This window comes from Narcine bancroftii, chromosome 12 (assembly GCF_036971445.1).
Source record: "Narcine bancroftii isolate sNarBan1 chromosome 12, sNarBan1.hap1, whole genome shotgun sequence".
Lineage (NCBI taxonomy): Eukaryota > Metazoa > Chordata > Chondrichthyes > Torpediniformes > Narcinidae > Narcine > Narcine bancroftii.
Window position 1 is genome coordinate 92,647,688 of NC_091480.1, and position 576,716 is coordinate 93,224,403.

The window sequence follows — 576,716 nt, forward strand, 5'->3', positions numbered from 1 at the left end:
GTACACTCAAAAAGAGTTATGTGTGTCCATTCAATCCTCAATCTTCAGAGTGATTTGAGGCTCCAATAACTCAATGGTTAGAATACTGGTCTTGAAAAGCAGGGGTCTCGAGTTCATTCCTCATTTGGGCCTCATTTCTCTGAGGGGCGCTTGACAAAGTGGCGACTCTGCCTTCCCTATGTTAGGCAAAGTTAAAGGATTTCATGTATGTTACATTCTAAATGTGGTATTACGTGACAATAATGGAAACTTTCACTCTTCTCCCCTCCTCCAAATGTCCATCCTGTCTACTGGGGATAGGACATGGTGAACTCAGAACAAAGGTCCAGGATGTCACATGTCACCAAAGTTCAGGTCTCCTTTCCCATCCACCCACCCAGACATCAGTTTGCCGAATCCTTGCACAGTCCAGATTTTACTACTTATCTAAAGTCCATAGATTGACAATAACCTCTTGTTGTCTTCCCATTACATTGAACATCAACTTTTATTGACAACTGGAGATGATCAAGTAGAGTTGGAGATGGTTATCACAGCAACTTAGTTACCTGTAGTCCATGAACCATCAATGAAAGAGTTATCACCATTGCCTGAAAAATGGTTTCTATTGGTGGAATAATTTGGGAAACATTTCTTGATTTTATTCTGACATTGAATATATACAACGAAAAGGATTGGATAGAAGGTTACCATTGCTCCATGAGAGTACAACCTGAGTCTCAATGTAGACAAGACAAAGGAGATGATTGTAAACTTCAGGAGGACTTTGTAGTGAAGAGAGTAGAGAGCACCAAATTCCTTAGAGTCCACTTAACTAGTGACCTATTTCTTCTCATTTGTCAGGAAGCCATAACAGCGACTGCACTTCCTGAGAAGACTGAAGCAGGCAAGGCTACTGGCCACCATCGTGTCAACCTTCTGCAGGAGCTCTATCAAGAGCGTCCTGGCCAGCTGCATCACTGTGTGGAATGGTTGCTGTAGAGAAATAGATTGGACGTCAATCCACAGGAGCATATGAGTGGCATGGAAGGATCACTGGGGTCCCCCTCCCCATCATCAACATGACCTACCAGAATTGTTGTCTGAAGAGGGCGCGCAAAAATCAATGAGGACCAGCTGCACCAGGCTGAGAAACAACATTTCCCCACAGGCAGGGAGGATGCTGAACGACCAAAGGAACTGCTCACACTGGCCATCTGAGAAATCTCAAATTTGTGAAACAATATTTCTTTCTTTCTTTATTTGTATAGACGAATACATGCCCTGCATATGTATTGTTTGTCTATATGTGTGTTATGTCTGGTTATACATCTGTGTGCTTTGCACCAAGGACCAGAAAACACTGCTTCATTTGGGTTATACGTATGCAATCGGATAATAAACTTGAAGGAACAGCAGATGCTATTTGTGGAGTCTCCACAATAGTCTAATTCAAATTTTCAGTGGCTGCTCAATGGTTGATCAAGCTACGATCTTCAACTTGATTCTCAAAATTATCGTGGAGGGATTGCTTCCAAAATCATGGAATAAAAATAACACTGAATTTTCATATTGTTTCCACTGCTGAAGTGACTTTATAAACAATTTGGCGGAACTACAATTTACCCTCTGAATACTCCTGGACACAGAGACCCAGTTCATGGGGTGGCTTTACTGATGGCATCAGTGCACAGGAGGACTGACTTCCTGTGGCAAGGAGATCAGTGGGAGGCACTGATGAAATTTTTGCAGAAGACAAATCAGTGAGGCCTTGTCAAGCAGCACAACCTGCGATCACTCATATCAAAAATGAACTGGTGAGGTGTTCCATCTCTGCAATTCAGCAAGGACAGAACTTCCAGCAGGGTCGTTCAGTTCTGCTCAGCCATATCAATTTAACCAATTGATCATCTGCTGACATATGGTCTCTATCCCTCCATTCCCCAGCTGTCTGTCTCAATGCATCTTAAATGTTGCAATCACACCACGTTCCAAGCACTCACCACTGTGTCAAAAATCTGCCTCGTATATCTCCTCCTCTCACCTTAAACCTGTGCACTCATGTACTTGGCATTTCCATCCTGGCAAAAAAGACTCACCTACCTACTCTAAATACATACCTCTTATTATTTTGTAATTTTCTGTGAATCTTCATTTTGAAGGGACAAATGGCAATATCCAGATCCCTCCAGGGTGGAGGATTCACCTGGCTCTTTATGAAGACATGCCTCCTCATCTCAGTCCTAAACAGCCATCCCTATTCAGAGATTGTGCATCCTGCTCCTAGACTCCTCAGGCAAGAGAAACATCAGAGATATGTCCAACTTGATGAGCCCTGTAACAATACTCCATGCATGGGCTTTACAAAACCCAATTCAAGTGCAGTATGGTTTCTTTATTCCTGAATGTAAACCTTTGATAATAAAGGTCAGGAACACTTTGATTTCCTCATAACTTCCAGTGACCCATGTGTAAAGGCAGCCCTGATTATTTTTCATGCCATTTCCTCATCACTTACCATTTTTTAAATACTCTAAACACTTCCTATTGTCTACATCCACTTGTATTCTCTTTACGTCTCCTTCCTACTTGCATTATCACCAAGTTTTATATTATTAACAAACTTTAAAATGAGCTTCTGAGCCAAATTGATCATCAATAGCTGAGAAACAAGCGAGGATCCCCTGGTACCCCCTGACCATAGGTTGTTAATGCATCTTTACTTTCCAGTTGTTCACCAATTTTCCATCCATGCCAGTGCTCAATTTGAGCTGTTCGTTCCCGATCTCTCGTATGGACTTTGACAAAAGTTTAATTAGACCACATTCACTGGCTGCCTTTTTGTGTTCCACCAGTGGAATCCTCGCTGAACTTTGGGCATTACAGTTAGTGTAATGGTTAGTCAAATGCCGTTACAGTGCCAGTGTCCTGAGTTCAAATCTGACACTGTCTGTAAGGAGTCTGTACGTTCTCTCTGTGTCTGCGTGGGTTTTCCCTGGGTGCTCCGGTTTCCTCCCACTCTTGAAAAATGTACTGGGGTTGGAGGTGTAATTGGTTGGCACAGGCTCATGGGCCAAAAGGGGCCTGTTATCGTGCTATGTCTGAATTTTAATTTAAGCACATTTTCCCTTTTACGATCCCCACTGACTCTTCACATTTCTTTTTCTCTTAATTAGGACCCTCCATTGCAAAGTCCCCACATCCTATCTAGTAGTTTGGAAACTAGAAAGCATGGTTTTGCTCAAAGCACCAACCTATGCACTGCCCTTTGAGAGTTGATGAGGTCATTTTTACTTTGGGATTTCACATCTACAAAATTAAGACAATGCTGCCTGTTTTTTAATTTGAAAAATGACTGAATAGATTGAATTTACTTTTTGAAGCAGGGCTCATGGCCTTACAGGAACAACTTCAAGTCAAGTCACCTTTCTTTATCATTCATACCATACTCACATGGTTTCTCCAGGACCATGGAGCATATTTACACATAAGTTAGAATAAAAATTAAACACATTAAAATATTAAAACATATCCAGTAAAAGTCCACGGCACACTATCCACAAATGTTCTTAGTATTCAGGATCCTGATGGTTTGGGGGAAAAAAAATCTGTTGCCCAATCTGGACGTAACGACCTGAGTGCTGTGGTACCTCCTAGGATGGAAGAAGGGAGAACAGTTTACGTGAGGGGTGTGTGGTGTCCTTCACAATGTTGATTGCCTTTCGCCTACATCGAGAGTTGTTGACATCCTTTATGGTAGGAAAAGAGCCCCAAATGATCTTTTCCGCTGACTTCGCTATCCTCTACAGGGTCACGCAGTCCGAGGTGGTACAGCTTCCAAACCAGGCAGTGATGCAGTTGCACAGGATGCTCTTGTAGAATGTAGGGGGTGGGGGTGTGAGAGATGGACTTTCCTCAGCCTTCTCAGGAAGTAAAGGTGCTGCTGGGCTTTCTTGGTTATAGAGCTGGTGCTAAGGGATGAGGTGTGTCAAGGAACTTAATACTCTTGATGACCGTTGTCACTGGTCAGTGGGATTGGCCCTCCTGAAGCCAACAACCATCTCTTTTTTTAAAAAAAATTAGGCACAGGTTGCTGTCCGCGCATCAGCCAGTTAGCAGCTGCACCTAATCTCTGTACATTAACACATCATTCTTTCTGATCAGGCCCACCATGGTCATGTCATCAGTGGACTTGATGACATGGTTTGAACTGCATTTAGCTTCAGTCATGGGTCAGCAGTGAACAGCAGTGGACTAAGCCCGCAGCCCTGGGGTTGGGGATGGGGGGGGTGGGGGTTGCCTATGCTCAGTGAGATGGTATTGGAGGTGCTGATACCGATCCGGACTGCCCGAGGTCTCCTCAGGCAACTTAAAACAATTCAAGTTGTCACCAAAGTTTTGGAGAATCACATTCTTCTATACACTTTGCACTAAAATGATAGATTTGGACAGTTTCTTCCTCTGCTTTTCCACATTCCTTTCTTTGAATTCCCACTGGCAGAGAATGGACCAACACTTCATCCCACACCTGACAATATGACCTCAGGCTTCTATTCATAACGTGGCCTAAAGGTGGCCATAGGTCCACCAGCAGTATCAAAAGATTTACAGGGAATCCCATCCTAGCAGGGAAACAGCTGAAGTCTTCTGAGCGACTTCTGAATGGTATAGTGTTAGTCATGAGAAGAATTATAGCCACTGACCCATTACATTCTAATAATCTCCTGAAAAGCGCGAGTGCCATAGAGTTGACATCTGATTAATGTTCATAATAGATGAAAGTAATAATTCCCACGTGTGAAAAATCTGAGCTCACTTTTCATTGTTTTGTATTTGACTGATTAAGGATTAAATTACTCTTATTGTAAAGACAGAACTCAGCTGTCTTCTGTCACTAATTTGGTTTTTAACTATTTCTAACCCTAAACAGCTGAGAATCTTCATTTAGTTGCGAAACCAGAGTGAGTCACCATCTCAATAAAACTAGTCTTCTTGTTTCTATAATAAAGCAGTAGTTTTCAAACTACCCCCCTAAACTCACATTGCACCTTAAGTAATCTCTATGCCATCTGTGAGGGATTGTTTAAGGTGATAGGTGAGTGGGAAGAAAAAGGTTTGAAAACCACCGTTTAAATCGTACCTAATTGACTCGTTATGTGCATGGTTTCATAACTCCAAAGGAGATGGGCCAATAATACAGGAAAATGCCCTCTTTGACATGAAAACTAAAACTCAATGAGATCTGGAAATATCTGGGTCTCCTGGTTCATGAGTGGCAAAAGGATCATATGCAAGTACAAGTAATGAGGAAATGAAAGAGAATGTTTTTGTTTATTGCAAGGGAACAGAATACAAAAGGAGAGAAGTTCTGCATCAATTATTGGAGTAACTGTGCGACCATAAGTGGAGTATTGTCTCATGTGGAGTACTAATTTAAATACAAGAGGCAGTTGTACAGGGCTACTCTAGAATAAATTGAGCTTCTATTATAATATGCTGCAAAAAGAATGCTGTGCATCCAGTTCTGGGCATTAGTGTCAGCTCAGGGAGTAGTCATCTTGCCTCAAGAATCAGAAGTTTCAGGATTCAAGTCCTGACAAAGACTTGAGCAGAATATTCACTCGTGTAATGCCAAAAAACAACCACTGTATCAAGGGAGCCGTCTCTCAGACATCGTAAACTGTCCATGCCAGGTTGATGAGCTGCACTCATTGTTTGGAGGAGCACAGGGGTGGCACGGTTGGCACACCACCTCTTCAGCACCAGCGATTGGGGTTTGAATCCCACGCTGTCTACAAGGAGTTGTTCTTCCCAAGTCTGCTTGGGTTCCCCCCCCACACCATTCAAAACGTACCAGGGTGTAAGTTAATTGGTTGTAAAGTGGGAGGCATGGACTTTTGGGCCGAAATGGCCTGTTACCATGCTGTATGACTAAATTTGAAATTTAACTAAGTGACCATGATGAGCTGCATTTTTAACCAAAACAGGATAACCTGGTGATTTTGATATGCTCTTTGTGGGATCATGCTGTTCACAACAGTGGTTACTGCATTCCTTGCATTGAAGACATTTTATTGGATTTAAACCATTGAATGGGCTTGTGATTGAATGATATTAAAAACGATTAGCTCAACGCTGTTACAGCACCAGCGACTTAGGTTAGAATCCAGCGCTGTCTGTAAGGAATTTGTACATTTTTCCAGTGTCTGCGTGGGTTTCCTCCCACCTTCCAAAAACAAAAGTACAGTGATTGTAGGTGAATTGGATGTGATCGGACAGCATAGGCTCGTATGTCTAAATAGCAGTTATGTCTAAAAATTTATTTTCATTAAGCATTTTTTTTTTATATATAAATGTCAAACTTTATTTTCCTTTTTACCATTAGCCACATCCAAAATTTGGAAATGACAGACAAAAATGACCTCACCCAGTTACTAATTTAATTTTTCTCAGTCTTTTTGAATCTCTGCATGGCCCAGCTAAGACAACACCCATCAATAAATTTGATTCCAGATTGATGTTCTATTCAACACATTTCATGGACTTACTGAAAACTGTCCACTGTCTTACAGGTCTTTGGCATTTATATGGTGTCTCATCTTTGTTTGATTCCCATTCCTGTGCAGACCCGAAGATGATTGCAGCTTCAATGAATTGTAACTCTCTATAATATTGAGGATGTTCTGAAAGAAGGGTTAATGCTGATTTTTAAAATTTGTTTTCTTATAACTTCTTATATATTGTCTGTATTCTTACATCAATATCTCCATACAATCTGTTAACAGCAATAACAGATTTAGGAGTTTCATTATAAAGTCACCACAGTATTGTAACGCACGTCAAAAGAACCAAAGACTTGTTGATCCAAACCAAGGTTTTATTAACTAAAAGACTGGAGCAGATTACAAGTAGGTCGACCAGTCCAGAATGACCAAGTCTGGCTAGGAGAATTCCTTTAAGACCTGCCAGTAGGTGTGGCTACACTCTCAGCCAATCACAGTCATCCTACATGACCATTTGTACATATACACATTAGTGATAGAGTCTGTACTATCACAAGTATTTTCCAATTTTGTTGCTTTTTTTTTTATATATTTAAAAAAAATCCAAATAGTCCCTTCCAGACTTCATTTGTCTGGTAAAAGGATTGGCCACTAGCTTCCATCAAAGTATCTGGCCGTGCTAGACAATATTCTGTTATTCCAAACTCCAAGGCAGTCAGAAATGAGTTTCCAATCCGATGCTTCTAGCTCAAAAGACCCTTGCCCAGTTTCTGTCACCCTTATCCAGAAAAAAAAACTAAGTGAACACTCTACAACACAATGCCGGAAAGGAGGATTGAACCCAATTGTAGTGCTTTAAACTGAACCAGCCATTGTTGTCTCACTGAACTGAGGGACTAGAGTACAATCCTGACCTCTGTGATGTCTGTGTGAAGTACATTCTCCCTGCAAAATGAATGAGTTCTGTCCATACCCTGAAGAGGTTTCGATCGGCTAATTAGATGATGCAAGTTACCCTTTGTGTGGATAAATGGCAAAAGAATGAAAGGGGAATTCATAGCCTTGCTATGCTTGGAGCAAACATGAATTTGATGGGCTGAATGGCTTTCTTCTGTGCTGTAAGGGAGTACAAGACATCTCATTTATTGTCTGTCTGGATTTGTCTTTAGTATTCAGAGGCAGGATTGCCAAAGCCATACTATTGTATTTCATGTGTTGAACCCATGGGAATGAAAATTTATTTGGACCAGTTTCAGAAAGGCTCCTGGTGCACAAGGATTGAATCAATGACCAATGAAGCAAAATTTAGCCTGTGTTATAAATCATTCCAGCATAAGTGAGTTTGTCAGAATTAAAACTCATATCTTTACATATTACTTGCAACTCCAGCCTTGAAAAAATCTAATACAAAGCAAAAAGAGCATGCAACTTTGATAAGCTTTCTTTACATGCAAGTACTTAGATCAATCCCAGCTGGAAAAGGATAGGTAGTCTTGAAAATCAAAGGAAAAAACAGTTCCGTTTACACATTTTGGAAACTATGTCTTGTGTAATCTGTTTGTAAAGTAGCACTGTTAAAAAAGATAGCTGCGGAAAGGGTGGGAGAGACAGAAATCACCATCACATTTAGACAATATTTGGATGTATGCTTTATTTATAGTAAGAATCCAAAACTCCAGATGCCAGAAATCCAAGCCACCAGAGAATCCGGACTTCTTGAAAGCTGATTTTTAAAACATTTTGGCAGCCTTGTGTGTGCACACGTGTGTGCGTAAGTGCCAGGAGATGCACAGAAGTCATGGAAAGGAATACATTTTTTTTTATACTTTGAATTTTATGTGGAAAAACTATTCTTTAATAAACTATCAAAATTTACCTGTTCATCTCTTCTTTATTCTCCTTAAATCTGTATTTTGAAAGTTCTGCCCAAGAATCCAAATCGACCCAATCCCCCAGCAGTCTGAATTTTAGGACTTTTACTGTAACCTGTAGGCTATGGTCTGAATTGGGAAGTTTAGCTTTTGACCAGCACGGACATCATCGACAATCTGTGCTGTAAATTTACTGTAATTCTCGGATTTACTTCTCAGAAAACCTATTTGGTTTTTAAATTAGTGACTGGGAAACAAAGTAAAGCAACAAATAGGTCATTCAAATTTTAATCAAATGCTCAAATAACTTGTCACAGAGATAAAATGGGTAAACAGGAAACATCTAGAATGGTAATGTATCAATTGTATTTTTATGACTGGTTAGACTTGAAGATTATTACACAGCTCTGTGTGCGGATATTATAAATGCCTTTTTTATAAACTTAGTAAGTGCCAGTATATTGTAGTAACACAAGTCTTCAGATGTTCTCCGAATCAATTCATACAGTGAATGAAACTTTAAAAAATTGCACAAGTTGGAAATCTGCAGTTCATACACAATGACAGTTTAAATAGTCAGTTAACTGAATATGCCCATCTTAATCATTTACAGTGCAAAGCTGTATCTCCCTTCTGAGGACTGCAAAGCTTATTGGCTTTGGAACATTGTGTTTATCACAGCTTGTAAAGCAATCTGTGTGCTTAAAAAGATCTGTTTCACAGCTTAGATTTGGGTCATGCAAAATAAATCTAGGGCAATGCATCTGACAGCCTGAATCATATATTAAAACTCCACGTGAAATAAAACTGTGGTGATGGGGCAGCTAATATTACATGTCCGAGTTCCTGCAGAGTAGAAACAAGGGAAAGCAGAGGAGACTTAAAGGACTTGATGCACTTTATGGGGGGGGGGGGGAGACCATTTCCTCTCAATGAGGAGGAATTATCAATTTAAGTGTGGTGGCGAGAGATGAGAATTCATTTTATTCAAGGGGCAGTTGAAAGCTGAAAGGCTAAAGTGGAATCTTTGTAATTAAAACAGATGGTTCGTTTTTGGTGTTTGACAGAATAGGGAAAAGAAACTGAAATCAAAATCAAAAGTCAGGACATAAAGGTACTTCAACATCGAAATAGAAACCAATCTTGTTGAAGTAGGACTTATGAACGATGAAAAGGTGCCAGAAGAGTCCCACCACCAGGTTCAGGAACAGCTGCTCCCCCTCCACCATCAGTCTCCTCAACCAGGGACTCGTTTAAGGACTCGGGACATGCATTTTATTGATTTTCTTTTTGTTCTCTCTGTATTGCAGCCAGTTTGTTTACTTTTGTTACAAGTTTGCACTTCTTTGATTCCTTACACATTTTGCTGTGTACAGTTTATTTTTTGCACCACCAATTAGTAGCAATTCTGACTCACCCACAAGAGAGAGGAATCTCAGGGTGATATCATGTATGTACTCCAACAATAAATCCGAACAAAATCCAAACTTCCTAATTGCAGCATTCCCTTCTCAATCTGTGTGGTATCAATCTTATATTAGTCAAGAGGAAACGTTATACAAAAACAAGCATTTTATGTGAACATTAGTCAAATTTATTGTGATGACATTTCATAATATAGATGAACGATCATGACTAAGCCGGTCATCCCACCCCAAAAGTCTTTTGCCTTAAAAACTTAAGAGGACCACTTTCAGTAAAAGGACCGCTCATTTTACCATTGAATAGTGGTTCAACAATGTATAGGTGCACAGCTCGTTTCCTAAAGGTGACAGAAACATCTTTCTAATTCTAGGCAAAAATTGCACATTCTGCCATTTATTAAATAACTTCACTGATGCTACAGATTGTTAGCATTGGATGTACTGTATATTAGAATACCAAAATAAATGTTTTGATAAAATTGATTCTTCGTGCACAGTGTACCGAAGACTGAAATTGCTTCAGAGTATACTTTCACAATGTTTTGTGTTGCTGCCTGCCTTGATGCTGAGCAAGAGAGGCAAGTGCAGGGGTGCAGTGCCGATTGTTTGGGTGCCAGACCTCAACAAAAACAGCCACAAGGAAGCCTCACGAGACCTGCCCTTGGTGCCCACCATGTTGTATTTGGCATTGTACAACTGACAGCGAACTGTAGGACTAAGAAGTAGGACGACCAGTTGTGGAAGGAAGAGGCATGTCCAGAATAGAGAATAGCAGAAGGGAGGGACCGCCACCACCCAGAGCAAGGCCAAGAGATGCCGGAGAGGTTCAGCCCCAAAGGGATCCAATGAGATGCCAGAGCAGCCCAGTGAGGTGCTGGAATGACGCTCCGGTAGCACTGCTGCTCCTCCCCCGGGGAAGTGAACCAAATCTTCTAAACAAATCTTATTGTTGTCTGATTGCACAAGCACAACCCGACAAAATAGCATTCTGTGGACCTCAGTTCAAAACACAGGCACACAACTGGACATAACACATACAAAAAATACATATGCAGGACAAAAATTCATCTATACAAAGAGATAAATAAATATTGATGACTTAATATGATGATTAGTGTGAGCAGCTCCTTCGATCATTCAGCATTTTCACAGCCCATTGGGATAGGATGGAAGAAGGTTTATGGAGAAAGCTCCAAATTAACTGTGGGTGCTCAACAAAGGCTTCAGCAAGCTGAACAGACCTCCTGAATTGTCAAAGCTCCTATCCTTTAGTTCCGTGTCGTCTTTGAGAAGATGGTAGTGAGCTTCCTCCTTGAACTACAGCACTTTTCTGGTGAAGGTTCTCCCACAGAATTCCCAGCATCAAGACCTTGGTGTGAGGAAAGAGGAATGCATTTGAAAATCGCAGTTCAAGACTTGAAGGCGCAGCTGGGGGTGGGTGGGATTGCAGTATTCTCAAGCAACTGCTGCTCTTGCACTTCGTGATGGAAGTCCAGGTTTGGGACGTTTTGTCAGAGGCGACACAGTTAGCGCAACACTGTTGCAGCATCGATGATTGGGGCCTGGGTTCGAACCTTGCACTGTCTGTAAGGAGTTTGTATCTTCCACCCACCTTGCAAAATCATACCAGGATTATAGGTCAATGGGCGCACAAGCTCATGGGCTAAGAGGGCCTATTATCATGTTGTATGTTTAAATTTGAAGTTCCCAAGCAAGTATCTGCTAAGTATTTTGAGTGGAACACTTTGCCATCACAGCATCCAGATTAGTGTGTGGGTTTGGGGCTTCACTCATCCAATGCAAGAGGAAAGTATTCCATCAAATTCTTCACTTTACATGTGAAAAGGCTGCCAGCATTGGGATGTTGTAACAGGATTCCCAGCCTCTGCCCTGCTTTTGTAGCTGCAGTAATTATGCGGCTGGAGCAGATTTCCAGTCGATGGGGGTCACGAGGATGATGGTGGTACAGTTAACCATTTTAACTGTGTAGTGCGCGGCGAAAGAACCGAAGACTTGTTGATCCAAACCAAGGCTTTTATTAACTGAAAGACTGGAGTGCATCACAAGTAGGCCGACCAGTCCAGAACGACCTGGTCTGGCGAGGAGCAATCCTTGAAGACCTGCCAATAGGTGTGGCTACGCTCTCAGCCAATCACAGTCATCCTACACGACCATCTGTACACAGACACATTGGTGATGGAATCTGTACTATCACAAATAGAATGAACATGGTTAGACCTATGCTTTTAGGATCTGTTCATTACCTGGCATTTCAATGTCATTTTTAAACATTTCAGTCTATCCCTGAATGCTGTCTAGGCCTTGCTGCTTCATTTCCAGAGGAGTTGCGAAAGGAATCAAACATTTGACATTGAAATTTAGACATACACCATGGTAACAGGCCCTTCCAGCCCTCAAGCCCATGCCGCCCAATTAACCTACGACCCCCGTACATTTTGAAGGGTGGGAGGAATCTGGAGCAACCAGAAGAAACCCCATGCAGACACAGGGAGAGCATACAAATTCCTAAAAGGCAGCACCGGATTCGAACCCCAGTGGTTGGTGCTGGAACAGTGTTGCACTTAACTACTATGCTAAACCACATTGTGCTTTCCATTCCTCATTGGCACAGCCTGGTCTATCGGCACAACCCACAGGCTTGCATTTATGCTCTTTTGTTTTTATTCTTAAGCCACCCCATTAACCGTTCGATGGGATTTATCCAATAGTGTTCCTAACTTCACCCTATCACAGATATTCCTTGTCCTATCCATCCCTCCCGATTTTCTCTGAAACCATCTTATTTTTCACATTTTCTACATATTCTCGCTTCCAACTTTCGGGTAGAAGGTGATTGGTGAAGCTGCAAGAGACAAACCTCCTGCAGTGAAGATGATTGACCTTCAACAGCCACAATGCTCTTCTGACAGCTGAATAATAATTTTTTTTAAAACTCGCATTCACATTGAGCAAGACAAAGGGAATGCTGCACCAATATTCAGAAGACAGTGAGCAAAGCCTCCACAGAAAAGCACAAGGCGACTTGCATGAAGGAGAGAATCCCATTTCCGCAGTCTGAACATGGTCGAGAAACACTGACATGTTTAAATTCTGACCTGCTTTGCGCAAAGGCAAGATGAAAGCATTAATGTAGGCATGAATGGGAGTTGGGTCGCCATGGCTACTCCAGAATATAATTACAAAGAAGATTAATCAGACCAACAATTCTCACTTTTAGATTTAGCTTTTTGAAATCAATGCAATCATTTTTTTCTGTCCACAGTATACTATTACAAGCACCACCCTTTGGCTCATTGAGCCGTGACTGTGTCCAATTGATCCTTGACGCTCCTAATCAACCTACCAATTCTTGGAACACATAATTGAAAATTAGTAACTGACACGTAAACATCCCTGGGATTTTAATGTGTTTCCGAGCTGCCATGGGTTGGATATTTGAGATGCACTTAGCTGCACTATTAGTGGTGTAAAGATTACTTAATTATAGGGTCCCACTCTAATGCCACAGTCCATACATGCACACTAATATATGGGAAAGCATACTGAGGTTATGTTGATACTGTTTTTTTTCTTTTACAAATGTTTTATTTAAAACGCAGTAGAAGCCCCCAAATTAACCTACAACCCCATATGTTTTTGGAAGCCTTTGCCACCCATTTATTTTCTAATCGTTTTCTTTTAATTCAGAGGATAGAAACATAGGATTGTTTTTCCTACAGAGGTGGCACTTGTTAGAGAATGAGAGCAGCTGTCTCCCATTCAACATTCTAGAATTTTGTATCCATTGAGATGGTCGAGTCCAGAGTTAATTATAAACCAGATTGTCCAAGGATGACAAAAATCAACTTCCCTAAAAGTAAAACGGGAAGTAGGGTCAAGCCAGAAATGTTGTTAATGTATTTTTACTTTTACACTATAAAAGACCAGCTGAGTTTCTCCAGCATTGTGTTTTAACATTCCCCAAAGAATGTTACTGAACCTACCTCCACTACAGCAGCCTGAAAAAGATACCAGGTCTTTGTCATACTAGGCAAGTTCAACTTAGTACAGTATGTGAAATACAATCCTTGCAGGTACTTTTTAAAATACGTGTGTATTTTAAATATCTGTTCACCTGTTTATCCCCCAGTTCTCCCTTCTCAGAGATAAGCTGATGCAATTTCTACATGTTGGGTGATCTGATGGGAAATACATGATTGTTGCCATTTTCTCACATGCAAACTAATGCACAATCACATGATTCAATCACTTCTGATGTATGGTGCAACTATAAAGCAGACTTTGGCAAGGAGTTTGGTGTTTATAGGCAATTTAGATCATCACCCTGTACAAAAACAAAGGCGAGAAATCAGACTGCTCAAACTACAGGGGAATCACGCTGCTCTCCATTGCAGGCAAAATCTTCGCTAGGATTCTACTAAATAGAATAATACCTAGTGTCGCCGAGAAAGTTCTCTCAGAATCACAGTGCGGCTTTCGCGCAAACAGAGGAACTACTGACATGGTCTTTGACCTCAGACAGCTCCAAGAAAAGTGCAGAGAACAAAACAAAGGACTCTACATCACCTTTGTTGACCTCACCAAAGCCTTCGACACCGTGAGCAGGAAAGGGCTTTGGCAAATACTAGAGCGCATCGGATGCCCCCCAAAGTTCCTCAACATGATTATCCAACTGCACGAAAACCAACAAGGTCGGGTCAGATACAGCAATGAGCTCTCTGAACCCTTCTCCATTAACAATGGCGTGAAGCAAGGCTGTGTTCTCGCACCAACCCTCTTTTCAATCTTCTTCAGCATGATGCTGAACCAAGCCATGAAAGACCCCAACAATGAAGACGCTGTTTACATCCGGTACCGCACGGATGGCAGTCTCTTCAATCTGAGGCGCCTGCAAGCTCACACCAAGACACAAGAGCAACTTGTTCGTGAACTACTCTTTGCAGACGATGCCGCTTTAGTTGCCCATTCAGAGCCAGCTCTTCAGCGCTTGACGTCCTGCTTTGCGGAAACTGCCAAAATGTTTGGCCTGGAAGACAGCCTGAAGAAAACTGAGGTCCTCCATCAGCCAGCTCCCCACCATGACTACCAGCCCCCCCACATGTCCATCGGGCACACAAAACTCAAAACAGTCAACCAGTTTACCCATATCGGCTGCACCATTTCATCAGATGCAAGGATCGACAATGAGATAGACAACAGACTCGCCAAGGCAAATAGCGCCTTTGGAAGACTACACAAAAGAGTCTGGAAAAACAACCAACTGAAAAACCTCACAAAGATAAGCGTATACAGAGCCGTTGTCATACCCACACCTGTTCGGCTCCGAATCATGGGTCCTCTACCGGCACCACCTACGGCTCCTAGAACGCTTCCACCAGCGTTGTCTCCGCTCCATCCTCAACATCCATTGGAGCGCTTTCATCCCTAACGTCGAAGTACTCGAGATGGCAGAGGTCGACAGCATCGAGTCCACACTGCTGAAGATCCAACTGCGCTGGATGGGTCATGTCTCCAGAATGGAGGACCATCGCCTTCCCAAGATCGTGTTATATGGTGAGCTCTCCACTGGCCACCATGACAGAGGTGCACCAAAGAAAAGGTACAAGGACTGCCTAAAGAAATCTCTTGGTGCCTGCCACATTGACCACCGCCAGTGGGCTTATAACGCCTCAAACCGTGCATCTTGGCGCCTCACAGTTTGGCGGGCAGCAACCTCCTTTGAAGAAGACCGCAGAGCCCACCTCACTGACAAAAGACAAAGGAGGAAAAACCCAACACCCAACCCCAACCAACCAATTTTCCCCTGCAACCGTGTCTGCCTGTCCCGCATCGGACTTGTCAGCCACAAACGAGCCTGCAGCTGACGTGGACTTTTTACCCCCTCCATAAATCTTCGTCCGCGAAGCCAAGCCAAAGAAGAAAAAGATGTACAATTAGCCAATTATACCAATGGCACCTTGGCTGAGTGGAGAACTTTTATTTGTTGTTGCCATACTCCAATAACTTGCATGATTTATTGGTGTATTTGGGCAACACGAGCTCGTGAGATGGAAGGGCCCGTTAATATGCTGCATCACCAAAATTAAGTTTAAAAATCAAAATTAAGGATATTCCATCCCTCACGCCTCTTCCTGCATTAAATGCAATCATGTTTGATTCTTAACCTCAGTACTGCTTTCCTGCATTAATCTCTCATCCCTTGATACCATCAAGGTCAAATAAAGTGTCGGTGTTTATATTGAATGCACTCAGCATCTGAACATCCGTAACTTTTGTTTATTTGCTCTTCTGAAATGCCACGTTGTTTTTCTTGCACTAAGTGCAACTGTGAATACCGGTTTATCTAGCCTTCCGTACCTACTATCCTTTTTCTGTCTTGGCAGACTGGAATGATTTTTTTGTATCCTCTTGTAGTTGATGCATGTATAGATCTGTTTGACTGCAGCAGTATGAATTTTGGTGCCTCTGTACTTGGGTATATGACAATAAACTCTGATCTCCCTCTGCCGCTCAATGAGAGAATTCCAAAGATTCGCCACCCTGTGAATGAAGAAATTTCTCTTCCCACTTCCAACTGAGAACTCCTCAAGTGTACCCCTCTTCTCATTCCTCCTTCTCCTATTCCAACACATGATGGTACCCTAATGGCACGATCGTACACATATAGCATCTCATGTCAAAGGTAAACAGGTAGTTGTACAACACAGAACAGGCTCTCCAACCCAACTCGTCCATGCTAACCAAGATGATTTTCTGGGCTAGTGCACTTGCCCCATACCCTTGTTAAAATCCTTCATATCCATACATTTCTCCAAATGTGTCTTTGCCAGGCACTAATATCCTCTGTGATGTATTCTCTGACATACAAAATATTGGACAATATAAATATGTGGCCTGTGGCAGGATAGATCGCATAATATCAAAGATTCAACATCCTACATTTGTATATTCTCTGTAACTACTTGTCCAAATATATTCATCTTGAATGACCACATTTGGACATAACTAAATTCTTGGAGCGTTGGTTGATCCCCATTACACCCAAATTACATTGTCTTCTGACCTTTGGACGCATTGATCTACTAGTTTCCTACCTGGACCCACGAACATCATCCCCTTAACGAGTCTGCAAAAAGAAAAATGACTGTCGTGACCAGTTTCATGGGTTAGATTTTTGTCTCCTCTTCAAAAGCACATGCCAAACAAAACTGCTCAACAGTTCTCAGCACCACCTTTATATTTGTTCAATAATCCACACTCCAGGATATCAAACGGTTTTGCCCGAATTCTCTCCTTTGCCAGCCCTCACACTAAATGAGCTGGCAATGCCAATTCAAGTGGAGCTGGGAGGTTCCATCTTTCGGTGTGCTTAACCTGACCACATATTTGCAGGCAGTTTCATTTGATCTTAGCTGCATATGCCAAATTCTTGTAAACCTCTGAAAATGTTGAGATAAATGATCTTATCAAGGCTTTTTACAAAATCCTGACACGAGACCTCTTCCATGATTCATGGACCCTGCCAAATCAATTAATTTTTAAAATATTTACAGATATATTTTTGTTCAATGGAAGGAGGATCAGTGGAAAATATTTAATATTAGCTGAGAACTATAATTGTTCACTTAGTCTGCCATCTTTCTGCATTGAGTGCAATGCAGCAATGTTTCAGAACCAGTGTGCAGAGGAATCCTTACTTGCGCTCCGGATAGCTCGGCAGTGCAAGTCACTACATTCTACAGTGGGGCCTTGGTCTCAGGTTCAGTGTCCAACAAACACTCAGAAGTTACAGATGGAGAGAAGGTCAATAGTAAATGAAGGAAAATTTCTTTCATCAAACATTTGCTGAAATACTCTCCTTCCCTCATTTCATACCGGGGTTTTCACACCACACCGAGCAAGAAATTGAGGATCCCTTCAAATGTTCCTCGCCGAGAAAAAATTCAGGATTAAGTGGCAATATTCCAGTTGAGAAGCACATTAAATTTGCAATAATCCTGTTATAATGCAAACATCCATCATCTGCAAGGGACACTGAGCAAACTGCTGTTATAATTTAATTATGAACTAATTACAGAATGAATCATTGATAGACCATTCGTAAATTGACAAATATTTCCCTGTTATACTCTAGGACTTGGTAGCTGAATTTAATTATTGCAGCACACTTGATAATCCTTCATTAGTGCCATAATTAGCATCAATTAAACAAGTAGCAACTCCTGGGACCAGTTTTAGAGAGGAACAAAAAAATCAAGGTGGAGAATAAGGTGCACCCAAACAATTGATTCACCTAACTGCATTGATTTTTCTATGCAGTAATTTAATCTTGAAGTTAAGAGCCCTGTGTGTCCTCTTGCACACTTGTGATCTGAAAATAACTTGTCCTTATAAAATCACCGTCACTGCAGATTGGAGGGTGATATTTAGAAGATATTTAGAATCTCTTGGTGCCTGCCACATTGACCACCGCCAGTGGGCTGATATCGCCTCAAACCATGCATCTTGGCGCCTCACAGTTTGGCGGGCAGCAACCTCCTTTGAAGAAGACCGCAGAGCCCACCTCACTGACAAAAGGCAAAGGAGGAAAAACCCAACACCCAACCCCAACCAACCAATTTTCCCCTGCAACCGTGTCTCCCTGTCCCGCATCGGACTTGTCAGCCACAAACGAGCCTGCAGCTGACGTGGACATTTACCCCCTCCATAAATCTTCGTCCGCGAAGCCAAGCCAAAGAAAGATTTAGAATGCAATTGTTCACCACTCTTTTAGAGTGGCATTGGCTGCAAACAAAACAAATTTAATGGGTTTGAATGCTCCTTTATAATTCCTCCTCTTCCTCTCCCATTAGAACTGTTTACAGGTTCAAAGAAATCTGCCCATTGATAATGCATAGTGAGAAAGATTGTTACACTGCAGTATTAATGGTTTTTCTCTCTCCATAGATGTCGTGTGGCCTACTGAGTATTTCCAGTATTCATTCCCTTTATCTCGGATTTTCAGCATCTATTGTGTTTTGCATTTTGAGGTTGAGAAAGAATATTGTCATTCCCTAATCAACATTTAAATTTAATTTACATTACGTTAAAATACTTAAATTACATACAAAGTGTGTGATTTGAACTCCGGTCCTGATCGTTGACTCTAAAGGTGTGGCGCTAACCAATACACAAACTGTGCCGCCCCAATATTGTAACATTTGCCTCCATTGCAGCAAGTATGGACTCAATCTTCCGTTGCTCTGGAAACAGAAGGATGGAATTCCCACTTTGAATCTTTGGGATTTAAATTATAAGCTGAATCCATGAGCCCAATGTAATGATATGGTTTATTGTATGTACTAGCTGGTACAGGCACGGGCTGGCCTGCCCTCCTGATGACATCCTCTCCTAGATTCCTCCTTGGACTCCTCTTCTGTGACCTCAGGCCATAAAGGTAGAGTCACCTCTTCCTTCCCTAGCTTGGACCCAGGCCAACAATCTTGTGTGTAATAAAGCCCATCGTTCCCTTCAGTCTTTGTCTTGGAGATTATTGGGGCAACTGGTAGTGCCCAACGCCCACATCACCAGAAAAGGAGTAAAATGTCGTCATGCACCCAGGTCCTTCATTTCAGATGAAATTCATAGATGTCCAAAAACAATCTTTAGAACTTGTAATGCAGAGAGACTATTCACCAGGCTGAACTAGAGATTCAAAGAGGAAAATTTGATCAAGAGTTTTCCCCAAAATTGTACCAATGATGTTGATAACATTGAAGCATTTCCATGCTCATGCTTGGATCTCACTGCTCCTATCAGGAAAGGGGTGACAAGATGTGTACCACCAGGTTCAGGAACAGGTGCTGCCCCTCCAACATCAGACTCCTCAATGACAAATTCAGTCAGAGACTCATTTAAGGACTCTTTCTTGTGCATTTCATTGATTTTTTTTTCTCTGTGTTGTACTGTCAGTTTGTTTTCATGTGAACATTTGAGTCCAGTTTTTTTTTGCTCTGCCAATAAGTGGTAATTCTGCCTCACCTCCAGGAAAATAATCTCAGGGTTGTATGTATAGCGTATACAGAGCCGTTGTCATACCCACACTCCTGTTCGGCTCCGAATCATGGGTCCTCTACCTGCATCACCTACGGCTCCTAGAACGCTTCCACCAGCATTGTCTCTGCTCCATCCTCAACATTCATTGGAGCGCTTTCATCCCTAACATCGAAGTACTCGAGATGGCAGAGATCGACAGCATCGAATCCACACTACTGAAGATCCAACTGCACTGGTCACGTCTCCAGAATGGAGGACCATCGCCTTCCCAAGATTGTGTTATATGGCGAGCTCTCCACTGGCCACCGTGATAGAGGTGCACCAAAGAAAAGGTACAAGGACTGCCTAAAGAAATCTCTTGGTGCCTGCCACATTGACCACCGCCAGTGGGCTGATAACGCCTCAAACCGTGCATCTTGGCGCCTCACAGTTTGGCGGGCAGCAACCTCCTTTGAAGAAGACCGCAGAGCCCACCTCACTGACAAAAGACAAAGGAGGAAAAACCCAACACCCAACCCCAACCAACCAATTTTCCCTTGCAACCGTGTCTGCATCGGACTTGTCAGCCACAAACGAGCCCGCAGCTGACGTGAACATTACCCCTCCATAAATCTTCGTCCACGAAGCCAAGCCAAAGAAGAAAGAGATATGATCCAAATAAGCACCCATGGCTTTTTGAACCCATTTCTGAAAATTGGTTCCATTGAAACAAAATTTGAGAAGCAGAATTTAACCTGCAAGTTTTGTTACATTGTACAATCTTACACATTGATCACAGACTCCTGCAATGTACCATTCTAACAACAACCCCCAGAAGATGCCGGTCGCCACTTCTGAAATTTTGTTGCCCTTTAATCCAGTTGCAATTTGAACACCACTGAGCACCAGCATTTTATGTTCAGTGGTCGCGATTGATTCAAATATAGCTTTAAGAATTTATGATTGTTCATAGTAATTGTTGGTGATAATTTTATTGGCTGGAAGGGCTCTTCATTCTGAAAGGGGAAACTGTCTTCCAAATGGAATTTGTGTGGCTCCATGGGGACATTAGATGTCTTGTCAGCCACACGGATCATTAAAGATTATATCAATCTTCCCCAGAGAATGGAGCTTTAAGTTTTCTCTAAACATTTATGCATGTAATTTCATGGCTCTGATGGTAATTATGCATTAGCATAATATAGAGCAGAGGGGGAAGAAAAAGCTCATGTGCTGCATTATGGCTAAGAAGATACACAAGTGCAAACAATAGAATAGGACTGAGTTATGTCTGTGTGTTGCATCGAGCACCGAAGAACACTGTTTTGTTGGGTTGCACTTGTACAATCGGATAATAAATAAACTTGAATTTGAACTTAAATTTTTTTTTTAATTTAAGAGGTACAGCACAATTTCAGGCCATTTGGCCCAAAAGCCTGTCCCATCCTATTACATTTCAAATGGTGGGAGGAAACCAGAGCTCCCAAGGAAAACCCATGCAAACACTGGGAGAAGGTACAAATTCATGAGTGTGTATGCAAGTTGGAAAATCAGGAGATAGTTGATGAGAATGGGGGAGAATTTTTTTTATTTTTTTTTAATGCAATCAATATAAATCACATTACATTTTATGTGGTTCATGTGGTAGACGGTGATTGATGGACACCATATATGCCATGGGTCAAAGGATCTGTTTCTATGCTCTATTTCTCAGACATGAGATTCTCCCTTAATGGCCAAACCTCTGATTCCCATATTGCCAATCAGGGAAAGCATCCTCTTGTCATCCCCCTGTTGAACAGTCTTACATTTTTATTAATGTCCCAATGATATTGTTTCTCATCATTCTAACCTATTTAATCTCTCTTCACATGACCCACCCAATGCCCACAAAGCCAGTCTGAAGAAGCTTCACTGCACTCTGCCAATGGAGCTATAAACTATAAGTTTTGTAAGTAAAAGTCGAAAGCTGTGCTTGATGTGATCTTATCTTATCAAGTCTTTACTGAATGTAATTGTAGTTAAGCATCATTACTTTTTCCATGTGAATCATCTGATAGTAAAATCTTCTATGATTTGCTTTCCCGATTGCCTATGGCACAATCACACGAGCTTGTACTGCAGTACATAAAAGTGCTGGAGAAACTCAGCAGGTCACGGAGCATCGATAAGAAGTTAAATGCCACCAGTGTTTCAGGCCTGAGACCTATGCCAAGGTACGAGCAAAAAGCCAGCAGATGCCTGTATAAAAAAATGTAGGGGGAAGGAGAAGAGGAGGAGGGAGGAAGGGGTGAGGATGAAGGTGAGAGGTTAGAAGAGAAAAATTGCAGACAAGGGCAGGGGATAGCTCTCTGAATGGAGGGAAGGGAAAGGGTGGAGAGCTGAAGGAAAGAAGTGAGCTTGTATGCTAAGTCACAGAAATGCTGGAGGAACTCAACAGGTCTTGCAGTGTCTGTTGAAGACCACTCTTTATGAAGGCATGCTTAACCTGGAGAAGTTCTTCGCCATTTGAAGGGATTTCTCCTTGGGGTGCAATGCTAGATTTTTCTTTGTGCTGGAGCTCACCAAAAACGACAAGAAAGAGGTGCCTGGAGCAGTCCCTTGAGGTGCCTGGAGCAGTCCCTTGAGGTGCCTGGAGCAGTCCCTTGAGGTGCCTGGAGCAGTCCCTTGAGGTGCCTGGAGCAGTCCCTTGAGGTGCCTGGAGCAGTCCCTTGAGGTGCCTGGAGCAGTCCCTTGAGGTGCCTGGAGCAGTCCCTTGAGGTGCCTGGAGCAGTCCCTTGAGGTGCCTGGAGCAGTCCCTTGAGGTGCCTGGAGCAGTCCCTTGAGGTGCCTGGAGCAGTCCCTTGAGGTGCCTGGAGCAGTCCCTTGAGGTGCCTGGAGCAGTCCCTTGAGGTGCCTGGAGCAGTCCCTTGAGGTGCCTGGAGCAGTCCCTTGAGGTGCCTGGAGCAGTCCCTTGAGGTGCCTGGAGCAGTCCCTTGAGGTGCCTGGAGCAGTCCCTTGAGGTGCCTGGAGCAGTCCCTTGAGGTGCCTGGAGCAGTCCCTTGAGGTGCCTGGAGCAGTCCCTTGAGGTGCCTGGAGCAGTCCCTTGAGGTGCCTGGAGCAGTCCCTTGAGGTGCCTGGAGCAGTCCCTTGAGGTGCCTGGAGCAGTCCCTTGAGGTGCCTGGAGCAGTCCCTTGAGGTGCCTGGAGCAGTCCCTTGAGGTGCCTGGAGCAGTCCCTTGAGGTGCCTGGAGCAGTCCCTTGAGGTGCCTGGAGCAGTCCCTTGAGGTGCCTGGAGCAGTCCCTTGAGGTGCCTGGAGCAGTCCCTTGAGGTGCCTGGAGCAGTCCCTTGAGGTGCCTGGAGCAGTCCCTTGAGGTGCCTGGAGCAGTCCCTTGAGGTGCCTGGAGCAGTCCCTTGAGGTGCCTGGAGCAGTCCCTTGAGGTGCCTGGAGCAGTCCCTTGAGGTGCCTGGAGCAGTCCCTTGAGGTGCCTGGAGCAGTCCCTTGAGGTGCCTGGAGCAGTCCCTTGAGGTGCCTGGAGCAGTCCCTTGAGGTGCCTGGAGCAGTCCCTTGAGGTGCCTGGAGCAGTCCCTTGAGGTGCCTGGAGCAGTCCCTTGAGGTGCCTGGAGCAGTCCCTTGAGGTGCCTGGAGCAGTCCCTTGAGGTGCCTGGAGCAGTCCCTTGAGGTGCCTGGAGCAGTCCCTTGAGGTGCCTGGAGCAGTCCCTTGAGGTGCCTGGAGCAGTCCCTTGAGGTGCCTGGAGCAGTCCCTTGAGGTGCCTGGAGCAGTCCCTTGAGGTGCCTGGAGCAGTCCCTTGAGGTGCCTGGAGCAGTCCCTTGAGGTGCCTGGAGCAGTCCCTTGAGGTGCCTGGAGCAGTCCCTTGAGGTGCCTGGAGCAGTCCCTTGAGGTGCCTGGAGCAGTCCCTTGAGGTGCCTGGAGCAGTCCCTTGAGGTGCCTGGAGCAGTCCCTTGAGGTGCCTGGAGCAGTCCCTTGAGGTGCCTGGAGCAGTCCCTTGAGGTGCCTGGAGCAGTCCCTTGAGGTGCCTGGAGCAGTCCCTTGAGGTGCCTGGAGCAGTCCCTTGAGGTGCCTGGAGCAGTCCCTTGAGGTGCCTGGAGCAGTCCCTTGAGGTGCCTGGAGCAGTCCCTTGAGGTGCCTGGAGCAGTCCCTTGAGGTGCCTGGAGCAGTCCCTTGAGGTGCCTGGAGCAGTCCCTTGAGGTGCCTGGAGCAGTCCCTTGAGGTGCCTGGAGCAGTCCCTTGAGGTGCCTGGAGCAGTCCCTTGAGGTGCCTGGAGCAGTCCCTTGAGGTGCCTGGAGCAGTCCCTTGAGGTGCCTGGAGCAGTCCCTTGAGGTGCCTGGAGCAGTCCCTTGAGGTGCCTGGAGCAGTCCCTTGAGGTGCCTGGAGCAGTCCCTTGAGGTGCCTGGAGCAGTCCCTTGAGGTGCCTGGAGCAGTCCCTTGAGGTGCCTGGAGCAGTCCCTTGAGGTGCCTGGAGCAGTCCCTTGAGGTGCCTGGAGCAGTCCCTTGAGGTGCCTGGAGCAGTCCCTTGAGGTGCCTGGAGCAGTCCCTTGAGGTGCCTGGAGCAGTCCCTTGAGGTGCCTGGAGCAGTCCCTTGAGGTGCCTGGAGCAGTCCCTTGAGGTGCCTGGAGCAGTCCCTTGAGGTGCCTGGAGCAGTCCCTTGAGGTGCCTGGAGCAGTCCCTTGAGGTGCCTGGAGCAGTCCCTTGAGGTGCCTGGAGCAGTCCCTTGAGGTGCCTGGAGCAGTCCCTTGAGGTGCCTGGAGCAGTCCCTTGAGGTGCCTGGAGCAGTCCCTTGAGGTGCCTGGAGCAGTCCCTTGAGGTGCCTGGAGCAGTCCCTTGAGGTGCCTGGAGCAGTCCCTTGAGGTGCCTGGAGCAGTCCCTTGAGGTGCCTGGAGCAGTCCCTTGAGGTGCCTGGAGCAGTCCCTTGAGGTGCCTGGAGCAGTCCCTTGAGGTGCCTGGAGCAGTCCCTTGAGGTGCCTGGAGCAGTCCCTTGAGGTGCCTGGAGCAGTCCCTTGAGGTGCCTGGAGCAGTCCCTTGAGGTGCCTGGAGCAGTCCCTTGAGGTGCCTGGAGCAGTCCCTTGAGGTGCCTGGAGCAGTCCCTTGAGGTGCCTGGAGCAGTCCCTTGAGGTGCCTGGAGCAGTCCCTTGAGGTGCCTGGAGCAGTCCCTTGAGGTGCCTGGAGCAGTCCCTTGAGGTGCCTGGAGCAGTCCCTTGAGGTGCCTGGAGCAGTCCCTTGAGGTGCCTGGAGCAGTCCCTTGAGGTGCCTGGAGCAGTCCCTTGAGGTGCCTGGAGCAGTCCCTTGAGGTGCCTGGAGCAGTCCCTTGAGGTGCCTGGAGCAGTCCCTTGAGGTGCCTGGAGCAGTCCCTTGAGGTGCCTGGAGCAGTCCCTTGAGGTGCCTGGAGCAGTCCCTTGAGGTGCCTGGAGCAGTCCCTTGAGGTGCCTGGAGCAGTCCCTTGAGGTGCCTGGAGCAGTCCCTTGAGGTGCCTGGAGCAGTCCCTTGAGGTGCCTGGAGCAGTCCCTTGAGGTGCCTGGAGCAGTCCCTTGAGGTGCCTGGAGCAGTCCCTTGAGGTGCCTGGAGCAGTCCCTTGAGGTGCCTGGAGCAGTCCCTTGAGGTGCCTGGAGCAGTCCCTTGAGGTGCCTGGAGCAGTCCCTTGAGGTGCCTGGAGCAGTCCCTTGAGGTGCCTGGAGCAGTCCCTTGAGGTGCCTGGAGCAGTCCCTTGAGGTGCCTGGAGCAGTCCCTTGAGGTGCCTGGAGCAGTCCCTTGAGGTGCCTGGAGCAGTCCCTTGAGGTGCCTGGAGCAGTCCCTTGAGGTGCCTGGAGCAGTCCCTTGAGGTGCCTGGAGCAGTCCCTTGAGGTGCCTGGAGCAGTCCCTTGAGGTGCCTGGAGCAGTCCCTTGAGGTGCCTGGAGCAGTCCCTTGAGGTGCCTGGAGCAGTCCCTTGAGGTGCCTGGAGCAGTCCCTTGAGGTGCCTGGAGCAGTCCCTTGAGGTGCCTGGAGCAGTCCCTTGAGGTGCCTGGAGCAGTCCCTTGAGGTGCCTGGAGCAGTCCCTTGAGGTGCCTGGAGCAGTCCCTTGAGGTGCCTGGAGCAGTCCCTTGAGGTGCCTGGAGCAGTCCCTTGAGGTGCCTGGAGCAGTCCCTTGAGGTGCCTGGAGCAGTCCCTTGAGGTGCCTGGAGCAGTCCCTTGAGGTGCCTGGAGCAGTCCCTTGAGGTGCCTGGAGCAGTCCCTTGAGGTGCCTGGAGCAGTCCCTTGAGGTGCCTGGAGCAGTCCCTTGAGGTGCCTGGAGCAGTCCCTTGAGGTGCCTGGAGCAGTCCCTTGAGGTGCCTGGAGCAGTCCCTTGAGGTGCCTGGAGCAGTCCCTTGAGGTGCCTGGAGCAGTCCCTTGAGGTGCCTGGAGCAGTCCCTTGAGGTGCCTGGAGCAGTCCCTTGAGGTGCCTGGAGCAGTCCCTTGAGGTGCCTGGAGCAGTCCCTTGAGGTGCCTGGAGCAGTCCCTTGAGGTGCCTGGAGCAGTCCCTTGAGGTGCCTGGAGCAGTCCCTTGAGGTGCCTGGAGCAGTCCCTTGAGGTGCCTGGAGCAGTCCCTTGAGGTGCCTGGAGCAGTCCCTTGAGGTGCCTGGAGCAGTCCCTTGAGGTGCCTGGAGCAGTCCCTTGAGGTGCCTGGAGCAGTCCCTTGAGGTGCCTGGAGCAGTCCCTTGAGGTGCCTGGAGCAGTCCCTTGAGGTGCCTGGAGCAGTCCCTTGAGGTGCCTGGAGCAGTCCCTTGAGGTGCCTGGAGCAGTCCCTTGAGGTGCCTGGAGCAGTCCCTTGAGGTGCCTGGAGCAGTCCCTTGAGGTGCCTGGAGCAGTCCCTTGAGGTGCCTGGAGCAGTCCCTTGAGGTGCCTGGAGCAGTCCCTTGAGGTGCCTGGAGCGGCGCTCCAATGAGCTCCAGAACGACTGCACTCTTGTGTGCACTCCCAGAATTGGAGAGCATCAGATTACAGACACAAAACTCAGTTAAAACAGTGCAAAAGTAGCATTGTTTTACTGATGGGAGGACCATTCAATACTCTGATAACAGACTCCCAACTCCCAGAGTCCCATGGCACTCCATTAGTCACAACCTGGCTGACCTGCTATTTTTATAACAGTTTCGGTTTTCATTAATTAGGTTTATAGTTTGAATTTAGTCAGGCCTTTGACAAAGTCTCACAAGGGAAGGTTCAGACACTAGATTTTCATGGTGAAGTAGTGAACTGGATTCAGCAATGGCTGGACAGGAGAAGCCAGAGAGTAGTGGTAGATGATGGCTTCGGAGATTGGAGGCCTGATGCCTCAGGGAATGGTGTTGGGACCTTTGTGCTTGTTATCTATAATCAATGACCTAGATGGTAATGTGGTAAATTGGATCAGCAAGTTTGCAGATGACAAAGGTTGGAGGCCTTGTGGACAGAGAAGAGTGATCTAAACCAAATGAAAAAATGAACTGAAAAATGGCAGATGGAATTTAATGCAGACAAGTGTGAGGTGTTGCATTTTGAAAGGACAAATCAAGAAAGGATATATCCAGTAAATTGTAAGGCACTGAGGCGTGTGGTAGATCTGGGAATACAGATACACAATTACCTGAAAATGGCATCACAATGGATAGGGTTGTAAAAAGAGATTTTGGCATATTGGCCTTCATAAATCAAGGTATGGTGTACAGGAGTTGGAATGTTATAGTAAAGTTGTACAAGACATTGGTGAGGCCAAATTTGGAGAATTGTGTGCAGTTTTGGACACCTAACTAATAAGATAGAAAGAGTGCAGAGCAGATTTAATAGGATGTTGCCTGGACTCCAGGAAATGAGTTACAGGGAAAGGTTAAACAGGTTGGGACTTTATTCCCTGGAGCGTCGAAGAATGAGGGGAGATTGGATAGAGGTACTTAAAAATTATGAGTGGGATAGACAGCAAATATAAATAGGCTTTTTCCACTAAGGGTAGCTACGATACCAAACAGAGGACATGGGTTAAGAGTGAAAGGGGAAAAGTGTAGGGGAACAGGGGTGTGAACTTCTTCACACAGAGTGGTGGGAGTGTGGAACGAGCTGCCAGCTGAAGTGGTGAATGCAGGCTCAATTTTAACATTTAACAAGAACATGGACAGGTACATGGATGGGACAGGTACGAAAGGCTATGGGACAGTGGGACTAGGCAAAAAGAAAATGGTTCAGCACAGACTAGAAGAGCCAAAGGAGCCCATTTCTGTGCTGTAATGGTTTATATAGTTGATTTTTATTCTTGAATCATGTAGGCAAACCACTTGGTTAAAGCGGGTCACCTGAAACCGCTGGTTTAAGTTGCCCTCGTTAAATTCTATATTATATTCTGCTTATTGCCATGTGTTCTTTTTATACAGTAGGCATTAACAAAACACTAAGGGAAAAAAAAGTCCACATTTGTCATATCCGTTAAATTTCCTTTATCGATCTCTGCAAAGAAATTCAATCAAACTGGCCTTTTATAATTCAACTGCAACAATCATCTGTTCTTTGCATTATCAAGTCTGCTACACATTTAGCAGCAGATGCTCTCATTGTTCCATCTGTGTGTGAGATGTCAGCCAATGCTCATTTGGTTGCAATCTCATTGCGGAGACAAAAGATGAAGGACTCCAGATCCAGTTCCGACATCCAAGCTGGCAGACTGAAGGAAGGCTGCATTTCAGAGGTGAAAGCTATCAGCTGAAATGTTAAACTGCAGTCCTATCACTTAGGCGTAAATGGCCAAAGGGTATTATTTCACAAAATCAGGGGAGATTTCCAGTATTTTGGCTCACTTGTCCTAACCAACACCAGAATGCAGATAATCTTGTCATTTACAAGATTGTTAATTTTGCACTGTTGTTGCTCACAGGTTTGAGGCTACATTTTCCTTCCTCGTGGAGCGTGCTAGAGAGTACAATATCAAAAATAGTTCACAGAATTTTGTAACTTTTGAACATCCCGAGATCATGCAAGCTGCTTCTACAAGACACGCTTCTCCTTTCCATCCTCCGAACGCACCAATAAAAATACCTGGAGGGAATTAGGAGTTTTTTTTATATAATGGTATTACATAGGAATTCAACTATTTCTCCTTTTGAACCCCTCGGCTATCAGAGAGAAGTTGTTATACGTGTTTAAAAAAAAAATGAAAATATCTGCTGTGAAACGACCCACGCAAATGTAGTATTTGTACTTTCTCGCTGATTGGTTCCTGTTAACCTCAGTGTTATTATCCACACAATTAATCACGAAAAGTCTGATTTAGTATCTCATTCTACAATAATCACAGATGGAAATCATTAGTGCTCAACATTAAAAAGCAAAATGTTTTGAAGTCTTTTTGGGTAAAGAAAAAGCATCCAAGCACTGCAAACGGGATAATGTAACAGTAGATAAACAAGGATCCCTGCCAACGACTGACATTTAATACCCAAAAAGTACTGGAGAAACTCAGCAGGTCACATAGCATTCTCTATGACAAAGATACATAATCAATGTTTTTGGGTCTGAGCCCATTGTTACGAGCAAAAAAAGCAGGTGGGCAGAATATTCCCACCCCAACATGTCTGTCTCATGAGCAAGGCCACCCACAAATTGGAGGAATAACACCTAACATTTCTGTATGGTCACTCTCCAACCAGTTTGCATTAACATACTCTTCTCTGGTTTCTGTTAAGCCCCATCACGGTCTCTCTCTTTCCCTCTCCCACTGTTTCCTTTCCTCCATTTCCCCACCCCCCTACCCTGACCAGACAGAGATCTATCCCCTCCACCTATCACTTCCCAGCTTTTGTTCTGTTCTTACCTCCCACCCATACCCACCTCCTGCCTATAGGCCTGGGCTCCTCCCTCTACCCCTCCCCTCTTTATTCAGGTGCCTGTCTGGTTTTTTGCTCATACCCTCTCAAAGGGCTCAGACCCAAAACATTGTTTACACACATACATCTTTGTTATAAAGAACACTGTGTGGCCCTAATGAAACTGCAGCCATGTGAACAATCCAGATTCTAATGGAAATTCTGAAGAATCCCAACAACAATTCTGGGCTAGAATTTAAAAGTTGACAGGGTGCAGAATGTCATCTCCTGGCCAATAATTTGTCAGAGTGCAATTTCTTCCAGCACCATCGCAAAGATGGAAATATTTCACATTGATTACATAGAATTGTAAAAGGACAATAACATGCCTGAATATCTCCATTATGTGTTCAATTACCATAAATATCCAGTGTTCAAAACCTATAATACTGGTTATGCCACATGTGTTTATATTAAAAAGATTGAAACATGAACACAGATGTTTTCAACAACATAACTTTTGCCACATTTAGTCACCCACAGGGGATTCAACAAAAGCATTCGGCATTTGGAAGTCAACAGTGAGAGAGTTCTACAACCCAATGAATTGTTCCACTCTCTTTACATTAATGCAGCATAGCTTGTGTAGAAAAAACTTTGATCTATTGTACCCGAGCACGCACTTTGATGTTAATTTATCTGATGATTTGCTCAATAAAGTGCAAGCATCCTGCTTTAATTTAACATCCCACCTGCAACATCTGGAGATGCCACTCTCCCATCATCTTCTTCAGATGGTAGGTCCAGATTAAAAGTAACATTCCCACTGCTGGGGGAGGGAGTGCTGAAGTCAGTATGATGTCCTGCAAGATCTGCCACGCCTGGGGCAGATGATATTTCATTAGGCAGTTGCTTCTAATCTTGCTGAGAACAGGTTGTGCTTTCCCTCTGCTCTTACTGGGAATTACCAAGTGCTCAGTGCCTTTATGGATGTTTCTAATTGGCATAGACACAGAGTGATTGATCATTAGGCCCCATTGAGATTACACTGAATGCAAAGCACCTGTTAACACTAAACCCATTTAATTCTCCCCACATTCTCTTTTCTTTTTGAATATTTTATTTTAAAAATTTCATCCATGTTAATTAATAAACTTATAAATAAACAAATATTGATTAAAGTTAAAATTGTAATGGTTACATGCTGGTTTCATCCCACCCTTACCCTCCCCTCCCTCTCTCCTTATACCCCCCACTCAAAAACTATACAAAAAAAGATATAAATGTGATAGATATATGAAATATAGAAAAGAGAAAAAAAAGTTTCCTGGATTGCACGAAGGGTCTGTTCGCACACTGAGATCCTACAGTTTTGGGGATGAAGAAGAACACAGGTCTCAAGAAACCGGAAGTACATTTTTACATATCTACCCTTAAACTTTGCATATACGGGCTCCAAATTTGTAAAAAGGCAGCGTTGTGGCGGCGATCGAGCCGGAGCTCCGGGTGGTGAGCGCAACTAAAGGCCAGAAGCCCGCGCAGCGGCACTGGCCCCAACAAGCGAACCGGCGGGCGGGCAGGTGGCAAGAGCAGCTCAAAGGCCAGTGGCCCCAAAATGGTGCTGGCCTTGCTGCACAGCCAACGGTCAGGGACTGCACGTGGGGAAGAAGGGATTGTTATGCAAGAAGGTACCCGCGCGCGGGAAACCCGCCTTTGTTATGCAGGTCAAGATGTGAGTAAAAAGGGGAAGGCGGCAGGAATGCTGCAAGTATAAAAGTCGGGTCTGAGCCCCTATTAAAACGCAGAGCTTAAACCGACTACATCACAGGTTTGAGTCTTTCTTCAAGTAGCGCATGGCTCCAGCATGTTTATTCCTTAAATATTCTCCCCATATTCTCATCAACCCCTCTAGATCCTACATCTCCCCTACACAGTAGGGTCTATTAAAATAGCTAATTAACTCTCAACCAGAACCTCTTTGAGACGTGGGAGTAAAACCAGAGCACCTGGCAGAAACAGGGAGAATGCACAAACTCCGCGGGGACGGGACTGGAAGAACCGGGATAGCTGGAGCTTCCAGTGCCTGCTGCACCGTCCTCAAATTAACTTTTGCTTTTAAGGCACAATTCTGTAGCAGGCCCTTCTGGCCCACATGCCCAAATACATCCATGTGACCAATCAATCTTTCCACCCTGTACATCTTTGGAACTGGGACGAAGCCGGAGCTCCCAGAGGAGACCCATGCGGACACAGGGAAAACAGTCTTTGCTGCGCTGGGCAGTATTGGACTTCATCACAAGAGCCACAGCTAATTGTCAGCCTAGATTTTAATCCTTTGGACTCCATGTCCCTGTTTTCAGGGACTACAAACAAGGGCATATGCTCCGTGTTCCCATTTTCCGGGAGTGGTTTATACCCAACCACCAGCTGGTTTGTACTGGATCCAGCCTGTGGTATATAGTATATTATGAAAGGTTAAAAATGCCAGAGTACAAAGGGCTCAGTTTCTGTGTCCGGACAAGAAATTGACAGTCGACCTTCTGAGTCAGAGGCGAGAAAGTGAGATACCACCAAAGTCGTAGGAAATGGTTGCTCTGTAATCGCTGAAACACATCCATTCCGTGCAGCCTGCAGAAAAGTTCATCACCAAGGAATATTGCAGCTAGTCCTGCTGAGGTCAGGTTGAATGGCAGGGATGCCCAGGTCTGTGCGAGCTGTAGCATTTCGACTGTGTGAGCATTTTTAGATTAGATCCCCTTCAGGACGTCAGGTTGACTTCTGTCACATCAGTTCATTTACACCAGAGGTACTCAGAAGGGTTGCTTGAGGGAATAATTACCTTCTTCTAAAACGACTCCTCGCCTCTTTTCAACTGCTGGTTTCCTGAAATCTTCAAAGGCCAAATTATTATGCTGAATGCATTATTCTGACCCACCTCATATTAAATTCTGCTTTCCCTCTCCATTGAACTTGCCCACTTCGAGAATTTTCTGCTTTATTATTTCAACATGACAGTATTCTCCTTTACCACGCGTTTCCTGGCCTGTTCCGCTCTGACGGTTAGAGCCACTGACACAGATTCAGTTGAAACAGCAAATGACGTCCTCTCGATCATTCTGGCTTATAATGGCTCACAGATCTCCAAAGATCCACTTGAATTAAAACACAGAGAATTTGGCTCCTTTGATTACCACAGACCAGCCGGAGGAAAGTATCTTGAAGTGGTGGTACCCCCGATAGAAACAGTCTGGTGGGCCAATTAGTGGATTATTGATGATAGGTTGAGGGACTGAGCTTTTCATATTGTAATACATGCAGCATGTTAAATTCAAAGCAGCTGGTCTCATGTATGTGGCCTCAAGTTAGCAGCTTGATGTTTTAAAGTAAAGGTGAAGTTGCCTTAGGATATCATCAACTAAATAGTTGCGATGTTGTCTTAGAAGTTCCACTGTACCAGCCAGTAATTTGGGATTATTTAGATGATCTCAGGAAAAGGAAATGTGTCAACCACATGGATGACAGCTTGGCCTATGTAATAAAGGATATATGCAGCTCGCGACTTAGAATTTAGACATGCAGCGCAGTAACAGGCCCTTTCGGCCCACGAGACTGTACCACTCAATTGATCTATGTTTTGAAGAGTGGGAGAAACCAGAATCCCCAGGGAAAACCCACGCCGACACAGGGAGAACGTACCACTCCTTACAGACAGTGCAAGATTTGAACCCTGGTCCCATCCGCTGGTGCTGTAACAGCATTGCACTAATCTCTACGCTAACCATGCTGCCCTAATTTTTTCACTGAGCCATCCATTCCCCACATACAGGCAATGATGGCAAACCCATTTTTAATTATAAATTTGTCCCGTCACATCCACCCATTTTGAGGTTCAACAGTCAATACCTCAGTACAGTCTCAGGGTGAAGGTACTGTATGAGATGACAGAATAAGGTTATTATTAAATCCTTCAGAAGAGAGGATGACTTGCTTCATGGGTTCCGAGATGGAGCCAATATGGGAACAATAGATTTTGCATCCGATGGGGCAGGAGGTGCTTGGCAGAGAAGGTGGGTTGTTTTGAAGGTGAATAATACTGTGCTGTTGTGTGGCCCCTGGTGTCTGCATCCACCTTTCTCAGGGTCATCTTGAATGTTTCAGTTCAGCAGTCATGGGCCAGAAATTCCCTGATAACCGCAGACTAGTGCTGCAGTTTTTCGAGAAGGCTTCGTGCTCGTTCTTGTATCTTTTCCACTGTCAGCGCTCTTCCCATGACAGAGATCCAATTAGATTATTTTGGGTATCCAGTGTTCGGGCAGAAAATTATATTCTGCTCAATGCAGGGAGTAAGAACACAATGCTGGAGAAACTCAGCAGGTCAAACAGTGCCCTTTATCTAGCAAAGATAAAGATACATAACCAACACATATATGAAGATGTATCTATATCTTTACACTGTTTAACCTGCTGAGTTTCTCCAACATTTCTTCAATCACTGTGCCTGCATTTCATGTTTTACTCAATGCAGGGATGTTAGCCTTGTAGTGAAACCACCATTGTATATATTTGCATGCCTTATGTAAATGTTATGACCTTTCCTGGTTGACCCTGCTCTCACTGGCCAGCTCGTGACTCCTCCCCTTTCTCCCTTTTCTCCCCCATAAAGGCTGTCGTGTCACTGGCCTGCCCCCCAGTTCGAGTCCATCTCTTGCAAATAAAAGCCTTCAGTCTCGGCAACTTCTGTAATTCACTTGTGTTGCTTTCAGATTTGAAGGATTTTGTTGGGGTAGGATTGGAGATGCCTCTCTTGGTACTTTTTGTTGGTAGTCCAAGTCTCTCAGAAACATACATGAGGACAGTTATCACTGCTGCCTGATGTACTATGACTTTTGAGGTCTTGAGATACGAACCATTCATTTCTATTGACCAAAGATTATTATGGTACATGGAAAATGATATGAATTTCAGCATTGCTTCACAGGCTTCAGTTGGAGGTGGTTCCCAAGAAACAGGAAGAAGGCCGGGCAATGGGGCTGAGTGGGAAAATGGATCAGCTCATGATTAAATGGAAGGGAAGACTTGATGGGCTGAATAGCCTATTTCTGCTTTTATGTATTAAGGGCTTATGGTTATGGTCAAACCTTCATGGACTTCCTCTAAATCTCCCACTGCCTCGGAAAAGCAACCGACGTGCTGAAGGACCCATCATATTCTGAATACACTCTCTCCTCTCATAAGGAGAAGATTCAAGAGTGTGAAATCATGCGCGGTCATCCTTAAAGAATATTCTTTGCTTCAGCCATCAGGCTCCTGAATGAACCCCACAACAGTGCTATCACGCTGCTCTTGCTTGATACAAATTGTTGGTTATTTTTCAATGTAACTCTAAATTCTGTAATTGTGCCCTTGTACTATTTGTATGTTGCTTGCTGCTTGAAAGAAACTTTCTCACTGTGCATGTGACAAATCAACTTAAAGATTATTGTACTGACAATGACTGAAAACTCAGTGTGGCACACAAGTGTCATCGGTGTATTGCAGCTCAATCACTGAGGTTGGGGTGTCCTTAATTCTTTTGAATGAATAATTTCCTATTAGTCCTGTAGATTGTTCCCATTCTAAAAAGGAAAATAGTTGGACATGGGATGCCTCATTACATCAAGAAAAGAATGGACTCAGTATTTTTATTGAATGACAACATTGTCTGACTGGTTTAATGTATCCTAGATTGTATACTTTAAATGGACGGGAGGGGGGAGGTAGGGAGGGTGGGATGGGAGGAGGGGGGGGGAGAAAATGGCACTGTATATGTGTGAAAAGGGAAAAGTGTGTACCATGGTTAATGTGATTTATGGTGTGAAAAATAAAAAAATTTAAAAAAAAGAAAAGAAAAAAAAAGGATGAATGCAGGAAAGAGGGTGATAAGTGGTCATTCTGCCTCACCCACACGATAAAGAATCGCAGAATCTGTAATGCCATGCATGCACTCCGGCAATAAATCTGAACTTTGAACAATGCATTGCAGCAACAGTGTGATTCTGGCCTGCACTGCAATTGGATCTCTTGCGGAGCTCCTGGGTCTGGAGCACAACCAGCTTGCCTTCGTGAAATACCCCTTTACCAAGGACACACAGGAGATGATCTGTCACCACCATGCTAGGTCCTTGTTGATCTGACTCTTGGCATATGACCAGTGGAGCACCCTACTCAAATTTGACTCCTGCAAAAAATGTGGGGAGAAAATATTAAAGGAAAATTAGCTTGCTCTTTGAACTGATGTAGATTCCATGGGCTGAAATGACTTCCAAGTCAAAAGGAAATATGGAATCTGGCCTCATCGTACATTAACTTCAAGATGGTATGCAGGTCGTGAACCTAATTTATTCTTATGCTTGAAAAAATGGTCACTCAACCATGAAGGGACCGGGATACATAAGATATCGATACTACAGTGTTACATGAACACGAGTCTGCTGGGAAATCAAGTGTGATCATCAATCATATTTCAAGATCCTTTTCTAATTTTGGCAGCATTTCAACAATAAACCAACTGCAGACCCAAAGAGAAATATCAAAGGGGATGATCACAGAGAAAGATTTTCAGGAGTTCTCAGAATGATTACTGAGGAATCAAGAGGGAGTGTTTTAGTTTCTAATAATTAAGTAAAGGGGACAGAGCTCTGGCAGCAAGCTACAGTCAGACCAGAGCGGCAAAGAGAATGCTTCACACTTTCATTTCACACAGACAGCTAACCAGCCAAGCATATTTTTGAACCTGGGTATATTTGAGAGCCTTTCAGAATGAATGTGCAAATATAGATTAATTTCACCTGAACAATAAGTCTGCAATAAACAACTAAAATGGAATTTAATTTTAAAATCAGTTTGTTGCTTGTCAGGGGTCATCAGATGGTAAATTCCTGATAATACATAGGAAACTACAGTCACTTTTTTTAAGGAGGGAACCATATAGAGGTTTATAAGATCACACGGGGCATAGATATGGGAAATAGAAGCTTAGTCCCAGAGTAGTTTGGGGGGAGGCATAAATTTAAGTTGAGAGGGGAAGGATTTAAAAGGGACCTAAGGGGAATATTTTTTCACACAGAGGGTGGTGGGTCTACGGAGTGAGCTGCCAGAGTAAAAGGTAGAAACAGGAATATTGTGTCATTCATAACACATTTAGAGAGGTACATGGGGAGGAAAGGTTTAGAGGGAGATGGGTGAAATGCTGGCAAATGGGACTAGTTTGATCAGCATGGATGTTGGGCTGAAAGCCCTGTTTCTAAGCTCGACACACAGCATCCCTAGAAGCTACCGCGGGGATTCCAGCATTTCCTGTTTTTGCTTACATTTGTATTGCGCATTTTGCAAAGTTCCGCAATGTTCAACAGCTTGCCCTGTAACCATGAGATAAGTAACAACAGACAGGGAGGGGTTATCTTTCTCTGAGAGTTGTCTTCGCTTCCTACTCACGTGTCTTCACTTCACTTAACACTTCCATTCACACATAAAATTGTTGGCGTTGGTAATCCCAGTCACCAACTTGCAGCCAAATAAAACTTCTTGTACCTCCAGAGCATCAAACGCTGACAAATATTTATATATATAGACAGATAGATAGATAGATAGATAGATAGATAGATAGATAGATAGATAGATAGATGGATGGATAGATAGATAGATAGATAGATAGATAGATAGATAGATAGATAGATAGACAGACAGACAGACAGAAATCAGTCTTGGGGGGGAAAAACTTATCTGGAATATATTTATGGGAATGTTTGATACAATCTTTGTGCACAGTCCTGGGATCAAGCTTTATCTAAAGTAGGTAATGGCTATAGATTCAAGAATATTTTATTTTATTGTAATGTAATAAAACAGAAAATGTGACATTACACAAAATTTCCTTTAGTCAGACAAAGATTTTCCTTCAGCAAAAATTGCCCAGAGCCCCCTACAGCCAGAGAAAGCAAAGTAAAGGAAAGTTTTCCCTGGGTCACTGAATCTCCATGGCTTTGCCTCCAGTTCTCCCACAGTCTCCGCAGCCATACAGCATTCAGTCCGAACGATCAGCATCCCGAGTTCCAGATGCACACCTCTGACACAACCAGCACCCTCTCACGTCCCGGTTCTGATACCTGGCACCCATCTTCAGCCTGTCTCGAGGCAGTCTGCAGCAGTCCACAGCCTGGTGCGAATCCCAGAAACAGAACGATTAGTCTCACATCAATCAAATCATCCAACAAAATAAACCGAATTTGTGTTCGGCTTTTAATGTAATGGAACACTCCAAAACTTGGTACATTGACTGGAATGTGGTGTCACCCTCTCATGTCAAGAGTGAAGACTGGGGATGAAAAACTCTCATTGCTGACCAATTTGAGGGTTCATGGAGTAAAGTTGGTATTCCTGTTTATCAGATAAAAGAAGTTAACCTACAGAAAGAACAAGTGAGAGAAATGATGCATCAAACTTCTATTGTGAAGACTTGGAGCACCGAAGGAAAGATGTAACTGAGCTTGTATAGAGCTTGAGAGAAACCATGTCGGAACTATCTGCAAAAGAATATAGAGCATATTTAAATTTTTCTATTTTAATTTGAAAGTACAAAGGGTCAGTGAAATCCATTCTGAACCAGTCCGGTTGACAAACAGGCAACTCGTTTGTCATTGCTCAGCTCAATAGACTTAGCAACTTTATTCAACAGTGATCATTCAAAAGGGACAACATTTCAATTGCAAACTCCTGCAGAGCAGTGAATGAGTTAATTTGCACCATTGGGCAATATTTTGATATTAATTGCAATAAACTGTGAATATCCCACCACACCCACAAAACAATGTAATGGGGTTAGACTGTGTCATTTGCCACACAAAATGCCATGGGATTTTCCTGCTTTGAACACTTGCCAATAACCTCCCGCACAAATTAGGTGACAAGTTGTACATCAGTGATTGGGGTTTCTTTTGGACACATGTAATTGAAACCACGAAAACAATCCTTATGATTCGCTATGTAAAGTTTTTGCTGCTGCTTTGTTGGTAATTTAAAAAATTAATCCTGGGAAAATCCATCAGTCAGGCAGTATCTGCGGAGGGAGAAACAGAACAATTATTTCTTATCGATGGCTCGTCATCAGTGGAGAGGACTGAAAAAATACAGTTGAAATGAAGAAGTCACGTCCAAAGGGTTGTTGGAACAAATGCTGATTTGTGGATGAAAATTGTTGGTTTGCCTCATATTTTCTTGGCCTTCTCTGTCAGGTGAATTGTAGTCCACACATTTATTTCATCAAACCCTGTAAAAAAAATTTAACAATGCCACCTCTCACTCTTCTAAACTCTGGTGACTACAAGCAGAGTCCACTCAACTTTACCTCCCATGTTAAACCCTCTATCCTATGACAAGTTGAGTAGCTCTTTGGTGCACACCTTACAGGCAAGACTCACACCTCCAGTTCAGGAATAGCTGCTACCCATTGACCATCAGACTCCTCAACAATAAACTCAATCAGGAACTCACTTAAGATTTTTTAATTGATTTTTTTCCCTCTGTATTGCACAGTCAGTTTGTTTACATATATTTGTTTACATCTGTATGTTGAGGGTTGATATTTTGTTGCACTACCAATAAGTGTAATTCTGCCTCACCTGCAGGTAAAAGGATCTCCGGGTTATATGCGATATCATGTATGTACTCTGACAATAAATCTGAAATCTGAATTACCGTACATCCTTCCTTAGGTTTGGAGCCCATAAAATTACATTCACTCCATTATATAGGGCTCAGTCTCATCAGGGCCCTATATAATGAGACATGTTAACACCTTTTGCAGAAGAGAGATAAACTACTCAGCAGTAATTACAGAGCAGTTCTTGGGGACGTTGGAAAATGAAGACTATTGCATTATATTTCAGTAGGTTGTAACAAAACAAGATTTCTTCTTCGCAGACCTGGACAGAGGCGGGCTTTTTTAAAAAATGATCGCAGCCCACAGAGAAAACCCACGCAGACACGGGGAGAACGTACAAATGGCATGGGATTCGAGCCCCAGTCTGGTCCCGATCGCTGGCGCTGTAAAAGCATTGCGCTAACTGCTACACCAACCTTGCTGCGAAGAATATATTTTCAGAAGTGTAGATAAAAGGCCATTTTTCTTACTTCGTACAATTTCTCAAAATAGTAAACAGAATTTACTATTCATAAACGGTCACTCCATTATTCACCTTTAAATTACTCTCCAACCATCATGTGAGCATAAATTCAATGGATAGGAGGTCAATGTCTGTGAAGAACTTGGCAAGGTGTGCCAATTCCTGCACTCTTCTGCATTCCTGGGCTTTCGAGTTTCCAAACCAGACTGTGATGCAACCAGTACTTTCCACAGTACACCCATAGAAGTTTGGTAGCGTACTCGACAACATGTCAAATCTCCTCAGACTTGTTAGGAAACAGAAGCTCCCGTGTGCTTTCTCCATAGTTACTTTGATCTCCTGGCACCAGGAGAGATCCTCCTGCACGTGGACTTGAAAGATTTACTTGAAAGTAAATGTTGTTCCGAAGAATGGCAGATTGTTTATTTGTATCTGGACAAAGTAGCGGCAAACAAAACTGCATTTATTCCACCAGGTCATTTTATTGGAACTTCCCAGGAACTTGAAAGAACTAACTCTCTCCACTGCTGCCCTGTAATTGAAGGGCAGGGTCTGGTGGATGAAGGTACAAAATAAAAAACAATTTGTAAAGGGATATTTTGTATTGACTCCAATCCATGGATCAGGACTCACCATGTTAGTAACCTGTTGCACTAAGGTTTGTGGCCACTTGTCTCTGAACGGACTGCATGCAATATTATTATTCGCAAGGCTCTCCTGCTGAACTATACCACACACAACATCATGGTTCCTTAATTAAAAATAGAAGTATACCTTGCAACAATACCTTTGCAAATGGCCAGACACCACATTCAACTGAAGAGTGCCATGCAAGGAATGTTTATGTTGAAGAGTCAGAGAAGAAGTGCATACTGATCCTCAGTCACCAACCTGCAGGCTCCTTAGCTGTAAGATGGTGAGGGAGGATGTATGTAGAGAATACTTGACTTAAATGTGGCTTCAGTGACCTCTTTCCTAGGGTATGAAGGTAAAGGTTCTGTTATTGTCACTGTAGAGCTCGTCGAAAGAACCAAAGACTTATTGATCCAAACCAAGGCTTTTATTAGCAAAAGACAGGAGCTCTTCACAGGTGGCCGACCAGTCCAGAATGATCCAACCTGGCTAGGGACACAACCCTTTAAGGCCCAGACAATAGGCGTGGCTTAGCTCTCAGCCAATCGCTGTAAGCACAGTCTAGATACAGTAACTATATACACTATGTACATTGGTGATAGATCTGTACTTCTTCTTTGGCTTGGCTTCGCGGACGAAGATTTATGGAGGGGTAATGTCCACGTCAGCTGCAGGCTCGTTTGTGGCTGACAAGTCCGATGCGGGACAGGCAGACACGGTTGCAGCGGTTGCAAGGGAAAATTGGTTGGTTGGGGTTGGGTGTTGGGTTTTCCTCCTTTGTCTTTTGTCAGTGAGGTGGGCTCTGCGGTTTTCTTCAAAGGAGGTTGCTGCCCGCCGAATTGTGAGGCGCCAAGATGCACGGTTTGAGGCGATATCAGCCCACTGGCGGTGGTCAATGGGGCAGGCACCAAGAGATTTCTTTAGGCAGTCCTTGTACCTCTTCTTTGGTGCACCTCTGATTTGATGGCCAGTGGAGAACTTGCCATATAACACGATCTTGGGAAGGCGATGGTCCTCCATTCTGGAGACGTGACCTACCCAGAGCAGTTGGATCTTCAGCAGCGTGGATTCGATGCTGTCGGCCTCTGCCATCTCGAGTACTTCGATGTTGGAGATGAAGTCGCCCCAATTAACATACAACCCTATATGTTTTGCAGGGTGGGAGGAAACCATAGTACTTTTATTAAGACAGAATGTTGGATATCAGTTCAGGCAGTTATTCAGAAAAGGACATTGGAATGTATTAGGGATGAGATTATTTGTGAAAAAATATACTGATAGATAAGAGCCAAAATTATGAAACACAGTTTGAGAATACATTTTTTCTTTGGCTTGGCTTCGCGGACGAAGATTTATGGAGGGGGTAAAAAGTCCACGTCAGCTGCAGGCTCGTTTGTGGCTGACAAGTCCGATGCGGGACAGGCAGACACGATTGCAGCGGTTGCAAGGGAAAATTGGTTGGTTGGGGTTGGGTGTTGGGTTTTTCCTCCTTTGCCTTTTGTCAGTGAGGTGGGCTCTGCAGTCTTCTTCAAAGGAGGTTGCTGCCCGCCAAACTGTGAGGCGCCAAGATGCACGGTTTGAGGCGTTATCAGCCCACTGGTGGTGGTCAATGTGGCAGGCACCAAGAGATTTCTTTAGGCAGTCCTTGTACCTTTTCTTTGGTGCACCTCTGTCACGGTGGCCAGTGGAGAGCTCGCCATATAACACGATCTTGGTACTGTACTACCACAGTCACATAATACTACATTTAGAATGTAACATACTTTGACTACCGTAAGAAGACAGAGAGTCATCACTTTGTCCAGTGCCCCTCACAGAAAGGAGGCCCCAGCGACCCCTGGTTTACAAGACCAGTGCTCTAAGCACTGAGCTATTGGAGCCTCCAATCAAGGACACAATGAAGCACTTGGTGTGTTGAGCTAGTGTTTCATTTGGCTACTCTAGTTGTAAGCATGGTAGGCTCAACCATGGGCAACGCGATACGGTTACAGAGCCAACAACCGGGTTCACTCACATCTGGCACAGTCTGTCAGGACTTTGTGTGTTCTCTCCGTGTCTGGGTGGGCTTCCACCCACCCTTCAAAACAAAAAACAACTACTGGGTTGTAGGTCAATTGGGCATGAGGGCCAAAGGGCCTGTTACCATACTGTATGCCTAAATTTAAAATTTAATTAGTAAAGCCACTGATATCAAGCATCCTTTTCTGTAGAAATAGGTTGGAGCATGGTGTTGTGGTAAATAAATTGACTTTATTTTGCGAGTTAATTGACAATAAATCTTTGTTCATCAGTGATTCACACTTTTTGTCGAATGTACTTATACTTAAGATTACCCAGAACAAACATAATCATCTTGGAATTAAATCGAAATAGGTTTGACCAATTGTCAGAGTGAATTTCAACCTGATCCCTGAAAATATTTTGATTAAAAGTGTTATTGGCCACCTTCCTTCCCCATCCGGCCACAGAAAGGTAATAAAGGCACTCGCATAATTGGAATTAGTCGTTACATGATGCACACAAGTAAATCAGTGATGTGCAGTGTCCAGTAAAGTCCGTCGCTGCTGCGCCTTCCAGACAAGAGAGGAGAGGTTGCGTGTCCACGATAGGTCACAAGTTAAATGAACTCCAAGTACACTTTCAAAGAATGCCAACTGTGGAAATCCCTTTGATCAGTTGAAATTCATCACCATCCCATCTCATTTATCAGAGTATTTCCAAGCTTTTGCAAATCCTCAATAGGGACAGGTTCAAACTAAACCACTTAATGCTCTTGGATTGGGGAGCAGGTGTCTAATCTCCAGAAAAAGGCCTCCCCGCTTTTAAATTGTCACATATGTTCATACCCATAAAAAAATTTTTTTTAGATTTTTTTTTGAAAAACAAATATAGAGGAACAACTAAATTAATATGTGTAACCCAGGCTCAGAACCCATTTGCTCATTGCCAAACAATTTTTTCATCTCTGTGACATGCAGTGTAAAGGAATTTGTTTTGGTAGATTTCATTTCGAGTCCATCCTTCAACTTTACCTCTGACTCGATACTTTTAATATTTCAAAGTTGGATGTTGTTTGTAGAATTTCCTATGACATATCTTTGGAAATACTACAATGTCATAAGTACTACGTCAATGGAAGCTGAGATTGATACCATAAAATAAGCAACAATTCAATAAAGATTATTTAGGATATCTTAAATATATAAGGAAGCAGGTGTTTGATGATGTATAGTGAACGCGATTAATTTTTGTATGAATAGCAAGAACATAAATGCTGGAACCCAAGGCAGATGGTGTGGAATTCGGCAGCTGAGTTGCATGGGGCTTCCTGAGGAGTTTACTCTCTTTTGAAATAGCAACATATTGAGATGACACAACTATGGCTTCACCTGACAACTTACTGGCTGATATTATCATGCAGTTGTAAATTGTTACATCTGGCATTTAAAGTCGTGATCCAGGCCTTAAGAAAGTAAATGTTGTTCCGAAGAATGGCAGATTGTTTATTTGTATCTGTACAAAGTAGCGGCAAACAGAACTGCATTTATTCCACCAGGTCATTTCATTGGTCCTTTTAATTAATCTTTTATTTATCAACAGGATCTATATTAAAATGAAATAAGCAAGTGGAGTTGAAGCATTAATAACTGCCATATGACACTGTCCCGGACAAATACATAAGCATGCATGATCTGATTTATGAAAAATTCTAAGCATCTGATTTGAATTTCTGATCTCGTAGATGCTTAAATTCCTGCAACCTGATATTATTTCTTTGGTGCGCTTTCTAGTAGATCAAATAATCCCACAACTGCTGGAGATCTGTTGTCTATTAATAAAGAGCTGAGGGCCTAGAAATTGCAACATCCCCAAGCACTGCAGGGTGAGGATCTTCCAAAAAGCTCACACTTCCATTGCAAGGCTCCAGGTCACTCTCAGTTTAACACCACTGTGTGAGCATAATGGGAGGGTTTGTGCTCAGGACTGGAGTGGGGGGGGTGGGTAGGTGGATCAAAACTGTGTGGAGAACGTGGAGGCTGCAGAAAGAGGAAAGAGAAAGAAAGAGATTGCATCGCCTGTAGGTTCTGTTTGTTTAAAACAGAACAAGCTTTTAGCCTTCTAACAAGGCTGCCAGCCACCATCCTGTTGACTTTATTGCGAGCGACTTGGCGGGCTGCATCACAATATGGAACAGTTGCTGTAGAGCATTGGATCAGAGGTCAATCATCTTACATTGTTGGCCTTAAGAGCGACAGAGAGGGTAAATGGAGTCTACTCCCCCTCACTAATCGACGCAATCTATTGGGGTCATTGTCTGAAGAAAGCTCTCAAAATCATTCCGAACTCCTACCCCTCTGCACACGGCATCTTCCACTACTCCTTTTTAAAGGGATACAGAGGCAGAACCACTGGTAGTGAGAATGCTGAACGACTGATGAACAGATCACACAATCCCTCCAAGAATCACCTATTATTTAACAATGTTTATATAAATTGCTTGTAAATATATGTGCTACGTTTATATGTGTCGACACCAAGGACCAGAGAACGCTGCTTCATCCAGTTGTACTTTACAATTGTATGATAATAATAAACTTGAACTTGAATTTTACCAAAGTGAGTCACTTCTTAACTAAAGAGCATTTGGTACAAAATGTGAGAAAAATGATACCCATTGTGTGTTCATTTCATCCGTTTACTCTTGCATATACTCTATTGCACGTATACTCACTGCAGAGCACATTGTAAATGGAACTGACGTAATAATTAGGGTACTGACAAGGTTCATCATCTACTTGCCTCCAAAATATGTATGAACAGAGTTTGGTGTGGGAAGCAGGTGGAAGGAGATTGAGACAAACCTGCTGGAGCAAACACACCGAGTGCTGATCAGAGCCTTGGCAGTGAAGTGTCCGTTGTAAACCTACACAATGATTCATACTTTGCGCACTGCACTAATCAGCATTGACCAACTCATTCCTCGGTCTTGAATTAATCATCTGTCTACAGTTGACATATTACAAAACCTTACTCAGGTTTGCTTACTTGGAATTTCACAGCTAATCTTTTCAATTATTGATGCTCCCTGTAGGCACTTCCAAGCACAATTCTCACCACACACCTGGTATTCGTTTCAGCCATGTATCCATTTAACTATGTTACAGGCTAGGAGCACACCTGTTGTGGCACAATCAATGACCACCCGCAAACAGGAAGCAAGTAGTCAAAGGCTTTATCAACCAGAAAACCTCGGCATGCCTCTACATGCTGCTGGCTCACGTCCAAGGCAGGTATGGAGGGAGGAGACTGGGCCTCTCAGCCTTTCTTAGGGTTCTTACTGGGAGGAGCTGCAGGGATAGAAGATGGGCCAGCCTGCACAGTCCAGCAAGGTCATGCCTGCCAAACCGCATTCCACCTTACCTTTCCTCCAAGGTTAACTCATAAAAAGCCAGGAGCACTTTGGGGAGTTATTTGATCTGTTTGACTGTTCAGGGATTGTGGAGTCAAGAGAGTATCGCGATGCTTTGATGTTCATTACACCGCATGCTTCAGTGTGACTTTGGAATAACCAACATTGTTAGATGATTCCCTGCATCTCCCTTCCCTGATGACTTCTTTTGAGTGACATGGGATCCGCACATGGCAATCGCTGGCCCTTTGATCAGTCTGCTATAGAACAGTAGCTTGGATCACTTGTGGCATCAGGATACATCAGCGAAGACAACGACATAAGGTGTGGGTCCTGAGATACAAAACAGAGTGTCCTGTCCTGCTCTCCCCACCTCAATGGCAGCCTTTAATGTAGCTGACTGTGGTTACCATGGAGAGTGATAACCCTGACAAACCATGTCAATTTCTCACTCATCTCCACTGAAGCTTGTTCAAGTTTATTCCACTCAAAATACTTACCTCCCTTAACTCTTCACCAACTTCCATTCCTGGTCCCCGGATCAGTTGGCATTTTAAATAACTCCATCTCATCAGAAGTTATCCCTTTCCCTTTCAATGTTGTCATTCCCATCCCCTCATCCAAAAAAAAGAGACTGAAGCTATTCATTCTCAGAAATGGTCACTCTCTAAATATTCTTGTACAGTATTCTTCCAATTCCCATCTCTCCTTCCAAGTCCTTGAAGAAGTTTACACTTCCCAAATCTCTATCCAACTCCCAGCCATTCCTGAGTTTGAATCTTTCCAAATCCCTCTCGCAGTATATAACAGCCCGTTACAACTGCATTGTGCATGACGCACGGCCATTCATTCCTCATCTTCAACCCTTGACATCGTCCTTTGCAACCTATCCTCTGACATATCACTGACGTATCAAGGCATGAGTGGATGTACAAAAATCTTCCTGATCATTTCATCATCGAAGATTTTCTGATTTATACTAAGATATCTATCAAAGTGAGTATTTTTTCAAGTACATTATGATGAAAATGAGATCATTTGCAAGATAATTCAAAATGTGCAAACAGTATGTGGAGCTAATGTGTCCTGGCCAGATCTATCTCCAATAGTTTACATTTTTTTGCTATATTTAAACCTTATCCAAATAAGTCTTTCCATATTTAACAGGAGCTGCTGTGCCTTCAGCTGGTAATCTCTAGATTCTGGGTTTCAGATGTAACCCTCTATGTGAGGCTCTACTTAAAATAGTTGGTTCTGACTTGATTGTCAGTGTTAAATATTGTTTGGAACATGTATATTAAAAGTGCTGTCTAAATGTAAAATGATATTAACAATGTCTCCACTTTAACTTTATGTTCCTTAATTTTGTGACAAACATGCTTTTAATTGTATTAACCAAAAGACAACAAAATACTGGAAAAATGCATGAAGGGAAAAATCTTTAAAGCAAAGTTTGCCTAACAGCAACAAGTTTCTGATGGATGACGCCTCACTGGCTCTACACAAAGCCCTGGAGCACCTGGACAGCAGAGATGGATACTTTATCGACTATAGTTCGGCATTTAACAAGTTCTATTATTTCTTAATTTCCATTGCTGCCTCCTGATCTCTATGGAATTCTTTACTTCAAACAAACTACCACAAGGAGTCGTCTAATCTTTGTTGTGCGCTGAAGGCCGCAAAGAGACTATCGGTAGATTTTACAGCCAAAGAATTCTTTCCGTTCTGCACAATTCAGAATCTACGATGTGGTTTGACAGAGGGCTTGTAGCAACAGAGAACAAACTTTCATATTTAGTGTTGGATTTTAACATGTGCTGAAACTGGCTTAATGTTGCTCAAACCTCAGGTTAATGTGTCTGGTACTATATTATTTCCCTCATGTGCTTCAATGCTTATATATTTACCTTCCTTTAAGGTGTGCTGTGCTTTATTAACAGACATTTGCCAAATGTGGACAAATTTCCCACTGCATTTAAAATAAGCGAGATGGCCACAACATCATTAAACTGCTATCAACATTAAGAATCAGAATAAAACTCAAGAAGTCCAAGGGTGTCGACCTAACACAGGTCTGTAGACCTAACACAGGTCTGTAGACCTAACACAGGTCTGTAGACCTAACACAGGTCTGTAGACCTAACACAGGTCTGTAGACCTAACACAGGTCTGTAGACCTAACACAGGTCTGTAGACCTAACACAGGTCTGTAGACCTAACACAGATCTGTAGACCTAACACAGGTCTGTAGACCTAACACAGGTAGGTGACATTACTGAAAATGGGCAAAATGGTGAGCCAAAGAGCCTGTTTCATGCTGGAACTTGTAAAGCTTATGTTCCTTGCTTCTCCTTCAACAGAAGAACATAGAAGATAGGCCCTTCAGCCCATAAAGGTGCTTTCACACTAAGATCCCAGTAAATTGGTGTGTGTTTAAAGCTAGGTCAGGTTGGATCAGAGCATTCACACTGAATCAAGAAAAGCTAGTTTAATGTGACCTTTTACAGATTCCGGTCAAAACCTGCAGTGTTATGCTGTCGGCATCCCAGGAAGGCAAGTAACCCTTTCTCCCAGGAGCCGACACTATCTACCTTGGTGGGACGAAAATGACCTCCCACACCATGTCAGTCATGTTCACACAGTAAGTGAGACAGTAAAAAAGTGATTAAATACCGGCTTTCAGGGTCAGGGTGAAGGCACCTAATCCTTAAGACTAAATTAGAACCATGTCCTTTTTTTCTCTAGAAGAGGATATATCTCTGACCTCAACCCAGAAGAGCATCTTAGCTTTTGTGTCGTTGATAGCCAGACGAGCAATTTTAATGAAGTGGGAATACATTATTTCACCCACTCACATTCAATGGTTACATAGTATCTCGTCTTAAAAAATAGATATAATATTAAAGATAATCCACAGATTATCTTTTTTAATAAAATAATTTTTAATAAAATATTAAAGTCAGAATTTGATGAGGGGCCTGTTCAGGATTAGTTTCATAATCTGAGGATTGAAGTTGTGTGAATGCTCCGGGGATTCCCTGCCTGGTGTCTGCGCCCATTGTTCGATTCACATTTACAATATCTACAGATCACCTTGTTTAGAGGGAGGGTAGACGAGTGGGTTTTTTTTTTCCTTTTCATTTTTCCTTTTCCTTTTCAAAACCAATAAATAAAAGGGGGTTTAACTACAGATTATGGATCATATCACAGAACAACATGATCACGTCAGAGAAGCATAAAATATCTTGTGTAAGGGAATGTTATGTGTATCATTTGTATAATTTTTGTATTCAATATTGATTTTGGACATAATACAAGTTAAGATTTAATTGTTTAATTATAGAATTTTATGTCTTGAATGAAATAAGTTAATGTTAATAATTATGTTTTCTGCCAATAATTTGCAATTGATATGTGATATGATATGATATGATTTGATTGAGTGTAAAGGGATTTTATTAAAACTCAATAAAAATATTTTAAAAAGAAAAAAAGCACCTAATGTTCAGATTTCAGGTTCGGACTTATTGTCAGAGTACATACATGAAATCACATACAACCCTGAGATTCTTTTTTTCCCTGCGGTCAAGGCAGAATTACCACTAATTGGGTAGTGCAAAAAAAACTGTACACAGCGTAAACATGTAAACAAAAAACTATAAACCGATAATGAATGTAAACAAACTGTCTGCAGAACAGAGAGAATTTTTAAAAATCAATAACATGCACAAGTCCTTAAATGAGTTTGTCATTGAGGGTTCTGATGGTGGAGGGGTAGCAGCTGATCCTGAACCTGGTGAGAGTCTTGTGGCACCTCGACCCCTTTCCTGATGGCCCATAGAAAAAAAGAAAACCTTCCCTACCTCTTAACCTATTTTTCTTTCATCCACATGCCCCTAATGCCTCCCCTAAACTTTCCTCCCTTTTCTTTGTATGTATGGATGTACTCTGGAGTTTGCTACCCTCACCCTGGGTAAAAGGTGTTGGCTGTCTACCTTATCTTGTGGACTTCTATAAAGTCATCTCTCCTCCTTCTCCACTCCAAGAGAAAAGCCCGAGCCCTGCTAACCTTGCCTCATAAGACATATTTTCCAATCCAGGCAACATCCTGGTAAATCTCTTCTGTACCCTCTCCATAGCTTCCACATCTTTCTTGTGACCAGAACTGAACACAATATTCCAAGTGTAACAATCTGCTGACAGTTGATCACCCTAAAGATTAATAGACCCACAACATCATAGTTCTGACCTACTGCCCTTCTTTATTATGGCCACCACATAGACATCTTTCAGTTCATGAGAAAACAACCCCCAATCATTCTATCCCAAAGCCACCCCCCCACCCACCCACCTAGCCCTGTAAACTATTAAACAGGTTAACAAGTGGCCTGGATAATATTAATTGTGTTCTGTTCAGCTTAACAGAGTCAGTGGCCTCAGCAGCAGGCCATTTCAACCATTTTATGAGCATTAAAGCCTCACAAGAGCTACATTTTCATCCATATTAGCATATTTTTAATATTAATGCACAAGATGTTGGAGGTGCATTGATGCCAGTGTCTTGCAAGACAATTTGAGCACAGAGGTAGGTCAGATATCTGGAGTCACATACCTACAATAAGTAAAAGGATTAGGAAACCAGATGGATTTTTCTTAAACAATCTTGTAGTTTCATGGTTTATTACTTCATTACCTGAGTTTAAATGCCACAACTGCCATGGTTCAGGGTCTTAATTCCAGGCTGAACTGTTAACTTTATCATTTTGCTACCACACTTCTCCACATTAGCCATACGCTGTAGTACTGATAACCTAGCATAATCTTTATTAATGAAGGCCAATTCATCTGTTTCTGCCATCTCTAATACTCCATTTGTGGAATCCAATACCGTCATGCACATGGTGGAAAAAGACATCTTACTAACATTACAACAGCCTTTGCATAACAGTTTTGGTTAGGCTCAGCTGCACTTAATATTTGTTTTCCTTAAATTTCATTTTAATTTATTGATTTAAACAGTAACAGCCCACTTTGGGCCACAAACCCATGCCGCCCAATTACACCCAATTCGCCTCCACCTCCAGTTCATTTTTGAATGGCGGGAGGAAACCGGAACACTCGGAGGAAACCCATGCAGACACAGGGAAAAGGTACAAACTCCTTACAGACTACACGGGATTCTTGATCGCTGACACAATAACAGCCTTGCACTAACACCTACGTTACCGTGCTGCCCCTTGTATTGAATTTTTGAAATAAATCTATAAAAGTATTTCTGCATTGGTCTAATTCTTTTTAATGTTGGTCAATTTTTCCTATCTTTTAACCTTGGAGACAAACACATTTGTTTTCAGAATAAAATATTTTAAAAGAGTTCCACGTTTTTTTTCAGTGTTGTTATAATTCCTACGAGGTACCTACAAGGTATTTTCATTTGCAGATTTAAGAGACTGTATAAGTGTCCTGGTGCTAATTTAGCAAACTATGGTGCCAAATGTATTTTGAAATGTGAGGAAGTTATTATTAGAGATAGAGGAGAGATGGAGAATAGTTAGGGAGGGGAGAGATGAAAGAGAGAAGGAGAGAAAGGAAAGAGAGATGGAGAGAGACAGAGAGAAAGACGGAGAGAGAGAGAAAGAGAGAGAGAGAGAGAGAGAGGGGAGAGTTGGGAAAATAGCACAGATACTAAACTCCCAGCTACGGACCTTTTCTGATTTCCAATATTCACTGCATTTTATTTCATCTGCATCAGATTTAAATGCGCTGTTGTTTGATATTGTTATGTTATTTCATCAGACTTTTAGGATGGAAATGGAACCATAGTGCTTTCAGATATTTTATTTGCTGGAAAATTGGATTTAGAAATTAGCATCACCAAACATCCCTACAAAACTAAGTTGCAAAATAATGTTACTCATGTATCCAAACTCACCACAACCGTTATCACATCACTGAGTTAGAATTGGCCATGTCAGTTCATGCAAAAAGAATAGTGGATTGCATCCAACATATATATTAGAAAATAATTGTTAACAATGGCACACTCAAAAAGGTGCTTGCTATTTGGATAATGGGTTTGGATTATTGATTGAAACCATTTTGTTTATTCGGCTTGAGGAAAAAAAAACACGTGTCTGTATTTGTGCAATTAAAGAAAATACCAAATGGTTTTTCATTAAAAGAAACTTATTTCAGTGCAGTATGGCTTGGAGTGCAAAGAAGGCCATATGTTTCCAGATATTGCCAACATCTGGTGTTCAGATGCTTAGCTACAAAGACTTTACGGTTCAGGGGAATAAGGCAAAGTTGGCAATATTCCAACATATAGTTCCCAGAGAGTCAACCATTACACTTGGGGAAACCACTTCCAGCATTTGGCGTGTAGAGATGTGGCTTACACACTCTTTGACATCTTTATTTTATCTCTTCCTTTTTAAGGTGGAGACAATATGTAACGTCAGCCCTGTGCGTCTTTGTCACCGCCCGACAATACAGTGGGCAACTCAACACTGAAATACAAGAATTTTGCTGAAATTATTTGACTCTTGTCTGTTTTCCAGCATTGTTTTTTTTATTTGAAAATCTTGTTTTTCAATTTATTTCTTAATTTAAATTTAGACAAACATCACCCTTTTTGTTAACATCTTGAGTTTGTTTATACTTGAAAATCAGCTGATAAAGTGTGTCCCACGAACATTAAACCTGCAGCCCATTCAACCTTGTGGTTGATACTTCTTCAAATATTCCAACACTAATCTTCCTGAAAGCTGCTCCAAGTATTTGTTAACCTAAAAAGAAGCCTTCCTCACATAATTGCTCATCTGGCCAAGAGCACTTTGAAGTTACCTTTTCCATCTTATTTTAGCATCTTAATTTTCCTCCATTCAAAAATGTGTAACGTTCCCTCATTATCAATGTTTCTCAATGAAGGTGCTAGGTTTGTTCCTGGCACTAGTCACAAAATACTCAGCACAGAAGGAGCCCATCACAAGGTCAGATGTGGGGGTGTTCCCGATGACTGCACAATGTTTAATTGTACAGGCATTTTCCCAGAAAATGAAGCCACCCAAGTCTGTGTGCAGCAAGAACATTCATACTTCCTCTGTCAAGTACAATTTGTGCTCTCAAAGTGTTCATCATCTCCAACAAGGGAAAGTTTAATCACACACCCTTGACTTTCAAGACCCTTCAATGTCAGGTTCCACAACATCAACGTCCTGGGGTGATCATTGATCAGAAATGCAGCTGGGTAATACTTGGTTGGCACAAACAAATGAAAAGCTGAGTGTCTTGGTATCTGAAGCTGTTTCGTCATCTGCAGACCACATCCAGATCATAATGGACTACTCTCAACTTGCTGGGATGTGTGCAGCCCCAACAAGTTCAGCAGCACCCAGAACAACTTGGCTTGCTTGACTGCCATCTCATTCATCTGAACATTGGTTCCCACCACTACCAATTCACATCGGCTGCTGTATCAATGTACGTCAATGCCCAAATTGCTTTGATGGCACTTCCTAGATCTGTGACCTCTATTGCTTTGAACGACAAGGGCAGCAGACCCTCTATACGTTCTGCTCCAAATCACTCCCTATCTGTCTGATCTAAATCCTGGGGCTCCCTGTCAACTAACATTGTGTGAGTCCCTTCCACAGAAGGAAAGTACCATTTCTTGCCCCACCTTCTTGCTGACAACCAGAGATAAAGCTGGGCTAGTCATTATCGCACAAAGGAATATAAAACAAAATGTTGTCTGTGATGGCTTTTATCAGAGGACAAATAAATTAGTCCTTTCACTATTCTCTTTCCCAATGTTGCTACACATTTTCCCCTCACTGAATCAATGCTCTTCCCTTTTGCTGTCGTTCTAGTGCCTCAATGATCAAACATGAATGCAATATCCCCACAGATTATTTCAGTGTGCCTTAATGGGTGAATTGCTAAAAGCAGGCCGGAGGGGGAACCAGCTTTCATGAGTGACAAAAATTGACACTGTCAAATGAATTAAAAGTAAAAAAAGAAGATATTGTCTTCAACTCAAAAGCAAATTTTAGCTTATACTGCTTTGATAGCGAGACGGGCAATTTTGATGAAATGGTAAAACAATACAGCACCTACTCATATCCAATGGTTACATGATGTTCTGTCTTTCCTAAGTCTAGAAAAAAAAATCAGATGCAATATTAAAAATGTAGTTTAATTTTCACAAGATGTGGGGCTCATTCATGGATCTCTATCATAACTTAAAGAATTAAGGTGCTTAGATGCTCTGCAAGTCGTTATTTGTTTATTATTTATAATTTAACCTTGTTTAGAGGGAGGGGTTTGATTATAGGGGGGATATTTTTTAGAGGTAAATTAAATAAATGTGAATTGTAAACATTGATCATATTGTAGAAGATGAAGATAATATCTGAGAAGCATAAATTATCTTTTATAAGGGAATTTTATTTATGTTTCTTTAAAGAAAGTATATTTTTGTCTCAGATTTTAATTTTTTTTACTCCCAGTTTTCAATTTTTTTTCTCTTTTCTTTTTCTTTTTAATATTATCTTTAGATATATTATGAAGAATGTTAATTCAATCTAATCCTATATTTAATGTTTTAAGTTAAGAAAAGAATTATGGTTATATTTTCAATTTACAATTTATGTACATTATGAATATGATATGGTTTAAGTCATTTACTAGATTATTTTGCATATAGATTTATTATTAACAATAAAAATATTTTAAAAAGGAAAAAAAAATCAAGAATCGCATCTTCCAAAAATATTCCACTTATACTTACATTTTTTAGCTCTTAGTGATGTTGGCTTTTTGCTGTCTTCGACTAGAAAGTTTGTTTGCATAATTACAAATGCCTTCACTTCAACCGAAAGAGGAGCATACATTTTCACAGCTCTATGGCCTTGAAATGCCTTTGATAACATTCTCTGAACTTTTTCCAATGTATCCTGAAGCTGTTTCACAGAGTCGGGAATAATTTACACAATGTGTCTGTTGTTTGAATACTGACATTTGCTTCAACCAAAATTAAAGTTCAATTAATGCTGGCAGGTCAAGAGGCAATGCTGGAGCAAGATCCTGCATTACTATACAGTTTAGAAATAAATTTAATTTTTTTTTTAGATAGACAGCCAGCCCGGTAACAGGCCATTTCAGCCCACAAGTCTGTGCCGCCCAATTTACACCCATTAACTCATAACTGTGGCATAAATATTTGAGCAGTTAACATACCTGTCTGATTGAGTTTCTGATTTCTGCAATAGCATTGTTTTGTGTCCACGCTATGCATAGTCAGGTCACACACAAGACATTTTGTCATTCGAAGATATAATTTAAAGTTTCCTGTGGAAGAAGTTTTATGGTCATTCAATATTCACTGTTAGGCACTGAACATGGCAAAAGGGATCATGGTTAGGAGTTGGGTGCCAAAATGTGTCTGTTTAGACTTTGATTATAAGATCAGCACAGAATAACGTACATTTCATGTTCACCCATTTGAAGGTCCTGGAAACAGTGAATGAAGATTTGAGAACTGGATAAGAGCAATCGACGGCATCCAAAGTGTTGATTTTGAAAAATTCCATCCTGTTGGCATACTTTTAAATGTAGAAGCTTGTTCATTGAGATGGTTTCCCCAAAAAGACTTTGCAAGCTGGTGCAGAAAATCTTTAGTGTTTTGCAGAGATATCCAGTAAGGTAGCAAATGGTTCTGCTGTAGGTTCATGGAGATCTATGGGGCTTTACAAAGTCCAGCGGACTTCCCAGTCTCTGAAATCTGCTTCCTCAGCCTGTCTTGGGTTAATCTCAGTGGAAACACAACGAGATAAAAAGATAAGTAAGCTTCTGTTTTAATGTGCTTATTAGTTTCAGGGTTTATAATTGATTTTTAACATTTTTTTTTAAACAGGTCCAATGTGATCACCATTGCAAATTTGAAAGGACACAGTCAGAACCTTTAATACCGTCAGCAGCTGCTGAGCCAGAAGGGTGGTCCTCACCAGCTGTCCATTTTATTTCATGCATGCAGAGTTGCCTAAACCTCGCCAGAACCTGGGCAGTGTTAAGACATGCTGAGTGTGCAGGGATTTGGGGCCTGAGTGGAAGATTGCATCAAAGACCACATGAGAAGACTGTGTTCCAGTGGCAGGCGGCCAGTGACAGACCTCATATCGCATGCAACATTTTCCACTTGCCGTCGATTGCTCTTATCCAGTTCTCAAATCTTCATTCACTGTTTCCAGGACCTTCAAATGGGTGAACATGAAATGTACGTTATTCTGTGCTGATCTTACAATCAAAGTCTAAACAGACACATTTTGGCACCCAACTCCTAACCATGATCCCTTTTGCCATGTTCAGTGCCTAACAGTGAATATTGAATGACCATAAAACTTCTTCCACAGGAAACTTTAAATTATATCTTCGAATGACAAAATGTCTTGTGTGTGACCTGACTATGCATAGCGTGGACACAAAACAATGCTATTGCAGAACGGTATAGCTCAGGAGCAAAAGTTAAAGGTAAAGGTTCCATTATGGCCACGTAATACTACATTTAGAATGTAACATACATGAAATTCTTTAACTTTTGTGTACCATAAGGCAGGCAGAGAGTCGCCCCTTTGCCCGGAACCCCTCACAGAAACCTTGGTGTTCCAAGGCAGACTCCCCTCCAACTACTGACCAGACCTGAGCCTGCTTAGCTTCCAAGATCAGACAATCCCAGGCATACTCAGGCTATTAGATGTTGTTCTCCCTACAATGTCTGTGCTGAACACAAGTTAAGCTAAATCTCTTTTTTGCCTACTCATAATAACCGCCATTCTCTGCATATTCCTGTCTATTTAAAACTACTATCTATCTCACACTACTCCCGGCAGCCTGTTCCAACCACTGACCACTTTCTGTGCAAGAGACTCACTTTCAACTGGATAGGTTAGAGGAAATTTTTTCCTCAGATTTAAAAATGTCATATACTGGAGGACATGCATGCCCACTAGTATATGCTACTCAAATTTGTCTCATCTCTACCTGATACTCTCCTCCAGGCAGTGTCCTAATAAATCCCTGATCTAACCATTCCGAAGCCTTGGCATCCTTCCTGAAATGGGTCGACCGTCAGGGTTAGAGGAATTTTATTTTCAAGGGATCACAACATAGAAACGCATCCTTCATACAAACAAAATGATGTCGATGATCAAACACCCATTTCCCATTTTATTCCCCCGACCTTCACCTCAACATCCCCTCTTTTACACTAGGGTCAACTTATCATGACCAATCAATCGACAATCCGCACATCTTTGGGATGCGGGAAAAAAACCAGAGCACTTGGAGGAAATCCAGGAAGAGCAGGCAAACTTCTTGTGAATAGCACCGGAGTTCGGGATTGAACCTGGGCCGCTGAAGCGTTGAGGCACATGTGCAGTAGAAAATGATTGCTCATACTTACTTCGCACTTCCCTCTTGGATTTTAACACCATCAATTTTTGTTTGAGACTTGGTCCTAGACGTAAGGGATCAATTTTCCACCGTTCATTCCTTATAAATTTTTCAGTTGGAATTCTTACGGACAAAAATGTGAAGAAACGATATTTAATTGTTATAAAAAATAAACAACAGATTTCATTCTCCAGTTTTATTGATGCCATGTGGGCAACGTATAGGAGTTCTGTGTACAGATTTGTAAGTTCCACTGCCATAAATGGGCAGAACTGAGAGGAAACTGTACAAACTCACGAAGTAAAGCAACAAAATATTAAATTACCAAGGGGGTATTAATCTTAATGTACTATTACTTTCAGATGCATTGTTTAACCAACAGCTGATTTTGTCAGGGACTTATTTTGCAATCGAACACAATTCACACAGATTATATAGTAAAAACATTAATTCCAGCCCTTTGTCAGAATAGGTGTCGACGAGTTTCCTTTTAATGTTTACCTGAGCACTATAAATAAATGTTGGTCAGGAAACAAACCGGAGGATGTCGCTTACCTCATTGAAATGAGAAGTAGACTGGAGGATCAACCACCTTCCCATGGTATAAAATCGTGCTTTTGGGGTGGGGTGCATTGCTCATGGAAAGGAATGAAAATCAAGCAACGTGGCAGCTAGACTGGCAGCAGTTTATGGTGAGGCCTGTTTTTTTTTAATAAGGGTTGAATATTTTTCCCGCCTTGAACTCTGAAATGTGTGTGGTTACTGGGCTTGCAAGGCAGGAATAAGATATTCAGATCAGAATTAGCTTTCCAATATTTTGGCCAGATGCTTGTTGTATTTTCACAGAACACGCAGGGAACACACAGATCAGACCTTCTTTGTGCCAGAGGTCGCACCTATCAGGGCTGCTGCTCAGCTCTCCAAGGGCCTGGGGGTTGTGGCGTTTGCACTTTCTCCCTGTGACTATTCTCCGGGTGCTCCAACTTCCTCTCATGTCCCAAAGATGCGCTGGTTGATTAGCAACAGTAAATTGCTTCAACTGCTGGCATGAGTGGAAGGATGATGGTGAGGGGTGGGTGGGGGGGTTGAAGTTTATGGGAATGTGCAAAGGAAAAGAAGGGATTAATGCAAGTTTAGTATAGGTGGGTTCTGGATGCTTGGCCCAGAGGATTATTTCCATGCACCTATGACTCAATGTTGATATAAGATTGTATAACCCCAAAACAAGGATGTTATAATATCCCATAAGTTTTAATTGGTGTTTTAAGTGAAACATCCAGAGGGTTGATAACTCGGCTTGTGACATCATGGGCACCAGTTTTCACTCCATCGAGGACATCTACAATAGGTGGTATCTTAAGAAAGCAGCCTCTATTGTCTAGGATCCCCACCACCCAGGTCATGCCCTTTTCACTCTACTACCATTGGGAAAAACGTGCAGAAACCTGAAGCATCCAGCGACACAAGGACAGCTTCTTCCCCTCCGCTATCAGATTCCTGAATGAACCACAGACACTGCCTCACTTTGTCTTTTTTAATTTATCTTTCACTATTTCACTGGTTCATAGAAATGTTTGCAATGCCAAGCTGCCTCATAACAATTAATTTTGTGACACATTCATGACAATAAATTCTGATTCTGTACCTCCTTGATGGAATTTGGATGAAAATTTAAACTTTGATTGCAGCAGTATAGAATGGAATAACAGTTCCCATTATAAACAGAGGAGCTCCTCACTTGAAGACACTTGTGTTCCAATTGATGGCTCTGAGGAAGCCAACACACCACTTTGGTTTATTGTGTCACAAACTAAAGTTCCAAAGTCCCTGCAAATGTCACAAATAAATATGATAACCAAACATGGAATGATCAGACTCAGAGGAAGATCAATAATTCAGAGATTGAACAGCACATATTGCTTTATTCCTTTCCTATTCAGAGACCTGTTCCAATGAACTGTGATCGTATCTGCCTCTACCACCTCCTCTGGTAGATATTCCAGCTACCCACCACACTTCATGTGAAAAACTTTTCCCCACAGTCCTCCTTTAAATATTTCCCCACCATTGAAAAAATCTACAGGGAATGATGCCATCGGAGAGTAGCAGCAATTATCAAAGACCCACATCACCCAGCGCACGCTGTGTTTTCACTACTGCCATTGGGAAAGAGGTACATGTGCCGCAAGACTTGCACCACCAGGTTCAGGAACAGCTGCGCCCCCTCCACCATCAGACTCCTCAATGACAAACTCAATCAGGGACTCATTTAAGGACTCTTACTTGTGCACTTTATTGATTTTCTTTTTGTTTTCTCTGCATTGCACAGTTTGTTATCGGTTATAGATCTTTATGTTTTACACCGTGTACAGTTTCTTTTTTTGCACGACAAATTAGTGGTAATTCTCCCACAACCACAGGAAAAAGGATTCCCAAGGTTATACGTGATGTCATGTATCTAACAATAAATCTGAAATTTCACCTTGCGTCTTCTAATTTAGACTCCCCTATCATTGGGATAAAAACGGTGACCCTCTACCTTGCCAATGCCCATCATAATTTATAAACCTCAACAAGTTCATCCCTCAGCCCCTTATGCTCCAGTGAGAATAATCCCAGCTATCCAATCTCCTCCTGTAACTGAAGTCCCATTCCAGACAACAGTCTGGTGAAACTCTTTTCTGTTGTTTCTAGCTCTACCATGACCAGAACTGGACACAATGGTCCAATCAATGCAGTTACAAAAGTGGTTTAAAAAAACTGACAGGTTGTTCACCAACATCCTTCGATAACGAAATCTGGTGGCTATTTTGCCTGACTATAGTTACTCCAGACCTATTCAGTTTGCTTTAATAACTGCAGTGGTTCACTATTCCAAGTGATTGTTTATGAAAGCAATCATCCTCTATGCCCTTTTCATTACCCTTTCCTCTTGTGACACTGTTTTCAGGGAGCTATGAATTTGAACCTCAAGGTCCCCTTGTATAGAAACACATCTAAGGTCCCTGTTGCCTACTGCATACGTGGGGCCAGTCTGAGGTGACACAAAATGTATGACCTCACATTCATCTGGATTAAACTGCATCAGCTTCCTCTCCACCCACTGCAAAGGCAAATTGTGTAATTATATTCTTATGGAATGGGTTAATAAAATACATCTTAAAAAGGAATAGATTGTGGGAGGTTTAGTTTAGGTCACTTTCCACAAACAATCATCTCAAGTGCCCTACAGGAGGGACATCATGCCTCCAGTTGGCTTTGCTGAGACAATGGGATACTGCTTGTGAGAGTTTTTACAAGTAGGGGTTAATGGATGAGCAGATTTGAACAGGGTCCAGGCTCAAGAACTGAATGTCTTTTGCTAGTAAAACTGGTGCCAGAAGTTTAAAATTGCTGGTTGAAGGTTGCTGCTCCAAGGGGTCATGTGGCTTTGCAGAGAGAAAACATTGATTATTTGGGGAGGGGGGTGGGGGGGGAAAGAGAGCGAGAGAAAAAAAGTTTTACTGGCCACAGTTGGTGTTGAAGACTGCAAGTTTTGTAGATCTGCTACAAGATCCTACTTCAAGATGGGTTTTGAGTTCCAAGTCCAGCTATTCTAAACCTTTGAAATCAATTACAAGAGGCTGTGGCTGGTTAATGTGTTTCTCCTGCAAGTGGGGGAAAAGAAGAACTCTCTGTGGTAACCTGGAAGAAGAGGTTATCTTTTGGAAAACCCACGAGGGGGAAAGATTCCTCAGCAAGATTGAAGGAGATCAGTTTGTGTGCGTCCAGCGAACAACAAATATCTCGCTCCGAAACCAACAAAAACCTTCCTGAGCAGTAACAATTTAACTTAGAGACCAGAGCCTGGTGAAGATCATAAATGTTACATTCTGTGCACAGTGTGAAAATTGCCTGATACCAGTGAACTTGGAGAAGTTAAAAGAGAATGATTGGACAGTGAAACAGAGAGCTTTGCTGAGCAAATACACATTACGTACACGCGCGCGCTTAGAAAGGGGTCAAGTTAGGTTCAAATTAACAAGTTAAATATTTATATCTGTGTATGAAAAAAATTTAAAATATTTTTGGTTAAGTGCCCATTGTCTTGGTGAATTTCTGTTTCTGCTGGGTTTTGGAGTCCTCTGGGCTCGTAACAAGATAGATTTCTGTAACAATCCACAAATTGCTTTTCTGAGTTACTCTCCTGTGAATAATATGTGCATACATTAGAAACATTAACTCTAGAATTATAATAAAACAATTAAATCATAACTCATACTATGTCCATAATCAATATTGAATATAAAAATTATACAAATAAAACAATAAAATTCCCTGACATAAAATTTGTACTTCTCTGATTTGACCATGTTGTTCAGTGATATGATCCGTAATCCGTCCTGAACGAAATAAGTTAATGTAATAAATATGGATCTGCTTCTAATTTTCAATCTATATGATTTATGTTATTAATGTACCTTGTGTAAAGGACTTTCGTTAAACTCAATAAAAATATTTGAAAAAGAATGAAACATTAACTCAGATAATTACTTTTATACTAATTCTTTTGTGGAGGTGGGCATCACTGACAAGTCCAGCATTTCCATTCCATCCCTAATTGCCCCTGTTGGCAGTGAAGCATATTTTTGAATTCCCGTGGCCATTAAATTGTTTATGAGAGTCTGGGGTCACGCAAAGTGAACCAGCAGATTTCATCCATTAGAGGAGAGGAAGATTTTTCACATTGATGTGGCCAATATCCTCTCACCCACTCCTTTCCAATGGCTCAGGGGCTGCTGCGTTGGGGATTCCACTCAGCTCGAGGTCAGGACTACCATTCATGACAGACCCAAGAAACAAGAAGCATGGTTCATTGGCTTTCTGACCCCACTGAGTATTCAGCTACATCAGCCAGGGCTGCGGAACATCTTTCTGAAAAGTGCCCACGCACATCTGCCTCCATTCGCATTTACCCTTGGGGGCTGTCAAGACTTGAAAGTAACCAAGGGTTCAACAGCAGAGCCAACCTTAGTGTAGATTGGCTTCAAAGGCGGCCGTGGAACTCCCCTGACTCTCTCAATCATTCGTAAAAATGTTGTACCACACTTCCAATAAATCCCCCATAGGTGAGAATCTGATCTTCAGGGTTAATGGATAGAGGTTTTACTCTGACTGCTGTTCAAAACCAAGATCACCTGCTGCACGGTGGGATGGTTGGCATAGTGGTTAGTGCAATGCTGTTACTGCACCAGTAACCAGGGTTCGAATCTGGCGGTGTAAGTTCATGTTCTCCCTTCCAGGTGCTCCGATTTCCTCCCAACCTTCAAACATACTGGGGTTCTAGGTCAATTGGGTCTAATTGGGCATCCCATGATCATGGATCAGAAAGGCCTGTTACCCTGCTTTAAGTCTAAAGAAAAAATCTAGATGACACGTGTTAGCGTGCACTTGGAGGCCAAGCCATTGCTATAATTTATTCTAAAGCATACAGGAGGATGGGCCTTGCATTTAATTTCCACAAGACAGTTTCTCCACCACATACTTCCATTACTGCACCAAAAATAAAGAGTCAAAGGGTGACTATGAAAAGTATGGGCCATTTCTTACGCAGACATCAATTATGAAGTCTATCGTCACCTTCAGTTCAGGACAAGGGTGTTTGAAAATCAAGACCTTAGAATTGGCACAAAACTCAGTTTATCATACAGCAGTAGATTTTGAAAGGTGGACTAACTACAGCAGGAACCTCGAGTCAATGGATAGGAACCCACTAAAGACGTTTCAGCAAAACCCTCCAAATAAACTGGCCGACAGCCCTTGTGGTCCTAATTACACTTACTGGGCGATCACGGGCAGGCTTTTTCTCACATGCCAACACCAAACACCTGTGATATCTGTGCCAAATAAAGCAGTGTATTAGCTTATAATGATGAAGGGCTCAAGCCCGAAACATCAGTTCTGTATCTTTGCCTTTGCTATGTAAAGGCCACTGTTTGACCTGCTGAGTCTCTCCAGCATTGTGCATTTTTACTTCAATCACGGTATCCACAGTGTTTTACTTTACAATGATGTGTGTTTCTTTGCTGTTATTGTTTTAGTTTGCAGTGAACGTTCACCAAGATCTATGTAGCACACTTCCTCAGTTCACGGGCCAAGAACTTTGTGGCAGGGGACGTTTGTTTCAAATGGGATTTTATATATAGATATATAGATAGATATCTATATATATATATATATATATATATATAGATATCTATATATATATATCTATATATATATATATATAGATATATATATATACATATATATATATATATATAGATATCTATATATATATATATATAGATATATATATACACACATACATACATACACACACAGACATGAGGGATGAGCTGCACGGACATAAAATGGATGTCCTCCACTCCTTTTCTTATAAATTGCAAACAAATGGGAACAAATAAGAAAGTACCTCAACTGAACAAATAGATACCATGTCCATTTCTTCATATCTTTGATAAAAATTCCAGTAAACTAACCTTATAATACTGTTAACTTTATTAATTAGTAAAAGGCTTGACATTCAACAATCTGAAAGAAAATTATACATTTTGACAAGACCTTGGGTGAAATATTTAACAAATGATGTTCTTGAATTGAGATAGTTTGCAAAAAGAGTACAACCATGTTTAGCAGTAAACGATAATGTGTGTTTTTTTTTTAAATACATCATTTGGTTTTGCCAACAGTTGCACACATTTTTCAACTGTCAAAGAACCTTTAATAGATTGTCAGCACTTAATGGTGTGCCTCTCTATCACAGCTGTGGGCCACAAGTACAGGAGGTTTCCACATAAAGACCGAAGTAAAATGTTTATCCAACAATATAGCTTGATAACCCAACATGCAGGAACAGAGAGAACACCATCAATAAAGGATAAAGTCTGTGTGTTGGCCAGTGATATAGTTCTTCAGTTAAGTTCATTCCCTAGATTTGGATTTCACCTGAGTGCCCAAGATTTATTGGCCATCCCATGTAGCCCTGAGAGGGGTGTGATACAACTAAATGATTAGTTAGAAGATGTCACCAGATATCCTGATTAAAAACAGCAGATATTTAAAGGTTTCCCTTATACTTCCTTTCTTAAAATAAATCTCCGTAAAGACCAGAGTCTTAACTAGGCACTAAAGTTACAATCACAGATGAATGAGTTATTTAGCAACTGCTGCTTTTAACACACTTAACCATTTTTAATCAGTTACCATTTGTAAAAAAATCATAGCTCATGGCATTAGGTGGTTTTATAGATTGGAGGAAACCACTGGGGAAATAATTAATAGTAACTGGTCCAGCGGTTTAAACCTTTGGCTATCGAGGGATAACCAGTGTAGCATTTTTTCACTATTTAAACAACTCAAAAGCCAACCGTGACTCTTAATGAAAAGCAGTGATTGCAAATTAGCCCAATATGGCTTAGAATCAGTCAGTCACTAATTCTATATTAAACGCTAAACCTAGTCATACTTTCAACAATCCCATTACAAATTTATATTGGGAAGTTGTAATTATTTGGAATGATGCATCCAACTTTGGAACAGACGTGGAAAAAAAATGGTCCAATATATTTCATTGCTTGCACCCCTGGGTGAAACTGAAATCATCTTTGAAGAGTGAGTGGAGAGTGCTGTGACAGGACGAAATGTAGTGTCTTCTTGTCAAGGCATCGGGTCTCTCTTCTTCACTCCTCCTGATCACAACTGTGTGGTTTCAGACGAACAGTGAGTGGCAACCGAGGTCCCTTGTGTGGGATGAAACTACAACAAAACTTTCCCTGGCTATTTCAGTCCCTGATATTTATTATTTATCTTCAGATTATTGTTCAAAAACTCCAAAATCATGTAGCCTCGCCTTTACTCTAAATTTTCAGGGAATCTGCAGCGAAGACACACAAACATCCTGGACTAAGAACTAGCCAGAACATCTCTGGTAGCTTTGGACTACGCTAGAATTAGTTACACAAACACTAATTGGACACATGCAGAGGGGGCTGCTAACAATGTACAAGACTGTAACATACTTTTTTTTCTGTTTAGCTGAGTGCTGTACCACAAAGGTACAGTGTCCATGCTTCAACATTTACACATATGTCTCATTTAGCACTTGGGTTTAATTAAACCTGGCCTATTTCAAAATGTGCGCATGATTCCCCTCCCCCCCGCCCCCCCACTAATGATTACAGAAAAGACAAAATCTGATTTAATTACATGAAAGCATTTCTGCTTCTGCAGCACACAGTCACTTTGTACAAGAGAAGGCAGGACAATACTGAAAGTTATGCATCAGTGCACAGAAGGGTGTTCTTAAGCATTGGACTGAACTCCCTTTTCCTTCAGACATTCTTTTCTACCCAGTCATTCCAAGAGGAACATTCAGGAGAATTAAGGCTGACTGGTTTTGCTCTCACACAGCCGACATGGCCGTGGGTTCATTGCTGAGGCTTTCAACGATGTCATCCCTTTTCAGCTTACGGAGAGCAGTGCAAAGTGCGTCTGTGGTGGCACAGTCCTTGGCTGACCAGTCGGAGAGGAGTGCGCGCACCGGGTGCTCGTCCTGCTTGAAAGTGTCTATGTGTTCTTCGGTGTAGCCCAGCAGCCCAGCCAAGTTGCACCATTCTGACACCTCCTCACCCGTGTTCAGCAGCTGCTCCACCTCCTCCTGCTTGTGAGAAGGAAGAGTGTTGTAGAGGCTTGCCTGCACCCGTGCGGCTGGAAACAGGAGAGAGAGAGAGAGACACCAATAAATAACATTGAAGTGATAAGAAGAACATTTTAGTCCATTCTTCTGCATGAATTCAAGCCAGTTGTTTCATAATAGATGTGCCTGATAGGTGGGCAGAGGAAGAATGGGGACAACGGCAAAGACTTGAGTGCTAGTTTGGTGGGGGGGGGGTGGTAACAAACTTGAGTTAGGGTGTGCCAAGTCCGATCTCCAATCTGTCAAATTGGTCAATGACGTATTTCCTCTGTCCTATCCATCGCTCTACCATCCTCCCTGCAATTTTAAATCTTATTTGTTGTTTCCCCTTTTCTGGTTCTGAAAAAGTGCAACTTTAACCCCGTTTCTCTTACCACAGCCGTTTGATCTGACTGCTTGCAGCATTTTCTGTTATTTCTGGAGTCTGCGCAAAGCAATTGAAGGTTATGGAATACTACCTGAAGTTTCAGTACATGTGGGTATCAACACCAGGAAGTATATACCTACAAACACAGAGTTGGAAAGACATTGCTATGCCTGGGATTATCTTCCACATCTGAACAGCCCATCCAGCATTCATCAAAGTACTGGGTACCACTATGGTACTAATTTACTATCTACTGTTAGCACAATGCTGTTTCAGCACCAGTGACCAGAGTTCAAATCCGGTGCTTTCTGTAAGGAGTTTGCACGACCTCGCCATGTCCATTTCCTCCAGGAGCTTCCTCCCACCATTCAAAACGTACCAGGGGTTGTAGGTCAATTGGGTGTAAATTTGGCGTCATGGGCTCGTGGGCCGAAAGGGCCTGCAACCCTACTGTGTCTTCATTTAAAAATGATCAGTAAAGATACACTTAACAAACATTTACTGCCAAAACCAAATATTTAAGACCAATGAAAGATTAGGAAGTCATGTTAATTTAATTAACATGTGACAAAATGTATTCAGATTTCTTTTCAAAATCAGGATGTTCCTCTTGCCCGGGTTTTGTTTCAGTCTCAGACATCATGTATCTATTTTAACTTGCTGATACTTAGAATGTCTCTTTTCATTTCCAACTTACAGGCCTATGTCAGATGTACAGCTTCTTGAGGTGTCTTGGATAAGGAGGAGGGGCTTGGTTGTGACAGGACTAACATTTCACAGGGAAACCAGAGAAGAGTGAGGATTGTTGACCCGTAGCTAGCGTTGCATCTGCTGGAAGGCTGGGAAGGAGGATCTCAAGATTAACTCGTGGGCTTGTTTGATAGAAAGACGCGTGAAAAGAAACCCGAGGCAGTCAGAGTTGCTGCTCACAAAGAGGTTGTGACAGATGTTTCTCAGGAGCTTCGTACATACATCTTGTATCTTTTTCATTCTTCCTTCTTTCTGGGGCTTTTGTGGAGAGGGTTGGGGGGGTGAGGTATAAGCGATTAGACTATCTAAAGATTTGTATTGTGTATTTTATTTGGTGGCTAAATAAAATATCCAAAGAAAGAAAATCCTAACACATGCTTATACCATTGTCGGGAACTTGTTATTTTAATACGAATTGCATTTATGGAAAATCCAAGGCTCTCTTACAACTCAAATTAATATTTCTTTAACCACAGTCGTTAAAAGGAACATTCAAAATTGGTCTAATTAGTTGATATTTTCCATGGAGACAGACGATCACAAATGATGGGTGTCACTTTCGATCATTGTGCACTCAATAAAACAATTGGCGGGGGAGGGAGGAGAGGGGAGATCGCTGATCTAGAATTGGCAACAGTTCCAATAGCCTTTGCAGTTTCCATTATTAACATTTTGGTCACTGTCTAATAGTGCATCTGTGTTTAAACAGTATGTTAATGCCATTTTGTACTTTCTTATCACCAATGAATGTATTTCAACTGATTTAACCACTTGCAACTTTGCAGGTGAAGTTAATGGCTATTCTGTTTTACTGACGCAAATTAAAAACGGCTGAAATTTCCACGGCTTCTATTTCACTGAGACCAGCCCGGTTAGCGCCATGCTGTAACAGTTCAAATCCCACGCTGTCTGTAAGGAGTTTGCATATTCTCCCCATGTCTGCGTGGGTTTCCTCCGAGTGCCTCCCACCGTTCGAAATGTACCAGTGGTTGTAGGCCAATTGGGTGCAATTGTGCAGCACGGGCTCAAGGGCCGAAGGGCCCCTGTTAGCAGACTGTATGTCTACATTTAAAATGTTAATGTTAAAAACGTTAAAACACACCAGTGGGGGTGCAGACCTGAGGCAAAGTCAAGTAGGAGGTGAGTGATGCCTGTGTGTAGTGGGATAGAAGCCCAAGATTCAGAGCAATGACTTGGACATCCCTGCCTCCCTATTCATCTTGTAAAGTCACTTGTCAGCTGAACACTGAACAGCCTGCTTGCACCTGACTGTTCATTTTGCATAAACAAATAACCCATGAATGATTGAAACAAGCCATCTGTTTCCAGTGTTAGCAGTAAGAACCTTAAGCAATTTAAATTCCATTCAATAACAAGACTGAATATTTCCAGCAAATACATTATTCTTAATTGGAGGGGAAGAGAGGGGTCTACAATTGAGGACAGCTAAATGAAATTATTTGGCAGGCAATTTTTCACTATATCTCTTTATTTTACATAATGGTTTTATTGAAACCCTAAAAAAAATTTTAAAAAAGTTATTGCTGAATATGCCCTTGCACTTCCTCAAACTTCTTGCTTAATAAAAGTCCAAAAGTAAATTAAAGAAAATCAAGGTCTAAATCTTCAGTCCCATTTTTGCGCTTGAAAAGCTTTCCTGGTGTCGCTCTGGTAAGACATGGCAAATGAACATCAAAAGACATTGAGCCTAATTTGCCTCAGATGTTAGCAATTCAGGGGCAGATGAACTTTTATCAAAACCTTTGTTTCTACATCTACAATGTCAGGTTCGGGACGCAGATTTACAATATCAAGTAGAACATTATTTCTCGACCCATTCTGCTGCGCGAGTGCATGTTGTTATTTGCTTCCAAGACAAAGGTTAAAATAGAGTGGGCCTGAAATTCTAGTGAATCAGAAGGATCAGGAGCTAGCAGCCGTCAAGGTCATTGTGCCCTTGAGTTTGTGCCTCCCAGTTGTCTGGTCAGAAGCTGGATTTGGTCACATCCTGGCCTGCGTCTTCACTTGGGGTGGGGAGGCTGTTGTTTGGTGGAGGGGATTGGGTGAGAGTGGAGGGAGTGGGACATTGTGGAGTGGGTTGAGGAAAAGGCCAATGGGCAGAAAGAAGCTTCAAGGTGAGGAGCAGGTCTTCATGATCTTAAGGCTTATTATGGTTCAGGGAACAATCAGGGGAAGGGAAAAATCATTTTAAGAGATTAATTTTTGCATCGTAGGGGAATTAAAGGTTATGGAGAAAAGACGCCGAGTCCATGGCCAAAGCTTGTTGAATGGCACAGCAGACTTGACGGACTAGATGGCCGACTCCTGCTCCTATTTCTTATGCTAGCAAGCAGGCTGCCAATGTTTGGGGCCATGACACGGACAATTAAAACTGCTGAATACTGAAGTAGCTGTGTGCATCTGACAGCTTTTTTTCTGGCCTAAACAATTGATCTGTCAAATAGTTGAAATAGGCCATCTGTTTCCAGTGTATGATTATATGTTCTCGTGTTCATTGCTGTAACATTTAATTGTACAGCAACAAGACAGGACAACAAAGTTAATTGCATTTAATAGCAGGATTTGATTTTTCCAGGAAATGTACTATTGCCAATTGTAGAGAGAATAACTACAATTTAAGACACTTTCAAATAAATAAAGTGGCCAGCAATTATATTTAATTAGAATGCATAATATTCAGTTGTATCTCTTGATAATCATTCTAAAAGTCTGGATTGTACAAACAATCGTCAGGTATATTAAGAGGAAGTGCATGTGATTCAGCTTGCTTTGAGCTCTGTCCAAGTCTAATTTAATCTCTCTCGACTTTTCTGAAATAGACGAAGACATTAACAATTCCATGAACTAAAGAGCACAGGTAATGATTACAACCAACAATAGTCCCATTCAAAATCGCAGCACCTGGGTAGCCCTCCTGGGACCCGGGTGCGATTATTGGGGCAAAGGCACCTTTCGAATCACAGGGGAATCTGCCCATTAAATCACCAACCCAGTGATTTAAAGGGGATCCTGCCCCTGCAATGGCACGGCACACATTCACTGGAAGTACTGCCGGATGTTGGCTGCCCGGTGACGCATGCACGCGAGCGCTGACATAACCAGAATAAGCAGGCCGGCCATTTTAGTTTTCACATCGGCCATGGACGATACCAAGGTGAGCTTAACTGGGTTCCTTGACTATCTCCGAGGTAGGCTAGGGACCCGGTTGGACCCTTTCAAGCTGCCACGTAACTGGGGCACTAACAATGCAAGTTACCCAGTTAAACCCATTTTACACAGCAGTTTGAAATGGCCCCAATGACAGTGTCACAGGAAGTGTATTTGTTCAATAAATAATTAACCTTAACTGGACCTTTATAAAACAATCATCTTTGTTTAAACCCGAGAAGCAAGCAACTCAAGCAGAAATATAAATGGATGATAATATTATCTCTGAAATTTAATACTTGACAAGATTATACTTTATACTATGCCTGGTTAAACGGTGCAAGCGCACCACAAGGTTGTATGGACTGATCTGACCAACTTGGGCTCTGCCTGGACACAGCACTTTGAGTGGCATCTCATCAGGTGCTGAGAGCATTGGGTGAATGAATGGTGATGGGATGGTTGTTGACAGTAAACTGAAACAAGACATTTGTACATCACATGCCAACCAACCTCGGACCTCAGGTTCATTCCGTACCACACAACACAGAAGAGCAGTATCCTTCAGCGACCACAACTTCAATTATATTGTAAGCAAATATATGATACTCTCCAAACTAGTTCCTTCCCCCATTGGTCAATAAATAGATAAATTTTAAATATTCAAATTTGATTTGCAAATTTTTGTGCACATTTCAATCCATCACAACTATTCCTATTTGCAATTGTAGGGGGAAAAAAAAACCCAAAAATTTGTATCAATTAATGGGCACAACACGAAGAAAAGTCAAGACAATGTAAATGGAAAACATGGATAGAATCCGATGAGGAAGTTTCTCCGACCAGTGTCACACGATTTAATCATGTTTAGTAATTACCCTCTGAGACAAATGATTTGATCATGTTTCTCTGGATATTTGTTTAAACATTTTTTCATGAATTCTGTCAGCTTTTAAGCAATCACCTAGAAATTTTATTTGAGGGATTCAAACAATTTTAATCAGAAATATGGTGGCCACAATTGATGCAAATAACTTTTCAGGTTAACAAACTGCTCCATGTAGTCGGCTGGATTACTTTCTAGTATCCAACTTATGAGGCTGAACCCTTTTTGACACCATTGTGATCCTTCATAATCTTGTTTCTAATCCTTTATGTTCTTTTATGTTTCATCTCCATACTCTTAATCCTGAAGATTTAGGATCAGCCCATCGAATCTGCTCCGCTATTCAAATAACGGCTGATGCATTTTCCATCTCAACCCCCTACTCCTGCCTGCTTTGCATATCCTCAACAATTAAGAATCCATCAACCTCCGCTTCAAACATACCCAATGACCTGGCCTCCACAGACGTCTCTGGCAATGCATTCCATTTAATGAAAGGATCACAGTGACAGATGAAAGCTTTAAAAATCAACAGGGAGGATACAGCAGATGACCGCAACAAATGGCGAAGTACACTTCATCAACACCTAGAGCAAGGTGAAAGGGTGGCCTTGAGTCAATTTGAGGAACGTAGAGCTAAGCGAAGAACACAGCTGACAAAAATTCAACGATGCCCTGTATTTGCAGCAACTGTGGCAGAGCCCACTGTTCTAGGATCGGCCTCTATAGCCGGAGTTGATGCTGGTAAACAAACCAGTGACCATCAGAGGAGGTAAACAAACCAGTGACCATCAGAGGAGGTAAACAAACCAGTGACCATCAGAGGAGCAATATCCATGGACCGATGGAGGCCAAAAGAAAGAGAGCAAGAACTGTGACATGCAATGTTTAACAATATCTACTGTCAACTTGATGCTTGTTAAAATACTGTTCATTTATATATTTCTTATATTTAGGCCCTTCCAGTCCACTGGCCCGTGCCATTCAAATAAACCAATTACCATACAACCCCAATATGTTTTGAAGGGTAACAGGAACACCCGGAGGAAAACCACACAGACACAGGGAGAACGTACAAACTCCTTATAGTCAGCACCTGATTTGAACCTGATCACTGGCACTCCAGTAGCATTGCACTAACCGCTATATCATGTGTATATTCTGACAAGAGGCTAAATGTTGACTGCATCATTTTATTCTGCAGTTGAATAATTAATTGAACCACTGAAGTGTGGGCATGGGTGGTGTCTGCAAATTCTTCCTGTGACCTGACCACATGAGTGTCCCCGGGCATTCTGCTTTCCTCCCATATCCCAAAGACTTGCAGATTGGTGAGTTACTTGACCACTGTAAATGCGTATGTGGCTATTGAAGCTGGAGGAAGTTGCTGGGCATGTAGAGAATTTGAGTTTAAATACTGTAGTATTTTTCATCAAATCTTTGGAAGTAAGCTTACCGGCTCATTATCTTTTAAAATATCAAAATGCCTCATCGATTGGGGCAGCATGGTTGGCGTAGCAGTTAGCGAAACTCTATACAGCGTCAGCGATTGGGACCAGGGTTGGAATCCCGCGCTGTCTGTAAAGAGTTTGTATGTTCTCCCAGTGTCTGCGTGAGTTTTCCCCAGGGGCCCAGATTTTATCCCACCTTTTGAAATGTACCGGGGGGGGGGGGGGGTGGAGGTTAATTAGGTGTAAGTGGGGCAGCGTGGACTTTTTGGGCCAAATTGACCTGCTGCCCTTCTAAATTTTAAAAATAATCACAGAGCTGACAAGAAACCAAGGCAGCAATGCAACATTTGTAGACTATTTACATCTTGAGTAACAATCATTCATCTGCTGAAGGGTTCATAACTACAAATGTAGAATTCAGAAGAAATATCTTTACTTAGCACAATTTTCTCAGCTAAAACTCATTCAACCATTAATAAATCACATTTTAGCCGTGTGTGTAATTGCCCCAATATCGTCTATCTAGCCTGCACAACCAAAGGTGACTTTAAAGCCAGGTATTTTTAGTGAGTTCCAAATATTCTGTATGCATTGTAGAGAAATAATTTAAGATTGGCATCTCTTCAAAATGCAAGTAGAATTATTGTGTGTGACTGCAGGTTTAAAAATCCAATTGTGACTTCTTAGAAGTTCTCCAGGAAAAATATTCTTGATAAATTTCCAATACATATCTGGTAGGAGAGAAAGTTATTAAAAGAAATAAATGAAATTTAAGATTCCATTATTGTCAGGTAATAAAAACAGTCCAATATTACATGGAATTTGCTTTAGTCTGCCACAAGGCAGACAGATTCACTATCTGCAGAAATTGCCTGTAGTGCCTCTCAGTCAGAGAAAGAGAAGCAAATGAGAGTTACTGGGAGTTCGTGGATCTTTTCCCAGTGCCCCCTCAGCCTTCACATCCACAGACATCAGTTCAAATCATCACCAACCCTAGCTCCTGATCTGAAATTCTGACATGATCAGGAAACCTTCAGTGCCCTCGCCACCTTCTCAATATTATCTTTGGAAATCTTTGAACGTGTCAATATAGGGTCAGTTTGGGAATAATGGAAATCATTCCAGAAATTTCAAGATAGTCTTGGAAAGAGATAATATTAAGTCAAATTAAAGTCCTAAATTGTGGGGGGAAACTGATTTCAATAGTGCAAGTAAGAATCTAGATAATGTAGATGGGGCACAGATGTTTACAAGTAAAATGACATCTGACAAGTGGGAGTCTTTTCAAACAAGGTTGATGAAAGTTGAAGGTCAGCATGAAAGCGTGAAAGGCGATGGTGGCAAGACCAAGGAATATTGGACGAACAAAGATATTGAAGATTTTAAATCAGGAAAACAATGGAAGCATACGCTAGGTACAGGCAAATGGAGGATGTAGAAGGGAACTTTAAGTAAAAAAGGAGCCATGAAATATCTTTGGTAAAATTAAGGAGAATCGCAAGTGTATTAGGAACAAGAGGGTAGCCAGAATAAGAGAATGACCAAAAGTGTAACCTATGCATGGAATAAGGGATGTAAGAGAGATGCTAAATGAAATCATTTAATCTGTATTCACTAAGGAAAGTGACAAGGAAGATTGTGTGATCAGGGAAGGAAACATTGATGGCCTGGAGCACTTTGAGTAAGGTGTTTGTGTTTAATGTCATGGAATGCATGAGCTTGTTAAATTCCTAAAGATGGATTATAACAAACTGGGAAACCATGGGAGGAGGTAGCTGGGGCACTGACAATTATTTTTTTAATTTGTAAAGGTACCAGAAGACTGGAAGAAAACCAATGTCCATTCTTCATTTAAGAAGTACAGCAGGGATAAGACAAGAAACTGCAGGCTAGCCAGCCTTACGTCAGCTGTAGAGAATTTCAAGAGACAGGAATTATGCATATCTGGAAAGGCAGGGACTGGTCAACAAGGGTCAGCTCAGCTTTGAGCAGGGAAAAATCATGTCTCACTAACTCATTTGTGTTTTTGAGGAGGTAATGAAGAAGATTGATAAAGGCAGGTGATAGGTGCTGTCTATGTGGACATCGGTAAAGTATTCACAAGATCCTGTATTGTAGGCTGGTCCAGAAAATTAAGGCGCATGGAATCCAAGGTGATCTGGTTCATCTAATCCAAAATTGGCTTGGCGATAGGAGGTAGAGGATGACTGTAGAAGGATACTTTTCTGATTGGAAGCCTGTATTAGCGATTGGCGCTGGGACAATGGTTGTGATATTGATCAATGTCATTGTAGAGAAAAATTATATACCCCCTCTATGCCTTTTAAAATATTATATGCTTCTATTAGGTCACCTCTCAGCCTTCTTTATTTGCTCTCATCTTCACTTCCAGCCTGTACAATCTTCCCCCACAACTACCGAAGATTTATAAGTAGCAAGGTTTCAGATGACACAAAAATTGTCCAAGGCTAAAGAGGAGTAAGAAAAATTGAATAGAGAATTTACAAGATGAATTTAATCCCAATATGTGCAAGATGATGCAGTCCAGGAAGTAAAATAAGTGTAGGATAAATCCAGTAAATGGTCGGGCATTAAGGAATGTTGAACAGAGGGTCCTTGGGGTTCAAGTCTATTGTTCCCCACAAGTGTCAACACAGCTAGACAGGATGGTGAAGAAGGCATATGCCATGCTTGCATGAGAGGTTGAAGTATGGAATAGAAATGTTGAGACGTTATGCTGCAACCTTTCCAAATACTGGTTAGACAGCATTTGGAGTTCTGGTCTCCGTAGTTATGGCTGCACTGGAGACAGCGCAGAGGAGTTAACATGTCTCCTGGATTTGGGGAGTTTTGTATTACGGAGGTTGGGTAGGCTGGGCTTTCTTTTCCCTGGAGCAACGACAGAAGGCTGAGAGGTGACCTGATCTAAAGTTACAGAGAAGATGGATAATCAGAATAATTTTCCCTGACAAGTTTTTCCAAAAGCAAGAGGGCATAGGTTTGAGGTGAGAGTGAGGACTTTCAAAGGAGATGGGAGTGGAAAGTTTGTTAACACAGAAAGTGGCTGATATCTGGAATTCACTGTCAGAGGAGATGGTGGGATAAAGTATATTCACTGTTTAATAAGCAATTGGATAGACACTCAAATAGGCAGGGCTCAAAAGGATAACAACCTAAAAGAGTCATTGTCAATGGGCAAAGAGGTCAGTATAGATATGATGGGCCAAAGACCCCATTTCCATGCTGTGATTATATTACCAAGACCATTGGCTCCTTCACACTCACCAGTATGACTCGAGCATAATTTTGACTTTATCCAATGTGACATTTAGAGATGCAACAATATAGTGAGGACATTTAACCCTTTGCTATCTCTCTGCAAGAATAACACAGCTAGTTCTCCTCTCACACTTTTATTTTGCTCTCGAAAATGTTCTTTCTTTCAAGTGCTGACCCAATTACTGTTGCAAACCAAGATTCCGTATCCATCACTCTGTCAGAAATGCATTCCAGATGCGAACTAGTCATTGCAATAAAACATTTTTCCTCCTGTCACCTTGGGTTGTTTTGCCAATCAATTGAAATCTCTCATCTGGTTCTTGAACTGTTCTTCCTACCTACTCTGTCTGGACCCCTCACTATTTTGTACACATCTATTCCCTCTTTTCTTACCCTTCTCAATACGAAGGAATACAATCACAGATTCTCTTGCCTTTCCCATAGGTCTCTCTTCACTGGAACCTCTGCACTCACTCAAAGGCCTTTGCATACTTTGAAAATATTCTGTGAACAGAATTAGACACAACACTCTACTTCTAACTGAAATTGCGTTTTATAACAGCTCATCACAATTTTCTCACAGTTGTATCCAATGGCTCCATGAAGACCAAGATACTGAATGTTTTTTTTTATATAAATACAAATCTCTTTCAAATATTTATTCACTTTATTCCCAGTTTTGTTTAATATAATTTTTAATTGAAGTTAGACATACAGCACGGTAACGGGCCCTCCCAGCCTACGAGTCTATGTCACTCAAATACACCATAAACCTCCATACGTTTTGAATGGTGGAAGGAAATCAGAGCCTCTAAGGAAACCCACGCAGACATGGGGAGAACTCCTGACAGACAGGGCTGTTGTTAGAATACCATTGCACGGTGTTGTTTGAATTGTACCCTTTATAGGATACCGCCTTTCTGTTCTCTATTAAAATGTAATACGAATATTAACTTTATCAAACATGGAGATAACAAACAACCTCGTCAGTTCACCAACATGGCGGGAGGGAGCGCGAGGAATGCCCCCCACCCTCGGCCGATGGCGAGGTAAATCCCTGGCCGCGTTTAAAAAAAGAAAAAAAAAATTTAAAAAAAAACGGAGATAATAATGACTGTCACCATATTCCCATGTTTCAGATCAATGCTAATATAGTTTGCATAATGGAGACATTTCTTTCTTATCCACAAAGACTCCAGATAATCTCTCCACGTCATACAAAACATAGACAGCTGATCTGAAAGTTAGTATCATCAAGTTATCCATAACACGATACATGAACAGGATACCTCAAAATTCAATTGCGTAATGTTGTTTTCCTTGCATGGAGTGAAACAAAATGACAACCATTCCAGCTCGAAGCATCAACGGATGACATTTGTGACAGAATATAGATAGGATTTTGGGAGATAAATTGGGGCAGGGTTTGTTAGAGTAGATCAGATACAAAGACAGATCTTATTTAAAATACTGGAGCTCTGCTCATGTTAGACATGTTGGGGCCAAGAGCTTTGGAGAGTGCCTAAGAGACTTCACTAATGGATGTTTTACAAAAAGAGAGAGAGAGAGAGAGAGAGAGTTACAGCCAGCATCAGCAGCTGGGACTGGAATAGGACAAGCTGACAAGCTTGTGGAAAACCCCATTTGGTAGACAGGTTGTGAGTTCTTAGTTCAGCCATTGTCTAATGTTTCACTTGGAATAAGTGAAACAAAAAGGCACTCTCTGGCAACCTGAAAGAAAAAGGTTATCATCTGGAGAACCCTGAGGGGGCAAGTTTTTTCAGCAAGACACTGAAGTGGCTGATCAAAAAAGGAATCAGTTGTGGGTGTCTTAAAAACGACAAGAACCTTCCTGAGCATTTGCCCTTCAAGCACCAAAGCCTGGTGAACTTTATAGATGTTTAATTCTGTGCACAGTATAAGAATTGCCTGCAACCAGTGAACTTGCAGGAATGAGAAGCGAGATTGGACTGCGAATCAAATAACTTTTCTGAACTTACACACATTACATACACATGTGCTTAGAATTAGAAGGGGGTTAAGTTAGGTTAATTAAGTCAATATTGATAAGTTGAAGTGTGATTCTGTTTTCATGTTTAAAGAGAATTAAAAACAACTTTTGTGTAAGTAATCATTTGTCTTGGTGAATATCTATTGCTGCTGGGTTTTGGGGTTCCTCTGGACTCGTAACACATTATTCTCCATGCAACATTCCTTTGAACATTGTGGGGAAACCAAGGACTGTTGCTGTACCCTCTGACCCCATGTATGGCACTCTAATCCATGTCATGCCTCCCCAGTCCCACCCTCTTCACAGAGGGCTGCTGGCTTTCATTCCATCCAAATTATATGCTGTTGCTTCTTCCCTCCCAATTCCCACCAAAATCCAAATGCCAATTTTTCTCCACCAGTTCCTAAAACCCTTTCTAAAGTTTCCCTTTTCTTCAAGTCTAGCCTAACTGAGCCTGTGTCATGTGACCTCAAAAACCTGGCCTTTTGCCCTTTCCTCTGAGGTTTTACGTACAGTAGAATTTTTAGGAAATTACGTGCCAGGATAAATGAGGATTGAACCATTATGTGTAATGTGGGGGATTTGAGAGAGAGCCAACAGGCAGGAGGCAAGGAAGCAGCTGAGTTGTGAGGTGGGCAATGTGCTGCTTAGATTTCCAAAGAGAATCAAAGCCCAGGTTGACGATTAGGTAAGCGATGGGAGACGCAAGGGAGTGATGATATTGTTGGAGTTGATGCAGAAGTTGAAGATTGCAGTTCATGTTAAAGGCCTCAGGGGATTGATGGTTAGAGGCATGGCTGAGCAAATGGATGACACATTCTGTTGGGAATGGTGCTTAACTTAGTGAGGTACCAATCCAGTAAAACATGACTGGCCCAACAGTAACCAAGAATGGTTACTCCCAGGACAAAATTGGACCAAGTCCCCCATAATGTGCCAACAGAAGAGTGAAATGATATTGTGCATGACAGATGAAGTCACATTAGTTACAAAATAATGATCCAAGCCAGGAAATATGTGATCATATTTCCAGTGAGTTGCAAATCAGATCAGGCATAGATGATATTGGGTTGCAATCTGGAAAGAAAATCAATTTTCAATTACATAATGCCAAAAAATATTGCATTAAATTTGATTTAATCTCATTGAAAGATCTTGATGAAGAACAATTAGTTTTGTTAACAAATCCCTTTTACTGAGTACAGTATCACCTGTTATACATTTTGTTGTTCTTCCTATGCTTTACTGACATAGTGGGCACCATTTAGCACTGATTCTCAAAAATATATTGAGAAGGTATATTTAATAGCACATGGTTAAATCACAGGTTTCCAATCCTGTGATATTTAACGTGGTGAGAACACAAAAAAAATTATATATCTATCTTTTTCATTTGAAGTTTAGAGATATAGCACAACAGGCCTATCCAAATACACCATATAACCAACCAATTAACCTACCAACTCCTTGCATCTTCAGAACATAGGAAGAAACCACAGCACCCAGAGGAAACCTACGAAGACACGGGGAGTACATACAAACTCTTTATGGACAGTGCTGAATTAGAACCAGTGTCACTGGCATGTTAACCATGCTGCTCTTAATAGGACTGCTTAATTTTCCTCCTTAATTTTCTTTACATTTAACAGCAACATCTTTCGACATCTAAATTACAAGAGACAGGAGGGATATCAGAAGCTTACAGTAATGAAGGTTTAGAAATATTAAAAGTCTATAATCAGAGCAGAAACCCAATTCTGGTTCCTGCCAACAGGAAAGGCTAACTAGGATTTATCAGTCAAGAAGAATACCTCTTTTCTATACAAAGTCAAAAAATGGAATAAAATACATTAACTGTCCAGACAAGACTGATTTCCAGTCAAAACCCCGATAGCTTTCATTGGGCAATGTTATCCTAGCAATGCATTTTCAATCAAATGTAACATATCCAGCAATTTCCTGGACGGCACTGTCAGATCTTGCAGTTAATATTTCTCATGATTATCTTAAAGAAAGCTTCTGTAGCCTTAGAATCTGTCCATTTAGACAGCTAAATTATGGACCCAATCCAAATGAGCAAATCATGTACATATGGAATGACAATCTGGCAAGTTATTTGAATTCAAGCCCTTTGAACTTGGTTCCTGATCAAGACATTGCACTAAAAGTAATGGAATTCTATATGAAACAGATTCTGGTCCCATGTTCAATCATCTGCACCAGGGATTATTTACTTGTTTTACCAATGAGAGCAGCAGACTATTTCAATATCTATTCATTCTTTAGTATCCCGAGGACGATCCCAAAGATAAATCTCTAGCAGATAACAAATCTTTTTTCCTAGGTGCCACAATCCCATTTTGTCAGGAACAAATTCGCTCAAGTCCAATTATGGGCAAATTCACGATCCAACTCACTCAAGATGGAGCTAACATTTGCATTGAGCATTTTAAATTCTATCATTATTCAAACATTGTGAACAAATTGATAATCCCTTCAACGATTGGCAGCTTTTTCAAGCATAGTTCTGGTCAGAAATAGAAGGCCAGTACACTTATTTTGCCATCTTTTTAACCCTTCACAGAACTTCCATCTTATTCCTGCCCACAGCATCATACAGGAGTATCCGAGCCAGCACCACCAGGCTGAGGAACGGCTTCTTCCCATGGACGGCGAGAACGCTGTATGACCAAAGGAACTGCTCACACTGACCCTCCGAGACTCTCATATTCACGAAACAATATTTATTTATTTTATGCATGAATACTGGTCCTGCATAGGTATTGTTTGACTGTATGTGTGTAATGTCTGATTGTATGTCTGTGTGCTTTGCACCAAGGACCAGAGAATGCTGCTTCATCAGATGCCAATAGACTGGATTTTTATTCTGGTTTCTCTTGTGGATTTAATCCAGTTTTCAACAGAGACTATTTGTTGGTTTTCAGGTAGATGTAGAAGAGAATATTTGTGAAAAGGGGCTGAAGCATTCGACTAGGACATTTTTTGTACTTTTAATCTTTCTACACATGCGCTCCAAGAATATTTTGTCAAACTTAAACTCACTGTAGATTTTTTTTGGTACACACTCACTGAATTGGGATTAATGTGAAATCAAGAGTTTTGGGGGAAATTTATTTCAACTCCACTGCTAGACCTCAACCTATATTTGACCTATATTTATATATATATAGACCTATATTTGGCACTGCACAATGGACATTGTGCTATCTGGTAGTAAAGCTATTTTGCTGAAGTGCTATGTTAAAGATTTTATAGGAGCGTCCTGTCATGGGAAGGTAGTCTTAGGTGGACAAAGGAAAAGATTCAAAGTCTGATTGAAAACAAAAGGCAACGTCCGCACCGTCTTCTGGAAATCCCTGGCCAAAATAGAGAAGGAGTATTCAGTGTGGTACCTCAAGAGCAAACAGAAACCCCAGTGTAAACAACAAAGAACACAATAACCACAGAAACAAGCCCGGAAGCGATTTATCTGCAGTCTTAAGAGAAAATTGCTTGCTGCTCTGTTCATTTGATGGAGTCGAGCCTGCTCAACACATGTGTCGGTTTGCTCATTACATTTTAACTATTTGAAATAAATAAATGTTTTACTTTTCAGCAAATGAGGTGACTTCACATTTACAAAAAAAGATTTTTTTTTTTTAAACCAATGGCCCCCCTTAAGACTCTACTCAAAAGACACTTTCAACCATTTCATACTGGAATGCCTGCTTCTGAAAAATGGCGACCGGAAATTGGGAGGGGGGGGGGTCATTTCTGTTCCGGAATTTTTCCACCAGCGGACCTACTCAAAGCCCCGGGATGCCACGTTGTCCGAAAGCTGCTTACCTTATTCCGGGAACAGCTCGGGTATGGAAGATGACGTTTCAGTGGGAAATGTGAATTACTGAAGTAACAGTCAGGATTCGGAATCTAACTGTTACTGAACAACATGACAGGGAACTGGGGTGACAAAGAGGTCCATGAGCTAATTTGACATGTCACTTCTTTATTCCTATATGGTCTTTATTTCTGTAGATTGATTATAGAGAGTTGCTCAAATTGTCTACTGACAATATAATTGAAAACTAATAAACACAAATAAAAAAAATTTCACTTTATTTCATCTAAATTCAAAATAGTTATGTATGAATCAAAAAAAGTATTTTGAGAATTACAACTAATAGCATTATCACTTCAATTTGTACCACCATTTTTTTAGTAGATGGATATGGAGGATGCATGCTTTAACATCAATGGATGCCAACTGTTGCATCAAAAAAACCTGATTCCTTTGAACCAAACTTCTGTGTGAAATTACACCCCCTCCCAGCATTTTGCAGACTTTGCTCGGTTCTGTGTGAACAACCGGGTCAAGCTGAAGGGTGGGATACTGCCAAGTCCTCTTTATGACAATATCAGGGCATTTCTGTGTGAGAAATATCTACAGTTTATGTGCCCCCTTCCTGTGAAGCAGTCAAGTTCATTTGGGGTCTTCACCATGATGAAACCTTGATGAACGACTCAGGCCTGAAACACTGATTATGCATCTCTATCTTTGATATTATAGAGGTCACTGTTAGACCTGCTGAGTTTCTCCAGCATTGTCTTTTTATTTTTAGTTGGTTTCTTCAAAAAAACATTTTTAAAAAATAATGATTTCAGTCCATGCCCCCAACCTCCCCCCCACCCCCCCCACAAATATTTGCTGCAGGCACCCAGAGGACTGTATGACTCCCATTGAGAATGGTTGTTTAGACATTTTTGAAATGTTTGGAACCAGGTTTTAATTAATCAGAGAATTTTTACAGTTCTTTGTTTACATGCATATCCTTTTCTCAGGTTTTCTTTGGTAATTCTGCCTCGTCCGCAGAAAAAAAAGAATCTCTGGGTTGTATGTGATGTCATGTAGGTACTCTGACAATAAATCTGAAATCTGCTGTACTATGAGTCACCTTATCCAGATGGGATTTCAAAATCAAGCAGGGATGAGGAATCGAGGCAGGATTTCTCCTTCAAGACCACAATACAGGCACCGATATTCCCCCTGTTAACTTCCATCTTTCTATGAAGTACCACATTTGAAAGGCTCTCTCTCTCTCTTCTAGTTTGAGATGATAGAGCCGTCATGAAAATAATAGGTTGCTGGAAGAACCCAACAGGACAGGCAGCATCTGTGGAGGGAAATGGAGAGTTGATGTTGGGGGGGGGGGGGGGGGGGGGGGTGTCAAGACCGAGCAGCAAGACCCGAAACAGCAACTCTCCATTTCAAAGTTCAGATGTACTGTCAGACGACTTCACATCCAACCGGAGAGTCTTCTTTTTCCACGTGGGCCAGGCAGAACTTCTATTTATCAGCCCACAGATGCTGCCTGAACCTCCGATTCCTCCAGCCACTTGGTTCTTGCTCCAGATTCCGGCATCCCCAGTCAATTGTGCCTCCTGTCGTGAAAACCATGCCCCACCCCCCCGCCCACCCCCGGGCGGTTCCCAGATTACCTTGGCTCTGTTGTTGTTGTTGTTGTTTCTGCTGCTGCTCTTGCAGGCTCTGACTGTCGACTGAAATTCCACTGTCACTGTGCAACTTCTCGCCCTCCGGAGACTGCGTCTCGCTTACAGTTCTGTTATTGGCGCCCTGCTTGTTCTGCTTACAGCTGTTCCATCTGTGAGAAATATTCAGAAGCGTCATGCTAATAGTGCAAAGAGAAAGGGGGGGGGGAACACGAGGATGAGGGAAATGCAGAAGGAGAAGTGGATTCACAGAGGGGGAAGTCAATGAAATGAAATTTAGACAGGTTACGGGCCCTTTTGGCCCACAAGCCTGTGCCGCCCATTTAAACCCAATTGGCCTACAACCCCTGGTACGTTTTGAGTAGTAGGACACGAGTCCCTGAAGAACGTACAAACTCCTGACATACAGCATCGGGTTGAACCCCGGTCGCTAGCACTGTAACAGCGTTGCGCTAACCCATGGACTAAAACACATTGTAAGCAGTTCAAAAGCTACAGCGCAACAACACAATTCAAGAGAAACAGTGAAGAACCCAATTAATAACCTACACGGTTTAAAGCGGAACTTCAGACCTTGCTGCTCCAACAAATGTAAATCCAAAGACTGAAACTAATCCAAATGATAATTAAGGATATTCAATCTGTAGATTACTCAAGATGATGGAGCAAAAATCTGCTGGGGGGGGGGGGTGGGGTGGACTCATCTGATCGAGCAGCATCAACTACTTACCCCACTGAGTTCCTTCAACAGATAGTTTACTTTTTGCTCTATATTCCAGCTCCTGTGTCTTAAGATGATGGAGCTGGGTACAGCTCGAAGATGGCTCAATAAATTGTGAAATTTAATGTTGAGATTATCAGGGGACAATTGTTGCAAAGGATTCCGTAAATCAGACAGAGGGCCAAGATTCAGTAGGGTGGGTGGGGCGAGGGATATATTTGTGTGAACGTTGATCTGGAGTAATCAGTTCATTGAAGTGGAAAGAGGGAATACAGTTGTGAGGGTGGAAAGCCAGAACTCAATTGTGTTGGTGATATTAGTGTTGGCAGGACTGAGGAAATGGAAACGAGGAGCCAGTGTTGGAAGTGTACGGAGGAACACAGTTGTAGAAGTTAGCGTGGAAAACACAGTCATGGAATCACCCATTTAGGGCAAAGGTCAGGCGAGAATTTTTCTCTGAGTGCCATGAGTCTTTGGGACTCTCTTCATTAAAGGGTGGTGAAAGCAATGTTGGAACACATTTAAGGGAGACGTAGATGGATCTTTGATCAGCGAGGTGAAAGGTCACTGCTGACAGACAGGAATGTGGTGTTGAGGTCATGACCTCATTGACAAGCTGGAGGGACTGAGTTGCACCCAATTCACAGTCAGGAGGTGTAGTGTGCATCAAATTTAATGTCCTGGAAGTCACGATATGCACAGGTTCATTGCCACAACATGTCCGTTGAAAGTTAATGACTTTGCATCATGTCATGGCAGGCATATATGATTCATGAAATACCAACCGTTTAAAAGCCACGTATGCTACCAGTCCGACCACAACCGCAGCCAAGATAGAACAGTAGACGGGAATTATGTTGTCAGTGTTGCCCTGCCCAATAAACTGGGGTGAGCTTGGAACCGCTGTGGTGGTCATCATCTCCGCGGTTGTAACGATTTTTGGAGAGATTACGGTGCTAACCACGGATGGTCTTGGATGACGATTTGCTAAAGAGAAAAAGGATACCCTCGTTATTTCTCCAGTATTGCAACAACTTTGATAAGTCAGTGGTTCTTAACTTCTTTTCTAAACTCACATAACCAACTTAAGTACTCCCTTATGAACCACAGAGCACACAATCCATTGGAGTCCCAGAAACATTTTCCGACAAACTAAATTTTGTTAACCTTTGGTTGCACAATGATGTCATTCTTCATCAATCTTAAAATATTTAACTACCTCAATCAAAATGTGGGATAATCAAACAATTTTATCATTTAAGAACTCAATACTTCAGAGTTCTTACTTCAACTATATTGTGAAGGGGATAATATTGGATCATTCTTTTTCGACTTGCATGGTAAAAGACTCTGTTGGCCCATGAGCCTATGTTGTCCAATTACACCTGAATGGCCTACAATCCCCTGCAAGTTTTTGAAGGGTTGGAGGAAGCCAGAGCTCCCGGGGAAAACCCATTCAGACAGCACGGGATTTGAACCCTGGTCCCAATTGCTGGCGCTGTAACAGCATTGTGTTAACCACTACACTAACCGTGCTGCCCAAGGAAAGTGATAAAATGTAAAATAAATAAGTTTGACCTTCAATGTCAGAATCCTAATGAGACTTTTTTTTAAAAAAACTTTAGTGTTTTGATGTTGGAGCATTTTTTCATAATTCATACAATTTCAAAACAATCTTTCAAATCTTGGGCAGCATGGCTCGTGTAGCAGTTAGCGCAAAGCGGTTACAGAGCCAGCGACTGGGGTTCAAATCCGGCTCTCTCTGTAAATAGTTTGTATGTCCTCCCGCCATTCAAGAGCGCACCGGGTCCTCCCGCCATTCAAGAGCGCACCGGGTCCTCCCGCCATTCAAGAGCGCACCGGGTCCTCCCGCCATTCAAGAGCGCACCGGGTCCTCCCGCCATTCAAGAGCGCACCGGGTCCTCCCGCCATTCAAGAGCGCACCGGGTCCTCCCGCCATTCAAGAGCGCACCGGGTCCTCCCGCCATTCAAGAGCGCACCGGGTCCTCCCGCCATTCAAGAGCGCACCGGGTCCTCCCGCCATTCAAGAGCGCACCGGGTCCTCCCGCCATTCAAGAGCGCACCGGGTCCTCCCGCCATTCAAGAGCGCACCGGGTCCTCCCGCCATTCAAGAGCGCACCGGGTCCTCCCGCCATTCAAGAGCGCACCGGGTCCTCCCGCCATTCAAGAGCGCACCGGGTCCTCCCGCCATTCAAGAGCGCACCGGGTCCTCCCGCCATTCAAGAGCGCACCGGGTCCTCCCGCCATTCAAGAGCGCACCGGGTCCTCCCGCCATTCAAGAGCGCACCGGGTCCTCCCGCCATTCAAGAGCGCACCGGGTCCTCCCGCCATTCAAGAGCGCACCGGGTCCTCCCGCCATTCAAGAGCGCACCGGGTCCTCCCGCCATTCAAGAGCGCACCGGGTCCTCCCGCCATTCAAGAGCGCACCGGGTCCTCCCGCCATTCAAGAGCGCACCGGGTCCTCCCGCCATTCAAGAGCGCACCGGGTCCTCCCGCCATTCAAGAGCGCATTGGGCATTGAAGGCTAATTGGGCGGCACGGGCTCGTGGGCCGAAAAGGTATCTTATTGTGCTGCATGTCTAAATTTAACACTTAAAGTTTGTTTTAATTTAAAATCGAAACTATGGTTTTGCTTATCTATTTTGTTTGAACAAAACACCACAATAAGATACCCTGAGCTGATCCCAATAATAATCTGCAGCTTGTTTGTAATACACTTCATCCTAGCACCACAGGCCACTGGCTGAAAATAAAAAGAAGCACTTTGAACATATTCCTTGTATGGATTAAAATTTCTGTTGAAAGTATTTTTATGGATTTTTTTTTGGAAAAGTGTCTTGGACTTCAAGGATCATTTTATCTTCATTTCATTTGGTAAATTTATTTTTAGAAAATGGCAGGAGTCAGGTTTAAAACTGGACTTCATTTAAAAATAAACTGGCATTAATATCTGGAGGTGTAGATTGCTGGCAGTTCAAGGACTTAGAAGGCTAAACTCAATGGTCACTGGTCGCAGACAGTGAGATGCACAATCAACTCATACCCACTTATTTACGGGGCCACTGGCACGTCAGGCCTGTATTGCCTGCTAATCAGACATTCATTGACTGAACACATCAGAAGTAGAAGTATATTGTTAATGGCTTGGTTTGGTTAAAGTTAGGCTGTGCCTCTTGGAAGGGAAGAATGCTCTGCTAGAACTGGAGTGAACTTGTACTGTGAAATATCAAACAAGGTTTGATCCGCCAAGACTTCCACTGCTGTTCTTGTAACCCTTGGTTACAAGGGCGGCAATGGAAATCCTGGTGGAGAAAATGAACTTCAAGATTGGCCCTATTTGAGTGGGAAGTTTTCACAGGACAATATGCGATGCCAAGAGGAAGCGGAAACAGAATCCTTGGGTAGATCCTCCAATCTGGGACCAACCAACAGATCGTCACTCACACACCAGATTAAGGTCAATCAATGCACCTTCAAAGGCACCTCCAGCCAAATGAATTGCTCAATTTGCCATCCATATTTATTGGCTTCACTGAACTTTCAACGTAAAAAGTCGCTGGCGCTGTTACAGCATTGCACTAACTGTGCCACCAAAGTCAAAAGAACTGTTCCTTTAACAACGTAGATGGATATAACCTTGCTCTTTTAAGTCTTTTCCATTTCCTGTTTCATCATCCAATTTCTTGTCCAGATCTGTGGGCCTTGATTCATTCTCCTATTCATTCCCTTATCTAAAGATTCTTTGTAAATATGAAGATGCCTGGGAAACACCGATTAGCCCAGGGTATTGAAGTCAGCAAAAATTGCTTCAGTGCCATCACAATTTCCCCTTATCAATAGTTACAAATTAAAATGATAGGAAGAACCAGACATGAGTAGCATCAGGACAATTGCCTGAAGAAATTAATAAGCTTGTCAATTTGGTTGATCCTATGGTAAATGGGTGGTGGAGATTGTGATGGGGCAGGGGTGGATTAATTCTGCTGCTAGACATGCCTGAAACTGTGCAAGGTCAGGGGAGGCTGCTTAGTACAAAGCAGAATTCCAAAATGGCACAGATAATCTTAGCTCATGGTTGCCCATTAAGGCTCTGAAGCATCTATATTGAGCACATCCGAAGGGCAACCACTCTGCACGTGCCAACACCCTCACCAATATGGAAGCTGCAACAATTTCCTCCACAAACATACGCATGCCCTGGAGAGACCATTATAAAGAGCCCGTAAATCATGGTGTGGAATTTGATACTCTCTGCGTCAACTTGGGTTTCCTCTGCTATGCCAGTTTCCTCCCACATGCCAAAAATTAAATTTAAAATGTAGACGTACACCACCGTAACAGGCCTTTCTGGCCTTTCATGCCACCCAAATACCTACAACTCCTCCTCCCACCCGTACGTTTTGGTGAAACGAATCCCAAGCACCTGGAGGAAATCCACGCAGACATTGCGGTGGGGGGCGGGCGACGTACAAACCTGGGCCGCAGGCACTGTGATAGTGTTCCACTAACTGCTGCGCCAACCATGCTGCCAAATGGTTGATTATGTTTTCTAGCAACTGGAAGTTGTCCCAAGTAGGGTCAATGAGAGCAGAGATCAGAGCAGAGATCAGGATGCAAGTCCTAGATGGAAACAGAACCTTCAACCTACCGAGTCCACATTGACCATCAACCACCCACCAACACCAATCGTACATTCACCTCAACACCCCCCCCCCCACAGGCCATTCCCTCTTCACACTGCTGCAATCAGGTAGGAGCTACAGGAGCCTGAAGATCAACACCCAGCGGTACAAAAACAACTTCTTCCCCTCTGCCATCAGATCATTGAAATGTCAACGACCCATAGACACTGCAGCACTTCCTTTTAGCACTAATCATTTTTAAAATGTAATTTATAGCTTAAATATTTGTATCTGCAATGCTGCCACAAAACAACAATCTGATTCTGACATTTTAATTCCCATTCTCCCGACTTTCTCATAAATTCCACTATTAACCTGCAGACCAAGGTTATTTACAGTGGCCAATTAATTAATCAATCTGAAATTATTGGTCGGATAATTGGTATTAAGGGGATTAAAGGTTATGAAAAACAGGGAGAGGGATAAATGAAGCATAGTCCACAGCTATGAATGGAGGATCACATACGATGGCACAGATTACCATTAATAGAAATTGGAGCAGGAGTCTGTCAACTGTAGGATTAGTGAAGCCGAGTGCTTAATGATTAGCACAGACAGGTTAGGCCAAGGGGCTGTTTCTTTGATGAGCTACCTTCCTTCATCACCTATTTTGTTCCATTTACTTCCACTTTTCAATCCCTAACCTTCTTCAGAGGAGTTAGAAGTCTTCGTTCAATTGGAGTGAATCAGAATTTATTGTTGTGAAATTCTATGTTGATCAAGTAGATAGTGCAAGAAAATAGAAGTGAGGTAGTGTCTGCAGTTCATTGTCCATTCAGAAATCTGGCAGGAGGAAAGAAGCTGTCCTTATGCCGCTGGGGGTGGGGGGGGGGGGGGGTCATCCTCAGGCTCCAGTACCTTCTTCCTGGTAGCAGCAGTATGGCCTGGGTGATGGGGGCCCTTGATGATAGAGGGTGGTTCTTTTTTTTTTTTAAAAAAGACACCACCTCTTGTAGATGACCTCGATGGCACTGACAGAGTTAACAACTCTCTGGAGTTTTTTTTCCTGTCCTGTGCGTTGGCAACTCCATGCCAGGCAGTGATACAAGCAGAAAAGTCTAGAGATGCTGCGATTATAGTAAAACCAAAATGCTGGAAGAAATTCAGCAGATCTTACGGCATCAATAAGAGGTAAAGATATACAACGAACATTCTGGGCCAGTCCTTGTTCAAGGTAATCACAGTACAATTAATAGTTCAATAAAAGCACAGTACGAATGTACATTCTGAATCTGCAACCCTTTTTGTATCAGTAGAATGTAATAAATTGTAATTTTATGAGTTCACACAACCTGTATGATCAGCAGAATCAAGCAAAGCCATCAGACCAGATTGAATTCACGCCCTCAACTCTCACGCAGGTGCCAACCGAACTCCAATTCACTAACCCACCGCACATGCACCAACTGAAGACTTGCGCCCAACCTGTGGACCCCGAGGTGTCGGCTAACAAAGGCAAGTACACATATTTCGGCTTTCACATGCTCTCTATCCCTGTTGTAGCTTGTCAAATACAAAAACAAAAAGCACAAAATTTATCTATACATACAAATTATTTTAAAAATTCGGTCACGGGCAGATGGAAGAAGGCAAGTTGCATCGGGCACAGGTCAGGGAGTAGCTGTATGCTGTCACTCCTAACCAGTCATTCCTCTTTTGTGCTCTGGAAAAAGAGGTTCTAGGATTCATTTTGAGCCTCAAGGAACTGAGACTTCATTGTTTTCCACAATGCAACAATTGCCATTTCATGTTGTACATGAAAAGTTTTGAAGATTTACCAGTTGAGATGATGGAAGGGAAGAACCATGTCAAAAATATTTCCTGATAAAGGTGTGGTGTGGAAAACTAATTATGGACTTCAGGGATGGGGTGGGGTGGGGGAGAAAGGAAATATGGGGAACACCAACCAGTTCTCAAAGGGTCAGCAGTGGAAAGAGTTAAGAACATCAAATTTCTGGGGGTCAATATCTCTGCAAATCTATCCTGGGGCCTCCACGACGATGGAGTCACAAAGAAGGTTCACTTGCGACTATATTTCATGAGCCGTTTGAAGAGATTTGGTGTGTCACCATAGACTCTCGCAAACCACTACAGGAGTAACCATATAACCGTTCTGTGGATGACTTTCTGATTGGTTGCATCACTGTCTGGGCGGTGCCAATGCACAGGACAGGAAAAGACTACCGAGAGTTGTGAACTTGGCCAGTGTCATTGTGGGCACCAGCTTCTATTAAGGATATCTGCAAGAGGTGATATCTCAAGAAAGCAGCCTGTATCCTCAAGGATTTTCACCATCCAGGTCAGGTCCTTTTCTCACTACTTCCATCAGGGAGGTTCAGGAGCCTGAAGACAGCACCTACAATAAAAAGGATCTTCCTCTCCACCATCAGATTTCTGAATGGACAGTGAATCACAGACAGTACCTCATTCCACTTCTTTTGCAATAATGTATTATCTATCTATTTATTTATTTATTGAACACGATTTCTACCAATATTGCACTTGTAATGCTGCCACAAAACAATGAATTTTGTGATATGTTGATGTGATGGTACACCGCCGGCCTACTGCAGGGAGCAACCTTTGTACCTGCAGAAGGGTACCATCAGCCTACTGCAGGGGGAAACCTCTGTACCTGCAGGCAGGTACCGCCGGCCTACTGCAGGGGGCAACCTCTGTACCAGCAGGCAGGTACCACCAGCCTACTGCAGGGGGCAACCTCTGTACCCGCAGGGGGGTACCACTGGCCTACTGCAGGGGGAAATCTCTGTACCTGCAGGAGGGTACCGCCGGCCTACTGCAGGGGGCAACCTCTGTACTGCAGGAGGGTACCGCTGGCCTACTGCAGGGGGAACCTCTGTTCCTGCAGGAGAGTATGGGGGACAGGACAAGACCTGGCCAGCTGTCCATCAGCCGACCTGAATGGATCAAGCTCCACCCGGTTGGGTGGAAATCACCTCCAGGATAGAAGCATGAGCCAACCCTCCGAAGACTCACACAGAGTTTATATCAGCTCAGCCAGCCCTGCTATGTGGATGTCTTTGTCGATTAAAGCCTGTTGTACAGTCTCTTAGATTTTGTATGTTTGCTTCTGTCTTAACAGGACACCACAGTTCATGACAATAAATCCGGATCCTGATTCAGAAGAAAGAAAGTCCCTGTCAAATGAAGCTCTTAAAGTTTCTGTGGTAATTTTCCATTTAAAAAAAAAGGAATGCTTGCAATAAAAGGGGTAGTGAAAAGTGTTTGGCTCCTTCTTTTTCAATGTACAAGTTGTTCATCCATGGCCACTCCAGACTTGAAATGGAAGATCTGCATTTGTCTTGTCACAACTTCTTATCTTGCCTGACCTGGTGAGTTCAGTGAACTCCTCTAAGCTTCGACTAGAAGCATGGGATCACTTGAGGGGGCATTCATTAGAAAACCCACCTGCTTCCACCAGCTCTTGCCTCCTCTCCCCACCTTGGATAAATATAGTGGGTCCTCCTCACTCAATCAATTATCCTAACAAAAATAACTGTACATTTTTAGGCTTTGCTTCTCCATCCTCAGACTGTTTAGATTTGCAGAGCGGCTACGATTTCACTTTTTGCTGATAGAGAACATCAGATTCTCTCCACTTAGCTCCAAAGAGGTACTGTATGTTTGGACCAATATAGATAGCATTAGGATGTTGTAATCCATATCCAAATTAAGTCAGCTGATAATTATCACAACTGCAGTAAATGTGCTCAACACAGAAGCAAATCAACACTTAAATGCATTAAAAGAATTATATATCTATCCATCATGAATAGACGCACTATTTGGTTGCTGTAAGGAATCCACACTAACCTTCCCCCTCCTCCACCCCTAACCCCAAGCATCAATCATACTTTGTCCCACTTGCCATTACCTTGATGCAAATTTTGACACAACACCACACAATTATTTCATTTCCCAAAGAGGTGATGGCATATGTGAAATCTCTTACCACCTCAGGTTCAAAGCCAGATGTTTCTGTCAGCTGAAAATGTTTTCTGAATTGGACGACAATGACAATAATTTGAAAGCTGCAAACATACTTTATCCTACAAACCAAGATTGTACATCATGAATAATCCAAATATTTCCATTCCTAGATTTGACCTGTTATGAAATCTCTCTCATTTAGAGGTTTTATTCTGCCAATGCAAAAGGCTTTTAAGGGACTGAATTTTTCAAAAATATTTATTTGCACCAAGCCTGAAATGTTGATTATGTATCTTTATCTTTTCTCACTGTTTGACCTGCTGAATTTCTCCAGTATTGAGTTTTTACTTCAACCACAGTGTCTTGTCTTTCACTTTTTTTTTTTAAAAAAACTTTGCGTCAATTCTTTTTTTCCAAGTCATCTATGACTAGGTGGAGAGAGAGGGGCCAGTACAGTGAATGGGGTACATCCCCAGATATTTCACAGAAGAGTTGTTTTGACAAGAAGCAGGTTTGGGAATAGAAATATAACCCTTGGAGTTCTCTTGTTCAATTTCCTTAGCCTGCCACAGGTTAGTGTGTTTCCTTCAAAGCATAAATCATGAATTGTCCACTAAATTTCTTTGAGTGAATACACTTTCATGAAGTGAAAAAAGTTATCCCTGCAGCACTGTAAAACTAAAACAGTTATGACATAAATACTCCACTTCCGATATGTTATTTTGTGGGTTTCGGAGGCTGGTGATTGTCAAACTATTCAGAAGAGTAGCAGATTTTTTTTTAAACAAGTGGGCAAAAACATCTGGTCTTAAAATAAGACAGCTGTAACAAAAGCAGTAGGTGCTTTTTCATGAGCAGATAAAACAGTCTTGTGGCCCTTAAAACAGCAAGACATCATTGATAATGTACCACAAGAAGCAGTCGACTATGTCTGCATGCAAAATCTAAAAGTTACATTAAAGTTAGATAAAGTTATTTGAGTACATAGTTCTGAGCCAATTAAAGATCTTTAAATCCTACCGCTAACAAGGAATTTATTGTAAATATCTCTATGGGTATTATAAAACCATGGATATTGTCAATTGCGCTTGAATTTAATATTTATTATTTTTTAATTTTTCCCAAATCTTCAGACGAGCACGTTGAAAACTTTGAATTTAATACAGACCACATGGTAAAAGGCCCTTCAGCCCACAAGCCTGTGCCACCCAATTTACACCGGTAAGTTTTGAACGTACTGTACAACAGGAAGGAAACTGCAGACAATATAACAGAATGTGATCCTCCATTCTATTCCCTGGATGGAGGACAGGAGGATTAATGGGGAGAATTGGTATGGCCAATTGGGGGACAACATAAGCTGTTTGCATTCACCCATCTCAATTGGCAGCTTTTATGTTGAGGTTAATTGCTGATTTTTTAAAAATCATATTCTCCAGTGAATATTTTGTTTAAATCTGAAGTATGGAATGGTGGTTAGAGCAACACTATTACAGCACCAGGGAATCGGGTTCGAATCTGACGCTGGCTGCAAGGAGTTTGCACATTCTCCCCATGCTCTAGATTCCTCCCACCTTTTATGGGGGTTGAATGTCAATTGGTGTATTTGGGCAGCATGGTACTAGCACTAAATGAAAATATACTGAGTAAATGTCGGAATAAACTTGAATCTCACTGATCAGGTAAGATTTTGAGACTCATGGCAACTTCAGGTTTAGTGTGACCTCAAAGGTCATTACAATCATTCTCAACCAAATGTTTCCTTTTGTCCTCCAAAAGGGTTTTAGACATCATCCCATCACTTCCTCAATTCTATTCCTTTCCAGTGATGTCCTGTGGTGCAGAATTTATTCTTCATTTTAAGTTCCTCTAAAGTGCACAAGATGCCCTGGTGCCTATGCCATTAAATTGAGATACAAAATTCTTTGCAATGTAAGAGATTATTAATAGCCTGAACCATCGAGATGATATGCTTTGATCTCACATCTAATTTCACAGTCCATTACTCTGCCCCGCAATTCTCACTTCAAACCCTTTAAAGCGTTTGTTGAACCATTTAATTCAGGGATGTCATGTTGTAACTTTTACATCCCATTTCTTTTGCAAATGAGGCAAGTGTGACTGTCATTTTAATGAGAGGTGCTAATTTACTGCAAAATACTCTCTCCTGCGCTTTGCTCTGGGATTCACCAGTCCAAAGTGGAACAGCAAGTGGGCCCAATGTTTGGTCACCAATGACCCATTCTGTTCATTGGGCTGAAAACTGGCTGGCTTTAGGAGACTGAGAACAGAGTTTGTCAGCTACATTGCAGTCCTACGAGTCAGAAAGTGGAAGGTAAGGTTTGGATCTGGAGAGCAACAATTAGGCAAAAAAAGAGAAATTAAGAGACTAATTAGGGGTGGCAAATGGACAGGTTACACTGGACAATAAAGATTCTGCTTCCTGAAGACTTCTGAGTGGATTTTATGGATTTTGGTCTGCTGTTCATCAAAATCACCTTAACATTTTCATATTATGTACAGTCTTTTAGATATTAACCTATTTTTGTGATTTCCTGTCATATTTTAAATCTATTTCAAGCACACAAAACAATAAAAATTAATTTTATGCCTTCACATTTGGACCTCTTCCCTGCTGATCTTGGTGCAGTGAGTGACAAACATGGTGAAAAGTTTCACCTGGACCACACGACCATAAAAAAGCAGGAAGAGCAATTGGAATCCATCAGTGCTGGCCGACTATTGTTGGACAATGGCATGAGAGGCATCAGATGCGGAGTACAAATGAAAATCAGTGGCAAAACATTTTTAGGTCAGTTGAATGAAAGCAATGTGTCAGCGTCATTACTCGACTAAATATGCTAAATTCAATAAAAGTTAATTTAATGTTTCTCTAACTTCTGACATGATACAGCAAATCTGAAATTATCTGTGTGTTCAGCTGGAAGTTGTCTAACAATGCCCAATTTTTTTTCAGGAAGAAAACCTTCTGAAAAAAAATTGTCCAGTGTAATTGGGAGGAGATTGGTGGGAGACAGTCATTCATGATGCTGTATGGCAGTGGTTTTCAAACTGCCCCCCCTAAAATTACATTCCACCTTAAGCAATCCTCATACCATAAGTGCTCTGTGATTAGTAAGGGATTGCTTAAGGTGGTTTGTGAGTGGAAAGAAAACATTTGAAAACCACTGTTTTAAATCGTACCAATTGACTCGTTATGTGCATGGTTTCAAAGGCCAAAGACAATTTTTCTCATGCAAAATATTTCAGTAACAATTGGGTCTGGAGCAGTGGTTCTCAACCTTCCCTTCCCACTCACATATCATCTTAAGCAATCCCTTACTAATCACAGAGCACCTATGGCATAGGGATGACTTAAAGTGGAATGTGAGTTTAGGGGGGCAGTTTGAAAACCACCACTGTATGGGAAAGTGTTGTCAGTAGAGAACTGAAAAGAGAAAATAAATTAAAGCAGATGCTGGAGGTGTGGGGCAAAACATCAATCTACTAGAAGAACTCAACAGCAACATCTGTTCAGGCAGAGTCCTGAGCTAGGGTCTCATCCTAACACTTGCTCAAAGAGGATCCTTTTGAATTGCATGGCTTTAGAACAATGGAAACCCAATGGGCTGAGAGTATACAATAACCAGTGGCTTCAGAATGACATGGATAAATAGATCTGATCATACCCATGGTGAATAGTATCATTGTCCAGATACTCTACACAACATAAGTGCATTTTGACCAAGAAAACATCTTCATCACAAACCACTGCTTTAAAAAAATATAAATATTCAAACACTCAGTGCTGAACAATGAATCACACTGCAAAGAAATTTCCAAGAAGTAATGCTGCATATGTTCACACCCCCAACATCTTGGCACTCCCAGAGATAGAATCTGCCATCATATTCATTATTCCATATACTAAAACCAAAATTCAGTAAACAGGTCACAATAACAGTACCTGAAGACAGGAATTTCATTTTCAACCTGAGACTGGAGTAATTTGTCTCCATCTCAAATGTCCAAAATAATCAGACAACAAAAACTGAGGAAAGGGATGTTATGTCCTCTGTTCTAGGAATTTTGTTCAGTGATCATTGAATGATAAGTATTACAGTAGCTATATTCATTAAGGTTTCAAAGGCCTTAATGTGTGAACTTTAACTGATGCCAATGGAATTACTAGGTTGCTTCTAAAATACTGAATTAACCACAGAATATCCAAGAATTGAAGTAATATTTGGTGCAATCAAAGCTGACAAGCAAAAATATCTTCAATATTCTTGATCTTCAAAGGAAAAGAATACAATGCAGAAGTTCTATCAATATCTTTGGCTCTATTTGGCATTGTTGAAGGTAGCAGAGCTATCTAGAGAGGGAACAAAAATGCTGTCTGTGTTAAGATTGAACATCATTCATTTCTATCCCCTCAAAATTATTGGCTCTCCAATCTAATTTTACCCAAGACATATAAACTGCTCTTTATTGGTTTTCCTTGTTATTCTTGAGTGATCAGGGCAAGGTGTGAATGAAAGTTTGTGGTTTATTTGCATATTTTGTCAGTTGCTTTTGTCTCTCTCATTGCCTATATCCGAACATTTCAATATTACTGTTCTTGCTCTTACTCCCGACTCCAAATATAGTATTTTAAATTGGCTTTTGCCTCCCTTCACTTTCTGCGCTTTGGACACAATTTTTAATCACGAGTTCCAAATCTTTTTCTCCCAAGGTCTCAAATTATGAAACCAAAAGAACTGCCCTGTTCTTTTTTTAAAAGTCATCCGGACTTGAAAGGCATTGGTCATCACTTCCTGAAGGACAGCACATCGTCAGAATACAAAATCTTCTTTAAAACAGAGATGCGGAGGGATTTCTTTACCCCTCAGATGGTGAACAGATGGAATTTATTGCTGCTGACGGCTGTGGAGGCCAAGTCATTGGGCTCAAAGCAAAGGTAAACAAATTTTTGATTAGAAAGATAATCAAGAGTTATGGGGAGAAGGGGGTTGAAATGGATAGTAAATCAGCCATGATAGAATGGCTGAGTGGGCTGAATGGCCTAATTCCGGTCTTCTATCATGACAGAAGATCCCTCAGTACGGCACTGAGCATTCAGCTTAGATTTTACGCTCATAGCCTTAGAGAAGCTGACAAACACCATAACCTTCCGATCAAAATTAGCAAAACTGAACACAATTTAAGCATGAAATCTGATTGATTAGTTTTAATTCAACTATTCTGATTATGACATCATTTTTATCTTTTATCTTCATAGTGTCATGAGAACATTATGACCAGATCAGAAGCTGGCAGTCAGTGAACTAGAAAGGAAAATACATTTCTTCATCCTATTGATTCGTATTAACAAGTTCAACTCATTTGTTCACTACTTTAAAACTAGAAGAACTCAATGCTTCCTAAAATGAGACTTGAATAAGAAGTTGATGATACTAGTTTAGATCTATAAAAGCCTCATTAATCAATGATCTAATGTTTTCAAAGAAACCAAAACTGATCAACTATAGCCAGATTCACCTCACTACAGGGGCTCTATCGAGAGCACCCTGGGCAGCTGTATGACAGTGTGCTGGGGAGCATTGGATTGGAGGTTAATCATCAGGTCCATAAGAATGGCAGAGAGGATCACTGGATCTCTCTCTCCACCCCCCCCCCCCATCCCCATTGATGTGATCCACCAGTATCGTTGCTGAAGAGGGCTCACAAAAATCATTGAGGACTCCTACCACTCTGATCACAGCATCTTCCAGCTACTCCTGTCGGGAAAGAGATGCAGACATGTCAGAGCCAGAACTTCCAGGCTAAAAAAATGGCTTCATCCACGGGCAGCAAAACTGCCGATCAACTGCTCATACAAACCCTCCAAGACTCTACAATTTATTTAACAATGCATTTGTATGCGTTGCATTTGTATGCGTAGCATTTGTATGCGTAGCATTTGTATGCGTAGCATTTGTATGCGTAGCATTTGTATGCGTAGCATTTGTATGCGTAGCATTTGTATGCGTAGCATTTGTATGCGTAGCATTTGTATGCGTAGCATTTGTATGCGTAGCATTTGTATGCGTAGCATTTGTATGCGTAGCATTTGTATGCGTAGCATTTGTATGCGTAGCATTTGTATGCGTAGCATTTGTATGCGTAGCATTTGTATGCGTAGCATTTGTATGCGTAGCATTTGTATGCGTAGCATTTGTATGCGTAGCATTTGTATGCGTAGCATTTGTATGCGTAGCATTTGTATGCGTTATATCTGTTTGTATGTTTCCATGTTTTTGCAGAGGACCAGAGAACACGGTTTCATTGGGTTGTAGAATCAGATGACAATGAAATTGAACTTATAATGCGCTAATTAATGTTCTGTCCCCTCTTCCACTCCAGCTAAATGAAAATTTTTTTTTTTTTTTTTTAAACTTTGCAATGTTATTGATACTTAAGAGTCAAGCAGTGAAGGGATTAAATAGCACCAAAGAATATTTGAAGTTCAAAACAATATTTTTCTTTGAAGAATAAATAGAAAAAAGAAAGGTGCTGGAAATCTCCTTATGTGAATACCCTAGTGAAGGTGTGACTTGAGGATATGCACCGGAGCTTTGTAATTAAGCCACAAACACAAAGTTTCGATGATTGATTCAGTTTGCGACCTCAGCAAGACCTATTCAACACGGACATTATCACACATCATGAAGTTTAACTTTATCATTAACAACTTGCAGGTTGAGCTTATAATTGGCAGATGAATGAAACCTCAGGAAGTGCAAGGTATTGTTCACACTTTTCTCAGATAACTCAAGAAGCTGCATATTACTGAGAATGTAAGAAATGAATGCCTGAAAATGTATTTGCTTAATAAATTATGCAACTGGAAATTGATTTTCTTTCATAAATAAAACACAACCATTTGTGTGTTCGAAAATTCAACTAGCCAACTTCCTGGCATTAGTTATCCTAACGCAAGTTCAAGTTATCGGTGTGTTTGATGACGTCAGTCCTTGGCCAATACTTTCTTTGTACAATGCAGAAGTTTATAGGAACCACATTATACTGGGGTAGCACCTCAATGGACACTTGTGGATCAACATGATCTAATTCCCACAGGGCTGACCTGATAAATAAAGATTTTCTTAGGTGTTTCTATCTTCCTTCACTTCAAAAATGAAAACATGCAACATCCCCTAAACTCAAGCCTACCTCCAATCTTTTCCCCTTGCTAAACTTTTGATGCCCCCCTCCAGTTCCCCATCCTGGTACCCAACATTGACAATCCTCTCCTGTCTCCCGCACAATGCCATGGCCTCCTTTTCCCCGACCCCACTCATCAGCTCATGATCTCCGCAGCCTTGTTTCACCACTCTTCTTTCCTTTGATTTCCTGTTCCTTCACAGCCTCCCTTCTCCTGTTTTCCCACCAATTCTGTTGCTGATAGAAGACAAAAAGATTTATACCAAAAGTTTCAGTCTATAATAGAAGATGGAGTTCTTTCCTCAGAAAATGGAAGCCAATGTGTCTCTAAAATTATGTCAGGTTTTAATGAAGTCGTCAGAACATTTTCCATTGTGAGAGGGGAAAAAACTACAGGTCGTTAAGCCAAGATACTCAGCATTCAATGAAAATAGGGAATTCACAGGAAACTATCCAGTGATTGGTGAGTACATGGATGATGCTATCACATGACATAGTCTAGATTAGTCATTCTCAACAGTGTTTTCCCCCCCCTCCCCCCGGGGCCACAGCACATTTACATAGAGTCTTTTTTTTCACCTGACAAAAAATTTTTTTGCTTTTTTTTTTATAAATATAAATGCAGTCAATGAGAGAGAAGTATGGAAGAAACCGAAACCTGACTGCTTCACGGGGAAGGGACCCATAAACTTTGAGCAGAGTCCTAGGGCTGAAAAAAACATTGAGAATAGCTGGTCTAGATGTATTGAAGGAGACAGATAAGCAAGAGATGGAATGGACATTTACGGTCATTGAATTTGATGAAAAGGATGGTCTTTCTGCTCCCTCTCTGTATTCCCTTTTACTGACCCCGGTATCTGCAGACCTTCTTGTTTAACTCCTTAGCTGCTCCTTTGCATTCGCTTCGAGGGATGCTGTTGAGAGTGAGGAAACAGGTTTGGTAGGTCTCAAGGGTAAGGACTCAAACACAGTTTTGGTAGGGAAGGATTTTATTTACAGAAGGCACGTGAGGGAAATGGTAACTGATGCAACAGACACAGACACCAGCTGTGGGAAAGAAATAGCAGACAATTAATAACAAACTTGGGGAAAATAGTGTGAGAACAAAATGCAGACACACACACTATGAACTGGTACATACAAGGGAAAAAAATTCACTAAGATATCCCACCACCCTTTGACTCAGTGCAGGCACAGCTCTATGCTACAAGGGGCACTAATTAAATGTTCCCACATCTTACCAACAGTTCTCTAGCACCCTTCAACATTTTTAGGCCTGGAGTTAAACAGGGTGGTCCCAAGCTGGCAAAGAGAGAGAACAAAGAACACATGGCACCTTTATAGTGCTGGAGGCTCCAGCCCAGCTCGTTAGCAGGGACCAATGGCTCGGCCCCTGGAGGGTTAGTCCAATTACAACAGCCAATGCTCCAAGGCCAAGTACAGGTGGGCTGGAGAGTCAACACCAAGGTGTGCACTAATAGGTGGGGTGGAACTAAACCTTGATTGGCAGCTGGTGTGTCCCCTGACTAGGTAGGAGACAGGGCTGTCACATGATAGCCAATACAGATGCCTACCCTAAAGAAGTTCTCCTCTCCTCAAAGGGAGTTCTGCAAGAGGCTCTCTCACTGCTCTCCCTTTATAATCCTTGCTGCCCTCTATTCTGCTGTTCCACTGTGCTCTTTGAGGGATGCCTAAAGTTTGCCTCCTCTCTTCTAAAGGAAGCCCATGAGAGTCTCTCTCACTGCTCCATCTGTAATCCCTGCTGGCCCTCCTCTCCTCTCACCCTCCTCCCTTCCTCCCCCCCCCAAACTTTAATTCAGGAGCCTGCCGATCTTTGCTTATACCTAGACCCTTTACTTCCCACGGATGAGTTTCTCGGTACATTTATGAATTTAGAAAGGATGGGGGTAGGTTTGAATTGACTTTAGTAACTGGTGGAAATAAATGGCTTTATATTAATTATTTGCTGTATATTTTAATGTAGTCCTCTATCTAGCCAGAAGCATCTGTTCACAGAAATGACTGGTCCAAAATAAAGTGCTCTCTCAAATCCTGTGGGAAGCACACGTTTCCACAAACAACCCATGGGTAACCTGAAAGAGCAAATCATCGGTTCTAAAACCTGCCCAACATTCATTCTGTTCAATTCAGAAAATAAATTAGTATTACTTATCAATGTTAATACAACCGCTAAATTTTTTTAGCCTAAATTGCCTTCCCTTTTCATTTTCGCCAACTTGCTGACTATCCTTTTATGCTAAAAGGATATTTGCCGCATTTGCCATTCTCTACGATAATCTCCATTCTCACTCTCAAAACAGCCCAATCAGGTTACAGCAATGGAATCTCCTTCAGGAAAGAATTACTGCAATGCTTCCTCCCTTTGCAAGCAGATAGGAAAATCTCTTTGTAGAGTTTTGGTTTAAATAGGACCATGACCTGTCAGTACGATAGCAGAGAATACTTACACCAACTTCCAAATCTGTTATGAGGAGGATAATGTAAAAGTACATGAATTTCCAGTCCACATTTTTGCTTGACTGACCAATGAAGTTTTTTTTTGCTACCACTGTTAAATAACATCTTTTCATCAAAGAGACTGTATTCAGGCTTCCTGATATCGGTCTCATTTACAAATCATTGTTGAGTTTTTATACAGGTCCCAGATCTCTCATTCAGAGTGAAATCTCTCAAATGAGCTAGCATACATTTCAGTCCAATGGATACTAAACATTATTTAACATAATGGTGAATGTATTTATATAGTTTTGTTTTATCTATATTCCACATAAAATTATATATTGTATGATGTATGCATTCCTTATGATAATCTATTTCATTTACAATCCGAGAGTAGAAAAACAAACAGAACCGATAGACCATCCGTTTCTTCTTTCACTTATGAGAAATGTAGCAGATTTATCGACCACAATTGTTCAAGATACATTCTGTGCAATTATTACATGCTTTGAAAGTAATGGATTTGATGAACGACTTGTATTAAAGAGGCATGTTTAAATGACATACAGGAAGATGGCTTCTCCAATACGTTCCAGACATAGTGTCTGAATCCGTGCTGAACAAATTCCAGCCATCAGATTAGTCATGCTCTGGCTGGCACCTGAGGAGTTCCACCATATTCATCCAAAATCAACGCCAACCAAACAGTTTGGGCAAATAGACGAGACAAACCAAACAATAAAGAATTAAATGAGTACTTTCACGATCGACAATGAAGTATGAATGTTGTCTGAGGCCAGCAGAATCACTGAATGAGAATTTATCGTCCTATATGGAAGTACAACGGACAGATGAAATGAAAGTCCTACTTGCTGCAACTTCCCAAGGCACTATCGACAATTGAAGTACAATTAATATAGAAGATGCATAGATCACAAACTTAAAATAGAAAGGGAACTCAATAATAAATATTCACAGTTAGCCAATTGGATAAAAAAAATTGTGTAGTGTCATCAGTGCAGACAAATCATTGGTGATTTGTTAGTAATTATGGTTCAAGAGCCTGATAGTTGCTCTACTGCCAATTTCAATACAGCACCAAAAGAACATTCCAAAAATTAGAAGTATTTTCGGGTCTTTTTTTTTTAATGGTTAAAAATTGATACTATTTTTAGAGAGAATTACATTGCTTTGATGCAGCATGCATATTTATTATTTTGACCATGTCCTTTATGTACTAAAAAAGCTAGTTTAAATCTTTTTGTCATGCCCTTTAAAATTCTAATATTTCTGCCCTGTGAATAACAATACTATAATTCAGCAAGTTCTTTTTAGGAAATTGTTTTTTCTTCCATTAAAGAACAAATACCGGGGAGCAGAAAATGCTTGCTTTGTAAACCCTAACCCTGGCCCAATATTAAATACTTGCATGATCAGTCTGGAGTAAAATCCTTCTCAACTTGCACAAAAGCACTGCAAAGTTTTCCTTGTAAGGCAACTGTCTTGATTAACGTATATTGTGAATTTTTGAATGTTGGTTTCTATGGAATTCCGATTACTGGAAAGGAGTGGGCATTTGCCATATTCACTTTAATTCAGACTGTTAACCACAATAATAATGAATTTAATCCTTGCTCCAGAAACAAGAAGATGGGATTGTTTTACCCTTTGCCTCTGTGGCCTGGCTCACGTGGCAAGAATGAAAGTTAGAGGTAAAACACAATGTTGGAGAAACTCAGCTGGTCAAACAGTGATAAAGATGCAGAACCAATGTTTTGGGCTTGAGCCCTTCATCAAGTTTCTACATCAACTCCGGTGTGTGACGACTGTGTTTTACTTCATGAGAGATGGAGGTATTTGACAGCAGGGGCACATTTCCTGGGCAACCCCTGGTGGCAAGGTGCATTTGCATCTTTGATGTGAAAGAAAATAAATGAAGGGCAAAGAAATCTAGACGTTTTCCTCACTCATCTTCCTCTCTCAGGACTGAAGTACACGCTCGGTTCTCGCTGCTGCCATCAGAAAAGAGGTCTAGGTGCCACAAGACTTGCACCACCAGGTTCAGCGACAGCTGCTCCCCCTCCACCATCAGACTCCTCAACAACAAACTGAATCAGGGACTTATTTTTGATTTTTTTTCCTCTCTGTATTGCACAGTTTGTTTATAATTCTTTACTTGTTTATATGTGTACTTGGTCAGTGTTTTTTCCCCTCATCACCAATAAGTGGTAATTCTGCCATGCCCACAGGAAAAAGAATCTCAGGGTTATATGCAATTTCATACGAATACGAAATCTGAAAGGGCATCGAGGGCCATATGAAATACAGCCCATCCATCTTGACCTGAAATGGTGTCCAGGAAATTGAGGAGGCAAGGAAATAGGTGGCAAATGTCACCTCTTGTAGCTACTCTACCAGTTGGCCTCTTGTTTTGGATTAGGGATAATAGGCAGGTTTACCAGGAGTCAGCAGTGGAAAAGATAAAGAACCAAGTTCCCAGGTGTCAACATCTCTGAAGATCTATCCTGGGGCCATCATGTTGATGCAAACTTGAAGGCAGCTCGTTAGCAGCTATAATTCATGAGGAGATTTTGATATGTCACCAAAGACTCTTGCAAATTTCTACAGGTGTGCCGTGGAGAGCATTCTGGATCGTGCTATTGCTGTCTGGCATGGACAGGAAAAAAAAACTCCACTTAGCTAGCGCCATCAGTCTTCATTCCATTAAGGACATCCAGAAGAGGTGGATGTCCTCCAACTTCAAGGACCCTCAACACCCCAGGCCACGTTCTCTTCTCCCTGCTACCATTGGGAGGAAGGTACAGGAGTGCGAGGATGAACATCCAAAGGTACAAAAACAACCTCTTCCCCTCTGCCATCAGATATCAGAATCGGCAATGAACTACAGATGCGACCTCATTTTCTCTTCTTTTTTGTACTAATTTATAGTGATATTTGCACCCATGATGGTGCTACAAAACAATAAAATTTTATGACATGATCATGGCAATAAATTCTGTTTCTGATCAGTCATTTAACATTTAAATTCTGTGCCGAAATATACAGACCCGGCAATAGGTGCAGAACTGAATTATTGTTCGGCAATCCAATCAGACAATGCTGATGGTGGCCCCTATAAACTGTGAAAGTGAAATCTGAGTGATGAACATCAACAGCAATTGAAGTTTAAATTACTGCCTGGACTAAAGATTTCTATTTCTGCTTATGGGACTTAATGCTGGGATGGTGTGGGATCAGATAGAAATAGCATGGTGTGAGTGAAAGGAGACAAGAAAAACTCTGTGCTAAACAAGAATTTGAGGTACTTCCTCTGGGGTAGGACAGCAATGGCAATGCTGCTTTTTCCACTGTTAGCAATTTTCTGATAGAAGATGGGCATGAGCAGCCAAGACTTTCTGATCAAACATAACCAGTGAAACTGTTGCACTGAACTTACACAGTTCTAGTTTGGAAATAATCCACATTTTGGTCAAGTGCGCCATCCCAAAACCACACTAGCTCTGAAGATATTAGAAAACTCCTTCACCCTCCCTTCCCAATGTCTCACCCTTCATTGAAGTCCAGATCGACAATTATGGGTTTCTCTCAAAAGGTAGAGAGAACTATTTACAGCACAGCCCTTCTAGTCCAAGCCTAATAATTTCTCCCTGAAAGGTATCTTTAAATCATCCACGTTTACTGCCCTCAGTCCAGACTGCCCCAGCAACCCTAGTCCACACAAGCAGGAAATCCCATACAGGGCATGTTCTGTTTGATACATTTCCTATTTCTCTGCCATTTCATTCAGCAGTAAAAAATAATCTACTCATGTTTCCAACACATCCTTCAAAATAAATCATGGATGGGTATAGAGGTTGTGAAAATTCAATCAATCTCTCCGTCATTTCTACTCCGCAAGTATTAGAAGCATGTGCAGAAGCAATGGATCAGATAAAGGAAAGATGTTTCCAAACAAGAAAGGATTGGATGAAATACAATTCTTGAGCACAAGTGAAGAATATTTTTTTTTTAAATAAAAATTTTACTCTTTGAAGTCCAATGGAAATGAAATATCCTCAAAAAACCATTCACTCCTCAAAAACTCCGTTTGTTTATGAAGTGATCTGGAATATAGAGATCGCAAGGAGAGCAACGATCAAGGACGTATTTTAATTTGGGAAAGATAAAAGCTATTTGACTACCTAGAATCCATACCTAATATTGGAGACGACCTTGCATATTGATTGGATGCAAAGATTCCTGGAACTCAACCTGTGATATTCAAAAGAATCTAATGATTTAACTAAAACTGTATGATATATTTCACTTCTCATTTGAGAAACCAAATCCAGAAACCTGTTCTTTTAAGTTTTGTGTTCCCATTTGCCTGGAGTAGAGTCTGGTTTTAGTCAAGGTTGCGCAAAAAGCATCTCCACAGTCTACCAGACGCCAACCCTCTATACTTCTGAAATTATGTTGATGGATAACATTGTGAAAACGCTTAATGTATTTGTCTGAAAGGCCTCTAATATTTTAGTGGCAATAATTGGAAGGATTTTCAGATTGATGCTTTAAGAGCCTTCACATTACACTTTTCCCCATTCCGTTTGATTATTGACAGTATGAATAAGAATATCAAGATTCAAGCTATAATCTTACCCCATCACAATCCCACCCGAGTATCACTAGACTGTTCCCAATACAATTTGGCTGTTTTAAGAAAATGACTGAGACCTGTTTTTATTTTAAATAAACATATATGCGAGAACTGTTAAAATTCAGTGCATATCTTTGCCAGTTTAAGCAACCTGCATTCTGTTATTTAACTAAATCCTGAAATTATACACGATGGGTGAATTTTACTTCTCATTTTTAATTCATCTGAATGATATTAATAGATGGCTTACTTTCATTCTGCAAGGAGCATGAAGAAAGAAATCCAGAGGCTACTGTTTCATTAATGCATCAGCTCGTCTCATCAATTCCAGAATAATGGAAACATTGAACCTGGAAACAAACATTCCTAAATTTCCTGGAAATCTCTCAGAATTCATCAATTTTTTTTTTTGGAACTTTGCTGCTTCAAAGCAAAGACAATTTCATCTTTTTGACACTCAGTTTTCACAACGGCCATATCATTTGGCCCATGTCCCAGCCCTTTCAAAGATTAATTCAGGACACAGTTGCACATTGTAAACCTATCAAGTGTGCTGAGGAATGCTGGGAGGATTTTTCTTGCCATAAATGCTAAGGCCTTGAATCAGGGATGAGCATTCAATGTTTGTAACAATTTCCAAGATGAAAAAAAATTCATGACTGCTTGATGGAACATTTGACATTGGTGCAAAGCTTTCTCTGAGAAAAGGGCGACACAGTAAACACAGCAGTTAGTGCAATGCTGTTACAGCACCAGCAATCAGGATTTAAATCTGGCTCTGCCTGTAAGGCGTTTGCACATTCTCGCTGTGTCCACATAGGTTTCATCTGGATTTCCCACCATAGCAGGTTTGTAGGTCAATTTGGGTGGCAGGCTCATGGGCCAAAAGGGCCTGTTACCATGTTGTATGTCTAAATTTTTATAATTTTAAAAAGGTTCATGAGCTCCATTTTTACAGCCTAGATTTCATTCCCAGGGAAAGCTTCAGATAACCCTGACTAACTTGTATCCACGAGAAAATTACTTATTAGTTAATTGTTCACAGGTAAGTTTCCACCAAGTTTGTAAATGTTTGAATGTCAGAAATTATTTTTGTTTTTCTATTAATGTCACTTGCTAATGTCTATTGGGTAAGAGTATAATGAAGATGACAGTGTACAACTGAATAATAACTTCTGCTGAGTAGCATGTTCCTTTCTATGCACAGAACATGACCAAACTTGTAGCTCAATGAGATCTTGCCTGGAAGCCTTTTCTGTCCTTTATGCTAATTAGGAGGTTAGATCAGCTCTTCAAATGGATCATTGTTTTTTCCAATTATTATCTTCACAATAAACGAGCAGCATTCTTCTTTTACCCATTAGCTTATGCTGATTTAAGCCATAAGATTAAGGCCATTCAGCCCATTGACACTGCTCCATCTTTCAAATAAAAGCTGATGTATTATTCCTCACAACACTATTCTCCTGTCTTCTCCGCGCAATCTTTGACACCCCCTTTTAATCAAGAACATATCAACTTCTGCCTTAAATATACCCAATAAAGTGACCTGCACAGCTGTATGAAGCAAAATAATTCACCAATTCATCACTCTCTGGCTGAAGAAATTTCTCCTCATCTCTTTTATTTTGGGGCTGAACCCACTTGTCCTCAACTCTCCCTCCATTGGAAATATCTTCTCCATGCCTGCTTGATCCAACCCTTTCAATATTTGGTAGTTTTTCCAATGAGATACCATCTCATCTTTCTACACTTGAGTGCGCTTAGGACCAGAGCCATAAAAGGCTCCTCACAACTTAACCCTCTCATTCCCCAGGATCATTCTTGTAAAACTCTGGATCCTCTCCAATGTCAGCACGTTGTTTTTATGAACACTTACCAGTGCCTTGCTTTTATAGTCTAGTGCTCTCAAAATGAATATTAACATCGAGTTCAAATGAGTGGTAACAGGCCATTTTGTCTGTCTGGAGAAGGAAACAAGTTCTACCTGGTACTGTGTATCTACATCTGAGAACTACAATCAGTCTGATGCAGGATCTTGATGCAAAATTCCAACCATCCTCTTGCCTTCACAGATGCTGCTTGACCCATTGAGAACCTCCAGCAGAAATATTTTATGCTCCATCACTGAGATGTTTTCAATGAAACCCCCTCATACAGAAATAGTGGGCCCCTGTGCAAAGGCAAATGGGGCCATTTCGGAAGCAAGTCAACCACAATGGAGATGTTCCAGATTAGTCGTGGCTGTATTAAGTAAATAAAATAAAAAAATTTTAATTAGTCATTTTTTTTTTTAATAAATAAATCGCCCGTCACTTGAAATGCCCAAGGTTTCAACCATAATGGTTCATCAAAAATCTCCCATTATTGAAAATTATGAATGCCTAAAAAAGGTAGTGAAAGTGTTGGAAATTGAGTGTAAATAAACACACGTTATAAAATGTTTGAGATATTGGAATAAATGGGACCATTTCAATGTCACCCATAGTTCAGGGAAAAAAAAGCTGAAACTATGATGTACTTTGCATCCCGAAAAAAAGAGAAACAGGTCATTGATGTGGCATTTGGCCTCTGACACACACGCACATTCCAAGTTTCAAAATAGGGATGAAAGGCTCATCTTCTGAAATCAATGGGGACACATTGCTGCAATAAACCTAGGATCATTTCTAAGAAGGGCAACGACTGCACAAGTGCCTGTCCTTACTCCCAAGCCTGCATCATGTTTGCACGCCGGGTATTTTGGCAACAAGTGTTGACAGCCCACTGCTTGTTCTGATGCATGGTGACTCACAGCAGGCAGGACGGAATTTGAGCACGTTTTGAAGGTCTGCAAATTATACCTTTTGCAGCGCAGCCACTCCTTCAGCACAGTTTTCCAACATTCATCTGCTTCTGGCATTCTCACTCCATCACCACAGAAAGCAACTCAAAATACACCTTCATTGCACACCTTCAAGGAAACACAGAATTTGTTGTTTGTCCTGTTCTTCAAAGTGGTTCTCATCATTTAATGACCCTTTGACCTTTAATTTGCAGTCTGTCTGGTTTCTAGATTAAGCAATCCTGATTGAAGTATTCATGAATTGGACTGTTGCCCAAATCTAGCAGGTTATAAGAAGATTCAATGATTTAAGCGTGTGATTTCGGCAGAATAGAAATGGTGTGACATATAACTTAATATCTTACTTCACGGATACATCAAAGGGAACATTTTAATGGCACAAACGAGCTCATGGCCAAATTTCCTGACTAATGCAAAATGACCAGGGCATAGATCCTAATGCATTTCACACAGTTGGGGGGGGGGGGGTGGGGGGGGGGGGAAGTCATTTTAAGTGGCAAAACTGTTGAATAAAAACCCTGTGATACTAGGCCCTTGGCTCTCCATGAGTGTCTTTTCCTCTCTGGTAGCTCTTTGAAGGCCAAATTTATTTAAATGAAAAAAAAACCCGCAAATGATGAAAATCTGAAACAAAAACCAGAAAGTACTGGAAAATCTCAATTACTTTGCTACTGTGGAAAAGTGACACATTCAATGTTTTGAGTCTGCAACCTTTTGTCAGAACAGCTGTGGTCATGTTGCTCCTAGTGATGTTCTGCAAAGGACAACAGATTATTGCCTGTGTGAAAACCCCTTCCTAAAAAGTGGATTAATGAATGGTGAGGAAGGACAAAGATTTTTTTTTAGGTTAAACAAAAAGTTTGGATTTATATAGGACTCCTCACATCTTAAAATAACCCTGGGGGCTTGATTAGGCCATTAACTATGAACTAGAGTGGTTTCCATTGTTTGGACAGATAAATAAAGCCTAGCTCTGATATCAGGGAGTTTAATAAATGGGAAGGTTCTGATGGCAATACCACTTGTGAAATGCACAATACCATAGAGTGGAAGGCGATTTGAGGCAACTTTTAACATTGACAAAAATTTGAGCTTCCACATGTTGCATTGAGCTGATCCTGGGATCCACAACTTGTGGCATAAGAAATTGGGGTGGCACTTTTCATGCAGCTGTTCCAGTGAGAGGTTTGAATCCCTCGCTGTCCGCAAGGAATCGGTAAGTTCTCCCTGCATCTGTGTTGAGGTTAACAGGGTGGCATGGCCTCATGTCCATAATGGCTTGTTACTGTGCTGTATATTTAAATTAATTTTAAAGAATTTAATTTACAAACCTTAACTGGCAAAGAAAGTTCCACTATAATGTCAGTCATTTGCTACTATTGTAAAAATTGTGCTCACGTGGTTATACTTTGCAATATTGTAGTTCTACCTTTGCAGCCAGGTTACCACTAATAAAGCTTTATTTGAATATTTTTTGGGTTTTGGTAGGTAAATAACAGTGACATTCAGCTCCAAAAACAGTCCAAGAACCCACAATGCACATCACATTCAACAAATTACTTTTACATGGCTTGTGTTCCAAAAAAAAAACAAGCTACATTTTAAAATTACAGCTCAGATAAGAGGCAAAGATGTATGATTTCCTTTAGAGTGTACACAGAATCACTGGTGCATTAATCATCAATATTGGTAGTTGGAGGATTATAGTCCGTTATTTATTGATTTTTAAGTGACTTTTGTTCAAAAATGACTAAAGAATATTAGATCCGAATCTGCACTCCACAAAAACATCGAACACATTTCCACATCCAAATAATAATTATGAAGGGCCTGATTCCAGTTTTTAAAATTGTACTGGATAGATCTAGATTTCCCAACCAACAAAAAATAGTTTCTCTCCATTACTCAGTCATCATGAATTTAAACTTTGTAAATTCTTTCTTTCGATTATATCGATGACTATGGATTGGGTCAAGAATAGCACTTTTCCAGTCAGAGTTTTTTTTCCACCTATCAATAGATCTCTGCCCTTACCCAATATTCTATCTACCCCAATCTAGGCCAATTAGCAGATCTCCATCCAAAACTCTGGTCTCTCCCCAGAAGCTGACTATTTTTCTGGAACAGGTAGGTGTCGTGGAATTAGGTTTATCGAGTTGGAAATCAGTGCAGAGCCTATTGAAAATGTTAGCTTTTCTTCAGGCTTGTGCTATTTTGGAGAGGCACCAATAATCCTTGACGTCATTCGGCAGTATGTGTCCTCATCATGTGAAAGAGCACTACAAGGCAACAGTCTTCACACAATGTCACAACATTACTTGCAGGGATCCAGCAGTCTGATTTTATATTTTTGAACACATTACATTGATGGTAACCTTGAGACACCAGCTTTCCTCAGCTGTTAGTTTTACTATATTGTCTCAAAGGACTCAGCCTGTCGCTTAGAGGTACAGTTGGACCACTGATTCCACATCTAATCTTATCATTGCTTTCCCACTCTAATATAGACCACTTATATCTACTTACCACTGACTGCTTCTCACAGGGGATAAAAATAATTTCTAATGAATGGCTAAAATTCAAAGTTTGAGTGAGCCAAGTCATTAGTTGGTGCTAAACTATACACATCATATCTCGGAATTGTTTTAATGTGCGATTCACAAATCCATCAAGGTCAAATTATTAGGATTACACAATTTGCAATTCCCTACTTGATGACTTGGTCATTCACTCCTTTATGGAACAGCCAAGTTATTTTCTACTTAATTGGCTGCAATCGTGTCTGCCTGTCCCGCATCGGACTTGTCAGCCACAAACGAACCTTCAGCTGACGTGGACATTACCCCTCCTTTAATCTTCGTCCGCGAAGCCAAGCCAAAGAAATAAAGAAGGCTCTCAATGTAATCCTCTGTATTCCCACGTCACTCTTTACATTGGTCTCAATTCTCCCTATAACCATCTCAAATTAGTTATTTTCCACATTTCATCCAAACCCGCTTCTTACCACCTTTCAAAGTTCACATTCATCGACATAGTACATGCATGACATCACATACAATTCTGAGATTCTTTCTCTGTGGGCTTGGCAAAGTAATCTCCATACCAGCGACTGTAGTTAAAGAATGAACTGTCAACAAACTAACTACAAATGTACAGTCATAAATAATGGGCAATAATGAGTCCTTAAATGAGTCCCTGAATTAGTTGATTTTTCAAGGTTTGATAGACCTATTTATTAGTTAGATTAAAATGAATTAGACAAATTGAAATATTTCCAAAGTTTTCTAGACTTGGAGAGCCTTAAGTAATGCAGGAAGCCTCAGTCTCAGGGCTGAATACAAGTCCTTCATCACTGCCTGTCCGCCAGAATGAATACACTCACATGCATAAGAAAATGACAGTTTGAGGTAACTTCCTGACATCGTTAAGTTCTTATTTAGTTCACACTTAATATTCTGAAGAAGTTTCAGAGTTGATGTTAATTATGTTCATTTACTTTGTTACTTGCCAAGGCAGGCAAGTTATTGCAAATCTCTATCTTCTTTCCAAGCAGATAAAGAAAGTTGACAGTTTGATGAGAAGTACTAAATGGGAATTTATTTCGACGTCATTAACTGAACAAGGAATTACTGGACTCCTGCATGTAGATAAGTTGCAAATTAGTTAAAACATTCTGAGAAGAAAATACCTGCCCCTGCAAATACTATGGAATTTCTGGATTGTTTAGCTTTAATCAGAAAATTGATCCCAGCGCTTTCTGTGACCCACAATAAAACTTCCCCAGCAGGGCTACATGTGGACTATATCTTTCTCCATGCAGTGCTACTTTTGAATCTGAATGTGGAATTATTCTGGATTCTTGGGCACTCCTTGAACAGTATGGTTCTGTAATCATAGTGTCACACCAGGGCACTGCACATTAATGAAGGCTGATCCAAATCACCAGCTGGCTCATGGACCACACTTGGTAAGTGCCCAACTCCAACCCCACTGATCCCCAAACTCCCAGTGATGGAGAGACAAATTCAGGAGGACCAGGAATTACCACTCTCCACTACACATCAACAACCCTGTAGTAGAGAGAGGGGAGAGCACCAAGTTCTTTGGAGTCCACTTAACTAATGACCTATGGAGGACACTCAACATCTCCTCACTTGTCAGGAAGTTACAACAGCATTTCCTGAGAAGACTGAAGCAGGCAAGGCTACTGGCCACCATTATGTCTATCCTATAGGACCTCTACTGAGTGCATCCTGGACAGTTGGTCACAGTGTGGTACAGTTGCTGCAGAGAAATGGATTGGAGATCATCCACAGGACCATAAGAATGACAGAGAGAAACACAGGAGTCAGATTGTTGAAGGCAAGGCCAGCAATCATTCCCCATCATTAACTGTCCAAAGATACTAATGGTGGGAGGTTTTCTTAAGCTGGTACAGTAAATGTTAGGTAGCAAGTTCTTTGATTTTATCCAGAGAGCGACTTATGGCCATCAGGATGGTGTACAACTTGGAGGGGAGATTATTCAAAGCTCAAATTTCAGATTTATTGTCAGATACATACAACCCTGGGATTTTTTTTTTCCTGTGAGCCAGGCAGAATTCTTAATTACGAGTGAGATGTGCCCTCATCCCAGATGGTGCAGTTTGTGTGTGGCAGACTGAAGCCTATTCGATAAGTTGCTCCAATGCATTCTGCAGACTCTATACACGCTGATCAAATGAGAATAGATCAATAAAGTTACGACTAAATAAACAGATTGATTTGATATTAAAGTAAAGGCTTGCATCTATCAGTTTAACCACTCCATTGATGAACCAACTTTTCAATGCCACCCCACTCCACAGATTGTACCACACACCAGCATAATGGGCAACTTCATCAGAATTTTTCAAAAATCTGTAACAGTTTGTTTCAACAGCTATGGTTATTCCCTGATTACATTAGGATCAGTACACTCCGACTCCATTTCTAATCATGACTAAATTCCCACCGGCTGACTCATTGTACTAAATAGAAAAATTGGACCTGTATTTCCTCACAACAGACAAGCCACTGACTCAGAGCATTCCCACTCCCTGTTACCTATTCCCATTAAAGTCCCTACTCCCCCTCCCAAGATTCGGCTCCCCATTTATAACTCGGGACAATTTACCATGGCCAATTAACCTGCTAATCCACATCTTTGGGATGTGGGAAGAAACCAGAGGTCCTAGAGGAAAACTACAAAGTGAACCTACAAGCTCCATGGGGACAAGGTTGTAACTGGGCCACTGGAGTGATAAGGCAATAATTCTACTGCACATTGCACCACATATAACATGATCTAGAAGTCAATCTCGTAGTTTTGCCCAAAGTCCCTTTCTGCACCTACTGTTCATTCAATTTCACTAATAAAGCTAAACTAATTGTTCTTATTATGAACATTTGAGGTCCAAATATAATTAACATCTCATTTTTTTTTTTTAAAAAACATTTTATTTATGACATGGTAGAAGCAGACCAATTGGAAGATGGGAGGAAACCAGAGCATCTGGGGAAAACCCACAATCTCCTTACAGAGACCGCCAAGTTCAAACCCGGGTCACTGGCGCTGTAATAGCCTCGCGCTAACTGTGCCACCCATCATGTTCAACCCAAGCCTGGTTATGATTGGAGGGCCTCACATAATTTCCTTTCCCTTTGCATCAGAAATGTGAACCCCTCATCTCCCTCAGACTTTAAAAGCCCCCAGAAGTTGGACATTATCAATCATACCTTCCAGATTTACTTCAAGACCCCACATTATTTTTTCCCTTGATGCCCTTTTCCATTCTCTGGAGTTTCTCAGTTTAAAAATAATTGCTGAAATTAAAGTTATTCTATGCTCTCTGCAATTTACAACACATTTTCTATAGTTACAAAACCCAACTAAATTTCTACAATTAGAGCTTTAAATGCCAAATCAACCACTTTAGAGAACGGTTAAATAAAAACATAAAACTAAGCAAAAAAGGTTTTAATGAGATGTGAAATTTATGAATGGTTGGAAGCATTAATAATATTTAGGATGCCTGCATTTAATAGAGAATAATGGATAGCTGGGAATATTTACAAGGTTGAAATCTAATAGATGGTTTCACATATCCTTGTGAACTATAGGAGCCAAAGATCAAGTGATTTATAATCATTATTTAACTTGGGGATTCTTTCACAACTTTTAAACACTCCGGACATTTTTGCTAGGTGAAGAACTGGAATTATTTTTTCTAAATTTTTTTAATCTTTAGTTAATTTTGTGCCAGTAAGATCCATAACACTTTTTTTTCCCCAATGCTAAACATTATTTAAAGGAATGGGCAAAATATAGAGAGATTAATTAATTGAACAGTTACTATTTTTTGAACCCAGGAGTTTATGTAGAAACAATCAACTGTTTATTATTGAGAAGATTTGTCTCAGTTCAATGAAGATAAAGCAAAGTGGTTCAGGTTTTACTTTGAATCCAGTTCAGTCAAATAGCTGTTAGTCATCACTTTCTCGGTCACCTGCTAGGTAATTGTAAATTTAATGTTAGGTAAAATCAATCCTGTCAAAGGTACATCGTGAGACTATTCTTCATTCCGCACTGAATGCTACGAATAGCCATTTGAGTGATGACAATACATGTCATAAGCTACACCATCCCCAAAAGGTTAGAAAGATTAAAAATGAAGTAAAAATTGCTGGTCTCCTTCAGAGGGATTACAGAAAAAGTGTGGTTAAACTTCCCTTTGGTACCATTGTGGTGGTACATCACCGGCCTACCATAGGGGGCAACCTCTGTACCTGCAGGAGTGCAAGGGGGACAGGACAACACCTGGCTGGCTGTCAATCAGTCAGCCTGAATGGATCAAGCCCCATCCGGTCAGGTGTCAATCACCCTCTGGGATACAAGGCTGTGCCGGCCTCCCGAGGCATCACACAGAGTTGCTGCAGCCACAGCCAGCCTGGCTCTGTGGAAGTCTTTGTGGATTAAAGCCTGTTGTACAGTCTACCTTGTGTGTGTCTGATTTTGTCTAACAGCCCACCACAACCATAGGGAATGCTTTAATGTGGAGTGTGAGCACAGGAGACCAGAGGACCTCAATACATAGCAGAAGAAATAGGCTATTCAGCACACTGGGTTTTCCCCCACATTTAATCACGAGTTGAATAATTTTCTCCACAGCCCCACTGCCTAGCCTTCTCACCTTAACATTTGATGCCCTAGCTAATCAAGAACCTATAAATCTCGGTCTTAAATACACCCAATGACCTGGCCTCCACAACCACCTGTGACAACAAATTCAGCACCCTCTGGCTGAAAAACTCCTTCTTCATCTCTGTTTGAAGCAGACATCCTTCAATCCTGAAGTTGTGCCCTCTTGTTCTGGACCCCTCCCACCATGGGAAACAACTCATCTCCATCTACTCTGTCCATTATTGTGGAATTAATCTGGAGGAACATTTATTCTGTAGCTGTGTTAATGTGTGAATGCCAGCTGAACATCACTGACACTTTAAATTCTGATGCTCATGACTTAAGGTGTCAGTAGTCTGATTTCACAAATTTTATACAAGATGCATAGCATCTGAAATATAAATATGTTAAGAAATCAGTATTACATTTTTGAATGGTATTTTAGCTGAAAAGGCGAAACTGATAAAAATCTTCTAAGAGCAGATATGATGCAATTCTTCTTTTACGATATTGTAACAAGGCTCTGTTTTATGACCAGTGGCAAACAGGCAATGTCCACAGTGGCATAGTCTCAATTACAGTAAAATAAAAATTGCTAGTATGAACTCTTGTCCTACAGCGAGCTTTTTTTGAAATTATAAAGCACAGTTATGTTGCTACAACATACAAAGACAAGTTATGTTATGGATGGGAAGGTTCTCAGTGTTGATCTATTCAATTAAAGAGTAATGAATTTTCATTAATGGTTAACACTTTACCACCCATCTCATGCATTTTACATGACTAAGATAAATCAGATCAACTGTTCATCTTTCCACATCTGGAATAAACTGATCGATTTCTGCCAACATTCTTGCCACATATGGCAACGAACTTGCATATTCGGTTAACCAGTAATTGTTAGAACTCAAGGTGAATAGCCATATGTAAACTAATACAATAGGCAACAGCTGTTAATGGGCTCAAGTTTGCAGTTTCAGAATCGCAGAAGATCTGAATACCACTCGTTTGCACATAGAACCATGGTTTGATGTTTAGCTGGAATGTATGGGAAGAACATAGGAGCTGGGATTATTGTAAACCATTCTGCCTGTTTCACCAATTAGATGGTCATCTAATTTCTACATATTAAATATTCCAGAGAAGAAATCGACTTTCTCAATATGCATGATGTTCCACCCTATCAGATTGCTTGTTCAAGGTTTTCTCTATCCAGATTAGTTAGCCAATCATTTGATGTAAACCTAGAGAAGCTAACATCATTTTTTTTAAATAATCTTCCTATTTGGGGATGTTTGTACCCATTGCTTCTTGCACCTCTGCAAGAACTCATGGGGCTTCCTGCCATTCTACAGCACAGTAACTTGAAAAGGAAACGTAATTTTGCATGAACTGAGCCTGTTCAAATTCTGAAGTAGAACTTTGGCTTTGTGTCAAGGATTTGACACCTTCCTCAAGCTAACCATGGCCTAAGCATTGTGGATGGTTTCCTTTAATCTAGCAAAAGCCAATGCTCCTCTTTAAAAGAGGGATGTTAATGCATGAATTATACTTGTCTATTCTCATTCAAGCAGCTCCCATGAGGTAATCACCATCCTCTGGAGTTAGATCACAAAACGTGGAGACAGTTCCTGTAATTCTAGAGTTTGGCAATAAATCTGATGCAAGTCAGAAAAGGAATTCTGCTGGATTTTAACATCTTTGTAAAGATACTGCCAAATAATCAAGATTAGAGACAAGGAAATGAAGCATGAACCATGTGCTGGAATGATTCCATTTTATTGAAAACTTAATACAGCCAACAGCTGTTGCTGCAATGCCGTACAATAGGCCCACTCTCGCTGGACTAATTTAAAGTTATGACCGAGGAATGGCGCAATATTTGACTTCTCACCTGGTAGTTATTGGTGAGCAAGGAAATGTCTTATGGTGCAGATAGCTATTTGTTTTTTTTTTAAAACTTGAAACTAGTTCTCCACAGAAAAGGAGACAAGTGGCAAAATTCTCAAAGTAGTCAAGAGAAACCTTGAAACTGGTAACTTGCACTGTTTTATCCCAAGAATGGTACCTGAAAACTGCAGGCAAGAGAAAGTAAAAAGACACACAGTGAAAGAAACAATCATGGGCTTTTGTATACCAAAGTGACTGGAATGCTTTCAGACTCAAGTAGTCAGAGAACAAGTACATTGATTCCTCAGAACAGTGCACGACATTTAAAATCTATGCAGCCAACCTCCAGCTAATTTATCTAGTAATCTTGCAGTTCAAATGCCAGTTATAAATAATCTAAAATATTCAAAACTCACTTTGGTCTGATTAAAATAAAACAGAGTATCACACAGTTTTATAATGATTACAATTAATGTATGGCTGGTTCACTCAAACCATTAAACAAGGGAGCATGGGGCAGTCTTCCTGAAAAGATTGAGGATGGAAGAATGGAGAGTTGAGCTGCACATCAATACAGAGCAGCTCTGTTTTATGCCCCGAGTTCCCTTGACAGAGAATGCCTGAGGGACATCACCGACCATAAAATGAAAAAAGCAACTTCCTTCTTCACAATGTCGAGGAAGTGGTGCTAAAATGTAATACTCTCCTCATCTCAAAGGCCAGATAATAATAATGGCAATAGCATGGGTTGGGTACAATAATAGGGATGTTCAAAAATTCTTTTACAGTCAATTTTTGCCGTACGAGTACTGGCATAGAAAAGCAGCCGCCTCCTTGCTCAAGGAAGGGTCCCATAAATAGAAAATGTTTATTTTTAAAAGGTTTCTTTCTCTTGCATTTTATTCAGTTTACATCGAGCCAATGTTTACCCTTCATAAATGATTTAAAGTATTGAAGACTTTGCAAGTGTGGAAATGGGCTCCACTATTGGCAAGTATCATGTCCAAACTGATAATCTTTAGTCAATCAATATCAAATAACAATCTTGTAAAATATCTCGTGGCTTTACAATCTTAAAGATCCTATCCACAAAAATAATATTTTGTTCTTGTTTTTTTTCCCCTTTCATCTTTCCAATCCTTCTCTCTCTGACAAAGGGTAATAGAAATTTCAGCCAAAAAATGCCATAGACCAACTCAGTGAGCAAATGACAGACCCAAAGAAGTACTCCTTGTTTATACAATATTCTGGATGGCATTTTTATACATTGGAATGGTTGGCCACTTTAACTTCCCTTATTTTTTTATTGAAATCTCTATTCAAAATATACAGAAATAACATTGGCCAATCACCTACAGAGGTAGGGTCTTGGGGATATGGTTGGAAGACCAACATAAACATGGAAAGGATCCCTAGAACTGAGAGACCCTGATCAATGGCAGCTGATAGGAATGCACTTTGCACATCTAAAGTGGAATCTTCAGGGTTTTAGGAGGAGCTTCTTGGTGAGCCATACTTTCCTTTCTGCCTAAGGCAAGTGTGCTGGGCTCTTAGAAGCCAAAGATCCAGAAAATGATAGGACAACAAAATCACAAAATTAAACCTGTTAACTCATCATACAAGTGCTAATGAAGTCAATCATAATCTGGTCTTTCCTGAGCCCAACATATTTTATTCTAACTATTCATCCACATTCTTTTAAAAAAATTCTGAATCAATTGATCCTAGCTCTATTTATAGAGCATTACAGCACAGTACAGGCCCTTTGGCCCACAAATGATGTGCCAACCTATATATAATAAAACCCTCCCTACCTTATTTATCCTAGTTACAAGTCAAGATTTGTGGAGTGAAGACTTTCCCAGTTTGAAATATTTTTGCATTTAGTATCTTGATGAGGTTATTTAGTCATTTCAACAGTGTACTTTTCCAGACTATAATACCACAATAAACTCAATACAAATTAGAGACAGTGCAGTTAGTGTTCTTTTCTTTCTTTGGCTTGGCTTCACGGACGAAGATTTATGGAGGGGTAAATGTCCACGTCAGCTGCAGGCTCGTTTGTGGCTGACAAGTCCGATGCAGGACAGGCAGACACGGTTGCAGGGGAAAATTTGTTGGTTGGGGTTGGGTGTTGGGTTTTTCCTCCTTTGTCTTTTGTCAGTGAGGTGGGCTCTGCGGTCTTCTTCAAAGGAGGTTGCTGCCCGCCGAACTGTGAGGCGCTAAGATGCACGGTTTGAGGCGATATCAGCCCACTGGTGGTGGTCAATGTGGCAGGCACCAAGAGATTTCTTTAGGCAGTCCTTGTACCTCTTCTTTGGTGCACCTCTGACATGATGGCCAGTGGAGAGCTCGCTATTCAACACGATCTTGGGAAGGCGATGGTCCTCCATTCTGGAGACGTGACCTACACAGCGCAGTTGGATCTTCAACAGCGTGAATTCAGTGCTGTTGGCCTCTGCCATCTCGAGTACTTCGATGTTAGGGATGAAGTCGCTCCAATGAATGTTGAGGATGGAGCGGAGACAACGCTGGTGGAAGCGTTCTAGGAGCTGTAGGTGATGCCGGTAGAGGACCCATGATTCAGAGCCGAACAGGAATGTGGGTATGACAACGGCTTTGTATACGCTCATCTTTGTGAGGTTTTTCAGTTGGTTGTTTTTCCAGACTCTTTTGTGTAGTCTTCCAAAGGTGTTATTTGCCTTGGCGTGTCCATTGTCTATCTCGTTGTCGATCCTTGCATCTGATGAAATGGTGCAGCCGAGATAGGTAAACTGGTTGGCCGTTTTGAGTTTTGTGTGCCCGATGGAGATGTGGGGGGCTGGTAGTCATGGTGGGGAGCTGGCTGATGGAGGACCTCAGTTTTCTTCAGACTGACTTCCAGGCCAAACATTTTGGCAGCTTCTGCAAAACAGGACGTCAAGCGCTGAAGAGCTGGCTCTGAATGGGCAACTAAAGCGGCATCGTTTGCAAAGAGTAGTTCACGGACAAGTTGCTCCTGTGTTTGGTGTGAGCTTGCAGGCGCCTCAGATTGAAGAGACTGCCATCCGTGCAGTACCGGATGTAAACAGCGTCTTCATTGTTGAGGTCTTTCATGGCTTGGTTCAGCATCATGCTAAAGAAGATTGAAAAGAGGGTTGGTGCGATAATACAGCCTTGCTTCACGCCATTGTTAATGGAGAAGGGTTCAGAGAGCTCATTGCTGTATCTGACCTGAGCTTGTTGGTTTTCGTGCAGTTGGATAATCATGTTGAGGAACTTTGGGGGGCATCCAAGGCGCTCTAGTATTTGCCAAAGCCCTTTCCTGCTCACGGTGTCGAAGGCTTTGGTGAGGTCAACAAAGGTGATGTAGAGTCCTTTGTTTATTTCTCTGCACTTTTCTTGGAGCTGTCTGAGGGCAAAGACCATGTCAGTAGTTCCTCTGTTTGCGCGAAAGCCGCACTGTGATTCTGGGAGAACATTCTCGGTGACACTAGGTATTATTCTATTTAGGAGAATCCTAGCGAAGATTTTGCCTGCAATGGAGAGCAGCGTGATTCCCCTGTAGTTTGAGCAGTCTGATTTCTCGCCTTTGTTTTTGTACAGGGTGATGGTGATGGCATCACGAAGGTCCTGAGGCAGTTATCCTTGGTCTCAGCAAAGCTTGAAAAACTTATGCAGTTTGGCATGCAGAGTTTTGCCGCCAGCCTTCCAGACCTCTGGGGGGGATTCCATCCATACCTGCTGCTTTGCCACTTTTCAGTTGTTCGATTGCCTTATATGTCTCTTCCCAGGTGAGGACCTCATCCAGCTCAGGCCTTGGGGGCTGTTGAGGGAGCTGGAGCAGGGCGGAATCTTGGACTGAGCGATTGGCACTGAAAAGAGATTGGAAGTGTTCTGACCATCGGTTGAGGATGGAGATCTTGTCGCTGAGGAGGACTTTGCCGTCTGAGCTGCGCAGCGGGCTTTGGACTTGGGGTGAGGGGCCGTACACAGCCTTTAGAGCCTCGTAAAAACCCCTGAAGTCGCCAATGTCCGCGCTGAGCTGGGTTCGTTTGGCGAGGCTAGTCCACCACTCATTTTGGATCTCCCGGAGTTTGCGCTGAAGATGGCTGCATGCGCGACGGAAGGCTTGTTTCTTCTCTGGCCAGTACGGCTTTGTAAGGTGAGCCCGGTGGGCAGCTCGCTTCTTTGCCAGCAGTTAGTGTTGCAGCACCAATGATCAGGACCAGGGTTCAAATCTGGTGTTATTTGCACGGTCTCATGTCTCCAGTTTACTCCCTCCCTTCAAAAAAGGTATCGGGGTTGTAGGTCAATTAGGTATAACTGGGCGGCAAGGGTTCACGAGCTGAAATGGGCAGTTTCCGTGTTGTTTGTCTAAATGTATATAATTTTTAATTAAAATTTTAAATGTAATAATTTAATCTCAGTGAGCAGAAACAATGCACAAGATGGAACTGTTAATGCTGATGGGGTTACCTGCCCTCAATTTAACAATAACATACAGATAGTTGAATTGCAATTCAAATTAAGCAAATGAGATATTCTGCAAATATAATAAAGATACTGTTTATCCGCTCTCTGTCGAGATCTTGATTGGCACTTTACAATTTTCAAATGAATTTTACACAAATGTTACGGATCATACAATAACTGGTCAGTTAATTAATGATTTGCAATGTTTCCCAGCAAGAGAGTTTGTGGACCCCTTTGAATGATTTGGATATGTCGATCTCACAAACTCTATTCTGAGATCTGTTTGAAATTCAGTTCAAGTCAGCAATTAAACCTGATCTATAGTGGATCACTGAAGTAACCCAATATTAACCTACAATTTTTTTTTTTTTTTTTTTTTTAAACCCATGTCAGCCTTAACATTGTACATCTGCTCTTTTCATTGTAAGGAATGTCACACAGGTTATGGACCGTCCTGTCTATAAGCAACATGTGCCACAACTCTCCGAACCTTCTCTCTCCCAAAAAGAATCGGTCACAAGCCGTCATGCTGATTAGGGGGAAAATAGAAGCCATATCAAGGACGAGAGATTGATGTGATGAAGTTAAAAAATTTTCTTGCAAACTGAAAGTCAAATTACTTTGCCTTAATTTGTTTCACCAAATGTCATACGTAATTAATGCTTTTTTTTTCCTGCCAAAGTCTTTGCATTGGCCAAAAATCATTTTATCTTTCCCTGATTTTCTTCCAAAGAGAAATTATACATCTCCAATTTGCTGGACACATGCCCTCAACAATTAGTTGCTAATCCCTTTCAGATTTTGATGATGTGCACACAATAATTTTGAGTAAAATTAAGAAAGCAAAAATATAAATGGTCATAACGGACATATTATTTGGAAGGTTTTGGTCTCAATATTGCAATTATGCTCTTTTAGAAAGCGTTGCATTTGGCTTCCTGATTTGTGATGATTAGACAGGAATGCAATAAAGTGAAAGGAGATGATTGAGACAAAATTTGGGCAGTGTCAAAAATAAAGGGATTTCAATTAACATTTTACAGCAGCTGTTTTCTTCGGAGTTATTGAATGCTTTGGAGAGGGGGTGAAAACAAGGCAGAATTTTCAGGAATGAATGCATCTTCACTGGTGTCACTTAGAAAAATCAATTAAGTACTTTGGACGAGGCAGCTGCTGGATTCTTTCTGTCGGCAGATAATTCCCAGTTCTCTGCAGTGTTTCAATTTCTTACAGTTCAATGAAGACAGAGGAATTCATTCTAATACAACATTTCCTTTTCATTATTGTTAAAAATGGCCATTTTCAGCCAGTTCTAAAAGGTGCACTGGGATCTTGTCAGAAAGCAATTTGACCATGGCGTTTGTAACAAAGTTTGTGTTGATGCAAGTAACTGACAGAAAGCAGGAGGAAGATGGGCTCATTTGGAAGATCAACGCATGGAGATAAAATAAGTACTTTACACCAGTCATGATCAAGGAAGAGGATGCTATTAAAATCCAATTGGAGGTGGAGAGAGTAGAGGTAATGGCTTTGGTAATATAGGACAGAAGATGAATTTAATACTGCAAAATGAGATGCTTTAGCTAAAAGAAACCGAGAACCAGTTCAGTACATATTAAATGGCCCAGTTCTAAAAGTGGAAGGACAGTACTCTCACATCTGCTGAAGATTTCAAGTGGTTAAATTACTCATTATCATCGAAAGGCAAAACCATTGAATCCAGATTAATGAATCCCTCCATGACAGCTAGACTGGTTTCCTTTTGAGAGAGAATTTAAAAACAGGAGTCATTATTGTTCATAAACAAAGGGTCACCTATCCAAGTTTGCCCTCGAGTTTATTGTTAACATCCCTCCACAACTTTTAAACCATTTTTACTTCAGTGAATTAGCTAGTCTCAGAACCCAGATAAACAAATAAATCTGGAACATGGGAGTTAATATTATTGATTAGACAATCATATTTTTGTAAAATCGATCTTCAGCCAGACCTTATTAAAATTCCAGAATTATCATCCTGTATACTCTCTTATAAAGAAAATTATTCTTCAGGGAGCAATTAGGGATGGATAATACATTCTGGAAAAGTTAAGTGTCAAGACATACATTTTTTTTTTTATATATAAATACCTTGTCGAAAGGCTCATGCCCAGAATGTTGGCTGTATCTTTATCTTTGCTATATACAGTTGAGGTCCGAAAATCCAGACTGATCAGACCAGATTTTCAGACAGTACTTTTAAAAACTCAAATAGAAGGAGAATTTATTCTGATAGTTTATTCATTAGCAAATACAGCATGTTTCATTTATCAAAATGAGTAATTTTATAGAAAAATTAAAATGCCTTGCATCTGTGGTACTCACGCATGCACAGAAGACTGCTCAATTTTAAAAGTTTAAGAGTTTTCCAAAAGTCCAGATTCTCAGGTAGTCTGGATTGGCATCCAGATTTTTGGACTTCCACTGTAAAGTGCGAGAGTGCGAGGTTTTTTTTTTTAAAATATAAAAGTCATGGTGCAGATAATGGTAGATGACCACACCAATTGTTAATAGCCTTTGTATTAGAGGGATTTGGGGCAAATGCTGTGAGTGTTGGTGTACCTGAATTACATGGAGCTATCTCAGGGTTTTTCGGTCCCTTTTCCTGCTTCCCTTGATCCATTGTGGAGCTGTGAGTGGGTTTTCAAGTACTGCCCTTGCAAAGGCAACTTAAAAAGCCAAGTAATGCCAGATTGACCGGTCAAAATCTGAACGGGACAGGCCAACCTTTGATGTAGACCTAGCCCCGGAAGGCAAGTGAACTTCTCCATGGTGGTCAAGGTTTAATGGGGAACACTCCCAAGTTAAATAGCAAGTCACAGTGCGGTAAAAATTCAGTAATTATATTAATGGGGCAGCATGGCATTGTGACATAGCCTGATAATCAGGCGAGTGGAATGATTTCTTCACTGCAAGGTCATCTTTTTCTGATATAATCAGTGTAGCGGAACAAACAACCCCCTCACGGTTTTTAAAAGAGTCTTATTGAAAACAGACCAGAAGCAAATGAAACAAAAAATATATGTTCACATTTTATTTTTAAACTTAATAGACCACCCAACAAATTGTGGCTTCAGTTGGACTTTAAAACTTAATGAGGAGCTGTAAAATAGATCAGATATGCTTTTGATGCAGGTGACTTGAACCAACTTCGCAATCAGGGGTGAAACTCAAAAGTCACAGACACTAAAACCACAGAAGTGCTGGAGAAACTCAGCAGGTCTCATAGCATCCGTATCCACTTCATTCCAAAATCTCTTCAAGGGATGCCTTCCCTGAAGAAGTTCTCCTTCCCATACTTTGAGGAAGGGCTCGGGCCCGAAACTTTACCTGCTAAGGACTCTGTGACACCAGCTGAGTTCCTCCAGCATTTCTGCGCTTTTGCTACTTCACAATCAACTGATGGCAACAGGAGTCTGCAGTAACATTGAGGCCTTTCCCACATGATGATCACTACACGCCTGGTGAAAGTGCTTGCAAATCCCCAAGCTTGTAGATGGAGCAAAGACTAGCAGGAGGGATGCAATCAGATGTGTCTTGAAATAATGCCATTGGCTGTAAGGTGTCCTATTGATTAAGTTTGTTTTTTGATTTGCTGCATTAGATATCTCATTTACATGTTCTACCAAATAGACTTAGACGTAGCAGCAAGGGAAAATTCACCCTTCTCTCTCTACTCGGATTCCAATATAATTGGCCATATCAGCAAGAAACAAAATTAAGAAGCACATGGTCAAAATTCTCCAAGAGAATCAAAGTAATGGAATCCTACGCAAATTGTTTCTGCACAAAGCCACAAGTTTTGCTTTCCATGATCCAATAATCAAACTCTGGACAGATTCCCAGGGCAAGACGGACAGCTTTTACCAGGACCAGCAATCTGGGGAAACTTTTCAAATAGTGTTCATTTTGTTGGGCAGTGGGATGCAGACAGATTTTTTTTTTTTTTTTAAATATATAAAAGGCTTTTTTTGATTGTGAAATATATTCAATTTACTGAAAGACTGACCGGTATCAATAAAATGACATTCCTAAATGCAGTAAAACCCTGGTATCAGGAATTCAAGCAACTGGCAGCCTCAAGCAACTGACAAAACAAATCGAGGAAAATTAATTTTAAAAAAAACTGACCTGAATAACAAAATAGGTAAAAAGTACGCAAGATTAAAATTGTAAATGTTCTCTGAAGTAACAAATAAACCTTTGGTGAAGATGGGACAAAATATTCAGCCAACGGAGGGCCTTGATCAGGCTTTGCTCATTGCAGTTGTTTGAATAAAGTTGTGTGAAACAGCAATGGCGTCAGTCAGGATGAAGCTGAACACTGTTGGGGTGACTCTATTAAAGTGTCCCATTATCTCTGGTTAGTAAGAGTTGCCCCAATCAGAAGCTTCTGTCTGTAAACTTGGGGAATGGTGGGTTAATTATAGTTCGTCTTTTGGGTGGTTCCATGGAGGGAGAGAAACCTGCAAATTCAGTGATGGTTAAATATTTTCAAAGAATGTGAATGAAAATAAAGTAAAATGCATTAAGGTTTATATATTCATGCAAATGAAGTTTTTTTCAATGCAAGTACAATGTAGTATTTTTGTCTATTCTTAATCCAGATATATTAGTTAGCCATTGTTCGAGTAAGTCTCAAGCAACCGGAAAAATACATTTATCCGGCATCTCTCAATTCCCATAGTTACTGGAGGTTTTACTGCAGTTCAATGTTATATTTATTTTCAATTTTAAATCAAATTACTAAAGAGACAGGATTCTCTAATCAATATTATATTTTAAATAATGTTCCCACACTTGCGTGTGCCGAAGAATCCTTTGAGAATGGAAAGCAGAAATCATTTTTCTTCTCCCCATCTGGATTGCAGCTACCTAGATCAAGCTCATCTCTGTGTCCTGCTGAACACAGCCATCAGCATAATGGCAAAGTAGAATTAGAAATATAATGTGAGCCTTTTGTGTGCTGAGCCTTGCTCAGAGAGGCACAGGTCAGACACGGTTCCATTGCCTTGGAGTTAGAAGGTTATATATTGAAGTCACACACCAGAGACCAGGGCATAAAATATAAACTGGCACAGAGGGGGTAGTAGTGAGGATACACTGCATATTCAGAGGTGCATCTCAGGAACAGATGTTAAAATGAGGATCCATCTCACTTCTACGTTGGATCAACAGTGGAATATTTGACGAGCAGAGGATTTATCCCATTTCTAGGGCCAATATACAATTTTTAAATTTAGACTTCCAGCTCAGTAACAGCCCGTGTCACCCAATGGCACCCAATTGACCTAAAACCCTTGGTGCATTTTTGAACGGTGGGAGGAAGCCAGAGCACCTGGAGGAAACCCTCAAAGACAAACTTCTCACAGACTGTTTAAAAACATGATGCTGGAGAAACTCAGCAGGTCAAACAGTGTCCTCTGTATAGCAAAGATAAAGATGCAGAACTGAAGTTTTGGGCTTGAGCCCTTCAAGGTACGATCATGCCCTGGATGAAGGGCTCAAGCCTGAAGTGTCATTTACATATCTTTATCTTTGCTATATAAAGGACACTGAATTGCTGAGTTTCTCCAGCATCATGTTTTTACTTCAGCCACAGTATCTACAGACTTTCGAGCTTTACTTCCTTAGTGCCGGATTCGAACTCAAGACACTGGTGCTGTAACAGCATTGTGCTAACCATGCCGCCTTCTGCCAACATTCCACATACAAATTAGGCATTTACAAATGTGGGAGCTTTCCGTGCATCAACTGGTCATCCGATTTTGTACATTTCGACAGGGACAATATCCAAAAGGGGCTGCAAATCACTTTAGGATATCTCCAGATATTGTGGAGATACAAGCCATTTGTTTTCTCTTTAAGGGTTGGAATGACGATTTAGTTTTGATGTATTAGTTTCAGGAACTTTGCATTAATTATATCAAAAAAACTAAATGGCACTCTTTCAACCTATAAAACTGAGGTAATTTTTAAACTGGGCTCAAAACTTGCAGCTGAATATTTAAGCCCGCTTATTGTATGCTTAAGTAATGCTAGAGAATTTATCCAAGTCATCAATGCCAAATTTAGATGTTTGCTGGAGAGTAGATGCTGATGGTGGGCACATCCCACTAGTCAGGTCCTTCTACTGATCATAACTGACCATAATGGGAACACAGTTAGCACAACCCTATTACAGTACCAGCGACCCAGTTTGAATTCAGTACCGTCTTGTAGGACCTTGTATATTCTCCTTGTATATTGACCCAAGGGCGTTTTCCCTGGGTGCTCCATTTTCCAAAACATACAGGGTTGGGGGGGGGGGGGGGTTAATTGGGTGGCACAGGTTTCAATAGCCAGAATCAGCTTCCACCATGCCACAATAGATAAATAGAATAAATGTCACACATCAGAGACTGTTGATTTATCATTTCCCTGGTTTGAGACCATGGGGAGCAGATAAATATCGCAACCAACCATCCTGAAATTATTTTACACATCCACATTTAGAAAATTATTAAGGATGCTTGGCGCTTCACTGTCAAGAAAGAACCACTGCTACATTGCAAGGCAGTGCGAGAATGTCCCGTTGGTAGAGTGCTCCACTTAAACCGTCAAAGACTGCTGTAACATTTTAGCATCTGGCTCAAAGTGAAGTTCATATTATTGATTTTTTTTTCAACCGAGTAAGTCAGCCATCTGACTAACAGTCTCGGAGGGATCAATTCAGAGAAGCCCATAACAGCAAGAGGAATGTATTGACAATGTTTTATGGAGATTCAATGGGAGTAAATGACCCGTGAGCAGTAAATGTTTTACTGAGGATCACGTTATTAAAAGAAACAAGTTGTTATCCAGTTTATTCATTATAATATTCAACAGGCCATTCTTGCAACAACAAAAAAAAATCTGCTTTGAGAAAAATGTTTTAAAGAAAATGTTTGAGGGATTTATCTTGGAAGTGAATAGAATGAGGTTTTACTTCCTATACGATTCTGATTTGATTTTTTTTTAAACATTAATTCACAGATAAATCACTAGATTTATTCTTCCCACACAACTGGCCATTTCAGAGATCAGATCGTTGGTGATTCTATAGCCACATAGAGTCCTGATTGAGAAGGAATGCAATTAGCATTCCCTAAAACATGTTTACAATTCTAATATTTTTCCTATGTTTTTTTTTAAAAAACCATCTGCCATAATGAGATTTGAACACGTGTCCAGATTAGTAATCCAAGACTCTGGATATTAGTCAATTTACTTCACTGTGATACCATTGCTAAATAGGACTAAATCAGAATGGCTACAGTCTGCAGGACTTAAAACAAGAAAGTCAGGAGATACTGGGGTCGAGTGCAATATATAAACATGCTGGAGAAACTCAGTAGGTTCTAGAGAATCAACCTTATCCAATATTCCGGGCCTAGATCCTTCGTCAGGTATAAACCTAGTTTGCAGGATTACTTTGTAACTTTCACTTTTAAAAAAAAACAAAGCACCCAACGTCAATCACAAGACATCAAATCCCAAGAAAGTCTTAAGAAAGCAGCCCCCATACTCAAGGATCCCCTCACCACCCAGGCCAAGGCCACATCCTCTTCACACTACTACCATCAGCAAAGAGGTACAGGAACCTGAAGACAAGAACTCACCAGCACAAGGACGGCTTCTTTCCCTCCACTATCAGATTCCTGAATGGATAATGAACCACAGACACCACCTCACTTTCTCCTATTTTCTTTCAAGGTGAATTCTTAGTCAACAGGTGAGACAAATAAGAATAAAGTAGCATCCTGAAAAGCTCAAGTCCTATTGGCTGGATTGCATTCCAGTCAATAAAGCAAGTCCAAAAGTCAGGTGATTTTCATTCTATTTTCAATGAAGTCCACCTAGTGGTAGCTTGGATACTGCCACAGGTAGTAGAGGAAAACTGACAGGGAGGGAAAATAGGGAATGATTTTAGAGCAGTTGACTGAAAAGGAGAAAAAAAGATGACAGTAAAAATGAAAAAGATAAAATTGAGGAAAGAGAGAAGGGGTACCATTCGAGTAACAAACAAAGGATTTTAAAAAGGTTGAAGAACTGTGAACAGTGTTAAAACACAATGCTGTTGAAAATTAGCAGGTCAAACAGTGTAGTTTATAGAGCAAAGGTAGATAAACATAACCAACGTTTTGGGCTTGAGCTTTCTATTCCCCTCCCAACCATGCACCTATCCAAATTTTTCTTCAACGTCAAAATTGAGTCCGCGTTCACCACTTCAGTTGTCAGCTTATTCCACATACTCACCAAACTGCATAAAGAAGTTCCCCAATAAACATCTCGCTTTTCTCTCTTAACCCATGTCCTCTAGTTCGGTTTCATCAAACTTCAGTGGAAAAAGCCTGCATGCATTTACACTCGCTCTGTGTCCCTCATAATTTTATATACATCTATCAAATCTCCTCTTCAAAGCTCCAGGGAATAAAGTCGTAACCTTCTCTGCAACTCAGTTCCCCAAGTCCCAGCAACATCCTTTCCAAGCTTCTCTAAACTCTTGCAATCTTGGCAAATGTGTGAAATTCTGAGATTAATGCACAGCAGTTGGGTTTTTTTTTAACAATTGGAGAAGGTTAGGTGGTCCCTATGGGTCCAATGTTAGTGCTACGTTCAATTTTTAATTTGTGAGACATTCTGCACGGTAACAGACCCTTCCAGCACATCAGCCCGTGCCACCCCAAACTAACCTACAAGCTTGGTATGTTTTGAACAGTGGGAGGAAACCCATGCAGACATGGAGACAGCGCCAGATTCAGATCCAGGTCGCTGCACTTAACCGCTGTTTGACAGTGACCTGGAAATATTTTGCAGGGCAAATTTCAAGAAGTGCAGGAAAGCCGAAGATAGTATTAGATTTCTAGAAAACATAGATAGAATAATAGCAAATAAAGTGCAATATTAAAAAAAGGAGAGTGAAACATTTTGACAAATGAATAAAGAGAGATAATACAAGATCAATGATCTTTTGTAAATAATGTGTGGAAACATTAGGAGCTGGGTATATGTGTGAATGGTCTTTAAAGCTGACAGAACACATTGAGAGAGTAGTTTGTGGAGCATATGGGTTCCCAAGCTTTCCCATGTATTGTTAGATCACAGTTAGAGCACCTCATCCAATTCTGGCCATCACACTTGATCCTAGAGAGTGTGCAGAAAAGATTTACTTGAATGATTCCAGATACAAGGTATTAGGCGCTTTCAAATTGCAACACCTGGGTAGTCCTCCTGGTACCCAGATGAGATTACTGGGTCATGTGTGCCTCCTGCACCTTACAAGTAGCAGCCTAACCTACCTGTTAAATCACCAACCCGGCAATTTAAGGAGACACGCAGCCACAGGGAATCCCCTGTTCCCTGTGTTCTTTCTGTTCCCTTTCTGTTTCAAGTTCCAGAGTAACTAGGTAAGCCATTTCCCCTTTCACCTGGATGAAGGGCTCAAGCCCGAAACATTAGTGATGCTACATAAAGGCACTATTTGACCTGCTGAGTTTCTCCAACATTTGTGTGTTTTTCCCACTTTCAAACAGGTGGAGGAGGACACCCAGGTAAGTTTTATTGGGTTCCATGACCACCTCCGAGGTAGGTCTAGGACCTGGGTAGATTTTGATTGGGTTTGCCTGGTTCGACCCTTTCAATAGCCCTGTACCTGGGTCTTCAACCTAGTAAATTGCCCAGTTAACCCCATTTTACAAGGCAATTTGAAAGGGCCTATTATAGCTGCAATGAGAGAAGCCAGGGTTATTCCCTTTAGCTAAAGAAGATTGATATGAAATCTCATCACGACATATAGTGTATTCATAGAGGCGTATGGTTATTCCCTTCAGCAGATTTAAAGTGTGGGCAAATAATACTTAGGAGCAAGGTGACAGGGAAAAGATTTAGAAGATCCATTGACTGGTGGAAACATAATGAAAGGCTCCATGTTGCAAAATATAGTCCATCAATTTGACATTTGTAAATGAACTGGACAAAAATAAAAGCCAGAAGAACTTACAGATGCAAACAGCGTCTTGTTTCGGTGTGCATTCTGAGATCATTATTTCATCATCTTCGCAGACCGTGCAGGGGAGACATGGATCAATACTGCTTCTCTGGTCAGAATAAGTGTCTTCAGGGCATTCCTCACAGAGTGTATTCATGTCATAAGAACATGGTTGCATAATTCCAAATCCCTCTTCACATATCTTGCATGGAAGGCACTCTCCATTAGAGTCCTCATAATACCCATTCATGCAAGCACAGGAAGTGTCAAAGTTTTCCATACATGGGATAGCAATGGTTTTGGTATCCGTACATACAGTGCATGGTTTGCAGGGCTCAATATGGCTTGAGACATCCGAATAAAAGAAACCTAGGATCAAAACAGAAACATGGATTAGTTCAGTGTCAAGATCTTTTCCAACATTTGCACCTGAGATGAAGGCATAGCAACCCACGTCATTGTTTATCAATCTCTGCATAAGATGCACAACTTGCAACTCTGTTCCAGCGCCAGAGACCGGGGTTCAAATCCGGATCTGTAAGGAATTTGTACCTTCTCCCAGTGTCTGCATTGGTTTCCGCCAGGTACTCCGGTTTCTTCCCACCCATCAAAGCATAAAGGGGTTGTAGGAAAATTGGGTGTAATTGGGTGGCATGGGCTTATGGAGTGGAAGGATCCATTACTGTAAAAATATAAAGATGCCAGGAATACGGACCACCTGAGAATCCGGACTTCTCGAAAACTGTCAAACTTTTTCAATTTAGCACTCTTTTGTGGGCATGTGCAATATGCATGCATACATGCCACAGATACCCACAAGTCGAGGAAATGGACAAATAATTTTTTTTGGTACTTTTTATTTTATATGAAAAAATATTTTGTTAATAAATTAATCAAAATGTACCTGTTCATCTCTTCTTTATTGTCCTTAAATTTGAATTTTAAAAGTACTGCCCAAAAATCTGGAAAATCCATTCCCCAACCAGTCAGATTTTAGGACTTTTACTGTATGTCTTAATTTACAAAGTCACATTAGAAGGCAATTAACCTCACTGACAAAAGGCAAAGGAGGAAAGACCCAACCCCCAACCCACCAATTTTCCCCTGCAGCCGCTGCAACCGTGTCTGCCTGTCCCGCATCGGACTTGTCGGCCACCAACGAGCCTGCAGCTGACGTGGACTTTTACCCCCTCCATAAATCTTCGTCCGCGAAGCCAAGCCAAAGAAAAGGATCAGCCACAATCTTGTGAGTCCGAAGTCACAATTCAGCCCAATGTGGTCAGGATATTAAGTCATTTTCTTTAAAAAATTCTGAACACCAGTTTGAATTTTCTGACAGTAACTCGTTCCTTTTAAATAACTGCAAGTTTTTCAATAGAGCATGAAAGTTTCGCGTGCAGCATAGATTCATTAGAAATAGCATTCTCTCATGTACATACTTTGAACAGGCTCGATGCAACTTCTCCCATTAGTCACTAAGTGCCATTGGTTAGTTAAGAAGCCAAAGGCTGGCATACCCTCATATTACCAACTACCTGGTGCTATTGGTGTATACTTGATTCACTGAAATGGTCAGGGCTCCATGTTGCTCCTTGCAGAGGAGAGGGGTCTTCAAGAAGATTAGAAGGTCATTTTAGAAAAGTGTCTCATTGGGAAATTAATGATTTGTGCCCTATAAAATTGACAGAGAATAAATAGTTGAGAAGCTGGACCACCGTTTCAGTTCCAATTGATTGTTTTCCCATTAAATTGCGTCTAAGTGAAATTGGTGGAGAGAGTAAAAGAATGAATAAAAATAATAGCATATAAAATATATATTCTGCTTGAGAAAGCAGATGCACACTGTGCGCAAATTTCCAGTCAATGAATTTCCAGCTACTGTACCACGCCTACCTTCCCTCTTAATTGCTGGTTTTATACTCCAGGCCCATGAAGCTCAATGTAAAGGTATGGAAATGAATCTTATCTTTTCATGGGGCCTGTTACAGCTCACAGCCTCAACATTCCACTTCCGATGGCCAGGACTGTGTCAGAACTGAACAGATCTGAAGAAAGGTCATCAGCCTGTGAATTAAGTTAATGTTTCCCTTTCCACAGATTCTGCCTGACCTGTTTGGTATTTTCCAGTGTTCTCTTTGATCTCAGTTTTCCAGCAACATTGTTTCACATACCCTGAATTGGTGTTAATATCCTCTTCTATCTGATTTTATTTATCTTTTTTTCCCTCATGACAGATCAGCTGCAATTAAGAAATCTTCACTACCGTCTTCCTGAGATGCTGTAATGATTTACATTGTTCCATCCATTTTGGACTCTACCCTATCATAGATATTTCTTTGATTTTTCTGCCACTCCTCCATATCAACTTAAGACATGCTTGCTTTTTGGCTTTTCCAGATCTGAAATCTTTTTCTTTCTCCTTGGACGTTGACTAACCAACAGAGTATTTTAAAGTATTCTGTGGTTATTTTTGTACCTAGAGAAGTCTTTATAATCCATTTTTATATTTCTTGCCAGTTTACGAGATACATCTCGCCTTTCAGTGAACTACACAAAAGGAAAAAATATTGTCCTGTGCCCGCATTCTTTGATGAGTTCTAAAACAAATTTCAGCCCTATTGCTATTTCCGTCAAATGTTTAAGCATCTTCCATGGATTTAACATTATCTTTAAGTTTTCCAATGAAGCACTTTTCTTGTCGGGTGTTTGAAACTGAAGAGAATATTTCCACTCCCCCACAAGTTGTTCACCTGCACCCTGACCTGAAGAGTGTTTCTGGCTTTTATTGAGCATTTTCCAGCATCATGCTGTTCAATGATTCTATATATTATGCAAGATAACCTAATTACAGAACCTGGGGGCATAGCATTGGAAGTTCACCAAGCCTACTAATCAATTTCCATTAGAAAATGAACTGATCCTGATCACAAAAATACTGTAAAGGAAAGACGGATTAAATACTGATCAGTGGCCAACACCAGAGTTATGAATCTTCTGAACCATAAAAGGAATGTGAAGATATTAAAACTGTTGCACAGAGCATCTTTAATGAAATAAAGTAAAAGACAAATCAGTAAATTTGATGCAATAGCAGAAGAGACCACTTTGGAAGCCTAACAGACTGATGGAAATCAAAAACCAAACCAAAACCTCGACGTGCTGTTGAAAGAACATTCGAAACTTAAAAAGGGGGATTTTTCACTCTTGTGATTCACGAGGACCAACTGGTATAAAATGGTCCTTGCTCATTGCAAGTATAATTTCCCACTTGGTAAAAGTTCCACTATTGTCACTGTGGTGGAACATGGTATTGTGGGCACGTTCCCCTAGCCTGCCAAACTGGTAGCCCCTCCCCCCCCAAAGACCCCTAATAAAGTCCGAGAGCCCTACTCTCCTCCCGCATACCTGCCCTTCAGCCAGCAGAATGCTGGGGCATGCTCGGATCTTTAGATCAATAAAGCCTTTGGCCCCTACCTTGAGTCTGTGAGTGGTCATTGATCGTGCTACAGTCACGTAACACTACATTTAAATGTGACATAGATTAAATTCTTTAGGGAAGACGGTGAGTCGCCACTTTGTCCAGCGCCCCTCACAAAAATGAGGCCCCAGTGAGAAACAAACTTGTGACCTCTGGTTTACAAGGCCAGTGCTCTAACCACTGAAATATTGGAACCTCTATACATAAAAATATAGGAGCAGTAGAAACGAGGGCAGTCGATGCTTGAATTTCAGCATGGACTGAATGCAATAGGATCACTTATAATCCAGGGCCATTTCCCCTGAATTCTGTCGATTTAACTGCTCTTAAATCTCATGTACCATCGAGTCCCGTTTACAGATGTCATTCAGCCTATGATGGAAGCGTAAATTGACAAACACGTTCGTAATGGAAGGTCAAATCAGATCCAAGCATAAAGCAATTGAGATGAATTCCAAAGATTTCAAACTCTACCCCCCACCCCTCTGCATAGGAAATTTTCCTTGCCTCATTCCAAAAAGATGGACCCTGATCCTGAGAAAGAAGCTTCTAATTTTAGAAGGAACGCCCTATTGAATTCACACTGTCAGCTTAGCTTTGTACTTCACAGCCTATCTGATCAGCTATATAAATCCAGGATTTACCAAATATCCACCTGTATTGCAACTTCAGATATTCAAAAGTGATGGAAACCACTTAGCTGGATCAATACCTCAGGAAGAAATAATGGGATGAAAGAGAAGCCACTGACTATATCATGATTAATGTGCAGGAATTCTCCTTGGAACTAACTGCTCTTAAATCTCATGTACCAGCGGGTCCCGTTGACAGATGTCATTCAGCCTATGATGGAAGCGTAAATTGACAAACACGTTTGTGATGGAAGGTCAAATCAGATCCAAGTATAAACAAGTGTCTGGTTAATTGGTCAGAGCTAACTAGTATAAACTCAGCCATTCTCACCGGGAGTCGCTAGGCTTCCCCCTCCCAGGGCCGCCGTAAATTTAAATAAAAGCCTTGTTTGCTTTTCACCTCATGGAACATCAGGGAAGGGTGGGGGGGGGGGGGCATAAAGTTTGACCAGAGCCCTAGGGGTGCTATAGCCAAAAAAATGTTGAGAATGACTGGTGTAAACAACACAGAATAAGATGTTGCACTAACCTGGTGTTATCCAAGTCAACCAGTTCCTGATGCACTCAGAATAAAAATCCACAAATTAAATGACTGCCTTTGAACACAGACCAAAGGATTCCACCTCTGAGGAATGGCATTTTAGCCAGATTGGAAAAAAAAAATCACCTCATGGCACTTCTGTTGAATTAGATGCACAGCTTCCTTGGGGAATGCAAGTATTTAGCCATAATAAATGGCTGTTGGCCTTCTTACCACAATATCTGTATCAAGACTCCTGAGGGACCATGTTCTATTTCTTATCTTCATCAACTACCCGATAGAAACATGAGAAGTGACACTATTTACTTTTGTCGTTGTTCCTTTTTAGAAATAAGAGTGATGAAGCCTGTAGGAAGAAGTCTTATGAGCAGTAAGACCAAAAGACTCAGGAGCAGAAATGGGCTATTCGGCCCATCGAGTCTGTCCCACCATTTAATCATGAGCTGATCCATTTTTCCACTCAACCACATAGCCTGACCTTCTCCTCGTATCCTTGTCTCTGCTTTAAATACACCCAACGATATGGCCTGTGGCAACAAATTCCACAGATTTACCAACCTCTGGCTGAAGAAATTCCTCTGTATCCCTGTCCTAACCAGACACCCTGCAATCCTGAAGTTATGCCCTCTCGTCTTTGACTCTCCCACCATGGGAAATAATCTTTCTCCATCTACTCTGTCCATCCCTTTCTATATTTGAATTATTTAAATGACATCCCCCTCATTCTCCTAAATTCCAAGGAGTATAGGACAAGAGTCGTTGAACAGTCCTCATGTGATAACCCTTTCATCCCCAGAATCATCCTTGTGAACCTCCTCCGAATCCTCTCCAATGTTATAGCATATCCTTTCTTAAATGAGGAGCCCAAAACTGCTCATAATACTCGGTGAGGTCTCACTACTGCCTTACAAAGCCTTAACATCACATTCCTGCTCTTATATTCTATTCCTCTTGAAATGAATGCCAGCATTGCCATTATCTTCTTCACCACCGACCCAACCTGCCAGTTTACCTTCATGAGGACTCCCAGGTACCTTCGCATCTAGATATTTTAATTTTTCTCCCTATATAAAAAAATAGTCTGCTTCTTTATTTTCTACCAAAGTGCATGACTGTGCACCAGTGATTTTCTTTCCACTCACATACCACTTTAAGTAATCACTATGTCAGAGGTGCTCTGAGATTAGTAAGGGATTGCTTAAGGTGGTGTGTGGGTGGAAAGAAAAAATTTTAAAACCACTGTTTTAATCGTCACTCGTTGACTCGTTATGTGCATGGTTTCTTAACTCCAAAGCAAATGGGCCGATGACAATTTTTCTCAAGCAAAATATTTCAGTAACAATTGGGTCTAAAACAATGATTCTCAACCTTCCCTCACTCACACACCACCTTAAGCGATTCCTTACTAATCAGAGCACTGATGGCATAGAGATTACTTAAAGTGATATGCGAGTGGAAAGAAAAATGTTGAGAACCACTGCTGTACACTTTCCAACATGATATTTATTTTGCCAATTCTCTGCCCTTTCTCCCATTCTGTCCAAGTCCTTCTGCACCCATAAACCCATTCATTCCATAATCCAAATCATTATTAGACAACATAAAAAGAATCCCTGTGTAACGCCACTAGCAACTGGCAGCCAACCAGAATATGATCCCTCTATTCCAACTCTCTACTTCCTGCCAATCAGTCAATGCTCTATCCACGCTAATAGGTTTCCTGTTATATCATGGGCTCTTATCTTGCTAAGTAGCCTCATGTGCAGCAAGCACCTTGTCAAAACCCTCTTCACTCTGCTACCATCGAGAAAAAGCTACAGGAGCCTAAAGCCGAGCACCCAGCAGCACAAGGACAACTTCTTTCCCTTTGCCACCAGATTCCTGAATGAACCACAGACACTGCCTCACTTTGACTTTATCTTGCACTATTTTTATTTATTGTGGAAGCTGGTTTATATAAATGTTTGCCCTGTGATGTTGCTGTAAAGCAGTGAATTTCGTGACATGTTCGTGACAATTAATTCTGATTCCGATATATGAGTTCATCATCGTGAACCTCACGGGTCGAAATCATGGATGAGTGTCATTATTTCCCTGTAATTAAACAATAAAGAGGAAAAGATGATGTCATCCACAGGCAAACTCATGGGCTTGAAAGGGGAGAATGGGACGTGGAAGGGTGCTGATAGTCGGTGTGGATGGAGTGAGCCCAAGGTCTTGTTTCTGGGCTCTATGACTGACCTTCCGTGATTAGTCCAACAGGATCATTTATACATTAAAGAAATAATGCAATAATGTAACCTAATGGAGTCAATGTTCAAGTCAATGCAGTTGATTCGGCAGCTATTAGAATATGCAGAACATCTTTATATTACTTTTTTTGAATTTGATCATGTGTAGCGCGATACATATGGGCAAGTCAACAGGTAGAGGAAGAATTAAAACAATCACCCTAAAATAAAAGTGCAGATTATAGTGTCACAAAAAGGCAAATGAGCAGGGTGTAGTGTTAAAGAGAAAAGGGCAAGGCATTATCATACAGATGAGAGGTCTACTCATGAACCTGATAACAGAAAGAAAGAAATTGGCCTTGTCATTTTGGGATGTATGACATCAAACAAGAATACTCCACTTCTTTTAGCCAGTGATTCTCAGTTGCGAAACTAATACAGGTTGAACCTCTCTAATCAGGCACTCTTGTGGTCCAGCAATCCCGTGGACCGGCACCCGTTACTGGTACAGACAGTGTGGGATTCAAACCTCGGTCCCAATCACTGGCGCAATAAAGGCATTGCACTAACCGTGATTTGATCTGTGATATATTTGATCTTTTTAAGCTCAGAAAATGGATCTGACCGAGGCACCTACCACACCTTTGACAGCTATTTTTGTGCATGTTCTATTTTCCGGTATTTTCCATGGTCCTGCAACGGCCGGGTCCCCACGTTGCCGGATTAAAGAAGTTCAATCTGTACTATTTTTTTTTCACTGGGTTAGGAAATAAATTCAAAGGAAATCAAGAAAATATTACATTGAAATTGCAGGAATAAAGAGATATGACAAGCACCCTGGTGGGAAATATTAATGCTGCTCCCTTGTCCAAGAAGACTGCACAGGAAAATATGACTTGAAATCTTAGTGGCTATACCAAGTAGTCTGGTGCTAGGCCTAAGATTCAGCTCTAGTTGAACAAAAGCTGAAGTAGTATTGAGATTCAGGTTGATAACCTTTCATCTAGATAAAGAACATCCACTTGATATGTTAACTCTCCCCCTCCCCATCCCCCATCCCCCCTCTCTCTCCCTCTCTCCCCTCCCTCCTATCTCCTCTCTCTCCTCTCCTTCCCTCATGCCCTTTCTCCCTCCCCCTCCCCTTTCTCACCCTCTATCCCTCTCGCTCCTTTTCTCACCCTCTCCTTCTCTCCTCTCCCACGCTTTCCCTCTCCCCCTCCCCCCTACTCTCTCCTTCCCCCCCCCCTCCCTCTCCCTCGCTCTCCCTCTCCAGAGGCTGCCAAATACAAGGAGCATTTACAGTATTTTTTCTGGGAAGGTGGAGACCAGGTATCCAGCATCCGCCGTTGTTTGATTTGCAATAGGATAATATTGCTTGCAAAATCCTATCTATAAACTTCCTGTAGATTATTTTCTAATCAGCATTTCCATTATCTAGAGCTCCTTGGAGACAATAGTTTATGAGCAATTTAACCTGCTTCCTATGAATAATATATTTAATAATATAGACAACATTTACAATTATTGTTAAAAGGTTTTAATGCAAGGAGAGTCAATATGAAAGAGTGTTTCTGTGTGGTATAGGATTCAACTCACGTGTAATAATTTCTTTAATTTCTTTACAGCTTCTTCGTTTGCACCATGACGACAATGGGAGTTATTGTCATGTACAACGCACAGATACAATCAAACTCTTGCTTGTTGCAATAAAACACAGTAATTACACAATTAGTATTAATTCGATTATCACAAAGCACCATGAGAGACGAAAAAAAAGAGAATAAATATAAAAAGAATGTACAGAAAGATACAGTTCAGTTGGGCAGTTTCCTTAGTGCAGACAAATCTTTGATGGTCCTCGAGTTGTGTTATGGTTCGAGGGACACAGGGAGGATCAAGAGTCTTCCAACTGTTGGGGAAAAAAATCTGTTCCTGAATTTCGAGGTCGCGGACCTTAGGTTTCTGTACCTTCTTCCCAAAGGTAGCAGTGAGACAAATGAAGTGGATTGGTTATTTGCTGGATGTTATCAAGCACCTTCTTCCTGATTTATTGCTCTAAGTATTTTGGAAATGTTCAAATTTGGCGCTGCCTGTAATGAGTTTGTACATTCTCCCTGCGTCTGTGTAGGTTTTCTCTGTGGGCTTCAGTTTCCTCTTACCCTTTCAAACGTACCAGGGATGTATGTTTGGGCGGCATGGGCTCGTGGGCTGAAAAGGCCTGTTACGGCGCTGCATGTCTAAATTTTAAAATTTATACAAAAATGTTCATCTGTTCAAGAGAGGATTTCTGATATTCAGTTGGAGTCGCAGATAAATTAAACACTGTTTATGCTGCTGAGTTTCTCCAGCATTGTATTTTTACTCCTTTCAGCGTAGCTTGTGTAAGCAATATCAGTCCACATTGTTGATGGGACATACTGTGGCCACGGCACCAGTGGTGGAGAGAATGCCTGTTTAGCATCGTGGATGGGGAACCAGACAGTCAGGTTACTTTACCCTGGTCAATGTGGAACTTCTTGCATTTCCAGGGAAATGGAGAGTATCCAATCACACTCCTTCAGCCTTGTAGATAGAGCAAAGGATTTAGAGTGTCAAGGGACAGTTCACTCATTGCAAGCTAACTATGGCACTCGTGGCATGAATGTTACTTGCCACTCATCAGCCATGCCTGAAAGTTGCCCAGATCTTGGTGCATGCATATAAAGGCTGCTTTGGTTTCCATGGAATTGTGAACAAATCATGGAACATCCCCACTTGTGATGTTATAATGGAAGAGCATTAACTATTTCCCTTTTTACAGATGCTGCCTGACCAAAATGATTGTATCCAACTTTATCATACATGATTTCTGAGCAGATGCTCCCAGGCTTTGAAATCCTACGACTAGCTCGTGGGTCTGGTCAACGGAGGTGTCTCTTTATTCAAAAACTTTCAACCACACACAAACACATCAGCACAAACTTACATTAGCTCTTTGAAATGCCTGTAGAGTCCACACTGACCCCCTTAATCCACTTCCTCTTTATAACCATTAAAAAAAAGTTTGAGTAAAAAGTGGAACAGACAATTGTGTACAAGTTGTAAGAAGCAATGTGTAAATCTCAAGCTTCCACACTCCTGAAAGGAAATTATTAAGTGGGAAGCTCATCTATTTAAATTATTGATAAAACATTTCAGGAAGAACTTTACTCAGAAACTAATCAATGCTTTGAATTATGAGCATTACTAAAGAAGCAAAGATATTATGAAGGTTATAAAATAAGGTCAATGTTGCAGTGAGACTGTTAGGGAACCAACGTATGATCATTGACGAGTTCTAAAGCCTTGACTTTTCTTACATTCTTATTCTCTTCAGACAGATTTCCAGTTATATTGCCTATTGGGGAATTCAGCTCAAGATCACCAACAATAACTGGAAAAAAGACTAGCAGAAAGAACAAAGTAACCAAATTTCTGGTTAAATCGATGCAGGAAATGCAACTTTTGGATATATGGAGGAGACAACACCCAAAGGAGAAGGAATACTCATATTATTTGGGTAGACATAAAGCGTACTCAAGGTTAGACCTATTCCTGTTGTCAGCCCACATCCAAGGGAAAGTTAGGAAAACTGAATATAAAGCTAGATTGTTATCGGATCACTCACCCCTGTTATTTGCAATAGAGCTGGATGACATTCCACCGAGAACATATAGATGGAGATTAAACTCCATGTTACTTAAAAGACAGGATTTTAGAGAATTCATTGAGCGGCAAATTAAAATGTACTTTGAAATAAATACGGAATCAGTGAAAGATAAATTTATACTATGGGATGCAATGAAAGCCTTCATCAGGGGGCAGATAATAAGTTATGTAACTAAGATGAAAAAGGACTACAATCGGGAAATAGAACAGCTGGAAAGGGAAATAGCAAGTACAGAAAAAGAATTAGCAATAAGGGAAGATACAACAAAAAGAAGAGAATTGGCGGATAAAAAAATAAAATATGAAACACTACAAACATACAAGGTGGAGAAGAACATAATGAAGACAAAACATAAATATTATGAACTTGGAGAAAAAACGCACAAAATTCTAGTGTGGCAGCTTAAGACAGAACAAACTAAAAGAACGGTATTGGCATCAAGGAAAAAGGATAAACAAATTACATATAACCCAATGGAGATCAATGAAAACTTCAAGGAATTCTACGAGCAACTATATCGAACTGAGAACGAAGGGAAAGAAGAAAAAATAGATGAGCTTCTAGCTAAAATTGTACTTCTGAAATTGCAAGAAGAGGAGCAAAATAAATTAATAAAATCATTCGAAATAGAGGAAATACAGGATATATTTAAAAAAACTACCGAACAATAAAACGCTGGGAGAGGATGGACTCCCAATAAAATTCCATAAAACATTTAAAGACTTATTAATTCCTCCTCTCCTGGAAGTAATGAACCAGAATGAATAAACACAAAACATGCCAGATTCATGCAAAACAACAATAATTACAGTAATACCGAAGACGGGGAAAGATCCACTAACACCAGCATCGTATAGACCAATATCTCTACTTAACACAGATTATAAGATAATAGCTAAACTATTAGCAAACAGATTGGCCGACTGTGTACCAAAAATAGTAAAACTAGATCAAACTGGATTTATTAAGAAAAGATGAACAACGGACAATATCTATAAGTTCATTAACTTAATCCATACAGTACAAGGAATCAAAATGCCAACAGTGGCAGTTGCCTTAGACACAGAGAAAGCCTTTGACAGAGTAGAATGGAATTATTTATTCAAAGTACTACAGAGGTTCAACCTACCAGAGAAATATATTAATTGAATTAAAGCATTATATAAGGGACCATTGGCGAAGGTGACAGTAAATGGATATATATCAAGCCAATTTAAATTAAGCAGATCAACTAGGCAGGGATGTCCACTATCTCCCTCACCGTTTGCGTTAGCTATAGAACCACTGGCAGAACTGATAAGAACAGAAAATAAAATAAGAGGGATAAAAATAAAAGAGAAGGAATATAAAATCAGTCTATTTGCAGATGATGTCATAGTATACTTAACAGAACCAGAAATATCAATAAAAGAATTACATAAGAAATTGAAGGAATATGGAGAAGTATCGGGTACAAGATCAACGCAAATAAAAGTGAAGCAATGCCAATGAATAAGGCGGATTTCACAAAGTTTAAGAAAGAATCACCATTTAGATGGCAAACACAAGCAATTTGATACCTAGGTATACAACTAGATAATAATCTAGGCCATCTATACAAACTAAATTATCAGCCATTAACGAAGAAATTACAAGATGACTTAAAACATTGGAAAGACTTACCACTAACACTGATAGGAAGGGTAAATTGCATTAAAATGAATATCTTCCCAAGGATACAATACCTATTTCAATCATTACCAATTCACCTAACAGATAAATTCTTCAAGGAGCTAAAGAAAATAATAAGGAAATTCTTATGGAAAGGGGGGAAACCGAGGATATCACTAGATAAATTAACAGAATGGTACAAACAAGGGGGCTTACAACTACCAAACTTTAAGAATTATTATAGAGCAGCACAATTAAGATACTTATCAGATTTTTAGCAAACAAGAGAAAAACCAGATTGAATCAGATAAGAGCTAGATAAAATAGGGGAGAAGGTACCTGAATATATACTATATAAGTGGGATGAAAAGCTGGTGCAACATAGGAATTCACCAGTACTGCACCATCTGCTCAACATTTGGAAGAAGATTCACGTAGAAAGGAATAAAACAAATTATCAACTACCAAAATTAATATTGACGCAAAATCAACTAATCCCTTTCACAATAGATAACCTTTCCTTTAGAGAATTGGAGAGAAAAGCGGTCAAAAGAAAAGAAAATTGTTTTTTGGGAAATAAATTATTATCTTTTGAACAAATGAAGGACAAATATGGTATAATTCACGGTACAATGTTTGCATACCACCAACTGAAAACCTACTTGAAGGACAAATTGGGAAGCAGACTGAGGTTACCAGAAGGAAGCAATTTTGAATATGTGATTGCAGACACAATGATAATTAAAAGATTTATAACAAACATGTATATCAAACTGCAAGAGAAAGAGAATGAGGAAACAAGCTGTAAACCCAAACAAAAATGGGAACAAAATCTAAACATAAAGATAAAGAATGAAACATGGGAAAAGCTATGCTCCAGAACTATGAGAAATACAATAAACACAAGATTACTCATGATACAATATAATTGGTTACACAGGCTATATATCACACCCCAAAAGTTAAATAAATGGGACCCAACAGTATCAGACAGATGTTTTCGCTGTAAGAAGGAAACGGGGACAACAGTACATGCAATTTGGGCATGTGAGAAAGTGGAAAAGTTTTGGGAAGATCTAAACCAGGTATTAAATAAAATCACAAAAAGCAACATACCAAAAAATCCAGAGATCTTTCTTCTAAGTAATATAAGAAGTAAAGAACTTCAACTCGATTTGGATGGAGCACAAAAAAGATTTATTATGATAGCCTTAGCTGTAGCAAAAAAATGTATTATGTCAACCTGGAAGTTAGAAGATAGCCTGAGAATACAGCAATGGTACATAGAAATGAATAAATGTATTCCATTGGGAAAAAATAACATATAATTTAAGAAATAACATCACAGTATTTGAACAAATTTGGGAACCGTACATGGAACACAACAGAGAAGTCCTACCACGGACCTCCACCACCTAAAATGATAGAAGGAGAAGAAGATGAAATGAACTGACCCAGTGTGTAAAAGTAGAAGACACAAATTTCTTGTTTATTTTTATTGTGTGATGACATTGTTTAATGGGTTTAATGTATCATATAGGTTGAACGTTGAGTGGGTGGGGAGGGGGGTGAAGGAGGGAGGGAAGGGAGGGGGGGAAAAAGGGGAGAAAATCACACTGCGTATATTCAAGAGGGAAATGTTTGTGTGTATTTTGGTCAGTATGGTTCATAGAGTGAAAAATAAAAAAAAAAATTTTAAATTGCCACAGACACAAAAACATTGACAACCCTAATACTGAAAGAAATGGCAGGTTACAGCAGATAATTTACCGAAATTCTCTGGCCTCCAGGCTGGTCCCTGCAGATTTGAAGTCACCCAATGTTTATAAGAAGGAGATTGACAACAATCAAGTCACTGTAGACCAGTTAGCTTTGTGCTTGCCATCAGAAAAATACATAAAGTTTCCATTCTTAGGAAGAAATGGCAAGAAGAAATTGTCCCATCAAGCAGGCACATCATGGATTCCAATCATACATGGCAAATTTACTGGAGATCTTTGAGAATAGAACGAGTGCAGTGGATAGAAACGAGCAGGTAGATATTTCAAAGTGACTCCAATTGTTGACTTAAAAATAAAAGAAACTGTTGAAAATCAGAAATAAAAACAATAAACGCTGAACTATTAATGTTTTCTCTCTCCAACAGTGCTGATGTCCTGTTGAACATTTGCAACATTTTCTGCCTGACTACAAACTGCACATATTGTAAAAAAAAAGTTGGATTATATTGAAGACAAATTGGTTCAGAGATTCAACATGTAAAGATACACATTGAACAGATACTACTCAATTTACCATAAGGCTCCCTATCAAATAAACTCTGAATATTTGTGAGGGAGTAGCATTGGCCTTCCACCCAGAAGTCTCACCTTTGCAACCTCCCACTATTGTGGAGAGTGAAGATTGCAAGAAGAAATAAGAAGAAAATTGATGTTGAAGAACCAGGCCTGCTTGCTTGAATTCACGGGAGTGAGTAGTGAACAGGAATAGAGGTGGAGAGAAGAAGGGGGGTGGGGGGAGTGGGAGATGAGAAGTTGGGGAGAGATTCCTGGATGGACAATGATTTTGCATGGACCTCAAGAGAGATTCAAGGGTCCAAGATGGTTAGTGTTTGAGGGGAGGGAAGGAAAATAGGAAGATTGCTTTCATTAATGCAGCTTTTTATTGATTCCCATTTATTTGGCCTGATAATAATTTATCTAACCCAGTGGTTCTCAACTTTTTTCTTTCCACTCACATACCATTTTAAGTAATCCCTATGCTATCGTGCTCTAATAATAAGGGATTGCTTACGGTGGAAAGAAAAAGTTTTAAAACCACTATTTTAATCGTCCCTCATTGACTCATTATGTGCACGGTTTCATAACTCCAAAGGAAATGGGCCAATGACAATTTTTCTCAAGCAAAATATTTCAGTCACAATTGGGTCGAGAGAGGTGGTTCTCAAACTTCCCTTCCCACTCACATCCCACTTTAAGCAATCCCTTACTAATCATAGAGGACCGATGGCATAGGGATTACTTAAAGTGGGATGTGAGTGGAAAGAAAAAGGTTGAGAACCACTGATCTCACCCACAGCATGCTATTCCAAGGCCATAACCAGCTCCTGAAACCTGTGGTTCAAACCACGCTGCAGTAACAAGCCAACATATGCTATCAAAGGCCTATGCAAATTTTGTCTAACATATTTCTGGTTATCAGAAATATTTATGTGACAAAAATTAATTAAACGTGTTCAAAATGAAAACAAAATAAACCACTTGCACATATATTTTCAGTCAATATCAGTGACCCCATTTAAACGAACTGGATTCACAATGCAAACCAATCCAGTCAGAAGGCAAATGGGGCCAAATGCAAGTTCTAGCTCAAATTTGCAGAAGTGTGCTTACAATCTGAGGTTGTTCAGCCCATCAAGTCTGTGCTGGCTCTCAGAGGAATCCCTTCAATCCCATTTGTTTCCCTGTTTCACAGATGCCCATTATCTCCTCTTTCATCTTCCAATTACACAGCTACAAAAGGGGCCACTGACAGCAGTCAATTAACTCACCAACCACGACATCCTGGAAATGTGAGAAAAAACTGGAGCATCCAAACCAGATTGTTTAAGTGGTAAGGCAGCAGTACTCCCTGCTGTATCCTTGCGACCCCCAAATTAGTAAATAATTCGACAAGTCATTTTTGTACTTTCTTAATAACATGGAAGGTTATTCAGTCCAGCTGGACATACATCTGACCAGCAGCAGTCCTGAAATGCACATCAAGGTACTGATATGGCCCAAAGTATTTTGTCATTTTGGAATTGGTGGTACTGAAGCAAAAGCAGCTGCTGACAATCCCAGTCTGATAATATGGTTTGTTCATTTCCAGATCTCAAATTCAAGACAGCCATCCTAAATGGAAGCAAAGCTAGTGTGTAACACGAAGACTCAGTGAGGCTGCACTTTTCATCAATGTGACCTTTGCAAAGTTGGATTGCGCAGATAATTCAACAACTTTGCAAAAGGCACGGATACTGATCATTGCTTTAGACATCAATCACTTGTCAAGCAATCACTTGTACCAATGACAGGATAATTGAGGGTAAAGCAAGCTACCCAGACCACTTGAAGCATCTTCCTTGATTCTTTATGGTTATCAGATGTATGGAATTAAATGAAGAAGATACATATTTACATATACATACACATACATATAAAGACAAAAACAAATAAACATACATTCATAAATGCCCTAAATTCTGAAAAATTCTTACTATTTTATTATTTTTAATTTCTCCAAAATAATATTAAGCAGGCAAAACCTGCCTGATGCACAATTCTCATTTCTTTTATTTATCTGATGTCTTTTGCCTGCTGTTGCTTTAAGATTCAGATATTTAGTGGGGGTAAAGTACAAAGGACCCGGTTCCAAATTCTAAATGACGCAGCTCATGATTAGAATGGCAGTGCAGACTCGATGGGCCCATGGGCCTACTTCTACTATATCTTGTGATCTTGTGAATGGACAATGGGCAGAGGGCTCACTAATACCTACTCCATCCACCTATGCCAACCAACTTCCCTCCCACCAGCATCCACTGTCAGTATCACCTGCAGAGCAAAAACCTGGAGAAACGGGGTAACATCCTAATATCTTGCCCCAGTGTCCAACAGTGCCTTTCTGAATGATCACTTCCCAAGAATTACAGTGCAATCATTTTAAGTTCAGCATCACCAATAATCACATCTTCTGACATTGTGACAAACGTGATGCAATTTTTTTTTGTTACATCTGCACAGTCCACTACATGGGTCAGTCAATAAACACGAATGATCATGTTACCACAGTGCAAAGCATACTTACTGTCCAAGCATGTCTCACAGACAGTGTCTTCCTCACCACATGGTTCCACCACACCTTCCCCAGGAGGACATACAGAACAGCATTTCCCGTCAGTGGTATATTGCTGACTTTCACAATATTCCTCAGCTTTGTGCACAGATCCCTTGAAAGCAAAATCAAATGATACACATATTATTCGGCACACATTTTAAAGAATCAGTATGTAACATTTGTAATCGATGGCACAGTAACAATATTCTCCCATTAATGAGTTTCCTTCCAAACACCACAGCTCCCTGTGAACGATCCCATTTGGTGTATTTGACAACCAGTCATGTTAGAACCATGTAGGGACAGTGTCACATGCAGTGATCTCCATAAAGAGGCTGTGGGAATCTTTCAGCTAGTTTCTGCTCTCGTCAGGTCAACCAACCTGACAGAAAATATTGAATGCTGCCAGAGTGCAATATTGTAGAGCAAGGAGGTAAATGCAGTGCTACGTAAATGCACAGTGACCAATAATAAGCTTGATCACATTTGTTAACTTCATCTCATTTTTTTAATATTTATCATAATTACTTCTACAAAAGATACTAAAACCATTGTATTTTAGTTTATATTTGCTAAAGATTCTACTCACTTTTCGCGACTACTCTGACAGCAACCACTTGGTTGAATCTTTGTGACAGCACTTCCCAAATCCACAAACTCCAGCACCAAGAACACAGTCAGCAAGGTGGGAAGACCACCTGAAGGTTCCTGTTCAAGTTGTGCACCTGACTTGGAAGTGGAGCGCCATTCCTTCAGTGTCACTGGATTCAAATTGTGGAACTCCACACCCAACAGTACCTTCATCAGAAGCACTGACCTAGTTCAAGATGGTAACTCACCATCACCTTCTCAAAGACATTTACAAATGGACAATAAATTCAGATTTTCATGACATCCCTGAGATTCTTTTTCCTGTGGGCAAGGCAGAATTACCATTTATTGGGAGTGCAAAAAAATCTGTACACAATGTACACATGTAAACAAATAAAGAAATGTAAACAACCTGACTGTGGATTATAGAGAGAAAAACTACAAACTTGTGGTGATACAACCACTACACTAGTTGCACTCCTACCGGCCTACTGCAGGGGACAACCACTATACCTGCACAGGTAGGCAACCTGGGAGGCTGGCCCCACCTGCTTGCTGTCAATCACTGGCTCATATAAAGAGTCGTGCCAGCCCCTTTGTTAGTCTGTCAAACACATGGAGCCAGGAAGGTCCAGAGACCTGGTGTGTACCAGTTTCTGATTAAAGCCTGTTGAACACTCTGTGGGCTTTGTGTCTGAATTCTTCACACATCAGTGCTCACAAAAATGCAAAAGTACGAGTCCTTAAATGAGCCCCCGATTGAGTTTATGTTTGAGGAGGGGGAGCAGCTGTTCCTGAACCTGATGATGTGAGTCTTGTGGCACCTAGACCTCTTTCCTGAATCCAGCAACCAGAACAAGAGTGTGTGCTGGATTCTGCCCGCTGTCAGCAGTGTTCCCTGTAGATGTTCTCGATGGTGGGGAGGCTTGCATCCACTATCTCTGCTTGGGGGTTTTAGTGTCTCTATACCAGACGGTGATGCAGCCGGTCAGCACAAATTGCTGGTCTTGCCAGCATTGCTGAGATCCTCCAAAAATTCTGACTAAATAGAATTTCTCCAAAACATTTCAGATTCTCATTCACATACTTCTCAATGCAATAAGCAACAATTAAAAAAAAGTATTGTTACCATTATACCACCTGCACATCCAGACATTATTCTTGCCACTTGTACTTTGTCGTTCACTGAAATGTCCGTACCACATTTCAATCAAAAAAGGGGGGAAGGAACTGCATTGTGGAATGAGAGGACAAAACCCTCTCTCCTCTCTGCATGATGACACAAGAGACCACGAGTGCTGGAATTTGGAGCAATAAACAATCTGTTGGAAGAATACAGAGATTCAAGCACCAACAGTGCTGGGGGTGGGGGGGCGCAGAGGAATTGTTGATGTTTCAGGTCAAAATCCGTGCAACAGGAAGATCCTTTCTGCCTCTTCAGATGAATGTTCATGATACAACAGTGTGGAACAGAGGCTTTTGTCCTGGGCAATTATCTTATTTCACCCAATACAAAATGATATCCCAGACATGCAATACACCACAACTATGGTAGCCCTACAGAAAATGCTTCATTGGATGAGAAACACTTTAAGATTTTAGGTCAATTTAGAAGGAATTGATAAATAGATAACTAATAAATCTTTCAAGTTACATTTGCATTAATGTTTCTGTTAAATTATACATTCCCCACTTTCAAAATGTGTCACTGGAATAACAAAAATCTTAGAAAGTCAGACAGCATTTCTAGAAACAGAGTTAGTTTCACTTCAGTGGCGTTTCATCAGAGCTGAAGACCAGCAAAGAGCTTTCCTCTCACTGCTCAACCCACTACTACTTTGATCCATTTTATAATTTCTAGTTATAATTCCTAGTTCTAATTAATAGCCATTGGGTTAAAACATTAACTCCATTTCATCTCGGGCAATGCACAAAAATGCTGGAGAATATGAATTTCTCCAGCACATTTCTCCAGCAACCCAAGCATCTGCAGTCTCTGCCTGTTTAACTTCACCCCACATCCTCCCCCACCGCTGCCTGACTCTGCAAATATTTTTGCATTTTCTGATTTTATTTTTATTTCAGATTTTGAATGAAATATTTTAACTGGTGTTCTTTTTTTGCTACATTTGAAGGACGCATCCAGGGAAAAGAAAATCTGTTTGCGTTCTCCATTGCCCTCAGTGAATTCCCAATAGCCCAAAGTAACTGCTGGTTTCTGGCGATTAGTATTCAATCAGAAGCAGTTTGTCTCAGAAACCTGCACGAAAGAGCCGGTGGAGTTGGCTGCAACAAACCCATAAGATGGGAGACATTAGTTGTAATTGCATTTGAAAGAAAGAGGTAAATGGAGAACAGCCAGAGTAATCTGCACTCTAACATGTTGGTATAAGCAGTTCATAAATCTTTCTTTGCACCTTATCGCCTGTTGAAAAAATTTATAATCATTGAGATTATTATTTACAAAGCCATGCAAGATTATACATTAATAAACAAAATCTGCTGGAGGAACTCAACAGATCAAACAGTAACAGCGGGGAAAAAAGAATGCTCAACCTTTTAAGCCATTTGATTTCACCGATGTAGCGGTCACATAGAATGTACCAAACATGGTTGACTAGGGACATGAGAAAAAACTCTCTTCCTCCCTATTCCTCCCTATGCCTCAAGATGGTATAGACTATGATAATCAAAGCAGAAAATAGCAATGCAGCAAAAATTTAAATTATAAAATATTTCATCCTTAAAAGGATATTGACAGGAAAGTCAATAATTATGAACTATGTCTGAATAACAGCACATTTGTCTCTCTTAGGCCCCCGACTTGTAACAATCACATCCTGGGGCTGTCACATACTGCAGTGATAGTTTTCTGCATCATGTCGCCTCCATTCCTTTGCAAGTGTCGAGTAATGCTATGTCTGGGGATGATTCCGAAAGAGATACAGTTGAGCAGATAAGCAAGAGAGATTGCAACTGGAAATAAACAATTAAAGTATTTTGGAGTCAAATATGTCAAAAACATGTCATAGAGTTAAAGAATTATTTGCATTTTGTAATTAATAATGGTAATTGACTATATGTTTTTGAATAAGGAATTTTTATGTTTATAGACTTAAATTTTTTTAATTTATTTAAATTTATGGCATGAATAGTTTTTCACTGGCTAGTCCTTTTAAAGATAACCATCTTTTTCAACAGTCTTTGTTGGATGCAGATTTCAAGCAATGGCAGAGAATAGGAATTCAAAGTTTTAACGATCTTTTTATTTGAGATTATTTTGCCTTTTTTGAGCAATTATCAGCTAAATTTAATCTTTCCAATAGACACTTTTTTAGATATTTACAAATTAGACATTTTGTTCAGTCTAAGCTTTAGGATTTTCCAATGGTAATATTCTTAAACTGCTTTTTAATTTAAAATTTTATTTTCATGGTGGATTAACATCATGTATTTATAATAATTTATTGGATTTAAATTCAGTTCTCATGGCTGGGATCAAGAGTGATCGGGAATGAGATTTGAACTTACCATTTTCAGATAAAGATTGGTTCTCAACTCTCAGCTGGATTATTGATTCCTGCTTATTACAATTTAAGGTGGTACACAGAACTCATATGTCCAAACATAAACGATCTTATTTTCATGCAGATTTTGATCCATTATGTGAGAAATGTTACATCTTTGAAGCTTCACTGATCTATATGTTTAGGAGTGCCCAAATTTAGAGAGATTCTGAAAGACAATCTTTAAACATTACCAATGACTCTTAAGATTAATTTGGAGCCTTGCCCGTTAATTGCTTTGTTTGGTTTTTCTTGTGATTCAAATAAACTCATATAGGTGTCTCAGGAAAAAGATTTTGCTTTTACCACTTTGATAGCAAGATGATCAATTTTATTGAAATGGAAAGATGATTCATCCCCTACTCATTCACAGTGGTTACATGATGTAATCTCCTATTAAAATTTAGAGAAAATTAGATAAAATATTAAAGATAGAAAGTTTAAATTAATGAAATTGTCTTTGAATTATTTTGTAATTGGAAGAATTATTGCCTGATCTCCTGGAGTCACCAGTGGTTCCACATTATTGATTTTTTTTTTTAAATAATTTATAAGGTGACCTTGATTAGAGGGAGGTGATAGATTACATTTAGTTTTAGTTTTTAATTTTATTTTATACAAGGTTTCCACCAGCATTGTCTCCACTCCATCCTCAACATTCATTGGAGTGACTTCATCCCTAACATCGAAGTACTTGAGATGGCAGAGGCCGACAGCATCGAATCCACGCTGCTGAAGATCCAACTGCGCTGGGTAGGTCACATCTCCAGAATGGAGGACCATCGCCTTCCCAAGATCGTGTTCTATGGCGAGCTCTCCATTGGCCATCGTGACAGAGGTGCACCAAAGAAGAGGTACAAGGACTGCCTAAAGAAATCTCTTGGTGCCTGCCCCATTGACCACCGCCAGTGGGCTGATCTCGCCTCAAACCGTGCATCTTGGCGCCTCACAGTTCGGCGGGCAGCAACCTCCTTTGAAGAAGACCGCAGAGCCCACCTCACTGACAAAAGACAAAGGAGGAAAAACCCAACACCCAACCCCAACCCACCAATTTTCCCCTGCAACCGCTGCAACCGTGTCTGCCTGTCCCGCATCGGACTTGTCAGTCACAAACGAGCCTGCAGCTGACGTGGACATTTACCCCCTCCATAAATATTCGTCGGCGAAGCCAAGCCAAAGAAGATATTTCAATTAAATGCTTTTGAGGTATTTTATGCAATTATTGATGTAGCTTTTATCTACTTCTTTTCACTGGCATTTTTTGTGCGTGTTTACTTGTATACAAATGAATGATTATGTGATTGTCAATTCAGTATTTATGCTTATTAATTAAACTCAATAAAAATACATTAAAAAGAAAAGAACATTTAAAATTTTAAATTAAATTTAGACATAGAGCATGGTAACAAGCCATTTTGGCCCACAAAAAGTCCACGCTGCCCAATTTACACCCAATTAACCTACATTCCCGGTACGTTCGACAGTCCACCCTCACTCCACATGTACCTTATCCCTGGCGTGGGGGGAAACCGGAGCCCCTGGGGAGAACGTGCAAATTCCTCACAGACAACGGGGAATTCGAAACTCACTCCCGATCACTGGTGCTGCAAAGGCATTGCTCTAACCGCTGCACCAACCGTGCCACCCAAAAGATAAATGACGAGACATTGTATTACATGCTATCAAAATGACAGCTTTCAGGGAGCTCCAAGGAAAAGAAAATGAACTTGTTATAAAATAGGTTGTCAATGCAGGTTCCCTCTTGTCTATCGTGGTTCTAAAACAGATACTCCAATAGCTTTCGGGCACCAGAAACAAAAGTGTATATATTATATATGTGTATATATTCTCTTAGTCATATGTGCAATGTATTCTGCATTGTTTACTGTCCAATGTTAGATTAATTTGTTTACCAGAAACTGGATACCCACTTGTGTTGACCACAATCACAATATAAATCAACCAGAGATTAATTAATTTCCAGACCAGACCATATGAAGAGTGTCTACAATGAGAGATTGTTGCAAGTGTGCACATAGAGGATTGTCAGCTTTGTATCTGTCCATCCACCGTCCCTGTGAGTTGGGTCACAACTGTTGGCATTGTCTCAAAATATTGTAATTTGCACCAATGATGTGTCCCTGGATTTTCATTGAGATTCATTTAGTTCCACTGAAAAGTGGACTGACTGCAATTAGGTTGATTAGGTTCCTCCCCACTGACGATCAACACAGGTGTACCTCAGGGATATGTGATTAGCCCACTGCTCTACTCACTCCACACCCATGACTGTGTGGATACGTACAACTCAAATGGTATCTGCAAATTTGCCGATGACACCATGGTTATCGGCAGAATCATAGACGGCAATGAGGAATCGTGTAGGAGGGAGATTGATCAGCTTGTTGAGTGGTGTCACAACAACATCCTTGTACTCAACATTAGCAAAACCAAGGAGATGATTGTGAACAGGAGGAAATTAGAATACAAACCCCTCATTGAGGGGTCAACAGTGGAAAGGGTCAAGAACTTCAAATTCATGGATGTTGACATCTCTAAGGATATGTCCTGGAGCCTCCATTTTTATGTCATCACAAAGAAGGTTTGCCAATGGCGATGTGAGGAGTTTGAGGAGATTCAGTATGACACCACAGACTCTTAAAAACCTACAGGTGTACCGTGTACAGCACGCTGACTGGCTGTATCCCTGTCAGGTGTGGACAGGGAAAAATTCCAGTGGGTTATTAACTCGGCCTGTGACATCACGGGCACCAGTCTTCACTCCATTGAGGACTTCTACAAGAGGTGGTGCCTTAAGAATGTAGAATCTAACCTTAAGGACCCTCAGCACCTAGCCCACACCCTCTTCACTTTGCTACCATCAGGAGGAAGACACAGGAGCCTGAAGACAACTTCTTCCCCTCTGCCATCAGATTCCTGATCTTATTTTGTCTTTTTCTTTTCATTGCACTATTTATTTGAAATGTGGTTTGCACCGTGATGCTGCCGCAAAACAACAAATTTTGTGACATGTTCATGACAATAAATTTTGATTCCATTCTAATCAAGAAGTTAGCCTGAACTTTGGAGGGCCGGCTGGGCTATTGCCACTAAAGCAGAGTAACAAATGTCCCTAACTCTGCTAATGCCAGAGAAATGAAATCCATTGGAGGATACACAAAAGCAAATGTCCTCCTAGATTAAAACATAAGAATGGAGAAAATAAGGAAACAGTACAATTATATAAAGGATTGAATGCCAGACTTGGCAAAAGAGTCACGGAGTTAAACAGGAAAGTCTGCAGTCACTGTGATTGCGGTGAAATAAACAAAATTGCTGAAGGAACTCAACAGGTCACACAGCATCTATGGGAAGTAACCCTTCGTCAAGGTACGAGCATAAAGCAGACAGCCAAACTCCCTTCAAAGAGAGGAGGAGAACTTCTTCAGGCAGGCAGCACTGGTGGCTGTCATCTACGATGAGACCTGGACCACATACAGCAGATACTTCATGTTAAAGGAAAGGCTGAACAGACAATTACAGGACTAAATGAACATGCCTTTCACAGGGGAGTGCTTCTGACAATGCAACACTCCTCAGTACTGCACCAACATTTAGTCTGTGGAGCGATGACTAATCTGCCAATGGGATTTAAACCATCACATTGAACCATAAAGGAGAATGTTTTTGAAAATTCTAGTCCCCTTTGAATCTCATTGAAATAATGGAAACCCATTCTTATACTTTTCCACAAAATGTACAATAGTTCACATTCAAATCAATGTTGGATTTCTGCCTAAATCTGCAGCTCATCCATGTGTTTCCAGGCATCTCCAGCTATAACTTTTGCTTTCATGTTTGACTATGTTTCAGCAATGTTCAGGTATCTGGCAACCTGACATATGAGTTTGCTTCACATGGGCACTCACTTGGAATAGAAGCAACAGAAGATCAAACTGAAGAATGCTACCAAAGGTTTACTTGAGTTCGACAAGAACCTTTGCAAATGCTGAGGTCGAGTACAATACACAAACACGCTGGAGAAACTCAGCAGCTCGTGCAGCATCTATAGGAAGGAAATGATAACCAATGTTTTGGACCTGGGCCCTTCAAAAGATATACTTTAATTCCCAAGTTCCTTTTGGATCTCCTTGAAATCGAAGGGTGATCTGCGAGTGCTTGAGTAGAATATGAGGAGGATGAATTGCTGTTCAGGGATAAGGTACATATGGAGTGGACTGTAGAGCAGGACATCTACAGGCCTCTTCTGCCATGTGTTAACATATATTATATTACATGGATCTCGTCTGAAACTATTCAATGTTGTGTCTCATCCTCTCTCAAATTCTGTTCATGATCACCGTTTGGACCTTCATCACTTCACTGTCCAATTTTTACATTCAAACTGAATGATCTCACATTTATTTCCCTTTGCTGAATTCTTCCTGATAATTTAGTCATTGATTACAATCATTTTGTTACTTTGTGCTTCCATCCGCAGTGTTTGCAATCTCTGCGTCCAAGTTGGCTGTAAATTCAATGATTGACTTGAAGTTTAATATGGATGAAGGAAACCCTGCCACATTCAAGCAAACTACCACCTGCCTGTTTCCCCAAAGTCTGTCTCTGACCACTTGGCCAATTTCTAATTCAAGTTCTCAACTTGCTTCAGATCTCTTTTTTTCCTCATTCCTTCATTATCATTCTTTCTCTTGTCCTCACACTTCCTGCCTGAATCTACTACATTCATTTATGAATTTCACACTTCTCCTGACAAACATCTTATTCATAATAATATCTTAATTAATCTTTTTCTTATTTGTAAAGACAGGTACTGGTTTCCAGTACCAACCCTGATAGGCCCTGTACCCAAAGGAATTGAGTGCTACTGATGCTAAATGTTAGCACTTTGGACTCCAGCCATTTTTAACCTTTCATAATAGATACATCAGACTGAGTCCATTGGTAAACTACAGTATCAACATCAGTACGAATCAGCAGGAGGGCAGGAATAAGAACAGTCCTGGGAAATGGGGACGAGGAGTGTATGAATTGTTGGTAGCCTCTGACGTGGAGTCTAAAAGTTTAAAGAAATATCAATTTTTTAAACAGATTCCTTGTGGCAAATAATGTTTATTCAAAAACTTTCTATTGACAGCTCCAACCACTACTAAGCCAAGGAATAGGCGTTACTGGCTGTAAAAACCATTCAGTAAGTACAACAGGTGAACTTAAGGCAGAGATTGATAGGTTCTTGATTAGCCAGAGCATCAAAGGTTATGGGGAGAAGGGCGGGCAGTGGGGCTGAGTGGGGAAATGGATCAGCTCATAATCAGCTCAGACTCAATCAGATGAGTAGCCTATTTCTGCTCCTATGTTCTCTGGTCTTCTATATGGTCAGCCTCTGTAACACAAGAGTGCAAGAATCCCTGCACCTGAGGGCCACCTTTTGAATAAACTGTGCCTTGCAGGCAGGAAGCCACTGAAAATCTGCCCTTCTACATCTCCAGATGCACCAGACACCTTCAACTAACTGTCTGTGAAAGGGTGCACACCACTTAAAGTGAATTTACAATTCCCTGAAGCCAATTAGTAATGATATTTGAGAGGCTGACATGATGGGATAGCAGTTAACGCCAGCAATCGGGACCAGGGTTCAAATCTTGTGCTATTTGAATTTGGATGTTCTCCCTGTGTCAGGGTGGGTTTCTCCAGTTTCCTCCCACCATTTGAAAAACACCAGGAGTGTAGGTTAATTGGGTGTAAATTGAGCTGCACAGACTCGTGGGCGAAAAGGGGCAGTAACCATGGTGTATGTCTAAATTTTTTTTTAATTAAAAATTTAAATTTAAAGCTTTCTTATGGGAATGAGAAGATGATAGTTTATTATATTTGCAATTATTTCCTTTCTTCATAATCATGTCCTCTCAATTAAATCAAAACATATTTGCACTTAACAATATGTGGGGCACGATACATTCCTTGGCCTTCACTATCAGTCATTTATACATTATCCTGTATTTTTTTTCTGTTTAGTTCCAAGCCAAAAGGGTTAGTGTATGAGGAATGGTTGTTGGCTCTTGAACTGTACTCATTGCAGTACAGAACGATGGTGGGGGGGGGGGGGGGGGGGGCGTGGGAACCTCATAGAGGCATTTTGAAAGCTGAAAGGCTTGGACAGAGTAGATGCGGCAAGGATGTTTCCCATCAAAGGGGATTCTAGAAACAAGAGGGCATCATTTCAGGATAAAAGGGCACCGATTCAAAGCAGAGATGTGGAAAAAAAATTATTTAGTCAGAGGGAGAGAAGTCTATGGAACGTTGCCACAGGTGGTTGTGAAAGTCAGGTAGTTGGAAGGATTTGAGGCAGAGGTTGACAGGTATTCAATTAGTCAGGGCAATAAGGGTAATGGGGAGAAAGCCAGGGAGTGAGGCTGAGTGGGAAGATGGATCAGTCATGATTAGATTAGTGGAGAAGACTCAATGGGCCAATGGGCCTACTTCTGCTCCTAGATCTTGAGAGCATTTACAATTCATACCAACAGGAATAACGTAAAGTGGAAATTATAGCAAATGCAAATGAAGAGCCAGTGTATTTTTCCCATAACAGTGCATTGATTGCATTTATCCTTGAGCATCAAACTGACTATTTCTGTGACATGTAATTGCTGAGTTGGCAGAGGGTCAAATTGGCCTAGCTGAAGAGAGTTTGGCACTGTTCATATTGCCTCTGAAGGCCTTGTTTGAAGTTAGTCACTCCTGTCAAAATCATCTGTTTGAAACTAAAACTAAATTCATCATGGCAGTTTAGCAAAACTAATGATAAATTGCAAAGGAATTCTAAACATAATCCAGCCCACATCACTGGCAAAAATACAATTAAACAAATGCAGTGTTAAGAAGACCAAAGGTACTGAGTATGGGCCATGTGTGGCCAGAGTCAGGGTACAGTATGTGGACCACGTGAACAACCAGGCCAGAAACATCAGGGCTCAGGAACATGGATATGTTTATTTACAGACTGAAACTTACATAGAAGTTGTTAAAATCCATGGTCGGGTTAATCTTTGCATGTCATTGCTGCATTACAGCTCCCTTAGCATATTAGTGATTTTTTTATTATCCATGAGAAGTCCATGCACCCATCTCTCACAAAATAATGAGGACTTAGTGTACAAAAAAACCTCCAGAATCTAGTCACCATACACCAACTTTGCAGAGGTTATTGGAATGATGGTCTTTATCTCTGGTTCCAACCCCTATGTCCAATTCTGGCCTCTGCACATTATGAAGGGCAGATTACCAGACGTTGCCCAGAGGTTACTATGCAAGTTGACAGAGGTACATTACAAAGATGTACTTTGATGCATAGATACGACTTTGAGAGCTGAATCTATTTGAACTGGAATTGATGAAAATCTGTTCCCTCTGATGGTGGAAATGTGTGACATGACCGTAAATTGGCAGTCATGGAGTTGTAGTTTTACAAAAAACAGGCCCTTCAGCCCAACCTATCCATACAGATCAAAGTTGTCAGACCAAGCCTTTTGCCTACATTTAGGATGTACTTTTTTCCACAAGACATACCCTTCTCCAGCAAGTCAGCATAACATTGCACAACAGGAATAACAGCAAGAGTTAAGTCATCAAACCAGTTAGAATGCATCCAAATATACATTAACCTTGGTTTAGCTGACCAGCAAGACCAACTCAAGAAGCTGAGTTCCCTGGTTCCTAAAAAATTCAAAAAGGAAGGTAAGGAGAAGCAGCATATTCTTTTCCTACCAGCACTTCTTCCTTCCAAAGTAATTCATTTCATTTGCTGGCTCGAGGCACCTTGTGTTATGCGAACTGCATTCCACCAGAAGTGTCTGCGCCTTTCCAACTCTCTATCCTATTCTACAACTCCAACATGAGAAAGGGAAAATTCTTTACGGGCAAGTTCTGAAAATATGGATTCTCTTTCCAGAGTTTCAGTCTGGGCTAGTTACTTTGTCAGCATTCAAGACAAGTTTATGAAGATTTTGCACTTATGTGGCACCTTTTAGAACTTTGGGATGGCACTAAGTATCTCTGTCCAATTAAGCACTTCCAAATTTGTCCACAATTACATTTCTGGTATAACATAGTAGCTACTTAGCATGTGTGAAAATTTCACCATCAGTTTATATGGTAATAACTCGACAGCCTCTATTGAGTTACTGAGCAAAGATTTGCTGGAGGAACTCAGCAGCTTAGATGACGTCTACGGCAGGGGTTGTTGTTGTTGTTTGTCCTTCGTAGTCGAAGATGACCATGGCTTCAACGTCAAATGGGAGATTGATGACTATGGGTCCGGAGGTGATTGCTGAGGCCAATCCCGGCCCTGAAGGCTTGTGGGACACAAGTGGGTGGGTGCTGTCATGGCAGTGGATGCTGCTCGGGCCTTGTGAACAGCACGTTTTAGTTGTGCCTCGATGATGCGCCTGACTTCAGCTGCACAGGCTCCTGTGCAGCTGCACCAAGTTGGACGGTCAAGGGCAAGCATCTCCCACGTGTTGATGTCAGCCCCCAGGCCTTTGAAGGACTCTTTGAGGCAATCTTTATAATGTTTCTTCTGCCCCCCCCCCCCGACTGAGCACTTGCCCTGAGACAGTTCTATGTACAGCAGCTGCTTAGGCAACTGGCTGTCTGGCATTCTGTCTTGGGCTTTCAGCAGGAGGGTGTAGACGCTGCAGAGCCCAGCACGTTCCAGGATTTCCTTGTCGGGGAATTGGCCCTGCCACCTGTTGAGGAGGAGTCTGCGGAGACAGCTCAGGTGAAAGTGGTTGAGCTGTTTGGCGTGTCTGCTGTAGAAAGACATGCAGCCAGTCAACATTTTTGGTCTTATGAAGACTGAAGAGAAAAGGGGGCAATATAGCATTCAAAAAGGGGAAAAGTATTCATTGATCTTGATTGAAGAATAAATGTTGACCAAGACACAGAGGGTGTATTACAGATGCCCTGTACACAATTTACAACCAAGTTCTCATCAATTGCTGAATTGGTTGCTTCAAACCAAAAGCAATTAACAGCAGCATCTCTCGGGCCAAATAATCTTTCGCAAAAAAACTTTTTTTTTCCAATTAAAAAAATCAGATGTTGTGACCTCCACCTGAAATTAGGTGTTGAGTTGGCAGTTACATCCACGGATTCTGATGGACAATCAAAAGAACTTTTTAAAAAAATCAAAGATGAAGAAAGGCTTTGATGTGAGGTTTAATTTTAAATGCTTCAAGTGGGTTGTATGGATGGTAAAGAGAAACAGCAGATGCTGGGAAACTGGAGTAACACACAAAATTCTGAAGGAAGATAGTAGCTAATGTTGAATCCGTGGAAGGCAATAGATAGTCATTAACCTTTCATCAAGAATGCCATGATGCTATCAAGCAGAGTTCAAAACTGTTAACAGAGTGAAGCACAAAAGTCTGCAGATGTGGATTGTAGTAAAAACACACAGAAATGCTGAAGGAAATCAGCTGGTCTTGCAGCATCCGGAGGAGGTAAAGATATATTACCAACATTTCAGGCCTGAGCCCTTCTTCAAGGTATAAGCAAAGAGTAGGCAGGCATCTGAATTACAGACTAGGGAGAGAAAGGGAGAAGAATGGGAGGAGGGTCCAAGCCAACAGATGAAGTGTCAATTGAATATGATAAGAGGAAAGGTGAGAATTCATTTTGGGTTTGTGAAAGGAAACAGAGGGGAAGAGAGGGGGGGGGGAGCTAGAGGATAGGAGGCAGAGGGAAAAAGATTGAGGTGGGGTGCTTTAACAAAAATCAATGTTAATGCCCAGACGGAGGTGTTGTTTCTCTAATTTGCAGGTGATCTCAAGCTGGCAGGGCATGAGACCATGGACAGACATGTCAGTAACAGAATGGGATGGGAATTGAAATGGGTGGTCATTGGGAGATCCACGTTTGTTGTTAATATTTGGAGTAGTGAACAGGCCAAGTTAGAAAAACACCAATCAACTTCACGGGTTGCTGTGAAATTGAAAGAATTAGCAAAATATTTAACGTGTTTAAATTAAGAGCTTGCAATTTCTCCTTTCCTCAAAATTATCAACCATGCTCATGGAGGATGAATTCTTTCTGAAGAATATTTTGATTTTAAATTCAAGAATGAAACTTCTCACGTTAAATTACTGGAAATCTGTCCCTTAAAATTGCACGTAAGAAGCAGAAACACAAGTCTTTATAGACTGGATAGATTAAATATTAATGTTGCTTTTGACCAGCAGCCATTATTTTTCAATGTATAAAGTTTATTTGCTTATCATTGGAGATAGAAATGCTTTATTAGGCCATGAATTAATTCAGTACCTTTGTAGTTTTACAGTACAATGCAGTTTCAACAGTGAGAATGTCAAATGTCTGCTCACTCTAACCATCTGAGTCTTCAATATAAGTTATTTATTTATTTATGTGTAGACATGAATACTTGTCCTGCGTGTGTTTCTCTGGTATGCATGCTATGTGCCTGCATATTTTGCACCGAGGTACGGGTTGGCTTGTACTCGTGCAAACAGATGACAATAAACTTGGCTTTGTCTTGAGTTTTAATCAGGGATGACAATTATAATGCATTAGGTGGTTCAATACAAGAACAAAGTATCCTCAGTGGATGCGAACAATGCATCCCAACCCCCAAATCCACCCAGAGAGGTAATGTCTCCGGCTACACTAAGGTATTCAATGAGGAGGCAAATTGTCAGGAGAGAGTTGGTTACCCGTTGGATACTTCTTCCTTCTGTCCATTCAAGCTGTGGAGTTGTGACAATGTAAAGTGAAATAACAAAGTCAACTAACGTGCCCATATGCAAATGCAGAATTATATGTACAGCTCGAACAAGCGCCTGATTGTTTGAAGTTGATACACCAGCAGTGCTCAGAAAGTTAATTACAGGAAATCTTCCTTTTTGTTTTCCTTACAAGGATTTTCTCTCACAAGAGGAACCAGTTTTTTTTCCTTGATGGTCTGTTGAACTTCAAATACTTTTTAGGAGATATTATTAATGATGGCTAAAATCTTAAGCTATATAGAAAGCCAACTTTGCAAATACCTTGAATATACAGTAGTTTCCCAGGAAGCAAAAATTAATACTATGATATTACAAATGAAATTGTTCAAATTTTAATAAGACTTCTTTAATAGTGGAGTAAATTGACAAGATTAATAGGGCATGCTTGTTTTTAATCTTGCTACATATCAATTATTGTTGGATTTATTAGATTGTTACCACGTGCACACTATAGATGCACATTTCAAAATTTAAATGCATACAGGTGTTACTTGACTACTGAGTATTAGCAATGAGCATAGATATGCAAGGCCTTCTGATTTATATTGTTTTTCAAATAATCATTTTTCTTGACAGATACACCAACAGAACACACTGTTGTCGAGTGCTGATAGCAGGAAGCATGTTTTATTAGGGCAGTCTCTATCCATTACACTTCGACTATTGATTCATAGATAAAGGCACAAATGAACTTCCCTTCTGATGACAGAAAGTAACTCAGTCATAACAGTTGAAAATCTGCAATCAGGATTTGGATTCTGAGTCGAAAGAGAAAGCAAGGATTACATTGAATCCAATTTTAAAAATAGGGAATTAATTCATCGAAAATGTTTCCTTTAAAGAGCAGGAAAATGGTATAATGGAGAGTAGTGGTTAAGACTGGATTGAGCTAACCAGTAGTCTATTTGTGTTGTGGTATAAGAGAAAAGGAAATGGCTACAGTCAATACATTTGAAAACTGCTCAACCAAGCTCTGATTGATTCAGAAATGAGTAATTGCAGTTCTGTATCAAAGTACCCCAAAGATGACAACATTCGATGAATTTCAATCCTCCCTTTCTCAGATAGACTTCAATATTTATTGTTTAATCACTCATATTGTTCCTTATAGTCAAATGTACCTTTTCTATCTCTCCTGCTCTATCATGAAAGTCATAAAAAGCAGCACCATAAAGAACCTAAAAAAATCTGGCAATTTTCTTCCCTCTTTCCTATATCTCCAATCTAAACATATTCTCTAGTATTGGTCTTGTACGTAAATAGGTTTCTTCCAGAAAGTAGTCGATTAAAGAAGTACAATTTCCAGATAAAAAAGCCTGTCAGCTGTTATTTTCATTGTTCCCAAGCATTAATGAGCTGAAAAGTCTCTCTTTGTAATGAAAAAGCTGATGTTCTTTCATTTTCTCCATCTGAGCAAGAGAAAGGAGACTTGTTGTGACACTTTACGGTCATGTATGCTTTTCCATACATTTATTGTGAATCCTGGATGGAAATGGACAGTTGGCATTTCGGGTCAAAATCTGGTTTTGTAACTAAGTCACAATGAAGAGCAAAGATCGATCTGGAATAAAAGCAAGGAAGGGTAATTTCAGTGAAACGGGGAGGAATCTGACCCAGGTCAAACCATGATGAGAAGTGGACGGCTATTGAAACAAAACTTCAGGTAAAGTCTGGGAATGTTTGCATTAAGGGTAAAGTTAGACTTCCTCTTCTAAGTGATTAAAGTAAGGTGAACCATGAATAGAGCATGTGGTTGATATGAGTTTGAAAATACATGGAACAATTATGTTAAATGTCAAGTGCATGCAGTCGATGGTGTTAAAAAGAAATGTGGAGCAAAGGGACCGTACAAAATGAATGCTAGCTGACATAATGGGAAATCCAAAAGTCTTCTGCAGTCACATTAACAATAGATTTGGGGTTCACAGATGGAACAAATGGGAACCAAATGGATTTCCTTTAGTAGAGGTACAAAATAAGGTCGAGGTGTTAAATTAGGAATGTATTAATTGTGCAGTTTATTTTTGCACTACCAATTAGTGGTAATTCTACCGCGCCAGAAAAAGGAATCTCAGGGTTGTATGTGATGTTGTGTACTCTGACAATAAATCTGAAATCAGATACCAGATGAGATAATAATAGAGGAGGAGCGAAAAAAACTGATGGACCTGCTAGGATCGAGATGGATCCTGAACTAGTCAACAAAAGGAAGTAATGGCACTGCTCCAGTCCTCCATAACCCTTTGAACACCTGCCATTTTTAACCTTTCATAATATATACTCCAGTCTGGGCCCACAGGTAAACCACACCAGTACGAACCAGCAGATGGTTGGATATAAAACCAGTCCCGCGAAATGGGGTCACTGAGTATATGTGCTTGTTCAGGGAGTATAGTCCCTGAAAGCCAAGACACGGAGTAAATATACTTATTGGTAGTCCCTGAAAACCGGGATATGAGTCCAGAGGGTTAAACGCAGGAAAGTGAGAAAGGACAAGTAAAATCGTATTGTTTGTAAGGGGAGAAGGGTAAATTTGACAATTATAGTTTACAACAGCCATTCTCAAAGGGGGCCCTACAGCCCCCTGGGGCCACAGCACATTTATGCCTTCTTTTCTTCTCTCCACATGTAACATTTTTAATGTTTTTTTTAACATAGTCGGTAGGAAAGAAATACAGAAACAAAAACTTCATTGCTTCACAGGGAAGGGGGCTCATAAATTTTGAGCACAGCCCTTGGTGGAGGGGGGGTGGGGGTAACAATCGAAAATTTTTGAAAATGGTTGGTTTACAGGCAGTAGTGGTAACATTTTAAAAATAAATAATCCAGGAGAAAATTAATAACTTCTTCAGCAAATCAAATTGATAAATCAATGAAAGCCAGCACAGATTTATTGAGGACAAATTGTATTTATCTGTCTCTACTGAAATTCAGAACAGAGTAACAAAGAAAGTGGATGAGTGGGTGCATACAGACTTACAAAAACCTGGATTAGTAAAAACAATGAATTAGAGGCAGCAGGCATCAACATGTCTGGCCTGGAGAAAGAAGAACTCATTGCTTAATCTGAAATAAAACAGAAAATGATGGAAGTGCTCAGCAGACCCTCTGTGGCAGGGCAAGAGAATTAATGCATTGGATCACTGACCTCATCAGGGCTAAGCAGTCATTTGTGTAAACTAACATCGGGCTTGTACACTTTAAATAGTCAAAATTAGGGTGGTTCAATTAGCATAGTGCAACCCAGGTTCAAATCCAGAGCTGTCTGTAAGGAGTCTGCATGTTCTCCCTCTGCCTGCATGTGCTGTATGTCTAAATTTTTTTTTAATGAAATAACACACACCTTAACTAGTGCTCAGGAAAATTGAGATGCTAAAGGAATCAGGAACGGGGCTAAACTACATTTTGTAGAGGAAGATGGTGTTGTTGCTTCAAGAACCCAGAGTGAACACTTCCTTTCCCTATTGCCCTCTGAAAAAGAAATGGTGACCTCTTTGTCACATAGCTTAGTATGGAGTGAAGCTTGATGCAGCCTGTGAGGACTGGTGCTGTCAGGGTTAGACTCTGGCTAGCATGGTGAGTGTGGGTCATTGTAGGGGACAGGCAGCGCCACTCATGTGTGGCCTGACTGCTTGGGTCCTTTGGATGATCTCATCATCCCCTTGTTTTGCTGGACACCTCTCGCCAACCAGGAGTTTGTCTGTGGGCTGCAGTGGAGAGGGTTGGGGTTCACGCCAGAATCCCCAGCTCAACAGTGCTCTGAGTGATCTGACTGGAAGATCAAGAGTGCTACCACGAATTAGCTCCCTGCAGCCTTCACTTAACCAGCTACGCTGTTGTAAATGAAAATCAGAAAATTGCAAATACTGTAAATCTGAAAAATATATAGAAAAACTGAAAATGTTAGAAAAGCCCAGCAGGTCAAATAGTATCTGCAGGAAGAGAAACAGTGCAAAGCACTCACGCTGTCCCCAGTTCGAGGAAAGGTTTTAGATCTGAAACATGAGCTGTTTCTCTCTCCACAGATACTGCCTGACCTGCTGAGTGCTTTAGCATTTTCAGTGTTTATACTCCTGTAGTAATTTCACCAATTCTGATGAAAAGTCAGCTGTCTGAAACATTAGCCTTGTTCCCCTCTCCACATTCACCACCAGAAAATCTCAGCAGGTCTGTTTTAGTTCAGATTCCCAGTATCTGCAATATTTTGCTTTGGGGGTGGGGGGTGCTCCAGTTACTGACAGTTTTGGAGTGTTTTTTGAACATCACTGTTCAGTACTTGGACCATGTCTGTTTTTGATACGTTAATGATTTCCACTTGGAGACACAGAGGACAATTTTGGGTGGGGGGAAAAAAACCAACAAATGAAGCTGCAGATGCTGGAATCTGAAACAGAAATTATGGAAAAACTCAGTCATCTGTGGAAAGAAAAAAAGTTAAAGTTTTGGATCGAAGACCCAATTCTGCACATGACCCTAAACTTGCACGGGGGAAGACTTCAATAATACTTCTCGCGGACAAAAATGGGGGTTTAAAGCTTCGAGGCCGGAACCATGACTGATGGTTTGGACTGAGATCTGTGTAGCACCCGAAGCACTGGAGGCAAAGCCATGGACAGTCAGTGACTCTGGGGAGACTCTCTTTTACTTTTTGTCTCTGTCTATAAGGGGCACCAGGCAATTTCTACTGATAGCAAATCTGTGTCGGCCTTATGGTAGACTAAAGGAAATTTCACATAATATCACATTTACATGACAATAAAATAACTTTGAATCTTGAATGACAATATTAATTATAAAGCCAAGTCTCTCTAAAATTATAAATATTACACTTTTAATCCACTCGATCTAATTGGAACTACTGTTATAATCAATTTCACCCTCACAGCTGTGACTGTTTATGTTCATCATTTCTAATTATTTATTCGATTTATCTTCAAATCATATCCCTAGTCTTTGACTTTCAATCCACCTCCCACACACTTTATCAGTGGGATAACTCTAATCATATCCTCAGCCCCGAGAGAGAGAGAGAGAGAGAGATGGATTTCTGAAATCAATTCATGGTTACCAATGGTCTAATGCTTTAGGAACATGTTTCTGGTTAATGGTCTCCAGATCGAAGCCATCTCAAGGAAGGCTTCCCAGCAGCTATACCTCCCGAGGAGTTTGAGGAGATCTGGCACTTCACCATAGACTCTTGCAAATTTCTACAGGTGTACCATGGAGAGCATTCTGACTGGTCGCATCACAGTCTGATGTGGAGATGCCAATGCCCAGGACAGGAAAAAGACTGCAGAGAGTTAGAAACTCAGCCAGCGCCATCATTGGGCATCAGCCTTCACTCCATTGATGACATCTACAAGAGATCTTAAGAAAGCAGCCTCTGTCCTCAAAGACCCTCACCTGCCCAGGCCAGGCCCTCTTCTCTCTGCTACCATTGGGAAGACCAACACCCAATGGTACAAAAAGCATCTTCTTCTCCTCTGCCATTAGATTTCTGAATGGACAATGGACCATAGACTCACTTTACCTTATTTTGCTCCAACTCATTTATTTTTAAGTGATGGCACTGATGCCAAACAACGAATTTCCTGACAATAAATTCCAATTCTGATTCAGATTGCCCAGCTTCTTGACTCGAGCTCCGTTTAAAACTGCGCCACTTGCCGGTCGGAACGAATTGCAGGAGTTGTCCCACAGACTCGGGACCCTTTCAAGCTCTCTCCGGCTTTGAAGATCGCATTGGCTTCCAGAAGGTAGCCCCTGGACTTGCGGTCGGGGTCGTTTTTAGCCTGCTGGGCATTTTATTTTTCCTTGGTCTCTCGGGTCTCCCTCCAGGAGGGTGTCTACCCTTTCCGTCCCCATGCAAGAACATCCATGCAATGCACCAATGTGATTTGACTCAGCGGTGGCTGTTCCTCGCCAGAGTTCCTGCACCCATTCTTTTGGCCCTGGAACTGACCACGGGTTTCTTTTTTAAAATCTTCTCCACCCTTTTCGCGACATAATATGGACTGCCGGTGAGTTTAAAGTGGGAGACGACCGCCTGCTTTTATTTCCCAGATTCAGACAAGTGACCCCAGCAGATCAGAGGTTCCCCAGCCCGTTCCGACCTGGAAACCCCGTCTGGGATTCTCCACCACCATCCGAGGGCACGTTAGCGCCGATCGCTCTCCCCGCACCCCCTCGGGCATCTGTCCCATCGTGGAGAATCGATGGGCTTCAATCCCGTGATGGAGAGAGGAGAGCTCTGGGTGACAAAGTGATGGGACAATGTCAGGGTGGGGGGGATCCTGATAGGTTAGGGTGGGGGGGACCCTGATAGGTTAGGGTGGGGGGGGAACCCTGATAGGTCAGGGTGGGGGGGGGACCCTGATAGGTTAGGGTGAGGGGGACCCTGATAGGTTAGGGTGGGGGGACCCTGATAGGTTAGGGTGGGGGGGAACCCTGATAGGTTAGGGTGGGGGGGACCCTGATAGGTTAGGGGGGACCCTGATAGGTCAGGGTGAGGGGGTCCCTGATAGGTTAGGGTGGGGGGGAACCCTGATAGGTTAGGGTGGGGGGGACCCTGATAGGTTAGGGTGGGGGGGGACCCTGATAGGTTAGGGTGGGGGGGACCCTGATAGGTTAGGGGGGACCCTGATAGATCAGGGTGGGGGGGGGGACCCTGATAGGTTAGGGTTGGGGGGACCCTGATAGGTTAGGGTGGGGGGGGGACCCTGATAGGTTAGGGTTGGGGGGGGGGGGACCCTGATAGGAACGCTTCAATGTAGCCAGAAGCGATGGTCTCCGCATCATTCTCCCGGGCGGAGGCATTTCTGCATTAACCCAAAAGACGCCGAGATCCTCTTTAATCTGTGCTAATGAATTGGACCCAGGCTGACTGCAAAATTAAATTGCATTAAAATGATCTCCGAAGATAAATCAATCCCCCGGAGTGGATTCACAGAAGCAAAACACGAAATTGGGGGGGCTTTCACTGACGGGACTCCCTTTCCCGTCCAAATCTCCGTTCATTGGGCAGCGACCCCGATCTCCAGAGATCCAGTTCCCTGCTTGCATTCCCTCGACCTCAAACTTTGAAACCCAGATCTCGAGGTTGGCTGAGTACATGAGTGGATTTTAAAAGAAGCGTGAGCCCCTGTGCTTGTTTCCCCTGATGTTGGCGACTCCAGCTAGGATCTTGGCGAGCGCACACACACTCAAACTGCAGTCAAGTCAAATCACTTACCGCTGCAAAAAGCAAAATAAATGGAGCGATCCTCATCGTGACTCTTGTCCGTGTTCCAGCGGCCGAGGATTGCACTGTGTGCGATGTGCTCTGCACCCTTTATTCCATCTCCCCTGCCCCAGCTGGGAGCTGAAGATCAAAGCAGTGACTGAGTGCTGGTTCCTGGACCCCAGACTGCGCCCAGGGGCCGGACACGCCGCATTTCCATTGAAATCATCTCCACCAGCTTGTCACTGGTTGGCTGGCTGCGTCCATCATCTCCTCCCAGTCCACAGGCATCTGACATATTGCAGACCAGATCGTCAGCCACAAGCCCGAGAGAAAGCCTTTAAATCAAGGGGGTTGAGGCCGCAGCACGCCTCTTGCAACTTGCTTCCCTCAATCGTGTGTGGCCGCTCTTGCAAGGCAGTCATGCCCCAAGACCTTCCTCTGTGCTGAAAGAGCCCTTGAACCATAGAACATTACAGCACCGAAACAGGCCCTTCTAGTCCGTGTCGAACTACTTTATGACCTGCACCCAGGCCATAGCCCTCAATACCTCTCCATGGACCTGTCCAAATTCTTCTTAAATGTTAAGGTTGAGCCCCATTCACCGCTTTAGCTGGCAGCTGTTTCCACACTCCCATCCCACCGCTCTCTGTGAAGAAGTTACCCGAAACATTTCCCCATTTCACCCTCAACCCATGTCCTCTGGTTGGTCTCTCACCTGCTCTCAGTGGACACAGCCTATCTACATTTGCTCTGTCTATCCCCCTCGTATTCCTTCTGACATAGAGAGCTTTAGATCTTCACACCGTCTCCGGCATCCACCTCTCTTCGAGTTAGAATAGACATGAAATTCCGTCTACAAGAGTGTAGATTCAGCCCGTGACACCTTTACTGGGGAGAGAGTGTCATTCTTCCTCGGGACCAGATTCCATCCCGTTCACCCGGCGGGCTCCGAAGTTGACATCAATGAAGGGACAACTCAGTGTCGTTATCCCCCTTAAATCACGAGGCTGGATCTTCAGCGATCGTGAGGAGAACGGAATTTCATGTTTACGCGTGCACAGACACACAGACATGCGTGCACAGACACACATCAAACAGTCTCACACACCCAGACATGTAGTCACAGATCGACACTCACACGCAGAGACACCTACACATACGCTCACACACAGACCCGCGTGCACCGACACAGACCCGCGTGCACAGACACACATCAAACAGTCTCACACACAGACACGTCGTCACAGATCGACACTCACACACAGAGACACCTACACATACGCAAACACACAGACCCGCGTGCACAGACCCACGTGCACAGACACAGACCCGCGTGCACAGACACAGACATGTGTGCACAGACACACGTGCACACACGTACACACACACACACACACACACTGTATGCTGGTAACCTACTAATGCTGCAAGTAACTTGGGTCAATCACCTAACATCACGAGAACGTGATAGCGACTGACTGCTGTGTTGTCGGACTTGCCTCTCGCCATTTGGGATGCCCCGAGATTGTGTAAAGGGTTAGGAATTCCAAGTCTGTCTTTGCGGAGAACCAGTGTGCAACCCGATACTGTATCTACCCTGTGCAATTATCGGGCGAGGTTCCAGCTGATCGCATTATTCACTCATATATTAGATGGTGAATGGGAGCCTTTTCTGAACTGGAGCCCAGCGTGAGTCAATGACATCTGGTCGGAGGCAAGAGAACATCTTAATGCAAATTGGTGATTGATCTTGGAATGGGTGGAGCAAGGGCTTGCCCCCCTGAGGTTCATGATCGGGCCGGTCAGGCCACTCGGGTTGGAGGCGAGGTCGGTCGAAGCGGCCACTATCGGGGGTGGGCGATGGATGGATTTTTTGCATACGTCCTCTTACAAGACCTGGGCCTCAATATCCCACTGTGCAGTTGGATCCTGAATTTCCTCACCTCCAGACCAGAGAGGATTGGTAAGACCATCTCCTCCACGATCTCCATCAGTACCAGAGCACCACGGGACTGCTTTGTTAGCCCACTGCTCTACTCACTTTACAGTGGGACAATAACACCATCTACCAATATGCTGCCAATACCACAGTAATGGGTAGTATAAAAAAGGGGACGATGAGTCAGCATATGGGAGAGAGAGTGAAAACTTGGCAGCGTGGTGCACCAACAACAACCTCATATTCAATGTCACCAAAACCAAGGAGATGACTGTGGACTTTGGGAAAACCAGAGCTGTACAATCCAGTGATCATTGGGAGATCAGAGGTGGAGAGGGTGAGCAAATTTGAATTCCTAGGAGTCACTATCTCAGAGGACCTTCCCTGGACCCAACACACAAATGCCATTGTGAAGAAAACACGTCAGCATCTCTACTTTCTCAGGAGTTTGAGGAGGTTTAGTATTACATCAAAAACTTTAGCAAACTTCTACAGATGTGTCGTAGAAAGCATGCTGACCGGCTGCATCATGGTCTGGTTGGAGGGCACCAATACCTTTGAGAAGAAAACACTGCAAAAGGTAATGGACAAAGCCCAGGACATCACAGACAAAATGGAACACTGCAAATACCTTGTGTACTTACAAGTCATCTTCCGCGTGAGTTTTGCAAAACATCACATATTACCTGGATATCAAAGCCCTTTGTTACCTCTCTTCATAACTACTGCATCCCACATACCTAAACCTCTCTTTTCAAATGCAGTGCTGACTTTGGGCCAAGGGTTCCTCATTTGCTTATGCATTAGCGCCAGACTTTGATATCAGTCTATGGGTGAAATACAGAAATTAATTTCACTTTGAGATCTATTTTTAATGGTCCTCAGGTATATCGAGCTACATTCAACACATGTGACACGTCTTCCTCTCCATGTAGACAGCTTGCAACCACCTATTTCGTGGAGACACAGGCACTGGAGAAAGGACTCTGCAACCCATTCACTGAGTGTTCGCAGTGAGTTGTTACCAAATGGTTCAAAGTACAAAGGGATACTAATGTCAAAGATAGAGTCACATCGAAGAGTATTCAGAGTATTTCTTTCATTGAGAATTGATCATCTCTTTGTCCTTGTTGCTTTCCTCTTGACTGCCGTACAGTAAGGATTTTGGGGTTTAGTACATGGATGTCCTTCAGAGAAAAACATCCATAAGACAAAGGCACTCTCTCACCTGGCCACCACGCTATACAAGGACAATGATGTTTGAAGATGAAGACCTCATTTGCAGTGAGCCCTGCCGTTATGCCTACTATTGAAACCTGCAGCAGGTACCTCAAGTCACTGGAAAGAAACCACCAACACAGTCTCTACAAAATCCTCCATTACTGGAAGGACAAATGAACCAACATCAATGTCCTCTCCCAGGTCTACATAACTGACACCACGGTCTTAATTTCACTAAACCAGCTGCATTGGGCAGACCTGAGACCAGACTTCTGAAATAGAGTTTCTATTTTGAGATCTGTCACAGGAAGAGATTATCAAGTTGACAGAGAAAATGATTCATTGATACATTCAAAGCCTTCTTGAAAAAAAATGTATCATCTCCACTGAATCTTGCCCCTTGACCACTCAGCGTGGGGAAGGACCATTCAGCCTAGAGTTGAAAGCTTCAAGTCTGTGCACAAGGGGTGCACAGAAGATTGGCACAAGTAAAAAGAGAACTGCTGGTGAGATTAAGCAGGTCAAAAGGCAAAGAAATAAGGGATGGCACGGTTGGCGTAGCGGTTAGTGCCACGCCTTTACAGCACCAGTAATTGCGAGCAGGGTTCGAATCCCGTGCTTTCTGTAAGGAGTTTGTATGTTCTCCCCGTCTGCGTGGGTTTTCCCCGGGGGCTCTAGTTTCCTCCCACCATTTGAAACATCCAGTGGGTGTTGATAATTGGGTGTAAATTCGGCAGCATGGACTTCTGGGGCCTAAATTTAACATTTTTAAATTTAAAATGGAGGATGTTTCTGGTTGGGACTCTGCATTAGCACCATCCATCAATGGATGAATGGGAACAGGTAGATGGTAAGAGCACTGTAAAAGAAACTAGACAAAAGAATGCAGGAGTTGCAAAATGCAGAGGAGGAGGAGAAGTCAAGCCTAGGTGTTCAACAAATCATGGTTAATTCTTTTCCTGTCTCATCCCATTCCCTTTGATTCTTCTCATAGCCTGAAATGTATTGATTTCCACTTTGAGTGGAATCCAAGACTCCATCTGGAAAATATGAGAGCAATTCTTTACATTGTGGCAGATCACCATATTTCCTCATTTTCATTTGAGCCCATTATACTTCTCAGTGAACCTAATTGCTGCAGGTCAGATGAGAAAGTGATAAGCAGACTTTGTCTGACACTGAACTGCTCTGTCTTCCATGTCCAAAAAAAGCCCTTCTATTTAGATTGTGTTGACCCCCATGCATAATGAAACTTATTGCCAATAGTGGTATACAAAAGCTTTGGAAAATAATCTGATTGTTTGAAGTTTACTTGGCCCTTTATATGACCCTATGTCTTGAGTTTAATAATGGCTCAACAACTTTCCAAAAAAGTACACTTGATGGCCATTAAAATGTTGGCCATTATAGGGCCTTGTTAAAAAAGTCATCGGTGTTACATCATCAATTTTCTTGGTCAGGGATCCATCTTGCAAAAGTTCTTGCACCTTCTCATGAATGAAAATGTGCTATCCAGGACCTGAGTCAGATGGGGGGATTGCAGGGGGTCTGTTAGATAAGAATGTTAGGGAATGGTCAACATCTGAGGTAGGGCCGGCTGGGGAAAATGTGTTCAGGTTGATGATCGGGGAATGGTTGAAATAGTGGAGCAGGAGGTACAGTGTGTGTGAGTATGCCGTTAATCTTGGGATAGAGGATGCAGGAATACAGATCAGGATCTTAGTGGTCCTAGGGTATCAGAGGGGGATCACTGTATGGAAAGTTATGGGATTAAGCTGCATGGGTTGAGATCAATCAAGTGGTGTGGCCAATCAGTAACTCCTATTAGTGCTGGGTGGGGTTGGAGGTGTGCTTTTTTTTTTAATTTATTTTGACATGCATCATGGTAACAGGCCCTTTTGGTCCTCCAGCCCATTCTGCCCAATTACACCCAATTTTCCTACACCCTTAGTACGTTTTGAAGGGTGGGAGCACCCAGAGGAAACCCACACAGACACGGGGAGATCGTACAAATTCCTTATAGACAGGGCTGCATTTGAACCCCAATCCTGACGCTGTAACAGCATTGTGCTCTACGCTAGCCATGTTTCTTCCGAAGAAAGTTAAGTTGGGACTTGATGAATATAACCCTATCTAATTCTGCATTGTCAAAGTATTTGTTTAAATTTAAATGTAGACGTACAGCATGGTAGCAGGTTTTTTGGGCCCACGAGTTCACGCCGCCCAATTCTACACCCCCCATTATGTTTCGAACAGTGGGAGAAAACCAGAGCCCCGGGAAAGACCCAAGCAGGCACAGGGACAATGTACTGACTCCTTACAGATAGCGCGGTATTCAAACCCTGGTCCCAATCACTGGTGCTGTAAAGGCATTACTCTAACTGCAATACCAACCATGCTGGCCCCACTATGCCATTCATGCCACCTCATTGTTCTCCAATGAGTGATCAAGAACGGTTGATCTTTAGTTAATGTAGTCTAATATGTCTAACAACAGGGAAACATGTACATCTGATGCTCAAAACATGTCTGATGTATGATTCACACTGTGAATTGTCTTGTCAATTTTCCCTCGTGACACGATACAATTCCCATCTAATATTTATCTTATATTGCACAGGGCTGAAATAAGCAGTTCCAAACAATCAATTTCCAGGTTCTCAGCATTCATAGTTGGACAATATTGACTAAAACTTCTAACTCATCCTGTCAGCTCACAATTAGTCAGCTTGATGCCTTGATTTCTGTGATTTATACGAACTGAACAAGTCCTCACATTCATTATGCACAGTTTAGGAGGAATAAATTTGTGTTTGACATACTGAAAAAAATACAAGACTATCCAGAATTTGATTAGGCCCTTTTGTTTTAAAATGTTTTTGCAGACTATTAGCAAGTAACTTATTTCCCACCAAATTTATAAATCATACTCAAGGACATTTCCTCAGTTGTCTTTCGATGTATAGAAAACTGGTATTCTTTCTGCAGATGTCTTACAGGCATCTAACTATGTTTGAAGTGATAACATCTGTAAGGTCGGATACTTATCAGCTGTTGTACATCAAGATCAAGATCCAATTTATTACCATAGTAATAAAACAGTGTCATATTACATGAAATTTCTTTTTGCCTGTGCAAGGCAGACAGATTCGCCACCAGCAGAAATTGCCTACGTGCCTCTTACAGTCAGAGAGAGAGAGAGAGAGAGAGAAGCAAAAGGGAATCCCCCTCAGAGTGACCGAGTGTCCATAGATTCGCCTCCTGTACTTACGTAGCCACAGAGTCCAGTCCAAACCATTGGCGATCCGAGCTCCAGATCCGAACCTCCGACATGGCCAGGGACCCCTCACCACCTCCTCGCATCCTGGTTCCGATACCTGGTACCCTTAAGCCCAGTTCGAGCCCAACTCCAACAATCCGCGAGTCTCCTGATGGCAGTCTCCAGCAGCCCAGAGCTTCCACGGAATCCTCGCCTCGAGACCCCCAGCAGCCCCCCTGCTTGCACTGGTCCTTCGGCCACAGAGCTCGCTCACTGGTCCGCCGCCGTGGTCACTGTCCCGGCGGGTCGTCTCCTCCGCTTCTTCTCAGACAGTACATGATCTTCCCATCTTCCAGTGGCCTACTCCAGTCCTTAAATTCCCTAGAGTCTGCTGCCGATTAATAGGCGCCGCCATCCTTGGTGCAGACCCGCGGTCACTGGATTTCAATGTAAACCACCGTCGGCTCCCTCAACGAGTCCTTCAAAGTTCATGCAGAGCTGACGGCAGTCGTCTGGGTGGCTGGGCCCTGCAGGAGCGCCGCATCTCTGCTCCATCACTCGCCGCGGGTCCGTACCAGTGGCAATGCTGTCGCCAGCACAGCTCCGGCAGCGTCTCCACCAGGCCGTTGAGTCCCAGAAATATGACATTAATTGTATTAACTCATTTGAATATTTTGTTTGAGGAATAAATATGGCTCAGAAGATGATGGAGCATCTTTAAAGAAGCCAGAGATTCAGGCATGTAAGATTAATTTAATATTTCATATTAGAAAACACCACGTGTGAGAGTGTACCATTCTCTCTGCTCTGCACTGAATAACTCGATTAATTTTTTTTTGTTTTGATGTGCAGTGGTTATAGACTAATAAACCTTGAGGATATCAGAATTAAATGTGAACCAGTCCTCAAATGAATCCCATGTAAATGATATTCACTGACAAACTGTGTCAATGAGACAATCCTGATTATTTTTTAAAGTTAAGACGTTGGTATCTTGTGCAGATGCAGGTACATAATCTTTTATCCAAAATTCTGAAAACCGAATCCCCCGAAAGCCAAGCATTTCTTCTGTAATTTTTGTCTGCACACCAAAGCTAACGTTTGGTGCCAAACATGATCCAACAAGACCCACCCCCATCCAGCACTAGGACTCAGCACTAGTAATTTTGTGGTCTAACTTTATCTCACTTCAGCTACCTCTCCCCCTTCCCCCCACCATCCAGGGCTGCTGCAAACTGCCGCTCCCCCCACCCCCCGCACGTTGTTTCTAGTCGGGGGCATATCTATGCAAAATAGCGCCTATGGCAGAGGTGGCCAATGTGTGAAAATAAACACCAACAAGGTCTCGCGAGAGCTGACCTTGGTGGCCGCCTTGTTATATTTGATATTGTACGATTGAGAGCGAACACTAGGATGAGGAAGGAGAATGAGTGTACTAAGCATGGTGAGTGCTCCTTCTTCATCCAGGGCAGAGGCGCTCAGCTGGGGTGGGGTTTTGGATAAAAGATTACGTACCTGCATAATCTTCTCCCAGGTTAAGTGGTTTCATCTCATACTTTGTATTTTTGGGATTCTCCCCTTTCTCTACTTTCAGCCAAACATTTTAAAGCAGGGTGAAAAATGCCATTGTCAACAATGGGGTGAAGGTCGAAGGAGACTGACTGACAGAAGAGTGGATGGTGCCAGCTGAGAGAGGATGGCAAAGGCTGTTTCATCATCACATCTGTCTAGAGAAGATATCTAATTTTATTTTTTTATCGAATGTTGACATGCAGCACAGAACCGGCCCTTTCGGCCCATGTCCAATTACACCCAATTGACGAAACTCCCATACGTTTTGAAGGATGGGAGTAAACCGGAGCACCCAGAGGAAACCCACGTAGATACGGGGAGAACATACTAACTCTTATAGACAGTGCGGGATTCAAACCCCAGTCCCAATCACTAGCGCTGTTACATTGTTGCACTGAACTGTGCCACCTTTACATACCTCTCACCCAATGCACACAGGGTAAATGTAACATCAAACCAAACATATCCAACTAAATACACATCGTCTGTTGAATCTTTAACCTACCTGTTCTCAGGAGAGCAGTACCACAGCTAGTAATACAGTTTTATCCGTTGACCTATGTGAATAAAATTTGTTTACTTGCTCAATAATAACACAACAGATCTCCATTGACTATCAACATATTCACAACTCATCATTTTTGCACAAATTGCGACAGGATTTAGAGCTCATCCTCATTCCCCCCCCCCCCCCCCCCCGCCCTGCTCAAGTGAAGGAGAGTGACAGAACCTGCTACAGAAGCTGTCCCAATTTTTATTTCCATTACTGGTTCAATAAGAAGTCAGCCACCAATTTGCTGCCAATTTGGTGATGTAAGTGGCCACAAATATGTGGTATGTATTTGTGCTTGTGTGCTTCACCTGTTGTGGAAATTTGACTTTAAATCTTTATAAAGAATTTAATTTGGGATATACTCAAACCTGATCTTCAACTTTTAGCCACTTTGCATCAGAGAGAATATATTGAAAAAATAAACATTAGTTTATTTCATTTTTATCCACACTTCCCACAAATGTGCCATTACCTTAACGTACAAAGTAGCAGCAAATGAATGATTGACTGAAATGTTGATTGAATATATTATTCTATCCTTGAACTGCACTTCCATTGACGTATCTTTTTTAATTATGTTTTTTTTTTCTGGTGTAACTTTAATTTAAACATGGGATGTCATTTCTAATATGTTTTAGGTGTTTTTATGTTTTCCGGCTAGCTTTTCCTATTAATCTTGGCAATACCAGGTTTTCGACAAGAACACAGTCATCTGCTAAATTTAATTATTTACTTTGCAAAGTTCTTCTTTAGAATATTTATACATTATATTTGTAAGAAGGGTGTAAATGCAGAAAGAACATAAAAGTTAAACCACACTAAATAAAATCCCTAAGTGGACTCCACCCTGTGCCGTCAGATTTAACGTTGTACAATTTTGCATTGTTAGAGGAATTACATTCAGAGGATGTCAAACAGAGATTTCATCTACCTGCTTCTGTGATTAAAGGGGAAGTTAAAAATATTTTTACATGATATGAAGATAGGAAGCCTTGCTAATATTTTTTTCCTTCAGTAAATACTCCTGGAGACAAATTGACATTATTCTTAATGTTTGCAGTTCGAATGTTCAAAGGCGTGGACAGGGTAGATGTAGAAAGTTTGATTCCCTTGGTGGGAGAGTCGAGGTCAAGAGGGCACAAATTCAGGATTGAAGGGATGTGGAGGATTTTCTTCAACCAGAGGGTGTAAATCTGTGGAATTTGTTGCCACAGGCGGTGGTGGAGGCCAGGTCATTGGGTGTATTTAAGACTTAGATTGATAGGTTCTTGATTGGCCACGGCATCAAAGATTATGGGGAGAAGGCCAGGCAGTGGGGCAGTATAGGAAAATGGATCGCTCATGTTTGAATGATGAGGCAGTCTCGATGGGCTGAATAGCCTATTTCTTCTCCTACGTCTTATGGCCTTATCGCCTCTTTTAATCACCAGATTTGGCCAACATGACAATATGGTCTGGATTTCAAAAGTAGATCACCTCTCCCTACTGTGAATGTTAAGCTGGACCCAGGCATCAATTGATGCCCACATTAACATACTTACAAATAATGCTTCTCTTGTTTTAAGGCATGAGTGAATGCTACTCCATCTGAATCAAAGCTGAATTCAGGTTTGTTCCTTATTCCAGGGCAATGGTTAGAAAGTAGGATTGAAAAGTTTCTGGGAAAAATGTGCGGTAGGTATTTTATCCCTCATGATCTAACTAATTCTTCGTTAAATTTACTTCTCACAGAGGTCATGCGGCATAGAAGCCAGCCCTCAGCCCTCCAAGCTGACCATCAAGCACCCATTCACACTAATCCTACATTGATCCTGTTTTTTTCTCTTCCTCACATCCTCACAAGATCGCAAGATGTATGAGCAGAAGTTGGGCAATCAGCCCATCAAGTCTGCTCCGCCATTCTATCATAAGGCGATCTGTCCTCCCACTCAGCCCCACTCCCCGGCCTTCTCCCCGTAATCCTAATCAAATATCTATCAATCTTTGCCTTAAATCCACCCAACCACCTCACTTCCACAGCCGCCTGTGGCAACAAGTACCACAGACTTAGGCCCTCTGACTACAGAAATTCCTCCACATCTCTGATTGATGCCCTTCTATCCTGAAGTTGTGCCCTCTTGTCCTAGAACCCTTTACCATGGGAAACATCCTTGCCACATCCTCATCAACCCTTTCCAGATTATCAGCTGTACACTGGGGGCCATTTTGATTGACTGATTAACCCATAAACTGTGTGCCTTTGTAATGTGGAAGGAAACCAGAGAGGGTAGGGAGTGGGTTTAGGGGAACATATGGGGTCACAGGGTGAATGGGCAAATTCCACGCAGTCAGCACTGGGGATCAGGGTTGCACCTGGAGTTCCTCTAGCTCTGCCAGTTCGCAACTTCCATTGTCAAGAAGGAGAGTATTTGGATTTTGATTTCATTTACCCAGTCATTAATAGTTTATTTTGATGCATCTTAATTACAGTTAAATCACTGGTATCCAGATCCTTTGGGGATTGGTTCAATATGGATAAGTGCATTCTTACAATGCCTAACTAAAACTTAACCTCTGCCTCATGATCTACTGATTTCTGCTCACCAGGCAGTCTAATATATGAATCCACCTGGCGTGCGAGTGGGGAATTGTCGAACTATCAACGAAGTATGCCAATTTTAAACTTTTGTATTTTTTTTAACCTATTACAGTACAACTCCGATTATTTGAAATGGTCGGGACCGGGCTCACTTTAAATAAACATTTTTCTTCGGCGGACCGGTGATTTTTTTTAAAACAGCCCAGTGGCAACAGGAAATCACTTGGAACAGTGTTGAAAGATCAAACAACAAGGGATGGCTTTTTAAACATTAAAATAAAGTTTAATTCTCACCCAAAAAAAATCCTGGCCCCCTCCGGTCATCGACATCTCCCCACCGAGGCCCCTCTCGTGCCGGGAGCTCAAGGGTCCCGCTCCTGCCTGGGACCTTGGGGTCCCTGCTCCTGCCAGGAGGCTAAGGTTCCCGCTGCTGTTGGGGGTCTGAGGTCCCCGGTCAGTTTGGTTCTGAAAATTTTTCAGATAAATGAGGATATCATTATTTTTTTTAAATATTTGGATAACTGAGGATTGCGGAGAATCCGATTTCAGATCATTGGAGCTGTACTCTATTTTATTCTTATTTACTTTCATTTTTGTTTTTTTGCTGGTTGCTCGAGACTGACAATTGCTTAATCTCCAGATAACCGGGGTTTTACTGTATTTAAATGTTAAATTTGGAACATAAAATAATTTTTTTAAAAACCATGAGGATTTGGGTGACCATGATCAGTAAATGCTGAAAATGATCTGCACACTGCTTTAGAAATGATATAATTGAGAAATGTCTGTCACTCCGAATCTTGATTCGGGGTGACAGACAGAAAATGTCCTTCAGGACAGCAGAGAAGAACCAAAGTTTCAGTGACCACTGTAGCCATAGTAAAATAGTTTGTTGATTCTCAAACTCAAAGTCTACATAATAACCACAGAATGAACAATCACTCAGAAGGTCCCAAAGATCTGCATGGTACCAATACTTGGAGAGAAAGGGAGAAGGCCCAACACAGGATATAGAGGTATTTTAGTTAAACAAAAAAAAATCTCCAGATGCAGGGGTCAAGTGCAATACAAAAAAAATAGTTTCTGAACTCAGCAGGTCACACATCATCCATTGGAAGTTTAAAAGGCAATCAAAGTTTTGAGCCTGAGCCCTTGGACTGGTAAATTAAAAAGTTGGGGGGAAGGGGGTAGGAGGAGAGGAGAGGAGGGAGTAAGGGGAGGAGGAGGGGCACAGGCTAACAGGTGAGAAGTAATAGGTGGATACAGGTGGGAGGGTAAAAAGAGAAAGAAGCTGAGAGATGATAGGGAAGAGGGTTAAGAAGAGTAGCTCTTGGGTAGGAGAGGGAAGGGAAGTTGGTGGGGAGCTGGAGGAAAGGATATAGAAGGGTAGGGAAAGAGAGACACCAGGAAAGAGGGTTAATGAAAATTGGAAAAGTGGATATCTGGTTGGAGAAAGGGCCAAGACAGAATATAATTATTGTTCCTCCAAATTTTGGGTGGCCTTGATTTGGTAGCACGAGGCCATGGACAGATATGTACCATAAATATGCATGTATAATGCGTTTCAAGTAAAATCCGAGTATAAAGGGAGAAACAGTTTACCCCCATGTATAATACGACCCCTTCCCGTTGTCCATCCAATTTGCACTGGCATCTCTCTCTCCCCCCTCGCCCGCCCGTTTTGCACTGGCATCTCTCTCTCTCTCTCTCCCTCTCGCCCACCTGATTCACGCTAGCATCTCTCTTCCCCCTCGCCCACCCAATTCGTGCTGGCATCTCTCTTCCCCCTCGCCCGCCTGATTTGCGCTCCCGTAAATATGTGTTTATAATGTGACCCCCCCCCTATTTTGAGCTCAAATTTTGGTACAAAATTTTTCACATTATATACACATATTTATGGTAATTGTGGCATTGGTAGATGGAATTAAAATGGTTGCCCATTAAAAGGTATTTTTGGAAACATCTGATCTCTTGTAAAGAATAAGGAGCATCGAACCAGTAAAAGGCAAAATCTCTGGTAATATCACGTAAGCAAGAGAAATATTGTTAATGTTCTGTACTTTCATATATATCAATGAAATTAAAGTTTCTTTATGCAAAACTCAGCAAGATCCCAACTGCTCAAAACAACCTTCACTGACTGTTAAAAACAATCTGCTGGTGGAACTTGGCTAGTCGCGTATCTTCTGTGGTGAGGGAGGAATTGTCAATGTTTGAGGGTCAAAACTCTTCATCAGAACTGGTTGTTTTAATTGGGTGTACTCTTTGCAGATGATGCCGCTTCAGTTGCCCATTCAGAGCCAGCTATTATGCAAGATCTTTGAAAAAAGTAACAGCCCTCGACCAAAAATAAGGAATTAATTAAGTGCTTTTCAGAGCTTTTAGGCCTGATGTAACTAAATGCTCACAGCATTTGCATTGAACATTTTAAAGATTAGCACTCAAACTGAATCACCAGTGAGTCAACAGAAGCCCAAGTTACTCAGTTAAATGCTACTAAATGCACAGCTTATTTGCTTAGAAAGATTCTGTTTCAATTAGACAAATGGAAACAGACTTGCAAAAGATGGTTGATGTCAGACAATATTTAATAACTTACTGAACTATTCAATGAACACTTGAGTGTCATGCTGTTATCTCCAGGTGAAACTTGGCAGAGTATTAAATGCTTTTAATCAACAGAACACAAAAGTTAATTATCAAACACTATATCCTTTGGTCAGCAGTTCCCAGGCTGGTCCATTTTAGCTAATTACGATACCAGCTCTACGTAACCTTTGAAATCTAACCAACATTGGTGAGTCACTGAGTTAAGCTTTGCGCTGATATTTTAAAAATTCATTTTCAGGATCTGGGCATCACAGGCAAGGCCGAAATTTATTGCCCATTCCCATTAGCCCTTGAGAAGCTGGTAGTGAGCCACCTTCTGAACCATTGCAGGCCTACGTTCAGTGCTGATAGATAAGTTGTTCCAGGATGCAGCTCCAACACTGATGAAGGGCAGTGATATCATTCCAAGTTGGGATGGTATGTGATATGGAAGGGATGAACAGCGGTGGAGTTCTTGTCCTTTGAATTCTTCAGAGGTGCGAGAGAAGCTAGAGGGCAACATGGTTAGCGTAACGGTTAGCCCAATGCTGTTACAGCAGCAGTGACCCAGGTCCGAATCTAGCGCTGTTTGTATGTTCTCCCCATGTCTGCATGGGTTTCCTCCAGATGCTCTGGTTTCATCCCACCCTTCAAAATGTAAGGGATTTGTAAGTTAATTGGAGTATTTTGGCTTGTGGGCCAAATGAGCCTGTTATGGGGCTATAAATGAAATTAAGCCTGTTCCTGTGTGTAGTGACCAGTTCCCTTTATAATCACTTGGAGGATATCAGAATGTTGTTGTTGCTGTCTATGACTCATTCAAACAAATCCATACTAAAGTTGAGTTGAGTATTCCAAAGTTTATTAAACTTTGTTAACATTATTATCCATTGCTATACGTTGTTACAAGCTATTAAACATTGTTAGACAGTGCTAAAACTTTGTTAGACATTCAATAGATATTATCGGAGCTCTTCTAATTTCTCCATTTCGTAGAACAAAGAAACTAAACTAAGAACATGTAATCTCTAACATGGCCAAGACCTTTCCTCAGGACACTGCAAAAAAATATGTAAACAACATTTTGAAAGCCATAAAACAGAATTTGCTTGCATTAAATTTATTTTAATCCTTACACTGTGAGTGTGATGAGTTTTAGAAATGGTACACCCTACAGCCATAGTTTGATGCAGGGAACGAATATTCAAGTGGCCTGCTCCATCTTCATGAGAGTTTGATGCCCGTTCACTTCAGTTTCATTAGAACACTTTGATGCAACAATCATATGCTGGTTTGACATTGAGGCCAGTCAGTGATACCAGGAAGATTCTAACCTGTTTTTTTTTAATTTGCAGCTCTGGGTTTTGCAAGGCTGAGAACCTGCTTGTGTTTTAGAATCAGCAGACATAAGCTAAATTTCTTGTGTACCAAGAACATTTAATCTTCCTGCTTGTTTTGGTCACAGACTGTCAGAGGCCTAGCCTTGATGCAAAATAAACCATTGTATTCAAAGTGATAAGCTGAAAATTATGTTATTCATTAGAAGCCTAGCATGCTAGCTTACTTGCTTATCTTTCTTGCTGTGCTGGGAATAGGTGCTTGGGTAAGCAGTTTTTGGGTAATATAAGTCATGGACCCGCTGCTGAAGTTTGAGACTCTCCGAGAGGTGGCAACATCTCTCAGCAAGAAGAAGAAGAACTTCTGGAGTCCAGCCAACGTCCCGGTCAGGGGAGGTGGAGAAGCTGCTACCGGCGCCCCGACAACCTACTACAAGTGTGCAGTCGTTGCCTCGCTTCGGCAGTCGGGACCAGTCCAAGCATTGATAAGTATAGTTGGGAAGGGCTTGCATATTGTAGTGTGAAATCAGCTTTTGAATTTGTAATAAACATTTGTATAATCTGAACTGCTCTCAGCGTGTGTGTCTATTTTCTTTCGGTAGCTCAAACACTGTGACCAATCTAAAACGAACAAAGTGAGAGGTACAAATTTACCCAAGACAGTCAGTCTCATCTTGGCTCTTCGACTGAATCGACCAAGGGGAGATCTTAAGCTAAGTACACTGTTGAAAGTGGAGGTGCTGTATGTTAGCACTACTGATGGCAGCTTCCATTACTTCGCTGATGATCTGGATCTTCACATGTCAGTATACTGGAGGTGTTTCAGTGGAAATTAAGAATATGAAGCATAAAAATAAAGTTTTTTTTTTAAAAATTAAGCTGAGAGATGTTATATAAAAAGAACAGTTATTGTCCCATACTGGACATGGACTTACACTGTGAGTGTGATGAGTTTTAGAAATGGTACACCCTACAGCCATAGTTTGATGTTGGTCCAGGGAATGAATATTCAAGTGGCCTGCTCCATCTTCGTGAGAGTTTGATGCCCGTTCACTTCAGTTTCATTAGAACACTGATGCAACAATCATATGCTGGTTTGACATTGAGGACAGTCATGTTAGAGATTAAAGTCCTTCTGGACATGGAGAAGGTGAAAAACATTGAAAGAAATTTGCTGATACATCTCAGAGACATTTAACAGACCAAACAAGTTAAACATACGAGATTCCACAAGGATTTCACTAGTTTATGAGAAGTTAAACATACAAGATTCCACAAGGATTTCACTAGTTTATGAGAAGTTAAACATACGAGATTCCACAAGGATTTCACTAGTTTATGAGAAGTTAAACATACGAGATTCCACAAGGATTTCACTAGTTTATGAGAAGTTAAACATACGAGATTCCACAAGGATTTCACTAGTTTATGAGAAGTTAAATATACGAGATTCCACAAGGATTTCTCTAGTTTATGAGAAGTTAAATATACGAGATTCCACAAGGATTTCACTCGTTTATGAGGTTAAATATACGAGATTCCACAAGGATTTCACTCGTTTATGAGGTTAAATATACGAGATTCCACAAGGATTTCTCTAGTTTATGAGAAGTTAAATATACAAGATTCCACAAGGATTTCACTCGTTTATGAGGTTAAATATACGAGATTCCACAAGGATTTCACTAGTTTATGAGGTTAAATATACGAGATTCCACAAGGATTTCACTAGTTTATGAGGTTAAATATACGAGATTCCACAAGGATTTCACTCGTTTATGAGAAGTTAAACATACGAGATTCCACAAGGATTTCACTAGTTTATGAGGTTAAATATACGAGATTCCACAAGGATTTCACTAGTTTATGAGGTTAAATATACGAGATTCCACAAGGATTTCTCTAGTTTATGAGAAGAAAAGTGAAGGTTGAAGTGGGAAAGAAAGGAGAGGTTCCATATGTTGTTTCCAATTCACATTTCAATGCTGTCCATCCTTTTTATTCTTTCTGATACACAGGACAATAAAAATGTTACTTTATGAACACTCTTCGGTGTATTTTATGGATTTTCAGGAAAATCACTAACATCTTCCTATCACGCGCCTTTTTTTAGATATAACACATTTTTGTGATTTCCTGTCATATTTTAAGTCAAGTCAACAAAACCATGAAGTGTGTATGTCACTGAAAATTCTACTTTTGCATTAACACTTGGATTTCTTCCCTGCTGATCTTGCTGCAGTTAGTAACGAACATTACAACTATAGAAAAAAGATATCAGGGCAACTGGAATCCATCAATGCTGGCCGACTACTATTGAACACTAATACGAGAGGCACCAGATGCTGAGTATAAAAAAATCAACGTCAACACATTTTTAGATCAGTTGAGCTAACACATTGAGTCAGCATTATTATGCGATTAAACATGCTAAATTCAATAGAAGTTAATTTAATGTTTTCCAACTTCCTACATGATACAGAAAATCTGAAATTATCTTTGTGTTCAGCTTTACATTGTCTATCATAATGCCCAATTTATAGTCAGGAAGCAAACCTTTGGAAAAAAAAACTGTTGTCCAGAATAATGGATCATCCATTTGAATGGGATGATGTGTATTGACTAACTGGTCCAATTTTACACATGTAAAGCTTTTACACTCTCTCAAACCATCCTCTCATAACCACCCTTCTCAGGAAGAATTATCATGGCTTCTCTGCAACATGAGAATGCTGTTTCATGATAACTGCGTGAATTCATATCACTTTGGAAACGGGGAAATCTATCCCCTACTGATTTTCTCTGACTCCCACCAAGTGAATACAACATGATTAACGTCGATGGCCTTGAATCCCACAGGCACCATAAATATCAACCCCAAAACTCAATCTATTGTTTCTTTTTTCTGCCCCTAACTCAAATACATTGATATGGAGCCACTCACCCCACACATATTCTGCAGCACATCCTGTGTAAACCATCCCCTCTAACTGAAGGAATCACAAAAGATAAATTTAGCTAAGTTGATGATTTGATTACTTGTCAGAGGTTTTAATTGACAGGCTGTCATAATATTTAAATGAAAGGGAATTGTGAACAAGCAGTTGAAAATAGTTCTCATTTTTCAATGGAATATTCATGCTTCTAACTCATTGATCTTGAATCATTCTTTCTACTCTTGCTCCAAGGCCAATGTTTGTGCAGTCATGTTCAACTTCCTTCTACAACGTCAAGTTAGCATCACAAAGCCATGACTACTGCTTCTGAGACCTGATACTGCTATCAAAAGTAAAGTCGAAATGGCGACATTTTTAAGCAGGTTAAGATTTGTTGCAATCACCATTGCATTTCTAGGGGGTTACTTAGTATTTGTAGCAGATCCCAGGGTTGACAATGAGAGAGATTAGGTTGAGATCGCTTTAGCTATGATTTGGCACAGTCACAATGGATCTAATGTCCACTCTGTAAACTTCTAAGATTTTAAAAATGGTAGAAGGATTAAAGTATTTCGTGTGGATTTTGAAAGAAACCAAAGACAGCGAAAGTAGGATGCCGGACCGCTGGTTCTTTAAGTGTGCCTATTTCTGCTTCAGTGTGATATTAGAAATAAATACAATTTTTAAACTGAGCTGATTAGCTTTAAAGTAAAACACAAAAGTCAGCTCACAGTGATTGAAGTAGAAGCACAATGCTGGAGAAACTCAGAGGGTCAAACAATGCATTTTATACAGCAAAGATAAAGATACCTCCCAATGCTTTGGACTTGAAGGACGCAAGCCTGAAGCATTGGTTATGTATCTTTATCTTTGCAATATAAAGAACACTTTGATCTGCTGAGTTTCTCCAGCATTGTGTTTTTACTTGATTGGCTTTAAAAAAAACTATTTTTAACCTGATTTGCTTTAAAAACTGTTTTTAACCCAGCAGTTTGGAGTGATCAATATCATTCAGCCCAGTTATTTAGACTCCTGCAGAATCTTGTATTGATCATTTTCATCTCCTTCCTGCCTTGGCAGTACTTCCACATTTCTTTACATTTCAAACAGGCTTGGTGATAGTTTATTTCATAAATTAGCAATATCTGGGAGGCACCCAACTGCTTTTGTCATGGCCAGGCAGCTTAACATTACAGTGGGGGGTCCAGTTTTGCTTTTCATCCAGGAAGCATACAACTTCAATTGGACGATGTTAAATCCCATGTAAGATTCTGAACCAAAGTAGGAATCCAACCCCCACTGCTTGCATATCCAAGAGCCATTCCAAAAGGGCCAGGGATCCCAATAAACATGTTCTCTCAGATATCACCAAAGTATCTTTGAACAATCCTAACAGCAGCATTGCTGGATATTGCAATGCTCCCAGTGCCACAACAGGAGTGTACTGGAAAGTGATTGCAATGGACAATGAAGATTTTGCTTCCTGAACATTTTTGGATGTATTTTATGGATCTGGGGCTACTGATCACAAAAATCACCTTTAAATTTTCCTATCATATACTGCTATTTAGATATAACCTATTTTGTGATTTTCTGTCTTATTTTAAGTCCACAAGGCAAGCTGTTTTGGTTAGTCCAAGCCTGCCTAGGAATGAACTCAGTGCAGATGCTATGCAAATGTTGTCTTAGACCTGGGCATTCTTAGTCAGGATAGATGCAGATAGGCTCTAAAAGCAGCTCACATATACAGATGCCATCCATTACTTTGATACAGATTAAACACATGTTGATGTAGGCAATACCAAAGTAAATATATTTAACAATAGCATTTATTGTCTTCAGGAAGATTCAATACAGCAGAAATGTCTCATCAATGTCCCAACAGCTGCAATACATTCTGTTACATTTGTGGTGAGTATACGCTTAAGGCTCAATGACGCAGCATGACTGCACTTATTAAGAAAGCCTATGAGCTCTACTTCGGTTGTAAAATTGGTGACCAAGACAAACCCTGGGCTCCTCACATTGTGCTATATGTGTAGTCAACCTGAGAGCTTGGCTCAGGTACATGTTTGTAAATTTTATAAAAGTTAATTTAATGTTTCTCCAACTTCCTTTGTGATACACCAAATCTGAAAATATCGTGTTCAGCTTGAAGTTGTTTATCATAGTTTCCCAATTTTTTTCAGGAAGCAAACCTTTAGAAAAAAAAATTTTGTCAAATGTTATCAGAAACACTTTCAAATAATTCTGAATTAAGAAGCAGCGGTGAGAAGTTACATTCTGGCTTTCTTACTTCAAAATTCCTGGTACCTTGCACCTATAGGTACAGGTATGGGTAGATGCTGGATAAGTTGCTTGAGACTTACTGTTAAATAGCCTAACTAAAACTTATCTGCTGCCCCATGATCTGCTGATTTCTGATCACTGGACAAGTCTAATTTAATAATTTTTTTGCTGGTTGCTTGAGGCTGCCGTTTGGTTAAATTCCAGATACCAGGATCTTTAGTGTAAAAAGAACAAAAAAAATCAAGAAACATTTTAAGCCTGTAGAATGTCAGAATCACCCCCCATAATCAGGAAATTGTCAACTGATTCTTTGTCTCTCGTGATAGAATGATTAATTGGGACAGTGTGGTGCATTATATTCCCAGTGCTGGCAATGCAACAAATCGAGACACAAAAAATTCCTGTATTACTCATTATCATGGTCTATCACGTAAAGGTCAAAAGAATAAATGTACAGAATGACGAATACACTCCTTTTATTTTTCTCTTTATAAAAATAGGTCTCATATTCTGGTGACTTCTGTGCAATGGCAAGGTCGTGTGGTTCAGCAAGTGTGGTCAGACAGGAAGAGGTTGTCTCTGGGGTTCTTGCTGGCACAGTAGATTGATGCCACAGTGTATTCTTTTACAGGACGAGAGCTTTTGCATTCATTTCCATATTCTCTGCTGTGCCTCAATTGAGAGGGGTAGTGTGTGTGACCAATTTTTCAAACCAACCTTGGACAGAGGCCACATACACTCGTATAATCGTTGATAACGTATAATAGTCGACTCCCGCACCACCCTCCCCCCACCCACTACACTTTTCTCTGGTCTAAAAATCAGATGTTTTTGTATGACCTGTGTAAAAAATCAATCCCCTATTTTTTGCTCCGACCACCCACCCCAGACAGCGGACCCTCGCCCCAGCCACCAGCCCACCAGAGCTCCTGATGCCCTAGCCATCTGAGCTTCCAACACCTTGAATGAGGCAGGTATTTACTGAGGTCAAAAGTATGACCCGCATAAAAGTCGTCTCCCCTTTTTTTTTTGGCCCCAAAAATGTGACGATTATATGTATATACGATAACCAATCATTTACTTAAGTTGGTGATGGCTAGAATACATTTCAAGGATATTTATTTCTTGAAGATTTTTTTATTGGCCCCAGATGCAGCAAGGAATAAAATTTTGGGACACAGAAGCCTTCTAAATATGATCTGCATTGATCTTAGGGAGGAGGAGCGATATTTTTTTGTGGGACATCAGGGCTGTCTTGGTTTTAATGGGGAGGCAGAAATAATTAATGAGAGCATCTCCTTCCCTGTGTTTGAAAAGGGACTCCTTCCCACGGCCTTCTGAGTATTCACATCAACCCCCTCCTGCATTCCTGCTCCACTAACCCATTTCTTGCTGAGAAGATGAAATGGGGGCTTTCTAAAGACTTCCAAAAGATTGGCCATGGAGACTTGCATTTAGAAAGTTGGTGTCATGATAATGAATATGCATGAGATGTATGCAGATAGAGGTTGAGCTATTAACCTGACGGGAGGTCAGAGGGCATGCGCGCGAGGAATGCAGGCGCGGAATGGTGGAATAATGGAAGAAGAGAAATAAATACACGCCGATGTTCAACGGGTAAATCATGTGTTGATGATGCTATCAATTTCACATTTCGGGCCACAAATGCGACAGATGGTAGGAGAGAGATCAAGAGGAAAAAAAGAGAGAATTTTAATGTTAAAGTGGGGAGAGAACTGAAGAGATAAACAGTCACACAAAAAAGAATGGAGAAGGATAGATTAACTGAATCACGGAAAAGAATATGATAAACAATCATATACAAAATTCAAAAATATATATAAAGAGACTCTTTACAACAATCTTTCATTACTGAAATTAGCTCTTAGTACCAGATAACATCCCCTAGTGATCACCCTCCATCACAGCAACTGAGGCAACCAAACTCCATAACTGAGGATCAATCTAAACCAGTGGTTTTCAACCTTTTTCTTTCCACTCCCATACCCCCCTTAAGTAATCCCTGTGCTATAAGTGCTCTGTGATTAGTAAGGGATCGCTTAAGGGGGTATATGAGTGGGAAGGGAAGGATGAGAACCACTGCTCTAGACCCAATTATTTTGCTGAGAAAAATTGCCATTGGTTCTTTTGATTTGGAGTTATGAAACTGTGCACATAACGAGTCAATGAGGGACGATGAAAACAGTAGTTTTCAAACTTTTGCTTTCCATTCCTGTACCACCTTAAGTACCGGTAATCCCTTACAAATCACAGAGCACCCATGGCATAGGGATTACTTGAGGTGGTATGGGACTGGAAAGCAAAAGTGCTGAGAAACAATACTGAAATGTCATGGATTGCAACACCTAGTTCTGGATATCGAGGAGAAGGATCAAGGTAAACCAACAGAGAAATCTCACATTAAATAAAAATGTGGTATTCTAAATAAAGATTCAATCGTGGCAAGTTTCATGCACCATTTAAAAAAGAGACACAGGCCAAATGCTTCATTCAATTCAACACTTTGTGTTGAATTCTAATTCACTTTAAATAATTATTAATCATTTTTAGGAGTTTACTTAGAAAGATTATCAATTTACTAACAGTATTGTTTTATGAACATAGAGTCCTTTTCTTTCAATTGCAAATATCAAAATACATTTTGCTTCCTCTATTTTCATTAACCCTTCAAATCAGACATTGATCTTACAACAATTAGTAAAAGATATAAATCTAAAATAAATAGAGCAAAGCTAAGTTGTATGAAATGTTTTTTTGAAACATCTTTGGAACCTTTGTAAGTTATTGATGAAAGTATCTTTTATCTGATATTCTGCACACAAATTTATTTGATTGGCTTTTAATACACCTGGAGAAATCCTTAGGATTTTCCTTCAAATGTATAGTTTTTAGACTGAAATGTCAGGAAAGTCGTGGAAAAATAATTAACATTGTTACTGCCCATGAGGTCGTTCAAACTGGGCACCTTTTTAGACTGCAAGTACCTTGAGTGCAACAGTCCCGGTGGTTGGACGTGCAGATGACCGTCAACAAATGTTTATGGTACGATTTACACTCCAGGCCTCCTCAAAAATGTTGTAGGGGTCCTGCAGGATAAATCGTGGGGCAGGAATTGACTCAAAATTCATTTTGAGACTGCCCATGTAGCAGCAAAATTCCTTGATTGTACCTTTACATGCCTGAAGTCTAAAAACCATAATTGTCTGCCAAAGCAACCTCTTGTCTTCTTTTAGCCCTCCTGATTTTCTACTTAAGTTTTTCTTGCATTTTTTATACTGAACAAGTACCTCATTTGCTCCTTGTTACTTATATTTGCTATGCATGTCATTCTTCTTCTTCACCAGATCCCCAATATCCCTCAAAAATTAAGATTCCCTATGCTTGTTAACTTTGCCTTTAATCCTGACAGGAACATACAAACTGTACTCTCAAAATTTTGCTTTTGAATGCCTTCCACTAACCAAACACATCTTTGCCAGAAAACAACTTGACCCAATCCACGCTTTGTATTAGAAGGCTACCTCAATAGGGTATAAGGAAGGAATAGAAGCTTATGCTGATGAGGTTGGAAAATATAGTGTGGAGAGGTTAATTTGGAACATTAACATAAGCACAGGCATTGGGGATGAATGGTTTGTTTTTGTGTGGTAAATTTGATATTTTATGTACAAAAGCAATTCACTTCCCTTTGCCAGCAATATCCCCAAAATAACAAATATTTCACAAGTTATAATTTGAAGATGCCATCTGAAAACGTTTAAATGCTACCCTTCTTTCTCTCAACACGATTAAACTTAATTTAATATCACCTGATAGGCTCCTTTTAACTGAACGATATAAATTTTGCTTTATATGACTGTAGAATATTGTTTCTCAACACCTCCCCACCATCTCACCTGTGAAACTCAAGAGGAAAAGTGTGTCCAAAAAAAATCAGTAAACTCTACTCTTGAAATCCTCTTGGAGTGGTATAGTTTTTCTACCCACAATTCTTTAATGATTCATTTGTAAACATGTCAAATGTCATCTTATTATAGAGAAAAGGCTTGAATTAAAGTGGCTTTTTTCCCAAAAAAATATAAAATAAAGAAGCCTTTGCAAAGCTGGGCTGAAAATAAAAAGTGCAGGGTTTGGGGAATATACTTGATTGGCCTTGCATTTGCAGATTGTTGGCTCTCTCTAATTAAAATACACGGAGCCTTTTGAATTGGAATCTATTCTAAAGACATTACACGAACATGCTTTGCTTGACTTCAAAATTGATTTGCTGATTACTGGTTTGAAATGGAATTCCAGGAATCTGATTTGTTTTCATTGTCACTTTTGAAACTTTATTAAATTGAAATGCGAGTGAAGCAATTTTGTAAGACATGCTTGGGAATTTTAAGAATAAACTGCTGGTATAACTGAGAAATATGCAGAGTTGAAGGGATTAAATGGGCTTCTTATTAATTATATGTAATACAATATTTAAGTCATCGCCAAAGCTCCGGTTATCTTACAGAACGTATTATTGACTTTTTGTCATTGTCTCCTTGGAAGCTATTTCCAGTGAATCTATTTTGGTAGACCTCCAGGTGATGGCTTTGCCAAGAAATGTTATATTTGTTTTAGAACATTCATGAACTGTACATATTAATATACATCTGATGATTTGCAATGGCCCATTCAATTATTTATGCCGTAATTTACAGGGAGAGATCGACCATAATTTTACCTTTAACATCTGGGCAGATGGCCAACCCAAACAGATCTTTGATCTACATTATCTACAGGTAACATATTCTTTCTAAGGAAGATTTGAAATCCTTGTATTTAGGTGGTTTGAGATGTAAGCATTTTTGTTATTATGAAAACACAGCAGTCAAAATTGAGCACAGCAAGCTCCCACAACAAAATGATAAATCTGTTGTAAATTTTATTGAGTTAATACTATTGGGTTAAATTAGCCTCCTGGGAATCAGTTACATCCATCCGAGAGCAGAGGATGCCCTGGTTTCAGAGCTCATTGAAAAGATGGCAAGACGTGTGGTGCAAAGAAACGCAAGTCATTTCACCCTTGAGGAGGTTTCTCCATTGACCAAAGCTGGATGTGTACTTGTGAATATAACAGATCTTGATCTCCAATTCAAAAGATTGGCAGCACATCAGGAGCCATTTCTTCAGTGTAATTAAAGGTAAATACTGCAAATATAGAACATCAAATGTTGCTTGTCTTCTCCTCGACTGCAAGGAATGTGACTGCCAAATGTCATTAATGTAAAATGACAGCACTGCTCTGAAGTCCTTGTAAATCCAACTACAATAAAACAGAAGCTGGAACTAATTAGCATTGTAATAACTGGGAACAGAACACCCAGGTTTGTGAAGCTACAGTCAATTTTCGCACAGTACAATCTACAAAAAGAAAATTAATGAATGGCTAAATAATTTGTTTTTGATGAAAGCAGGCAGCAGCTGGATATACCTTTGAATAGAAGTGTAGGGACCTTGTGAATAGCAAAAAAAAAATCACCTTGAGGTTTAATTTCATAACATTTCTTCAGAGCTTTGCAGTTAAAATTGATTTTTTTTTTTCTGGATATAGACACATGTTACTGGCTATTCTGAGTCATTTCCTGTCACACAGGAAATTTGACCAGGTACTTACAGCAGGGTAGTTTCGTTCTCTAACGAACTCTCCTTTTCCAGCACATTCTGAGGGATATTAACTGCATTGCTCTTGGACCACTCATCATCAGGTACTGCTGGGACAAAGTCTTCCAAGATCGCACTGCACTGGGATCATGAGTGTAATGATAAGAGTGCTAGTGATAATCCTGACCACTAGAGGGAGTCGAAGATGAGTTGTTGCAGCTCGGTGTAGATTAAAAATGGATGCCTCCACAAGGCCATGATTTGTAAAGCGAATAAATTATAGTTGTTATAAAAGAACGTATTTCTTTAATACAATAAAAGAAACATCACAACAAGAATTCCTTATCTTCCATTTGTTGGCTCCTGTTCCTCCCACTAGTCATGGTCCAAAGACACTGGTCTTCCATTTCACCATCCTCCAGGCCTTGCTGTACCCATCTCTTCAATCTGACAAAGACCTTTATTTCTTGCTAATCATCCCCACCATCCTATCTCCTCACATGGTCCCTCACTCCCACAATTCATGAAAGGTGGCTCCTGGTCCATCTTTCACCCAACTCATCACCATAACACACTAGAACCTACAGGCCATTGAATTTTGCTTAGTATTTCCTGCAAAAACTTCTGTTAATACTTCAGAGTCCCCTGGGAATTAACCTGATATTGGTGTCATCACAATAAGGGTAGTCTTTAGGTGCAGAATGATATTAATAAGTTGGTAAGATGGATACAATGATGGTAGATGGAAGTTAATCCTGAACAATGTGACATGCACATCCACAATGAACAGCAGAGTCCTAGGAGGTTCTGAAGGCTTTGAAGAACACAAACGCCTTGATGTAGTTAAGGCACATGGGATCCTTTCATCCATTAGAAAAGACATTGAATAAAGAGCAGGGAAGTTATGGTCTAATTACATAAAACATTAGTTATGTCGCAGATGGTTGACTGAGTGCTGTTCTGGTTACCACTCAATAGGAAGGATATGATTGCATGAGAGAGGGTGTAGATGAAATTAACCAGGATGTTATCAGTGATGTAACATTTCAGCTTTGACAAGAGACTTGATAGGCTAAACTGGAGCATTCAAGATTAAGAGAGGCATTGTGATAAGATAGGAAGATAGGTAAGAAATAAATCATTCCCTAAGAAAGAAATCGTTCCCCTCAATGGAGATGTTGTTAACTAAAGGGCACAGATTTAAGATAAGTTGGAGGAAATTTAAAGGGGATTTGAGAAAGAATTGTTTCACACAGAGAGTGACCGCCATTGAGAATGCATTTCCTGAAGGTAATGAGCCATTGAAATGCCAGGGCATGGACCAGGTTCCAGAAAATGGGATTAGTCCAGATCAGTTTCTGAGGACCAATGTGGATACAGTGCACCCAAGGGCCTTTCTCTGTACTGCATGACTTCCCACGGGCAGTGAGAATGCTGAACGACTTTAGGAACTGCTCACACTAGCCATCCGAGACAGCCACATTCACAAAACAATAGTTATTTATTTCTCTAGATGAATACTTGACCTGCATATGTATTGTTTGTAGGTGTGTTATGTTTAGTTGTGTGTCTACATATTTTGCATTGAGGACCTGAGAGTGCTGTTTTGTCGAGTTGTACTTGTGCAATCAGATCACAATCAACTTGACTTGCCTCCAAACAAGTAAAGTCAGAGTAGGGACAGGAACATAGGAGCTTCTGGAGTAGGAACAGGAGTAGGCCAAAGATGGCCCATTGAGCCTGCTCCGCCATTCAATAAGATCATGGCTGATCTAATTTTTTTATTTTTTTTTTATTTTTCACACTATAAACCATATTGACCAAGATACATACAGACATTTTTCTTCTTAAATATATACAGTGTCGTTTTCTCCCCCTTTTCCCCCCCTCCCTTCCCTCCCTCCCTCACCCCCTTCCCCATTTATTTGAAGTTCAATCTATAAGATACATTAAACCCGTTAAACAATGTTGTCACTTAATAAAAATAAACAAGAAATTTTACTGAGTCAGTTCTTTTCGTTATCTTCTCCTTCTGTCATTTTAGGGGGTGGAAGTCCATGGTTTAGAAAGAATCGCCATTTAGATGGCAAACACAAGCAATGCGATACCTAGATATACAACTAAATAAAAACCTCGGCCATGGCTGATCTAATTAATGAAAATTAAGTCTGGCCACTCAAGCCAACTCTCCTACTCATAAGTAAAACACAAAACTCTGCAGAGACCATGGTCAAAGTAAAAACACAAGCTGGAGAACTCAGCAAGCCAAACAGTGTACTTTATATACCAAAGATAAAGATTAATTTACCAATGTTTTGGGCTTGGTATTAAGGTATACCTTGATGGAGGGCTCAAGCTTGAAATGTTCATTATGTGTCTCTACCTTTGCAACATAAAGTACACTGTTTGGCCTGCTGAGTTTCTCCAGCATTGTGCTTTTACTCTACTATTCATAGTCGATCATCTACCTCAGTACATTTTCCAGGTCGATCCCACGTACCCATTTAGAATTATGAGGGACATAAGGGAGACAGCACTCGATAGACCAGGTTTAAGGTGAGAGGAGAAATTTAAAGGAGGTGTGATGGGTAACCTGGTGGTTCTCTGCCGTGAGCTATCAGAGGGGGTGATGAAGGCAGAAACAATTACAATGTTGAAAGAAACAGGCATAAGAGCAGAAAGACACAGAGGGACATGGGCCTAATGCAGGCAGATGGGATTACCATAGATAGGTCCATGGTCAGCATGGAAGAGGTTTCCCGAGAACCCCTCTTTATGTGCTGTACATTTCTACGATTCAGTGATTCCTTGTAGAGAATGGCAGTCGTTTCTGGAAGAGTGTGAATGCTACAAATCTAATCCACTACCTCCCTGATCACAAAACCTCATCTGCTCATTGGCGTTTTTTACACGCGTGTTTCAGAATGAGTCAGCAGGTGTTACTTAACTTTCTTCACCACGGGATTTGATTTGGAAGCTGTGGGAAAGCAGAACTTTTTTTTTATATACTTGGATGATAGTCAAGGAAAATTGAACAATGGAAAATGCATTTTGAAACTGGGTCACCAAGTGACAAAGGAGCAGTCCATGCATTTACAGGGATTTTCCTTACTCAGTGGAATTGTATCTAGGAAACTGTCTCCAGCACCATGCAGATAAACTGCACAAATGTTGAACAGTTGCCACAAAACGACCATTCATTTTCAATTTTAGCTCCCTGATTATGATGGAATGCATGTCTCAATCTAAGTTAAACATTTTGAGCTTCAGTCACGCATTTAACTTCAAACAGCTCCTCTTGTATGCCATATTCTTTGAAGCACTTGATAGAAATGAAGAGCATTTCCTGAATAATCCATCTGTTCTTCATCGATATGGAGAAATTCCTTATGAAGGAAGGAGACTGATTTCAAGTCTGCAACGACATAAACGCATCTGGGAATATAATTTGAGGCTTCAAATACCACCTCGTTTGAGATACTAAGCTAATGTGAGGATTTATAGCTTTATGTGCGGAATGATTACTGTTCTTTTGAACAGTGTCAAAATTAGTCTGGAGTTTGTGATAATATAGAACAACATTAAATTAATTAAATGCCCTGAAATAGCAATCCTATCTACTGGGTTAGTGCAGTAATTTGATGTAAAGAGACCACCCAACATAAAAAATGTTGCTTGAGACCAATGCTTCCACTTGAAAGACTCCATCCACCCAAACAATTCATTTGCATCTCTTGATGCCGGACATGAGTGACATTCTGTCGCATGCACATCAATGTAAACGTTGCTGCCTTACGCTTCACAGTGCTACTTGTAGCAAACCAAGAAGAAGCGACTCTAAAGGCTGACAGTCATCACTGAACCTGCTTTAGAATAGTGCTGTCTCCTGCTGGAAATTTGTCACCAATGTACAAAGATCAACTCCCTGGTGATCTACTTTATCTTCCTCCAAGTTAGCTTGCAGCATAGCTGCAGTGTGGCCCAATGCACTGTCGATACACAAAACCGACTGAGCATCAGGCTATCCATGCATTTCCATGTTTCCTGGAGTAAAAGGCTCAGCAGTAGTGGAATTTGACGAGTTTCTGTGATCCTCTTTGTCTTCGCATGTCCTACATCTGTGATCTGCTCATTTGTACCTCCTCCATTTTCTGGGACAAAGGTGACAATGGTGATAATTGAAAATATTGGTGATTAAAATCCTTGAGCACTGTTGGTGACATCTAGCTGCCCTTCCATTGCTCCGATAATGAAAAACAATAGAGTAATGGCTGCAGAAGATAGCTAAAGCAGGACTAAAATTGGAGAGACAGACAGTGAGAGACAGAGAGAGGGGGCAGGGGGGGGTGAAAGAGAGGCCAATACCTTCAACTTCATGTATTCTTGAGATAATGTAAGCTGATAGACCGCATTCTTGTTATTCAAAGACCTGACATTTTAGCTTAAAGAAAGATTATGTTCGAATGTTTTTGTCATTCAAATATGAGAGAAAATAAGGCTTTTACTTGAAAATGACCCCTGGGAAGTTATACACAGGAGTACTGTCAGGGCTTGGCAATGAGTAGCAAGGTAACACATACACCCTGACAATTAGCAGCAAGGTTACATGGATCGTACATACTTGTGCAAAAGTTAAATTATGTAGATGATTTTTTAGCGTTGAATTTATGGGGTTGACTATTGCATGGACCGCGATAAGTATCTGCATTATTGGAGGAATCGGTAGGACAATGGGCGGGCGGCTGGGACCAGGTGGGAAATCTGGGGTCGAGGCATCAGGAGTTCTGATGGGTGGGCAGCCGAGACCAGGTGGGAAGTCCATGGTCCACGGTGGGTGGGTGGGCGGCCGGGGCCGAAGTGAGAGTTTGCAACCAAAGCATCAGGAGCTCTGATGGTGAGGTGGCTGGGACTGGGATGAGAGAACTAGGGTCGACTTCAACCTGCAGAATATGGAAAACACAATAAAATCCTTGTTATCTGTAATTCAAGCAACCAGCAAAAAAATATTGTGTAAAATAAACAGGCAAAAAAAAATGGACTTTTAAAATTGGTGCATCTTGCTGTTAGTTCACCAATCACACAACACAGAATCTCAAGCAACCAGAAAATTCACTTATCTGGCATCTACCAATCCCCATAAGTGCCCGATGCCCATGGGTTTACTGCACCAAATGTATGGGCCAGAAATAGGTGGGGATTGAGTTTTACACAAGTATCTATGGTACTTTTTATGGCTCCATGTTCATGTAAATGGTCATTGCTTTTCTTTCAGCAATTTTATTTCGTACCTGTTCCCAGTCTCTGGGAATAGTGCTAACTGATGAACATGTCATTCTCAGCCAGTGCACTGATCTCCATTGAAAACAGTGCTCTGGTAAGGCAATTGGTATCATCGTCTCTCTCTGTCCACCATGCTGAATCTATTCCAACAACCTTGCAGTTTTTGTAGCCAACAAGGCTAACAGCAAATGTTTCCACATGTCGCTGCTTACTTTAAATAGCTTTCTTCCTTTCATTCTGCCCTCTTGCCCTTTAATGGCAAATGACTCTAACTTGTCACCCTCCAACCCCAATGAGCATTTGGTGACCTTCCTGCTCCAGGGCCAAGTCAGTCCAAGCCGGAGATCTGCTCTGAATTCTGTTGTGGCAGTTAATTGTGTTCAGTTCAGTTCCATTTAACACAATGGATGCAGATTTTCTGAAGTCCAACACAATAATAAAAAGCCTGCAGGAAATGAGTTTGGGCATTTCTACCCCAGTTCCCTCCAGTCATTGGTCAGCAGGCTTCAGTCACAACTCCAGAATCAAGGGGTACACAGCACCTTCCAGTTACTCCGTTCAAGAAATGGATATAGAAGGATGAGAGCCAGATCCACCAGGATGAGAAACAGCTTCGTTCCATGGGCAGTGAGAATGCTGAACAACTGTTGAACAACATGATTCTAGTATTTATTAATAAGATTTATTTTAATGTATATAGGTTCTGTGACTATGTATCAGACTGGGATTCAGATTTATTGTCAGAGTACATACAAGACCTCACATTCAACCGTGAGATTCTTTTTCCTGCGGGTGAGGCAGAATTACCACTTATTGGCAGTAAAAAAAATCTGACTCAATGTACACATGTAAACAAATGAAGAAACAAACTGTTTGTGTAATAGAGAGAAAAAAAATCAATGAAGTACAAACGTAAGAGTCCTTAAATAAATCCCTGATTGAGTTTGTTGTCGAGGAGTCTAATGGTGGAGGGGTAGCAGCTGTTCCTGAACCTGGTGGGGCAAGTCTTGTGGCACCTACACCTCTTTCAGCGAGAACAGAGCGTGTGCAGGGTGGTGTGGGTCCTTGATGATTGCTGCTGCTCTCCGATGGCAGCATTCTCTGTAGCTGTTCTCAATGGTGGGGAGGGTTTTCCTCGTGATGTGTGCACTACCTTTTGCAGGGCTTTTCACTCAAAGATGATTTATCTGTATTTGTGTTATGTGTGTATGCGCATTTGCACTGTTTTGCACCATGGACCGGAAAACATTGTTTTGTCGGGTTGTCCTGTTCCAATCGAATGACAAATATATTTGAACTTGAACTTGGATGGTTTAAAAAGAGAGCACTGGATAGGCATTGATTGAGACTAAGTAAGAAATCTTGCTTGGGTGCATCACAGAGCAACTGATAAATGGGAAATGTCATTTAAAAAGAACATCTGCAAATGCTGGGGTCAAGTGCAATACACAAGCATGTACGAGAAGCTTTGTAGGTAAAAGGTAACCAACATTTCGGGCCTGAGCCCTTCATCAGGAAGGTCAACCTGTTGCACATAAGAACTTGCTTATGTTGATGTGGAACTGAAGGCTCATTTCCTTGATTATAATTGCAGTATAACTGATATGACAGTGATCAGTGTTGATAAGCATTCGGATTAGAAATTACCTAATCTGATCAGTGAATCAAATGGCATTTTTAAAATGTAGACAGAGCACAGTGACAGGCCCGTGCCCCCCAATTATACCGTATTAAACTACAATCCCCAAGCACGCATAATTTACAACTCCTCAAAGTTCTATTTTAAATTATTTCTATTAACATATTGATGACTCAGAAGTAGTAAAGAGAATCGATATTAAGTAAAAATCTAAACAAAGATTCGTCTTCAAATGAACAATTTCCTGATGGTTAGGGGAGAAAACTACGTTGCGTGAAGTGAGATATGTATGGAAGATAACATTAGTTATGGAGTTCGGGCTTGAAGCATCTGGCACATTGACTAATCTTCTCAACTGGAGGTACCCTCACAAACGACCAGATGATCAGAAGCCCATGAAATGTAAACATAAAATGTTTCCCCCTTCTTCAAGGGCAAAGAAACAGCTCCACAGACCTCTCAGAGCATAGCTCCAGCCAAAAGCACAGGAGGTTCAGCAACTTGTCAACGACGGTGATGTATACAGGTTATGGTTTGGATTCCTCCCCTATTGTTTGAATTTTGAGATATCCTGCTTCTGCCTTGTCTGATTTTTCCTTGAAGAAGGGCTCAAGCCTGAAACGTCAGCAATATATTTTTGTCAAACGATCCAACAGATGCTGAGTAAACCAGTCGAGTTCCTCCAACATTTTGGTGTTTTTAACTACAATCGCAGCGTCTGCGGCCTATCATGTTTCTCTTTGTTAAAGCCACCTATAGCCCCAACTCCTAAACCTCCACCACAAAGAAAGCCAAGGAAATGGATAATTTTTACAGAGGAGTGGTGGTTTTACGTACTTGATACTGTCATTTTGAGTATTCTCAGCTCTGGCATGGGAAGGAAATACAAATTAGACAGAGGAAAAGATTGAAAGAAACAATACAACATCCCCACTGTTTTCCGGGAATCTCTGCAAATGGAGAAAAATATAGGATGAGGCTGAAAACCTAGAAGCCACAGAGACCATGGAGCACTTCATTGCCTATCAGCCACCACCTTCCCCAACCATTGATGAGTCTGTGGTTCCCACTTTTTGCTCTAGCTCACTCGGAACGACTGCCTAAGCAATTCAAGCTAGATTGGAAGAATGTCTTTAACACTGGTTTTTCAAAGTCATACCTTGGCATATTGTTGCAAGGTTATGAAATGCGTTGGGTGGGTCACGTCTCCAGAATGGAGGACCATCGCCTTCCCAAGATCGTGTTCTATGGCGAACTCCCCACTGGCCACCGTGACAGAGGTGCACCAAAGAAGAGGTACAAGGACTGCCTAAAGAAATCTCTTGGTGCCTGCCACATTGACCACCGCCAGTGGGCTGATATCGCCTCAAACCGTGCATCTTGGCGCCTCACAGTTCGGCGGGCAGCAACCTCCTTTGAAGAAGACCGCAGAGCCCACCTCACTGACAAAAGACAAAGGAGGAAAAACCAAACACGCAACCCCAACCCACCAATTTTCCCCTGCAACCGCTGCAACCGTGTCTGCCTGTCCCGCGTCGGACTTGTCAGCCACAAACAAGCCTGCAGCTGATGTGGACATTACCCCTCCATAAATCTTCGTCCACGAAGCCAAGCCAAAGAAAGATGTCAATATAAGTCAATATATTCAAAAACAGTGCCACAGGTACAATAGAATACAATGTACACCTTCACATCACACAGATGCAAAGCCAACTAATTCAAGCCTAGACTAGTCAGAATCAGAATCAGAATTTATTGTCATGAACAAGTCACAAAATTCAGTGTTTTGTAGCAGCGTCACAGGGCAAACATTCATGTCAATCACTTTTACAACAATCAATTCAAAAATAAATAGCGCACAAAAAGTAAGGCAGTGTCTTTGGTTCATTGTTCATTCACGAATCTGATGGCAGTGGGGGAGAAGCTGTCCTTGTGTCACTGAGAGCTTGCCTTTAGGCTCCTGTACCTTTTCCCGATGGTAGCAGAGTGAAGAACGCATGACCTGGATGCTGGGATATTTGAGGATAGAGGCTACTTTCTTAAGACACTGCCTCTTGCAGATGTCCTTGATGGAGTGAAGTCTGGTGCCTGTGATGTCGCAGGCCAAGTTAAAAACCCTCTGGAGTTTTTTTTTTGTCCTGAGACTTGGTGCCTCCAGACCAGCTAGCAATGAAACCAGCCAGAATCCCCTCCGCGGTACACCTGTAGAAGCTTTTGAGGGTCTTCGGTAACATACCGATGACTTGCACACTTTGAAACATAAACTAAGAAAGAATTGAATAGTCCAGAACAAAATGGAGCACTTGTGAAAACCAAATTGTTTGGGTTGGGCTGGCTGTGCCCACGGCAAACAAAACAACTCGAAATCAAGCCACAGGCAATGAGGAAGATAAAACACCCATATTGTACGTTTGTTCACCAAGTTGGCATGATCAAAGGCGTCCACAAAATTGGACCTTTCTCATGTGTACATGCAATTGAATGTTAACAAATTTAAGAAACAGTAATAATCTTTAAGTAAAACACGTTGAGAATTGAAATGAAAAATGGAAGAATTGTAAACAGGACACTTGATTTACACAAAATCTTGCTCTCTATTTTGAAACAAATCATTTTATAAATGACAATCAAATAACTCAAACAATGCAAGCAAAGATTTGGTGCCGACAGTTTTCCTGTTTGGCCACTTCCTTTCTTATCATTCACATGGTATAATGAAATGATGAAGTAGCAGGTTTCACCTTAAGTTTCAGGAGATAAATCAGTGATTACCACTCAGATTTATTCAGTTCATCTTAATTCATCACAATCAAACATCAAATTTTGCCTGTTTTCAATTCCTAAAATTGGATTTACATCAGCTTCATTAACCACATGCCAGAATCTATTCTGGTACGAGTACACAAAAAAAGGGACCATTTTGATTTGTCTTCTTCAACTCTCTCAATATTATTCCGTGAGGCCAGCATGGTTTGTGCAATGTTATTACAGCACCAGTTTTGACAATTCATTTATGCTTTCTTTAAGTTTAAACTGCATTGTGGATTACCCAAAAGCTATTGGTTTAAGTAGAATTAAAGGTGGGAATTTCAAATGTTGAAGCCCTTGAAAAAAACTCAGAGCTGGTTTCAAAGCCTGAACATACCACACTAACAGTGCCAATCTAATTGGCACACTGGAGAAAATGGGATCTCTGAATTGGTTCTCCTCATTTGTTCAGTTCTCCCTTCCCTCTAGATGTGAATTAACCACAATCCTAGATAATCACCATGGTTTTTATAGGGAGGGAAGTATAGATTTTTACATAGTCAGGGAATTAAGAGTTTTGTGCTCTGTAGTTGCCAAGAAAATTTTTATCAACGTATTTAAATGCCTCCAACAACATCTTTAAATGCCTCCAGCGACAACATTTGCATAGCAGTGCCTGCCCAGACCTGCTTGGACTCAGCAAAACAGGTGGCCCTGTGGGCAATACACTACTAGACTTAAAATATGGCAGGAAATTACAAAAAAAATAGGTTATATCTGAATAAACAGTACGTGAAAGAAAAATGTTAAGATTATTTTCATGATCAGCTGCCCAAAATCCATAAAATACACCCCAAAGTGTTCAAGAAGAAAATTCTTCATTATCCACTGTTATTAAATCCAGCCACCATTTTCTTTTTACTTTTGAATTGTTAAAGGTTTTTCGTGAAAACAAGATCAACTTTGATATTTAATTTCTTTAAAAAAATGATACATTCCAGAATCAAATCTGCTGTCAGACTCAGCACTGAATTGGTTAGAGTTCTGAGAGAGAGAGAGAGAGAGAGAGGAGAGAGAGAGAGAGAGAGAGAGAGAGAAAGAGAGAGAGAGAGAGAGAGAGAGAGAGGGAGAGAGAGAGAGAGAGGGAGAGAGAGAGAGAGAGAGAGAGAGAGAAAGAGAGAAAGAGAGAGAGAGAGAGAGAGAGAGAGAGAGAGAGAGAGAGAGAGAGAGAGAGAGAGAGAGAGAGCTCATTGGAACATAGCTTTGGAGGACAGTGACACGGTGATTTGAGCATTATGTCTGGCCTTTTATGAGAGCTTGACATTACGAAGGAAAGCCAGAAAATGGTTTTCTGCACTATTGCCCTTCTCACTAATATTTTAACACCACAAACAAATCATTTAGTCAATATTCACTCAGCATTTAATGTGGTAACTAGCTGAATTATACTGAAAGCCAATGACCAGCCTGCTTTTTAATTTATTCTAATTGTTAAAAGGACCAAGAAGCTGTTCCTGTAGGCATAGGATATCCATCTTCTTTGTGATTTTTTTTCTGTGGTAATAATGAATATAAAAGGAATCGAATAACATGGCCCAGAGGTTCTTCAAAGTAAGCTTAAAACATGGAGCCATGTCCTATAAATAATCCTTTATTTGGCTTTACCATTTATTATTTGTTTATTTTTCTATTTTTGAAATCCTGTTTAAAAATACAAAAATTGTAATAATTATTTCCTGCATCAGGTAATGGGAGATTTGCTACAATATCTCAGCTTTTCTGCCACTGGTAGGAGGTCGGGAGATCCCTGTGCCCCCTTTCCTCACACCCGCACCTGCACTCTTCCAAAAATCCTGAGAGCAAGCTCCAAGCCTTCCCTGCCCACCACTCCAATTCTCCATCAAGCCCCATGCAACTCATCCTTGTCCCTTCTCGAGATGAAGAGTCTCAACCCAAAATGTCGTCTCTCCAACACGGTTACGTGTCTCCTGATTCTATAATCGCACAATAAAAAGGATGCTTAAAGAAGACAATGAATGTCATACTGTCAGGTTATTGTTTATATAACATGATTGCTCCCCTTAATGCTGTTTAACCTGGGGAGATCAAATTTCAACTTTGAAATTAGTAGGTGGATATCAAAACCACAATTTATTGCCATGAACATGTGTCACAAAATTCACTGCTTTGCAGCAGTAACAATTATAGATGCAAAGACTGTTATAAATTACAATTCCGTAAATACACTATTTAAAACAAAATAAATTACTGATTTTAAAAAAAGTGAGGTAGTGTTTGTGGATTCATTCAGAAATCTAACAGCAGAGGGGAAAAAGTCGTTTTTATTCCATTGGGTGTTCGTCTTCAGGCTCCTGTAACTCCTTCTTGATGGTAGCAGTGAGAAGAGAGCATTCCCTGGGTGGTGAAGGTCCTGCTTTCCTGAGACACAGCCTCTTGTAGATGTCCTTAATGGAGTGGTCTAATGCCCAAGATAGCCACAGCCGAGTTCACAGCTCTTTGTAGCTTTTCCTACCCTGTGCATTGGCTCCTCCGTGTCCGACAATGATGCAACCAGTCAGAATGCTCTCCACAGTACACCTGTAAAAATTTGCAAGAGTTTCGGTGACCTACCAAATAACCCCAAACTCCTTACAAAATGGCTGCTGGCAAGCCTTCTTCATGACTGCATCAACATGAAGACCCCAGGATAGATCTTCAGAGATGTTGACACCCAGGAATTTGAAGTTCTCGACCCCTTCAGATAATGATCTGATGCACGTTGTTCGATTCCCAAGAACTCACTGGTGGATAGGAACAGTCATTATCTACAAAAAGTTTTTGTGTTCTGCATTATGTTCTTATAGATGTGACTCATCTTGGGTTGGGCTCTACTGGGGTCATTATCCAAGTTCCCTGGCCCCACTAAACATCTCAACACTAAAGAAAGTAAGGGTTCCAATTTCCAATCTAATTAAATTGGGAAATCAATATAATGTGGCATTAGAGATCTCAAATATACTTTGTTGAAGTACAACCCACAGATTGGAAGGCATTTTATTGCCATAACTACTCCAGGATACTGTACCCCTGACCATAACAATGCTCTCCTGTGTCCACTGGACACTCTGGCTCTTCTGTTTTGCACATTTCATCCCTCTATCTGTTGATGGATTCATGACCACTATTGGGAGATGTGGCAAATTCTGCATCAAAACGTCAGAGTGATTTTATATAAGTACACAGAACAGTTTTCACGACAGTCCTTTTAGTTTATTCTTCCTTGAAATATGAGAGTTAACCAACTTTGGTAAAAGTTAAGCTCACTTGACAAGCCCTCCTTCCAAGTGAAGCTACACTGCATCCAGTGCTCCGGTCCCGGTCTTCTCTACATCAGAGAGACTTGACACAGACTAGGAGATTGTTTTGCTGAGCATCTATGCTCTGTCTGCAACAATGGCGGGAGCCTCCCAGCAGCCAACCCCTTCAATCCCGTGCCTCACTCCCATGCTGACATGTCTGTCCAAACCAAGGAGAAGCAACACCTAATATTCCGCCCTCTCCAACTGGATGACATTATCATCGACTTCTCCTGTTTCCATGAGGCCATTCCCCTGTTTCCCTCTATACTCCATCCTTCTGTCTCCTTTCCTCCATCTCTCCACCACTTCCCCCTCCTTTCACAGAGCCATCCCCTCCCACTCTCACCTCTCAGATTTTTTCTCTTGTTTCCCCAACCCCCCCCACCACCACCTATGGCCTCTTGCCTGTGAGAAATCTAGGCATTGTGTTTCGCACATAAATCTCTGCAGAAACCTCTGAAATGTATAGGTCAGAACAACATCATGGGCTGAACAGCTTGTACTGTGCTGTACTGCTTTGTGCTCTGAAGAACTCAGCAATAATGATCATTTCAGAGTGCTGCAAAAAAAAAACAAACACAAAGGTGGGTTTCCCCACTAGGCCCGACTGGAGGTGATATTGGTCGCCACACACAACACATCGGAATATATTGAAGCAAGACATAAACGGGGCCCTTCCAAAGAGATTGCCTCAGTGGAGTAGTGTGCTTCAGGCTGCATCAAGGCATGGGGGTCAAGAGGATGGAAAATAAAGGATTCTGTTGAGCCTGAAGCTTCTTACAATCTCCTGGGATTTTTGATGCCAGTTTGACTCATATTACAGGCTGTTAATAATAGAACACTCTGTGTATGTTCAATTGATAAAAAAAAGGTTGCAGGCCGATGGATCATTCAGTTAAAATGAGTGTCTCAAATCCAAACAGTTTGAAAAGTCATTTTTGCCATATTACAATGTGAATCCAATCATGTAAATGGGATGGCAATTTTAAAATTTCACTGACAGGTTTGTTTCTTTTCACATAGGTTTTCTTTGCAGCTGCTTGTTTTAAGGTGACAAGCTACATCCGACACAATACCAGTGAGTGTGGTTCAGGATTTCAGAATTATACAAGTAAACATGAAAGCCTCCAGGCGCCGTCGTTGAAGTAAAATCACAAAGCTGGAGGAACTCAGCAGGTCATGCAGGGCACCTTGATGAAGGGATCAAGCCTGAAATGGTGGTTATTTATCTTTATCTTTGCTACAGTGTTCGACTTGCTGAGTATCTCCAGCTTTGTGTGTTTTTTTTTTCATTTCAAATCTACATCTTGTTTTACATTTGTCCTTGCTTCTTGGGTATTATGTCTTCAGAGAGGAATTATTTTCATCTCTATCCAAAACATCCATCCTGTGTCCTCTTGGTAGACAGTGATTATATGTGGAAAGAATCCATTGCTCCTTTGTGATTCAGAGCAAGATAGTGAATGAAAGTGAACCAGGTCATCTTTGCGGCGCCCACACATCATGCCTTGTCTAGAGAACTACAAACATACAGAGTGTCCGCCTGTTCTGTTTTAGACCAAGAAGGCAATACCTTTGCTTCCTGACATGCTTAGAGCAGGGTTTCTGTCTATCTAATTAGACTTTCACAAATTGTTGCAGATTTCTGTACATCCAAGATTCTATGGCTTGGCTTCGCGGATGAAGATTTATGGAGGGTTATGTCCACGTCTGCTGCAGGCTCGTTGGTGACTGACAAGTCTGATGCGAGGCAGGCAGACACAGTTGCAGCGGTTGCAAGGGAAAATTGGTGGGTTGGGGTTGGGCGTTGGGTCTTTCCTCCTTTGTCTTTTGTCAGTGAGGTGGGCTCTGCAGTCTTCTTCAAAGGAGGTTGCTGCCCGCCGAACTGTGAGGCGCCAAGATGCACGGTTGGAGGTGAGATCAGCCCACTGGCGGTGGTCAATGTACATCCAAGATAAATATTGAATAAGTCTGCGGACGCTGTGATTGTAGTCAAAACATGCAAATGCTGGAGGAACTCAGCCTGTCTCGCAACGTCCATAGGAGGTAAAGATATATTACCTCAAGGTTCAGGCCCAAAACATCGGTAATATAAATGGCCTTCCATATTATCCTGTGGTGGAAGTCTTGATTTCACTGTTCATATAATTTTGAACAGAGGCACTAAATATGTAAATATATGTGACATGATGAGTGATGCATGATGTATTTGACTGAATATTTATTGATATGTATAGTATGCAATCCAAAAAGAATCCAGATTTTATAGCGTTATTCTGCCACTCATTTGCACCACTACGACCATGTATCGCTTGCCAATCATTCTATTACAAGGGTGGCATGGATAGTGCCGCAGTTACAGCACCAGTGACTAGGTTTCAAAACCCGCACTGTCTGTGAAGAGTTTGTACATTCTCCCCATGTCTGCGTGGGTTTCCTCCGAGGGCTCCGGTTTCAAAAATGTCCTGGGGTTGCAGGTCAATTGTGTGTAATTGAGCAGCATGGACTCAAGGGCTGAAAAGGCCTGTTACCATGATTTATGTCTACATTTTTAGAAATTATTTTTAAAAAGTAAGCATTAAAGTAATGCTGACTGACATAAGGCTGGTACAGAGTCATGGTTGAAGCAGTAGAGGTGTGTTGAACTGATGTTCACTAAGGCTGGAGAATGGGAAGATGGTGAAGAGATGATTCGTGTGCTCAGATTCTAACATCATCCCCTCACAGGTTAATTGGCCCATCCTAACAACGCTTACAGTTTTGAAATAACATTTTCACAATAACCCTCAAAATTAGACCACCGAGTTTAACTGAAATTTAGCTCCACCAATTTTGAAGATGATGGATTCCAGATCTAAACAACTCCTAATTTGAAATTATTCTACTGATTTTCAACCACAAAAATTTTGCCAATTATTTTCAGTCCTTGATCTTTGGTTACTGACTTATTTGTCATCAGAGACATTTTCTGCCAATCATCCCACAAAAGTTCCTGAACATGAACATAAGAAATAGGAGCAGAAATAGGCTATTCAGCCCATCGAGTCTGCCATGCCATTTAATCATGAGTTGATCCATTTTTCCACTCCCTGGCCTTTGATGCCCTGGCTAATCCAGAACCTATCAATCTCTGTCTGAATTACACCAAATGACCTGGCCTCCACAAACACCTGTGGAAACAAATTCCACAGACTTACCACTCTCTGGCTAAAGAAATCCCTCCACCTCTATGTTCAAAGTGGACACCCTTCAATCCTGAAGTTGTGCCCTCTTGTCCTAGAGTCTTCAACCATTCTACATCTATTCTGTCCCTGCCTTTCAGTATTCAAATTGTTTCAATCTCCTAAATTCCAATGAGTACCGGCCAAGAGCTGTCAAACACTCCTCATATGATTACACTTCCATTCCCGAAATCATCCTTGAATGAAGAGCCCAATACTCATGATGAGGTCTCATGACTGCCCCTAACGAAGCCTCAACATCACATCCCTGCTCTTATATCCTATTCCTCTTGAAATGAATGCCAGCATTGCATTGGCCTTCTTCAACCTGCCAAGTTTACCTTCACGCTATCCTGAACAAGGACTTCCAGGTTTCGTTGCATCTAGGAATTTTCAATTTTCTCCCCATTTATAAAATAGTCTACCCAAAGTGCTTGATGGTACACTTTCAAACATTGTACTGCAGTTGCCCGTTCTCCTAATCTGTCTAAGTCCTTCTGCCGTCTTCCTGTTTCATCAGGATTACTTACTCTTCCACCAAACTTCGTATCATCTGCAAACTTGGCCAGAAACCCATTCATTCTATAATCAAAATCATTAATATCCAATTGTCCTCTTTTTATCTTCTCTGCTGAGAGAATTATCTATATTTCTTCGATCTTTTCATCCAACTGATGTTCTCTCACGTTCCACTCCCTCTATCGCTGGTCATGCATCCAAAAATGTGCTTGTTGGAATTGTACATATCACCCAGTTAAGTCAGAACCATTGATCAGGAATATTCAGCTTCTTTTAATTTCACATTAAACATAATTATTTACAAAGCCAAGTATCCCATGTGCTATCCCATTGGTTCTCAACCTTTTTCTTCCCACTCACATCCCACTTTAAGTATTCCCTATGCCATCGGTGCTCTGTGATTAGTAAGGGATTTCCTGAATGAAGTGTACAAAGTAGGATGGTAGTTAAATTTATGCTACCTTGAGATATTCTCCTCCTGCACAACAGGCCTTCCCAATAAAAATGCGTCAAGAATATTTTCTTTAAACAAGGAAGTTGTGCTGGAGAAACTCTGCAGCAATCTTTATGGGAAAAATACTTAACCAATGTTTCGGACCTGAGCACTTTGTCCAGGTATGAGCAAAAAGCAGATGGGCATCTGCATTCAATGGCGGGAGGCGGGCTGATAAGGGCAGGGGAAGGAGCACAGGCCCCACAGTCAAGAGGTCAAAGGTGGATATGGGTGGGAGGGTAGAGAAGAAAAAAGCTGAGGTGATAGGGGGAGTGGATAGCTCTCTGAATGAAGAGGGGTGTAGCTGGAGGAAAGAAGAGAGAGGGACAAGGAAAGAGAGAGAGAGAGGGGGGGGCAATGGAAACTGGAAAAGTCCATGTTAGTACCTGTGGTAAACTACTATTATGACATGATTGGATGCTGCCAGGTGGACACGCATCCCGAGACCGATCCTACCCAGAGCCCCTTGAATGTTCCCCTTTCTCTTTGCTTCGATCAGTTAATGAGGTTGATGGTTGTTTCAGCCTTGAGTTAATAAAGGTCTGACAGTTTCGCACCTTCAGCTTTTTTATGATTATTTTGTTATTATTATCTAGTTGGAGGGTGCCAGATGGAATATTAGGTGTTGTTCATCCAATTGGCAGCTAGTCTTGGTTTATGAGGTTAAACCAGAAAGTCTGAAGATGCTGTGATTTTTATTTTTCCGATCATTTTGATCTTATTTTTTCTTTCCACTTTTCTCCTCTTTGAGAGATTGTGTGTGAAGGAAATGCTGAATGCCCTACAAAGGTTGTTCAAGTTTGGACAAAATGGTCTTCAACCAAATTTATTGCTTATGTAATGTGGTATCCATAAAAATTACCAAAGTAAAAAGTGATTGTTTCACGAGGGTACATCCATATAAAGTTTGATTTTCAATATGATCACATTATAATCTCTATGTTTTCAGTTTATAAATTGTTAATAATTATCCAATTTACTTCTGTTTATTCTCACATAAAGACTGAGGACCGGAATTGTCCATTAAACACTGAAACACAAATTAAACTTGCTTTCCTTACAAATCTACTGAATTAAATTTGCAGTTGATGAGTCTCTTTCTGCTCTCAGCATTTCACTAAAAATAAAGTGCAAATGCCTGTCTATTTCTTTGGAAATGTACATTGATCCAAAGTGACTTTATTTGTTGCAGTGTCCATGGGAACCGAATGCTGTTCCTGACATGACAGAACCAAATCAGATACAGTATTGAAGGTCTGTCACTAAATTCTAATTAAAGTCATAATTTTAAAATAAAGATGGAAAGGCAGGTTTTTTTTAAAACTGGTGAGAGAATGAAAGGTATCATTGCAGATAACTTACTTTATGTCCAGGTAGACTAAGTAAATGAGAAGTCACAGAGTAAATTAGCATTTATTGCAAAAGATTCAGGCACCGTATGAAAGTTGTTCTAGTGGAATTAAGTTCCCTGGGTGAAACTGCAGCTGAAATACTATGTTGGGTGCTAAGGAAGGATATATTTGAAATAGGAAGTTCATCACATTGGTTCCTGGGATGTGGCGTAGTTCACCGGTAAGGAGAGATTAGGCAGATCAGGGTTATACTCTCTCAAGTTTAGAAGTTAACATAGCAGCTAATGCAAAGCTGTAACAGTACCAGCAACCAGAGTTTGAATCCGGCCCTGATTGTCAGGAGTTTATACATTCTGTGTAGGTTTCCACCAGGTGCTCCACTTTTCTCATACTGGAGTTTGGGAACAGTTGGGTGGCACAGGCTCGTGGGCCAAAAGGGCCTGTTACCATGCTGTACATCTAAATATAAAATTTAAATGTAAAATCTCATTGAAACAGATAATATTCTGTCTGGAACCAGGGTTTACCATATCAAAAAGAGGGATAAGTAATTGAGGATTAAAATGAGAACAAATTACTTCATATAGATGAGGTGAATCTTTGGAATTCTCTACCAATGAGCGATGAATATATTCGGTTCAGGGAATGATAGATTTCTGGATGTTAAAGAAATCAAGAGATCTTGCTGAGATAAAGTACCACCTATCGTGTTATTGAATGTCGAAGCAGTCACAAGGGGCAAATGACCTATTCCCACTTCGATTTCTTATGTTCCCAATTCCTACCTGGATGTGTCAGTACAAATTCCATTCAAGTTAATTTCACTTCACATGATCTTTACTCTGGAGAAAATAAATTTTTCAAAGGGCTTGCTTCCTAACAAAAATGGATTAAGATAGACAATTTCAAGCTGAATACAAAGATGATTTCAGATTTGCTGTATCACGTAGAAAGTTGGAGAAACATTAAACTAACTTTTATTGAAATTGGCATGTTTAATTACACATTAATTCCAACTCATTGCATTAGTTCAACTAACCTAAAAATGTTGAGCTCCTGATTTACATTTGTACTCAGCATTTGATGCCTTTCATGTCGGCCAGCATTGATGGATTCCAGTTGCCCTGATACTGTTTTATCATGGTCACAGTGTCCTGGTGAAACCTTTCACCATGTTCATCACTGATTACACCAAGATGTCCATGCAAAATGAATTTTCAATGACATGTTGCATTTCATGGTTTTCTATGCTTAAAGTTGACTTAAAAAGTCACAATTTAGGTTATATCTAAAACCTGATAATATAATAGTACAATTTTAAGGTAATTTTCGTGATCAGCAGCCATTAAATGCACCAAAAAGTGTTCAGGAAGCAAAATCTTCGTTAACAATTTTATTGACCGAAGGACTATTTGGGCCTTTCTTTGGGCCCATCAAAGTTTTCCACTGGGCCCTGTACAATATGGCGACTTCTCAGCAATGAAAAATTGAGACTTTTTCTCACTTGAACTCTGATATTTTAGCTATCAGTTCTGTTGACTGTTCTGCATTCAACTGATAAAAATAGTTCCTTGAATCCAGCAAAGTCCATGATTCAATTCAAGCTCACCCACTCAGTGCCATTTCAGATGTCCAGGGGTTGTTCATTTCTCTGCCAATTGTGCAATGCTCTGCATTAAACCTTTTGCATTAATGTTGTAACCATGTGAACAACTCCTATGGCAAATTCTGACCCACGTTCCCCTCCCTTCCCCCACACAATTCCATCTCTGACTTTGTTGCTTTACCATCCGTAAACTTTCAGAATTGTCCTTTTGAATCCAAGTTACTGATGTAAATTAGAAACAGTAATGATTCAGGCTCTGAGCATATTCATAACTTCCCCCTCCCACCCCAGGAAACAAAAATCATTGCTCATTGAACTAAGTTTCTGAAATTCGAATCGCATGGTTGATTTTTCACTGCCATAGGTCTCCCAAACTAATTTAACCCTTACTGTGCTAATAGCTCCAATATAGCTTCAGATGTTCAGATTCTTCAGATTTATTGTCATCACATACAATCCTGAGATTCTTTTTTTCCTGCAGGTGAGGCAAAGTAACGACTAATTGGTCATGCTGAAAAAAACTGTCCCCAACATACACATCAACAAATAAATAAATGTAAACAAACTGACTGTGCAATACCATATAACCATATTACCATTTACGGAGCGGAAACAGGCCATGTTGGCCTTTCGAGTCCGCACCGGTTCACTGATTTTGTGCGCCCTTTTCCCGATGGGTTTGGCCCTCGAATTCCAACTTCAGTGGCTGAATTCTTCCGTTATTCCACCTTGGCAAACTCCAAGAGTCTCGTTCAACCATATAACAATTACAGTACGGAAACAGGCCATCTCAGCCCCTCTAGTCCGCATTGCAGAGAAGAAAACAATAAAGTGCAAAAGCAAGAGTTCTTAAATGAGTCCCTGATCATTGTGGAGCCTGATGGTCATGAGATATTTTCCCAAGAGCACTTCAGTGACAGTTACAAGCATTCAAACATTAGTGACAGTGTGTTACTGAGATGTTTGAGGAACCATTTTCATGCTATCCAAATATTAATCAACGATGCACTTTGCTGAAAATTTTACAATCTCTCCCCCGCCCACCCACCTCCCTCCACCTTTGCTTTACACCTGAATAGACCAAGTAGTCATGAAATTGCAGTGATGTTTACTTAAGAGACCCATTTAAAGACTTACTTTCTCGATTTCTTTCTCTCTGCATTGCAGTCAATTTGTTTATGTCTTCATTTTTTTACGTCTTCTTGAGCACTGTTTTTTGCACTACCAATAAATGGTAATTCTGCGTCGCCCTCAGGAAAAAGAATCTCGGGGTTGCATGTGATATAATATATGAATTCTGATTATCAATCGGAATTTTGAATTTTCAGATAATGTGACCAGCTCATGAATATGACAATCAGGTTAGCAGAAGACTGTCACCTCAGGGATGTTGGAAGCAAGGCCCATCCATTTATCCTTTGTTGACAATGGCTTGGTATTCTGCCTCCAAATACAGGCATCAAATAAAGCTTTACATGAGACCCTGGAAAATCCATGGTCTACTGCCTACATATGTGATGTGATTCATACCCTGGCCTCTGATATCTGAACGACCTGCAGCAGGAGCCCCAGGGTACAGGAGATTTGTAAAGAGGTGATGGAAACAGGTTTGGTGATTGCTTAAATCAGTAAAATGACATGATATGTGGAAAGGAAACATACAGGCAGCTCCCGGGTTACGAACGAGATCCGTTCCTAAATCTGTCTTTAAGTCGAATTTGTTGGTAATTCAGAACAGGTACATACAGTTCTTATTTAGCATCAGTTAGTCAAATGTTTATCTTAGTATATAGCATATATTTGACCTTTCTATGCATATAAAACTACTGGAGTCAATTTCATGAAGTAGGCACACCTAGAAAGTATGCTTTCCTAAAACTCCAAATGCACTTCCTTAAATTTCCATGAATTTACTTGGAATTTATATGGTTGGTAGGATCTTTAGGACATAGAACAGTATAGAACAGTACAGGCCCTTCGGACCAGAATTTTGTGGAACCCTACTCCACAACAATCTAATCCTTCCCAACGTCACACCCATAATCCTCTATTTTTCTTACATCCATGTGCCTATCTAAACATGTTTTGAATGTTCCTATTGTACCAGCCTCCACCACCATCCCCAGCAATGCATTCCAGGCAAATACCACTCTCTGAGTAAAACACTCACCTCTGACTTCTCCCCTAAACTTTCCTCCACTCACCTTAAACAGATGTCCTCTAGTAATTGCTACGATTACCCCGGGAAAATAGTGCTGGCTGTCTACCTGATCTATGCATCTCATAATCTTATGGAATTATAACACCGTGCATGCACCAGTTATTAAAATGGTTTCCACTCCTTAGCGTTAATATGCAGGCACTGAACTCCCTGTTCACTTGACATTCCAACATTCAGCATCACCCAGTCATCACCCATCTCCCCAACACCCAGTCATCACCCATCCATATTCGTCTCAGCGACTTGCATTGAGAATAAATTGAGGGACTGGACAGATAGATGGCAAATGCACTACAATGTGGATCAATGTGAGGTTATCCACTTTGGTCATACAAACCGGAGGGCAGATTACTATTTGAATGGCAATAGATTAAGAGATGGGGAAGTGCAGAGAGACGTAAGGATACTTGTACACCAGTCTCTGAAGGTGAGCATGCACGTACAGCAGGCAGTTAAAAAGGCAAATGGTATGTTGGCCTTCATATCAAGAGAGTTTGAGTCTAAGAACAAGAATACCTTACTGCAGCTGTACAGGGCCTTGGTGAGACCCCACCTGGAGTATTGTGTGCAGTTTTGGTCACCTTATCTAAGGAAGGATGTTCTTGCAATGGAGGGAGTGCAGAGGCGATTCACCAGGCTGAGACCTGGAATGGCAGGAATGACTTATGAGGAAAGATTGCGCAAATTGGGATTGTACTCGCTGGAGTTTAGAAGATTGAGAGGGGATCTCATAGAGACATATAAAATTCTGGCAGGACTGGACAGGATGGATGGAGATGGGATGTTTCCAAGGATGGGAAAATCCAGAACCCGGGGCCATGGTTCGAGGATAATAGGCAAACCATTTAGGACCGAGATGAGGAGGAATTTCTTTACCCAGAGGGTGGTGAATCTGTGGAATTCATTGCCACAGAGGGCAGTAGAGGCAGGTTCATTAAATATATTTAAGAGGGAATTAGATCTATTTCTTCAGTGTAAGGGTATTAAAGGTTACGGAGAGAAGGCGGGGACGGGGTACTGAACTTTAAGATCAGCCATGATCTCGTTGAATGGCGGAGCAGGCTCGAAGGGTCGAATGACCTACTCCTGCTCCTATCTTCTATGTTTCTATGAGATACTAAAGCAGAATGATAATTTGGGATAGAGTAAACCATTCATCCTCACCATTTAGGGACTTATGCTGAACACCCTTTTTAGGATTCAGGCAGACCAGAACAGTGCCCATTCTTGAGTTCAGCTTCCTGATTCACTCTGAAGAATGGGAACAGTCAAGATCAGAAACTTTCTCTACTTAAATTTCAAACGTGAAGGCATCAGAAATACACGATTCATTGTCAACTGGTTATCTCATTAAATTTGCATGAATTGTAATCATTTCAGATAAAACCGACTTTGAAAAAAATCAATTCATGTTTTAAGTGCTAAATCACATATGCATTTTGCAATAACCATTTAGAGGTCTTAGCTTGAATTAATAAATAAAGGTAGAGTTCGAGGGAAAGTGCAGGAGATTGTGTTATCGTCTGGTTGCTTGGTGCTGTTGATGGGTGAATCATAATGGAGAAGTCACTGCCCTTATCGCCCACTGCCAGAACTCTCAACTGTGCTACCACTGAACAGAATAATTCCAGCCCACCCCTGGCTGAATTCCCGTCTTTCACTCTCCACGTACCAAAGGTCATCCAAGACCACCAAATCCAAGTGTCATTTCAAACCAGTGTTAATAAACGGCAGTGGAGCTGCAACTCCCATTTTCCCCCTTGTCTACTCAAAGGCCATTTGGGATGATGCAGACCGAGATATATAAACCACAGTGTCTGCATAGATTAACTAATGTTGACCGGATCAGTTTGATCCTCAATTAATTGTGTTTCGTTTATTTTATAGGATGTGGGGAATAGGCAGCTATTATCCACTGTTTAGTGATGGTGAACAGATCTCTTGAACTGTGCTATCTATGAGATGAGTAAAAACACAGAAATGCTGGAGGAACTCAGCCCCTCTCGCAGCGCCCAAAGGAGGTAAAGATATATAACAGATGCTTCAGGCCTGGGAATGAGCAAAAAGCAGGCAGGCGGGAGCCTGCATAATATGGCTGGGGAGAAGGGGAGAAAGGGCAGAGGGGAAGGAGCGCAGGCCAACAGGCAAAAGGAGACAGCCGGACAAGAATAGGAGGACGGGAGAGGAAAGGGGAGAATTAATTGAGGGGGGGTGGATCTGTGGATGCCGAGCTGGAGGATAGGAGATAAAGGGGGAGAGAGAGAGGGGGGGGGAAAGGAGAGATAGGGAAGGAAAGAGATGTGGGGCCAATGGCCTTGAAGGGCACATGGCTGTGGAAGCGAGTCTGGGTGAGTACGTTGTCACAGAGCTTGACAATAGCAAGGAGTACAAGAGGAGTGAATATGGGATGCTTTAAGATTTTGACCCAACGACAAAAAAAGAACAGTGTCAAGCCCCACTGCCTTTGTCCCACTGAGAGCCATATGTCCTGATCCTAAATGCTTTCGAAATCACGGCATCTCTCTCTCTCTCTCTCCGCCTTTAAAGGACTGCTTAAGTCCTTCTTTATCTCCTTTGTTAACCCAACATTCATTTGAGCCTGTGGAGCTTATTGGGATATTTTACGATGTGAGAGCCACTTTATCAAATTATCCCTGTTATAATTGCTATCAGACACAGTTTATGTTTTTCATTTCTGCTTTCTACATTAAAAATAAAAATATATTTGAAAAGCAAATTATTATTGAGGTGAATCTCAGTTTATAATTTGTACAAAATCTTGCAAACTATAGCCTAAAGCAATAACCTTTCAGAAATATCACAATGTTGATAAGCAAATGTTGTAACCTGCCAGAAACATTGCAGTACTGACAGCTGAGTTATGATAATTGTTCTCCATCCATTATGTATAATAAGAATGCAACTGCACGGAAGGTTTTCTTCTCACATATCACTCTCTCGCATTATAGGATTCAGGCAGCAGTTGGCCGCTTTAATATATACTGGTGAACTGATGTGGCTCTCACCTTGTGGTGAAATGAGTGCTGTTACCAGCCAAGGGCCAAATGTAACTGCACCCCCAACCCATTCAGGAACTACATTTCCCTTTTCACTGTGCTGGCATTTCTCTGGATTGGAAATTGTGGCGGAATGCAAATAAAAATCACCACCACGTAGTTTTCTCACAATTAGGGTTTTAAAAAATTGCATTTTTACCTCATCAGGAGGTCTAAATGTCATAGATATTTTTGCTGTGCAGTCACAGTGACAGTTAGGTAAATGTGACAGGTAATTTCTGATGTAATTTCCCTAACAGAAACAGCAAGTCAAGGCAGATCTTTCTTAAAGGTATGATTCTACCACATACTTCTGGAAAACTTAAAGAAGTTGATATTCAAATCATTCAGGGAAGAAAATGTGTGAAAGCAAATTGGCTTGCTACTGTTCCTTCACTGTTCTTTGCTTATTACTTGAAGAAGGCCTCGGGCCTGAAAAGTCGGCAATTTATCTTTATTTCCTATGGACGCTGCAAGACCGGCTGAGCTCCTCCAGCACTTCGGTGTGTTTTTAACTACAATTATAGTGTCTGCAGACTTTCATGTTTCACTTTGTTACTATTGTTCCCTGACCCTGAGGTCTGGCAGGTGTATGCTGGATGATATGGATGGTCGCTCTTTTGACCAATGTCATCCTGGTCCAGGGTGGTTTTCTTTTCTTCAGCAAATGTATCGTAAGGAATGGAGGAGTCAGACACTTTGTTTGTCATTACTCCTTTATTTCACACAAGCTTGGCGGGAGGTCCGCCACCATAGTTGAATATCAAGGAGCTCCCTGAACTTAGAATTACATGGGGTTTGTATACCCCACCACAATCTAATGTGACCAGTCAAAAAACACCAGTCCTCCCCCATGTGATAAGCATTACCTTATCAGCATTAAGCTACACACCATTCCAATTATATCATTTTCTGAACCAATCACATACCTGGATTTCTCTTCCCTCAAGCATTATTCTTTCACATCACCTGACCTGGGGAAAAGTCTGGCTGGTGGAAACTTACTTGCTTGGCAAAGATTGCCCAGCAACACATCATTTGAAATATTTACAACCCCCACAGCATTCTTCACGAACATGCAGGCACAGACCACAGACAGACAGACCCTTACTTCTGCAATGGCTGATTTGTCACCTCCCAATGTGTCCCCATGTCCAAGATGAATTTTGCAAGCCCTCTGATTATACAACGGACCACTGTGGTGATAAGCGGCAACTATGGTCAAGATTCTGCCTCTTCACTTTTTATGCTCCAGGTTACTTGGGGTGGGAATGTCCTGCCCTGGGATGGTGTAAGTGGGAATATCCTGCCCTGGGATAGTGTAAGCGGTTTCAATAACATTTGATGGAGAACTGGATCAATGCCCAAAAGGAAAAAATCTCAAGTTGGTGGGTAAAGGGCAGCGAGGTGGGGCTAATTTAATAGTTCTCCCGGATGTGGTTGGGTGGTCTTGTCCTGTGGTAAATGTGGGGACAAAAATATGCTGCTGTCCCTGGGAAGAAGAAACCCCCCAAAATAAAAAGAAAGAGCTCATATCACATTACTTTAGTATAAATAAACAAGTTAGATTCAAAAATGCTTCTAAAGACTTTATATATTGTGTTTGATTTGAATAAAGGGTAGCATTTCTGTCATGATTTGCCTAAAGGTTATCTAAATACATAAATATTCCTTGGATTATCATGGTTATTACCAAGTTTTTCCATCTAGGTTTCCCATGGAGTACTGTGGTGTGGGATGGAATGATAATCAATCGTCTAAAAGAAATGTCAAACAGTGCTGCAATCAAACATTGAAACCAGAGCAGTTCGTTTTTATTAGTTTTTATTTTCTTCACCAGCTGCTTCCTGTTTTTGTTTGTAATTACTATTGAAATGTTAGTCATCCATGAAGTTCCTCCATGTTTTTTCTTCTATTTGAACTGGTTCTTAGCGCTGTTTCAGCAAACCTCAGCACTTCCACAGCACTCAAATCGTTCTAGGGATAACTGTCTTGTATCTATTCCTGGAACGACCTCCCCAGGGTGGAAGTACTTAGCCACAGTGCTGCGTGCTACTGATTGAACAGCGATGATATACTGCTGGAAAACTGAAGACTCAATGATCCAATGAAGTTCATTTTCACATCAGTACTTCTGAGATTTATGCGTACAAGATCTGGTCCACAGGATTATCTCACAAATCAAATACTAGGATGGTTGAAGGCAGTGCTCTTTTAACTGCAGTACATTACAACCACAGGAAAATACTGTTTGTGATATTATTACCAAAGAGGATTTTAACAAGTGGATGTTCATGTTAGAAAGGTGCTGGAATCTAGAGCAGTGGGAGGAACTCAGCAGGTCAGACAGCATCTATGGAGGGAAATGGCCAATTGGTATTTTGTGTTCAGACCCTTGATCTGGATTTAATTTAATTTAGCTACACCACAAGTTATAGCTTAATCTCTTATCAGTAACATAAGAAGCAGAAACAGGTGCAAGGTCCTTGGCTCCACCATGTAATAAGATCATGGTTGATCGTTCATCTCAACAGCACATCCTGCAGAAATTGCATAGCCTTTCAATTGTCTAAGATCTAAAAATCAATCAGTCTCCTTCCTGAATATACCCAGAAATTCAGCCTCCATGGCCCTATTGGATAGACAATTCTAAAAATGCATGGACCTCCGGGTAAAATATCACTTCATCTTGTTTAGGCTCTGAATTCGGGTTCGAGCCCCTCTTAGCAAGAAACACATCAACTCTACCTCAACTCTTTCAAACCTCCTATGATTGTTTTAAAAAGTCACTCCAGGAAATTGTTGTGCCTGTATAGTACTAGGCCCTTTCAAACTGCCATGTAAAATGGGGTCAATTGCCTGGTTAGCGCCCCAGTTACACAACAGTTAGAAAGGGTCTGGCCCGGTCAACCCTGCCGGAATCTAACCGTGTCCCTGACCTACCTCAGAGGTAGTCATGGAACTCAGTTAAACTTACCTAGGTCGTTTTGAAAACAAAAATGCCGACCTGCTTATTCTGGTGATGTCAATGCTTGCATGCGTGCGTCACCAGGCAGCCAGCATCCGAACATCCGGTGGTACTTCGCTGAGTATGTGACATGTCATCGCGGGGGCAAGATCCCCTTTAAATCACCGGGTTGGCGATTTATTGGGTAGATCCCCCTGCAATTTAAAAGGTGTTTCCAGCAACTTTGCCCCAGTAATCACACCTGGGTTCCAGGAGAGCTTCCCAGGTGCTGCAGTTTAAAAGGGGCCACTGTAATAAATGTAATACAAGAAAATATAGAGGATTTGCATTCCTAGAAAACTGCGTACTGTGAATTTCCATAATGCAAATCCTTGACAATTGATAAAAGTTATTAATTTTTAAAGCATTTTGTTTATTTAGTTACTATTTTCCTCACGTAAATTCCATAAGACTGAGTTACTATGCTGTACTTCAAATCATTTTTGTAGTGATTTTTGAATCCCATAAGGACAAATTTCCACTACCTGAACTGCCATAATGTACAGGGTACACGAACATAAAAGGACAAAGTTATCTATCAGAAAATAATGAGGATAATCGGATGTGGTTATTCACATGCAAACGTCACAATAATTTTCAGTGAAAGCAGATATACAATTTAAAGCAGAATCCAAAAGCATTGCACTTACGTCCATTTCATGGAGCGAGAACCTTGCTGTCTGGATCACTGTAAATAAATATCACCTTGCATCTCATTTCCATAACTGTAGATACAAAGCAAATTCCACAACCATCAAAGTTTAAAAGTACCTGTTTCTCTTTCCATGGAAACTGTCTGACCTGCTGAATATTTCCAGCATTTTTTTAAATATAAACCTACAATAGAGTTAACTGGGTGAATATTTGAAGCCAGACTCATTTGAACCAAAAAAAGATGCATTATTTGGTAGTTGGCCCATGAATCCTGTCAGTACCAAATCTTAACTGTTGCAAGTATTAAATTAACATCTTTCAAGTTTTAATTTTAGTTAAGCATTTCAAAAAAAATAAAGATTTTAAAATAAATAAATAGATATTTAAAAATTATTTTTTATTTTCTCTCATTCAAATTTTCTTTCACTTACTATTTAAATTTCTGTATGTCTTCAAAGTTTCACCTCACTATCTTTAATTGCTTCTTCCTTTTTGTCACTCTGCCCTCCACAGTCCCTCTGCCTGATTGCTGTAAGAGTTATTCACTTGCTTGAACTGCTTGTTAAGCGGTTGGTTTCTGCACTTCTATTAAATTGTATTTTAGTAATGCAATGAGATTGAAGAGCAGAAGTTAGATCATGAGTGTGTGTGTGTGTGTGTGTGTGTGTGTGTGTGTGTGTGTGCGTGCGTGTGTGTGTGTGTGTGTTTGTGTGTGTGTGTGCGTGCATGTATGTACGCACGCACACACGTACAAGGAAGCCCAATTATCCTGAAGTCACATCTGCCCATGGCGACTGTCTGGGGATGAAGTGGCTGTGAATTTTGTGTTTCTGGCAGACCCTGCCTACCTCCTTTTCTGAATACAAATGCTCCTGTCAATGTTGTGCATTCCAGCAGCAAGATAGTTTTGCAGCAAATCTTCCCCAGAGGCTCCATTAAGACCGTAAAACCTCCTTTCGTGAACAAATAAGGCACTGTCATACAGTGGCGATTTTCATTTCACAATTTGTAGCTTCACAATTGGTATTATGAAGAAAAGAGTGTGGTTGAATAATGAGGTCCTATGCTTCATGTTTTGTGTTCCCCTTCAGCCCAGGGTCAAAGAAAAAGTAGGGATTCTCTGCAAACTGGCATGAATTAATCGATGAGTATAAAGTTTTCTTTAGTTGTACAGTATATGCAAAATTAATGATACTGAATTTCAGAAATCCTTTCTGAAATTTCCTTCCATTGATGAGAAAAATAGTGCTTTGGACAGAGAACTTCCAGTGTAGAGGACAAAAATTGATTTTATTTATATACTCTACTTGCAGCCATATTTAGATAAAATGCTTCTTAATATTATTCTTGTAATGATTGTGATCATGGTTGCAATGCAACTAGCAATGCCTTACTGTTTGATTAGACTTTGCTGCCAGCAGGGGGCAGACACACAGTATGCTTGATCTGTAATAGAGGCTTGTAGCCTCATGGCCTGCCTCATGGTGCTGTTTACAGCAACTTTAAAGTAAAGAACCTTTTCCTTCATCTTGTCTAAGGACTCACACCGACAAATACAAGATGAAACATTTCTTATCAAGTTGGGCAATTTTACATTTCTTTCCACACATCTCTGCCCACTCACTTTACATATCTCCATGCCTTTGTAGGTCCCTTACATCCTCTTCACAATTTGTTTTCCTATGTTGATGTCATCATCAAATTTACAAACCACATCTTTCCAGATCACTTGTACAAATTGTAAGAAAGTTGAAATCGTAGCATCCATCCCTGTGGCACACTAGTCATCACATCTTGTCAACTAGAAAAAAAAAGGGCCATTGAAGCCTGCTCTCCATTTCCTGTCAGCATGCCAATTTTTGATTGTTACCTTTACTTTCTGCAATAATCTTTGATATAGCTTCTTTTCACATGCCTTCTGCACATCTAAATAGTAGATTCACAAGTTCTCCTTTATCAACAGCACATGTGGCTAGTTCAAAGACCTCGAACAAATTCCTTTTCATAAAAACTTATTGACTTCACCTGGTTACCTTTGATATTTTTTAAGTGGGTTGTTATAACACCCTAAGACAAAATAAAACCTGTTGCGATGCAGGGTCTAAGACCGCAGTGTGCCATGGATTCCTCTCCCCCGCAGATGCAGAAGTTGCAGAAGGATATAGACAGATTAGGAGACTGGGCAAAAGTATGGCAAATGAGATACAACGTTGAGAAATGTACGGCTCTATGTTTTGTCAGTGGAAATAAACAGGCAGAGAATGGACGGGGAGAAAATTCAAACCTTGGAAGTGCAAAGGGACCTGGGCGTCCTCATGCAGGGACACCTAAAAGTTAATGAACACGTTGGATTGGTAGTGAAGAAATAAATGCTATGTTGGCATTCATTTCAAGAGGAATAGTGTATAAGAGTAAAGAGGTGTTAATGAGGCCCTATGGGGCACTGGTGAGACCCCATTTGGAGTACTGTGTGCAGTTTTGGGTCTCCTATCTTAGAAAGGATGTAATGTTGATGGAGAGGGTGCCGAGGAGATTTACTGGGATGTTTCTGGTATGCGAGGGCTAACATATGAGGAACGTTTGGCAGCTCTTGGATTGTATTCATTGGAGTACAGAAGAATGAGAGGGGATCTCATAGAGACATTTTGAATTTTGAAAGTTTCTGACAGAATGGATGTAGATAAGATGTTTCCCTTGGTGGTTGAATCAAGGACAAAGGTCACAGTCTTAAAATTAGAAGTTCTCCATTTAAAACAGAGATGAGGAAGAACTTCTTTAGTCAGAGGGTCATGGATCTATGGAACTCACTGCTGCACACAGGGGTGGAGGCCAGATCATTGGGAGAATTTAAACAGGAAATTAATGTATCTAATTAGTAAGGGTATCAAGGGATATGGGGAAAGGCTAGAAATTGGAACTAGGTGTGAGCACAGTTCAGCTTAGTGTAGAGTCATGGACCTAGTGCCCTGCTTCTGTTCCTTTATCTTGTGATCTTGTATGTCTGAAATTTTAAAAATTAAAAATTTTTAAAAATTCCGATTCCAAATGCCAAACTTTTCATGGGATGATATCTCCAAACTATGTCCCAATACCAGGTTCCCAAGAGGCATTTTCCACCAGTCTGTAGCCTGGTGCGAGTCCTTCAGGCGTTGGGCCCCTCATTTGTTCACTTTCCCTGTGGGGTCATCTCCTTCTCGACGGGGAAGGAGGTGGTGCTCTCCCACTTTGGGCGCCCTGCACCGGTCTGCTGATTTCTCAGAATCCGCAACCCCTCATGGTCCTCTGCCACGTGTGGGTGCTGCCTTAGGGAAAGATCTCCGTGGTTTCAGGAAGTTAAAGTAAACACTGTCAGGCTCTTTAACAAGCCTTAAAGCCTCAAAGGGGCCATCAGCATATGACTGGGTGGTAGGACCCCGTGGAGGAGCACTGTGTCTCCACTCCCCATACTCCCAGGTCAACACCAGCAGCAGGTCCACCATTCAGAATTGTCTTCTTTGGCTTGGCTTTGCGGACGAAGATTTATGGAGGGGTAATGTCCACGTCAGCTGCAGGCTCGTTTGTGGCTGACAAGTCCGATGCAGGACAGGCAGACACGGTTGCAAGGGAAAATTGGTTGGTTGGGGTTGGGTGTTGGGTTTTTCCTCCTTTGTCTTTTGTCAGTGAGATGGGCTCTGCGGTCTTCTTCAAAGGAGGTTGCTGCCCGCCGAACTGTGAGGCGCCAAGATGCACGGCTTGAGGCAATATCAGCCCACTGGCGGTGGTCAATGTGGCAGGCACCAAGAGATTTCTTTAAGCAGTCCTTGTACCTCTTCTTTGGTGCACCTCTGTCACGGTGGCCAGTGGAGAGCTCGCCATATAACACGATCTTGGGAAGGCGATGGTCCTCCATTCTGGAGACGTGACCCACCCAGCGCAGTTGGATCTTCAGCAGCGTGGATTCGATGCTGTCGGCCTCTGCAAAGTGCAGAAAATGTCTCTTCAGCCCACAGAGTCCATGCTAGCACTCTTTTAAATTTTAATTTAGTTCTAGAATGGTGGCAGGCCCTTCTGGCCCTCAAGCCCATGCTGCCCAAATATCCCAATTAACTTACAACGCCCCCAACATTTTGAAAGGTGGGAGGAATCCAGAGCACCTAGAGGAAATTCACGCAGAAACGAGGCAAATGTACAAATTCTTTACAGACACCACCAGATTCAAACCCGAGTCTCTGGCACTGTAGTAGTTTTGCACTAACCATGCCACCCAATTTACACTAATCCCATTTGATTCTCTCCATAGTCCCATCAAACACACCAGCCCCCCCCCCCCCCAACACACATCCAGATTCTAAACAGTAGTATGGCCAATTAACCTATCAGACTACATGTGAGGAAACTACAACAGTTTGCAGAAACCTGGGTGGTCACAGGGGAACATGCAAACTCTTTACAGACTGTACCAGAGGTCAGGTTCAAACCCTTCTTGCTGCCCCATTGATACTTTTTAAGATCATTTTTGTGGATGAACAAGGATTTGAATAAAATAAACACTTTCAGATGAGGGTAAGGGAGAAAAGGATATTCTGCGACCTACTTAAGCAGTTTACCACAGTGAAATGAAGCTGATTGCATGGTGGATACAATAAGTAATCTATATTTGGAAGATGAAACTTCCCCTTTTTCTTTTATTGATCATGTCACTATTAATTTTGCAGCTGTGTGTAGCTATGCCTTGAATGGAGGACTGGGCCTTCAAGCCTTCCTGTTGTCAGTTCAAAAAGCAACATTCTTCTTAGAATCAAAATTTATTGTCCTTAACCTGTCACAAAGTTCATTGTTTTGTGGCAGAATCACAGAACAAACATTTATATTACCCAAATAAAAATAGTGCAAGGAAAAGTCAAAGTGAGGTAGTGTCTGTGGTTCATTGTTCATTTAGGAATCTGATGGCAGAGGGGAAGAAGCTGTCCTTGTGTCATTGGGAGTTCGTCTTCAGCCTCCTGACCTGATGATAGCAAAGAGAAGAGGGCACCGCCTGGGTGGTGGGAGACCTTGAGACACTGATTTCTTAAGACATCGCCTCTTGTAGATGTCCTTGACAGAATGAAGTTTGGTGTCCATGATGTCGCAGGCCGAGTTAACAATCCTCTGGAGATTTTGCTTGTGCTGAGTGTTGGAACCTCTGTACCAGATAGTGATGCAACCAGGCAGAGTGCTCTCCTTTTTCTTTTCTTCATTTTCAATCTTTTTATTGATTTTAATATACAATAAACAATGGATGGAGAGAATAAAGATGCATAATTTAAAAGATCACAGCACACAACAATCAGTACATAACAATAGTCTCTTCATCTCCCCAAAGAAAAAAATCGTATTACCCCTTATACTAATCTAATGAAGAAGAGAATACAAAAAAAGATAAAAATAAGCAAAAACTAGAAATCCTTGGATCAGCATTCATCAAACATAAGAAGCTTGGTCCTCATCCAAAAGAGAAACTTAATGGTATCAGGAAGGGAAATTAAATTAAAGAAAACATTAGGAATTATATCATATGAAAATATTTTATGAATGGGTGCCAAGTTTCTTCAAATTTAATAGAGGGATCAAAATGTAGCATTTCTAATTTTCTCTAAGTTCAAACAGGCCATGGATTGAGAAAACCATTGAACTGTCGTCGGCGTAGTGGAGGCCCTCCCATTTAAGAAGAATTGCTCTCCTAGCCATCAGGGTCGTAAAAGCTACCATCTGATGAGAAGAAGCCAGACAATGACCTACATCTGCTCTTAAAACTCCAAATATAGCAGTTAATGGATTTGCTTGTGAATCAATTGCAAGGATTGCTGAAAGATATCTTTCCAGAACCGGACAGGACCAAAACAAATGGGTCAACAAAGCCACCTGCGAATTACTCCTATCACAGATTGGGTTGAAATTAGGAAAAATATAGGCAAACTTGTCCTTGAACATATGCGCCTGTGTACTACCTTAAATTGAATAAGGGAGTGTCGAGCACTCATTGATGAAGTATTAACAAGTTTGATAATCTTTTCCCATCTCTGCAGGTAAAGACTTTTGGAGTTACTGCTCTCACATCCTTTTAAATTTTTCAGTCAAGATTGGTCGTAATTTTAATAACATTTCATATATGATTGCTAGTAAACCTTTCAAAGAGGGATTTAACCAAAAAAAGAGCATCAATCCTATCCGACTGATTCAGCAAGGAAAAATTGGGTAATACAACACTCAAAAAATGTCTAATTTGAAAATATCTAAACAAATATGAATTAGGCAAAACATTTGAACGTTGTTCAAAGGACATAAGATAACCTTCCATGAACAGATCCCTAAAGCACATGATACCCTTGACCTTCCAAAAAGAGAAAGCTCAACCAATCACAGGTGGCTGAAAAAAAATTAGTTAAAATAAAGCCAGATAAAGTTTTTTTTTTAAATCAAAAGACCTCTGGAACTGAAACCATATCCATAATGTGGGCTTGAGTATAGGATTAGTTATCAGCTTACTAACCTTGGTAAGTGAAAAAGGAAGGGCAGCTCCCAATAGGGAAACTATCGAAAATTTCTCGACTGATTTCAATTCCAGATTTACCCATGATGGATATTCAAGTTTATCAGAATAATAAATTCAGAATATGATATATCGAATATCATTTGCCCAATAGTAGAATCTAAGATTGGGTAATGCCAAGCCCCCATCCTCCTTCAATTTCTATAATTGAGCTTTATTTGGCTTAGCACCTTTATTCTGCCAAATATAGGAAGATGTCTTGAAATCAATAATAACAAAATAAGATTTTGGTATAAAAATTGGAAAGGCTTAAAATAAATACAAAAATTTAGGTAAAATCATCATTTTGATTGCATTAATATGACCTACTAACAATAATGATTGTGGGGACCATCTAAAAATGGATTCTTCAACATGATCAATATAAATCTTTAAAATTTTTGGGAATTTTAATACCTTGATAAGTAAAATGATCTTTCACAGTATTTGATCATAAATGGGTACCCGAATATTCATGGAATGTAATTCACTCTTGTGAAGATTTAATTTATTACCAGAAAAAAAAACTATATTGTGACAGTAAAGATAACATATAAGGAATGGATTTCTCAGGGTCTGAAACATATAACAACAAATCATCTACATATAAAGATACTTTATGAATGCTAACCCCCTAGTAATTTCCCTCATATCATTAGAATCTCGAAACACAATTGCTAAGGGTTCCAGAACTAAATCAAACAGTAAGGAGCTAAGAGGCAGCCCTGTCTGGTTCCATGCAGGAGGCTAAACAGGGAGGACCTTTGATTGTTAGTATTGACAGATGCAGAGGAAGTGTGATATATCATTTTAATCCAATAAATAAAATCAGGGCCAAAATTACATTTCTCTAAAACTTCAAACAGTTAAGACCATTCCACCCTATCAAATGCCTTCTCAGCATCCAATAAAATTACACATCCCAGAATCTCAGCTGAAGGAGAATATATTATATTCATTAATCTGTGACTATTTGAATATGAATAATGATTTTTAATAAATTGGGTTTGATCATTAGAGATAATTCAAGGAAGAACATTTTCCAAACTGCAAGCCAAAACTTTAGAAAATATTTTTGAATCAACATTTAATAGTGGTATTTGTCTACAAAATGCAAAATTGGTACAGTCTATCCTTTTTAAGAATTAAAGAAATTGAGGCTTCTTAAAAAGTCTGAGGCAAGATTCCCAAAGAAATGGAATCCCTAAACACTTTACATAACCAAGGGGCAAGTAGGTTAGAAAATGATTTAAAAACAACTCAACTGTGTATCCATCTAGACCAGGTCCTTCGTAAAATGGTCTCCACAGTAGAATTTTTTGAGAGTCTTCAGTGGCATACCGAATTTCCTCAAACTTCTCCCAAAGTATAGCCATTGGGGAGCCTTCTTCACCCTGAGCCTGAATACCTAAAATAGCCCCCAACATCATAACCGACAACTGTTACTCCTTCTCTGATTCCCTGGCTAAATGTGCTTGCCCAATCTTGTTAGAATTTAAAGTGTTTCAATAACCTTGTAATATTAAATTTGCTCTTGTATTTAGATCATGAAATTGCCAGTGCCAGTGAATTAGGATTATACAGTAAAACCCCCAGTATCTGGCACCTATGGGCATTGGTATATACCAGATCAGTGAATTTGACGATTGCTTAAGATGGAATGTTGCCTGATAGACAAATTGTCCTCTCGAGGTTTGTTTCATATATTTTTATAAACAATTTATTTTCTGTGAATTTTTTGCAGGTTGCTTGAATCCCTTCCGGATAATGGGGATTTTAGTAGTGTTTTGGCAAAACTGCACAAAGGAACAGCAGAGCTCTCAAAAAGACATTTTAAAGACAATGAAATGGAGAGTACTTTCGGTAGAAATTAAAACCCATGAATTTTCCCTTCTCCTTTCAAGGAAGGAACTGCAATACGGTTTTATCATGCTTTACAAGTTAATATAGAATATTATGTCAATTTGATATTTCTAAATATTTAGCAGCTGCTTTGCCATACAATCACAATATAATGGAATAAGTTATATGTCACAGAAATATTTTTACAACATTGATGTAAATAACTTGATAGAAGCAGGAAATTATATTATTCACTTTCCTGTCATGAACCTATTTTTATTCTAAACAATTTCTTCATCAGAGAATTAAGCTAATGCCGACAAGATGGAATCAATAACAGTAAGGGCTTTAGTAACCTACATAAAGCACATAGGTCCTTTGAAACAGCTCTGATTGCTTTTAGAATCAATATATTGCTCTGTAGCTAATTGCCAATGTATGTTTTAGAATACTGCAAGTCCCCCGAACGGTGATTAATTCTTGAAAGCTTTCCACAGGCTGTTCAATAGCTAAATACATCTTCATCCTGTTTCCGTCAAAAATACGCAGATTTGCTTGGTTTGGTCTGAATTATAAGAAGAAATGGCATGATTTTGATTGAAAGAACATTTTATAAAGAGAATAATTTCTGCAGTAATTAGCAGATCTTGCAAAGTGAATTGATGGTAAATTGCCCGCTCTTTAAAAAGTCTTTTTAAAATTATTTCTCGTCCAAATGGAAGTAGATTTATTATGGCGATGGAATGAAGGTTTAAAGCTTTTTGAAAAACATGGCTTTTTATCTTCACCAATGACCTCTCCAAATCTTTGATTCACGATGGGTGCGGTCAATGGCCACAACCAATCTTCAGCTATCTCGCTGAGTCAAATCTCACAAAGTCAAATGCACAAGTTGGACATCTCTGATTTAATCAGTGCAGAATTTAACAAGAGGTAAGATGGTCATAAAGATTCCGTGGGTCAAATTAAACAACAGATTGGTCCTCCAGAAGTGGCTGTGAAATATATTAAAGCAGAGAAATAAAGGAGAGGTGATGTTAATGGCCACTTTTAATTTGATATGGACAGGTATAAGCAGAGATTTTAAAGAGTGATATATTCCTTGAATATACCAGAACAGATTTTTGGAACAATATATCATAGACCCAACCAGTTGATGGGCCATTATATTGTTTAATTATCATAATTGTGCATCAGCATTTATCCAATAGTGGCAGTAATATGATTCAATTCAATACTGTGTTCAAAAGGGAGAAAACAGGTTCAGCAACTACAATCCTGTAGCTGCAAGATGAGATCAGTAAAATAGACATCTACATATAAAGATACTTCATGAACGCTAACCCCCTAATAATTTCCCTCACAGCATTAGAATCTTGAAACACAATTGCTAAGGGTTCCAGAACTAAATCAAACAGTAAGGAGCTAAGAGGCAGCCCTGTCTGGTTTGTCTACAGTAAAATAGACAAACCATTGGCAGATGAATCATTGATGAAACTACAGATCAATGGAAGTGTTCAAAATGGAATGTAGCATGCTTCACAACCATTTATATTCCTCAGGAGAAAGAGCTCCACTTGGTAAGAAGCCACATAAAAGTGTGGTACGGTTGGCCTAGCAGTTAGCACAACGCCTTTACAGTGACAACCATCGGGACTGGACCAGGGTTCGAATCCCATGCTGTCTGTGAGGAGTTTTTGCGTTCTCCCCGTATCCGTGTGGGTTTTCCCCAGGGGGAGTTTCTGCTTTCTTCCCAGCATTCAAAAATGCACTAGGGGTAAAGGTTAACATGGTGTAAATTGGGCGGCATGGACTCGTGGGCTGAAGCGGCCTGTTACCGTGCTATATATATTTTAAAAAAAACTAAAGGGACTGCCGTAAAAAAAAATACTGGTGACTGGGAGAAACAGATACCAGTAGAAAATTCATCAAAATGGGAATATGAAAATAAATTTTCAAGAAAGATGTCTGCGAATTTTGAACTGAGGACCGGAGAACGGCGTTTTGTCAGGTTGTACTTGCGCAATCGGATGATAACGAACTTGAACTTGATGAGGACTGACCATGAGGAAATGAACAGATACGAAAAAAATCACACTGCACGATTACAAAAACACACAGCCATGATTCGAAACAAAATCAGACTCTACCATGATAAAGGTGATATAGCAATGCAGATTTCTGAACCATAATCTTTTAAAGTTTCCCTGAAATGGTAAGCCTTCATTTAAATGGAAAATTACACATGCCATTCAACTATTTAATGAAAGTGAGAGGTCACCAGGGAATTATAGAGTAGTTTGCCCATTTTTCTCAATCTTTCTTCCTACTCACATATCACCTTAAGTCTTTGGCTTGGCTTCGCGGACGAAGATTTATGGAGGCGTAATGTCCACGTCAGCTGCAGGCTCATTTGTAGCTGACAAGTCCGATGCAGGACAGGCAGACACGGCTGCAGCGGTTGCAAGGGAAAATTGGTGAGTTGGGGTTGGGTGTTTCCTCCTTTGTCTTTTGTCAGTAAGATGGGCTCTGCGGTCTTCTTCAAAGGAGGTTGCTGCCCGCTGAACTGTGAGGCGCCAAGATGCACGGTTTGAGGCAAGATCAGCCCACTGGCGGTGGTCAGTGGGGCAGGCACCAAGAGATTTCTTTAGGCAGTCCTTGTACCTCTTCTTTGGTGCACCTCTGTCTCGGTGGCCAGTGGAGAGCTCGCCATATAACACGATCTTGGGAAGGCGATGGTCCTCCATTCTGGAGACGTGACCTACCCAGCGCAGTTTGATCTTCAGCAGCGTGGATTCGATGCTGTCGGCCTCTGCCATCTCGAGTACTTCGATGTTGTAGATGAAGTCGCTCCAATGAATGTTGAGGATGGAGCGGAGACAACGCCTTAAGTAATCCCTTACTAACCACAGAGGACCAATGGCATCCTATGCCATAGATGCTCTGTGGTTACGAAGGGATTATAAGGTGGTATGTGAGTAGATAAACAAGGTTAAGAACCACTGAGATTAGCCTAAAATAATCATTGGGAGATATTGAGCCCATAATTAAGAATGTAATGACAGAACAGTTTGACCTGTGGCAATAGTTTGTAAAGGGTAGGTCAGTCCTGACAACCTGACAATTTTTTTGAAAATTAGCAGTATCAGTGGACCGGTTAAAGTCTATGGGTGTTGTTCATGTGGGCTTCCAGAAGGCAGGGTGGTAAAGCGTAACACTAATGATAGCACCAGTGACCGGGAAAAGGTTTGAAATCCCGCGTTGTCTGTAAGGAGTTTGTATGTTCTCCCCGAGTCTGCGTGGGTTTCCTCTGGGTGCTCTGGTTTCCTCCCACCGTTTAAAGACGTACCGGCAGTTGTAGGTCAATTGGGTCTATTTGGGCGGCACGGGCTCATGGGCTGAATGGTCCTGTTAAGGTGCTTTATGTCTAAATAAAAAACAAATATTTTAAAAGGCATTTGATAGTGTTTTCATAAGCAAATTATTGTCTGAGTCAGTAGAGCATCAGAAGACACAGAGCAGGGGTAGAAACATCTACTCAAACTGACAGGATATAATCAATGCTGAGACTGTATTTATTAGCAACTTGGATGACGATATAAAGAATAACAGAATCAAGTTGGCTAATAATAGATAATATTGCAAGCACAGCTATGTAAGAAGCACAGAATGCAGCAGGAGTCAATGTGATTTTTTTTTAACTGAAATTTCATGGACAACTCTAAAACCAAATACCAGAATGGCTGTACATCTGAAGGAGCTGAAAGGAGATAGGTGGGCTGATGGAGAATTTATGCTAGTTATGAGGAAGTTATAATTACACCACATTTGGAATGCTCCTCTCGGTCCCTGGGACTCAATCTTAGAAAGAAAAGATTAGCCTTGGAGGAAGTGCAGTCAAGCCTGGATTCTACTGATTAAAATACAAGGAGCAATTGCACAAACAAGAGTTGTGTTTGCAAGAGGAAGCATTTGTGGAAAGAGAAAGAGTTACCATTTTTCAGTTATGAAAGGTTCTACGTCAAAACATTTTTTGATTAACTTTTAAAATTGATGTCTTGGTGGCATTAAGAAGCATAAATACAGAATCTGTCCTGAAACTATTGAGATTAAGATTTTTTTTCAATATGCCAGGCAGGATTCTGTCAATGCTACAAAGCATCCATCTTCATCAAGGAATGTACATTCAACAAAATAAATTCCATTTGTATTGATTAAAAATCAGGACAACGCATTAATTTCTAATCATTTTCTCTATAGTGGAAAGGTTTAATGTAAAATAAGGTTACATACAGGCAAGTCAGATTCTGAAATCCTGTTATGCATTAGGTCATTTCACGTGGATCATTGAAATTCACTTATTTTCTAGACCTTTACAACCAAAAGTCCATTAACAACATCCTCCACTGCAATGCTCTTACTTTGTTGTATAAATTATCCACAGCTATTTCACTTATGGGAACAAAGAAGATTTTAAAACATCTGTTGCAAGCTTTTGCTCTGTCTCTGAAAAGGAAGGCATTATGAAGCACTTTTAACTTCTCCTTGAGGTTGCTGGGGGATGTGCACTTGGCCTGCAGTCAACATTTCAGCGTCATGAACATGTTACGCTTGTTAATGGAGGCACTGAGAGCACAGGAAATGGACATCAATTCCTTCCACTCCAATAATGAAACCTTGTGCCACTGATTCAGAAAAAGCACTTTCCATTTCTTCAGTCAAGTGGCATTAAAATGTCCCCTTTTGCTGGGATTTGTTCTTTCTCTGTTCTAATAAAGATCTTCCAGATGTCTGGAGGGTTAGGACACACTGAATTTGTCGGCAGTTCAATCCAAGTTTCTGCAGACTGATGGATAATTCAGTTGTATTTTTTTTCCTTAAATTAAGCTATTTCTGAGTGGCAGACTTCCTGATCTCCAACATCCTAAACCCTGAAATTGGGAGAGACCTCGACACAAGGTGGTATGGTTAGCATAATGGTTAGCGCGACGCTGTGACAGGGCCAGCGACTAGGCCTGGGGTTAGAATCCAGCGTTGTCTGTAAGGAGTTTGTACGTTCTCCCCATGTCTGTGTGGGTTGGCTCCTGATGCTCTGGTTTCCTCCCACGATTCAAAACGTACTGGGGTTTGTTAGGTCTGCTTTGTTCATGAATGAGTGAGACAAACACCAGACTGAGTCGAAATCAGGGTTCTTTGTTCTTTATTACCGGATTGTAACACTTGCAACTAACCATGTTAGTCGGAGAATGCATTCTGCCATTATCAGCAAAATGGTGATTTTTTATACCCTTGGATACGTGCTTAGAACATCATCATATCATTACTTGTCCAATGACTAAAACTGTTGCTATCCTTTCCCTGCTAGCTTCCTGCCTCTCAATCCATCAATGTCTCTCTTATCTTGTAAGTACAAGGATGCATTCACATCTTGTTACAGCCCTGTACAGGGTAACTCCTTACACATTCCCATCTCATGATGTTTTACCTTACAGGTTGTAGGTTAATTTGGGTGTAATTGGACAGGACAGGTTCTTGGGCCAAAAGGGCCTGTTATTGTGCTGTATGTCTAACATTTAAAATACATTGTGAACCACTTTTACAGTGGTTTAAATGGTTTAAAGCCATTTCCTCTTTGTGAACTTAAAATACCTCTGGAGAGTGATGTTACGTAAGTGACGTCACCCCAGGGTATACCTGATAGCAAAGCAGAGGCATCACTCAAAGCTTAAAATAGAGGATCCCAGTACAATGGAGCACCTATTACACTCTCAAAGTACCATTACAGTTAATTATTGTTTGTCCAAATAAGATCCATACTAGTCAGGCAATTGTACCTGCAAAAAAAAATAGATACTCACACATTACCCTCAGATAGAGCAGTCACTGAAGGCTGTTAAATAACTAATCAACAGTGAAGTTTACTTAAACATGTCAAATCTTGAAGATGACACAAATGACCACAAGCATCAAACACAAGCTCAGGAATTAGACTAGAAATCCCTCTGATCTCTAGGATTTAGACCTCTCTAAAATGCTTATCAGACAGCAGACTAGAGCAATTGAAACAGGTTAAGCAAAAATATTAGGATTCCACATCAAAGGATATTTAATAAATCAGTATTTAGAAGAACAACTTTGGAACTGTTAGCTTAGATAGAGGACTCAACATTCAGAAATGTAGATATTAGGGCAGGGGGAAGACCAATCATGATATCAGAGAAACTTTTGCTAAGATTAAAAGTGATTTATCTTAATCGAAAACCAGGGAACTTTAGCTTGGCTATTGTAGAATGAAAACTATTTAAAGCAATGTGAGAATAGATATATAATGTTCAAATAGTTTAAAAATTAATGCATAGTTTATAACAAATAGATATTCCTTTTGGGCAATTTTCTGTAAAATGACATTTGTGTTTTATTACATGAAAATAAATAGTATCTGTATTAAAAACACAGTGTTGGAGAAACTCAGCAGGTCAAACGGAGTACTTTATATAGCAAAGGTAAAGATACAGAACCAACGTTTCATCAAGGTTCCAGCCTTCTGTGTTTGTATGTTTGACAGCAGAATTTGCTTGAAATAATGTTACACTTTTACCAGTCTTGGAAATTCACTAACAAAATGGAATTTTGATCCAACCAGCATATTGTTCCTCGTTTCTTTAAACCTTCCATTATTTCACAAATTAAATGCAACTATTAAACATTTCAAGAGTATAATTGTTAAAAATACAGACCACAATTGTAAATAGAATTTGCAAGTAATACTTCACTCTCCCAAGGTTTCCTAGGCACTCTCCCCCAACTCAGCTGAAGACTTTAGTTACTGTTCAACCTCATCCTGTGCAGTCAACAAAGCACATAGAACATAGCATCACTAGAGCCTCTGGCATAACCAGCAGCGGTTGCCTTGTGACCTACACTGGAACTAGAGCATGTTCCCATTCCCTGCTTATTGACTGCTGTTTCTCCAACAGACAGGCATATTGCTTCAGGTCCATGCTTGGGTCAAGTGACCCCAGGTCAAACCACAAAGTGAGCACTGTAAAGCCTTCACTTGGCTACTGAGCTACTTCCAGGGGCAACAAAACAAGCATTGATTGACTGCTCGATCTGACAAATAAGCATTTTGGGTACAAAATTCGAATGTATTGTCACCGACTGAGTGGATCCATGAGGCATTTGGAGAACAGAGAATCTATCTAGTGCTCGGGGTAGAAACTAAAAATTCCTAGCAGTGTTTGAAGTAAACCACGAAAGTCTGCACATATTGTTGGAGAAACTCAAGAGGTCAGTGTACTTAATTCTTTCTTTCTTCTTTGGCTTGGCTTCGCGGACGAAGATTTATGGAGGGGGTAAAAAAGTCCACGTCAGCTGCAGGCTCGTTTGTAGCTGACCAGTCCGATGCGGGACAGGCAGACATGATTGCAGCGGTTGCAAGGGAAAATTGGTTGGTTGGGGTTGGGTGTTGGGTTTTTCCTCCTTTGCCTTTTGTCAGTGAGGTGGGCTCTGCGGTCTTCTTCAAAGGAGGCTGCTGCCCGCCAAACTGTGAGGCGCCAAGATGCACGGTTTGAGGCGTTATCAGCCCACTGGCGGTGGTCAATGTGGCAGGCACCAAGAGATTTCTTTAGGCAGTCCTTGTACCTTTTCTTTGGTGCACCTCTGTCACGGTGGCCAGTGGAGAGCTCGCCATATAATACGATCTTGGGAAGGCGATGGTCCTCCATTCTGGAGACGTGACCCATCCAGCGCAGCTGGATCTTCAGCAGCGTGGACTCGATGCTGTCGACCTCTGCCATCTCGAGTACCTCGACATTAGGGGTGTGAGCGCTCCAATGGATGTTGAGGATGGAGCAGAGACAACGCTGGTGGAAGCGTTCTAGGAGCCGTAGGTGGTGCCGGTAGAGGACCCATGATAATATAGCAATGAGAAAGATACATAACCAACATACCTTGATGACGGGCTCAAGCCCAAAATGTTGGTTATGTATCTTTATCTTTGCTGTATAAAGTACTCTGTTTGATCTGCTGGGTTTCCCCAGCATTGTGTTTTTACTCTTAGCAGTGTTTAAAGACAAGCAAGTTGAAAGGGAACAAAAGTACATCTGAGTTTGGAGCTGAAGGTATTCTCTCCTCACCATTTAAACAAGTGGTTCTCATCCTTTTATTTTTACTATCTACCACCTTTGGCATAGGTGCTCTGTGGTTAATAAGGGATTACTTAAGGTGAGATGTGAGTGGGGAGGAAAAAAAAAGTTGAGAACCACTGATTTAAACCATGAGAGAAACTCATGCCAGAGAAATTGGAGAAACTAGCACAATTTCAACCAAGCTTGAAGGGAAGCTTGTAAAATAAATGAAGCCAAATGTTGGATTCAAGTTTAAATTCCATGGTTCCATTCAAAGCATTGCATCATGTTGACGTCAAGATAAGATTAAAAAAAACAGTTGTTAGCAGTCCAATTCTTTATGTTTTTTTACATATAACTAACTTTTGTTTTTTCATCGGCATTTGTCACTCTTACCTTCCAGAGTGGCCGTTCACGCAGGAATGACCAAATCTCTTAGATGAATACCCGAGGTGCGTTATTTACGTCGGCTGGACGTGGAATGCCACTGCGTCAACATCAGCCGTGGGGTTTAGCTCACGTGCGACATACTGCGTCACTGCGTCGATGTCATCAGTGACGTGAATCATCTGCATCTGAAATATCCAGCAGACAGACAGCAAAATGGCTTTTGATCTGCAGATGCTTTTAATGTTAGCATTGGGTATGCATAGCACTACACAAATGCGCTTCCGCTGCTGGTAGTTTAATGTCTGCAGGCTGCACAGTTAAAAATCCTGTGCTGCAACGTCGCGCGCTTTATACATCATCAATAATATCATATTCATTAGCTCGTTGCTGCCAATCCCCTGGACTGCAGGTGTTCCATAATAATTTCTATGGTAAAAAAAATCGGAATGAGAGTGAATCCCTCATTCCCGTTCTGATCCTTTTGCGCCAATTGCATTCTGGAATTTCGGGAATGCGGCGGCTGTGTAAAAAAAAATTTTTAAAAACGTTCATGTTCATGTTTAATTGCTGCATATGTCATATATTATTTGTTTCTTGAACGAATAAATAAAGTTTTTTAAAAAACATAATTGTTGACTCTAGTGGAGGTGAGTTACTCTGCATTTTCTTGAAGAACAATCACTGTTGCAGCCAATTTTGCTTTCTTCATGAAGGAATGTGATTAATGACTGATCCGGACTACGAATAATCCCACGGTTCATCCTCCGAATGCTGTTATGGAAGGCAGCACACTCTTCATTCTGTAGTGGAGCGATTGGATCAGTGTGGTGTTAGGTCTGCTTTGTTCATGAATGAGTGAGACAAACACCAGACTGAGTCGAAATCAGGGTTCTTTGTTCTTTATTACCGGATTGTAACACTTGCAACTAACCATGTTAGTCGGAGAATGCATGCCGTTATCAGCAAAATGGTGATTTTTTATACCCTTGGATACGTGCTTAGAACATCATCATATCATTACTTGTCCAATGACTAAAACTGTTGCTATCCTTTCCCTGCTAGCTTCCTGCCTCTCAATCCATCAATGTCTCTCTTATCTTGTAAGTACAAGGATGCATTCACATCTTGTTACAGCCCTGTACAGGGTAACTCCTTACACATTCCCATCTCATGATGTTTTACCTTACAGTGGTCAAACCTCTGGAGCAAAACTTGAACACCTAACCTTGTGGCGCCACAAATACTGACTTCCGAAATGTGAATGTCAGGCACTAGTCATGGAAACAGGATCATTTACTTAGCTTAAGGGAAGGGTCAATTGAAAAAGTAAGACCACCATGGAGCAACTGCAAGTCATTTTCTATCGGCAATAGGCAGATTAGAGATGGAACTTTCTCTCCATTGACAACCCTGGACCAAGCAAATTTACAGCATGCCCCATTTTGTTTCAGATTTTCAGCAACTGCAATACTCAGTAACCACCATATTAACAGCAATTCAGGTAATGGAACTTTGCCCTTAGAGAATTCACTATTCACTCCCAAAGAATCTGAGATAGGGTATAAAAATCCACTCTCACAGAATTAGTGTGACAAGTTTTATTTCTTTTTCAACTTGGATTTTTTTTTAAATATGCAGAAATTCACAATGCAAACATTTTTCTTGGAACATAGCAAGGCATTGGTGAGGCCATATTTGGAGTACTGTGAACAGTTTTGGTCACCAAATTATAGGAAAGATATAAACAAAATAGAAAGAGTGCAGAGAAGGTTCACGAGAATGTTGACAGGATTTCAGGGTCTGAGTTACAGGGAAAGGTTGTGCAGACTGGGGCTTTTTTTCTCTGGAGCGTAGAAGATTGAGGGGGGACTTGATCGAGGTGTTTAAGATTTTAAAAGGGACAGACAGAGTAAATGTGGATAGGCTTTTTCAATTAAGAGTGGGGGAGATTCAAACTAGAGGACAAGATTGAAGAGGGAAAATTATAAGGGGAACATGAAGGGAAATTTCTTTACGCAGAGGGTGGTGGGGATGTGGAATGAGATTCCGGCAGACGTGGTCGAGGCGGGATCATGGGTTACATTTAAGGAACGACTGGATCGTTACATGGATAGGAGGGGACTAGAGGGGTATGGACCGGGTGCTGGTCAGTGGGACTAGGAGGGTGGGGATTTGCTACGGCATGGACTAGGAGGGTGGGGATTTGCTACGGCATGGACTAGTAGGGCCGAATTGGCCTGTTCTGTGCTGTAAGTGGTTATATGGTTATAACCCCTCCCAAACACTCCTGTCAACCCCTTGCCTTGGTTGGATCATATTATATTTGGCTCTGAGGATCAGAGGCAGAACATCATTTTATGGGCAAAATCCCTCCCTTACGAAGAAGTGCATTCTTACAAATTCAACCTAAAATATGCAGACAGAATTAGGCCAGCAAGTGTCTCAACCTGTTCACAAAGGAGTTTGTCTATGACTTCCTTTTTAGAAGTATTTTCTAAAGGTCCTCAAGGAAAGTTTCACAGAATTGGATGACTGGTCCAAAAGTCAAGGACTGTGGATGCTCAGAATCTGCACAAAGACAGAGAATGTTGGAAATACTTGGCAGGTCAGGTCAGGCTGCAACTCGAGAAAGAGAAAAAAATGATAATTAGCAAATAAAAAAAAATGTTCAGCCTGAAATAGCAACTGTTTTGCTCTCTCCACAGAGTATGGGTGGCCTATTGATTTCAGTTTTTAATGCCCAATCTGTGTTTAATGTTTTATGAATTTCTGGCAGTTTTGCCGATTTCAAGTGCATTTAAGGCAGAGATTGATAAGATATCTGAATAATCAGGGTATCAAGGGTTATTGGGAGTTGGACGGGGAGTGGGGATGTGGGAGAATGGATCAGCTCATGATGGAATGATGGGCAGATTCAATGGGCCGAAAGACCTACCTCTGTTCCTATATTTTATGGTCTTAGCTTCTTTTGATGGCAGATTGCTTTTTCTTAAATATCCAAACTGGTTTGTTTTTCTGTTTAAACCTCTTTATGATTTGCTGACACTGAGACTGATGTTAATACCTTCCTTTGACTTCAGATTGCTATAATTGCCCTCATAAATAAATCTACAGTGCTTTTTTGTGTGGCTGATATGATCTGATGTGGTTTAATGTGGCCTGCCCAATGTCAGTAAATAGGTTCATTGGTTCATTCCAACATGTCGTCAAAGGCAGCTTTGTTCACGAGGTCAACATTTAGCTTGTAGACATTCGGTGCTTGCTTGCAGTCCTAAGGCATTGATTTAACATTCCCTTATTGTCATGTAATAGTGTAGAACATGTAATATTACACAAAATTTCACTCTGCATGCCGCGAGGTAGACAAAGAGATGTTACCTAACGCCCCTTATAGAATGAGAGAAAGACAAGCAAAAGAGAGTTCCTCTCAATGTCCATGGATTCGCCTCCTCCGCTTTTGCAGCCTCTGCCGCTGCGTAGAGTCCTGTTTGATCCACCCTGCCTCTCCTTTTCAGAAGGGTTGCCAGGAGGGTTTGGGAGGGGTTATGTTCCGAGAAAACCGTTTGCATTGTGATTTTCCACATATTTTTTTTAAAAAAACACAAGTTGAAAAAGAAAAATAAATGACACACTGATTCTGTGAGAGTGAATTTTTATACCATATCTCAGATTCTTTGGGAGGGGGGGTGTTTTCCCTGCTTCTGGTGCCTTGCAATGTTGCACTGCTCCTCGGAATCTGCCACCCCTCTTGGCCACTACCTAGCACAGGCTCCGCCATCTTGGGTACAGGCCCGTGGTTGCAGGACTTTAGTGTAAAAACATCAATGGCTCCTCTAGCAGGCCTTGTTAATGCCTGTACGAAGCTGTCAGCATTAGGACTGGGCAGATAAACCTTTCGGAGCAGCACTGTGTCTCTGCTCTCTGCTCTTCCAGTGGCAGTGCAGCCGTTACACCAGCTCTGGCAATGCCACCATTTTTTTTCTTTTGGATGACTATTCTCTAATAGCTAAGTATTTCAACTGTGAAATACTGTCTCTAAAGCTCCCCACTCCCTCTATTCCTGCCTTCTTCTTCATAGCTTGACTTGTAACCTTTGACCAAACTTTTGGACATTTGCTCTAATGTCTAATTCTTTTGCTCTGTATCAAATGTCATTTATAGTCTCGAGAAGAATACAGACCTTTCCTTTGTGGATGTATTATATAATTACAAGTTGTTAACAAAAATTGATGATCTGATCAAAAACAGGGACTGGTTAAAAATAATTATTGCATTTTGGAAAGGAGTATCTAAAAAGGTTAATTAATGTAGTATTACACAAATAAATATCAAATGCAAAAAATATAATTATGATACTTATACAAGCGACACAATAGCTGCTGAGAAAACTGTTTCCCTCTAACAATTAGCGTCACAGGCAATAATTGGCTCAGTTATTATTTGGCAGACTCTTACATAGAACATGTCAAAGACTGACATAGTCACAACTTTTTGTATGAACCGGACAGACTAATATGATTATGTTAATCTTCTGTTTTAAACTGAGAGAAAAATTATGCATTTGAACCATTTTAACCAACAAAAATCATGTTCTAAATACTTTCAAACTTCCATGATTATGCACATGTCTCCATGTTAGATGGTGGGACCCAGAATGAAGTAACAGGAAGGGAAAGGGGGAAAAGTATATGTACTATTTTAAAATGGTGGCAACAATAGAAGAAAGAAAACAGGTAAAAGGAGCATGATACAGTGAGAGTGCAACACGTAAATTCACTGACACTGTGTTTGTACTGAAAACACAGAAATCCTGGAGGGACTCAGGAGGTCTCGCAGCTTCCATAGGATCTATAGATATGTATCGAGTGCTTCTGGCTAACTTGAAGAAAGGTTCAGGCCCGAAATGTCAGTTATATACAGTATCTTTACCTCTTATGGATGCTGCGAGACCTGCTGAGTTCCTCCAGCAATCTTGTGTTTTCATGTGATATAATGAGGCACAACATTTAAAATACTTATTCCTATATTGAACAAAGTTGAATTTCCAATAGACCATTGTAACTATTGTTTCAATGAATTTTGTAGCAATAAATTCTGATTCTCAGATTCTCTGTCCAAATTCAGTTGATAGTCACAGATTTGTACAGCGGAGAAATGGGCCCTTTGGCCCACTACATCCTAACTAATGCTTTTGCCCATCTACACTCATCTGCAATAAGTCCATATTCTTCTAAGTCTTGCCTAATGAATTGCCTTTCTCAATTTCTCTTAAATGTAGTGATCAAATTTGATTCCACCACCTCTAGAAGTGAGTTCCAGCTATCAACTCTGCAGAAAATAATTCCCTCAAATCCTCTTGAAAATTCCTTTTTCCACCTTTACCTTTGTCCTTTTTGATTTTGATACCCCTTCCATTGGTAAAAAAAGATTCCGACTTTCTACCCTTTCCAGGTCATTTATAAATTTATATACCTCTCCCTGGTTACCCCTTCAGGCTCTTTTGCTCCATGGAAAAAGCAAACGCGTCCTATCCAATCTCTCCCCACCGTTAAATTTCTTTAATCCAGGCAACATGCTGGTGAATCTCCCTCGCACTCACTCCAGAACAACTACGACCATCAAATAGTGGGGCAACCAGAATGGCACATAATGCTCTGAGTGCAGCCTCACCGAGGAATTGGAAGATTGTGGCATATGATGAACGTTAATTTCTAGTTACAATTGTGGCCAGGATCGAATTAGGTGAAAGGCTTTCAAAATCACTCCATAGTTCCTCAGAACCCCTGTTCCCTTTAAGATGTGCACATGTGCGCACACGCATGCGCTTTGCAACTAGCGCACAAAGGAAATTAATGTGATCACTAAAGGTTAATGACCTAAAATAATATAGTAATTAATAATAATACTTGTTGAAAATAATCTCTTTCCTAACTGTGTCTGTTAACTAGTTTAGTCAGTTAAACAAATAGTTAATCATACTTGTATTGTATTAAAACACGCCAATAGAGTTTTATTAACTATGAGAGAGAGGCTATGCCAAAGTGATCTTGAAGCAATTTTAAGTTTACATTTCCACAAGCATTCAATGGCACAGGAACAAAATTTGCTCACCTAAGATTTTTGAGAGCACGCTGACTACTAAAAATTAGAGGGAACATTACCCAGAACTTGCATCCCTGCTCTTGCAAATGTCCACATGAACATCCTGCATTTATTTTGATTGTATATTATTGAAATGTTCCTGGACTTCTCAAAGATCTGAAAGCCAAAATTCAGTAACCACACTGTTAAGAATATAAAGGCAAGTGTTTGATGTTCCTTTCAAATGTGATGTTTGTTTAAAATCCTGAGGTATGATTGATATTAATTATGTTATGCACAAATGAGAAAACAACTGAATTGTCCTAAGAAAGTGTGAGTTTTAATTAAAATAAATCACAGTATGTAAGCCAGAACTAAATTTCCTGTGATTATAAATCTATCTGGTTTCAATGGTCTGTGACTAAAGATGATGAGAATAATTTATGATTTAGGCTAAAAACTGAAAAACCCAATCTGCTTTTCCAGACACCTGAGTCCTTGTTGTTAATAATGGATGGGAATTTCTGATCATTTCTTCAGAAAAGACTTTGGATTGTATCCATGTCTGGTTCATGAGTTCAATGACACAGTTCTGCGCTGGGTAGGTCACGTCTCCAGAATGGAGGACCATCGCCCTCCCAAGATCGTTTTATATGGCGAACTCCCCACTGGCCACCGAGACAGAGGTGCACCAAAGAAGAGGTACAAGGACTGCCTAAAGAAAGCTCTTGGTGCCTGCCCCATTGACCACCGCCAGTGGGCTGATATTGCCTCAAACCGTGCGTCTTGGCGCCTCACAGTTCGGCGGGCAGCAACCTCCTTTGAAGAAGACCGCAGAGCCCACCTCACTGTCAAAAGACAAAGGAGGAAAAACCCAACACCCAACCCCAACCCACCAATTTTCGTCTGCAACCGCTGCAACCATGTCTGCCTGTCGTCGGACTTGTCAGCCACAAACGAGCCTGCAGCTGACGTGGACATTACCCCTCCATTAATCTTCGTCCGCGAAGCCAAGCCAAAGAAGACAGAGAAGAACAATGTTTTCCTGCATTGATGTAACACCACCAAAACCAGTTCCTCATTGCATGGTTATTTACTGGGTCTTCCTTGCACAGAATGTCTAGTCTGTTTGCTTGAGACAATCATCAGACCATCTTTAAATAAAGAATGTTCTAAATGCTTATCACCTTGAGATGTGCAAATGCAAGCTCCCCTCTCCAACACAAATTCCGTAAACAAGGAGAGAATAAATAAAAACAATGAAAATATTGCAGTCTGATGCTAGGTGCTAACGATGAGCTTGGAATCAGTTTCATCTTTTGAAAAGGTGCCTGCAGCAAAATGGTGCAATTCAATTTGACTCTCAGTGTTATCAATACCACTGCATTGCATTAGCGAGAGCAGCCTCGATGGGACTACACTAGAAGTGCCTTTCACCCCTTCAGACTGCTCTCCACAGTTGTGGAGAGATGGGAGGGCCATGAGGTCTGCTGGGGGAAATGAGATGATTGTGAGATTTAGAATGATGGTGGAAAGCATGTGCAAAATAGGAAAAGGAATGGGCCACCCCTGCCCCCCTCCCCACCACCATTGAATAATTCATCTTGCTGATCCTGAGTGATCGTCAAAATTTAAGGCAATTTGAGTTTCCTTTGCATTGAAATAAATTCAGAAGTGAATCATGCAGGATGTAGAATCAACTGCTGATTCATCATTATGGTTTTGTGATTCCATGAAACACCAATTTCACTTCATTAAGTCATTTCTGTATATTTACATAATGAAAGTCTCTGACGTATTCATGAGGTCAGTCTGGAAGATTCTTCCAGGAATCAAGTGTTTTATGCTAAGCTGTTTATTCTGGTCCATTAACATTGATTTTTTTTTTCTGTTATTAAATCAGCCATATTAATGTATCTCTGCGTAGATGCCGCCATTGTAATAGCCGTTTCAGATGAGGGAATTAAATCAGTTATTTGTTAATAAGCAAATGCTGATGAAGGTATTTTAAAACTTTATTGGAGAACCTTGATCAAAATTCTCTTGATGACATCAAAAAAGACCACAGTAGTGGAAAAAAAAACAATGAACAGAATTAGTTAAATAGACTGAATGGTCTCTTTCTGATTCTTTGTGGTGCAAACTACAGATCTAATGAGAATGGAGCAGGAGGTGATTACTTCAAAAACGAACCTGAGGTAAAACAAGAAAGTCTGTAGATGCGATGATTATAGAAAGTACACAAAAATACTGGAGGAACTCAAGCCCAAAAAGTTGGTTCTGTACCTTTATTACATGATCTGCTGAGTTCCTCCAGCATTTTTTAGTATTTCCTAGACAGGGGTGAGTTCCCACACAATAGGTTCATCAAAGCTATTGAAAACTTAACTTGATCTTCATGTCCGGTATAAAAATAAACTGCACATTGCTCTAAAAAGAGTATAATGAGCTTTTGAAGAGATGAATAATAGAGTCAAGTTTATAAGTTTTAATGTTAATGGTTTGAATGGGTCGGTGAAGAGAAAGAGTGTTAGCACATATTAAAAAATATGGGAGTTGATCTAGCATTCCTACAAGAAACTCATTTAGTTGAAAAAGAGTATCAAAAACTCCTTGTTCAATTCAAAAGCAAGGGGAGTGGTGATCTTAATGCAGTAAAACCTTCCAGTTAGAATACAGGATGCCGTGATAGATCCAGCAATAATAGTGCACTGTCAAATATATTCTGAATCTTGGATCCTTATGAATCTATATGCGCCAAATGTTGATGATGAGAAATTCATCCATGAAACATTTCTTAGTTTGGCAGATGCCTATGAAAATATTTTAGTGGGAGGAGATTTCAATTTTTTTGTCTGGACCCAATTCTAAATAGATCAACAAGGGAAGTGATAAGGGCAAAAGCGACAAAAGCCACTTTGAAAATAATGAGAGAGCTTAACTTAGTGGACACTTGAAGAAGGATTCATTGAAGAGAAAGAGATTATTCTCTTTATTCAAATAGATGATTCCTATTCTAGGATAGATTTATTTTTGATATCAGCCCCATCACAGGGTCGGATCATGGATTCTGAATATAAAGCAAGAATTTTATTAAATCACTCATCTTTTATATTGACTATCATGATGTCAGATAAAGAAAAATAGGTCTATAATCTTAATTCTTTGCTGTTGAGAAGACAAGACTTTTGTTATTTTATTAGGAGACAAAATCAGATATTTTGTGAGAATAACTGCAATTCAACTACTGATAAACATATCATATGGGATGTTCCAGAAGCATATTTAAGAGGACAAATTATAAAATTAACCTCTAAGATCAAGAAGGAATATGCAAGAGAGGTGGAGCAACTGGAAAGAGAAATACTTTATTTGGAAAATGGACCTTCAACTGAGGGGTTCTGAAGAGAAGTGTAGACAACTAATTAATTTTTTTAAAAATCAGTATAATACATTGCAAACACAGAATAGAAAAAGCAATAACAAGAACTAAATAGAGGTATTATGAACTAGGTGAAAGAGCCCATAAAGTACTTTCTTGCCAGGTGAAAGCAGAACAGGTCTTGAGAATGATCAATGCAATAAAAACAGATGCAAATACGACCAGTTACAAACCTCAAGAAATTATTAGGCTTTTAGACAATTTTACTCTAAGTTATACTAATTAGAATCTCAAGGAGACATTAATAAGATAGAAGATTTTCTCTCACAAATTAGGCTTCCAAGGTTAAACCTGGAAGAACAGGTAGAAATTAATGCCCTCTTTACCCATATGGAGGTGAAAGAGTCGCTGGGCTCTTTGAAAATCAATAAATATCTGGGAGAGGATGATTTCCCTCTGAATTTTATAAATAATTTAAAGATTTGTTGATTTCTTTTTCTGGAGGTGTTAGTTCAGGCGTTGGAAATGCATACCCTCCCAGAATCATTCTCAATGGCGATAATTACAGTAATTCCAAAAAAAGATAGAGATCCATTAAAACTGTCATCTTATAGACCTATTTCAGTGTTAAATTCAGATTATAAGATATTTTCCAAAGGCTTGGCAAATAGATTAGCAAAATCTTTCCCAAAATTAATAAATATGGACCAAACAGGTTTTGTGAAAAAGAGACAATCTGCTGATAATGTAAGTAGATTGCTTAGTATAATTCATCTGGCACAAAAGAGGTGAACTGAATGCAGCAGTAGCCTGGGATGCAGAAAAAGCATTTGTTAGACTGGAGTGGGATTTTCTATTTAAAGTACTGGAAAGATTTGGATTAGGGCAAATTTTTATAAACTGGATTAAGGCACTGCCCAATGATCCTAAAGTCAAAGTAGTTATAAATGGACAACTCTCCGCACCATTCCAGTTGACAAGATCTAGTAGACCAAGATGTCTGCTATCTCCAGCTCTTTTCATTCCAGCTATAGAACTGCTTGCAGAAGCAATTCAGTAAGACCCATACATTAGGGGATTCAGGGTCAACCAGGAGGAATATAAGATAAATTTATTTGATGATGATGTATTGATATATTTGACAGAGCCAGTAACTTCGTTACAGAAACTGTACTTGAAACTGGAAGATTATTGGGTTACAAAATAAATTGGGATAAGAGCTAAATTACTGCCACTTACTGAAGGGGATTATACTCAATGACAAAGAGACACCCAATTTAAGTGGCCATTAAATGGGATAAACTATTTAGGAATGTGCACAAATAACAATTTAAAGAATTTATATAAATTAAATTACTCACCTTTGCTTAAAAAGGTTGAAGAAGGCTTGAACAGGTGGACAGCTTTACCAATAACATTAGTTGGAAGAGTTAATTGTGTCAAAATGAATATATTTCCAAGTGTTCAGTGCCTATTTCAAACATTGCCCATTCCATTAACTAATATGTTTTTTCAGGAGTTAAATAAGTATGTCAGAAAATTCTTTTGGAAGGGTAAGATGCCCAGAGTCTCCATAGAAAAAATTACATGGAAATATGATTTGGGAGGTTTACAGCAACACAGAATTAAATCTACAATTTTCCCTTTCACCTACCATTTTGCAGAGCTTCCAGAGGAATATTTTGAAGAACGCCCAGACCCTCCCATCTCCCCTTTTCATCTGGGTAGAATATAAATATTCTCATGGTAACCTTTTTCAAATTGGCATGTTTTCTGAGAAAAGGTCATTAAACTGTTGCTGAACATTGGCCTTTGCAGATGTTTGGCCTGATTGATCTTCCTGCCCTGTCTTAAGACAGATATGGATACTGTCAGTGCACACGAGATGTATCATTCTGATTGCAAGGAAGACATGAATTCTTTTATGATACATTGATTTAAATTATAAAATTATTGCTTCAAAGTTAAAGTACAAAATCATTCCTTACATTTACTAATCATTCTGAGTTTCAAAATTTATAACTGGATCTCCAAATTCTGCATTCAGAGAAAAAAAATATTCATTTAAGTATATTTGTTGGATTGCTTATAACGATTATCTTAGGATATAGGTTACGTTAGATGTCAAATGAAGTCCATAGCTTGATTTAGTATGTTGAAATTCCCTGCTCATATAAATAAATACCTTTCCTTTCAAACTGAGTACAATGTACTTACAAAACAGAATAGTCTTTCATTCAACATATATTTTTTCATTGACGAGCATTGATTATGAGCATGTGTTTAAATATACCAAAAGATAATATCATAAAACCCAAGGTTATACCCCTTCCCTCCATTGAATGTTGAATGAGGGTTATAGCAGTCATTTTTTATATCATTGGGTCAAAACAAGGATTAAAATCAGTGTGATAAACTACTATCTGTATATTTATCAGTCGGGGCACATCCATTGGTTGGCTGCACCTGTGGCTCCACCCACAGACTCCTGAATAAAAGTGACTGTTCCACAGCCCCCTCCCTAGCTCAGAACAGTCGACCAGCATGGACGTGCCTCCATTTTATTATGAATAAAACCCTGTCTTTTGCAGAACTTCCAGACTTTTGGAGTTATTGATGGTGCACCCAACTTCAAAAAACCAAGGCTACCACTCTCCATCACGTCAACCTTCTGCAGGAGCTCTATTGAGAATGTCCAAGCCAGCTGCATCACAGTGTGGTACAGTGGCTGCAGAGAAATGGATCAGAGGTTAATCCACAAGGGCATAAGAGCAGCAGAGAGGATCACTGGAGTCTCCCTCCCCCTATCGAATTGATCTACCGGGATCGTTATCTGAAGAGAGGGTACAAAATCACTCTTTCCACCCTGCACACAGCATCTTTCAGCTGCTCCCATTGGGGAATAGAGGATCAGAGCCAGCACGACCAGGCTGAGGAACAGTTTCTTCCAACAGGCACAGAGAATGCTGAATGAACAAAGGAGCTCTTCACACTAACTATTTGAGACTCTCATAGTCACTAAACAATATTTATTTATTTATATTTATAAATGTCCTGCATATGTATTGTTTGTCTGTATGTGTGTTATGTCTGGTTGTGTATCTGCATGCTTTGTACTGAGATCCAGAGAACACTGTTTTGTCAGGTCATACTTGACTTGAATTTGAACTTGCAATGATTCCTGGGGTACTCTTCCCAAATTTATATCCGTGAGGCATAGTTGTCTTCTAATCCTGCTGTCAGGGTGTTGTTTTTTCAAACCCGGATGTGCAATGAGGTGATGTTAAATAAAGATTACAGGGGAGGGGGGGTTCCAATTTTACACAAGCTTTCTGCAATCAATGGACACCATGTTGCATGTCTTCTCAACTCTAAAGACGAAAGCTATTAAATATTTGGATAAAATTAATAGGTCATCTCTGTGGGTCATGCCATTGGTGCATCAATGACAGCTTTGCTACAAATTTCTGAATTAAAAATGAGATTAATGTAGGATTAGTGTAAATGGATGATTAACGGTCAGTGCAGATCCAGTGGGAATGGAAAGCCTGTTTCCATGCTATTTCCCTCTACAACTCATGCATCAATTTGCATGGAAATGTGTTGTCATGGGTGACAGAAGATCTTAGGCAGGGAGGGGAAGGGAGATCAAGGTGGGGGTGGGGGGGGGGAGAACCAATCTGGCTGGTAAGAACATTTAGAGCAGTGGTTCTTCTCAACCTTTTTCTTTCCACTCACATACCACTTTAAGTAATTCCTATGCCATCGGTGCTCTGTGATTAGTAAGGGATTGTTTAAGGTGGTATGTGAGTGGGAAGGGAAGGTTGAGAATCACTGCCCTAGACTGAAATATTTTGCTTGAGAAAAATTGTCATTGGACCATTTCCTTTGGAGTTATGAAACTGTGCACAAAACGAGTCAATTAGGGACGATTAAAACAGTGATTTTCAAACATTTTCTTACCACCCACATAGGGATTACTTAAAGTGGTACGTGACTGGAAAGAAAAAGGTTGAGAACCACTGCTCTAACCCAAAGATTATGGGCTGAAGTTTTCCTTCTTGACTTTATGGACATCATCTTATCGACATCCCAATATCTGAAATGTCATACCACTAGAGAAGTCAGTTGAACGACTCAAAATGGATGACAATTAAATATCACATATATTAATTTTTTTAAAAGATTGAGATCTCCTTGTGCCCTGAAGATTCATTTATTTTTAACCAATATGTATCCCACCCATCCCCCAGTTCAACCTCATCACTGAAGAGACTGGTTTAATTAATCATTTGTTTCATACGTGTATGTGGGATTTGCTTGTATGCAAAATGACAGTGGCTTCTGTCATTCTCTTACTTCCTTCTGACAAACAGATCCATTTTACTAAGCCCACAGCACTTTTAAAGAACACTACCGTCAACCTAATTGTATAATATTGATTTTTAAAACTATTTTCAATAGACTTACGTAGGGTAGGCTTTATTTGAATTGTTTTTGTTGATGTATTGTTAGGGAAATTCAGTTCAGAAGAAGCTCAGCATTGTGAGGCCACTGAATCACTAAACCCAAGAGCTGGTGAGGTTATTAACCAAATTTTGTCGTTTTATTAGTGCTGTTAAGCTCAATAATGATTGCAAAGAGGAGATTTACACAATGCAATCTGCCATAATGTGGAAAGGGTTGATGAGATTGGCCTGAACCTTCCACTTCAGTACTTCTTCACTTCAGGATGGCATTTACTTATTATCTGGCCATTAATGACCCTTTGTATTGAAACATTCCTCATTTTCCTGTTCCAAACTTCTGCATGGCTGCACTTTCAATTACAGGCGCACAAGGACAGGAAAATTAAATTTAAAATGCGGTCCAAAAATACATGAATATATTTTTTTTCCTCTCTGGAGAAAATTTTACTCTCATATATTGTCTTTATCTGGTGTTCACCCAGTGCCTCGATTGTTCAAACCATTCATCCTGTATTTTAACTCATTCTGTTTTCAATAAAGAAACACATCAAGATGGAATAGGGGCTTGCTCCGTCCACTCCACGCATCGACCCAGTATTGCAGTGCCTCTGGGAACGGTGCACCTAAAAAAAAGTCATTTGAGCTTCTGCTCTTCAGAAGTTCTGCGATCTGATTCCATACACTGCTTTTACCTTTCTAAAAACACAGAAATGCTGGAGGAACTCAGCTGGTCTCGTAGCATCCATCAGAGGTCCTTTGGACGCTGCGAGACCTGCTGAATTCCTCCAGTAGTTTTGTGTTTTTACTGGAATCACTTTTATACCTTCCTTATATCAGGCATCATATTGGCACAGAACTTGCTATATATTAAGAAATTAGCTCTAACATTCTGACACAATCTTTTTAAAAAATGAGAAGCACTCAACATTAAAGCAGATTTTAACCTTAATCTTGCGGATGCAATGGATTTACGATATTGCCTGTGAAATAATGCACCCCGTGACTTGAAATTTGAAGTCAATCATGTGTTTTCTTATGAGGTTTCTGTCAGAACCATTTCCAGCGCTTGCCAATCAATTGGTCTGTGCTCATAAATTCCACTGTCTGACTTGACATTAGAAGGAAGACAAGATGGACAAAAGGAATGAGTTCTCCACAGATGTTATTGACTCTTCAGGCAAGTAACATATTCAGGTCAATGACTGGAAAAGGCTCAGGTTTGGATAAAATTGATTGTAAGAATGATCACTGAAGCCTCCTACTCTTGCTGTTAATTAGACTCCAAGGTCCCCAACCTGCAACATTGATACCACTGCCTGAAATTGCTGATTTCAAATGTGAGGAAAGACCTCTGACCCAGCAGATAAAATGGAAGTCAGGTTTACCTTCAATTACTGTATATATTTTTCTCTTCAGTTTACATTGTCCTCTCAAAGATTATAACCAGCGTGCTGACAACCGTCAGCAAATTTGTTTGAGGCCTATTGTTCGAAGCACTGCAGAATGATAGGAATATAAAAAATGAGAGCAGGAGTATGCCATCCAGCCTATCCAGCCCATGTGATCATGGTTGATCGGATGATAGGCTCAGAAAAACGCAATCTATGTGGCCAGACACAATTCAAATGCTATCTACTAATTTGCTGATGGCACCATGGTTGTCGGCAGCATCACAAATGGCAATGAGGAAGTGAACAGGAGGGAGATAAATCAGCTCATTGAGTGGTGACACACCAACATTAGCAAAACCAAGGAGATGATTGTGAACTTCAGGAGGAAGTCAGGAGAACATGATCCAGCCCTCATCGAGGGCTCAGTAGTGGAGAGGGTCAAGAACTTCATATTTCTGGGTGTCAAAATCTCCGAGGATCTGTCCTGGAGCTTCCATATCAATGCAATCATGAAGGGTCTGAGTTACAGGGAAAGGTTGTGCAGACTGGGGCTTTTTTCTCTGGAGCGTAGAAGATTGAGAGGGGACTTGATCGAGGTGTTTAAGATTTTAAAAGGGACAGACAGAGTAAATGTGGATAGGCTTTTTCAATTAAGAAAGGGGGAGATTCAAACTAGAGGACATGGTTTAAGATTGAAGGGGGAAAATTATAAGGGGAACATGAGGGGAAATTTCTTTACGCAGAGGGTGGTGGGGATGTGGAATGAGATTCCGGCAGACGTGGTCGAGGCGGGATCATGGGTTACATTTAAGGAAAGACTGGATCGTTACATGGAGAGGAGGGGACTGGAGGGGTATGGACCGGGTGCTGGTCAGTGGGACTAGGAGGGTGGGGATTTGCTACGGCATGGACTAGTAGGGCCAAACTGGCCTGTTCTGTGGTGTAAGTGGTTATATGGTTATATGGTTTATAAGAAGGCTCACCGGTGGCTATACTTTGTGAGGTGATTGAGAAGATTCCACATGTCTCTGAAGACTCTTGAAAACTTCCACAGGAGAAAATTCTGGCTGGTTGCATCACCATCTGGTACAGAGGTGCCAATGTTCAGGACAAGAAAAATCTCCACCGGCACCAGATGTCACTCAATAGAGGGCATCTACAAAAGACGGTGTTTTAAAAAAGCAGCCTCTATCCTCAAGGACCCCCATCACCCAGGCCATGCCCTCTTCACTCTGCTACCATCGAGAAAAAGACGGAGGAGCCTGAAGACGAGCACTCAGCGGCACAAGGACAGCCTCTTCCCCTCTGCCATCAGATTCCCGAATGATCAATGAACCAAAGACACTGCCTCACTTTGACTTTTCATTTATTTTTGCAAGGTGGTTTATATAAACGCTTGCACATTTCGTGACGAGTTCATGTCAATGAATTCTGATTTTGATCTCCTCCTACCTGCCTTTTTCCCCATATCCTTTAATTCCCTTACTACTATCTATCCAACCTGGTCTTAAATATATTTACTGAGGTTGCCTCCACTGCTTCAATGGGCAGTGAATTCCACAGATTCACAACCCCCTGATGATACAATTTGAGTCATTCTTCCTTTCCTAAGTCTATAACCCAATCTCCTCTGCTTGCGTAGCATTTGTGCAAACTGGTAACAATGGTTTGCTATGAGAACCATCCAGAGGTGGCGGGATGAAACAACCACCTCTCACTTTCCCATCCTCACGCCCATTCCTATGAAGTGCCCAGGGGGAATTTTGCTGCACAAAGTTGACAAAAAAATACTCAATGTTGCTGTCATTGAGGATTGGTGAACCTGGGAATGGGTAGCTGAAACGTGAGTTCTGTACGATATTTCTCATCCTGCCTAACTAACATGGATAATAAAACACACAGGAATAAAAACCTCCGGGAAATAAGTATCATTCTCCTTCGTATACATCCTCTTTTAACTCTCCTTTGATGGTGTAGCAAGCGATAGATGATCTATCAGTTTCCCTGTCTGTAAAGGCTTTTCAAGCTTTTCATCCATCTGCCACCTGTGACGCTGATGTACAGTTCAGGTGTAATACGATCGGGGTGATTAGTGTGCTGACAGAAGTGAAGACACAAAGCTTTTTTTTACAGATCACATTGAAATCTAGACCCTTTTCAAATCACAAGCTTCGCTCCCTTTGTAATATCCAACACTGCAGAATCAAGATATTAAGAGTCGATGAAGAGATGCACCAAAATGTCTCCCTTGTGTCATGTGATCTCACATTTACCATCTTATACCTGCAGTATAGAATGGTTGGAGTTAGAAGTGGGACTGTTTGTAAGGCCCAAACTCAGCAGCAAATGAACTGTCTTGTTTGCATACTCAGGGTGAGATGAATAGGCCATATGTCCTAAAGTAACACAACTCTCAACCAAAATAAAACATATTTCCCCTGTAGATGCCCTAATGTTAACCCAGCAGTGGTGTGGAGAGGGAAAGGATTGATCAGGCTTCCTGCAGAATTGGAGTTTACACTAAAATACTGGAGAAACTCAGCAAGTCATATATCTATAGCAAAGTTAATGATATATAACCAACGATTCTGGCCTGAGCCTTCACCAAGCCATAAGCATAAAGCAGGCAGGCACCTGAGTAAAATGGTGGGGGTGACAGGACAGGGGGAGAAGCACAGGCCCATAAGCAAGAGGTCATAGGTGGGTGTGGGTGAGGGGGCCCAAGAAAAAAAAACTGAGAAGAGGATAACTCTCAGAATGGAGAGTGAAAGGTTCAAGGTTCAAGCTTCCTTTTATTGTCACATAATAATGCATGATATATTTTGACTTTTGTCAAACAGCTGCCATTGGCAGAGGAGGCCAAGAACGGTGCAGAGGAGGCCAAAAACGAGAGCACCGGATGCAGTAGAAGACCCTGGCAGATTCACAAGTGTTGCTTCACTTGGAAGGACTGTTTGGGGCTGCGAATGGTGATGAGGGAGAGGTTGGATGCAGACTGAGAGATCATTTTGTTCAGCACCTTCACTCCGTCCACAGCAGGGATCTCCCAGTGGTGAACCATTTCAATTTTATGTCCCACTCCCATGCCAACATGTCCATGGCCTCATGCACTGCCCAACCTACAAATTGAAGGAGCAACACCTAATATTCCATCTAGGCGTTCTCCAACCAGACGGCATTGACGTCGGCTTCTCCGGTTTCTGCTAGGCCCCTCCCCTGCCTCCTTTCCTCCAGCTCCCCACCCCCTTTCCCTCTCCATTCAGAGAGCCCTCCCTCCCCCCATCACCTCTCAGCATGTTTCTCTTTTGCCCTCCAACCCATATCTGCCTCTTGCCTGTGGGCCTGTGATCTTCCCCCATCAATTTTTTCAGATACCTGCCTGCACTTTACTCACACCTTGATGAAGGGCTCAGGCCTAAGACGCTGTTTATTTATCTTTATCTTTGCTACATAAAGAACGCTGCATGACTTGCTGAGTTTTTTTTTCATGTAAACTACAATCTCAGCACCAGCAGACTTTCTTGTTTAAGTCTGCGGAATAGGAGTTTTTTTTTAAATCTCCAAATTTACCTTTGCTGTCAAAGGTCACAAAGGATCTGAGTGAAATTGGTCCGGTGTCTGACTGATTTCAACAAGGTGTCCTTCAGCCATATTAGGTTTTTGTCTGTTTCTCACTGCTTACAAAGTGGGTTCCACTAAACCAGGGTCCTTCAAAGTGGTCAATATCAATCCCTGGGGGTCGATGGGACTATCCAAGGGGTTGATAAATGCCAGGTGGTCAATAACACCAGAATGAGGGAGGTAGATCGATTTAACTTTTGAAGTGGAAAGCAGGGGTGGATCAACGGAAAATAGCACCTATGGAGCAGTGGTGGCCAACCTCTTGCGAGAGAGGGACTTGGTGGTCACCATGTTACATTTGGCTTCGACCTTTGAATAAGTTAAGAGCGAACATTAGGACAGACTGAACGTAAATGTATGTGTTCTTTGTATCTTTGGTAGTGCCCCCTGTCCAGCGCCACCCCCCACCCACCTCCAGCACTGCCACACTCACCACCCCCCCGTCCAGTGCTGCCACACTCCCCGTCCCTCATCCAGCACCAGGATTTAATACCTGGGGGAACAATGAGGGATCAAGCATTTCATGAAGGGGCCAATTATCTAAAAAGTTTGGGGACCCCTGCACTAAACTTTTGAGATCAAAGTCTGGGCCTGAAAACTGGGGGCAACAAGGTTAGAGCCCACTGCCTCGAAGACCCAGGTTCAATCCTTACCACAGGCACTGTCTGCATGGAATTTGCAAATTTCCTCGATGAGCTCCAATTTCCTCCAAAGATATTTGGGCCAATTAATATATATAAATAGGAATTGAGACTAATATCTGGAGATAGGGAAACCCCACTGTTGAAGCATTTGATTAATATATGGAATAAGGTAAATAATGAAATGGGAATAAGGAACCCTGTGTTTTCTAAAATGGCTTTGAATCAAAACAGACTTATCCAATTTACAATTAATAATTTACTTCTGAATATTTGGTTCTCTAAGGGAATTAAAAACATAGAAGATTGTTATGAAAGAGGAAATTTAATGTCTTTTGGTCAATTAAAAAATAAATATGGAATACAGAATAATACAACATTTTGTTAATATCAAATAAAAGCATATTTACAAAATAAATTGGGTCCAACAATGTTATTACCTAAAAGGAGTGAAATAGAAATTTTGATTTGTAATGTATCTATTAAGAAATTTATCTCAGCTATGCATATATTATTGCAAAAGGGAACTCAAAAGCAGGGAATTCATAGATCTAGACAGAGATGAGAAACAGATATAAATATCAGTATTGGGGAGAAAAATTGGTTGGAACTACATCAAGATAGTATGACAAATACAATAAATTTTCGATATAGATTGATTCAGTGTAACTTTTTACATCAACTATATCTCCACCACAAAAATTAAATAGATTGAAGTCAGATCTTTCAGATCAATGTTTTAGATTTAGCCAAGAGATTGGAACTTTTTTACATTCTACATGGTCATGTTCAAAATTGAGACCATTTTGGATAGAGTTAGGAACATTTTGGAGGAAGTCGCAGGAGTTAAATTTCTACAGGATCATATGTTATTTTTATTGGGTAATATTTCAGTGATAAGACCAAAATTGAAATTGAATTTTTATCAAAAGAAATTTGTGAAAATTGCATTAGCAGTTGCAAGAAAATGTATAACAGTGACGTGGAAATTGGATTCACATTTAGGTATGGAAAGATGGCATGCGGAAACCCATACTTATATACCTCTTGAGAAGATTGCATATAACAAGGAATAAATATGACACTAATTTTAAAATTTGATATCCATATTCACATATCATAGGTATAAATTTATAAAGGGTCTTCCCAAAACCTCGTGAAACCTTGTTAACTCCTTGGAATAAATAAACAATACTGGAAAGGCTAAAACGAAGTGGTGATGGCACTTTGGTAACCAGGTATCTTTCTCTCTTTTCCTTCTATCTCTTTTTCTTTTTGCTTTTTGTGGGTTGTTATTTGGGGGAGGGATTGGGGATTTGGGGGTATATAATACATTATGTATAATGGATTTGATATGGTTATATGATTATTTCTTGTATCTTGGTATCAAAACATGGATGGAAAATTAAAGAGATATGTGCGTCAGTAGGTTAGAATCAGAAGGCTGTTGTTGACAATGTTGGGAGAAAAGAGGTTCGGATTAGTGAATTACTTCATGGTTGGCGTGGACTAAGTGGGCCAATCGCCTATTTCTATCCATGAATCAATGAGAAACTGGCTGAAAAGCATTCAAATTCCTATTAAATCCACATTCTTATTCTCTATTTCCCCAACAAGCATCACAAAGAGGCAGAGAGATGAAACTCCAGCAGTTGGTCCTTCACCATTTTACAGCTGAGCAGATTACAAACAAGGCTGATATTAGCCAATACTGAGTACGGTCAGACCTCTCTGTAAAGAGAAAGTCATGCAATCAGAAGATAAACTTAACCGGCATCTACCAATCCCCATAGGTGCCGGATACCAGGGGTTTTACTGTATATAACTGCTCAATCATTAATTTTTGTTTTGTTGCAAGCCACTTAATTGTTTCTTAAAAGTACAGGAGAGAGAAGAGGCATTGGCACAAATCACCCACCCTTTTTGATAGTTCAACCCACCTCTTGTCATTATATTTTCCATCCTTTCTCTTAAACTTAGCCTGGGAATCCATTTCCAACACCATCCTTACATCAGGAGGAGAATGCCCCAATTCTCATTCAACAATCAATTCTATTTTCTTGAGGTCTTGAGAAGGATGTTGAGAATATAGATAATTTATTGGATTCAACCAGAGAAAAAGACACACGTATACATATATTATTTATTTAGATAAGCACTTAACATTCAACACAGATGTTGTAGAACTTTCCATCTCTTATTTCATTCATTTGTAAATACAGAGCCTTTTAAAAAATTTGTTCACACTAAATACAAGTCAATGCCATTTTGTATACAAACAACCATGTGAGATTTTTGGAAAAAAAAATCTGAATAATATTAAATTTCTTTAAAATAAATATTGATTTAAGACCTGAAAACCTGAATCGACTTTCCATCGAGATCTGACACACCTAGCTTTACTGGAAGCTGAATATAATGCTCGGAAGAGTTACTCTTATGCCACAGCAGTTTCCCTCCATGGCTGGGATATTCTGGATGTGGAATTCAACACATCGCTCTCAAACCCATGTCCTGCCTTGGAAAATGTGGGCTGCAGTGGACGCAATGGGTTAGGTGCTCATTCTCACATTACTTTGCACCCACTGCAAAAACAAAACAAATCTACTCTTTTTCCTCGTCTTACTTTGATATGTATATGTAAAATAAGAAGTCTCAGATGCTTAAATAATTTAATGGTCAGTCATGTAAATAAGCACATTGACAGAGGGGAAAAAAGTACATTTGTCACCTTTATGAACATAATGAAATATTACACTTTCTGGTGCATTGGAGGTGCAATGCATAAACAACCAGTTGGTCTTTCTAATATCTAATATTTTGGAGGTTGAAGTGTTTTTAATTTAATTTGAGAGGCCATGTTGCATCTCCACAAGTCTCTGGTGAGACCACACTTGGAATATTGTGTTCATTTCTGGTCTCCTGATTATAGAAAGGATGTGGAAGGTATGGAGAGGGTGCAGAGGAGATTTACCTGGATTGGAAAATATCTTATGAAGCAAGGTTAGCAGAGCTAGGACTTTTCACTTTGGGGTGTGGAATGCTGAGAGGAGACGTAATAGAGGTCTACAAGATTCTGTGAGGCATAGACAGGGTGGACAGAGAACACCTTTTTCCCAGGGCAGGAGTAGCAAACACCAGAGAGCATCTGTACAAAGTGAAGGGAGGGAAATTTAGGGAAGGCATCAGAGGTAAGTTTGTTAGACAGAGAGTTGTGGGTGCCTGGAATGTGTTGCCAGTGGTGATGGTGGAGGCTAAAGCTTTGGGGGAATTTAATAGACTCATAGGTACATGGATGTTAGAAAAATAGAGGGTTATGAGGCAGGAAGGGTTTAGTACTTTTTTTTATTTGGAAGGAATATATGGGTTTGCACAACATCTAGGGCCGAAGGGACTGTACTGTGCTGTAATGTTCTATGTTCTTTGTTAATAAAGAGGTGTGATTTTTTAAAGCTTCACAGTGTATCAGCCAAGTAATTCCAGGAACAAAATTAAATTCAAGGACAGGCTGCCATAAAAAGTGTTCACAGATGCACATTCCATCAGTGAGATCATTGCAGACTTGTCAAAATTCAAATCAAATAGCTCCCATCTTGAGAAGAGAGCTACTTGATTCGAATATGTCATTGATTGAATACCTCAGGCATGACTCAGACGATTAGGCTGGCACCAAGCTCCAGCACTGCAGGAGTGCTGTTCTGTCAAAGGTGCTAAACCAAGTCCATTCAAAGTAGTGAAACACGAAAGTCTGCTGTGATTGTTGTCAAACACAGAAGTGCTGAAGGAACTAATCCAGTCTCGCAGCGTCCGTGGGAAATTAAGGTATGAGAAAGGGTTCAGGCCTGAAACATCACTGATATATCTTTATCTCCTATGGATGCTGCAAGTCCGGCTGAGTTCCTCCAGCATTTCTGTGTTTTGACTATTTCAAAGATAACCAATGAAGATGTCCACGAGTATCCCCAACCAACAACGCCTGAAGGAAAAAATAATCTAGTCGTTATCTCCTTGCTATTTGTGAGATCTTGCAGTGTTCCCTCTGTACAGTACTTCCTATGTTGCAACTACTGTTCAAAGATGTTCGTTTGGCTGCAAAATGCATTGAGACATCATGAAAGGAATTATCCTAATGTGATTTTTTTTTATTTCAAACAGGCCAGCAAAGAAAATGGACTTCAGCACTCTTGACTGAAGAGCAGAAAGCACTGATCATTTTAATATTTCTCTCTCGAACCATTCTCCTCACCAACCTTACCAATATACACACACGCATTTATCTATCAATGTCCTATTCAAACATGTCCCTTTACAAGTGAACTGCATAAATGCAATTAGCATAATGCTATTACTGTGCCACGACCTAGATTCAAATCTGGCATTCGTTCTCCCCGTGTTTGCATGGGTTTGCACCGTTTTCCACCCACCCTTCAAAACGTACAGTTAATTGTGTGTATTTGGGTAGCACGGGCTCATGGGCCAGAAAGACAGCATGGTTGGCATAGCAATTAGCACAATGCCTTTACACCGCCAGCAATTGGGACCAGGGTACAAATCCTGCACTGTCTGTAAGGAGCTGGTATGTACTCCCCGTGTCTGCGTGGTTTACTCCGGGTGCTCCAGCTTCCTACCATCATTCAAAACATAGGTTCATTGGGTATAAATTGGGCGGCACGGACTTGTGGGCCGAAATGGCCTGCTACCATGTAGTATGTCTAATTTATTTTTAAAAAGGCCCTGTTTAAATTTAAATTTCTACTTGCAACATCAACTATGAAGAATCAATCAACCATGATCATTTATTTTCGCTTCTCTTCCTTTTTAACAGGTAATAAATAAGTAAACAAAAGGAACAATGGTAATGTTGGATTTGCACATTTTAATTTCAAGGAATTAGTTTGGGTGAAAATTATGAGTGAACAATACTGAAAATTATGCACTAATAAACCATTCACAATACAGTATTTTGCATCATTTTTTAATGAGAGATCTGTCCATTAGTGAGTCAGACATACCCTGCAGGCGCAATATGAAGAGGAAAAAGTTTCAGTATCCATTTGGAAAATAATTGCAAAGTTATGGGCTGTTGTCCTCCAAATGCAGATTAGTATTACTCACAGTGCATCCTGAAATCTATTTATAAATAATTGATTAATGTATTTCCTTTTTTTAACATAATAGCTCTTGCCTATAGATAATCAGGCACTGTGTTGCAATTAAAGATTTCCTTTCCTTCTTACTGGTGTCGTACAAATCATTTCTCTGAGAGCACCAAGGTTAGTTTTGCTTCACTTTATCTAAAGCAACTATTAATTTCAACAGGAAGCATTTTAATAGGAACATTGCATAATTACACTGGACAACAAAGATTATGCTTCTTGAATACTTTTGGGGTGTATTTTATGGATTTTCATCGGCTGATCAAATTACCTTAAAATTTTCCCATCACGCAATGTTTTTTTTAGATTTTAATTTAAGTCTACTCCTGCATGAAAAACCATGAGGTGCAACAGGACATTGAAATTTCATTTTCTGCATTTGTACTTGGACCTCTTCCCTGCTCATCTTGGAGCATCACTGGATGGACCCAGTGAAAGGTTCCACCAGAACATTGCGGCCATAGAAAAGCAATATCGGGGCAACTGGTATCCATCGACGCTGGCCGACTATTGTTGGACACTGACACAAGAGGCATCAGATCCTGAGCACAAACGAAAATCAACAGCAAAATATTTTTAGTTCAGTTGAACTAACACAATGTGTCGGCGTCATTATGCGATTAAACATGCTAAATTCAATGAAAATAATTTAATGTTTCTCCTACTTCCTACATGATATCAGCAAATCTGAAATTATCTTTGTGTTCAGCTTGTTGTCGATTATAATCCCTAATTTTTTTTTCCCAGAAAGCAAACCTTTTGGAAAAAAATTTGTTGTCCAGTGTTATGTGATGAATAAAAATGTGCTAATCGACCAATCAAGGGTAAGATTTTCGAGTGACATATTGCACATTATTAAATTGCAGGATTGCCCACTTAGCAATTCTGCTCTGCACTAAGATATAAATGATCACCACTGCCTCTCCCACAGTATTTAATTTCCCAAGCACACTAATGTCATCATGAGGAAAAGCACATCAGCGCCTCTATTTTCACAAGCGTTTGCAGAGGTGTGGTATGACATTGAAAACCTTGGCAAACTTCTACAGATGTGTGCTGACCAGCTGCATCATGGCCTGGTATGTAGACTCACACCACCAGGTTCAGGAACAGCTGCTCCCCCTCCACCATCAGACTCCTCGACCAGAGATTTATTTAAGGACTCTGACTTTGCTTTATTACTTATCATTGAACATTTATTTTATGCATTGCACAGCCTGTTTTGCACCTCACTCTTGTTTACATTTCTCTCTTTTGTATACATATCTTTTCTTGAGCACAGTTTTTTTTTGCACTTGCGTTAAGTAGAAATTCTGCCTAGCCTGCAGGAAAAAGAATCTCAGGGATGCGTCTGATGTCATGTGTGTATTCTGGCAATAAATCTGAACTTTTCATTTAGTTTAGTTTATTTATATGGCACATTTAAAACAACTCACGTCGACCAAACTGCTGTACAATTCATAAATTACATTTTAACTTAAGCAGCTATTTAAAGTGCAGTATAAAACAGGTACACGAGGTTCAGACAATCAACGATCACCCAAAAAACTTGAGTATAAATACAATTTTGAACTTAAAGGCTGCAATACCTGTGATACAAAATAAATTCAAAATTACCAATCCTCATTCCCCACCAGTACATTACACCTCATTACATGCATTCTACTTTTAGTCATTTCTTGTGTGACACCTTATCAACCGTCTTGAGATCTTAAAACTTTCCAAGCAGCTTTGTCAAATAAGATTCCCTTTCACAATTGCATGTTAACCCTGCCCAATTCTATTACTATTTTCTAAGTGCCTTGTAACCACTTCCTCAATAATAGTTTGTAGTAATTTCCCATCTAACGATGTCAGGTTAACCAGTCTGTGGTTCTGCTTTCTACCTCCTTCTGTTTTAAATAGCATTACATTTGCTGCCTTCCGATCTGTGGGAACTATTCCAGAATGAATGGAATTTTGAAAGATGACAACCCACTAACTCCAAAGTTAACCCCTTTGATATCCTATGAGGCATGGGGATTCGTCAACTCTCAATCACATTGGCAATGGTAAAAACTAATCCCTTGATTTTGCGCTGGAAATCCACAGGTGAAACAGTACCTGAAATGCCCTCACTAACCTTCCCTACATTCCTGAACCCTGGTGTCCCAAACCCCCACCTCACTCTAGACCCCTGCTCTGGCCGCACACTCAGTCTTCACTCTGGACCTCCAATTCACATTCCAGACTAACGAGAGAACCAGATGCCAAATCATCAAGATTTTCAAACAACTGGATGGGTTAATTACTGCAGGACCTTATTACTTAGATGCTTCGTTTCATTATTTGCAACCATTTCACCTTTCTTAATCTAACATTTAATTCAGGAAGATTCTTTCCGAAAAAGAAAATCAAAAAACAGGAACTCCCAGTATGCCGCCAGGTAACCATGAGGTAGAGGTCTCTCACGTCTATTTATGTGCAAGGGGTTTCAAATTTCATTCAAGGCAACTCAAGTTTTGGAAATTCAAAATCATATTTCCACTTCCATTTGTGATCTTCTCAGCCAGTGCCATCATGGACATTTTTCTTCACTCCATCAAGGACATCTACAAGAGGCGGTGTCTTAAGAAAGCAGCTTCTATCCTCAAAGTTCCTCACCACCCAGGCCATGCCCTCATCACACTGCTACCATCAGGAAAGAGGTAAATAGGAGCCTGAAGATCAGCAGCACTGAAACAGATTTTTCCCCTCTGCCATCATATTTATGAATGGACAATGAACTGCAGTACTCATCTTTTCTTCTTTTATACACATTTTTATTGATTTTTAAATATAATTTATAGCACTATTTGCACCTGTAATGCTGCCACAAAATAACAAATTTGTGACATGTTCATGACAATAAATTCTGATTGCAAGTTCCAGTGTAAGAAACTGACCCCTGCTGGTCTCTGAAGAGCATAACCAGATCAGATGATGAACTGAAAAAGCATTCTCTGGAGCAGCGGAGCCTTAGGGGTGACCTTACCGAGGTGTACAAAATCATGAGGCGGACAGATAAGGTGAATGGACACAGTCTTTTTCCCAGGGCAGTACCGTCCAAAACTAAAGGTGTAGGTTTAAGGCAAGAGAAGAAAGATTTGAAAGGGATCCGAAGGGGCACATTTTCCCACACGGCGGGTGGTGGGTATGTGGAACAAGCAGCCAGAGGAAGTTGTAGAGGTGGGTTCAATTACAACAGTTAAGAGACATTTAGGCAGGCACCTGGAATGGAAATGCTTTGAGATGAGCCACATGCAGGTAAACAGGATTAGCTCAGATAGGCAACCAGGTTGCCATGGATGAGTTGGGCTGAAGTTGCTGCACAACTCTACGGCCTGATAATATTTGATGATCTCTTATCTCTGTGTCTACACATTCCTTTGTAGAGCTAAGGGCATTCAGTATGTGAATACAGTGTTATGAATGTCTGACTTACGGACAACTCGTACTTAAAAACTGACTGTTCCCCAATATTCACATGGGCATAAAGTTACCTTATGAATGCCCCTTCTGGTCAGCAAGAGTAAATGTTAACTTTTAATTATGCTCTTTTTTCTTCGTTTTTTTGCATAGAAAGGTAAAACATTTGACTAATTGACGCTAAAAACACTATATACCTGTCCTGAGTTACCTACAAATTTGACTCAAAGACAGACTTAGGAATGAAACTCATTAGTCAGGAAGGTGTAGCATCACCTACACTTTCTAAGGAGGTGAAGGAAGGCTAGGCTACTGTCCACCATCCTAAAAATGCACAATACAGAATGTCATGGCTGGCTGCATTATGGTAGCTGCCAACCATCAGATCAGAGATCAGTACAGAGGATAATTAAAAGTGCTGAGAACATCACTGGGGTTCCCTTGATTGATGATATCGATAGGGAGTAGTGCTTAAAGAGGGCTTAGAGAATCATTGAGGACCCTTACAATCCAGCCCGCAGTATCTTTGAGACAGTGCCTTTTCAAGGAAGAGGTACAGCAGCATAAAAACCTGGACTGCCAGGCTGGGAAACAGCTTCTTCCTACCAGCGGTGAGACTGTTGAACAATCCTAGAAACCCGTAAATTATTTGTAAGTATTTTTTTTTGGATCGCTCTGTGTACATGTCATTTGTGTGTCTGGTGTACTGTGTGCACACTAAGATCCGGAGATGCACTGCTTCATCAGGTGATATCTGTATATGTACAATCAGATGACAATGAACCTGAATGTGATAATGATTTGGGAAAGTCATGATCATTACATGACACCAACAGTGCACTCTCTAGCAAAGAGAACAATATGATGCAGGAAATAACACACAGGCGATAGAAGAATCTGGGTCGGATAATAAAACTGCTTAAATTACCTAAATCCTCATCAAAAAAAAAACACTGGATAAGCAGAAATTGGTCTCAAGGACTAAATTGCGTAAACTAATTGATAAACAGCACTTTCAAAATAAAAAATGGTATCAGGGGGCCACTTTGTTCACTAATCCAGCCCTGAGATTCAAACAATTCCAGAGGAAGACTTCAATTAAATGTTCAACATATCTTCATTTTCATTTACAATATTTTTCTTTTCATTTTTACATTATCGTTACCACAGTATCTTTTCAATAACCATTTTAAAAAATCAATTAATCTTAATATTCCTTACTAATTACTGTGTAATATTTCATTTTGGCAGCTCTTATTAACTCTTCTGTCTTCCCTTAGTATTAAAATTATATATTTTTTAAATTAAGATAAAAGTCCCGCCAAGGGAATGAGGTTCTGCCCATTAAGTTACATTTTCATGAATTTATTATTGCCATTAAAATCTTTTTTGTTGCTGATTCTGTAACATTTCCATCTATCTGTAAAACAGGAACAGTGAGCTCTGCTCAGGTCCCAGAAATCTAAGAATCCAAGTTTGATGATGAAGCAAAGATTGGAGGTATGGAAGTCTTCACAAGTATAAAAATGTCAAATAACATTGATAAACCAAGTGGGCAAAATTATGGGGAAAAAACCTCGATAGTGGAGGTGCACACCCTGTAAATATAGTAGTCGTGTATAGATGTGCACCAAAGAAAAGGTACAAGGACTGCCTAAAGAAATCTCTTGGTGCCTGCCACATTGACCACCGCCAGTGGGCTGATATCGCCTCAAACCGTACATCTTGGCGCCTCACAGTTTGGCGGGCAGCAACCTCCTTTGAAGAAGACCGCAGAGCCCACCTCACTGACAAAAGGCAAAGGAGGAAAAACCCAACACCCAACCCCAACCCACCAATTTTCCCCTGCAGCCGCTGCAATCGTGTCTGCCTGTCCCGCATCGGACTTGTCAGCCACAAACGAGCCTGCAGCTGACGTGGACTTTTACCCCCTCCATAAATCTTCATCCGCGAAGCCAAGCCAAAGAAAGAAAGATTTAATGATGGAAAATGCTAATACTTTGTTAGCTTTCCTACAAAGTGGGGAGCCTTGTGGCATCACATTCACAGCATCAGAGTTTGTCACAGATGCAAGGCTTTGAAAAATGTACAGCATATCTTCATCAGAATATAACCTGAAACGATTCATAAATGATAATACACCAGCTTCTGTTCCTGGAATATAGAAGTTTAAAAGATTATTTGTTTATCTTCTTAACTCTTTTGATAAAGATTGATGGTGTGAATCGACTTTTTTTTCCCCTTTGACTCTGCTCAAAGTTTATGGGCTCCCATCCCTGTGAAGCAGTGGTTTAGTTGGTTTCTTCCATACTTTACTCCTACTGAGTATATAAAATAGTTCATGCCCCCCTTAAATGGCCCCCATGGAGAATGTAAATAGGGACAATATTTTTTTACAATGTCAAGGGAATCCAAACAAGTGGATACAACCTTAAAGGTACTGTATTAGTGAGCCCTCATCTCTAGCACTTGTCTCATATTGGTCCTTTATTAAAAGAAGCAGTTGACAGAAAGTTTATCAGATTAACACCTGGAATTGGTGGATTCAATAAAGCTTGATTTATATCCACTACCATTTAAAAAGGTGAAACAGGACATAATTGAAATATATAAACCCTGAAGAAGCTCAACTGGGTAGTCATGGAGAAGACCTTCCTTCTTGCAAGAGAATTAGGGGTCACTGTTTAAAATTGAAGGGCTAACCCCTTGAGGACAGAGATAAGATTATTATCTTTTTTCTCTCTTAGAGGCTCACGTTTATTTGTCACTTTTGTTCTCAAAGGGAGGTGAAAGCAAAGTCTTTGACCATCTTTACAACTGAGGAAGTTATGTTCTTGATAAGTAATGGGGTGAAAGGTTTGCAATGCAGGGATGAGGTGGCAATCAGACCAACCACGATATCATTAAATGGTGGGGCGTACATGAGACGTAAGTAACCTTTGCTTGCTTCTAATCCGTATGTTTGCACATTAAAATCAGAGCCCAACCAACCAATTTTCCCCTGCAACCGCTGCAACCGTGTCTGCCTGTCCCGCATCGGACTTGTCAGCCACAAACGAGCCTGCAGCTGACGTGGACTTTTTACCCCCTCCATAAATCTTCGTCCGCGAAGCCAAGCCAAAGAAGAGAAAATCAGAGCCAGATCTTATAGGAGATGAAAATGATGATAGATCAATACTCTCACAAATAATCAGCATGTACCAATGTGGTGCGCTGTTAGACACAATCAGACACACACAAGGTAAAGACTGTACAACAGGCTTTAATCTGCAAAGACTTCCACAGAGCCAGGCTGGCTGTGGCTGCAGTAACTCTGTGAGGCCTCGGGAGACCAGCGCAGGCTTATATCCCGGAGGGTAATTGACACCCGACCGGGTGGGGCTTGATCCATTCAGACTGACTGATGGACAGTCAGCCAGGTGTTGTCTTGTCCCCTTACACTCCTGCAGGTACAGAGGTTGCCCCCTGCAGTAGGCCGGTGGTGTACCACCACAACCAAATAAATTAATGATTTTAAATCTGAATGATTAGTTTTTGCTAATGAAAGGTACTAAGGGATTATGGTGATAAAGCAGGTGGAAAGAGTAAGGTGACAGGTCAGCCTTTTCACTTTAAATGGTGGACCAGGTTTGTGGAGCTGGCTGACCTGTTCTTGAACGGTTTCTACTTCAACGTGGAAAGAATGTGTTTCCACGAACCTTTCAAATAGTACAAAGCAGATTATAAATATTCTCTTTATCTTGCCATCGTATTACCTTTGTGTCCACTTGCTACTGGGATCTCCATCAAATTGTTCATGATTCAGATCATACTCACCAAATCCCACAGTCCCATTCTGTGCTCTAACTAAAGCAAACCCAACCTCCATCATTTCTTCACATTTACAGTCCAATTCGCATCAATTTCCTTTACACAGTTAAAATCATTCCTGAAATATCCTGGGTAATCATTTCAAGTCTAAAGGATGCATACTTGCCTCCTTATATAGCTTCAACCTTCTTCAGAAAGTCAAGGGTCTCTTGCACCTCATTTGTCTTTTTAGCAGTTTTTTTAATTGATTCAAACATTTAAAATATCTTACATGTTTAAATATCCCTGTTCCTAAACTTTCTTTAAAATTATACCATGTCGTTCACGCCAGATTCAAATATATCTGCCTCAGGTACAACAGAATGATAATTTTATTTTGAACTCTCACTTCCCTTTAGTGAACAGGAGATCTAAGCAGTACTATGGGATTGTGTTTGCATTAAGTGGATAAAAATGTGGATAAAGAATATCAGAATTCCTTCTCTTGGGAACTTCACAGATTCAAAATGAATCATCTGTGGATTTGAAGGCTATTTATTGTTATGGTGAATGAGTCAAGTTCTGTTTTTCTCACATGGGAAGACAGAATTTCAATGATGTTCTACACGTTACATTCCCCACAAATTTTTGCAGGCCCACATATTTGTAGTGATGTCTAAAGCTGTTCTGTTTTATAAACAATCAGGATATTTTAAGGATCCATACCAGCATTTTGCACTAGTTTTGTGGGCATTTTAAGAATATATTTTGGATGAAAAATCCAATGCAACTATATAGCAAATACTCCATGTTTACACTCCTAAACATACTCTAGGTGTTGAGGTTCTCCAGCTGAGCTAACAAATCAGGTAAGTTGGTTGCTACATCGAGACCTGGCTAACAGAGAACACACCAGACAGCTGTCGACGAGTGTGTCCCCATCAAATTGTTTCGGATTTTCCCCAACCAGAAGCCCTGGATGAACAATGAAATCTGGAACCTCCTGTGACCCAGATCACAGCCATTTAAGTCTGGAGATCCAAATCAATACAGAAGGAGCAGGTATGACCTGCGAAAACCTGAGCAATGTGGAGATTCTGGATGAAAATGGAAACAAGGGACACCCGACAGTTGTAGTAGGGGCTAAATGCCTGTTACAAAACCAAATCCAGTGAGTAGCAGACAGCAAAGTTTCACTCCCAGAGGAACTCAATGCATTCTACGCCCAATTTGATGGCAGTAACAGCAAAGAACCACCCCTCCGCACCCCCATGTCCCCTGATCATCCCATCCTGTCCGTATCTGAGGATGGTTGCGTGCTGTCTTCAGGAGGGAGAATCTGAGGAAAGTATCCAGCCCAGATGGAGTACCTGGCTGAGTATTAAAAATCTGTGCTGACCAACTTACCAATGAATTAATGGATATTTTCAATATCTCAGTCCAGTAGGGTGTGGTACCCACCTGTTTCAAACAGATGTCAATCATACCAGTCCCCAAGAAGAGTGTAGTAGCCTGCCTTAACGACTATCGACTGGTATCACTTACATCAAGAGTGAGGAAGTGTTTTGAAAAGTTGGTTTTGAAGTATATCAGCTCCTGTCTGAGCAGTGATATGGATACATTCCAGTTCATCTATCGTAGCAACAGGATGCCATCTCACTGGTTCTACTCAAAGCCCTGGAACATCTGGACGGTAAAGATGCATATATCAGGATACTCTTTGTCGACTACAATTCAGCATTTAATACCATCATCCCCTCAAAACTGATCAGCAACCCCAAGATCTGGGACTCAACACCCCTCTGTGTAATTGGATCATGATTTCCTCACTTCCAGATTATCAGCGAAGATTGGCAAGAACATCTCCTCCACAATCTCCAGCAGTACTAGAGTACTACAGGACTGTTCTTAGCCCTGTTTTATTCATTTTACACCTACAACTGTGTGGCTCAAAACAACAATAACACCATCTACAAATGTGCTGGCAATACCACGGTAGTGGATTGAATAAAAAGGGTTGATGAATCAGTATGCAGGAGAGAGATTGAAAACTTGGCTGAATGGTGGAACAACAACAACAGCCTTGCACTCAAGGTCACTAAAACTAAGGAGCTGATTGTTTACTTCAGGAAGGAAAAGCCAGAGGTCTACAATCCAGTGATCATTGGGGGATCAGAGGTGGAGAAGGTGGGCAAATTTAATTTCTTGGGAGTCACTATCTCAGAGGATCTTTCCTGGACCCAACACACTAATGGCATCATGAAGAAAGCAGGTCAGCACCTCTACTTCCTCTGGAGTTTGTGAAGGTTTAGTATGTCACCAGAAACCTGGTAAATTTCTACAGAGGTGTGGTGAAAAGTGTGCTGACTGGCTGAATCCCGTGCTGATATGGGAACACCTATACCCTCCAAAAGGTAGTCGACATGGCCCAGGACATCCCAGGCAAAACCCTCCCCACTATTCAGCACATCTACAGGGAATGCTGCCATTGGAGAGCAGCTGCAATCATCAAGAATCCACACCACCCGGCACATGCTCTGTTCTCACTGTTGCCATCAGGAAAGAGGTCCAGATGCCACAAAACCCACACCACCAGGTTCAGGAAGAACTGCTACCCCTCCACCATCAGACTCCTCAACAACATATTTAATCAGCGACTCATGTAATGACTTACTTTTGCACTTTTTTGTTTCTTTTTACTCTCCCTCTATTGCAGTCAGTTTATTTACATTCATTATCTGCTTACAATTCTTTATTTGTTTACATGTATATGCTGTGTACAGTTTTTTTTGCACTACCAATAAATGGTAATTCTGCCTCGCCCACAGGAAAAAAGAATCTCAGGGTTGTATGTGATGTCATGGATGTTTTCTGACAATAAATCTGAAATCTGAGCTTCTTCCAGTTGATCCAAGTCCATTGTCAAAAATATTGGTTTAGAAAATCATCCTGGCAGAGGCAACAAATCCACTTGTTGGCCATTATATGGATTTGCTTGACATTTCAGTTTTATTCATGTCAATCGGACTGAATTCTGGGCAGAATAAAACCAGATGCCACGTGTTTTACTTCTCTATTCATGCCTCAGGTATGAAGGGTAAAATATTTTCTATTTACCTTGGAACTCAAACTGCACAGGTTGGTAAGTGAAATGTGCAAGAGTAATAAAGGAAGATACAACTGATACTGTTTATTCCAATCCACATCGCAAACCCTACACATGGCACCCTCTTCCAAGATACTGTAGCGACTAACCCTAAGAGCCTCATCTAGCCATGAAAATCTGCTTTCCCACAAACCTAAATTAAAGGCAAGTATGAAGGAGAAAAAAATCTAATTATGTAAATGAACTCAGCTTACATCTGTCATGTTCAGCAACTAATCTAGCAAAAAAATCATAAATAAAATCACAGCAGCGTATCAACATTCATGAAGAGAAATTCCAAGTGCCATCTAGAGGTTTCTACCTCCCATGTACACTCGTGTAAAAGTCAATCTCATGTAAGAGTTTACCCCCTAATTTGAATCTGTATTTTTCAACTAACAACAACATATAGACTGAGTTGTAAAAAGTTGCATGCAACCTTCTATATTGCTAATGCACGATATCTATTGTTGCAGCCTGGAATAATGGTGGCCCCAGCTATTAAATATATTCGGTCAAGCAACGTGAAAGGTTCGGTCCTGCAGTAAACTGCAAAGGCAAAGCTGCTCAAGACAGCAGTTTAAAAAGCAAGATACTCCCACTGCTGTGAAGCTGGAACAAAACCCTGGAATCACTCAAAAGGTCAGGCAGAACTTTTGGAGAAAAGAACAGAGTTAAAATTTCTGGTCGATAACCCTTTTTTCAGAACTTGTGGTCAAGTCACCAGAGTGGGAATTGAACAAAAGAGGCATGACTTGTGACAAAATTAAGAATGCAGTGACTGTGCGTGTGTTTCTGTATTTTCTTCAATTGTTATAAAATGAATCATATTAGACACCATCACCGCTGGTTGACTTTAAGCTGCATTTTCAGCCTGCAAAAGAAGCTGCCTTCTGCTGCATTCGCTGGTGTGTGAAGATTACATTTGCAATAAGATGAAAACTGTAGTTTGGGTTTCAAACACAGGGCTAGAGAGACAGAAATCTACCTCACGAATTCCACTCCATATTTACATGAGAGTGTTAACATTCCTTCAAAGCAGAAACTTTTTCCCCATCATGTTCAAGTCGATGTGCAAATAAAATTGATTTAAATTTAAGAAATGATTCTTGGCAGGATCATTCAGCAATACTGATGATACTAAATATGTTTGGACTGTCCACACATTTCACAAGAAACAGATTTAAATTCAATCCAACAAAGGCTAAAATTTCAAATTATGAAAACAAAATAGGAATTTAAATTTTGGACAACACTAAATACATGTTGTTGGTAATTTCAGCAGTATTAATGCTGTATTGAACAAGTAAAAAATTACTCCTACAAAATGATGCCAGTGGCACTTTTCAAATTAATCCGTCACCTTGTTTCTTATGTTCCATGAGATTTTATAGATTGCATGTGAGAGAAGGGCTTCCTTCCATTTCCACACGGTGTACACCACCAGTAGACTGGTTTGCCATGGTTGTTTGTGGGGAGACTTGCACAAAAAAAAATTATGGCACTTTCTTTCAGGAATAACGTTGTTTCAAAGGAATTCAATATTACAAAGTATTCTGGAGATCCTTCTTAAAATACATGATAAACTGCTGTCAAGTATTTTGACTTTCTCATATAATTATTGGCACTGATTTTTTTTTTCAGGTGCGAATTAAAATTTCATGTCAAAGTGATATGGGATTTTAGTTATCAGAAATGTCAATGTTTCATGTAGTTTCTAAGGCTCTCTCATCAGTGTTGAATTGGTCATGTAGAACACGTCTTGGATGATGGGTTCAAACCTTCGTTTATCTGTTGATCAATCAATGCCGCAATCTGTGTATTGTGGTTAGCTAATGGGATGAAATAGGTCTAATTCTCAGAGCATACAACCTCATAAGTTGATTGCCATGAAACCTGCTTTCGAGGATATTACTAAATTAACGATGTTTTGGAACTGACTGATTAGATCATTATCCATGTTTGCCAGCGAGAACCGTTGTTTATTTTATCAAGGAAGAAATTACCTTGTTTATCTTAACATAATGATGTGTTCTGAAGTTAAGCTACTTGTTCAACTAATCTTAAGAAAATCAACATTGTTTGGCATTCAGGGAAATGAGTTTTTCACAGCATTTTGAAATTATATAGTACCTTTAAGTTGATTTAAAAATCATAGATTGCTTGAGTGGAGTATTACTTTGGGGTGCACCTGTGTTGACAATTAGTGAGGAGGAGGTGTTGTTTCCAATTCGTACTGTGGTCTTTCAAGGAGAAAGTCAAGGATCCAGTTGCAGAAGGGGATACAGACATACAGAGTTTGTAGCTTCTTGACCACCACTGAGGGAATAATGGTATTGAAGGCCAAGTTGTAGTCTATGAAGAGCAGCCGTAGTATGAGTTGCTGTTTTTGAGATGATCCAGAGCTAAGTGGAGAGCCAGCGATATTGCATCTGCTGTAGAGCGATTGTGACGATAGGAGAATTGCAGTGGGTCCAGATCTTTGCTTAGGTAGATGTTAATTCTGGCCATGACCAGCCTCTCAAAGCATTTCATCACAGAAGAAGTTAGTGCTACAGAGCAGCAGTTATTGAGGCAGCCCACACTTCTCTTCTTGGGTATCGGGATGATTGATGCCCTTTTGAAGCTGGTGGGAACCTGTGACTGCACCAATGAGAAGTTGAAAATGTCCGTGAACACTGGCTAGTTGGTTGATACAGATTTTCAGTACCCTGCCAGGTACGGAGTCAGGGCCTGACGCCTTCACCTTCTTGAATGATGTTCTAATGTCACCCTCAGAGACAGACATCACAGAGTCCTCAGCCTTTTCAGGGATTCTAGTAGGCACTGTTTGATTCTTATTCTCAAAGGGGAATAGAGGTGTTCACTTCAGCACTTTGAAACATTTGAGAGGAGAGGCATTGCACTCAACAAAAGCTCTCTTTTCTTTGGCTTGGCTTCGCGGACGAAGATTTATGGAGGGGTAAAGTCCACGTCAGCTGCAGGCTCGTTTGTGGCAGACAAGTCGGATGCGGGACAGGCAGACACGGTTGCAGTGGTGGCAAGGGAAAATTGGTTGGTTGGGGTTGGGTGTTGGGTTTTTCCTCCTTTGTCTTTTGACAGTGAGGTGGGCTCTGCCCGCTGAACTGTGAGGCACCAAGATGCACGGTTTGAGGCGATATCAGCCCACTGGCGGTGGTCAATGTGGCAGGCACCAAGAGCTTTCTTTAGGCAGTCCTTGTACCTCTTCTTTGGTGCACCTCTGTCTCGGTGGCCAGTGGAGAGCTCACCATATAACACGATCTTGGGAAGGCGATGGTCCTCCATTCTGGAGACGTGACCTACCCAGCGCAGTTTGATCTTCAGCAGCGTGGATTCGATGCTGTCGGCCTCTGCCATCTCGAGTACTTCGATGTTGGAGATGAAGTCGCTCCAATGAATGTTGAGAATGGAGCGGAGACAACGCTGGTGGAAGCGTTCTAGGAGCCATAGGTGATGCCGGTAAATGACCCATGATTCGGAGCCGAACAGGAGTGTGGGTATGACAACAGCTCTGTATACGCTAATCTTTGTGAGGTCTTTCAGTTGATTGTTTTTCCAGACTCTTTTGTGTAGTCTTCCAAAGGCGCTATTTGCCTTGGCGAGTCTGTTGTCTAGCTCGTTGTCAATCCTTGCATCCGATGAAATGGTGCAGCCGAGATAGGTAAACTGGTTGACCGTTTTGAGTTTTGTGTGCCCGATGGAGATGTGGGGGGGCTGGTAGTCATGGTGGGGAGCTGGCTGATGGAAGACCTCAGTTTTCTTCAGGCTGACTTCCAGGCCAAACATTTTGGCAGTTTCCGCAAAGCAGGACATCAAGCGCTGAAGAGCTGGCTCTGAATGGGGAACTAAAGCGGCATCGTCTGCAAAGAGTAGTTCACGGACAAGTTGCTCTTGTGTCTTGGTGTGAGCTTGCAGGCACCTCAGATTGAAGAGACTGCCATCCGTGCTGTAACGGATGTAAACAGCGTCTTCATTGTTGACATCTTTCATGGTTTGTTTCAGCATCATGCTGAAGAAGATTGAAAAGATCAAAACACGGAGTTGCTGGAGGAACTCAGCTGGTCTCACAGTGTCTGTAGGCCGGCTGAGTTCCTCAAGCATCTGTGTTTTGACTACAATCACCGTGTCTGCAGAATGTCATGTTTCACTCTCTACCAATCAGCAATAATCAAAGACCTTCACCACCCAGCACACACTCTGTCCTCACTGCTCCCATCAGGAAAGAGTTATAGGTGCCACAAAACTCACACGACCAGATTCAGGAACAGCTGCTACCCCTCTACCATCAGACTTCTCAACCACAAATCAATCAGGGACTAGTTTAAGGACTTGGATATTAGTGTAATTCTGCCTCATCCACAGAAAAAAAGAATCTCAGGGTTGTATATGATGTCATGTATGTACTCTGACAATAAATCTGAAATCTCCTGCTGCACCAACCTACTACCCTTAAAAAAAGAACACTTCAAAGTGAGACCCTGGCAAAAACATGGTTAGCTTCCCATAAGTCAAAAGCTGCCTTTCAGACACTGATAGTGAAATTCACTGTCACATCAGCAGTCTCAGGTCGTTTGAGGATCAAGACCTCACAGCCGGCATGAATAATTTAAAAAGTAATGTTTATTGACATATACATTGCATAATGTACATATACACCAACATTCATCCACTTAAAATGTGTTTTGTTTAAAAAAAAACTACTGAAAATCAACTGCATTCTGTGAAACACGAAAGTTTGCAGTCGCTACGATTGTAGTAAAATCGCTGAGGTACTGGAGGAACTCAGCAGGTCTCGCAGCATCCATCAGAGATAAAGTTATACTGTATAAACATTTTAGGCCTGAGTCCTTATACCTAAAGAAGGCCTCAAGCCTGAAACGTCAGTAATATATCTTTACCTCTGATGGATGCTGCAAGTCCGGCTGAGTTCCTCCAACCTCTCTGTGTTTTTAACAACTGCATACTAAATAATTGAATTAAAGACAATAAATCACAGAAATAAATAGAGAATAAAGTTTCAGTTATCCTAATGTTAAGATAGTTACAGACTTTTTTGAGGTCTCAGGGCAGTCCCTGATTAGTGTAACAAGGACCTGGTAGCGTTTGAAAAGAAATTATTCTTGAACTTGGAGGTGCTGGTTTCTCATCTTCTGTCTGTCTCACAGCCTGTGGGAAGAAGCTGTGTCCCAGCCTGGCAGTCCTGTTTTTGATGTTCCTGCACCTCTTTCTTGAAGTTAGCGTCTCAAAGATTGGTGTACCATCAATAATCACAAAAGACTCAAAATGTGAAACTGTCAGGCTTTTATTAACGAAAGACTGGAACAAACATCAATCTCATTGACTAATTGAAGCAAAGAGAAAGGGGGAACATGCAAGGGGCCAAAGGTGGGATCGGTCTCAGGAGGCGTGTCCAGCAAGCAGCAGCCAATCATGGCACAACAGTGATTTACCACCAAGATGCTACAGGCTGGATGGTCAGGGTCCTCAATGAATCACTGAGTCTTCTTTGAGCACTGCTCCCTGTACTTATCGTTGATAGAGGGAAGGGAGAGCCCATGATCTTCTTAACAGTTTTAATCACCCTCCATACTGACCTCTGATCTGATGCTTTGCAGCTACCATACCATGCCATACTGTGATGCAGCCAGCCAGGGCACTCTCTGTTGTGCTCCTGTAGAATGTTGTTAGGATGGTGGCCGGTAGCCTTACCCTCCTCAACCTCTTTAGGATGTGTAGGCACTGCTACACCTTCCTGACTAATGAGAAGATGCCGTGGGTCTGATAGGTCATCCCTTATATGCACGCCAAGGAACTTCATGCACCCCACTCCCTCTACGACAGCCATTGATATGTAGTGGGGAGTGGTTCTTTGTCCTCTTGAACTCCACAGTCATCTCTTTTGTCTTGTCCATGTTGACACTCAACTTGTGCTCTTCCACCACCCTTTATCTTCCTCTCTGTATTTATATATATATATATATATATATATATATATATATATATTCTTTGGCTTGGCTTCGCGGACGAAGATTTATGGAGGGGGTAAAAAGTCCACGTCAGCTGCAGGCTCGTTTGTGGCTGACAAGTCCGATGCGGGACAGGCAGACACGATTGCAGCGGTTGCAAGGGAAAATTGGTTGGTTGGGGTTGGGTGTTGGGTTTTTCCTCCTTTGCCTTTTGTCAGTGAGGTGGGCTCTGCGGTCTTCTTCAAAGGAGGTTGCTGCCCGCCAAACTGTGAGGCGCCAAGATGCACGGTTTGAGGCGTTATCAGCCCACTGGCGGTGGTCAATGTGGCAGGCACCAAGAGATTTCTTTAGGCAGTCCTTGTACCTCTTCAGCGCTTGACGTCCTGCTTTGCAGAAACTGCCAAAATGTTTGTCAGCCTGAAGAAAACTGAGGTCCTCCATCAGCCAGCTCCCCACCATGACTACCAGCCCCCCCACATCTCCATCGGGCACACAAAACTCAAAACGGTCAACCAGTTTACCTATCTCGGCTGCACCATTTCATCAGATGCAAGGATCGACAAATGAGATAGACAACAGACTCGCCAAGGCAATATATATATATACACACAGTAAAATCCCTGTAATCTGGCTCCCACTGAGATGGACAAATGCCGGATAAGTGAATTTCCCGGTTGTTTGAGACTCCATGTTGCGTTAATGGAGAACTAACAGTGAGCTGTGGCAATTTTAAACGTCCATATTTTAACCACTGTATTTTCTGTGATTTTTCTTTCTGCCGGTTGCTTGAGGCTGCCGATTACTGGAATTCCAGATAACAGGGGTTTTACTGCATTTATATATATTAATAAAAAAAACTTTCACTGTCTGTTTTATATTTTGTGCTAGTTCACTTTCATTATCTACCTTTCCTTTCTTTATTGCTTGCCTCTGACCCATTCCAACTAATGGGGTAGCTGTGGCAGTCTGACCAGCTTCATCGACCTCAACAGGCCATGAAAAGCACCATTATGGTCCATATCAAAGAAAGAAATAAGACTTTTGAGACCTTGCAGCTGTACAGTATGACTGATCTCAGACAAAACAAGAAGAGTTGTCTCTCAAGTTTCCCTCTATGGAAATGGAGCTGAACAGTCATAATTTTTTCCCATGTTCATTATCAGTGATTCTGCATCTTCTCATGTATTTCCCATAAATATCTTTATTCAGCATCAGGCTTTGCTCGAGAAACTCAGCAGCTCAAACAGGATCCTTTATATAGCAAAGACAAAAATACATATCCAATGTTTCAGGTCAAGTCCTTCCTCAAGGTATGAACAAAATGTAGGTAGCCACCTGAATGAAATGGTGGGGCGGGGGGAGACAGGAGGTGGAGCACGGTCCCACATGCAAGAGATAAAAGGGGAATAAGGAAAGGAGGACACCACAGCAAACGGGGAGAGGGGATGGCTCTGTGAATGAAGAAAGAAGGGGGTGGAGAGCTGGAGGAAAGAGGACAAGGAGATAAGGGAAGAGAGGGAGAACGGGGAGGAGGGCGAACAGAAACCGAAGAAGTTGGTATGAATGCCATCTGGTTGGAGAGGGCCCAGATGGAATATTAGGTGTTGCTCCTTCAATTTACGGGTGGCCTTTGTTTGGCAGAACTTGAGGCTGTGGACAGACATGTCAGCAGAGGAGTGGGCACAGATTTGAAATGGTTGGCCTCCAGGAGATCCCTGTCATTGGTGCAGACAGAGCAAAGGTGCTCAGTGAAACAATCTCCATGTCTGCATCCGGTCTACTCGATGTTCAAGGAGCCATATTGGGAGCACCAGATGCATTAGATGAATCCCGCCAATTCTCAAGTGAAGTATGCTTCACTTGGAAGGACAGTTTGCGGGTCCAAGTGGTGCTGAGGGAGGAGGTGTGGGTGTAAGTGCGGCACTTTCTGCGGTCACAGGGGAAGGTGCCAAGAGGGCACTTATTGGGAAGGGATGAATTAACGAGGGTCCCTACAGGAAGCGGAGAGGGGAGAAGAGGGGAAGATGTGTCTGGATGTGGAATCATGTTGTTTAAAATGTTGGAAGTGGAGGCTGGTGGGGTGGTCGGTGACGTCAAGGAGGATCCTATTTTTGTTGCCTCTCAGGACAGAGGGGGACCAGGGCAGATGAATGGGAAATGGAGGAGATGCAGCTAAGGGCTAAGTTAATGGTGTGATCTGGACTGGAGGACCTTATTTTGCGACTAGATATGACAGAAAAATTGAGGAAAAAGGAATAAAATCCATCCAGGGAACTGGGTGTGAAGAAGTGTAGTTGAGGTAGTTGTGGGAGTTGGTAGGCTTGTAAAAAAAAATGTCTGTAAAAAGTCTGTCTCCCATGATGGAGTCAGAAAAGGGGAGATGGGACAAGTGAATAAGAGGATTATTAAAGCCTGTTATACTCCAACATTGCCTACTACCATTCATTCTGACCCATCCCTGACTGCAACCTACCACTCTGTTTACCTCTAGTACAGATTGTGGCAGATCGAGTTGAAACGAGTACAAGGATAACACCGTTAGGTAGATGCTGTCTCACAGCTCCACTGACGCAGACTCACTCCTGACCTACAGTGTTGACAGTGGGAAGTATGAACTTTCTCACTGTCACTGCGTGGATGTCCCCATGCATTCGAGTATCCTGTCACAGCTCAAAGATGTGCAGGTTGATAGGTTAATTAGCCACTATAATTTGTCGCTCAAGGGTAGATGAGCAGTACAATGTGAGGAGAGTGGATGGGAATACGAGGAGAGTAAATGTATTTAGAACAAACAGTCACTAAAAGTTTTGTACCAAAATAGTAGTCTGTGCTGTGTGCCTCTATGAACATAATGTAGCCCATTGTTTGGAGAGCCTTGAAGAGAATTTTAATCAGATTTCAATTCAACGACAGAGACTTTTAATGGCCTGTGTACAATTTCAACCAACTGAATACAAAGACTTTATTCTCCAGCAACTCTAAGATTGAGCTTTGTTCAATCAACAGCCACATCCCAGAATTTATTCTTGAAATAGACCAGAAGTTGGATTGAAATATTAGGATACTTAAGTTATTTATGGAAAAGTAGCTTTTGCCACTCTATAAATTGGCCGTTATCTGCAAATCTGTGATGGTGAAAGGAAACAGCGTTTTGTCTGGAAGGAAATAAAACAAAATGCAATGTGTTTCCAGTCCTTGGGAAACCATTAACAAGAAAATAAATGTACAAATAATCACTTGTATAATTTGCAATAAATGACCCTAAAATTCAATTATACCTTAAATTTTTAATTGTGTGGTTTCCCCAGTTATAACTGAATGACTAACCCACATTTATTCTTCCCAACAAAAGAATTACAGTACTTCATCTTGCAATACATTTTCCAGCTGTGAAATTTCAAAGAATAGAATCACTGAGAGTTTCAAACTATAAAATATGCACAGTAACAGGCCCTTCAGCCCATCTAGTCTTTGCCAAACTATTATTCTGCCTATTCCCAAAGACCTGCAACCCATACCATAGTCCATGACATTGCAGGAGATCTTTGTCCATTCTTTTCATGCCAAAAGATCAATTCACCCTAATTCCATCTTCTAGCTCTCATTTTGTAGTCCAGTGAGTTAAATTTGTTCAAAATCTCAGCTGAGTACTTTTCAAAAATGATAATGGTTTTTGCCCCTGGTTGAAAAAATATTTCCCCATCTCCACTGTTTCCTTTTACCAAGTAATTTAAGTCTAGGCCAAATGGTTTTTGACCTCCTGCTGAAAAAGCTCCTTCCTGATGTTGAAGATTGTGAAAATGGTGAAATTATTATCATGCTCGATCAAAATCTTGAAACTGCCTCCCCAACACTAACAGGGTTAGCATTCTCAGTACGAGGTCTGCAGCATTTCTAAGAAGGTGGCTCCAATTGTTACCATCAGAAAAGAGGTAGAGGTGCCACAAGACTCACACCACCAGGTTCAACAACAGCTGCTCCCGACCTCCATCAAACTCCTCAACAATAAACTCAATCAGCGACTCATTTAAGGACTTACACTGTATTTATTTATTTCTCTCTGCTTTGCACAGTCAGTTTGTTTACTTTTCTTTAATTCTTTACATGTGTATGTTGAGTCTGTTTTCTTTTTGCACAATCAATAAATGGTAATTCTGCCTAGCCCGTAGAAAAAGGAATCTTAATATGTGATGTCATGCATGTACTCTGACGATAAATCTGAAATCTGAAAAATCTAAAACCAAAAATACAATTGGGTCATTTCACAAAAAAGATTCCATTTTGAGTAAGTGAAACATAACTTTAACCAGGCTACTGGTTACCAGACCTTATCACTCACAATACTTAACTGTGCGCATGGAGTATTGAAGTCTTAAAGCAAACTTTTTAATCATATCCTTTGTTTCATCATACATTTGACGATTACAAGCTTCCTGAATTTGTCGATCAACCTTGCCAAATCTTTCTATATTCTGGTCCATGCTTACTTTGTTAGTGGGCATCCCGGGGTCCATAGGCCAGGCATGGCCATCTTGATTCTGCATGGGCACAGGAATCAAGATGGCCATGCCTAGCTTATGGACCCCAGGAAGCTGACTAACAAGATAAGTACACACATTTTGGCTCTTACATGCCCTGTATCCTTGTTATATTTATAGTCAAATACAACATAATACCTGTAACTGTTCTTTATTTCTTTATTTTTCTTACATTTTCGGTCATATGTGCAGATGGACTAAATGGGGAGTGCCTGTATTATATAAGCATAAAATTGCTTTAGTAAGTCAACGAGACACCTTTCTAATGTTAATGCTACGAATGTTGATGTTGTGTGTGTTTGTGTATTTTTATTTTGAGTAAGATTAGATGTAGAAAAACATGTTAGGAATTCCAACCTGCTACATGAACATATTTTGAGAGGTATCTGCCAGTAAGTGTGGTATATCCCATTGATCAAATTCATTATCAGAACAGAAATGTCCAAAGGTTTCCCTCTCTTGTTTCCTCCTCGCAAAAAGTACCCAGGAAATGTTAGCCCTCTATACCTCTCCCATCCATGAACCTGTCCAAATTCTTCTTAAATGTTAAATCTTAAAATGTTAAAATTGAGCCTGCGTTCACCACCTCAGCTGGCAGCTCGTTTCACACTCCCACCACTCTCTGTGTGAAGAAGTTCCCCCTCACTTTTTTTCCCCTTTCCCCTTTTACTATGGTTTGTATCTCACCTACCTTCAGTGAAAAAAGTCTATCTACATTTACTAATAATTTAAAATACCTCCACCAAATCTTCCCTCATTTTTCTATGTTCCAGGGTTAAAGTCCTAATCTGTTTAACCTTTCCCTGTAACTCAGTTCCTGAAGTCCAGGCAACATCCTATTAAATCTTCTCTGCGCTCTTTCTATCCTATTGATATTTTCCTGTAGTTAGGTGACCAAAACTGTACAATGCTCCAAATTTGGCCTCCCCATGTTATATACAACTTGACCATAACATCCCTGGTCCTAATCTCAATACTTTGATTTATGAAGGCCAATATGCCCAAAGCTCTCTTTACAGCTCTATCGACCCGTGAATTCAAGGAATTTTGTATCTGTATTCCATGCACGCCCAAGCCTAATACAACAGTTGCATAGCACCTGCAGTGAGTTCATGACCAGGCCTGCTTAGACTGACCAAAACAGCTCGCTTTGTGGGCAATATACTCAAAGACTTAAAATATGACAGGAAATCACAAAAATAGGTTATACTTTCTTTTATGAAGAAAGTTCAGTTCACTTTTACAAGAGGATTTGAATAGATTTTGAATGGGTTTTCACTTTATGCCATTTCAGCTTATGAAAGGGTTCCAGGAAACATTCTAGCTTCGTAAAACGTGGCATACCTATATCTAAAAAACAGTATGTGATTAGAAAATGTTAAGGCAATTTTCATGATCAGCAGTGCAAAATCCATAAAATACAACCAAAAGTGTTAGGAAGCAAAATCTTCATTGTCTATCGTTATATTCCATGAATTTTATTGCCCTTAATAGCATTCATTTCTTGAATGGCAATAAAAAGAATATACACTCAAGAACTCCTTTGGGAAGATGGACTTATGTCAGAAACCATCAAACAGAACAATGGAGTTCAGTGAAAGTCCCCCACAATCTTCGTGAAAAAGTTCAAATGGAGAGACAAGAGACAGTAGAAACTGAAATCTGGAGGAAAAGAAATGAGCACCAGGAGGAACTTAGCAGGCCAGGAAGCAATCTGTGGAGGCAACGGTCAAGATCCTGCATCAAGAAAGAGTTGCAAAATGCTCGGCAAAGAACTTGCGCTGTTGCAGAAATTATTACTATTCTAATTAGCTGCAGGATTGTGCCAATAAGATAATGAAAATAGAAAAAATGGCCACAAAGAAGTTTATTTGCAGACACGGTAAAAGCTATAACGTTTAATGAAAAGAGCGGTTGGTACTTAAATGCTGAGGAAGAAGGTGCATTGTAGAAATAAAATCCCAATCAATCAAAAACAGAGATGTGTTATAAAATTATTACAAGGATTTATCGTTGCCTTACCATGACTAATATCTGTACAAGAAGTCATCTCTTGTTTGAATTTATATACAGGAAACAAAGGGATTATTTGATGAACAATGCTCTTAAATGAACAGTACACATACTGTACAGCGCACAATAGCATCAAGGACAGCATCGTTATTGCATATTTAACATTCATATTCACCAAAACCTCTGACCCATTGTAGTATTAGTCACCAAAATACCAAGTGTGGTCTCAAAAGTCTCTCCGATGACAAATGCATGAACATCACTTCAGCATGTGATCTCATGAATAACTGAACTCTGTGCAGTTCAACCAAGATTGGCACGGAGGTAGCTCCTGAGTTCGAGGGATGCAAATTTGAGCCCACTAAATGACCTGAGGTATTTAGGCAGTCACTGGAGCCTCCCTTTCCTCTATAGATGGCATTTACTGGGAGCACTGTCTAAAGAAGGCTCCAGGAATTATATAAAAAAACCCTTTTGTCCAGATGGTCTCCTTACTCTATTTTAATTGTTTGTCGAATTAACTCTGCCTTGTCTTTATTTAGAAAAGATCAGGTGTTCTGCGTTGCATGCTAACACTAATTTTCATAGAATTTGGACTCATTTTATGGACTATTTTCGTACTCATTCAATCTGTTTGTCTTGATCATTGAATGAAGTTAGTAATGTTTTATAAATTCAGTAGAACTCGCACACAGCATCTTCAACCCACTACCACCAAGAAGGTGGTACAGGAGCATCAAAATCAGAACTTCCAGGCTGGGGAATAGCTTCTTCCCATGGCCTGTGAGATTTATGAAAACCATGAAAATTGTTTATATACATGTACATATTTATTTTTAAAATTATTTATTTGATCTTTAAGTACTGTGTATTGTGGTTTTCGTACCATGGTCTGGTGAGATGCTGTTTTGTCGAGTTGTATATGTAACATAACATAACATAACAATTACAGCACGGAAACAGGCCATTAGGCCCTTCTAGTCCGCACCGAACCAAACACCCCTTTCTAGTCCCACCTCCCTGCACAATGCCCATAACCCTCCATCTTCTTCTCATCCATATACCTGTCCAACCTTTTCTTAAATAATACAATTGACTCCGCCGCCACTATTTCTCCCGGAAGATCATTCCACACGGCTACCACTCTCTGAGTAAAGAAGTTCCCCCTCATGTTACCTCTAAACCTCTGCCCCTTAATTCTTAACTCATGTCCTCTTGTTTTAATCTTTCCTCCTCTTAACGGAAATAGTCTATCCACATCCACTCTGTCTATCCCTTTCATAATCTTAAATACTTCTATCAAATCCCCTCTCAACCTTCTACGCTCCAAAGAATAAAGACCTAATCTGTCCAATCTCTCCCTATACTCTAGGTGCTTAAACCCAGGTAACATTCTGGTAAACCTTCTATGCACTCTCTTCACTCTGTTTATATCCTTCCTATAATTAGGCGACCAGAACTGCACACAGAACTCCAAATTAGGCGACCAGAACTGCACACAGAACTCCAAATTAGGCCGCACATTCTTATACAATCTCAACATCACCTCCCAACTCCTATATTCCATGCAATGATTGATAAAGGCCAGCATACTAAAAGCCTTCTTCACCACCCTATTCACGTGAGTTTCTACCTTCAGGGAACGATGTACCGTCACTCCTAAATCTTTCTGCTCTTCTGTATTCCTCAATGCTCTCCCATTTACCACGTATGTCCTATTCTGATTCTTCTTACCAAAATGAAGCACCTCACACTTATCAGCATTAAATTCCATCTGCCATTTTTCAGCCCACTTTTCTAAGCAGCCCAAATCTCTCTGCAATCCTTGAAAACCTTCTTCATTATCCACTATTCCACCTATCTTAGTATCGTCTGCATATTTACTAATCCAATTCACCACCCCATCATCTAGATCATTAATGTATATAACGAACAACAATGGGCCCAATACAGATCCTTGAGGCACACCACTGGTCACCGGCCTCCAACCTGACAGACAATTATCCACTACCACTCTCTGGCCTCTCCCTTTCAGCAAATGTTCAATCCATTTGACTATCTTAAAATTTATACCTAAAGACTGCACCTTCCTAACTAACCTTCCATGTGGTACCTTATCGAAGGCCTTACTGAAGTCCATATAGACAACATCCACTGCGCTACCCTCATCCACATTCCTAGTCACCTCTTCAAAAAATTCAATCAGATTGGTCAAACATGACCTTCCTCCCACAAATCCATGTTGGGTGCTCCTGATCAGACCCTGTCTATCCAGATGTTTATAAGTACTATCTCTAGGAATTTTCTCCATTAATTTACCTACCACAGACGTCAAACTTACAGGTCGATAGTTGCCAGGCTTCCTCCTTGAACCCTTTTTAAATAACGGAACCACATGCGCAATGCGCCAATCCTCCGGCACTATCCCCATATCTAATGACATCTGGAAAATTACCGCCAGAGCCTCTGCTATTTCCTCCTTCACTTCTCTCAATGTCCTGGGGAAGATCCCGTCTGGTCCCGGAGACTTATCCACCTTTATATTCTTCAAAAGCCTTAAAACTACACCTTTTGTAATCTCTATATTCCCCATATTTACCCAATTTGCTTTTTTTATCTCACATCTCCCAATATCCTTCTCCTTAGTGAATACCGAAGAAAAGAAACTGTTCAATATCTCCCCCATTTCTCTAGGCTCCACACACAGTTTTCCGCTCTGATTTTCTAAGGGACCAATTTTGTCTCTAGCTTTCCTCTTACCATTAACATATTTGTAGAACTCTTTTGGATTAGTTTTCACCCTGCTTGCCATAGTTTTCTCGTACCTTCTTTTAGCTTTCCTAATTCCTCTCTTAAGATTCCTCTTACATTCAACGTATCTTTCAAATATCTCCTTAACTCCATGCTTCTTATATCTAATGTACGCCTCCCTTTTTCTTCGAACCAAGTTTCCAATATTCCTTGAAAACCATGGCTCTCTCAAACCTTTTGCCCCTCCTTTTAACCTAACAGGAACATAAAGCTTTTGCACTCTCAAAATCTGATCTTTAAAAGACTTCCATCTCTCTACTACATCCTGCCCATAAAACAAATTGTCCCAATGCACACCCTGCAAGTCCTTTCGCATCTCCTCAAATCTAGCTTTTCCCCAATCAAAAACCTCAATCCTTGGCCCTGATTTCTCTCTTTCCATAATAACATTGAAGCTGATGGCATTATGATCACTGGACCCGAAGTGCTCGCCAACACTAACCTCCGTCACTTGACCCATAATCAATTGATAATGAACTTGAACTTCAATCCACAGCAAGTAACTGTTCTTTTGAGCTGAGGTGCAACACTGAGCTGGATATAAAGATGCTGCAAGAGGAAAGGGTCCTGAGCTGGATATAAAGATGCTGCAAGAGGAAAGGGTCAGGGAGAGGAAAAGGTGGAGGTGAAGGGATGGAGTGGCAGACAGAGACACAGTGCTGTGAAGCAAACATTGATGTCAGTGACATTTTAAACACTGATGCAGACTTGGTGTAACGTTTAGCATTCTCTAACAATTAGAATCAGGAGGTACAACGTGAACTCACTAAGTGCAAATCCAACTGTGGCATTTGACAGAAAAGACTTTGAACTAATTGAAAGTCATCCACGTGCTGCTCATTCTGACCATCACTGATGTTCTCTCCCTGGGCCCCATGACACTTGTCATGAAATCCTCTTGCAATGAAAGCAAACTTAACCATTTGCCTTCCCAATTGATTGCTATACCCAAACATAGAATTTTCTCTCTTTCAATCTTTTTACTGAGTTTTATAGAACAAGCACACATTATATAGAGCACACAAGGTTACCAAATATGAAGAATATTTCCAAAAATAAAACAATAGCGATAAACCCCTTTCCCATACAATGTTGTCAGTATGACAAAAAAGAAAAAAAACAAAAAAGAACTCTACCCCCTCCCCGCCCACCCGAAAAAAACCTGGGATCTTTTGACATAAAATTAAAGGTCGTACAGTTCTACTGAATCTACAAAACATTACCAACTACATTCAATGATCAAGACAAACAGATTTAATGAGTCCAACTAGTCCATAAAAGGACTCCAAATTCTATGAAAATTAGTGTTAGCATGCCACGCAGAACACCTGATCTTTTCTAAATAAAGACAAGGCAGAGTTAATATGACCAACAAATGAAAGAGAGAAAGGAGATGGACAAAGTCTGCTTCAATTGTTTTAATAAATTAAGAAAGTTTTCCTTAAATAAATGTTGGTGGTTTTTGCTGACTATAATTCCTTGGTATATTCTTAACACAAAAGGGATATTGGCACAGAGAGGCACCATAGTGTTCAGGGGAAAAAGTTCACGCTTGTGTAAGTGACTGAATACTGACAGTGATAACAAAATAAAAGATTGTATTTTTATAACTTGTGTCCAGGAATACAAGTTCCCCCAACACCATTTACAAAATACTCCACATATTGATAGGTGAGCTCACACTTTCCACATCATAGTCGATTTGCTATGTTCCCATTAACCTGTCTCTATCCCTCTCATACTCGCACTGCTACCCAGCTCTGAATCATCGGCAAATTTGAAATTACACGTTCCCTTCATCCAAATCTTTTGAGCGGGGGGGGGGCCCCTTGCACCCCACAGATTATTGTCACCCAACATTTCTCTCTTTGGAATACAGATATTGAATACAGATTACTGTTAAGCAGAAATTCTGCCTCGCCCGCAGGAAAAGGAGTATCAGGGTTAAATGTGATGTCATGTATGCACTCCAACAATAAACTTGAACTTTGTCACATGTACTAAGCTGCAGTGATAAAGTTTGTTTCAAAAGCAATGCAGTTAGACATCCCATACATACTGTAACACAGCAAGTGAAACACAGAACTGAAATGCAGAGTTACAGAGAGAGATCAGTTAGTTCAGACCAAAGGCAACATCATTTTACTAGGGGTGGGGTTCGTTCTGGAGACCAGTAACAGCTGGATTTCCATGAACCTCATGAATCTTCTTCCTGACAGGAGAAGGGAGAAGAGAGTATGGCGTGAATTGGAATGAGTTTTTTTTAATATGTTTGCATTATTATCCAATCCTCAAATCATATCAATAGGTTACTCTGGCCCCCTTCTCAAATACCATCCACTCTCATTTTATCTTTGAATGACCCAACGCAGGTTCCCTTTTTGAGCATTGATGGCATCGAATTAAATTAGGTTAGTAAAGGAATGAGAGGATTAGTTTAGAATTGAAATTAAATAGATTTCAAATTGTTTTTTTTAGATCGGTTTCAGCTGTGGCTAGAAAATGTTTGGCAATTACTTGGAAAAATTAGACTGATTTGAGTATTCAGAGATGGCATATGGGGTTGAGGTCTTGTATTCCATTGGAAAAGATAACATATAATTTGTGTGATAATTATTTCTTTTATCATAAGACTTGGAGCCCGTATTTGGCTTATATTGGGTTGAATTATTAAATCCCCCTTCCGCACGTTAGTGGTGTTGCTCTAAATTATGGTAATTAATTGACGGATTTTGATGTTATGTGATCTCCTCTTTCTCCCTTTCTTTCTTTCCTTTTTTTTCTTTAAAAAAAAGAAAAACAAGGAATATGGAACTGACTTAAAAGATCAGCCACAATCTCAATGAACAGCAGTCCATTTCCAAGGAGCTAAAAGGCTTCTGTTGCTATTATGTTTCTTCTCCAAGCCCATTGATTAACAATCTCTAAACTAATACTGAGTTCAATATATATAACTTTAAACCACTGCTCTCATTTTCTGAATAAAAATGCTGATAATATTCCTGCATTTGACTTCCAGAAGAAGAGCAGAGCTCACCAGGTAGAAACAGGAGATAGTTTTAACTTCTTAGGAGTAAACATCTCCAACCACCTGTCCTGGTCCAACCACATCAGCACAATGGCAAAGAAAGGGCACCAGCACCTCTACTACCTCAGAAGCTTGCACAAATTTATTATGTCCCTCTGCAATTTCTGAAAATGTGTCATCAAAAGTCTCCTGTCAGGATGTATCACCACACAGAACAGAAACTACTCCACCCAAGACCATAAGGAATGACAAAGAGTTGTGAACATGGCTCAGACCATTCACACAAATCCCTCCCCCACCCCCACCGCCACCTCCAGAGGCTCTACCTACACTTCCCACAACCTGAAAAAGCAGCCAACATAATTAAAGACACATCACGCCCCAGCCACACTCTCTTCTCCCTCCTTCCATCAGATTCAAAGTCAGTTTCTTTCTTCATGAGACTCCAAAACAAATGTTATACTAGTAAAAACACATTACCCTCTGTAAGTCTGCACTCTGAACTGAGTTATTACTGCTGTACTGGATTGCTTGCAGAACAAACTTTCACATTATACCTCATAGCAGGTGATACAAATCAAACTTCCTGTTGCCATATACTTTACCTCCAGACATATCTTCAATTTCAGATTTCAGATTTATTGTCAGAGAACATACACGACATCACATAGAGCCTTGAGATTCTTCTTCCTGCAGGCGAGGCAGAATTACTACTGATTGGTAGCGCAAAAAAAATATACACAGTGTATACATGCAAAGAAATAAAGAATTATAAACAGATAACAACAGACAATTCCTCACTTGAGTATTTTCTTTCCAATTTATTGGAAAGATTCCAGATAGAGCATACTACAGGCCCTTCAGCCCTCGATGTTGTGCCAACCCATATATTCCTCTAAAAAAATGTATTAAACCTTTCCTACCCTATAGCCCTCTATTTCTTAATAAAAGTGGAGGTAGATCTGTGACGTGTGATGAAATGGTATCACGACTGCTGGGGCAGAAGTTACAGTGTGGTTTTGCTTTTTGTCTTCATTCAGTTCTTTAACATTCTAATCTGTTAAATTGAGGGATAACAATTCATTCATTTTGTGTCACTACATCATCCATTCAAAAAAATATACAAACATACATTTATGAGCTTGCTCTTCTCTAAAGAGTGCAGGCATAAATGATCTGTACACGCAAATTGGTGACCCACTATGACAACAGCTCATCATTAGTATAACCATGAACATTATTTTCCGAGTTTCAGGCCATCTAAACTGCAGTTAAAGGAATAATGCAGGACTGTGGAAGTCATTTTCAGATGATTACCTCAGCATTTATAGTTTAAGCTTTGCTCATGTTACAAGAAGGTGGGGGTGGGCATAAACATGACATTGGTGGCATTCATGAGAAGTGGACTGTGAAGATCTGAATAGGCAGGGGGACTTTATTATACTGTCTTTCTGAAAGCTGCAGAGGCAATGTAAACTATATTTAAGCTATCGTCGGTCCTACTCCATATGTTTCAAACTTTCATCCTACCGTCTTGTCTAAATCTACTGCAATGAACCTCCCATGGACCACATGTGCAGTTCTACTTGGGGGGGGGGGGGGGGGAGGGAGGCTTGAGTGATCGGTGGGAATTACAATAGGTGCAGGAGTCGGTCATTTGGCCCTTCAAGTCTACACTGCCATTCAATATGATCATGGCTGATCAGTACCCAGTTCCTGCTTTCTCCCCATACACCCTGATCCCCTTAGCCACAAGGACTTACTTTATTGGATCCAAAACCAATGATGGGAAGTAAAACAAGGCTTGCTCCAAGGTAACAGGTCCTAGTCAAGAGCATATTAGACCCAAGTTATCTCATCTACTCCAAAACAATGCAAACTGTTCATCATTTTTGGATGAAAACATGAAAATGTGAGCAAAATAATGTATAGAACCTCCAAGAACTTGATTGTACACAGAAGTTAGAGATATAAAATAACAGACAATACTTTTCTGAGAATCATGCAATTGCAAAGTCAAGTCAAATCACCTTTATTTATCATTCATACCATGCTCGCACAGTAAGGATGAGATAGGGTTTCTCCAGGACCATGGAGCATATTTACATAAATACATTAGAATACAAGCTAAACACATTAAAATATTAATATGTGTACAGTAAAAGTCCACGGTACTCTATCCACATACATTCTGGGAATTCAGGAGCATGATGGGTTTGGGGGAAAAAAGTGTTGCCCAATCTGGATGTAAGGGCCCAACTGCGATGGTACCTTCTACCAGATGACAGAAGGGAGAACAGTTTACGTGAGGGGTGTGTAGAGTCCTTCACAATGTTTATTGCCTTTCGCCTGCATCGAGTGTTGTTGACATCCTTCATGGTAGGAAGAAAGCCCCTAATGATCTTTCCGCTGACCTCACTGTCCTCTGCAGGGTCTTGCGGTCCAAGGTGATACAGCTTCCAAACCAGGCAGTGATGTAGTTGCACAGGATGCTCTCAATACATCATCTGTAGAATGTAGTGAGGATGGAGGGTGGGAGACGAACTGCCCTCAGCCTTTGCAGGGAATAGAGGCTCTGCTGGGTTTCTTGGCTATGGAGCTGGTGTTAAGGGATCAAGTCAGATTCTCTGCCAAGTGCACTGCAAGGAACTTGATACTCTTGATGATCTCAACAGTAGAGCCGCCAAAGGTCTGTGGAGCATAGGCCCCCGGCCCTCCTGAAGTCGACAATCATCTCTTTTGTTTTATTCATGTTCAGGTACAGGTTGTTGGTTTTGCACCAGTCCGTTAGCATCTGCACCTCATCTCCGTACGCTGACTCCTCATTCCTACTGATCAGGCCCAACATGGTCGTGTTGTCAGCAAACTTGATGATGTGGTTCAAGCTAGGTTTAGCTGCACAGTCGTGGGTCAGCAGAGAGAACAGTAGTGGACTCAGTACGCAGGCCTGGGTGCCCACGTGCTCAGAGTGATGGTCTCGGAAGTGCTGTTACTGATTTGGACTGCCTGAGGTGTCCCCCAACTGGAAGTCAAGAATCCAATTGCAGAGGGAGGTGTTTAGACCCAGTAGGCGCAACTTCCTTATCAGGTTCTTTTCTTTGGCTTGGCTTCGCGGACGAAGATTTATGGAGGGGGTAAAAGTCCACGTCAGCTGCAGGCTCGTTTGTGGCTGACAAGTCCGATGCGGGACAGGCAGACACGGTTGCAGCGGTTGCAGGGGAAAATTGGTGGGTTGGGGTTGGGTGTTGGGTTTTTCCTCCTTTGCCTTTTGTCAGTGAGGTGGGCTCTGCGGTCTTCTTCAAAGGAGGTGGCTGCCCGCCGAACTGTGAGGCGCCAAGATGCACGGTTTGAGGTGAGATCAGCCCACTATGATTGCGTTGAATGCTGAGCTGAAGTCAATAAGCAGCATTCGAACATACAAGTCCTTATTTTTCAGGTGGGTGGGGGCTAGATGGAAAGTGATGGTGATGGCATCGTCCACAGAGCAGATGGATCTGTATGCGAACTGCATGGGGGGTCCAGTTATTGAGGCAGAAGGAGCCCCATCAGAGCACTTCATGATGATGGACTTCAGTGCCATGGTGGGGGGGGGGGTAATCATTGAGGCAGGACACAGATGACTTCTTTGGCACAGGGACAATGGTGGCAGCTTTGAAACACGTTGGGACCACGGCGCTTCTCAAGGAGTTGTTAAAGATGTCGGTGAGAACATTTGCTAGCTGAGCTGCCCCCACCCACCCCCGAGCACTCTGCCGGGAAAGTTATCCCGTCATCTATTGTTGGAGGGAGTGACCTTTTCTGAATCGTAACGTATCCCTTTTAGGGATGTGTTAGACTGACCCTGCACAAGGCACAAGTCAGACACGTGATGGGGTCATTCCTTATGGGAAAACTCCTTTTGGGTCATTGCAGGGAAATGAAGAAGCAATTGCACTTCAGCAGTCCAAAGTAAACAACGTGGTCGTGTTCCTCACTGGATCGCGATTCTGGAGATCCTGAATTACCACTGATGGATTCCCCCAACTAATATAGAACTTACCACCCCCACCCTTATAAGAAAAGCAATAGAGAAAGAGCAAGACTGCAATTGACAGATAACACGCAAAGTAATAATAACCCATAAAACAAATTTTGGGGATATAATTTCATCAACAATTACATCAATATCTTGAAGCAAGGAAGAACTGAGATTGTAAACCTCTGTTTGAGGAGACAGTTAATAAAATATCACCACACAGCTTATCACTAGGTCTCTGTAACACTTTAACTTCAACCACCGTGTCTGCAGCTTTTCGGGTTTTACCCGCTTGTTTGATCTGAATATTCCAGATATTTTGACAGCTTCACAACGACTATTGTTGATGTCATTCCGCACATTACAATTATCCATTGCAATTTGACAGTCGACGCTTTTATTACAAAGAGTGTCTTCAGTCTTCATTTACGAAATAATCACTGCAATGTACGTACATAATGTAATTGCCCATGTTCCAGTTCACACTTCACAAACTCAGCATGTGGCGGTTACTTCAGTCTTCTTGATTGCTAATTAAAATGCTTTGTTATCCAGACAATGAGAACAAGAAAATGCTGTGGAAGATGAGTCAGTCTCCAACATATAAAAATAAGGGCACTGCTTGATGAGTCAAACACCCACAATTGCAAGTCCACTGTAGACAGGTCAGCAGGTTGATTTTTATGGTTAAATGGCATTTCAAAGACTTTAAATGCATTTTGCATATTTGGCATTTATTAATGGAAGACTGTCCCCGGGGCTGTCTAATATAAAGCTAATGCTATAAACCCTTTTCCTAAAAAAAAAATGACTTCTTTCTTCAACCAATTCCTTTCAATAGTCTTTTTTCTTTTTCTGAAGGGACACTCAATACCACTGTTACCACATAACTTTGTGGCTTAATTCCACACAAATTTGACTGATGGATGAAATCCTCACATTGTTTTCTTATGCACTGAAGTCGTTTGCCATTTTAATCTGCCCCACTGCCAGCATAGCTTGGCATAAATGAAATAGCTATACAAAAGGATGAATGGTGCTTTGATCAAGGTTAACATCATTAGTCTTTAAAAAAAGTGCTTGGAATTTTGCATTGACCATTTAGATCACAAACTTTAAAATTATCCTAAAATTGCCTCAACACCTCAGAATGTGGACTGAAAGCAAATTAGCAATTTAGCAGGTGGATGTTGATTAAGGACAGGTTGAAGCAACAGAATGAATAGCCCGCTGACAATATCCAAACATAGATAAAACACAAGCATTTGGAGGAGTTTCCAGGATGGACGGAATCCTCACATTATTTTCTTATACATTGAAGTAATTTGTCATAAGAAATTAGAACATGAGAAATAAGAAAAGGAGTAAACTGTCTGGCCCATTGAGCTTTGTATACTATTCAATAAGATCATGTCTGATCTCAAATTCAAGTTCAAATTTATTGAGAGTACATTCATGACGTCACATACATTCCTGAGATTCTTTTTTTTCTGCAGACCACTTATAGGTAGTGTAAACTGTACTCAAGAGAAAGAGATATATATATAAAAGAGAGAAATATAAACAAAGAAAGAAATGTAAACAAACTAACTGTGCAAATACAGAAAAAATATTAAATAATGAATAAAGTGCCACGTAAGAGTCTTAAATGAGTCTTGGAGTCAATGATTTAGGAGTCTGATGGTAGAGGGGTAGCAACTGTTCTGAACCTGAGGATGTGAGTCTTGTGACACTAATATCTCTTTCCTGATGGTAGCAGCGAGAGCAGATGGTGTGGATATCTGATGATTGCTTGCAGCATTCCACCTAGATTTTCTGGGGGGTGGGAAGAGTTTTGCCTGTGATGTACTGGGCAGTGTCCACTACCTTTTGCGGAGCTTTCTGCTCAGAGGTATTGGTACTACCAATATGAGTATGTGAGTGGGAAAAAATGGTGGAGAACCACTGCTCGAGACCCAATTGTTCCTGAAATATTTTGCTTGAGAAAAATTGTCATTGGCCCATTTCCTTTGGAGTTATGAAACCGTGCACATAACGAGTCAATGAGGTGCGATTAAAACAGTGGCGGTTTTCAAACTTTCTTCATACCACCTTAAGCAATCCCTTACTAATCACAGAGCACCTATGGCATAAAGATTACTTAAGGTGATAAGTGAGTGGAAAGAAAAAATTTGAAAACCACTGCTTTAAATTGATTCATCAAGCCCACCTACTCAAATACATGTTCTTTCAACATAGCTACTTCCAATGCAATTAAAGAATCTAGAGCAGTTGATAAATACATCATTTAACTCATTGCTGATAAGACTGGTTGACGCAAAAGTCTGCAGACGCTCACAGAATTCCTGGAGGAACTCAGCTGGAATAGGAGGTAAAGATACATTATATTACCAATATTTTGGGCTGGAGCCCTTCTTCAAGGTATGAGAAAAAAAAGGAAGGAATCTGGATAAAGACTGAATAATGGGAAGGGAGGAGTCTAGACCAAAACTCAATGCAGAGGATGGGTTTAGGTTCAATTAAACTATATTCAAACTGTGAAATCATGTTAAATCTAAAAAAGGCTTCATATGGCACAACATGTCAGCAAAAGTCAGGGTCCAAAACTATTCCAGTAAAATCCCTCACCTGTAACTCAACAAAATCTTTCATTCTGACTTGATCTGATAAGCTAACTGTTCTCACTTTCCACACATGTTGTCTGTCAGACTTGTTGAGTGTGACGAGCATTTTGCTTTTATTTCAGAATTCCCACATTTGTAGTTTTTTTATATATAAATGAATGTGACTTGTCCTGTAAATCCTGTGACAAAGCTTTCATCTTCTTTCCCTTCCTTGAACTGCTCATCTCAAGAATCATTTAAATTTAAAAAAAAGTCAATACAAAGGTGAAGGATGATCACATCTCTGGTATAAAAGTGAAATTGGATTACATACCTTTCCATCAAATTATATTTTAGTCAACTTTAAAGACAATTTAGTCTTCTCAGAGTCTATGGACTGAACCTAATCCTTGAAGGATGAAAAGGGATGGACAGGCCCAATGATACAAGGTGTCAGCGGTGGGATCACCCGAGTATTACTTAACAATGCATTATAAGCAATAAGTTATTCAAAAAGCTAATGCTACAGTAGTCAATCAACATTTGCAGGTCATGTGATAAGAATTCAGAAAAAGCACCGCTCACTGCCCAGCAAAGGAAACCAGTTTTGTAAAGTTCTTGGTAAACCTGACTAAAATGAAATAGTTCAATTGTTCCTCCCATAATTGCATTAACTTGGGTTAACAATGGGTTGCTTGCAATAACACACAGTCCAAGAGCCATCAAACAATCCTGATATACTAATCCCTTCATTCCAAAATTCTGAAGTAACCAGGTGGTGTTACAAAGGTGTTAACACTTCTTTCTAGAGTGGCCAGTCATCCGGTTTTAGGCTGGACAGTCCAGCTTTTGTCCTCCATCCGGCGCCACCTCGAGCCAGACGTTAATCTGTAGGCCCTACACCCCCAAATGGAGAACAAATTAAGGGATAGAAAGGGCACTTACCTGCTGAATGAGGCATCCCGGGGTCTATATGCCGTGCGTGGCCATGTTTCATGGTTATATAGTTATATGGTTTCTTCTAACACGCATGAACAAGTGCCAGCTGGTCCATGTGCCATAAGGGGGAAGTGTTACGGCAGTGCACAAACATTCATGGCAGGTCCTACTTAGTTCCTAGTGTGCTCGCTGTCCAATAGGGGATGGCCACAGTCAGTTGTACCTCTGATCATCCTTCCATATAGTAAACTCCAAACAGAGAAAAGAGTCCATCAAAATTACCACAACATTCTCTTCTCCATTTATGGAATCCCACTAATTAACATCCTGCATGTATTATTTTATTATACACAACAAAATTTCCCCTCATTTTATATTATGCCTTGTGTCCCCTGAAGCTGAGTTTATGGCTTGAGGCAGGGATAATACAATCCTTTCCCAGGCCTGAAATGAATCAATATCCTGTTTCAAAGACTACATGTAGTGAAGACAGGGAATGTTAATATAATTAAATGATGGGATGAAGGGTGGGCAATATTCTGGCTATCAAATGATGGACTTCAAATCAGAATCTGAATTTATTGTCATCAACATGTCATTGTATTGCAGTAGCACTGCAGTGCAAATATTTATATATACCAACTTACAAAATAAATATAAATAATGCAAGACAAAGCAAGGTAGTGTCTATGGTTCATTGTTCATTTGGAGGTGAAGAAGCTGTCCTTGTGCCGCTGAGTGTTCGTTTTCAGGCTCCTGTACCTTTTTCCCTGATGATAGCAGTGTGGTGCTACATAAAACATGAGACTACACAAAAACAGCACAAGACTACACTATTACTATGCAAAGCAAAAAAAAAAAAAATTGGTACTAGACTACAACCTACACAAAGGTACATAAAATGAATAAAATAGTGCCAACAGTATAGAAATCAGGTACAGAGCTGCCAGGGAGCACTGGAGCGCGGCTCCAGCACATCTGTGGGTGTGACATATAGAGAGGATATTGGAAATGGCAGGCATTTTGTCAGCTCTGGCACCTAAAAAATTAGCCCTGTACCCCTGACAGTAATTAATTAAAAAATCTAGACGATAGGCACAGTAGAGACAAGTTACAATAGTCTCTGGATATTAAAAGTCTGATAGCTTGAGTGAAGAAACCACCAAACAGGAGCCCGAAAGCTTCGACCCCTATGCTCATGACAGTAGGAAGAAGACTTTGCATGAAGACGTATGTGGTCCCCCACAATGCTGCCAGCCTCCAAGGACACGGTGCACGAGGGGGGGAAAAAATGCCCTCAATGGCAGAAGAGAGATGACCTCCTGGATCGATACGATGCACTGCAAAGAACTCAAGTCTGCTTCAGGGATCAAAAATGAGACCAGTGGTGAGCAACATGTTATCTCTCAGTCTAACAAGGTGCGAACTCAAAAAGGAGGGACGTAAAACACAGAAGTCTGCAGACCCTGTGGTTGAAGTAAAAGCACAAAGCTGGAGGAACTCAGCAGGTCAAAACAGTGCACTTTATGATGCATAACCAACGCTTTGGGCTGGTCTGAGCAAACTGGAGACAGTTTGGGTGTCTTTTCATAAGAGGGACAGTTGAATAATCTAAATAATGCACAGTTTGTGTTTCTCACGTGTATCTTTATATATGAACTGCATTAAAGGTTAATGATTTGCTCGCGAATATATTTCACAAAGTCCAAAGCAGTGGGATGATGAAACATCCCCGGGGCAAAGACACATTGCAGCCCGGTCCCACGTGCCTCCATCCTCAGCGAACTCGGCGTCGCAGAGTGTTCTGGGTATTGTAGTTCTCGCTGCCTCTTTCAGCTCCCCTCTGCCCTGAGCACAACTCCATTTCCCATCGTCCGAGGCGCACTTCCGCTGAGCGGAAGGTCAGGGGACGTCGAGTCTGCGCAGTGGGAGCGTGGAGGTGACCGTGCCGCTGCTCGTCCTCGGCGCCGTGGAGAAATGGCGGCGAAGCTCCTGGAAACCGTCGGGAAGTTAGGCCTTGGGCTGGCCATCGCTGGAGGGATTGTCAACTCGGCGCTTTACAACGGTGAGCAGACCCCCCCCCTCCCTCCCTCCCCGGGCGTGTTGGCGGGCACGGGCTCATCGGGGCCCACCTTCGGCCGCTGGGAGCCTGGTCCCCTCGGTGTGTGTGGGGTGTGGGGTGTGGGGGGGGGGGGGGGGGGCCTGGGGCCTCCGGCCTCCGGCAGCTCCCAATGTTGGAGGTGCCGTCCCCCCCCCCCCCCCCCCCCCTCCTCCCCCCCCCCCCCTCCTCCCCCCCCCCCTCCCCCCCCCCCCCTCCTCCCCCCCCCCCTCCTCCCCCCCCCCCTCCTCCCCCCCCCCTCCTCCCCCCCCCCCTCCTCCCCCCCCCCCTCCTCCCCCCCCCCCCTCCTCCCCCCCCCCTCCTCCCCCCCCCCCTCCTCCCCCCCCCCCTCTCCCCCCCCCCCCTCCTCCCCCCCCCCCCTCCTCCCCCCCCCCCGGCTTTCTGCGACCTGCCCATCTCCGCCTTAAATTGGGGAAAATCTGCAGACAACGTGGCTGGACTAAAAACCCAAAATGCTGGAGAAACCTTTATGGAGCAAAAGTTTTTTAAAAAGAAACATATAACCAATGTTTGGGCTTGAGCCCTTCAAGTAAATAAACCCAATGGCCTTGCTTCTGCAGCCACCTGTGGCAACAAGTTCCACCACCCTCTTAAGTTTTTAAAAAAAAGCTTCTTCCTCTCTGTTTTAAACTGATGCCCTTTTATCCTAGAATACTCAACCATTGCCACATCTACTCTGTCCAGGCCTTTCAGCAGGTGAAATGCCTCTGAGGTGTTCTTCCCCCCCCCCCCCCCCCCCCCCCCCAATTCTTGTATTACAATGAGTACAGTCCAAGAGTTCAGGAGCCATGAGGTAATGTTGCAGCGCCAAATCTCTGGTCACCTTGTTACAGGGTTAAAGCTATGGAGAGGGAGCAGAGGATATTTATCAGAATGTTGTGCCTGGATTGGAAAAGGCAAGGTTAACAGAGTTGGGGCTTTTCTCTTTGGAGTGAAGAAGGATGAGAGCTGACTTGATAGAGGCCTCCAAGATTATGAGAGGCACAGGTAAGGTAGACAGCTGGTGCCTTTTTCTTGGGGTGGGTGTAGCAAACTCCAGAGGACATCTGTACAAAGTGAAGGGAGAAAGGTTTAGGGGAGACATCAGGAATACAGAGAGTTGTGGGAGTCTGGAATACATTGCCAGGGTGGTAGTGGAGACAGGAACAATAAGGGTATTTAAGAGACCCTTAGACAGGCACATGGGTCGAAGGGCCTGCCTGTACTGTAATGCTCAATGAGGAACATTTGACGGCTCTTGGCCGTCATTCCGATGAGTATGAAGGGAGAGCTCATTTGAAACATTTATGAATGTTTAAAGATGTGGACTGTAGATATGGAAAGATTGTTCCCCATGTTGCGGGAAGGCCAGGACAAGAGGGTGCAACTTCCAGATTGAAGGATGTCCACTTAGAACAGAAATGAGTAGGAATTTCTTTAGCCAGGGGATGGTAAATTTGTGGAATTTGTTGCCACGCATGGTTGTGGAGGCCAAGTCATTGGGTGTATTTATGGTAAAGGTTGAAGATTAGCCAGGGCATCAAAGTTTTTTATGGACAGTATGGTTAGTGTAGCGGTTAGCACAATGCTGTTACAGCAGCAATGATTGCCACAGTCTGTAAGGACTGTACTGTCTCCCTGTCACTGTGTGGGTTTCCTCGAGGTGCTGCGATTTCCTCCCACTATTCAAAATGTGCTGGGGTTGTAGGTCATTTGGGTGTAATTGGACAATAGGGACTGTTACCATGCTGTATGAAAAAATGCTGAGGAATGGGGCTGAGTAGGAGAATGGATCAGCACATAATTGAATGGTGGGATATACTCGATGGACTAAATAGCCTATTTCTCTTTCTGTTCCTATGGTCTTAAGGCAGTGTCATACTTTGGACACTGCTGGTTTAGGGAATTGGTTGTATGGAACTAGGAATTGACAAACCATGAATATCCAGAGGACAATGTCTTCTCAACTGAAGAGTCCTATTTTTTTCTGAATTAACTTAACCACTTCCAAAACACATTGAGTGAAATATAATTGCTCAGTTTGTAGTGTGTAACAATAGAAAGTAGATGGCAAGATTGTATTGTGGGAGTGTTTGTTTTTAACATTTTTAAATTTACACATACAGCTTCTGCCCCACCATCCCATGATGCCCAAATGCCCCAATGAACCTACAGCCCCTGTACATTTTGAAGGGTGGCAGGAAACCCACGCAGACACTGGGAGAACGTACAAACTCCTTCCAGACATTGCAAAATTTGAACCCTGGTCATTGGCCCTGTAACAGCATCATACTAACCATTATGCTAAATGTGCGATTGGAATATGGACTTTGGCCCACAAAAGGGTTAATTATGAAATGTTATAACTGTTTTTAGGACAATTGAATGCTTCACTCTATAACCTTTCAGAGAAAATTACCTTGTACCTCATGTAAAAGTTGATCTCATCAAAGTCGTCTCCTATTTTTGGCCAAAAAAAAAACTGGTATTGTTCATACATCTCTTGTAAAGGTCATTGTTCATCTCTAGCACCTCAGCCCTGGCTACCCCTGGAGCACCAGACACCTGAGTCATGATCTCTCAGCTTAGCCTCTGCCATCCACAGACCGCAGTCCCGACCTCCACCATACCAGAGTCAACGCCATCTCCCTCACCAACCTCATCCTCCACCAGACTGATACCTTGGATACATCTGCTGGATCCTACAGGCTCATTCCCCTCTACCACCACTTAGCATTTCCTATCCCCTCACACCTCTCCCTATTCAACCCCCATCTCCTTTAAGCTCCTCCTTTCTTCCCACACCTCCACCCTTTGTGTTTTTGCTTCAATCATGGTGTCTGCTGATTTTCATGATGTACTCTTATAGTTTTTGGTAGGACATATGTTTGATATTCAGATTCTGTTATTACTTTAATTCATTGTATTTTTTGTTCTTTATTTGCGTAGAGTATCATTTGGACTTTTGCTTCTGATACAGTGTTTTGGATTCTATTGTGAATTTCAACTTCTCAAAAGTAGTATCTATGTAATAGTTGACCCCATAAATTTAACATTAAAAATTGCCTAGAAAATTTGACTTTTATGTATAGGTTGGCACAACATTGTGGGCTGGACCTATGCTATAATGTTCTATCTTGATAAGAAATATTGAAAATTCCAGCATTTATTTCACAACATATTTGCCCTAAAGTTGTTAAAATGTATTTTTCTCAATGCTGAAACTGGGATGTAGGATCCTGGGTCAATAAAGGGTTATCCAGCATTTCTGGTTGAACAAAAATTAAAATAAAGCCAAAGGCAGTGGTTCTCAAATCTTTTCACCATTCATATACCTTAGGTAATCCCTTACTATCCACAGAGCATTAATGGAAAAGGTGCTCTGTGGTTAGTATGGGATTACTTAAGGTGGTATGTGAGTGGGGGAAAAAAGGTTGAGAACCACTGGCCTAAGGTATCTTGAACCTCTGGTCATTCAATAAGGTCGTCTCATCTCAGAGGTTTAACTCTGTACAACTAACTTTTTATACCTCAATTACTTTTATTTCAGATATTGTGGATGAGTCCAAGGGTGGGGTTAAGAGGAAGTCTAATGCCAGCCTGAATTAACTTCAAGGCTTCTTCATATGTTTCTTCTGTACTTGCCGAGTTGCTTCTTTAAAAGCTTTTGAATTTGTCAGGAATTATTTCCTTTTTTCACTAGTAACTTGACCTAACTATAATTTTCTACATGTGCTTTACCATTTCTTTCACACAGAATTCAGCTTTAAAATAGTAAAGATGTGGATGCCCCTGGGGCTATTGGAGTTGTTGGATGTGAGATTGTTCAATCTAACAGTTTATTTGATATTCATTTAGTCTAATATTCCAGTTTAACCATATGTGCACCTTCTTTTCTGGTATGTATGGTCTTGCTTTGAGTTGGAAATTTGGCTGACTGGGGGACAATGCAGGCCATTTCTGTGATACCAGATTCTGCTTTTGTTGCTCCGAGATGTACAACTTTAAAATGTTTACTTTTAATTCTCGGGTGAATTGAAATGAACTGCCTCTTTTATTGTCCCTATCTGAAGACCTTATTTGTTGTCTGCCTGGTAAGACCTCTTGAGGCTGAAATTCATATAGTTCTAAACATCTCCAATTGTCTTCATTCAAGGCAGTTCAGTGTGGGTTGAAGATGACTTCCATTCTACTTCTCCAGACTGCGATATGGCTGAAAGCAACTCCTAACTAACGGGTTTTGCCATGGATGGGCAGGAGGTATTTGAATAGGCTGTGTAGTTAGAGAAGAGGTACACTCCTGGCATTTTAGCTGGGTTACTTAGACTCAAAGTTTTCAGTGATCCAAGATGCTCCTATTTCATTTTGAGCAGATATTGACTAGAGGCTCCAAGTAGGGATATTGTTTTTCCAAGGAGATTTAGAGATCTTCCTTTATGTTTTCTCTCTTCCCAGTAATCCCTTGATTTGATGAGTGCTTGTTTCCAGAGTCTGGTGTTATTCAAATAGTGTGGCCTATCCATCAGTCTTTTGCTCTGATGTTGATGACAATATTATTTACAGCAGATAAGAATTATATCGAGTTACCTTTCATGGTGAGGTGTTATATAAAAATTTTAATTGTACTGTATCATTGATTGTCTGTCCCATGTCAAAAACTAGTCCTGAAAATTAAATTAAAAATTTTTGTCAAAGAATTGAATTATGCAATTATTCAAATGGTGGGTAGAATAACTAGTTAATCTGTTTATTGTGGCAGAAGATTAACAATTATTCATTGTTGATGCAATATCTCTAAACCTGAATGCCAACTCCAAATTATTCACAAAGACTTCAGTGTTGTACTGAAGTATTCACCTCATTTTGTGTTCAGGTCTTGAGATGGGATTCTAACTCAGGTGAGAGTTTAATTTAAGTTTGGAATTCAGTTCTGGATCTTTTCCTCTGTTGTTGAAAGGTTGTGTTGAGTCGACCAGAACCGTTCCAAAGCAATTTCCTACAGATGTTAGAAATCTCAGATAAATCATAAAATGTTGCGCTATCTCAGTGAAGAAATAAGTAATGGACTTGAAGTATTAACTCCAAAACTATTTTGAGTTTATGACCAGCTTTTAGCACTATTTTTTTGGTAATCTCCCACAAGATTCCAAACAGCTTTATTTAAAAGTCACCTCTTGGAAGTATAAAATGAAATTGCTTGATCTTATTGGAATTGAGGTGGAAGAAGGATTGGCGAATACTTTAATACAGAGACACCATTCCTTTCTCAACCTGTAGCAGTCTCCATAAATCAGGTGATTGTATATAAATTGTTACTTCAGATGAGCCTCCAATCCTTTTTTTAAATGTAATACCTGGCTTTTATTTTCCCAGTTGATGCTGGACACAGGGCTGTGATATTTGATCGATTTCGTGGTGTTCAAGAGTTAGTTAGCGGTGAAGGTACACATTTCCTTATTCCGTGGGTGCAAAGACCAATTATATTTGACTGCCGATCACAACCACGAAATATTCCAGTTATCACAGGTAGCAAAGGTAAGCACATATATTTATTTTGGTTTATTATGCAATGGGATTGATACAATGTTAATTGTTGTAAATTATAATGTTTTTGAAGATTAATTAGGGATACACAGCCTCTCCCCTACTTAGAACCTATGAGACTTACGATACAACCGAAAAAAAAACTGTATAAATTTTTAAAATTAAGAAAAAGTAGGTTAAATATAAAAATTACGCTTGGTTGTGCGTCCACCACCACTAACACTTGCGTGCGTACGATAGTGACTGTCAGACGATATTCCAGCATTGTGTACATCACAGCGTCTGTTTTTGCTCTGTTTCCATTCGGTAAGGGCGTGTTATTCAAGTCAATCTAACGATTTTCGTGCTGGATTAACTTCCATTATATATTGAGGAGGATAAAAAAAAATGCTGTACAAGTATACGACTCCTATGTGCCATGCCAACATATGCCCAGCTTGGTCCATTTTGGGGCCAGTCAGAATGGACTTGGTCCATTTTGGGGTCAGTCAGAACATAACTCAGGGGAATAGCTGTACTGAGAATGTGAAGAATTTATCTGCTGCTAAATTGATAGGATGTCAATATAGATATTTGTCAAAATGAGTAGACTTGCATCTCAAATTGAAAATGATTTCTGCTATTCCTTCACACTTATTACAGAAGTTTGCTGCGTTAAGAGTGGAGTGGCTGTTAGTTACACAATGATCTTGACTTGCCCAACTTTGTTTCTCTGTGTTACAGATTTACAGAATGTAAATATCACACTGCGTATTCTCTTCAGACCAGTGACTGATCAGTTACCCAAGATTTATACTACCATTGGCGAAGATTATGATGAGAGAGTCCTGCCGTCTATCACAACAGAAATCCTGAAGTCTGTGGTTGTGAGTGTCTTTTTAATGATTTGGGTGACACTGAATAATTGCAAATCCTTTAGAATTATAAGTGCTTATACATTTATTGCACATTACATTCTGTAGACTAAACTGTCCACGATAGGAATGCTGTATTTTAGCTTTTATTACTCAAAAGCTTTTGCCACCGTAAAATATAGTTTTACCTTAAAGTTGTCATAAGCTTGAAATGCACAATAAAAACAATTAAGTCGATATTGGATGTAGGTTCCATACGAGGTTAGACCCAATGTGTAACACCCAGCAATGAAATAGTAAACTATTTTTTTAAATCGGGCCAGGAGGTCCAACGTGTGTGAAATCCAAAGTATGTCATGACATTAGAAGAATTTACAAAATAACCCAAATGAAGTGAGGTGAGAAATTTAGAGGTGATCTTGAGGGCAAGTTTAAATTTTAAAGGTGGTAGAGATCTGGAATAAGGTGTTAGATGAGATGGTGGAGGCAGGTATTATCACATTATTTAAGAGGTTTATGGACTGGCACGTGGATCAGAAAAATACCGAGTGATGTGAACCTAATGCAGGCAAATGGGATTAATGTAGGTAGAGATAAGTCGGTGTGAATGAGGTGAGCTGAAACCACTTATTTTTGTGCTGTATATTTCAGTGATTTTCTGATGTTCTCTTGGAAAACTTGCATCTACTCTTGACTTTCCTCCAAATTGTTCCTGGCTTAAGAGGATTCCAGCAATGAAATTCTAACTTGCCTGATCAAAGAGGACTGAGTTAAACTCTGCACAAAAGTGTTGTATTGCATTCTTATGCAGACAGATTCTTGAGTGGGAAAAATGATTATTCATCATCGAACCCAAGTCATATAGCATGGAGCAAGTCCTTTGGCCCAACTCATGCACGCTGATCAAGTTTTCAGACGGTACATATAACACAGAAATAAACCATTTGGCACTGCCTGTCTATACTGTCAGTTAGGCTGCTGTCAAACCTCTTACTGTTTTATCTGATTTTTTTCTCAGTTTGAGCACCCATTTAATGTCTAGTTTTTCCACCTGCTAATCAGGAATTGTAGTATTTCAAAATCTGAATCGCTTCCATGCATTTCTACAAGTGTGATTAATAACCATTCAGTTTTTACATATTGTTGTTGGTGAATGTGCTCTAATTTATGGTGACTCCAACTTAAACCAATGCATAATTGTAAACTTTCCAGGCCCGGTTTGATGCTGGCGAGTTAATCACACAAAGAGAGCTGGTATCCAGACAGGTTAGCGAAGATTTGACAGAGAGGGCTGCTACTTTTGGACTCATCCTGGATGATGTCTCACTGGTAATATTTACATTTTCATCTGATTTCTTCCATGCCTTTTTATTGCTGCTTCAATTACTTAATAGTGTTTCATTAGTTCAACTTCTTGCAGAAGGAAAGTTCAGTTTAGTTTTTGTCGAGGTCTTTCATGGGACAGAGTATAATTTCATGAGAAATTTCAATTTTTCAGAGAAGAGTTACTGGAACTCTTGTGGGGTGAAAGTTTAATCAGATAATTGCTGGACAGTTAAGCAACTCAGTAGAAAGGACTAGAATTAGGTTACTCTTAAGATTCTCCATACAGAAATGGTAATAATTATTATAATGAACAGTTAATTTGGTTTTAATATTAATACTGCAAGAACTTGTAAATTCAGTTCCATTTGATTTTTATTCCCAGTTTAATGTGTACAGTGTCTGCTTATTGCTTCATTTGAAAGATGCCTGCAAAAATATTGTGATTTGGTGCTCTTGTTAAAGCTGTCCTGTGTTAATTTTACTAATTCAATTTAGTTGGTATCCAGACCTCAGCACGATTTGGATTTTTGAACGAGATTGAAGTAATAGTGGTGTATATATATATCATTCATCAAAAATTAATGACCTCAAAATGCATATTCTAATGATCATTTGTGAAATGTGTTGCGATAGCATAATAAATAAGTATATTATAAAACCACTGTTCAAGCAACAGGCAACAAAATCGCAGAAAAATAAATAGGTTTTAAATTGACGTGCCTCGCCATTAGTTTGCCAATTGTGCAACGCGCAATGTCAGGCAACCAAAAAATTCATTTATTCGGCATCGGACTCGCGAAACATTGACCACGGCAGCGGACAGTCAGAGATTTTGCATCTGAAGGACCCGCACAGGCTGGGTCTGTGGTCAAGGGGCTGCGGTTTGCTGGAGGCTGGCTCAAAACTGGCTGGAGGGGTGACGGATCCGGGATGCGAAGGGGTGATGAAGGGTTCCTAAGGGTATGAGAGGTTTGATCTGGAGCTCAGGTTGCCGATGATTTGGCCTTGGAAGCTGCGAGAGCACTGGGGGCGAATCCCCAGACACTCAGTGAGTGACTCTGGGGGAACTCTCTTTCTTCTCTTCTGATGGCAAATCTGTCTGCCTTACAGCAGACAAAAAGCAATTTCGTGTAATATGACACTGTTTTATTACATGACAATTCTTGAATCTACCAGGGGATTCCAGGGGTTTTACTTGGATGTGGAAAAGAGCATTTGACCGTAGGGAGGAGGAAGGATAATGGATTGAATTATTTGAAGATCTGTAGTCATGTATGTACTCTGACAATAAATCTGAAATCTGGCATTTGCTAGTTCTACGTAATTAGATTTTGTCAATGGGAAAAAAAATTGTGAGAATTTAATGTGAAATTCTTCAGTTTTGGTTAAATGTTAATTACCTTAACTGAGGCGATAAGGGATGTGTCTATTTGGTGTAGGATAAAAATCAATTCCTATGTGACTGAGGGTTTGAAAGTAATTTTTATTATTTTTGACTTGCTCTCTCCTTCAAAATCCACTCACGACAACCTGCCACTCAGCAATGGAACAGTTATCTCACAAACCCTGGAAGAATTTCTGAATTAAAAATGCAAGATGGAAAATGACTAAAGCAAATCCTGCCTCCCTCATCCTTGATCATGAATTACAACGACTATACATTCTTTGACTGGGGAAGTTGATCTCCCAGATCTTTGTATCATTTATTTCTTAATCTCACGTACCCATTTTATTCTCCTTCAGACTCATTTAACCTTTGGGAAAGAGTTCACTGAAGCTGTGGAGCTTAATCTCACGTACCCATTTTATTCTCCTTCAGACTCATTTAACCTTTGGGAAAGAGTTCACTGAAGCTGTGGAGCTTAATCTCACGTACCCATTTTATTCTCCTTCAGACTCATTTAACCTTTGGGAAAGAGTTCACTGAAGCTGTGGAGCTTAATCTCACGTACCCATTTTATTCTCCTTCAGACTCATTTAACCTTTGGGAAAGAGTTCACTGAAGCTGTGGAGCTTAATCTCACGTACCCATTTTATTCTCCTTCAGACTCATTTAACCTTTGGGAAAGAGTTCACTGAAGCTGTGGAGCTTAAACAGGTGGCACAACAGGAAGCTGAGCGGGCCAGATTTATTGTAGAAAAGGTAAGTGCTGAGAGCTTCTGTTACTACACAGGGTGGTGTACTTGCAATCCAAGCAGGAAAACGAATCATTTATAAGAGTAAAACTTATAAGATGTTTTATGGTTGATGTGCAAGTTGGTCAGCGTGGGCAATCATTCATTCTAATATGGTGAACTCAATCGGTTTACTCTACACCACTTGCAGTTAATTGCTAATTAGGTTACTACCGTGAATTAAAAGTAATTCTAGTAATGGATTGAAATTGGGTGTTTTTTGAATTTAAATGTAGGCATTCAGCACGGTAACGGGCCCTTCCAGCCCACGAGTCCATGCTGCCCAAATACCCCAATTAACCTGCAACCCCTGTACATAGAACACAACAGCACAGTACAGGCCCTTTAACCCTCAATGTTGTGCCAACCCACATATTCCTTACAAAAAAAAGTACTAAACCCTCCCTACCCTGTACCCTCTATTTTTCTTTCATCTATGTTCTTGTCTAAGGATCTCTTAAGTGCCCCTAATGTTTCAGCCTCCGCCACCATCCCTGGCAAGGCATTCCAGGGACCCACAACACAAAAATAACGCCCCTGATGACTCCCCTAAACCTCCTTCTCTTAACTGTACATATGTCCTCTGGTGTTTGCTTCTCCTGTCCTGGGAAACGGGTGCTGGCTGTCCACCCTATCATGCCTCTCATAATCTTATAGTCCTCTATCAAGTCTCCTCTCATTTTGAAAGGTGGGAGGAAACCCTTGCAGACACTGGGAGAGGGTACAAGCTCCTTCCAGACAGAGCACTGGCTTTGAACCAGGTCGCTTGCACTGTAATAGCATTGCGCTAACTGTGCCGCCTATTTAATTGCAAATGTAGCAAATTTTGATGAAAACCAATGACGCTTTTGTTTTTGAGGTCCTCTGCATGTTTTGGGATCCTTCACCTCTTACGAATTATCCATTAAGACTTTTTTTTAAACATTATTAATAAAGAATTTGGGAGATATTTCCAAGGGCCTGTACTGTGCTGTTGTGTTCGATGTACAGGGGTTGCAGGTTAATTGGGGTATTTGGGCAGCATAGACTCGTGGGCTGGAAGGGCCCGTTACCGTGCTGAATGCCTACATTTAAATTCAAAAAACACCCAATTTCAATCCATTACTAGAATTACTTTTAATTCAAGATAGTAACCTAATTAGCAATTAACTGCAAGTGGTGTAGAGTAAATGGTTTGAATATGGAATTACCTATTCCATAGAATAGTTAAAATGAAGAGATTCCTTTAGGGCATGTTAGATAAATCTACAAGGAGTTTATACATTCTCCCCAGGTGTTCAGTTTCCTCCCAAGTTCCAAAGATGTATTCAAGTTTGAAAGTTAATTGATTATGTGATTGGGCGGCAGGGTCTGTTATCATTGCTGTATTTGTTAAAAAAAATATTGAGGGAGAAGGGAATAGAACATGCAGATACAGTTGAGTACCCCTTATCCGAAGATCCAAAAACCGAAAAGATCTAAACCCCCCCCCCACCCCCTCCAAAAAAAAACTTTAGCACCAACAAGTGGAAAAATATTCAACACTTGACTTGCCCATGTGGGGCTCTGGAGCTCTATTGGCGTCAGTTTGATTACAATACAGTAAATATAAAACAATCCCTCCTTTTGGCTGGGAAGATGCCAAGTAGAGCTGGGTCCAAGTCGTCAGCAAAGGCTGTGGGCAGTCGGTGATGGTGACTCCATTCTCAGCATCAGGTCCGATGCTGCCTGCATCAAAGAAGTCGCCTCGGGCTCCCAGGCAGGAGCAGGAACCTCTGGCTCTACAATTTGCAATTGTAAAATGTCTGGGTGGATTATGGTGGGGAGGTGGTTGAGGACCGGTGGGGAGGTGTTGAGGACCGGTGGGGTGGTGTTGAGGACCGGTGGCGACGGTGGTTGAGGACCGGTGGGGAGGTGTTGAGGACCGGCGGCGATGATGGAGAGGTGGTTGAGGACCGGCGGCGACGGTGGGGAGGTGATTGAGGACCGGCGGCGACGGTGGAGAGGTGGTTGAGGACCGGCGGCGACGGTGGGGAGGTGATCGAGGACCGGCGGCGACGGTGGGGAGGTGATCGAGGACCGGCGGGGAGGTGGTCGAGGGCCGGCGGCGACGGTGGTCGAGGGCCGGCGGCGACGGTGGTCGAGGGCCGGCGGCGACGGTGGTCGAGGGCCGGCGGCGACGGTGGTCGAGGGCCGGCGGCGACGGTGGTCGAGGGCCGGCGGCGACGGTGGTCGAGGGCCGGCGGCGACGGTGGTCGAGGGCCGGCGGCGACGGTGGTCGAGGGCCGGCGGCGACGGTGGTCGAGGGCCGGCGGCGACGGTGGTCGAGGGCCGGCGGCGACGGTGGTCGAGGGCCGGCGGCGACGGTGGTCGAGGGCCGGCGGCGACGGTGGTCGAGGGCCGGCGGCGACGGTGGTCGAGGGCCGGCGGCGACGGTGGTCGAGGGCCGGCGGCGACGGTGGTCGAGGGCCGGCGGCGACGGTGGTCGAGGGCCGGCGGCGACGGTGGTCGAGGGCCGGCGGCGACGGTGGTCGAGGGCCGGCGGCGACGGTGGTCGAGGGCCGGCGGCGACGGTGGTCGAGGGCCGGCGGCGACGGTGGTCGAGGGCCGGCGGCGACGGTGGTCGAGGGCCGGCGGCGACGGTGGTCGAGGGCCGGCGGCGACGGTGGTCGAGGGCCGGCGGCGACGGTGGTCGAGGGCCGGCGGCGACGGTGGTCGAGGGCCGGCGGCGACGGTGGTCGAGGGCCGGCGGCGACGGTGGTCGAGGGCCGGCGGCGACGGTGGTCGAGGGCCGGCGGCGACGGTGGTCGAGGGCCGGCGGCGACGGTGGTCGAGGGCCGGCGGCGACGGTGGTCGAGGGCCGGCGGCGACGGTGGTCGAGGGCCGGCGGCGACGGTGGTCGAGGGCCGGCGGCGACGGTGGTCGAGGGCCGGCGGCGACGGTGGGGAGGTGGTTGAGGACCAGTGGGGGGGGGGGGGTGGTCTTCTTTTGTAAGCAGAGATCAAGGTGTTTTTTTTTGGTAGGTGCCAAATATTATTTCATGTGAATTTTCCTCTTGTCCTGTCATGTTGGTGCCATTGTTTGTTGCTGCCTGTTTAACCGCTGATGCAGGAATTCTGCTGATGTTACTGTCCTGCATCAAACCCAAAAATTACAAAAACATCTGGTCCCAAGCCTTTTGGATAAGAGATACTCGACCTGTATCATAAAATCAGTTGGGGGGGAGAGGGAGGCTGGGTAAATATACAGAGAGGTCCAGATTAAATGAAACAATTTTTGAGCTGTAACACCATGTAACGTTTTGTTGGGCAGGCTGAGCAGCAGAAGAAAGCAGCAGTTATCGCTGCAGAAGGGGACGCCAAAGCTGCAGAATTGATAGCAAACTCCCTCTCTCAAGTCGGGGATGGTTTGATTGAACTGAGAAAACTGGAAGCTGCAGAGGATATTGCTTTCCAGCTCTCAAGGTCCCGCAACATAACCTATTTACCATCTGGTCAGTCAACATTACTCCAGTTGCCCCCACATTAACAAAGAACGTCAAGATGGATTGTTTCCAAAATAGTTAAATCTCTTTTTTATAGATGTTTTTTTTTCTCAAATCAGTCTTAGTACCAAAACTTACATTGGTAGAGCAAGTTTGGAAAGAATTAGATTAGGAAAAATACATAATTGGTTCAGTTTTTTTCATTCTTTCCTATGTGCTGTTGTTTGTCTGATCTTAAAAAAATTGTACAAATAACTAAGATCCAAGTTATGGTTTCGATTTTTTTTTTTTAAGAAAGCCGGTGAGAGCTATTTTCCAACAAAATAATGTGTAACAGTGCAGAATTTCTGTAATAAAAGTTACAGTAAAATTGTATGCAGTTGTGATTAAAGTGCGATGTAACATTGAAATCTGGATTAAAATCGCTGAAAGTATGCAATGAATCTTGAACTCCTGTAATGACTGTTCATTCAATACAAAACGACAGAATCTTCCAGAAATTCTGTGCCCACTCTGTATTTTGCATAAGCCTGTGTGGGAAAAATTATATTTAATGATTCTTACAAGATGCACAGGAAATTTGTTTTTTTTTTAAATTCATGTCCTGAAGTAATTGATTTTAGTTGTGATGTCCTGCTATTGTAACACTGGACAACAAATTTTTTCAAAAGGTTTGCTTCCTGAAAAAAAAATTGGGGATTATGATAGACAACTTCATACTGAACACAAAAAGATAATGTCAGATTTGCTGCTGCGTAGGAAGTTGGAGAAGCATTAACTTTTATAAAATTTAGCTTGGGACTGCAAATAGCGTTGATTCCGAGTACCTCTCAGGTGGACTGCACATGTTGCACAAGTGTGAGAAGCTCAAGGTTTGTCGTGGTCACCAATTTTACAAATGAAATGGAGCTTTCTTAATAAGTGCATTCTTGCTGCATCTTTGAGCCTTCAGCTTGTGCTCGCCACGAATATAACAAAATGTATCACAGCTGTTGTGACATGGAAGAGACATTTCTGCTGTATTAAATCTTGGAGACAATGTCATTCATTGAGCACGTGCATCAATAGGCACTCAATAGGTATCAGCTCGTTGTCTGAAATTCTATTTCAGCAGCGAGTTCAAATCCTGTTGCTAATCGTATGCAAATACTAGATTACAAATTCACTTGCAAAACCTAACCATGAAAAAGACAACACTAGCAGAGCAAAGAACAATATTAATTTTTTTCATTATTAACTATTTTTGATTGCTCCTGTTTCAAGCATTTCGTGCAGTTCTTCTGTTGAGCCACATAGTGTCAGCGGAGGTTCTGAAATGAAATGTGCATGAGCACATTGTATTGCAAACAATTGCTGGAGGAGCAACAGTCATGTGGGTACACCTAATAGTGACTGTTTCTGTGAGCTGAATCTATCCTAACTAAGCATACCCAGGCCTAAGACAACATTTGCATAACACCTGCACTGATTGCATGCCCAGGCATGCTTGGACAGCTCGCTTTGTGGGCAATATACCAGTAGACAAAATAAGACAGGAAATCACAAAAATAGGTTATATGGGTTTTTTTTAATGGAGCATGATTGGAAATTTTTAATGTTTTTCGTGATTATCAGTATAAAATTCATAAGATACACCCACAAGTGTTCAGGACTCACAAAGACATTTTATGATTGTAAAAACTTGTTTGTTGTACTTGGATCCTCTTGCCATAAAACCCTACACACTATTTTCCTCGAAGTATCCTGTTGCACCTGTGTTGGCTTTGAGCAAGTTGTGTATGAGGATACTTGAGGTCGAATGGCAGTTGTTGCAATGCAAGACGTATCTATTCTGGAGGAAGTTGGCAGGTTAAGCAGCGCCTGTGAAGGGAAAGAGTCAACATTTCCGCTCAAGGGTCTGCATAAGTACCTCCGTGATCTGGTTGAAAATAGTTAATAGTGAAAAACATTAATATTGTTCATTGCTCTGCTAGTGTTGTCTTTTTCATTGGGCAGCACCTTATATGGTTAGGTTTTGCAAGTGAATTGGTAACAGGATTTGAACTCGCTGCTGAAATAGAATTTCAGACAACGAGATGATACAGGCCTCTGTTTATCCTCTGAAGGATCCCACAAAGATTGATTTGGGGGAGGGGGAATGTGGTGAAAACTCAGCTTGAATATCAAGTGTAAAATAAATTCTTGGAGCCAGAAATCATGGAGTTTTAAGTTGTTGCTGGAGTTGTTAAGAGATTGTGGTTAAATAATGTGCAAATGCAGTTTGTTTCCTGAAAGTTGGGAATTCTGGGAATTTTTGATTGCTCCTGTTTCAAGCATTTCGTGCAGTTCTTTTGTTGAGCCACATAGTGTCAGCAGAGGTTTTGAAATGAAAAGTGCATGAGCTAATTGAATTGCTGGAAGAACACAAGTCATATGGGTGCACCTAATAGCCTGAATATGCCTGGGATTGTCTGATCTCACAAGCTAAGCAGGCACAGGTCTGGTCAGTACTGCCTAGGAACACCAAGTTTCTGTGAGGGGTGCTGGACAAAGTGACAACTGTCTGCCTTACAGTAGACAACATTAAAGAATTTCATGTATGTTACGTTCTAAATGTAGTATTACATAACAATAATGGAACCTTTATCTTTTACAAATGGTCAGTCAACATTTTGGCTGTAAAGCCTTTATCAAGACCCTTGCTTATAAATATATGTACAAATGTTCACTTAAAATTTTGGAAAAGTAATTCCTCCTGTCCTTAAATTTTCTAATCTACTTTGAAGGAAGCCAGTCTAACAAATCACTTGTGTTCCTGCTTAACTTGAGAAATCCACATTCTCATAGCCCTTAAAATGATTGTAATAACTGGTCAAGGTCAAAGATCAGTAAGTGGAATTTTTTAAAAATCAGAATTCCAGGCAATCCACCAGGGGGAACCAACCTTCTAGGTCCTTTTAAGAGATGTGTGCTCTTTCATAGATTTTAAAATTTTAACCTTTTGCTCATAGTCCCTGATTCCCAGTGTCCATTATCTTTGCCATGCTTAAAATGCTGCTTCTACTTTTGTCTTGCTCCCAAAGAGAAATCTTCTGCTTAAAGTTAAGGGGTCATAAGGTGTGCAATATTTGTGTTTAACCTGATTGCTGCTTTCAAATGCACTGAATCCTTTCATTGATAGGATTACCACTCTTCCCCAATTTACTGTAGAAGTCCTAAAATCTGCACTGCTCAGCGATTGAGTCGGTCCGGATTCTCAGGCAGTTCTTTTAAAATTCAAATTTAAGGAGGAATAAAAAAGGGATAGACAAGAAAATTTTGATAGTTTATTCATTCGTAAATACGGCATACTTCATTTTTCAAGAAAAATGAAGGCAACAATTTGACAAAAATGCAATCACAAAGTAGGCTCACCAGCAGCTATATTTTGTGAGGTGTCTGAGAAGGTTTGGTATGTCATTGAAAACTTCTAAAGGTGTTCTAAGGAGAGCATTCTGGCTGGTTGAATCACTGCCTGGTATGAAGGCGCCAACTCTCGGGACAAGAGTAAACTCCAGAGTTTATTCTGCCTGCAACATAACAGTCACCAGACTTCCCTCCATCGAGGACATCTACATGAGGTGGGTTTTTTTTAAAAAAAAAAAAGCCTCTATCCTCAAAGTCCCCACCATCCAGGCCATGGCCTCTTCACTCTGCTACCATTGGAAAAAGGTACAGGAGCCTAATGATAAGCACTCAGCGGCAGAAGGACAGCTTCTTTGCTGCCATCAGATTTCTGAATAAGCAATGAATCAAAGACACTGCCTTTTTAAGCACTTTTTATTTTTCAACTTTAGTTAAGATGGTTATAATATGAACATTTACACTCTGACGCGGCTGCAAACATCGAATTTCATGACTTGTTCATGACAATAAATTCTGATTCAAGTGTGTAATGCTTGAAATTGTTTAAAAATAAAAAACAGCATACAAAAGAGTTTATTTGTGATAAGATTACCTGTCTTCAGTGGTCGCTTGATGCCGTTGTGCACACAAAAGTCCGCTAAATTTAAAATGTTTGAGATTCCCAGTTCTTGGGTGGTCCAGATTGCTGGCATCAATTTTTGGACATTGATACAAAGTGCCCAAGAATGAGGGGTTTTCATTCTGGTGCTGTTTGTAAGGAGTTCGTACGTTCTTCCTGTGTCTGCGTAGGTTTCCTCTGGGTGCTCCAGTTATGTCTGGGAGTTATGGGTCAATTGGGCGGCATTGACATGTGGGCCGCAGGGATCTGTTACCGTATGTCTTACAAAAAAAATTTCTTTTGTATCAAACAGAAGTTTTTTTTTTAACTGGGCATTGATTTGGAGTTTGAATTTAACAAATCATTTATTAGCTTCAGCAGGGCATTTGCAGGTAAATTTCTCCATCAATGTCGCCCTGACAAACGGGTTGCACTGTTTGTTGCAAGATGTCTACGCCAATCTCCAACTGGACGTCATTAATATCAACTCCAATTTCCATTAATCCTAGTCTAGTGTGCAGGTGGTATTTAATCTTAAAGGCGTAAGAGTCCAGATCTAAAGTTAACGCTGACGCAAGCAAATAACCAATTGAATGTGCAAAACTCAAATATGACCAAATTTGGATCAAACAGTGTACTTTGTATAGCAAAGATAGATACATAATTGACATTTTGGACTTGAAACCTACCCCTTCATTACGGTATAGAAAAATGTGAGCAGGGTCTGAACAAAATGGCAGTGGGGAGGAGCATAGTCTCAGTGAAATGCTGTGCTGTGGTCTTGTACATTGAGATGTTTTCTGATGATGTAGAGGTAGACTGAGCTTGAACTGTGATTTGGGACTTGAATGATGCCACCAATCTTAATAGGTTATCTTCAATTGGTTCATGCAAATTTAGAAGATGATGCTAAGTAGTTCATAGATTAACAAAGGGAGATTAGTCTGACAAAGTAGTTCGCTCAGGTTTCTATACATCTCTGGAAATTACACCACCATTTCTATCTCCACATTTCAATTTTTGGCACAGATAAGGCTGTTGGTATCATACATTATATTCATAAGTTCTTTCAAATGGTTGCATAATAGAGATTTTGTGCAATTATAATATGAAACAATTAAATTGATGTAATCTATCATGCTGGCATAAATCTAAGATTGTACTCATTAACGCACTGTACAATTCACAATGTGATTGTTTTCTTTAAGACATTTCCTTGGATAACAAGATAACAATATTTGAGGCTTCTGAAAACTTGGGGGAGGGGTTGGAAAAGGACCAAATTCTAAATTTATGAAATGTTGGAAAACTAAGTGGTAATTTTAAAACCGCTGGATCGATGGTGAACAGCTTGTTTTACTGCACGACGTGAATTCTCTTCACCTACTTTGCTTATTCTCTGGGTAATTAATTTAAACTAATTAGAGAATTTGAAATCGGATGATAAGTGAATTTGTACTGTTGCTGTAATTGTGAATACTCACCTGGTGTCATTTACAATGATGTATTGTTTCTATAATTAGGGTTCTGCGACTGTATGACTAATCCCAGAACAGAAGCAAGTCCTGTTGGAGTCGTCTGCCTTTTAAAGACCCTCAGGACAGTTCATAATTGCATCTTTGTGTTACTATCACCCACAACCCAGCAATAACTTGCAGTCCAGCTGCAAGATGAATGTTATTTAAATCCCACGTCAGTTCAACTGGCGAGACGTTCTCGGCATCAGTAAACTCACCAACACTTGTCTCTTTAATTTATCGAGTTGTACCTCCGGACTTGCTTGTTTGTGCCATCCAAAGAGCTGATCTATTTTTACTGTTTCGCTCATATTCCTCTAAACCTTTCCTATCCTAGCCTGTTTGACTTTTAAATGTGTAATTGTAACCACCTCTACTGTTTCCTCTGGCAACTCGTTCATATACCCACCACCCTATGTATGACAAATTTCCCTTCAGCCTTCTTTAAATCTTTCCCCTCACCTTATCAATGCCCCTCATGATTTTTATTTACCTCTGCAAGGTCACACCTGTCTCCTCCTCTCCATGGAATAAAGACCCAGCCTCTCTACCTCAAGAACTGGCAATATTTTGCAGTTTACAACTTGATGGTCCTTGTTACTAACCTAGGTTATAAACCAAATTTAAATTTAAGTCACCGAGATTAAAAGAATTGCAGGAATTGCTCAGCAGGTATTAAGAGAGAAAAGTCAGTTAACATTTATGTGGTACGTATGGATGGCCATTCGGCCCATGAAGTGTATGCTGACTCAAAATAACCCAATTAGTTCCAGTCCTCCACTCCCTAAAAACCTATTCTTTCAAACACCCACTTCGTTCTCTCACCAGCTGCCTTCAGCAGGGCTAGTTTAAGCAGCCAGCTATCCTAATCTGAGCATCTTCAAGATGTGGGAAGAAACTGGTGCAAGTGGGGAAATCCAACCTGGTATAAACTCTATGCAAGCAGCATCAGATCAGAATTGAACCTGGGTTGTTGGAGTTGTGGACAGCTGCACTGCCTGCAACACTACAGTACCACCCCTGCCACAGATGGGCAGCATTACAACAGAACTAATTGGTTTGGAATCAAGTAGGAAAAGCTGGTCTTTTCCTACTAAAATTAGAAAACTGTTGCATTCACTATCAAAGGACGGCACAGTTAACACTGCATTTAGTTCAATGCTGTTACAACACTACCGACCAGGGTTCGAATTCTTCACTGTCTCTAAGGAGTTTGTATGTACTCCCCGTGCCTGCATGGGTTTCCTCTGGGTGCCTCAGTTGCCTCCCACTAGGGTTTTCGGTCAATTGGGTGCAATTGGGCAGGATGGGTTGATGGCCCAAAAGGGCTGTTACTGTGCTGTATGTCTAAATTTAAAGTCCAGAAGATGAAAAGATCCATCGAGTCCATGCTAATTATCAAGCATCTATTTACACCAGCCATTCTCAACCTTTTGTCAGCTAAGCCCCTGCCCAAGGATTCAAAGTATATGGGCCCTCTCCCCGTGAAACAGTCGTGTTTTGGTTTCTTCCGTACTCCTACTGGCTACATTAAAAATATTCATGTTGCGTGAAGTGAAAATAAAACTCAGCTTTTACTTAAATGTGCTGCAGCATCCAGGGGCCCGTTAATTCCTGAAGATCTTGCCACTCACCTTCATACTAAGGGTCATTTATAGCAGCCAATTAACTGAGAAACCTGACACCTTTGGGCTGTGGGAGGAGACATGAGCACCCAGAGGAAACTTGTGGTCACGGGGTAAAACTGCAAACTTCATAGACAATTGAAATGCGGTAAGCATACCACCCCCGCCCACAATCAACGAGTTCTACTGGGATTGTTGTCTTGAAGCAGCACAAAATCATTGAGGACCCCTGCCATTCTGAACACAGCATCTTTCAGTCAGGGAAGAGATCCAGGAGGATCAGAACCAGCTCCATCAGGCTGAGAAACTACTTCTTCCTACAGGCAGTGAGAATGCTGAAGGACCAAAGGAACGGATCACACTGACCATCCAAGACTCTCATATTCATGAAACAATATTTATTTGTACATATGAATATTTGTCCTGCATGTATATTGCTTGTCTGTATGTGTTACGTTTGATTGTGTGCATGCATGTTTTGCACCGAGAACTGGAGAACGCTATTTCATTGTACTTGTGCAATCAGAGAACAGTAAATTTGACTTTATATAGCAAAGATAAAAGTACTTAACTAATGTTTCAAAAGAATCCTTCAAGGTGTGAGCAAAATGTAGCTAGGTGTCTGGATGAAATGAATGGTGGGGGGGGGAAAAACAAGGGAAGGAGAACAGGCCCACAGACAGGAGGAACTAGGTGAATGAGGGAGAGAGGGCACAACAGCAAATGGGATGGCTCTGTGAACGGAGAGGGAAGAGGGCAGAGAGGTGAAGAAAAGGAGGCAGAGGGATGGGGAGGAGAGGGAGAATGGCAAGTGGTTTAGTAGAAACCAGAGAGGTTTTATGTTAATGTATTGGGTGTTTTCCCCACCTATTTATGGGTGGCCTTGGTGTGGCAGTGCACGAGGCTGTGGACAAACATGTCGACGCAGGAGTAGAGCGCAGAATTGAAACGATCAGCCACTGGGAGATCCCTGTCATTGATATGGACAGTTATTCTCCTTTTGGTTTCAGCTTTCACCTATCTAATTAATGTATCAATGACAACTCCCAAAGGCACAGGCCTCAACTTAACCCACTCTAAATTCTAAATTTCAATTGGATTCGGAGATGAAGAAAATGCCATTCTATGATTGTATATTTATTTTAAATTATAATTTTATTATTCTGTAACTAATTTCATCAGTGATCATGACAACATGGTGGTTAATCTCCCTCATCTTGTGGCAAAATTAAATCACTCCTGGACATGAAGGAAGGGGGTTTGTATATTTTTTTTGTAGGAATATATCGGTCAGCACAAAATTGTTGGCTGAAGGGTCTGTATTGTGCAGTAATGTTCTATGTTCTTCACAATCTGCCCTACAAATGAGTTTATGCACAAGAACAATTTACAGATGTAATGAAAGTCTTATTGTTGTAGCTTCTCATTTATGTTAACCGCACCCTGCAAATGAAGTAGAATTAAGATGCCAAGAAAAGAAAAAAGACAGTACAAGACCGAAAAGGTATTGCGAGGACAGATTATTAGCTGCACAGCTAAAATTAGAAAACAACATATGGTTGAGACGAGTAAATTGGAGAAGGAAATGGAGGAAAAAAAGACAAAAGGTAAATAATAAATAAAATATAAGTAAATAATTAAAAGAGAGCAAGCTTGGTGTTTGAATAATGATACAGCTAATGTCTTTTTTTATATATAACTAGAAGTACGTGGCCCACTTCTGGGTGAGGTGAGGGGAAAGAGTGTATGGAGACATTGTATAAAAGATATTTATTATTGTAGAATATGGTCATGAATGCTGGTAATCAAATGGGATGCCAACTATTGCTGGTGTCTCTTGGGCTGAGCCCAGGTAGCAGGTGGTGAGCACGGAGACTGGAGAGTTGTCTCACTGAAGGCTCCAGGATCTTCATGTCCCACCTGGATATGGCAAGACTAGACAAAGGTTTGGAGGAGCTTGGACTGTCAACTAGCTTCCCTTCTCCCCACGTCGGAGTCCCTGCACTTGGCAATTAATATGCTGGTGGGTTGATGGCTATCTTGGGTGTAAACAACTTCCAGGCAGTCAGACGTGAAGAACCACTGGGGCGCATGGATGACACATTAATGGGATGGATCATTTGGGTGCTGTTGAAATGAACCAGTGCTCTCTGTTTAGACTTTGCATGTTCTTATGATTGCATAGGCTTCCTCCAACATCCCAAAATTATCCAGGTCAGCATCTTAATTGGCCATTGAATTGTCCCCAACTGATCAGCGAGTGTGCAATGGCTAGTGTTGATGGGAAGATGAGGGAGGGAAAAAAATGGGACAGTGTAGGGTTAGGTAAAAGAGTAAAATACGAAAGTCTGCAGGTGCAAACAATGGGTCTACTGGATCATTGGGTTTGTGTACTTTGGGTTAGAGGTAGAGCCAGGCAGTGTGGGAATGGAAAACAATGAGATTGTGGACCGTGGGAGGGAGATGACCAGAAGCGATGAGGTTGTGGAAACGATGGGTTGCCCTGGGTATGACTGCTCAATGCTCAGTGCAGACTTGGCAGGTCTTTTCTCTGTTCTGTTATCTCTCTCTCTGACTAAAATCTACAATTGACTCTGGGCCGAAGTAACTGATTTTTATAGGACTCTGAAATTTCAAGACTAACAGTTTATATTGTTAGACTAAAAAAATGTTGAAACATTTTTTTTCTTCGCCTGCTTTTCTCTGATGACCATTGATGTTGACATTAATTAAATGTCAACTGGAAAATGTGAACGCAAGAACCAGAAGGTTACATCTGAGGTCAACGATTCACAAAGGCAAAGAACAGCTGGCATCATGTTCTTTCTCCTGCAGAGATGACTGTGGCTGGAAAGTGAAGGATTATTTACTTTACCTAGCCAAGGGAAATGACTATAGTTTCTCCATCATCATGGCCAACATGAGTGAGGACCAGGTATGCCTAAACGATAACTTTTTATTGTTATCTGCTTTTGTTTGTTTAATCAAATATTCAAATCACTTGTAGTGGTTATTGAAGAGGGGTAATCATTGACCCTAAGATCTGCTTTGTGCAGATCATTTTTGAGTTATTACACTCTAATAAGATCTGTATTGGAGCACTTCTGATCAAAGATGCTGTTTTCCATATTAAGAACCACTTCTAAGAAGATTTCTAACCTGAATTTCATCTGTGAAGTTCAAGTTTGTCGAAGTCTGGGTCAAATGTTTTTGATTTAAGAACTTCTCTCTGGTTTGTAGTTTCTACTCAGATGCTGTGGTTAACAAACATTGAAACCAATAAAGAATGCTTATCATAACTGGAGCTTAGTACTACGCAAAATTTTCCAACTCTATGTAGCCACTTCCTGCAAAGCAATTGCCAAAAGCTGTTGAAAGGAAGTTTATTTTTTCATGATGGGTAAGTGGGCACCACTTTGCCACAAGACAGGTTAAAGATGTGCTCATTTAACATATTTTCAGGTCTTGCCGCGCAAATTTGTAAATCACTTCAAAAATAAAGATCGTTATTTTAAAACTGTTTATTCACAGATGAAATTCAAGTTATCTTGAATCTTAGAAGTAGTTCTTAATATAGAAAACAGCATCTTTGATTAGAAGTAATTAGAAGCGCTTCACTGAGCACCGTCGCTCTGTCCGGATTAGTGACAGCGATCTCCCAGTCGCCAACCACTTCAATTCTGCACCCCACTTCCAAGTTCACATGTCTGTCCAAGGCCTCGTGTGCCTTCCCACCAAGACCATCCATAAATTGGAGGAACAACACTTGATTTTCCATCTAGGCACTCTCCAATTGGTTGACATTAACATTGACTTCTCCGGTTTCTGCCAGCCTACTCTCCGTTCTCCCTCCCTTGCCTTTCCCTTTGTCTTCTTTCCTCCAGCTCTCCACCCCTTCCCTCTCCAGTCACAGAGCCATCCCACCTCCCCCTGTTTGCTGTGTGCACTCCCTCCTTTATTACCGCCTGCCTTTGGAACTGTGCTCCTCCCCCTGCGCCCCCCCCCCCCACCACCATTTTGTTCAGGCGCCTGTCTATATTTTTCCATAACTTGATGAAGAGTTCAAGCCAAAATGTTGGTTATGCATCTTTATCTTTACTATATGAAGAACACAATTTGACCAGCTGAGTTTCTCCAGCCTTGTGTTTTTACTTGAAGTTATGCAATACAGATCTTTCATACTAGAGTGTAATAGCTCAGAAATGATCTACACAATACATGGCAGAGTCTTGGGGATCAATGTTTACCTCTCTACAAGTAACCAATAAATAATTTCCATATTTGATTGAACAAACAAAATCAGATGACTTAAAAGAAAAGTTATAGTTTAGAATTTCAGCCATTCCTTGTCCTCACTGATGTTGGCCATCATGAATGCGAAACTATAGTCAATCCCAGTTTCCTTGGGCTAGGCAAAGTAAATAATCCTTCACTGTCCACCCAGCGTTATCACCGCAGGTGAAAGAACATGATGTCAGTTTATTTTGGTCAGTGTAATAACTCCTTCACTTGTTTCTCACCTGCTTGATATTTGTGAATCTCAATCTGCCTTTATTCTCTCTTGAACTGCACTGTTTATCATTGAACATCTTTCCCCTCAAAACTTCTAAACATTTTCAGCAGAATTGGCCAAATTTTTTATTCAGATATTCAGCTCGGTAACAGGCCATTTCAGCCCACAAGTCCGTGCCACCCAATTAACTTACACCTGCGGTACACACTCTTGGGCTAAAACAGCCTGTTACCTTGCTGTATGTTTAAATTAAAAATTAAAAGCTTGGCCACCCCCAATACAGGCTTTTTCAACCCAATGTTAGTACCGTCTTTCTCCACTCCATCCCCTCCTCCATTTTTATTCAAAATATATCTCCATTCAGTTATAGAATGTAGGTGTTGTGGCAAGGTCAACAGTGATTGTACATAATCTCAATAAGCAAGCATTCTGAACTATCAACCACAGTGCACCTTGTAATATTTTGCAATCTTCAGATTTTACAATTGGAAGTTTGCAAAAGGAAAAAAATTATACGGCATGCTACACAAAGAAAATAAGGATCAAAGGATAAGACTTTTATAACCCGTACCTGAGTTGTGGCTTCATTGGTGTGAAATATTCTGTCTTCAATGTGGAATATATGTTTCCACAGCTTTTTCTGTGTCACCTCTCAAGCCATTTATTCAATGGCTCTTTCAACAGTTGCAACCAGAAGCCTTGGACAAATCAGAGGATTCGCAACCTGCTGAGGGCAAGATCAAGGGTGTTTAAGGCTGGGGGTCTAGATAACTACAAGAAGTCCGCGCAACATGATTTGCTTATGACTTATCCCATTGAGATGCAACTTCTTTGATCTAAAAGTCAATTTTATATACATGGGGACAGATCAGATAAATTGTTAGTTGGACAACTTGGAGCAGCTACAGTTAGAAGGCGAAGATACGTAAAATGGATGATAAAGAAACTGAATTAAAAGGAAATTAATAAAGCATTTCTGGACTTTTAATCTAACCTGTACAAATATGACTTTCCAGATAATACTACTTCTGATTTTTTTAATATAAACACTGAATATTCCTAAGATTTCTGATTATGATTTGAATCTATTAGAGTTGTGGACAGCTGCACTGCTTGCAACACTATATTGTCTAAAATTATCTCGAAAGATCAAACTGAGTTCATTAAGAATAGATACTCTCATTTTAATATTAGAAGATTCTTGAACATTATTTATTCCACTCCATCCAAATTACCAGAATGTGTTGTTTCACTCGATGCTGAAAGAGCTTTTCAGAGTGGAATGGCCTTATTTATTTGAGGTTTTTGAAAGATTTAACTTGGATCCTGGATTAATCTCTTGGATCAAACTAATTTACCAAGCTCCTATTGAGGTGGTTATTACTAATAACTATAAACCTCCTTATTTTAGGTTACATAGGGCTACACGTCAAGGTTGTCCTCTTAGTCCTTTATTATTTAACCTAGCTTTGGAATTCTTAGCAATTGCTCAAAGAGATTCTACATATATCCATGGTATCCAGAGAGGGAGAGAGTGCATAAGGATTCTTGATATGCAGATGATTTTTTGGTATATATCTTGATCCTAAAAAATATTCTGTTATCTTTGCTTACTGAATATGGTATTTTTTTTTAGGATTTAAATTGAATTTAAATAAAAGTGAACTTTTTACTATTAGTAATCATTTATACGATCAATTACTTTTTAAAGTTATTAAAAATCAATTTACATATCTTGGTATAAAAAATACTTCAGGGATTTATACAAATATAATTATCTCCCTTTGATTATGCTAAACAAACATTATCGAAATGGTCACCACTGACGTCATTAGTAGGTCAAATTAATACAATTAAAATGACAATCTTATTGAAGTTCTTCTATACATTTCAAGCTATCCCAACTTTAGTCCCAAAAGTATTCTTTGACAAATTAGATTCTAAATATCATCTTATACATGGAATAATAAGTCCTAAGTTGGCTAAAACATTGCTGCGGAAAATGAAAGAAGATGGTGGTATGGCATTACCAAATTCCAGGTTTTATTACTGGGAAATTAATATATGATACATTTTGGAGTTGCTCTTCTGAGATGCATGATTGCCATTTATGGGTGGGATTGAAGAATTTGTTTTGAGGATACTCTTTATCTATTAGGTACTTCTCTCCTCTTTGCATTATCTACAAATTCCTGGGTGTCAACATATCTCCGAGGCTCTGTCCTAGAGCCTCCATGTTGATGCAATCATGAAGAAGGTTCACCAGAGACTATACTGCCTTACTTTTTTTTTGTTGTAATGTAGTGTTGTAATGTAAATGCTTGCACTGTGATGTTGCCACAAAACACCGAATTTCGTGACTTGTTCATGACAATAAATTCTGATTCCATTGTCAGAACTAAAACATTACGTACTCATTAAATCTGGCACAGGATGTGACAGCTATTACTGCTTTTGTTTTGAGATTTTCACCATCTATTATTTTGATTTTTGTTCTATTTATTATACAGATTCTATGTTTTCTGTCATTTAAAGGACAAAGAGTTCTATTTACTACACAGAAGATGAGAGCAGTGCATCCACCCAAAGGGCATGTATCAGGCAGCGCTGAGCAAAATTAGCTTTTGTGTTATTATGTTTTTATATTATGTATTGTGTTTTTGTATTATGTGCTATTCATAAAAAAAAACAGATGACATTGGTTTCAACAGACCTGATAAAGGTTCCAAAAAAAGCCCAATTTAACATTGGGCCAAAGCAGGTAAGTAGCAGATCACCAATATTCCCTCTCAATGATGCCAAAAATGTCAGAACATGAAAATCCAAAAGGCAAAAGTGTATTTATTAAAATAATTGATATTTTAAAGTTTTTATTTCCTGCACCTTGCGTTATTTTGAATTCTACGTGGCTGGAGTAACTGCATTTTCATTATGTTACTGTATAAAGATTTTTTAGATTCAGGTTTTGCTAGTTATTTTTCCTTTAATTTAAAACAATTTTCTCATCAAACCAAAATTTAGATGTTTTTCTTTTCATTTTAAAAAAATAAGACTTAGTACCAAGATGGAATTTGACTTCTATTGAGTATATCCTTCCATATGCATCAGAGAAATTTGGTGAATTTCTAGGTTGGAAGGGAGAGAGTATCAAGGGTCAAGTTGCTCTCCAAATAAAGTGGATTCTTTTAGGAACAGCTTGAAAATTATGAAGATTTTTCCATCTTATAAAATGGGCAAAAGAATGTGACATCTGTATTGAAATGGTTTAGCCAGTGGATGGTAGAACAATAAATATCTTTGAGTATTTTAAAGACAGAAAAGGTAGATAGAGTCTTTAAAAGCATAGAGGTGAAAGGTTTAAGGGTAGATGGCAGTACAGAGCTGAGGTTACAATAGATTCGCTCTAGCTTCTAATTTTCATGTGTATTTATGTGTTATCTTGAAATCCTGCAGTCACAACCAGAGATGTTCCAGACCTGGGTACTGGACACACTAAAGAACTCATCAATCAACCACTTTGTTAACGTAGTTATTCTTGTTAAAAAAAAAATTTAGTTTTAGAGATACAGAATGATAAGAGCCCCATCCTGAGCCTGAGTTGTCTAAAAACATTCATGAGACCAATTAGGGTACTCACCCTCTACATTTGGAATGTGGAAGAAAACCCACGCACACATAGGGGATCGTGCAAACTCCTCAGAGACAGCAGTAAATTGGAACCTGGTTACTGGTGCTGCAACAGTGTTGCACCAACCATGCCGCCCTCTTCTGTCCCAGTTTATGATGCCATTTCTTAGCACAAATCCCTCTTTACTTGCTCTCAAATCTCTCTTCAATGGACCTATCCCCTCCAGTCCCACTTCTGCCCGTTGCCAGTTCAAAACATAAACTGGTTTCTGCCTCTCCATCATATCATTCCTCTCTGCACCGCTATCCAACACACAGTATAATGGCTTCAAACTTATCACTCCCCTCTTCTTTATCCTTTATTTGAAGTGTGTGGTAGATGCAAGTGCTTCAACCGGCATAGGAACAGCTCTGAGAAGCCCACTCAGCTGTGATTTTGGGCAGTGAAAGTGCTACTTGGACTAGACTGACTCTAATTTTCATGTCAAGCTGCCAATCTAGAATTTTCAAAGTTCAGATATATTGGCAAAGTTCATACAAGACATCACATACAAAACTGAGATTCTTTTTCCTGTGGGCCAGGCAGAATTTAGACTGATCGGTAGTGCAAAAAAAATTACTCAAGAAAATATATGCATACAAAAGAGAGAAATATAAACCAGAGGGAAGTGCGAAGAAATTGCAATACAGAAAATAAATATTCAATAATAAATAATATTCAAAGTAAGAGCTCTTAAATGAGTCCCTGATTGAGCTTGTTGTTGAGGAGTCTGATGGTGCAGGGGGAGCAGCTGTTCTTGCACCCTGGTGGTATGTGTTTTGTGGCACCTCTACCTCTTTCCTGATGGCAGCAGTGAGAGCAGAGCATGTCCTTGGTGGTGTGGATCCTTGATGATTGCTGCTGCCCTCCAACAACAGTGTTCCGTGCAGATTTTATCATTCTTGTTCCCCATGGCCAAAGCGAGGACAACCTTTTGGGCCAGAAACTTCTTCAAGATGTGAAGGGCTCCAGTCTTAAATGTTGACCCTTTTTTTTCTCTCCCACAAATGCTGCTCCAGCCTCTGGGTTTTTATGTCTATGTTCTCACTCTCTAACTTCTTTCATTCACTCGTGGATGAGATAATCAAATGCAGCTTTACATTTATTGTATCCTTTTCTGCTAGAGGCCAAGAATTCTCTGACCTAAAACCCTGATTCTGTTTTTTCTCCTTCAGCCCGACCCGCTGACTATTTCCAGCATTCTCTGTTGTATTTTGGATTTCCAACATCAGCAGTTTTTTTTTTCTATTTTCAAATGAGGCGCCAAAGCAGGTGGGGTTCTACATTTCAAATGGTGTTCAGCTTCTTGACACCTTGACACTGTGAGTCTGGCTGAGTTCCTCCAGCTTCTTCATTCAGCTTCTTAAATACTATTGATGCTGTGCTCATTCAGGCCAATATATAGTGTTACTTCATACTTCTGCCACTGGCATGCAAAGCTCTATCCAGTTATTTCAGAAAGAGAACCCACCATCGTGGTTTTTTTTTCTCTAGACGCTTGAGTTTCATCCTGCAACTGTGGGTTAATGACAGAAAGAATCAAAGGGGATTAGATGGCCAAGCGGTTTACAGAATGAATTACAAGAATGCAGGAAAATAGGAGAGTGGGACTTGGGCTAATAGGGTTGCACCATTCGGAGCTGGCTTGGATCCAATGGTGCTCATGGCTTCTTCTGCTCTGGTGTAAGATCAAGGTATCTGATCCTTCATAGGATTGAGCCATTGGGAGTTTTAGGATGCAGGGTCCATCAGGTTAGTTGGCGAAGTGGGGTTAGGGCCAGCACATCTGGGAAAATGGGCACGAGGTCAATGAGTTAGGAGGGGATGGAGTCAGTAATGGGAAAGGGCAGGAAAGAACCTGTTCAGCCAGTGAACTCTATTAAAACACAGAAGTTTGCAGATACTGTCATTGAAGTAAAAAGACAATGCTGGAGAAACTCAACAGGTCAAATTGTGCTTTATATTAGCAAAGATAGATATACAACCAACATTTCGGCCTTGAGCATGTCATCAAGGTATGAACAAAATGTGAGCAGGTTCACCTACCAATATTTTGTTCATACCTTGATGAAGGGTTATTTCTTTATCGTTGCTATATACTGTTTGACCTGTTGAGTTTCTCCAGGATTGTGTTTTTACAGTGAACTCTCTTTGTTGTTGGAATCACCACTTTATACAGGAGTTTCCACAGTGATACAAAATGACCTGGAAATGGTTGTTCACACTTTTCCCAGAGAGAAATTTTCAAACACTCGGTTATTGAATTTCTAGGTCAACATGCTTCTACAGTGCACACAGCCAGTTCCTGTAGCATAAATTGTAGACTAGTATGCATATTAATTTGGCCTAAATCTTCACTTTGGAAGACTGATCTGTGCCCTTTGAAATTTAGTTTATGGTTCTGATCGCTCTAAACAAATTTGTGTCATGGAATACCACGTTATAGGAATTTGTGTCACGGGATATACAAAGGAAAAAAAAATTAAACCAGTCTGAGCTCATCCGCACCTGAAATCAGGTGCTTAAAGTTGACACGAGGCTTGCTACTTCACAAGGCGAGGGGGTTGCAGAGGAGTCTGTTGTTCCATCCACCCACTCATCTGAATTTATTGTTCCGGTAGCAGAAAAAGATGGCCCATGATATGAAAGGGCAGACGTTATAAAAGAGGAAAAATGGGGTAAAAACCTAAGCAAATAAGATCATGCCATGAAAACTTAAAATATTACAAAGATAACTACTTCGTTGATGGAGAGTTTTTATATTAAAATAGGAGAAAAAAATCCACAATACAAAATTAATAAAAATGTAAAAATACAATTGCTGAAGAAACTCAGCAGGTCAAACAGCATACTTTATGTACCAAAGATAAAGATGCAGGACATAAAAATATTTTTGGCATGAGTGAACACAAAATTCTCCAGATGCTGTGATTATAGCAAAACACTCCAAAAAGCTGGAGGAACTCGGTCAATCTTTCAGTGTCCATAGGAGACACAGATATATTGCCGCCTGCGTCCTTCTTCGAGGAATAAGCAAATAAAAACAGGAAATCTCAGAGTAGATATAGTGCTGGCTAGGTAGGCCTGAGCCCTTCATCAATGTGTGAGCAAAATATAGGTAGGTGCTGAGTGGTGTTTTTACTTCAATCATGGCATCTGCAGACTTCTGTGTTTTACTAATAACTCACTGTTTAAATAGTGGAAATAGTTCTATTGATAAGCTTTGCCAACAAATACAGAAGTAACAGCTCATTTTGGAATTTCCCAGCTAGTGCAGCAGAAGTAAAATCAATGGTGGAAAATAAACTAAAATGAGATTCCTATTATTTCCCAAATTATAAAAAATCAAATTAATATTCACAAATATTTATTCTAGATTTTAAAGATTTCCATTTTCACATTCTTGACTTTAAACTTAACCGTCGAACTTAAGCAATTCATTTATCCCCCCACCCTCTGCCAAGGCATCAGATCTAAAAAGAGAGGAATATCATAATTTTGATAAGAATCCTCAGATGCAGAATGATTATTTAGAACCACTTATTGGACTAGGGGTCAATCTTGGGATCCCTACCATTAATTTGATTCCCAACTCAGTATCTGAAAATATGTAATGATTAGATTGAAAGATTAGCAAATTGGAGAGACCTTTAAGTCAGAAGGGTGGGACATATTGTGGTCTGGAACTATAAAATTAATTGCATTCAATATTTAAGTAAACAGAAAATAGCACTGATATTTTATGCTGAGAAATTAGCTATTTCAACGATATTCATTTTGTAATTCAGCTTGGAACTCAATAAATGATGCTGATGTAGCTGAGAATGAAGTTAGCAATTTTCATTAGTAGAATTAATACCCAAAATGCTGCTTCAGGACAGCATTCCATAAAACAAACACTATTTAACCATTAAAATTCAACAGATGCATGGTGGAAAGTTTACTGACTGGTTGTATCATAGCCTTGTTTGGAAATTCAAGTGCACATGGATGCAGAAAGCTGAAGCCAACATATCCAGGTCTATCACAGGCTCCAACCTCCCATCCATTATACACATCTATGTGAGGCGCTGCCTCAAGAAGGCAGCCAACTCATAAAGGATCCCCACCACTCTGGTCACAACCTCTTCTCACTGCTACCTTCGAGCAGAGGTACAGAAGCTTGAAAACCAGCACCTAGAGGTTCAAGAACAGTTTCTTTCCAACAACTATCAGGCTCTTGAACTCACTTTGATACATTACTCATGGACCAAGCAAAAGGACTGTCTGAACTATTTTTTGCACTAGGATGGCAGTGAATTTTTTGTATTTTATTTGCCTTTTTTTAGTTCAATTAAGTTTAATATTGTAGTTTTTTTTTAAATACTGGTTCAGCTGCAACAAATAAGAATTTCAATGCATAAGTACATGGTCGAGTGTATATGCCAATAAACTAATTTATTAGCATCAAACACAAGGTCAACCTAACTGAGCATAACAATGAAACACATTGGAAGAATAGTGTTCTGGCCAATAGAAACATTCCCAAAACCCATCTTTTCACCCACGTCTTTGAACGAATTTTGTAAACCCACTACTGCTCAATATTGATGGGGCATACCCATCCAATTTGTTGAGGCTGAGTGTGGTGTCCCATTTTGGACATTTGCTGTACATGGGAGGCATTTCCAGAGATAAGTCATGGGACTATTCATTATCAACAGATAACTGGACTATAGCTGTAACCTGGAAAATAGTGTCAATTCAGCCATGAAAACTAGTCTCTACAAGGAGATCTAGTAGATCTACATTGGATATCATGGAGACCAGAGAGTATTACCCAAAACACTTACAGAGGAAGAGTTACACATTGTGTAGATGGAATAATTAAATTATAATAATATACAGTTTAAGGAAATGCAACACATGTTTCTATGTGGTCTATTTTGGTAAGAAAGAACACAGTATTTTCTAAGTGATGAAAAGCTTGAAACAACAAAATGTCAAAGATTCAGAAGCCCACATATGTAAATCATTCCAAGTGTTTGAACAGATCTAATAATAGGACTCCCACAACGCTGTTGGATAGATTGATCTCGGATTTAATGTAAAGGTCGACAATATACGGTAAAATTCAAGCAACCAACAGTCTCAATAAATAGGTAAAACAATTTGAGTTTACAATTGGTAAACCTGGGAGTTAGTTTGCCAATCAACTGGAAGATTCGCTTCCCTGGCTCCTACCAAACCCCATAGGTGCCAGAGATCTGGGTGATTCAAAATGGTAAGAATTGAGAAATTGTGGCCATCCCTGTTGATCTTGTCATTAGTGGTAGAGACCATTGATGTGGAAAGTGTTGTCAAAGTAGACTATGTCACTCCTTTAAGTCTCATGGACATCAGCAGAGGGAGAGATGAACATTCAGGGTAGAAGAAGGGGGCTGCCAGTCAAAAGAGATGCTTTACCCTGGATCATGTCCAGCTTCTTAACTGAAGATGGAGCAACACTTATTCAAGCATGTGGCAAGTAGCCTGTCGCACTGGACTTGCCAAGTGTGAAACCATTTAGAATATGAATCAAAATACTTCAAGTTCCTTGAAGTTCAACTATCACTTGTCAGGAAGGTGTAACAACGACTATACTTCCTGAAAAGACTGAAACAGGTAAGGTTATCGACCACCATTATGTTAACCTTTTTCAGGAGCTCTAACAAGAGCATCCTGGTTGGGAATATCACAGTGCGGTACAGTTGCTGCAGAGAATTGGATCAGAGGTCAATCTACAGGACCATAAGAGTGGCAGAGAGGATCACTGGAGTGTCCATCCCCTTCCCACCCCCTCCCTCCCCAGTCAAGGAAGAAATACAGGAGTATCACTGGAGTCTCTCTCTACATCCACACCCCCCCCCCCAACCCGACCCCATCGATGTGATCTACCGGGATCTTTGTCTGAAGAGGCCATGCAAAATCATTAAGGGCCCCTTTCACCCTGCACACATCTTTCAGCTGCTCCATTCGGGGAAACGAGGAGGATCAGAGCCAGCACGACCAGGACCAGCTCCTTCCCACGGACAGTGAGAATGCGGAACGAGCAAAGGAACTGCTTACCCTGACTATCCAAGACCCTCATATTAACGAAACAACACACATTTAATTAATTATTTATTGTCCAGCATATGCACGGGTGTTATGTTTGGTTGTGTGTCTGCATGTTTTGCACCAAGAATCTGATAACGCTGTTTTGTCCGGTTCAACCTGTACAATTAGACGACTTGACTTGAGAATATGTACCTGCTGAGATTCTGGCCAATGTTAACCATCCATAATATTGATGGTGATGCCACTGAATGACAGAATAGGCTCGAAAGGCTGATTGGCTATTCCCATTTTCCTTAAATGATGCTGCTTAAGTGGATTCAGAAAAGAGTGATACTGTAGCATGAAGTTACTGTGAAAATGTGATCAAAAACCGGAATGTTCATTTGAGCATTTCAATTTGTTGATTGATTTTGTGATATGTCTATTTAGGCATTCCACTTTTTACTAAGAATATTATAGAAAATTATCTGATGCTTAAAAGCTTTAATTTAGGGAAGAAATTAGTAAAGGAAGATGGTTTCCACTTTTGCACAAGCTTTGAAAAAATGCAAATAAAAAAATCAAGTTGTCAAGCCAACTTGCATGATGTTTAACTTTGTGGCCAGATTCTCGTTAAAACCAAGTTTACTGGAATCCCACTCATAGAAATAAACAGGAAGTCAAGTCAAGCCAGGCCACTCCAAATTAACTGCTAACTATTGGTTAATACATGGCAATGCACAACTGATAGTTACCTTGACAAACAAGTGTTTATCAGCAAAACAGAGGGGATGCAAGTTGCAATATTACATTCATGAGTCTTGGATGCACATAATTTATTTCAATGTAGTGTATTTAATTTAGACATACAGCACAGTAATGGACCCTTCCAGCCCATAAACCCATGCTGCCCAAATACTCCAACTGCTGTACATTTTTAGAGGGTGGGAGGAAACCAGAACACTCAGAGAAAACCTACACATACATGGGGAGAACATCCAAACTCCTTACAGATAGTGCCGGGCTGCTGGTACTGTCATAGCATTGCGCTAAATACTTTCTTTTATACATCTCATTTAACGGTCTTTTATTGTCTTTTCACACTGCTGCATGGATCCTCCCTCATTTTCCCTGGAGTCCCAACTCCTTTCTCCTGCTTCCTTCTTTTTTTCTTGCCATCATCTTGGAAAAAAAGAGGAATATCATACGAGAGAAGGGATGTAAAGTTGAGACTCTGCTCTCTGGTGAGACCTCACTTGGAGTATTATGTCCAGTTTTGGCCACCTTATTTGAGAAAAGAGAGGGTTCTGAGAAAATTTACTAGAATGATACCAAGAATGAAAGGTTAGAATATATGGAAAAATTGACGGCTCTTGGACTGTACTCATTGAGGAACAGAAGGATGAGTGGGGGGGGGGGGGGGGGGGGCAACCTCATAGAGGCATTTCAAATGTTGAAAGGCCTAATCGGAGTAGATATAACAAGGATGTTTCCTATGGCAGGGAAGTCTATTACAAGAGGGCATAACTTCAGGATAAAAAGGCATCAATTTAGAACAGACACAGAAAAGAATTTCTTTAGTCAGAGTCGTGAGTCTGTGGAAGCTGGGTCGTTGGGTGTATTTAAGCAAAAATTGACAGGTTATTTGATTGGTTGGAACATCAAGGGTTATGAAGATAAAGCCGGGGAGTGGGGCTGAGTGAGAGGATGGACCAGCTCATGATTAAAATAAAATGGTGCAGCAGACTTGATGAGCTGATGGGCCTACTTCGGCTTCTATAATTTGTGATCCTGAACAAGCTAATAGTTCTTTACAAATCCTCTCTACTGCTGAGATGGGACTATTATAACTTTAATTCTTCAGATTTATTCGAGTTCAGTGCTGTTTTACATTGTTTTAAATTTTCTGAATATTACATCTTCATTAAAGTTTACTCTTACTGCCTTATATCTACTTGTGTGATAACGCAAGCTAGGAGTATTACCTCAGTTTCTCATTATGATCCAAATGAACTTTTGTGTCTTTCACATATGTATTTCTACAGTCACCAAAAAGTAACACAATCAAACATTTGATTCATAAATAATTGGCATCAGCCAACACTCCGAGTTATTTCACAATAAAGTAAACATGCAAAATGGTAATTGTGAGCACATGCTTTAAATTCAGACTGTAACCTCACACATTTCCCCACAGCGGTGAATTGTCTTAACAGCCACACTTAAAACCTGGATCATGGTTAAGTGTAACATCAATGTTTTGGAACAAAATCCTTTATTTAGAAAGGCAATGCCACTCCAGCCTCTCATGGTTTTTAACAGGAGTCACGCATCTGCAATTTTGGTATTTCTCTGGAATAGGAAAATTGTTTTTCTTTTACATAAAATCTCAAAAAAGGATCATCCATAATGGAGAATTACAGAATTAATTAAATTAAAATTATGTCAATAAAAGCATTAAACCAAACCAATTTAAAATAATTTATTTATTTTCCCCAGTCTTCAGGTGGAGAATTTAAATCCTCTGCTAAAATCAGAGACACACATTTCCAACAGAGTGAATAACTATACACTCTGTCGCCAGACTCATCAGATGTGGCACAGAGAATCCTCACAAGTCAGGGACATAGTTGCATGGGAGTAGCTGAAAGGTGCAGTATCCTTCCAAACCATTAGCCACAGCCAACATGGTCTGGCCCAAATCTAAACAGCAAATAATTAGTCAAACAATTTTTCTATTCAACTTTCCAAAAGCAGGATAAAGATTGCCAAATTTGTCCCCTCAGTATTACACAGGAAAGGTCATGTGTTGCAAGCATAAAGAAGGCCTCCAACCAAATGTCATTAACATTGGTTTCTCCCATTTCCGTTAAACACCCCCTCCCTCCTTCTTCTTTCCCCCTGTCACCTTTCCCCAGCTCTCTCTCTTCTCTTTTCCCTCTGTCTCCTTTCACAGAGCCAAAATTAATTCTCACCTCTCCTATTATCCTATCCAATTAACACATTTTGTTAGTCAGGACTCTTTCCCCCGGCCAGTCATCAGTCTTTATTCTGGCTTTATTATTATTTTGGCTCAGGCCAAAAGCATCAGTGATATATCTTTACCTCTTATGGACCCTGTGAGACCAGTTGAGTTCCTCCAGCATTTCTGTGCTGTATGCTATGTTTTTACTGCAGGTACAATCACAGCATCTGCAGATTTAGATGTTTCACTTTCTTGCATGAAAAAGGCCACCATTTCGATTTGGGTATTTTGATGCTCACCTTGATTGAATGTCTCTGTCCCTGTCCCTGTCATCACACCAACCCCACCCCCTGGAATATACAGCTCTTTGATCCTCATTTGCATTCTGGGGGAATAGTCGTGAGGAATCTTTAACTGTGCATCATGACAAGGTTGTTGGTGAGAAATGAACAGTTACTGTGGTTATAATATGTGCACAAAATGCAGGGTTGATGTTTCATGGGGAAGGTCTCAAATTGGTGAATTAACAGCTTTGCCACACATGCAATTGCTTGGGTTCTGTCAGAGTTATGGCCTGCTCATATAGTCTTCAGAAGATTTTCCTATCTATATATCCAGATAGTTATTCTCTGCATAAACATTTCTAGAAAAGCTTCTCGAATGAATCAAGACCAAAGGATGATCTTGAACAATGCACTTTCTCCAAGCATTTTATGGGAATCTATTGCTGATACAGTAAAAGGAAGACATCGTCCAGTTTTTAAAATCCACACAATATGAGAAACAATTAAATGTAAATCTTCCTGATGCAGATCATTCTGCTTGTATAATTCACTTTACCTCTAAAATTGCTCCAATTTTTTGTTAAAGTGCCTGAAGAATTTGAACACATTGAACTAAAACATGGCTGCTTTCCAAGCACATGCAACACAAACTGAGCAAGAACAATGCCTCTGGCAAAAGAAGACACACTTTGGGAGCCTCTCCAGTCAGCCAATCTGCATGTTTCATTGAAGTACTGATGCAACATTGATTTAAACAGCAGACATTAGTGAACTTTAATGACATGCCAACAACAACAAAGAACTGATATTATTTAGTCACCCTTTCTTTTTGTGCTATCCTAAATAGGTTTGCTGGGACTATTATTTCAATATGTGTTCCCATGTGTCATCAGGAAGACTACAGTCAGTACGAATTGAAAGCCACGTCTCCTCCTCACTGATCACCAACACCCCAAGGATGCTTGCTTAGCCCACTGCTCTACTCATTATACATCCACGACTGTGTGGCCCAGCACAATTCCAATGCTACCAATAAGCTGATGACAGCACAGTTGTCGGCAGAATCACAAACAGCAATGAGGAGGGAGTTAGATCAGCTCTTTGAGTGGTGTCACATCAACAACCTTGTGCTCAATGTTAGGAAAAGCAAGTAGATGATTATGGACTTCAGGAGGAAGTCAGAGGAACATAACTCAGTCCTCAACGTAGTGGAGAGGGTCAAGAACAGGAAGGCATCAGAATAAAGACTGAAGACTGGCTGGGGGAAAGAGTCCTGACGAACAAAATATGTTAATTGGATAGGATAAAGGAGAGGTGAGAATTAATTTTGGATCTGTGAAAGGAGACAGAGGGAAAAGAGAAGAGAGAGAGCTGGGGAAAGGTGACAGGGAGAAAGAAGAAGAAGGGAGGGGGTGTTTAACGGAAATTCCTGGGCATCAACATCCTGGAGCCTCCATGTTGATGCAGTCAAAAAGAAGACCCGCCCGCAGCTATACTTTGTGAGGTGTTTGAGGAGATCCGGTACGTCACCAAAGACTCTCAAACACTTCTACAAGTGGACCGTGGAGAGCATCCTGGCTGGTTGCATCACTGTCTAATATGAAGGCACCAAATCTCAGGACAAAAAAAAAACTCCAGAGGGTTGTTAACTTGGCCTGCGACATCACAGGCACCAGACTTCACTCCATCAAGAACATCTACATGAGGCGGTGTCTTAAAAAAGCAGCCTCAATCTTCAAAGACTCCCCCCACCCAGGCCATGCCAATTTCACTCTGCTACCATTGGGAAGGTACAGGAGCCTAAAGACGAGCACTCAGCGGCAAAAGGACAGCTTCTTCCCCGCGCTGCCTTACTTTTTGTGCACTACTATTTTTAATTTTTTATATATTATTGTTGTAACATGGTTCATAATATTAATGTTTGTACTGGTGATGCAGCCGCAAAACACCACACTTTGTGACTTGTTAATGGCAATAAATTCTGATTCTAATTCTGAGCTCGGCTATTGTAAGGATGCACCCTTTCCATTGGGCCTGAAAGCAGACAGCAGTAATCAGTGGCAACAAGCAGATCCTAGCCTGGAAGGCTGAACAGTTTCAGTAATGATCCAGCTTGGGGGGGTTTTAACCTGATGACATAAAGCAGAGTTCTGATTGGAGCAGCCTGAAACTCCACTCAGATAGGAGGATTTTGAAGGTCTCAATGGACACAGAAACCTCCTCTATCAATCAGTGCCCCGGACGTTTCTACACCAGCTGATACTGAGACGGGCTTCCAGCGCTGGATTTCAGAACCTGAGGAGGTTCCCTACAATGAAGCAAGTCTCACAAGCATTTTGAAAGTTTCAAGTTCAAGTTATTTGTCATCAAACTGTACTAGTACAACCCGAAAGGTAGAGTTCTCCAGTACATGGTACAGAACAGTGCAAACACACATACAGACATAACATACATACAGACAAATAATATACTGTATGTACACAGTACATATATACATACATTAAAATAAATATGATTAATAAAAACAGTAGAGACATCAATAGTGTTTTGCTATTCCGTGAGTGGCTGGTTTCATTTGTAGGCCAGATGTGTGCAATCCAACAGCATGAAAACTGCCGGTGACTGTGGCACCCTGTTGTGCATGCCCAGAGTCTCTATGTTTTTTTCCTTCATTCCTTTGGTTGAAGTTGAATCACATATTACAGAAAAATGAGATGCTAGATCGTTCAATTTCAAGACAATATATTTTCTACAAATTTGCACATATTGACCCTGTAGATGTTCATCCACTTCTTTTTATACTTGCATTTCTCAGAGACATTTAAATAAGTACTTAGTGTAGTTTGGCAGCTGGATATGGAATGAGAAGTTCACGTTCATGTTAATTATCATGTGTACAAAAGTACAGTGAAAAAGTCAGATGTCAAATATTATTCTACGTATAATTACTTAGAGCTAAAGTGAATAAAGATATATATCAGCACTTAATAAATATCTTTCTTACAAATTATGATCTCTGTATGAGCATGTTATTCCTAAATTAATGAATCATATTTTTATACACTGACTAAATCATTTTTATTTTCAATTGTTGGCTGTTCTTTCACAACTGAGAAATACCAGCTAGCAGATAAAAATTGGGAGGTTGTAAAGGGTAATAAGACAGCTCAGTAATCCCATTAATGGTCAAATCTTGCCTGTAACTTGGTGAACAGTCTATTTATTTGTTTCAATTAAAGGCCAGTTTATTTGCGTAAATCAGTCACAAACTAGTCACTGAGATTCTGATATAATTTTACAAAGGGTTGAAAAAGGAAGAAAAAAACACTGCCTGTTCCCACTCCAAAACTTTGGCTGACTAATTTCTGCCTCACCGCATGTGAAGTCAAACCAGCTGAGAATGTCCAGCTTTTTCTGTTTTTGTAACTGCAGCATTTTACCTAAAGGCTTTAACAGTGCAAACTGAGATGGTGTCAAACACATATATATTATGCATTTGCATCCTCCGGAAAATACATACACCTACATGCAAATGCAGCAGAAGTAAATAACCTAAAGTGCAGAAGTGTTTTGTTAATATCACACAAATGGTGGTCAAATCAGTCTTGTTCTTGTAATAAGCAAGGTAAACCACCTATTCACTTCTAAATAATTACTCTGTTGGCCCAACCCAATAAACTGATATGGAAAGGTTACAAAAACTGTTAGTCACACTGGCTGAATTTTTGTTTGTGTTGTTTTAATTCAAACGTTGGAAACCGATGAATTTGGCACTGTAAGATCTAGAGCAGAGACATGGTTCTTTGATGTGGCAATCTGTAGAATACCAGGTAAATGTCAACGTTTAGTTGTTGATGAGTGATAAGATAGTGTCGAAACCTTGGGTTAAAAATATTCAACATGCAAAGCATTTATTATAATAAAATATAAGGAAACAGGAAGGATGTTTACCTATTAAAAAATGTCAGTAAAATTCAGATTCTTCATATAAGAAAATTGATTGTCTCATCACTCAATTTAATTCATCAAAACAAGATTTTAAACCATCAGTTAAAAATACTTATATTGAGTGACCGTGAATATTTTTGCAGAGGACATGTGTGCGCATTAGTCATCAGTGCAACATCACTGTAACATACACTATGTGCCTTGCATTGAAAATCATTAAGGTTAAACACATTTTAAATCATTATGGTGTTAAATAATTTAAAAAAAAAGATTTTTGACAGCTTTCAGGATAAAAGTAATGACTTTGTAAATTAGGATCATGCAGGCCACAGATTTAATTATCATTCCAGGCAAAGTAAAATAACCTCACAAGGATTGCAAAGAATCTAGAATGGCCACAAGGGTTCTTCAATAAGGAAAAAACTTCAGATGAATTTTTGAAGTTTGTCCACTTCTGGAATGTAAAATTCCAATTTTCTGGTCATATCGGAGATTTGGACCTGGTGTTTGGGCTGCCAATGGTTTGAACAATTGTCTCTGCGACTGCAGAGGCTGCAGGGTGTGCAGGAGGTGAATCCGTGGACTCTAAGTGTCTCTGATGGGACTCTCTTTTGCTTCTCTTTCTCCTATTGTTAGGGGTGACAGGCAATACTCATGGAAACTCTTTGTTTGCCTTTCAGTCGTCAAAAGTTGAAGAATATCATGCACATTATGTTTTTATGATGTGTCAATAGAATGATCCTTGAACTTTGAATCTTAAATGTGACTTTAAGTGAGTAGAGAATAGCTCCCTGTGATGCTTACATTACCAGACTTACCTGTGGGAATTCACTGTGGACTTCCACATGATAATTAGTTACTTAAGAAACTATTTGCTTATATCTATATTGCAATTGAACACATGCAAGAAAAGAAGTGGCAAACAAATGACATTGAATTGATGTGGAATGGAAGTAACTAGTAGTTTTTCTCTTACTGTTGGCCTTCACTGTTTACATAGAACCTCTGATAACTGATCCCAGATCTTTTTTCATGGTTGTGACTCCGAGAATTGTCCTTTCCCAACTTGTATCTTCCCGTTGTCTCCACTTTCACGTGCAATTGTGAAAAATATGAACAGCCATTTTCTTTAAATCACTGTCATCCAGGACTTCAAATGTTCTGAAATCCAGGAGTTTTGTTTGACCAACTTCTTCAACTTTCTGTTTGGTAAGAAATACCACAACCAGGAACTGAATATTGAGCCATGAAACAGGCGCAATTTACTGATAAAATAAAGCACTAGTGAGTTGCTTTTATCTAACTTACTCAAGTTAATGATTCATTTGTTAATAAATTGGTACATTCCATTATCTAAATGTCATGTTCAAATAATGATATATATGTCGATAGAAACAAGTTGTAATAGCAATTTGTCATAGAGACTCACTCTGAAATCTTTATTTAAATAATAACTAGTTACATCAGCTGTTTAAAGGCAAGAGTTTAGAACACAATGAAAATAACATGAGAAAATGACTCATAATAAGAAACTATTGTCAATATTTTGACTTCCCTAGAAAATAAGTTATCAAGATCAGTCTGATACATTACTACTTTAGACCTGCCCCTTTCTCACAGCTTCACGGTCATGCTGGAATAGTCTTTCATTTCCTTCATGCTTTCCAATATTTAGAGCAAACATCTTTTTTCTGCCAACAGAACATCAACATGAATCTTGCTCATTTTCTCCTACATGTACGATGTGCTTTAAAACTTGGCACCCACGCATTGTCTGCCTGCCTCCTACAGCTTACACCCACGAAATAGATTATCCTTATCTTCATTTTAGCAACATGTACTGACCCTGGTAGACACCCACTCACAGAAGTGGAAATTGCTGGCAAGCTATCCAACCTCCTACAGCAGCGCCACACATGTATCTGCAACAGGATCCAGTTTAGTTTTTAAATATAAGAATTAGAATTTACTGTCATGAACATGGCACAAAATTGGTTGTTTCGTGGCAGCATTGCAGGTGCAAATATTGCTAAAAGTTTCATTTTTTAAAAAATAAATAAATTAGTGTAAAGAGAAAGTGAGGTAGTGTCTGTGATTCATTGACCATTCAGAAATCTAATGGCAGATGGGTAGAAGCTGTCTTTGTTCTATTGGGTGTTCATCTTCAGGCTCCTGTACCTCTTTCCTGATGATAACAGTGTGAAGAGGACATTACCTGGATGGTGAGGGTCCTTGAGGATAGAGGCTGCTATTTTGGTTTGACCATGTAGAAATTACAACACTTTTTAATGCATTCTCCCCTCATTTCAGGGCTCCATAATGTTTGGGACATTATGATTGTGAGTGCTCAGGTCTGTTTAATTGTTTCATTGGTGCAAGTATAAGAGATTTAGACTTGCTTCCAGGTTTATTAGTGCCTTTGGAGTCTGTAGTTGCCACCTCTCAACATAAGGACCAGAGTTTGTGCCAATGAAAGTCAAAATAAGCCATTATTAGGGCTGAAAAACAAGAATAAAACAGTAAGAGACATCGCCCAAACAATGGCAAAGGTGGTATGTTTTGGATCTTGGGCAGTTCCTTTGCACCTCCACATTTAGCTCTTGCCATCACTCTGATACAGGTTAATTTTGGTCTCATCTATCCACAAGTCCTTTTTTCCAGAATTCAGCAGGCTCTTTTAAATACTTTTTGAGACTAACTAATGGTTTGCATCTTGCAATGAGGTCTCTGCATTTCTTTATGTGAAGTCTTCTGTGGGAAGGAACTGAATAAAATTAGTCTATTCTCACCCAAAAGATCAAGTCAAGTTTATTGTCATCTGATTGTACAAGAACAACCCCATGAAATAGCATTCTCTGGTCCTCTGTCCAAAACATGCAGACACACAACCAGACATAACACAGGCCAACGTTACATATACAGGCCAAGTATTTCATCAATATAAATAAATAAATAAATTTTGCTTCATGAATTTGAGAGACTCAAATGGTTAGTGTGAGCAATTCCTTGGGTTGTTCAGCATTCTCACTGCCCCTGGGAAGAAGCTGTTCCTCAGCCTGGTGTGTTGGCTCTGATACTCCTGCATCTCTTTCCTGATGGGAGCAGCTGAAAGGTGCCGTGTTCATGGTGGAATGGGCCCTCGATGATTTTGTGTCCCCTCTTCACATAACAATCCTGGCAGATCACATCGATGGGGGTGGGGGAAATGAGAAGAGAGATCTCTTTGAGATGCATTATTCTGAGAGAAATTGACAAAATGCAGTTGCTATTTCCTCTCATCAGATAGATCTAACAATAGTATGAATTGGAAACAACATCTCCTCTTTTCTGACTATCAACACAGGCGCTCCTCAAAGATGCGTGCTTAGCCCACTGCTCTACGTACTATACACCCATGACTTTGCGGCCAGGAACAATTCCAATGCTATCTACAAATGTGATGATTTGTAGATAGGCACCAGACTTCACTTCACTAAAGACATCTACAAGAGGCAGTGTCTTAAAAAGGCACCCTCTATCCTCAAGGACCCCCACCACCCAGGCCATGCCCTCTTCACTCTGCTACCATCGGGGAAAAAGATACAGGAGCCTAAAAACGAGCATTCAATGGCACAAGAACAGCTTCTTTCCCGCTGCCATCAGATTCTTGAATGATCAATGAACCAAAGACACCACCTTACTTTGATTTTTTTTGTGCACTATTTTTATTTATTGTTGTAAGGTGGTTTATATGAATGTTTGCACTGCAATGGAGCCACAAAACAAGAAATTTTGTGACTTGTTCATGACAATAAATTCTGATTCTGAGACTAATAGGTCTGCTTCTTGTCACAGAGTTGTAATTCTTTTGAATTCTGTAGCTCATTAGCTACTAATGCTCAGCAACTGAGGATATTCAATTTTACATGACCAACATTTGCTCATTAAGGGAATTTGAGTATATTTTGGATTGGACAGCTGTGTGGTGTTGAGGCATAGGATCACCATCATCTTATTGAAAGGTGGAGCAGCTCCAAGGGCTATGTGGTCAAAGAGTTCCAATCCAAAATGTTGACTGCCCATTTCCTAAATGTTGCCTGACCTGCAGTGAACCTCCAGCTTCTCCTTGCTTGTTCAAGTTCTAGCAAATACAGTCTTTGTGTTTTTATATCAGTCATGACTTTGGGAGAAAGCCCATTCTCTCCATTAACTGAGATCATGGTTTTTTTTTAAAAAAAACATCCACTACCCTGAAGGACCATACTAGATTGTGTTCAGGTCTCTGGAATGGCTTTAAAATCACAACCACAACTTAGAGATACTGATCCCTGATAAGAGTCAGAGGTGAGATTTGCACTAAATTAAATGTGGCCTTTCCTGTTTCCATTCGGAGAAGCTTCATTTAGAATAAATCTTAGTCGTGGCTTCTTAGTTACAGAAAGTACTGAAAATACTCTTCAGGTTAATTATTTATTTCATTAACTGTAGTAATAATAGGCGAACCACCAGCAGAAATGTTCTTTTCATGTGTATTGTACACAACTCAATGACTGTACTTAACATAATTTTACATGGCTGGATTCAACCAGTCACCTTGACTTTTACAAAGGCAAGATAAAATGCAAAAGTGTAAATCTGTTCTCCTTTGCCATATTTCATTTAAAAAAATGAGTGGTTAAGCCAAAGAACTAATTAAGTTTTACTGAGGATGTAATCAAAGATAAAATATTTCCTATTATCTTAAAATTTTCATTCTTGTTTACAAAAATCATCCTGGCCTCCTTCGGCCATATAACCCTATAATATCTTGGAGCTTCTCCTTTTCTGGTTCTTGGGTATATCTGAGTTGCATTGCAAACTCTCTAGCAACAGTTCTTCAGTTGTCAAGTCCCTAAGCTTTAGAATATCCGACCTAATCTTCATGGCTCTCTTTATGCTGCTTCTTAAAACCTATTCAGATTTATTGTCAGAGTACATACATGACATCACATACAACCCTGAGATTCTTTTTCCTGCAGGCAATGCAGAATTGCCATTTATTGGCAGTGCAACCACTCTCAACGTACACTTGTAAACAAATAAAGAAATGTAAACAAATTGACTGTGCGATACAAAGAAGAAAAAGAATCAATAAAATGGTCAAGTCAGAGCCCTTAAATGAGTCTGATTGAGTTTGTTGTTGAGGAGTCTGATGGTAGAGTGGTAGGAGCTGCACCTGAACCTGGTGGTCCGAGTCTTGTGGCACCTATGCCTTTTCTCAACTGTAGCAGCAAGATCAGAGCGTGTGCTGAGTAGTGTGGATCCTTGATGTTTGCTGTTGCTCTCTGATAGCAGTATTCCCTGTTGCTGTCCTTGACGGCGGGGATGGTTTTACCCGTAATTTGCTGGGCTGTGTCCACTACCTTTTGCAGGGCTTTACACTCCAGGGCATTGGTGTCCCAATACCAGACCATGAAGCACACTTTCCACCCCACATCCGTAGAAATTTGCCAGGGTTGCCGATGTCATGCCAAACTTCCTCAAACTTCTGAGAAAAGTCGCTGAGGTGCTTTCTTCACAATGCCATGTGGGTATTGGGTCAATGAAATATCATCCGAGATAGTGACTCCCAAGAACTTACATTTGCTTACCCTCTCTGATTCCCCCAATGGATTGTATTCCTCTGGGTCACCTATTCCTTCTATATTAACATTTCTATCAAAAAAATGTAATTTTGTTTTCTTTTTTATTGAATAATGTCTTGGTACATTTTTCATCAATGAAGATGTTGTATAATAAATGTACATTCTTTTTCATGTTTCATAGCAAATTATTGCCAGAACAATGTGGTCACTTTTTTTTCAAATTACAGTTTATTTTATAATCAACTTATAAAATCTAGGAGGAGTTGTTCCATTTTTAAAATTTAGTTTCAGAATGACTTTTCAATTTCCTTCAACTTATAAGAATCTCCAACTTTTATATTTCCTCTGAATTGATTTTAATATACAAGCACTAAGACATGAAAAGAAATAAATATTTTTATTATTTGACTACTCACAATAAACATGAAGTGGAACTTACCGGGGATAGTGAAGAAAAGAAATAAGAATATGGTTGAAGGGGGTCTTGAAAATCTAAGTGGACTGTCATACTAATAACTTTTCTCAGTCTGATATAATTGAAGTATATTTTAAATAATATTTAGTTTGCTTATCTGCAATTATAATTGCCATTAAACATCTTTACTATCAGCAAAAGATTTTTTAATTTAAAAATTTATTTTCAGCACGGCAGAAGCCAATTCCAGCCTTTTAAACCCATGCAGCCCAATTACACCCTAATTAATCTACAACCCCATACATTTTGAATGGTGGGAGGAAACCAGATCAGCCGGAGAATGTGCATGCAGACCTGGGGAGAACATACAAATTCCTTACAGTGCCAGATTTGAATCTGGGTTGCTAGCCCTGTAATAGCGTCACACTAACCGATAGGCTAACTGTGCCCCCCCCCCCCCACCACTTTTTAACATATGAAAATGAATACTCATCAGAAAACTGGATGTAACCTGCAGTGGCTGCACGTTGCTTAGCGTACATCTATAAAGGAGAGTAGTGTCTATTGCAGTTACTACAGTTGGCAAACGAGTAAGGTTTAATTCTCCAATCTATCTGTTCATCTTAATGGCAAATGGGGAAACACAAGTAAATATGTAACAGTAATGCAGTTTCTTGAATAAACAGGTAATTTACATTTGTTTGTGATCTGTTTACAACTTCAGATTTGCGATTTAGAATGTGGAGAGGATGTTTAATGATTGATCCATATTAATTTGAGTAAGAGACAAAGGAATCTTTACTGCATTTCAATAGCAAACATCGTAACTTGCTCTCCATGTGCAGTATTGTTTCAAAAGAAAACACCGATCTCCTGGAAGCTCTGCATTAAAAAAACCAGTTGCATCAATGGTAGTCACCCAGACTCACTTTCACAGCCACATTGCCTTCCACTCTTGTCTACTTATAGTTGTATCAATATTCATTTGATTTGCAGAAAAGTGGAAATATCTGCCATTTCACCTCCCACCTGAGAGTACTGTGGTGACTGCTGTGGTAATATGTGGTGATTGCTAAATTCCAGAGGTCAAAGCAACAGAAAATATTACTGTCTGGATCATCACACTTACCATTCATTATATGGTTCTGCTGTTCTGCATTTTCCATATAACATTAAATCAAATTCAACAAGGAACAATGGACACCAATCAAGATAATTCTATATTGGAAAGGTGACTGAAGACATTGTTTTGGTGTCATAAGGCGCACTGGGCATCTTTTGCCGATAGTGAATCTTTGCCTTACGGTAGACTAGAGAAAATTATGTTTAATATCACATTTTTTGTTTTATTTACAATAAAATAATCTTGAATCATTTGCCAGGATTTAGAACTTCTGCCAGGACGTTGTCTGAGGCCTTTCTATTCTTTATTTGACAAATGCCTATCCAATTTCTGGTTATGATTTGCAGCAAGGCTCGAATGGATATTTTTCTGTGGCAATGTGGTCGATGGTGCTTGCATTAAAGACAAAGTATCAGTGGAGAACTACTGTTCCCCTTGAAAGTAACAATTTACTGATCAACTCTGTCCTTGATAAGTTCTCCTTTATTTTTGGCTCGTGATGGATGGAGCCTTGGTGCTAGGCCATAAATTAGCCTTGACGATGCTGAGGAATTTGTGCATGCCATGATTATCAGTCACTCTATGGAACTTCTGAACTCTTTCTACCCATCATCTGTTCTCTCTTTAGGTCACAGGCAGGCCTGGATTAACTAATAAACAAAATAAGCATGTGGCGACGGCTCCAAGAGAAGGGGGTGCCAGTTTTTTTTCCAGTGCTGGATTTACCATGATGCAGTTGAACTAGGGCCCCTCAAAATGGATCCTCCACAATAAATGAAAAAAAGTATATATACAAGTTATATTTAATATAGTTGTGGCATCTGGTCTGTAAGAAAACCGGATTTTAATCTATTATTTCACATTCAGCACTTATTGAGTCTTAATGTCTTGTCAGTTAGACAATGGAAGGGTCAAGGGGGAACCACTGTTGGGCTGTGCTTGGGGCATCAGCTGACCTTAATCTGGCACTGGCCATAAGTTTCTGGTGGACCTTCAGGTGTTCCTTTTCCTCTGAGGTGTGGTGGACTGTCTTACATTTGTGATTGATCAGCTCCTGAATCTCCTAGTAAATTTAATCAAAACAGTCTGAGCATTTTCTGTTAGAAAAACCAAGAGAACCCTTCACAGGTATTAGTTGTGCATTTCTGGGAGGTCCAGCGCTATGATGCCTATTGGGGATCATCGTTATCTGAGGCATTGGGTAAGAAGGTTATCCAAATGGGATCCTTGAGACCAACTTTGATTTTCTTCTGTTACTGCTGCCATTTTAGGGCTGGATGGATGTAGGCCACAGAACTGAATCAGTTGGTGAAGAAGTCATTCTTTTCTTCTCGGTATATTTATGCCGCTGCTGAAGATCAAACTGAGCTAGGTAGGTCACGTCTCCAGAATGGAGGACCATCGCCTTCCCAAGATCATGTTATATGGCGAGCTCTCCACTGGCCACCAAGACAGAGGTGCACCAAAGAAGAGGTACAAGGACTGCCTAAAGAAATCTCTTGGTGCCTGCCTCATTGACCACCAACAGTGGGCTGATATCGCCTCAAACCATGCATCTTGGCGCCTCACAGTTCGGCGGGCAGCAACCTCCTTTGAAGAAGACCGCAGAGCCCACCTCACTGACAAAAGACAAAGGAGGAAAAACCCAACACCCAACCCTAACCAACCAATTTTCTCTTGCAACTGCTGCAACCGTGTCTGCCTGTCCCGCATCAGACTTGTCGGCCACAAACGAGACTGCAGCTGACGTGGACATTACCCCTCCATAAATCTTCGTCCGCGAAGCCAAGCCAAAGAAGATACAGTATAATATACTTTTCCCCTTTTGAATATCCAATTTGTATACTGTTTGAATGTCTTCTTAGTTTCACCAACCATTTTGCAGCCTACAAGACCACAATGACTTACAACCCACAGATGCATGGTGGTTTCAGACTGTAGATACTTTGCCTGAAAAATGTGGTTTCTTATTTTAGTTCCTTTTGTGGCTTATCTTAAAAAGACTGTAATTGTAACACTGCTGTGAATTTTGTGTTTTTTTTAAACAAAATAGTTCCACAATTATCTTGTTTGTATTTCCTCTGGTACTTAGATGAAACCAAAATTTAAACCATGGAAAGAGTTGCATTGACATATTTATCTTGTGTTCTCTAAGCTTTAAATGTTGACCTTTAAATATCTCTGACATCAATGTATAGGTAGTACTTTAGAAGGCATGCTTGCTCCAAAAATATTCTCTGCTTGCTTATCCTCCAGGCACTAGGATATGTCTATTAGCCTGTGGGCAATGTGGGGTGGGCAGAGCTATCCAGCTACTATCTCCTTAGCACGTTCTGACAGAGCACAGTTGAAAAGTGTCTCAACTCTCCTAATGCCGAGATGAAGAGGGCTTTGCAGGATGACTGCAAGGAAACCTCAGACCTTGTGGTGTCTGAATTCATTGTTTAGGATTATGCCCCATGATTTCATTCATCCTCTGTTTCAACATACTGTAAGACTGTACAACTTGTAACCACATCAGTAGAAAATACGGACAGGTCAGATAAAAGGCCACCATGATGATATGTGGCAAAGAGTTTTGCAACTACCATGTAGCATGAAGCTGACACTTGGAAGGTACAAGAACTGAAATACGAGTGCACTTTCCTGATTACAATGGTGACTTTGGTAAATTGTGATGCCATACATCTTGAGAGCACTTCTTTTGGCACTACCTCTAATTTATTTTTTTCATTCAAGCATACAGCATGATAACAGGCCCTTTTCGCCCATGAGCCCATGTTGCTGAATTACACTCGATTAACCTACAACCCCTGTTCATTTTGAAGGATAGGACGAAACCCAGAACACTTGGAGGAAACACATCCAGACATGGGGATAACGTGCAGGCAGTGCTGGATTTAAACCCCAGTTGCTGGCGCTGTAACAGTGTTGCAATAACTGCTACGCTAACCACACCACCCCAAAAAATAATCAACAAGTCAGTTCAAATTGCTTGACACAGTTGCTTACCTACTCTTACGAATCACTTTCCTATTTATTTTTGCTAATCTCTAATTGAAATCCCCTTCTGCTATAACCAAGTTGAGATGCCTTTTGGAGCATTTCAAAATCATTGTGGAATTTTGCACAATAGCAGTTAATGGGGCTGCTGCATCACAGCTCAAGTGTCCCAGAATGAATCCTGATCCCTGATGATGTCTGTCTGTAACTTGCATGTTCTCTCTGTGACCACATGGGTTTCCCCAAGGAGCTCTGGCACGGTAGAATTGGCTACTGTAAATTTGTGTAGCTAGAATCTTGGGGACAATAGGATATGAGGGGAATAAAATGGGTTAGGGTAGAAGTTTGATGGTCAGCATTGATGAATCAAGGACCAGTTCCATGCTATATTCTTTCATTATGAAGGACTTTGTAGTGACTATTTCCTTTATTGTCTGCAATTTGACCTGTATAAAATCTTCCGACTTCCTTTCAGTGCACTTGAAAACTGTTAAAATGTGCTCCTGCTCCTGATATTAGATCTGAAAATAAAATTGATTCCTTTATCTTCAGAAAACGTAGAAGGTTTAGAGGATGATTGTTTTATTCTCTGAGGGATTATCCTTCAGTTGACGCTTAGTGCCTTTTCAAGTGGTTGTTGGAAATCCCAAGGTGTTGAAGGGTAAGGAGAGCTCCACATGTACAAAGTAAACATCATCTTTAATTAACTCTGGTTTTAAAAAAAAATTAGCTGATGTTTGCACATGTATCCTTGGAGAATATTGTGAAATAGTGAAAGGATTTTCAGATGTATTTACTTTCTCTCACGACAGTCTGCACCATTTAAGAGTGTAGATGGAACTTGTACCACCGCTAAATGTTGTATAAAAGTAACACTTAATGGTGTGCCAAAGCCAGCTATGAGCAATGTTCTCTGGCAATGAAATCCTCTCAAGCACAGAGCCCAAGATGTTGCACATTCTCAGCATTGCAGCAGAGTTAGTGCAGGAAGTGATTGTACTTTTGTTGGAATGTGGTGTAGAGAGAACTGAACTGTGCAGAAAGAGGGTCAGAGATTAGAGTGAAAGGATTGGCAATTTGAAGGGGATGTAGTGGACACAACAAATTATACTAGGGATGTGGACGTGAAGCTAAGTTTGGTGGGTACAGTCAGGTAATTTACAGTCAGGTCAAAGATTTGTTTGGAGAGACACTTAGGCTGGAAATAGGGGAAGTGAGCACATTAGATGGACTGATGATTGTGGAGGAACACTTGTGGAAGGTTGATGATATTGACAGTTAAGGTAAGGTATAGGGATAATACAAAATAAACCATTAAAATGAAGACCTATCTAGAATACAAGCAATGGATGTCAACCTTCTGCCAGGAATTATTGGGAGGAGGGGGAAAGTAAGAAGGGATGAAATATCAGTCAATGGATGTAGGTATCAGCCACTCATCAGCAGTTGTAGTCACTGGTCAGAATTGAGAGCAGTGGTTTGGTCAGGTAGGAGTAATCTGGCCAAGAGATCAATAAGGTGAGGGATGAATGTTGTTGGCCAATTGTTTCAACTTCCGTGTAACCCACTGTTATTTAATTATATCGTATTTTTCATAAACATTGAATGTGGATGTTGAATTCCTTCAGAAGTTTTATCATTCAAAGGGCATCCATAAAAGTTCAAATTCCTCACTGGCTTATAAATGGAGTGATCTTAATAACACAAATATCACAATACTTACTTCCCTCTAGACCTGGAGTTGTTTCTTCTGAGGAATTTGGCACTTATAAAAGTTAACTTCTCCAGAAGCAAATCTAAATTTATTAAAATTGTGTTGTCAATAGCCAGGAAATGTATAGCAATAACATGGAAATCCAATTCTCTGTTTCACATTGCTCGTTGGAACATGGAAGGGCAAAGTTATATTCCCCTTGAGATTACTTATTGTCTTAGGAATAGATATAGTACATTCATCAAAATTTAGCAACCTTATTTAGATTACTTAAATGCCCTGATTGTATAATTTATTTTGATATTTGTCAATTAGTATACTCCCTGTTAGAAATTTAATAATTTTAAAATGATGTGACTGAGATGTTGAGCCTTGCTCCTGTTACCTTTTCTTTTCTATTTTCTTTCTTTTTATCTCCCTCTATTCCCTATGGTCTGTCCCCTTTTCTTTCAAATATGGGGAGGGGACACTGGGAGAAGGAAGGACTCTCCTTTTTATTTTTTTCTGGGCCTTATGAATGTTTTTCTATGATTTTATATTCAATGTATTATTGTTATTATACTACCTGAAATTGAGTCTTATATTCTGTATTTTCTTAAAACAAATTAAATATATATTTTTTAAAACCACAATACTTCAGAATATTCCCCGCCTTTTGTTTTAAACATCACAAATAGTAGTTGACATAAAGACATTCCACACGAATAGATCTCAGCAATTTTTTTTTAATGAAACCCTAACTAAATTGAATCATTTGTTCTAATGCTTTCTGGTTCATCATGAATCTAATACAGAGTGATAGAGATCCATTAGTCTCAAAATTCAGTCGTGTTACTTTTAAAAAAAAATTATATATGCAACTGTACAAGTATCCTGAAACAACTGGGTTATTTTCATCACAGGAAATTTTTCCAGCTGTTTCCAGACATGACACAGTTTTTACCTCCCTGACATCAATTCCACATGAGGGGCATATAGGATGATGTCATTTGCTGGGCTCCAGGGACAAACTGGTTTTCCCAGGGTGGCAATGGACTAGGATCATAATCAGTTCTGCTTCTCATCCTTTTGGTATGTTTTATTGCATTCCCCAGTATGAGCCATCTAATCTGCAGCAGATCATGCAGACATGATTTTCCCCAAGGATTTGGTTAAGACACAACTAAGTTTGAAGCAGGAATAGAGAAACAAAATCGCACTGTAGTTCATATTTTTAGTACACTAGAATTTCTACACCACTATTTCTTATTTTATCAATTTTGCAAATTTATTCACAGCAACACAGTTCTTTTCACATCATTTTGCTTATAGTATTAAAACTTCATCTGATGAAAGCAAGATTTTGCGTATGTAATAGGCTCATTAGTTTCGTAGCTATTAATACCTTCCTAGGGTGGTACGATTTGTGTGGCGGTTAGTGCAACATTATTATGCCAGTGACCCCAGGTTTGAATCTGGTGCTATCTGTTATTTCTCTGCATGCCTGTATGGGTTTCCTCCAATGGCTCCAGTTTCCTCCTACCATTCAAAAACATACAGGGTTTGCAGGTAATTGGTGTATTTTGGGGGCACAGGATCACAGGTCAGAAGGGCCTGTAACCGTGTCGTTTGTTCAATTTTTAAAAATCTATTTCAGGGACGTCATGTTAATTCGCACATTGGCTGTATTTTTAAGTGCCAATAAATCTTTTCAAGTAAGCACATGTATAATTAAAAAGGAAGAGGGCAGCTGTTCAAAGTTCAAAGAACATACATAACATACAACCCTGCGCTTCTTTTTCATTATCAATAATGGTAAACTGTACTCCAGAAGAAAATGTATACAAAATAAAGAAATGTAAACCAACTGTGTGCAAATACAGAAAATAAATATCCAGAATATATAATGAGCAAAGTAAAAGTCCATAAATGAATCTCTGATTGAGTCCATGGTTCAGGAATCTAATGGTTGAGGGATAGTAGCTGTTCCTGAATCTGGAGGTACAAGTCTGTGGCACCCTTGTATCTCTTTCCAGATGGTACCAGCAAGAACTGATCATGTATGGGCCCCCCCCCACCTCCCCCATACGGGGTGGCATGGATCTTTGATGATTGCTGCTGCTCTTCTATGGGCAGCATTCCATGTAGATATTCTGTGCCTGTGATGTACTGGGATGTTTCTACTATGTTTTGCAGGGCTTTCCACTCAGACATATTGGATTGTGCCCTCATGCCAAACTGCAATGCAGCCAGACATCACACTTTCCACTGCACATCTACACATGTTTGCCAAGGTTTCCAATGCTGTAGAATTGCATTGAAGCCTTGTAGAGTTATACAAACGTAAAGCACAGAAAATGGGCTCTATCAGCTTACCTCCTCTATACCTGACTGCACTAATCCTATTTGCCCACATGAGGCCTGTATCCCTCCATGCATTTCCTATTCAAGTACTCACCCAATGCCTTTTAAACATTGTAATTGTCTGTGTTTCCTCCACCTGTTCTGACAGTTCTTTAAAGATACTTACAATCCTCTGAATGGCAAAACTTTTCTCAAATTTCCTTTGGATTTCTCTCCTCTCATCTTAAACCTGTATCTTCTGCTTCAAGATTCCCATACCATGGAAAAAGGGATTCTACATCTATGGATAAACAATAAATTTATAAGCCTCTATAAGGTCTTTCCATAGCCTCTTGCATTCCTTTGAGAATAAACCCAGTCTATCAAATCTCTCCTCATAACTCCCTTCCAGGCAACATCCTGGTGAATCTCTTCTCCACATCCTCAGCCAAAATTCTGATGATCAAATTAAATATATATTTGAGGTACTTTTTTCTGATGTTACTTTTCCAAATGTTTTATACAAGTAGTATCCCATCATTCGGTACCCCTAGAACAATTAAGTCTTTGTCTGGTCAGGAAGACTTCCTAAATTTTGCCTTCTTCCAGCAAACCAGGACAGCTAATCAGTTGAGCAAGGTCCAAGAGTTAACAGTTCTGTTGCTGTCTGACTAGAATTATAGCAGAAAATTAATTGGAGACAGTAGATTCATTGATGACCTCTGAAGGGCTTGTCCATACAGAAATAGAAATGGTAAAAGTGCATAATAAACGTAGATATTTTTATTCATGTTCTAATTTATTAGAGTTCCTAATCAAATAATTGGGTTTGATATTGTATTCAATGTTCAGGTGAAAACCATTGTTTGCTATGTTTTCAACCCTATGGCCAGCATCTCTCTCCCTAATTCTCTCCAAATCTCAACATTTTGTTCTCCTGTACTTTAAAAACTAAATTTATGGCCATACTTTTGGTCAGCTATTCTGTTGTTTCCTTAACATTGCCAAATTTTGTTTGAAAGCATTTCTGTAAAATACCGTGAGGTATTTTGCTGATAAAAGCACCAGATAAATTAAAATCAGATTCATATTTTATTCAGCTTTGATATGTTAAAGGAACTGTCTAGCTATCTTTCCCTAACATTTCTAAAAATGATTATTAAATATTTTGTAAACTCACTTGGAATCTATATTTTAAGTCAAAAATGTGTAGCTCCAAGTACAATATTCTATGATTTTTTTTAAAAAAAAGGAAATTTTAGTTATTAGTTGACAGATACAAGTGCCATTTCCCAGTGTTCTCATATATCAACAACTTTAGATCCTGGTGGATCACATTTTGAGACGTGGGTCCACAGTACTCTTGGGCACTGTTAATAATTACCCAGGCAGCTTGCTGATTTTATTTGCGCTAGTTGAAAAAGAAAGGCTTCTGTTAGAAATCGCCATTCTGATTTCTCAGTTCATGATTACCCTGCATGTTCTTGGTCCACCAAGTAGTTTTAAAAAGGGAGAAAAATATATCAATGCTCTTATGAATTTTTGCTGGTTAAATTTCAGTAATATTTGTGAAGATTTAAGACTGAAAGTCATGGTTTTGAACAACCTGTATCTTGTTCTGTGGAGTTAGGCAAGTGAAGATGTCCCTCTGAGAACTGAATCCAAACTCTGCATCAAAAATAAAGGAGCCCAGTTAACCAACTGATTTATAAATCTTTCAATTCGCCTGCAGTATTTAAATAACTTTATTTAGACTCTACCATATGCAGAAAGTTTTATTTCAGGTATTGATCTGTAAGCAATATGGACAGCCTGGAGGCCCTCTGCTTATTCTTTGAACAGAGATCAAATCACTCTTATCTGATACCATTCTTTATTGTTAAATAGGAAAGTCTGTAGATGCCGTGATTTTAATACAGTGCACAAAAGTTCTGGAGACATTCAGTAGGTCATGCAGATTCTATAAGCAAAGGGATATAACCAATGTTTCAGCCCTGAGCCCTTCATCAAGTTTATCAATTCAAGATGATAAGGTATGATTGGTAAAAATCCTTAAAGTGATAAAAAAATATCTTTGCACTGAAGTTGTCATTAACTGGATTCTGTTACCTGAAAGCTTGAATGGAGCAGTTCCAATGTAGTAACATTCAAAAAAGAATAGGATAAAAATCCAAATGGAGAAAATTTACAGACTTTTGAAAAGAGAAGAGTATAAGATGGACTAGCATTGCCAAAAGCTATCACAAGCATGTACTGAAAATATTTCCATTATTCTATATCATTCTGTGATTCTTGATTCTAAGGTACATTTTTACCCACAACTCCATCCCTTCCCAACTACATCAAAATAAGCTATTTTTTTCTAGATTTAATGTAATGCTTTTAACCCAGATCCCTGTCATTCATCCTTTCTCTATATTAAGTCCAGACCTTGGATGTTTCCTTTGCATTTTGATGACCAAAATTGGACTTCATCGCAAGATGCAATTTACCAATACTATTCCCAATATCAGAACAGCCTTAAACTTCTGTACAGGTACTGTAGAGTTTAGGGCTGCATGGTTGGCATAGCAATTAGCGCCGCACCTTTACTGCACCAGCAATCGGGACTGGGGTTCAAATGCTGTGCTGTCTGTAAGGAGTTTGTACCTTCTGCCCGTGTCTGCATGGGTTTTCCTCGGGGGCACCTGTTTCCTCCCACCATTCAAAACATGCTAGGGGTGTAGGCTAATTGGGTGTCAATTGGGCAGCATGGACTCATGGGATGAAATAGCCTGTTACCGTGCTGTATGTCTAAATTTTTAAAATTTAATGTTCTTTATTGATTACTTACTCCCAAATACTTCTACCATGATTTCTAGATCTTTTAGAGTTCTTCTCCCACCACACTGGATGAAGTTCATCAAGTATGCTTGGTTAGTGTAGTGGGTAGCACGGCACTGTTACAACGCAAGCGACTGGAATCGGGTTTCAAATCTCACACTGTCTGTAAGGAGTTTGTACATTCTCCCTGGATCTGCTTGAGTTTCCTCCAGGTGCTCCGCTTTCCTCCCACCCTTAAAAAAACACACCGGGGGTTGTAGTAGGTCAATTTGGTATAACTGCGCAAATGGACCACGTGCTGTTATTCTAAATTTTTTTAAAAGTATTAAAAAATTTAAAATTAAAATTTATTCTTTTAACAAAAACATATAGCCTACTTATATGGAATCCTAAAACTCTGCAAAATCTAGAACCTGTTGGTAGATTTCAGCCAGCCAATTCATCAAACAAAATTAATAAAACAATGTAGTTTGAATTAAGTCCCATTGCAGCTATGAAACACAAATATCACTCGAACGTTATTGGTGTAATTGGTGTTTAATCCACTTGGTTTGCACACTGGTTATTGTGCAAAAGCTTTGATAGCAGGTGATGATTCTATGTTTGTTTTTTTAAAAAAAATTATATAAGTTTCCTTGTAGTTTAATTTTCCTCTTCTTTGTTGACATTTCTGGAAGCTTAAAGGCAATCTCGTTAAAGACGCCATGATGACGGTTGTGTGCTTGTTTGTGGTAAGAGTGAGTAAAGAATACTATATTTTCCTTTTGAATCCCAACAAAAAAGTCTCAGAATGTTATTAATAATACATAAAGGCAATATCCTATGAGTCACTGAATCAGAAACCAATGTCACCTGCTGTATTTACTACTTTGTATCATATACTGCTTTGTATAAAGAGGTGGAGTGATGGAGTCATAATTCACACTTGAACCCTATTTGATAACCAATTAAAAGAGAGATTTTCTTGATAACCTATATTTTCTTATTATACCATATTTCCAGTTTGCTTTGCATTTTATTTTAAGATTATCATGAAGTAAAAGCTTTCCTGAGTTTAAGACTACTTTAATAAGTAAAATATCAAAATTTTTCACTGCAAATACATTCTAAGTTTTATAACTGTGGATCATAGAATTTTGTCAGGCTGATCTTACTGGCTAATTCCAGCAGTTTTCTGTTAACGCCCCAGGAATTAGACATTTAAAGGGCAGGATTCCAGCACGTCCACATTTACAGATTCAGTAAACCAACCTGGTGATTTATTCTGCAATCTTGCTGAGATGTTCCAGCAAACTGTGGGGAGTTGCCTTTTGGATCCTTTGTCAGGTTAAAACTGGTGGAAAATGAGACCCTGTTGCTTTCCATGGGGAATTCAGAGCTAAGATAAGGAGGAAAATTTTTTTTAAAAATAATTCTTATATTAATCTAAGGTGAAATAATATGCAAAATTTAAAAATTCTATACAGTGTAATTTTAATACTATTTTAAAAGTCCTGATTGTCAGGAATGTTTAAAAGCATTAAAAAATTACTAATAGCTTTCATAAACAGCACAGAAGGGACAGGAATATTTTGCATTCAGTGCTTTTTTAAAAGGTGTTTGGCCAGAGAGAAAATCTTTGTCTCTGAATTATAGAGGGTCCGCCTCTGTTTGAATCACAATGACAGATTCTGAGATTCTTCAGACACTGGAGCTTCTGTATTTGAACAAGGCAAGTATAGGCAAAGCAGGCAGTGAATTTGAGTAACAGACTGAAACATCAAGGACCTAACCCAATAATTAAAAACACCAATGAACGAGGAACACTCTGAAAAAGGTCAAAATGCACAGCATTTTCCCAGAAGATGCAGCCCACTTGCTTGCACTAACTTATGCACCCATTTATTTCAACACTGTCAGACAGTGACTACAGAGTACCATCGATAAAATAGACTAAGGCAACTCCCTAAGACATTATCACAGCACTTCCTCTATCAGTGGTTCTCGACCTTTTTCCTTTCCACTCACTTCCCTAGGCCATAAGTGCTTTGCGATTAGTAAGGGATGTGGGTGGAAAGAAAAAGTTTGAAAAGCACTTTTTTAATCGTCCCTCATTGACTCGTTATGTGCACGGTTTCATAACTCCAAAGGAAATGGGCCAATGACAATTTTTCTCAAACAAAATATTTCAGTAACAACTGGGTCTAGAGCAGTGATTCTCAACCTTCCCTTCCTACTCACATCCCACCTTCAGCAACCCCTTATTAATCACAGAGCACGTGGCCTAGGGATTACTTAAAGTGGGATGTGAGTGGAAAGAAAAAGGTTAAGAACCACTGGTCTAAACCCACTTTCACTACCATATAAACCAAGGGCAGCAGGTGCTTGAGAACACCACCCCCCCCCCCCCCCCCCCGTAGCAATCAACTTTTCAGGGCAATATGAGCAATAAAGCTGAAAAGAATGCTCAGGCCGTTAAACAGGAAAGACTGCAGACAACTGCGATTGTCGTCCAACGCACAAAACTACAGAAGAGACTCAGCAAGTCACACAGCATCAATAGGAAGTAAAGGTAGAAATATCAACGGCATGATTAGACTGGAAGTGCACAATGAGTCAACAGGAAAGTTATTTTTGTGAAAATTGTGCTTTTATACTGCCATAACCTAGAGCACACATTCTATTCTTGTAAGTTTTTTTTTAACATACATTTGCCACCTGAATGTTTGATTCATATTCATAAGGCAACATCACCTGTCTCCAACAAACTGGTCGCATTATCAACAGTATGCACTTCAGCAAGTCACCAAGACTATTCAACACTGACTTCTTTCCCAGCAACTGCCATCAGTGAACTGAATCATGGGTACAGGACTGGCTCCGCTTCTCTGCTCAGTCTGTATCCAAGTAGTTGCATTATACGAGCATCGTGACCAGAATAATTCAGGACGGCCTACAAATATCCAGGAATTCTGCAATCCTCTACGCACATCCTATAGTTCCTGCAACCGACCAAAGGTTGCTGTGCCTTCATGTCCAAAATCTTAAGGCTTGGAATATGCTAAATTGTTGCAGCTCTCCTTCATTTAAAACACTCCTCAAAGCATACCTCTTTGATCAAAGGTTTAGATTTCTATCCCATTGACTTAGCACCAATTTTTGTCTGATTTGAGTTTCTGAAAAGAACCATACTTCCTGTTCGAATTTGCATTATTGCCAGCAGTCTAATATCCATTGAACAAATAAACATTGAACTGGATATGCAAATGGTAATCATTAAATATATCCCTTTCGAAACATTGGATGAAAAATCCTTGCCTTATTTTGTTTAACTTATTGTTGTTCTATATGAAAAAATATCCAAACCAAAGTTTTGACATGGATCAGAGCAGTAAGAATGTAAAGCCCACTGCAGAATGAAATTTCTACTTTTTACTAAAATCATGTTTAGTTACACAACACCACTAACTGTAATATTTTGCTCTCAATAAATATGCTTCTAAGCCAACCAGCAACAGATTAATTAAGGCGAGACAAACAGTTTGCAGTTAAAAAAAAAGTCTATTCTGGCACATTTTCGTTCATGCAGGTCATGTATGATTTTTTTTTAATCAAATATATCAGCAAATCTTTTGGTTTCTTTCTCCCCCATGTGCTTATCTAGGTTCCCTTTAAATGCATTTAGTTATTAGCCTCAACTTGTGGCAACATGTTCCACAATTATATTTCTGTCTGAATTGCACAAAAACATTTCCTGAATTCTCCACTGGTTTATCAGTGACTATTTTCTATTTACAACCTCCAGGAGGATACTGTCATAAAATTGTAATATTGTCTTTGCATCAACCTCATCATCTTTATTCGAGATACATATTGGGGAGTTTTACTATGTTGAATTAAACAAAAAAAGTTATGACTAATGAGATTACTCTATTATTAACCACCATAGACATAATGGCCTGAATAACCTCTGCTCTAACAATTCTATATGTTACCCCTTTATCTCTTTCTGAGATAAAAGTTAAACAGACTGTTAACGCCGATTTTCTTTCCGTTCCAGTATCCTTGTGAATCATTTTTACAATATCACCATTTATCTCCTTTCTATAAAATGGAAATCAGAAATCTGCAGTGCACTGCAAATGTCAAGATATTTGAATAAAGTTGTATGCATATTACATGATAAATCTAGTATTGGGGTCAGGCAAACACACTTTGACATCTCCCCACACAGTCTCGACTCTCATGCATCTGCCGCTAAACTTCTGAATTTTGTTGCAGGAAAAAATTGCCAAGTAAACAAAAGAGGTAAAAAAATCAAGGATTGGTCAAGGTCTCTTTGAAAGATTAAAACATCCTTACAATATTGTAACAATGCTACAATATTCGCAGCCGATGAGCATTCAAAATAGTGAAATGGGTATTGTTGGAAATCAAGCATCCATGCATTGAGAGTGCAGAGAAGTCTTATATAAATGGAAAATGACCACAACTCCTCCCCGTGGCTGAACACTAATCAGCAATATCAGAACTCACAAAACCATAATCCCAAGGTGTGGCCAATGAAGAGGAAGAACAGGTAAAGATTTTAATTCCACTTGTGTCTCAAGTGAAGTTTTGATCTTATTCAAATAATTGATGGGAGGCTGGATGGGTCAAAATCTGGTGGCAGATGAGGAATAAATACATGAAATCTGACACGATGTTCAAGTTTATTATCATCTGACCTCATTAAAACCAGACTAAACCGTGTTTCTCTGCACCATGGTGCACACATATTACCTTTCTCGCACAACGCCGAATAATCACCAACCGACATAATACATCAAATAAATGTGTATTCTGGAATATGGATCTAAGTCTCTTACTGAAAGCATTAGTCCAGTGCCTACAAGTATCTGGATATATTCCAGGCAGTGGAGCTGCCAGGGAATAATTTACAGCCTGACAATTACATTACACTGAAGTTCCAGTCAATAATTTTCATGTATATTCCTGTTAGATTGATCCAATTTTCTCCAGGAAGAATATTCAATAATTGTGAATTGTCTATATATCTTTTGTATTCATCAACTTGTTAAAAATTTAATGTGTAATATTGTAGTTTTATTAACAAATGGATGGTTCCAAAACTTCACAATAGGCAGTTATTTTAAAATTAAAAAGATGATTAAAACCACATCACTGGTTTTTATTTTATTTTTAATATAATGGCTATGCTTGCCATCAATGAGCTGCGGAAAATAAAAGCAAGTTCAAAGTAACTCTGATGAAGGGCTCAAGCCCAAAAAGTCGGTTTTGTATCTTTGCTATATAAAACACACAGTTTGACCTGCTGAGTTTCCCCAGTGTTGTGATTGTCCTTCCAACCACGGTGTCTGTAGACTTTGGTGTTTTACTTCAAAGTAACTAATTGTTCACAAGTTTGGAAACTTTTGTTTGCTTTAAATGCACCTTTTTAACTATTTTTCTTGCACATTAAAATGCTGCACTTGCTTTGAACCCTCCAATTTTAAAATCAAGTTTGGCTATGAGCAAACGCACCATAAACCTCAGACACAATATTTCGCTGATGTGTTTCTACTTGTAACAAATATGTGGTGGATGGTTCCGAAACTTCACGATGGCCAGGTATTTTAAAATTTAAAAAAGGCAATTAAAACCACATCAATGGCTTTTATTTTAGTTCTTACAAGAAGATTCTCGACAGCATTAAAAAAAAACCATTGATCTGTCAAAAATAACCCAGATGCAGGAGACCAGTGTAGGTTTTCCATTTGAAATCTGTTAACATTGTCACTTGCAAGTTTTAAAAACTCGCTCAAAATGGAGACAAGCAACTTTAGGCACAGCATTTCAAGTGGTAAGGGTGAACTGGCAAATGCTGAGAGCCAGCTGGGTAAATCCAAATTGAGACAATTGCTTGAGGGAAGCAACTGCTTCCTTCGAATCAATAACAGAGTTAAAATCGAGGTTGTTGAGGTCGAGAAAGTCTTGCAGACACCACGATGGAAGCTGGCGAAACTCAGATTATAGTGGTGCAAGTTCATATCGGGGCATGGTAAAATGAAATAACGCTTTGAACACTTGGAGTTGCAGTGCAGGTTTTGGAAGCAATGCTTTTTTTTCCCTGTGGCCAGTGTCAAACGGACTGAAGTGGGACATTAATTCAAAGGTTACAACATGATGCGGGGGGAGCAAGAACAATTTGCAGAGTCTGCATTGGCTGTGATATTGGAAGCATCCGGCCAGTGGAATACCCTTTTAGTTTGCATTAAGAGACGAGAGTCTAGTTGAAGGGCAGGGACCTGGGCCGCTGGCTGCCTCTCTCCCCAATTTGCAGAGTCTGCATTGGCTGTGATATTGGAAGCATCTGGCCAGTGGAATACCCTTTTAGTTTGAATTAAGAGACGAGGCAGTGTAGTTGAAAGGCAGGGACCTGGGGCTCTGGCTGCCTCTCTCCCCAATTTGCAGTCTGCATTGGCTGTGATATTGGAAGCATCTGGCCAGTGGAATACTCTTTTAGTTTGCATTAAGAAACGAGAGTCTAGGAAACATGGGAGAAATTATGTTCTGGAACGATGAGAAATACAATAAATACGAGGCTGCGTATGATACAATATAATTGGTTACACAGACTATACATTACATCGCAAAAGTTAAATAAATGGGACCCAACAGTATCTGATAGATGTTTTCGATGTAAAAAAGAAAGGGGAACAACAATTCATGCAATCTGGACATGTGAGAGAGTAGAAAAATTTTGGGATGATCTCAATCAGATATTAAATAAAATAACAGAAAACAATATACCAAAGAATCCAGAGATCTTTCTCCTAAGTAACATAAAAAATAAAGAATTTGGAATTGACTTGGAAGATGCACAAAAAAGATTTGTCAAGATAGCCCTAGCCGTAGCAAAAAAATGCATTATGTCAACCTGGAAATTGGAAGATAATTTGAAAATACAACAATGGTATATAGAAATGAATAAATGTATTCCATTAGAAAAAATAACATATAGTTTAAGAAATAATATGGAAATATTCGAACAAGTATGGGAGCCTTACATTAAATACAATAGCGAAAACCTACCGGGAACAAACATTACCTAAGTTGATGGAAGGAGAAGAAAAGAATGGACTCAGTAGAATTTCTGGTGTATTTTTGATGAATGACAACATTGTCTGACTGAATTAATGCAACCTAGATTGTATACCTAAAATGGATGAGGGGGGGGAGGTGGGGGGGTGGCTTGGGAGGAGGGAGGGGGGGAGGGAGAAAAAGTCACTGTAAATGTGTGGAAAAGAAAAAGTGTATATCATGACTATTGTGATTTATGGTGTGAAAAATAAAAATTTTTTAAAAAAAACGAGAGTCTAGTTGAAGGGCAGGGACCTGGGGCTCTGACTGCCTCTCTCCCCAATTTGCAGTCTGCATTGGCTGTGATCTTGGAAGTATCCGGCCAGTGGAATACCCTTTTAGTTTGCATTGAGAGACGAGAGTCTAGTTGAAGGGCAGGGACCTAGGGCTCTGGCTGCCTCTCTCCCCAATTTGCAGTCTGCATTGGCTGTGATCTTGGAAGCATCCGGCCAGTGGAATACCCTTTTAGTTTGCATTGAGAGACGAGAGTCCAGTTGAAGGGCAGGGACCTGGGGCTCTGGCTGCCTCTCTCCCCAATTTGCAGTCTGCATTGGCTGTGATATTGGAAGCATCCAGCCAGTGGAATACCCTTTTAGTTTGCATTGAGAGACGAGAGTCCAGTTGAAGGGCAGGGACCTGGGGCTCTGGCTGCCTCTCTCCCCAATTTACAGTCTGCATTGGCTGTGATATTGGAAGCATCCGGCCAGTGGAATACCCTTTTAGTTTGCATTAAGAGACGAGAGTCCAGTTGAAGGGCAGGGACCTGGGGCTCTGGCTGCCTCTCTCCCCAATTTGCAGAGTCTGCATTGGCTGTGATCTTGGAAGCATCCGGCCAGTGGAATACCCTTTTAGTTTGCATTAAGAGACGAGAGTCCAGTTGAAGGGCATGGACCTGGGGCTCTGGCTGCCTCTCTCCCCAATTTGCAGTCTGCATTGGCTGTGATCTTGGAAGCATCCGGCCAGTGGAATACCCTTTTAGTTTGCATTAAGAGACGAGAGTCTAGTTGAAGGGCAGGGACCTGGGGCTCTGGCTGCCTCTCTCCCCAATTTGCAGAGTCTGCATTGGCTGTGATCTTGGAAGCATCCGGCCAGTGGAATACCCTTTTAGTTTGCATTAAGAGACGAGAGTCCAGTTGAAGGGCAGGGACCTGGGGCTCTGGCTGCCTCTCTCCCCAATTTGCAGAGTCTGCATTGGCTGTGATCTTGGAAGCATCCGGCCAGTGGAATACCCTTTTAGTTTGCATTAAGAGACGAGAGTCTAGTTGAAGGGCAGGGACCTGGGGCTCTGGCTGCCTCTCTCCCCAATTTGCAGAGTCTGCATTGGCTGTGATCTTGGAAGCATCCGGCCAGTGGAATACCCTTTTAGTTTGCATTAAGAGACGAGAGTCCAGTTGAAGGGCAGGGACCTGGGGCTCTGGCTGCCTCTCTCCCCAATTTGCAGAGTCTGCATTGGCTGTGATCTTGGAAGCATCCGGCCAGTGGAATACCCTTTTAGTTTGCATTAAGAGACGAGAGTCTAGTTGAAGGGCAGGGACCTGGGGCTCTGGCTGCCTCTCTCCCCAATTTGCAGAGTCTGCATTGGCTGTGATCTTGGAAGCATCCGGCCAGTGGAATACCCTTTTAGTTTGCATTAAGAGACGAGAGTCCAGTTGAAGGGCAGGGACCTGGGGCTCTGGCTGCCTCTCTCCCCAATTTGCAGTCTGCATTGGCTGTGATCTTGGAAGCATCCGGCCAGTGGAATACCCTTTTAGTTTGCATTAAGAGACGAGAGTCTAGTTGAAGGGCAGGGACCTGGGGCTCTGGCTGCCTCTCTCCCCAATTTGCAGTCTGCATTGGCTGTGATATTGGAAGCATCCAGCCAGTGGAATACCCTTTTAGTTTGCATTGAGAGACGAGAGTCCAGTTGAAGGGCAGGGACCTGGGGCTCTGGCTGCCTCTCTCCCCAATTTGCAGAGTCTGCATTGGCTGTGATCTTGGAAGCATCCGGCCAGTGGAATACCCTTTTAGTTTGCATTAAGAGACGAGAGTCTAGTTGAAGGGCAGGGACCTGGGGCTCTGGCTGCCTCTCTCCCCAATTTGCAGTCTGCATTGGCTGTGATCTTGGAAGTATCCGGCCAGTGGAATACCCTTTTAGTTTGCATTAAGAGACGAGAGTCTAGTTGAAGGGCAGGGACCTGGGGCTCTGGCTGCCTCTCTCCCCAATTTGCAGAGTCTGCATTGGCTGTGATCTTGGAAGCATCCGGCCAGTGGAATACCCTTTTAGTTTGCATTAAGAGACGAGAGTCCAGTTGAAGGGCAGGGACCTGGGGCTCTGGCTGCCTCTCTCCCCAATTTGCAGTCTGCATTGGCTGTGATCTTGGAAGCATCCGGCCAGTGGAATACCCTTTTAGTTTGCATTAAGAGACGAGAGTCTAGTTGAAGGGCAGGGACCTGGGGCTCTGGCTGCCTCTCTCCCCAATTTGCAGTCTGCATTGGCTGTGATATTGGAAGCATCCAGCCAGTGGAATACCCTTTTAGTTTGCATTGAGAGACGAGAGTCCAGTTGAAGGGCAGGGACCTGGGGCTCTGGCTGCCTCTCTCCCCAATTTGCAGAGTCTGCATTGGCTGTGATCTTGGAAGCATCCGGCCAGTGGAATACCCTTTTAGTTTGCATTAAGAGACGAGAGTCTAGTTGAAGGGCAGGGACCTGGGGCTCTGGCTGCCTCTCTCCCCAATTTGCAGTCTGCATTGGCTGTGATCTTGGAAGCATCCGGCCAGTGGAATACCCTTTTAGTTTGCATTAAGAGACGAGAGTCTAGTTGAAGGGCAGGGACCTGGGGCTCTGGCTGCCTCTCTCCCCAATTTGCAGTCTGCATTGGCTGTGATATTGGAAGCATCCAGCCAGTGGAATACCCTTTTAGTTTGCATTGAGAGACGAGAGTCCAGTTGAAGGGCAGGGACCTGGGGCTCTGGCTGCCTCTCTCCCCAATTTGCAGAGTCTGCATTGGCTGTGATCTTGGAAGCATCCGGCCAGTGGAATACCCTTTTAGTTTGCATTAAGAGACGAGAGTCTAGTTGAAGGGCAGGGACCTGGGGCTCTAGCTGCCTCTCTCCCCAATTTGCAGTCTGCATTGGCTGTGATCTTGGAAGCATCCGGCCAGTGGAATACCCTTTTAGTTTGCATTAAGAGACGAGAGTCTAGTTGAAGGGCAGGGACCTGGGGCTCTGGCTGCCTCTCTCCCCAATTTGCAGTCTGCATTGGCTGTGATATTGGAAGCATCCAGCCAGTGGAATACCCTTTTAGTTTGCATTGAGAGACGAGAGTCCAGTTGAAGGGCAGGGACCTGGGGCTCTGGCTGCCTCTCTCCCCAATTTGCAGAGTCTGCATTGGCTGTGATCTTGGAAGCATCCGGCCAGTGGAATACCCTTTTAGTTTGCATTAAGAGACGAGAGTCTAGTTGAAGGGCAGGGACCTGGGGCTCTAGCTGCCTCTCTCCCCAATTTGCAGTCTGCATTGGCTGTGATCTTGGAAGCATCCGGCCAGTGGAATACCCTTTTAGTTTGCATTAAGAGACGAGAGTCTAGTTGAAGGGCAGGGACCTAGGGCTCTGGCTGCCTCTCTCCCCAATTTGCAGTCTGCATTGGCTGTGATCTTGGAAGCATCCGGCCAGTGGAATACCCTTTTAGTTTGCATTAAGAGACGAGAGTCCAGTTGAAGGGCAGGGACCTGGGGGTCTGGCTGCCTCTCTCGCCAGTGACAGGTCTGTGACTGACACCCACCCACAGCGCATGTGCCCTTTAAAAAGAGGTGTCATTTCCAGCCCAGAACCGCTTCACTTATCCATAGTTTGTACTTACGAAGTGAAGAGGAAGGTTGGTTGCGATCGGAGAAGCTCCTGCGGAGGGAGGGGGAGGGGGGGACGGGGTTGACACAAGCGCCGGCGGAGTCCCCGGGCGCCGCGCATGCGCGCTCTCGGCCAGGTGCGCGCGGGGCGTCCCGTGCGCATGCGCGCGACGGCCGCCGCCGCCGCCCTGATGGCGTGCTCCGTCTTTGGCAGCGGCCCCAGTATTCAACCGCACGCATCCCCACCCCCCCCCACACACACGCCTCCTCCCTCCCTCCCTCGGCCCCGACACACGACGAGAGTGGAGCGGGCGCACTGGGACTGGCCACGTCGGCCGGGGCCTCAGCCAGTCAGCAGGGCCAAGAAAAAGGGGAGGGGGGGGGAGAAAAAAAACCAAGAGAAAATGATCCTTCTGGAAGGAAAGTGTTAAAAAAAAAAGCCTTCACCTCCCCCCTCATTTTTTTTAAGACCGGGGGGGGGTGGAATGGAAATATTTCCGCCGAAGTCCAGCATTTGTGTTCAATGGGAGGCGAAAGGAAGGTGAGGCGAGGCAGCGGGTGAGTAGCTGGCCCTGGCTTTCCCGGGGGGGGGGGGGCGCGAGCGGCGACCGTTGGGTTGGAACGGCGGCGCGAGGCGGGCGGGAGGGGGAGGGGGGGTGGCGCTCCCTCGGGCGCCCGCTGACGTCAGAATGGGCCGTGGCCGCTGTCACTGACGTCAGACGCCCCTTGCATGGGCATTGGAGGGGGTGGGGCGAGTGGAGGCAGCCCCAGCCCAGCCCAGGGCTGGGCACTCCAGTTTCCCAGCCTGGCAGTGGGCGGCGCTCCCTCGGGTGCCCGCTGACGTCAGAATGGGCCGTGGCCGCTGTCACTGACGTCAGACGCCCCTTGCATGGTCATTGGCGGGGGCGGGGCGAGTGGAGGCAGTTCCAGCCCAGCCCAGGGCTGGGCACTCCAGTCTCCCAGCCTGGCAGTGGGCAGGAGCGGCGGAAATCAAACGTGGAGCTCAAGAGGCGAGAGGTCAGGTTGCGGCGAGACCACGCTTGGACTGTCGGGGAGGAAGGAAGCTCTGGAGAGGGTGCAGAGGAGATTCGCCAGGATGGGGGCGGGGTTAGGGTTAGGGGTGTGCGGGCGAAGGAGGTCGACAGGATTCCCTTTCCCAAGGGCACCCATCTGTACAGAGCAGAGGAGGGAAGTTTAGGGGGAAGCACAGAGGGATCTGGGTGCCTGGAATGCCTTGCCAGGCGCCCCAGGTCCCTGCCTTTCAACTAGACTGCCTCGTCTCTTAATGCAAACTAAAAGGGTGCTGAAACATGGAAGAAGAATGGAGCGTTAGGGCATAGGGAGCATTTAAAGGAATATTAGGGTCGGCACAGCATCGAGGGCTTCTATCTTCTAACCCCTTCCTCCCGACCTTGGGTTCTTTTTGTTCATTCTCTGCGCCACTGTGTTTGCTCCTTGCAGTCTGAAATTTTGCATTTTTTAAAATATGCGCCTATGTGTTATTTTGCTGTTCTGCAATTGTGGTGGGGGGTGGGGTAGGGTAGAATTAATCTGGCTCTGACTTGCTTGAAAACACACACACACACACACACACACACACACACACACACACACACGCGTGCAGACACCCTAGTTGAAGTAAAAACAATGCTGGAGAAACTCAGCAGGCCAAACAGTGTACTTTATATCATAAAGATAAAGTTGCATAGCCATACCATTTTGTTCAGACACCTGACTACCTCTTTCTCATCCCCTGAGAAAAGGCTCAAGCCTGAAACATTGGTTATCTATCTATCTTTGCTATACACTGAAATACACTGTTTCATCTGCTGAGTTTCTCCATTATTGTGTTTTTACAATGCTGGAGAAACTCGATAAGTTAAAAAATAAAGATGCACCACCCACGTTTCAGACTTGAGCCCTTCATCAGGGTTGAGCTGGGTGTTTGGAGCCCAACTGGAAATGTCAGGCCACTGTTTGGTCTGGGGTAATAACACAGAGCTGAAAGATTGCACGCCTCTTTGCAAGATGTGCCCCGTTTTGTTTTGACATGTTGAGCGGGTCCATATTTCAGGGTCGAAGCCGGCCAATTACCCTAGTTATCGATTCCTTCTAATCAGGAGAAGAATGCTGTGCAAATGTACTAATCATATAGCTTAAAATGACTGTTAAAACTGGATGTTTGGACTGCAAGTGGAACATGTTTTTGCTTGCAAGAAAACATTTAAAACCATGTGAGTTTCATAGTGAAACAAGGCAGCAAAATGGATGAAGTTGACGTGCTCATGAGACAGCGCCAATTTTGTTGTAAATGTAATGGAGAAAGAGTTGAGGAGCCTGTTACGCAAGGCAGTTAGATGAGTAGGAGTTTCAGAAAGATGATGTCCAGTTTATCTTGCATATTTGTAATTAAGAAAGTGGCTGCAGTCCACATGAGCCTTGCATCATTTATGGAGCTCAACCTTTGTCCTTGTTGGTTGTGGCTTCGTGATCTTATTTTTGAATGAGATATGATGTACCACAAGTTGTTAAAAGGCCTATTATACCTGGCATTATGCCTATTTAGTTAATCATAGTGTCGTTGTGACAGATTTTTGTTAATAATCTTTTAAAGTTAAAATGTTATTATAGAATTATATATTTCTTAGTTTGTGGGTGGACAGGGCATATTTGTATTTTACCAACACAATTACCCTCAAAGTCCTTTGAAATTGTAGCTGGTAAATCTCAGAACAGGTTGTCTGCAGAAATTGTTCAGTGGGTACTGTGTTAACATACCATGGATGCAAGAAAAATGGGTGTTTGCTTAAAAGCATTTGTATGTACACAACATTGTGCTGGCAGCTGTTCAAACAAATAAGTTCTTCCTTGAGTGATCTGCGCAGACTATCCGGAGTCAGATCCAATCAAACAAGTGGATAGAGATGCTTTCAGCATATAGATGTGAATTAACTTTGGAAGTAACTTCAAAAGGCCATCTGCCATGATTCATGCTTTTGGAGAAACAAAACAAAAATGATGTCACATTATGAAACTTTTGGGGAGAAACATATTACTGGAACCGGAGGCATTTGGAAACCAGAAAACCCATGGCCATCCTGTAGGTAGCACACGATTGAAGGGGCTTGGCCATCCTGTAAGTAAGACCAGATTGAAATACACTGAAATACAGTGAAAAGGTGCTGTTACATGTTACTCCTAGTCAAAGGAGAACACAGAATGAGTGGCTTTTGAATGAGGAAGACTACTTCTGGCTGTCTCTTTAAGATAAAGAGGGTGGTTCAACCATGCCCTTTTCTAGTTGGGCACTTCATTTAACCCTTGACTGGGTTTGTGAAATCATTGTGGAAGTAAATGGCCACTTTGCTGTCTCTTTGAAAAGATGACAGATTCATCGTGTGGAACACAGATTCCAAAATCTCTGTGCAAGAGAGAAAAAATTGTTCGTACGAAGAAACATTGCTCTGAAAACAATTCTGCAAAAGAAATTTGTGAGTTTTAATGAGGTCTGACGACTTGATGTTTTAACATATTTCATTATTGCTTTTGAGCAATAATTGAAAGAAATTTGATGCCTCACACTTACTTCATAATTGCTTTTGAACAGCAGTAAAGACTGAGTTTCAACACAAAAGCTTTCTGAGACTGAACTTTAAAATCCTCTCTCAAGTCGAGCTTAAACTGTAATGGTTTGGGTTTTAGCACACATTTGCACAAAGTGGGTTAAGTTAGAGTTAAGTAAGATGTGTTGTTATTAATAATAATAAAATTGTTGATTTTGAAATACCTTTATCTTGGTTATTACCATTGCTATTGATTTAGTTCGTTTTACTAAATTTACGACTGTTACATAAGCAGGAATAATGTTTCAGTCAACTAAAGTTTACTGGAATATTATAATATTAATTAGCTAATTTAATTTGGTCTGTGTTGGGTCAGAAAGACTGAACTGACTGATTATCAAGTGAAACAAAATCTGCAGATGCTGTGATTTGTAGTTTAATACACACGTGCTGGAGAAATTTGTAGTTTAATACATGCGTGCCGGAGAAATTTAGCAGGTTTTGCAGTAATCTCATCTTTGATAATCACTGATATCAAAGTTGACATCACTAGGTGGATACAGAAGTAGCCATTTATTGATTAATCTATTTTGTATTTGATTTTTTTATTTGCTTTTAGAGGGTGATAATAGAAAAATGTACCTCCCTTTACAACTAACTAAATCCATGACAGAGGAAATATTTGAAAAATAATTCAAAGGCAATAGCGTTCCAATGTTATTGCTGTTTATTTGGGGCTTTAAATAGAAAACCTGCTAAACAATTGTTTGATCGGTTTATTGAGAGTATGATGTCACTGTGAATGGGGCATATTGAACATCAACTATGTATTGCATAACAATAATTGAGCATCAACCAATAGTGAACAAAAATTGCCGAAAAATAGACAACAAAAACTGCTTAAAATACCTATTGATGTTGAGACTGGATTCAACTATCACTTATTTTGTATAAAATAATGGTTGTAGCTATCAAATCCATCTCACAGCTGTTTAAATGCTGTAGATATCTGCAATTTTTGTATTTCCAACAAGAAAGTTAGTTTTCTGTGGCTTTGAATCAATGTTCTGGTCCGTTTTAATTTGTTTCCTTCACCATTTAATGAAGGGCACCTGCTCATATTTACTGTAGGAAACACAGGAAGGGAGAACAGTCTCTCTAGTTACAAATACTTCAAAAATATATATTTTTTTAATCTTAAGGTTTTTGAACATTACAAACAATTTAATTTGGAACTATCACTGAATTGAGCCAGGTAGATGCAACCAAAACTGACAACAGGTGGAGTTTCAAGAAATGCTTTGGTAGTGTTTGAGCATTATTAGACAAATAAGAGCATCCTACAGCATTCTCATTTTGAAATCATTAAAACACCAGTTATTAATTATTTCAAGCTCTTGATCTTGGAAATAAAGAAGTTTTCAGTTTGTTGAGGGCATATATCAGACATCCAAACAGCCAATGAGAGATTTAGTAGACATGTAGGCAAATGAAAGAAGTGCTAGAACAATTGGGTTATAGTAGCAAGGGATTTCAACTTCCCTATTGGTTGGGATTACTTTAGCATAACAAACGGAGTAGATTTGTTGTGTAATATGCAAAATTATAGTTTGTAGCTACAAATTTGCAAAATTTTAATTGTAAATTGAATTTATTCATGAAATGAAAGTTAACTTGGTTGACGGTTAGACTGAATTTGATCCTTAGAAGACTAGCTTGAATGAATTAGATTTTTTTTTAATTAGCCAGACAACACTCTGACAGGCCAATTCTGCCTATGAGTCCATGCCTTCCAATTTCTTCTGTTATAATTTTCTATTATATCTATTTTCTGAGCTAACAGCTCTTGTGTCTCTTTAGTTTTTTTATTAGATTCCTCTAATTTCTTTTTTAAGTCCTCTACCTCCATTTCTACTGCTGCTTCTCGTTCTTCCACCTTTTCCATTCTTTTTCCCATTTCTGATAAGGTCATATTTATTTTATTCATTTTCTCTTCTGTATTGTTTATTCTTCTTCTTAAATCATTAAATTCTTGCGCTTGCCATTCTTTAAATGACTCCATGTATTCTTTAATAAGAGAAAGTATATCCTTTGTCTTGCCTTTCCCTTCTTTTTCTATTTCACTGTACTCTTCCTCTTCCTCCTCTTCTTCCTCTGGGTTGGCCATCTGTTGTTTCTTTGTTGTTCTTTTCTTCTCTTCTTTCTTGTTTTCGTTGTCTTCTATGTTCTCCTCTTGCTGCAGCTGTTCTGCAGCTGTCATTGCCGGCTGTGGAGATCGACTCCCCAGCTGGTCACCCCTCCTGTCGGTGTGTTTTTTTGCATGCGCGGTTGTGCACTTTTACTCGGCTCAGCGAGCCATTTTTGTAGTCCACTTTCTATCGACCTGAGGGAGCTGGTTTCTCTCTCCACTGCGGGCCTCTTCAAACAGGTAAGGCCTTCTCCTTCTTCTTCCGTTGTCTTCTCTTCCTCTCTTCTTACCGTTGGTTTCGATTTTTCTTTTTTCGTCACCATCTTCTTTCCACCTTTATACTCACTTTACTTTAATTTTTATTTTTGTGCCTTTGTGTTTTCCTTTGTTTTTTCCGACTTTTCTGGAGAGGGCTGGAGTTCACCCTCCGGCCACTACTCCATCACGTGACTCCTCTCCCATGCCTTCCAATTTACACCCCATTAACCTGCATGTTTAATGTTTTTGAAGGGTGGAAGGAAACCGGAGCATGTGGAGAACGTACAAACTCCTTGCAAGCAGCGCGGGATTCAAACCCATGTCCGGTCCCGATTGCTGACGCTGTAAAGGTGTTGCACTAACTGCAATACCACCTGTGCAAAGGAAGCTAAGTGGAACCAAATAGACTTTGCCGAAAAGATCCTGAGTTCTTAGCACTTGTTCTTGTTAATTGATGAACCCTGATGGTTCTGATTTAAGATTTTCATTGTTCTATTTAAATCCATATTTAAATAGGCTTTAGCTTTCCAATCCCATGCAGTAATAGAATCCAGTCAAAAGATTCTGTTCTTTGTCATTCTTGCCTCGTGTGGTGCAATCTCCACCACAAACTATTTTTCTTCCCATTCAGCAAGTCATTTTCTGGAATTTCTTCAGCCTTGCTGACTCATCACCTTTTTAAAACCTACCTTATCCTATTATTTTTTTTATGAAGGTTGCATACAAGTGTTTTGATTTGTCGTCATCATCTGATAACATTTAAAGTGAAGTACCTTTTCAAGATTCTAAATAAGTGCAACTGTTATCAATGAAATGTATTGGTTCTGATGATTCTCAGCATTAAACTTTTGTTTGAAGTTAATTCTTCTGGATCATTTCCTTCAACCTCTTGCAGAAATTAAGTTCATTCTCCACTCCTCTTCCTCTCTGCAACTTGCATGCATTTGTTCTCTGTTTTACAGTTCTGATAGGTTTATTGTTCTGAAGCATTAACTTATTTCATTTTCCACAGACACTGACTGCAGAGTCTCCCCAGGATTTTGTTTTATTAATGATTTTACTTTTTTGATAAAGTGGTGGATTCAACCTTGTTATTTTTCCTCTCTATATTTTTTTTAAGAACCAGTTAAATTACTGCTGTTAAACAGGGTTTCATTAATACAGATTCACATTAGCATGATGTAGATGATGGCAAATTTATGCAAGATGTTTTTATGGATTTATCAAATGCCAAGCGGAAAGTTGTATTGGGAGGGGATTTTAATTTTGCTTTGGACCCTAAATTAGATAGATCGGGAGATAGAATGGTGAAAAATAAGGGAGCAAAGATGGTAACCGATTTGATGAACGATATGGATTTAGTGGATATTTGGAGAAAACTCCATCCAAATGAAACAGATTATTCCTTTTATTCTTTTCAATTTAAAACATATTCATGGATAGATATGTTTTTAATTTCTGCACAATTTCAATATAGAGTGTGAAGAGTGGAATATCAAGCGCAGGTTTTATCAGATCATTCATCTTTAATTTTGTCTATTTCTTTGGAAGAACAAAAGGTAGGTTGCAGATGGAGGTTAAATACAACTTTGTTGAGGAAAAGGGAATTTTGTGATTACATGAAATAACAGAATTTTTTTAGATACTAATAAAGATTTAGTTTATATTATGAGAATCTATGAAGGCATATTTGAGAGGTCAAATAAGTAATACTTCAAAAATAAAGAGTGTAAAAAGTAATTCAGTTAGATAGAGATAATGAAATTGGAGAAGGAAAATCAAGTACTTGAAGATGAGGAGAAAAGAATGTTGTTAGAGTTGAAGAAATTAAGACAATACTGTGCAGACAGAGAGTGGAGAGAGACATAATGAGATCATGACAAAAATATTATGAGTTGGGTGAAAGGGCTCGTAACGTTTTAGCATGGCAATTAAAAATGGAACAAATATCTAGAACAACACATGGATAACTAAGCACTGAAGTGACTATTGCATGAAAAGAAAACCAGAGCGATTTCCGTTGTGATTGGAAAATTACCACTGAACCAGAAAAGGTGATTTTTGGTTATTTTTTTACAGATATCTGCTTTGAGGTTGAAATGGCTTCAACATTATTGTTGCTGTTATGTTGTACCAAAAAGCTTCGTAACACGAGTTAAAATGTTCTTTTTGGGTCGTCTTGTACTTTTTTTTAAATTACTTTGTGCAACTGGGAAAAATAAAGTTTGTACTTTATATTAAAAAATTAAGACTTTTTTTTAAAAAGAAGCTCGACTTGTTGGTGATTGAAAAAGAACAGCCACTTAAAAAAATCAGATTTGTAACTGAACATTCCTGTAAATTATCAATATGCTTGTCCGGCATTTGGGTGTCCATGTATAACTTTAACACATAACTCACTCCATTAATTCCTAACAAGTCAGAGAACCATCTATGGTGCAGTAAGATGTTAAAAAGAGCATTCTTGGAACAATAACACGTGCAAGCAAAGTTTCATCTTAACAAAGTTGCAAAGTAACACTACATAACTGTAACATAGACAAAGCAGCTTGCAGTAGGCAGCTAAATGATCCACTGACCAACCAAATCCAAATAAAATTCAAGGTGGTGGTCAAAAAAACAGCTGTGACGTTCAAATGATATTTGGTCAGATAAATTATTAGGAAGGGTTTAGGAGGATACGAACCAATCGTAGGCACCCACAATTGCCACCTCGGTTGTCATGAACAAGTTGGATGAAAAGATCTATTCTGTGCTGCATGATTCTGACTCTCAGTGCAATGTGGTTTACCTGACTAGGGTGATTGTACCATTGTATGATATGAGGTCGACTAAGGTGTCTTCTCTGAATCTTGAGAAGAGGATGTACAATTGGAACGTACAAAATTCTGGTGGGCTTAACAGTCACAATGAAGGGAGGATAGATCCTGTAGTTGGATATGTCGAGTACCAGGGTCACAGACTAGCAATACAGCATTGGTTATAGAGTTGAAGAGAAGTTACTTTATTGGAGGTAGTGCATCTGTGGAATGGTCGAGAAGGTGCTAGATTTTTATACATCAGGATTATTGGGAAGGAGCTGGAAAATATTATCGAGATAGCGGATTAATTATGATTAAATTTTGCGGCAGATCTTGCTTGAAGGGCAAATTGCCCACTTCTATTTTTCCTAGGTAGAAGAAGAAAAGAAATCTATACTCTACACAAATTGGTGAAGGAGCAATAACTATTGCAGTTAGAACTGACTTGTATTCTTTCCAAAATTGAATCTGGACCTTGGTTTATTCAGCTTTGTATGTTTTCCATATTTAAACAAATTATTTCTGACTACAAGAATATAATTATATCCCTCCCCTTAATGATCCCCCCCCCCAACCACCTAAAACAGTAATAATAAAACAAATAGTTGGATATTCTCAAATTATGTTAAGGGAAAAAAGGAAAAAACTAAGAGATGATGGATTGTACTAGGATAGGGCACAGGACACCAAAGATTTTATTAAACTATAATTACTCGTCTTGCAGAGGATTATCGTAGGTAGAATTAAACAATAGTGCCTACCTTGTGCAAATATGGCCCCAAATTTGCAGAAATGCATTTTTTCCTCAAATGTTTGTTTTCTAATGAAATATATTTTTGAAGTTGGTGAATTTTTGCCCGGTTCATAATACCTTTTAGTTCTTGTTATTGCTTTTTCTGTTCTATAAGTCTGCAAAGTATTATATTGAAGCTTCTTGTTGATTTTAAAAACCGACGCCTGTCTTTTGAATTTCTTATTTGCAAGTCTTTTTTCCAAATCTGTATTTCTTTTTCTAATTGTCTATTTCTTTTATGTATAGGAAGTAAAGCTTATTATTTGTCCTCTTAAATAAGCTTTCAGTGCATCCCAAATCACAAACTTATAATTTACTGAATTTAAACTTGCATCACAAAATAATTGAATTTATGCTCTTATAAAATCACAAAAGTCTGACCTTTACGGAACCTCCATTTATAAACCAATTTTTCTTTATCAGGCATTTCTATCTACATTAACAGCACTGAATGATTTGACAAAATTCTTGCTTTATACTCCACGTTAAATATTCTACCCTGAAGCTGTGCTGAAATCTATTCCAGAATACGAATCATGCCTGCTTGAATAAATGGAAGGGCCTCTTTCTGTAGGATGCATCTGCCTCTATATATCTATTAATTCAGGTCCTTCATTAGGTCAAAGTTGTCTTAGCTGCTTTACTTAACACTCCTCTTGCTGACTCATAATGGATCTAAACCAAAGTTAAAATGACCTACGTTCTTGTGTGCATTTGCCAAGTTAAGGAAGGTTCCCCGATCAAGCTTCTTAGCATCTGCATTTGGAGTATATAACTTTTAAGAGTGCATAATTCAGAAACTATTTCACAGTATATAGATGCGAACCTGCCTGCTGGATCTTTTTCAAAACATTGAATATCAATTGGAAGACTTTTATTGATTAATATTGCTACTCGCCTTAACTTTTAATTGAATGAAGAGGATACAACATGACCTATCCAATTTCAAATGTTCTTTTTTCTATAAAATGTGCTTCTTGTCGGAAAGCTCCATCTACTCCTATTTTTTTAATGTGTGCAAGAATTGTTTTTCATTTCCATTAATCCCATTTATATTAAAAGTTTATAGTTTTACTCATGTTTTTGTCACTACTTCCCCCACAAAGCTCCTCCACTTAACTCCACTACTCATCATCCATCATGCCCCAATGTGACCTTCCTGACAATCCAAAGATAGGAAAAAATACAGAAATATAAATAGACATCCAGAATATAGAACTACATAATAAAAATCCTCCCTGACTTGTATTGCCAATATCGGCAACACTTACCCTCCTTTTTGCTGATTGCCCCCTAAGTCATATATACACACATGAATTAGCAGTGGTTAGTACCCTCCTTCACCTCCACAACCCTCCAGAAATTTATCACATATTTTCTTTAAAATCAGACATTTCTGAAACAGATTAACTCCATATTCCAGTTTTTTATTAAATTCATTCTGAAAGTTAAATGCCATAATCAAACTTAAAGGTCTTCATCCAATCTGTAATATTGGCAAGCCTTGAACAAGTATCCAGAGAGCTCTCAAAGATTTTCAAGGTTGCAGGGTGCTTTGAAAATGAATGGTATCCTTTCTCCCATAAGGCCTTTCTCACAGGGCATGACTTCCGGCCCGACTTCCAGTTCCTTCTTCAGTGCCGTCATCCCATTCGTCTGGGTGCAGTGCACTTTGCAGGGCATCTCGGGGACAGCAAAAACACTATACTGGCTCCAGTCGTCACAGACCCTAATGTCCGTTGTTGCTTTTCTTCAACAAGTAAGCCAGCAGCAATTTTATCCTTTTTCCCCATGTTTGAGTAGATAGATTAGTTCAGAGGGCATTTAATGGAGTTTGTTTAACTAGTATATTACTTTTTCAATACTTGTTTAACTGAGTTCGAGGAGACTTGGGTTTTTTTGCATCCTAACCTCACGCCATCATGTGACATCCCCCCCCCCCCCCATCTGACGCACGAACTCTCAAATTAGCCAAGCACACTTGCCTCACTGTGACAATATGTATATTGGTCTCACACTGGCCTGACCAATTGCCACAATACCTAAAAAAAATTAGTGGAAGCGATTATTCTTAATCTTGAGGGACCACCGAGAAGTATATATATTTTGTCTTGCATTTAGAATAATTTTTGAGGTCTGAAAACTAGAAAAAAAGTTTATATTTAAAAAAAAACAGTTTATGTTTTAAAAATTTCAGCAAATAAAACAAATTAAAATTTCAAGGGAGAGTTGCTTCATTTTTTTAAAACCGGCCCTTAGGTTTTCTGATGTTTATTCCCTTCAGTTTTGTATTATTATTTTTTTTAGACATGCAGCATGGTAACAGGCCACTTTGGCCCACAAGTCCGTGCTGCCCAATTTACCCCCAATTAACTGACACCCCTAGTATGTTTTTGAACGGTGGGAAGAAACCGGAGCCACCGGAGAAAACCCACGCAGACTCAGGGAGAACATACAAACTCCTTACAGACTGCAGGATTTGAACTCCAGTCCGGTCCTGATTGCTGGCGCTGTAAAGGCATTGCGCTAACTGCTATGCCAACCGTGCCACCCCTATGAAGGTACAGTAATGATTTGTTGTCTTTTTGCCTATGCTAAACAGACTTTTGTTGAACAGGATTGTTGTATTGATTTTTAAATCTGCACCAAATTTACATCTGCATTTCCTGCCATTTAGCATGTGCAACAGAACAAACTTGCATCCATGTAAATTCCTTTCTCCTTCGCGAGTACAAATGAGAAATATTCATTTAAGACCAACCCATGCTCTTGCTCCACATGCAGATTGCTGCTTTGGTCACGAATGTACCCTACTCTTTCCCTAATTATTCTCTTTTTAATATACTGTATTTTCACACATATAGTGTGTACATGCATAGAGCACGCACATGCATATAACACACAGATAATCATAAATTGTGTAAAACTATATATTTTCATATAACATGCACACATAAACTGCACAGGTGTAGTATTCTAAATTTTGACTGACAAAAGTAATTTATTTAAATAGGACATGAGACAAAACACATACCAGTATCTATCTGCCACAATTAACACCCTATCACTTCCCTCCAGAGGTGCCAATCACCCATTATATAGATGATATCCTGCTGCAACACATTGACAAGCTTTGGAGAGGAATCAATTAAATAGATCAAAGACAGGCTTTAGAGTTGAGCTGGATCTTAATTCTAATGTTTCAAATCAGATAAACTTGATATGTTAATTTCCTCCCTCAGGGACGGGTCTGGGCAATTAACAGTGATAAGGTGTTATGCCCTAGGCCTAGCCAAAATATCCTCTTGATAGGAATACCATTGCATTCAATATGAAGAGATTCCCAAGATCAAAATTTCCCTTGCCCGCTATAAATTGTGCACGTTCTTTCATTGCTGCTATTGCATTCTCATGCTCGCTGTAATATTCCCACGCTTGCTATAAATTGCAAGTGCGTTGTTCCCATGCCGCTATAAATTGCTGGCACATTCTTTCAGTGCCACTTTTGTATTCCCATGCCCATTATAAACTGCTGGTTTGACTTTCCCACGCCATTATTGTGCGTATTCTTTCAACTTGTAAAAATATTCTCGTGTAGCACGCACATGCATTTAACATGCGGGGGGGGTGCCTGGTTTGTAAAATATTCATATAATGCATGTGTTACATGCATAAAGATACAATACATAAAAACCTTGGGATTTATCTTGATCATGTCTGCCAATTATATTTGTAACCAGTTTTTGTCCTCAAGTTCAAAGTACCTCCCTATATATTCTCCTTTCCTGAAGATCCTTCCTTTAATCAAACCCTTGACATTCAGCATTCCTTGGGCTTGCCTTTATCACCTTTCACTCTTACAGGAACACGGCCTTGAACTCACTATACCGCTTTCAAATCTACATCTTACAAGCAGGAGCTTTGCCTGCAAGTAGCTGCTCCGAGTCTACTTTTGCCAGATAATGTTTTGTGATTTTGAAGCGTAAAGATACATAACCGATGTTTCGGGATTGAGCCTTTCATCTAGGTATTAAAAAAATTGTGGTAGACGCCAGAACAAAACCGTGGGGGGGGTTAGGGTTAGGAAGAGGAGCACAGTCCCAAATGCAGGAGATAATAGGTGGGTAAGAGGGGGCACACCAGCAAGGAGGAGGAGTATGGGGGCTCCTCTTTGCTATATATCAAGGTGTCAAGCCATTCTTTATCTTTTCTATATAAAGTACACTGTTTGACCAACTGAGTTTCTCCAGCATTGTGTTTTTAACTTCAAATAGTGACTGCAGACTTCTGTGTTTTACTTATGATATTAAATTGGCCTTTCCTCCCCTCTTCCCCAATTCTGGACCTTAATTTCCAGACCACCCTCATCCCATTCTATAATTGTCTTAAAATGTATTGTCACCACCCCCAAAATGCCTACCAGCACTCCAACTACTTTCCTGACTTCATTAAGATTAGGTCCAGTACTGGCTCTTCTCTGTTAGGACTATACACATACCAGCTCAAAAGCACCACAGGTAAACTTCAAAGATTTCCCCCCCCCCTCTCTTAGTTAATTATACTAAAGTAATCCCAACTAATGGGGAAGTTGAAATCCCTTGCTACGATAACACAATTGTTCTTGCACTTCTTTCATTTGCCTACATGTCTACTAAATCTCTCACTGACTGTTTGGAGGTCTGTTGTGTACCACCCCAGCAAATTTCTAAGCTCTACCCAGATAGCCTCACTTGAAGAGCCTTCAAGGAGATCTTCTCACATTACAGTACTCTATTAATATCCTTAATATTGGAATGTGCTTTTTATCTTACACACATTCTCTAATGACACCTGAAGCTTTGTGTATTAAATGTTGAGTTCCTAATCATTGCCCTTCCAGCAACTTTTTCTGTGATTATTATAATATTGTTTTCATGTGTTAATCCTCACTGTTTAACAAAATGGATCCAATTTAACCAATTGTATTCACACGCCCATGTCTGATTTACCTACTGGTCTTGGATTCTCCTCTGCATTTGACTTTAACTCTCCCTCCTCTCTCCACTGCAATGGTCTCTTCCTGTTTCCTTGCCATATTACTTTAAACCCTCCCCAACAACACGAGCAAACCTCCTTTCTAGGATGTTGGACCAGTTTGGATTCAGGTGCAACCTATCCTGTTTGTACAGTTTTGTGTGGGAGGATGTAATTCTTTTTAATTATGTAATTAACCAAGGTGCACTACAACTGGCTATTGACCCTCTCCCTGAACCTGGCCTGAGGGAGATTCTTGCTATTCAAGAATCTCATTCCAGCCACAGAAACACCTACCTACTCTACTTGCAGCCAGAGGAACAGCCCCTTCAGCCTCCAATGTCTGTACTGAACATGATACCTGAATTAAATTAAATCCCATCAGCTTTTACATGATGCTTTATTCCTCACATATTCATGAATAGATCTACAAGTCCTTCTAAAGGCTTTTTTCCACCACCACCCCAGACAGCCCATTCCAGGCATCTCCCTTCAATATGGTTCTTCCTGCCCCCCCCCACCAGTCTCCCCTGCCTCACCTTAAATGCATATCCCCAGTATGTGACATTTTTACTGGGAGGATGATTCTGACTGAAACCCCAATCTATTCTCAGATTTTTCTAAACTGTCAGCTGCTCCAAAGAAAAAATTGCAAGTTCGTCTAACCTCTCCTTGCAACTCCTACCCTCTAATCCAGGCAACATCTTGGTAAATTGGTTTCCTTTCTCAAGCCTCCACATTATTCTCAGAGGTGACCAGAGTTGCACAAAATAATCCTAAAGGTTTGTATAGCTGCAACATAGCTTCCTTTGTGCTCATTGCCTTGATCAATGAAGGCATGCCATCCACCTTTAACACTCTATTTTCATGGTCACTTACAGATCCTTTTTGCAAATTAATGCCTTGATGAGTCCTGCCAAGTCTATCTGCACCTCAAACGTGCATCAGAGCTAGTTATGGTTGTTCCTCTTTTTCCTGGAAGGCCATTTAGCACCTTCTCCCATGGTTCCTACCCAACAGGGGACTTGTGCACCACCTGCATAAGTCTACTACGCCACCTGGTGGCTGACACATCCGTTTTCTGGAGTTCCAACAAGAAACTGTAAATCGGGGTCAAGTGCAATACATACCTTGACAAAGGATTTGGCCCAAAATGTTGGTTATCTTATTTTCCTGTGCAATATCTTTTTTTAAAAATTGCATTAAATGTATGTTAGGATATCATGTCCAATCATCTAGTAAATCTCCCAGGACAGCATCACAGAAATCCAAGTGTGCTGAATTAACCAACATATTTTGGGGATGTGGGAGGAAACCAGAGTATTTGGTCAAAACCCACATTGTCACAAGAAGAATGCACACACGCTCACCAAACTTGCGTCTCCAGAGGTTGGGATTGAACCTCGGACACTGCAGCATTCTGCCACCCAGTATGATATTGGACCTAGTTTTGCATTTCAAAACGACTAAAAATTGATACGTAGGCAATTTTAAATTTGGGATGGAACTGAAAGTGGTTCTCTTGAAGTTGTTGTTGAGTGGTTCCTGCAGGTAATTGTGTAAAAGCAAGTTGTATAATTATGAATGAAATATTAAATCTAGAAGATATGTTAAAACAATTGTAAGATGAAAAGCTTCATAAAAAAATTAATTGGACTTCAAAAATCAAAAATGCAGCATAGTTTTAGTTGTTAAATCGAATTTCAGTTATTCATCAATCCTTGTCTGTTTCATTTTGCTTCTGTTAAATGTAATTTCTTGTAATGGACCAGGTATCAAAACAGTTGAGTTTGATTTCAATCAGTGGCCTTTTTGTATGCTAAATTGCCTTGAGAGGAAACCAGAAAAATGTACATGCATATCTTAGTTTTTCCATTTTGGGCTCATGTTTGAAGAATGGCATTTCACCCTTTACTGAACAGGAAAATCAAGCAGCAGCTCGCTCAGAATAAAAGTTTTGTGTAATAGTCTTTGGATATTGTTGTTTACTTTAAGGAGTAGACAACAGATGACCACTGGCGCACCTCAGGGCCGTGTGCTCAGTCTGTTTCTGTTCATGCTGCTGACCCACAGCTACATCGCCAGATCCAACTCCACAGTATCATCGAGTTCGCTGATGACACAACAGCATTTGGGCCTCATCAGCAACCAACAAGGAGTCGCACGACAGAGAAGAGGTGGAAAATCTCGTGAAATGGTGCAAGAATAATGACCAGAGTCTCAATGCGCACATGACGAAGGAGGTGATCGTGGACTTCAGGAGGACGAGGAATGACCACCTCCTCCACTAAACATCAACAACTTTGTAGTAGAAAGAGTGGAGAGCACCAAGTTCCTTGGAGTTCATTTAACTAGTGATCTATTGAGGACACACAACATATCTTCATTTGTCTGGAACGCGCAACAGTGACTGCACTTCCTGAGAAGACTGCAGTGGGCAAGGCTATTGGCCACCATTATGTGCATCTTTTTTCAGAGCTCTATCGAGAGCGTCCTGGCCAGCTGAATCACAGTGTGATTCAGTTGTTGCAGTAAGAGTGACAGGATCACTGGAGTCTCCCTCCACCAACCCCTTCCCCCCCCCCCAAAAAAAATCTGTGATCTACTGGGATCATTGTGTGAAGAGGATGCGCAAAATCATCGAGGACCCCTTTCCACTATGCACACAACATCTTTCAGCTGCTCCTATCGGGGAAGAAATACAGGAGGATCAGAGCCAGCACCATCAAGATGAGGAACAGCAGCTTCCCACGGGCAGTGAGAATGCTGAATGACCAAAGGAACTGCTCACGCTAACCCTCCGAGACTATCATTTGTATTCAAAACTATTTATTTTGTATAAATTAAATACTTTTCCTGCATATGTTTTTTGTCTGTATGTGTGTTGTCTTGTGTGACTGCATATTTTGCACCGAGGACTGGAGATTGTACGTATAGTCAGATGACAATAAATTTGACTTTGATACTGGATATGAAGTAATATATCAAAAGGAATGAAGCCCACATAGAAATTGCCATTGACACTGAACCTGAGCAAGAACGAAAGTGATAATTTAGCTTCCCATGTGTACCGGAATATAATGAAAAGCTTGTGTGCCGTCCAGGGATTGTAAAATAACTGTGACTCTCTGGTGCCATTTTGGATTTACAATGTACAGAAAACATGGTAAAAGCAAAGATAATATTCTTTCATGAGCTACAGACAAATAGAAAAAGTTCATCCAAAAATAAAATAATTGGGGAATGGTGCTTAAAGTGAGAAATCGTTTGGAGATTTTTGAGCTGAAGTTCATCTGCAAATCTGTTGAGAGATTATTTCTGGGAAGAATGTATGCAAACATTCATTCAGTTTTTACGATTTCTTGAGTAACTTTGTAATTTGGTCTTTAGATAACTGTCAAAGAGCAAATTGCAAGTTGACAAGAATCTGCAGGATACACTGGTAAATAAGGCATTTTCTGGATATCATTGAGTTCTATAATGGATTTCCTTACTTGCTGTTTTGCCATCTGTAACTAGTCCATATTTGAAAATTGAATCATGAGTTCTAATATATGGGAAGGAAATCAGTGGCAATAATCAGGACCCACAATCTGCTTCCTAGAGTAGTGCTGCTTGAAATATCCTGAATTCACAGCTAGCCAGTAAAATAAGTTGAATTCTTTTGGTTTAGGAAGTGAACGGTGCTCTGATTTATTATAGATGACTTGTGTTGAATTTTTTTTTCCCTGAAAACTGTAGCACATAGAACCCATCTTCCTAAGATTTGGACTCCACTCTTAAGTTTAAACTTGGCTGATTTGGAAAATAATTCCTTTACCACACCAAATATTGGCAACTTTCCACAAGAACTGACAGCTCTATTTTTATCATCGAATACATCAGAAATAGCAACAAATGGCTTATGGCTTTATTTACATGCTTAACCTCGTCTTCTGACTTTTGAAATGCCATGCAATTGTCACCGGATACTCTATACTAAAATAATATTTCTGAATTGGAATTTCTGATTCAAAACCATAGATGTGTGGGTCTAACATTGAAAATTCAATACTGTATATAGAAATAAGAACTACTGTGGAATATCATTGGGTGTCACAAGCTGGAGGCTAAAATAGGCCTTTGGGAAAACGGGCAGATTTATTTTTGCTTATTGAGGGTAGGCGTGGCTTTCATTGCCTTATATTGAATTTATGACGAGATTATATTCACAGAACTGAGATTCAATAGCTTCCAAGTGAATGAATCACACTTAAATAAGTACATTGTCAGAAGTCAAACTTTCATGTGAGGAAAGACTCAAATGATTCTGGTAATGGAGTATGGTGGCCAACAGATGAAACCAGAGGAGGATCAGACCTTAATTAGTTTTCAACTTGGTCTTCTGATGGCAACCTGGTAGAGATCATGTCCAGTATATTGTACAACTAAATTGGTATGGTTTCAAAAGTGACACATCGTTCTATCTTCCAAGGAAAAGTCGAGATGAAATTGCCCCATCTGGGGTCTCTTATGATGTACTTTCCAGTTGATGGTTTGGAAGGTGAGGATTGGCTCATTTTTGTTCAACCAAAATATACAATTGCAGAATATTTGAATCTTTTTTAGCATCAAAATGAATTAGTACAACATATTATTCTTGAAAAGTCTTTAACGAAGTAATAAGAATTTCATAAAGTATTGTTAATACAATTCTGAAATGAATGTGTGCATTGAGTGATTAGGATAAATAAGAATAATTTCAGACATTTTAGGATGATAAAGGCATGGATTCATGTTGGAATCGCAAAAGGTAAACCTGCCAGTTGTGGGCATTGGAAATTAGAAATTCCAACCACCCCTCCCCACCCCCTGCATTTGGATCCATTGCTTCCTACCCCTGAGGCTGCAATCAGTAAAGATTCGTTACAGCACCTCCTCCATGATCATCCTCAACAGCAGGAGCCACAAGACTGTACACTCAGACCCCAGCTGCACTTGCTGCACACCCATGACTGCAATGGTCAACACTACTCCAACGCCATCGATAAATTTAAAGACGACACCATCTTCATAGGTAGGATCTCTTAACAATGACCATTTGGAGTACAGAAGGAACTAGCAGCTTGGTGGCAGGACAACTTCTCCCTCGATATCAAGACCAAGGAGCTAGTTACAAACTTTGGAAATGGACATATCACCCTCCCTGCTCTGCATCAACTATGATGAAGTAGAGAGAGCAAACAGCTTTAAGTTCCTGGGGTTAACATCTCTAGTGACTTGTCCTGGTCCTTCCGCAATGGCCAAGAAAGCATTATCAGTATTTTTGTTTGGATGCCTGCCTACATTTTGGTCATACCTTGATGAAGGACGCATTGGTTATGTATCTTTATCTTTGCTATATAAAGTGAGTTTCTCCAGCATTGTTTTTACCAGCATATCATTGCCTCTACTTCCTCAGGTTTGATATGTTACCTGAATCCATTAACTTCACAGATGCCCCATTGAAGGCATCTTGTCAGCCTGCTCCACTGTGTAGTTTCTGAACTGCTCGACATAAGACTGGGGGAAAACAAATCAGAGGTTTGTGAATGTGGCTCAGGCCATCGCACATAACCCCTCTCCTTCATTAACTCCATCTATAACCCCCACTGCTGCGAAAAGCAGTCAGAGTCCCGAACAAACCTCAAAATAGTCAAATGCCCTTGCTCTGTACCATGTGATCTCTGCACTTTTGGACTATGTCGTACTAGTTATACAAGGCTTAGATGTCTAGATACACTGCTTGCAAAACTAACTCTATCACTGCATTTTGGTACAGGTGACAGTGCTCATGAACTTGAAGCATTAACTCTAAACACATTTCTCCATGGATTTTGCCAGACCCAAATATTTCCACTCTTGTCCATTTTTGTCACATTTCTCACGCTTTTGCCCCAACAAAGCCTTGCACTCTAGTAACAAGACCATTTCTTTAGTTCTCCTACCTACTTGCATGATTGTAGCATGAGGATGTTACAGGGGTGGGTTTGCTACAAAGCCTTGGAGCGGCTTTGGAAAAGATGGATTGGTAGTCAAAATAAAACAGTGAACAGAATACCTTTATTCAGCAGTATACATTAATTAAAAGCTTAGTTCTAATCATGAAATTGCTTCACTCTCTAAGCTAACCAATTTTGACGCAGTTATGTGTAGACTAGACTTTATGATTCCAAAAGCACAGGATATTTGCTTTGGAGTATTTGAATTGTTTGTTCTACTATTACTACTAAGATTTATCCTGTACCACACCAAATCGGGTTTAGCCAACCATTGAGTTCCTTATATTCCTCAGCAAATGCTTTCTAGATAATTAATTCACCAAAGACATCTATAAAATGGCCTCATATTCCTTGTATTCAGGAATTCCCCTAAAATTAACATTCTGTGGTCATCTTTGGCCAGAATCTTGATGAGCACCACATAAATGTGTTACAAGAACTGGTCAGTAGCTGAGTGTTGTGTGACGAGCAAAGCCTTTCCACCAAATACTAAGTATTGGTCAAGAGTGTGGAGGAATACTCTTCATCTACCCAGCAGAACATGAGGCTTATCACAATCCAAGATGAAGTATCTTATTTGCTTGTAGAGTGCAGTGCATAGAGTTCTGTCTTTACTTACCTTGGCTGCACTGGTGGCATTCTCAAGCCTACGGTCATCTATCACAGAGGACAAGAAAACATCATTATCTGGGGACTCCCTTAAAGTTGCACATCCTTTTAACTTGGAAATGTATTGTCCCTTCATCTAAATTCTAGAACTTCCTTCCAAAACGCATAATGAGAGTGCTTTCACCAGAAGGATTGCAACAGTTCAATAAAAAGTTAAACCAGAAAGTCTACAAATTCTGGTGTCAAGTCCAACACCCAAATCTCCTGGAGGAATTCAGTTGGTAATGTAGCATCCATTTTGGGCTTGGGCCTTTTGCAGGTTCAAGAAAGTGGTTCTTCACCACCCTCCTTTTTGACCTTACAATCTCCTTTTCTTAGACTCAAAAAGGGTCCCAACTTCATTTTTTTTTTCACCATGAATGCTGCTTCATCCGCTGAGACCCTCCAGCTTTACATCACGACTTAAAAAAAAGTGCCCAATTCCAAATTCTTAAACATGTCTACCTTCTTCTCTTCAAGTGCTAAAATCCTAATCTCTTCATGCTAACATTGTTATCATTACTTGATGTTCTGCTGAAGTTTCCACTGCTGCTCTTTCATCCTTTTGTGGAATAGGGAGTGGCTCTGGTACCTGCTGTCGTACAGTGTAGCCAATGGCCCCATCAATAAGAGTTTTTAAAAAATAATGCCTTGCCAGAGCAGTTGATAATTCTGCAATTGCAGTTCACAGTTCAATTCCTTATACTTTTATTCTACTATTTTAGTAATCCGAATACCAGAATGAAAATTAGAAACCAAATAAATTAGACCACTTCTGTCGACTCTTTCTTGTCCACAGGTGATCAAAATGTTTTCCAGAAATTGAGAGATTCTAGATGTGTAGTCGATGTTTTTAAAAAAAAATGCAACCACCATTTTGTGTATTTAAAAAGTCCCCATAGAAAGCAATGTGATAATGATCAGTTATTGAGCTTTGGTCTGAAATTGGGTGAATTCTCACCTTCAAAGTATCTTTTTGTATCTGAGCAACAATAATGCCCTTGATTTAATGTTTTGGATCCTTCCATTCTTCTCTCCTGCCAACTACAATAAAAATAAATGAAAATATGATACATGAGGTGAAAGAAAACCAGGCTTTGACTTAAATGTGCTGTGGCCCCTGGAGGGCCATAGTGCCCATGTTGAGAATGCTGATATTTTACCTGAAAGTCATCATCTCCAGCCCAGCACATGATCCAGTAGTGGAGTACCAATCTTGATTGTGTCAAATTTCTAGAATTGGTCCTCAGCATGCAATATAGTGATAAAGATTTTTGAATGCAACTGGGCCACAGCTGATAAGTGGTAATAACTGGAAACCAATGTAAGATTTCAGTCAGCAATGTGTCTAATTCCACAGTCACAGCCTATAAGCAATTTACTCCTTCTAAATGGTTAGTTTTCAGTCACAATTCTTTTGTCAACTGGGCATGGTTTTGATCCTATAATCTTTGACCCTTTCAAAAATGCTATGTCACAAACAAAATAAAACTTCATTGCTAACTACAAATTATAAGTAATTGTTGTTGATTGCAATTGGATTAAATGTTCCCACTATTTTCTTATAAGTTTAGCAGCAGTGTCTTTACCCTAATTTTAATATTTTCCTTTAAAGTATTCATAACTGGAATAGGAAGACAGCTGTAACATCAATGGCAGATTTAAACTGAAAATGGTTCTGTACTTTTTTGCCCTAGGAGCGCTAATGTAAATACAATTTGCATCCCACCATTAAAGTTATGTAGCCTGGAATATATTCTTTTTTTTTAATCTTGATATGTACCAATTTGCACTGAGCGATGTGATCCAACCATAGGAGGATCTGTAGGTTTGTCTTTATTCATTGTATTTATTATCTTCCTTTGATGCAATTTATGATGCAAGGACCTGATTTTCAACTAAATGGTCGATGCAAAGACATCTTTCCAGCATGTATACACTTGCACTGAGATTGTGGTGTTCAGAAATGTTTATTTATGTAGTTACACATAATATGTTGTACTGTGCTACAAGTAAGACTTAAAAGTAGCATGGGGAATTAACATTAACTCGATGATTTTGATTGGTTATTAATATAAATGAGCCTGCGCTAAAATTATTTCTCTTCTTGCCCACCCAACCACCTCCCACCTCCTTCTTCACTGCCCACTCTGTATGCACCTACAATCCCTCTGAAAGCTTTTGCTGAAGTTGATAACGGTTTATGGTTTATCTGATATTTATACCAGTGAGGCCTGTATGTACAATATAGTCAATCAGCCACACGTTCAAGAGATGAACACATTGCTCTTTCTTTAAAAAAAATGTAATTTTAATTTATTAAAGAAATTTGTATTTTATTCTGGTAGAATAAAATTAACTTAGAACTGGTAGAAAAATTAACTTAAACTGAAAAAAAGTATGATGGCATTATGCCTTTTGTAGATGGTGTTTCTAAATTGCATTTAACAGCATTGAATTGTAGAAAAAATATCAAAAGCTGGTCTATTGCAAAATGCATAACTCTTGTGTGATAAGTATAAGACTGAGCAAAAGATATTTGAACAGGAATGCTGTGCCTTCAATTAGTTATTTAAATGTAAACTGCTATTTTTATTATGAAAATTCCAAATGTAATAAACTTGCTGATTTTTTTTTCAGGTAACAAGAATTTTGTTTCTTCTAATTGCAGCTAAAGATTGAAAATATTTCTATCTTCCCTTTGGTTGGGTACCCTCTACAGGAGAATTTCTATTTCCATTCTACATTTTTGATGGACAAACAGAACAGAACATGTTTGAGCCTCACCTCTGATGACTATATTGTAGTGATAAAATGGAAGCAGTCATTTATTTCTAACAAAATAGTGCTGACTGTTTTCAGTTGGTTCTTTCTATTACTCTTCACACAGTCCAAATGGTGGCAGGAATTTGAACTTATTACTGTGACCTTAACATTGGAAACTTTTAGTCAGATCCTATTCTTTATTTATACACCTAACCTAAATGTGAATGCATGTGATATACAAAAGGTGATAAACATAGTTAAGGACCTTCAAATGAATAACGTTGTCAACTCTTGCAAGAATCTGATTGACAACTGTTCTTCATATGTTGCTGGAATGGCCCAAGAAGGAAAAAAGTGCTCTCAGATCCCTCCTCAATTTTATGGTAATGCCGACAGAGAACTTGATTTATCAGCCAAGATTTGTCCCAGAGAAGGGAATAAATCCTATCTGGTGAAAGTTGAGAATGTAATGGCAAAACAACACTTGAAAGCAAGAGATCGAGCATATTATGAAGAGAATAAAGGAGTTGAAAAGGTTCATGAAGTGGAAGGAGATGCAGAAGATTCTGACTCAGATGATCAAGGATCTTATAACCGCGATCAAATTATCGTTGAAGTGAACCTTAATAATCAGACTTTACATGTGTCTAAAGGGACAGAAGGTGTAACTTCACAGTCTGAAAAATCAAATGTGGTTGACTCAAGTGATGGAGAGAATGTTGAAGGGGATGAAGATGAGGATTATGATATTGACATCGAAGATGGGCAAGATGATGAAGAAATAGAAGAAACCAAACACAGAAAACCTAAGGAAATGACTAGGTTGAAAACAACAGAAGCAACTCTTTCAAGGGAAAGTGCAAAGATTCAGCTGCCTGAGCAGAGAAAGAAAAAAGGTAAAAATTTGAAATCTTCAAGCCAGAAAGAAAAGCAGGTAGAAGAGAAACAGAATCTCACTTGTGAAAAATGTCCCAGAGTCTTCAACAATCGTTGGTATCTGGAAAAACACATGACTGTCACTCACAGTCGAATGCAGATATGTGATAAGTGTGGAAAAAAATTTGCGTTGGAAAATGAACTTGCTCTTCATCAACAAACTGAGTGTGAAAAGAATATTCAGGTAGGCTACAACTTTTTGTTGTATTCATAAATGATAATGTTTACACATTCAAAGTTAGCAGATCATTTGGCATAAATTATAAACTGTTTCATTTCTTTTAGGATCTGCTTCCTTGTTTTTGAGCTTTGCTAGTTTTTCCCCTTAGCAGCATTCACACAAGTAGAAAAGATAAAGCCTGCTGATAATCCAACAATGTTGTTGTTTTGGTTGATTTGGGTGTTCAGGAGTAATGGATTATTTACATTTTTTACATTATCTACTGGCAGGTGGGATCAGAACCAGTTTCTACCAACCATTATCTTTCCATTGAGATGAAATGAATGTCTCCATGGAGCGGAAAATGTAACTGATTTATTTTTCAGTTGCATTGTACTGTAGTAGATTTGGCATGCTCTGCTTCTTTAACCATACAGCGTCTTAAAACATATTTCCTGGTCCTGTTTTGTTTTGTACTCTGTTCAAATTCAATAAAAAAAATATGGTGATCTACAAAAGGATATTGCCCAAGGTCAGGTTTGTGCAATTATATACGCTACCTATTGTATTTGTGTGTGTGGGTTGATTTGCCTAGTTGGCACTCAAAACAAAGCGTTTCACTGTATCTCTGTACATGTCATGATATGCACTTCAAAAATGTGATTAGCACAGATGGGCATCTTGATTTACATGAGCAAATCGGGCCAAAGAGCCTTTTTCTGTGCTCCAACTCTCAACTGTAATCAGGAATAGAAAAGGTAGTGTTATGGGCCCAGAGGACCCCAAAACCCAGCAGCAATAGAAATTCGCCAAGACAAATGGTTACTTAAACAAAACTCATTTTTAATTTTCTTTAAACATAAAAACGGGATCAAACTTTAAACTTAATACTATTAACTTAACAACCTAACTTAATCCCCTTCTAATTCTAAGCGCACGTGTATCTAATGTGTATAAGTTCAGAAAAGTTATTTGATTCACAGTCCATTCTCACTCCTCCAAGTTCACCGATATTGGGCAATTCTTATACTGTGCACAGAATTTAATATTTATGAATTTTCACCAAGCTTTGGCGCTTAAACGTGATTGGTTACTGCTCAGGAAGGTTCTTAATGGATTTTCAGAGAGATTTGTTGCTTGTTTGTCACATACAAACTGATTTACTTCCATCAGTCACTTCAGCGTCTTGCGGAAGAAACTTGCCCCATCAGGTTTTTCCAAAGGATAACTTCTTCTGCAGGTCGTCACAGAGTTCCTTTAGTTTCCCTTATTTCAGGTGAAGCACTCAGCCAGTCATTTTCTCTTGTATGGACCAAATGAGTTTTCAACAGTCTGAACTTAGAACTCACAACCCGTCTTCAAAATTGGGTTTCGACAAGTTGCCAGCTTGCCATATCCCTCCCCCTTGCAAAAACCACATGACCAGACAGATTGAGGCATCAGACCCAAACTTCTGAGTCTTTTCATCTGTTGCTTTCAAAACAATAATCCATTATTCCACAGCATGTCTAATTAAAATTGTGAAGACCTTTAAAGTTTTTGCAAAGGCATGGAGCCTGGACTGACTGGCTTGAGCAGAACTCTGGCATTTTAAATGAGATCTGTTTTGTCAAGTGTTTGTTTGTTTGTGACCTCCTTCAAAAACTTATCTATATACAATATTAAATATGATATAATCCATCACAGTAGTCATTTATTTGGACATGAATATTAATTAGCGAATGCCAGGATGGATTTATTAAAGCCAAATTGAGAGAGCTTTTGATGAAGGAATGGAAAGTTTCAGTGATGGAAATGTGATGGGGCTGATGGATAGGTCTATTCAGACCCCATTCTCTTCTCCTTAATACATGCTTCCTCTCAGCCATATCAACCAAAAACACGGCATCACCTTCCACTGCTATGCTGATGACACCCATCTCCATCTGATGCCCAATGATCAAGCCTCATCAATTGTCAGGAGAACAAAGTGATGGATGGCTCAAAACTTTCTGCAGCTAAATGAAGGCAAATCTGAGATTATTCTATTTGCTAAAATTATCACCTATACCCTTGGCAACTTAGTCACCCTTTTCGAACCACACATCAAATCCCTTGGTGTGATATTCAATTCCACCTTCAAGTTTGGCAAACAAGTCGATGCAGTAGTAAAAGCTAGCTTTTTCCATCTCCACACTATTGCCAAAATCATATCATTCCTGACACTGAAAGACCTTGAGAAAGTTATCCACACCCTCATTTTCTCCCATTTGGACTACTCTTAACTCTCTTTACATGGGAATCAGTCAGTCATCATTATCCTGTCTGCAACTGGTTCAGAATGTGCCAGCAAGGCTCTTGACAGGAGCCGAGAAAAGGGACCATATCACCCTTATTTTTGCCTTCTTTCATTGGTTGCCAGTACAGATTTTGAAGTTCTCCAGTTTGTTTACAAAGCTATCAATGAACTACCCCCCCTCCTACATCACCGATCTCCTAATTCCCTACTCCACTTCAAGACCCCTCAGATCGGCCAATTTAGGGCGCTTGGTTGTTCCGTGCTCAAATCGCAAACTCGGGAGATCGCACCTTTGTGATAGCAGCCCCTAAACTAGAACAATATACCTCCCGCCATCAAATCTGCCCCTTCCTTTAACTCTTTTAAATCCAGCCTGAACTGGCATTTTTACTTGCAAGTGCTTTGAAGTGATTGTTGATTGTTACCATGTTGTAAGTACAGTTCTGAACCTCAGCATTTTGGTCAATGTGAGTTGCCTTAAATGTGCTATATAAAAAAAAACAAAAAAAACTAAGCTAGGTAGCAGATAAAATATAATAGTAAAAAAATTGAAGTGTTACATTTCAGTCAGAACAATGAGGTGATTTGCACATTAGAGATTTGGAAGTATAAGGAAGATTTTGGAGGTAGAAATACATAGTTTCTTGAAAGTAGCAGGGTAGGTTGAGAATAGTTTTTTTTTAAAATGGAGGTTCAAAAAAGCAAAGAAATCCATATCTTTATAAAATGCTGGTTCCATACTAGGACATATGTAAAGGCTTTAGTGAGAGTGGAAGAGATTTCCAAAAATGATTCTAGTATTGAGGGTGTTTAGATAAGAGAATTTACAGCAATGTTTAACATCATGAAGGATATAAAGTGGATTGAAAGAAAATGCAATAATCATCGACATCCTCCTTTCTGCATTCCATCAGTAGCATTCAAATACATGTATCCCTTTCCTTGCACCTTCGCAAACTACCCATCCCTTACTACTATCCAGCAACCTAAACACTCAAGATGAAACAATTCATTAGCTGTATTTGTTTAATTTGCAGTATTCATTGCTCACAATTTTGTCTCCTTAATATTAGAGACATTAAATTCAGACTGGATGATAGAATAGAGCACCTTTATAGAGCATCTGCTTCTCATCTTCCCGACCCACTCTGACTTCTCCATGTTTGGTCTGCCTTTTTTCCACAATGAAGTCAAACGTAAAACTAAAGATCATCATCTCATCTTCCAACTCGGTACATCAGCCCTCTGAATTCAACAATTCCAGAAAACTGGATTTTCTAGTTTGTAAGACCTAACCCTTTCTGAAGATAGGTCATTAACTTGTAATGTTAACTCTTTTTATCTCTCTTTCGAGGGGTGGTCTCTGACCATTAAACATTTTCAACATTATAATGAACTTCAGATTTCAAAGCCTGTATTTTATGTCGAGATCCAGCATCATTTTCATTTCTCTTCCCTATCTTCAATTAATTAACTATATTGAACAAACCTTCACCCTCTCAGCCAGTACTAACACCTTTTATGTCATTTAATCTCTCATTGTTTCCTATCTCATGGAGTCCCATCTCCTAATTCTCTGCAACTTTTCTGACTTTAGGTAAAACATGACTGACATTAAAAAGTGTCTGTTTCTATGTTCAAGCATGCTATCTGATCTTCTGAATATTTCCAGCATTTCAGTTTTATTTCAGATGTCCAGCATCTGTAGTTTGCTTTTTGATCTGGTTAGTTAATGTAAAGTTTAAAAAGACCTCTAGGTTAGAAAATACTTTGAACCAGATAGGTCATTAGACCTGAAACATTGTTTCTCCAGGACTTTTGTGTACTGCAGAGTTATTATGTGTGACAACCTGCTGTTCTATTTCCTGTACGTTCTCAACTCCGGGACCTTGATTTATTTTTTTTTATCAATGAATTAAAACAACTGTGCTGAGTCTTCAAGCTTGGAGGGTAAGGAGCTCGTGGACCTCTTTATCTTCCCATTTTGTAGGTTTTGCAAAAGAGACTCTTGGAGTTTGCCAAGAATTCAGCCACTGAAGTTGGAATTCGAGGGCCAAACCCATCGGGACCATTGCCTGAAGAGGGCGCACAATGTCAGTGAACCGGTGCGGACTCGAAAGGCCAACATGGCCTGTTTCCGCTCCGTAAATGGTTATATGGTTAAAAGATTGCAATCCTTGAGCCAGGTTTTTTAAATTCCAGATTATTTATTTAATGGATCAGATTTGTACTTGGACTGACAAATGTAGAAAGACCAGTCTCTGGTTTAATAATCTGTCAATTTAACCTATTTTATCCCTTTTTCATATTTTATGTTGAATTGTACCCTGCAAAAACAGAAAATGCAGATACATGAATCTTGAGTGAACAAGAGGCTAGATGGGCTTAGTGAATCTGGCAGCACTCTTGGTCCGCCTTGGGTTGGGACCCTTTGTTGAGCGAAAGTAGGAAGGGGAGTTAAATGCGGAAGGGTGGGAAGGGGCCAAGAGATGAAGGGATTCTGCACAAATGAGAATAGAGGTGGAGATAAATGTAGAAAAAGAGACCATTTAGAAAGGTAGGTTGGGGGTTGCCTAAATTGAGAGAGCCCATTGTACGTTCATTTGAGTTCTGGACCACCCAGGAGGAATGTAATATGTTGTTCCTTGAGTTTATGTTTGACCTCACCCTGACAATGATTGAGGTCAACAACAGACTTATCTGCATATTGAAGGTAATTAGAGTAACTTGCAATTGGGAGTTCCAGCTGGACAAAAAGTTGTTGCCTAATTTGTAATTAATCAGACGTGTATTGTTTAATTTATTGAAACTGCATGAAGACAAAGAATCGTATACAGGGGTAGAGGTGTGAAATCAGTCTGATGTCTAATAGAGTAAAATCAGTTAATTTTATGGTTTCTTATAACAAAATTTCAGATTGGAGGGGTAAATTCCACGTACGATTTCGAGTGTCTATCAGCAAATTGCAGTCTTAAATGTAGAGGTTTGAAATCGAGCTGATGTCTAATGGGGTAAAATCAGTAATTTTATGGCTTCTTATAACAATACTTCAGATTGGAGAGGTAGATTCCGCATATGATTTCTAGTGGCAATCAGCAAATTGCAGTTTTAAATGTATGGTACCTGAAATCTTGAAGTTCTTTATACATGGGATTGATTGGAGGCATTACTTATTTTTGTGTAATGAATTGATGTTTAATGTTTTAAATAGTATTGATCTTTGAAATAATGTCAGACCACAGGGAATACTCTTTTTTATCCTATTTTCGGATACCTGTTTGACCTCAAGAATGAGGCAGACATGAAATAATTTAAAAATTCACTTGTATTATAAAGAATTTCTCAGGGTCTTGGGACCTCTTAATGACCTTTGTTATCAATTTTGTTTTTTTTATTGAACTATAGAAAAGTAACAATTTGTGCAAACTAAGTTCAAACAGACCACACTGAAATAAATGGCCTTATCAGCTGTGAGTTGTATTTGAGGGATGAGTACATTGACCATGTTGCAGTTCCTTCAATAGTTTCATCACACATTTATTACGTAGGGTGGTCATAGGTTACTATACACACAGTGTGTTTACATTTTGCAATACTGTTTAATTTAAAAAGTATTGCTAAAACAACAAATGTAAACACACTGTGTGTGTGTGTGTGTGTGTGTGTGTGTGTGTGTGTGTGTGTGTGTGTGTGTGTGTGTGTGTGTGTGGTAACTTGTGACCACGTCCTCCTTTGGAATGGCCATCCTAATTACAACTCATCAAAACAGAACTTGAAATCTCAGCTGCAATAATTTTTTCAGTTATTGCTGACACTTGCTCAGTTCCTGCTTTTTTTTAATCACCAATCTTCAACATGAAGAACACCGATGACTGTTTTGTAAAAATAAAAAATCTGCTTGTTATTTTCCCTTCTCACCGCACATGAACAATCTATACCAAGAAGTAGTTAAAATGAATTGTAAAGGTACATTCAAGAGGAAACTAGGTAACCAGTTAAAGGAAGAAGAAAATGTTAATAGGATATGGCAGAGAGGTGGTGGAAGTCTTGCAATGCATAATCATTAGTAAGGAGTGAATAGCTTGTTGCGGTGCTGCAAGTAGCTTTATAAATGTAAAATAAAAATTGAGATCTTGGAAAGTTGAATAGCTTCTTGGCAGATTAGATAAATGTCTTTTTTGTGACTGCTGTGCCAAGTATCGCTGCCACTCGCTAATGACGTTTTAAGATGGTTAATAACATCTCTAGGTGGGGTAAAGTTCACAAACATTTTTTGCAGTATTATAGTTGCTGTATAAAATTTTACTTTAAGGGGCTTTATTTTGTTTCATTGGATAAACAGGTGGATGATACTCTTCAGGACATGTAAAATATTTTCACATTAATATTAATGAATTATTCGTATTTCCCCCTACTTTGGATACATTTTAAAATATTCTTGGGAGGGTGATTTCACTAGTATCCAACCCTAGAGAGAAGGGTTGCATTCTCATAGTTCAGAATGCTATGAATCCCTGTTTTTGCAAGAACTGCCTACCATCTGTATCATGTATTGAAACCACCAAATATTCTGTATCTATAGACATGCAAGATGATTCTTGTTTTACTAGTAGCAATCGTGTTACTTTTCACATGCACACCATTCATCCCAATTGGTCTCCTCTCCATTAATGAGATCAAACGTAGATTGACCAACTGTTTGGCCATGCTTAGTGGATATCCTTAAGCCCAACACATGAAAATTGATTTTTTTCCCCCCCTAGTTTTGGTAACCCTTTCCCCCCAACCTCCTATTTGGTTCTACTGTTTCCATCTCTTTACCTACTCGCATTCTCACTTTCTAACTCTCCCAACAGCCTCCCAATGGTCTCTCCACCTCTCCCACCTTTCGTCCAATACCTTAGCCTCTCCTCAGCCACACATTCCCCCCCTCCCCCTTGATGTGTCAGCTTTCTGATTTTAGTTTTGATAAGTGGTCCCTACTGATGATTGCTCCATGATGTTGCCTTCAAACAATGGAAGCAAGGGAGCTCACAGTGTGTGGAAGGAAGGATGCTGAATTTTAATGAAGGTGATTTCTGAATGCTTTGTAGGATGAACAAGAGCAGCTCTTGGGCTAGAAGGTCGCAATAATCTGGGCTGGCTGACTGACAACAGGAAGATCACTGGTGAGTGGCAGTGTAGGAGCAAATATATTATCCATTGTCAGCACAACCCCCACCCCACCCAATGCTGGAGCTGCCGTGTATAAAAGAACTCTGGCTTTAAGGGGATATACAGGGGATGTTAGTTTATATTTGTTTGCCAAAAGGAGTAAAATGATTTAATTTATGAATGTGTTGACACAAAACAAAATATTGTGTTCTTAGGAGAATATAATAAAGACCAAATGGAAGGTAAAGGACCATTTGCAAAAGAGAAATGGGGTTACAAATAGTGGTATCTCATCTGAAATAGTTGTTTGTGGGCTTGTGTGATCAGGATTGTGTCAATCATAGTCTTTCAAGTAATTTTTGGAGGAGTTTGACCTTCAGTACATTCTTCTGAGCAAAAGCCTCATGACTTTGAGATTACTGTACCATTCAATAAGATCAGGGATGATCCCATGCCTCCAGTGCACTGTTCTGCTAAGTCCTTGTATCCTTCGGCTACTTTGGTGTTAAACCTGTAGCTTTCAATTGAGTCAATAACATGAGCATCTTTGCAACTCAACCTTAAATTTGTTCAAGTTCATTTATCATTGTTTTGTCAGGTTGTACTGGTACTGCATTCACAGTGCACAACAGTAGAAATACAGACATCACAAACATACAGGCAAATGATACAGATACACAGAACATATGTACATATATTAAAATAACTATTTTTAATAAATAGCAGTCATGAGGAGTTTCAGTTCACTGCAAATTGATGAGACTGTAGAGGTCACAAGGGAGATTCACCAGGTATTAGTTGGAATTAAACATTTCTGTTAAGATAGACTTGATAGTTTTTTTTCATGGAGAACAGAAGACTGAAGATGTACCTGATAGGGGTGTACAAAATTATGGAAGTCATAGGGAGAAACTTCCTTCCCATAAAAGAGATACCAAAAACTAGAGAGCAAATGTATAAAGTGAGAAGGGATTTGAGTTTTTTTCACCCAGGCGGTGGTTGCAATGTGCAATATGCTGCTTGAGAAGATGAATTTTTGCAGTGTTTAATATCGGAACTGTATAAACACTCGAGCCTCCAAGACGAAGAAGGCTGTGGAGCAAATGCTTGTCAATAAGATCACTATAGATGACTACTTAATGGCACTTGGGAACATGGAAAGGACTGTTTCTGTACCATGACTAGAATTAGTGCAATGGAAAAGAATTTGACAGTGATTTCAGTCTGAGCCTTTACTGCTGCCCTCACATTTCCAGTGGAAGTTGAGACACTGGCCATCAGCTATTAATTGCCCCTTGTCGTTAGGCCAAAGGTGTTAGGCACAGAGCACCTTTACCCACCACCACCACCATCCACCAATATTAAAAGTGGGTGCTCTCCAAAAGCAGATCACTTTAAAGTTTTGTGCTTAGCCCTGCCCACGAATAAGCTTAATTGAGTTGACTTTAATGTCTATGCTGCAAAAGATGAGCAATGAGCTCTACGCACAGTCCTTAGCATTGAGTACAAGATTCCAAATGCATTAAACATTCTGCATTGTGTACACATGAGGGAGGAGTAATGGAACTGGTGGATGTTCTTTGCACTAGAACTCGTGTACCTGTTAAGTAGCACCTTTCTTTTCTCTTTCCAATTAGCTTCTGGTTTTCATTGCCTTGTGCTGCAAGAATGCCAAAAAATGTGTCGGTGAAAAGGTCTGGATACTTTGGAAAGTTTGCTTGAATGGCTCAGCATGTCAAAGTTGTGATCGGCACATGAAACTTGCAATAAGGTTGTGGGTTTGAGGTGTGGAGGATTGTGAGCAAGTTGGGTTCAAGTTTGAGAAGGAGAATTTCTTAGTTGAGCATTTGAAGCTAGTTGTGAGATTGGTAGGATCTGGAATTTTAATGCATGTTTACTGGATTTTTTAAGTGCGAGATAGATTACTTTCTTACTCCACTGCAGCCAGGTCCTTTTGGCTTGATTCCTGGTATTATTTTCCATTTGCCTTCTGAGTGAGAGTCAAAACAATTAGCTCCCAATTATTCACCCTCCAAAAGCATGACACCTAGTGCAGACACTCCTCATCCCTTCCTGCAGAAAAGTAACAAAGCTCGTCATGTTTGACTTTGGCTCCACAGAACCAATGTCAATTGGCGGGGAGCAATTCAGTTAACCATAATTGGCGTGAAGCAAGGCTGTGTTCTCGCACCAACCCTCTTTTCAATCTTCTTCAGCATGATGCTGAACCAAGCCATGAAAGATCTCAACAATGAAGACACTGTTTACATCCGGTACCGCACGGATGGCAGTCTCTTCAATCTGAGGCGCCTGCAAGCTCACACCAAGACACAAGAGAAACTTGTCCGTGAACTACTCTTTGCAGACGATGCCGCTTTAGTTGCCCATTCAGAGCCAGCTCTCCAGCGCTTGACGTCCTGTTTTGCGGAAACTGCCAAAATGTTTGGCCTGGAAGTCAGCCTGAAGGAAACTGAGGTCCTCCATCAGCCAGCTCCCCACCATGACTACCAGCCCCCCCACATCTCCATCGGGCACACAAAACTCAAAATGGTCAACCAGTTATTGACCACCGCCAGTGGGCTGATATCGTCTCAAACCGTGCATCTTGGCGCCTCACAGTTTGGCGGGCAGCAACCTCCTTTGAAGAAGACTGCAGAGCTCACCTCACTGACAAAAGGCAAAGGAGGAAAAACCCAACACCCAACCAACCAATTTTCCCCTGCAACCGTGTCTGCCTGTCCCGCATCGGACTTGTCAGCCACCAACGAGCCTGCAGCTGACGTGGACATTTACCCCCTCCATAAATCTTCGTCCGCGAAGCCAAGCCAAAGAAAGAAAGAAGAGTTTAGTTCATTTAGATTGTCATTTATTGCCATCAAGCAAGTAAGATTCAGGTGCAGAAGTAGGTCACATGGTCCTGTACAACATTCAAAGCTGCATATTGTTTGTTTCTCAATCTTTAAATTGTCTTTTTTTTTACTTTTTGAATTGCAGACAGATTCCTATGCTTGCTGTTGTTCATTCAGAATGAATGTAATTCAAATTACATTGCTTTTTAGAAGTTCTTTTGTAATTTAGGTTTTATCACTATGTTTAATTTCTGCAAACCAGACATGGAAGATTAGGAGCTGCATCTTATAACCCCTTCTATGGTCAATCGTGGTAATTCTATATTTATTCAGTAAAATGGTAAATATTTTGGAGAATTGCGTGCTGCAGTGATTAATCTCTTTTCCTCCTACTCCCCACCAAGTAAAAATAAGAAATGGGAAGAGATTGAATCACTGGAGGGTTAAAATGTATTGTTAATTAACCTGTGAGATGAATATGTTCTTATCTGCCTGGTCTCTATGAAGTCATCAATATTATAATAGTTTGTTTGGATTTCAGAAGATGTATTAAATGGTATGTGAGTGGAAAGAAAAAGATTGAAAATCACTGGTTTAAATGTTTTGATTAATCTTTTAAGCCTGGTATCAAATTTAATTTTAAGGAAATCCTGCTAAGATTCAGATGATTTCAATCAATTTCCGGATCAACTGAGACAATTCTAGCTTGCATTGGGATTAATTTTATTCAGTCATGGTTTTCTTTTTCAATCTTTTTATTGATTTTAATGATAAAATAAATTAATAACTAGTTATAAGTATCAAATAACAGTGAACAAAGTACATAATTTAGTCTTGGTCAGTTTTGTTAATAATTTATAACTATAGTTTTTCTTTATAGCACTAGTCCTGTGGCTGAAATAAACTTTTGCATCTGAGTATAAACTTACTAAGTTACTGACACTATTTCCATAATAATTTTGAGGTGCAGCAGGACATATGGTAAAGAATCAAAAGTAATGCTCTGTTCATGAATTGCCCTGGTAGGTGTAAAATGATTGCTTGCTATTAATCAATTAAAAGCAGAACTATGCATTGAAATCAAAAGATTTTTGTTAAAATTAAGTTGCATTTTAATTGAAAATCTATGGCCCTTATGCCCCATACTAGATGTGTCAGACATACCGGCATAAAGAAGCAAAACCAGGTAAGAAATGTACCTGTCCCTCATCTCAACCATCTACAGAATGGCCCCAACCTTTAAGATCAAGTCAGAGCAAGATGAAAGGTCTCAATGGGCTCAGGTCTTAGTCCCAGCACCTTCCCAATATATGTAAAGAAGCACATATCTGCGATCAGATATTGCACATCATTTGCATTTTCTAGGCCCTTGCCAGGGCTGTTCTTGAAGTTTTCATTTTTTCCTTTAATTCTTCTAAACTTCAATGAGTACAATCCCTGGCTATCCAAAATTTCCTTCTTAGACAACATTTCTTATATTAATTTAAACATCCTTCCTTAAATCAGGAGACCAATACTGTGCACAGCGTTCCAGATGTCTAAATTGTAGCCTCTTTTGTATTCCATCCCCCCCCACCCAGCAATAAACAATAACACTCTGTTAACTTTCCTAATCATTTGCAGAAGCTGTACAATAGCCTTTCACAAATTGTGCATTAGGATAAGTGAGATCCCTTTGCAGCTCAGACCTCTGCAATCTCTTAACTGGTAAAGCAGCAGGTTTCTTGCATTTTCCGCATTCCATTCCATTTGCCAGACCTTGGTCCACTCATTTCACTTGGATAAGTATCCCTTTCTTCTACTTTGTACTTTTTACATCTGCTTCCTGACCTACCTCTTGCCACCAATACATTTTAACAGCCATACCATGCAGGGTATTTGTTGCCCTTATTTCTACAAGCCATAAAAAATGAGCCTGTGTTCTCCCATTCAATAAAAGGCACATTTCTACTTATTCTGGTCCCTGTTAGTTTCCCAATCTTGCAGTTCCACTAATAAGTTTCATCCTATACCGTGAACTTTTATTTTCCACAATAACCATGAATACAGCAAATATATTGTCAGAAGGCAATTGAAGTATGTTTCATCCACTGACTCCCAATTATTCAATGCAGATATTTCTTACTGAAAGAATTCCAATACAAGATCAATAACCAAAGAATCTATTTTTGGCAAGCAATATTGAACAGAACATGAGCAAAAGGTGCTGTTGTTACAACATATTTCCTGCAGATGGCATAGGAATCCAACTAATTAAATTAGAGATGTAATGTTCAAGGTTAAATGTGAGCCTCACCCAAGGTAATCCGGTTTCTGTAAATTTTTGTCAGGCTCTAGTTCCTGTTGTTCCTGGTAAAGTGATCTGTTAGTTAACTGATGATCACTTCTTAACAAATCAAATTATTCCAAAAATAGCTTGAAAATAGAAATTTTGAACCAAATTAGTCTGACGTGGTAAATTTGCCCATACTATAGAAGACCACGAAGCTGTTATTGCTTAGCTGATAAATGAACCTGTTGTTGAAGCCAGGAGTCCACTCTATATCAAAGGATTCTTTCCCAATGTTTAGATAGCCAAACGTTGCATATAAAGCAGTAAACAACAATGATCCGTTCTGATCCAATGGGGCAGCACGGTTAGTGTAACAGTTAGCACAATGCCTTTACAGAGACAGCAATCGGGACCAAAGTTCATATCCCATGCCATCTGTAAAGAGGTTTGTACTTCTTCCTGTGTTTGCGTAGGTTTTCTCCGGGGGCTCCAGTTTCCTCCCGCTGTTTGAAATGTACCAGGGGTTGTAGGTTAATTGGGTGTAAATTGGGCGGCATGGACTCGTGAGCCAAAATGGCCTGATACCGTGCTGTATGTCAAAATTTAAAATTTATCATTTTAATGAAATTATATTTTTGACTATTGGGGATCTTCTGTTTAGAAGCAAATAAAATACATGTGGAAAAAGTTGAAATGTAGAGTTTGGAAACAGTGGAAATGGGGGAAAAAAGGTGTTGCCCTTTTTAAATTTGATTATGTGCCCTCATGCAGCTGGGATTTTGTTACAAAGGCAGCGCTGGTGTGGACCCACGGAGAAGAGAGACAGTGATCCTCTGCAGGGTCCAACTATTTTCACCTCTGTACAGGCTTTAAACAGCCTGTTAAAGGATCTGGATGGAAATGGTTTATTTTAAAATCTTGGGTCTGGGCCCCAAGATGGTGGCAGCTGTGTTCAGCAGCAGCCTTGAGTGGTTACAGACTCTGGAGAAGCAGAGGACTGGTGCAGGACACCAGAAAACAGGGAGACCACCCCCACATTTGAGAAGGAGAGGCAGACAACCCACAGACAGCAGCCATACTGGTGGACCACTGAAAGCCTCTGTGGCTGAAGAGTGTACATGTGGCCTGAGGTGAGGGACTCATGCAGGCTGCGGGCTGCTGGTAACTGGTAAAAGGACTCACCAGGATGCGGACTGCTGGGACCTGGCTATTGGAACCAGGACACAAGAGGGTGCCAAGGGTGCTGAAGGCTCCCTGTTCATGTCAGGGGTTCAGATCTGGGGCTCAGGCTGCTGATGTTTGGACTGGTCTGTCTGGATACGGGAGCACTCGAGGCAAAGCCACGGATGCTCAGTAACTCTGGGAGGGAGTCTCCTTTGCTTCTCTGACTGGAAGAGGGGCCCAACAACTGCTGATGGAAAATCTGCCCACCTTATGGCAAACTAAAGCAAATTGGATTTATTTCATTTCATAATGAATCCATGAAAATATATTATTTTTTCTCACTATCCACGTGAAGATTCACAGTCATACAACACTGAAAGAATCCCTTCAGCCCACCACTATTGCCAAACGTCAACTACTTCTCTATTCTCATCCTATTTACTATCACTTGACCTGTCACCTTCTATGACAGATCCTCTCTTACTCCTCATCTTAAACTTGTGTTTTCTGGTTCTAGGCATCTATGTTGTGGAGTAAAAGGTATCCACATCTATTCTATCTGCCCGAGTAAAAATTATGACTGATTTTTTTTTTAAATAAATCAAGTTGCCTGGGACTATCCTCGATGGAGTTTAGAAGAATGATAAGGGATCTTGTAAAATCATATATAATTGTAAAAGAATCTTTGCAGGACAATTCTTTCTACTAGTAGGTGAGGCTAGAAGAAAGGGGACAGGATTCAGGAAAGATTTGAGGCAGATGAGGAGGAACTACTTTTCCCAGAGAGTAATTGATCTGTAGAATTCTCTGTCCAAAGTAGCGGTAGAGATTGCCTCATTAAATTCATTAAAGATACAGATTGATTTTTGCATAGAAGGGGAGTCGAAGGTTATGGGAAAAGGTAGGTAAGTGGAGGTGTCCACTTCCAGATCAGCTATGATCATGTCAATGGGCCAAATGGCCTACTCCTCCTATTTGTTGTTAAGACCTAGGGCAAAATATTATAACAGCAATAGATAATTAATCACCTTAAGACTGCTTTCTATTCAGCTAGTTTATGGCTGAGCCCAAACCTCGTAGTCTAAAAGTGAAAGGGGAAATGGAGAGAATGGCTGGTGATTAGTTTACTGAGAGATTTTAAAAATGTTTCTTTTTCTGAGTTCTTAAAAGTGCACATGACAGTTGTCATCGCCAACCATGATCTTGCTCTGGCTAGAAGTATATTTGAATACCCAAAGAGCCTCATTATTCATGTGGTTGAAATGTCAAAGGACTTCGCTGTTTATGGAATTTTGCTACAGGATGGATTATAGAGAGAAAAATGGCAGTGAAATGAATTCCACAGAATGTATTACCTGGTTGAACACACTATTATGTAAAATTTATAAAATATTCCTGTTTTCCTTTAGTGTGTTTCCTGTGGAAAATGTTTCAAGAAACTGTGGTCTCTGCATGAACATATTAAAGTTGTCCATAGCTTTGCTGAAAAGAAATTTGCCTGTGAGATTTGTGAGAAGAAGTTCTACACAATGGCTCATGTTCGAAAACACATGGTTGGTAAGTTTTAAAATATGAATACTTTGCCTATGATGGAAGAAAAAAAATTGCTTTCTGATTATTCAGAATCAAGAAAGAGAATGAAAGTTTCTTGTTTGTTTCATAAAGGTATTACTTTGAAATATACAATTACACTTGAAAAAGAAATAAGTTACCAAAACATAGAATTTGGCAAACCAATAAGTGTAAATTTCAAGGTAATGATCCTTCTGAAATTTAATACATTAGCTGAAGCGACTAAGTGAACTTAATTTGGATGGTAAATTATGGGACAACATAGCTCACAGTCAATAGTCTGAACAAATACCAATGATTTTTTTAAATCTTTCACACATGAATTTTGATGAAGCATTGAATATTTATAACTTGTTATAACATACTATTATATCACCAGCTTTTTAAGGACTCTTCCTTAATATTCAGGGTAAATGATAATGACTTTATTGCGTATGCTGCAAGCCCAACAAGTTCTTTATCAAACAAAATCCCAGCTGCATGAGGGCACATAATCAAATTTAAAAAGGGCAATAAATACAAAAGATAGCTAATAAATACAATAAAATCCACATTATCCAGGATTCAAGCAACCAGCAAAAAAAGGAAAATAAATAGGAAAAAAAAATGCTTAAAATTGGTACTTGGTTTTTTTGTGGGGGGAGGGGGGTCACATGATATTGAGGAGGGAGTAGGAGCAGAAAAGTGGAGGTCCAAGGAAAACCAAGCGAATTTGTTATTTTAAAAAAGGCCAAAAAAGACTCTAAAATTAAAAAGTGCAGAAAGAAACAAATAATCACAAAAATGATGAGGAGGAAGGACAAGAAGATGAAGGGCAAAGAAATTATAGCCCGATACCCCACAACGATCCTAAACAATGGCCTCATGGGTACTGTCCTAGCAGCTGATGGCAGAGGAAACCACAAGGACAATCAATGCAATCCAAACAGGACCACACAAAATTTCTTATAAATCAAAAGAAATAAATGAAGTATTTAGGCAGTTCAATATTGAATTATATTAATCAGAGTCGGGGGGGGGGGGGGGGGTGGGGGACTTGGACAAAATGGAGGAATTCTTGTCCAACTTGGAATTGTCAAATTTAGAATCTGAGGAGCTGGAAAGATTAGATACTCCCTTCTCAGAGGAAGAAATAGTAAAAGTATTGAACTCACAGGTCTCTGGGGGAGGATGGGTTCTCCGCTGAGTTTTATTTAGAATTCAAGGGCCTGTCGATGCCATTCTTTATGGACGTGGTGGAACAGGCGGCTGAGACGCACACCCTCTTGGAGTCTTTTTCGATGGCAATAATTAGACTAATTCCTAAAAAAAGGATAGGGACCCACTAAAGCCGTCCTCTTATAAACCAATCTCACCTTTGAATACGGATTATAAAATAATAGCCAAAGCTTTGGCAAATAGACTGACTCAGCATCTACCAAAATTAATAAATCCAGATCAGGTGGAGTTTGTGCAGAAAAGACTATTGGCAGACAATATAAGTAGGTTAATTAATATAATTCACCTGGCACAGTCAAGAACGGATCCAAGTATAGCTGTATCACTAGATGCAGAGAAAGCCTTTGATAGACTGGAATGGGAATTTTTGGTGAGTGCTGGAAAAATTTGAGTTGGGACATCCATTCATAAATTGGGTTAAATCATTGTACCACAAACCCAGGCCCAAAATTGTCACTAATGGACAAACATTTCCAGCCTTTCCACTGACCAGATCTAGTGCACAGGGTTGTCCACTATCCCCTGCTCTATTTATTATTGGTTATTAAGCTGTTAACAGAAGCCATTTGCCAGAGTCTAGGCATCAAAGGGTTTAGAGTGGGCTAAGAAAAATGCAAAATTAATTTGTTTGTGGATGCTGATATATTTGACAGAACTAAGTTGCAGACTGTACTAGACTATGCAACATTTCAGGATATAAAATTAATTATGATAAGAATGAAATAATGCCACTAACAAAAGGGATTATAAGAAATATCAACGAGAGAGTAAATTTAAGTGGCTACTACAAAAGGGGATGGAGTATTTGGGAATAAGGATAGATAAGAATTTATAAAATTTATACAAATTGGATTATCTTCCCTACTTGGAAAGATTGAGGAGTATCTACACAGGTGGACATATCTGCCTATAACATTGATAGGCAGTGTTAACTACATTAAAATGAATTTGATGCCAAGGCGACATACCCCATTCAATCTTTTCCCATACCGCTGCCCCAGAATTATTTCAAGACACTTATCAGATGTGTCAGACAATTCCAGAGGAAGAATAATGTAGCTAGAGTCTCCATGGTGAAGTAGCCTGGGAGGAATGAGGCTCCAAGACTTTAAAAAATATTATTGGGCAGTCCAGCTGAGGTTTATTGCCTCATTCTGTGAGGGGGATGCTTTACCCTCCTGGGTACAAATTGGTCTACACGTGGTAAGGGAGAAGATGACAGGAGAAATTATTTATAAATGGGATACTAAATTAATAATGCAAAAAACAGACAACCTGATACTAAAGCATATAATCCAAACGTGGCAAAAAAAATAAACCAGATTATTGGGTTAATAGTAGGGTAGTCTCCAAAAACGCCTCTAACCCAGAACAAACTAATCCCCATGACTTTGAGAAACAGGATCCTGGACACCTGGTGCCAGAAAGGCATCAGGTATATCAAGGACTGTTATGAGAAGGGGCAGCTCATGTCATTCGAGCAATTAAAAAAAACAACTTTGACTTATCAAGCAAGATCTTCTTCTGCTACCTTCAATTAGGATCCTTTTTGAGGGACAAATTAGGTCCATCTCTGGCCTTGATGCTTCATAGTGACATGGAGGCTCTAATTCAAAGGGAAATCTCACGTAAATTCATCTCGGCTATGTATCTCCTGTTCCAAAGTGATAGCCTGAAATCGGGTCTCCGTAAAGCGAGGCAAAGATGGGAGTCAGTTCGAGGAACAATTCCTGATCGATCTGGATTGACTTCTGTTGGGACAGCATGATGGTAGTTATTAATGCCAGATATAGGCTGGTGCAATACAATTTTTTGTTCTAGTTATGCCTTGTACCGCAAAAATTGCATCAGGTTAAACCAGAAATCCCTGAATTGTGTTTTAGATGCGGCGTAGAGTCAGGAACTTCTGTGCATTCAACGTGGCTATTTGCCAAGGTGAGACCCTTTTGGGTAGAATTAGAGGACATTTTGGAAAATAATTACAGGGGTGGAGTATCTGCAAGATCCAGTGCTATTCCCAATATTCTCTACATGAGTCTGAGATTGTCCAAACACTAAATTCAATTTGTGAAGGTCGCCTTGGTGGTGGCCAGGAAATGCTTAACAGTTACCTGGAAATCTGACTCTCAGCTAAGCACAACAAGATGGAAAACGGAGATGCAGATCTGAGTTACTCTGGAGAAAATTAGTTATATTTCAAGAGGGAGACGTGACACATTCGTTAAGATGTAGCAGCCATACTTCTGACATGTTGAAATGCAGGTGTGCCTTCCCAGGGCATTTCTCAATAAGAATATAGTGAATAACAGGATCTCACAAGTCTTGAAATACTGAGAACAAGGAGACAATTTGGAAGTCCTGCCAGCTCTCCTTCTTTTCGGCCACCCGCCCCCCCCCCTCCTTTTTTTTCCTCTCAATGTATTTGTATTTGTTACTCTTAGTAATCGATTTTTAAACCTTTACTGAGGTTGAAGTGGGAGGAAGTTGAAAGATTGGGGGGGGGGAGGAGGAGGAGGAAGGAGAGGAGGAGGGGAAAGGAAAAAGAGAGGACTCGGCAAACAATGACCTGTAAAAGGGGAGGATTGTTCCCCTACAATACCTGGCTAATATGAGTCTGTAAAATTATAAATAATATTTTCAAAAATAATTGGCACCAATCCATGCAATGCACAATCTCAAGCAACCAGAAAATTCACTTATTCAGCATGTACTATTAGGTGCCAGATACTGGGAGTTTTAGTGTATTCAGTTATTGTAGTACAAAAAAAGTGACTTTGTGGTGACGGAGCAGTCCTTGATTAGTGTAATAAGCAGAGATTCAAGGCCCTGATAACTTCGGGCTTCTGTACCTTGTGCCTGAAGATAACAGTGAGAAAAGGTTGTAACCAGGTGGATAATGACCTTTATAATGTTGGCTGCTGCTTTAATGTAGCACCTTCCAACTGGTCATCCTCCTCACCAGAATTCACACGAGTTGATACCTGGGCCAGCCTCTAGCCTGCAGGTGAATAAAAATGAACGTTCTTTTTTTGAATATACCCTGAGCCTGCTCCTGGCTGTGATCAGCAGGCAGCATTTGACAACAGATTGCAAGGTGTTAGCCATAATTTAAATGTTTAATCTGATGTGCATAATCAGATTATCAGATCAAAGAGGAAGAGCATTGAATTATTTATTTAATACCACAGTGTTATTTTAATTAGCCTTTGTTCCTAGTATTCACAACCATCTGGTTTATATTTCTAAAAAAAGTTGGATTGCTGTATAGTTAGGAAAGAGGGAATTATTGCCATACATCTGTGCTGAGAATGACAAATCTAAGCCCTTGAAGTGCACTTAATTATCACCATGAAAACACTTTAACAACCACCTGCTGCAAAAAGAGCTCTTTAAGCACCCTTGAACATTCAGTAGTACCTTGCCATGCCATTTTTCTCCACGATCACTCCAGTTCACCATACATTTCATTGCTTTTTACATTTTTTTGGTCTATTCTTACAATAATGTTCCTAGAGTAAGTCAGAAGAGTTTAAAATGTGTGTAATCAAGAGGTTGTAGCATAAGAGGTTGGCTGTGGACACTAGAGGACCAGAGCAGGAGAACACCTCCCGCCAAGGCGGAGATGCCGGTAAAGTTTACCGTGGCAGCAGACCAGAGAGGGGTTCAACAGCTGCAGGTCTCACACAAGCTGCTGGAGACTGGCTTGTAGGAATCTAATATTGGGATCCGAATTTGTGAGGGCACTAATGGAAAGAACGGATCCTGAAGAGACTCGGGTGTTGAATTACATGTCAGTTACATCACCTGTGACCCAGGTTTGAATCCTGTGCTTTCTATAAGCAGTTTGTGCATTCTCCCTCTGAACTGCATGGATTTTCCCCAGATGCTCCAGTTTCCTTCCACCACTCCCGGCCCACCCCCACCCTGGTAAGTTGATTGGGTAGCGCAGTTTTCAATGGCCGATATCAGTCTTGCCATGTTGAATATAAATTAAAGTGCCACCGTGGGTAGCGACCACCAAAAGGAATAAATTTATTTTGTATCAAAATCATTATCATTTTAAATATGCACTAATTATGCACTGATGATTTCACAGACGATGCATCAAGTCAAAACTAACTCCAGACAGAGTAATTCCATAATCTTATTCCCTGGTAGATCTGCAATTTATTCCCTTTTATTTTCTGTTTTTGTAATTCTTTTTGCCACTTGCCTACATGAGCAATATAGAGTAGAAAATTAACCTACCAAATTGTCTTTTATCAAATATGAGTGAACTGTAGAACAGTGCAGCAGGATTGATTCAGTAGTTGGATCACAGAAAAACAATTTTCAAAGTTTTTGACAGATCAATAGAGCAAAATAGTTCCTAAATGATCTTGAAGTTTCTACTTATTCTTCATTATTCAACCAAGCCTAAAAGATTTAAAAGTTTGAAAATAATGCAGAAGTTGCCCATATGGCCAATAACAAAATCCATAAACTGAAAAAAGGTAAAGGAATTCAATCTTGATGCATGGAAATGTGAGAAATAGAATTTATTCTGGTGGAGAATGGGGAGATTTACAAGGTAGGCTTGCAAAAAGTGCACAAAAAGAGAGCTGAGCATGCATGTGCAACTTTAACCTGAACGGCAGAAAGATAGATAAGGTAAATAAGAAGGCATGTTGGATGTGTTCCTTTTGTTGCCTCAAGTATTGAATGCAAGAATGGAGGTCAAATTCGAAATAAAAACAGAAAATGCTGAGAACACAGCAGAGGAGGTAGCAGCTGATGAAAGAGGAGCAGCTAATGTTTCAGATTTTGGAACCTTTGTTAAAACTGGAAAACAACAAAAAAAAAGTTAGTTTTTATTAGTGAGAAAGTAGAGGAGAGATGGGTAGAACAAAGAGAATATCTCTGTTGTTAAAGTAAATTCTGTGTAGAGGACTCAATAAAATAGCAGTCTCCATATCAACAGTTCAACACTTTTATCACTTTATAAAGTAATTGGACACTTTCTCACAAGCAAAGCTGTTGTAACTAACAACAGAGTTTTACCCCACTGGCCTCCTGGTTACACCATCTTACAGCCACCCTTCCTCCATAAAACTGGCATTTAAACATTTCATCAAAAAGTGGGATAAAAGCAATATGTGAAGTCAGCTATCCTGTCCCACAGTCCTTATCAAAGGTTGTTTATCAGATTGACCCCCTCTAACCCAGGTCCGGTCCCAATCACTAGTGCAATTTGTTCGTTCTCCCCATGTCTGCGTGGGTTTTCTCCGGGGCTCCAGTTTCCTCCCACCCTTCAAAATTGGTAAATTTGGTGTGAAAAGACAACGTGGACTTGTAGGGCCAAATTGGCCTGTTATAGTGCTGTATATCTAATTTTTAAAAAGTATGTCCATTTCAAATGTCTTGATCTCCCTATGGTTCCTGACCTGATAATGCCTCTAAAGCTCTTTGTCACGTGCCCAAGTCATCCATCCAGTCCAACATTTATCAACCATTGCTTTAATTGTGAGATTCAAAGTTTTCATTCATAAGGTGTGATCAGTTCCTGTAGCCTCACTATAGATAATTACTCAACTGTACCATTTGTTAAGATAAATATTCAAATGTATTTTCTCTCTGTAAGCAAATAATCTACAAGAATCAGGGAAATCTCAGCTATATGAATATAGGTGGAGGGAAGACCAGCACCTTTTTTTCACTTTCTCACTGATATGAAGACAGTAACAGGAAGCACATTATGCAACCAAAGTTTTTAATTTGCACCAGAGGACTGTTACAAAAATGTAAACTGTCATTGTTAAAAATCTATATTGATAGTGCATGCCAGTTTGGGAAATTGATAGTTTCTTTGGATCCACGTTTTAAAAAGGAGTTGCTATTTGTGCATTGACTCTTGAGAATCTGAAAATCCTTTTATTCTTACAGTCTGGGCTACTAAATATTTTTTTTTTACCTGTGATCCAGTTGTCTACTGCATTGGGTCTCTTCTACTTCATTATCAGATTTGGAACAGCATTGCCAGATGCTTTCCACACTCGGCTATAATGTAGTGAATCGAGGGAAAATGTGAATGCAGATTGCTTTCTGTCATTGCAGAATTTACAAACATATTCCTTGTGATCCCTCTGTGGCTGTATTTGAAGTGAATAATTTTGGTGTAATTTACTTCAGACACATTGAAGATAAACATTTGTAGTTCATTAAAAAATGAGTGGATTTTACATTGGAATAGAAGTGCTCAATTTTGATATAAGAAAGCACTGAGATGTAGCACTACACTGACAATTGTAAAGGTGTTAATTACAGTAACATTGAGTTATCATGCAGTCTACAGCATATTATATGATTTAATGATGATTTAAATATCACAGCACCCATTTAATGTACAAATTGGTTTGGATCTGTTTGATTATTGAGGAACTTGAGTAGTACATAATCCAATAACATTTTCCAATTTCAGGCAACCCTTCCTATCTATGTTAACCCTCCCTCTCCTTCTGACCCACCCCTGGTCTTCTCATTTTTTAAAAATCTCTTTTCCACAGCCTCTCTCCAGCCTTCCCATCGCCCTTTTTGTTCTTCACTGGTTCTATCTGCCCATTGTCCACAGATTCCCTTCCCCATCTGGTTCCACCTTCACATTTCTCCCATACACCTCAAATTCAGACTCCACCTCTTGTCAGCTTTTTGTGTCCCCACTGATTACCCTCCAGTGTCTATGCCCACCATGATCCCTCTCCCCCGACTTAATTCAATCTGGCCATCACCTATCACCCCTCTGTCCACCTATCACCCACCAGCCCCTGTCTCCCACCTCCCCCTTTCTGTTCCAGCTGCCTTCCATCACCACACTCAACCCAAAATGTCATCAATTAAGCAGATAATTTGCTGCTCCTCCCTGCTTTTTCCTGTTCTTGGGTTTTATTCATGTATTTTTGTAAATATTTTGCTCACTATCATTATGAAAATTATTGACATTTTAAAGTGCATAATGTACTAATTAAAAGATGACAGAGAAGTGTCAGTGGACTCTTTCTGAAAATGTGTTATTTTTAGCACATACAAAGGACATGCCATTCACCTGTGAAACGTGTGGAAAGTCTTTTAAGCGCAGTATGTCTTTGAAGGTCCATTCTCTTCAACATTCTGGAGAAAAACCTTTCAAATGTGAGGTATGGTTATATGTTTTATATAAATATATTATGATTTAACAAAACAAATTGGTCAAAGCTTCTTTTTATAAATTTAGACATAGCACCATAACAGGTCTTCTGGTCCAATTACACCCAATTGACCTACAACCCCTGTAGGTTTTGAAGGGTGGAAAGGAACCAGAGTACCCAGAGGAAACCCAGGCAGACATAGGTACAAACTCCTTACGGACAGCGCCAAATTCTAACCTGAATCACTGGCGCTGTAATAGTGTTGCGCTGCCTACTACGCTAACCGTACTGCCGTTTTGTGTTTTATGACCTGGTTTTCCCAAATGTTTGGAAAACAAACTTAAATTTTAAAGATGCACTGTTAATTAGTATCTCTTCAGAAATTTCTAGGTGTGGTATATAAATTTCTTGCATGAATATTTTAAAATTTATGGGCCAAGAAATGATATGCACATCATAATAGAATTTCTTCATAAAATTTATTGCAATGCACATCAGGATGCTAATTGTACAGCAGCAGAGTCTGTGATTTATTTTTAAATCTTCTGAATCTTCCATAAATCTGATATGCCAATCCACGGATGTTCCAGACTTGTGAAATGATATGCACCTCGCATCAAGTGTAAACAGGAAGTCCAGCTTCAGTTAAGTTAATTTCAAGTAGAACCTCTTATTTCTCTGGTGGATTCAAAAACACCCCTTCCCTGTCACAACTATCATGCCATTGACTGACTACTTGACTCTTGCTGACTTGAATTTTGCTGATCTTTCTCACTTTCTCTGCCTTACATCACCAACATTAATCACCTGAGCATTCCTAACATCTTTGGATTCATTCACAATTTTGTATTAGCATGTTCTTATTGCCTCTATATTGAGCTCTCTTTCAGAAATTGTATAGCCCTCTGGATTTACAAATAATCGATATTTTCATGATTTTTGGTTAATTTATTATTTCTGCTTCTATTGTACTCTAATATTTTAAAATTAACCCAATTAAAACCAAACTGATAATAATGATGCAATTGAAATGCCACCTGATAGCTGTAAGCCATTTGGAAGAAACCAGGTTCTTGCCATAGAAATTACGGGATACGTAGAGGGCTTTCTTTAAGGTCAGCAGCAAATACTATTGTTTTGTCAATTACCACAATCTCTTAGTTAAAATAAATCACTACTTTGCCTAGACATCTTAATTAAATGCATAGGAGCAGGAGTAGGGCCATCTGGCCCATTGAGGCTGGTCCACCATTCAATCTGATCATGGCTGATCTGACCATCCCTAAATAGTAATTATTAATCTGTGAATCTTTTTGCTAAGGGATTTGATATATCAAACGACATCGTAAAGTTGACATGATTAAACTGGATTATATTCATCCCAGAATGTGTATCTGGACCTTGTGCATTGCAATCAGTTTTACTAGTTACAGTAGACCTGTAGAGTATGGCAGGTGAAGCCTGATTTCATTAAAAATTGTGATGTTAAATGTCTTCTCTATCACACGATTTCATTATTGATTGTTGCTAATCTGATTTTGGATGCAGTTCAAATGCAAAACATTCATGAGCTAATTGTGAGACCACATTTTATTCTCAGTGAGACAGATTGTTGGAATATCAGGCAGGATTGATATTCCAACTAAAAACAAAGTGGTCATAAAGATGCGTTAATAGACAACTGAAGTATTCCTAACTAAAATTATTATCCCTAATAATTTATACGAAACTTAATAATTCTTTACAAATTTGACTAAGTTTCTAAATTTTAATTTGTTTGCTCCCAAATACTGTGGCCTTTGAAAGAAGACATTGAAGCTAAAATTCTAATTTATCATTATACGATGAAAATATTCAACTATTTTATTTCAGAACTGTGATGAACGATTTCAATACAAATATCAGCTTCGCTCTCACATGAGTATTCACATTGGTCATAAGCAGTTCATGTGTCAGTGGTGTGGCAAGGATTTCAACATGAAACAATATTTTGACGAGCATATGAAGACTCACACAGGTAAACATGGGTTTCTGTGACCAAAACTTCATATGTGCTTCAAATCTGATTTTTTTTTTGTTAAATTTAGACATGCAGCATGGTAACAGGCCCTCCTGGCCCAAATACCACAAATAACCCACAACCGCTGTACGTTTTGAAGGGTAGGAGGAAACGGGAACACCCATGCAGATACAGAGAGTATATACTCTCTTATAGACAGCACTGAATTTGAACCTGGTTTACTGGCATCAAAATCACATTGTGCTAACTACTGAGCTAACCATGATGGTTTTCAATGAATGGAAAAGTTGATGTCCTTATGGTCAGCCCTGCCTAACAAGCAGAGAATGCTTCTCTATTCATTTCAATAGCTAAAGTACCAGAGGTGGTTCATATAAATGAATTGAATTATGTGACTTTTTAACTGCTTGAGTTAGTTTTAATGTTTTGATAGATTTTATTAGTTTTAGATAAATTTAATTTGCAAACTACAGCACAGAAAGCAGGCCATTCAGTCTTTCTAGTAAGTGACGAAACATCTTTCCTCTCGTCCCACTGATCTGTACCCATTCCATAACCCTTCAGACCTCTCACATCCATGTATCTATCGAATTTATTCTTAAAACCTAAGAATAAGGCCACATTTACCACGTCAGATGGCAGCCCATTCCAAACTCCCACCACTCTGCGTGAAGAAGTTCCCCCTAAACCTTTCTCCCGAAAGCCAAATCCTCTTATATTTATCTCTCCCAATCTAAGTGGAAAGCTTTCTCTGTTTATTCCCCTCATAATTTTGTCAAATCTCTCCTCATTCTTCTATGCTCTAAGGAATAAAGTCCCAACGTTAACTCTTTCCCCGTAACTCAACTCCTGAAGAGCCAGCAACAGCCTAGTAAATCTTCTCTGCACTCTTTTGATCTTACTATTATCCTTCCTGTAGTTTGATGGCCGGAACTGCACACAATACTCCAAATTTGGCCTCACCAATGTCTGTACAACCTCACCATAACATCCCAACTCCTGTACTCAATATTTTGATTTATGAAGACCAAGATGCCAAACACAACCTGTACAACCCTGTCTAACTGTGATGCCACTTTCAGGGAATTGTGTATCTGTATTCTCAGATCCCTTTGTTCCTCCGCACTCCTCATTGACCTACCATTTACTATCTATGTCCTACCTTGGTTTCTCCCTCCAAAGTGCAACACCTCACATTTTTCTGCATTAAATTCCATCTGCCATTTTCTGGTCCATTTTTCCAATTGGTCCAGATCCCTCTCCAAGCTTTAAAAAGCCTTCCTTGCTGTCCACAACACCTCCACGCTTAGTGTCGTCAGAAAACTTGCTAATCCATTCTTATTCCCCTAAATCATTGATATGGACATCAAACACCAATGGTCCCATCACGGATCCTTGAGGCACACCACTAATCACAGGCCTATAGTCTGAGAAGCAATCATCCACTACCGCTCTCTGTCTTCTCCCATTCAGCCAATTTTGAATCCATTTTATAACCTCTCCACAGATACCTTGTGTCTGAACTTTCTGAGCTAACTTCCCATGTGGCACCTTGTTAAAAGCTTACAAAAGTCCATGTAGACAACATCCACAGCTTTTCCTTCATCTACTTTCTTGGTAACCTCCTCAAAAAATTCTGTAAGATTCATTAAACATGACCTACCACGCACAAAGCCATGCTGGTTATCCTTAATCACCCCTTGGCTGTCAAAATACTTGTATATCTTGTATTTCATAACACATTCCCAATAATTTACCCAATAGTGACACCAGGCCCACCAGCCTGTAATTTCCTGGTTTACTTTTGGAGCCTTTTTTTTTAATTTTTTATTTTTCACACCATAAATCACATTAACCATGGTACACACTTTTTCCTTTTCACACATATACAGTGCCATTTTCTCCCCTCCCCCCTCCCGTCCATTTAAGGTATACAATCTAGGATACATTAAACCAGTCAGACAATGTTGTCATTCCATAAAAATACACCAGAAATTCTACTGAGTCCATTCTTTTCATTTCCTTTTCCTTCCATTAACTTAGGTAATGATTGTCCCCGGTAGGTTTTCGCTATTGTATTTAATGTAAGGCTCCCATATTTGTTCGAATATTTCAATATTATTTCTTAAACTATATGTTATTTTTTCTAATGGAATACATTTATTCATTTCTATATACCATTGTTGTATTTTCAAATTATCTTCCAATTTCCAGGTTGACATAATACATTTTTTTGCTACGGCTAGAGCTATCTTAACAAATCTTTTTTGTGCATCCTCCAAATCAATTCCAAATTCTTTGTTTTTTATGTTACTTAGGAGGAAGATCTCTGGATTCTTTGGTATATTGTTTTCTGTTATTTTATTTAATATCTGATTTAGATCTTCCCAAAATTTTTTTTACTTTCTCACATGTCCAGATTGCATGAATTGTTGTTCCCATTTCTTTTTTACATCGAAAACATCGATCAGATACTGTTGGGTCCCATTTATTTAACTTTTGAGGTGTAATGTATAGCCTGTGTATCCAGTTATATTGTATCATACGTAACCTCGTATTTATTGTATTTCTCATCGTTCTGGAGCATAACTTCTCCCATGTTTCCTTTTTTATCTTTATATTTAAATCTTGTTCCCATTTTTGTTTAGTTTTACCATTTGTTTCCTCATTCTCCTTTTCTTGCAGTTTAATATACATATTTGTTATAAATCTTTTGATTATCATTGTATCTGTAATCACATATTCAAGGTTACTTCCCTCTGGCAAACTCAAGCTGCTTCCTAATTTATCCTTCAAGTAGGATCTCAATTGGTAATATGCCAGCGCTGTATCTTGAGTTATATTGTACTTATCTTTCATTTGTTCAAAGGATAAGAATCTATTTCCTGAAAAACAATTTTCTATTCTTTTAATCCCTTTTTTTTCCCATTCTCTAAAGGAAAAGTTATCTATTGTAAAAGGGAGTAACTTGTTTTGCATCAATATTAGTTTTGGTAATTGATAATTTGTTTTATTTCTTTCTACATGAATCTTCTTCCAAATATTGAGGAGATGATGTAATACTGGAGAACTTTTATGTTGTACCAATTTTTCATCCCATTTATATAATATGTGTTCAGGTATCTTTTCCCCTATTTTATCTAATTCTAATCTCGTCCAATCTGGCTTTTCCCTTGTTTGATAAAAATCTGATAGGTATCTTAATTGTGCGGCTCTATAATAATTTTTAAAGTTTGGCAGTTGTAAGCCTCCTTGTTTATACCATTCTGTTAATTTATCTAGTGCTATCCTCGGTTTCCCCCCTCTCCATAAAAATTTCCTTATTATTTTCTTTAACTCCTCGAAAAATTTCTCTGTCAGTTGTATTGGCAATGCCTGAAATAAGTATAATATCCTTGGAAAAATGTTCATTTTAATACAGTTTATCCTTCTTATTAGTGTTAGTGGTAAATCTTTCCAATGCTCTAAATCGTCCTGTAATTTTTTTCATTAGTGGATAATAATTGAGTTTATATAGTTGGCCGAGATTTTTGTTTATTTGTACACCTAGGTATCTTATTGCTTGCATTTGCCATCTAAATGGTGATTCCTTCTTAAATTTTGAGAAATCCGCATTATTCATAGGCATTGCTTCACTTTTATTTACGTTTATCTTGTAACCCGACACTTCTCCATATTCCTTCAATTTCTTATATAATTCTTTTATTGATAGTTCTGGTTCTGTTGTACACTATAACATCATCCGCAAATAAATTGATTTTATATTCCTTGTCTTTTATTTTTATTCCTTTTATATTATTATCTATTCTTATCAATTCTGCTAGTGGTTCTATAACTAACGCAAACAATAAAGGTCATAGTGGGCATCCCTGCCGTGTTGACCTGCTTAAGTTAAATTGCTTTGATACATGTCCATTTACTGTCACTTTCGCTAACGGTCCCTTATATAATGCTTTAATCCAATTAATATATTTCTCCGGTAAACTGAATTTTTGCAATATTTTGAACAAATAATTCCATTCTACTCTGTCAAAGGCCTTCTCTGCATCTAAAGCAACTGCTACTGTAGGTGCTTTATTCCCTTCTACTGCATGAATTAAGTTAATAAATTTACAAATATTGTCTGTTGTGCGTCTTTTTTTGATAAATCCAGTTTGGTCTAAATTTACCATTTTCGGTACATACTCTGCTAATCTGTTTGCTAATAGTTTAGCTATTATCTTATAATCTGTATTAAGTAAAGATATTGGTCTATATGACGCTGGTGAGAGTGGATCTTTCCCTTGCTTTAGTATTACTGTAATTATTGCTGTTTTACATGAATCTGGTAAGCTTTGTGTTTTATCAATCTGGTTGATTACTTCCAGGAGGGGCGGAATTAATAAGTCTTTAAATGTTTTGTAGAATTCTATTGGGAATCCATCCTCTTTTGGAGCCTTTTTTAAACAATGGAACAACATGAGCTACCCTCCAATAATCTGATACCTCACCTGTGGCTAAAGACATTTAAAATTTTTCTGCTAGGGCCCCTGCAGTTTTTACTGCAGAACTGAATTCCCTCAAGGTCCAATGGAATATCATGTCAGGCCTGGAGGATTTATCTACCTTTTTCGCTGTAAGGCAGCAAGTACCTTCTCCTCTTTAATCTCTATGTTCTATGCCACTACTGCTTGTTTCCCTTCCTTCCTTCCTTGTACACATGCCAGTTTCCTGAGTAAATATTGATGCAAAAAAAAAGTTTAAGATCTCCATCTCATTAGGCTCCACACATAGATGACCACTCTGATCTTCTAGGGGACCAACATACTGGTAGAAACCCTTTGGGTTTACCTTCACATTATCTACCAAAGCAACCTCGTCTTTTTTCCTTCCTGATTTCCTCCTTAATTATTTTCTTCTAGTACTTCATTTGCTCCTTATTACCTACACCTGCTGTATACTACTCTCTTCCTCTTCACTAGATTGCAAATATCCCTTGAAAACCAAGGATCCCTATTGTTACGAGCCCAGAGGACCCCAAAACCCAGCAGCAAGAGATATTCACCAAGATAAATGGGTGCTTAAACAAAAGTTGCTTTTAATTATCTTTAAACATGAAAACAGGATCAAACTTTAACTTATTACTATTAACTTAACTAAACTAACTTAATCCCCTTCTAATTCTAAGCGTACGTGTGTGTAATCTGTATGTAAATTCAAAAAAGTTCTTTAGTTCACATTCCAATCTCACTTCTCATTCCTCCAAGTTTACTGGTTGCAGGCAATTCTTCTACTGTGCACAGAATTGAACATTGATGAATTTCACCAGGCTTTGGTGCTTGAAAGGTAAATTGAAAGGTGCTTGAGAGGTCACTGCTCAGGAATCTCAGAGAGATTTGTTGTTCGCTGGACACCCATAACTGATTTCTTGTGTGACTTGCCGAAGAAACCTGCCCCATCAGGGTTTTCCAGATGATAACCTCTTTCTTTCAGGTCACCACAGAGTTCCTTTTTGTTTCTCTTATTCAAAGTGAAATATTAGGCAGCCAGTCCTCTCCTCTTGTATGAACCACAAGGGCTTTGACTGGGCTGAACTAAGCACTCACAACCCATCTTCCAAATGGGGGTTTTCCACAAGCTTGCCAGCTTGTCCTGTTCCAGTCCCAGCTGCTGCTGCTGACTGAGGCACTGCAGAACTGAATTCTCTCTCTCTCTCTCTCTCGGAAAAATCCCATTTTTCCCTCTCTGCTTGAAAATCCACATGACCCTCTTAGAACAGCAAGTTCCACTCCAGACAGCCTATGGCTCCGAGTTCTTTCACCTGTTGCCTTTTTTGTAAACAAAAATCTATTATTGAAGTCTCTTGGGCACTCTCCAAAGCTTTTTTAAAGACTCTTGGAGCCGGCCTGTCTAGCATGAGCAGAGCTCCAGTATTTTAAAGTATTTATATGTGACCTACACTAAAAAAAAACCTGCCCAAATTTTTCTCCAAGCTCATATCTATAATCTGTCACACTAGGCCTGTTAACTTTGCCTTTAATCCTGACAGGAACGTGCAAACTCTGCACTCTCAGAATGTTGCCTTTGAAGGCCTTCCACTTACTGGACACGTCCTTGCCAGAAAATAACTTGCCTCAATTCACTATTCCTAGTAGGTCAGTGGTTCTCAACCTTTTTCTTTCCACTCACATGCCATAAGTGCTCTGTTGTAAGTAAGAGATTGCTTAAGGTGGGATGTGAGTGGGAAGGGAAGGTTGAGAATCACTGCTCTTGACCCAATTGTGACTGAAATATTTTGCTTGAGAAAAATTGTCATTGGCCCAATTTCATTTGGAGTTCTGAAACCATGAGTCAGTTAGATACAATTAAAACAGTGGTTTTCAAACTTTTTCTTTCCATCCACATCCACCTTAAGCAATCCCTTACTAATCACAGAGCACCTGTGGCATAGGGAATACTTAAAGTGGTATGTAAGTGGAAAGAAAAAGATTGAGAACCACTATCCAAGATGTCTCATTTTCACAAAATTGGCCTTTCTCCAATTTAGAATCTCGAGGACCAGACCTATCCTTATCCATATCTATTGAGTAAATCATATTTCATTGGAACAACAAAGATTAGTGATGTGAACAGAAACAAATTCATATTCTGGCATAATATGAATTACTTTATGATGATATCTAATTTAATGGTATTATTAAAAAGTGAATCCAATGTCTGGAATGTATTCTGGCATAGACAGGAGTGTAGGACATCAACATCCATCAAAGTGTTGTGATTTAAAGCGCCACAGCTGAATAGGTCTATAAACGTTCAGTCCCAAGATTGTGAAAGAGCCAACATGAGGAAGCATTAATATACTGTTATAGCTATATTTATCTAGGTAACAATCTTGCTTTCAATTTCAATAAGATTCCACCTGCATTGAATTCGCCCATCGTTATTAAATGAAGATCTACCGGGACCAATGCCTGAAGAGGGCGCACAAAATCAGTAAACCGGTATGGACTCGAAAGGCCAACATGGCCTGTTTCCGCTCCGTACATGGTTATATGGTTATATGGTAACGAACACAGCATCCTTCTTGAAATGAGGTCCTATCTTCATAGCGTTGATGTCCTCTATTTTGTTTAATGGTATTAATAGCATGCTAAATAAGATCCAACAGCTCAAAACTGACGATGAATAAACATTAAGAACAATTAATTAAAGCAGCAGATTTGTATTTCACCATAGTTAATAACCCCATTGCCTTAATTATCTATCATTCCATTATTATTCTTAGTTCAGTGAGGAGAAGAAGAGTATTCACAGGAGATGCCTTAAAAAAAAATTAGGCACCAACAGACTGAAACTGCAATGTATGCCTTTAGAATACTAAAGAGGAGAACTGGCAAGATGTGGATGAATGCTAAGCACTCATTCAGCTGATGAATCAGATAAAACGAATACCAATAGATTATTCATCACTAAAAAGAAAGGCTGCTTCATGCATAAGATTATTGGAAGCAAAGAAATGAATGCAAAAGATGAGACAGAGTGTTTGTGTTTAATCTTCATCCAGAATTGCTGAATAGTTGGGCCATATCATATTTCTGGCATTAACGCTAACAGAAGCCATTCAATTTTGTTGCAGAAAATTACCAGTAAAGGATTTTAAACCTTGATGGCCATAGGACCTTGGCCATAGGACCAAGGCGGGTTCCCCAGATCTAGCCTCTCACCAGATTGTTCTAATTTAGTTAGAGTTCAACAACTACTCAACATGGAAAAGTGCCTCACAATATTCTGTCCATATAAAGTAGGATCAATCCGTTCTATCTTCTTGTGATTACTTCATCTGACCCAGTCTACTTAACAATCAGTAGAAACATTTAAATATGTAAATATTTATTCAGGTAATCAAACTCTTTCATTTACCTTTCAGGAGAAAAGCCATTTATTTGTGAAATCTGTGGAAAAAGTTTCACAAGCAGACCAAATATGAAACGCCACCGGAGAACCCATACTGGGGAGAAACCGTATCCTTGTGATGTTTGTGGTCAACGATTCCGATTCTCCAATATGTTGAAAGCTCACAAAGAGAAGTGTTTCCGAGTCACCAGCCCTGTCAACTTCCCACCCATTGCCACCACTGCCTCTGTTCCCATCACAGCCACTTCCTCGCCTTCACCAGTCACCATGAGTTCACTCAGTTCATTCCCTCCGCGACCAATAGCTCACCCAATTTCTCATCTCCATCTTCATTCCCACCACCACACCCTTCCAATTCCAACTGTTACACACCTTCCACCACCACCGGCTCTCTTCAGTGCCGAAGCATTGAACCACAGATGTCAAAGCGAGAGCACTTTTCTGCACCACATTTCTGAAAAGAACACTGCAGCAAGTGGAAGCCACCATCACTGAGAACTCGGTATTTTTACTTTCCACTGTACTGAAGGTTTGGTGATTTCCCCTGTGAACTGTGCACTAAGTAGCAACACAAAGACTGAGTTGAACCACAAAGATTATTTTTATTAAATTTTAATGTACTTCAAGATACACAACTAGCCCATTGAACAGCAAAATAATTTTTAGTGAATTCCATTGTGTACGATAACTAAACCCTGCTTACAGTGAACTAAGGTTTTTACGTTGTTAATTCAGATGTAACCAGTTTTGACACTTTGTATCTGTTTTTAAGATATGTTTTATATCTTGGATTATATTATTTACATTAAGAAAATATGCTTAGTCTTTTGATTTAATATTGTGGAAAAATTTAATCCTTTAAATTAAATAATCTCATTCTCCTTGTGTTCAGGAGAATTATATATTGTCACTGTGCTGCAATGATTTATGAAGCTAACAATGAAGACTAGACCATGTCTAGACTACCTGTCTGTATGAAGCATTATGGAAAATTTCTGTTTATACATGTTTTACATTTTACTAAAAAAAGTTTTTATATGTCCATGTAGAAAAGATAGAAGCAATTTTAAGATCCAAATGTATGTCATTAAGCATTGTAATAATTATATTTTTGTTCTTGTAGCTGTTATATACATAAAATTCCAATTTTCAAATACTTGAATATTTATTCTAAGGAGGTATATTTTGTTATTTATTTCAGTTTATTGGTAAATTTTACAGGTCGTCCACATTTTAAAACTAAACCGATGATGTGCAGCATAAGCCAATACATGCGTTTCTTTTCATCCTCGAGAATGTATATGTGCAGGGGACAACAAAAAAATTGGGGGCGATTCTTTGGAGATAAGTACACTCTTTGTTCCAGACACAAATTTCATTGAGCAATGGCAAGAACTCCTCATGTTTATTGGCTTTATCAGTTTTCTCACTTCAATTTCTATTAAGACATTCAAATTACTGATCTTAAACATTGTATGAAATCTGGTGACATCGCATTCTTGAGTTCCATGTGAAAAGATGTAATTGTGTGAGTAGCTTCCAATTGAACTAGGGCATCAACTCTGAACAACAAAGTTCTAGTTTTCATGTCCACCTATGCCATAGGAGTTGCTTTTTTTTTTTAAATTCCACATTTATAAGCTATTTCTTATTTCTAGCAAGATTGGCATGGCAGAGTGGCACAACCGGTAGAGGAACTCAGTGGGCCAAGTAACATCAGTGGAAGATAAAGTTTTGGGCTAAAACCCTCCATCAAGACCCTTGAACTTGTTGAAAGTTCTGGCCTGAAACTAATGATTTTTCTCCCTCTGCTCAGCCCCCTGAGTTCCTCCAGCAAATTATTTTTCCACTGTCAAAGTGGCATGGTCAAATAACTGCACTATAGTTTGTAGATGGTACAGGTTGACAGACATAGTGCAATAATGGAGGGAATAATGGTTTAGAGTGGCTGAAGAGGTGACAATCAAGTGGAGCTGCAATGTGCTGGAGAAACTCGGCAGGTCATTCAGCATCTATAGGAAGTAAAGGGTAATCACCATTTCAGTCCCAACGTTTCACCAGGTCTCTCAACTGGAAGGGAAGTGATCCATGCCCCCCAGCGTCTCATTGTGAATTTTTGTCTGAAGGCTGCATTTTGCCACAGGTGCGTGTTGATAGAGGACCTGAGCATGATGAGCATGCACAAACGCAAATAGTACCTGAAACCTGCTACTCAATTTCGGTGACTTGAAAGTTTCTGCGTAGCCTCCGCATCAGTGAGACCAAAAGCAGATTGGGTGACTGTTTTGCTGAACACATGCTCTCTGTCTGTGGGTCTATTCTTGAACTCCTAAGTAAACAATGATTTCAAGTCTTTCTTGTCAATAGGGAATCAGAAAATTACTGAGTTTGCCATAGGTAAGGCTACATTGACAAGACTGGAGAGAAACATAAACAAGCAGCAAGTGGCATCTGACAATTAGTTTATTGTCCTATGCATTGTACAATGTGGGTATACAATGAAGTTCTTATTGCTGCAACTGAACAGGTACTTGGTTTAAAAAAATTACTTGAATGGATTATAAAGAGACAATAAATACAAAAAGAAAAGATTGATCAGAAATATTCAGTTCTTCTTGTCCAAAAGTTCAAGTTTTTTTAATTATTATTCAATTGTACAAGTACAACTGGACAAATTCTTCAGTCCTGGGTGTAAAAACATGCAAACACATATATGGACAGCACACATATTTACAAGCTATTTATATAAGTGACTTAGCAATAATGCAGTCAGCCCTTTTGTGGTGTTGGAACAATCCCTGATTAGTGTAACAAGGGGAGGTTCAAGATCCTGATTGCTGTTGTTGGAAAGAAACCTCGACATAGTCTTCCAGTTTCTGCACCTTCTGCCTGAAGATTGCAGTGAGAAAAGGTTTGTGATCAGGATGATGGGGTCTTTTACGAAGTTGATTGCTTGCCTTCTTGAGGTAGCACCTCACATAGATGTTGTCAGTGGGCAGTCAAATTCACAACCAGCCTGTCAGCAGACTTCCTAAAGTGCAGCTGTCCAACTTTGATAAGAGTATTTAACAACGTGCCAAATTTCCCCACGTCATTTACATTTGGGAAGATTCAACCTAGATTCTTGATTAAGGCAAGCATTTGCTGAATTCAGACATGAGCTTCAATGCATTGAAGGGATTTGATAAGTATATTGTTTGAAAATCTGAACAAAGATCTTGACTCAAAAATATTTTGAGAATTAGTTCCCTTAATTTTTACAATATCTGCACTATTTTTATGTGATGCAAAATATTTCTGTCCTATAATATTCTTTCTTGTGTTATATGGAATCATGGCTGACGACATTCCAAATTCCATAACAATCCAGTTTAGTGAACAGCTCATCTAAAGTTTTCTGACACCCCCTTACAGAATTGTCATTTAAACCAGTCAAGCCTGTTTGTCTTTTTCTGAAACATTGCAATTGTACTTAGCGTGTTGTATTAAAAGGGCCTACAATAAAATTAACATTGATTTTATTGACAGGCATCATCTAACTCTTGAGAGCTCAACAAGAAATTCAGCTAGCTTTGAAACCTTTAAGAGCATGTTCAACAGGCATTCTGCGTGCACGTGTTACTTGCCATGTTATAATTCCAACAGTATTGTGTGAATTTACTGTTGTATCTAGATGCTTTGTTCGCCAATGAAATAATAGAATGTAGAACAGCACAATTCGGGAACAGGCCATTTGGTCTGTGATGTGATTGCTGAACATGATGCCAATTCAAACATACATCTGCCTGTGTGTACTCCATATTGCTTTATACCCTGCCTGTTTGTGTGCCTATCTAAATGCCTCTTAAATATTCCTATTTTATCCACTTCCACTACCTCTCCTGGCTGAGTATTCCAGACACCTACTACTCTCTGTGCAAAATTCTTGCCTTACAAATCTCCTTTAGACTTTCTCCACTTCATCTTAAATGTATGCTCTCATGTATTTGATATTTCCATCCTAGAAAAAAATATTCTGATTACCTACTCTAATTATGTCTCTCACAATTTTATATACTACATTCGTATCACCTCTCAGCCTTCTATACTCCAGAGAAAACAATTCCAGTTTGCCCGACCTCCTCGTAGCTATTAACTTTCTAATGAACTTCTTCACCCTCTCAAAAGCTTTCTCATCCTGTAATGTAGAAACCTGAACTGTACACAATGCTCCAAGTGTGGCCTAAACAAAGGTGAATTTCTTTTGTTCTAATACTGTTGATCAAAGTGGTTCTGATGGCGTTGGAGATGGAACGTGTCAATACATTTGAAAATCATCTTTACTAGCAGGGTGCTAATAATAGAGGTTCAAAGTTCCTCTTTGATCAGATGTTATACAACTTAATAAAATTTGCACTTTAAAGTCTTGTATTTATTGTCTAGTAAAGAAATATTGCATTTTATTTCTTTGTATTTTTTAGTTATTAATTTTCTTGGTGAAAATTGACAACTAGATTTAAAACCCAAATCTTTTTTTCTAATTAGGTCTTGTTTCACTTCTCAACTTACAAAATAATCTTGCAGGAAATAATTTTTAAAATGATTCATACTGATAAACAGTAGGTGGAAATAGCACCCATTTCACTTCAGTTGTTGAAATTCTCCAGGAAAACAGCAGCATTAGACCCAAATAGAAAATTGAGATGGTATCACTGGCTCAGAACACCAAGAATTCTAAAGAATTCTCAATGGGTCTTTTAGGAAAAACCGTTTTGATTTTTAGTATTTGGAATTGATATGTTAACTGCTCCATTTCCTTTTAGTCCATTAATGAAGCTTTGTGCGCATAGAATCACAATCCTAGCATATGCCATTCAAATAAGCCAACATGTTTACTGCTGGTTGTTCTCCAGTCAAGCATCGTCTAAAACTATTAATATATTCATCTGTTCCTTTCTCCTCCACATGCTTGTCCCTTTATATGCATGTAAACCATCTGCCTCAAACCCCTCACTATGTTACATCCCCACCTTTCTGGCCGCTTTTTGGGTAAATGAATTTCTTCTGCATTCTCAATTGAATTACTTAATGTCCATTTTGTATTGACTCTATCTATGCACTTGCCCACAAGTGGAAATGTTTTTTCTATCCACTCCTACACAGTCTTTTATAACTTCAAATACCATCCCTGAAACTTATTTTTAAAGCAAGGGGAGGAGGACACATCTGTTCATTCCCTTCTAAAGCCTATTCCTTCACATATTCATATAATCTTTTCAGTATATGCATTCTCTAAACACCTTCCATTGCCTGTATTTCTTTTTTTAAATGGTGATCAGGTGTATGCATGACCCTGTGTGTTCCTACCTAGGTTCAGTATAGACTGACTAGAAGTTCCCTACATTTCAGTTCCTTTTAGAATTGCTAGGTTTATTTTTTTATTGTGAATATGCTCATTTGTGGGGCAGCATTAACTGGCCAATGTACACGTACTGGGAGATCTTCTTCCTCTATTTTCCATGCAAAAAGTAATTTTGTTGTTCTTCCTATTAAAATGTACTGCCTTGCATTTATTTATCTGTTTAGAACTTTTGCTAATTATTTGTCCACTGAAAATTTATCAAAAGTCTGCTATAATTTGTCACATCATTGACTTTTCATCTTTTTCCTCTGGGATTTGATTTAATCTGCAAATTTAGAGATGATATTCTTTTCTTCAGTTACTATTAATTAAATTGGAGGCAGCTGTAGTCCATGTGTTAGTCCTTGTGAAATGTCACTACTCAGCTTCTTTCACTTTGAATAGCTTCCTTTCACTCCCACTCTATGCTTGTTTATCTTTAACCTAGATAGTGATCAATCCCCTTGTTGTCTCCTGACCTTTCATTCTCTGACCTCATTCATTAGTTTCCTATGAAATGACTATGGTGGAGGGATACAGTTGCTCACCTCCTTGCATAATGCAGATTTGCTAATAGTGTGGGTTGATTGATGCAAGGGTTCTTGTCATGGTTCATCCCCAGCAGCAGTATATCCAGAACTGCCGAAAGATCAACCGGGTTATCCCTCATGGCCCCCCCCCCCCATTTGGGTGGGGAGGGGAAGGGAAGATGCTGGAGTCCATTGTCAAGGATGAAATTATGGAGTACTTCGAGACACTTGACAAGATAGACCAAAGCCAGCATGGTTTCCTTTAGGGAAAATCTTGCTTGATAAGCCTATTGGAATTCTTTGAAGAAATGACAAACAGCCTAGATAAAAGAGAGGCAGTGGATTTTCAGAAGGTCTTTGACAAGATGTAGCACATAAGGCTACTTAAGATGATATAATGGGAAGCATACAGGCATAGGTAGAGCATTGGCTGATTGACAGGAAGCAGAGAGTTGGATTACAGGGATGGATTATATTCTGGTTGGTCGCCTGTTGCTACTGGTGTGCTACAAGAGTCTGACTTGGGACCGCTTCTTTTTTTATGTTGAACATCAGTGACTTGGATTATGGAATGAATGGCTTCGTAGCAAAATTTGCAGATGATATGGATAGGTGGAGGAGCAAGAAGTGTTGAAACAGGGTCCCAAAGAATTTAAATTAGGAGAATGGGCAGAGAAGTGGTAAATGAAATACAATGTTGGAAAGTGTTTGGTCATGCAGTTTGGCAGACTATTTTATAAATGGTGAAAAAATTGAAAATTCCCGGATGCAAAGGGACTTGAGAGTCCTCGTGCAGGATATCCTGAAGGTAAACTTAGGTGAGTTGGTGGTGAAGAAGGCAAATGCAATGCTGGAATTTATTTCAAGAAGAATAGCATACAAGTGCAGGGATGTGATGTTCAGAAAATTTATAAGGCACTGGTAAGAACTCAGAGTATTGTGAGCAGTTTTTGGTCTCCTTTAAGAAAAGGTGTGTTGACATTGGAGAGGATTCAGAGGAGGTTCACAAGGATGATTCTGGGAATGAAAGAGTTATGTGAGGAATGTTTGACAGCTCTTGGTCTGCATTCATTGGAAATTAGGAAAATGAGGGGCATCATACTGAAACATGTTGAATATGGAGAGAGTAGATGTAGAAATGTTTGTTCCCATGCAGGCAGAGTCTAGGTCAAGAGGGCGCAATTTCAGGATTGAAGGGCATCCACTTATAACAGAGATCCTGTGAAATTTATTTAGCCAGAAGGTGGTGAATCTCTGGAATTTGTTGCCCCAGGTAATTGAGGAGGCCAAGTCATTGGGTGTATTTAAGGCACAGATTCATTGGTCCTTGATTTGCCAGGGCATCAAAGGTTATGGGGAGAAGGCTGGGGAGTGGTACTGAGTGGGAGAATGGATCAGCTCATAATTGAATGGCTGGACAGACTTGATTGGCTGAATAGCCTATTTCTGCATGTGTCTTATGGTCTTGCATTGAGTATTATACCATGGGCATAATTCCATTCCCCCTTCTTCAGCAATCCTTCTGCACTGTACCTTTTTTCTAACCAATTATGAAATGTGTAGTTTCACTCTGCTATCTTTTCCATACTGCATATTTCGGTGTATAAGTTGACTCTTGAAACCCTCAAAAGTCAGGGGTCGACTTGGTCGCCTGATACAAAAATGGGATCTTTTCAACTAAAAAAAAATGCTTGAAGTATATTCGGCTTATAAGGTGACCCTAAAACACTAAAGAGAACCCTTCCTATGACAAATTTTCAATCTACCAGTTTAATAGAAAAAATTGCTGGATTTCTTGGCCATTTCTATAACTTTTAACTTAAAACTTGCTTCATATTTTTGTCATTTTGCTGGAGGCAAACTCTCCTCTCCCAACTCCCAACAGCTCAGTCAACATGATTTTTGGAGGGTCAACTTGTCTGCCCGATATATGATAAAACAATGAAAATGAGGCTGAAAATGGGACTTGACTTACCTGAAGGTCAACTTATATGCCGACATATACGGTAGATTCTTTCAAGATGTATTGACGTACTTCATTTGGATCAGGGGTTTTTCTTTCCTGTGTATAATTGGTAATATATTCCTTTCTTTTTTAAATGTGCAGCTTATTATTTGTCTCATTACCATTCTACTTCTAAAAAGTAAATTTAAATAGTTATGTAATATTTCTGGTATATCATTATCATCTATCTATTCTTTAATACCCTTGTTCTCATGCCAATCTTTCTTTTTTTATCCACATGTCTGTAAAATATTTTGCTGTTTATTTTATGATTTAATTTCATATTGTCTACTTGCCTTCCCAATTCTTTAATATAATTATTATCTTGGAACCTTCTTGCCCTCTTCTCAATTGTCTTTGACTCTCTTCAACCATTGAATGGTTTTCAGTCTTTTTCTTTCCACTCACATACCACTTTAAACAATCCCTATGCCATAGGTGTGGTGCTCTATGATTAGTAAGGGATGGCTTAAGGTGGGTGGAAAGAAAAAGTTTGAAAACCACTGTTATGTGCACGGTTTCCGAACTCCAAAGGAAATGGGCTAGTGTCAATTTTTCTCAAGCAAAATATTTCAGTAACAATTGGGCCTAGAGCAGTGATTCTCAACCTTCCCTTCCTACTTACACCCCACATTAAGCAACCGCTTATTAATCAGAGAGCACTTGTGGCATAGGGATTACTTAAAGTGGTACGTGAGTGGAAAGAAAAAGGTTAAGAACCACTGGCTTGTTCTTTGAGAAGAGTATATTTTTCTCAGTGACATTTAAGAGAACCACAAGACCATGGATGCTGGAACCTGGAGTGAAAATGAGAGGATGCTGGAGGAACTCAGCAGGACGGGCAATATCTGTGGTAGTGAAGGGATCACAAACACTTTAGGTTGAGGTCCTTCATCAGGATTGAAACACTGATCACTACTTCCTTTTACACAGATGTACCTGAGTGGCTGAATTCCTTTGGCAACTCATTCTTTGCTATTGTTATTCTACTCCCATTACATCCGCGCTCTCAGTCTGGATGCCGGGTTTCGACCTGGAATGAAAATTCCTTTCTCCTTACTGATGCTGCCAATTGCTGATTTCCTGGCATCTGCAGTTTCTCCATGCTAAAGGAACACTGTATTTAAAACCAGGGAGACTTTGTTACCTACTTTAGCCAAAGCTACAAAATGAGATTAATATGCCATTAATCTGCTCCGTACAGTCTTTCTGTGTGAAAATTAATTTGTTTTATTTGCTTAAAAACATTAGTACATTTGAAAATTAACTTATTGGCTGTAAAATGCTTCAGGGCATCCTAATTTATGTTCCATGGTATCATTTTTGTGGTATGCTTGTAGAGTGTGCTACCCTTGCCCCACATCATTTAAGATTGAAAGATAAAGCTTCAAATTTCTCTCTCCATAACTAAGACATCAAGTTTATTTTCATATGTACAGTAAAACCCCTGGTATCTGGCTCCTATGGGGATTGGAAGCTGCCAGATAAGTGAATTTTCCGTTTGCTTGAGATTGCAAGGCACGCCAATTTTCAGCTTTCATATTTTTCACCTATTTGTTTTCCTCACTTTTTTTTGCCGTCGCTTGAATTTTTACTGAAATCGAGTAGCAGTGAAAAAGTTTGTTTAGCAATCAGCTCGTAGTAACGGAGAGAGGTCAGTTAGTTCAGAGCAAAGGCAACATTATTTTGTAGTATGAGGCTTGCTTAGAAATCTGGCACTGGAGGAAAAGAAACTGTCCTTGAATCTAGTGGTACAAGATCTCACACTTGTGAACCTTTCTGAAGTGAGAAGGGTAAAGAGGGTGGGATGAGTCTTTTAACATGTTGACTGTTTTTCCAAGATAGCAAGGAAGTACAGGTGTAGTCCACAGAGGGAAGGAGTGGAATTGTATGATCTGAACTGTGTTCACGTCTCTAACTCCAAGAGATTACCGCTCTCCCTCCCCCTGCTTGCTGCTGTGACCTCCCTCTCTTATCCACCTCCTATTACCTCCTGCCTGTCCTCCCCCAACCATTTTCTCCAGGCACCCGCCTACATTTTGCTCCTGAAGGGCTCAATCCTGAAACATTGGCTATGTATCTTTATCTTTGTTATATAAACGCATGCTGAGTTTCTCCAGCGTTGTGTTTTTACTAGAGATTAGTTTTACTTGCTCGACTACCTCACTGTGATTTGCACAGCTGGATGTGTATAGTTTGACCAGACAGATGGTCTGATCATAATTCCTCTGATTACTATTCTTCCACTTGTCAGTATGATTAGTCTTTCTTTTATTTTGGTGATTGCCGTTCTAAAATTATTAAATGTATCCCTGCAGTGCACTGATGAGTAAGCTTCTAAAGTCTGTTGTTGGTCCTGAAGCTTTTGGAAATATTCTGATATAAAGGAAGGTGGCACATAAATGCAGCTTTTGTTCCTCCTTTTATTTTAATTTTGATTTAGACACACAGCACGGTAATAACCCCTTGAGGCCTGCCAGCTTGTGCCGTCCAATTAACCTAAGACCCCCCCCCCCCCGTAAAATTTTGAAGAGTGGGAGAAAACCAGAAAAACCACACAGACATGGGGAGAACATGCAAACTCTTTTCAGACAGGGCCTGATTCGAACCCTGGTCCCTGCTGTAGCAATAGCATTGCACTAATTGTGCCGCCCCCGCAGGGGTGCAGTGCTAACTTTTTAGGTGCCGGCGCTCACCAAAAGCGGCGACGAGGTGCCGGAGTTGCCGCGTGAGGTGCCTGGAACTGCCCTCTGAAGTGCTAGAGTGGCACTCTGGCAGCACTGCGCCCCTGGCTAACTCTTTCATGTTGAGCAAATGTTTCACCATGATTCCCATTTCTTTCTAAACTTGATCCTTGGCCATTTCAACATTATTCATAGATAACGCTGCTGCCTTTTCCTTCCAGTTTGGTGTGTGGTATTCTATCGATGATTGTAGTTTCATAAAACTCATTTCCTTCCACGTCCCCTCCTATATATGTATCTGGAAATGTAAATAATCTGTTTTGTCTTCTGACTTCATCCATTCGAAGCAGTAAAATTGCCAATACTGACTCCTGATGGACCAAACTTCTTTCCTCCCTGCTGACACCAAGTACCTGTCCGAAGAAATTCAGCAGATCATGCAGCATGTAGAGAAGCATTGTTTTGGGTTGAGACAGTGCAGTAGGTCTGGGTGGGTACAAAGGGAAGGTAGCTAGTGTAATGAGATGAGAGGGAGGGGTGAGACCGCTGCTCCCAGGTGAAATGGGAGATGATGGTCAGGTGGAGCAGTTGGGAGAGGGGAGTTTAGAGTTGGTGCGTAATAAAGACATAATGATTGGGTGGATGGAGCCAGGTGGGTGGTAGGGGAGAGGGAAGGGAGAGCGGGAGGCTGGAAGGTGATAGGGAACCAAATACGGTAGGGATAGGCCAAGGGAGAGGAGGCCAAGATGAATGTGTGCACAGGTGATGGACATATGGAATCTGATGGGGGAGGGGAGAGAATTAAAGTAATAAAGAATGGAAAAGATGAACAAAGAGAACCTAGGTGGAACAGCAGGAAGAAGTGAACACTGGGATGGGTATTTTACAGCCACTAACAGGGGCAGAACTATTTTCACTCAATACCTTCTCTTTCAATCCCACCTACTTGCCACAAATCAAGGTATCGCCTTGGGCACTGGTCTTAACTATACTTGTATTTTTTTGTTGCCTATGTGAAACTGTCTTTGTTTCAATTCTCTCCTGCCATTTCAACTCTTTCTCTGCCACTCGTGAGGAACTCATCAATGTCATCTTCTTGGCCTCTGTCGGTCGTGATTGACTATGGGTACTGCACCTCTTGTAGTCACTGGTTTGTTGAGCAGCATGGACTATGGCTAGAGACGCCAATCCTGGAACTGAAGCCTCTGCCACAGTTGCTGCAAGTGTAGGGCTGTCCACTGTGTTCTTCACTCCTCAAACTGACCCAAGAACACTCTTTCGCCTTGCTCTGTGTGTTGATGAAGAATACCTTGCCATTTGCTGTGGTCATCTGCTGCATCCTCTCAGCACTCTGTTGATTTTTAAAGCTTTCATATTGTACTTGCAGAGGTCCTTGAAGCAAAGCTGGGGTCAACAAATGTTATCACCTTGGCAATTAACTTCCACCTTGCCCTCAAATTCACTTGGACCATTTCTGACACCTCTCCATTCTCTGGATCTCTGCCTTTTCAATGGACAAACTATCAACCAATATCAACTATAAATCCACAGACTCACAGCGACCTCAGCTCCACCTCTCTTTTAACGATGCCATCCTTTTGTCTCTTTTCTCTGTCTGCCACATCTGTTCTCAAGATGAGGCTTTCCATTGACTTCCCAACTCTTGTACTGAATGAAGAAGGCAAGTATACTCAGGGCACTATGTACTTGCCAAAATGTCTCTGTCCTATAACACTCCCCAAGGCCTTGTTGATTTATGTGGGATCTAAATTGCTATAAAATTTCAGGAAGAATAAATGTTTAGAATTGTTTCTTCTGCAAGCTTGCTCACTGTTCTTTAATAGTCCTTTTTAGTCCTTGATGTATTTCTTGCCTGTATTTACCGTGGAGAAAGCTATGGATGCTCAGGAACTTGGAAAATTCGTCGTAATAAAAACACATTGAAATGCTGGAGGACCTCAGCCAGTCTTGCAGCGTCCATAGGTAAGAAGGCTCAGGCTCGAAACATCGGTAATTGAATAAGTTTCCAATGAACCAATCAACCGAAATTCCGAATATCTGGAAGTTTCCTCGGGCAAGACATGATGTCACAATTTGGAAAAAAAAGTTGATTTTTTAACAACCCTGCTCAAGTGGGAGATCAGGCGTGTGGTGAGCACCATTTTAAATCAACAGAGCTCTCGTGTACTGGTCCAAAATATAGCTGCAAAGGGCAAGATTTCACCCAACTGCTCAAGTGGTCTCTGACTCCATTGGAATCAACAGAGTTCTCGTGTACTGTTGGAAGATACAGCTCAGGTGGCCGGGGTGGGTGGGGGGGGGGGGGTCAGTCATGCTTTTAGCACCTTATTGAATCAACTGAGTTCTCATCTACAGTCTATTGTTGGGAAATACAGCTCTGGTGTGGGTCTGTCGCACTGTTAGCGCCATTTTGAATCAACAGGGTACTGTTGGAAGATATGCAGTAGTTGCAATGGCAAAAAGATCTGCAGCGAGTACTGGCGATGTCATTATTTTATGCTTGCAAAACCTGTTTACTGTTACTTATGCACGGATACAAGTGTTCTGGTGATGCTGCTGGTTTGTTTGGAGAAAATTCCCAGATATCTGAAAAATCTGCTTAACCGAGATAGGTTGGTCCCAAGCATTTTGGATAATTAGAAATGTACTGTATATCTTTACTTCCTATAGGGGCTGCGAAACCAGCTGAGTTCCTCCTGCATTTCTGTGCCTTTTTACTACAATCACAGCATCTGCAGAGTTCCGTGTTTCACTCAAGTTCATCATTATCCACCTTTCGGAAGGAAAGGTGCTGAAGGTCTTCAAAAGCAGTAAGGTAAATAAATGCCCAGGAGGTACATAATCTTGAGGTGCTTAGATAAGATAGTCACACAGTTTTCCCCAAAGTAGAAGAATCTAAAACTAGATGACGTAGGTTTAAGATGAGGGGGGGGGACCATTTCAAAGGCACTTGAGGGACAACATTTTCACACTGGGTGTTATGTATCTAGAGCGAGCTGCCACAGGACTGGAAGAAGTCAGTACAGTTAGTGTTTAAAAGACATTTGGACTGGTATATGGAAAGGGAAAAGTTTAGAAATAAATGCAAGTAATTCAGATAGGCCACTTGATCATACATAAGTTGGGCCAAAGGGCCTGATAACATGCATAGTTCTCTGCAAAATATTCTCTATAGAACCTGCAAATGACATCAAGCAAAATATTAGGCAATGTCTTTTTTGTGTAAAGATTGAAAATGTCATGTGCTGATTTTTTTATTGCATTGTGACATGCTGCATCGGTTTTTTTTTTAGTCTTGTGATATTTCATTGTTCCCTCTTTTGATATAATGGATTATTTGCAGTATGAGGAAAACTTGAGTCCACAAAGGACTCTTTGCCATTTAATTTGCCATACAACTCTCATCTTCTGCACAGTGATAATCGGATTAAGTATATACTCGTAAACAATAGTGGCTTGATACCCTGAAGCTGACAAATGTTATATTCAACAGCACTTTATGAGCAATGTTTTAACACTGATCATGTACACCTTTTTACTTCCACTGAACTTTTAACTGCATAAAATATTTTTCAAAACCCGTCCAATAATCTGCTTTATACTGGTAGGAGTTTGGCAATTTTCTTTTTTTTAATGTGCACATTTTTTTTTAAAGTCTTATCTGTTTCATATGTGAGTCTTAATTTTGTTCCCAAAAATATGCAAGGTCACTCAGGACTATTTGGACTACATCCTTACCAGAGAAAAAAAAATTTACTGATACATTTAACATGGAAAATGGGCAGTATGAATTGGTTTGGAAAGATGTGTTTTCTTTATTACAATGACAAGGAAATAATGGGTTGGGAAGATCATGTTCTAACCTCCTAAAGTGTGCCAGCACTTACAGTAGCCTGCTGCTGCTGTTCTCTGAACACAGTACGCTGGTAACGGTGAAGTTCAAGGTAGGTTGCACGTAATGGATTTCACTGGCTGATACAAACCAGTGCCGCAGTAGAGAATCTGACAACACAGTCAGTTCCATTTCTTACTGAATAATGAACAGATAACCAAGCACAAGATTTAGGGTTCTGATATTGATTCTGCTATCGATGATTAAATTCTCCATCACCTACATTGCTCTAGTGCAGTCCTTGGATCTATTTGTGGAGTTAAATGGCCTGTCACTATTTCAGGTCAGGATCCTACTTTGAGAAAAAGAGCCAGGAACCGACCTCAGATGTTAACTGTCCATTTCTCTCTCAGCTGCCTGACAATATTGAGTCTGCTGTTATATCGCAGACTAGCAGCAATAGGAATTCACCAAGAGACTGTTACTGTTTTTTTTCTTTTAAATCAATGAATTTTATTAACAACTACTAATAATATAACAACGTATCTAAACTTAACCCCAACTATGCAGGAATATGTGTGTGGAATACCCAAGCCATATCTTAGGCACGATTCTGGAAAGTCAATTTCACAGTTCAGTCTTAGAAATCCTGTGTTGAAATTCAGGCATTTAAACTAATGCCCAGAAGTAATTGTGAAGGAGGTGGGAAAGACTGAGTGATTGGACTGCGGAAAACTCACAAAGCCTGGTTGAGTTTCTTCTAGGGAAATGTCCTTTCGTACAAATGGTTGTCACAACTCCCCTTTCCCTTATGTAGGGGAAACGAAATGTGTGACTTCCACAATTCTTCCAAAACCAGGTCAGTTGAAATGATCATCACAACACCTAATGCAGGAATTCTACTACTTCCTTAACCCAGGTATGGGCCAATCAAAGTGACCTTTGGTCATAGTGTGGTTCAATAATTTCTGTGTCAAGGATTATCAGCCAAATTGTCCACTTCACACAGAGTCCTTATCACATCACACTTTAGCAATGATTCCGCTACTTCCATAATTTTATTAAACATGTTCAAAGTCCTTCATCGGGATAACTCATTTCCTCTGCTGGTGTACCCTCACAGTGTTTGAAAAGGGAATGTTTTCACTTTAACTGAATATAAACTCAGCAGGAAAAATTGCGTACTTTATAAAGCAAAGATAAAGATACATGTGGTGGTACACCACCAGCCTACTGCAGGGGGAAACCTCTCTACCTGCAGGAATGAAAGGGGACAGGACAACACCTGGACGGCTGCCCATCAGTCGGCCTGAATGGATCAAGCCCCACCCAGTCGGATGTCAATCACCCTCCGGGATATAAGCCTGCGCCGGCCTCCCGAGGCCTCACACTGAGTTTCTGCAGCCACAGCCAGCCTGGCTCTGTGGAAGTCTTTGTGGATTAAAGCCTGTTGTTCAGTCTTTACCTTGTGTGTGTGTGTGTGTGTCTGATTTTTTCTAACAGCACACCACAATACATAACCAACATTTAGGGCTTGAACCCTTCATCGTGGTATGAAAGTATTGTGCAAAGTTAAGCTGTGGTTAATTAACATTTAATAAAGCAAGTGCCTGATTAGCACAAATATTAAAATCCTCAAAATGTTATTTTAAGATCAAACTTTTTAGCAAGTAAGAAGAATTATTGATCAAAAAAGCAAGATACTACAGAAACTAGAAAACTAAAATGAAAACAGAAAATACTGGAAATACTCAACTGGTCAAGGGATGAGAGAGATATTAGTTTTCAGATAATTAATTCTCCATCAGATTTGCATATCATATTTACCTTGTTAAGCTATTGGAAGAATTCGCAATGGAATATGTTTAACACAGTTTTTTAAATGTTTTTCTCTGACACATAATTTAGAGAATAACTGTGTGTACTATTTACTCCAAATAATGAAATAATGTTTTAGAGATGAGCTGATTTGTCCAAAGTTTTAATACTCATAACTTTGTGAGGATAGTATCATAATGCCTCACAGCAAAAGTACTGGCTTATCTAACACTCAAATCTTCCTCCTTCACATGCCTGGACAATTTCTGTGACAGGTGAAAGATAAGATCAACTGACGTGCTGAGGGGCCATAGATGAAGGAAAGAGATTAAATAAATAAATAAATTCAGTGAGATTACATAGGCTAGTTCATGAAAACAAACAAAACTGAACACAGGGTGAGGGTCTGCACATATAGGAAAAAAAAACATGTAATTTTTCTTTGAAATTAGATTCCCCAACAAAATTTTTCCTTGAACTTTTCACCAATAGCAAGAGTTTATTTATGAAAGCTGCATCACTAAGGTTCTTTACCAGAATGGTATGAGGTTCATTGTCCTGCATTGGAAAATACGTATGTCTTGTGAGGCAAGGTTAGCGGAGCCAGAACCTTTCTCATAAGAGCGAAGCAGGATGAGAGGTCTACAAGAGGCATAGATAAGGTAGACAGCCAGCACCTCCTTCGCAGGGTGGAAGTAGCAAACACTAGAAGATATCTCTACAAAGTGAAGGGAGGAAAAGTTAGAGGAGACATCAGGGGTATATTTTTACGCAGAGTTGTGGGTGCCTGGCACGCATTGATGGCAGTGGAGGCTGAAACAATAGGAACATTTAAGAGACACTTAAACAGGCACGTAGATGAAATAAAAATAGAGGATTACGAGGCAGGAAAGGTTTAGTTTTTTTTTCTGTATATATAGGTTGGCTCAACATTGTGGGGTGAAGGGCCTGCAATGTTCCAAGTGTTCTTAAAGGCCTAGTCATTTTTTCTATAATATATTTCCCAGATCTGGTCAGAGTACTCCAGCTGGGATCTATCCAAAGATTTAGCAGAACTTCTTGGCTTTGTAACTAAGCCTCTAATTATAAACCCAATGGTTATAAATACCCCACTTTAATAACCTTCACTATTTGCCCTACCATCTCAAAACTTTGAGTGTGCATTCTCCTGGCTAGTTTCTGCTCCTATACCCTACTTTAAATTGTTCTATTTAGCTTGTAATCATTTTTATTTTTTTTCCCACCAAATAAATCGCCTCACATTTTGCTACTTTAAATTCAATTAATAATGTCTGTCGATTTCTGTATCTTGTCTATTTTTAGCTTTATACTGCCAACAGTTTGTTCGTGTAACTCTAGATACCAAAATAAAATCAAAAGTAGAGGATCTTGACCGAAGGGACAGCACTCTTGATGCCCCCGAAAGCCTCCCAGAGGAAAATCACTCCGCACAGCTTCCTAAGAATGAGCTGTTATAAAAGCTGGAATGACTGCTAACTTGACGTAGACTTTTTTTTAACAGATTGAGCATCTGATGCTGTTAACCAGTAAACTGTTAAGGAAATGCTTCCATGTGAAGAAAGGTAAATGTTCTATTATTATCAGGTAATACTACATTTAGAATGTGACATACCTGAAATTTTTTAACTGTCTGCTGTAAGGAAGACTGAGAGATGCCACTTTGTCAAATGCCCCTCACAGAAATGAGACCCTAGTGGGAACAAACTCGGACCCCTGGTTAATAAAATCAGTGTTCGCGAGGATTCCGTTCATTGTCCACCCCAATCACCAAAGAAAAGGTGATGATGATTTACCTTCTTGAATAAGAGAGTGGTCCTTGTATCCCTGTGACCATTGGCCTCAAACTCAGCAGAAAGCTCATGGTTTTCTGGGCAGCCATGATCCCTGGCCTTCTATATGTTTCTGAGACATGAACCAAAAATTGTGTCCACAAATACTTAAAAACCAAGATAAGTTGTTCCTCTCTCTCTCTTTCCCTCTCTACTCCAATTACATTGGCCAGTTGCGATAGGTGGACTTCATCACTCACGTGTCCATCAACAGAAGTCCTGAAGCACATTTCTTTGCTTCACTTTGAATTCATCCAGCATATTGTGGACAGGGGATTCTTGAGAAATACCAGATTGTTTCTTGTCTGGTCTGTCAAACACCCTTCCCAATTTTAGCCTGACTGAAAATGTTCATGAAGGGGGTTGTGGGGTTGGCTGTCTTTATTGAGTTAATTGCTGTGTATCCAATGAATTTTATTTTGATTATTTCAAATCCATTTTGATGCAACTCATTGGCTTACTAACCCAGTTCAGAAGGTGGTTAAGAGTTTACCAAGTTCGTCCCAAATTAATCTCACAGTTTATATCCAGCCATTAGCCTGATTTCTACCTAGGGTGACCCAGTTAGCGTGGCGGTTAGAGCATTGTTGTTACAGTGCCAGGAGTTGAAGGGTTTAAGCCTGAAATGTCATTTAGTATTTTTACCTTTGCTATACATAGGACACTGTTGAGTTTCTCCAGCATTGTGTTTTAATTTGTACATTCTCCCTGTGTCTGCATGGGTTTCCTCTGGGTGATCTGGTTTCCTCCCACTGTTCAAAAAAGGGCAACACCATCTACCCCTCTTTGCATCCCTTCCTCCTGCTGACATAATATAATCAAGTTGGTTGTATTGCCCTGTGTGTTCTGTTGTTATAATGCGGGCTGTCCATCACACATTAACCATTTTCTCTCTCCACAGATCTTGTCTGATCCAATGAGTTTTTCCAAACTTTCTGCTTTTATTGTGGATTTATTGTACTGGGGTTGCAGATCAATTGGGTGGCATGGGGTAGTGAGCCAATAGCACTGTATGTCTAAATTTAAAAATACATATATATATTTTAAAATGACAATTATTAAGAATTTAACAGGTGCTTTCAAAATATTGAAGGTGGTAAATTCAGAACCTCCATTTTAAAATAAACAACTACATTTGCTAGGACTTGAAGGGCCGACATGGGCTGTTTCCGTGCTGTAAACGGTTATATGGTTATATGGTTAAAAGCAGAAAGTATGGAAAAACTCATTGGATCAGACAAGATCTGTGGAGAGAGAAAATGGTTAATGTGTGATGGACGGCCCGCATTGTAACAAAAGAACACACAGGGCAATACAACCAACTTTATTATATTATGTCAGCAGGAGGAAGGGATGCAAAGAGGGGCAGATGGTGTTGCCCTTTTTTTGCACTGAACCTCACTCAAAGTACACATTTTTGTACACCTTATATGGTTCTCTTTGGCAGTACATTTTTCACAATTATTAAACAGGTTTTTTTTTGAAGTTGAGTGTTCCTGTTTCTTATTAGCATCGGTCTTTGTGATCTTAGGAATCTAATTACTGATGTCAAGCAGTTAATCCCGTTTAAGTTTTGGACCTTACATATTTAAGGTAAGGTCTCAAGGGATTGTTTCTAGTATATATCAAACATCTTTGTTTCTGTATCTTTGGTTTTGATCTCTTTATCCAATGCTAATTGTTTATCTGCAGGGAAAGTCAGATCTTTAGCACACACAAAGTAAAGGAAGTTTCTCTTAGCATTCTGACATTCCTGTGTGATATTTCTGCATTTGTTTATATGAATGGTAATTGTTTATCTGTAAGGGCTAACAGATCTCTTATCAGTCTGCATAAGGCAGTGGCTCCTTTCCGTTTATATGAAATGGTAATTGTCTATCTAACATATCTTTTATCAGTCGACATAAAGCAGTGATTTCTTTCCTTAACATTTGTTGTTTCTTGTGTGACTTTTTATTAATTCTTTTACAAATGTTTCAGAACAATGACTCCTGGTAGAAGTGGAAAAGGGAGAAAGGCCATTTTTAAACTGCAGAAAGGGTGAACCCACAATTTCCTGCCTAAGATTTCTGAAGAGAGAGGTTAACAAATTTTGACTGTCACAAGGACCAGATATGGCTTTTTAAAAATATCCTTTTAACATTCAGAGCACAAATTGTTTTGCCAAAGAGAACAACTGAAACTAATGCAATTGCTGATTTAAATCAATATTGTATTAAGATCTAATATATATTTATGCATGTATGTATATCTGTTTCCTCTACAAATCAATATGGAGGTTTAGTAGGCATAACATTTGATGCGGAGTTTCATGACCACATTGAATTTAACCTTTTAAGGTCATATGAAGTTCAAAAGTGTTTTTAGGCCAGCTTGCACTGAATTACATTACTGTTTATTATACAAGTATATACTAGCAGTGACTTGCAATACTGTTTATTTATAACTGTGGTAACAGTTGTTGCTGAATGTCATGAACCACATTGAATTTAAGCCTTAATTGTGGTAACAGTTGATGTTGAATGTCATGACCACATTGAATTTAACCCTAAGATTATATGAAGTTCAAAAGTTCAACAAAAAAAATTGAACACAGCAGGGGCACTTCAATTAGTTACAGTGCTATGCATTTATGTAGCTTCAGAATAAAAACAAGCGGCCAAACCCAGTTCAATACGGGCCCAAAAAAGTGAAGCAAAATTGGTTGAAGTTCTTCACAAGCCCATGTTCCTCTGATGTCCCTCTTGCAAAGGAGAAAGCAAGAGCCAGTGGAGGAACATCAGTCTCACCTCAGTGCTGATGCTTCCAGACGTGCAAGGAGCAGGCAGCAGGAAACAGAACAGGAATGATACACCCGTCTCAGTGCTCCGGCCTCCAAAGAAACACGGAGCAGTCAGCAGGAAACTCACCTCAGTGCTGATGCTTCCAGACGTGCAAGGAGCAGGCAGCAGGAAACAGAACAGGAATGATACGCCCGTCTCAGTGCTCCGGCCTCCAGACAAACACGGAGCAGTCAGCAGGAAACTCACCTCAGTGCTGATGCTTCCAGACGTGCAAGGAGCAGGCAGCAGGAAACAGAACAGGAATGATACTCCCGTCTCAGTGCTCCGGCCTCCAGACAAACACGGAGCAGGCAGCAGGAAACTCTCCTCAGTGCTGATGCTTCCACACGTGCAAGGAGCAGGCAGCAGGAAACAGAAGAGGAATGATACGCCCCTCTCAGTGCTCCGGCCTCCAGACAAACACGGAGCAGGCAGCAGGAAACTCACCTCCCTGCTGATGCTTCCAGACATGCAAGGAGCAGGCAGCAGGAATGATACGCCCATCTCAGTGCTCCGGCCTCCAGACAAACAAGGAGCAGGCAGCAGGAAACTGAGCCCACCTCCGTGCTGATGCCGCCATACATTCTATGAGCAGACCACAAAAGTGGAACAAGCAAGAGTCCAAGCAAAACAACTTTTATTTCCTGGGCAACGCTGAGTATCCTGCTCGTTTATAAAAAATATTCGATGCAAATTGTGATATTGAGTGATAGGATTTGACGTAAACATCAATGGTTCTCATGCAGGTTTCTAAACCAAACCCCCCCTTTTGCCTTCACAGATGCTGCTGGAATGGCTGAGTTCTTCCAACTGTTTGGGGTTGGGGTTTATTTATTTGCTCAGTGTTACATCAGACTTTGGAGGGAGATCGGCCAAGCCAACCCGTGCTGTCCGAGGCTGGTATCAAAATAGGAAATTCCCCAGCGCTTGACACTGAGCAAGAGAAGGGGAGGTCCCATCCCATCTTCACCTGCCCCTGTGTCCATTGGCTCGTTTCCTGATGGCGTCACAAACGAACCCCTCCCCATGCAATTGTCAGTTTCCAGGAAACCTGCGCTTGGAAGCGTTAAGTGCAACATGAAATAGATACTCATTTGGCGCGAGTGTCCTCTCAGGTTCACAGCGGGTCGGCGGCCGGTTCATGCTTGCTGCGTCTTGCTCTTGCTGCTTTCACCCCAGCCCTGAACACGGGTAAGTCGGTGCCAGATGCTCGGAACCAAGCGGCAATTACAGCTGCATTAAACCGGTCCTTTTTTTTTCATTGAAGCTCCGTTTAAGGCGATACAATCGTCACCTCGTTCCTTTTTTCCCCCCAAGTTCTCAGGGACTGCCTAAAAGATGTCTGGTTTGGCTTTTATCTCGCCTTGAAGACGCAGCCGATCCGCTCTTTGTACCGGCCTCTTGCCGATTCATTCTGCGAATCCGCTTGTCTCTCCCTAATTTCCCCCTTTGACTGGGGAGGCAGCGTCAACGATGTGACAAAGCGCCGGTACTTTGGGTGCCGGGGTCTCTCCTCTTGGCTGTATTATGAACGAGGGAGGGCCCGTGTTTCGATTCTGGCAGTGAGCATCAGTGCACCGATATCGTCCGCAGCCAAGGCTCCAACCCCCACGTTCTGCGCATCTAGTTTTGATTAATCTTCAACCAGTGGCGGTCTAACCTTTCAATGTCGGTGCAGAAAGCCCAGGAGAGCCGGCCAAATGTGGGTAGATGTTCCAAATCCCAGTCCCCCCCCCCCTCCCCCTCCCTGCTTTAACAGCTGACTCGAGGGTGGTGAAAGGTCTGCACTGTTCCTGGCCTCAGCAGTAATGAGGAGATTTTTAAGATCCCGAGTCGTTCCGCCACCCCGCGCCAGCGCTGCTTCCTCAGTCGTTCGTGGGATGTGGGGCGATTTGCTGGCACAGCGGACGCTGTTCTGCCCTTGAGAAGGTGAACCAGCGCCATGAGTCACGCTGGTGCCGTTCGGGGCAACGTTCCCACTGGTGATGAATGAGGGGCAACGCCTGTCCAGGTGAGGGATTTCATGGGAAGGCTCTCCCAAAGAATACCTGACATTCGTGCCTTGTTCGGAAGACGACCAACTGTGCTGGGAAGCCGAGTGAGGGTTTCAGATCAGAGTTGGATTGATGCACCAGGCAGTCGTGACCTCTCTCGATGTTATTGGAGCTCCATTCGGACAGGCAAATGGAAAATAATCTTGCTTTCTGTGGATGATCCAAAGGCAGTGAGCTCACTTCAGAGGGAGTTCTCCAGAGATCCTTTTGTCTTGCCACCTGAGAATTTGTCTGGGATTAGTTGTGATATCGGCGTAAAGGAAGTGGTGAGGGGAAAGAAGAGGAAAATAAAATTGAGGTGGCATGAATGGCAATTAATACTGAAGGGATTGCCATCAGAACACCTTTTACATGGATCCAAATTCTGAAAGACAAGGGTGAACCAATGAGACACTAAAATGACTGAAGGGCAGTCATGATATGGGAAGGAGGACTACACCTTGAGGAAGGGCCCAGGCCCGAAATGTCAGTGATATGACTTTGCGTCCAATGGACGCTGCGAGCTGGCTGAGTTCCCCCTGCATCTCTGTGTTTTGATGACACTCATGTCGGGAAGTCATGTTGCAGTTGTATAAGACATTGGTGAGGTCTCATCTGGAGTATTGTTTTCCCATTTCGGTCACCGCGCTGCTGGCAAGATCATGTCAAGCTGGACAGGGTGCAGAGAAGATTCAGGAGGATGTTGCCAGGGCTCAGGCAAGAACCATAGGGAAAGGTTGAGAGGGCTAGGGGTTTATTCCTTATTATTACAAAATCACGAGGGGAATAGATCAGTTGAGTGCAGAGATCCTTTTGCCCAGGGGATTTGGTAACCAGAGGACATCAGTTAAAGATGAAGGGAGACAGATTTCACAGGAACCTGAGGGGTAATGTTTTTTAGACAGAGGGTGGTGAGTGTATGGAACAGGCTCCTAGAGGAAGTGGTTGAGGCAGGGACTATTGCAATTTTTCATTTGGTTTAATTTTGAGATACAGTACAGTAGCATGCCCTTCCATTCACGAGCCCACAGTGACCAATTAACCTACTAACCCTGTACATTATGAAAGGTGGGAGGAAACTGGAGGAAACCCATCCAGACACGGGGAGAAGATGCAAACTCGTTATGGAAGCACCAGATTTGAGCCCGTGTAATGATGTTGTGCCAATTACTTATAGTAACTGCTACCCCAATGTTTAAAAAAGACTAGACCAGTGCATAGATAGGATGGGTTTAGACTTAGAGGAACATGGGCCAAATGCAGGCAGATGGGACAAGTGTGGGTGGGACATTTTAATTGACGTGGGAAAGTTGAGCTAACAGTCTGTTTCTGTGCTATATGTCTATGACAGAAAATAGTGACTCACAGTCATGGGTCATTAATCACTCTGGTGGAGAGCAGATGACAATGTTCCAAAGGGACACTGGTAAAGAATATGTAAATGGCAGATATTGAAAGGCTGAGAAAAAAAAATGCAAAATTTGTCAATGAAGCACCCTTTTAAAGTAAAAGCCTCACATAACATAAATAATTTATGTTTTTTTTTTCATTTATTCAGTAGGAGAGAAGTACAGAAGAAACCAAATCTTGACTGCTTCACAGGGAAGGGGACTCATAAACTTTGAGTAGAGATCTTGGGGGGGAGGGTTGGCATAGCCAAAAAGAAAAGTTGCAAATGGATGATATTGGAGTGTGGCAACAGTGCCAATGTGAAAGGCACATAATCAAACACCAAAATGGGTTGATCATAGTCTGCCAGAGGAACTCAGTGAGTCGAGCGGCATCATTGGGAGAAAAAGAATGTTCTACGTTGTGGGCTGGAACCTTTCGTCAGGACTGAGAGTGTGGCGGAGAGAGAGCTGGCAATACGGGGTCAGGGTGGAAGGGGTAGGACCAGGGTCACTGGAGGGTTGGTGGATGACTGGCAGGTGTCAGAAAGAGTGAGGGAGAAGCCAAGGGGTGACGTTGAGTAGGCAATAGGTAAGAGGAAAAGGATGCCAGAATCTGATGATAAGGTGACGATAGTGGTATAATGAGAGAGCAGACAGAACTGGGAGTGGGGAGAGAAGAATCCAAAGGGGGAAGTAGAGATGGAGGTGAAAAATGGGTGGGGGTGGGTAGGAAAAGGGACAAAATGGGGGGGAGAGAGAGGGGAGAGTCAGGAAATTTTTTAATGTGAAAGTGAATGAGGAGCTGTGAAAGGTATGCAGAAAGACCAAGAACCAGTATTCCATTCTTAGCTTTGAGGTATGAAACCCTTAGATCTGCAATGGAACAGAAAATTATTTTGCTGTTGAAACGTGTACATTCATTTTGTAATTTTAATTTTCAAATCAGCTAATTGCTCTATAGAAGGTCACGTCAAGCAATGTATTTCCAAGTCCAGGTTGGTCCATGACTTGGAGGGGAATCTGGAGATGGTGGCATTCCCATGGGTCCATTGCTCACATCCCTGTTGGTGGTTGAGGAAGGTCAATGTAGCCTGGGTGAGTATCTGTAGTAGAGTTTGCAGATGGTACATGCTACAGCCACTGGTATTGGTGCTGGTGGGAATGAATGTTCAAGATGGTTGATGCCATTGCCAGTCAAGTGAGATTTTACTGCCTAGGATGGTGTTGCTTGTCTTGGATACTGCATCTATCTAGAAAGTGGAGACTACTCCATCAAGCCCCTGTGCCCAGCGGATTGCAGAAAAGCCTCAGGAGGCAAGTCAGAGACATGGAAGCCCAGGCTCTGGCCTGCTCTTGTGGCTTCACCATAAATGTAGCTGGTCCAGTTTCTAGTCATTGGTGAACCCCCCCCCCACCAGGAAGGAGATAGTGGGATACTCAGCAATGACAATGGCATTGAATTCCAGGGGTAAGTAGGTGGTTAGATTCTCTTTTGTAGAGATGATTTTTTTTTGTGTTCGACAAAAATGTTACTTATCACTTATCATTCCATACCTGAGTGTTGTCCATGTCCAGTATGAGCAGAAGAGTCGTGAATAGAACTGAACATTGTACAATTAGTGAATGTTCCTGCTTCTGACTTTGTGATTCAAGGAAGGTCATTGCAGCAAAATTCGTATAATTTAAAAATTGACTTTTCTATTTTTTTAATTTTCTACCTCATAATATCTTTTCTTCCATTCATTTTGATGGTGACAAGGTAATAATTGCAACCATTGTTTGAGTCCGTTGCTTTCTCTGATGAATAAAATGACAGAGAACAGTGACACAACAGTATTTATTGCAAGGTTTTCTCCTGTAACTCAATGATTCATTCTAGAAGTAGTGTGATTATTGCCGCACAACTTTGCAGTCAACCATTCCAATGTAGGCTGAGAAGAATGATTGTAACTTTTAAGGTTATTTGTGGTGGTATCCTGCTTCTCTACAGAATGTCCTGTGGGGACTTCAGAGACTCCATGTTTTACCCTGGCTCTCCTTGAACAATGCATTGGCTGACCTCCTCAACTGGACATAGACTGGGAGATCATTTCATTGAGCACTTTTTACGCTGTCTGCAGCAATTATGTGTGGGAAGTTTTAGTGGCCACAGACATTTCAATTCCACACACCATACCCACATCCATGTGTCTATCAATGGCCTCGTGCACTGCCAAACCGAGGCCACCCACAAATTGGAGGAACAACACCTAATATTCTGTCTGGCCACTCTCCAACCAGACGGCATTGACTTTGATCTCCAGTTAGGCTTTCCTCCAGCTTCCTGCCCCCTTCCCTCGATCTGAGAGTTATCTCCTCCCCCAATCCCTTCCCAGATTGTTTTCTCTTCTGACCTCTCACCAATATCCTACCTGTGACCTCTTGCCTGTTCCTGTTGGCGTGAACTCCTAGTCTCACTGCGCCTTATTCGCTCCTCTCCTCCACCCACCCCCACCTTTTAATTCAGGCACTTCCCTTGACGAAGGAATCAGGCCTGAAGCTCTAGTTGTATCCCTGTGCTTCCCACTGATACTGTGTGTCCTGCGAAGTTTCTCCGGCACTTTTGTGAGTTGCAATGCATGAACTGACTCAAGTTTTCCAAGGCCGTTATCAAAGAGAGTGTTTTTTGAAGGACCTTCGGCCGTGCTCAACCCACTCCCATAGGCATCCAGGTTAACTCTCACTCTCCTAGTCCCAAGTTGACTGCAGCAGATTTTAAATTAAATTTATACATACTGCGTGGTAACAAGCCCTATCGGCCCATGAGCCCGTGCCGCCCAATTACACCAAATTGACCAATAATCCCAATACAATTTTTGTTTTGAATGGTGGAAGGAAACTGGAGCACCCGAAGCCAACCCAAGCAGATGCAGGGACAACCGTACCTTACAGACAGGGCAGGATTTGAACCCTGGTCCCAATCGCTGGCGCTGTAACAGCGTTGTGCTAACTGATATGCCAATAGTGGCCACTAATGTCTCTCAACTTGCTGCAGGCTTCCACATCAGGAAGGGCACCTAGGCACAATATTCACAAAAATGTCAAGCGCCATCACAGCCACTGGGATTTCCTTCTGTCGTTAGCTTCGCATTGAGCTCAGGAGCTGTCAAAGGGACTCCATGTCTACAAGGGCTCTACTTAATGACCTCCAAGAACTGCAGCCATTGAAACTTGAGTGAGCTAAGACAATAAGGAGGAAACAGCCTTATGGGTTGGGCACAGTTTATTTGTTCACTCCACTCCCCAATGTTCAGTTAACTGGGGACCATCCAAAGATTTTCCAGACGGTCAGTGCCAAGCCACAATGACACATGTGGAGCTCGAACTGCTGGGAGTTTTTTCCATGGGGGATTGGAAATCTCTAATCCAGTGGTTTCCAGCCATTGGGCCGTGGTGTGTTTCAGTGTGGGCCGCGGACACTTCCCGACCCACTGAGGTCAGGGTGGGTCTGAGGTATCAGTCCTCCCAGCTGACCTTGGGTGGGGTGGCATAAGGTCAGTGAGATCATCTGGCTGAATCTCAGTGCAAGCGGCTTGGTGCTCAGCATTCAGTCACAGTTCGTTTGAGACCTCCAGACGAGACAGATTCCGATGTGGGTGGGTTTTTATGTTCAGTGCATGTGTGGTGCACTGAGGTAGCAGCGAGCAAGCACAAAGCTCAAAAGACTGTACAACAGGCTTTATTCAGATAAAAGACTGAACACCAGTTTATGCTTCGGTGGCTCCTGTGTGACTGGCTCAGGAGGGGCCAGCTCAGGACTATATTCAGGTCGGCTGATTGACAGCCAGCCAGGTGGAGTTAGCCCTTAGGTGGTCTTCCTGCAGGTACAGAGATCACTCCCTGCAGTAGGCAGGTGATCGTATCACCACAGTATGCTTTCAGTGTTTTTTTTTTCTTTATCTAATTTAAAGTATTTTATTTAATATTTACCAAGATGCGACTCTTACAGAGCTGCCTTTGATGTGAAAATATTGCTCAGTCATTGCCACTAGTGGGCCATGGCATGTTAAGGAAGAACCCAGGTGAGCCTTGGACAGAAAGAGGTTGAGAACCATTGCTTTCACGTGAGCCTTGTAAATCCCCAAGGCAAGTGCCTTTAAGATTTTGATAATGAGATTCTGGTGCCTGCATCTGCCCAGGGGTGACCTACTTGGCAAGGGCAGAGATTTGGCATCATATTGCTACACAGCCTTGCAATCTGATGACAGCTGCCAGTGGCAGAGGAAAAGCCTCAATGAGCTGGAGATGGAAGAATTCGTATGAGCGAAAAGAAAATTGCCAAGGGATATCCCAGCAGACCAGAGAAAGGAGGCATAAAATGCAAAGGCAATAGAGGACTTCCCAATACAAACGTGAACATACAGCACGGTCACGGGCCCTTCTGGCCCACGAGTATTCCAATTAGCCTACAACTTCAGTACATTTTTGAAGGATGGGAAGGCACCCACACAGACATGGGAAGAACTTACAGACAGTGCCACATTCGATCCCGGGACGCTGGTAACAGTGTTGTTCTAACTGGTATTCTAAAGCTGTTTTCAGGTGGCCAGAATACCCGACTGTAAAGCCACCTATTCTACCCCAATGCGGCTGTCGGGTGGCCACCTGAAAGTGGAGAACCCAGCCAGGAGGAACACTTACCTAACCCTCCTCCTGTAGGTATATTCTCCGGCTCAGAGAATCGCCCGTTGCACCTGAAAGCAGCAGTGGGACTCTGGCCACCGTCCACAGGAGCCGGCATTTGCTCGGACGCGGCTCTCCTTCAGGTGACAGAAAGGTGTCTTCTCCGCGGCCACCCAGCTGCATCTGCCGGCGCATTATCTGCGTTTGAGCACCTGAAAGCGGCTTAAATGTGCTGCCCTTTTTAATTTAAAAAAAAAGTCTGCTATAGCAGAGGTCCCACTTTAGACATAAAGACCCTTTTTACACCCTTATCCTTAACCCAACATAGTTTAGTTGTGAAAGTCCAGAGGACATAATAATCCTTCACCTATTGGCTTGACCATGTGCCTAATATGTAAGTATCATGAGGTTATAGAACATAATGATGTTGTTAATCAAGAAAATATGCAGACGATGTGATTGTAGTTTACTATGCAAAAGTGCTCGAGAAACTCAGCCGTCACGCAACCTTCTTTGTGTAGCAAAGATACATATCCAACGTTTCAAGCCTGAGCCCATGATGAAGGGTATTTATATTTCTGTGCTACATAAAAAATGTTGCATGAGCTTCTGAGTTTCTCCTGCACCTTTGAGTATAAATAATGATGTCATTACGTGTTTATACTATAAGCACCTTGAGTAGAAATAAATGTGCTTTGAATCTTATGTTCTGATGATACATTATCTCCTACCCACCTCACTGACAAAAGGCAAAGGAGGAAAAACCCAACACCCAACCCCAACCAACCAATTTTCCCCTGCAACCGCTGCAACCGTGTCTGCCTGTCCCGCATCGGACTTGTCAGCCACAAACGAGCCTGCAGCTGACGTGGACATTACCCCTCATAAATCTTCATCCGCGAAGCCAAGCCAAAGAAAGAAGAAAGTGCATTACAAATCTACACTGATTATAACGTGTGATATCAGTGAATTCCAGATCCATTTACTAAAATGGGTCATTACAGCTGTTTTTTGGTGGGGGTGCAGATTGCCTGAGATACATGTTCTCTATCATTATTTGAGCCCTATTTAGGCAATACTCCCACTAGAGGAAAGGAAGACCCCAGTGATCTTATCATTTTGACGATCCTCTGTCTTGACTTCTGGTCTGACGCTTTGCATCTACCGACCCACACAATGATGTAGCCAGACAGGACACTCTCCAGTAAAAAGAATTAACATGATGGGAGGCAGTAGCCTAGCCCTCCTCAACCAACTTTTAGATTTGGTATGATTTCTGACATAGCATTTAGTTTTAAAACGGGATGATGGGTGGGGGTGGCATTTGAACGAATTACCCAACTCAATACTGCAATCCCCAATTGTCTTTTAGAATTGAAATGGAACTTTTGTTCATGTGTGCCAGACTTGGTGTCCTGTCTTGAATCCTCTGACATCGGCATGGTTTGTGCAGCGGTTAGCGCAACGCTGTTATAGCACCAGAGATTGGGAATGGGGTTTGACTCCTGCACTGTCTGTAAGGAGTTTGCATGTTTTCCCAGTGTCGGCATTGGGATTCCTCTGGGTATTCCGGTTTCCTCCCACCGTTCAAAAACGTACCGGGGGTTGTAGGTCAACTGAGTGTAATTGGGTGGAATGGGATTGTGGCCCAAAATGGCCGGTTACCGTGCTGTTTGTCTAAATTTAAAATTTAAATCTCTATTTACAATGTTATCCCTCTTGCAGCTTTTTCCGCTTGTGAAGTTACCAATCCTTTAACCTTCTAGATTAGGGTACTATTGGTATCCAAGGAGGTGGGAAACATTTCACAATAAACAGCTAATTTATCTAAGAGTTAATGATGCCAATTATTCCAATGTTGTTGACCTTTAGTAAATTACTAAAGATTACTGGGTTTTTTGGATCTTCCATATTCTGTCCACAGAATATATTTATTCTAACTCCATCTTTAATTCGAGGGACAATGAAAGTGATTGCACTCCTCAACACTGGAGAGTTGAAGAATTGTAAACGACACATTTTGGATGTTGTGTGTGCCTTTGCAACAGAATTAGACACACAATTTGACCCCAGCATACTTTGCAGAACACTATTTGATTTTTATTTTTGTGATTCTGCAAGAATTGTAGAGAAAAAAAAAGATGCCTCTGTGGGGGCATGCCACTAGGCAGGCGAACTGGCCCCGGTTATAATCCCCGCGGTAGGGCAACCGGCCAAAATGGTGCCGTCGGGGGGTTTCCCCTTCTTCTCAGCATCGGGCTCAGAGGCCTGCTCTGGGGGTCCACATGACACCCGAGTGACGTCGGTGCCCCCAAGCCCGGTTCTCAGCCAGGTCCGGGCTGGGAGTACAAGTCCAGCCCGGCAGCCAGCAATAAACCAGTTTTCTGCTCACTGAGCTCAACCCATCTGGTTGTGTGTTCTTTCAGTAGCAGTGTGGCTGCCACTACACCTCCATCATTCATTCTGAATTTGTGTCAAGGTAAAGCCTTTCGCTAAAACTCTTTGGCAGCGATCCATCCATCAAATATTTTCAAACTTTTGAAAACATTTATGATCCTTCTAGGTTTACCCAGAGACTATAATGAAGGATGATCTCTTCATAATAGTCCTGTTTCAAGCTATCTTTGATCCACTTTTCTACTGGGAGAAGGTGCCATTTTCAGTATATGGGAAATTTTAAAGGTTTCATCTTGTCAAAATCTGAAAAGGGAAAGACAGGTTTCATTTGTGATATAAAATGTTGAACTTTCTCATGCTTTCTGCATTTTCTGCTTGAATTTTGCATTGCCATAAAACATTAGCTGGCTGCATATTAAAGTTCTAGATGACTCTAGAGAACATAAACTGAAGGTACTTTAAGAATTCTACTACAAATTTTAATTTGATTCAACTGCAGATTGATTTCTTTAGAATGTAACAGAAGCCAATCTAACCAGATTGATAAGTAATTGGCAACTTGAAGAAGGAAATTTTTAGTTGGCAGATTTTGACGAATAAATCGATGTTAAAATATTTGAACGTTTCCAGGTTCACTCACTTGCTCTCAAGATAATTTGCAATTCATTACAGGTCTTTTATACTATCAGAAACCCAGAGATATCTTTTCTATTGCTTTTTGAGAATCAGTATTGCATCTTCTGTGCCCAAAGTTGCAACAGAATAAAGTGTCCTGTGGCTAATCACCGATACGAGAGTGGGTAGTCTAAAAGCACTGTGAACCATACCTGCAAGAAACTTTCACAGTAGAATTGCTTTTACAAAAGTAACAGTAAAGTTGATAGGGTAGGCTAGTTTGTCTGCCGATAAATAAAATTAAAGTCACTCTTTGTTCACAAGTTGTGACAATAGCCATTGATGTTGAAATAGAAGTACTTTTATCTGACAATCACAAAATGTTCATTTATAGAGATAAAATAGTGTTACTGTGATGCAAAGAAAGGAAAAATAAATGGTTGTAGATCAAAGCTTTGCTGAAGCCCCTGTGACAGATATTTTCCTTCACAATAAGGGTTCAGATACATTTTCACTTTTCATTTTTAGCTGAAACACATAGAGTACAGTAAACCCATTTGTCTTTTGAGTTCACCAGAACAGGAGACTGCAGATGCAAGAATTTGAAACGAAACAAAATCTGCAGGAGATACTCGAACAGTGTCAGTGGGGGAGAAAGATTTTTGGGTGCTCTGTGAGTGACCCTGTTTATTGTTTCACCAGTTTTCTGGATTCACTAAAACAAGTTGCATGACTATAATCCAACTCTAGCTGATCCTTTAACCTCGATGGCAGTTCAATTTAATGAACTCCACCAAACTATAAATTGTTAAATTAGTCTTCATGTTCTCAAGACTCTTGCTTAAGATGCATCAGAGACTTGTGGAAAAGTTTAACGTGCCCAAAGGTTTTGACAAAATACAATTTCTGACAGATAACTTCTTAAATTTAGAATTATATCAATGTAATTTTCTTAAAACATTCATTTGCATCTTTGCAGTGTTCTGCCATGCCAGATCATTACTAAAGAGAGCTGTCTTTCAAGCAAACCTATTTTCGTTTCTCACAGCAATATACAGACTAACCAAGCTTGTTCCTTTTGAGAATTACAGTAGCAAGAAAATAATTCCTTGCAACATTTTCTATTTTTAGGTAATGTATATATAGTTAGTCATTGACTTCCGACCGACATGAGTTACGCCCACCAGCACATACAACCAAAATTTCAAAGTATTTTTATTTAAATTATATATTTTTTATTAAAAGTACTGTATACAGCAGTCCCCACTCCCGGCCGCAGCCCGAGGTCCCCGCTCCCGGCCGCAGCCCGAGGTCCCCGCTCCCGGCCGCAGCCCGAGGTCCCCGCTCCCGGCCGCAGCCCGAGGTCCCCGCTCCCGGCCGCAGCCCGAGGTCCCCGCTCCCGGCCGCAGCCCGAGGTCCCCGCTCCCGGCCGCAGCCCGAGGTCCCCGCTCCCGGCCGCAGCCCGAGGTCCCCGCTCCCGGCCGCAGCCCGAGGTCCCCGCTCCCGGCCGCAGCCCGAGGTCCCCGCTCCCGGCCGCAGCCCGAGGTCCCCGCTCCCGGCCGCAGCCCGAGGTCCCCGCTCCCGGCCGCAGCCCGAGGTCCCCGCTCCCGGCCGCAGCCCGAGGTCCCCGCTCCCGGCCGCAGCCCGAGGTCCCCGCTCCCGGCCGCAGCCCGAGGTCCCCGCTCCCGGCCGCAGCCCGAGGTCCCCGCTCCCGGCCGCAGCCCGAGGTCCCCGCTCCCGGCCGCAGCCCGAGGTCCCCGCTCCCGGCCGCAGCCTGACACCAGAGTCTAACGACTGTATTACTTGTATTTATCACAAGTTCATATGTTGAGCATCTTTATTAAAGGTACATATTGACATCATTAAAGCTTCATGTGTTGAAAATCTTTTTGTTAAAAACTGCTTTAAGATTTCGTTAAGCCATGTGCGTTTGGGCAAATCCGATCTGAGTTACGACCAATCACTTCAATCCCAATCAAGGTCATAAGTCGGGGAATTACCTGTATTCATTAAGCCAACGTTGTTTAGATGGGAGCAGTTTATGCTCCCGTCAAGGTTACATTCAGAATGTAACATGCAATGATATACTTAATTTTTGTCTGCAACAAGATAGACAAAGAGTCGCCATTAGTACAGTGTGAAAGAGAGTCCCTTCAGAGTCACTAAGTGTTTGTCCACCAGTGCTGTTGTGCCAGCATTGATCATGACTCTCCTTCCCTGAAACCATTATGGGTGCCATTCTCTTGGTCCCACTGTCATCAGGCTTCAGCAGAGCTCTTCATGAGTCTGCAAGCTATTTGACTATGGGGGCATTGTGGCTGGGAGTAGAGGATGATTACAAATGACTTCCTCAGTCTAGAAACATTGAACTCCAATTGTTGCTCAGTGCTAATCAATTGGCGCAGAGGGAACATGTCAAACCAAGCACCATTTTAGTCTTTGACATAAACCCCATGATGGATTGGTATTTTTTTGGGTGGTAGGGTTGGTGTAGTAGTTAGTGCGCCTTTACAGCGCCAGCAATAGGGACCGGGGTTTGAATCCCTCACTGCCAGTATGGAGCTTGTACGCTCTCCCTGTGTCTGTGTGGGTTTTCCCCAGGGCTCTGGTTTACTCCCACTGTTCGAAAAGTAACGGGGTGTAAGTTGGGTGGCACGGACTCGTGGGCCAAAATGGCCTGTTACTGTGCTGTATGTCTAAATTCTGCAATAGGATTTGCATTAAAGGGGCCATAAATATACCTTTGGAGTCACTAAAGGCTACTTCACTCACATTTGGATGAATAAATTTGAGTGCATTTTAATTTATAAAAAAAAAAGCGCTGGGTTGCAATAACATTGAGGGTTGAAATGCTTTTATTTATATAAAAAAAAGGAAACTAAAACCAAGCCACCCATGTATCATTTTAATGAATGCAGGTAAACGAGAAGATGGTACTTTTGTTCATCAATGTCTTTCTACCACTGCTTGGACATAGAAGAGGACTTGAGTGTTTACTACAAGGCCTCCAAGCCAGGAGGGAACAGTGTCCTCCATTGTGTCCCTGTGGATCAACCTGATTTCCTGACCAACCCAAGATTGTCACTAACCCACACTCTGACCCATCAACTGCCAGATCAGTACCTCTTTCTCTCATCCTCCACCACCCCCTTCCACCCACCCCCCCCCCCCCCCCCCCCCCGCCCAACACTCTCAGTCACATCTCTCATGTGCTTTGTGAAACAGACCTCTGGGTAAGTTACAGAGTAATCGTGACCTACAGATAAATACTGCAAAAACATTCAGGATGTTTTCCAGATTTCCTATGCCCTATAATAATACTGCTTCCACCTCGTTCACATCTTCCCCACATCCTCAATCCAATGTGGATGGAATAGAACTCACCTCCAGGTTAAAATATGGACCCCTGGATAGGCAATGTGCACTTTGCCGTGCTCTGTAGCCACAAATCCTACTGCGGCTGATTCAGCTAATGTGGAGATACATGAAAGGCAGGATTGGACTTTGTATCCAGAGTGCAAACATAATAATAATGCATTCATCTACAATAAAAATAAACCTTACTGAAAACAAGTGGTAAAAACAAAGATACTGTTGGCTTTCTGATTTCATTAGCTATTTTATTGAAGTTGCATCCAATTTTTAAAATTGATTTTAAGATGATAAAGATAGCTACACAAACTTAATAAAGTCAAAACATACATGAATTGTAAATCATATCCATTATTCATATTCTAAGTGATTTATTTTGGTTTAAAAACTCTAAGAAAGAGAGGGAAGGACACAGTAAAGGAGGAAAACTCAATGCCTTGCCTAACCACGTGGCCAGACGCTATATATGATTAGTTTTTTTAAAAAGTAGAAAAAAAGAACATGAAAAAGATTCGAGTCACACTCATTGGAGTAAATTATAAAGTAAGACAGTAAGTCATAAATGACCCCCATAACTTCTGGAATCTTTTATCTGAATTATTAATTGAATAACCATTCTTTTCAATATTAAAACAAGACACGATGTCACACAACTATTGATGAGTAGGTGGGGCAGCATTTCTTCCATTTCAGTAAAATCATATGCCTCACCAAAGAGAGGCAAAAGATATAACCGTTTAAGGGGGATTTTTTTAGGACTGAGATAATAGTGCGAATCATTCCCACCCACTGTACCGAGGAGGGCCATCAAAGGGTTCGGTACTAAACCTATAAAAATTACGTGCAATTTAATTGGTTCAAATTAATTTTTTGTTGATTGCCCTTCAAGGCAAAGCCTCAGAACCAAGACTTTCTGGATACATTACGTTTATGTTCAAAGTTGTGCTCTCCCAGTTTAAACGTACCGTAGAAACTATAGCACTGCATTATGACAGTGCCAGGGACCTGCGTTCGAATCTGGCACTGTAAGGAGTTTGTACGTTCTCCCTGTGTTTGTGTGAGTTTCCTCCAGGTGCTCAGGTTCCCTCTCACCCACCAAAACCCACAGGGTTTGTAGGATAATTGTTGTATTTGGGCGGCATGGACTTGTGAGTCAGAAAGGCCTGTTACCGTGCTGTATGTTTAAATTTGAAAACAAAATCCTCCAGAAATAGGCATTTGCCATTTGAGTTCTGAAAAATATTTTTCCAATGACATCCTACTGCTTTTTACTCCACCAGTACTTGTCAGTTGTTCTGATGTCTCAGTGCATTGACCTTCTCAGACTGGAGATCTGTAAGTAGTGGAGCACAAAAGGGATCAGTGCTGGGAACATTATTGTTTGTCATCTGTGTCAATGTTCTGGATGATAATGTGGTAAATTGGATCAGAAAGTTTGTAGATGACACTAAGATTGAAGGTGTTGTGGACATTGAAGCAGGCTTTCAAAGCTTGCAGAGGGTTCTGCAACACCTAGAAAAATGGCAGACAGGGTGAGGTGTTACACTTGGCAAGAACAAACCAAGAAACAACGTAAATGGTCAGGCACTGAGGAGTGTGGTAGAACTGAGGGATCTGGGAATAGAGGTACATAATTCTCTGAAAGTGGCATCACAGATGGATAGGGTTGTAAAGAGAGCTTTTTGGCATATTGGCCTTCATAAATCAAAGTATTGAGTACAGGTGTTGGGATGTTATGGTAAAGTATAAGACATGGGGAGGCCAATTTTGGAGTATAGTGTGCAGTTTTGCTCATCTAACTACAGGAAATGTATCAATAAGATAGAAAGAGTGGAGAGATTTACTAGGCCATCTAAAGCCAACGGCAGTCAGACTGGGCAATTGGGCCCTGCAGGGGTGCATTGTGTATCCATTTCCCACTCTCCGTGGGTCTGCACCAGTGGCAGCGCTGCTGTTACACCATTTTGTTTTCAGGTTCAACCTAACTTATTCTTTTTCAAACTGCAAACTTTTAGTCTAAGTGATATTTTCTTTTTGTTTCTGTTCAACTCTTGAAGCCAAATTTGGTTGAACAAATTTTGTTTCACCAAGATTTCTGCAGGTCCATATCTTGTGGCTATGTGTGGAGTTGTTCTGTAAGGGAAGAAGTGGCCAAATGATCTTTTAGGGTTAGCTTCGAATATTTTGCAGCACTTACTTTCTTTCCAAGAGCTTTTTTTCCACCATTTTCACCACTCTGACTGGCCGTTCAACTTCTCCATTTGAAATGAACTGATCTGAAGAGACGATGGTATCATTCTATTTCATAAAGTCAGCAAACAGAACAGAATGAAATTGGGTCCGCGATCAGAAATGGCTCTTCAGATAATCATGACATGCATATAGACCTCTTCTCACTTTTGCTGGTAGGAAAAGAACCCACCTAACTTATTAGAGTTCACTAAAACTCTTTTTGCAGTGCCGTGGAAATTGCAGGGCTTTAGCTGGTTGAGCAACAATTCTAAGCTCATTTGCTGACTGCTTGCAGGTTGTTGACGCTGCACAAACAATATCATTTGTCACACAAGCAGTAATTCTAGGCTCTTGAACCTCCCCTTTCCAGCCAAACCATAAACTATTCAGCAACCACAAAAGATTAGTCTGTGCAATTTCATTGACTGAACTTTTTTCTTACATTAACTGTAATTGTTAGTACTTATTAACTCTCTTTTTATACATTTTCTCTTTCCATACTTGAGTAATTTAAAGTATACAACTGAAGCTTTTTTTTTTAACTTTGAGTACCTGATTGCTGCAGCAATTAGGAATTGTCTGACCACTTCTGGGTATAATGATATTTATATTTAATTTTAAAAAAGTATTTTAAAATGTTTTAATTTAAATTTAGACATACAGCTCTGTCACAAACCAATTTGGCCCAGTGAGCCTGCGCCGCCCAATTTGCACCCCATTAACCTACACCTCAGTATGTTTTCAAAGGGTGGGAGGAAACAGGAGCCCCTTGCAGACAACACTAGTCCCTATCGCTGGTGCTGTAACACCATTGCACTAACCGCTATGCCAACCGTGCCACCCGTAATTAACGTGAGTGTTTTTAATTGTTGGTGTTGACCATGAGCCTTATCATTTTGAAACTCAAGGTCTAGTTGTACCACACAACTATTTAAAAATCGTTGGCATGTTAATGCATTGATTTGCATTCTTGGAGACACTCCAGATCACAAATGACTTGCCCCTTGGAAACTGGACGTTGGCACAATAGTGGGCTTGGTGTTACTTTCCCTTTAAGAATCAGGCTTTGCTTCGCAGATCAATAAAGTGCGTACAGCTTGTATCATTATATTGATTAGCATTTCTCTTTCAAAAATCAATTAAAACAATGAAAAAGGAAGATATAAATCCTTAAACCATCAAAAGTTTAATGATCCAAGTTATGTCTAATTTGGTTTGTACTTACATTTCCAATAATATTCACTCAATGAATTGGCTCTTTTGGAATAAAGGCATAAAATCAAATTCTTTAATCGTAACTATACCATCTTGTGATTTTCAGAAAGGTTTATACAGTAGCCCCTTGCAGAAGTGCAGGCAAGCTGCAGTGCATGTGTCACCGTGTCCTGGGCTTCTACACCTGTGCACTGCAGTGCAGAAGTAGGCATTGAGTCAGTTGCAAGCGGAACTGATTTCTTGCTCCACCTCTGGATTAACAACTGAATCTAGGGGCAGTGCATGATTAACCTGAGCTGAGGAATGGATGCATTTCACATCTGGCCCCTCAGCTTTTCACTAGCCATGGCTGGTGCATGCATTTGAATGAGGTTGCTGGCCATCACTAAATAAGCAAGGGAAGGTAAGTGGTTTATATTTTGCTTTATTTTAATTTATAATAGTATTAATAAACATACATTGGATGTGATTTTAAATGTATTTATTATCTTACAATGATTTATTTTTATTTATTCAAATATTGCTCATCAGAAACTTAAAGAGGGAAGAAGTCGATCTAAGAGCATAAACTGTTAGGTCATCAGGACAGATTGTGGGCAGGGCCTTATTACCCATTACCTGTGGCCTTGTCTCCACTTGTTGACAACTGCCTTCTGGCAGAACCACCGCGACAGGGTTAGCAGGACATCAGGAATCTTAAAGGAATGAGTGACTGTGAGAAGTGAACACGTAGCACAGCGTGGTTCCAGCAGAATCTGGCCCAATCCTCTCTAAAATAGGCAAAGATGAAAACTGCCTCTGGACAGAAACTCCATTATTTACTTGCTCTGGCCAAATTAGTGCAAATCGCAGAATCTAATAATTTCTCAGTTGGTCAGTAAAGTCTCTCTCAGGTCAATACAAAAAAAAAACCTTGGAAAATGATAACTCAGTAACTAGACAGTGGAAATTCATCCTTTGTTGCTGCAATAATGTGAGAATCCGTTTGGTGTGCCTTCAAGTATTCTCACTGAATATCCTTGGCTAAACGCTATTTCTGGAACAACTCAGTGGGTCGAGTTACATCAGTGGGAGAAAAACAATGGTTACCATTCGGGGCCAGAACCCTTCATTGAGACATTCGGGCTTGAGGCCTACCTTGATGTTGGTTCTCTATCTTTACCTTGACTATATAAAGTGCACTGTTTGACCTGCTGAGTTTCTCCAGCGTTGTGTTTTCACTTCAATCCCAGTGTCTGCAGATTTTAGTGTTTTACTCTGGTATGCACAACCTGTTCAGCTGAGGACTGGTCTAGCGTTCCCCCTGTTTTTATGAACCTCCTGCTTTACCTGATCACTCTCTATAATTTGCTCGAGTTTGTCACAGAGTAAAGTTTTTCTTCTTCCAAAGAGTTATTGACCATATTTCCTTTAGTTCTGGAAATACATTTTTCATTCCTTGAGGTGCTACGGTGCAAGTTCTCAACGCCTTTTTCCACCTCATTGTAGCCTTCACTGTTTACTGCAACCAGCATATTTCTGGAAGCTGGCAGCTCTTAGTCACATCCCAAACCTCACTTAACTGGTCAGTTGGCCTCAGAGTTTGGGTGATCTTTGAATATCCTTCATGCCCAAAGTCAAGACCCTTTTGAAAATACAATCCCTCAGTCCTGAGTGCCTTGATTTATTTCTCTCCTATTATCATGGATGGATGTATGTACACACCAAGAGTTATGCAACTGGAGCCGACTGAACATATAACCAGCACCCATCTTTGCTTTGATTCAAAAGGTGCCCATTAAGTAGATGCACACTGTCCTGAACATGCCCTCAAACATCTAATCCAAACTTTTATCCTGCTCTGCTTGAATTCTCTTGGGTGTCAATACATTGAAATATCATTATGTCTGCAAGGTATGCACTGTTTTATAAGTCAACATCACTGCCTTCCATCTCCTTGATGTGTTAATGTGCTTCTCTATTCCATGAGATCTCTGTGAGAAACCCCTGCACACAAGATGCATATGGGATGAACAGCTGAGTCCACTCCCCAACCCATTCTCTCCGGATTTTTTCCTGCCACTCTCACTACACATTATCCTACTTGCAGCCCTTGGTTGTTTTGTTCCACTGTGCTGGATTTCTGTCTCTCTCACAAACAAAAACATTCCAAATATGATGCCATTGTGGGGTTTTATATGGAATCTTTGGGGTTGCTGCAAGCAGAACTCTGCAGAGCTAAGAGCAGAACACCCTTAATTGAAGACAGCGATGTACAACTGAATAACAGCATCTAAAGGACCAAGTATTCAAGGCTGTGCTATTGGTACACTTAGTTCTTACAGGTACACTTGTACAAAGGGAGTCCCCGGGTTACGAACAAGATCCGTTCATACGTTGTCTTTAAGTCGAATTTGTAGATCAGTTGGAACAGGTACATTCGGTTCTTATTTAGCATCAGTCTTTGTACTGTTAATAAAAAACCATTCTTAAAACAATTTAGATTGAAAAGAAAAACAAATCATAATTAAAAGTTAACACTCTCATTCCATCAATGTCTTACATTTTGCACATGCGCGAATTGGGAAACAATTTGGTTGTAAATACGAGTTGTCCATAAGTCAGACGTTCGTAACCTGGGGACTCCCTGTATACTAAAGTTGAGTGTATTAAACATACACGAATGCTCGTAATCTTCGAAATTATAATCTATTTGAAATTAATCTTCTTACAATCAAAGAAAAGTTTCTACTGTTGCATGTCTTCCAATCAGATGAACTGAGTCGGGAAATTGGAAAAGTAAATGACTGGGAGCATTTTGTATTGTTTAGCGATTAAAAATAGGATTGAGGGGAAAACATTAAAATAAAGACAAAACTAAGTTATCTTTAAAATGCAGGATGTTAAACTGATATAAAATAAGTCTCTGGATTTCTATCCTAGAGGTTGGTCAAAGGAATGATGTTTAATTTGCATTGAGCTGGTTCCCCCAATACATTGGCAGACTGATAAAACATAGATAAACAATAGTCATTTTCAACAAGTTGCAGGTAAAAATCCATTGAAAATTCATTGTTGTTGTTTCCCAGAGATGAAGTTTAGAATTTGATGAGATATAAATCCACACGATATTTTCTCTTGTTTTCTAATACCATCTCCTGCTCATCTCTTTGCTATGGACAGTTAGAAACTCGACTGGTTGTGGGCATGTCTGGAGAGAAATCTTTCATGGCTGTTTCAGTTGAAAATTGTCAAAGGCCACCTGATAAGTGTTTGAAATCCCTGGAATCACCGGCCTTTTGGATGAGGCATTGGAGCACGGTCTTGTCGCCCTGATCAGGTGGACACAAAAGAGGCCTGGGCACAATTTGAAGACCATGGATGTCTCCTGGTGTTCAGGACAATATTTATCCATCAGCTAACGACATTAAATCAGATTGCTGGACACTGCACAAACTGGCTTGAAAGTTTGTTTATGTATAAAAAATAATAGACTGCTCCAAAAGTAAATGATTCTCTGCAAAGTAGCGTTGGGACATCTTGCATAGATGAGCAGTGCCAAGTTCTTGGTTTCTTTCCTTACAAAGATTCAAAGTTGTAATTTACGGACTGTAAAGTGGAAACTATGACCCAGCACATCTGGGGCAGCTTGTGGGAATTACAGTTCAATATTCCGTTAACATGTACATATGTTTTGTTTTGTTTTGTTTTCCAGAAGCATTTTACTTGTGCCCTGGTAGCTCAGCTTGCTAATAATGAATAAGTTTCTGATTGTATTTGATTTTGATGAGACCATCATTCAACACAATAGTGACAATGTCATCCTCAAATGTAACCCAGAGCAAAGTCTTCCGGAAGAATTGGCCCATCCCCAGGAGGAAGGATGCTGGAATGAATACATGAGCAAGGTATACCAGTACCTAGGAGAGAAGGGTGTCAAAGAAGAAACCATGAGAAAGGTTCTAGCAGAAACCCCACTTACAAAAGAAATGTTAACCCTATTTCAGTTTCTTAGAGAGTCCGCAGATTTATTTGAATGCATTATCATCTCTGATGCCAACACCTTTTTTATCAATAGCGTTCTTCAAGCAAATGGCTTATCCAGTATTTTCCAGAAAATATATACCAATCCGTCATGCTTTGATAATAAAAATACCTTTACAATAAGTCCCTACCATTCTCACATGTGTGAGCAGTGCCCTGTTAATATGTGTAAAAGGCAGATCCTGAACAATCACCTCTTGCAACGTGCTGTAGAAGAGGAATTGGAGAAGATCTTCTACATTGGAGATGGCACCAATGACTTCTGCCCATCCATAGCCTTGTCGTCAACTGATGTCATCTTCCCAAGGAAGAATTATCCACTGGATAGGTTGATCTCCGAGATCAAGATGACAGAACCATCAGCCGCTCAAGCTCAAGTGGTTCCCTGGGAGTCTGGAGAAGATATATTGTTCTTCCTTGAGGATTGCACAGGGAGATAATGTTGCACCCAGATCCCTAAAAGAGCTTCAGAAAGAATTACCATTCTCCAGTCGCAAATGAAAAGCTGTTTGGAGAAACAGTAAAGTAAAAATTATAGCTAAATTGCATGATCTTAAAGCTTACTGAAATACTAAATATAATAATTATACTAATTCACAGTTTAGCACATATTTTCCTATCTCAACGATGCTAGTTATTTGGTCAACAATGTAAGGCTGTGATTAAACATTAATTGTGAATTTCTAATGCACCTTCCCCTATAACACAGTTATAAATTTAGTTGGGTAGAAGAGTTTTATCAGCAAACAGTGGTAGAAATATTTATATTGTGGATATGTCAGTGATTTTGGTTTTCAAGACAACTTAATCAGAAGTTAAAATGTTCTTTAGGAGTGTATTAATGTTCCTGTGATGTAATAACCAAGCGATTATCTTTATGTAGCCATTCGTCACCTATCAGAAGACGACAAAAATTCTGCCAGCCCTTATCAGTGTTTTGTAAATTCTAACCTTTCTGCAAGTTTCCATGGAATGTTTCAGAAGATAATCTTTAAAATTCTACAGAACAAATCAGAAAACACAAAATTATTTCCTTATTTAATTGCTGTTTTGCATTGACTTTCATCACAACTCCAGGAAAGGAAGAAAGTGAAAACCATGAAATATACGATTAAATAATAGTGTCAGTGAGATGTATCAAACAAAGAATATTCCTGTGGACTACTGTTCGATTACTTTATTTTATTGTTCCTTATTTAAACAGACTGCCAGACTGATTAAGATTTGTTAAAAAATTTATTAACTGTTAATCTAAACCAGAGCTGCTCAACCTTTTTTCCCCCCACTCACATACCACCTTAACCCCTTACTAACCACAGGGGAAAAAGGTTGAGAACCACTAATATAATCAGACACTAGTTTGGGCATCTGATACAATTATGCAACTGAAAAGAATACCAGAAAATACCTAATGTGCTCAGCATTTGTAATGAAACCAAATTACTGCTGTACTGATGTTAATATTTATGAAACGTATACAGATTTAGAAATTTATATACATTTTTAAAAAGGCATTAAATTGCTTCGGGGACCCTTAAGTTAGTTTTATGCAAGGTCACTGGGGAATGGATTATCTAATGTTTATTGTATATAATGCAGTGTGCACATTAGAATTGTGATTTCTCATCTTTGTTGTAACTGCCCGAAGGGAAATGTTGGTTCCGGAAATCGGGCCACTTTGAAGAACTTGTCGCAAGGTTGTGGATGAATGCAGGAAGCAGGTACCCACCTCAGGACTATTGAACTTTGGGGTTGGGTACTTGAGATAGGTATTATGGAGGTTTTCACCCCCCCTCCCCCACAAAGAAAGAATGACTTGTCTTTAAGATGGCATCATTGGGACCACTTGAGGCCAATGTAACTGCTGCACAGGTAGGGATGAACCCTCTGGGGAACCCATGCTTTTGGGCTTCTGACCCAAATATTTCTTACAATATGATCGGAGCAACATCAATGATCCATTCAAGTTTGGTTCATTTATTGTCATGTAATAAAAACAGTGCAATATTACAAGAAATTGGCATATCTTTCTGCCTTACGACAGACTAAAGACAAGCAAAAATTGCCAGGAGCCTCTTGGAGTCATAAAAAGAGAAGCATACGAGAGTCCCCCAGGGCATCTGTGGATTCACCTCCAGCATTTTTGCAGCCACATAGACTCCAGTCCAAACCTTCAGTAACCCTAGCTCCAGATCCAAACCTCAAACAGCCCCCCTAGCATCTGGGTTCCATGCTACACCAATACGAGTCCACCAGCCTCTATTGCAGGCGTATGTGGGAGCCTCAGTAAAATCTACCAAGGCACATTAGAAGCAAGCAGAATTGTGATTTTTCTGGAATAAAATGACTACCTGATTAAAAATTTTAACTAATGGTATTATGTCCACTGAGCATTCAATTAGACAATTCTGATGATGTAGAAGAAATTAACCAATGGATAATGCAAGACCTTTAAGAAAACTGATACATTTAGAAAAATTATGTGAAAAAAAGTAAAACCGCACTGAAAAAGAGATACTACCACTAAATCAATCTCAGGACTCAAGTTGCACTGTGCCTGCCACTCAGCTGTTAGGATGTAATATATTTCACTGATGTGACTTAAAAGTATGAAGATAACTCTAACTTTACTAAGAGATCTTGTAATAATTTAAAAAATGAAACTGTTGGACAAAGTTCAGAAATTAAAATGACTTGTTACAAAATATAATACTCAATATTTAATCTTTGATGGTAAAGAATTTACTATAACTAAAAACGGGTAGTTTCATTGTTGATTATTAGACCATCAGTCTGAAGATGTGCACTAATGAGTTAAAAGGCTTTGGTGCAGCCAGAATAAAATGAGATGAAAATAATTGCCAACTTCCTCAGCAGTTTAATTCAACATCTGGCCAAGGTCATGAGAAATGCATTTTACTGTTACTGCATTGTTCATCTGGATTTCTGCTTCACTCATTTGCGATAAATGTTTAAATTTGTCTTAGACAATAATATGGTTCAGGAAATAATTAATTTATACCCCACTTTATGCCTGGGTTAGTTTTCTTTTCCACATTCTCAAGCATAGAGTATGAGAAAATTCAGGTGATTAAAAAAAAAAATGAAATTACACCACAAAATTACCTCCTGATTAAACGAACAGTTAAGGCTTAATTCTTGTGTGAAATTGTAGAATCTGACTCTCAAGGCAACAAACTGCCTAAGAAAGAGTTTAAACACCTAACGTAGGCGAGAAACTCAGCTGGTCAAACAGGGTGCTTTATGGAGCAAAGATAAAAGATACATAACCAATGTTTCAGGCTTGAGCCCTTCATCAAGGTATGAACACGATATGTGGGCAGGCACCCAAAGAAAATGGTATGGGGAAGGAGCAACCCCTCCCTTTTTGATGGAACATAGTGTTGGGTTTTTGTTCAAACAGCTTTCTTTACTTTCTGATCTCATCATCTCAAACTTTTTGAACATTTTCCAAGGCTGTCCCAAGGAAGCAAGTGTTGAAGCACGATACAAGTAGTTCAAGTTCATTATCATGTCGAAAATTTTTTATATACAATAATCACTCAACCCCGATACTCAATTTGATCAGCTTTATTGGTAGGAGAGAGAGAGAGAGGGCCAGTCTCCACTGACCCTCTTGTCTGTGTTACAGAGCTTAGCGGATGTACAGTACTTATACAATTAATGCATGACATTAATTCCAGCAACATGTTGAGAACAGGCAAAGTTAAAAGAAATCATTCTGCTTCCTCAGTTTAGGCCCACACATAGCCATTGTTTTTATTTTGCATACTACAAGTCATTAAGTGTCTGGGGCCAGTACATCTTAATTGTTACAACACCAGATGTTAAAACGAGAAAAAGCCGTTACTCAAGATGACAGATGTGCCTAATGCAATGTGTCAGTCCTTGCAGTGGGTCACCACAATCAATTCTTCTACATGATCTGATTGCACAAATACAGCCTGACAAAACAGCATCTCTCTGGACCTTGGTGCACACACAGACAGCACTGAATACACAATAATTATCGCAAATAATCTAAATGAAAGAATGCATATTTGGAGTGATTTGCACGGTTACAGAATATTGTTCATCAGTCTCACAACCTGAGGGAAGAAGCTATTCCACTGCCTTGCAGACCTGATTTTGATGCTCCTCTACCTTCCTTATGGTAGTGGGTTAAAGATACTGTGTACTGGATGGAAAGGGTGCTTCTATAATTCCTTGAGCCCTATTTAGAGAGAGCTTCCATTAAATTTCATCTCAGCAGTTTTAATGATCCTCTGTATAGACCTGATCTGATGCTTTACAGCTACCAAACCACACAATGATGCAGCCAGACAGGACACACTCATCTGTGCTCCTATAACAGATCAAGATGAGATCAGTGGCCTTGCCCTCCTCAGCTTCCTCAGGTGTAGACTCACCTGTGCCTTCCCCACTAATAAGGTGTTGGGAGTGCAGGATAGTTTGTTCCCTTTGTGCTCTTCATTCTCTCTACAATGGAATATAGTTGATGTATAGTGGAGAATGGTTGACCTTTGTTCTCCTGAAGTCCACAATGATTGGTCCACGATGAAACGTAAGTCGTCCCCACACCATTTTATAAGCCTCCATTAAGCCAACTCGTGATTGTTGCCAATACTGTTGCATTGACACTGTTGGAGCTGAATCTGGCATGAACAGTAATGGGCTGAGCACACGGCCCAGAAAGGGCACTGGTGCTCAGCATTATGGGGGATTGAGGAATTGCTGCCAACGCAGACAGAACTGTGGCGCCTTTGTCAAGCTCCAGAATACCAGTGAGGACAGTTTATCCACCAGCCCATGAGGAATATTGAACATCGAGCTGGAGTCAATGAACAACAGGCTGCCATGTGAGGCATCGTCCTTTTGGTGGGCCAGGATGGAGTGGAGTGTCAAGGCTATTGCACCAGTTTTGACAGTAGGCAAACTGGAACGGGTTAAATGTTGCTGGAAGGTGGGCTTTGACGTGTTCCGTCAACAGCCACTCAAAGCACGTCGTGATTGTTGACATCAGGGCCACTGGGTGGTAGTCATTTAGTCCAGATACTTTATTGGGCACCAGATGATCTCCTGAAAACTGGTTTTGCTCATTTTACAGTGGTCTCAAAGATGGATATATGGCCTGAGAATCCAAGATGTGAGCATGGACAGCCTTGTACACTTCAAAGACATTTATGTAGACCAGATCTAAGGTATTCTCTTCCCTGGTTGTACATTTAACATTTCCATGCTTTCTTTCAAAAAAAGAGGAATGGGTGTTGTGCTAAATTTTAGCATATATTCTAAAAGCACTGTGCTGGCTAATATTGAATTTGTTTGTTCCAAAAAAACAAGCAGAGATTTTCCACAAGTTACAGACTTGGTGCAACCAGTGTATTGTTTGTACTGTATGGTATAAGCTGGCCCGACCCCTAAACCTGTGACTCCTCCCCCCAGAAATCCCTATAAAGGCCGTTATGCCCAAACTCCTCCCTCAGTACCTGCCTTGGAACCAGGCCAGGAACATGTGAGATGTGTTGACATCTTAAGGTGATTAATTAATCACAAGCTCTCTGTCTAATGTGGCTGATCGATAGAGATACAATTGATTTACCTTAAATCTTTGGGCCATGGACAAGGCAATATGGGCAGATAAACTGGACACTGACCCTAAAGATCGGGAGTCCTCAGTCAAATTCGATGAATGGTTGCACTGCCTCAACGCTTTCAAGAGACATAACGACGTGCAGATTTACTCTTCGCTCAGATCGGCCATCGAGTCTTCCAGATGAAAAGAGACTGCACCACTTACTTTGCCACCATGGAGTTCCTGCAGAAACAGTATTGGAACCCGATGAACACCATCTATGCCAGATTCCTCCTAGGCAATCATAGACAAGCACCTGGTGAGCCAATCGACACATACACGCGGGTCCTGTGGGAGCTGGGGCGAGCCAGCGATTGCCGAGAAGTCTCTGCTGCTGCCCATCTAGAAGGCCTGATATGCGATGCACGTGTGGCTGGGTTCAAGGCTGATCACATCAGCCAGGGACTCCTGAAAAAGGGTGAACCCATGTATAACTATCTTAATATACAGAAAAGGCATTTGATCAGTTAGAATGGCTATTTCTATTCAAAGTATTAGAAAAGTTTGGAATGGGCCTAATATTTATTAATTGGATAAAAACTCTTTATCATGAGCCATGGGCCAACATTATAACTAATGATCAGATGTTGATGATGTTTCCTTTGAGTGGATCCAGCAGGCAGGGCTGCCCACAGTCACTAGGTCTCTGTTTTGGCAATTGAACCATTAGCAGAGGTTATAAGGAAGGATCCGAACATAAAGGGATTCAAAGTTGACCAGGAAGAACATAAAATTAATTTGTTGGTAGATAATGTGCTGTTGTATTTATCAGACACAGATGAATCTTTGGCTGAACTACAGACCATACTGGAGAAACATGGAAGAGTTTCTGGTTACAAAATTAATTTGGAAAAAAGTGAAATTATGCCATGAACAAATTTTGATCATGAAAAATATCAAAAAGAAGGTCAGTTTGAATGGAAATTGGAAGGAATTAAATATTTAGGAATAATGGTAGATAATAAATTACAAAATTTATTCAGACTTAATTATCTCCCTATCCTTGGAAAGATAGAAGCTGATCTACAAAGATGGAAAAACTTGCCTATTACTTTAGTTGGGAAGGTTAATTGTGTGAAAGTGAAAGTGATGCCGAGGCTGCAAAACCTCTTCCAGTCATTGCCCAGTCCCTTGCCTCAGAATTTTTTTAAGACACTCAGTGGTATTGATGAAGAATGCTGGTCAGATTTATGTAGGTAGAACATGACATTGGTGATCAACCCCACACTTAGAATGCTACAATACAATTTTTTTTACACCAATTACCGTAAAATTCATATATGATGCCACCCCCCATTTTTGAGGGGAAAAAGAGGGAAAAATGTTACCCCCGTGTATAATACGTCCCCCCTCACCTGCCTGAGTCATGCTGGCATCTCTCTACTTGCCCGCCCGCCCAGCCTCCTGAGTAATACTCGCGTCTCTCTGCTCACCTGCCCACCCAGCCTCCTGAGTCATGCTGGCGTCTCTCTGCTCGCCCAGCCAGCTGCCCAAGTCACGCCTGCCCGCTCGCCTGCAGAAATTTTTTTTTAAATTTTACTCTCGTGTATAATGCGACCCCCCCCCCCTATTTTTGAGGGGAAAAATTAGGAATTTTTTTTGCATTATGCATGGATATTTACGGTATACCTCACACCACAATAACTACATAAAGGAAAACCAAGGATATCGGAAATGTGTTTCAGGTGTGGGTTAGAAATTGGTACTTTTATACACTCCACATGGACCTGTGTGAAGCTGAGACCTTTTTGGCTTGAATTATCTAATATATTAACAAGCATTAGACTTCCCGCTGGACCTGGAGTTGTATTTATTGGGAAACTTGGTGGACATGGGCAGGAAATCAACAAAATTTCAAATTAAATTTGTAGATATTGACCTGTCAGTCGAAAATAAAATGTATTGTGCGATCACCTGGAAGTCTGACTCCCCTCTGCTCATCACTTGATGGTCCACGGAGATGCACAACTGTGTGCCCATGGAGAAGATAACATAATTTAAGAAATTAATGTGACACTTTTGCCAGAATATGGCAACCTTATCTTGAGTACTTTGGTGGCTAGTTATAAGACCAGCTCACAGATCTAAAAATCTGATAAAACATGTAAAGACAACAGCAGTAAAGCACCTCAAAGAGTGGAAATAGATTAGAAAGACTAGAGGGATGCTGAACTTCTCTTTAATAGGTTCTGACTCTTTAGTTGTTTTCTTTTGATGTTTGAGAGAGGGGGAAGGGAAGGGAATTACAAGTAAATTGATATTGTATTTAAATCTCAGAAGCGAATTGTACTAAAAGAATGTGTAAATGTGTTAAAAATGACTGATTTCAAATGTGACATGTTGGTTTTAAGAAATGGAAAAATAAAATTTAATAAAACACACACAATGGTCATATAAGGTCATTTCTTTGGAATAATATAGTGCCTCGAATCTCCATAGAATATAAATTGGAGGGATTAAGATTACTGAATTTTAAAAAATTATCTAGCAGCACAGGCGAGGCTCCTTTCATCCTTTTTTGAAGGGAACTCTCCCTCATGGATCCAAATAGGATTACATAGTGTGAGGGATGGGGCAGCAAAGGATTTTAATTACAAATGAAATGTTAAATTAATTTTTAAAAATTTAACCATATATGATTAAAATTTGGCATGAGATTAATGCATTTATTGGAAAAAAAAGGTGTGGATATCACCAAAAGCACCACTGAGCCAGAATGAATTATTGCCCATGAATTAGGGTAATAAAATTCTAAAAACTTGGTATGAGAAAAGAATTAAGCAAATTGAAGATAGTTAGAAGGAAGGGCTACATAACATAAATATGACTTATCGAATGCAACCTTTAGCTGCTTTGTTCAATTAAGATCTTTCTTGCGAGTAAGATTAAGGTCCCGCAATGGCCCTTCCTTCAAGCAATGAAGTGGAAGGGGTGCTTAGGCTGGGAAATACACCTAAATTTATAATAGGATGTATTTTGTTCTCCAAGGCGAAAGTGCTAAGCCGGGCTTACAAAGGTTGAGAGAGAGGTGGGAGTCGGACTTGGGTGTAGAGGGGTGTTGGTGTCTGGATAATATGACATCAATGTTCAATATGAGATACAGACTGATTCAATACAATTTTTTACATCAACGATGCCTCAAGCCACAAACACTGCAGAAATCAAAAGCTGAAATATCTGAAATGCGCTTCAGATGTGGCATTGAAATTGGGACCTTGTTACATTCTACCTGGACGTATATGATATCGCTGAAATACTAACAAGAGTGTCTTTCCCATGTGACCCAGATGTGTACCTTCTGGATGTGAGCTACATGCTGACTAAATTTCAAATGTGCTTTGTCAAAATAGCTCTGGCTGTGGCCAAGAAGTGTCCAGCAATCACCTGGACTCTCCCCTTCTTATAGATCAATGAGCCTCAGAGTTATGTAGTTGTATACCCATGGAGAAAATTACTTACAATTTAAAGAATAAATATGACACATTTATTAAGATATGCCAACCGTACTTGGATTATGTTGGGGTCCCATTATAAATTTGACCCTTTGATGTATGTAAAGATGTGATATCCCTGAAAAATTATGAAAAATGAGAGCTCTGACGGTACTTGAAGTTATATTTTTGTATTGGTGGGGGGGGGGGAACTTTGCAGATATTTAATATAGTCGATGTGTATAAAAGTTTAAAGATTATATGAATGTATTTATGGAAAATTAAAAATAAAATACTCTGCAAGATATAACTATTATAGGTAACCTGCGGTGTTTTGTTATGACTGAATGGCCTTAGGAAGAAAGTTGCTGCCAATAGATTAGGAACTACAATGGGAATTGCACAGAACCAAGTTGGAAGCTTTGCCTTTTATTGTCTTCTTTGGTGCCTTTGTTTTTGGCTATGGTTCCCCCCTCCTTAGGACTCTGCTCAAAGTTTACGGTCCTCCTTCCCTGTGAAGCGGTCACCTTTTAGTTTCTTCTGCACTTCTCTCCCACTGACTACATAAAATAAAATATTAATGTTACGTGAGGTGAGAAGAAAACTAGGCTTTCACTTTAAAATATGCTGTGCTCTCGGTGGTGTTGGGGCTGTAGGAGCTCTGTTGAGAATGGCCGCGATATATACAATTTGGAAATGTTCCAGATTTGCCAGTGGCACCAAGCTCGATGTGAGTGATCAGATAATGGAACATGATTAATTGTGAGAAGCAGATTTTAATGCATTAATCAGGCATTCATTCTCAAGAGAATGCAAACGTAGATTATGAAATGAACTCATAATTTCACCCTTTTAACTCTCGTATTAGATGAATCTGCACAGTAATATCTCTAAAGTCAATGTGACATTTCCTGTATGTAGAATTTATAATGAATTTTTTAAAATTACATTTAATTTGTAATAGGATGGAGAAAGTAAGCTAAGAGCCACTTCTGGAATATGCTGGGCCAGTATAGTACAAATGGGTTAGAGATGGGAAAATATTTCCTTATATATATTATGATAAAAGTTAAGTTATGAGGATTTTTAAGACGAGGGAATTTTGGTGGAAAACACAAACTGATTTTGTTGGAAAATATTGTATTATTCATATTTTGAAAGAATGACTTGAAATGGATTATCTGTCTTAATCCAGTAAGAATTAGTGTACTCTTAAATCCTAGATAACAGAGGGAGCTTCAGTAAAGACTCACCTGGGATAGTGGATCTATTAAATGAGGAGAGTTTGAGCAGATTAGGCCCCGCCATTGAGTTTAGAAGCAAAAATTCTTAGATGGGGTCGACAACATAGATGTGTGGAAAACATATCTAGGAGTTATGGAGTCGAGAACTGGGGTCATCATCTCAAAATAATGGACAGGCTATTTCTGGGAACCATGAGAAGAAATTTCTTGCTGGATCTTTGCAATTCTTTGCCAGGGAGGGAATATGGAGGCTCTGTGTTGTCCTGCATTTTAAGAGAATCAATGGATAGGGACATAAATCCAAGGAAAAGGAGCTGAAAATAAGAAAGTGGTCAGGTACCTGGATTGAAGGGTTATGAAGTGCTTTGGACTGGATGCAGGTCAGAAGGACTAGGCAGAACAGGCACCTCTGCTTTGTCCACCACCCATTTCATATCCCGGTCCCATTCCCTTGCTGACATGTCTGTCCATGGTCTCATGCACTGCCAGACTGAGACCACCCGCAAATTAGAGGAGCAACACCTCATCGTCCCCCCCCCTGGAAACCCTCCATCCAGATGCCATTAACAGCGACTTCACTGGCTTTCATTAACCCCCCCACTTCCCCCCCCCCCCCCATTGCCTTCGTCCAGCTCTGTCTCTCAATCTTTTCCCTGTCACACAGATTAAATCAATTCTCACCTCTCCTATTATCATATCCAATGAACACCTTTTGTTGGTCTGGATTCCTCCCCCAGCCTGCATGACCCGAATTCTGAGATTTACTGGTTTTTATTTGCTAGTTCCTTGAAGAAGGGCTCAGGCCCAAAACGTCGGCGATATATCTTTGTCTCCTATGGACTCTGAAAGACCGGCTGAATCCCTCCAGCATTTCGGTGTGATTTACTAGGCAGAATAATAGTTTGGCACAGACTAGAAAGTCCTGTTTCTGTGATGGTTTTATTGCAGGGCAGTCAATGGGCTGAATGGCCTCCTCCAGTTCCCACTTCCCATGAGGTCCTAGACAGGGATAGGTTGTCTATCACCCTCCTGCTTATTTGAAACCGAACCGCCCCCCACATTCACCACCTTTTCGTTGTGGATCTTAAAATAAAAACGTTTTTATGACCTTGAACGGCTTAGATAATACGGGATCCGATCGAGATGTTTCTTTTAATTTTGCCTTCACAGCAGGCAGATGCCGTGGTTCCCGGGCGGGTCCTTGCTCACTCTCCGTCGCGGTTGCCATGCGCGGAGGTGGCGCTTTCTTCCGCTGATCCGGCCTGTTAACTGTGAGTGAAATATGCAGGGGATTTTTTTTTTGGGGGGGGGGGGGGGTTTGACTGTGTTTCTGTTCGGCGGCCGCGGCTTCGGAGGGTCATTACAAATACGGCTGCTGCCTCCTCCCGGGGTCTCCCCCCTCCAGGGTCTTCCCTCTCCCTCCATCCCCCTCTCCCTCCATCCCCCTCTCCCTCCATCCCCCTCTCCCTCCATCCCCCTCTCCCTCCATCCCCCTCTCCCTCCATCCCCCTCTCCCTCCATCCCCCTCTCCCTCCATCCCCCTCTCCCTCCATCCCCCTCTCCCTCCATCCCCCTCTCCCTCCATCCCCCTCTCCCTCCATCCCCCTCTCCCTCCATCCCCCTCTCCCTCCATCCCCCTCTCCCTCCATCCCCCTCTCCCTCCATCCCCCTCTCCCTCCATCCCCCTCTCCCTCCATCCCCCTCTCCCTCCATCCCCCTCTCCCTCCATCCCCCTCTCCCTCCATCCCCCTCTCCCTCCATCCCCCTCTCCCTCCATCCCCCTCTCCCTCCATCCCCCTCTCCCTCCATCCCCCTCTCCCTCCATCCCCCTCTCCCTCCATCCCCCTCTCCCTCCATCCCCCTCTCCCTCCATCCCCCTCTCCCTCCATCCCCCTCTCCCTCCATCCCCCTCTCCCTCCATCCCCCTCTCCCTCCATCCCCCTCTCCCTCCATCCCCCTCTCCCTCCATCCCCCTCTCTCTCCATCCCCCTCTCCCTCCATCCCCCTCTCCCTCCATCCCCCTCTCCATCCCCCTCTCCCTCCATCCCCCTCTCCCTCCATCCCCCTCTCCCTCCATCCCCCTCTCCCTCCATCCCCCTCTCCCTCCATCCCCCTCTCCCTCCATCCCCCTCTCCCTCCATCCCCCTCTCCCTCCATCCCCCTCTCCCTCCATCCCCCTCTCCCTCCATCCCCCTCTCCCTCCATCCCCCTCTCCCTCCATCCCCCTCTCCCTCCATCCCCCTCTCCCTCCATCCCCCTCTCCCTCCATCCCCCTCTCCCTCCATCCCCCTCTCCCTCCATCCCCCTCTCCCTCCATCCCCCTCTCCCTCCATCCCCCTCTCCCTCCATCCCCCTCTCCCTCCATCCCCCTCTCCCTCCATCCCCCTCTCCCTCCATCCCCCTCTCCCTCCATCCCCCTCTCCCTCCATCCCCCTCTCCCTCCATCCCCCTCTCCCTCCATCCCCCTCTCCCTCCATCCCCCTCTCCCTCCATCCCCCTCTCCCTCCATCCCCCTCTCCCTCCATCCCCCTCTCCCTCCATCCCCCTCTCCCTCCATCCCCCTCTCCCTCCATCCCCCTCTCCCCCCCACGTCTCCCTTCTACTCTCTCCCTCCCACCAGGTCTCCCCTCTACCCTCTCCAGGGTCTCCCTCTCCCTCTATCCCCAGCCCCCCTCTATCCCAGCCCCCCTCTCCCCCCTTTACTCTCTCCCTCCCACCGGGTCTCCCCTCTACCCTCTCCCTCCCCCTCCTGGATCTCCCCTCTCCCTCTTTCCCCTGCCCCCTCCGGGGTCTCCCTCCCTCCCCCAAGGTCTCCTTTTCCCGAGATCTCTACTCTCCCAGTGCTGCCAGCATCTTCCCTTTCCCATTACCCTGCTTCCACTGCTGCTGAGGTCTCCTCTCTCCTGCTGAATCCCTCCCATCTACTGGGGGTTGGCTGGTACTTGTGTTTCTCCTCTCACTGCTCGTGGTTTTGCTTCCCCTATCACTGAATACACCTGTATGTATTTTGCTGTAAATTTTGACTGTGCCCTTTTAACTCAGAGCCAACCTGGAAAAGATGCTTAATGTTGGGTTGTAGATTGTACACTCTGATTTCTGGTAGCTTTTGTTACAGTTTTGGAAAGACTGCTATTCCGAGAAATTACCGGCTATTGTGTCCGTTTTCTTCCCTAATGTTTGCCCCCTCCTTTCCCATGCTGACCAGTTTGGCTGTTCTCCCAGCACTAGTTTATCACATTTATTGGGAAACTGAAAAATTTGTGTGGTGTGTTGTTCGAGCATATAACCTTTACTTCGTACACAGGGTAGTGCAATAAAATCATAGAACAAAATTGCAAGGTATATTGTGTCATATGGGATGAAAGTGCAGGGTATAGTATTAAAAAGAAAAGTATCGACATTATAAGATCAGGAGCAGGTCATCTGGCTATTTGAACCTGTTCTGCCATTGATCAAGGTTAGGGTTTAATGATGTTGAGTTTATTGTCATTAACATGCACATAGACACTGAAATTCTTATATGCTACAACCAATCAGATACTTTGTTTTTTTTAAAAAAGCTAAAAACAACTACAGTAGTAACAATTGATTTAAAAAGAGACAATAAATATTTTTAAAATTACATTCGATGATCCTAGTGCAAAGTAAAGTGACTTAGCAATTGTGCAGACAATCTTTTTTGTGGTTTTGGAGCAGTCCCTGATTTCCATAACAAGAACCTAATATTCTTGAACCTAGAGATGTAAATATTCAGACTTCCATTTGATTCTACTTCAGTGTCATTTGATCTTGATTTTAAATGAACAGAATGATTGAGTACCAAAGGTTTACTACCGTGAGTCAAGACATTTCTCCTCTTCTCATTCCTAAGGCAATATTCTCTGAATCTAGATTCAGTCAGTTGAAAAAAATTCTTCCTCCATCTGACCTGTGAAGTCCTTAAATAATTTTTACGTTTCAGTAATAGATCCCAATCTTCTTTATCTTTAAATAGTGCAGTCTCAGTCTCCTTGATCTCGTCCCATCGAGCAAACCCTCCATACCTGGTATTAGTCTCAGTACAATGACATCCTTTCTCAAGTAGGAAGGTTAAAATTATATATGAATCACCAAGTGAGTTATCACCTAGGCCCTCCACAATTGTAATGGGAGTTCCTTACCCTATTTATTTTTTGTGATAAAGGTCAACACATTATTTGTCCTCCTTATTCACTTTGCTACACTTCCTTGCTGGAGCCTACAGTGACTTTGTATGGAAACAGATCCAGTTCATTTTGAACATTAGCACTTGTCAAACTCACTCAACAAATGGTTTTCTGTTATAGTTCAAGTTTATTATCATCTGATTGTCCGTACACAACCTGGCCAAGCAGCATCTCTCAGGACCATGGTGCACACACAAAAACACACATACACAGGCCATGACGATCACATAAATAATCAAAATAAATACATGTATTTGGGATGGTTTTCTGTTACAGGATACTCTTCATCAATTTCGCAGTCTATGGGAAGAAGCTATTGTCCAACCTGGCAGTCCTGATTTTGATGTTCCTGTACCTTCTTCTTGAGGGTAGTGAGTTCTAGATGAAAAGGGTCTTCTATAATTTCATGAGCCATATTTAGGCAATGCTTCCAGTAAATGTCATCACTAGAGGAAAGGCAGTCCCCAGTGATCCTCTTGGCTATTTTAATGATCCTCTGTATAGTTTTCCAGTCTGATGCTTTGCAGTGACCATGCCACAGAATGATGCAGGACATTCAGTTGTGCTCCAGTAAAAGGTTGTCAAGACGCAGTCTGGTAGCCTTGCCCTCCTCAACCTCCTTAGGAAGTGGGCGTATTGCTATGCCTTTCAAAGAGGGAAAGTCTCCCCATTTCTGGTGCACTGTGCTGGTCTGCTGCTCCTGGAGTCTGCAACCCCTCATGGTTTGCTGCCCAGTGCAGGTACTGCCTTTTTGGGCACTGAAACAAAATCACCATCAGCTCCTTTAGCATGCCATTGAAAGTCTGTATGGAGCTGTCAGCAATAGGACTGATCAGTAGGACCCAGCAAAGAAGTGCTGAGTCTCTGCTCCCTGATCTCCTGGTTCTTCACCTTCAGCAGCATTGCTGATACACCAGCTCTGCAAGCTGCTTATCTTTATTTTTCACTACTCATAACAACATTATGTTCATGGGTTTCTGTTATTACACCATGCATTGTAAATTTGGGAAATTTCACTACCTAATAGCCAGTTCTTTGTTATTTTCCTTTCCTCTTAAATACTGGTGTCACATTTCTCAGGAACAACTCCAAGGTATAGAATCTTGGAGATGATAATTAATGTTTCTGCTATTTATAAAGGTGATTCTTTCAAAACTTTGGTGTGTCAGTTGGTTATCTTTATCTTGAGCCATTTTTTAATGAAGTTCCTTTAATTCCTCATTCTCACAAGATGCTTGCTTGCTTCTTTAATATATCCATTGGGTTTTGAGTATCTTCTGTGAAGTCAGGGATGTCTTTTAATTAATGTAATATAGATATATATATCTATATATAGATATATATATAGATATATATAGATATATTTATATATAGATATATATATCTATATATATGTTTGGGAGAAAAATTGGTAAAATTAGAGTAGGTCACATACATACACGTATTTTAAAACAGATCTTATTTGAAATACTGAAGAGTTCATATTCAGTTGATTTTCCAGAAACTATGGAGAATGCTGTGCACATTTCACAAGTAGGTGCTAATTGAAATGACGTCATTAAAGCAACAAGGAGGAGATGCTCTGGCTGTTAAAAAGCTCTTTGCAAGGGTTTTGACAGAGTGCGCAGGAAGTTCACTCCTGGGTTTTGTTTACCTAAAGGCAATAGCTTGATCAAGAAGACTAACTTCTATTGTTTGCTGGAGGTCAGGGGTTTTGCAAGTGAGAGAGACCCATGGGCTTTCTAGCAGTCTCAGTTGGAGAGAGAGAGAGAGAGAGAGAGAGAAAGAGAGAGAGAGAGGGGTGAAACAAGCTCTCTCAGCCTGTGTGTGTGACACTGAAAGCAGCTGAGCAGTGCAAGCCAGGAAGCTGGTTGAAACTGAAGAAAAGATCCAGAGCGGTGGATGGCTGGAAGTGCTATCTGTCTGATGTTTCTCTTGGAATGAGTGGAACAGAAAAGAACTCTGTGCTGCCTGAAAGAAAGAGGTAATTATCTGGAGAAGCCTGATGGCGCAAGTTTCATCAGCGAGACCTTGAGGTGACTAATGGTGATACCTCAGGTGTGGAAATCCTGGAACAACAAATCTCTCTCTGCAAACCATACAAGAACCTACCTGAACGATCAACATTTACCTTTTGAGCACCAAAGTCTGGTGAACTTTATACATGTTAAATTTGTGCACAGTATAAGAATTGCCTGCAACCAGAGAACTTGGAAGAAGGAGAAGTGAGATTGAACTGTGAACCAAATAACTTTTCTTAAATTTACACACACATCATACACGTGCGCTTAGAATTAGACGGGGTTAAGTTGGATTTAGTTAAGTTAATAGAGATGTTAAATTTGATTCTGTTTTCATGTTTAAGGATAATTAAAAGCAACTTTTGTTTAAGTAACCATTTGTTTTGGTGAATATCTATTGCTGCTGGGTTTGGGGGTCCTCTGGACTCGTAACAGTAGTAAATGCGCAGGATTATGGCAGGTGAAATTTAAATCAGAAACATGAAGTGATACATTTTGATTGGAAGATTCAGAGGCAATATTATGTTAATAGTTTCATTTTGATATGGATTAGAACAAAGATTCATGTCAATATTCTTAAATCATTGAGGATAGTTTAAAAAGCACCTCCAGTATTATTTGTACTAGAATAGTTTTAAAATCATTTAAAAAATAATGTCTTTTATGAAGATTATGGGAGCACGGTGTACACAAAAATTAAATCTTATCATTGCAACTTCGGAACTTCAATTTAAATAAATGAATACATCAGTAATGCAAAACTGCTTTTTCTAATTAAAAAGTTGTGAGACCACAAAGTTGCCAATTTGGTTTTCTGATTTACTTCATATGGAGCTCCTTGAGGTTGAGTTTGTCCTAGGAGAAGTCACATGGATAGACGAGAAAGGACATAAGCTTCCTGTGAATGACTACATAAGTCAGTTAAGTTCGAACCGGAGAAGGATGTAAATATTTTAGAATGGATGTCAAGAATGGCAAAATAAAAGATGAAAGCACTTCCCAGATATTTGATTTAATCCCAGACATGTTGCAGTGCATAACCCGACACTACGAGGATTTGGGGAAATGGTCTCTTTAAGTGCTGTATCTTTCTGTGATTCTGTTTGTTCATTCAGGAAAACAAGAAGGTTAAAGTTTTGATCCCCCCAAATAGAAATGAGTACATCGTATACCTTGTCCATTTCAGAATTCCCATCATGGATACAGATTTGTATGATGAGTTTGGTAACTACATTGGACCAGAGTTGGATTCTGATGAAGAGGATGGCATAAGCAGGGATGACGATCTGGATGAGGTAAGAAAAAAATACATTCACTACACAGACCTGTCTCTATAATGCTTAACACTTTCTTTTAGGGTATGACTTGATGATGCCAAAATATATCCTGATGGATCTTAATTTGCTTTTGGATTAGCATGCCAAATGAATCTTGTATGTTGGTTGGGGGGGGTGGGGGGTGGGCACATATTAGAAGCCGTGGTCTCAATCTCCATTCAGCCTGAAGATGGTTACACAAATTAGCATACGTAGAAGGTTCTTGTAGGATATATCATGTTTACTCTGCAAGGATCGTTTCATTAGTCAGATCATTTATGCGCTTCTGTGTTTGAATATGTAGGAAGATGAAGATGAAGAGGAAGCTGGAGATCAGGATGATGAGCACGTTGGAATGGAGGTGGTGCTGCATGAGGATAAGAAGTATTACCCCACTGCAGAGGAGGTATACGGACCTGAGGTGGAGACAATTGTGCAGGAGGAGGATACACAGCCGCTTACTGGTAAGTAAGGTGGTACATTTTAAATAAAGACCCTGTATATTGGATAATTTTCATTGTACTTATTTTTATTTGAATATTGCTTCTTCTCTCCCATCTTTGTCATGCATTCAGTTCTCCTATCCCCTAAAATATTTTATCCCAATAAAATAATAAGCTGGTGTCAAGTAGTGGAGCATAATATGTGGGGCATTGCTCATTGTTGTACAATGTGACTCCTCTAGTTTTACTGGAAAGGTAATGATTATCATCAAATAAACAGTTTCCCCCCCCCCCCCCCCCCAAAGAAAATTGAATTAATTTAAACTAAAACTGATACAAAATCTTTTTAAATGTGCCATTATCAGTTCTTCCTGACATATCCACATTTTTACGTCTTACCATTAATGGATCTTTTCAGGCTGAAGCAATAGCTGAGGCGCTATTTGCAGAAGTTTGATTTTTTTATATTTCATTAAGTGGAATCATCTGATGCTGTTTTTGTAATTGAGAGTTTTCTGTGTTTCAGAACCTATTATTAAACCTGTTAAGAAAAAGAAATTTACATTGATGGAGCAAGAGTTACCAGAAACAGTGTATGATATGGAGTAAGTAAATAATCTTGCGGAACCTTTAAAACTATTTCCTTTTTCAATATTTTTTAAAGTTTTCAATAATAATAAACAAGTAAAATCCATTAAACAGAGTAAACACGAAAAAAGGAATATACAGATGTAGTAATTATATGTAGAAAAACCCTATTATATATAAATCAAGTAATTTAACAAACAGACTAAAAGAAAGACAAAAACGCATGTTACACACTTAAATATAAAATGGCTTAATTGAAAAAGACAAAAAAGATTTTACTATTCTATAAAATTTACCACCTTCCTTTCTGTTGGTAGTTACATATAATTTAACCACCATAGAGAGAAGACTATAATCACAAAACTGTAGCGGTAGCTACGAGGGAGAAACGAGAACAGAACTACATGCTGAAGTCAGTTTTGTTTCCAACAGTTTATTCGAAAAAGCCTGCGCTGCGCCTTATAAGGCAGCCATCAAGTCCCGCCCCTTCGTTGGCAGTGATGCAACGACGCAGCCAAATGCGCTTGCGCAGCCCCTCTGCCCACAAGAGAAGCAAAACCCGGTGGCACCATCTTGACTCCACTGCCACAACCGTGACAAACACAGAGCCGGTTCGCCTGCGTCGCGATGTGCGCCGCCACACAACCCTCCCCAAGAACTGGTTCTAATGTCCTGCTGCCCTTGGGTGCTGTGGGATCATGCCCTTAGGTGCTTGGGCTGTGCTGGTACGATCAGCTGGCTGAGGTTGAGATGTGCCAGTTTCAGCCTGTCTGCTGTGAACAGTTCCTCCCTACCCACAATGTCCAGTGTGAAAGTTTTGCCAGAGTTGCACAGGATGTTGTACAGGCCTACATAAGGTCATTGGGGGGGGGGGGGGGGGCAGAATGTGGGCCGCGGCAGACGAATACAAAGTCTGCGGTTGATAAGTCTTTGGGGATGGACACCGGCCGCATCTACGGGGTGAGGTTGGGGTGCAAACGAGGCTAACCTGTCCCATAGGTCCAGTAACGACGCCCTCCCCTCAGTGCCCGAATCTCGGGACGGTGGGAAGAATTTGCCTGGCAGGGTTAGCAGGGCGCTATAAACCAATTCAGCTGAGGATGCCTGTAAATCTGCTTTAGGTGCCTAGTAAGACCCAGGGGAGCTCGAATACCCAATTGGGGATATTTAAACAAGCCATGAGGGCTGACTTCATGTGGCATGGAAACGCTCTACGAGTCCGTTGGCCTGGGAGTGATAAATGGTGGTGTGGTGCAGCTTGATGCCCAGAAGCGTTGTGAGCTGTGTCCACATTACTGACGTAAACTGCGCCCCTCTGTCGGTGGTTATGTGGGCTGGTACCCCAAACCTTGTGATCCAATGTGTGAGTAGTGCCCTGGCGCAGGAATCAGTTAAGGTGTCCTTTAGAGGGATGGTGTCTGGCCATATCGTGGAGCGATCTATTACTGTGAGGAGGTACTGGGCATCCCAGGAGGTGGGCAGTGGGACCACGATGTCCATGTCTTTTTGGAGGGTCGAACTGGTGGACTGGAGTCTTGACATGACAGTGGACTTTGGATGCCTGACACTGGGTGCAATTGCATGCCATCTGCACAACTTGTTTTCTCAGGCCGTGCCACATGAGCATCTCTGCTACCATACGGGTTGTGGTTTTTATGGATGGGTGTGTGAGGTCGTGAATGGCCTTGAAAACTTGGTGCCTCCATTGCCAAGGCACTATCTGGTGCGGTGTGCCAGTGGAGACATCGCACAGGAGTGTGTCAGGACCGTCTGGTAGACTGAGACCTTTGAAGTGGAGGCCAGTGATGGCTGTGCAGAAAGCCTGCGCCGACTTGTCCTCTTTGCCAGCTAGGAGTAGTCCAGCCCGGGGGGAATAAGGACTGGATGGCGGGCTGGGAGAGTGTGTTGTCCTTGCTGGCGAGGTGCCGGACGGTGGTGGTGAACTCAGATATATAGGATAGGTGGTATTGTTGGCGCAGTGACGAAGGTCTGGGTGAGGGGCTTGAGGTCTGTAAACGCCATGAACGGCCTGCCCTCCAGGAAATACCGTAAGTGCCTAATTGCCTAATAGCCAGGACCTCCTTGTCGAACGTGCTGTACCTAAGTTCCGGGGGGGGGGGGGGGCGCAGGCGGCGGCTGAAAAAGGCTAGGTCTCCGCTAAACGATTGCTCAAGGATGCCTCTGATGGCTGTTGCCAATTCGTCTACGGTGAGTGCCATGGGTACGTCGATTCTGGGATGAACCAGCAAGGTGGTGTTGGCCAGGGCATTCTTTGTCGCGGTGAAAGCTGCATCGGCCTCCTCCGACCACACTAGGTTCTGATATCATGGCGAATACTGGTCTCATGATGTGAGGTGCCCCCGGGATGAATCAGTTGTAGAAGTTAACCATCCCGGTGAATTCCTGGAGGTCTTTGAGGGTACTGGGGCGGGCAAACTGGCGTATAGCTGTGACTTTCTCTACCTATGGTGTTGCCCCATTCGCAGTGATAGTGGGGCCCAAGAACTGCATGGAGTCTTTCCTGAATTGGCACTTCGCCACGTTGACTGCGAGTCCAAACTCTGGCAGGCGAGCGAAAAGTCTGCGGAGATGATCCTTTTGTCCTTCGTAGTCCTTGCTTGCAATGAGTATGTCATCCAGGTAGATGAACACAAAATCCAAGTCTCTGCCCACCGAGTCCATCAAGCGCTGAAAGGTTTGCGTCGTGTTTTTGAGACCAAAAGGTATGCGGAAGAATTTAAAAAGTCTAAAGGGGGTGATAATAGCCGTCTTGCCAATGTCATCCGGGTGGACTGTCATTTGGTGATAGCCACATACCAAATCGACTTTGGAGACCACCTTCGCACCATGAAGGTTGATCTTGAAGTCCTGTATGTGTGGGACTAGGTAGTGATTGGATGTGGTGGAGTCGTTAAGGCGCCAGTAATCCCTACAGCCGCCAACTACCCAAGAACTTGGGGACCATGTGTAGTGGGGACGCCCACGGACTGTCGGACCTGTGGACTATGTCCAACTCTTGCATCTGGGAAAATTCCTCTTTGGCCAAATGTTGTTTGTCTGGGCGAAGTCTCCTGGCTTTGGTGTGGAGGGGCGACCCCTGGGCCAGTATTTGGTGTAGCACCCCTTGCAGTAGCATGGTGGAAGTGAATTGCAGCCTGAGGATAGCCATAAATTCATCCAGGATGCAGCTATACTCATCCTTAGGGGTGCTCACCATGGCCACGCCTGGGTTGCGGGCAACAGTAGCTTCGAGTTGGACGGTTTGGAAAGTCCAGACATGCACTAGGCACTTGGCTTTCACAGCAGGCTGTATGCCCAAAGGAAATCCGCAACGAGGAGTGATGTGTCCACAGCAACTAGTGTGAAATTCCACCGGAACTTCTCGTTGCCGAACTGTATTTGCACATTTCACGTGCCGAAGGTTTTGACGGTGGTGTTGTTTGCTGCCCGGCCTCGTGATTGCGTTTGTGTCTCCATTGCAGTTGGTGGGATGACACTGAGTTCGGCACCTGTGTCGACCAGGGACTGTCGGCTTCTAACTTTATCTGTGACATCCAGAAGGCTATTGATGTGGCCAGCCATCTGGCCTGTCCGTTTTCTGGAAATGAGCAGGATTGCCTGCATTTATGTGCTACCCCCCAGTGTTGGTGATAAAAGCACCAGGTAGTGTTTGGTGCCTCTGCTGACTTGGGGGGGCTCGGTTGGAGTTGGGGAGCGACACCTGGTTCACGGCAGACTCGTTTTCACGTTTCGTGCACCACAGGACATCTGCTCTGGCCCCGACCTTGTGTGGGTCCAAGAAATTCTCATCTGCTAACAGCAGCTATATGTCGTCCGGCATCTGCTCCAGGAAAGCCTGCTCAAACGTGAGGCACGGCTTGTGGCCGTCTGCCAGCGCGAGCATTTCATCCATGAGGGCGGATGGTGCTGTCTCCCATGGCATCTAGGTGCATGAGCTTGGTGGCGTGCTGGCGCCTGGACGGGCCAAAGGTACTTGAGAGGAGCTTCTCGAGACCTGGGTATTTACTTTTCTCCGGGGGCTTGTGTATCAGGTCATCCTCTCTGTCTCCGCTCTCTTGGTCAAGAGCACTGACAATGTGGTAGAACATTGTTGAGTCGGAGGTGATCTGCCACAGGTGGAATTGTGTTTCTGCTTGCCTGAACCAAGTGCATGGGCAAAGCGTTTAGAAGGGCGGTAGTTTCATAGCCACTGCGTTAATTACTGCAGTGTCCATCGTATCGAGCCCAGAATCGTCTGGGTCACCAATTGTAGCGGTAGCTACGGGGGAAACGAGAACAGAACTACACGCTGGAGTCAGTTTTGTTTCCATAAGGCAGCCGTCAAGTCCCGCCCCGGTGATGCGACGACGCAGCCAAGTGTGCGTGTGTGGCCCCTCTGCCCACAAGGGAAGCAAATCCTGGCGGCGCTGGCGGAGGCTGATCCGCTTCCGCGGCTGTGACAAACACGGAGCCAGTTCGCCTGCGTCATGATGTGCGCTGCCACAAAACAATTAAAAATTATGAAAAGAACAGTAGATGATAAAAAGGTCCCCATAAATTAAAAAAATTCAAACCCATTACATTGGTAGAGCATCTGAATATTTCCAAAGTTCAACATACCATCATATCGTCTAGCCATTGAGTATAAGTAGGAAGGGCAACATCTATCCATTTCATCAATATCGAACATCTAGCAATAAGAGAAGAGAAGGAGATTACATGGGATTGAGACCCTGCAGAAAATAGTAAAAACTGTTTCTAAATGAAATCAAGATTGCATTTGAGTTGCATGTACTGCTGCTTTGTATAGAATACCTAAACCTTAAAATTATATCTTAAATCCAAGCTTGACTTTTTATGTCGGTCTCTTCAACAAAGGTTTCGATTGTCTTTTCTGATTTGTGGATCTTTCAGAACGTTCCTATTATATATTTACACTGAAAATTTCCAACTCAAATGTGATGTGGAATTGTTTGATTGTCCCGCATCTGAAATTGTAAATTCCTAATGTAAACATATATATATAAAATCATTAAATCTCTTACTTTATCTCAGGTTCCTTGCAGATTTGATGGATAATTCTGAGCTAATTCGGAATATTACTCTTTGTGGACATTTACATCATGGGAAGGTACATATTTGATGTTGCTATTTTAATTGAATGGGATAGTTTGAAATAAAAATTTCACCGGGGGAAAAATAAAATACATTTTATGATTTCCTTCAGACAAATTTTGTTGATTGCTTGATTGAACAAACTCACCCAGAGATTCGAAAAAAGGATGACCGTGATGTAAGTACTTCGGCAATTTGATCTATTTTCTTGAAGATAGCTTTACCGTTCTGGGTAATACAGCAATATTGGGCTTCTTTTTTTAAAATCCTTAAGCTAACAATTAAATATTAAGAGAATAAATCCAAATTCATAATATCTAGTTAAAATATTATATTTGTTTCACTGTCCATTGTTGGTTGTTTTAATCTTCTGACACCATTTGAAGCCAAGTTACGTCAGTTTTTGCTGAAATTAATAAAACTTAGAAAGAAAATAGATTAAAAGTTAATTCAAAGCCAGTTTTTGCTGGAGGCCTAATGATTCTAACTTTGATCTTTTGAAAATCATAAATATAGAAGTTCTTGGTACATTCCAGTTACATCTTATCTCCGAGGTCAATCAATTTTTAAGCTTGATGTATGTTTACTCCGAGGGTTGTTAATTTCAAATATTTCATCCCAATGCAGTTTGTATTTATGCTAATTCTCATAACTACAGTACTCTCCTTGTAGCAACTGTACCATTGGATTGTGTAGAGTACTGGAGGGAAAACTGAACCACACAATTATCTAAAATACAGATACACTCTCTGTTATTCTGGAAGAAATACTTCAAACACTGAGTGGATATGCCAATAACAGTTTTAAGTGGGCAGAAAGATTCTGAAAGGTTAGAATAGAACTTATGGATGAGGAGAAAACATTTACATCATTTGAAAATTGTTGGGAATATTTTCCATTGGCTGCACCGGACTTTGATAAATTAAAGCTGCATTGGTACAGCCTAAGTATTTCAACTCCAGATTAAAAAAACAAAAATAAATATGATGAAGTAATATTTTGTCTTTATCTACAGCTTCGATATACTGATATACTCTTTACAGAACAGGAGGTAAGTGTATTTATTCAATATTTGATCATTTGTGAGAGCTTTTGAAGTTCTTGGATGAGGTTATGAACTAACTGACCCCCATAACTACTAACACATGAACAGCAATGGAAGATTTGCCAGACAGTGGTAAATTCAAAATAATAGTTTTTATTAAAGTATCTATCATATAACAGTTCTCACTTAACTCTAAACTTACAATGTAATTGTATAAATGTGTGTGTGTGTATTAAAGTCCAAACTATTTCAGTTTAAACTTGAGTCTGAAAAGTTGATTTTAACTTTGTATTTTAAAGATGTGTTGAACTTGGTCTATTAAATTGTAGTTCATAAGTGATTACTAGACATCGTTCTTTTAAATTGTTGCTTAAAGTAGTAATAAAGTGTTTATTAACACTGATTCAGTCCTTAGACTGTTCAAACTCACAAATCTCATTGAGTTATTTCCCCACAAAGAGATTTCTTCTTAAACTCTCACACTGGCGATCTTCAACTCCTTAGCTTTTAAAAAAATTTGGAGCTCTTGTGCACGACGGGCTGTCTTCTAATAACAAAAAGAGACGGACAGAAGTGGTCTGGCTTACTTTAAAGCCACTTTGAACTGCACCTCCTCCTCCAGAGAATACTGTCAATGTTTTCCTTCTGGTTTCTTCTTGTGGGCTTAAGATGCCTCTGCCTGTGGGGACACACACACACACACACACACACACACACACACACACACACACACACACACACACACACACACACACACACACACTTAAATCACCAATGATGTCAGTCTTAATTTCTTTGATATATGGAATTTTTAATAGCTGTTAACAACAGTTTCTTGGAAATCATATGATCTTCATACCTCTGGCTTGTTGATGTCACGACTCTGTAAGATGACATCACTTCTGAATGTATTGTGTGTGTGTGTGTGTGTGTAACTCTGTTCCAAATCCACTACATTACTTAAGGCATATTTATAAGTAATATAGCTTAACCTTAACCTAGTATTAATATTAATACAGATCCATTGTACTAACTAATGCATTTTTTTTTCCAAGAGAGGAGTAGGTATAAAAAGTACACCAGTCACAATGGTACTTCCAGATTCCAAGGGCAAATCCTATCTTTTCAATATCATTGATACTCCAGGTGAGTTCCATGAATTGATTTTAAATGTCTTAAATTTGGCCCGTGACTGATATTTTTTTTTAAAAATGGTATTGTTCAGATTTGTTATTTGGTTGACTTTGAATTTGAATTCTAGGATTGCTTGTTTTACCTTTATTTTTATATTAGATTGTTTTAAAGGGAATCAAATCTTTCATATTTTAAAGAAAGCCATTGGTAAAATGTATGCATTTTTTCAATTCTTTCCAGAAGCGATGGAATTCCTCAGTATTTTGAGTTTGCTACAATAGCTGTACTCAAAACTTGCAAAAAGGAAACCAGTTGGAATGATTAATAACCTTTACCCAGAGGGTGGTGAATCTGTGGAATTCATTGCCACAGAGGGCAGTAGAGGCAGGTTCATTAAATCTATTTAAGAGGGAATTAGATCTATTTCTTCAATATAAGGGTATTAAAGGTTACGGAGAGAAGGCGGGGATGGGGTACTGAACTTTAAGATTAAGATCAGCCATGATCCCGTTGAATGGCGGAGCAGGCTCGAAGGGTCGAATGACCTACTCCTGCTCCTATCTTCTATGTTTCTATGAGATGAATTTTATGATTGCCACTTCACCACACAGTTCTTTTTCCACTCTAATCTGCAAAAAACAAAATTATTTTATTTTATTTTCAGGACATGTAAATTTCTCTGACGAGGTTACAGCTGGTTTCAGAATCTCTGATGGCATGGTACTGTTCATCGATGCAGCAGAGGGGGTGAGTCAATTCATACAAGCAATAGATCAAAAGTACAGAATTTCCATGCATATACAGTATGTGAAAAGGACATTTTCATAGTTCTGGGGTTGAAAATGAATGAGAATCAAATTTTCTCTGCAAACATGAAAGGGCTGTTACATTCAACCCTAAAACTAACAAGAACAGCTACATCTGACATTGACTGAAATTCTGCCTTCAATGTCATGGTGCCACATAAATTCATCCCCAAACTCCAAGGCCCAGTACCCACGTAATCATGGGGAAAACGTAAAAACTCCTTATGTACACCAGCAGATTTGAACCCACCTCACTGGATCTGTAATAGCATTGTGCTGTCCACTACACTAACATACTGTCCTATGTAGATTGTAGAATGTAAATATTGAATAACTGAAAATGAAAGGCATAACTGCACCATTTCAGTAGAGAAGTACTGTCTCATATTTATCCCGCAACCAGCATAAAAAGCATCTCATTGTTTACACATCACTGTTCATGTGAGCCTTCTGTCCCAAATTGATCCTTGCATTTCCGTTATTGCAAAAACAGTGACTACACACAGAAGGTAATTCTTTGGCAGTAAAACATAAGATGGGTATTTTTGCGACAATGTAAATGGAAGTCATTCATCCTCATTGCTTAAGGATTTATTCAAGATCAGAATTTGCAGATTTTATTCAGTGAAACATAAAAGTCTGCAGGCGCTGGAAGAGCTCAGCAGCGTCCACAGGAAGTAAAGATTCTGAGCCCTTCTTCAAGGAATAAACAAGAACAGGAAGGCGTCAGAATAAAGACCGAAGACAGGCAGGGGGAATAATCCAGGACAACAAAAGGTGTTCATTGGATATGATAAGAGGACAGGTGAGATTTGATTTTGGGTCTGTGAAAGGAGACAGAGCGAAAAGGGAAGGGAGAGAGACAGAGCTGGGGGAAAGGTGACGGCGGAAAAAGAAGGGAGGAGAGGGGTTTAACAGAAACCAATATTAATGCCATCCAGGTGGATGGTGCTCAGATGGAAGATTGGATTCCTCCAATTTGTGGACGGTCTCAGTCTGGTAGAGCATGAGACCATGGACAAACGGGTCAGCAAGGGAATTGGATAAGGAATTGAAATGGATGGCCACTGGGAGATTGCACTATTGTGGTGGACAGAACAAAGGTGCTCAATAAAATGATCTCCCAGTCTACACAGCATATCTCCGATGTGGAGAAGATCACAGCTGGACACCAGATGCAGTAGGCACATATTCCCCTCTCCACCTTCCACAGGGATTGCTCCCTCCTTGGCTCCCTTATTCATTCCTCCCTCCCCACCAATTGCCCCCTTGGCACCTACTTCTGTGACCGCGGAAGATGCTTCTCTTGCACCCACACATCCTCCTTTTATTTAAACATTATTTTAATAATTTTAAAATCACATCCATGAATGCATATTCAGTAAAGGTATATAAAAAAAAGTATATATGTGGTGTGTGTGTGTATATATAATATATATATATATATATGGCCTAATTCCCTACACTGAGTATAATCCCCTTTAACCAAAGGCATAGTTTTACTTTTGTCCCAATTAATCTTATAACCCGATATTTCACCATATTCTTCTAATCTTGTATATAATTGATGCAAAGAATTTATAGGATCTGTAATATGAACCAAAACATCATCAGCCAATAAATTAATCTTGTATTTCTCTTGAGTTACCTTTATACCCTTAATATTAGAATCTTGACTTATTAACTCTGCTAAACTCACACATCCTCCTTCACCACTATTTGGGGCCCTAAACAGTCCTTCCTAGTGAAGCAATGTTTTATTTGTGAATTTGCAAGGGTCATCTACTGCATCTGGTGCTCATTTTGCAGTCGCTACATCAGAGAGACTGGACGTACATTGGGAGATTGCTTTGTTAAGTACTTCAGCTCTGTCCTCTGCAATAGCGTGGATCTCCCAGTGGCCACCAATTTCCTGTTCCCTATTCTCATGCTGCCAGACGAAGACCACTGGCAAATTTGAGGAACAATGCCTCATCTTCCATCTGGGCATTCCCCCCCCACCCCCCAAACCGCATGGCATTACTATTGACTTCTCTGGTTTCCGTTAAACATCCCCCACTCCCCCTTCTTTCCCCGTTTCCTTTCTCATCTCTCTCTCTTTCACAGAATCAGAATTCATTCTCATCCCTCCTCTTATTAATGCCTTTTGTTGGTCTGGACTCCTCCCCTGGCCAGTCTTCAATCTTTATTCTGATGCCTTCCTATTCTTGGCTTCTTCCTTGAAGAAGGGCTCAGGCTTGAAACGTTGGTAATACATCTTTACCTCCTTTGGACGCTGTGAGACCAGCTGAGATCCCCCCAGCATTGCTGTGTGGATTTTACTCCGATTTTTATTTGGCTTGATTGAGAAAAGTCTTTAAAATTTCTCAATGAATTAGCATTCCGCCCATTAAAAAAAGAGGGCTGCTTAAATAAATACACTTTCTTTTGTTAGATAGTTACCTGAAATAGAAATTTACTGCATTCTGACAATGGGAATCTCTTTTGATTTTTAATTAAAGATCTCGTACAAAGGGAATGAATATTTGTGATTTGCATATATGCGATTGGAAAAGCGTTCCACTCTTTATTCTTGCCATGTTACTTTGATTCGTGTGAAATATATTTACAGAAGATGAACTATTTATGAAGTGTTTTAACAAGGTTCAGTAATTACGTATCTTGGTTTTGACTTCCATTTTTATGTGCAATGGGTAAAACATGATTCATTTGTGTGATTTGCAGGTAATGCTCAACACTGAGAGATTGATCAAACATGCTGTGCAGGAGAAGCTGGCTGTCACTGTTTGCATCAATAAAATTGACAGACTTATCCTGGAGCTAAAGCTTCCTCCAACTGATGCATATTATAAACTACGTCACATTGTGGATGAAGTCAATGGTTTGCTTAGGTATTTTGTCATTTCTCTTTTTTAAAAAAAAATTTACTTGTGATAGTGAGAAGACTATTTTTGGTCCATTCACAACAACAGCAACCTCCTAGTTAGCCCACTATTTCAATTACAAGACACACTCTCATGTCTACCCATGGCCTTGTGCACTATCCCACCCAGACCACCTGCAAATTGGGGGTACAATACCTTATTTTCCATCTGGGCATTCTCCAGCCAGATGGCATTAACATTGACTTTTCTGCTTTCTACTAAACCTGCTTGCCTTTCCTTTTCCTCCCCCCCCCCACCCCTTCCCCGTCTTTCCAGTTCTTCCTCCCTTACCTACCCAGCCATCCCTCCACCCCCCTTATTTCTGCTGTCCTCTCCCCCCTTTCTCCACCTATTATCTCCTGCCTTTGCCACTCTCAATGCCCCCTACTCTTTTATTTGGATGCCTGCTTGCATTCTCTCATACCTTGATGAAGGGCTCAAGCCCGAAACGTCACTTCTTTATCTTTACCTTTGCTACATAAAGGGCACTGTTTGACCTGCTGAGTTTCTCCGGCATTTTGTGATTGCGGTTCTCTGCAGTTCCTGGTTTTCCATCCTTTACAATGTACTCCAAAATATTTGTTCATATTCATTAAATATTTAATCATATAACTTTAAATGTATTTTCTTTCTTTTTTTCCAGTGTCTATTCAACAGATGAAAACCTAATTGTTTCACCTCTTCTGGGTAATGTTTGTTTTGCCAGTTCGCAGTACAGTATTTGTTTCACTTTGGGATCCTTTGCCAAGATCTATGCTGATACATATGGTGAGCAATAATTGACAAATAAATATATAGCACAATAACCTAATACAGTAAAAGTCTGAAAATCTAGATGCCAGAAATCCAGACCAGTCGAGTGTCTGGACTTCTCGAAAACTCGGCTTTTGCGTGCCTGTGTGCAAGTGCGTGCATGAAGTGCCACAGATGCACAGTGCCAATATTCAACCATGCAGAAATATTTATTTGCTATTTTTGTACTTGGTATTTCTATGAAAAATAGTTTCATTAATAAACTATCAAAATTTACCTTTTTATTGTCCTCAAATTTGAATTTTAAAAGTACAACCTGAGAATCCAGGAAAATCAGAAAACCCATCCTCGAGCTGTCTGGATTTTAGAGCTTTTACTGTAATTACATTTTAATGGTGTATAGTTCAATGGAGATATGTTTTGATAATATGATAAAAGTTTTTTTAAAATTGTCTGTCATTAAGTGTGTGAAATATGAACAACTCAGATTACATGAGTATCTGATTGCAGTCAATTGGATCAGGGATGCTTCAGAAATAATCTAAGATGTGAAGGCAAAAAAGAATCCCTGCAGTTAAACATTGATTTGTATTTCAGGGATCCATTTTGGGAATATGGGTATGCTCCACTTTACGAAACTAGAGTATTCCTATGAAACTTTTCGTAAGCTGAAATAGCATAAAGTGAAGACCCATTCAGTACTATTGGAGGCTATTTTCGTAAAAGTGAGACCCATTCAAATCCTTTTGTAATAGTGAACACGGCTTTCTTTGTAAAAGCGAATCTTTGTAATTCGAGTATTCAAAAAGTGGGGTATACCTGTACAGTAATTCGTAATGAAACGATATACTAATCTGCGAAGAAATTCAGCAGTAATTCGACAAAGCTAATCTTATACATCAGAGGGGCAACACCTATTATTCTCCAACCAGATGGCATTAACATCGACTTCTTCTGTTTCTCCCTCTTTATCCCCATCCCTCTGTCTCCTTTCCTCCAGCTCTCCACCCCTTCCTTCCCAATTAACAGGCCCATCTCCTCTCCACCTATTGGCTGACCTATTATTTCTCGCCTCTGGGCCTGAGCTCCTTCCCCTGCCCTTTACCTGCTACCATTTTATTCAGTGTCTGGCTACATTTTTCTCCTGCCTTGGATGAAGGTCTCAGCCCCGAAACTTTGGTTCTGCATCTTTAGCTTTGCTATATAAAATACACTGTTTGACCTCCTGAGTTTCTCCAGCATGTGTTTTTATTTTATATCAGTTAAAATCACATTTAGAAAAACACCATTTCATACAATATTTATGAATGAAATGTAATAATGGCTATGGGAATTATGTTCTCCACATCTTAAAGTGGTTGCAGAGGTTTTGAGAAATATTACAATGAGATCCCAGAGCTAAGAGATTACACCCATCAGGAGAAATTGAACAAGCTTCAACTCTAATAATAAAGCTGAGGAATGATCAGGTAACCATGATTCAGATTATGAAAGGGCATGATAAATCGATGTATAGAAAGTTCTTAGATTAGCAAGGGCTGAAGGGGAATAGGTAAGGATGGGTTTAGGCAGGTGAATCAGGGATACAGGAGTCAATGAAAAATAAGAAAGGAAATGTTTACCAAGTGTAATTGAGATAAGGAATTAACCACTTCAGGGGTCACCCAAGGCCAATGGCATTGAGTCTTTGGAAAGGAAAGCTTAGAAAGATGCAGTATAAAAGACCATGATAATAGTATTAACTGGAAGTTTGGAAAGCATGTGTCTGGACCACATTAGATGAGTACTGCTTCTGTAGTATTTTTTTTCATAATTCTGTGTATTTTCTGCATTTATTGGCTGATTTGGTTACTTTCCTGTTTCCAGTCATTTTCTTTTAAAAAAGAATACGAGTACTGTATTAATCATTTAAAGTTCTCAGTTCCACAAATTTGGTGTTTATTGTTATAATCGACTTGTACAGATAGTTGTTCGTGAATCAACGACCCTTTTCTGGATATCTAGAAAATGTAAATACAAATCTGACTGCGTGAAAATAAAATGTTTTAATTGCTTATTTTCATGGTAATTATGCTGATTCTGTCTGCTTCACTGATCTGAACTTCCTGTTGAGTATATTTGCCAATTTGTTTCTCTTGTGTCTCAGCTAATTCTGGCAAATGCTTGAATGCAGATCAGTTCCTCACAGATCCAGAGATTGAGACTGCAATGATGGTAGTTATAAAATGTTTGAGATCATTATGAGAAATTTCGACTTAAAAGTGATTCTACTTCAATTACTGAAAAATATCAAGATTTTGTAGAAAACCTTTTTATTTGTTTTTTTGATGAGCAAAGCTATTGACAAAAGTGAAATAATTTCCATTAAATATGTGGGCATCACATCGTGAATTAGTAGGATCACAGAAGACCATGTCTGTCATCCTTCCAATTAATCTCGTCCCAGAACAGCAAGTAAGACAAATCAACCAGACCATGAGAATCGTAGTCTGTGGCTCATCACTGGAGCATTCCTATGTTTGCATTGCTAACCAGTTTAAGCACCTATTACGAGAGTGGAAAATAATATTTGCAAATGACCAATTTTTTTTTTTAGCCAAAATTTATGCTTCTACAAATAAAACATGCACAGTTTTATTCAGGAAAATCTGTCTACTCCAAAGCAGTTATCCAATTTCTCTGAAAGGTATTTTCTGCATCCTTGTAATTAAGCAATGTTTCATGACCCATCCTCTTGCATCCTGCCTAATGTCCAACTTAAGCAGTACATACAAGAGATTGAGACTGCAATGATGGTAGTTATAAAATGTTTGAGATCATTGTGAGAAATTTCGACTTAAAAGTGATTCTACTTCAATTACTGAAAAAATCAAGTTTTTGTAGAAAACCTTTTTATTTGTTTTTTTTTGAAGGAGACATTAACTATACAGAGTTTGCAAAGCGTCTCTGGGGCGATATTTACTTTAATCCAAAAACGTAAGTTTAAGATCACTCGAATTATTCTTATAATCCCACAGCTGAATCTGTACAATGTGTTGATATATTTTCTATTGATTTTTTTTTTGTAAAAAGCACAAAATAATAAGGGAGAGGCCTACGGATTATCCACGAATCCAGGCCAGTTATGGTGGAGAATACAATGATGTACCACAGAACAGAAAATTCATCTTTTTGAGATAATGGGTATTGCCTGAAACATTGTTGAGTCAAAGAAGAGAGAAATTTACTATTTTGCAGTGCAGTAAATGACGTGGATCCCTGGAAAGTCCAAAGTTCCATCCACTAGCATTATCAGAGTTTGTTTTATTGTTTGAAAATACTTGATCATGCGTGCCAAAATTCATACTTGTTATAGCTATAAACTAACAGGTAGTTCATTTGGAAAAAAAAAAGGACAACTGCAGTAGAATACATTAAATTAAACAGAGATAATTAAGATAGATGGTAAGTACTCACAGCATAGGGCAAAAAAAAGAATGGCATTACAAACAGTCCATTTTGTGGTTGGAGTATTTTTTCCAAGATGGTACCAGGAAGGGGCAATGTGTTGCCAGCGGAGAACAGTGAATACAACACCTACTAATTGCTTTAATAATTTTATTTGTTACACTTATACTTTTTAAAAATTGCTTTTTTATGTTTATTAGTTCTAATGCTTCTAAGCAACCTAATTTATGGAACAAAGTTTTTGTATGGCTTCACAAGTGCCGATGTTAGGGGCATGTCAGTTTTTAAAAATTTCATCCACTTTGAGGGCAGAGCTTATCGCTTCCACTAGCCTCTCCTTCTTGGTACATTTAAATCATGCAACATCTTGCAATTTCGTGTCAGGATGCTTTGTGTAGCAAGTCGACATTAAATCTGGAAAATGCAAGTTTGAAGTTGGACATATGCCAGAGATGAACACAGACAACTGTATTTGTAGATTCCTCATCAGGAGTTTGTAATTCTCCTAGTGAGGCCCTGTGCATCAATCCAGGTGAGAAGGTGGAACAAACAGGCTGAAATAGCTGATCTTTGCACATTTTGCTCATACCTTGATGAAGGGCTCAAGCCTGAAACATTGGAAATGTACTTTTATCTTTGCCCTATAAAGTACGCTGTGTGACCTGCTGAGTTTCTGCTGCATTGCATTTTTACTTTAATCACTGCATCTGTAGACTTTCATATATTATCCCTGAAAACAACTGATATCTGGCTGTCACTTAGAAATATGCAAAAGATGTTATATAACTTCAATGTTTAAGTTGTATTCTGAGACGTATATCTTTAAATTAAATTAATCAAACCTAATTAACTCGTGTTTTCCATATCTTCAGCAATAGAAAATTGATTCATGCATCTCAGTTCAACTTTTCTGGCAAGGAATTCAGTACAGGGGCACATTGATACAATAGCAGCAAAACACTTAACACAAATACATAACTTACAAAAGTTATAACCATAACCATATAACCACTTACAGCACAGAACAGGCCAGTTCGGCCCTACTAGTCCATGCCGTAGCAAATCCCCACCCTCCTAGTCCCACTGACCAGCGCCCGGTCCATACCCCTCTAGTCCACTCCTATTCATGTAACGATCCAGTCTTTCCTTAAATGTAACCAATGATCCCCCCTCAACCACATCTGCCTGAAGCTCATTCCACATCCCTACCACCCTCTGCGTAAAGAAATTTCCCCTCATGTTCCCTTTATAATTTTCCCCCTTCAATCTTAAACCATGCCCTCTAGTTTGAATCTCCCCCACTCTTAATTGAAAAAGCCTATCCACATTTACTCTGTCTGTCCCTTTTCAAATCTTAAACACCTCTATCAAGTCCCCCCTCAATCTTCTACGCTCCAGAGAAAAAAGCCCTAGTCTGCACAACCTTTCCCTGAAATCCTGTCAACATTCTCGTGAACCTTCTCTGCACTCTCTCTATTTTGTTTATATCTTTCCTATAATTTGGTGACCAAAACTGTACACAGTACTCCAAATTTGGCCTCACCAATGCCTTGTACAATTTCATCATAACCTCCCTACTCTTGAACTCAATACTCCGATTTATGAAGGCCAACATTCCAAATGCCTCCTTCACCACACCATCTACCTGAGTATCAGCCTTGAGGGTACTATTTACCATAGTACAGAAATGCTGAAATTGCTATTAGTTACATGGAAAAACCGACAGCAACTTCATGGGGAGACTGGTGTTATCTACCTTGCTTCATCAAGGTTAAAACAATTGTGCATTATCCAGCCTTATAAGCAATACCATTGGAAGCTGACGACCTGAATGTCAGTGAACATTCAGTAAAGTCAGTCAAGAAATGCATTATTATTATGTTCATTTTTATTGAAGCAGTCCATTTAATTTCTATGCTACAGGTATAATGTAATGAGACGCTCTTAAAAAAAAATGGAACACAGTGACAGTTCAGCTCTGACTCTAGAAGTCAAGCTTATCAAATGATTGTTTATCACAATCACATGCACATGAGCACTGTAGATTTTACTCTGATTTCATTTGTCCTTTTTCTACCCATTAATGAAAGAGTAGCATTGATCTATTAGCGTGTCCAATTAGCTCACTTAGTACAGAAAATTAAAAACCTGAATGGATAAATAGGTTTTAATGTACATTTTAGTAAATTTGAGCTTTGTCTTGTTAAAATGTAACATTGTTTAACTGATTTGAACCTAATTTTTCCTTTCAGACGCAAGTTTACAAAGAAGGCACCAACCAGTAATTCTCAGAGAAGTTTTGTAGAGTTTGTTTTGGAACCCGTTTATAAAATTCTTTCTCAGGTATGCACAGCAATATTGTATTAATAATATGACAGAAACAATAGGCTACTCACCATGTTATTAGGCAGTTTGATCTTTGGCAAAATACTGTCATGTTAGATTTCTTAAAATAAAATATGAGGTTTTTGTATATCTGTGGGGGAAAATCAGAGAGTGGTCGGTATTCAGATGAAATTTAAAGCTATACAAGTGGAGGCTGGACAGCAGTGAAATTTGTGGCTTCTGTTTTAAGTGGACATGTTGATGTGGTTGTCACAGCTGATGTGAGTGGGTTCATTCTGATCTCTGGTATTGCTGTACCTTCCCTGTGGCCACATTGGTTGCTTCCAGGTGCTCTAATTTCTTCCCACATCTCAAGTATCTGATGGTTAGTGGGTGAATTAGTTCCTGTAAATTATCCCAACTCATGGGTGAATCAGTGGATGTTAATGGGAAAGTATAATAGGTTATAGAGAAATAAGTGGGGGATGGGATTGCACTAAAAGCAGGCATTGTCTCTTTCTGTCATAAGGATTTTGTGACATAAGGATCAGAGTCTGATATCATTTTGGGGGTGGGGGAGGGATACTCCCTTGATCCTCTCTGCCACGCTTATGGTCCTGTGGATTGACCTCCAATCCATTTCTCTGAAGCAACCATACCCCACTGTGATGCAGCCGGCCAAGACTTGAAAGAGTTCCTATAGAAGCTTGACATAATAGTGATCAGTAGCCTTCCCTGCTTCAGTCTTCTCAGGAAGAAGACTGAAGGAATGAAAGGAAATAAAAGGCCAATGTTTCAGTTTTTCATTTTGTACATAATTTTGAAAGTTAACTTTAACTGTTACAAAAGACCTCATACAGTGGGATGGTTCTTCTGAGAACAGAGTAACAGGTTTTCTCTAACCTTCATACAAGATGGAGGATTACAGTGAAAAGGAGGGCAGTGTGATAGGACTGTTATGGGGTTTGTTCAGGAGCCTGCTGGCTTTAAAAGCATGCCTTTCTTTGAAATAGAGGCCGTTTTTTTTTTGTTTGCAAGATCTCTTTAAACTTTGTACTGTGTAAGCAGTTGTAGTTAGAGATTTTTTAATGGATGCTTTTCACTGATGATGCTTGACTCAAAATAGGAATTAAACGTTTTGCTTCTGACCTTCAGATGTTTAAAAATGTAGATTGAATCCAAAATATTAATGGGGAAATACACTGAGATTACCTAGTCATTACGTGTGGATGTTGTCTACCTTGTTCATGTTTTGATGTGTCTTCACCTTGAAGAAATGAATAACGATGTATAGTGAGTGTCAAGAAAAGATGGAGAAATATTTAGAGCAAGGTAGAGGGATAAAAGATCAGAAATATCCTCTCTGTAGGGAAGGAAGAGGTTATCAGCAAGAAATCCACATTGGAGAGTGAGTGAAGGACATCATTCTAAATATTCTTGAAAGTTGCAGACAAGGCATAGCATTATTCTGACAAGAAGTGTGCTGAAGCTGCTTGTATGTCCCGCGCAGGTTGTTGGTGATGTGGATACCACTCTGCCACGTACATTGGATGAGCTTGGTATTCACTTAACAAAGGAGGAGTTAAAGTTGAACATCAGGCCCTTGCTTCGACTTGTCTGCAAAAAGTTCTTTGGTGACTTTACAGGTAATTTACCGATTAAATGTGTAATACTCAACAGGCAAAATTTGTTTTAAATTTATTTATAGATCAGTTGAAGCCAATTCTGGTCTTTAAATCCTCCCAATTACACCCAAATTAACTACAATCCCATACATTTTGGAGGATGGGAGGAAACTGTTGTATTGATTCAAATAATGAAATAATAGGATCATTTAACAAAATTGATAATAAAGGGATTAAAGTCAATTAGATTTGAGATGGGTGGAGCTCAAAACTCTCAGCCCATAAAGTATTGGCATCTAAAACTTAAATGAATGATGTTTTATTGGATCTTAATCTACAAGGCACAAGGTGAGCGACAGGTGGATTAGTCTGGACGGCTGCTTTTTATTTGGCATGGAAGTGATGGGTTGAATGGTCTCTCTCTGTCTTTTCCATGCAAATTTGATTGACATACAATTAAAATTGCAAGAGTTATAATATTAGGAATGATTAGAACATACAGGAAGGGTAATCTTCGTCATGTAGCCAAAAGTAGTATTTTTAATTTGAGCAACTTTGCATCTGCCAGTTTACATTTTATGAAAGCTAAGTGTTGTAGAAACCCATAAGGTGCAAAACATACGTTATGGAAGTGCATGCAGATGTCTTAACCAGAATTACTATGGGAAATTGGATTTTTAGTTAAATAGAAAACCTTAAACTTCCTTTGAATTACAGATTGGGAGATAAGATGGAGAGATTTGAGTGACTTAAGATTTTGATTTGTTAAATTCTTACCTAATCAAATTCAGATATGTTTTGTATTATTGATTAGTGACAAAAATCAATTGCACGTTAAGGTAGCAGTAGTATAGAAGTCATAGAAAGTGATTTTTCAATAAAAACGTAATGTGCATTCTGTAAGAAATTTACAGATTAGCTATTACCTGGATGCAAAGATAATTTGAATAAATTTTTACCTTGAAAATGACAATACAGTATAGGATTTTATTTTCTAAATTTATATCAAACTATAAATGACAATATAAATTTTATTCTTTAAATTTATGGTAAGCTCTCACAGTGTGCAAATAATATTGCAGTTTTGGAATGGATTGTCAACCAGGATCCATGATACCAAATGTAATTTTTCCACAGGTTTGGTAGATATGTGCGTACAACATATTCCTTCACCTCAGTCAGGTGCCAGGAATAAAATCGAACATACATACACGGGCAGCTTGGACTTGGATCTTGGCGAAACAATGCTAGAATGTGACCCTGATGTAAGTAAAATGGATTGGAGAATGTTTGGTTCATGTAGCTTGATGATCTACGCTTACAAAGTTGGGCAGATTCCTTAGTGTTCTCCAATGGCTTATTTGTCAAACAGCAAGATACCAGCAACAATGGGTTAAACTATTGTTGACCAGTAAAAAATTATTTTGCAATGTTCAAAAGATTTAGGCACAGCTCTACTTCTATTCATACAGACTAAACTTCTATAACACTGGAATTATTATGTATAATCCTTGTACTTTTTTTTTATTCTTCAATTAGGGGCCTCTGATGTGCCACACGACTAAAATGTATAGCACAGAGGATGGTGTCCAGTTCCATGCATTTGGTAGAGTGTTAAGTGGAACTATTCATGCAGGACAACCAGTAAAAGTACTTGGAGAGAACTACACATTGGAAGATGAAGAAGATTCACAAATTTGCACTGTGGGCAGACTCTGGATTTCAGTTGCAAGGTACTTATTAACAATTTTTCAATCAACCCTTTGGATGGGTATCTGAACTCAATGTAAAATTATAACATTATAATATTCCATTAACAACAGATAAATTATTAACCTTTCTCACGATTCTTGTCAGGTCAGTTCTTCAAGTGGCAACTATGATAAGCTGAAAAAGGAATAAAATATAAAATAATATATTAATTCACGAAGAAAACAACCCAATAATCTGCTACCCGCCTGTGATTAGTGAACATGTAGTGAGAATTAAGTGGGATCTATTAGGAATAAAGTAGGTGATACATACTTTGAGATGCAGGATAGGTACTTAACCAATACCCTGTACAAGGAAGAGGATACTAACAAAATATCATTTGAATCATAGGATGATAACTGATTAGGCAGAAGGTTTGGCTGTTAGAACAAGAAAGAGAAGCCAGAGTAAGCCATTCTGCCCATCTTGGCTGGTCTGCTGCCCAATGGGATCATAACTGATCATCTACCTCAATGCTACTTTTCTCCACCAAGCACGTATGCCTTTATTCCCCCTAACATCCAAAAGTCCATCTGACATGGACCAGGTATCTCCAGGAGTCATTGCATCTTTTCATGGAGTTTGAGAAAAATCATTTCATCTCTCTACCTGGTAGTCTCTTCCACTGACAAAGCTTGGAATATCTGCTTACAGAGTCTGATATCAGGCATGCAGATGATGTGACCTGTTAAAACAAAGCCAACTGAGTATAATTGGACCTGGAATAGGATTTTACAACGACAGCATTGTTGATATTATTGTAGTGCTATGAGCTGTACACTGCAGGTAGCCCAAGTTTTGGAAGTAAACAAGAGGGTAGGGATCAATGCTTCTCAGTAGGCCATGAGTTTTGTCCCATTTTTAGGTTGTGGTCTTCCTTCTCCTCAAGTGATCAGAGACCATGCTAATGCACTGAAGGCAATAATGAATTTCATCAGGTGGTTCTTGATATATAAGAAGTTCTTCGTGTTTTTCAGGGTCTTCCCATGAATTGTTCTTGCTCAGAATCTCATCCTCTCATGTTTCAGTCACCCAGTTGATGGAGAGTTAAATTCAGCTTCCAAAAGTGCACAAATCTCTTCAAGCTCCTTCACAAAGTAGAGCCGCTAGCGAGCCTTCTTCATGATTGTATCGTCAAAGAGGTGGACGCCCAGACTCTTGAAGATTTAAATCCTTTCCACTGCTGACTCCTCATTGCGGACTGGTTCATGTTCTCCTGATTACGCCTTCCTGAAGGCCACAATCAGCTCCTTGGTTTTGCTAACATTAAATGCAAGTTTGTTGCTGTGGTACCAGCCTACTAGCTGATCTATCTCCCTCCTGTACACTTCATCTTTGCTGTCTGTGATTCTGCTGGCGACCTTAGTTTCGTCGGCAAATTTATAGGCGGCATTTGAATTGTGCCTCGCCGCACAGTAGGGGGTAGATAGCAAATAGAGCGAAGGGCTGAGCACGCACTCTTGAGGTGCGCCTGTGTTGATCATCATTGAGGAGGAGACATTGTTTCCAATTTGTACTGATTATGGTTTTCCGATGAGGAAGTGAAGGATCCAGTTCCCGAGGCCCAGGTATGATGTTGCTGGCATTTCGCTTGAAGATGTTGTGCAGTAAGATCATGTTCACTCTCCCTCTTCATGGGTGGAATGTACACTGTGATTTGAGGAGCAACTGGAAGAAGCATTTTGAAGAGCAATGACTATCCTAGCAGAAATTACCACAGATGAGTTATTTTCTTTCTTGAAGATGGTTACGATAACAGGATCTCTTCTTCAAGGCTTTGATTAATGATTCAAATTTTGGAACTTTGGAAGGCATTCTGTCAGCTCTTGAGGCCTTGTTTTTCTTTACGCTGACATCAAGTAGTAAATGTCTGGATTGGATAGGCCACTCTGGGTTGGGGGGACACGGTTAACGTGGGGGAGGAGCATGGTTAGCAGAGTGGTTGGTGCATCACTGTTACATTGTCCACAACTGAGACTCAAATCCAGTGCTGTCAATAAGGAGTTTGTACATTCTCAGTGGGTTTGCGTGAGTTTTCTTTAGGAGGCTCCATTTTCCTCCCACCATTCAAAACGTACAGGGGTTGTAGGTTAATTGGGTGTAATTGGGCAGCATGGGCTCGTGGGCCGAATGGGCCTGTTACTGTGCTGTATGTTTAAATTTAAAATAGAATGGATTCGCATCCTGCATAGAATCATGGTTTAAGAGGTCTTCGAAGTGACCCTTCTAGCAGGTATTGACCACTTCTCTGCTCTTAATCATTTTGCTTCCATTGTTGACTCTCAGTGGTGCCTGCCTTAGACAATCTTGACCATGTCATGGCTTTCGGTGAGTTGCAGAAACTCGTACACTCTTTTATCCTTTGGTTGCTTTGGTCATGTGATTTTGTTTTTTTTAGCTGCTTTGGAGCTTTTCTTTCCTCTTGAGGACACAGTGGAACTTCTAATCCGAAAACACCTTGAATTTGTGATGAGTTTGTTCCTGGAACTCGTGTTGACTCTCATCAAGCCAGAAATAAAACACGAATGATTTCAGACACTGTGATCGAAGTATAAACAAATCCCGGAGAAACTCAGCACGTCAACAGTGTAACTTTATAGAGCAAAGATAAAGATACATAACCAATGTTTCAGGCTTGAGCCCTTCATCAAGTTGTGGACAAAATGTGGAAAGACGCCCAAACCAAATTTTGATTTTATCCATACCTTGAAGAAGCCTGAAGCGATGGGTGTTTTTCTTTGCTTTATAAAGTGCACTTTCTCCAGCTTTCATCTCCTCAAACCAGTCCTTGTACATCTTAGTGGAACAGATATGAATTTCTTCACCGGTGACAGGTCTATTGAGCGCCCTTCAGTTTCTGTTGGCACTGGGTGAGAGGTGCTGTTTAAGAAGAATAAATATTTGCAGTGTCCAAAGGGCTGCCGCATTGATTTTCTTGCATCATTCATTCTTTTTGTTGATTTTGGAGCCACATTAATGGTGGTAATAGGGTGGTAATTGCTTCAGCACTCATTGGTATCTTTCATGGTGCAGCTAATGTAGTCATCCTCCAGTCCCTAGGCCCTTTTATAGTGGGGGGGAAAAACCAATTGTAAAGACAGATATTCTCTGTCTTTAAATTGCTTCTCTTACCTCTATAAAAGGTCCGAAGGAGGATTGACTGGTTAAACTTGCTCCATCTTCAATCGCCTAGGGGCTGGAATCAGTGACGGAATGAAGTCACTCCACCTCCTCTGTAAAAGGATTGCCGCTGATTATGACTCCCAGGGGAGCGCTGATGACATTGCGACGGTGCTGACAGCCTGCGACCCAAGAGCATGAATTTTTAAAAACCCATATGATCAAAAAAAGCGATTACATTGCACAAAAGATCTGCCTGAGTCCTAATACTGCTTGCACAGATCTCCACTTGCGCTCGAACCTGCTCTTCAGTCAGTATAGTCCGCTTTCCCGTTCCCAGCGTATATGTTTGAAGTCACGGGGGAGGGCAGTACTAGTACACTTCTCACCCCATCTCCTTCAGCTTCAGAAGTCGGCCTGTGATTCATCTCTGCATAAAAGCACTGCACAATCCGCATTTTTGGTCGTCAGCATAAAGGTAAATTTTCCTCTTTTTAAAACTTGAGCAGGCCATTACATGCCTTTTGGCATTAAAAGCCCCTCCTCACTCAGACAATATAAAACAGGTATCAGTACTGAGAACAACAAAGGCTGAGGATACTGGAATCCTGAATATGAATTGCCTGAGCCACTCAGAAGGTCTGACTGGAAATGGGTAGAAATGGTCAGTCATCATTTTGGATCTGAACCCTCATCAAGACTAAGTTAGAAGTTACATGTATAACGGGGGAAATAAGCTGGGGGAGGAGTCCAGAGGTGATAGGCTATAGGTCAGAATGTGTGAAAGATGGAGGTAGAGGGAGAAACCATTAAAAAGAGGGGTTTGGGGAAGAAAAGTTGAAAAGGGAAGAAAAAATGTAAGTGCAGGAGAAGGTAAAGAGATGAGAACAGTGGAGTTGGATGGCGGAGGGGGGAGGGGGGGGAGGGGGGTGGAGGAGGTGGTGTAGGGGTTCCTAAATTAGAAAAATCAATGTTAAACCACTGGCTGGGGAGTTGAAATTATTGGCCAAAGGAAGCTCAACTTTAGTGGTCACCCCATTTGAGTTTAGCCTGGACTGCTTTGTTGAAGAAAATGTTCCTTTTTCTGGTTTCCATTCGTAGAAGGTGTATTGCCTTATTCCTTGAGTTAGCTAACCTGCCTGTTGTGTCTCACTCATCGTGCAATATCAACATCAAAAGATCTTGAGTTTTAAGTTGCACCATTGAGACTCTCAATGACCCGCCCTGACATTCTAAATTACAAGCTGGAGACACAAGAACCTGCAGATGCTGAATTCTGGGGCAAGAACAATCTGTTGACATTGGCGCCCCTCAGCTTCTCTCTCTTACTCGCACACTCATTCACCTACAGCACAGGTGTTGTATTCAGTGCTTGAGCAGCCACCACAGTTGTCTTGGGCAATGATTTGCCATCCTTCAGAAGGAAAAAAAACTTCTCGTCTAAGTCCTGAATAACTAGCATATTTTGAAACTCTCATTCTAGGCATCCCAGCCAGAAGAAACGGTATTCTTTTATTGCATTTAGCTTATCATTTTTTAGAAGTTTTAGTGAGATGATATATTGGAGAAGTTTTGGATGACGTGCATCTTTAGTTTGTTAACACAGTGATATTTGGAAAGGCTTGCCATAACCTTCAAGAGTTTTAAACATAATTTGAAGGTGTCAGTCACCAATTGGTGAATGTCACCAAAAAAAAGTGTGTGTAAGGATATTTGTAGTAGCTATTAGCCAGTTATTTTAACATACTGGTTGTACCTAAAGCAGTGGTTCTCATTTTTTTTTCCGCACTCACATCCACCTTAAGTAATCCTTTTCTAATCACAGAGCATCTATAGGTGTTTTCATGCTGAGCCTCCGCTTTGAGGTCGGCTGCAGAGGCGGATAAAAATTTTAAACTTGCGTGTTCATGGAGTATCCCTAAATGGCTGTTCCATTGCTGCTTTTATGCAGAGTAGCACCTTGGTGTGTTTTCCGGAGCCACTGTAAACTGTTGCCGTGGCGCCGCCTGTCATAAACACACGGCAGTGCAATGGCCGCCTTTCCATACCTATGATTCCCCCACACAGCTGGAATTGCTCTTTGTTTCCCAGCTGCATGGGGGACTATGGGAAGGGAAGACAGCCATTGCTCTGCCGTGTATTGAGCCGCTGGCGCTGATGAGCAGCCCGGTGAGGTTCTGCAGCGGCCGGTGAGGTTGTCACAGCCCCCCCACTGGCCTCCCCTACCCTGAGGGTTCATGGAGGGAGAGGGGTGAGTGAGATGGGTCACAGGCTGATGGTGTCATCGCGACGTTATAAGCCTGCACCTAGCCAGCCACTTGCAGCGGTAGTACATTCGCAGCGGTAGTACATTCATGCTGGATGGTGGAGCACTCTTCCCCCGAGAGGGATTGCAGTCGGCGCCTTGGAGCCATGGAGGTAAATCTCCTGACACCAAGGTGGAGAATCTCCGCCTTTATACTCAGGCTTTTTGACTGTATGAAAGGGCCTTCAGGCATAGGATGTTATAGATGTTCTTGGTTAGTAAGGTATTACCAAGTGAGTGGGGGGAAAAAAGATTGAGAACCACTTACCAAAAGGGTATAAATAGTAATTAGCTAAACAAATTAATTTTCAATTGAAAAAATCAGAGTTAATTCAAAAAGGCCATTAGAGATTTGTAAAAAACAGCTCATGTTTCACTGACCTAATTAAAATTTTTAGATGAAGTAACAGAGAAAATAACGTTTGGAATTCAGTTGATGTTATCCACGTGAATTTTATGTAACTGTTTTACAAAGAACCACAGAAAACTAATTAACAATCGAGGCTCATGGAGTGTGAATTGTCAATGACAGCTTGAAGAAGAAAATTAGCTTAAGGGCGATAACAGCAAGTTGTCATTAAAGTTGTAGCAAGATGCTGGAACCTGGAGTAAAGGACAGTCTGCTGGAGAAACTCAACGGGTTGAAAAGCATGAGTGGAAGAAAAAGAAAGGTCAATGTTTTGGACTGGGACCTTTCAATAAGACTGAAAGGGCAGGGGGGGATAGCCAGTATAATGAGGATAGAGTGGGAGAGGTTGGACAGTGGTCTGTCAGGGATTGTTAATGCAGTGAGGGGTGAATGTTGATGAACGGAAGCAATTGATTGGCATGTGCTAGAGAGAGAGAGAGAGTTGTAATTGAAGGTTGTTTTCCAGACTGGCAGGTGGAAGCCAACAGTAGATGTTTTTATGCCAGGCCTCCACTTCGAGGCCAGCTCCATCTGTGGAGAAAGATTTGAGCTTACCTTTTATAAAGAAGCTCATATTGTCCTCTGGAGCATATGGAGGCGGGGCAAGTGGTGCAGTAGCATCGCCCATTGCCACGAGGTCTAACATACACGCCGAGCAATGGCCGTCTTTGTTACCCATAATCCCCCGTGCAGCTGGAACTGCTCTGGGAAACAGTGATGCCAGCTGCGTGGGGGATTATGGATAACAAAGATGGCCATTCCAGCTCTTCTGCCCGGTGCTGCCCCTCCAGCACAGCTCTTCTCTCTTGCATCCATTGGACTCCCCGGCTCTACTTCTCCGTCTCCATTCCTCAGCATGTGTCCTCCTTCCTCCTGGGCCCTTCACCCTCTTGTCTTGGTGCTTGAATCTTTCACCCCTTTCACACTGAAAAGACGCTTTATTGCCATATACAGAACCAGTCTCTGGAAGCCAGCTTGCTTGTTCACACAGAACAGAAAAAAGCAGGGTCCATGAATCCTTTTACACACCAAGCCGGCTTCCTGAAGCAAAAGAGGGCAGGACATATTGTGTTAAGAAAATAATCGAATTTTGTGGGTCTGGACACAAGGATTTGCAATCACATGTTTTTATTAACACACAATTATAGAAGAGCATGGGAAAATGTTACAGGAATTAAAAAGTGCACAGTTTATAAAGGAGTATGGGAAAATGTTATGGGAATAAAACACACACGTGCACAGTTTATGAATGGTTGACTATTTCTGTTGATTTTAGCAACTTTCACAGATAGACAATCAAACCTAAAAGATACAATTGTTATGGCTGCCGAGATTAAGGTTACAGAATGGTTTTGCATTATAGCAACTGTAGCTATCTGCCAACAAATGTGTGTCAGCATATTAAGTGTGTAAAAATGTTCCATTGTTGATATGATAGGTAATCAAATTGTAATCTGAACTAATGCATGAGATATGCTTTTCCTGCCAAATTCAATTGGCAGTTACAAGGGCAGGCTAAAGCTAATTATGTTCAGCACCCCTTTAGCACACTTTTATAAGACCATAAGACATAGGAGCAGTAATTGTGTACTGTTTAACATTTTCCCATGCTCTTATAAATTTTGCACTTGTGTTTTATTCCCATAACATTTTCCCACGCATCTTTATAAATTGTGTTTGTGTTTTATTCCTGTTTACATTTTCCCACGCTCTTCTACAAATTGTGTGCTAATAAAAGCTACGTGTGAATGCAAACCCTTGTGTCCAGACCCACAGAATCTGATTCACACAGGCGGTGCTGACATTCACACACTATGTGCCCAATAGTGTCCACTGCTCTTTTATGAACCTTTTCTGGACCCAACATCGCGATGTCATCTTCCCTTGTCGTTTCAACCCGGCAATATGGGTTGACCATTTTAAATGGGTCCAGCATCAATGTGCTCCACCGCTGAGAGTACCTACCTTGGCGGATCGAAGACAGGTAAGTGTAGACCCCTGCCCCCCTACCCCACCCCAATCTGCCTTCGATTTTTTTTTTCCAGACTGAATTCGAAAAGTGGGTAAAAGGCGTTTTTTCAAGAGCTGTGCAAGTGCCAGAGCGGATTTGCAAAGCATATGGAATCTTTGGTTTCATATGTCGAGGAATTGATTATGTGGTGGGAAAGTTATGCTGAACCCAGGTAGTTAGATCACAACTAAATTAACATATCAGTCCTGGCCCCTAATTTAAGAATAATATAAAGGTCATTGGTAGCGTGCAGCAATGATTTACCAGAACAATTGAAATAATGAGGGATTTTAATTACAATATTAGGTTGGATAAACTGGGACTGTTCTTGAACCACATGAGATTCAGGAAAGATTTGTTTAAGTTTAAGCTTATTTGTCAAAAAAAAACTTCGTACCTTGAGAAGGGTTCTTTTGCAAACAGACTGACAGGTTATCTCTAACATGCATGCAGAGCGCAAAGAGTACAATTTACAGAAGATAAGATCACAATAAAAAGGTCACAATTGGCAGAGGGTCTGTGATAATGAGATCAGCTTAGATGAACGGGACAAAAAAAAGCTAATGGTACAAGATGAGGGGACACACTTGCAATTTGTGGGAAAAATTGTAGGAGATACATGAAAAACCTAGTTACAAAGTGAATGGTAATGGCTTGGTACTGGCTGCCAACAGAATGAATGGAAGAGAGGCAAGCAAATATTATGAACAACAATTGGGAAGACATTTTTGGGAGAATAAACTTGTTATTTATAGAGAAGAAACAGGAATGGATTGCTCTCAAGGATGACATGGATTTGGTTATTTGAAACACCTCCTTTACTGTTGTAACCCTGAGTTTGAAATACAGACAGCCCCCAGGTTATGAACAACTTGTACTTACGAATGGGTTATTCCCTAATTTGCGCGTGTGCATAATTGTGCCTCAATTGACACGTGTTGTGCGCATTGTGCCCCCATTTGGCGAATACGCATAATGTTACCTCTTGAACGCTAAATAAGTACCTGTTCTGCCTTGAGTACAAATTGGGCTTCTGGACAGACCCAGTTAATGGAACTCAATCGTAACCTGGAGTTAAAAATTTCAACATGCTGTTGTGCAGAGAGGCCTGGGTGTGCCTGTAAGTGAATCATAAAAGATGAAGCAGTTAATGAAGGAGGCAAATGGGATGCCAACCTTCATTGCTAGAGGGGTTGAATTTAAGATGAGGGAAGTTCTTCTGCATTTAAACAGGGCACTGGTGAGGCTACACCTGTAGTACTGTGTGCAATTGTGGTTTCCTTACCTCAGAAAGGATATACTGGCTTTGATGCCAGTGGAGAGGAAGTTCACCATGCTAATTCGGAAATGAGGGGGTTAGCCTTTGAGGAGAGATTGAGTGGTCTGGGATTATTCTCATTGGATTTTAGAATGATGAGGGAATATCTTATAGAAGCATATAAAATCACGAAAGGTATCGATAAGATAGAGGCAGAAAGGTTTTCACTGGCAAGTGAGACTTATTACCAGGGGACATAGTCTCAAGATTAGGGGGAGTAAATTTCAGACAGATGAGGAGGATCTGCTTCTCTGAGAAGATAGTGAATCTGTTGTTAAGGAGGCAGTGGAGACCACCTTCTTAAATGTATTTAAGACTTGGATATATTTTTGAATAATAGATTAATTGAGTTATGGGAACAGATGGGTTAGTGAAGCTGTCCACGGGCAGATCAGCCATTATCTTATTGAATGGCCGAACAGGCTCAATGGGCCAGATGATCTGCTCCTTCTCCTATTTCTTATGTTCTTTTTGTTTGGCTTACGTTTTGGAGATCTATAAAATTCATCAAAATTTAATAAATGTAATCTTGTTAAAAGGAAGCTTGTAAATATTTTGTTAGTTGATTTATTTATTGTTTCTACCTTGATACCATGCATATTGGCTTCCATTTAAAGCTAAGTTGATATTTGGAAAGTCACATGTATTTCTCTGGCTAGAAAATATGTCTAATCAATTGGTCTGGGAATGGTCAATATGATAGATGAACTCAATTTTACTTTTATCCTCTTTCTCCTTAAATATTTTGCAAGTTAACCCCTATCTAGTTGTTTTTGTTTATTCCCAATCCAATGCAATTGTTACTTGAATGTGAGGTTGGCTTTTGTGGCCAAATGTTTTCTAAGACTGTCGGAATTGCCTAAATAACATAAATTCACTGATTGCAAATACAAGGGTCAACTTCATTTTGTGGTTTGGACAGGATTGGAAATGGATCCAGAGTTCTTACTGTACAGTGTTGCAAATTATTTTTAGCTTTCCCATAAGAGACCTGGAATACAATATTTTTCTCTGTGCATTAATATATAGCATCTGTTTCCGCTCCGTAAATGGTTATATGGTTATGTAAGATTTCAGTTTTCCAGTGTACCAAGTTGCCTGTGATCATAATTTGCAATATATGACACCAATATGTAGGCAAAAGTTTGAAATGATAGTACATTTGTAAAGGAAGTACATATTTTTAATAAAAAGAAAAATGATTTTTCAGGCTGCAAAATTATTTTTGCACCGAGGACCAGAGAACACTGGTTGTACTTGTGCAGTCAGATGATAATAAACTTGAAGTAGTTTATTGAATAATTTGCTTATCTCTGATCTAGAAATGTTATGAATTATCCTTTAAGGTATCACATAGAGGTTAACAGAGTTCCAGCCGGTAACTGGGTGCTCATAGAAGGAGTAGATCAGCCTATCGTAAAGACAGCTACCATTACAGAACCAAGAGGAAATGATGAGGTATAATTTAATTTAAAATGATTTGAAAATAAAGTATTTAATGAGTTGTATGTAATTCTTTTTTATGGCAATATACTTATGGTTCATTGTAATTAATTAGTTTATAACATTAATTATGATAAATGCCTTGACAGATGGTATATGGGGCTAAATTCTTCCAGAGTTTGTTGGTGGAAGAATTTTGGAAGTGGGAGTTACGACATTTTGTGAGCTGGAATTTTATCTTACGATTTATGCCTAGTTCTTCTGTTTTAAACATTAATATGATAAATTCTGTTTAACTCTTTTGGTTCATATTTTCAGGCTCAGATCTTCAGGCCCCTCAAGTTTAATACGGCATCAGTTATTAAAATTGCTGTGGAGCCTGTCAATCCATCTGAGCTTCCAAAAATGTTGGATGGCTTAAGGAAGGTCAACAAAAGCTACCCGTCACTAACTACTAAGGTATGAATGCAATATAATTGCCAGAAAATATTTGTATATTCTCCAAAAAAAGAAGCGAATAAATATTTGAGGACTAGAAGGTTTTGGAGATGTGGCACAGAAGAGGAGTTAAGGCCAACATAAGATCAGGCATGATCATAATTAAATTGTGGGGCAGACTTAAAGAGCATGGTGTCCTAATTCTTGTCATCTTAGTTCTATTTTTCTGTTTTTTTTAAATTCTCTCTGGGCTTTTGTAATATTTGTCCGTGATACTATAGTGGAAATATCTTTATGGCATTTCGAATGGAATATCTTTCACAAAAAGGGAGAGGTAACCATCTTCAACCCTTTATGAATATCTTCTACCTGAGTTATTTTCCGTTTTAGGTGGAAGAGTCTGGGGAGCATGTGATATTGGGAACGGGAGAACTCTACCTAGACTGCGTGATGCATGACCTCAGGAAGATGTATTCTGAAATCGATATAAAGGTAGTGAAAATTCTCTGAAATTGTGATTTCATAGATAATATATATTTATTAGTGTTTGATGTCTATTGCATGTGGTTCATGAAAAGTCAATTATTTCTGCCTTTTACCTTCCAGGTAGCTGATCCTGTTGTTACATTCTGTGAAACTGTTGTGGAAACTTCATCTCTAAAATGCTTTGCAGAAACACCGAACAAAAAGTGAGTTTCTTGTATTCCTTTCTTGTAATTTTTCCACAAAATTTGTTTTCCTTTGTTCGCTCTGTAAAGGCATACAATGAGGCACCACAAGTCCAGCGCCATATTAAACAAGAAAGAGAAGTCAGGGAAGTCCTCTCAGAGATATCGAGTGTGTAGCTCCCATCACTTCCTTCAATGCCGATTTTATTTTGTCATTTGTTGGCGACGGAGCCTCATTTGGGGACTTTGACACACTTCAACTCAATATATAAATTGCCATTTTTGAGTCTATATTTCTGGAGAAAATAAGAGATTTTTCCATTTACATCACTTTAAAGGAGCCCCTTTAGAATTACAGAAGACAGAACAAGTGACACAAGTGAGTGTGATTTCCCCACAACTCAAGCACAAAACAGCCATCACGAGTTAAGGCACTGGAGCGTCACTATTTTTAATAATTTTTTGCCTTTGTCATATCATTCAATGATCAAACAACAATCTAAAAGACTATGCTCCGAAACTGAGTAAATGGAAAAAATTGTAGTCCGACCTGCAGTTTTCTCTGATTCTTCTGTTGCCTGTAAATAAGCAACTGAAAGGCAATCCATACTACCTGATTACACATAACAACATCAACCAACTGTATTTCAAATCAGAACAATGATTTTGCAATAATATCCTCAGCTTTTGATGTATTGAATAGAAAATTACCATATATACTCGTGTAATCGTGGATGTTGTGTAATAGTCAATCCCCCCCTTTTGACCCAAAAATATAGTGTTTATGTATGATCCATGTAGAAGTCAACCTCCCCTATTTTTGGCCCCAACTGCCCACCCATCCAAGCTCCGGACACCCCAACAGCAGAACCTCGTCCCAGCCACCTGCCAACCAGAGCTCCAGCTGCCTGTCCATCTGAGCTTCCGACAGTGGATCCTTGCCCTGGTTGCCTGTCCATTTGTGCTCCCAACACCCTGGCTGCCCATCCACCCATGCCTTGGCTGCCTAGCGATCCGAACTCCCGCCGGCCCACCCATCCAAGCTCCTGACACCACGACCGCGGACCTACCACCTGGTCCCGACCATCCGAGTTCCCCGCATCTTCAACGACGCAGTTACTTCCTGAGGTCAAAAGTCGATCCATCTAAAAGTCGACCCCTCCCCTTTTTTGGCCTGAAAAAGTGGTCCAAAAAAATTAGATGATTACACAAGTATTTACAATAGGTATTGGTTTCCATAAATCTTTTCTATTTTCTTCCTTTACTGAAACCTCAAGAAAACAGTGTTCCAAAGAGATCCTGATAATTTCCAATGTTACCATTGATGCTTAAAATAGAAACAGAAGGAGACAAGATCATTTTTAAACTTATTAGAATAATCTACTTTAAGAAAATCCTTTGAGAACTTGTTCTCTCTGAGTGATTAGTATAAATGTTTATCCTCTTGAACTTTTCTTGCTGTGCTCCTGTATTCTCACCATTGTGATGTGATACTGCAAAAAAAGATGAATGAGAAAGAAGTTTTGGTGCTAAACAATTCCTGTACATAATTCAGAACACACCTGGAAAGTATTAATGATCTGGTTGAAGTTTGCAAAGCATGAAAATAGTCCAAGAGATGATCATTAAAAGTAGATGTCTAATAGTACTTGTGCAGTATTAACAAATTCTTGTTTAATTCATTATTTTTTCTCTGAAAGGAATAAGATTACCATGATTGCAGAACCTTTGGAGAAAGGTTTGGCAGAAGACATTGAGAATGAAGTGGTCCAGATCACGTGGAACAGGTATGAAATGTCAGCTGTTACACTTGTGAGTTGGAGGGTGCTTTCACTGTTTATGAACCAATTATACTGGTGCATGAAGATTTATAACAGTGAATTAAGTCGAAGCCAAGAAAGTTAATTGGACTTATTTTTATTGTAGTCTGATTACGGCTTTGCAATATCTAACTATGTGTTGACTCCCTGTATTGCTATACGCAGGTTATTTAACTACATTAGCTATCTCTAAAGTAAATAAATTCTTATATTTAGATTTTCAGTCTATAATTGAACTATACCAATTTAACAAGCCTTCATCTAGTTCGGTTATGGCCCCGATGTTAACTACCATGGCTCGTCAATTTAAAGCTCTTGATTTTTTTTTTATTTAGTACCTTACACTTCTGAAAAGTGTTGGTCCAATTAGCTTTGGTTCTGTAATGTTATCTTTTACTGGACTGATTTATGCATCTCTGCAGATCTACAGGTAAAAACCTCATTTCCAACTCACTGAAAAATAATAAAACTGGTTGGACCACCCAACACCAATCAGAAACTGAACGCTATAAAGTTATGTTTAGCTTATTAAACCATGCAACATCATTAGCCACATTTGGGGTGTTTTGCCATATTTTTTAAGCGATCAGTCAATCAGATTGGTCTTCAAAATCATGTCTATCTTGCCGATGCTCAGAATTTGTTTGTCCTCATCCAGAGGTATGTCCCATGCCATGGGAGAACAGAATCACTATAAGTGGCAGGAAAAGATTATTACAACACAAGAGGCAATTTAGTCCATCGAGCACTTCAGGATGCAGTGGTCCTGGAAGATCTCAAAATCAATTTTGCTTCATGGCTTTGGGTCAAACATTCTGCTGATAAGCACCTTTTGTGCTTCCTCAGCTGATGAGTTAGTGCTCTTTCTGGTGGAATATTTGGAGAAAGCCCTGAGAGACCAGAAATTGTTGAATGAGGAATTTCAAAGCCATAAACCAAATCTTAATTGACCTAGCTGCTAGATCAGGCTCGCAGCAGAAACAATGAGGAAACAATTCTAGCGTACCTGTTACAAGTATGCCTGAGCAGACTTAGTTGGATTGGCCAATGGATCCTGTCTTCACACTGAGGACTTTACACTTCCACTGTGTTTTTTTAAAAAAAAAGGCTCAGAACAGAACCAATAGATCAGAACTGATCTTCATGAAATATTCTTTAATCTTGTATGTTACTGAAATAAGTGGCCTCCTGGCCCCATGTGGTATTTGCTCTACAATTGACATCAAGTCGAGGGACGAAGTCTGCATAATGAAAACCAGCATACTAGAAGCAACAATATTATGCAACTAAATGCAAGCAGAAGCTTTTAAAGAATACAAAATGGGGAATGGTGAGAGGGTGCAGATTGCATGAGAATTGCTTTAAAAAAAAATTCCAGCACATCACATGCTAATGTTCTACAAATAAACCCCTAAATTACAAATTGTATGTCATACCCTTTTAAAAATAAAATACACTGCAACTCTATTTTAAAACTAAATAGCATTAACGTAAAACACAGCAAAAGTAAATCGGTTGAACAACTACACGCCATCACATAAAGTGCTAATTCGACAACTGAACAACTTTTATGTATGAACGTGAGTGAACTAAAGTTGTCCTTTCATGCATATTTTGCATAACTTTTGAAATAACCTTGCTTGATTAAAAAATTGTATGTTTTTGTTAGTTCCATAAGGGTTCCAGATGTAAACATACTGAATAAATAAGAGTTTACCGTATATTTGATTTTTCTTCTCTCTAGAAACATTACCGAACAAAAGGAATCATTTTATTGCACTAAAAGGCCTATAAAACTATGTCATACCTAAATGGTCGATGCAAAGACATCTTTCCAGCATGTATACACTTGCACTGAGATTGTGGTGTTCAGAAATGTTTATTTATGTAGTTACACATAATATGTTGTACTGTGCTACAAGTAAGACTTAAAAGTAGCATGGGGAATTAACATTAACTCGATGATTTTGATTGGTTATTAATATAAATGAGCCTGCGCTAAAATTATTTCTCTTCTTGCCCACCCAACCACCTCCCACCTCCTTCTTCACTGCCCACTCTGTATGCACCTACAATCCCTCTGAAAGCTTTTGCTGAAGTTGATAACGGTTTATGGTTTATCTGATATTTATACCAGTGAGGCCTGTATGTACAATATAGTCAATCAGCCACACGTTCAAGAGATGAACCCATTGCTCTTTCTTTAAAAAAAAATGTAATTTCACTCACGTGAATAGGGTGGTGAAGAAGGCTTTTAGTATGCTGGCCTTTATCAATCATTGCATGGAATATAGGAGTTGGGAGGTGATGTTGAGATTGTATAAGACGTTGGTGCGGCCTAATTTGGAGTTCTGTGTGCAGTTCTGGTCGCCTAATTAGAGGAAGGATATAAACAGAGTGGAGAGAGTGCAGAGAAGGTTGACCAGAATGTGACCTGGGTTTAAGCATCTGGGGAGAGATTGGACAGATTAGGTCTTTATTCTTTGGAGCGTAGAAGGTTGAGAGGGGATTTGATAGAAGTATTTAAGATTATGAAAGGGATAGAGTGGATGTGGATAGACTATTTCTGTTAAGAGTAGGAGAGATTGAAACAAGAGGACATGAGTTAAGAATTAAGGGGCAGAGGTTTAGAGGTAACATGAGGGGGAACTTCTTGACTCAGAGAGTGGTAGCCGTGTGGAATGATCTTCCGGGAGAAATAGTGGCGGCGGAGTCAATTGTATTATTTAAGAAAAGGTTGGACAGGTCTATGGATGAGAAGAAGATGGAGGGTTATGGGCATTGGGCAGGGAGGTGGGACTAGAAAGGGGTGTTTGGTTCGGTGCGGACTAGAAGGGCCTAATGGCCTGTTTCCGTGCTGTAATTGTTATGTTATCATACATTTCTTTCCATGTTAAACTGTAGGAAAAAACTGGGTGAATTTTTCCAGACCAAGTATGATTGGGATTTGTTGGCTGCCCGTTCCATTTGGGCTTTTGGTCCTGATACGACAGGCCCCAATATCTTGGTGGATGATACTCTACCATCTGAGGTAAGTCCATCCAGAAATGAAAGGGAATTCTTCCTGAATGATCTATTTGTTGTATTTTCATCATTAAAAAAAGCCAGGTGCAGTTCACTCAGGCTGTTCAAGAAGAACATAGTGGATTGTGAACCTCAATACTTTATTCTGCTCTTTTTGTTCTTCCCTGTATCTGTTGTTATCTCTAATGTTGGGGAATTTATTAGGTTCTGCCTCGAATGCAACCATTAATAGCTTCATAGCTGTTTGGGATAGAGAACGTCAAAGATTTACCTATGTCCAAATGGAGAAATTGTTCCTTATTTCAGTCCTGAATGACCCATACCTTATTTTGAGATTGTGAACTCCAGTTCTTAATTTGATAGCTGAGGAAATCTTTCTAAATCTACATTGTTGAGCCCTCTGCAGTGTAACCAATGTTTTCTATCACTGCACGTAACATTGCACCTCTAGTACTCAATTCCTCAGTCTGTGAAAGCAGGCATACTGAATGTCCACGTGCCCGCACTTTCGGGTAGCTATGAACCACTCCAAGATCTCCTGCACATTGATACTCCTACTTCATGCCATTTACTTTGTCACCTGCAAGAATTTGACCCTCAAAAGAGCATTAGCATGTACTTGTGTGGATTAACTCCATCTTCAGATATCTACCTAACATTAACGTCTACCACTACCCTCATTCTCTCATTACCAACCAAATTTTAGATCCACTTCACCAAAACACCTCTGATCTCTTGGGCCCAAACCTTCCCAACCAACCTACGTTTCAAGAGTTTTTTTTTTAAAAGCCTGACTTGTTAAATTTACACTCTTGTTTTCCCTGCATCAGTTAAATCCCTTGCTGAATTCTGCAATGCTCACAATCCTTGGACTGATTCTGGCAACTTTCTTAGCCTTTTCCTTAGATTTCCTTAGACCCTATTTCACACATTCCATAACTGGACCACTTCTTCCTGCTGCAATTTTGTATCACAAAAGAATAAAATTTGTACTAAATCATAAAATATTTATTTAAATCTAGCCATTGTGTTCCTATTGTAATATCCTTTAATATATAGACATCAATCTATCTCAGCTAATTTTCCCCTCATAACTTAATATTTTCATTAGATCATTCTTAAACTTAATGTAAAATTTCATCAATCAATTCTTGACAAATTCAATTCAGTATGCAGATGTAGTTAGGCGAAACCCTTTTTTAAATGGATGTATAAAAAACACTCCTTGTTGTGTTTGACATTAGTAAATTCCATTGTAAATTGTATAACATGACTTTAACATCTGTTCAGTAATTATATTTCGAAATGAAATCACCAGCTCTAGCTATATCAACAAACCTTTGAGTTTTACATTTCTGGGATTTTTCCCAATTGCCATTTGGTTTTAAGGTTTTTTTTCCTGAACATTAACTGAAACTTTTAGCCATCCATTTCCACTCCTTTCAGTTTCTAGATTTTTGTTGAATTTATATAATGTGCATAGCTTGGATTTTGGATGAGGTCAGAATGGATGATCGCAAAGTACAGAGTTCTTCTCACAGTATCTTGTGATTAGAGAAGCAGGTGATTTGGCCCATCAGGTCCATGCTGGTTCTCTTAGCAATTGCAAAAATGCCATTTCCCCACCAGACATTGAAAGAATTTTTACAGCATTTGGGCACTGATTTTGCTGGAAACTATTGTAAGTTTACTCGATAGCAGTGCTTCACTGGTAATATGGAACTTTGTGAGCCTTCCTGTGAAGAATCCACCAGTAAAATCATGAAGACCCATGATGGATCCTATTGATGGCTACCATGCCAATTGATGTTAGAGAAAATCAGTAAAATCCCTGTTATCCGGAATTCAGGCAATCGGCAAAAAATCGTGGAAAATAAAAAGGTGAAAAATACAAAAGTTTAAAATTGGTGCCCCCTAGTGGTTATTTTGCCAATCACACAATCTCAAGCAACTGGAAAATTCGCCTGTCCAGGAACAACCAATCCCCACAGGTGCCCAGATACCAGGGGTTTTACTGCAGTCGTTTTCTTGAGCTGGAATTCTTTTTTTTTGGGGGGGGGGGGTAACATTTTAACTTCATAGTAACAGCACTTTTGTGGAGTTATACCAGAATTGCTACCATATTAATATTTCTAACTGATCTAACTGTAGGTGGATAAAGCACTTTTGAGTTATGTGAAGGACAGTATTGTCCAGGGATTCCAGTGGGGAACACGTGAAGGACCACTTTGTGATGAACGTATGTATTAACCATTAAACATTGAAAGAAAGTGTCTTGATTTCATAATTAAGAAATTGGTTGAATCATTTTTAAAATCATATGAAATTGGAAGCATCTTGATTTACTTTCATATAATTAGTTTATTCATTGATTCATCAAATTTTTGACACTTCGCTCCCATAACGTTATTGCTAGACTTTGGCATGCTGTAGATCTGGATTATAATGAAGAAAATGAACTAAATTTTCTACTGGTTGCCCCCCCAATGCATTAAAACAAGACCCAGTAAGTGTGGAGAAAATTTAACTCCAACAAATCCAGGACAGCATACTTCATATTGAAACTGAGAAACTCTGACTTGTCTATATTATACGAAGTGAAAGAGAAATTCACTTGCTTTATTGAGGGGAGGAAATATTAGAAAGGGAGCCCTTTGGGTTTTTTTGCATCTCCTGAAGTGATCTTTATAGTATCAGTGACAGACCCTGTGAATCAGTTACAGATGCTGGCAAGCACATGGATATTTGCCTGCACTTTATAGAGGATTGAATCAATAAGCAACTTTAACTTATCACGGGATCAGAAAACTTAACTGCTGTGAATTAACTGAAATAATACCTGAACCTATTTTCTAAAAATCAATTGAGTGGAACACGAAAATCTGCAGATGCTGTGATTGTAGTGAAAACACACTGAAAAGGGTCTCCTGAAAAAACCAGCTGAGTTCCTCCAGCATTTCGGTATCTTCTTTCTAAAATCATTTCCCAGGGTTCCCCAGTCTGATGTGCAAGAAAAAAAGAATCTTTTTTTTAAATTTATAAAAATTTTAATTTATACATCACATTTCACGTTCTCTGACCATCCCAAAACACCCTCCAGCCAATAAAGTATATTTTGAGTCACTGTTGTGGTGAACATGATGACTTGTTGGTGTACTGCAGCTCTGACAATGTAATTGATCAGATGATTTACCTCACCCTCACAGCACATCCTAAATGCTGCACTGAAGTGTCAGGTTAGATTTCTTCTGCTCCGGTCTCTGAAGTAATTCATGTATGTTGCATTGCAAGTCTGAATATGTCAACTTTCCATGATACTGGAGTTCTAGTACGACTGAAATGGTCATCTTCACAGTTTGAAGGCTTACACAGCCAAGGAGCTCCTGGTAGAAATAAAATCCTGAGAATGCAGTTGTGTGTTGCAGTGGGAGGACTTTTGGATTATTCTGCTGGACGAATGGCTTTTCAAGTTCATAGCTTGTCAACATTTAATGCATTCAGCAAGTGGAAATAAATAATAAAAATAATTTTTGCATTTAGTGAATCTTTCAACTATATTGCACAGTAGCAGTTATGCATGTGAACACTGCAAATATTTTGTCCATAATTAAGAACATACAATTAGGAGCAGGAGTCGGCTTTCCAGCCCGTTGAGCCCACTCCACCATTCAGTAAGATCATGGCTGATCTGATCACTGACTCAACTCCACCTACCTGCCTTTTCCCCATATCCCTTAATTCCTTTTTTATGTAAATATTTGTCTAACTGAACCTTAAATATATTTAATGAAGTAGCCTCAACTGCTTCCCTTGGCAGAGAATTCCACAGATTCACTACTCTCTGGGAAAAGCAGTTTTTCCTCATCCCCGTCTTAAATCTATTCCCCTGAAGCTTGAGGCTGTGTTCTTTAGTTCTGGTCTCCAGTGAAAACAATTTTCCTGTCTCTATTTTATCTATCCCTTTCTTAATTTTATATGTTTCTGAATTCAAGTGAGTATAATCCCAGGTGATTTAGTCTTTCCACGTAGGTCAACCCCCTCATCTCTGGGATCAACCTGGTGAACCTCCTCTGGACTGCCTCTAAACCCAGTATATCCTTCCTCAAGTATTGTTAGGTCTGCTTTGTTCATGAATGAGTGAGACAAACACCAGACTGAGTCGAAGTCAGGGTTCTTTGTTCTTTATTACCGGATTGTAACACTTGCGACTAACAATGTTAGTCGGAGAATGCATTCTGCCGTTATCAGCAAATGGTGATTTTTTATACCCTTGGATACGTGCTTAGAACATCATCATATCATTACTTGTCCAATGACTAAAACTGTTGCTATCCTTTCCCTGCTAGCTTCCTGCCTCTCAATCCATCAATGTCTCTCTTATCTTGTAAGTACAAGGATGCATTCACATCTTGTTACAGCCCTGCTCAGGGTAACTCCTTACACATTCCCATCTCATGATGTTTTACCTTACAGTATGGAGACCAGAACTGCACACAATACTCCCAAGTGTGGCCTCACCAGTATCTTGTATAGTTGCAGCATGACCTCCCTGCTCTTGACTTCAATTCCTCTAGCGATGAAGGCCAACATTCCATTTGCCTTCTGCAACCCAACTTTTTGCGATTCATACACAAGCCCTCCCAAGTCCCTCTGCACAACAGCATGCGGTAGTTTTTCACCTTTTAAATGAGCATCTATTTTTCCTACCAAAGTGGATGACTAATGTTGTACTCCATCTGCCAAACCTTTGCCAACTCACCTAACTGAAACATAACCTTCTGCAGCCTCTCCACATTCTCTACAATTTGCTTTTCCACTCAATTTAGTATCATCTGCAAACTTGGCTCCACTACACTCTGTCCCCTCTTCCACATCATCAGTGTAAATGGTGAACAGCTGCGGGTCCAGCACTGACCCCTGCGGCCCCCCCCCCCCACTTCCCACTGTCTGTCAATCAGAAAACACCCATTCATCCTGACTTTCTGCCTTCTGACAGTTAGCCATTCAGTTGGCAATCCATGCCAATATACTACCCCTGACTCCATTAATGACAGCTATTCAGCAATATGCTTTTAATTTTTACTTAAAAAGATAGTGTGGTAGCGTTGAAATTCTAATGCCTTCTTCCATAGAATAAGCGATTGCAATGTACAAAATTTGTTGAAACTTAGGATTTGTGTTACTTCTACACAGCAATTCGTAATGTGAAGTTTAAGATTCTTGATGCAGTAATAGCTCAGGAGCCTTTGCACAGGGGTGGAGGACAAATCATTCCCACTGCCAGACGAGTGGTGTATTCAGCTTTCTTGATGGTAAGCAGTTCCTTTCAGCATTTTGCCACTCTGTGTGTTCAATTATTTTACAGGAACTCTGAAAATTAGCAAGATAACACATAAGCATACAACTTGAAGTTTGTAATTTGTTTTGTCACAAAAAAATATTTTACTTTTACAGTTAAATTGTATGTGCATTTTTTTAATGTAAGCATAATTTCTGCATTTTTCCTCATTGTCTGTCCACTACCTCAGCCAAACAAGTGTTAATGGAACGAATGGCTTTCAGTGTATCCGAGGATAATCTAAAATTGACATGAGTGTAATTCTAGTAGTGGTTATAGGATAGCAAGCAGAAGTGAGATCTTTCTGTGGTTGTTAGTGCGTTGAATTGTAAAATATCCGCTGAAATATTGCATGTGTCCTATCATCTTGGTAGAATTCCTGTAAATAATTTTTATTTTCTAGGCTACTCCTCGTCTAATGGAACCTTATTACTTTGTGGAGGTACAAGCACCAGCAGACTGTGTTTCAGCCGTGTATACAGTCTTAGCTCGGAGGAGGTAAGTGGATTAGTGAGTTCCTGTCATGGTTGCAATTTGAGGCAGTAAGTTCTATCATTTCATTGTAGCCCAAGATATTTATTACTTATGTTTACACTCCTGCTGTTTTTTTATGCAAGACCGAGGACACCAAAGAGATTTTATTTTCTGTCTTTAAAAAGAGGATGATAGAATCTTGCAGTCACAAATTTGTTGGACAAACAGATCACGCAGCGTCTACTGCAATGGTTCTCGACCTTTTTTTTTCCACTCACGTACCACCTTAAGTAACCCCTTACTAACCTGTGGCATAGATGCTCTGGGGTTAGTAAGGGATTACTTAAGGAGGTATGTGAGTGGGGGGGGGAATACTAGTCTATAGAAACCAAAGGGCTCAGGCCTGAACTGTTAGTTATATCCCTTTGTTTCGTATTGACAATGTGTGACCTGCTAAGTTTCCCCAGCACTTTTCTCTATTGCATCTCAATCCCAGAGTCTCAGACTTTCCTGTTTAACTAAAATGATAGAATTTTTTGTGCTTCCCTAACCCTAACCCTAATTTTGCTCAACATTTTAGTAGGTAATTAATTTGCCCTGAGCCATTGCTAATTTTTCTCATCATTCATGCAGTATTTTAAATTAGATGTATGATGTAAAGTCTTCAGAATTTGCTCAATAATATAACTATTAGAGCCTTTCTATTCAGGGCATTTTATCTGCTGCTATGTAGAAAGTACCAGTTTGAATATTGCATGTTTATCATGGGTTATAGGGGCTTTATTATAAGAATTTGACATAAAATTCTCCCACAAAACCTGGACAATGTCAATCTGAATGAACCTTCTTCAGTGGTTTTATGTTGCATCCACAGAGGCCATGTGACACAGGATGCACCAATCCCAGGTTCTCCACTTTATACAATTAAAGCGTTTGTACCAGCCATTGACTCGTTTGGTTTTGAGACAGACTTGCGGACACACACTCAAGGGCAGGCTTTCTCCCTCTCAGTCTTTCACCATTGGCAGGTAAGGATTTGTTATTCAGAACTAAACAGTTGGGAAATATTTATTTATCCGCATGGTGTGAATCCTTAAAGCAGTTGACTTCAAAGATCAACGTAGCTTGCGGATGAACTCTACCATGTAGAAAACCCAAGGATGCTACTTTATCTTAAAATGTGTGCGATGTGGTTTGGCTGAAACTCCAGAATACATAATCTACGGAGCATAGATTTACTCCTGAACACCTTTTGACTTTGGACACTGATACATCAATGTATTACTTGTAGTGCATTACACTGATACTAATTGGAACAGGATGTTGTGCTTACCTGCATGGCAGTGACTGATTACATTTTCCAGGCACAGACTGGCAGGGGAATACTTTAATATCTGAAAATGTGGAAACCACACACACTCTATATGGAGCTGCTTTTTAATCTATAAATAACACACCAATGTCTTGGTAAATGTGCTGCTTCCCCTTCAATTCTCCTGACTAATTAAAAGTTTCAGCATTTTTAATGCAATAATTAAGAGGTGTACAGGTAAACCCTGCGTTACGAATGCTCACTTTACGAAAATTTGCTTGTATGAAGAAACCCGTGTTCCTATTTATGAAGAAATTATAATGTGTTTTTTTACGAAAATTACCTCCAATAGTAGTTAATGGGTCTTCGCTTTATGAATTTTCAGTTTACATATAGTTTCTCAAGAACGCTCTACCTCGTAAAGTGAGATAGATATACCCTGTATTCAGAATCTGGAAACATAAATGTTGTCTGTGAAGCCATCAGTTTGTTGTAAGACCCCAATTAGTTTCCTAATCTTTACAAAAGAAAACCTACCGTCCTTGGTCTGCGTGACTGGGCCTATGCCCGTTTCTTTTATTTGCTCCCAGGCAGCTTTAATAAGCCACTAGGTTTTCATCATCTTGCCATATCAATGATGAATGGATGCCTTGAAAGTGATGCCAATACCGTGGCTATGTTCTCTTTGGAATATTGAAATAATTGCTTCTTTTTACACCAATCACATGCAGGAAATACACAGATATGTTTTGAGAGAACATAAGAATATTAGAAATAGGATCGGGAGAAGACCATCCGGCCCGTTGAGCCTGCTCCACCATTCAATAAGATCATGTCTGATCTAATGATCAGCTCATCTCCACCTTTACCCATATCCCTTAATTCCCCTACTATGTAAAAATCTCTCCAACCCTCTCTTAAATATATTTACTGAAGTAGCCTCCCCTGTTTTAATGGGCAGCCAGTTCCACAGATTCACCACCCTCTGAGAAAGGCATCTCTGTCCTAAATCTACTACCCTAAATCTTGAGGCTGTGTTCCCTCGTTCTAGTCTCCCCTACTAGTAGAAACAAGATGTCTACTTCGATCTTTCAACATTTTTGTTTTTTAAGATTCCATCTCATCCTTCTAAATTCCAGCAAGTCCCAGATGACTCAAAAAAAAACATTACTGTGTTGATTAAAGAAATTATATTTATGGTCATTTGAATAGATAGTGCCAGGTGATCCCTTGGACAAGAGCATCATCATCAGACCCTTGGAGCCACAGCCTGCACCTCACTTGGCCAGAGAGTTCATGATCAAAACAAGAAGGAGAAAGGTAACTATATTGCGGTGCAATGTAAACTGATGTAATCAATTGGTGGATGAATCAACTGCAAAAACATTTTTTTTGACAATCTAGGCAGGATGAACCACTGTTGGTATTGTCCCATTGTTCATTGTAGTCTTTTAAAAATGTCACAGTATCATCTATTAGCCAAGGCTAAATAACAAGAGTTGAATTTTAATTAAAAAAAATGTAGACATGGTACATGGTAACAGGCCATTTCGGCCCTCGAGTCCATGCCGCCCAATTTGCACCCCATTAACCTACAACCCCTGTACGTTTTGAAGGGTGGGAGGTAACCAGAGCTTCCGGGAAACCCTTGCAGCCATGGGGAGAACGTACAAACTCCTTACAGACATCACGGGATTCAAACCCTTATTGACTTATTCATGTTGGACACTTTCAGTTAATTCATGGGTTGCAAACATTCATGGATGTATTTGCATTTAGAAATTTTTATTTATATATTGGCATGACCTTTGGGATGGGTCACTTGAAATTAAAACTTTACAGGACAATGGATCCCTTGAAAAATAAAGTCCTTCCGTGTCAAAGTAATCAAATTCTTAAATGTCTGCATATAATCCCTTTAGATCTAGTCCATTACCACTTTCCTCTACGAATTCCATTTTTATTCTTCCAATGTTCCCAACAACCATTCACATATGCACATAAGGCAAATTACAGTGGCCAATAAACCTGTCATCTGCGTGTTTTTGGGATGTGAGGGGAAGTCACAGCACCCTGAGGAAACTTGCATACCTGTGAACTCCATACAGACAGTGCCGGGTGTAAAGATTGAACTTGGGTGACTGGAGGCAGCAGCCCGACCACAGTGCCACGTTTTTCAACAGAGTATCAATGCAAAATCCTAAAGGTCATGCCAATATATAAATAAAAATTTCTAAATGCAAATACATCCATGAATGTTTGCACCCCATGAATTAACTGAAAGTGTCAATAGGAGGCACCACAGTCAAATAAGATATGAGAAGATAAGAATGAGTCAAGGGAATTTAAAAAAAGACAGGTATAAAAACAGACAAAGACTGAAAAAAATTTTTTTTAATTCAGGTAATACGATAGATTCATTTTAATAGAGTTGATTCAACCAATCAGTGATAAAGAAAGGGGTGACCAATTTTATAGTGCCCCGTTCATATGTTTGATTAAGGTGAGAAAATTTTCTCCCTTCCTTTGAACAACTTTCAGTTAAATATGGTCTACCAAATACTCATTTTTTTCAATATCTACGTTTTTTACGATCTCTATTGCATACATTTGCTAAGAGGGCTGATAAGAATTTAACTGATGTAATTTTTAATTTACAATCTTTCATAATGGTTCAATATCTAACATTTATGATATGTTGTTGGGAATAAGAGAGGCTCCTCAGATAAAATTTTTAAAAGCCTGGGAACAGGACCTTCAGCTTTTAATTCCTGAAGAAACTTGGTTAATACCTCTTCTTTATGTGCTTGCCACTCTCTCCTACAATTTGAAGTAGTCCATAGGGCTCACATGTCCAAAGTCAAACGATCTCATTTTTATATGGATATATCTCCTCGTTGTGATAAATGGGACAATTGAGATGTTTCATTGATTGCATGTGTTTTGGACGTGCCAGAGTCTTGAGAAATACTGGATCGAAGTATTTCAAACTTTCTTTGCACTTTTTTAAAGTTACTTTTAAGCCAAATCCTTTAACTGCTTTATTTGGTATTGTTGGAGAGAGTGACAACATTAACGACATCTGAGCTGCATGTATTTAGCTTTTATTTCTCTTATGGCGAGGCGAGCATTGTTACTCAGGTGGAGGGACGTTACCCCGCCTACTCGTGCTCAGTGGCAACGTGACATCATGTCACGTTTAAAATTATAGAAGATTAGATGCTCCATTTCTGATTTGAATGTAAATTTTCAAACATTGTGGGGATAATTTTTGAATTACTTTTATAATCTTTGTTTTGATATGAAGGTAGAACTGTTGACTAATGAGGTAATTTATCATTCTGATAAGAATTCTGTCTTTTTTAGCCAAACAGCTTCTTTCTTGGCAGAGGGTTTAGATTTTCCTTTTTTTTTAATAATAAAATTAATATAATATCAATACAATATAATCTGTTTAATTAAAATGTGGAGAATCTTGGATGAAATGGTATGGTTTAAGTGTAATGTATCCTTTTGAATTTTAACATATATCTGTATGTACTTTGTATATTTGGATGTGAAATTTCAATGTTAATTAAAATATTGAAAAAGAAAATATTGTTTAAAAAAAGTATAAAGTACCATCTCAGAACTTGCACGTAATTTGCTTTTCTCAGGAGTGTGCATTTAATGCTTTGATATTTATTGATGTAAAAGTACTGAATTAGGTCAGTAGTTAAAGGTTACTTTCAATGTTGAATTTATCAGATCTTAAATATAACAAATAAGAATAAATCTGATATACCAATGTCATTGCTTTATCAATTTACAGGGTCTCAGTGAAGATGTTAGTATCAGCAAGTTTTTCGACGATCCTATGTTGCTGGAACTTGCAAAACAAGATGTGGTTCTAAATTATCCATTGTGATTGAAGCAACAGTCTTGGATCAAGGACCAACGTCTCGCATCTTCTGGCAGGATTTTGTACGTGTTAGTGTTCAGACAAAGTTACACTGGTTACGGAAACAATAGAAACATGGCTTGAATAAGCCAGAGGTGAGCGGATCTGAATCTTGTATTTCAGTGTTGCAGGTGGAATGTTTCTGACAGAAGATGTTTTTAAAATAAAAGTAGTCAATTTTCCTTTCATTTGTTGACAGAACTTTATTCCGTAAGGTGTAAATGATATGCCTAATAAGCCCTTTATACAGATAAAAATTCTACAAATATTCAGCAGATCAGGCATCATCTGTGGAAAGGGAAACAGTTAATGTTTTGGGTTAAAGGCCCTTCTCCTGGTCTACTTAGACCTGAAATGTTAATTCTGTTACTCGTTCTAGCAAGGGAGGAAGGTTGAGGGGAGACAGGAGGGGGAAGTTTTTTTTACATAGAGTTGTGAGTGTCTGGGTGTTGCCAGGCTGGTGGTGGAGGGTGGAACATTACAGACATTTTAAGAGACTCTTAAATAGGCACATGGATGAAAGAAAAATAGAGAGTTATGAGGTAGGGATGGTTTTGCTTTTTTTTTTGGTAGTTACGTATTGGTTGGCACAACTTCATGGGCCGAAGAGCCTGTACTGTAATGTTCTATAATTTGTCAGATGTTCTTCAACAGTGATTTCAATAGCATCATATTTGACCTGATTTGAGTGGGTTCTCATGCCTATTCTGTAATAAACCCAGAGGTGACTGGCCCAGAATAAGGAGTTTAAAAGAAAAGCTTTGCTTTACAGCAAAATGAAAGATTTGCTTGCTTGTGCTCTTATTTCACGGTGAGACGAGGATACTCTTATTGGTGAGGGCTTAGTATTATGCAAAGAAATTCAGAGACAATACCCAGAATGAAGATGAGATGAGTAGCCTCGATAATTAGATGAGCAGGGTTGGTCAACAATAAATATGAGTATATAAGACAGTTCAAGACTTGGATGAAAGCCATGAGAATTAACCTTGTCAATAAAAATTGGTACAAAAACATGCTGGAAATCTGAAATAAAATCAGAAAATGTTTTAAAATGCCCACCCAGGGATGTTGCTTTGGGGCAGGGCAGCATTTAGCACAGTGTTGTTACAGTGCCAGTGACCCATATTCAAATTCAGCTCTGTCTGTAAGGATTTGCATGTTCGCACTGTGTTTGCATGGGTATCCTCCAGGTTCTCTGGTTTCCTTCCAGCCTTCAAAATTACGGGGGTTATAGGTTAATTGGGTGTAATTGGGCGGCATGGATTCGTGGGCTGGAAGGGCTGTATGTCTAAAAAATTTTTTAAAAGTTAAGCATTTAAAACTCAGCAGGTCAGACAGCATCTGTGGAAAGAGAAACCAGCAACTCTCGAGAGTGAAACATTTGCGCATGCATTAAATGTGCTTGGGGCTTGAATGAAAATGGTTGTACAGGATGCAGCATTGCCACCACTCAATCCTGCTCTGAGTCCAAGCAAAGTATAACCTTAAATTTCAGTCATTATTCTTTAAAATATGTGATGTGTTGGCACAACAGGTTAAGACATTAGACGGAGATACAGAAAACTGCAGGAATCTGGAACCAGAAACAGCTGGAATAACTCAGCAGATCAGAAAATGTCTGTGAAGGGAAATTGACAGTCAATGTTTCAGGTTGAAACCCTGCATCTGCACTGATTTAAGAAGGTAGCTTACTGGGGAAAGTGCTGGTGAGCTAAAGTGCTGTTCATCTTGATGGCCTATTCCATTTGCCGATTGAAGAAACAGGTTATGAATTAGAGAACCATCAGGGAATTGTGACAGTGTCATGTTCTGCAGATAAAGGATGTGCTTATGGGCAGAGTTGAAATTTCAGATTTATTGTCAGAGTACATACATGACATCACATACAACCCTGAGATTCTTTTTCCTGCTGGCCGGGCAGAATTACCACTTATTGGTAGTGGGGGGCTAAAACTGCACACAATGTACACATGTAAACAAATAAAGAAATGTAAACAAACTGACTGCTATACAGAGAGAGAGTAAAAACAATTCAGTTCAAAAGTAACAGTCCTTAAATGAGTCCGTGATTGAGTTTATAGTTGAGGGGTCCAATAGTGGAGGGGAAGCAGTTGTTCCTGAACCAGGTGGTGTGGATCTTGTGGCACATGTACCTCTTTTCTGATAGTAGCTGTAAAACAGAATGCGTGCTGCGTGGCTTTGTTCCTTGATGATTGCTGCTGTTCTCCAATGGCAGCGTTCCCTGTAGATGTTCTTGATGGTGGGAAGAGTTTTGCCTGTGATATCATGGGCTTTACGCCCAGGGGTATTGGTGTCTCCATACCAGACCATGATGCAGCCAGTCAGCACACTTTCCACCACATGTGTAGAAATTTGCCAGGGTTTCCTGTCATACCAAATTTCTGCAAACTCCTGAGGAAGTAGAGGTACCTTTCTTTATGATACCATTAGTGGATCCACGAAAGATCCTCTGAGATAGTGTCTCCTAAGAACTAAATTTACTTTCCCTCTCTGTGTTGTGAAGGGTCGTGGCTGTCATATGTTGTGCACCATTCAGCCAAGTTTTCAATCTCCATCCTGTAGGCTGACTCATCATTTCTTTTTATACAACCCACTACCGTGGTATCATCGGCAAATTTACAGATGGTGGTGTTGTCGTACAGAGCTACACAGTCGTAAGTATTAAGTGAGTGGAGCAGGGGGCTAAGAACACAGCCCTATGGTGCTCTGGTACTGATGGAGATTGTGGAGGAGAAGTTCTTACCATTCTTTACTGATTGTAGTCTGGAGGTGAGGAAATCCAGGATCCAATTACACAGAGGGGTGTTGAGTCCCAGGTTTGGAGCTTGCTGATGAATGTTTGAGGGGATGATGGTGTTAAATGCTGAACTGTAGTCAATAAAGAGCATCCTGATGTATATATCTTTGCTCCGCACGTGTTCCAGTGCTTTGCTTAGAGCCAGTGAGATGGCATCTACCATAGACCTGTTGCTACAATAGGCAAATTGGAACAGATCCATGTTGCCACTCAGACAGGAGCTGATGTACGTCAACACCAGACTTTCAGAACACTTCATCATTGTTGATGTGAGGGCCACTAGTCGATAGTCATTTAGGCACATCTAGTGGCCTTTCTGATCCATTTATGTCCTATGAAAGAAGCATTGCTTCTTTCTGCGCATCTAACATGATCGATTTTCAGGCTTTAGGTCCTCCTTTGTGCTAATAGGCAAATGAACAATTTCAAAGTTTTAGCAGAATTGACTTTATAAATTAGCACTTCTGAAGAAACTACATTTCAGGAGTATTTCATGGCAGTGTCAGAAAGTGGCCATCACACTGATACAAACAAGGAAGGACAGACTGTTTTGATGAATCCATACACACTTCTCAAAGGGTTATTTTTTTCAAAACCCCACGAATGAAGAGACTTCGCATTCTTTGATTCATTTGGTGCTGTAATCAGGTGATGGAGATTACATGCAAGCAGGAGGATAGTCAATGCCCAAGTGACTAGTCAAGGACGATTGCCATTAGAGTCAGGATTTTCACTTCTTACTCTAGTTAGTTATCTTGCTTATCAACTTCGTTTATGAAGAGTTATGTATCCCATGCATACTCGAAAAAACATTGACAAATCTTGTTCGTGCAAGGCTATTTAACCTTGTACATTGTAAAATGCCTTCATATTTAAGTTTTAGTCCAGTTGCTTTTGAACTGTAGAATGATTTCATGTGTGAATCCTATCAAATCCACTTCACATTTGAAACAGCTTGACCACATCGCTGAGCTAAACATAGTGGACACAAGCCAAGCTGCATAGCCTTCCCTTGTAATTTAACCTCCAAAGTTCCAGTACTGGTTATTGTTGTGGTTAGCAGAACACTATTACTGCGCCAGCAACCTGGGTTCCAATCGGGTGCTGTCTGTAAGGAGTTTGTACATTCTTCCCATACCTGCATGTGTTTCCGCTGGGAGTTCCTGTTCCCCCCACACATACACATTCCAAACATGTACAGAGTTAGCAGATTAATTGGTCACAGGGAGAAATTGGGTGGTGCTGGCCCTGTTACCTTGCTGCGTTTCTAAAATTAATCTGCTGCCAGATCTTGGGAGCCTCAGCAACATTATGCAAGTCAAGAATAAGAGGGTAATTGTTTTTTTTAAATACCCTATTGCACTTACCTACCAAAGGCTGACTCACCTGAGATTTTGGACTGAAAGGGCAGTGGAATTCACCAGCTTGTTAGCTAAATTCTCTTCCCCTTCAGGGGGAGCAAGACCTTTTTAAAAAATGTTATAATTTAATCAAAGTATATCAAAATATTTCTGAAAATCATTTACTGCACTTGGGTGTAAAGTGACCATGTATTTACAATCTGCACCTGGACAATGCCAGGTCTTCAGTGTGCCCAGAATTTTGCTAATTACATGAATTTATTGTCATGTACATTGAACAATGTACCTCTGAGTGTATCTGAGTTTACTGATGACACTAAATTGAGTGGAAAAGCAAATTGTTCAGAGAGTTTGCCGAGAGATATTGATAGGTTAAGTAAGTAGGCAAGGCATCTGGCAGATGGGGTACAACGTTGGTAAATGTGAGGTTGTCCACTTTGGAAGGAAAAGTGGAAGATCAGAGTATTATTTAAATGGTAAGCAAATACAACATGCTGCCATGCAGAAGGACTTGGGAGTGCTTGTGCATGAATCGCAAAAGGTTGGTTTGCAGGTGCAGCCGGCTATCCAGAAGACAAATGGAATGTCGGCTTTCATTGCTAGAAGGATTGAATTTAGGAGCAGGGGGGTTATGATGCAACTTTATAAGATACTGGTGAGGCCGCATCTGAAGTACTGTGTGCAGTTTTGGTCTCTGTACTTGAGGAAGGGTGTACTGGCTTTGGAGGCAATGCAGAGGAGGTTCACCTGGTTGATTGCAGAGATGAGGGGTTAGCCTATGAGGGGAGATTGATTCATCTGGGACTGTAATCTTTGGAATTTAGAAAAATGAGAGGGGATCTTATAGAAATATTTAAAAATTATGAAAGGCATAGATAAGATAGACAAGTTGTTTCCATTGGTGGGGGAGACCAGAACTAGGGGACATAGCCTCAAGATCCAGGGGATTAGATTTAGGATGGAGATGAGGAGGAACTGCTTTTCCCAGAGGGTGGTGAATCTGTTGAATTTACTGCAGTGGAGGTGACTTCAGTAAATATATTTAAGACAAGGTTAGATACATTTTTACATAATAGGAGAATTAAGAGTTGGGGACAAAAGGCAGGTAGGTGGAGAGGAGCCCATCATCAGATCAGCCATGATCTTATTGAATAGCGGAGCAGGCTCAACATGCAGGATGGCCAACCCCTGTTCCTATTTCTTCTGTTCTTAAATACATGTGAACCAAACCGGGGTGACAGGTGGAGCTGAACAGGTATTTCATAAAAAAGCAACATTAAATTGAAAAAGATAATAAACACAAAAGAAAGATAGTAAATATTCAAGTTACCTCAGTGAAAGAAAAAAAGTGATATTGCAAAAGTGCAGACAGTCCTTTATGTGATGTCAAAGCAGTCCATGATTGTTGAACTAAAGGCAAGTTCAGGAGCCTGATAGCTGATGTAAAGAAACTATTATTGAGACTGATTATTGAGACTGAAGGTGCTTCTGTACCTTCTGCTTGAAGGTGGTGATGGTGGGGGGGGGGGGTTATTGATGATGTTAGCTTTGTTCAGTGGGCATTCATTTTTTTTGCACAAATTGGTCCATGATTATTTTGTGTAAGAGTGTTGAAAATTGAACTATGCACTTCCATGTGAAGTTTAATGTGTGGGGTACTTTTTGCCATCAAACATTATTCACATCACACTGATTTCCCCTCTTATTAACATAAATTGGAGCTTTTGTGTGTAACTTACAATCGTCACTGAACGGACACAAAATGAGGTGGAGTACAATGCACTCATCTGTTAATTTCTAGTTACTAAAATGGATACTGCTGACAATGGGAGCTTCAGAACTTACTACACACTTCCCACACATGTTCACAGAATTCAGAGAATGTGGTGCAAAGAACTGGCTGAGCTTTCTTCAGTGTACTCTTTCCATAAATGTCTCAGTGGTCCTTCACCAGAGACTTTAGAGTGGGTGGAGTTCCTGGGGGAAGGAGGCAGAGAAATGGCCAGTTGTGATGAAACAACTCCTGTCTTGTCTTCAGAGATGCCACAGTAATTTACTGCTCTGTCTGTTGCCCCAAGAGATCTCACAGAGATCTCTCTGACAAGCAGAGAATTTCATAGGAACAAAACAACTACTAAAAACTGCAGTAGGTCAAGTAGTATCTGTGCACGTTATCCTTAAGTAATTGTTCCATAGTGCCAAACTGGAATGAGGGTCCAGCAGAAGCTGTAGAAACAAATACAATTACAGTATTTAAAAAGCTTTTGGATAGGCACATGGACAGAGAAGGTTTAAGGGATATGGACCATGGCAAGCAAAGGGGACTAGCTCTGACATGCAACATAGTCGACATGGATGGGTTGGGCCAAAGAGAATGTTTCTGCGCTGCATAGTCTAAGACTCTATCTGAGATTAGAGGACAGTAAGACAAATAATCACTCTAACTGCTGCCATTAATCCAATGACCATGGCTCATCCACATTTTCAGTCTATCATAGATATTCTCTTTAGTTCGCTAATCACACAACCTGCAATCTCAAGAAACTAGCAAATTCACTTGCATGGCATCTACCAATCCCCAGAGGTGCCAGATACCAGAGGTTTTATTCAATGACAATAAACAATTGCATTCAATTTCCATTTTTTTAAATGGACTCAGCTGTTCAATAGACCTAATAACCAGGAATATTGGGTGTTCACTCCCTGCCACTCATGCCCGTGGTGCCTCCCAAGTAAGGACTTTCTGATTATGGATCCGGGTTACTGTCTGAAGTCATCCCAATCCAAGGTGAACACCCACATGATGGTTGGCCCTTCAGCAATGTAATCCAGGTGTGCCAGAATATGCCCTCCCATAGACCTTCTGCAGAATGGTTATACCATAAAGTGTTGCTGGCTGTTAAGCCTGTTGAGAGTTTGAATGCTTCTAAAAGATACCGAAAAATTCAAAATCTATTAAAACTTTAAAAACTATATTGATAATGTAAAAAAGTTTAAAAAAAACAAACTAAATACTTTAAGGAATTAAAACATTAAGTATCACTAAAATACTTTAAAACAAGTAAAATTTAAAAATAAACCTTGTTTTTACATTCTGTACATTAATTACCCTTCTCCACTGCAGCCATTACTCTCCATTCAAGTAAAGGGTTTACTCCCTGGTCTGGATCTAGTGCATCGCAGGGAATTCACCTGTCCTGTTGTAGCAAGTCTATGCCCAGATGCTGGACCATGAGGAGCCCCACATTGGAGCTGCTGTAGAAACACTATGTGGATCTCATCCCCATGTTAATTTAATTTAAATTTAAACATGCAACGCGATAAAAAGCCCTTCCAGTCTGTGAGCCCACCCTGTCCAAATACACCAATTAACCTTCCAATCCCATATGATTTTTGGAGCGTGGAAGGCAACCAGAGCACCAGGTCATGAGGGAGAACATACAAACTGATCTTTACCTCAGCACAATTTTCCAGGTACCACAATGTTCCTCAAACTCCAGGACTTACCAATTTCTGGTTTTTTTTATGAAGATAATGACTTAGCCTCCACAATCCTTCAGGGAAGAGAAACCCAAAGGTTCAACACCCTAGGAGTGAAGGGAGTTCTCCGCAGCCCAGCCCTTTTTTGTCTATGCTCCTGATGCATGACTCCATCAACCCCCTTAGCCTGCCAAGCTCTTTCAGAGTGTTGTAAGTTTTGGCGATATTTCTGCTGGTTTTGCAAACTTGGAAGAATAAAGTCCTAGTTTACTCAGCTCCTCCAAACCTCATCATCCAAGCAGCTCATCTAATGATTCTTCCCTGCAACTTTCAAGAAAGGCCTAACAGTCTTTGTGACTTATATGCAAGCCCATCAAGGTCCTGTATAATACTGATCCTGTATAATACAGATCCCAAATACTGATCCTCGCCAGTCAAACCTCCTGCCCAACCAGAAAAGGATCCACTTATTCCCACTCCTTGATTTGCTCCAATAGCAAGTTTCTATGTCAGTAGATTGCTCCAATTACACAGGCTCTAACCTTATCTGGAAAAACTTTTGAAAATTAAATAAAAAGGCAAATTTAAATTTTAAACCCAAAATCCACCACATCTACCGATTCCTCCTTTTCTACCAAAAGATAAAACTCTGGTTAAGTCACAAGACGTGTTGATGTCCTGGCATCCTCCTTTCTTACAGCATGTAGAGCATATCTTATGGCTGTATATTTTTGGAGAAAAAAGTATTAGTTCTTTTGATGGATGTGAAAGTTAGGTAAGGAGATAACAAGATAATGATAATCTAGCTGCATAGAAAAATCATCGAGCAACTTGTCTTCTACTTATTTGGAATCCATTTTATTGCGATAGTGATCGAACATGCTAAAAAAAGTTATGAAAAGCTCCATTATAAAAGACACAGCACAAACAGCCACATGACCTGCATTATTTTCAAAGCTTAGAACTGTGTCAAAGTTGAGCAATTTTTGAAAAAGTTAGGACTGTTGATCAGATAATGATCAGAATTGTCCCTGAATTTCCATTCGTCGAAAATGTCCCAAGTTTTGTTGGGCCTGTGAATGAGTAGGAGGCTTGTTTGTCCGTGTAGGATTCTATTGAGTAAATAGGCGCCATAGTAAATGGTGCTTGATGGTGCCTGAGTGGGTCAGCTTGTGGAAATGCAATGTCTATCTATTAGTGATCACTAACTATTTAACTAAATATCGTCCCCCTTGCAACATAAGAATTCTAGCATTTGCTTTGAGTGGGATAGAATATTTAATTCCGAGTTATATAGAATTTTGCATAGTATAGGGGAATTGTGGGTTATGGAGAAAAGGCAGGTAGGTTGAGCTCAATCCACAGTCAGACCAGCCATGATTTTTGAACGCCAGAGCAGGTTCAATAGACCAGATACCCACTCCTACTCTCATTTCTTATGCTCTTAGGAATAAATGCAAGTGATGTTATGAAAAGGTGATAAAATAACTGTATTACCTGGCACCAGCTTCCAGTTAATTCTCCATTCCAATCCTAATTGAACATAGAAATTTGAATATGGGGTACCATAAATCTACCATGCCAATCAATCCCACTCTGAGCTTTTCATCTTTGACATCACACTGGGGGTTCAACAGGGGCGGCACGATCAGCGCAACACTCTAACAGCGCCAGCGATCGGACCAGAGTTCGAATCCCATGGTCTTTGTAAGCAGTTTGTACATTCTCCCTGTGTCTACATGGGTTTCCTCGAAGAGTTCCGGATTCCTCACACCATTTAGAAACAAACCAGGCGTGTAGGTTAATTGGTGTAATGGGGCGGCATGGTCTCATGGTGTATAAGTCTAAATTTAAAAATTAAATTTGAACAAGGTTCAATGACTGTTCAAGGAATCATCTGACTAGGAGTCAACACTGAATTCAAATGAGCTATCTAGGTTTTTCTAGTTTGTTTCAAAACTGATCAGTTCTGATGAAAGTAGTTCTACAAGAGAGGGTCTGCAGATGCTGGGGCAGGTGGCAATTCACACACATGCTGGAGAAACTCAGCAGGAAACCCAGGAACTACAGGAAGAAAAGGGTAACCAATGTTTCAGTTCTGAGCCCTTCATCAGATACCAAAACATTGCCGACCTTTTACTTCCCGTGGATGGCTGTGAGTCCCGCTGAGTTTCTCCAGCAAGTATTGTGCAATTCTGAAGGAAAGCCCATATAATTCACAAAGGGTAATTAAACCTGTGTCTCAGCACAGTTTAACATTGCCTGCAAACTAACAGTGTTCTGCTGAAGAAGAGGTACATTTCTGCATCATTTTCTCCAAGGCACATCTGTGGTTTTACATTTGACCTTTCGGATCGCAACAGGAACTCAGGTCTGTGTCAGCCACTTCTACAATCTCAGTCAGTCATCACTTAGCCCTTGCTCATAGTTTTTCCAAAACAGTTTGCTCAGTCACCATCTTGGCAGTGAGAACAAGAGTTCAAAATTCAAGATTCCATTATTGTCATGGTACCATTAGACGAAATTGCCTTCTGCCTGCCGTAAGGGAGACAAAGAGTCGCCATCAGTACATGAGAAAGAGGACCAAAAGAGAGTCACTTCAGAATCACTGAGGGAGGCGTCATGATGTCTAAGTTGGTGGTGAGCCTGCACTTGGGGTATTGTGTGCAGTTCTGGTCGCTTCTTTGTAGAAAGGATGTGATTAGGCTCGAGAGGGTTTCAGAAAAAAATAATCACAAGGATGTTGCTTGGACTGAAAGGTTATCAGGAGACACTAGATAGGCTGGGACTCTTTTCCTTGGAGTGAAGTTGACCTTGTGGAGGTGTATAAAATCGAGGGGATTGTCATATCTATATAGATAGATTGTCATCGTCTTTCTTCCAAGTAGGGGAGTCTAAAATTAGAGGGAATAGAGTGAAGGTGAGAGTGAAAAATTTAAAGAGGGTCGAAAGAGAGTTTTTCACTCAGAGGGCAGTGGAAACATGGAACGAGATGCCAGAGGAAGTGGTGGAAATGGATCCAATTACAATGTTTAAATTTATTTTGATGTACATGGATCGGAAAGAGCTGGAGAGATGTAGGTCACATGTAGATAGATGGAGCTAGCATAAATAGACATCTTGTTGGGACTAAGAGTCTGTTTTTGCCATGACGCTATGACCAAGCCTGCAGAAGGTGGACCAATTCTGCCCCCTGCTGTCTATAACCATTTTTTTTTATATATCACAAAAGTAGCTGAAAGTCTAACCTGCAGAAATCCATCCACCAAACAACTACGAATGCTGCAAATCAGAAGTAGAAACAAACATTTCTGATGATGTTCAGCAAATGAGATGGCATGTGTGGAGACAAAATTAATGTTTCAGATCGATGACCTTTCATCAGAACGGAGGAAGGTTACAAAGGAACCAAGTGAAACACGAAAGCCTGCCGTCACTGCGATTGGAGTAAAAACACACAGAAATGCTGCAAGAACTCAGCCGGTCATACAGTGCCAACAGGGGGTAAAGATATATTACTGACGTTTCGGGCCTGCGCCCTTCTTCAAGGTATAAGCAAAACACAGGAAGGCTTCTGGATAAAGACGGGGGGAGAGAAAAGGGGAAGAATGGGAGGGGAAGAAGTCCAGACCAAAGCTGGGGGAAAATGCACCCATTCTCTCTCTCTCCCCCCTTCTCCCCCCCCCCTTTCTGTCTCCTATCACAGAGCCAAAATCAATTCTCACCTTTCCTCTCATCATATCAAATTAACACCTTTTGTCTGTTGGTCTGGACTCCTCCCCCTCCCATTCTTCTTCCTATCTCTCCCCAGTCTTGATTCAGGCAACCTGCCTGCCCTTTTACTTAAACCTTGACAAACGCCTCAGGCCCGAAATGTTGGTTATGTATATTTGCTTACTACGGGCACTAGGGGACCTGCTGCATTTCTGTGTATTAATTATAGTTACACTTTCATAGCTTTTTTGTTCTTTAAGTTTGAGCAAAGTATTAGATGTTCTTAAAATGGAACATAGATTTTCTCTCTAAATATTTTACAATAAAGGCAATGTTGATTTTTTTTTTCTCAGTCAGCAAATCTGGTTACAGTTGAAGTTTATGGTAGTTTACAAGTTATATAAACTCTTCCATTTGAATGCTAACCTGAAACTAACGTACTATGAAACAGACGTTGAAAGTTACCTGGCTACCATCGCAGACTTGAATGTCGCAATCATCTTACAAAAACATTCTGCTTCTATTTTTTTCCATTTCAATTGCTTTAAGAGCCCCCCTTCTTAGTACAGAGGGTTCTTTGGAATCTGCTGGTAACCTGTTGTGGCAAAATCAAATTCTAACATCATATAAATCTACCTCATCAATTGTTCTAGCAATGAAGCAACACCAATTAAATCATCGAGAAGTGGTTGCCACGGTAGACCCACTGCCTCATTCTGCCAGAGGCCTCTGTTCAATCTTGTGCAGTCTGAGCTTTCTCCCTGTGGCCGCGAGAGATTTCTCCCCAAATACCTGTGAGTTGTAACGCTAATTGGCTGCTGTGAACTGAACCCCGTATGTAGGTAGAATCTGGTGGGATAAAAATGTGTGGAGGGGAAAAAGTGGAATCATTATAGGGGTCACTACATGTGGGTGGTTGGTGGTCAACATGGACTCAATGGGATGAAGGGTCTTTTTCTGAGCTATAGCTCTCTATGGCTTTATGATTCGATGATATCCCGATCAGTTTACTAGTTATAGTAAATTTAGTCATCTGGTTGAGCTTTAATTATTCACAGTTGCCTGTTTACCTTTATTCAAACAGAAATAAGTCATCAAGACTGTACTTCCAGGTGCAATATTGATGGTAATAGATAAAGCGAGTTATTTTTTGATAGACATACAGAACGGTAACAGGCCCTTTCAGTCCACGAGTCCAATTACACGCAATTGACCTACGACCCCGGTACATTTTTAAAGGTGGGAGGAAACCAGAGCACCTGGAGGAAACCAACACAGACATGGGGAGAACGTGCAAACTCCTTACAGACAGAGCCCGATTCGAACCCAGATTGCTGGCGCTGTTTCAGCGATGCACTAGCTGCTAATGCCTGTACCATAAATGATTGAAGTTGAAACAAACGAATACGTGTTGCAGTGGAGCTCGACAGAAAAGCGCCTGGCTGATTTTTGCTTGTAAACTTGATGAAGGGCTCAGGCCCAAAATGTGCTAATGTACCATCGATAACTCCAAAAGTTATATAAAACTGATAGACTTTTGTTCGCAAGAGAATAGAGTCACGTCATTCTAGTTGACTGTCCTGAACTGAGGAGGGGGCACCTTTATTCAGGAGTCTGCGGGAGGAGCCACAAGTACAGTCGGCCAACGGGCGGGCCCAGACAGTTAAGCATACAAACGGTGGTTTACCACATGTACATCAACGTCCACAGCCAAAAGCACAAAAGACAAACTGTCCATCAGACAGTCGGCCATCGGCAAGGCTACCGGCCACCATTACGTCAACCTTCTACAGGAGCTCTATTGAGAACGTCCTGGTCGGCTGGATCACAGTGGGGTACGGTTGCTGCAGAGAAATGGATCGGAGGTCAATCCACAGGATCATAAGACTGGCGGAGGGGATCACTGGAGCCTCCCTCCCCACGTGATCTACTGGGATCGTTGTCTGAAGAGGGCGCGCAAGATCATTGAGGACCCCCTTTCACCCTACGCACAGCATCTTTCAGCTGCTCCTGTCGGGGAAGAGATACAGGAGTTTCAGAACCAACCAAGCTGAGGAACAGCTTCTTCCCACAGGCAGTGAGAATGCTGAGTGGCAAAGGAACTGCTCGCACTAACCGTCCGAGACTCTCACATTCATGAATCGATATTTATTTATTTTTATATCTGTATATTTGTCATGCATTTGTATCACTTGTCTGTATGCTGGTTGTGTGTTTGCCTGATTTGTACCGAGAATCGGAGAACGCTGTTTCGTCAGGTTGTACTTGTGCAATCAGATAATAATAAACTTGAAGATTCAACCTCTATTTCCATTTATAACCCATCTTCAGTACAGGAAAACCTCTCAAGGCACTTCACAGAGGATGACCATAAGGGGAAGATGATCAAAAACATGATCACCAGGATGTCTTATTGGTGGGGAATTAAGACCTGAAGGGAGTAAAGCACAGAAGTCTGCAGACACTGTGATTGTAGTAAAAGCTGCAGGAACTCAGCCGGTCTCGCAGCATCCATTGAAGGTAAAAATATATTACCAACGTTCTTCAGGCCTGAGCCCTTCAAGGTATAAGCAAAAAGTAGGTAGTAAATACTGGGGAGAGAAAAGGGGGAAGAATGGGAGGGGAAAGAGTCCAGACCAACAGACAAAGGTGTTAATTGGGTATGATGAGAGAAAAGATGAGAATTAATTTTGGTTCTGTGAAAAGAGACAGAGGGAAAAGGGAAAAGCGAGACACACGCACCCCCTACACATACAAACAAGCCTTTGGGAATGCAGGAGGGTGGGTTGGGAGAAATTAATGACTGTTATCAAGCTTTAGAGTGGAGGGAACAGGAGGGGATTTCTCGCCCTCCTCTCCCCATCCCCACCCTCTGAGCTGGGTCAGACTGAGCAGAGCAGCGAGTGCTGAGTAGACTCGCTCTCTCATGGAGTCTGTGAGCCCCCTGATCTCCCTTCCCACACCTGCTCGCTGCCCATCACAGCGGTTCCTGCGATCCTCTCCCAAACACAGCTTCTGTTCATTTCCAACAGTTCTCTGGGCAGAACTCTGTCATAACCTGGACATTTCCTGTAGGGATTGAGAGGCAGAGAGATTTAGGGAAGGATCCTAGTTCTTATTCTATGGCAGCTGAATGGAGGGGTGAAACACATATATCCCAGATGATTATAGGGTTGGAGAATATTACAGAGATAAGGAGGGGTGAGATCATGAACGTATTCTCAACAATAAACATTTTAAAATCAATGTAATCGAAACAGCACAGGAACAAGCGTGACTTGGACATTTTTGAAAAGCAAAGTTTTGGATAACTTCAGGAAGTTATCCAAGGAAAGCTGGATGTGGGATCAGGTAAGAGATAGAGTGCCCCTTTAAATGTTACACCAGTTGTAAGCTTCGTACATTTAGTACGTAGGCGCAGGAGTCGGCCATATGGCCCATTGTTCTTGCTTCACCATTCAATAAAAACATGGCTGAACTAGCTGTGGATTTAACTCCATTAATCCACCTTTTCAAAGTTTTCAAAGTTCAGATTTATTGTGGGAGTACATACATGACCCAACATACAGCCCTGAGAGTTCTTTCTCCTGCAGACAAGGCAGAATTTTATTGGGAGTGGTAAATCTGTACTCAAGAAGACATGTACAAATGTAAACAAATAAAGAATCACAAACAAGCAAACTGCTCAATACAGAGAGAAAAGTAAATCAATAAAGTGCAAGAGTCCTTAAATGAGTCTCTGAATAAATTTCTTGTTGAGGAATCTGATGGTGGAGGGGGAGCAGCTATTCCTGAACCTGCTGGTGCGAGTCTTGTGGCACCTACACCTCTTTCCTGATGGCAGCAGTGAGAACAGAGCGTGTGGTGGATCCTTGATGATTGCTGCTGCGGCACTGTTCCCTGTAAATGATGGTGGGAAGGGTCTTGCCCATGATGCCCTGGGCAGTGTCCTTTTCTCCAGAACCCTCAGTATATTCAAAAATTTATCTCGCTGTGCCTTAGATATGATTAATAAGGCAGCCTCTTCTGTTTTCTTGGGCAGAGACTTCCACAGATTCACTCCTCTCTTAAATCAAGCCGCCAGGGGATATTGCAAGGAGGAGACTGACAATGTTGCAGGGTTGCATCTAGCTTATGGGCATCTTTTGACCAGGCTTGACAAAAACCTGCAGAGTGTGACAGGGAATACATTATCCAAATGAAAAATAGCCACTGGTAATATCACACATAGTCAGAAAATATTTACTTATATCAAGTGTGGTTTCTTGGAACCAAGACCTGGTTTTGAAAAACATTACACAGAGTGCTCTTGGCGACTGAAATTTAGAAGAGAGGAGGCTTGACAGAGACGAATAATCTTAGATCATTGTGAAGAATGGGCTCCTGACAGTTGTAGCTGGAGAGCTATAAATTTATTGCAGGCCCAAGGAAAGATGAGGCTGAGTGATTAGAAATGCCAGGGATGGTGTTCTTCCATTGAAGACTTACCAGCGGCTATACCGCGTGAGGAGTTTGAGGAGATTTGGTATGTCTCCGAAGACTTGCAAATTTCTACAGCTCTATCCTGGAGAGCATTCTGACTGGTATGGAGGTGCCAATGCACAGGACAGGAGAAGACTACAGAGCCATCATGGGCACCAGCCTTCACTTCATCGAGGATATCTACAAGAGGAGAAAGCACCCTCTCTCTTCTCAAGCACCTCCCCACCCAGGCCACGCCCTCTTCTCACTGCTACATCAGGAAGGAGGTACAGGAGCCTGAAGACGAACACCCAATGGTACAAAAACAGCTTCCTCCCGTCCACCATCAGATTTCTGAATGGACGATGAACCAGAGACTCTACCTCACTTTCTTTTCATTTGCATTTGCATTGCAGGTTTTTGCTCCCTTAACTAGTGCGCTGTGGTCTGGCATGTTTGAATCTGCGGCTATTAGTACAAACGCCTAACAGACGGTGTGGGACTTGAACCCTGATCACTGGCACTGTAAAGGCATTGCGCTAACTGCTACGCTAACCATGCGGCCCCACCGTATTATTTCCTGTTTTAAGCTTTGTCGTATCTTCGATATGTTGACATAGGGGTTCCCTTAGGGGGTCATTTTCTGTTTTCTGACATTTTCTGTGATCCGGCAAAGGACAGGTCTCCAAGTCACCGGATTAAAGAGGTGGGACCTGTAATTTTATGTTTAGCAACGTTCACACCTTCAACGCTGCATCAAAACAATGAACTTTGTGGCACGTTCATGACAATAGATTCTGATTCACTGTATGTGTTGATAAAGCAAACTCCACTGCTGGAGGTTGAGACAAGGAAATGGTTAAATGGAGTGAAACACAATACAAGCTGTCAAGGGAGGAATTCTTAACCCTCTCCAATGAGTTGGCAAGGCTTACACTGAGAAAAAAAATAACATAGACATGTCACCAAAACAGAGATCTACAAATTATACGTTTGACAAGGTTCGAAAACCTTTCAGAATTTCTGCAAGCTCCATGCAACAAGATGGTGGACAACTTCTCTCATGAGATGCCAGACAAATTTAACATAAAACTTGACTGAGCTGAGGTGACAATTGTAATTTTAGGGGTAAGAACTTGTTAATTAATAAATTGAATGTGCAAGTTGAAATGTAGTTTTGAAGGATTGACGGTTTATGGGAATAATCTTAGAGCTAAATCAGATTTGAGCTGCCCAAAGCCAGAGTTGATGACTTCTGCAGCAGGTTAACATAACCACAGCCAAAAGGAAGGACAGAAGGAAATGGTGGCGATAGATTAAATTAAGCAGCTAACGTGCATGAGAGCTTAAATGGCACAAAATCAATTTGAGGAATTACTTTCCATACCAGTGCAGAGAGGAAGTTGTGAAGGGATGGGCTGGCAGCAGTTCCTGTGAGATGCCTGAGGAAGAGAATTGCAAGCCAGGACATGGAACCCAGGCGGAGAGTGTGAACAGAATCCCTCACACAGATCATCGCTATCACAGGAGCAGCTGGATGAAAGATGGTGTTCAATGTGGCCGGGAGTACAACATGATGCAAACCTCCAAAGAAGTTTAGACGCAGCTTTTGGATACAAAATGATGTAACTATACTACTGGGGAACCCACAGGCAGCGAGAATGCTGAACGACCTAAGAAATTGCTCCACTAACCATCCGAGACTCTCATATTTACAAAGCAATATTTATTTCATTTATTTGTACGGATGAAATACTTGTCCTGCAAATGTATTATTTGTCTGTATGCGTGCTATGTCAGGTTGTGTGTCTGCATGCTTTACACTGAGAACACTGTTTCGTCGGGTTGTACTTGTGCCACCAGATGACAATAAACTTGACTTAAGCGAATGCTGAAAATAAATACAAAAACCGAAGGATTTACACAGCAGAGTTTGTTGTGTTTGGAAAGAACCTCTGCTATTCTGTGGAGAGTGCAGCTCAGCAAAACATGATAACAATACACATGGAGATTACTGGCCACTCACAGTGCAAGCCCGATTCTCAAAACGAAGCAAGTGCAGAATGAATTTGTAGATGCGTTTGAAAGAAAGGGAAAATATTATCTGGAGCCAGCTCAGAGTAAATTGATGGTATGTCACCCAAGATGAATTCCAGTTCATGTTAAAGAGAATTAGAAAACTAAACTTGAGAGGCTGATAGAGGCAGTCAAGGCTCAAGGCAAGACTTTATTTGGATACAACTGACCTGAATAAAGACATGAGGGGTAAAACGCACACAGAAATGCGGGAGGAACTCATCCGGTCATGCAGCGACTGCGGGAACTAAAGATATATTACCAACATTTTGGGCCTGAGCCCTTCAAAGTGTAAGGAAAAAGCAGGCAGGCATCTGAATAAAAACTGGAAGAGTTTAAAGGGTTAGTTTGATATAAGGAAAGGTGAGAATTGATTTTGGCTCTGTGACAGGAGACAGAGGGAAAATGGAAGAGAGAAAAAGACAAAATTCGACCAAATAAGAAGGGACACAAAGAAGTGGGGGGAGGGGGGGGTGGTTATTTAACGTAAACCGGAGAAGTCGACTTTAATGATATCCAGTTGGAGGGTACCCAGACAGAAGATGAGATGCTGTTTTTCCAAGAAATTATTTGGTGAAGATATTCCACCTGATCTGAGCGGAACTAACTCTTCAGTGGACTGAATGACTGGAATGGATTTCATCATATAGAGTTTGGCAGTGGGCATTCATTTCTGATGAACTTCAACTCAACTGGTGGAAGATCCTGATGTTGAACGCTGCCTTTGGGCTCAGCACTCCACCTGAAGGGTTTCAGTTAAAGCCTGATTTTGTTCCTGCTGGACTTACAGGCATAAAGGCTCAAGAAGCTGATACTCATCTTTGGAGAGGACTGACCATTGTAGAGAGGCAGAGGCAGGCGATGACAGAAAAATTGGAAACTTTAATGAACAAATACAGAAAAGTAGTTGGGGTGTGGGTTTGTGGAAAGCAATGTTCAGACAAAATACCATTTCTATGGACCACGGTGCTCACTCAAATGCAGCACGTATACGGAGACATAAAGATATGAATTAAAATAACTATAATAAATATTTTGGGTTGATTCACTTAGTTACAAGATACTGTTCATCAATCTCACAGCCTGAGGGAAGAAGCTATTTCCAAGCCTGGCAGTCCTGATTTTGATGCTTCCACACCTCCTTCTTCATGCAAGTGGGTCAAAGATAGTGTTTTCTGTATAGAAACTGTCCTTCGTAATTCTTTGAGCCCTATTTAAGCTACACGCCCGGTAAATATTGTTAGTAGAGGAAAGAAACACCCCAGTGATCGCGACCATCTTGACGATCCTCTGTATTGACTTCCATCCCACACAGTGATGCAGCCAGACAGGACACTCTCAGTTGTGCTCCTGCAGAACGTTGTCAAGATGCGGGTCGGTAGCCTTTCCCTCCTCAGCATCTTTTGGAAGTGTGGGCACTGCTGCACCTTCCTGACTCATGAGGAGGTGGTGTGGGTCCAGGATAGGTCGTCCAAGGAACTTTGCGCTCTCCGCGACTCAGCCATTGATAGTAAATGGACAGTATCATGTAGGCACGTGAGATATTCAGGGAATGGAAAACATTAGAACCTTTAGTAAGACAAATCTATTCCATTCCAATAAACGTTAAAAGTGATTATACTTGCTGTATTTTTCATTAATGCTGTTTAGCCTCAGAATATCGATTTGTGTTGTACTTTAAAAGGTTAAAGATCACACACACACATTGAGGACATTGTTTTTTGAGATGATAATGAGAGGCTAAATCTTGCCCAAAAAAATGCCTCCTGAAGAAATGTCTTTAAAATGAACAACATTAATGTGCAACTGAATAACATTCAGTCTAAGTCAGGGGTTCTGGAACACAGTTGGAAGTTGGACGCGTCGTTAAGATCCATCAAAATACAAATTATTTGCCAAGAATTTAAAGAGTGTGGTGTTTGATTTCTATGCACTGCATGAACTCCACTTTCAATGCAAAATGAATGTCCTTGGAAATCCAAGATTTTCATTCCAATTCCCCATGATTTGCTAACATGAGGAAGATTTCTTGTGACGCGTAAAACGAGCTCCAATACCACTTCAGGGATGTTCAATGCATGATTCTTGCCTTTCATGGTGAAATAACCAACGTGAAGCTTGCTTCGGAGCAACTTAGCCTATCTGTCCAAAGTCAGTACCCCATGTTCTTATGGCCCTTTAAAGAAGTACTTCCCCATCTGTGCTTTGGTACTCTCGTGCCTCCTGCACCAAATGCGCTAACCTCAACTGACACCACACCCAAAAATTAGACCCAACTGTGTGCCCACCAAATTCCTCTGAAAACCAATGCCCATCACCCTTGCCAACTCAACGGCCAATTCTCCCTGACCACTGACTGCACACTCCTATTGACAAATCAAAGTCCTGTTCACTACCCCTGCTCACTAAAACCTGATCCTTCTCATCCGTCACCTCGATCTATCAATCCTAGCTCCAAAATTAATCCTCTCATCTCCTGTTAGCTTCAACCCATTAACTATCGCACCCCAACTCCTGATCCTACCTGCTGACTACCTGTCCAATAACAAGGTTCAAGGTTCCTTTTCCTGTCACTAATAATACATTTTTAAAAAGTAACATACATGGTATTCTTTAATTTTTGCCTGCCTTAAGGTAGACAAACCGTCGCTATTAGTATTGCTTGGTGCCTCTTAGAGTCTCAGGGAAAGAGAGTCCTTCAGTTATCGTGTCCGTGGATTCGTCTCCAGCTCGGTGCACTTCCCCACCTCCAACCTCACCCATTGACTACTGATCCTGCTGTTTGACCACCAATCCACTCGCCCTCCCAATCCTCGTCATAACAAATATCAGCTTCAACTCCTCTTTCAGTCTCTGAAACCCACCCTGGAGCTAAAGAAGAAAGTCTGCAGATGCCGCGGTTAGATGCAGTACACAAATGTGCCAGAGAAACCCAGCAGGTCGCACAGCGCCCAGAGAAAGGAGAGTGTAAGCATTGTCGTTTCCCCTTCCTAGCTTGACCTGCTGGTTTTCTCTGGTGTATTTGTGTATTGCAGCCCACCCTGGGCGTCTCTTTTCTGAGTTGTCCTGAACTAAGTTTCTGATTTTCGTGTTCCTAAATTTTTTTTTCCAATCCCATTCAGGGAACAATGGAAACGTTGCACTTGATGAACTCTGGTCCTTCATATTTCTTTAAATGTTCTGTATTTCCTCTTTTCCCTCCATCTGGACCATATTAAAATATTTCTTGTTATTATTCTCAGACAGGATTACACACACAGTACAACCATTATGAATTATAGCTATGGCAGAATTGAGTTAACAAATCTTTTGTGAGTTTTCTTTTTGGCATATCTTGAATCACTTTGAAATAAATATTTAATCAGGAATGGCATGAATGACAAACCTAATCTACGTGCAGACAAAATAAAATCCTTAAAATAACCTGAGGTTGAAATGTGCATGGTTCCTTTCAGCAGTTAAAGTCTCCATGTGACCTGTATCACTTAGACACCTTGGGTTTCTAAATAACCTGTCTACATGCTGACAGCAGCTTGCCTGCAAAAAAAAAACTAGACATAGAAACAGCCGAGAAAGTCCGCAGGTCTCTGCGTCCATCGTCCCTGTCCGCAGACCAGTACATTTGCTGCTCTTCCTCAAATATAAAATTAGCTTACTTATTGTGGAATTGCTTCACAGTTTCACCCTCATTGCCTCCGACAATGTTACAAACCCCACCTCCTCCCCCCCCCCCCAAACCATTTCCATTTCCCTCTGTTCCTTCTACTCCTCCATCCCTTTATCAACACCACAGGCAGCTGTGTTTCCTGTTACATGCCCTTCCCCACACACTTCTGATTTTGCACCATTTAAGGCCCTCTTTAAAGCTCGTCTCTTGGGCGAAATTCTTTCCAAAAATTCTTTCTTCGTACAATTTGTTTTGGTTACACCTTGTGTAGTAATTTGAGATATTCTTCTGTGCTAAAGACGCTAAAGAAATATAAATTGAAGATGTTAAATGATGACCAGAGACATTTTGAAAATTTTTAAAAAAGAACTAAAAAATTAATATCTTTATCTGTAATTCCTTTTCAATAAGTTGAAACAACATGTGCAGAGAAATAAAAAGAACCAGAAGTATTTTAACTTCCTTTTTAATACATGTCAGTGACCCCAGGTACAAAGTGCAAGTGCTTAGGACAGGAAAAGGCAAAAGTGGGTTGTGAACTCGGCCAACGTCTTCATGGGCATTCATCTTCACTCCATTAAGGACATCTTTAAGAGGCAGTATCTCTTACTGTGCAATTGCTCAGTAAAAGGAGGTGTAAGGCGCTCCTTCCGTCCAATAGCCTGTAGGTCACCCTTTGGCAACGTGTCGTATCTGTTTAGCCTCCCAATCGGTCACGTGAAGCCATGGTTTGCAGTTAGTGGATGGTCTTTACTACCAGATTCTACAAATTGGAATTTATGGTTGTAAAACTAAAAATGCTGGGCAGATGAATCTGCTGATCAATGGCCAGGGTTTACCCGTCCAGTACGGACCCTGCAATTGAAGAAGGCAACGGGAAACCACTTCAGTATTTTTTCCTTGTATAATCATGAAATCAACATCAGCTACGGTCTCAGTTCAAAGATGGAGCCTTCACCGAAGAAGAAGAGGCAACCAAATTGGGCAGCATGGTTGGCGTAGCAGTTAGTGCAACGCCTTTACAGCGCCAGCAATCGGGACCGGGGTTTGAATCCCACGCCATCTGTGAAGAGTTTGTACATTCTTTCTGTGTCTGCATGAGTTTTCCCAGGGGCTATGTTTTTCTCCCACCATTTGAAACATACTGGGGTAGTAGGTTAATTGGGTGGCACGGACTCGTGGGCCGAAATAGCCTGCTACTGTGCTGTATGTCTAAGTTTAAAGTTAAAATTAAAAAATGTAACAGCTACAATTCAGAGGGCCAGAGACATGATCGCCCAAACTAATCTGCAAAGCACCTGAATGATGAATGATCTCAAGAAAGCAGCCTCTAAAAATCAAGGACCCTCACCACTCAGGTCATGCCCTGTTCTCCCTGTTACCTTCATGAAGGAGGTACAGGAGCCTGAAGACAAACACTCAATGGTGCAGAAACAGCTTCTTACCCTCTGCCATCAGATTTCTGAGTGGACAATGAACCTATAGACACGACCTCCCTTTTTGCACTAATTATTTTTATATATATTGTAATTACAAAACAGGATATATATCAAAGGTTATGGGGAGAAGGCTGGGGCGAGCGAGAAAGGCAGAGAGAACTCAGTGGGCCAAATGGCCTACTTTTGTTCCTATATCTGATCGTCTTATTGTCTATCTGTAATTTATAGCAATTTTGCATCTGTAATGCACAATACTGCTGCCACAGAACAACACATTGTGTGACACACTTATGACAATAAATCTGGTTCTGAATCTGAGATCCATTTGCTCAGTTCACCAGTATATCTTTGAATTCAATGATCTTAGAGGCATAGAGTCATACAGCATGGAAACTAACCCTTTGGCCCATTGACTTCTGTACTGTACATCAAACCTCCATTACTCCAATCCCACTTTTTTCACCTTTCATTCCCATCAGATCATCGCAGATTTATGATTCACAAACTAGGAGCGATCTACAGAGGCCAATTAACTGACCAACTTGCATGGGTTTGGGATGTGCACCCGGAGGAAACTCATGCAGTCACAGGGAGTATGTGCAAACTCCACACACGACACTGCAGGTCAGGATTGAATCCAGGTTTCTGGAAGTGTGAGGCAACAGCTCTAGCCGCTGGGTCACTCTGCTGCTCAGCAATGAGCTTGTGAAGTCAGAGAAATACAAGAGGTCATCTGATCACTCCACATTGGAACAATACAGAGTGCACTGCACTGATTAATTTGGTAGTGCATTATCTGTCCAAGGTTTGATGCTGTAAAAACACAGAAAAGTTGGAGAAAGTTGGTCTCTCGGTGTCCACAGGAGGTAAAGATATTTCACCAACGTTTCGGGCCTGAGCCCTTCTTCATGGTATGAGAAAAAGCAGGCAGTGCTTGAATATAAAAAATGGCAGGGGGAGGATTTCAGATCAACAGATAGAGGGTGATAACTGGATAAGGAGAAGATGCCAGGAGAAAGGATGGTTAAGAATTGATGGGGGGAGGAGGGGTTTGCTCTCTGAATGTGGAGCTGGGGTAAAGGGAAGAGAGAAAGAGACAAAGCTACAGAAAAGGAGACATAGGGGTGGTTGGGGGCTAATAGAAAATGGAGAAGTCAGTGTTAATGCCATCCAGATGGAGGATATCCAGATGGAATATTGGTGGTGTCCCTCCAATTAAATGTCGGCAAGGGAATGTGGTGGGGGGTTGAAATGGGTGGGCACTGGGAGGTCCCTGCTACTGTGGCAGACAGAATGGAGGTGCTCAGAGAAACGGTCTCCCAGTCTGCCTCCAGAGTCTCTGATGTAGAGGAGACCATGATGGGAGCACAGGATATACAGTAGATGACCCATACAGGTTCACAAGAGAAATGTGCTTCACTTGGAAGGATGCAAAGGTCATGGCTGCAGCCTGCAGATGATTCTCCACGGAACCGCCAGTTATTCCTCAGGATGAAGAAAGAAAAGTTTCATTGGCTGCTTCTGAGGAGATTTTGAAAGCTTGAAATACAGTCAGATTTAATGTTTATTTGATCCACGTCCATGCACAATATGACAACCCAGCCCACCACACAAAGCCTTAAGTCATACAAGAGCTACCTGTTGCCAACCAAATAATGGGACGTATTTGTTACTTTTTCCATAACCACCCTTTGAATGATATTTTCTCTTTTATTTCAAACAATGAACATCTTCTTAGGAATGAGTTATCGAAGCAGAGAAATGTTCCAGTCATGGTAAGGGATGAAATTTAATGTTCATTAGATGGCATTCAACTTCAACACTCCATGACCTTGGCTCAAAACACGACATCACCTGTGGTGTCACTTGCACTTGACTTTAATCTCTATTGGAGTCGAAGCAGAAAGTAAAAAACAATCATTGAATAGCTTTTAAATAATTTCTATTCATTTCTCATCAGCGTCTGCATAAAAGCAAGCACAGATGAAAATGAGCTACAGGACCTTATTCTACCCGAAAGGTCTGAGCACAATCTGTGTGCTAGTCAAAATACAGAGGTGTGCAGTGTAATATCTAGAGAAGAGAACAATGCATGAACCATACAGTAACAAATATTTAATTCTATATTTCTCTTAAAGCAGATGTCATATTAAAAAAACTACTTTCAGATACAGTTAAGACCCCCGTTATCCAGAATTCAAGCATCCGACAGCCTAAAGCAACTGGCAAAAAAATTGCGAAACTGCATAGGTTAAGAACACGGAAGTTTAAAATTGGTGCACCTCACTGGTAGTTCACCAATTCAGGCAACTGGAAAATACACAACCTGCATCTACCTATCCCCATAGGTGCCGGATACCAGGGTTTTCACTGTATATAAAAATAAGACAGGAAAATGTTGTGGATGTTCCCTATGACCATGTGAGTGCTCCAGTTTCAACCCACACCCTGACGACATGCATGCATGTAGGCAAGCTGGCTATTGTAAGTTTAGCTAGGTGTTAGAATACAGGGGGAGATCAAGTTCAAGTTTATTAGCATTTGACTAAATGTACAACCCTATGAAAGAACATTTCTCTGGAGCATGATGCCAACTCATCGCACACAATACACAGCATATATGTTAATATCTGCACGTAAAGATATAATTTAAAATAAATATATTGGGATGATTTACTCGATTATTGGACATTGTTCATCATTTTCATAGTCTGTGGGATGAAACTATTCCCCACAGTCCTGATTTTGATGCTCCTGTAAAGACTAAAACCTTGTGTTTTTGAGTCTTAGTTAATTTTGTGCTTGTCTCTTTAAGAAGGACTATTATTTGTAGTGTTACCATAGTGACTATGATGTAATATGTTGTAATATCCATGCAAACTAAGAGCTTGGATCTCATTCTTCAATGAACTATGAAGGGAACATGAGCTTGAGATAATTTTCTTTGAATCAAAATATAGACGACACTTTCCAGGTTCTAGTATTTCGTAATTTCAAAACATGTCATCTTCAAGAAAATGCAGGGATGATATTCTGAATTACTGTCTTATTAATTCAATAAACCAAACTTTGTAGATGCAGCTTTATGTAGCTTTAATTCATTGATAAAACAGATAAACGTTTTGCATAACTTAGCATTAAGAATTTCATATTGATGAACAAAAAAAGCATATATTGTATTTAAAGATATAACAATATTCAACTTTGAAGAGATATACAAGAAAATTCAAAGAAAATCTCCAGTTCACATTCTCTTCATAGTTCATCGAAGAATGAGATCCAAGCTCTTAGTCTGCGCAGATATTATGACATATTACATCATAGTCACTATGGTAACACTACAATTGTCTTCTTAAAGAGATAGGCACAAAATTAACTAAGAACCGTACCACACAATGATACAGCTAGATTGGACACTTTCAATTGTGCTCCTATGAAACGTTGTCAAGACAGAGGCCTCATCCTCTCTGACCTCCCTAAGAAGTGTTGGCACTACTGTTTAATAAAGAGGTGTTGTGGGTGATGGGAATATGGATAAAAGTAAAATGGCATTGGTGTAGGATTGGTATAAATCAGTGCCTGATAGCATGAACTCAGTGGGTTGAAGGGCCTGTTTCTGTGCTGGAAGAATCCATGCTACTCATCAGAATGTAGAAGCAGAATTGTACCAGAAGAATATTTTATGCACAATTTTGTTTAATTGATAACAAGTTAACAGAACTCGGAGATCAGGCAACATACTCCTTGCAATTTTACTGTGGAGCTTTGTCTTCACAGATCCATGACAGTTCATGCACTGAATGCTCAATAAACATAATTGATTTTTTAAATTAAAAAAAGTTTAATCTTATATCAGATCATCATGTTTTCCCGTCTTTCTGTGATCACTGGATCGTTTGATTGTTCTGATAGACTCTATTCCTTGGAGAGAATGAATTCACTGAATCGGAAATAGCTTTGTGCGTATTTGCTTCTTTTATGAATTTCCTCCAGAATTCCAGATGGAAAGGGATCCAGAACCAAAGGATTGAGCCCAGTCCTTGAGCCACATATGCTCTCATAAATAATTCTGATAGCTTCCACTGCAAACAAGTGTCCCCATTTAAAGCCGTTCCTCAGGGAAGTGTATAGCAGGTACATTCAACAAGGAGCTACTAAGGTACTTGAAGTGTACAGAAAAAGCAAGAAAATACACAAGAAGGAAATCAGGAGGCAAAAAGAAGACATGAGGTTGCTCTGGCAGATAATGTGAAGCTAAACCCAAAGGGTTTCTACAAGTATATTAAGAGTAAAAGGATAGTAAGGTACAAAATTGGTACCCTAGAAGATCAGAGTGGTCAACTATGTGTGGAGCCTCATATAATGGGGGAGATCGTAAACAGTTTTTTTGCATCAGTATTTTCTCAGGAAACTGGCGGTGTGTATAAGGAAGGGAAACAAATAGAAAGGTCATGGAACATATGGAGATTAAGGAGGAAGTGGTGCTCGCTGCCTTACAGTGAATACAGGTAGAATAATCACCCGGGCTGGATACGATATTCCCTCGGACATTGAGGGAGACTAATGTAGAAATTTCAGGGGCCCTGGTTGATATATTCAAAATATCTTTCGCCCCGGGAGAGGTGCCAGAGGATTGGAGGGTAGCTCATGTTGTCCCATTGTTTAAAAGAGGCTCCAAAAATAAGCAGGTAACTATAGGCCAGTGAGCCTGACATTATTGGTAGGTAAATTATTGGAAGGAGTTCTGAGAGACAGGATATATAGGTATTTGGACAGTCATGGGCTAATTAAGGACAGTCATCATGGCTTTGTGCTTGGTAGGTCGTATTTAATGAATCTTGTAGAGTTTTACAAGGAGGTTACCAAGAAGGTAGATGAAGGAAAGGCTGTGGATGTTGTCTACATGGTCTTTAGTAAAGCATTTGACAAAGTCTCACATGGGAGGTTAGTTCAGAAAGTTATGACACTAGGTATCCATGGAGAGATTGTGAATTGGATTTGTAATTGGCTACGTGGGAGAAAGCAGAAAGTGGTAATGGATGGTTGTTTCTCAGACTGGAGTTCTGTGACTAGTGGTGTGCCTCAGGGATCTGCGTTGGGACCATTGTTGTTTGTTGTATATATATCGATGACCTGAATGATAATGTGGTAAATTGGATCAGAAAGTGTGCTGATGGCACAAAGATAGGAGGTGTGGACAGTGGAGAAGATTTTCAAAGCTTGCAGAGGGATCTGAACCAACTAGGAGAATGGGCCAAAAAATGGCAGATGGAGTTTAATGCAGACAAGTGTGAGGTGATGCATTTTGGAAGAGCAAACCAAGGTAGGACATGCACAGTAAATAATAGGGCTCTTAGGAGTGCAGAGAAGCAGAGAGATTGGGGAATACAGATACATTATTCCCTGAAGGTGGCATCGCAGGTGGACAAGGTTGTAAAGAAAGCTTAGCCTTTATAAATCAAAGCATTGAGTATAGGAATTGGGATGTTATGTTGAAGTTGTTTAAGACATTGGTGAGGCCAAATTTGGAATATTGTGTGGAGTTCCTGTCGCCTTACTACAGGAAGGATATCAATAAGATTGAAAGAGTGCAGAGAAGATTTACTAGGATGTTGCTGGGTATTCACGAGTTGAGTTACAGGGAAAGATTAAACAGGTTAGAACTATTTCTTGGAGTGAAGAAGAATGAGGGAGGTTTAGTAAATTATGAGAGGTATAGACGTTGAATGTGAGAAGGCTTTTTTCACTTAGATTGGGGGAGATAAATGTGAGAGATCATAGTCTTAAGCTGATAGGGGAAAGGTCTAGGGGGAACATTAGGGGAAAGTTCACTCAGAGAATTGTGGGAGTGTGGACTGAGCTGCCATCTGATGTGGTGAATGCAGACTCAATCTAGTGTTTTAAGAATAGATAGATATATGGATGGGTGAGGGTTATAGGATGGGTGAGGGTTATAAAATGGGAGCAGGTCAGTGAGACTAGCGAAATGATGGTTGGCACAGACCAGAAGGGCTGAATGGCCTGCTTTCTGTGCTCTAGGGTTCTATCATTTGACCAGCTGAGTTTCTTCAGCATTGTGTTTTTACTTCCACCACGGTGTCTACAGATTTTAGAGTTGTACTTCAGGCCAGTCCGCTTGTTTTCAAAGATCTGGATCTTCTTACAGTAATCTATGAATTACAAGGGGCCACAGTGGTTGCAATGGTGCCACATACTAAAGAGAGAATATATGTAACAATGTACTGTATGAATATGACACTAAAGATGTTAAGACTGTGGTTTTATTTTGTAAATAATTGTGTTGTGAATAAAGTTTACTTTTTGGAGAAAATAAGAGTCGAACCATGATTGGAAATGGAACTACAGCTCCCTGAGATTTACATACACATGAGGGGTTTGCAGTTTGTAAAATCAGTCAGTGTGTGCATATTCAGCCACGTGTACCTACCCAGCATGGTTCCAATTTATTAACAGGACTACTTGCTCCAGTCCTGGTTTTGTTCTTCTCCTGCCTCACTCTTCTAATCAGATGTGCCTTTCCCTCTCCCTGTATTGAGAGTTCCTGTGTTTCCGTAAGCCTCAGAAAAGAGTGTTGGATGAGACAGATTGAAACCCAGTATCTTATGTGCACATCTTCAAAACACTTTTCATCATGGAACATGCTTAGGCCAGTCTTGGTACTGCTTTATAATCTGAAATGAAAAATTACACGTACAATACAAAGGTGAAACGAAGTTACCAGATTCGTTTATTCAAGATTCCTTTACTGTTCTGCAATAAAACAGGTGT

The 576,716-nt window shown here is 40.7% G+C and overlaps 5 protein-coding genes and 1 long non-coding RNA gene across 36 annotated transcripts; 4 read left to right on the forward strand and 2 right to left on the reverse strand.

Moving 5' to 3' along the window:
- Positions 1-63,770: 63,770 nt before the first annotated feature.
- On the reverse strand, positions 63,771-378,638 carry LOC138746534 (tumor necrosis factor receptor superfamily member 16-like). 14 transcript variants are annotated; one of them, XM_069904789.1, is made up of 14 exons: positions 377,865-378,638; positions 373,996-374,103; positions 368,157-368,283; positions 350,879-351,104; positions 333,553-333,705; positions 244,835-245,013; positions 184,251-184,421; positions 181,331-181,382; positions 180,769-180,980; positions 150,606-150,747; positions 133,553-133,909; positions 84,912-85,113; positions 83,394-83,557; positions 63,771-65,996 (listed from the first exon to the last, which is right to left on the reverse strand). In XM_069904789.1, exons 9-14 carry the CDS (start codon positions 180,772-180,774, stop codon positions 65,692-65,694), a joined length of 1,176 nt encoding a protein of 391 aa, XP_069760890.1. In that variant the 5' UTR covers positions 180,775-180,980; positions 181,331-181,382; positions 184,251-184,421; positions 244,835-245,013; positions 333,553-333,705; positions 350,879-351,104; positions 368,157-368,283; positions 373,996-374,103; positions 377,865-378,638; the 3' UTR covers positions 63,771-65,691. The 14 variants fall into 14 exon arrangements, with proteins under 14 accessions (XP_069760890.1, XP_069760885.1, XP_069760887.1 ...); XM_069904784.1 differs by having other exon boundaries at positions 333,553-333,708; XM_069904786.1 differs by lacking the exon at positions 244,835-245,013 and adding an exon at positions 298,933-299,017 and having other exon boundaries at positions 333,553-333,708.
- On the forward strand, positions 307,794-321,794 carry phb (prohibitin). The gene is made up of 6 exons (XM_069904797.1): positions 307,794-307,949; positions 313,356-313,517; positions 314,250-314,392; positions 315,593-315,709; positions 317,754-317,849; positions 321,173-321,794. Exons 1-6 carry the CDS (start codon positions 307,862-307,864, stop codon positions 321,386-321,388), a joined length of 822 nt encoding a protein of 273 aa, XP_069760898.1. The 5' UTR covers positions 307,794-307,861; the 3' UTR covers positions 321,389-321,794.
- Positions 378,009-437,738, forward strand: znf652 (zinc finger protein 652). Of its 8 annotated transcripts, XM_069904776.1 has the most exons (8): positions 378,352-378,408; positions 395,857-395,908; positions 396,941-397,009; positions 401,806-403,020; positions 418,123-418,270; positions 426,557-426,672; positions 428,536-428,680; positions 436,590-437,738. In XM_069904776.1, exons 3-8 carry the CDS (start codon positions 396,998-397,000, stop codon positions 437,069-437,071), a joined length of 2,118 nt encoding a protein of 705 aa, XP_069760877.1. In that variant the 5' UTR covers positions 378,352-378,408; positions 395,857-395,908; positions 396,941-396,997; the 3' UTR covers positions 437,072-437,738. The 8 variants fall into 8 exon arrangements, 7 of the variants coding, with proteins under 7 accessions (XP_069760883.1, XP_069760876.1, XP_069760879.1 ...); XR_011347009.1 differs by lacking the exons at positions 395,857-395,908; positions 396,941-397,009 and adding an exon at positions 435,575-435,663 and having other exon boundaries at positions 378,009-378,391; positions 436,590-436,678; XM_069904780.1 differs by lacking the exon at positions 396,941-397,009 and having other exon boundaries at positions 378,357-378,408.
- A 20,815-nt stretch (positions 437,739-458,553) lies between these two features.
- On the forward strand, positions 458,554-482,316 carry LOC138746538 (phosphoethanolamine/phosphocholine phosphatase-like). Of its 11 annotated transcripts, XM_069904800.1 has the most exons (4): positions 458,555-458,709; positions 475,542-475,838; positions 478,358-478,464; positions 478,598-482,316. In XM_069904800.1, the coding sequence occupies exon 4, from the start codon at positions 479,170-479,172 to the stop codon at positions 479,896-479,898; it is 729 nt and encodes a 242-aa protein (XP_069760901.1). In that variant the 5' UTR covers positions 458,555-458,709; positions 475,542-475,838; positions 478,358-478,464; positions 478,598-479,169; the 3' UTR covers positions 479,899-482,316. The 11 variants fall into 11 exon arrangements, with proteins under 11 accessions (XP_069760907.1, XP_069760908.1, XP_069760901.1 ...); XM_069904806.1 differs by lacking the exons at positions 475,542-475,838; positions 478,358-478,464 and adding an exon at positions 461,889-462,037 and having other exon boundaries at positions 458,554-458,709; positions 479,130-482,316; XM_069904807.1 differs by lacking the exon at positions 478,358-478,464 and having other exon boundaries at positions 458,554-458,709; positions 479,130-482,316.
- Positions 482,317-490,960: 8,644 nt separating this feature from the next.
- eftud2 (elongation factor Tu GTP binding domain containing 2) lies at positions 490,961-547,090 on the forward strand. The gene is made up of 28 exons (XM_069904809.1): positions 490,961-491,060; positions 497,202-497,310; positions 497,636-497,795; positions 498,301-498,379; positions 503,418-503,493; positions 503,590-503,655; positions 504,493-504,528; positions 505,578-505,668; positions 506,321-506,403; positions 509,187-509,353; positions 510,030-510,154; positions 513,052-513,115; positions 515,839-515,929; positions 517,422-517,557; positions 518,674-518,801; positions 519,076-519,269; positions 529,798-529,909; positions 530,213-530,353; positions 530,723-530,824; positions 530,939-531,021; positions 532,701-532,787; positions 535,725-535,851; positions 537,996-538,083; positions 541,038-541,156; positions 541,586-541,680; positions 542,531-542,684; positions 544,181-544,288; positions 546,780-547,090. The coding sequence occupies exons 2-28, from the start codon at positions 497,212-497,214 to the stop codon at positions 546,873-546,875; spliced, it is 2,907 nt and encodes a 968-aa protein (XP_069760910.1). The 5' UTR covers positions 490,961-491,060; positions 497,202-497,211; the 3' UTR covers positions 546,876-547,090.
- On the reverse strand, positions 502,981-522,129 carry LOC138746540 (uncharacterized). Its single transcript, XR_011347014.1, has 4 exons — positions 521,994-522,129; positions 519,373-519,423; positions 515,983-516,062; positions 502,981-503,052 (listed from the first exon to the last, which is right to left on the reverse strand). It is a non-coding gene; the product is annotated as an uncharacterized lncRNA (long non-coding RNA).
- Positions 547,091-576,716: the final 29,626 nt, after the last annotated feature.

Bases quoted from the DNA above. Each gene is read 5' to 3' on its own strand.
- eftud2 (XM_069904809.1), top strand. From the start codon at position 497,212: ATGGATACAGATTTGTATGATGAGTTTGGTAACTACATTGGACCAGAG. The intron at 509,354-510,029 runs GTATTTTGTCAT...CTTTTTTTCCAG, and splicing joins GAAGTCAATGGTTTGCTTAG to TGTCTATTCAACAGATGAAA. The intron at 538,084-541,037 runs GTATGTATTAAC...ACTTCTACACAG, and splicing joins AGGACCACTTTGTGATGAAC to CAATTCGTAATGTGAAGTTT.
- phb (XM_069904797.1), top strand. From the start codon at position 307,862: ATGGCGGCGAAGCTCCTGGAAACCGTCGGGAAGTTAGGCCTTGGGCTG. The intron at 313,518-314,249 runs GTAAGCACATAT...TCTGTGTTACAG, and splicing joins AGTTATCACAGGTAGCAAAG to ATTTACAGAATGTAAATATC. The intron at 314,393-315,592 runs GTGAGTGTCTTT...TAAACTTTCCAG, and splicing joins AAATCCTGAAGTCTGTGGTT to GCCCGGTTTGATGCTGGCGA.
- LOC138746534 (XM_069904783.1), bottom strand. From the start codon at position 172,879: ATGAGGATCGCTCCATTTATTTTGCTTTTTGCAGCG. The intron at 83,558-84,911 runs GTTGGTATTTCA...TATTTCTCACAG, and splicing joins GCATACGTGGCTTTTAAACG to ATGGAACAGCTGTAAGCAGA. The intron at 65,997-83,393 runs GTAATCTGGGAA...TCCTGTTTCCAG, and splicing joins ACAACAACAACAGAGCCAAG to CCGCACGGGTGCAGGCAAGC.
- LOC138746538 (XM_069904806.1), top strand. From the start codon at position 479,170: ATGAATAAGTTTCTGATTGTATTTGATTTTGATGAGACCATCATTCAA.
- znf652 (XM_069904775.1), top strand. The intron at 418,271-426,556 runs GTAAGTTTTAAA...TGTTATTTTTAG, and splicing joins TGTTCGAAAACACATGGTTG to CACATACAAAGGACATGCCA. The intron at 426,673-428,535 runs GTATGGTTATAT...ATTTTATTTCAG, and splicing joins AAAAACCTTTCAAATGTGAG to AACTGTGATGAACGATTTCA.